The following is a 490229-nucleotide window of genomic DNA, read 5'->3' as shown; positions in this document are numbered from 1 at the left end:
GCTCAACTACTCAGCCACCTCGGTGCCCCAACATCTCTTTAGGATAATTCACACTATCTATTGATCGTGTACAAATCCTGTGTGATTTTGGGCCTCAGCCTTGAGCTTACTGAGTGTCCTTGTTGATGCTACCTTTGAGATAGGTGTCCATAATATAATGCTTCCTTAATTTCAGTCACGGGTCCCAGGATTTCAACCACGCTTCCATCCTAAAACAAGGTCCCTAAAAAGATTCACTCTTATCTCCTTACTGAAGAAATCATGAACAGCAGCAGCAACCCATTTCTATTTATTTTTTTCTAAGAGGAGAAACGCTTCAAAGAAGTCTGAGGTTTGCAAAATGGGAGAAAGTAGCTCATAGGTTTATAAATGAAAATATTAAAATATTTACAGATTAATCCTTTCAGTGCAGATTGTAGACCTAGCTTTTTTTTTTTTTAAGATTTTTATTTATTAATTCATGAAAGACACATAGAGAGGCAGAGACATAGGCAGAGGGAGAAGTATGCCCCCTGCAAGGAGCCCGATGTGGGACTCGATCCCAGGACTCTAGGATCACGCCCTGAGCCAAAGGCAGATGCTCAACTGCTGAGCCACCCAGGTGTCCCTAGACCTAGCTTTTTAAAATTGAATTCATGGCCCTCTAATGATTAAAAGGTAATGATAATAATAATCCATCGGGGCACCTGGGTAGCTCAGTCGGTTAGGCATCTGATTCTTGATTTTGGCTCAGGTCACGGTCTCAGGGTCCTGGGATCCAGCCTTGAGTTGGGCTCTGTACTCAGTGCAGTCTGCTTGGGATCTTCTCTCCTTCTGCCCCTCCCGCCCTCCACCCCTATCTGTACGTGTGTGAGTGTACTCTCTCTCTCTGAAATGTATCTTAAAATAATTTATCATACTTCTTATAGCTACATCTGAAATATCATCCAATTCCTTTCTGGCACAAGAATTTCAATGTAGGTACAAAATCTGAAAAGATGGTTTGGAGACAAATGGGTAAAGACTATAACTTTGTAAATTCCATCAAAGCCTATTTTTAAAATTTTGTGCGGGGGCGCCTGGGTGGTTCAGACTGTTAAGTGTCAGACTTGCTTTCGGCTCAGGTCATGATCTCAGAGTTGTCGGATCGAGCCCCACATCTGGGTCCATTTTCAGCACAGAGTCCACTTGATATCCTCTACCCCTCCCCAAAATAAATATCAATCTTAAAAAAAAAAATGTGCTATTGTGGCACTTGGCTGGCTCAGTCGGTGGAGCATGTGACTCGATCTCAAGGTTGCAGGTTTGAGCCCCATGTTGGGTGTAGAGATTACCTAAAAATCTTGAAAAAAGAAAATAAAAATATTGTGCTATTGTTTTTGGAGTGATAGTTATGTGGGCCTAGTTTTATGTAAATAATTAAAATTTTCAATCAGCAGTTGCATAGAATTCATTTTATTACCTATGAATAGAATACAGAATGTTCTTGGTTCAAGCTGGCTTTCTATCTTCATGATCTTTATTAGAATTAACTTGCCTAAAACCAGCTAGAAAAGACTCTGTTATAGCCTAATTCATTGGTTTGTTTTTTTATTTAAAGATTTTATTTATTATGAGAGACAGAGAGAGGCAGAGACACAGGCAGAGGGAGAAGCAGGCTCCATGCAGGGAGCCCGACGTGGGACTTGATCCCGGGTTCTCCAGGATCTTGCCCTGAGCCAGAAGGCAGACGCTCAAACGCTGAGCCACCCAGGCGTCCCTAATTCATTGGTTTTATATTCACTGAATCAGCAGCCTTTTATAAAGGCCTATTTTGTGGATAAATGATACTGTGGCCTCAACACTTTTAAGAGTAAATTTTTAAAGATTTTATTTATTTATTTATGAGAGGCAGAGAGAGAAAGAGAGAGGCAGAGACACAGGCAGAGGGAGAAGCAGGCTCCATGCAGGGAGCCCGACGCGGGACTCGTCCCCTGGGACTCCAGGATCAGGTCCTGGGCCGAAGGCAGATGCTAAAGCCACCCAGGGATTCCCCCTAAACCTTTCATTATAAAGAGATTCCCTTTCAGTTCTGTTAGAAATAATTTTGGTTAGAAAGTAAATTTTAGTTGATTTATTCTTATTGAGTAAAAAGTGAATGAGCAAGAAGCGTGTGTTTAATGGACTAAATATAAACTGTTTTCTTGGGTTATCAGAAAAACCCATTTAGAGTAGCCTTTCCAGGGCAATGAAGAGAGTTGTTGCAAACCAAGGAGGATTACTGAATTCATTCCGTGCTCCTGAGGTCTCTTGCAAATAGCAGATACACATAATGTAAGAGAGAGAACCCTACGTTGTGTGTGTACAGTGTGTGTATTTGCATGTATGCACAGCAGTCAGGAAGCAATATTTAACTTCTCAAATCTGAGGAACTTAAAATGTGGAATTCTAGTAGGGGTGCCAAAGAGGGAAAAAAAATGAACAGAGAAAACCTGGCAGTATTATTTCTTTCTGTTCTGTGCTGTTGGTAGAATGGTAACCAGAGGTTTTTATTACACACAACTGAAAGGACCAATTAAAATGTGGAAAGTGTTCCTTTGCACAGTCCAATGCTAGGCAGGGAAATACAATGTCACCAGAAATTGCTAGAGCAGAGTTTCAGTAAAGGATTGTAGAACAATAAGGCCTTGTTAATCCTGTACTGGTTTATTCAAATAGTGTGTAATTCAAAGCAATTGCTGCTCCCCAGGCAGGAATTTATAATTGCTACATTTGAAGGGAGGCTAATGTGTCATTGCAAGGGGAAATCAGGTCTGCAAAGGGCCTCGTGGTTGGAGAACCTCCTAAGTCCCCAAACAGCTCCGCAGCAGGCCAAGTAAAACAAAAGGGCGGAGAACCACCCCATGAAATCAGTGGGCCGCGGGGCTGAGCTGCGTTCCCCTTGCTTCTCGCCTGCCTTTCTGGTGGATTTGCAAACATCCCCAAAGCGAGGAGCAAGGGTCGCAGGGCAGAGGAGCTAAGTGTTATTTCCTAACTTCTAGCCCCCTGGCCAGGGCATGCAAGTTCATTCATGAGAAATCCACGTGTGCATGAGCTGTATGTATATATAATTGCTGGTGAATACAGAGCATCCTCCCTTGGCATAAAAACACGGGACAAGAGTCAGACATGAGTCAACGGCAAGAGGAGGCCTGAATCATAATATATTCTGAACAATTTGGTCAACAGTCTTTGAGAGAACAATCCTCCAGTCTGATGTTGGCATTTTTATGGAATTGAATGTGAACGGCTTAAAATTCCATGACTAAAAAATTCAGCTTTGATTCCAACGACTGACCTCTGCTTCCAGGGACACCAAGCAATGTCCGTATCCCAACAACACTGTGAGGCTGGAGACTTAAGTACATAAAAAACAGGAATAGGGGTACCTGAGTGGCTCAGTTGGTTAAGTGTCTGCCTTTGGGATCATGATCTCAGAGTCCTGGGATCAAGTCCCGAGTTGGGCTCCATGCTCAGAGGGGAGTCTGCTTCTCCTTCTCCCTATAAATAAGATCTTAAACAAACAAACAAAAAAACAAACAAACAAAAAAAGACTTCCTATTAAAAAAAAAAAATGGTTAGAGGTGGGGGTTGAGGTAAAGCCCTTATGTAGAACCCAGCTTAAATGGAGCGGGCTACTTTTGACCTGAGAACTGCCGGTTACTCAGGAAATGATCAAGAAAGACCTTTAGATGAGACATCTCAGCAGACGTGGATTCAAATGATCTTTTCGTGGTCTGGGATTCTGAGCTGCCAATGCACGTTGTAGCATGCACTTAGCTTTACAGGGCTGCTAGGGCAGAGGCATTTACTGCTCGGCAAGACTTACGGCTCTCCTCCCATCCACCCCAGCCCCTCTGTACTTTGTTCTTGTCCAACTCCTGAGACAGAAGGGACACCACAGAAGAGCATGTGAGAGTTCTTTGTGCCTTTTCTTCCCTGGCCAGGATGGTGGAGACCAAAGACTCCGGTGATACAACTCCAAATGTCAGAGCCTCTACCAACCAGGGTCCTGGAGCAGGATTTCTGTGTCTCTACCTCCCACTCCACCACCAACCAGCATCCACTACGTAATGAAGGCAGTGATCCCAATCCCTGTTAATGTGTTAAACGAAGGTTCTGGACTTCGTTACTGCGGTAGAGGAGAGGCTAGTGAGGCAGCTCTTCGAGATCTTTGTGCAGAAAAGGAAACTCCATCTGGAGAGAGGATGAGCAATCGGAGTTATGCAGTTCTTGAGCAAGCCCCTGAGGCTTGTGCCAGATTGCCTTTGCGTCACATCCCTCCCAAAGTTACTCCATGCCATTGTTGGCTACCGTTCTTCAGGGAGTGGTGAAGGAGGAAGTGAGGAGGAGCCCTCCTCAGTGGGGGTTGACATCTGACAGTTCCCTTCTGAGTTTCTCTTCTTATTCACAACCTTCTCTTGGGATTTTGGGTTTGCTTAACATACGGTACAAATCAGTGAAATTATTCATTGTGGTTTTCATCTGAGTGAGCTGGTTTCCGCTCCTAAGAAGGGTCTTAACAAAACAGGAAGTTTTTCTTGGATCTAGAAATGGAACTCTGCCTCCTGACATGAGTTTTTACCAACTTCTGCAAACCTCTGATTTTCCTACTTCCCTGTCAGAAGGTGGAAGACAGAGACAACTAGATCTAACTAGAAAATGCTGATGAGTATCACAGTAGACTTAGGGCTGATTTGCGTTTGGTAAAATGGCAGCCTGCCCAGGCCAGACCACATCCTCCCTTCTGACTGCTTTATCTCCGACCTCTTCCTCCACTTTGGCCTTGGCAAAGAGTGTGAAGGGCCACGGAACACTATGATGATTGGTAGACACTCCTTGATAGTAATCCTTGACATATGTTTCCCAGCTGGTACTCCTCAAGAGATGTTGATGTGCATCACACATTAGATTCTACTCCGGGGGGATAGTGAATAAGTGTGTCTTATTCTCAATACCTGTCACATAGAGGGCACCTAAGAGAGTATTTAAAGGAATCCAAGAAGGAAGACTTGATTCTTGTAACTGACTTGTAATGGGGATTGAGAAAATAAAGGTATATTTTATGGATGGGGAAATGGAAACACTAGGAGTCTGCTACTAGCTCAGGGTCATGAAAGGGGCAATGAAGAGGTAGAGCTAAAATCCAAGTTTCTCTGTTTTCTTCCAGTTGCAGGACAGGCTAAAGTTCTCACCCCACCCTACCTGCCCCGCCCAGTGATATAGGTCATTTATCGCCACCATCATGCAGTGTAAATTCCCACCCTGAGATTCAACATCTATGTTTGTATCACACAAGTCTATCAGGACAGACCTCAGAATCCTGACATCCTTATTATAGGGGGATGGAGCCTAAGGGTACTTTAAAAAAAGTTTTTATGTAAATTCGTTAATATACAGTGTAATATTGGGTTTCAGGTGTACAACAGATTCATAAGGATGCTAATTCTTAAATTCTGATTTGTATTTTCTATTTTCCCCAAGAATAACCATGTATTATCCATGCTATCTAAAAACAGTAAGAGTAAAACTGCTTCTTGTTTTCAGTATCTGCACACAGGGAATTCAGGGGGCTTCTAGCTCAGCATTTTGAATTATTCATCAAGTAGGTTTGGAACAGAAAACCACCGGAAGGGAACTGCAGCAGAAACTACTAGTTGTCCTCTAGTCTGTAATTCTTTTCTTATATAATAGAACTTTTAGCCAGATACACGGTCACCCAGCTTCCCAGCCTCCCTTGCAGCTAGATGGGGGCAGAAGTTGGTGTATAACTCCAGATTGTCACGCTTAGAAAATGTCTTCATTGTCTCCTTTTCTGCTGGGATATTGATGCGAGCGTTGGAGCTGGAGCAGCTATTTTGGAAAATGAAACAGGAGGCATATAACAGGAGTGGTGGCACAGTGAGAGAAAAAACCTGGGCCCCTGACATTTTTTTGTTAGTTGTTGAACTTGTATCCTAAGTAATATAGAGCTAAACATTTACTAGAACCATGTTCCCACTTTCTGGCCAGAAAACAAATGTGCTGTTTGGAAAGAACATACAATTGAGTTAGTCATGCTTTCTGTGTTTATGGGCACAAGGGTCCAGTTTTACCTCTGCAATCAAAAGTGAGCCCTTAATCCAGACAGGGCATGTTACATAATAAGGATGGTGAAGAAGCTGTGGAAATTCCTCTGGCATTTTCAGCAGACCATGTATACTTAGGTTCTCCCCCTACACAATTCAGAATTTGTGCAAGTGGTGCCAAGGTTTTGTGTAGGAGGGCTGCCTGAACAAGCCATCTTGCTATGTAGCCTCTCCAGCAATATGGTAAATTCCAGGCTACATCTGCTAGTTAGCATGAATTCAAATGAGTTAGTGAGAATTAAAATTATTCATATATTAACACGCAGGATGACTAAAGACATGGAGCAGCAACTTCTTAATAGAAATTCTGCTTTTTGGAGGTCTCTCAGGAACACAAAATAGGCTGACCTGAGCTGAGTTGCTCGGTGGCTAGATTCCAGCCACGGTCTCAAGTCTATGGCCTTCACCGGTCATGCTGAATTGAACCCCTTAATAATCTATAACCGGTAGGTCATCATTTAAAGAGAGGTGGGTGAATCTCTCCTCACCCAAGTTAATTAGCAGCTCTGGTCTATTTGTGGAAGTATGTAACCTTCCAGGCTCCTTCCAGATTAAAATAATACCTGCTCGAAGGCTTGTCGTGTCTGAGAATTCCCTCACAACTTCCAAGGTTATTCTCTGATACCATGGTCAGGGCAACTGGTATTTCAAAAAGAGTCTATTTTTCAAAAAAAAAAAAAAAAAAAAAAAAAAGAGTCTAAAAAGGCACACCACAGCAGCAGTGGGATTTACACCTTCCTATGAGGGGACAGCCCATCTTTGTTTCCAGCCCTCGGGAAGCAGAGTTGGTCAAGAGGCTGGAAAAGTCATTTGACAGCATTCTAGCCCTGTCAGCATCTTCACTGAGTAGCTTTGCTATTTGCTGTAAACAGCTGTAAATTCCCCAGACCGCAGACACACCCAACTGAAAATGTTAATTACCACAATGCCTCATAAAACCAGATGTAAATGAAGATGGAATTAAGGTCCCACTGGAGTTCCATCTTGGGATCCTGTCCCCTAGCACAGATCATTGAGAATGGACGAGGTTTAATTCTTCTGGAATTACATTTAGTCACAACTTTCAAATCTGATCCGTTCCATCATTTTACGAAACTTCTTGGTTCTGGAGAACATGAAGGCTGAGGTGCTAGGCTTCAGCTGCTTTTCAAACCTGAAACTTAGTTTACTGTGGGAGAAACTGAGACTTGTTTAAATATAAGACCTTCCTTAAGACAACCTAGTTTTGTTGAAACTCTTGCAGAGAACACACGTATGGACAACTGTTAGTACTTCTGCTTTTTCCTAAGTTCCAGAAACCATGGCTTCTGGTGAAGTGCCCTGCAGGAATAGCAGGCTTTAGAAAACAACAAAAACCCCACCGGGATGAAAGAGGTCATATGTCCTCACGCTGTGGCCCTTCTATCTTCTGGGTGGCCTCCCCCCTCCCCCCATGGCAGTGTCTGTGGCTTTTAGAATCTTCCACCCACACAAGCCTTGGCATCCACTGGGATCCTACAAAGAGGTTAAGGTGTAATCCTGGAGAAAGCATTTAAGGACAAGGGTGTGGGGGGAGGGTTAAGGAGAAGAAAGGAAATTAGGAGACCACATGCTTGGGTCTAAGTGAATGAGCCCAAGTGCTGGAAGGCCTGACTGATTGAGGGCCTGCCGAGTGTGGTTTCGGCGTTCAAAACTGTGCTTTTGCTTCCGCCTCAGTCTCTTCCCCTCAGTCTCTTCCGGGGGAAGAGCTCCTTGCCTAACGTGCTGTGACCAGGATGGCCAGTGTGTGCACACCCCTCCCTCTTTGTCAAGATTTGTTTTATATGCTTGCAAAGCCAGATCTCAGTGTTCCCAGGTGTAAGGCTGGGGATTTGCAGTATATCCCCTGCGGGGTAAATAACCACAGCTGTCATCTTCTGCCAGAAAAGAACTTGCTTCCCCAGCTTTGGGGTTTAGTGCATGATGAATGCAAAAAGTTTTCTGGAAGAGAACAGGAGATACCCCATGGGTCAACTTTGAAAAACTGCAAGGTGCCAACCCTATGTGAGCCATCCCAGGTTCTAATAATCATCATGGCAGGGCGAGATAGGTGGGTATGCTTGAAAAGGAGAAAGCCTCAGAACTGATGTCTTACTGCCTGAAAGGAGTTGTGAGATTCTCCTTGCACTTCTGAGGACTGCATTAACTCACCGTTCTCCCTTTGGGGAGTGTTTCTGATGTCATGTTGAGGCTGTGGGCTCTAGAAGCTGACTCAGGTTGGAGGTCTGGCTCTAACACTTACTATCTGGGGGACCTAATATGATTTTCTCTTCTGGAAAACAGGGAGAATGTTCCCTACTTTACTGGATTGAGGTTGTGGGAACTAATGTATGTCTAGTACTCAGCATAATGTCCAAGCTTATAATAGAGGCTCAATAATGGTTAGCTGGTTCATGAGGAAATTAATCTAGTTTAGCATTCAAACAGTGGAAGGGGAGGGGGAACAATTTTGACTTGTCTAATATAAGACACCGGAAAACTTGCATGGCAACATTTGTTGGGGGACCAGCCAAAGACCCCAGAGGGGCTCCCGTAAGTGTCAGAAGCACCCAATGCTTTCTTTAGGTAATTCGGTTCTTAGGGGTAAGCCAGGATGTAGTGATGTTAAGCTTCAGAATCCATGTCTGCCCATGCAGGAAAAAAATTTGTAAATCTTAATTCACATGGCTTCCAGCTTAAAGTCTGATTCCAAATCTTCAAATTTTTCAGGCTTTTCTCCCCTTCTATCATTCTGGGTCTTTTATCTTCTAAGATTTACCACCATAGAACCATTTACCTTAGACATTAAAACAACAAATACTTTTAAGGGTGTGTAATTACAGGCACTGTGAAGGATGCAAAGAAATATGTTTCCAGACTGGAGAATTGGCATGAACCGACTCAGTAAGATGGGACCAGAGATTAGAGTCATGCCTAGGCTTTTCTTTATTTTTAAGCTGCTCTTTAACATTCTTCACATTCCCAAACTAGCAGATTTAACACTTAAGTCAAGACTGAATACCCTCTCCAAGCATGTTTAGAATTGTCCGGATCTTATTATATGTATTTTTAAAGGCTAGCAATTATTGAGCTCCAACTATGTACAGGGCACCCATATTACATGTTATGGCTCACTTAGCCCACAGAGGAACCCTATACAGTTCTTGTGATTATCATCCTTTTAAAAAAAGATTTTATTTACTTATTCATGAGACACACACAGAGAGAGACAGAGACATAGGCAGAGGGGAGGCAGGCTCCATGCAGGGAGCCTGATGTGGGACTCGATCCCAGGACCTCAGGATCACACCTAGAGCCAAAGGCAGGCAGATGCTCAACCACTGAGCCACCCAGGCGCCTCTGTGATTAACATCCTTATTTTACAGACAAGGAAATTGAAGTCTGGAGATTAAGCAACTGATGCAAGGTCACAGGCTAGCTGGAATGTCACGGAAATAACGTGTAGGTACAAGTAGGGGTAAATCTCTTTGGATGTCGCGAAAAGCAAGATCAATCACACTGGGAAGGTAGGATGAAATTTATTTTATTTTAAAAATAATCTCTGTGCCCAACGTGGGGCTCAAAGTCATGACCCTGAGATCAAGAATCACATGCTCTACTGACTAAGCCAGCCAGGTCCCCCCCAGGGTGGACTGAAAGGCACATTCTATCTTCTGGCTAGCAGCTTACTTACCAAGGGTAACCTGTCTTTTGTCATTTAAAATACTACACTAGAGGGCGCCAAATACAAAAGCTCTGACTTTGAAATTGTTTTCATGCAGTTCCCACAGTGCTACAAGATATATAATCAGTTAATGGATTGAAGCCAAAAGACCATTCCAAAAAGAGTATGATGCAGTTCACGATAATTAGGAAGCTGTGTTTTCATTCCCTCAATTAAAAAAACAACAAAAAAAAAACAACTCATGCTTTACATTAAGCAATTCATAATGTGTTTCTACTTGATCCTGTTATTCAAAGTACCTTTTAGCTAGTTGTTTAATTTGTTTGCTCTAACTGCCTAGTGGTCAAGGGAAAGCGTAAACTTGGAAAAAATATGTTAACCTAGATGAAAATAGGCACTAAAATATACCTCAGTGCCATTGTTAATCTTTTATTTATTTAAAAAAATCTATTTATTTATTCATGAGACACAGAGAGAGGCAGAGGCTCAGGCCCAGGAAGAAGCAGGCTCCTTCTGGGAAGCCCGATGTGGGACTTGATCCTAGGACATCGGGATCTCAACCTGAGCCAAAGTCAGGCGCTCAACCAGTGAGCCACGCTGGCATCTCTCTAATCTGTTAGATTTAGTAAAGTATGCATATATATTAAAAAGGGGGAAAAAATCCATATCCAAGAGCTTACAATAAAAAGGAACAAGACCCCATCTTTAACCTCAGTCTGAAGATGTAACATCTTTTAGCAGTAACTCGAGATTTCTCAATGTTTCTATTTCTTGACTTATCAAGCTGACATTATTTTCTTTGAAAATGGGAGTTAGCTAAAAGAATTATCCATCTCTATTTATAAAGACCTACATCTCTTATAATGCATCTTCATAAAGACAGTTTACAAAATAACTTTTTCCATTTTCATTCCATTATTCCAAGAACACATCATCATGGAACATTTAAAAAACACCTATAGGAAGGACGACTGGGTGGCTCAGTGGTTGAGCATCTTTCAGCTCAGGGCGTGATCCCAGGGTCTGGGATTGAGTCCCACATCTGGCTCCTTGCAGGGAGCCTGCTTCTGCCTCTCTCTCTGTGTCTCTCATGAATAAATGAATTAAAATCTTAAAAAATAAAAAAAAAAGACCTAGAGGAAACTAATCTTCTGATCCTATCCATACACATAGCCTTGCAAAAATGAGATTGTTGTACGTGTTAATTTCATTAAACTATATATTGCTTACGTTTTCGTATCATTAAAACATTCCATTCTGGTTTTCGTGAACACAAGTTAAACCTTCTAGAGTAAGGAACTTCCAATTCTTCAACCGACGCTGGGATCAGAGGATTTCACTCCACAGAGGGAGCTGTGGTGTCTGAGGTATTATTCACTCTGAGTTACCGGATGCTTCCTGTTTGATGGGACAAAGACTTAAGCGTCCTGCAGGGACAGAAGAAAAACTAGACACTGAAGTTAGCAACTCAGCCTGGAAGGGAAGAGTTTTAATCGTTCCTCGACAACGCAAGGCTCAGTGAATCACCAATGAGTCCGCCACAAATTGGCGGAGTTGGTCCATTTGTTTGGAAAGATAATCTTTTATGTTTCATTTTTTAATTGTCACAAATTATCTAGCTTCTCTGATTCCTTCTCAGGGCCTGCCCGTTCCCCTCCAATCTACCCCTGGACCGAGTGCAGAGCGCAGGGGGCCGATGGCCGCCGCCGCCCCCCACACCCGGAGGGCGGAGCCCGGGGAGAGCAGACCCTCCCTCGGCACCTGCGGCCGCGAGCAAGCGCACCTTCCACACCTAACAGGGCACGAGGAATCCTCCTAGGTTCTCACCTTTCCTGGACTTTTACGCCAGGTTCTGTTCTAAAGGCTTCGCGCGCATTCCTGCCTTCGATTCACCAGCACGTCCCTGTCGGCGCCCGGCTACCCGGAGTCCTGAACGCGGGACGAGCAGGTGGAGCTGGGGCCCGGCCCTCCGGCGGCCGCGCCCGCCCGCCTCCCGGCCCCCAGGACAATGGCCGCCCGGCCCTACCAGCCCTACCAGCCCTTCCGCTTCCGGAAGATGGCGGCGGCGGCGGCGGCGGCGGGCCTCGGGAAGCCGGAAGGGGCCCTAGACTCCCGGGAGAGGCGACGAGCAGCGGGGCTGAAAGGAGGGAGGCCCTCCCCGAGGCCCCGAAGCCGCGGAAGCGGAGGCCCCGGCGCTCCTCCGGCGGCCCGACCTTCCCCCTCGGCCGCAGCGCTGCCCGGGGCCGCGGCCGGACGGGAGCGCCCAGCGGACGTGGCCGCCGCCCCTCCCCCGCGGGGTGACGCGGGCAGCGGCCCGGCTACGCCCTTGGCGGCCGCGAGGGCCGCCGGGGCGAGGGCCGCGGCTCCGAGGGCGCTGGGCCCGAGGCCGGCTAGAGTACGCGGGGCGAGGCGCGCTTCCCACGAAGGCTCAGAACTGGGTCACGGAGCCCCTTCCTCCCGGCGGCTCGGCATGCTGGAAGCGCGCTCAACTTGTCTGGCGTTGATCAAAGTGAAAGTCGTCCCTGGCTTCTCGCATCCGCTACCTTCTCGGCTGAGGAAGGGTCACCGCAGCCAGAAGCCAGCACGGGGCGGCCGACCTGAGCAGGGAGCTCAGATGCCACTAGATCCCCGCCCCCCACGGCCCGGCCTCGGCCTCCTCGCTAGGGCTGCAGCCTGTGTGCGCGGCATGGGGGGTGCACATGCAACACCCCAGAAGGGCCTCCCGGCTTCCAGGGGCTGTCAGAGGCCCGCGGCATACAGCCAAGAACCTGTGTAGCTGGGGGCAAGGGAAACCCCTCTGGAACTCGTGTAAAGGTCACAGGTTTTTCTGGGAGCTTCAAACAAATGCTTCTAGTATTGGCCAGGAATTGTTTTGGGAAAAGGTACTTCAAAGGACCACTCCAGAAACCAGGGTGGTCACCTTGCCTTTCCCTAGTTTCCTTCCTCTACTGGCAAACAGTGGTTCTTCAGTGCAAATAATTTAGTTCCACAAAACCACCAGAAAAAGGATTCTAATCACTGTCTTCAGCCATACTTTGGGGGTGTTTTAAACTTCACTCTTTAGGGTACAAAGAACCTGACTTTTGTGGATTACTCTTGACTATTTCTCAGTTAGGGTTGAGTTCACAAGATAACTGATGTAACTTGTTGAAAACATTTTTTTAAGCCTATCAACAAATGGTTATTTGGATTGCAGTATCCGTTTATGTTAAACCTAGGATGCACACAGGGAATTTCCTTTTACAGAAACATTGCCTTGATGATTGTTAATCCCTTATTTTAACTCATTTAGCCAAGTCAATCCCCTCTGACAACTAATATTTGAGAGGGGCATTTTATTCTTCTTTCATCTCTTACAGATTAAGCATCTTATATCAAGTTGCCTTTAATGACTAGTTTTCTTGTTCAACAGTTAGAGGAAGAAAGCGACTATCAAATCTTGAGTATGATGCAATTCTTCTGTGTGCAGCTCAATATAGCATTTTCTCTTTCTCTTTTCCCTGTAGGATTGCACTGTAAATTAAAAGCTCTCCCCTAAAATCCATGACTGTTCAAATATACTCTTTGCAATTGTTTATGCAATACCGTTTTTGCATTTTTTTTTAAGATTTTATTTATTTATTCATGAGAGACAGAGAAAGAGAGAGAGTCAGAGACACAGGCAGAGGGAGAAGCAGGCTCCATGCAGGGAGCCCAATGTGGGACTCGTGGGACTCCATCCTGGGTCTAAACAACTGAGCCACCCAGGCTGCCCTGTTTTTGCATTCCTAAAGACTTTTTAAAATACTGATTTTTCAGGCAGCCCGGGTGGCTCAGTGGTTTGCCGCCGCCTTCGGCCCAGGCTGTGATCCTGAAGACCCAGGATCGAGTCCCACGTTGAGCTCCCTGCATGGAGCCTGCTTCTCCCTCTGCCTGTGTCTCTAACTCTGTTGTCTCTCATCAATAAATAAATAAAAAACTTAAAAAAATTTTTTAAAAATACGGACTTTTCATAAAACATCCCATTTACATTATGGTATTGTTTCTCATTAATAAAACTTTATTTTTCCCCTCATTAATAAGCTTTAAAAAGGGGACACATAGTCTCTTCACTGACTGCAGTTTCAAGATCTCAAAAAAGCATTTCTTTCTTTTCATTATAATTGCCTTTTCAAAATCTAGACATGATCTGATTTTGACTTGGTAGGTTTGTCAGGAACCTGAACTCTAGACAAGCACCAGGTAATTCTGATGCAAGTTGACCCAGGATTCTCATTTTAAAAACCACTGGCTTGGAGGCAAATACATCACGTTTGCTTGGAATTATTTCTATGGTTGGTCCCAAGGTTATCCTGGCCAATTTGTAGATTTTGTAGAACCAGATGGAAAAATACCTGCAGAGGTAGAAAACTGAATAATCTGTGCACAAAAATGCAAATCTGTCTTGAAATTCTTTAAGTTCTATATTAAAGGAACACTGCCCAAATGAAATGTGCTAGATGGAAATTGGGTTTTCTATAGAAAAACCTGTTTCACAAAGGCTGTGTGCCATTTATTCAAGATGTTCAGGCTCAGATATAATGTATTCCAAGTTTACTAAACCAGTCTAAATTCTCCTCCACCTACTTACGATTAAAATTTGCAATTCTTTATTACCTTTGCTAATGCTTATGACCCAGGTTGAGAGAATGTGCTGCTGTTAGCAAACTCACCCTTTGCAGGCCCTGGACTTATATATTAAAAAAACGGAGCCTACCAGTACTATGGTCAGACCTTGCCAAACACCTGGCAAAATTCATTGGCTTAATCCAGTGAGATATTCCCCAAAGATGTCAGACACTGTGTCTTCTCTGTAATGATGTCCCTCTGTGACCTGCAACTATAGTGTTGAGTGAGACCTTGTAAGGACCAGTGCTACACAGAACATAAAATCTGATTGTATTTTGCAATTTAAACTCCCTACTCAACCTATCTTGTGAAATCATGAATAAAATAAACATTACTTATTTATGCCTCACAAAGTAAATTCTTTTGGGGGAAGTTTACACAGCCCTGTTATAATAAATTTTGGCATGAGTCAAAAAGGCTGCCCAAGGAGGGCAGCTACACTTAGGATGTACATGCGTGGATGACCAATTCTTAAATTCAATACAGCTTTGGTAATTGCTTTATAAAAAGCTTACATTTCACTAAAGAGTCCATCATCTTAAAAGAAAATCTTGACAATGTTTATTATGTCTGATTAACTTAAATAGTCTGTTGAGTAATCAAAAAGCATTTATAGTAATTTTGTGATTCTACTGAAGTAAAACTTTAACTTAATAGTGCCATCTTTTGAAGGTTGTTTTCCAATGAGGAGGCAAATCTCCTTACTTTTAATGTTACTTATCCCATTATTCTTTTTGAATACTAAGCATGATACAGGTCTTGGCTCACAATTTACTTAACCCCGTAGTTTAATTACATTTTCTTCTTGTATGTCTCCAGTAGGGTATCAAACCCTAATAGTTTAAATATACCAAAACAATTTTTACATATTATTATAAATTCATTTTAATGATGGCATATTACTCTACTGGCTGTGACATGACACATATAATTATTCGCCTATTCATTAGCCAGTTCTTACAGTATTTGTATTCTGACCTCCTGGCTAAGTTGGCTTCCCTCTTTTCTATGTAGTGACTGATCGATCATCCCTTGATGAACAGACTAATCTCTGATGAACAGAGAGCAGGCTCTCTGGTAAACTAGTTGCCATTTCAGCATTATTTGTTTTTTAAAGTCTTATGTTCAAAGTATTCCCTTTAATCTCTCTAAAAGCCACCTTTTTTTTTTGGTAAAAGGCCACCCAGGAAATAAATATTCACAGTATCAGTCACATGCGGACCCTTTCAACAACTTTTAAAACTCCCAGGCTGTAAAAACACAGGCTGTGCTCCCTTTAGTTTGCCCATTTCTTTCCTGGTCCTTATTGGGGGGAGAAAGGCAAATCTCAATTGCATGCACGTATGATTACATTAAAAATTCTGGCTGGGGGCAGCCCCGGTGGTGCAGTGGTATAGCGCCGCCTGCAGCCCAGGGCGTGATCCTGGAGAACCTGGATCGAATCCCACATCAGGCTCTCTGCATGGAGCCCGCTTCTCTCTCTGCCTGTGTCTCTGCCTCTCTCTCTGTGTGTGTCTCTATGAATAAATAAATATTAAAAAAAAATTCTGGCTGGATATTTAATTCAATTTAGTCTTCATAATATTTTTTGGCATCTCACATTATCACTGAGTGCTCCTGTTTCGCCAATTAATACAGCAAGTATTGAAATATATACATGCCCCACCCTAAGGGAAGAGAAACTCACTGATTAAAAAAAATCACTGAAAGATTTATCGCAATAATGCTACAATCATATACTTGTGTAATTTCAGTGTTACACGTTCACACCTTACCTCTTAAATAGCTAAAATTTGCCACTGTAATTTTAGTAGCTAACATAATGAAAACTAGAGTTATTTTCAAATCTATAAGAATATTTTGGTAAAGTAACACTAGTCAAAAACAAAAAACACCCCAATAAGGTTAAGTTTCTCAAAATGCATCTTGTTGACTTGCTTCACTTATGGAGTGAGCTACACGTGTCCTAATAACTTATGCTGTTTGCCATTTACCTACCCGATTCCTCATTTTACTCATGTTTTTGTGGGACAGAATTTAGAATATTGTATTCAGCTCCTTAGGCCCAGAAGAAAAAACTTTCCAAAGATGCAATGAACTGCCCCAGTATCACTGTGGCTGTTTGAAAAGAAGTCAGTAACATCTTAGGCAAACTACTGCTTGTATAAAGAGGGAGGGGAATTAGCCAACGCTGATACTGTATTTTTATTTATTCTTAAGTATTTATTTATTCATTCGTGAGAAACACACACACACACAGAAAGGCAGACACACAGGCAGAGGGAGAAGCAGGCTCCATGCAGGGAACCCGACGTGGGACTCGATCCCGGATCTCCAGGATCACACCTTGGGCTGAAGGCGGCGCTAAACCGCTGAGCCACCCAGGCTGCCCCAATACCTTAGAGGATTTTTAGGTTAATCCTAAATTCTAGGGACACCTGGGTGGCTCAGCGATTGAGCGTCTGCTTTTGGCTCAGGGCGTGATCCCAGTTTGGGGATCAAGTCCCACATCAGGCTCCCTGTGAGGAGCCTGCTTCTCCCTCTGTCCATGTCTGCCTCTCTCTCATGAATAAATAAAATCTTAAAAAAAAAAAAAACCCTAAATTCTATCAGTCTACACTAATATTTGTTAAGCTTATGCTGGATGGAGCAAGAGTAACCAGTGTGACAGCCCGGATATACCTGCTCTTTTAAGATGCAGTGTTTGAGGGGTACCTGGCTGGCTCAGTCAGTGGAGCATGCAACTCTTGATCTGGAGTTGTGAGTTCAAGCCCTACATTGGGAGTAGAGATTACTTAAAAATAAAGTCTTAAAAAAATAGTGTTTGAGAAGAATTTTATTTAATGGGGGTGTTCTCTTGTTCATCATGTATTTGGCACTTGTGTAAACTCTGGTTTTAGGAATAGTGATACCTTAAGATGACCGACTCTCTCAGGGCAACAGAAACCATCAAATGAACAAGTACGATGTCCAAGTTCTTCTCTTTGACAACCAGAGCTCCATTCTTAGCTCTGCCCTTGGGTGCTTATATAGCGCATTATTTATAACGCCAGCCACTCAAATTACTCCTCCCTCTTTGAACAGGAAAAATGATTAACACAATGGAATGTTGGAAGAACTAAATTCCACACCTGATTTATCCTTTCAGCCATGAATTTATTAGGCAAGGTGAGTTAAAATATAGTCCTGTAAAAATTTCTTTCCTTCTTGCACAATTTATTTTACTTTTAAATGCAGTTGTATTGTCTTTTGCCTTTTCTGTTAAAAAAGATCCCACAACCAATGATATGGACTACTCTGGTTTCCAATCTGGAGAATCCCAATCCTTTAACTTGAAAAAAATACCCAAGTCCTCCAAATCAGTCCTCCTGCCCAGTGCTCTGAATGTCAAAGAAAAGAAATTCAGTGAAATGAGGGTATCAGAGAGTAACCATTATTCTCAGGGTAGCGAAATAACTTCATCATCTAAATAGTGATGACTATGAATGGATCAACAAGATTCCCACTGTTCTTACCTAGCAACCAGTGAAGCGCAGCCAGGGAACTAGGCTGCCAGAATCAGCAGGCAAAGACCTGGTTGAGCTTAACTTTGATCTAAGGGAAATTAAATCATATTTTTTGCTCCTAGTTTATCTGCTGAATAATATAATGACGATAGTGGAAGTTACTTTAGACTAAAATGTGTGTCCTGAAAAGACCTTCTCAGAAACAATCTGTCACACACACACACACACACACACACACACACTCACACAGTTTGAGGAAAAAACTTTTTTAGATTTCCTGTATTTTTTCATATGTATCTCTCTCTAGCTTCGGCTGCATTACTGACTTGCTCAAGTAATTTGTAGTTCCTCATATTCAGCTTTTATAAATGATGTACAATTCAAAACCATGCTTATTTATCAATCTAAGGTGGGGACCACAAACATACAAGATCAAGACACCAGACTTAATAAGCAAATTGATGTCTCTCAGGGTGAAGGTATAGCAATCAAGAGACAGGTAAGTTAAAAAAAAAGTGATTTATTAGTTTGTGAAGAAAAGAAACTTAAACCTCTTTGGCCAGTATATTACCTCCATTACTACGCAGAAAGTCTAATTATACTCAAAGCTGGCCAGTGAAAAGGATACCAAAATATCAAATTATCCAATGGGAATATTTACTGGCATTAGGACTGAATTTTTTGTATTGAAGTAGATCTTTAAAGTCCTAGCTCATGACTTCTTCACTTCTTAAGATCTACAACTCTTTAGTAATACTAAACGAAATGCTGCTTCTTTCTACTGAGTTACACTTCTAGAATTTAACGTTACTGGTTGAGCTTTAAGAGAAAACATTAATTTTTTTAAAAAAAGATTTTTATTTATTCATGAGACACAGAGGTAGAGACATAGGCAGAGGGAGAAGCAGGCTCCCTGCAGGGAGCCTGATGTGGGACTTGATCCCAGGACTCTAGGATCATGCCCAGAGTTAAAGGCAGACTCTCAACCACTGAGCCACCCAGGCACCCCAACATTAACCTGAATTAAAAAAAGGTCACACTGCCTAAAACGTCTCAGAATTGATTCCTTGTAAAACTAGGATGAAATGTTACTATATTGAAATAATAGTTGATAGTTCCTCTCTGCTCCCTTTTCAGGTTTTTAAAAAAAATATTTTATTTATTTATTCATGAGAGACACAGAGAGAGGGGCAGAGACATAGGCAGAGGAAGAAGCAGGCTCCATGTTAGGAGCCCGATGCGGAACTTGATCCCAGGACCCCAGGATCATGACCTAAGCTGAAGGCAGACGCTCAACCACTGAGCCTCCCAGGTGTCCTGCCCTTTGTAGATTTTTAAAAGTAAGCTCTATACTCCATGTGAGGCTCGAACTCACAACCCAGAGACCAAGAGTTGCATCTTCTACTGATGGAGCCAGCCAGGTACCCCTCTTCTCCCCTCTAAAAAAATTAAATTTTTATAAAGATTTTATTTATTTGACAGGGAGAAAGCAAGCACAAGTACGGGAGTGGCAGAGAGAGAGGGAGAAGCAGACTCCCATGGAGCAGGGAGCCCAACATGGGGCTCCATCCCAGGACCCTAGGATCATGACCTGAGCCAAAGGCTGTACTTAACTGACTGCCACCCTGGTGCCTGCCCCCTAAATTTTTAAGATTTAAAATTTAAGTAATCTCTACACTCAACGTGGAGCTTAAACCTTTACCTCCAAGATCAAGAGTTCCATGCTTTAGCAACTGAACCAGCCAGGCACCCCAAAAGCTCCTCCTCCTTTTAAGATGCTCATATATTAATTAAAGGTGAGGAATTTAGAAACAAGGTTCCCCTTTCACAACAAACCTTAGCACACTTAAGAAACAAAAACAACCTAAAAGCACAGAAACTGGTTTACAGGCTAACAATACTTGGCTTTTTATCTACTAGAGGAAAAAAAGTTCATCAGAATATTCTAAATGTCTTTGAAAACAATGTTGCTGTTCTGAAGTCTCAAGAAGAAACCTGAGAAAAGGTTCGCGACAATAGTCTTCCTGAGCTTCTTAGGTTGGGGAAGCCAATATTACAGCAATACTACCCAAAAAAGAACTGAAAATAATTCTTTGTTCTGTAAGTTTGTATAGACATTTTAATGGAACACTTCATTTCACATCTCTTTATTAAATAGATAACTGCATGAAAAGTACCTGAGGTTTGTAAAACAGGCGGATTCCTGGGTCACATTAAATAGTTCAGCATATAGTTCTTCAGGAATTGCTACATCCTAAGAAAATTATGAATGATGACACCTAACATCTTGTTTTGTGGAAGTTTGGGTGTGGAACCCAGGAATGTATATTTTAATAAGCTTCCCAGATAATTATGGTGATCAAACTGGCTTGGGAACCACTGGCTTACAGCATTTTAACATTCCCACAGTAGGGAAACTAATTTTAAAAAGTGGATTAAAAAAAAAAAAAAAAAGGTTTTGTAGTCATGACCTATAACCCTGGGAGTAAAAATTTGCCTTTAACAAAAAATTATTAGAAATAGAGGACCAGGGCAGCCCAGGTGGCTCAGCGGTTTAGCGCTGCCTTCAGCCCATGGAGTGACCCCGGAGACCTGGGATCGAGTCCCACATCGGGCTCCCTGCATAGAGCCTGCTTCTCCCTCTCTGCCTGTGTCCCTGCCTGCCACCCCCCCATTATTCATTATTTAATGAATAAATAAATTAAAAAAAAAAAAGATAACCAATTAAAAGTTTTGCCTCGAGAACTGAACGCATTACGGTATTGCTACCAGTTCTTTGGGTATAGTACCTGGAACAACATTTTGGAAAAGAAATTTGATGGTATGTATGTAACAGAATATATCAACTTATATATAATGTTGCAAATCTTAAAAATTATTTTTATTTATTATTTTTAAAGATTCTATTTATTTATTCATGAGAGACACAGGAAAAAAAAAGAGACAGAGAGAGAGAGAGGTAGAGACACAGGCAGAGGGAGAAGCAGGCTCCATGCAGGAGCCCAATGTGGGACCCGATCCTGGGACCCAGGATCATGCCCCCTGGGCCGAAGGCAGGTGCTAAACCACTGAGCCACCCAGGAATCCCCAAAAAATTATTTTTAAATTAGTGCCAAACCTTCCCAAAGAATATATAATTGCTTGCGTTGTGGGAGAGATAGGTTAGCACATTAATGATTCAAGTTTATAAAAATGGGAATTAACAACAGTGTTGACTGTAAACCATTCAGAACTGAGGCTAACTTTTTGCACAGAGATAAACGTATTGTTTTTATCACTGCCACTTGAGGATGTACACTTGCTTAGTCCCTAAGATTGTTATTGCTGCATACTGGTAAGCATTTATGGATCTCCATCCATAGTACTGGGCCCAAAGCTATTCTTTTGAGGTAAGATACCAGAATCTAGCCCTGAACTTTCATTCTATTTAACAGAAGGCTGTTGAACTGTTAAGAAAAATTAGATATGGGGGCACCTGGTTGGCTCAGTGGTTGAGAGTTTGCCTTTGGCTTGGGTCGTGATTCCAGCATGCTGGGATCCAGTCTCGCATCAAGCTCCCTACAAGGAGCCTGCTTGTCCCTCTATGTCTCTGCCTCTCTCTCTGTCTCTCATGAATAAATGAATAAAATCTTTTAAAAAAAGTAAGCTATGGGAAAGTTCTCTTCTCTAAAGTACATTTATAGGGACGCCTGGGTGGCTCAGCAGTTGAGCGTCTGCCTCTGGCTCGGGGTGTGATCCCGCAGCTCCGGGATCAGGTCCCACATCAGGCTCTCTGCATGGAGCCTGCTTCTCCCTCTGCCTATGTCTCTGCCTGTCTCTGTGTCTCTCATGAATAAATAAAATCTTAAAAAAAAAAAGTACATTTATAGTTATCTTTTTTTATACATTGGAAAGGTAAGTTAAGTGTGAAAAATAAAAACTTATAACCAAACCTCAGAGGATGGACAGGAATTTTCATTTTGCCCAACACAACACTGTTTTGAGAGGCTTTTATCTGCCTGCAATGGATGGAAGTACCAGATGTTTGATCTGGGATTGTTAATCTTTCAAGATAGCTGCACCTAATTATTGTACTGAAGAGGGATGGATGTCCAATTTTTTTTAAGAATCTCTTAAGAATAAGGATGATTTTGCCCTTGGGCACAAATCATTAGCAATTTTGGATTTGAAAATTTAAGAAAAACATTTAATTATGAAAATTCATCTGTAATCTTTCCTTCTCTTCACAATCTAAGTTTAGGAGCTATTTATAGATTTATACCAAAGAGGGAAGTGACCTAATTAGGCCAAACATTTACTAAAGTGAGCACTATGTCCCAGGTATTTTTTTGTTTTAAAGATTTATTTAGGGATCCCTGGGTGGCGCAGCGGTTTGGCGCCTGCCTTTGGCCCAGGGCGCGATCCTGGAGACCCGGGATCGAATCCCACATCGGGCTCCCGGTGCATGGAGCCTGCTTCTCCCTCTGCCTATGTCTCTGCCTCTCTCTCTCTCTGACTATCATAAATAAATAAATAAATAAATAAATTTAAAAAAAAATAAAGATTTATTTATTCATGAGACACACAGAGAGATAGAGGCAGAGACCTAGGCAGAGGGAGAAGCAAGCAGGGTCCTTGCAGGGAACCCAATGCGGGACTGGATCCCGGAATTACGACCTGAGCTGAGGGCAGGCGGCGAACCGCTGAGCCACCTAGGCATCCCTGTCCCAAGTATTAATGCAAGCACTATGGATTTATCTCAGGGAGACAAAGTGAAACGCTGCTCTCCAGGGGCTCACAATCTAAAGGGGTGATTCTCTAAAGAGAATCTCCTCTCTAAAGGAGATTCTAACCAACTACAGTAAGTGCTATAATGGGGCTGGATAAAAGGTACATGGAATTTTAAAGAACAATGGACTGCTTGGAAAAACACCAGAAAAAGCTTCATAGAGGAAAAACACTTGAACTGAAGGATGCATTCACAAGGGGGAGAGAGAGTAGTAGTACACCATGAAGAGATGATTATACAAAAGAAGGTCTGAGAGAACAAAGGTTTGGGGAACTGAAAGCAGTAGTAATATGGCTGGAAGCAAAAGAAGTGCCAACTGAATCTTTGGAAAAAGGGCAGAGCCAGATCATAGGGCCTTGTTCGCCATCCTACAGAACATTACAGCATTTCTAGTAAGATCAGATTTACATTTTAGTAAAATTACTTTGAAGGATGAGAGACAAATTTGAAGGGGTAAGATTATAGCCAGGGTAAGCAAGGAGGCCGCTACATGGTTAGATATATAATAATTCATTTATTTGGCATATATTCAGGGCAACTGATTACTCTATGCCAGGCCTGAAGTAGTCGTGATGAAGACAAGGGCAAGCAGACCAAGAAATTAAAAAAAAATTAAAATGGACATTACTAAGGACATAATGGACACGTGGTAGTAAAGGATTGAGGATAGATCTTCAGTTTCTGACAAGCGGAGACCATAGCGGTTTTAGTTTGTATCCCATATAGTTAATGTACAAGTTAATGTTCAACATTTCCAGTATCATTACAGACTAGAATAGCTTCAGGGGAAAAAAAAAAAACTCAAATGCTTTCTGGTAATACATTCCTGTTGCGGAAAACTCATCTGTAAGTCTACAATCCAGAAAGACCCAGTTAAATCATTCTACTTAATTTTCTAATATGTTTTTTTCTACTTTTTTTTTTTTTAAAGCTTATTTATTTGGAGGTAGGGCGAGGGAAGGGCAGAGGTAGAATCTTAAGCAGGCTCCACTTGACCCTGAGATTATGACCTGAGCCAAAATCAAGACCTGGAGGCTTGGGCAGCCCCCGGTGGCTCAGCAGTTTAGTGCCGCTTTCAGCCCAGGGTGGGATCTTGGAGACCGGGGATCGAGTCCCATGTTGGGCTCCCTGCATGGAGCCTGCTTCTCCCTCTGCCTGTGTGTCTCTGCCTCTCTATGTCTCTCATGCATAAATATATAAAATCTTAAAAAAAAAAAAAAAAAAAAAGACCTGGAGGCTTAATCAACCGAACCACCCAGGCATCCCTCTTTACCCATTTCTGTAACACTTATACAAAAGTCCCACAAAATTGTAACCCTATTTCTGTTATTATTTCTTTGTATTAGGTAATACTTTGAAATGATTATTTGAAAAATAATTATGGTCGTAATTCATGGATTTACCCTAATCAGATTGTTGGAAATATAAGCCATTTTGTTTACTTCAAAATGACTTGTAATGAATTACAATGACTAAAAGACTGACTTGTCACAAAAAAAGAGTTGAGACACATGAATGATTCTCAAATAGCCCCAAATGAATCCTGCACTATTTTTCATTATTCCACAGCAAAATGACAACAATGCGGCAAGTTTTTCAAAAAGACAATTTTAAAATCATATGTCCTGGGGTGCGTGGGTGGCTCAGTTAGTTAAGCATCTGACTTCAGCTCAGGTAGTAAGCTTGGGGCTCAATCCCAGAACCGTGCATAGTAGAGAATCTACTTGTCCCTCTGCCCCCCACCTCATGCTCACGCACGCTTTCTCCCTCAAAATAAATACTTAGAAAACCTTTCCAACTCTTTAGTTTGTCTCTCATATATAAATAATTTGATAGATTCAACCAAAACCAAAACCAAAACTAAAAAAAAAAACCACACAGGAGTTTCCTAATTGCTTTGTTGATTCGTATCCTAAAGATCTAGATGAATACACTGCTTGATTTGTCCTAAACCCCTGAAGTTACCCTGTTCTCAAGCGGCTCTGTATCGTTTGAATAGGATATAGAATGTGAACCTTTCCCATGTTAACCTATCAAGGCTCCTATGAGACCTAAGACCTAGACTCTCAAGTCCATGATTTAGAAGGAACAAATCTAACCTGCTTATTATCTAGTCACTGCCAGATACTAATACAAAGGGAGTTACCCAGGCACCTTGACAAAGACTGTTTATTGTGATTAATAATTACCCTGTTCTTATAAGCACCTTTTCCTCAAGTAACTCAAAGCCTTCTGGCATACAATGTCTCCTTGATGGGCAGTAACAACAGAATGAGCAAGAAAATAAGGTCTGCCAGTGAGACAAAGAGGCTACAAAGAACACGAATAATCAAACTCTAAAAATACTGAAATACTTTCAAAATCATAGTTTTTTCAAAATTTTTAAGTTCATATATAATGAACACATAGGTTATATTAATCTCAGGTAAACAAAAATTCGTGGCTTTAAGTCCAAATGGCCTGTGATGGCAAAACTCTTCCTATTCTTCTCTCAATCAGAGCCAATATCCCTACACTTACCTTCATATGAACATTATAATAGAACCCTAAGTTAAAAAAAAATCACTAATCTGGCTGTAATAATTAAGCTCCAAAATACCAAACTTTATGACAGTTACAAAGACCTTCTTTTCACGGAGAATTCTTTTCCAGGGTATTAAATTAAAACTTCCATGCATGATGCTTAACTGTCTTCTTCCCGTCTCCCCAAAGCACTGCCCCATGACCTATTTTTGAAATCTGGTTCCTTCATTTTACTTTGCTAATTCATATTAAGAATATTTTAGTTTTCACACAAATTTCAGTTATTTCATAAAAAGTGCATGGCATGGAGAAACTGTTCCAGTTTACCAAAGTAAAATAAATTTCAGGGAACATATAACTTGACTGTTTTATTTTTTTATTTTTTGACTTGACTGTTTTAGAAATGGAAAACATAATGCAAGTATTGTTTAATTTTGGGGGGAATGCATGATAGCAAGGGTTGGGGGGGCAGTTTATGCAAAGAAAACCAAGCAGCTACTTCTCTTCCACAAATAACTGATTTTACCAAACATCTATATGGACAACTTAACCAAGAGTCTAAAGAGTTGAATCTTTAAAAACTGCCCACTTTGATGTAGGCGTCCAATTAAACTACTCTCAGAATTTATCCTTGAACATAATTTTCCCATTTAGCAGACAGAAAAAAGGCAGAAATATACAGAAACAATTTTATGTCCCAGCTATTAATGTCTTATTATCACTTAGATTTTTATGGCATAAAACTCATTCTACTACTTAGTGTTTTTAGTTTCTGAGAAAGCTATTTGGACCTAAAACTATGAATTAGGAAGTAATCTACTACATAAATGCAATTTATTTTTTATTTTTTATTTTTTTTAAAGATTTTATTTATTTATTCATAGAGACACAGAGAGAGGCAGAGACAGGCAGAGGGAGAAGCAGGCTCCATGCAGGGAGCCCAACGTGGGACTCGATCCCGGGTCTCCAGGATCACGCCCTGGGCTGCAGGCGGCGCTAAACCGCTGCGCCACTGGGGCTGCCCCTAAATGCAATTTAAGAGGTCAGTTTATTTTGTAGCTTAATACAAGGAAAGTTTTGAGTCTTGGTTTTCCTCTCAATTTAACTATGCTAACTCCTGGTCATCTTTACAGAGGCTGAGCACTTCTAGAATACCAAACTTTAATGTCACTGATAAATAAAACTCATTCTTGCCTCCAGAGGCAAGGATAACACATTTTAAAAATTTTATTTATTTATTTATTTAACAATTAAAAAAAAAAAGTTTAAGTAAACACTACCCAATGTGAGGCTTGAATTTATCAACCTCAAGGTCAAGGGCCACAGTTCCACTGACTGAACCAGCCAGGCACTCCCAAGTATCATGTTAATACTCTGATACACATGTATTTACAAGAGTATACCTGTTACATTAATTACAGAAACTGTATAGTTGATGATTAAGAGGAAAATCTGTAAAGTACAGGAGTTAAAAAAATGGGAGGGGGCAGTAAAAATAGGAAGCAAAAATTAGCTACCTACTCTGTTAATGATCACCCAGGAGAGATCAAGGCACAGGATATAAAAAGTATTGGAAATAAAAATAAGTTAGGGGCACCTGAGTGGCTCAGTCGATTTAAGTTTCTGCCTTCAGCTCAGGTCATGATCCCAGGGTCCTGGGATTGAGCCCTACATCCCTGCTCAGTGAAAAGTCTACCCATCCCTCTTTCTCTCCCTCCTCCTGCTGTCTCACTCTCTTCAAAATAAATTAAATACAATCTTTAAAAATAAGTAAAAATGATTTGGGGCACCTAGGTGGCTCAGTTGGTTAAGTGTGTGACTTCAGCCCCGAGATCAAGCCTGGTGTTAGGCTCCACACAGAGCAGGGAGTTGGCTTGTCCCTCTGCCCCGCCCCCCCCCATACACTCTCCTCAATTTCTTCATTTGTTAAGAGGGCTATTTCAAAAATCCATCTCTTCTATCACTGAACCCACCTGCTGGGGCGCCTGGGTGTCAGACTCTTAATTTTGGCTCAGGTCATGATCTCAGGGCCCTGAGATAGAGCCCTGGAGTCAGGCTCCTAACTGAGCATGGAGCCTGCTTAAGATTCTTGCTCTCCTGCCCTTGCCCTCCCTCCCCCACCCCTTGCTCTCAAAACAAAAACTACAACTGCTGTGGTATATATACTATAAAAGCAAAGATAATCCAAGTTCAGCTGACATACATTGGGTATAAATGGTATTTATTTTTAGCTGGTTCTGATCTTATATATCAATGTTTAAAAAATAGGAATAGGTTATCTAATACAGCTGGGCACACAATATAAATACACAAATCAGTTGATATACGAGCACCTAAGTCAAACTGTTTTTCAAAATGTTTAACTGTTAGAGCCAAGAACCTTCAGAAAAAAAAGGTATTAGCTAGAAGAATATTTAGCTCACCCAGGAAACTATATTTGGTGACATATTACATGATGAAACAAGGGCTTAGGTATATCGCTATTTTGAAAAAAAGTTAGAATCACACTGAAACTTGTTTTAGTTTCACACAGGTGTTGTGTTTGGGACAGATTTCTTTTGTAAAGTAGAAAAACTATCCTGTTAAGTACCAGTAAGGTTAATTAAACCATGCGTGAAGATGAACTTTTCTAAACTTTAATAAAAGCATTAAATCAAACATTTACTACAGCTCATGGTTGGGTCAAAAAGTGTAATATGGAGGCAGTGCGTGGGTGGCTTAGTCTGTTGAGCACCTCGGTCTTGGTTTCAGCTGGGTTCCTGAGATGTGTCCAGGTCCCAGTGTCGGGCTCTGTGCTTAGTGGGGAGGTGCTTGCCTCTCTCCCTGCCCCTCCCCCAGCCCCAACGTGTGCATTCTAAAACCTAAAAAAAAAAAAAAAAGTTCTTTCTCCCTCTGCCCCATCTCCCTCCTTAGGAAAAAAAAAAAAGTGTAATATGGCAATTTGCCTAGGCAGGAAATATTCTAAAAATAACATCATGTGCAGAATTAACAGGTTATGCATTTACGCAGTTATAGAAAAACGCTAACAATGACACAGGGTTTTTTCCTCTTAAATGCCGTAACTTAACCAGATATTACAAGTTTCTGCTTTCTAAAGGAGATAGTTCCCAGACCTATATATGGACAAATTCTTCTGAAATAATACACTGGAAAGTGGTGAGAACATGAAAGTCACCTGGAATTTATCAAAACTGTTTATGACTATTTTGAAGTCACAGTCACAACTTTCTTACACCGGTAGTTTTATACGGTCAGATAACGTCCTGTAATACAAGGGTAGCATTTATATATTATAACAATTATTGTTAGGATTTCTGCTGATTGCCAAATGTTTGTATGTTGTCCTAAAGCCATAAAAAAATACAACAGGCATGGACATAATTTAGGATGTACAAACATGAACAAAAACACCTGAAATTTGAAGCCTCTTAATAAATTCTTTTGGGTCTAGAATTTTAATAAGGAAAGCAGATGTCAAGATTTATTTCCTGATGCAGGAGCAAAATTACCAGTTCTGGCTTTTGTTACACAAGTAGACTTGGGTTGTCTGTGTTCCGTGGATTCTCAGCATAAAATTTAAAATGCCAGAAGTCTCTTAAATCTGTGTTGATTAATTAGTAGCTATCAATTATCATCTAATGCTGTCAGGCACTAAGCTACACATTTGCAGATAATTAAACAATTTACAGATGAGGAAGCAAGTCAATCAAGGACATGTAGGCTGTAGAGGCGCCTGGCTGGCTCAGTCGGTAGAGCATGTGACTTGATCTTTTGAGTTGTAAGTTTTAGGCCCATGTTGGCTGTGGAGACTACTTAAAAATAAAATTAAAAAAAATTTTTTTATTTGAAAGAGCGAGACTGAGCGCACGCATGAGCAGGGAGCCTGATGTGGGGCTCAATCCCAGGACCCTGGGATCACAACCGAAGCTGGAGGCAGAGGCTTAACAAATTTAGCCACCCAGGTGTCCCTTAAAAATAAAATCTAAACAACAAAAACCACATAGGTTCTAACAGGTGAGCATAAACAGGAAAGGAAAAGTCATCAGACTTGCTCATACTTGCTCTGATTCCCTCTCTATGTCCAACTAGAAAGAAAGAAATCAAATCAAATCTAAGAAATCAACTACTTTTTCTAACCCTAATCACACTTTAGAGTCAGATTAAGGAAGATTAAGAATGAGATTAGAAACCTAGTGTAGGACAGACTTTGACTAGTGATCTAGTTTTCAATTTGGAATTAGTTAGCAGTATCTGAATTCCAGGCCTACTCTGAGACTTTATGCCAGCCATTACCCTCTTTGAGAGGACTTCCTCAAAAGAGAAATGGGGGAAAAAAATTATAAGGCTTGATTGAGCTTCACTGGCAAATGACTCTAAATAAAAAAAAAAAAAATCTGGTCACAATCCACCCTCTTTTCCAATCTTATCTATGTGCTGCATGCAAGCCTAGTCAAACTGGTTTCTTATGTTGCGCTTCAATGACCCTGTCACTATTGAAATCCACAAACATTTTACCAAAACTTGATTTTCTCTGTGAGACACATTACCTGTGAGCAGGGGTTCTGCCTGAATGCTTACAGTACATATCCACCTGGCTTGACTCTAAATTAGAATAAGTTTAAGGGGGATCCCTGGGTGGCGCAGTGGTTTAGCGCCTGCCTTTGGCCCAGGGCGCGATCCTGGAGACCCGGGATCGAATCCCACGTCAGGCTCCCGGTGCATGGAGCCTGCTTCTCCCTCTGCCTGTGTCTCTGCCTCTCTCTCTCTCTCTCTCTCTGTGACTATCATAAATAAATAAAAATTAAAAAAAAAAAAAGGATTAAGTTTAAGGGCCTAGTCCTAGCTTGCACAAGGACAAGTACAAACATTTCAGCAAATAGAGGAACACGACAGACAGAAACCAGATTCGAGAAGAAAACTGGCAAAATAAGTGTCCAAAAAGTAGGGAGAAAAAAACACCTCAAAGTTTTTAACATGATGGTATAAAGAATAAATCGGAGCATGTTGCATTCAGTTACATAGTTCACTGACTTGCTATTATTCCCATAAACATAAGGCATGGCAAAATTTTCAGGCACTTCTCATCAAAGCTATCTGCTTTTTGTGCAACAAAACCGGGTGCCTATTATATGCCAGAACTTTGCACTTTAGCTACAAAGATAAGTGAGATCCTGCCTACCAACATCTCGTAGGTGAACAGAAGAGAGAAATATATGGGGTGCCTGGGTGGCTCAGTTAAGTGCCCGACTCTGAGATGAGAGTCCCGGGTTCAAGCTGTGCATTGGGCTCCACACTGGGCATGGAGCCTACTTTTTTTTTTTTTTTTTTTTTAAAGGTGCATGTTTTTTTTTTTAATTTTTTTTTTTTATTTATTTATGATAGTCACAGAGAGAGAAAGAGAGAGGCAGAGACATAGGCAGAGGGAGAAGCAGGCTCCATGCACCGGAAGCCCGATGTGGGGTTCGATCCCGGGTCTCCAGGATCGCGCCCTGGGCCAAAGGCAGGCGCCAAACCGCTGCGCCACCCAAGGATCCCTGGAGCCTACTTTAAAAAAAAAAAAAAAAAGGAACATAAAAGGTACAGAAAAAAAAAGGGAATGTCTCATTTTTCTGGAGATAAAAATAACTGTTGACAACAAATCAAAAATTGCTCCTGGAGGTTTACTTCTCATTTAATCCCTAATACCAGTAAGATAAAATAGTTACTCTTTTACCTACTCTACAGATTATGAAACTAAAGAGAACCAATCACCTAAAGTTTCACTCTAAGTGGAAGAGCAAATATTAACATCTTTTTGAGGGGGATGCCTGGGTGGCTCAGCGGTTGGGTGCTTGCATTCGGCTCAGGGCTTAATCCCAGAATCCGGAATCGAGTCCCACATCGGGCTTCCTGCAAGGTGCCTGCTTCTCCCTCTGCCTCTCTCTCCGTCTGTCTCATGAATAAATAAATCTCTCAAAAAAAACAAAAACAAAAACAAAAAACAAAAACAAACAAAAAAAACATAACTTTTTGAGAAAGACCGAGAGAGCAGGGGGAAGGGCAGAGGGAGAAGAAGATTCCCTGCCGAGTGGGGATCCAGAGTGAGGCTGGATACCAGGACCCTCAAATCACCACCCGAGCTGAAGTCAGATGCTTGACTGAGCCACTCTGGTGCCCCTGGAAGAGCAAATATTGAAACTTGGGTAATTTAAGAGATTTTTAATCATTTTAGACAGAGTGAGAGACAGCATGAGGAGGGGCAGAGGGAGAAGCAGAGCCACTCAGATGCTCTGAAATTAGGGTCATTTTAATTTTAGTGGTGTTCATGATCTTCAACCTCTGGCAAATTATTTGGAAGGTTTTAAGCAAAAAGATTTGTTTTGGAAAGCTGTTGGATATATGAATTAAGCTAGAAGAGAATAATTGACACCCCCCCCCAAAAAAGAAATTCAAGGAAAAGTTGAGAGAGAAAAAAATCAGTTTTGAATCGGTTTAGTTTTAATTCAGGAGTCCTCAGTAAACAAAGATGTGGAAATTAACACAACTGGTGAAAAGGTGGCTGGGGACACAGCACTGGGAAACACCAACAGTTAAGAGGAAGAAATCAACTAATGAAAACAGGAAAGACAGAAGTAGCAACTAGCAAAGGGTATTTAGCATATAAACCAAAGAGTTTCAACAAGGTGTGCGTACATATATACATACATATATATATGTACACACATATGTATTTTTAAAATTATATTTATTTGAGGAAGGGGGGGGGCAGAGGGAGGGAGCACAGAAGAGGGACAAGCAGATTCTGCAATGAATGCACAGCAGACATGGGGCTCCATCCTAGGACCCTGAGATCACAACTTAGGACAAAATCAAGAGACGCTTGAAGAACTGAGCCACCCAGGTGCCTCTCAATAAGGTATACATTTTAAACAATTTAACACTACATGATTAGAAGACCACCTGCATCTGGAACACATAATACAGAACTTTCACAAAATGTAGACAACTGCATATAGTTTTTCCATATTCTCTAAGAATATGAATCCTGACTTCTGAAGTTATTAGAATAGCTCCTCTCTCGGTCATTTAATTCTTAAAGGATTTTTCAAACATCCATTTGACGTAGCCTCTTATCCTTTTAACTCCCATTTGCCCTTTAACTTGCAATAAAGTCAGAATATGGGAATACAGAGTAGCCAGATTGTTGTCCTGCAAAAGATGTGGTCAGACAAGTTGTTTTTAAGACAGAGGAGAGGTGGCTACACTACATACTATTGTTATCATATGAACTTGAGAATAAGGATTATTTTTGCTGGTTTTGACTACAGAAGAAAAAAAAAATGCCATTTCTTGCATATCTAATTTTTGGAGCACTTGCTGGCTCAGTCGGGAAGCATGTGACTCTTGATCTTGGGGTTTTAAATTTGAGCCTTGCATTGGGTGTAGAAATCACTTAATAAAACTTAGAAAAAATAGTTATCTTCAGGAAGGAGTAGCCTTCCTTCATGAAAAATTTCAATCTTAGGGGTAAGACTAAACTGGAGAAATAGGTTCCCTCTTTATCTCAAAAACACTGAAGTGACAATAGGAACCAGGCACTGGGCATAATGTGTATGTGATGGAAAGGTGCAAATTGCTCAGAATGAGTTCAGTTTTACATGTAAAAAGAAGAGGTTTATAAATTCCTACAAAGTTAGTTAACGTTTGGCTTACTTTACTCCTTAGGAATCAAGTCACTGGTGGTTGAAGCAACCTGGTTTGAAAGAGTTAACTAAGCAGTGTACATTTTTCAGAGTTATCAGAACGGATTTATGCTGTTTTATTGTCTAAAGGAGGAGGAAACCTAAAGTAGGTGATGAATAACTGAAAACCTCAGGTTTAAAAACAAACTAAAATCGTAACCTAAAACAACTTGGCTTAAAAAAATTTCCACTCATGAGGTGCCTGGGCAGTGTTAAGCCTTTGCCTTTAGCTCGGCCCTGATCCCAGAATCCTGGGATCAAGCCCCTCCATCCCAATCCTTGCTCAGCGGGGAGTCTGCCTCTACCTCTGCCCCTTGTGCCCCATCTCTCTCTCTCTCTCTCTCTCTCAAAAACAAAAAAAACCCAAAACAACAACAAAAAACTTTAAAATAAATTCCACTCTAATTAGAGAGCCATTTAGATTTTCTAAAAGGGTACTTTAAAATGCTATAATTTCTGTGAATTACAAAATAACCTAACACTGTATCCTTAGGATAGTTTTGGACAAAATATTCTTACTATGACTAATAAGACTCTGGCAACTAAATATACTGGCATATAATTTGTATTTACTTAATTTATTTGTTTCTAATTTTATTTTTTAAAAACGAGTGTAGTTGACTTCTTAGTTTCTAAATAACAGGAATTTGACAAGTTTACTATACATTATAGTAGCTTACTCCTACTATCTGTTACCATACAAACGATCACAATTATCACTGTTTCTTATGCTGTGCATTCTTTTCCTGTGACTTTATGCCATATAATTTAGCCATCTAAAGATGACAAATAGAATGTGTTCCTTCTCATATCTAAATATGAATATGTCCACTTTCTTCGTCTCCTATTAGGACTGAATACACTCAGCTTTGACACTCATCTTTGAAAACTTAATAAATTTAAAACAATTATTTTTCTAAAGTCAGTTCTTTTTTTCACTCCAGATCCAGGCAACCAGCATGGATGTTTAAGTCTTATATACCACCTCCTTATTTTACTCCTATTCTTTTTTTAAAAAATATTTTACTTATTTATGATAGTCACAGAGAGAGAGAGAGAGAGAGAGGCAGAGACATAGGTAGAGGGAGAAGCAGGCTCCATGCACCGGGAGCCCGATGTGGGATTCGATCCCGGGTCTCCAGGATCACCCAGGATCGCGCCCTGGGCCAAAGGCAGGCACCAAACCGCTGCGCCACCCAGGGATCCCTACTCCTACTCTCATTCAGGCTCTTCCTCCATTTACATTATTAAAGGCTTTTAAGTATCAGTCCCTTCCCCTAAGGTTAAAGGTAGGTAAGATTTAAAACAAGTCCTAATACATCTCACTGTCCTGTGTCTCAGCTTAAAACTAAGTGTTCATTCAGACAGTGTTAACTAGGACAAGGAATATAAACTTTGGTGAGGTCAGAGAGAATGGTGTCAAAGTTACTGCTCTGGGAACCTCAGGTGAGATAAGCACCTAACCGAGATAAAGCATATACAATAGTATCAAATAGATTTCTGGGCGCTCAGCATTCCTTTTTGGAGGCGAGGGGATTCACTAGCAATTAAAGATTTTGAGTGCTTAAAGACTTCCCAACAACTCCACTCCACTCTCACTAAACTAGGATCAAAATCCTTAATTCCATTTGTTATATCCTCACTTATTAACCAATAATCTTTCTGTGATGTTAACGGTTAGCATCAAACCGATCTTTACAAAAAAATATGGTATTAAAACTTGAGCTAAATTTAAAAAGGTAAAATAAAGGTTGGGGGGGAGCTCCGGCGGCTTAGTGGTTTAGTGCCGCCTTTAGCCCGGGGCGTTGATCCTGGAGACCCAGGATCAAGTCTCACCTCAGGTTCCCTGCATTGAGCCTGCTTCTCCCTCTGCCTGTGTGTCTCTGCCTTCTCCTGTCTCTCATGAATAAATAAAATCTTAAAAAAAAAAAAAAAACTAGAGTTTGGGAGAAACTAACAAGTAAACATTTATATATAAATGCTTCAAAAGTTCTAATTACCAAGTAGTTTATATTGCCGAACTAACTGAAAACCTAAGGGCTGGGAATTATGTCTTTTTTTTTCTTTTTTCTTTTTAAGATTTATTTATTTATTCATGAGAGACAGAGAAGCAGGCTCCATATCCGATGCGGGACTCAGTCCCCGGACTCCGGGATCATGACTTGAGCCAAAGGCAGATGATCAACCGCTGAGCCACCCAGGCGTCCCATGTCTTGTGTGTCTTAAATATGGTAGAAATGCCAATTACTTTATTCAAATTAGAGCTGGAGTTCCAAACTGTCTCAAGAACAAAGCAATCAGAGCCGGAAAACCAGATTACAATTTTATATTTGAGACACAAATATCAATACATTTTGGGAGGGGCACTTTTAAAAATACCTTTGAGAATAAGGAATATTAAAGTGACATAATCTCTCAGAGTAAGTTTCTATATAATTTAACTCAATTTTTTTCAGTTGCATGAAATATCATTTACTGTAGGTTGATAACCAATTTATCAGGACCAGTACTATTTAAGAGATAGTTGTTCAGTGAAGGTACATACTGTCCCTCAAAAAGACAAGGCTGTTTTGTGGTCTGGTTATAACAGGAACAAACAAAAACCCCCAAATCCAATTTTTATAAGAAATACAAGATAAGGGATGCCTGGGTGGCTCTGTGGCTGAGCATCTGCCTTTGGCTCAGGTACTGATCCTGGGGTCCTGGGAGAGATTCCTGTATCAGGCTCCCTGCATGGAGCCTGCTTCTCCCTCAGCCTATGTCTCAGCCTTTCTCTCTCATGAATAAATAAAATCTTAAAAAAAAAAAGAAAAAAAAAAAAAAAGAAATACAAGATAAATTCTACATTCTTCAATGCCTGTGGCAAACAGAAACAATGAAGGGAAAACGGCGTAAGATATTTTTCTTTAAGAAAGCAAACACAAGGGATCCCTGGGTGGCGCAGTGGTTTAGCGCCTTTGACCCAGGATCGAATCCCACATCGGGCTCCCGGTGCATGAAGCCTACTTCTCCCTCTGCCTGTGTCTCTGCCTCTGCCTCTCTCTCTCTCTGTGATGACTATCACAAATAAATAAAAATTAAAAAAAAAAAAAAAAAGAAAGCCAACACAAGGGCAGCCCTGGTGGCCCCCCAGCGGTTTAGTGCCGCTTTCTGCCTGGGGGTGTGATCCTGGAGACCAGGGATAGAGTCCCACATCAGGCTCCCTACACGGAGCCTGCTTCTCCCTGTCTGTGTCTCTGCCTCTCTCTCTCTCTGTGTGTCTGTCGTAAATAAATAATCTCTAAAAAAAAAAAAAAAAAAAAAGGATAGCAAACACAATCACAAGCTCTCCATAGAATAAGCAGAGTTGGGAAACTAGGTACACTCAGAAATTTTATTCTGTAAATTACCACTCATTCTAAGCAAAGAAAGGACATCCAACAGGTTTCTCAGTATTTTCTTCACTGGCTCCATTCTTACATTTGATACTAAAGTTTACAGTTCACACTGAATATTAAAGAGCCCATTTTCTGCATCTACTGTTAAATCATTCCAGAGAACAGAACAGTGGGCTCTGCAGGCTTTTGCTAGCTTCCTATTTGCCTCATTCAGATGGAAGGAGAATACTATTAGTTTCTCTATTTTCCAAATAAAACTCCATACTTAAAAGAGGTTTCAAACATCAACAATTAGGGCAGCCCCGGTGGCTCAGCGGTTTAGCGCTGCCTTCAGCCCAGGGCCTGATCCTGGGGACCTGGGATCGAGTCCCACGTCGGGCTCCTTGCATGGAGCCTGCTTCTCCCTCTGCCTCTGTCTCTGCCTCTCTCTCACTCTCTGTGTCTTTCATGAATAAATAAATAAAATCTTAAAAAAACAAACAAACATGAACAATTATCAGGGAGAGTATAGTTTTTTTTTTTTTCTTTAAAAAACTGAGAGACCTCAGGTGAAGGCAGACACTTAACTGAAACACCCAGGTGCCTTCGATCTTTTTTTAAAGATGTATTTTATTTGAGAAAGAGTATGCAAGCTCTCACACAAGGGGAGGGGCAGAGGAAGAGGAAGAATCTCAAGTAGACTCCCCATTGAGTGTGGACCCTGATGAGGACAGGGCTCCATCCTACTACCCCGAGATCATAACCCAAGCTGAACCCAAGAGCTGGAATCCATCAACAACACTCTACTGACCGAGCCACCCAGGCACCCCAAGGCCTGATCTTTCTGAATAGCAGAAAGCAGTTAAATTTAAAAATGTTTTTTGAACACTCAAGAATAAACCTCTCTTTCTTAAGAAAACCAATCAAATTGACTCAAGGTATCCACAACCTTGGCAAGTTTGAGTACTATTTGCAAAAACGAATTTCAAATTTAGTGTTAACAACGGAATTAACACCTTGCCAAGCAAGAAAAAGATAACACTAAATTCACTTTTCAGGAATAACTAATCAGGTGGTGTCTCTTTAACCATAACATTTTAAGGTATATTAAGTTCAATTTTCAACATCTTTTTGTTCTACACTTAGATCATTAAAGTGGGGGTGAGGCAGAAGAAAAACCATATAAAAATAAAATCCAGTGAAAGTCCCATGTAGGTTCAAGTATTTTCTTTAGAACTTGAGCTATGAAAGATAATCACTATTCAAAAATACCCTAAAAAGCTTTTCACAGTAAGACAAAAAGACAAAAAAAAAAAAAAAAAAAATCACCAATGTTTGTTTTAAAGCTCAAATCTGACTCTTCGAATTCTTATTGAGGAACTTCATTTTACATGCAATTTTAATAAGCCCTATTACAGGAGTGCCAACTTCATGATATATAAAACATACGTAGCTACCAGAGGCTGGCACACGGACACTTATAAAGGACAGTTAAAAAAAAAAAAAGATAAAAACCAAACTGAAGGGCACAGCAAATTGGGTCCTCTAGTACGAGCAAGCAATAGTAAATATACCTTGAGAAGCCCCAAACTCATCAAGGAATTAGGAACCCAAATAATCGCTGGTGTTTATACAGGTTTGCAGGTAAATGTTCTTTAGATTTGAGAAGTATGGATTTTGAAAAATGAGGCCAGTGTTTTCCTTCCTACCTTTCTGGAGGCAGAAATATCCCCATCCCCTCTCTTATAAATCAAAGGGGAAGAAACCTTGCCTGTGAGCCTCCCTAATCCTTCATTTCCTCTTCAAACCCTGGTGGTCAAAAGTGTGAAAGCTAGGTTTTACCAGTTTGCACTGCACAGTTTATTATTAGAGTGTTGTCCACCTCAAAGAAACCAAAAAACTTCGTACACCTGGATGCTAACCAAGGGTCAGGCACTGGGCTGTCATTAACATAAAGAATGGCTCATATGACTTGGGAGTAAGGATTTGAAGAGTTTCAGGAGGCAAAGTCTCAAGTTATCCAGGAGTAGAAGTACTTCAGGTGGTGTGGACAAAGATGCACAAGTATGAAACAGCACTCAGTATGCATTCTATTAGGGGAATGCACCTAAATGCACCTAAAGCCAGTTGTAAAACTTCCAACTGTACAAGAGATGATGATTTGAACAAAAAAAGAAAAAGAAAAAGAAAAAGGCTCGGGTATGGTTTATTCAAATAATGAAACATGAGAAGCAGAAGAAACCTGAAGGAATGGGTGAACAAAATTCTTTGGAATCTAGTACCAAGCTCAGAATTTTATGGCAGTACGGGAAGCCTGTGGGCCCCCCTGCGTACCTTAACACTGGATGTGTTAAGGATGAAAATTTAGAGTTTATTGGGCAGTAAGAAGTACAAATGAAATTGCCCAGAGAGAACATACAACACAAGAAGATAGTAAAGAAATAATTGCAAGTAGCATTTAAAATACAACAGGAGCGTGGCCAAAGAAAAACTAGAGTTCAAGATTTGGGAATTAGGCATAATGAGGGCATGCTGATGAAAAAGACAAAAAATAAGGCTATTAGCTTGAAAAATGGCTTCTCTTTCTTATTAAGGCAAAGTGAAGCTAAGGTAACTGAAAATTACCTTAAAACTCTGACTTTAGGGACTCCCTGGTCGCTCAGTGGTTGAGCATCTGCCTTCAGCTCAGGGAGTGATTCCAAAGTCCAGGACTGAGTCCCATATCTGGCTCCCTGTGAGAAGCCTGCTTCTCCCTTTTCCTATGTCTCTGCCTCTCTCCGTGTGTCTCTCTCATGAATAAAAAATAAAATCTTAAAAAAAAAGTTGCTATGAGAGTACAGGAGACACAACTTCTACATCCTTGGAGTTATTCAAGAGTTCTTATAGACAAAATGCCCAGTTTATATTCACATTGGACAAACACAAACTTTGAACTCTAAAATCTATTTCACATTTACAGTTTAATTACAGCCTTTTCAGTTCATTCATATTACTGCACTAAAAAAGACACAAAAACTAGCAGGGGTTTAAATATAAACAAGTGAATTAAAAAATTGTGTTTTCAAACTCTCAAGTCTACAACTGACACTAAAGGAAATAACATAACCCTGACCCAAGTTCAACCCATCTTTTAGATCCAGCAAACATTTCCTCCTAGCACAAGATGTGTTCTGTCAAAAAGCAAACCAGGTTTCGGTGCAAATGTCTTTGTTGTGTGTAACTCCCTGCTCTCAACACCACCCAAGGGGAGAAGCCTATTAAATTTTCATCAGAATGGCTACTATGCTTGTTTGGTCAACTGGGAATAACCAAAAACAAAACCAGTACTTTCTTAATAAATCTACGGATATAGTCTACTTAAAAACTTCTGAACTAAAGACCTGCAACTAGCAATATTTCAAAAATTAAAACTCCAGTTCATACCTCTACATAAGTGATTTAAAGAGGTAGGCTTCGTAACGGTGCAGGAATCTTAAGGAATAACATTTACCGAGCGTGAGCATTTCGTCTTTTATTTTTAAAAACCATAGTTAAGAGGGCGACAGAGAAACAAAAATATTGAAAACATCCTTAGAACTTCAAACAGATTACAACACTAACAGCTTTTATTCTGTTATTACTAACCACGCCTAAATAAAAAAGAAAAGCATATCCACTAAGATTACACATTTCTTGTAGAATATACAGATGGGAGGATATGAGAAGTACAGACGGAAGAACAGAAAGCCTGAAAAGGAAAAGGGTCCTCAAAATTCCGAAGGCATATTCCTTGGTTTCTTCTAACTCTCAGGAAATTTTAAATGTTCCTGGGTGTTATTTACACCTTTTACACTTGCTTCCAAATTTAGTTAAGTATTTGTCTACTGGTACCCGAGCAACTTTACGTTTTCCCGGAAAATAACTGATACTTCTTGACGTTGTGGCCCAGCTAGCCTCGCTCTTTCGCTCAGGCCAGCGGCCCTCAGGGGCTCACAGTTGATGGCGACTCCCACATTAGGAACCTGCCACCTTACGTAAGTACTTCGCAAGGAGAAAGGTAGATAAGAAAATAGGGCACCGGACCTTCTCCTCCACCAACAGCTGTCACACCCCGTCAGGAGCCTCCCTCCAGGGGCTTTCCCCCGGGAGCCGCAGCTGCGAGCTGTATGGGGGAGGGGAAGCGCTCGCCAACAGTCATCTCTTCCTCTTCAGGCCGCCAACGCCGACCGCACCACAGTCTCCTCCGCCCAAGCCCTTTCCCCTCCCCCGCCCCAGCCTGGGTCGGAGCCAAACCCCACAGGAATGCAGCCCGGTCACATGCGCTGCGGCGGCGGTGGACGTGCCTCTCCCCCCGCGCCCCAAGGAGACCCAGCGCCATCTTGCCCTGACGCAGTTACAAAAGTCATGGGGAGGAATTGTCTCTCCTCGTCCGCGCCAGCGCCCCAAAGTTTCGCAGAGGCCGAGCCGGGGCCCTCACCTCGCGCAGGGACAGGAGGAAATACTCAGGGAAGAGCCTTGAGATTCTCTTCGCCACTGCTTGGGTTCCATATCGGCCGCGGCAGCAACGATCGCCATCGTCACTTCTCCCTCACTGCCTTTGCAACAGCCTCCCCCGACGGCTCTGGCCCCACCCGCTGCTGCAGCATGAGGTCATCGCCAGCCAATCACGACGCGCCCGTCGGAACACCTCAGGCACCGATTGGCTGCGAGGACCGCCTCTGCCTCTCCCCACTCCGCTTACCAAGCGCCCCGGGTCCCTGCGGAGCGAGAAGACGGAAACCGCCATTTCGGGTGAAAAGACCCCGAAAACAAGAACCGGAATCACCGTGTCATTTTAGTGGGGGGAAACCCTTGTTTTATTCTTTGGCCTTCCCCCTTCCTTCTTCGAGATCACCTTCTCTCTGTCCCTCCCTCGTTTAATCCCCGCCACATAAAGGAACTCCCGCTCCCCACCCCGCACATGTCCCGCCGGCGGGGAAGTCCTTCCCCGGGGCCAAAAGAAGTAGGAGGCGGCGACGGCAACTGCACCGACGGCAACGGCAGCTTTTTACCCCGATACACGGTGGCAGGAAAGCGGCGCTGACGGTGGCTGTACTTTTCCTGCTGCTTCTCCCCCCGACCTCTTCCGTTTCTCGCTCCTCCATCGAGACGGCGCTGGACGCTCCAGCTCCGCTTTTATCCGGTGCCCGGAGTCTGCGCACTGGAGCCTCCTCAGCCCCTAGTGGGCGTCGAGTGACACCCAACCGAGTTCACCCAGCGCCGGAGGCCAGACTGGGGAGGGGGAGGGGGGCTGAGGCTGAGGTGGCTTGGGGAGTGGGAGAGGGTGCATCGCTTTAGGAGGGGGATGGCGGGGGGGGGCTCGTTCCCGGGGCCCCCAGTCCTTCCTTATCCTTCCGCCCAGGGGTGGCGTGCCCGAGCTCGCCGATACCTAGACTGGAGGGCCGCTCAGGGAAAGGGGGTCAAGAACCAACCCCACCAAACACCGCAACTTCCCCAAACCTTCGGTGACTTGTCGAATGCATCTGTTGTGAAAAAGACGGAGCTTCTGCCCGCTCTCCGCCTCCAGTTGGCCATCTTCGAGCCTCTGTGGAAGAGGCCACGGCGGGCGGCAGCCCACAAGCAAAATGGCGGCGGGCAGCTTCGTCCCCTCCCCCTCTGCCCCTGCGGAGCGGGGCGGGCGGGCCCCGTGCACTTGCCGCCGCCGCGGCCGCCGCCGCCGCCGCCGCCGCGGCCGCCGCCGCCGTCGCCGCCATTTTCCCAGAGCGAGAGGCAGTGACACTGAGCGGGCGCAGGGGGCCGAGTCGGAGACCGTGCCTGAGTTCGGGAGCGGCGACAGAGAGGGTACAGACACTCTGAGCAGCCTTGCCGTCGCCTCTGCGCTCCTGCTGACTGTCTGGGGGCCCCCTCCCCGACTCCTGGGTTGCTGGTGAAGAGGCTGCGCGCTGCTGTTTGGGGAGGGGGTGTGTGGAGCCGGGTCCTGTGTCCGCAGTGGCTGCTGTCGGGGGGTCGTCTGCTCGCGGAGGTGTGGAGAGACTACTTGAGGGTCGAGCAGATAACGGGGTTCGGGTGTCTGGTGTGTGAACATCACAGGTCAGTGCCTGTCGCCTCCTTGGGGGAGTTCTTGGGGTTTGCGGGGTGGAGGGACGCGTGGTCCAGAGGGGAGGGGGCTTTCCCATTTTTATCCTTTTTTGGGGGGCGGGGGTGGGGGAGTCGACGTTGACTCTCAGGTGTCTGGGTTGGGGCAAGACGTCGCTTGTTTGGATCGCATTTGTCCTTTCCTCTCCCCTGTCCCTAGAAAGGGAGCATTATGGCGGGTTTTGGGGTTGGGGAAAGGGGAAACTGGCAGTTAAACCCCCTTGAGAGTGGGAGTTAGGGAGGGGGCGCACTCCTCATTGGCAGCGGGTTAGGGCCGCCTGGGTGAGGAGGGAGGCTTGTGACTGTTAGCGGGGTTTGTGTCGGAGCGGTCCCAGGAGCTGCCAGCCCTCCCTTTCCTCGACCGCATCTCGTTCAGGTGCTGGGAAGCCGTGCAGGCCCCATTTTCTTCTTCTTCCCTTAATGGACCGGCAGTCTCCGGTGTAACATTCTGGTAAATACGAAGGGGGTTAAAAGGACGCCCTGGGTCTCTATCTCCCTTTGTGGGAGAACGAGACAGCTCCTCATCCTCCCCGGGAGAGGGTAAACCCGCCCCTGAGGTGGTCACCCCAGTACCCAGCCTTCTCAGTCTCCTCCCCCACTCCTCTGGCATTATCGCCGTCCTTTACCGTACCGGAGGCTTAGAATCCACAATATGGCACATTTCAGAAAAGCTTATTTTGACCAAGGGATTGGCACAAACACTGTGGCAGCAGATACAGGAGAGAAACAAACGGTTCACTGTGCTAAACGGGGGAGGGGGGGAGAGAGAAAAAACAATCCGGAGTGCTCTCTTCCACTGGCCTCAGTTCCGTGCAGATCCGTTCTGGCTAGAGTCTGTCTTAAGAATGATACAATTTAAAGTCAAAGAGAAATCGCTAGAGTTCGCTTTGGAGTAAACCCCGGGATTTTTTTTTTTTTTTCCTCCTATTTCCCCTCCTTTAGAGATGTGAATAACGTAAGGTGTTGGAGTTCTGGAGACCTTGGAGAGAATTAAGTGAGGTGCATTCAACTCTAGGCTGGAGACATCAATACCTGATTGGGAAATAGCCCCATTTTTTCCCTTTATTTTCCTAGATGGGAAGTAAAAAGTGAAATTTCCCTCTTTTGTCCTTTACAGATTCTAAAAATGGCGGCCCCAGGCTGATGTTGTGGTAATCTAATCAGCTCGGGTCCTCCACACCCCATGCAGTGCGTTTGTCTGCAGCATATTACAGGCTTATTATGTTTACATGAAAAGACTGTGCTGTTTTTCTTCCCCAAATAGTTTACAAAAATGTGTTGATTTTACTGCAAATTACAATGCTTGTGTTGATTAATTTTGTTGATTTTTTTTTTCCCCTGAGAGGCAAAGAAAATGACACTACTTTCAAAAATAAAAAATAAAAATAAAAACACTCAGGTAGTCTTAGAAATTTCAGTGGTGAGGGTAGGTGCTCTTAAACATAAAAGAAAATATTAAGGGTAAGAAATAGTTTTTACTTGGTTTAGTCCCAGGTGCTTTTTATTCACTGTGCTAAAGTAAGTTAAAAAGGTTTAGTAAGTATATAAGTGTAACATTTTGTGTGACTAGATGTTTTAGTTTAGAGTGAAATGTTTCCCGTCTACCTCTTGACCAATTTTGTGAGTTCTGGTTTTTGTACTCTTTCAGATTAATTTTTAGGGAGCTGTACAAACAAGCCTAAACCTGTTACTTCACTGGGTGTGGAGATGCTTGTTCTTTTCACTATTATATTTTGCATCCATTTTTCTCATGTATTTGAGCATTCCTTAAGAATTTTCTAAGTTTGTATATTTCATGAAGTGCAGCTCCACACTTTGCTGCCTTTTAAAAATTGTTTTATACCATGCTGTCATAATTATGTAAGTAGAAAAGTAAGGCTTTAGTTCTTGAGCACCCCCCACCCCATGCCCATTTACCTATTTTGGGATGTGGAACTTAGCTGTTTTAATAACTTTAAACACCATACCATAGTACACGGTCTTGAAGCTATTTTATGCTAATCTCAGAATCTAATAGATTGAGGCAGAAAATTAAATGGTGTCATTTAACAATATTTTTGAAAAGTGGGAATGATTAGAATTCATCTCTCTGGTGGGAGGTTGATCTTTTTGGCCTGAACTGAGCAGTGGGCCATTAATGACGTTTAATGATCATTCTGATGTGGAATAACTGAAAGATGAGTGCCTTTCAATCCAGGAGTTGTTTAAAAAGGTTCAAGAGTATACACCCTTTCATGATTCTTTTATTCCACTGAAAAATCTGCTCTAATATTTACAATGGAATAAGAGAATCAAGAAGATCATATATGAGCTAGTTAAGTTTCTGTTACACAAAATAATTGGAGGAATAACTAGAGAGTTTCATCATGGAAGACTGAGCATACAACCTTAGAATCTTTGAAATATTTTATTATAAAATGAAATGTTCGTGGGTAGTAGGTGTTTGTGTAGGGATTTCTGGTCAATACTCATTTGTAGTATGCTCTGAGTGATCATATAAGTCTAGATCCATAACTGCTGTATAAAGATTGTGTGTTTTATAGACTATGTGGTTAAGATCTGTGGTTCGGAAGGTTGGTACTTAGTTAACTGAGTATCTAATGTAGGAAATCAGTATGTTCTTAGGAAAATTTGGTTTATGCAGCCATGGGAGGGAACACTGTCTACACCCATTGTTTTTTTCCTTGATAGTGACCTTGGGCAGGTCTAGACACACAAAGCATTTGAATTTATTTGGCTTCAAATAAGCAAAACCAAGTTAGAAATTATAAGAAAAGCCGCCTTCATACTAGTAGTTTTCTTCATATTGGTCTGCTTCCTTGCTTTGTTGGATTTTGTTTGCTTGTTTTAAGTATATTGTATTTTATTTTAAATGGTTACTTATAAATAACAACTACTGCCAGTGTTTGGTTTTTGTTAATTTATACTCCATTGACTATCTGTGTTTAGAATTGTAGAGGAAAATTTATTAAAAACTTAGGCATGATTTTTTATTCTCTGAGTTTTGAAGCAGTAGGTCTCTTGGGGGGAAACTAGTCAAGTCAAATGGCCTTTGTTCTTAGGGTAGCTGAGTTTTGAGAGATTAGGTGTTTATCTGTTTAAGTGGATTTGTAGGAAATCATAATGTAATTGGAGAGCAGATTTTATTTTTAGAGACTATATTTTGATCATACTTCCCTTTTGTTGTCAGTGTACGTTATAGGGTCCCTTTGATCTCAATTTAAGTTTAGAACCTTTGCAGAGCTCCTCCATTTCCCTTCAACTCTTTAGATCTCTAAAAACTCTTTCACAATTTTGGCTTGTCTGTCTTACAGCCTTGAGTCAGAGAATTTTTACCATGTATACCACAGTAAGCTCTAGGACTTCTTGGATATAAAATGAGGAAGTGAGGAAAACCGTTTAAAAAGTCGGGACATACCTTAGTGGTCTTAGTGAAAGTCTAACTTCTTAAATTGGTTTCTTATGTCTAAGAATAATGTACCCATTTTCATGCATCAAACCCTTACACCTATGGTTTTATTTTTATTTTTATTTTTTATTTTTTTAAAGATTTTATTTTTTTATTCATGAGAGACACAGAGAGAGAGAGAGAGAGGCAGAGACACAGAGGGAGAAGCAGGCTCCATGCAGGGAGCCTGACGTGGGACTCGATCCTGGGACTCCAGGATCATGCCCTGGGCCGAAGGCAGCGCCAAACCGCTGAGCCACCCAGGGATCCCCTATGGTTTTATTTTTAAAAGTGTGTTACGTAAATCCCAACAGTTATGCTTTTCTGGAAGTTAATACTGGGGCTTACATGTGTGCTATCATTGAATGTTTAAAGTGGAGAAAACCAAAAGGACTTAGAAGAGCTATCAAAACCAGCTAAAGAAATATTAGTATGGAATTTTTGTTAAAGATACTGTGTTTATTTTTTTAAGAAATATTTTCATAGTGTGTAATTAGCTTTCATCTCCAAAAGATTTATTCACAGAAGAGAGTAGGAGCTCAATTATTTGAATTTAAAGCTTTCATTTAAGCAAACATATCTCAAATATTCAGGGTGATTAGGGACTGTTCCTTGTCATACGTTAGAATAAATGTTTAATACTTGTATTCAGGGAGAAATTTTTTAAAAAAGATTTTGTTTATTTATTCATGAGAATACACAGAGGAGAGAGAGAGAGAGAGAGAGAGAGGCAGAGACACAGGCAGAAGAAGAAGCAGGCTCCACTCCATGCAGGGAGCCTGACATGGGACTCATCCAGGGTCTCCAGGATCAGGCCCTGGGCTGAAGGCGGCGCTAAACCGCTGAGCCACCCGGGCTGCCCTAAGGAAGAATTTTTAATGTGGACTATGGAATTATTTTTACTTTATGGTAAAATTACTCTTTTGTGTTGCCTGGCAAAATAGCAAGGATACTATTTCAGATGTTGCTGTATAAATGTTAGCTCTTAGGCTGAGTTTAAAATTGGAGTGGCATACTGTCTTTTTTACTGTCTTTTTTGTGATCTACAGATGTTGGGAAGAGCCTTATTTTTTTTATTTTTATTTTTTTTATTTTTAAAGATTTTATTTATTTATTCATGATAGTCACACAAAGAGAGAGAGAGGCAGAGACACAGGCAGAGGGAGAAGCAGGCTCCATGCAGGGAGCCCGACGTGGGATTCGATCCCGGGTCTCCAGGATCACGCCCTGGGCCAAAGGCAGGCGCCAAACCGCTGCGCCACCCAGGGATCCCTCTTATTTTTTTTTTTTTAACATTAGAAGGATAATATGTATTACTTAAAAACTTAATGTGGAAGAGCAATATTTTTTAGCGCACCAAATTTGAAGTAAGAGTAATTAACTAAAAATCTTGCTATTGCAATTAAACAGTATTTTATAGAGAGGTAGGAATTAACCAAAGGAATTTTTTTGTTATTGTAAGCACTCATGCTAAGTGCTGCATTAAAAATCAAATGGTGGTGACTAAGGGTAAGTTAATTAGGTGTTATTTGTATCTTTAAGAATATGGGATGTTTTGATTAACCATTAGCAACTAGTGTTTTTTACGTAAGTCAGAGTCAAGAAAATAGTTGGGTCTTATATTTCACTTGATAAATATTTTCACTTAATATGAAATCAGTTCCTTTTTCTTCATAGCTCATACATCAAATTTTATTTTTAGATAGTTTTAGGAAAGCCATTTTTGTATTGTTAGATGAACTTTCCAGCTTTATTGGAAAATCTGATTTGATTATTTACAAGGACTATTTAAGCTGTTTGGGATCTTGGACTTTTCAGTGCAACAGGTCAATCAGAATTCTTTTTTGATGTGTTGAATTAAGATGCCATCAAAACATACTACGGCTTTTGATGCATAAATAACCTATAATATAGTAATTCATTGAAAAATCAACTACTTGGCCATTATTTGTAGTTAAAATATTTATTTTTGCATTTTTGCATTTAAAGTCTTAAATGTGAAATCTGGGTTTAAGACCGGACCTAAGGAACAAAATTTGTGCAGCTTTATTTTAGTTGTACATTTGGAAGAGAGAGATAATTTTCTAGCAACTCTTAGATGTTTGCTTAATTTAGAGTTAATCCAAAGGAATAAACATCTTGGTCTTCAAGCTTATAATTGAGAAAGAACATTGAGTAATCACATCTATGTTATAGCTAACGTGGTTGCAGCGTCTAAGGTCTGAGCCTGTGGCATAAAGTTAAGTAATGGAACAGTAGGATTGAGATAGTTTTGGTTTGTGGTGTTCATAAGATAATTTTAAAGTTCAAGTTCACAGAATTATGTTGTCTAACATTCTATCTGAGACCAGAAAAAATTTTAATGTTTAAATCTATTTTGACTTTCGTTTTCAAAAAGATATTTAAAACATAATTTTTACTTAAAGACTTGAACTGAATTTACTATAATTTATTTTAATTTACTATAATTTATTTCAGTTAAGTAAGTTTAAAGATTAAATATATTTTCCCATTTTTCTCACTGGTTTAAGAATAAGGTAAAGTCTAGTGTCCATTGTTTTTAGCAGAGAGTAAGGAATGTGGTGAAAAGAATTAAGTATTAGGATATTATCAGGGAAACAGTTTTGTTTTTTCAAAAGTTTACATATCAGAAGACTATATGAGAGAGATTACTCTCCTAATATTTTTTCTTATTTGACAGACTAATAATGAAATATAATAGTTTCTATTTTCCATTTTTACAGAGAGATTTCTTAAATTCCTCTTTTTTTTGTTTTTGTTTTTGTATGTTGTTTTAAAGAAAGACAAGTTTCAGGAATCTGAAATCCCATTTTCTCTTCAATAATGTGGCAAGAGATGGGAAGATCCTTGATGTGACTGACTCAAAGGTTGAGACTCTGCTTCATTAGCTATAAATTGATGGGGTTCTGAGCTTAATCTGGTACATAGTAGCTCTTCTTGAGAAAAATAAGATTGCTCCTTTTCAAGTATTTGCTTTTCTGCTGCTTCTCTTTAAATGAAGCTGCATAATTGGCTGAATTGACACAGCTTTATTACATCTTACCATTAAGCTCCCAGGAAAACCATATTTTTCAAGCACAGGCAAAAGATTAATTTAAGTAGCTACTGTTTCCCTTGCACTGTTTATTTCTACTTCTCAAAAGCCTGCTGTTTCAGGGTTTGTTTGGATGCAAGGTACAGAAATCAGCTCCAACTAGCTTAAGTAAAATATTTGTTATAAGACTGTAGGGAAATCTTGGAGAACTTTTTTGAAGAAAGTACAGTTAGACCTCACAGGAATTGGCAAGGTGTCAGTAAGCCACTGTTCTCCATCTTGATCCCTTTAATTAGCTGTGACTGGTTAAGGAGATGGTGGTAGAGTGGGTATTTATGGTGTGGGGGTGGTTTGCTTGGATAGAGAGCAAAGGAAGGATACTTAATTCATCGTAAAACAATTGCCTTTTTTTCAGGGATGTTCAGATGTACTTGAGAGGGCCTCTGAAACTAAATAATTAGTATCAAACTGATGATTCCACTTTTTAATTTTAAAAATACAAATATTATATGTAAACATGCATATATGTTGAGGAATAACTGCCAAATAACTAAGGTTTTTTTGTTTTAATTTTTTATTTTAAAATAGTTTCACTTACAGAAGTTACATGAACAGTGTAACACTTCCATTAAACCCTTTAATCAGATCCCCTGATTTTTTACATTGTCACATTTGCTTTATTATTTTCTCTGTACATGTAAAAAGTTAACTATTTGAGAATACATTGCATATAGGATGCCGTCTTCTATTAAGTATGCATTTCCTGAGATCAAGTGTCTTAACTAAACAGTGGTTAAATTCAGGAAATTTAGCAGTGAGGTAATACTTTTTATCTAGTCTATTGTCCATATTCCATTTTCATCAGCTGTCCCAATTATGCCCCTTATTAGCACTTTCTTTCTGGTGCAATCGCCAAATTCAGGATCAGAGATTGCATTTAGTGCTCAGATCTCTTTGTCTTTCATGGCATTGGCATGCTAGCATTAAACAGTGCCCCTCTGTTGGGTTTATCTAAGGTTTCTTCATGATTAGATTCAGATTTTGCCTTTTTTTCTGGAATACTAATTAAGCAATATGTGTTTTGTTTTGTTTTTAATCATCTGGAGGCACTTAATGTTTGTTTGCCTTTTACCAGTATGTTCATTTTGATTACTTGGTTAAGATGTGGAGTAGCTTCTCCATTGTATAGTTACTGTTTCTCTTTTTGCCATTAAGTAATTTGTGGGAAGGTATTTTTGAGATTGTGTAAATATTCTGTTCCCTGTCAGACTTGCCTAGAGTTAGTGTCTATTGATGATTCTTGCCTGAATAAATTTTTACTATGTGTCTGCACATGCACCAAACTTTTTAGCAATGATTTGTGTCTGGGTAATTGGAATTGTGGGAATTTTTTTTCTCTTCTGGTTTTCCTGTGAGACATATGGATCGCGTTTGTAATCACAACAGCTAAAAAAAAAAAAAAAAAAAAAAGGAAGGAAAGTGTAGATAATTTGGATAGTATCAGATAGTGTCAGTTTTCTGCACAAAGGGGATTTAAAATAGCTTCCTGAATGCTGGTCTAATTTGAAATTCAGAATACAGAAAATAAATAGGTTGTTAAATTATTATTTTTTTAAATTATAATTAAATAATAATTATTTTTTTAAATTATGGTGTTCCAATTCCTCATTTCATTTTTAGAATTATTGCTAAATGAGTCTTGAGTTACAGTTTGTTTAGGTTTATGATTTGCTGCTAATGCTACCATTTTGATTTCTAAGACAAGACTGAAAATATGTATTTTAATTATGATGTTATTCCCCTTTTCCATTAAAAAATCCTTAAAGAATTATTTTGAAGAAAACTATTTTTTCCTGAAATTATTGAGATCAGTTTTTTTTAAGCATAAATAGAAGTTTGCTCTTTTAAAAAGAGTTGGTCAGATGGTTCATTTTTTTTTTAATTTTTTTTTTTTTAATTTTTATTTATTTATGATAGTCACAGAGAGAGAGAGAGAGAGGCAGAGACATAGGCAGAGGGAGAAGCAGGCTCCATGCACCGGGAGCCTGATGTGGGATTCGATTCTGGGTCTCCAGGATCGCGCCCTGGGCCAAAGGCAGGCGCCAAACTGCTGCGCCACCCAGGGATCCCCAGATGGTTCATTTAATACAGCAGAGCATCAAACATTTCTAACTCTTAGAACAAAGTGGTCTGTGATTTTTGGAACAAATACAATACTTGTAGAAAAGTTCAGGAGGACAAGAAATGGAAAATACTTATTCAGACTTTAGTTACATTATAATGATACTTTTATCAGTCTGGCATGTTTCCTTTTAGTGACAGCAAAATGTTGGTAGTGAATTTGGATGATAATTTGAATATTTTACTGATTTAAACCCTCGGTAACATGTGGAATGAAAATTACTAATTTCTTTGGAAATTTTTTTTTTTTAATTTTTATTTATTTATGATAGTCACAGAGAGAGAGAGAGAGTGAGAGAGGCAGAGACACACACAGGCAGAGGGAGAAGCAGGCTCCATGCACCAGGAGCCCGACGTGGGATTCAATCCCGGGTCTCCAGGATCGCACCCTGGGCCAAAGGCGGGTGCTAAACCGCTGCACCACCCAGGGATCCCGGAAATTTTCAAAGAAAATTGGGAGAAGAAAATTCTGAGACTTTGTGAATACTTGCAGAGTGGAGGTTATATTCTCTAAAACTTAAACTTTCCTTCTGAGAAATTTAAGGTCATATTTCAAAATAGGATTAATAAGATGATACACCTGCATCTTAGCATCTTGTAGGTGCTTAATTGTGATTTAAAATTCATTTCAGGGCAGCCCCGGTGGCTCAGCAGTTTAGCGCCGCCTTTGGCCCAGGGTGTGATCCTGGAGACCCGGGATTGAGGGATTGAGTCCCACCTCGGGCTCCCTGCATGGAGCCTGCTTCTCCCTCTGCGCGTGTCTCTGCCTGTGTGTGTATCTTTCTGTGTCTCTTGTGAATAAATAAATAAAATCTTAAAAAAAAATACATTTCAATCAACTGTATTTGTTTCTTAATAGAATGAAAGTTCAGTTTGTAGCACTACTAAAAAATATTCTATTGTCTTCAAAAAGTACAGAGTGAGAGGTGCTAAAACAAATACCATGATGAATTTAAGTACTTTCTTTTTAGGCCACAGCCTGTGTCCTGGATATGTAAAGTAGCATCCTATTGACTGAAGTTAAGAAACTACAGTTAGAATGGACTTGTGAGATGTTTTAGTTAAATATTTTTCATTTTGGCCCAGGGACCACATGTATTATTTACATGGAGTGCTTACTAAAACAAACATTCTTGGGCCCCATTCTAGACCTACTTAATCACATCTAGTGGAGCCTTGAATTTGCATTTTAGTTACTAGTCTCTGCTGATTTTTACACTGTTCTACCTCTTCCCTTTTATTTTACAAATAGACCAAATTCCAGGGAGATTAAATAATTTTCCCTAGGTCATATAGTTAAATAGTGGTTGATCGAGGATTAAAATTTAGGTCATAATTCTTGATACTTTAAACTTTTCCAAGAAACCATGATGACTGTCCTCTTGAGAAGTCAGGCCACTATTTTTAGATTCTCTGAATGAAGGAATACTAGTTTTTGTGCAGTGTCATGTGACAAACTCTCTAGGTTTTGTGTTTTTGTACATCCAAATTTGGGACGATCTATTGGTTTCCAGAATCCACGTGTTATTTGCATAAAAGTCTTGGATTGGAATTTAGCAGTACAAATTGTGATCAAGTTGTGGTGAGCCTTGAATGCCAGGATAAAAGATAATGGACTTTATGGGAGAGCTACTAAAAAATCTGCTTTGGGGAATGACAGACTGGTACATGATTATTTATTATCCGCCCCAATTCTTAAGATTATAAAAGTGGTGATATATGGTTGTTAAAAGAGCTCAAAACAATAGAGGCAATATTGCACAGGCTTAATAGTAGAAACTAGAATCATAAACCAGATTGTGTTGCCTCATGATCTTGGGCAAGTTGCTTATCTTTTGGTGCTTTAGTTTCTTGATCTGCAAAACTGAGATAATAATAGAGCCTATTTTACAGAGTTGTTTTGAGAATTCAGTGAGTTGATACAAGTATAATTCTTAGTAAGCTCTTCAGCTGTTTGTGTTGTAGCTGTTTCTGGAAAAAAGTGAGTTTCTGACTCCATTGCTATTGTCTCTCATGTGCTGTGGTGATCACTATTTATGGCTTATTTATATATTCATATATAGTATTTTTCCTGAAGCATTTTATGTAGATACTGTAGAAGATTCTTTAACCTTCATTTAAAAAATATTACTGCCAGGGGTGCCTGGGTGGCATAGTCGGTTAGGTGTCTGACTCTTGGTTTCAGTTCAGGTCATGATCTCAGGGTACTGAGATGGAGCCCTGCCTTGGGCTCCACTCAGCATGGAGTCTACTTGAGTTTCTCTCCCTCTCCCTGTCCCCCTCCTGCTCATGCTCTCTCTCTGTAAAACAAATAAATCTTGGGGCGCCTGGGTGGCTCAGTTGGTTGAGCGTCTGCCTTTGGCTCAGGTTGTGATCCTGGGGTCCTGGGATTGAGTCCTGCATCAGGCTCCTCGCAGGGAGCCTGCTTTTCCCTCCTCCTATGTCTCTGCCTCTTTCTGTGTTTCTCCTGAATAAATAAATAAAATCTTTTAAAATGATAAATACATCTTAAAAAAATAATTTATACCAATTGCATGTTGAATGATGTACTACTCTGTGCTGCTTCCACTAATTGCTCATAAGAGTCATGTTTGTTCCCAAATTCACTAATCCCATTGTACTTGTGTTTATATTATTAAATATAACATAAACCAATGATAAATGAGGGTGAAGAGAGAATTAATTAAATGAAAACTAAATTAACTACTTTGGAAAACTTGTTAAAAACACAGTAATTGCTAAAGAAAGTTGTTAGGTGTGGGTAAGGTAACTAAAAGAAAATGGGAGAAAATAATACAAATACAACTCTAGAAGGAAGTCTGCATTCACATTGCTCCACAGATATCTAAGTAATTTCTTGCTTTGAAATAATCTAAAACCAAAAACTGTAGGCAATGCAACAACAGATGTGGTTTATACAAGAATGAGAACCCAAAATTCCAAGTAGGGGAGCCATGTTCAAAGAGAACATTTTGGCCTGATGCTAAAATATTGCTGAATGGTACTTTAAATTAAAAATACAATGTTTAAGATGTATATAATTTTTAAATATTTTTTAAAAAGATTTTATTTATTTATTCACGAGAGACATTGAGGGAGAGGGAGAGGTGGGGGAAGGGGGGAGGAACAGACTGAGGCAGAGGGAGAAGCAGGCTCCATGCAGGGAGCCTGACCTGGGACTCAATCCCAGGTCTCCAGGATCACACCTTGGGCCGAAGGCGGCGCTAAACCGCTGAGCCACCTGAGCTGCCCATAAGATATATATAATTTTTAAGTGATTCTCCACGTTATCTGATTTTGATGAACTCACAAATTTCGAGTTTTGTTTTTATATATATATATATATATATATATATATATATATAAATGCAGATTTTTTTTTCAATCCAAAAAGTGATGAATCCTATATTTAGTAGTTGTTTTTTGTTTTGTTTAGTTTTTTTTGTTTGTTTGTTTTGTTTTGTATCTTGGAAATCTTAAAATGCTCTTTTATGCTGACATCTTGATTTCAGACTTCGGTCTCTAGAATTGTTGTTTGGTGGTCATGTGTTGCAGCATCCTTAGGAAACTAATACATTCCTCAATTCCAGTTACCCTCGATGAAGCCCAGTGCTAGACAGCACACATGCACTGCACACACATACACCAAATAAAAATAATTAAAATGCTATTTCAGAATCTGTGATTTATCCACTGGGTTTTATAGGGTTCTATCTAGATGGAATGACAGATTTCAAATATTTGTGGAATTAAATACATGCATTGATCTATCAAGATCCAATAACCTTTATTATCTTGTGAGATTTGAATTCTACTTTTCTTTGGACTCTTCTAACAATTAATGTTGTAAACTAGATTCATTTAGTGTAACTAAATTCATTTAGTGAAATGTTGAACGCCCTCTGTGTGAAAGCATTATGGTAGCTACTAATTTTGGCTTGCTGATCTTGCACATATTTCCTAAGGGAAGTAGCTGATAATTGTGTTGGCTAATAACCCTGGGATCAGTTTGTGTGGTTTTCAAATTTTAGCCTGTAATTGTTTGATATATTGGAACATGGTTGCTATATGTTAGTAATAACCTATTAATTATACACTAATGTAGTAGCTTTTTGATTTTTGAATTCCAAGTAAAAACTGGCAAATCTTATGGACTTGGTATTGTGCCAAAGGACAAAAGTTCTTTTATTGTGTAATTACTTTGAGAATATCTTATTTATCATTTAAATTTAATCCAGAATGATTTAAAAGGAGATTTAAAAGGAGTCTGCTGGTATAGCCTAAACTCTCACAGGGAGTTTAAATTTGATGCTTCTTATATCCTGAAGTAAATGGTTCATTAAGGATTTTGAGAGCAGTACTTCTAGTTTAGCCCCTAACTTTACACAGCAATTTTTTCGTGTACCAATGAGTTTTATAAGGGTGGCCAGTCAGCTTAGTACATGTTGAATTTTTTTTTTTTTTAAGATTTCATTTATTTATTCATGAGAGACACAGAGAGAGGCAGAGACACAGGCAGAGGGAGAAGCAGGCTCCATGCAGGGACCCCGATGTGGTACTCGATCCTGGGACTCCAGGGTCATGCCCTGGACCGAAGGCAGATGCTCAACCACTGAGCCACCCAGGTGTCCCCATGTTGATTGTTTTTTATTTATGTATGTACATAATGTTTTCTCTCTGGAAAGACAGGTCTTTAAAATTAAGTTGGAAAGTGAAAGTAGATGTAGCCTATCTCATAGCAAAAATACTAGTCAATAATAGCACTTGTATCTAACCAACTTCATAGGTGATTTCAATTTTTTCCTTTATTGTATGGTTTCTCAGTGATTATATGCCTGCTCAAGACAGGCTACTCTAAAAGCTTGAATGAGACATGTAATAAGTTAGTAAAGTCTGCATATCTGAGTAATTTTCTTAATGGAGGCTTAGATCTACTAATTGCATAATTCGTTTTTGGGAGTGAGATGCATGGACATTTTTTTTTCCCCTAAGCTTCAGCTCTGTAGTTGTTATGCACTGGTCCTTTTCTTCCCAGGTTTTTGATTTTGTTTCTCTATTTATATTAACAAATGAAGAGGAACAAGTTGATCATTGACTACTGTAAGTCTTGGGATTAAAAGGATTGGGGAAATGTAGAAATAAATGGTTTAAACACAGCAAGTATTTTTTCTTACTCATTCTGCTTGTCTCTTGTTGATTTTGTGGTTTGTTGAATACTTAGAAATTACTCTTTTTTTGGACTTAAGATTTTCATAGTAAGTATTTTAAATGTGAAATTTTAAGATCTTTTCAGATACTGACAATAATAGAGCTGCTTGTTTTTTCACTAAGTGGCTTCGGTGGTCAACAGTTTTGTGACTGGGATTGAGTAAATTATCATTGGATTGAATAATAGGAACTTAATGCCTTTAATTCTAAAAGAGAAGGCACTAACGTTGATAACTAACTCTGCAAGGTAGATATTTTACTTTTTTTTTTTTTTTTTTGTAAAGATTTTATTTATTTAGTCATAGACACAGAGAGAGAGAGGCAGAGACACAGGCAGAGGGAGAAGCAGGCTCCACACAGGGAGCCCGATGTGGGACTCCATCCCGGGTCTCCAGGATCACACCCCAGGCTGCAGGCGGCGCCAAACCGCTGCGCCACCGGGGCTGCCCTCTTTTTTTTTTTTTTTTTTTTTAAGATTTTATTTATTCATGAGAGGCACAGAGAGACAGGCAGAGGGAGAAGCAGGCTCCATGCAAGGAGCCCAACATGGGACTCGATCACGCCCTGGGCTGAAGGTGGTGCTAAACCACTGAGCCAGCCAAGCTGCCCATATTACTCATTTTTCATAAGAGGCCTGGGGAGACTCAGGATCACATAGTTAAAGAGTGACTGATCAAGGGGCGCCTGGCTGGTTCAGTTAGTTAAGCATCAGACTCTTGATTTCAGCTCTGGTCATGATCTCAGGGTTGTGAGATAGAGCCCTGAATCAGGCTCTGCGCTGTGTAGAACCTGCTTAAGATTCCTCCCCACCCCCACTGCCATTTGTTCATTTGTTCTCTTAAAAAAAGAGAGAGAGAGTGATCTAGAATTTGAATTCAGGTCATTTGAAAAAATCATAGCTCTCTATTGATCCTTATAAAGTACTAATTTTTGGCTAAGTAATGAGAATATACAAATCATTATCAAAGGCAATTACTTAAAGCTAATCTGAGATACCTTTGATTTATGTTAGATTGCCCTAGCTCATTAAACGGGCCTTAAGGGCAACTTAATTTTGTTTACTGCTCATTCTCTAGCACATATAGCAGTATCCAGAACATAGTATATGCTCAGTAAATACATTAAATAGATAAATATGAGTTTTTGTTTTTTTACATTTTTGATTACTAGAATAGTTGCCCTATAAGCTGGGGAAGAAGTGCTGAAAAACATGCAAGATTTTGTCCATTGTTTGGACGAATGGTGACAAACTGGAAGTGTTAATGATTATTGGAAATTATTTAGATGACGAAGATGTTGGGGCGGGGCTTGGAAACTTAGAAGGAATCTGAAACACTGGGGAGGCACAAAAGGCTAGGTGAGCAAATGTAATAGAGGACTGGAAAACAAGGATTAAAAAGAGAACTGGGAGGGTGGGGTACTAACAAATGGAATGGAAAGTATATGGAAGAGTTTCAGTTTGAACATTTGATTTTTGCAGGGATGGGAGATACTTGAGTAGATAAATGTCCTGTAGATGGCTAGGAATTGGAAATCAAACTGGAATGAATGGTGAAATCCAAGGTTGTTGGAGACTAATAATGGAGAGGATTGAGCCTTGAGAGACACATTTTATAAGTAGTAAGAGACGGGATGCCTGGGTGGCTCAGCGGTTGAGTGCCTGCCTTCGGCCTGGGACGTGATCCCACAGTCCCAGGATCAAGTCCCATATCGGGCTCCCTGCATGGAGCCTGCTTCTCCCTCTGCCTGAGTCTCTGTCTCTCTCTGTGTGTCTTTCATGACTAAATAAATAAAATCTTTAAAAAATGTGATAAGTGGGATCCCTGGGTGGCGCAGCGGTTTAGGCGCCCGCCTTTGGCCCAGGGCGCGATCCTGGAGGCCCGGGATCGAATCCCACATCGGGCTCCCGGTGCATGGAGTCTGCCTCTCCCTCTGCCTGTGTCTCTCCCTCTCTCTCTTTCTCTCTCTGTGTGGCTATCATAAATAAATAAAAATTTAAAAAAAAAATGTGATAAGTGAAAGAAAAAATTATAAAGAACCAAAAAAGTTCCAAAAGGAAATCAGTTTTCCTTCAGTGGCAGGTATTTTAAGATTTATTTCTGTTCATCTAAAAGGGGAGGTGGGCATTGAATGTGTTAGGCTAAGGAAAAATGTGATTTAATCAAGACTAATTTAGGTAGTATCTAAGCCTAAACCATTCTAGGCATTGATAGATAAAACATAAATATCTCAGTTCTTGGTATAGGGTAAAGTAGACGATCCAGTTTTGGAAGCTAAGCATCTATTTTTTTTTAAGATTTTATTTATATATTCATGAGAGACACAGAGAGGCACAGACACAGGCAGAGGGAGAAGCAGGCTCCATGCAGGGAACCCGACATGGGACTCGATCCCAGGTCTCCAGGTCCACATCCTGGGCTGAAGGTGGCGCTAAACTGCTGAGCCACCCGAGCTGCCCGGAAGCTAAGCATCTAATAGCTAATTCAAAATAATGGGTCAAAATGTAAGCTAGTCGCTTAAAAATATGTAATACATTCTTTGGGAAGTTAAGAAATTAATGTGAAACAGGCTTTATAGCTGGGATAGTTTTTTTAGGTAACCTGGCCAAAGTTTTGTTTATAGTTGAGAGAACTGCCCTCAGGAGGTTGATCTGCTTAAAGACCTCAAAGCTAGTTATATAGAAAAAAAGTTTACATTGAGAAGTTGAGAAGGCTTCCAAGAAAGCATAGTACTTTAATGATCCTTGAAGGTTTAATAAGATTTTTGTTGGGTGGGATGGATATATGTAAAGGAATATTACTTTAGAAAATTTGAAGGAGGGGCACCTGAGTGGCTCAGTTGGTTGTCTGCCTTTCCCTAAGCTCATGATCCCAGGGTCCTGGGATGGAGCCCCGTATCAGGCTTCTTGCTCAGCGGAGAGCCTGCTCTTCCTCTCCCTCTGCTGCTTTCCCCTATGTGTGTTCTCTCTCTCTCTCTTTCTCCCCAAAATAAATAAATAAAATCTTAAAAAAGAAAATTTGAAGGAGAATGAGCAGAGATATGCCAACAATAGCAAAAAGACTGGCATAATCAGAGGATTTAGCATGGAACAGGGTAACTTGTTAATGTCAAGATTAGGAACGTAACTGTAATTGCTCTAAGCTACTGTGCTTTTTTGAAGAGGGCAAAATTAGGATACTAGTGGACTTTGAAGTATACCTGTTCACTGTCTAAGCAACTGTTATAAAATAAAGGCTAGAGAAAATGCTTTTTATAAAGATTTTTTTAAAATTTTATTTATTTATGATAGTCACATAGAGAGAGAGAGGCAGAGACACAGGCAGAGGGAGAAGCAGGCTCCATGCACCAGGAGCCCGACGTGGGATTCGATCCCGGGTCTCCAGGATCGCGCCCTGGGCCAAAGGCAGGCGCCAAACCGCTGCACCACCCAGGGATCCCGAGAAAATGCTTTTTAAAGAAATACGACATCCAGGGCACATCCTAGACCTACTAAATCAGAATCTCTGGGATTGAAGCCTAGCAATCCATCATTTTCAACTCTCAGCCCCAGGTATATGAAAAGTAGCAGTTTGTGGATTTATGTTTGAGGATCACTGGTTTAAAGGTCAAGTTAGAATAGGGAAAGAGACCACTTAGAAAATTACTCAGCCCAGGTCTGAGATAATAAAATATAGACAGTAGAATCTGAAAGATTTATTTAAATCCTGTTAATTAGATTTGATACGCATTGTTTTTAGATAGGGAAATAAGACACAAGATCTCCAATCTGAAAGAAATGAAAATAGTGGTTGAAGGAATACTTAGTTAATCCTGGAGAGGATATTATTTTATTTTATTTTATTTTATTTTATTTTATTTTATTTTATTTTATTTTATTTTATTTTATTTTATTTTATTATTTTATTTTTTTAAATTTATTTATGATAGTCACACAGAGAGGGGGGCGCAGAGACATAGGCAGAGGGAGAAGCAGGCTCCATGCACTGGGAGCCTGACGTGGGATTCGATCCCGGGTCTCCAGGATCGCGCCCTGGGCCAAAGGCAGGCGCTAAACCGCTGCACCACCCAGGGATCCCAGGATATTATTTTATGTGAGACTAGAATGAACAATGAGAGAATAAAATTATTACCAATTTTAATTGTTTCTGTCAAAAATTATGCCCTTACTTGGTGGAATACTTATTTAAAGGCTGAAAAAGCCAGAATGAACCAGTCTAATAGATTGACTAAAAGAAGAATGCAGGTTTTTTGTTGTTTTTGTTTGATTTTTAATTATAGTAGACTCTAACACTACTTTTTGGAAGCTTATTTTTTTCTTTTCTGCTTTGGTCGGGTAGAGTTTACCAGTGAAATAAGTTTTTAATGTCACATGTTGAGTCAGTAAGTATTTTCCTCTAGCAAGTGATTTTGGAACTATTCTCCAGGAAGCTCTAGGCTTTTCATGGAACCTAACTGGTAGGTGGGATGATGTACAGGCAGGAACATTCCCCTGCCATCCTCTTTAACCACAGACATAGCAAATATGAGGTACGAATGCCTACCGTACCTGTTAGCAGACATTACTGATTGCTTGAGGCCTTCTCCCATTGTATTTGGCTGTGGCCTCCTTAACATAGTACTTCAAGGTGACATTAGCTATCTTTGGGAAAAGCATAGGGGATTCAGGCTATTTTTCATCCTGGAATCAAAATACATGCTTAGATTTCAGTGTTAGAGTTCATTCATAAGAAGTTTTGTATCCTACTCAAAGGTTTGAAGGCCTCAATTTTATTTTATTTTATTTATTTTAAGGCCTCAATTTTAATGTCATCTTTTAAAATTAAATTTTAATGTAGATTTACATGCATTTGTAAGAAATAATACAGAGAAAATGTTTTTCCTTTCCCAGTTTCCCTCAATGGTAACGTTTTGCAAAACTGTAGTACAATGTCACAACCAGAATATTGATACTAAAATCTGCCCTCTTTTTTCAGATTTCTCCAAGTTTAGTTCTCTGCATTTTTATCACTTAGGTAGATTCCTGTATCCACTAACACAGTTAAGATACAGAACAGGGATCCCTGGGTGGCGCAGTGGTTTGGCGCCTGCCTTTGGCCCAGGGCGCGATCCTGGAGACCCGGGATCGGATCCCACGTCGGGCTCCCGGTGCATGGAGCCTGCTTCTCCCTCTGCCTGTGTCTCTGCCTCTCTCTCTCTCTCTCTCTCTGTGTGACTCTCATAAATAAATAAAAATTAAAAAAAAAAAAAAAAAAAAAAAAAAAAGATACAGAACAGTTCCATCTCCACAAGAATCCCTAGTGTTGCTCTCTTAGAACCACACTAATCTGTTCTCTGTTTCTATAATACGTCATTCAAGACTCTTATGTAAATGGAATTATATGGTATATGATCTTTTGGGGATTGGCTCTTCTATTTTCACTCAACATAATTTCCTTGATATTTATCCAAGTTGTTGCATGTATCAATAGTTCCTTTATTTTGCTAAGCAGTGTTCCATTTAATGTCATTTTCCCATTTGGAAGCTACCACATATGACATGCAGTTTCAGACTTTTCCTTTTAAATCTGCAGAACATGGTGTCTCTGATTTTCTTTTGTTAATGTCCCTGATCCTGTTTTCTCCTAATATCTTGGTCCCCAACTCCATGAGGACTACTGGGAGCACAGTTTAAAAATTACTGATGTAGGGAGCACAGTTTAATTACTAATATAGATAACATGTTTTTTTTTTTAAACAGAAGAGAGTTGTAGAACCCATGAAGTATGTGGTATTAAGTTTGAAGAATCTTTTTCTTCTGCACTTGTATATTAAGCAGTAAATTCTAAGATACGTAGTCATGGCAAGTAGAAAGTGGCAATAGGTAACTGCTTTAGAAGGAAATAGCTTTTGTTATTCTCAGGTATGAGTAAAGACTAAACTCATCCTAAGACCAGTTTTGTATGTATAGGAAACAAATTGTACATCTGTACCCAGAGACTAACCTATCAACTCTGTTGATCACTGAATTGCTATTTTATTTTTTTTAAGATTTTATTTTTATTTATTCATGAGAGACAGAGAGAGAGAGAGAGAGGCAGAGACATAGGCAGAGGGAGAAGCAGGCTCCATGCAGGGAGCCCGACGCGGGACTCGATCTCGTGTCTCTAGGATCAGGCCCTGGGCCAAAGGTGGCGCTAAACTGCTGAGCCACCCAGGCTGCCCCTCAATTGCTATTTTAAAAAGCCACGTTTTACTAGATTTTACACTGTTGTTTAGTGATCTCAAACACTTTGGGGGGATGACAAATACTATTAAAAAGTAATAGCATGGTGCATTAAAAAACTGATAATATTGGGGCACCTGAGTGGCTCAGTTGGTTAAGCATCTGCCTTTGGCTCAGGTCATTCATGGTCGTGGGATCCATCCTCCATCGGACTCCCTGCTCAGTGGGGAGTCTGCTTCTGCCTCTCCCCTGCTTGTGTGCATGCTCTTTCGCTCTCTCTCAAATAAATAAAATCTTTAAAAAAAAACCTGATGGTATTGAAATTATTTTAACTTTTAGGTGCTTTGGGATGGGAAAGGAGGAATGTACGAGTACTTTAGCTGGTTGCTGAACTGGTGTTTAGAAGTTTTCCCAAAACCCTGGTAGAAAAAATGGTACCTCATTATATAATGCCAGACAAATAGTTTACTATATAGTGTTTATACATGTATACATGTATTTTTTTTTTAATTAATGGATTTCATCTTTTAGAACAAGTTTAGGTTCACTTCAGAACTGAGAGGAAAGTGTAGATTTCCCACCTGCCTCCTCCCCACACAAGCACAGCCTTCTTCATCATCAGTGTTCCTCATTATTATGGTACATATGTTACATTCGATGAACCAGCATTGAAACATCATTATCAACCAAAGTGCTTATAGTTTACATTATGGCTCACTCTTTGTCTTCAAAGGTTTCTTTATCTTTATTTTTTTTAAATATTTTATTTATTTATTCATGAGAGAGAGAGAGAGAGGCAGAGACACAGGCAGAGGGAGAAGCAGGCTCCATGCAGGGAGCCCAATGCGGGACTCGATCCTGGGACTCCAGGATCATGCTTTGGGCTGAAGGCAGGCACTAAACCGCTGAGCCACCCAGGGATCCCGGTTTCTTTATCTTTAAAAGTTATTCTTCTTGATACTTTAATACCTTTTTTAAAAAAGTTTATTTATTTTGTTAGTAATCTCTATACCCAGCATGGGGCTCAAATCCACGATCCTGAGATCGAGTGTCACACATTCTTCTGACTGAGCCAGCCAGGCGCCCTGGTCAGAAATTCTTAATAGTTTACATGACTTTTACAAGTGTAATAATTGAGAATTATTCTCTAGTACTAATCTTTTTTTATTTTTTTATTTTTATGTTTTTAGATTTTATATATTTACTCATGAGAGAGACAGAGAGAGGCAGAGACATAGGCAGAGGGAGAAGTAGGCTCCCTGTGGGAGCCCAGTGTGGGGCTCAATTCCGGGACCCCAGAATCTTGACCTGAGCCAAAGGCAGACTCTTAACTGCTGAGCCATCCAGGTGCCCTCTAGTACTCATTTTTTTTTTTTAAGATTTTATTTATTTATTCATGAGAGATACAGACAGGCAGAGACATAGGAATTGAGAGGAGAAGCAGGCTCCATGTAGAGAGCCCGATGCTGGACTCGATCCCATCCCTGGACTCTGGGGTCACGCCCTGAACCAAAGGCAGACGACAACAGCTGAGCTACCCAGGCATCTCTCTAGTGCTCATCTTTTAAGGACTTTTACTAAATATTTAATTCCCAGAAATTTTATCTGATCAGCATAGCTAACACTGAGTGCCACACACAGTTTTTGAAACAATTCGGAAATATGTTCTGTGATTATTCCTCTTGACAGATAAGGAGCTAGGGCTTAAAGTAACCATTATTAAGTGGCAGGCTGTGAAAGCTGAGGCATTGCTACTTTGATATTGAGTTTAGTAGTAATGATTGGAATTGTACTATGAAACAGTGAAACTGAAACTGTTAAGAACCGGAAAATACACTTTTTGAATATTGAATTTTATTCTTTTTAAATATTTTTATTATTTATTTACTTATGAGTGAGAGACAGAGACATAGGCAGAGGGAGAAGTAGGCTATGCCGGAGCCTGATGTGGGACTCGATTCCAGGACCACAGGATCACAACCTGAGCCAAAGGCAGATTCTCAACTACTGAGCCACCCAGATATCCTGAACGTTTTCATTTTTCAAGTAGGTCCACCAACATTAACCCTGACTATAAACAATGATTTTCCTAAATAGAGATTTTATTTGCTATAAAAATATTGTAGGTTGGTAAAATTCTTTGTTTCTAGGAACAGAGTAGTTATTAAAGGGAGACTCAAGTTAAAATTTAACTGGTTAGATAGGTGGTCTTTGCTTAAGTAGTTTTGTATGAGAAATTGAGTTACACTTCTGCAGACTAGTAATCTCAAATTTGGAATATGGTTCCTTTCACTTCACTATACTAGTGAAGCATATGTTTGTTCCAGAAAATAGTAAGAGAATTTGAATATCTTCTGATTATGTGCTTTGCACCATCCCCAAAATATTTTAAATCCAAAGTTTAGACTTTGAGCCTGTGGGTCTCCACTTGTGTGGTGTTTTAATACATTGTTGTGGAATGGATGTAAATTCACTAAGTAGATCAGGTTTGAGGGAGGAGCATGGTGGGTTTCATTATTGTTCTTTCAGTGTGCTAGAATAAATACAGTCCAAATGTCCTGGAGTGAAACACTTAGGTGTTTGTTTAATCTCTCTTCTTTTTGAGAGAGGCAATTGTTAACTTTTTTCCTCCTTTCTGTAAATTCTAGGTCATTTATTTTACCAATAATGTAGCAAATTTAATTTCAGGCAAACTAATATGTAGGTTCTGGAATCAGACTGCTAGGGTTCCAGTCTTGATTCTGCTAGTTATTAGCTATTAGTTGAAACAAATTTAATCTCTACATTGTCTGTAAAATGGGGATAATAAATGTACTTAAACCATAAATTCATTGTGAGGATTAAGTATTTTAAGCGCTCAGTATTTGTTACTGCTACTCTGTTTGGGGAGATTTGAGTATCAGGTAAGTGCTTATAGAGCACTGTCTGATACTAATATTAACCTAGTTGAAGAAATAATTCATTCTGTTGTCAAAGTTATTTTATGTTGCTTTTTGCAATTTGATATTTATTCTGTTTTTTCAAGAATAATCTGTTAATATACTTTTGATTATAAGGTTTAAACTGTTAAGATCGTCAAGCTAACCTACCTCCATTTATTGTGGAAGCCCAGAGTAGTGAAATGTCTTGTCCAAAGTTTCATAGGTAATAACTTGGTAATAGATCTTGATCAGCCTGTATTTTTTTTTTTATTGTATCTTACTCAACTGCTACAGAGTAAAGAAATCTTAAATTCATAGTTAGGGCATTTTAATTTCTAATTTATAAGGAAATCTTAGGTATGTGATCCCTCACAATTTCTTTCAAGTTTCTTTATTTCATTTCCATTAGTAGTTTAGCCAAAAATTCACCAGCTTATCAGTGATACATATCCAAAACATAAACATTGATTTAATTTTAGTATTAAGAGCTCTGTATAAGGTACTTATAAAGGGCAGAAAGATAATAAATGACTCTTCAAAGAGATTATATTAGATTGAGAACTTTTTTTTTGTAATTTTAGAAAAAAATTTCCTTGTACTTCCTTCTGCTTTTTGGGTGTACAATATTTATCTTTTCAGGAGTAGTTTTTGTTTTCTGGACAAGGTCTTAAAAGCAGCCTCAGCCTTCCAGTTTTTCTGATAGACTGGTAATTGCTTTTCCTAGCTTTTTATTTTTATTTTAAGATTTTATGTATTTATTCATGGGAGACACAGAGAGAGAGGCAGAGACATCGGCAGAGGGAGAAGCAGGCTCCCCAAAGGGAGCACGATGCGGATTTGATTCTGGAACTCTGGGATCACAGCCTGAGCCAAAGGCAGACGCTCAACCACTAAGCCACCCAGGCATCCTGCTTTTCCTAGCCTTTTTTTTTTTTTTTTAAAGAAAACTTTCTTTTAAATATTTTATTTATTTATTCACGAGAGACATAGAGAGAGAGAGAGGCAGAGAACACAGGCAGAGGGAGAAGCAGGCTCCATGCAAGGAGCCCAACGTGGGATTCGATCCTGGGTCTCCAGGATCAAGTCCTGGACTGAAGGCGGCGCTAAACCGCTGAGCCAACTGGGCTGCCCTTTTTCCTAGCTTTTATCTTATTTTTTTTCCTACTTTAGGGTTTTGTTTTTGTTTTGGTATTTTTGCCTTTGCTTTGCTAAATCTGTTTTTAATACTGTATTTTCCCAGTTTCTTTTCTGTTTGATTTGGTATTTAGCTTTAATTGTTGTCTTTACTGTGATTACAATCATTTGTATAAAGAGGTGAATAATTTTTTTTTTTTTTTTTTTTTAAGAATTAGCTGCACTCTTTATGTGAGTCCCTTTAGTTTTAGGTGCCGTGTTAGATAGAGCAACCTATAATTTTATGACATTTAAAAACAGCTCAATACTCCTATGTTCACTTGGTTTCTAGGTCTATTCTGGATAGCAGGTTTTGTGAAGACATTTATTCTTTCTTGGACCTCAGATTTACCAGACATCTCATGGTATTTCCTTTTATATTATTTCTTTAATGGCTGCCATTTATTCTCAATGTATTTTGTATATATTTACCTGCCAGTTGGATAACCAGTTTCTTGAATCACATATAAGATGTGAAAGCTTTGTGGTAATGGTTTGGATTGTGTTGAATTATTTTTCCTCTAATTCTGCCTGTATTACAAGCTCATACCTTTTCTGCTTATTACTACGTTGGCTTCCCCCCCCCCCTTGTTTTTTTTTAAGGCACAATGATTTGACCCTAATGAATTTATGGTTTTAGTAAGTATTAACTACATTTTTGAACAGTATGAGTTTTCTGGCTATAGAGTTTTTGGTTTTAATGAATAAGGTGAAATATTTGCCATTTTATAGTCTGAATAGATAGGACCTCTTGCCTTCTGACCTTTTTAAAAAAAAAAAAAAAGATTTATTTATTCATGAGAGACACAGACTGAGAGAGAGAGAGGCAGAGACAAAGGCAGAGGGAGAAGCAGCCTCCTCACAGGGAGCCTGATGTGAGACTCAATCCTGGATCCTGGGTTCATGACCTGAGCCGAAGGCAGGCGCCCAACTGCTGAGCCACCCAGGCATCCCTCTTCTGACCTTTTGTGAATAAATTACTGAGATCTTCTTCCATGTTGAATCAGATTCAGTCTGTGGTTCTGTATCATATGCGATGATGTGTGTCTATCCTGGGGATGAGCTTCTGTGGTTTTTAGAGCGATGCATTTGTGGAGAAGGTGTCATGTAGTTGCTGTTACAGCACTTAATTGTAAAGGTTGACAACTCATTTGGCTAATGAGGCTAGGGCTGCAGTTTCATCTTAGATGCTCAAATTCATTCACTAATCCCTTATAGAGTGCCTGTTATGCTGCAGGCACTGTGCAGGGTTTGAGAGACAGGCAGTAATCACACAGACACCTGACATTGTCTGAAATAGGCTGATGGCAAGCTCTTCACTGCTATTTTAAAAGTTTAAATGTGGTGTTTATTGAGGATTGTATATTTATATAAAAAGGCAGCACACTGTTAAATACATACTCAAGCAGACTCTTTTAGGTTGGAAATACTCAGTTACCTAAAAGAATACATAATGATTTAATTTCTGCTTTCTAGTTCCTGCCTCTGGTTAAAACAAAACAAAGAAAAAATATGCACTACTAAATGTTTAACAACATACACCTAAGATAGAAGACAACTTATGAGTCTAATGTAAAGGCAAACTGAGCTGAAGAAAACTTCTACCAATTAGATTCTCCCAACAAAGAAGATAATTTTTTTTTTAAGTTGTAACTGTTATCTGTTGTTAGGTCCATGTCTTCAGCATTTTAAAGAAATACACAATAATGTACACTTGAAAAGAACAAACTTAGTTTTGTATTGCTTGCATCTTGTCAATTAGCAATTTTATAGCTTTATGTGGGTTAATAAAGATGGCTTTTATGAAGTAATTCTAATATCAGGGGTGCAGGAAAAGAAGGTAGGGTAGCTTTTCCTTTTGCTCACTCTGCTTTAATTATTTTTAGATGATTTTAATTTGATGGAACTGTAAAAACATAACTGTAATTATTTTCCAAAACTATTATAGAAGATTAATTTTATTTTATTTTTAAAGATTATTTATTTATTTATTCATGAGAGAAACAGAGGGAAAGGCAGAGACACAGGCAGAGGGAGACGTAAGCTCCATGCAGGGAGCCCAACATGGGACTATATCCCGGTTCTCCAGGATCACACCCCGGGCTGAAGGCGGCGCTAAACCGCTGAGCCACCCGGGCTGCCCAGAAGATTAATTTTAAATGAAGAGGGCTTTTCTTATGTGACTGCTATATACTGATTGCTAAATATGTGCGATGCTGTGTACAAAAATGCTTTACATTTATTATTTCATTTTCTTCACAGAAAACTTGATAAATTCCCACTTTTTAAATAAGGAACCTGAGGCTTAGGTTAAATAACTTGCCTAGTTCACACATCTGGCGAAGAATAGAAAAAGGTGCCAACGCTTATGTTTTCAATTTTTAGGTGCAAAAGCCTGTTGCCATACATTTTTATTATAATATCGTATAATTTAGTAGGTCTCCACCAGTTATACATGATTTAAAAGTAGAGGCTAGTTTTCTTGAAGAATTCAAACCACTTTTACCACTTTATTTCTCTATTTTGGTATGTGCTCTGATCAGGTATGAGCTCACAATCTGCAATATGTGAAATAGGAATTAACCTGAGTTAGGTATTCTCAAGGTTATTTGTAAAAATTAAAGATAAATACAAGAATGGCTATTTGAAGAAACCCTGCTCTTCAGTATTTCAGGTATAACATGGCGGTAACAATTTTGACTGTTGCTCTTTTCTTGTTTATAGGATTATCTCCCTGTTTTGTTCCTAAGTTATACCATATTATTACTGAAAAGATTTTGAGTAGATAGTTCACAAAGAGTATCATGTGCAAGTGTTATACAGTGAATTAGAAGCATTGATATTGAAGCTTGAATATATTTTGTTACTTGGTAAATTTGTTTAAAAAACAGTTCAAGTGTATTAGTTTAGCTAATTAGTTAATACAAACTGAAGAAATTGAGAACTCCCTCAGTAGACATGTATTTTTATATAGTATGGAAAATGACAACCACTTTAAAACAGATTTTATTATAAATAAAATAGCCTTCCATATATATGGGGTGTGTGTGTGTGTGTGTGTGTGTGTGTGTATAATCAGTAGAGTAGAATTGGTTCAAATCGTGGTTTTAATTTTTGAACTGAGCTACCGTGGTTAATTCTGTAACCTTTCTTGCTTTTTTGATCCTCAATGATAAAAGATTCCTATCAGAGTTGTAAGGATAATAGAGCATCCATATAAAAGCTAATATGATGCTCAGTCCATAGTAAGTACTCAGTATTTGTTAGTTTTGATCACTTTCTAGAAGATTTATTTTGGATACTAGTGCTGTACGAAATTCCATTTAATCTTTCAGAATGAGTAATATTCATTGGTTCTTCACTAAGTAATATACCTTAGTTAATCTTTCTTTTGGTATTTTAAATTCATTCCCAAAGGGAGATTTTGATTCAGAAACTTTTCATCAGAATCCCATAACTTAATTCAAGAAAAAATTAAATGAAATAGAGATTCCCTGAGCAAATTTCATTTTATATTGATACTTTAATGAAGAATGCTTCATTCATATATGTCACTTACTGTTGTTATAGTGTGACTGTGTTAGGAATATGAAGATAATTTTTAACTTTTCCCTTTTCTTTTAAACAGGGTTTGTGGATGCACTTAGATGTTTGCAATGAGCACTGTGGCTGGCATGCCCCAGTGTTTTGGATACCAATGCATAGGACTCCATAGTAATCGAATTTACCAGAGGCGAACGTCATGAGCATAGTGATCCCTTTGGGGGTTGATACAGCAGAAACATCATACTTGGAAATGGCTGCAGGCTCAGAGTAAGTATTTAAATTAAAAGTATTTTGGTTAGGAAAGGCAAAATATTTTATACAGTTATTGTAACACAACCAAGAACTGCTTGGTTCTTGGTTATGTTATAGTTTTTCTCATTTTAGATTCTTGTTGAAACAAAGTATCAGAAGGTTAAAGGCAAAAACTTCGCTTAACTGAGTTATTTTTTAAAACACCTCTTGAGCCAAAATGCCATATCTTTTTCTAACTCTTTTGTCTTTACCATCTGCTAATTGTCAACCTTAAGAATCATGGGGGTGCCTGGGTGGCTCAGTTGGTTTGACACCCAACTCTTGATCTCAGTTCGGGTCTCGATTTTGGGAGTGTAGGTTTGGGCCCTGTGTTGGGCTCCTCGATGCTGGGTGTGAGCCTACAAAAAAAAAAAAAAGAAAAAAAAGAAAAAAAAAATCAAGATAACAGATTACTGGGTTGTTTTTTTGAATTGTAAAATTTGTCATGTTTATATTAGAAAAGTAATTTGTTTTACATTTGAATATTTACAAATATTGTAAGATCTATTTAAACATGGAATTTGATCGCTTCTCGGCCTTTTGGCTAAGATCATGTGTAAACATGGAATTTGTTTTTTTAAGTTGAGTTGAAAAAATTCAAGCCATTTTAAATAAGAGAAAGATACTATTTTCTGCTGGCTGATTATTTTGATAACTTGTGCTTTTATGAGAGCCATTTCTGATGGATTCAATGAAAGGTTCTTACTTTGCCCCTAGATTATTTGGTTTAGGCATTTATACAGATAGATTTCACTATATTTTGTTTTTGAATGACCAACCACCTTAACATTAGGTTATTGGCTATGAAGATTGATTGATCTTGGGAATTGCAAGGGATTCCAGCAGGAGTGTTGTAAGCTGTAGGATGGAAAGATGTATATGTTTGTTCTCTGATTCAATAAATAGATATATTGTGTCTAATGGGACTTTAATTGACCAGAAAGCTGATCTTTTTAGAATATACGTTTGAAAAAGGAAATTTATTTATTTTAAGGCCTTAAACTGAAATATGGAGAGGATAAAAATGCTATTTATTCTTCTTTTGCTGGCATTTTAACTGGTTAGAAGTGTTTCACCCATTCTGTGTGTACCATTGGGAAAAACCTAGAGATGCTCTTTAATCATTCAGTAATATATTATAGTTTATTTAACTATGATTATTGTAATACAGTTTTTATTTTTTTATTTTAATTTTTTTTGTAATACAGTTTTTAAAAGCCATTGCTTTTTGCATGCTGTATTTTTTTTTTTTTTTGTAGAATGATAGATTCCTAACAAGGCACTCTATATTAACAGGTGCTTGCCACTTATTCTGCCCAAATAGTAGGGATACCATCAGGAGGAAAGATCTTGGAAGTAGTGCTTGGGAGACAAAGTGTTACGAGTCTCAAGTACTGGTTTTTCTTAGTGTAAAGCATCTGGGAGATACAAATCCATGTCTCATAATAGTTATAGGCATGTATTGGTAAAGATTCTTTGCTTCCTAAATATAATCACCTTCTGCAGTTCTTTTTAAATAAAAAATTAGTGTTTTTTTGTTTTTTTGTTTTTTTAAGATTCTATTTATTCATGAGAGACAGAGAGAGAGAGAAAAGCAGAGACACAGGCAGAGGGAGAAGCAAGCTCCATGCAGGGAGCCCGATGTGGGACTCGATCCCGGCTCTCTAGAATCACGCCCTGGGCTGAAGGTGGCATTAAACCGCTTAGCCACCCAGGCTGCCCCCAGAATTAGTGTTTTAAGCAATTAGTACAAGATGCAATTTCTTTCTTTCTTTCTTTTTAAAATATTTTATTTATTTATTCATGAAAGACACAGAGAGAGAGAGAGGCAGAGACACAGGCAGAGGGAGAAGCAAGCTCCATGCAGGGAGTCTGACATAGGACTCCATCCAAGGTCTGCAGGATCACCAGGATCACGCCCTGGGCTGAAGGCGGCACTAAACTGCTGAGCCACCCGGGCTGCCCCAAGATGCAATTTCTGAAATTTATATACTGAATAGGAGTTTGTCTAGTATGTGGTTTGAGATACATCTGTGCTTTGTTGGCATGTCTAGTATTTGTACTCAAAAACAATTCACAGAATGGAAGACATTATTATACAGTTAAAAGAGAATGAATAATATGGTGAAAGAGGACAATGTCAGGGATAGCTAGCTTTTTTTTTTTTAATTACATTTTGTTAGAGTACTTATTTTATAAGTATGATTTATATTATGGATTCAAATCTTTTTTGGGTACAAATATGGCCATTTTTATTATGGGAAAATGATCGGTTCATGGGTAATTAAAGAATGACTCTTTCTGTTTTAGGAAATTTTTTTTTTTTCTATTCCACATACAGGTATATGTCGCGTGGGCATAGCTTCCCCCACTCAGTGGACAGAAAGTGTAGCTTGTGCCAATATTTATTATAGGACAACCATCAGAATTTTTGTGGTTTAATTTTCGAACTTTTGAATTCCCTTTTTTAATCTAAATTCTGGAAGCTTAAAAAGATCCTTAAATAACATTTTTTTTTGCTTCCCACAGAAAGTTTTTAGAGTTGTTTTTATAGGAAATTTTGATGTGACTATTACAGTGCTTTTTATTTCAAATACATAATCAAAAGTTGTATAAAATGTAGGATGCTGGGAGAAGGATGTATGGGACTTCCCTCCCTATTTCTTTATTTCCTGTGAAGCTACATAATTATTTCAAACTGAAATGTTTTTAAGAGAATTACATTTTATTGTATTCATGTGGCTATATAATGTTAATTATATGTTAGTTTTTTAAAGAAAGATTGTACAGCTAAAATACAATCTATCACTAATTAAACTATTTTAAAATTTAGGAGATACTCAGTAATTGTTTATTGAGTGTGTTAGTGTACTGGACCAAATTTATACTAATTTCTGAGGCTATAAAAGAGAATTTATTGGATTACTTGTTCATCTAGTCTATCTGTAGCATTTTATAAACAGGAAACTGAAGTTGAATGTCTAGTTCAGGATCTGTGAAGAATGGGTTTGCTAAACTCTAGTCCATTATTTCCATACTTGGTAACATTTGCTGTTGAATTATTGTGTCTCTAAAATAAAACTCATTATTCTCACCAAGTCCAGCTTCTTTATTACATATTTGTGTTCTTCTCATCACTAAGTTTTGAAAACCTTAGGCTTTGCCTTTCCTTCAAGGTTAGGGATCTTGTATTTTACTTCTTTCTATTCCCTTCAGGAGTTGGCTCTCTACCTAAATGTTTGAACTGAAAAGAATAATTTTAAAATATGAATAACTGACTAGTGAAGATTGATAGACTATTGTTCAAGTGTTTCTTTTTTAATAAGAATAAAATTGTTTCATTAGCTTAAGTATTTTTTTAAAGGAGTTATAAATATTCCACAGATTTAACTGAAGATATTATATTTAAAAATCACTTTTTACTATACATAGCATTGATAAAAACCAATATCTACTTGGTGAATAGAATTGGAGTTGAAGCCAAATGCTACAGGGAAGAGTCTTAAGACACCTTAAAAATTGTTGACTACTTAGATCTTTGCAGTAAGTTTTTACCTGCATTATGTTTGTCCTTAGATTTGAAAACTACCCATCATAATGTGCAGGTTAACATAAGACTAATTTTCTCACTAGTGCCTGATGTGATCCTGAGTACAATAAAAAAAAGGAATGGTAATAATTTATTTAAAGGGGAAAATGAGCTAAGTGTAAATACAGTTTTTAAAAACTTGATTTGCAAACTGACCATAACTGGAATAATCAGGAGACTGCTTTTCTTACCTGGAAATTGCATCCGTAAAATTTTTTTATTAACTACATGTCTATAAATATAGGCTAATACTAGAAGTAGATTTTTTGCTTTCAACATAATTTCATAGGATAAAACTAGTAATCCAAAAGAGAGCACATTTTGGATCACTTAAAAGCATCAACTGTGTGGAGAGTGTTTTACTAGAGGCTCAGGTTACAAAGGTATAGTATAAATTTTACCCCTACTCTTAAGGGGTATAATCAGGAAGTCAGAACTCTAGATCAGAGCTGTCCAGTAAGAAAAAGTACACAGTCATGTGTACTTGTAAATTTTCTAGTGTCCATATTAAAAAGGTTTGAAAAAAGGTGAAATTAATTTAGTTATGTATTTTATTTAACTGAGTATATCCAGAGTATTATCATTTTAATATGTAATTAATATAAAAATATGAATGTGGTATTTTATGTCTTTTTCTCCACACTAAAAATATTTGAAATCTGATATGTATTTTATATTTTTAGAATCTCTTAATTCAAACTAGTCACATTTGAAGCACTCAGTATATGTCCAGTGGCAACTGTATTCAATAAAGAAGCTCTAGACTACATAACAAAGTGATGGGGCCTCAGAGAAGAAGAATACAGTGAAGCCTAAGCTATAAAGTAGTTATGAAAGTTGCAAAAGTGAAATCTAAGAATCTTTCTGAATAAGAAAGAGAAAGATACAGTTATGAGGTAGATATTACTATTCTTAATTTATAGGCAAGGAAACTGAAGTCACAGAGCAGAAAAGTGGCAGAGGCCGAACTTAATAATGTGTTCATTTTAGGCCTTTTCTGTACTATATATAACTCCTTTACTAATGTTACAAAGAATGATTTATATAGCATAATTCTTTTGACGTGGTTCACGTATATAGTAGCTTCAGTTCTATCAGTAGTAAATTCAATACAATAAATGACTGCATATAACAAAGGTTTTCTCAGATCTTTGCTCCAGGATAAGGGATGTAAAAGAAAACCTAGACTCCATTATCATTAGACAGGAAGGTTGAGCCAGAATAGCTCTTTATTAGAATTGTATGTTTTTTTATCCTAATAGAACTTACCTCTTCTATTTCTTTTTACCTCTTCTACCTCTGACATTCCTACAATTTGAATTCCTAAATTGGTTAAATAAACAAATAAACAAAAAGTTTGGAAACCCTTTTGGAGCTGGAAAGTGGGAAGATGTATAAATGGGGAATGTTAAATTTAATCTTTCCTAGCCTTTTTGAAAAAGAAAAGCCAAACTACTTTTCTCTATTAGAGACTGGGAATAAGATTGCTAATATTGCATATTCCTTTTAATAATTACTATTACTGCATTGGTACTGTTAGAAATCACTAAAATGAGCTTTTATAGAATTATGAGTACTTTTGGTTGCAGTGGACAAACTACTAAAAGTGATGTAAGTTAGAGGTGAATTATTTTGGAGGAGGGCTCCTCATATGATACCTGGCAACATAATAAATGTTCATTTGTTGCCTGGTAATACTAAAAAGAGAGAACTGTTTTCAGTTTTGTTCTGCCACTAACATACTAGCGAGCCCTTAAATGTAACACCTAATCATTATAGACTTTGGTTATCTTAATTTGAAAAAGAAAGGTTGGATTGGGATATTGTGACTCATTTGACTTAAAATTTCTGAGATTCAGTACATTTTTACCTGTATTTTGCTCTAGTATTTGATATTAGGTTATTTCAGTGTCACTAGAGCCACCTGCTGACAGAGTTCATTACTTGTTGAAGTATTGGGGTGCTTTTAGTCTGAATTTGTATAACTGAAGATGCTAAAATGTTTTGTGTATACTGAAATATTTTCAGTAGCATTTTACTTGTTTATTTTCACTGATGCTTAACTTTTTCGCTTATGATTTCTTTACACATAATACATTACCAATAAACTAATAGTTTCTGTTGCTCTTAAAGTGTTTGATTTCCTTATCCTAATTTGGAAGTGCTTTCACTTAAATGTGGTTTTGTTTTAATATTTAAAAGCCTATTTTATAGTACTGTGCTAGCATTGTTTAGAACTGTTCTTAAAATGATGTTGAGTTTCTCATTTGTTTCATACTTAATCATAAACAATTTTTTCTTTTAATTTTTTTCACTTGTGATACTGAATACAAAGCTCAATACCTCCGCATAACTGTCTGTAATATAGTATATTGTAATATAGTGTATTATAATATCTCCTAATCATTCCAGCAAAAAGGCAAGTATTATTTCTGTTTTGCAAAGGAAATTAAACTTCCCTTAAGGCCACATAATCAATAAAAAGTAGAATTAGGTTTCAACCCAGGGTTGCATGGCCACTTGATTTTATTAATGGATGAGTTAAATGAAATGTAAAATTCCACATGAAATAAACTGAGGACAGTTGTCATGCCAAACCTGCTCTCCATTTTATTTTTTATTTTATTTTATTTTTTTATGTATATTTCTTTAATCAGACTTCGATTTGCCAACATAGAGTATAACACCCAGTGCTCATCCCATCAAGCGCCCCCCTCAGTGCCTGTCACCCAGTCACCCCATCCCTCCACCCATCTCCCCTTCCATCACCCCTTGTTCATTTCCCAGAGTTAGGAGTCTCTCATGTGCTGTCACCCTCTCTGATATTTCCCATTCCTCTTCTCTCCTTTCCCTTATAATCCCTTTTTCACTATTTATTATATTCCCCGTATGAGTGAAACCATATAACGATTGTCCTCCCACTCAGCCTAATACCCTCCAGTTCCATCCACGTCGAAGCAAATTGCGGGTATTCATCGTTTCTAATGGCTGAGTAATATTCCATTGTGTGTGTGTATGTATGTATATATATAAATATATATATATACATACATATACACCACTTAATTTGTTTTAATTATTTTATTTTATTTTTTAAAGATTTTATTTATCTATCTATCTATTTATTTATTTATTTATTTATTTATTTATTTATAAGAGACAGAGGTAGAGGGAGAAGCAGGCCCCATGCAGGGAGCCCGATGTGGGACTTGATCCCGGAACCCTGGGATCATGCCCCTAGCCAAAGGGGCTACTACTGAGCCATGCAGGTGTCCCCCTGCTCTCCATTTTAAAAAGTTTCTTGATATGCTATTGTAATGTGTATAATTTTCATATGCTGTCTTTAAAAAATAATAGATTATAATAAGGATAAAAGAAAATTGACAAGATTTGATCACAAATCTGAAGGAGCATATTGAGAACTCAGATTTTTTATACCTATTGCTATAGCAATTAGGGATTCACTCTATCCATGTGCCATTATTGATACCCAAGTGTGCATTAGTGAATATTTTAGCATTAAAAGGAAAATTAGAGGTTTTAACTAAAACACTTATACGAAGAACTCATTAAAATCAAACTGTAAAAAAAAAAAAAAATCAAACTGTAGAGGTGCCTGGGTGGCTCAGTTGATAAAGTGTCTACCTTTGGCTCATGTCATGATCTCAGAGTCCTGGGATCGAGTCCCATATCAGGCTTGTTGCAGGGAGCCTGCTTCTCCCTCTGCCTATGTCTGCCCCTCCGTCTCTCTCTCTCTCTCTCTCTCTCTCTCTGCCTTTCATGAATAAAATATTTAAAAAAAATAATTTTAAAAAATCAAGCTATATTTTAAAGGATAATACAGAGAAGAAATTAAATTTTTGTTGAGGAAAAAGGAAATCATAAAAGTCCCCAGTTTCTGAGGGTCACAGCTTATTTATTCAGTCGTTTATTTGAGAGAGAGCATGACGGGGGGTGGGGGGGTGGGGAGCAGGGTGCGGGAGCAGAGGGAAGGGGAGAAGCAGACTTCTGCTGAGCAGGAAGCTGGATGTGGAGCTCAGTGTGGAACTCCATCCCAAGACCCTGAGATCATGACCTGATCTAAAGGCAGACGCTTAACTGACTGAGCCACCCAACCCTATTAAGGGCTTATAATATACCAGCCACTGTTTTAGGTGCTAGGGACACAACTTCACATCTAAAATCTATTTATATTCAAATTAACTTTTCTTGTAAAATAGAAAAATGTCATTGTTGGTAGTCTTTTTCTTCTACTTCCACTTTTTTTCTGGAGAGATCTGCCTGGATCTCATCCCTCATCTTTTTTTTTTTTTTTTTTTTTTTTTTTTAAAGATTTGACTTATTTATTTGACAGGGAGACAGAGCACAAGAAGGATAAGCAGCAGAGGGAGAGGGAGATGCATGCTCCTCACTGAGCAGGGAGCCTAATATGCAGGGCTCCATCCCAGGACCCCAGGATCATGACCTGAGCTGTAGCAGACGCTTAACTGGCTGAGCCACCCAGGCGCCCCCCTCCTTATCTTTTTGAGGATGTTTATACTTCACTCTCACCTACAGCTATCCAATATTTCCTGCATCTTCAATTTTTTTCTAATAAGATCATTACCATCTTCTATAACTATCTTAAAATTGCTACCCTTTTTTCTTTTTCTTTTTTTTGCCTGTCACAATAAAGTTTATTATGAAAACAGGCTGGTGTGGGGACAGGGGGTGACCCCCCTTTTTTCTTATTCCATTTTTCTGTTCCTCTTTATAGCAAACTCCTTGAAAGAGTTTACATTCAGCATCAGGCCACACATCACCACAATAAATACCCATGTTGTCAAACTAATTGGTAGTCTTCTATAATTTATATAGCTTTATCAGCATTTGATATAAATAACCAGTTCCTCCTACTAGAAAGATTTAACTCTCTTGGCTTTCTGGATACCACACTTAACTGACCACTCTTTCTCATTTATTGCTTGATTTTCTTCCCTCAAATCTGTTTCCCTTCTGCTCTACGCTCATCTTTTTCTTTAAATAACTCCATCTACCCAGTTGCTTAAGCCAAAACCCTAAGGTGAGTTCTTCTGGGTTATTCCTTTTCCCTTACCATGTCTGATTGATTGGTTAATCCTGTGTCTTCCTACAAAATGCACTTAGGATCATTATGCTTCTGTTTCTCCTGTTGTCCTATTTTAAGCCATTTTCATCTCTTGCTTAGACACTACAGTAATCTCCATGTTTTTCTTTTGCTTTCTGCAATTCATTCTGTCTATAGAAGGCAATATGATTCTTCTGAAGCATAAATCAAATCTTAAATTTTTCCCACTTGAAAACCTTCCAGTGATTTTTTTGTTGACTTAAAATCTAACTTCTTTTGGCACTGTGGGCCCCACTTTTCTAACCTCTATTCAATATTCTCCTTTTAGCCTACTGTTATTCCCATATTGATATTATTTTCCTTGTTCTTTTGAACATTTTGAACTTGTTTCTGCTTGGGACCTTTGTACTTCCTGTTCCATCTTGCCCGGAACATTCTTTTTTTGCCCTTAGCATAGTCTTAGCTGAGCTCAAATATAACTTTTCCATGAAGCCTTTCCTCTGAAAAACTTCTCTGAAGCAGTCTTGTTTTCTTTTCTTATTTTTTCCTGTTTACTAAAATACAAGCTTCATTGTATACAAAGATGTGTTTTATTATATCACTGGATGTGCAGCACATACCACAGGGCCTGGTATGTAGTAAGTATTGAGTCATGAATCATAGTGGTCTCTTGGGATCCCTGAAGCTTATTATATAGGAATAATGATTGTTGAATGTTCATATCTTAGCTAATTTTATTTCAGTTGTTTAGGAGAGACAGAACTAAAACTTAAAAAAAATTTATAGCCTCTCCATTGTAGGAAAATGTAAGGAGGTTTAGAATTGAAGAAATTGTGTCTTCTGTATAAAAAATCTTATACAATTGGTGTGATTTCAGTAAGTTGAATGCTGTAGTTCTTTAAAGTAGCTGTTTTGGTTAGTACCTATTTCAGGAAGCTGGGAAATAATAAAAGGCTTTAGGAACCTAGCAACATTAAAATAGCAACTAGAGAGAGACTAAAATTTACTATATACGTTACCTGAGTGATTGTACTGACTGTGATAGAATACATTAGGACAGAAAAAAAAAGAATACCTTAGGACAGAATGTAGAAGTAGGAGGGATATAAAATTCTCCAGTATTAGAATTTTAATAAGTGATGGGGTTTTTTTGGTAAGTGATAGTATTTTGACTAGGACATTTTAAATCACGTTTTCTTTAACTGATGAAGGATTAAGTGATGGAATTTCCCAGACTAGTTAGAAGTAGGAGTTTAAAATATAATTTTATTTTCTTAACTCTCTGTTTAAAGATTCCTGTTTGGAAGCTTGGTAGTAATGTGCTATAGATAAAAAATGGGCACTTGAAACTGATTTAATCTTTGTGTGGCTAAACAGCCAAATAAAAGATTCTCTTATAAATAAAACAGCTGGGGTGCCAGGGTGGCTCAGTAATATAGTGTCTGCCTTTGGCTCCAGTCATGGTCCTGAGGTCCTTGGGATCAAGTCCAGTCAGGCTCCCTGCTCAGCAGGGAGTCTGCCTCTCTTTCTCTCTCCCCTCTCCTTTGTCCCCCACCCCCAACTTATGAGTTCACGTGTGCGAGTGTGCTCTCTCTCTCTCAAATAAACCTTTAAAATAAATATCAAATTAAAGGGTTCTCTCAGAATGCAGAACATTCTGTTAAGGGGAAAGGTAGACGCAAAGAAGTTTGGCACGTCATGTAATAATTAGAAATTAAGTGGAAGAAAAGAGAATTTAAAGCATATTTGGTAAATGACACCAAGTTTGATAAGGTTTTATTTTTTATTTTATTTTATTTTTTTGGTAAGGTTTTAAAAACGTAAGGCTGCTGGAGAGTTAATTGGAACTTCCTATTGTTAGTGTAATTGACAGATTAAGAGATTATTAAGAATTGTCTTTTAGTCATAAAATATTTGAAAGTCTTTTATTCCCACATCATCATTGAAAGTAACTAAATATTGGGGCAGCCCAGGTGGCTCAGGGGTTTAGGGCTGCCTTCGGCCCAGGGTGAGTTCCTGGAGACTCAGGATCGAGTCCCATGTCAGGCTCCCTGCATGGAATGGAGCCTGCTTCTCCCTCTGCTTGTGTCTCTGCCCCCCTCTCTCTCTCTCTCTCTCTCTCTCTCTCTGTGCCACTATCATAATTAAAAAAAAAATTGTAAAAAAAAAAAATCCAGTATTCATCTCAAGTGTACAATATAATGATGCAGTAGTTTTATACATTACTCAGTGCTCATCACAATAAGTGTATTTGGGGTTTTTTTCCATTTGCTTTTATTGAAATTTGATTTGCTAACAACATATAGTATAACACCTAGTGCTCATCCCATCAAGTACCCTTCTCAGTGCCTCTCACCCAGTTACCCCAAACTCCCGCCCACCCTACAATAAGTGTATCTCCTTTATCTATTTCACCCATCCACCTCCCTGCTAGCAACCACAAGTTTGTTCTTTGTATTTGAGTTTGTTTTTTTTCATTTGTGCATTTGTTTCTTAAATTTCACGAGTGAAATCATATGGTATTTGTCTTTCTCTGACTTATTTCACTTTTTCATACCCTCTGTGTCCATCAGTGTTACAAATGGCATCATTCTTTTTTATGACTGAGTAACATTTCTATGTGTGTATGTGTATATACAGCTTCTTCATTCATCTGCTGACAGACACTTGGGTTGGCTCGCTCCATGTGTTGGCTATTTTAAATAATGCTGCAGTAAACATAGGAGTGGATACATATTTTTGAACTAGTGTTTTCATTTTCTTTGGGTATCTAGTTGTGGGATCACTGGATCATATGGTAATTCTGTTTTTTAATTTTTTGAGGATCCACCATACTATTATCCATAGTGGCTGCCCCAGTTTACATGCCCACCAACAGTGCATGAGTGTTCCTTTTTCTCTACATCCTTGCTAATGCTTGTTATTTCTTGTTTTTTTTTTTATTCTAGCCATTCTGACAGGTGTAAGGTGATACCTCGTTGTTGTTTTTTAAAGATTTTATTTGTTCATGAGAGACAGAGAGAAGCAAAGACACACAAAGAGAAGTAGGCTCCATGCAAGGAGCCTGTGTGGGACTCGATCCTGAGACTTGGGGATCATACCATGAGCCAAATGCAGATGCTCAACCACTGAGCCACCCAGGCATCCCCTCATTGTTGTTTTGATTTGCATTTCCCTCATGATTAGTGATGTAGAGCATCTTTCCACGTGTCTGTTGGCCATCTGTATGTCTTTGGAAAAATGTCTGTCCTCCACCCATTTTTAATTTGGATTATTTGGGTTTTTGGTATTGAGGTACATGGGCAATTCTTTTTAATTTGTGCTCCTAAACTTCAGTGAACATAAGGTGCTTATTGTAGATTTCTGAGCCTGATCTTTAAAAAATTTCATTCCTTCAGTTAAGTAGAATTGTAAAAAAATTATAACCTGCATTACAGGTGATGTGATGTCATGATTGTGTTAGTCATGCTTAGAAAAACATGCTTAAACATGTCTTGGTGCTTGTATCTCTGACTGCATATGTACTTTGTGTGGAATACCTTCTTCATCTCTTCCACCTCTTCTTGGGCTTGTTAACTTTTCATTCTTTAAAATTTGGTAAATATGATTACTATTATGAAGAGCCCCTGTACATATCTCTGATGATACTACTGTAATCATTGTTATACTTGTCTTCCCATACATAAATTTCTTAAGGACTGCTTCTTCACTTCTTTATTTCTTAATTTCCAGCATCTCAGTGTCTTTTTTTTTTCTTCTTTTTCTTTTTTCTCTCGTGTCTTCTGCTTACAATGTGGGCTAAAATGTTTATTGAGTGAATTAAAACTATGTAAGTTCCTTAAAGAGAGGGACTGTGTTTTATCTTTCATAGTCCTTGGCAAGCACCAGCCCCCAATATTTGTTTAATCTTTACTAGTCAAACTGAGGGCTATGGATGGAGTGCCTAGAGGCTCTGTGAACCCTATGAAGTTTTTTATTTTTTGCTGTTTTAATTTTGAGCTAGGAAAAACATTTAAATCTGTTAAGAGTGATCTTGGTTGACCTCCACTTTATACTGAATACCATCATGAGATTTCAGCTCAAGTGCTTATTTGTGATTGATGATCTTGATGTACAGATCACTTAGTCTAACATGTTTCTCTAAATACAAATCTACAAAGAAAAATCTCCCTCCCTCTATTGCAGGATTTTGTATGTTACTTAATTTTGACAAATAGCTAACTAAACAAACATCATTCTAACTGACCTCTTCATATTCCTTGAAAACTCCCCATGCCATTTTTCCTCTTTTTGCATACATATGGGATATTGTCTTTCTCTATCATTACTGGTTTTGAAAAAAATTCTTTTTTTCAGTAGAAGATATATTCTTGGTATAAATTCCAATGTTTGAAGTCCTGTCTTTCAGAAGTATTCTCACTTTATAATGAAACCTCATGATGTTATTCCTTATCCTCCCTGTTACTCAGGATAGATACGGTCTTCTCTTGAATCCCCTTCATTCTAGAACCTTGAACTTTGAACTTTTGCAGATTCCCCAAGGAGATCTTACTAGGTTCAACTAAACATTCAGACTAGTAAGACTATCATAGGCCACGGTTGGCACTAGTCTACATGGTATACAAGACAGGAGTCACAGTTTATCAGAGGTTAGCATCAGTTGTTCGTTGTCTATATGAGACTATGTAGGAGTTAGCCATCCAGAAACTATTTTCTTTGGCTTCTGAGGTGACTGGTCAGGTACGAAGAGACAAGGTCCACATTGAGTGGTATGAGTCTCCTGATTTAGAGCCCTTATACGCTTCAGAGCCAGTATTTCTTGTAACAATCATAGGCAGAGTTTCCAGGTTCCCTTCAAGGAGGAGCATGCCAGTTAGAAGAGTCACTATATCTTTGGGAAGTTCAAATCTGTGACATCCTCCTCAAATCTTTATAGTTTTCTCCATCTAGACACAACTTACTAACCAATCAGGGCCATTTTAATTTGCTGAGTAATATAGCAAATTACCTTATCAGGTTTTAGGGTAACAGAGGGGGGTAGAAAGTTAACTAAATAGCAAAATCTCGGGGATCTCTGGGTGGCTCAGTATTTTAGCCCCTTCCTTCAGCTCAGAGCGTGATCCTGGAGTCCCGGGATCAAGTCCCACGTCAGGCTTCCCTGCATCTAGCCTGCTTCTCCCTCTGCCTGTGTCTCTGCCTCTGTGTGTGTGTGTGTGTGTGTGTGTGTGTGTGTGTGTGTTTCATGAATAAATAAATAAAATCTTAAAAAAAAAAAAAAGCAAAATCTCACACAGGAGAAATGAGTTTTGTTAAGTATCTGCCCATACTTTTCTTATGACATTATCCTGTTTGTGCCTTGCATAGTAGGTTTTATGTACCTGTCTCTTTTTGCTAACCCTGCCGTTCCTCCCAGGATCAGAAACTGAGTGATAGGAGTATGCTTTATATATCTGTTTATTCTGTCTAGGATCTAACAAGTTACCTTAACCACATAGTGAACACCATCATAGAAATTTTGTTGAATTAGAGTTTGTATGCTCCTTTGACCATAAGGTAAATCCACTAAAAAGAACTTAGAAAAAATGTTATGACTGCGATTTGTCATAGTTGGAAACAAAGTGTAGGATTAAACTTTCTGGATGAAGGGCTATAAACAGTTGTGTCCTCCAGCATTACTAGGGTTGCTCTTATTTTAATGTCTATATGACTTCTTTGGAATAGGGACTACGGAATGATGTCTCCAGATTCATCCTTTGATGTACTGAAAGCATATGTTAGTGGTGATAAAATACAAATTTGAGAATACAGTGAGTCAGCAGAAAATGGCTAATGTTTCTCTATAGGCAAGGATAGAAATATTAAAATAAGGTGATTTTTTTTTTTACTTTAGTATAATAAGCTATATCAAAAGAATCTTGAAAGTGATCATCATGAGATCATCATCCCTTTCTACAGAGTGTATTATACTCATGACTGGAGTACCCAACCTGTCTATTACATCTTATTGAAGAAATAAATGGATCTGAAGAAAGATAAATGATCACCAGGGCTTAAGGGGCTATGTTAAAAAGATGGTTAATAAGGAGTGCCTGGCTGGTTTGGTTGGTAGAACATGAGACTCATCATTACTCAGGGTCATGAGTTTGAGTCCTACTTTGGGTGTAGAGATTAACTTAAAATTTTTTTTTCTTTTTTCTTTTTTAAATTTTTTTCTTGAAAGTTAATAAGTTAATAGGTGGCTCAGTGGTTGAGCACCTGCCTTTGGCTCAGGTTGTGATCCTGGGGCCCTGGGATTGAGTTGAGCATCAAGCTCCCTTCAGGGAACCTACTTCTTCCTCTGCCTGTGTCTCTGCCTCTCTCTGTGTCTCTCTCTCATGAATAAATAAATAAAATCTTTAAAAAAAACCAAAAACTTTCCAACCAGAAACCTTAAAGTTGTTACTTTAAAAACAGTATAGAGGCACTTGGGTGACTCAGGTAAGTGTCTGACTCTTGATCTCAGCTTAGGTTTTGATCTGTTCAAGCCCTGTGTTGGGTTCACACTGGGAGTGGAGCCTACTTAAAACAGAAGTGATTTAGGGGTACCTGATGGCTCAGTTGGTTAAGCATCTGCCTTCTGCTCAGGTCATGATCTTGGGGTCCTGGGATCAAGTGCTGCATCCAGCTTCCTGCTCAGCGGGAAGCCTGCTTCTCCCTATGCTTGTACACATTCATTCTCTCTCTCTCTCTCTCTCTCTCTCTCTCTCTCTCTCTCAAATAAATAAATAAAATCTTGAAAAAAAAAAAAAGAACAGAAATAATTTAAACATTTAAGGGGCACCTGGCTGGCTCAGTCAGTGGAGCATGCAACTCTTGATCTCAGAGTTGTGAGTTTGAGCCCCTCAGTGGGATGTAGAGATTACTTAAAAATAAATCTTTAAAAAAAAACCCATGATTATCTAAAATCTTAAATGTGCAGAGGTGCCTGGGTGTCTCAGTCATTTAAGTGTCTGACTTTGGCTGGGGTCATGATCTCAGGGTCCTGGGATAAAGCCCTGTATCAGGTTCTGTGCTCTGCAGGATGTTTGTTTCTTCCTCTGCTCTTAAAATAATTGAAAAGCAATTTTAGACTGAATACTTAGTTACACTTTAGAGACATTTCTGAAAAAATAAGTAGTATACATCTGTATAATGCATTATAGTTGAGAAAATGCATTTTCAGAAAAATGCATTTTCATATTCTTTCATTTGAGTATCATCCATATTGCTGGGGAGAAGGTGAAAGGGGTATATTTATCCCCACATTACAGATAATAAGTTCAAATTTAGAAAGGTGACTACTCAGCTGTACCCATTGAATGGCCATCCATAGACACTTATGTCCTAATTTCATGCATTTCTAAAAGTTTTAATTAATTAAAGTAATCTCTACATCCCACATGGGGCTTGAACTTACAACCCTGTGAGATCAAGAGCCAAAAGTTCTGACTGAGTCAGCCAGCCATCCCCATGGTTTGGTTTTGTTTTTTTAAGAGAGAAGACTTGTTAATTTTTATGGAGTTTGGAAGAAAAAAATAAATATATGGGATAAGACTGATAGCATACAAAAATACTACATGAAAAGTAATAAATTAACAATACAATAAATAAGTGCTATAGGAATCCATAGGATTTATAAACATTTTGATGAGTTGAAGCATTTAGGAAAGTACTCCTTGAGTATATGAAGTAAAGTTATGAGAAATGTGTTGAAATCAAGAAGTAAGGGTTGAGGCTTAGAAATAGAAATGCCTAGGATATTTTCCTGAGTTGGGTGGAAAGGAAATAGTATACCATTTTTACAGGTACCTATTGAATAAAAGATAGGGATCCCTGGGTGGTGCAGCGGTTTGGCGCCTGCCTTTGGCCCAGGGCGCGATCCTGGAGACCCGGGATCGAATCCCACGTCAGGTTCCCAGTGCATGGAGCCTGCTTCTCCCTCTGCCTATGTCTCTGCCTCTCTCTCTCTCTGTGTGAATATCATAAATAAATAAAAATTAAAAAAAAAAAAAAAAGAAATGCCTAGGATATTTTCCTGAGTTGGGTGGAAAGGAAATAGTATACCATTTTTACAGGTACCTATTGAATAAAAGATATGAAACATAAGATAAATGCAAAGATTTGCCAGTCTTGTTTATCTTACAGTTTTATTTAATATTTAAAGCAAATCCCCACATCATTTTACCTATGTTTTCTTCACTGTACATCACTTAAAGATAAGGATTTTTTAAAACCACAATACTGTTATTTCATATGACAAAATTAACTTTCTTAATATACCCAGTTCATCTTCAGATTTCCCTTACTTGTCTGAAAACTCTTTGTAACTGGTGTGTTCTATTGACATCCAGACAAGATCCACACTTGTGTTTGATTGAAATATCTTTGAATCTCTTTTTATCTGCAGCAACCTTTTACATTTGTTTTCCCTCATACCATACACTGTTGAAAAACTGAGTCTTTTGGTCTCTAGAAGTTTTAACATTCTGGATTTGGCCTGTTGCTTCCTTTTACTGTCATGGATAAATCTACTTATCCCCATATTTCTGTAAACTGGTATTTAGATGTAGAGATGTGATTAGCTTCAGATTCTTTTATTCCCTCTCTCATTTTCCTCCCTTTTTCTTTTCAGCATAATATTTTGTATGTGGGACTTTGTAATTTCTGTTGTATAGTATTAGAGAGGTACATAAAACTTGGTTGTGTAACTTTCAATGATGATAAAAAGAATGAACAGATTCAGGGGCGCCTGGGTGGATCAGTGGTTGAGCATCTGTCTTCGGCTCAAGTTGTGATCCTGGGGTCCTGGGATTGAGTCCCACATCAGGTTCCCCGCAGGGAGCCTGCTTCTCTTTATGCCCCCCCTCTCCCGTGTCTCTCATGCAAAAAAAAAAAAAAAAAGAAAGATTCAGGTGTTGTTAGCCTTATGTGGCCATTAGCTTTCAACCTTTCAAGGTTTTAGCATCCATTGGCTATCTGTTGCTTAAATCCATCATCTCTAGAGGGTTGAAAATTCATGATTTTTCTACTTTGATCGTTCCTTCTGCATTTATTAGCTATTAGGGAACTTCCAAAAGAAGCAGTTAGTATTTGAGTTTTGGCTTAGTCAACAAGAGAACATAATTCTTTTTTAAGAGAGCATATTTTTAAGTTTCATTTTAGAGCCAAGTTACATATTAGAAAGCTCTATGCATTTCATGTCCTCAGTTTGTGGGAAACAGAATTCAGAGGTTTGGAAAAAGAGAGTTCATCTACAAATGCTGTTTTGACCATTTGGCCATACCTTACTGCATATATGTATGTATGTATGTATCTGTTTTTTTCTTTAAAGACTCATTAATTTATTTTAGAGAGTGTGTCGACAGTGGGAGGGGCAGGGTGAGAGGGAAAGAAGCAGACTCCCTACTGAGCACAGAGTCAAACATGGAGGCTTTATGTCATGACCCTAAAATCATGACCTGAGCCAAAACCAAGAGTTGGACACCAAACCGACTGAGCCACCCAGGCACCCGCCCTTATTGCTCATATATTACAAATACTTTAATTATGTGCTGTTTTTTAACACTTTGAATTGTCAGACTAGAGAGTGGTTATCTTTTGGGAAGTTTCCCTTGAACAGAGATTATCTTTTTGACAGTGATCATTGTTTCAGTGATTTAAGAACACATACAAAGCCATATATAAATGAGTACAAATAACTATCCTGCTATTTGAAAAGTGACATCAAAATTATGTAAGTGAAATCTCATCTGTCTGTAGGGTGAACAAAGCACTATGACTTATGTTTTGATATGCAGTTATTTATAGAAATATGCTAATATAGTTTCTGTTATAAATGTTATGCCTGTATATTGGTATTTATGTGTGTGTGTAGGTATATTATTTATGTCTGTATGTATTGGCTAAACATGGTACTGTAGCAGCTGTTTACACAGGAATTTGTTATTGTATATTATCCCTTTAGCCCTGACATTAGAAATTTATTAAATGGGCCAGAAGATTTTGAGGGAAACTCCTATGACCTCAGTATAGTGATTTTTGTTATGAGTTCCTGCCAAGATATTATCCATATATAAATAGGGTAGGTTTACCTAGATTATTTCTAAAGATACATGTTGTTGTGTTACTTTTCTTTAAATACTGTTTTATCATTCGGGAAAAATCCTTAAAATATGTCAACCAAATTTATGGTTGACATTAAAGTAACACTTTAAAAAAGTGTTACCTTTTAAAAATTACTTTTAGTATAAGCAGCAGCATTAGAGATGAGGATCTTGATAAAGAATTTCTACTTTCTTTCATTACCAAAGTGTCAGTGGTGCAGCTTCAATTTGAATCATGAAGTTATGTGTGACTGATTTACATGCTTTAATTTAACTGCTTTTGTGCTGAAAGGGTTTGTTTTTGGAAAGTTTTTTAATGCTTAACCATTAACTACTTCAAAATAAAGTTTTTGCCATACTCTTTAGTAGTATATTCAGAGTTTGATCTAAATCTTTAAGTGTAAGTCTGGGCAACCCTGGTGGCTCAGCGGTTTAGCGCCGCCTTCGGCCCAGGGTCTGATCCTGGAGTCCCGGGATCGAGTCCCATGTCGGGCTCCCTGCATGGAGCCTGCTTCTCCCTCTGCCTGTGTCTCTGCCTCTCTCTCTCTTTCTCTCTCATGAATAAATAAATAAAATCTTTAAAAAAAAAATAAGTGTAAGTCTTAGTATTTTGACCAAAATATCTCATGTTGCCTTAAAAATAGTATTATAGATCAGGAATTGCCAAAATTCCTTTTTTTTTTTTTTAAAGATTTTATTTATTCATTCATAGAGGCACAGAGAGAGAGAGAGGCAGAGACATAGACAGAGGGAGAAGCAGACTCCATGCAGGGAGCCCGATGTGGGACTCTATCCTGGGTCTCCAGGATCATACCCTGGGCTGCAGGTGGCGCTAAACCGCTGCGCCACCGGGGCTGCCCTAGGAATTGCCAAAATTCTACTTCTTCCTTCTACATAATTTTTCTAAGATTTATTTATTTGAGAGAGAGCACGCTTGCACATGTGTGCACATAGTCAAGCACAAGTTGTGGGAAAGGCAGAGAGAGAAAAATCACTCCTCAAGTAGACTGCCAACTTGGAGCTTTGATCCCACGACCCTGAGATCATGACTAGAGCTGAAATCAAGAGTCAGATGCTTAGCTGTCTGAGTCACCCATGTGCCCTGACTTCTTCCTTCTATATAATTTTTGAATAATTTTTAAAGCAATCGATACTGTAAATCAGCAAAGGCAACTTACTAATATCTATTTTATATGCATTTGCCCTTCTGTTGAGCATTTCCTCAGGGATCCATATTGTAGAAATATTCTCGTGTATTTAAAGAAGATCTGTTGAAGGGTCTATAAATGCAATGATACCTTTAACAGTGAAAAATATAAAGAAATATCCACCAATAGGGAAATTGCTTTCTTTCCTTTTTTTTATAATTTTATTTATTTATTTATTTAGAGAAAGAGTGTGTGTGCAAGCTGGGGAAAGGGCAGAGTGAGAACGAGAGCCATTAAGGCAGACTCCGTGCTAAGTGTAGAGCCTGATGCCAGGCTGGATCACACAATGCTAAAATCATGACCTGAGCTGAAATCAAGAGTCTGACACTTAACTGACTGAGCCACCCAGATGCCCCCACCAGTAGGGAGATTATTAAGTAAACTATGTACATTTACATAATGAAGTCAGCAATTATTACCAAAAATAAGGTAGATAAGTATTGACACTGAAAGATGGAACAAACAAATTGAAAAGGCAAATATAGTATACTGTCATTTTTAAAAATAAACAGCTCTTATGTATATTTATGGATAGAATTTAGAGGGAATTACATTGTATCTTAACATGAGTGTGAGTTTTGGATGAAGACATGGTCTTTCACTTTCTTAGGTATTTAAGTTTTGAGCAATGAGAATGTATTGATTTTAAATTTTAAAAATATTTCTTTTTTAAAAGAAGGAGTGAACAAATAATTTTTAAAATAACAGCATAAAAAAATAAAATAGCAGCATAGGCATTAGGTGAGTATTGATTTTTAAAGTATTCAAAACATTTTGTAGGCTTTCTGTAATTTCCTCCAGAACCATGTAACAACCTCAGTTTGTGCCTCCGTTCTTTCCTGGTTGTGGAATATTAGATCTCATGACAGCAGTCACTTAGAGCTAAAATGAGACTTTGTATAGGGGAGTGAGACAGGAGCAGTATATGAAGAAGCAGTTAACTATAGAAGTGGGACAACTAGAATGTAACTGCATTAAGAAGTCTTAAACCATGAAGAGTACAAATAGTACTAAATTCTAAGGGCAAATTTTGAATGAGAGGTAGGATAAGGAGTATCATAAAATCTCAGTTGGTGGCTATGGCAAGAATAAGGGCACAGAAACAAATCATGTTTTGTGTGTGCAAGGCAGAAAGCAATTTCATTGTGAATTGTTCTCTGAAGTAGGTTCACTACCACATTGATCAATAGGAATTACCAGGACAAGGTTCAGGAGGATTGATATGAGTAAGGAAATTGGGAGAGTGGTATATAGAAAATGCTAGGCCAGAGAGCTTATGTGGCAGTCACAGAGGGTGAGTGTGTTAGTCCCAGTTGTATCAATTGATGGTCACGTCATCACTACTTAACCATTTCATTAATTGCTCATCTTACTATGGGCTGCTGCTTGTATTTTTTCATAAGCAAACCTTGGTTCATTATGAAGTTTCTTATTTCTTAACTTTAAATGATATTTTCTATGGCTTTATTACTTCTTGGCACACTAACACATACCTACAGTTTTGAACATTAAAATGTATACTTCATTCACATTGACACTGGGGCCCATGTAGATTCAGTATGTTCTTCATCCTGTTTAAATTGTTTCTGCCACTTTTGTCCTCCCCTGTGCATAATGCCCCCAGTGCCACTGAGTATATTAAATAATGTTCTTTCTTCAATTGTATTTGAACTTGCAGGAGAGACATTGATTTTACTTAAAAGTTTTGTTATGACCCAGAATCTAGATAGGATATATCTTGTCCACAGGGTGTCTGCCTAGTACAAAAAGATATTTGTATAGACAATAAAGTAAATGCTTAATTTTAAATTGATGAGCAGAACAAAAATGAATGGAATTTTCTTTGATGCAATTTTTTTCCCCTCCAGACCAGAATCCGTAGAAGCTAGCCCTGTGGTAGTTGAGAAATCCAACAGTTATCCCCACCAGTTATATACCAGCAGCTCACATCATTCACACAGTTACATCGGTTTGCCCTATGCGGTAAGTGTCAAATATTTTTCTGGAGCGGTATTTTTTCTATCTAGAAGTTGAAAGTAGATGTTTGAGGTATTGTGCATAAAACTGAATATTTAAAAGACAATACTGTCTTATATTATCTAAACAATTAGGTATTAAATTTGCAGTTTAATTTTTTTATTGCTCTATATTTATTCACGGGATTAAAATTCTAGAAGAGGCATTCTCTAGAAGTTTTAAAATTATTATTATACTGTTAATAGTTTAGTGTTAGAGTTCTTTATATTCTCTATAAAAAATTCATGGAATTGTATTCTGTATTTTACATTGTAATTTATATAGTAAATTACATAATTACCATTTATTGAGCACTTCTGTGTCATACTTGTTCTAAACATTTTTACATGTATTATCTCATTTAATCTTCAAAACCAACCTCATGAATGGGTATAATTTTATAAAATTTTATAAAATTTTAAAAATTATAAAATTTCATAGCTGAAAAATGTTTCATAACCTTCAAAACCAACCTCATGAAAAATGTTTCATAATCTTCAAAACCAACCTCATGAATGGGTATAATTTTATAAAATTTTATAAAATTTTAAAAATTATAAAATTTCATAGCTGAAAAATGTTTCATAGCTGAAAAAATGAAAGCTTATCTAAATTAACTTATTCAGTGTTTCATAGCTAATAAGAGGCAGAGGTTAGATTGAAAGTTGGAGAACTGGACACATTTGTGATACTGTCCAGGTACAATTATTATTATTATTTTTAATATTTTATTTACTTATTCATGAGAGAGAGAGAGAGAGAGATAGGCAGAGGGAGAAGCAGGCTCCACGCAGGGAACCTGACGTGGGACTCAATCCCGGGTCTCCAGGATCATGCCCTGGGCTGAAGGCAGCACTAAGCCACTGGGGCTGCCTAAAAAAACAAATTTTAAAAAATCTTCTGTTACATACTTTATAGTGATAATATGTCTTTATTAGTCATTTTTGTTTTTGTTTTTTGTTTTTTTTTGGTAGTTTTATGGTTTTATTAGTCATTTTGTTTTGTTTTGTTTTGTTTTTTTTTAGTTTCCACATTCCTGAAGTGTTTTTCTTTTCTTTTTTTTTTTTAAACCTCTGGTACCTGCTTCTATCTTGAAGGTGGAGCTCTTTGACCATAGGAGTTTTTTTGTGTGTTTTAAAGATTTTATTCATTTATTCCTGAGAGACAGAGAGAGAGAGAGGCAGAGACAGAAAGAGAGAGAGAGAGAAGCAGGCTCCCTATAAGGAGCCCGATGTGGGACTTGATCCCGCATCCCGGGATCATTCCCTGAGCTGAAGGCAGATGCTCAACTGCTGAGCCACCCAGGCATCCCTGACCATATGACTTGTAAGGATGTCTTTTGATTGGAGAGATGAGGGCAAGAGTTTGAAAGAAGTCACTGTGTAGGTGACTGAGGTTTTAGGTAGACATTTTCACTTCCTAGTATGGTTTAATATCGAGCTTTACCATGTCATTATTTTAAAGGTATTAAGGAAGAAATGGACCAATTTCATATTTCTTGAGAACGTAAATTAAGGATCAAATTTTATTTGTGTTCATATTGTTGAAATTATATTGTGCTGTATTTGTGTTCAATTATCCAGGACCATAATTATGGTGCTCGTCCTCCTCCAACACCTCCGGCTTCCCCTCCTCCATCAGTTCTTATTAGCAAAAATGAAGTAGGCATATTTACCACTCCTAATTTTGATGAAACTTCCAGTGCTACTACAATCAGCACATCTGAGGATGGAAGTTATGGTACTGATGTAACCAGGTGCATATGTGGTTTTACACATGATGATGGATACATGATCTGTTGTGACAAATGCAGGTAAAATATTTTACACCATTAGTTTACCTTTTTGAATTTTGCTAACCTTTGATATTTAATCTTGGAGAAGATAGGGTCACTTTTAAAGGAATTGATGAATGCATTTTTTGATGCATTGCTGCTATCAATGCGCAGTGTGTTTTGCTAGAAAAAGTCCCTATGGCAAAGAAGCTCTCTTAGAGTTTATTAGAAATCTTCATTGTTGACTGAGTAATAGGCAATCAGTTCTGAACTTTATTCATACAGGATCCCATCTCTCTTTTTGCTCATTCAGTAATAATACAACTACATGTAGTGGTAGACAAGATAGAAAAATGAGCCCTCTGAATTTCCTTTGGAATTATTTGTGCTGTATAGTCAACTGTGATTTTCCAGTTTGGGGGAATTATACATTTTGATTGATGTTTGTTTGACCTGACTCTCTCACCTCCTTTTGACTTGAACCTTGCAGCACTCTGGAGTCTCCTTGAACCAGAACCACAGTCTCCCCTCCCCCAACCCTGGTTCAACCACCAAGAAAGGCCTCCTCCCCTAGAGAAGGTGTGATTGGGACAGAAAGTGGGGTTTTGTTTTCATTTTTTTTTTAAGGGGGGAGGGAGTTGGGGAGGATGGAGAGGGAACAACAGTAGGATTTCAGCCTGAAAGTTACTGAGTCCATCCCCTGCACAGAGTGGGAAGCAGAGAGGATTTAAGCAGTGTAGTGTAGGAGGTAAGAAATTTTGGTGGCTTTACACAATTTCCTGGGTCAGATCTTTGTGGCATAGCTTCATTATTTGATTTGAAATAGTATAACATATACCATATTTGAATATGAGGATAAAAATACATCTTAAAAAAAAATACATCTTAGAGCCAAATAGAAATTACTTTTCGTTATTTGTAATTTTGTTCCCATCTATTATGTGGTTAGGAGTTGGATGTTATTGATATAAAACATGCATGTAGTTGGATGTTATTGATATAAAAACATTATATTTCAAAATGTTGATTTGCTTTTGCCAAAAAGGGGGGAAATTACTCTTAATTGGAGAGTAAAATTTGATATTTTTATGTAATGTGATATTTTGAGTTAATTTTAATGAAAATATATTGTAACTTTTCAAATTTAAAAATTACTGTGACACATATCATTACTATGAACAATCACCTTAGTTAATTTATTCAGGAGGTAATTTAAAAATTAAAATAATAACTTCAATGATAACTTGTTTTCTTCATTATTTTTTAAATAATTAGAAATTCTCAATTCATACTTTGATCATTAATATAGTTTTAGTTGATATTGTCTAATGTAATAAATTATATACCATTTGTCAGTGTTTTCATTTTAATGCATGTTTTCTTTTGATTTCATTACAATGATCCAGATATAATATAGAAATAGCTTAATTAGAAAATAGTGAAATAGTCCTTAGGATTTATACCTATCTACAGATCCTTGAAGGACCATTTCAGTTTTTGGATTGTTCAAGGTACTTGCTTCTCAGCAGCTGCTCTCTGTTATCAATCTATTTTTAGTTGTTTTATTTTTCTACTGCTTAATCTGTAGTAGACTAGCAAGGCTTTATCTTTTATCCTCTCTTCTAGTTCTGTATTGCCACTGTGTATTTCCATGTGCCTATACTCCTGTTTCAAGTTTGACACCTAGAGCTCAGATAATTTATTCATTTACTAGTTTTGTTCTGTTGTCTTCATGACATTATTACTGACCCCCAAAGTTAATTTAGTTTGTTATTCTAACCCTCCTTGTCAGGTGCTCTGCTTTTCTTTCTCACTTTTTTCTCCCCACATCTTATATTCCATTACCTTCCACCTCCTACCAGTTCTTTTCCCAACATTCTCAGTTCAGAAGTGAAGAACATACTGTAGCAGTTAATTCAGTAGAGGTATATTAGAAGTGGCTAATTATTATGTAAAGAGTAATTAAGACTATTTTTAGGAACTATTTTTGGGCCAATTAAAGTCTTGGCAACAAAATACAATAATGACAAATTGAGAAGTTGCCTCAAGCTGATCTATGTATTCCATAAAAATAATTTGAGGAAAGGGTAGGTTTAATCCCTATCCTCACTGAATGTATCTTAGATTCTTTATCTCTTCTGCCACATTCTAGTTCTGTCTTTAACTCAGGTTTGAAATGTTGGAAAATCCTCTTAGTTCGTTTTTCTTTATTTTTTTAACTTCTTTGAATTAACTGTGTACCATCAAAGTACCTCTAGTTTTGCCTGTTCCCAGGTAGAGGAAATCTATACACATCCTGATATTCCTGTATAATCTGAATGAAAATCCCCCTTTATATAGATTAATTACATTCTGGCTGTTGCTTCTCATATCTATGTACTTGAGAAAATGTGGCTGTAATGGCGTCTTTTCTTTCTAATCTCCCAAATGAGGTTTTATTCAAGTCCATTATTCTCTAGGGTGCTTTTCCTATAAACTTGAAGTAATGTGGACATCCTCACTTTGTGACTTTTGATAATATTTGTAATGTATACCTTTCACATTTTTAAGTGATACTTGCTTTAGAAATATATATATACACACACACACACACATATATATATAATATCCTATACTTGTCCTTTTGTCTTTGCATCTCAAAGTTTTATTCCCCTAAGAACATATTTCTATGAATTCGTCACAGCACTTTTAAATACTAAACTCAAAGTGGGCGCTTACTAAGTGATAGTTAAATAGAATATCAAATCTTAAGTTAGGATGATTCTATTAATATTTTATATGTTCTGCTTTTTTCTTTAAGTGTTTGGCAACATATTGACTGCATGGGGATTGACAGGCAGCATATTCCTGATACATATTTATGTGAACGTTGCCAGCCTAGGTAAGTTGTACATGCTTATAAGATTGCCAGTAAATTTGCTGAAGTAATCTTCAGTGAATAGAGGTTTATATGTGAATTCTGGATTAAACAATTAGTGGATTGCTGTGTTTCATCAATTCTAAGATACAATTTTCATTTTTCTATTTATTTATTTTTTGGGGGGACTCTGATAGCTCTAAAATCAGGAAGAATCTTTCCATTGATAATCTGTTATGGTTTACTTTGTAAGGTATTTTTACTTTATTAATAATGCATAAATTAATAGTGCATCCTCTAAGTGATGGCATATTTTTTCACTGGAGCGTACTATGTTAAAGAGTTACTAGAAGGACATTTCCTTAGTTAAAGAATTTTGTAGGTCTATAGTATCATTCCACCACCCTACGTCAACAATTTTCAACAATCTTTTTTCATTTATACTGTCATATATTTCTTCTCCCTTTCACATATTTTAATGGAAATCCCAGATATATTATTTCATTCGTATGTATCCCTATGTATTTCAGTATATATGTGTCTATATGTATTTCATTATATATCTGTAAAATAATTTTTTAAAAACCAACCCCAAAGCCATTATTGTACATGCAACGAAATGTATTATCACCCAGCCACTGTTAAAATATTGATTGGTTGATACATCGGTCTCTTAAAACTCTAGTTACAGAGTCTTACTCTTCCATTACGCCACCAACTCTGGTCTACTTTGCAGTGTGTTTAAGGAACTGAATTGTTTGATTTGTTTGCTAATTGCATTATTATGATACAACTGGTTTCTATATCCTTTGTATTTCTGTAAATAAGTATGTGATCAGATTATAGGTTTGATTTTTTTGGGGGGGTAGTTAAGAATATTTCATAGACTGCCCTATCGGGTGACACTTAATATCTGGTTGTCCCTATGATAGGACACACTGATAGTCCTTATTTAGATACATTAATTTATTAGGGGTTGCAAGTTAGTGCCATGTTTAACTTATTGCTTATAACTTATTACCTGGAATATTTCTATAGAAACAAAATATTAACTGTTCTTTTTTTTTTAAGATTTTATTTATTTATTCATGAGAGAGAGAGAGAGACACACACACACACACACACATACACACACACACACAGGCAGACACATAGACAGACAGAAAAGCAGAGAGAGAAGCAGGCTTCACACAGGGAGCCCGATGTGGGACTTGATCCCAGGACCCCAGGATCACACTCTGGGCCAAAGGCAGGCGCTCAACCACTGAGCCACCCAGGCATCCCAACCATTTAGTTCTTGTAAAAAATACAGTTGACACTTGAACAATATGATTAAGATCTGTGCGAGTCTACTTAAATGTGGATTTTTTTTTTAAACGTGGATTTTTTTTTTCAATATAGTACTGTGAATGTATTTTGATGACTTTCTTAATTACATTTTCTTTTCTCTGGGTCACTTTACTGTAAGAATAGAGAATATACTACATATATTAAATATGTGTTAATCAACTGTTATCAGTAGGCTTACAGTCAATAGTAGGCTGTTAGTAATTTAAGTTTTTTGGAGAGTTAAAAGTTATATGTAGGCTTTTGACTGCATAGGGGGTTGGTGCCCCTAACTCTTCATGTTGTTCAAGGGTCAACTGTATTTCATTGAGGAAAGGCAGGATAAATGCTTGTTGATTCTTACCCTTTATTTACTAGTGTTCAGAATACTGAAAAGAAATTTAGGTATTATGAACTCAGGGATTTAAACATCTTGGATATCAGTCTTTTGCAGTAATTATCTTTATTGATACTCAGTTTTGGTCAGTGGAAACCTCATCAAGTTGGCTCTTGAGCCCTTTTGACAGTATCCTAGTGGTACTAGCTAGGTTTTGTGATTCCTGGTATAACAAAGTATCTCGAGCTTAATTTATACTTCTGTGCCTTTAATTGAGAATTGGTTTTCAGAACTAGAATCTGAGAGCTAGTCATGCTCTTTCCTACTGGATTGGTCAGTGTTCCTAGGTCTTTGTCTTTCTAGACAAAACTAGGAAATATGTTCTATGTGTTTATTTTAAACATGTGAGTTTATACAGATAATTGCAATTTAAATTTAGAAATCTAAGGTTTTCATTTAACCATTTTTTAAAAAGATTTATTTATTTTTTCATGAGAGACACAGAGGGAGAAGAATGTGGGACTCAATCCCATGGACTCCGGGATCACACCCTGGTTGCAAGGCAGATGCTCAACTGCTGAGCCACCCTGGGGTCCCTCATTTAACCATTTCTATATACCATTTATATCAACTAATTGCCAACAACACAGACAATAATGTAATTAGAATATCACCAACTACTCTGCTTCCTTTCATAGGAAAATATAACAAGTCTCAGAGTAACAATACTAACACTAGCACCAACAATATGATTATGTAAAACAGTATGTATGTATGTATGTATTTAAAAAGTAAACTTTGCACCCAACTTGGGGCTTAAGTTCACAACCCTGAGATCAAGAGTTGCATGCTCCACCATTTGAGCCAGCCATATGCTACTTTGTAAAAGAATTTATAATTTTTTTTTTTAACCCTTAAGATATGTTCCACAAGGAATATATGGTTGTGTTTAAAGTCCCTTAAAAAAAAAAATTAAAGTCCCTTAAAAGGGGACACCTGGATTGCTCAGTGGTTAAGCATCTGCCCTTGGCTCAGGTCATGATTCCTGGGTCCTGGGATTGAGTCCCACATCAGGTTCCCTGCAGGGGAGGGAGTCTGCTTCTCCCTTCGCCTATGTCTCTGCCTCTCTCTGTCTCTCATGAATAATTAAATAAAATATTTAAGACAAATAAATAAGTCCCTTCAAGGGATTTCACTGTGTGATTATAACAGCAGCTGGATACATACTATGTTGATGAGGTTATATTATTTTTTATAATAAAACATTTTGAGTTAATTATAGGTTCACATACAGTTAGGAAATAATACAGAGATTCTGTATATCCTTTACTCAGTTCCCCCCAGTGGTAACATGTTCCAAGACTATTTATACAATATCACAACTAGGATATTGACATTGATATAGTCAAGATACAAAATATTTCCATTGCAAGGATACCTAATGTTACTTTTTACAGCCACACCACCTCTCACCCCTCGCAACTCTCCCATCCTTACCTTTGGCAATTCCATTGCTGTAATCTGTAGCCCATGGCTATAGTTTTATCATTTCAAGAATGTTATTATATAAATGGAATCATACAGTATGTGACCTTTGGGATTGGCTTTTTTTTTCCCCTCTGGAGAGCCAGCCAATTTGTATATACCAGTATTTCGTTCTTTCCAGTTGCTGAGTTGTGTTCTGTGATATATATATTCCGTAATTTGTTTAACCATTCACTCATTGAAGGACATTTGGGTCTTTTCCACTTTTTGGCTATTGCAGAAAAAGTTGCTATGAACATTTGTGTACAGGTTTTGGTGTGAATGTAAGTTTATTTCTTCTGGGATAAATGCCTGAGGGTGCAATTGCTCAGTCTCATGGTGATGGCATGTTTAGTTTTATAAGAAATTGTCCAACTATTTTGCAGACCAGTTGCCCATTTTATATTCCTACCAGAAATATGAGTAACTAGTTATTTTTTATTTTTAGGATTTTTTATACTTTATTTTCATAATTATATACTTAAATGATTATATCCTTCCACCCCTGAAATAAAATTAAAAAGGGATTATTCTTTCCATTGTTTATTTCCTTATTAGAAACAAATACGTACATACGTATTTGTATACCTTTCCTTACTTAGGTGATAGTATATTACAGTTTTTGCCACATATCCTTTTTTCTCTTAAAAATATATGCTGGAGAGACACCTGGGTGGCTCAGCAGTTGAGCGTCTGCCTTGCACTTAGGGTGTGATCCCAGAGTTTGAGGGATTGAGTCCCTGCATAGGGCCTGCTTCTCCTTCTGCCTATGTCTCTGCCTCTCTGTGTGTGTGTCTCTCATGAATAAATAAATAAGTCTTAAAAATATATATATTTGTGTATGTGTGTGTGTATATATATATATATATGCTGAAGATCACTTTATAAGTAGTATATAGACACTGACTCATTTCTATCTCTTCAATATGCTCCATCTTTTTCATGTAATAGTTTATTCAGCCAGTGCCCTTTCATGGACATTGAGTTGTTTCAGTCTTTTTAAATTGAAGATTGAAGTGGGATTGTTCAGTAAAAGGGTAAATATTAATGTATAGGTAAAATTTTGTCAGGTATTGCCAGATTCCCCTGAAATAGGAGCTGTACACTTTTGAATTCTTACCAATAGTGGATAAGCATGCCTATTTTCCCAAGGCTTATAAGAGTGTATGATAGACTTGTAATTTTGCCAGTTTATTGCAAAATTATAATCTCAGTATTATACTTTTCATTTCTTTATTATGAGTGAGGTTTTACTATGTGATCTTGTTTCACCTTATAACAGTTAACTAACCTTTTGCCCAGATATTTTTTTTTAAGAATTTTTAAATTTTATTTTATTTATTTATTCATGAGAGAGAGAGAGAGAGGCAGAGGGAGAAGAAGGCTCATAACAGGGAGCCTGATGTGTCTCGATCCCGGGACTCCAGGATCACACCCTGGGCCAAAGGCAGGCACTAAACCGCTGAGCCACTAGGCGTCTCTTGCCTAGATAGTTTTTGATGGTGTAAATGTCTGTTAATGAATTCAGTAAGAGCTGTTTTAAAACTGATCGTTAGGGAAGGTAGTTTGTTGAGTGATACCTCCTTATTATTTTGTGATAAATAGGATGGTTATCAGTAATGCTAGGATATTTATATATCCTAGTAGACATTAAGGCATGCCTATTACTGAATTGTAGACCTTTCAATCTAGAAATCTAGAGCTCTATTCTCTCATCTAAGAATAATAGCTAATCTTATTTGACCTCTAGACTGATAAGTTTTGATAGTGAAAATGTTGACAGGAAAAATAAAACAATTACTATGGATGATGTAGTTCACAAGTGGACAGTTCATGAAATATTTTACTTTTTTTTTTTTTTAAGATTTTATTTATTTATTCAGGAGAGACACAGAGAGCGAGGCAGAGACACAGGCAGAGGGAGAAGCAGGCCCCATGCAGGGAGCCCGATGTGGGACTCAATCCTGGGTCCCCAGGATCACATCCTGGACCAAAGGTGGCGCTAAACCGCTGAGCCACCTGGGCTGCCCAAATATTTTACTTTTTAAAAAAGTTTTTATTTAGGACGCCTGGGTGGCTCAGGGGTTGAGAGTCTGCCTTCAGCTCAGGGTGTGATCCTGGAGTTCTGGGATCAAGTCCCACATCAAGCTCCCCATAAGGGAGCCTCCTTCTCCCTCTGCCTGTGTCTCTGCCTCTCTCTTTCTGTGTCTCTCATGAATAAATAAATACAATCTTTTAAAAAAAAGTTTTTATTTAAATTCCACTTAAGATACAGTGTTATACTGCTTTCAGATGTATAATATAGTGATTTAACACTTCCATACATCATCACCCAGTGCTCATCACAAGTATGCTCCTCATCCTTATTCCCTATTTAATCTGTCCCCTCTGTTTGAAATATTTTACTTATTTGTTAAAGGGTATATATTGATTATTTCAAAAGTGGAAATAATTTTAGGTTAACTGTAAATTTAATACAAATAGATTCTAAATCAGTGGTGTACATTAATTTTAAGAAATTTATTTTGGTTTTATGTTAATAGCAAATTCCCCAAAATAAATCCCTCTAAGAAATATTTGTATGGTAGTTTATTTATATTTCATTGATTCTGAGATTTGATACTATGGTTATAATTTCTGGCTCAAGTACATTTCACATCAGTTATAAAGATCTATAAAGGGATCCCTGGGTGGCGCAGCCGTTTGGCACCTGCCTTTGGCCCAGGGCGCGATCCTGGAGACCCGGGATCGAATCCCACATAGGGCTCCCGGTGCATGGAGCCTGCTTCTCCCTCTGCCTATGTCTCTGCCTCTCTCTCTCTCTCTCTCTCTGTGACTATCATAAATAAATAAAAATTAAAAAAAATAAAGATCTATAAAATACTTTGGTATTGAGTTGTTTAGTTACATGCCTTAATTTGTGTTTCTATATATGTAAATAAAATACATCTAGATAGTGATTATCATATTAGTATCAATAAATAGATTTTGAAGAATATATGAATGCATCTATAAGCTTCTAAATGTTTCAAGTTTATGTATTTAAGATGTTTGGGGTATAACATAAATGCTATTTATATAAATGTTGACATAAGTAATGACCTAACAAAACCGTGGATTTGGACCCAATTTGAAAAGTGCCCTCTACTTCAAAAGAAGCTAATAAAAGAGATCTGACATTTCAGTGATCTAAAATGAAATCTTAGGCTGTAAAATACCTTTACTGGTTTAAAATAAGAATAAAATATATCTATATTATAAAATATTAAAAACTGCTTTAAAATAAAAATCTGAAGTTTGAAAATCTAAAAAAAAATAAAGAAAAAGTTATTTTGGTTTTAGTTAACATTGTTAGCATTCTTTTTTCAAGACTTTTTGCTTTAAATATTTAATTTGAAAAAAAAAAAAAAAGTCAGGCAGCCCAGGTGGCTCAGTGAAGGAAATCTTACATAGAGTCACTTAACTGGCATCTACTGTTAATTGTGCTAGATAAGATCTGAGGCAATGGAGAGTACATATGTTTTATACTGTTTGTTTTTCGATAAGAACATTAGAGAAATTGGGACACCTGGGTGGCTCTGTGATTCAGTGTCTGCCTTCTGCTCAGGGTGTGATCCTGGAGTCCTGGGATTGAGTCCCACATCGGGCTCCCTGCATGGAGCCTGCTTATCCTTCTACCTGTATCTCTGCCTTTTTCTCTGTGTCTCTCATGAATAAATAAATAAAATCTTTAAAAAAAAAAAAGAACATTAGAGAAATGGTAAAGTTTATTACATTTAAAGCTGATCAGTTTTATATCTAAATATATGAAAATTTAATAAATAATCATGTTAATATTTTACTGTAGGAGTTTGGATAAAGAGAGGGCAGTGCTACTACAACGCCGGAAAAGGGAAAATATGTCAGGTAGGTGAAAAGGATTTATACTGAATTAAGAATAGTGTGATTGAGAGAATGAGTGGCCTGCGTATTTTAGTTGGATATAAACACCTTACCAGTGAATGTTGATTGTACACATTATTTACAATTTCAGGTAGAGGTTTTAATTAGTCTTTTTTACAGATTATAGAATAAGAATGTACTTATTTCAGAAAATGTGGAAAGTAGAGGAAAATAAAAATTATAAATCATCTATATTTTTCTACAAAGATAACAAATTGGTTTAAAGAAGTATTAAAATATGTTTGCTTTTCCGGAAGATGGTGATCCATTAGTTCATTATATGGAAATAGTATTTCATTTTTAGGAATAGATTTTAGAAGTACAACTGTGAGACAACTTTCACTTTGGCTTAAAGGAGTACCAGTACAAATGGTTTTGAATAATTGTAGTTTATTGAACTCTTCCTGTTTGATGGACATTTAGATCGTTTTCAATATTTTTTGTTTGTTATTATTACAAATGGTACCTTCAGTGAAACCCTCATGGATAATTTTTTATTGGATTTTTGTTCATCTTTGGATATATACCTGGAAATAGGATTACTGGGTGAAAAGGTAAGTGTAGAACTTTGCTAGATATGGCTAAATTTCCATTCATAGGGAATTTTGAATTTCCACTGGTAATTTATGCAAGTGCCTGTTTCCCACAGTCACATCACCTCAGTGTATTGTCAAGATTTTTGTATCTTTTCTAGTTTAATGTATAAGAAATGGTACTTGTAGTTTACATTTAAATGTATCTTACTTAAAAAAAATAAATGCATCTTTGCGTGAGGTGAGGAAAAGTTTATTCTTCAAACAGAAATACAGTAGTTTGTCGTGTAGAATGCTGTCTTGTTTTTTGTTTTGTTCAAAATAGTATTACAAGTACAGTAATTTTTATTTTGCCTTGGAAGATGGTGATACCAGTGCAACTGAGAGTGGTGACGAGGTTCCTGTGGAATTATATACTGCATTTCAGCACACCCCAACATCGATTACTTTAACTGCTTCAAGAGTTTCCAAGGTTAATGATAAAAGAAGGAAAAAAAGTGGGGAAAAAGAACAAAACATTTCAAAATGTAAAAAAGTAAGTTTTTCCTTTTTTAAGATGAGTTAGATGGGAAGTGTTGGGACCTGAGTTTTATAGGAAAGGCAGGTGAGTAATGGATGGTAGCTAGAAAAGGCCAAATCTAAGCTTTTTAAAACTAATTTTAACATTTTAGTATATTTTAGAGATTGAAGTATCATAGAGAAGAATGTTTGCATAATGATTTGAAATCATCACTAATAAAATTAGTCATAGAAAAACAAAAACTAAAAAAAAAAGAAAATTGCTGTTTTAGAAAACAAATAACAGTCCTAAATTTTTAAAAATTTTATGTGATAAATTATCCCAAGGATATAATGGCACAAAACCTTTTCTAAGGCAGTTTTTCATTAAATTTGTTATAATTGCTACTGAAGATTTTTGTCTCCCAAGGTAAAAAAGTACTTTTCATGATGACTATATTGTTATTATAGAGTGAAACTATCTCTAGATATATAATCAAGGTTTTTTTCAAAGAAAGCATTTTTCTTTGAGTAATTGTTCATGATATTCTTTCATTGCTTATTTTTAGGATTTTATTTATTTATTTATTTGACAGAGTGAGCACAAGCAGGGGAAGGGGCAGAGATGGAGAAGCAGACTCCCCACTGAACAGGGAGCTCAACTCAGGGCTTGATCACAGGACCCTGATATCATGACCTAAGCTGATGACAGACAAAACCAATGAGCCACCCAGGCACTCTGTCTGCATTCTATTTTTAATTAATAGAATAATATTCTAGTAGATGACTTTAGTGAACTGATTGATTCTTAAATATTACATCCAGTTTAAAAAAAAAAACTCAGAATTCCATGTTCTTTCAGGCCTTTCGTGAAGGATCTAGGAAGTCATCAAGAGTTAAGGTAAATACATTAAATTTAAGTCCTTAAAAAAAATAAAAATAAATTTAAGTCCTTAGTACTGTCAGTTTCAGTTTTTTAGGAGCTTACTAAGTGCGTGCTTGTCCATAATCTTTGTTTTCATCATTGTGTATCATTTCATTATTATCTTTATCAGAAGTGGCACCATTGAGAATCTTAATTTGATTAATTTGCTATCTTAAGAGTTTAAATTAACTCTGTTAAAAAAGCAAAAGGAAGTGGTATATCAGTAACACTGAGAATTTGAAAATTTGTGTGTGTTTTTTTTTTTTTTTTTTTTTTTTTTTGCACAGTTGGGATTCTAGTGATTTAGTCAAGTCAGTTATAGAGTACTATAAAATCACCGTAGAGGTACAAAGTAATCATTTGTACCTTGAATTAATTAGAATATATCCTCAATTTTGTAGATGCCCAGGTTGCTGAGAGAGGCAAGGCTCGTCAGCTCTGCCTCCCCCTAAAAGATAGGTGTTGGATCACAGAGGTCAGCTATATAGTGTTTTTGTAGCTTCCTAGGTTATGTGGTTAAAGGATAATGGGTTTCTCAAGTTGTCAGATAGTAAAATTGGATGTGAAGAGCCTGTTACAGTATATCTGTTATGCCAGTAGTGTAAAGCATGATCATTTATTCATTATTCCATATTTCCTGAAAAACAAATCATTAAACAGCTATCCAGTGATGATGATTACATGTTTTTGTAGTTCTTTCTCAAGAAAGTTAATACATGGTGTCACTGCAAACCCAAAGTTTCATAAAATGTTCCTTATGTGTTAAAATTGGGGATTTTATATTAAAGTTGTGTTTATTAAAGTTGTGTTTATGGGATATTCTCTGACATACTGTACGGTCTGCAAAAGTTTTTGGATTCAGCTAGTGGAAACTTAGTAATTCACTAGTTTCCCTTCCTTTCTAATATATCCAGTCATCCCAATAGCAGGTTTATTGAAGAAGGGGCATCTTTTACTTAAGTGAAATATTTTCATTTATTATATAAAGAAATGACTAAGGAAATAGAATTTTAAAAATGCTTTGTATGTCTTTGAAGATATTTTTCCTTAACTCAAAGATACCTCTTTAAGATCATAACAATTCTGGTTAGTAATTCTGTAGTATTTATAGGTTCAAGAGATATAGAAGAATTTACTGTATCAAATGTATACCAGGTCAGTAGAAGGCTTGGGTGAGGGGAGGGTAAAACAGAAAGAAAAAAATTAAATTTATATATTTCTTTAATAAAGCTGAGGAAAGCCTTAATATGTAATATTTCATATTTGTATAAAAATCTATTATAGGGTGGTTACTATAACATGGCATATTTAAGTATATAAAGTATCAATTGGTAAAAATAAAGCTACTCCTATCAAGTAGTTGTTCAACTTACTATAGTTTGTTTCATTGTAGAAAAGTGATACCTTGTATAATAAAAGTTCGTTATTTATGGAATGTGGACAAATGATAAATTTTAGTGTTACTGTACATGTCTAACAGAATATATAAGGATCTTTACAAATTCTACATGATTTTTAAATTTTAGTTAGGTTGTACATATTATAGAAATCTGTTTTATCATCAAGGTGTTCACTGTTATAGAAGGAAACTGACGAATAGTGTTTATAAGAAAGTGAAATGTCATGTGTTAAAACCAATTATAAATTTGAATTATGCTAATGAAACATATATGTTTTTGTTATCTGCATTGGTTGATTTTCATCCTGAGATTGCAGTTAAGAATTGTCGTGGAAGGGGACGCCTGGGTGGCTCAGTGGTTGAACGTCTGCCTTAGGCTCAGGGCGTGATCCTGGAGTCCCGGGATCCAGTCCCACATCAGGCTCCCTGCATGGAGTCTGCTTCTCCCTCTGCCTGTCTCTTCCTCTCTCTGTGTGTCTCTCATGAATAAATAAATAAAATCTTAAAAAAAATAAAAAAAGGAATTGTCGTGGAAGTCCACATTTTAATACGTTTTTAAAATGTATAGTAATTGTGCCTATTTATAAACTGCATTCCAGCAAGAAAATTGTTCCTTTTTGTTTTTTTCTTTTGAACATTTTTTCAAGATTTTATTTTTAATATTTTGTTTTTTAAAGATCTTATTTATTTATTCATGAGAGACACGTAGAGAGAGAGAGAGAGAGAGGCAAAGACATAGGCAGAGGGAGAAGCAGGCTCCATGCAGGGAGCCCAATGTGGGACTCGATCCCGGGACTCCAGGATCACACCCTGGGCCGAAGTCAGACGCTCAACCACTGAGCCACCCAGGCGTCCCAAGATTTTTAAAGTAATCTCTACACCTAGTGTGGGGCTCACACTCACCACCCCAAGATCAAGAGTCACATGCTCTTCCAACTGAACCAGACAGGTGCCCCCTTCTTTTTGCTGTGTAACAGACTTTTTTTTTTTTTTTTTAAGATTTTTATTTATTTATTCATGAGAGACACAGAGAGAGAGAGAGGCAGAGACACACAGGCAGAGGGAGAAGCAGGCTCCATGCAGGGAGCCCGATGTGGGATTCCATCCCCAGACTCCAGGATCACGCCCTGGGTCAAAGGTGGAGCTTAACTGCTGAGCCACCCAGGCATCCCACTCTGTAACAGATTAAAAGAGGCTATAACTGCTTGTACTTGGCACTTAGCATTTTTGTTTTTATATATAATATATATAACTGCTGAGCAGGGAGCCTGATGTAGAACTTGATCCCAGGACCTTGGGATCATGACCGGAGCTGAAGGCAGCTGCTTAAAGATTTGAGCCACCCAGGTGCCCCTTCACTGTCTTTTTTTTAATCATTTGCTAGCTGGCAATGATTCCAAAATTTTGAGTATTTGCAGTTTTATTAATGGCCTCCATTTGGCTAACGTGGCGTCAGTGAAGCCTGAATTTTTGCTAGTCCAACATAACTTGGCCTCCTTTAGTTTTCTAAGTCCTTATTTGCCTGGCATGCAGTATAAAGATGTAGTAAGCTGATATTTTTTCCCTAGGACCAACTTAGAAAGCCTACCATTATCTCTTCTTTATATTATGTTCTTTTATATAGATTACCATTTATTTGTGTATCTGTGTGTGTGTAAATATAAATACTTAGAAGTCCAGGTATTAATACTTATTTGCTATGATTTTAGGGTTCAGCTCCAGAGATTGATCCTTCATCTGATGGTTCAAATTTTGGATGGGAGACAAAAATCAAAGCATGGATGGATCGATATGAAGAGGCAAATAGTAACCAATATAGTGAGGGTGTTCAGAGGGAGGCACAAAGAATAGCTCTGAGATTAGGCAATGGAAATGACAAAAAAGAGATCAATAAATCAGATTTGAATACCAACAATTTGCTCTTCAAGCCTCCTGTGGAGGTAAATATATCATTTGCCAAAAACTTTTTTTTTTTTGCCAAAAACTTTAACAAAAGCTATCTTATAATATATATATTGAGTAATAAGACTGAAAGCAATCAGATTTAATTACTCTCAACATTTCTCTGGTTTTAGAGCCATATACAAAAAAATAAGAAAATTCTGAAATCTGCAAAAGATTTGCCTCCTGATGCACTTATCATTGAGTACAGAGGGAAGTTTATGCTAAGAGAACAGTTTGAAGCAAATGGATATTTCTTTAAGAGGTATACTCATTTATTTTACCACTTATCTATAGTTAAGAATTGATTTTTTGGCTATTTCGTCAAGATGCTGTATTCGTTTATATTTTGCTTTCCTAAGTGATTATTCTAATACATTTAAAATTGTAGTGTGATCTAACAGTGACTAATGCCAACTTTTGAACTATAATAAAATATAACAAAAAAGCATATGTATTCCTCAATCTCACTCATATCTCGCTGACACTCCTATAAACAGTCTACTTCAAAGATAAACTGCAGCAGTATAAATGGATGTTAATTAAAAACTTACTCCCTAAGATTATAAGGAACCCTTTTGCATCCAAGACCTTTCTTAAGTCCTTATAACATAATTGCTAGAACCTAAAAAGATCATTGGCGATCACAGGCAAAACACCTTCTTTATTAGAGGATGTTTGATTTAGTCTTACATTATCGCCACCACTTTGAACTCTCACTTTCTTTCTTGGTACTGAAATGGCTCTGGAGCCCTCTTCTGTGCTATGTGATTTTGGGAGGGGATTTGATGTTGTGACCCATTGCTTTCGTGAAATCTAGAAGAATGTTAGTATCTCTAGGGAGATAGTATTCTCAGTCTATATGATAATTAAACTATTTGTTGTTTATAACTTGAGTTTTTAAGATTTGAAAGATATACAAGAATAATTCTCTTGGATATAGCAAATTTTATCTGAAACAGTGCTATAAATCAAACATTTAAGTCACTGTGAGATAAAGATTTTCAAGGTGTCCAGTTATGAATCCTTCTGTAAAGGCAGTAGTCACTCCCTTTTTATTTTTCCTTTTAAATTTGAATTTCTACCTTCAGCTAACTGCCTTTGATTTGGGTAAGATTATTGGAGCAGGTAAAAATCTAATTAGCATGATCAAATGGGTTCTGGTATCAGATTGCCTATATTCAGATCTTGGCTTTATTATTTATTTACTTTGAATCTTTTAGAAGTTCATTAATATGTTAATAATTTGTAATGCATTTCTTTCTTTGTAGACCATATCCTTTTGTTTTATTTTATTCTAAATTTCATGGGCTAGAAATGTGTGTTGATGCAAGGACTTTTGGGAATGAGGCTCGGTTCATCAGGCGTTCTTGTACACCCAACGCAGAGGTAAGCTTGTAGAAATCGTTTTGGAAGGCAGGGGTTTAGGGGATATGAAGAACCGAGCATTAAACACAATCTGGTAGCTTAAAACACTTTTTAAGTATTGCAGCATTTTATATTGTCCAGTGTGTTTCCATTGTGAAGAGTTAGGTAATATTGGGCTATGAGGGCTTAAAAGTGACTTTGCACATTGAATAAATGTTCTTTGTAAGAAGAAATATTGGACTTCTGTTTATTTCAGAAGCTCTATTTATGGGTCAAATATAGGATCTGATTAGATCAAGATAGAGGACAAAACTGAAAGCTAAAGTAGATTTTATATGTGCTAGTCTAAAATTTTTTAATAAAACTGTGTTTTAATTTGGAGCCCTAAGTAGTATTTCTGGCTTTGTTTTTTTACATGCCAAACTATACATTTTTAATTTATAGCTATGTTACAGTTAAGAGCATAGGTTTTGAAACAGACTTATTAGATTCATGTCTTCTCTTTGACTTACTAGCTTTGTAAACTTGTCTATGCTTGTTTTATGTGTAAAAAGTTGTTAAGAGGACTAAAGGAGTTAATACATTTGAAGTACCTAGAATAATGTCTGTCATAAAAAAGTATGGTGTTAACTGTATCATCACTCATTACTGCATGTCATCAGATTGAAGATACCATTATTTATAAAACTCCCAATGTCGGGATACTCAGAAGTGAAAAAATATGCATTGTAGAGTCAATGAAGTATAGTATGTGCTTTTTTTTTTTATTTTAAGATTTTATTTATTCATTCATGAGAGACACAGAGAGAGGGGCAGAGACATAGGCAGAGGGAGAAGCAGGCTCCACATAGGGAGCCTGATGTGGGACTCAATCCCAGGACTCCCAGGATCATGCCCTGAGCTAAAGGCAGATGCCTAACTACTGAGCCACCCAGACATCCCGTAGTATGTGGTTTTTAATGCTACATGGTAGTCTGTAGAGTTTGCATCTCTGTATTTATGTTTTCAGTTTATAACCAGCAATTAATTAATTTTAAAAAGATTTTATTTATTCATGAGAGACAGAGAGAGGCAGAGACCTAGGCAGAGGGAGAAGCAGGCTCCTGGCAGGGGGCCTGATGTGGGACTTGATCCCAGGATCATGACCCAAGCCAAAGGCAGATGCTCAACTGCTGAGCCACTCAGGCATCCCAATAACAATCAATTTCTAGATAGTCTTGTGATTACAGATTTTCCACAGTGTACTCATGAATTCCTTTAAAAAGTTTTCAAAATTGCAGGATGAGGAGCTACTAAAGATAGAAATTTTATAAAAATATAAAATTTTCTTTTGACTAACAGGTGAGGCATGAAATTGAGGATGGAACTATACATCTTTACATTTATTCTATACAGAGTATTCCAAAGGGAACTGAAATAACTATTGCCTTTGATTTTGACTATGGGAATTGGTAAGTTCAAGTCTCTAACTATGTTTATTATCTGTTTTGAAATAGTTCTTTTTTTATTTTTAAAGATTTTATTTATTTATTCATGAGAGACACAGAGAGAGCAAGAGAGGTAGAGACACAGGGAGAGGGAGAAGCAGGCTCCATGCAGGGAACCTGACGTGGGACTCGATCCTGGGACTCCAGGATCATGCCCTAGGCCAAAGGCAGGCGCTAAACCCACTGAGCCACTCAGGGATCCCTTGAAATAGTTCTTAATGTCCTCCTAAAACTCTAGGTATTTTCATAGCTTTTTAATTTGTATTTATTATAAGGCAACTAAATGTACTTGAAAACAAGCATTTTGGTGTCAGCTTTCTACTAAGCATGATTATTAGTTCTTTTCCAAACTTTTTAAGATTTTATTTATTCATGAGAGAACGGGGGGAGAGAGAGAGAGAGAGAGAGAGGCAGAGACACAGGCAGAGGGAGAAGCAGGCTCCATGCAGGGAGCCCCATGTGAGACTGGATCCAGGGTCTCCAGGATCACGCCCTGGAGGCACTAGGCGGCCTAAACCGCTGAGCCACCCGGGCTGCCCTCTTTTCCAAACTTTAATTATAAGTGTGATAAATGCTCATAGTAATTAAAATCAATAGTCCTAATTCCACCATACAACACTGATCTTGTTTACGTGAGGGTTTTTTCTTCTATTTTAGGGGGTACAGTTTTAGTCCTATATTTAATTTGGCTGATCAATGTGAATGGGTAATTTCACTATTGCCCCTCAAAACAAAAGAAATTGTGCAAATTTTCTTTGCAGAGAAATCAAAAAAGTTTGTTGGAGTCCTGTATGGAAATTCTGAGAACTGTTGTTCTGAAACACTAGGGAAATAAAGTCAATTCTGAGTATAAAAACTTCAACTTAAATTCTATGTAAATTATATTCTGTAGTATTTTGCCTTCATCTTTTCTCGTTCATTACTTTTGAGATTCAGTTCTGTTGTTCTGTCTAGCTCTTGTTCATTTATTTTCACTGGTGATAGCATTTATCCATTCTTCTGTTGGTGATCCTTTAGATTTACCAAAAGTGTTCCTATGATTTTTTGAACATATCTTTGTGGGCACATGTTCTCTCCATGGGAGGGAATCTAGGTGGTGTACTTGCTCAATTGTAGAGCTTACGCAGCCTCAGTGTTTACCAGACATGGGTTAATGACCAGTTTCTCGTCTCACACTTTTCTTCCTTGCCTCACTTCCTTATGGCTTTTAAAAATTGATGATAATCCTTGTGAAACTATCTTTTTATATTTTTGCCATTTTTCTTGATTTTTTAAAAGATTTTGATTTTATTTATTTATTAATGAGAGACAGAGACAGACACAGAGAGAGAGAGAGAGAGGTAGAGACACAGGCAGAGGGAGAAGCAGGCTCCACGCAGGGAGCCCGACGTGGGACTTGATCCCAGGTCTCCAGGATCAGGCCCTGGGCTGAAGGCGGCGCTAAACCGCTGAGCCACCCAGGCTGCCCCATGGAAGTCATTTCTTAAAGTATAAGACAAAACTGGTTAAGTTTTGGGACCACGGAATGAAGTAAATACTGGTTTTGTCTTAATGTAAACCAGAGTATCATTTTACTTTTAAAAATTCCATTTTAATGTTTTTTTCCTTTTCTAAGTCGTAACTGGTTATCCTTTGATTGAAGGCCCAGTCTCTGGTCAGGATCAACTTTTAATGATTGTTTTTTATTTTAATTTTTAAATTTTTTCTAAGGATTTTATTCATGAGAGACACAGAGAGAGAGGTAGGGACATAGGGAGAGGGAGAAGCAACCTTCCTGCAGGGAACCCGATGTGGGACTTGATCCTGGAACCCTGGGATCACCAGAGCCAGAGGCAGAGAGTTCCAACCATTGAGTCACCCAGGCATCCCTGATTATGTTTTTTAAATGAGGGAAAAAAATTTCTTTCGCAGTAGTTACCATGGGTTTGCAAATAGTGAAAAGTAAGGACTGCTTATAAGTAGTAGTAATAGCATACAGTTTTACAAAATTAAAATGCAGCTTAAAATGGATTAGAAAATTTTACAGTGTGTGTCTTGAATAAATATTTAACTGGTTATCTTTCTAGTAAGTACAAGGTGGACTGTGCATGCCTCAAAGAAAATCCAGAGTGCCCTGTTCTAAAACGTAGTTCTGAATCCACGGAAAACATCAATAGTGGTTATGAGACCAGAAGGAAAAAAGGAAAAAAAGAAAAGGATATTTCAAAAGAAAAAGATACACAGAATCAGAATATTACTTTGGATTGTGAAGGAACAACCAACAAAATGAAGAGCCCAGAAACTAAACAGAGAAAGCTTTCTCCACTGAGACTATCCGTATCAAATAATCAGGTACTGAACTATGCTCTTTTTCTTTTCTTTTTTTTTTTTTTTTAATTTTTATTTATTTATGATAGTCACACAGAGAGAGAGAGAGGCAGAGACATAGGCAGAGGGAGAAGCAGGCTCCATGCACCGGGAGCCCGACGTGGGATTCGATCCTGGGTCTCCAGGATTGCGCCCTGGGCCAAAGGCAGGCACCAAACCGCTGCGCCACCCAGGGATCCCCTCTTTTGCTTTTCAACAGAAATCAACAAAAGAAAATAATTTGTCATATTTTAATCTCTTTATGTAAAATGGTTTAAATTTTTTCAGTTGAATCTGTTATTTAATGAAGTACTTAGAAACATAAAACACAGGTTCTGCTAGGATTTGGGCAGTGTTAAACTTGTTAAACAATTCAGCCAGCAAATGTTTTTTTGTTTTTTTGTTTTTTTTTTTTCAGCCAGCAAATGTTTGCAGAATTCAATGCAAGATTTTTCTATAACTGGGTACTTTAAAAACTTCTTCCAGATGGTATCGTCCTTATGTTAATAATAAAGTCTTGATTTCCTTTTTTTTAAACATGTGGGGCATAATTCTATAAAGATGAGAGAGATGATTTTTAAGAGAAAATTCTCTTAGCACGTAATTTTGGGGAATGAGTTTGGCTCATTTGTCTGCCCTGCTAGAGCATGGTTTCTTATATGCCCTCTACACAAATGGAAATTAGGCAGGGCCATTTAAAATGAAAATAAAGTTTTACTCTCTCCAGTACCCCCATCTACCATAATTTAATAGTTTAATTAATTTAATGATAATTTCCCATAAGCTTTAAATTGAACAAACATTTTTTGAGCACTTGGTATCTGTAGGCTCTAGGTTTTATGAAGTGATTTTATATGTTTACTTTGCTACCATATTTGACCCGCTGGGTTCTATTGATAACATTATTGACTAGAACTTTATGTAAAAAGCAGAATTATTTAATTTTGAAAATTTTTTTTTTGAAAATTTTCTTGAATTAAAACCAGTTTTAAAGTTCTGAAGCTGATTTAAGTAGGCTCATAATTTGTCTATGGTGAATGCATTAAATGTTATACTGTAGTGTCCCTGATTTGTAGACAGAATAGTAGTTTCTATACAGCAATCATTTCTATCTTCCAGGAACCAGATTTTATTGATGATATAGAAGAAAAGACTCCCATTAGCAACGAAGTAGAAATGGAATCAGAGGAGCAGATTGCAGAAAGGAAAAGGAAGATGGTAAGTTGGGAAGCTTCATGCTGTCTCTTGGGCTTATGACAGCTGCTCTTCCCATAGTAATTGTTGCTGCCTTTAGGAGGGTTTTTGCACTGTTCTTTGTTTCAAATTAGCAAACATGATGTGCCACTGAACATTTGTTTGGCTTTGTTATTATCATTCAGGTAACTTGCACTAGTCTTTTCTGTTTTTATTGTGTGTTCATTAGACATTTTAGAATGTTATGACAGTTAACATTTTTGAGGCTGAGAACTATTAATAAATTTTAATGCCAGAATTACTGTTCAAAATGTCTTTCATTAGCTAAATTGTACCTTTTCTCTTCATAATTAAATGTAAAGCAAAAATGGAATTTTAAAGCTTATAACAGCACCAAATAAATGGCTTATGTAAAAAAAAACCCACTGGTAGCTACTATTCTGTATCTTATATTGGTATCAAAAAATAAGGTTTTCATTAAAATACATTTGGTATTTATGTTCTTTGTTCTACTTTTTATACAGATAAGATACTGCAAATAAATTATACAAGATATTTTCTTAGAAATCTGTGTTAATTTAGCAGTGGATATAATTCTTAGGCCAGTTAGGTATTATGATAGATTTTGCCAAAGGTTTGAAAAGGACTTTACACACCAAAATAATGATTTTAGCATGGATTTTCCCTACTCCGTTTTATTTTATATGATTCCTTGTTTCCTATGTGTGATTTTCATGTTGTATTCCAAGGAATCTCAGGGTCATATACTTAGGGTAGGGAGGGGTAGGATCTTTGGATCATTGTGTGTTTTATTGCCTGGATGGTCATTCCTCCAACATTATTTCATTGTTGATGTTCACAACTCTGAGAGCAATGCGGAACTGTTTCACAGTGTCTGGATTTCAGAGGCACAGTTCTGAGGGGACCGGGTGATATCAGAGAGACAAAAAACTATATAGGAAAAAGTACTCAAGGAGGTTGGTTATAAAAGAGGGGAGTTTTTTTCCTATGCTTAAAGGAATTACCTTGAACCCTTTTCAAGATCTGGTTACATCTAAATTATGAACCTACCCAAATTATCGGTGGCCTTCTCTTGACTAGATTTTCAGTATTGGTCCATTTGTTCCACAATTGCCAGAGCAGTGTATTTGTACTAGACTGCAAAACCATTGTAGAGTATCACTGGGTTTTGGATGAGGCATGTGCTGGTAGGAAGAACCTCTTTCACAAGTGACTTTAAGGGCTATAATGACTACTCTAAAAAAATCATGAAATTAAAAAAGTTTAATGCCCTTACAATAATATTACTCCAATTACATTTTTAAAAAAGTTTTTATGACTGTGGGGCTACTTTTAATGCTGAGAAAATCTGTGAACTTAGAACATCCTCATTTTCAGATCCCAGAAGAAAATAGAAATACCCTTTTGCTGATGAACTTTGGATAGATAAAAAGGGAATCCATTTGTATGCATTTTAGCATATTCATTTTAATATCTGCCTCTAAGGTAGTGGCTGTGCAGCTGGGTATTTTTCATACAAAAAAATGTAAACTTGAAAATTATCAGAGTTTAGAATTTGTCTGTTATTTTGAAGAGATATGAAATACTTAGCCAATTGGCATGGTCTCCCCAACCCTGCCGACATACTAGTATTTGTGAGGAACAAAATATGTTGTTTTTTTTAAAAAAAATATTTATTTATTCATTTATTCACACACACAGAGAGAGAGGCAGAGGGAGAAGCAGGCTCCACAAAAGGAGCCCGACGTGGGACTCAATCCCGGGTCTCCAGGATCACATCCTGGACTGAAGGCGGTGCTAAACCGCTGAGCCACCGGGGCTGCCCAGAACAAAATATTTGGTTTTGAAAAAGTTAATCCCCCTTTAGTGTCTGCCTTTTGTGTTGGTTAACATTAGTAGTTGGAAAGAAAGATTAAGGACAACTCCTGAGAAACTTACGTTAAACAGACTGAAATTTCCTTCTGTGAGAGGACAGACTTTAAATCATTGTGGGTGTAATAGGAGATACTACTTCTCTTGTATATTTGAGATAGAGATATAGTCGTATCTTCCTTCCAGATGAATACTATGTAATGTCCAAATTCAAATATACCTCAGCCCATCCTTTTGTAGTATAGCTTAAACCATATGAAATTGTCGATTCAACAGTATTTACCTACGTACATGGCAGTTTCATACACAATCTAGTGTTTAGCATTTTACTCAGTCTCCAAAAATTGCACTAGTAGATGTATTATTTTGGTTGGTTGTTGTCTTTGGTGAGAGTGGAAGAAGACAATGTCTCTGCCCTCAGGAGCGTTTGCAGAAAAAATTACAGTGCACAGTCTTTTATTAACATTTTTCTTCTTCATTTTTCTCCCCTTAAAAAGTTGTTACCTACTTACAAAAGCAAACTTGTATATAATTAAATAGTTCCTGACATTTGCTTTTTAACTAGTAAATACTTATTGGCAGTGGGCTGGAATTGACTTTGGAGAATTTTAAAATGAGTCTTCGTAAGCTATGGCAGTTGAAATACAGTGGGCTGTTTTTACTTACCTAATTCTAAAACCCAGTATACTACTGAGTGGATGCCCCCAGGTATACAGTAGGGGGTGAGGTGACCACAACCTCATCAGAGGTAGACACTGTGCAGCAGGGAGTTAGACACTGGAAGCTCACTGTATTTTGTTGAATTAACAGCTGATCTATTAAAATATGAAGCTTTTATAAGATATAAATAAAAAAGGAGGCTTGTCCCTCCCAATTTATAGTAGCATAAAAAGAACCACCTAAAGTATCTTCTGATACTATGTTTTTAAAAGAATTTTCCATGGCATTATGCAAAGATTATATGTTGGGGATATAGTCTTGGTAATATTTGATGATACACTGTAGTCAGATTGCTTAAATTGGAATCCAGGAAGATGGTTCAGAAGGCCTTCACACTTAAAAGGGGATAGAAATTTAAGAAACGGGTGCCTAGGTGGCTCAGTTGGTTGAGCATCTTCCTTCACGATCTCAGGGTCCTGGGATTGAGCCCCACATCCAGCTCCTTGCCCAGTGGGGTGTCTGCTTCTCTCTCTGCCAGCCCCCCTATTCATGCTCGCTCTCTCAAATAAGTGAAAAATAAAATCTTAAAAAATATTTAAGAAACAACAGAAAGGATATGAAAGGATGGTCACCTAGGTTATATGACATGCTTCAACTTGTCAAGCAGCTAGGAAAATCTGGTATTGTGTATATCAACTACACAGGGTGAGAATTTGTCATTTTGTTAATTGTTATAGCCCCAGCACCTGAGGAAAAAATGCCTGGCTTTTATAAAGTATGTGGTCAGTAAAAGCCTACTAAATGTTCGTGGCAGTCCTTTAAGTAGAGATCTAGGTAGGCCTCTAAGTGTGAACTAATTGAAGATTCCTTATAGGCCAGGTAGTGTCCCAGAGGCCTTCCAGGATGCAGGTTTCTCCATAACATCCATCACATCAGAAATTAGTCCACAAGATTCTGATATGTTCTGTGCAAATAGGAGCTCTGTAGCCAGTTGAGTTAGTAAACAGTGCTTCAGGGCCCAGTGTTGTTTCTCAGTATACACATAGTATGTTTAAAAATTTGAGAATTTCTGTTTTATGGAACCATTTCATAAACTTAGACACCGTTGCAACTTGTTTATGGTGATACCTTTGACATCCTAGATTTTTATTTGATGGAACACTCTGTGGGAAAATTCTTTAAAGAATCCCTGCTATTCTTAATGTCTTTAGGAAGTCACCTGACTTAGAAGACTGCTTTAGAAGATGCAAAAGAAATTTTACTAGTAAGATATCATTAAATTTCTTGCCAGGAAAGTCATCTGATAACAAGTGAAATATATCACTGATCACTTTTCTCTCCTTGTAACATGATTAAGTTGATGGTCGGTTACTAATTTTAATTTTCTTAGGTCCCATTTTCTCACATCACAGAGCTTAGTGTTTCTAAAGATGAGTGATGAATGACATTATGGTATTGAATAGCAAAAGGGAACCCATTTATTTTTATTGGTACTCTGTTCAAAGTGAGGATACTCTGCTTTAGCTGCCTTGTAATAAATTCCAGATTTCCAAAATCTTGTTAAAATACTTCGTTCATGCCTTCATACAATAGTGACACGTACACAATTCTTACTCATTTTGCAAATCCGTGAATATTTGCTATATGCTGAGGACAGTTGAAGGTATTGGGTGAAAAAGGCGGCAAGGTTCTGCAGAAGCTGTCATGGAGAATGGCATGCATGGAATAAGAAATACCAAAGAGAAAGCAGTACTGTGAGATACACTGAACCATCATGTGGTAGAGAAGAAAGGGGGTACCCCACAAGCCATACTTATTATTTTGGAATTATTTTATTAATCAGTAATCTTAAGCATTTTTTATTTTTTATTTTTTTAATCTAAAGCATTTTTAAAAGATTAATAAATCTCTAACTATCGTTCAAGAGGATACGCAGAGTTATTTGAGGAGTCTCTTACTTTCTCTACTTCATGCCTGTGGGTAGGGTAAATTGGGCAAGCTGACCCTGCTCTGGTTCCCTTTCTTTTAAATAAAAGCAAGTGTTTTAGGAACCACTTTCTACCCATTAACAAGGTTAATAATTAATAATAATAAATAAATCACACGTCCCTAGAGGTCTTCATCTTGTTTTCTTCTCATTTCTTTCATTCTGCTGCTAAGCACATCTCTTTAAAGCTGCTGTGGTACACCTACAGTGGCATCGACTTATTCTTCACTCAGTGAAAAATTACCAGTTATCTCTAATTGGGATGAATTACAACAATTTACCCAGTGGAGTTTAGTTTTTCAGTTGCAATATTATATAAAACTTTAATCTGTGTTCCTTATTATGTACCCCTTGAACCATATTGGACCTTACCTTTTCTCCATTTATCGAAAGGAAGCTCAGACAAGATCTTCATAGTCTCTTGCAAGTATATCAAGTTTTATCATTTCAAGTCAGATTCCTGCTCCAATGTGTTTATATATGGAAGCACAGAACTGGAATACAAATTTTAAAAATACCTATTCAGGTGATAAAATCCTCGAAAGGGATAGTAAGCAGACTTTCTTCTGCTTGCAGGAACGACAGTACTCTGTATTTGCTCTATGAGATCATAAATAAGATATATGTCATAAAAGCAATCTGTTGATTGATTTCATCAGGGATCCTTCATAGTTGAGTTTAACACCCAGTACTCCAGCATTAACAGTAGGTCAAAAGCCACTGTAATATTCCTGAAAGGAAAATCTAATTCTGTATCAGGATCTATGATTGCCCAGCTAACAGATAATACAGTTCTGAGGTCTGCTTATGGGCTTGGAATGAGTCATGGTTCCAGAACATGCAGGTCTTAGCAGTAGCCATATGTGACAATCAGACACAGGTGTTAGGGTCTGCTGGGGTTAATTAGGACTCCTAATTTCTCTAATCCCCTCCGTAAACTGTAATTACCCCAAGCTATATATAAAACTGATTATTTTTCAGTTAGGTCTATAAAACTGGCAAGTTTTCAATCACTGAATAGATAAACTGGGTGTGGTTATGTGTCAAAGAATGTGTTAGATGCAATGGTGAAAACAAATAACTGAATGACATATGAACCTTGCGGAATTTAAAATAAAAGCAGACTGGAGTATTAATGATTTTTTTAATGTAGAAAATCACGGGCATGCTTACATTTCCAACATTTGTGTGTTTTAAAGATGAGAGTGTATTAAAGGTGCTTTGAGTTGACAGTTGTAGTAAATGTGGGAAGATTATACTTTATTTTGCTTTATGCAATGTCAGTGATGGTTAATTGGAATAAGGAAATTGGGAGCCAGGAAACTTGGATAATAATTATGGCTCTGTCTTTGAATGAGTCATCTAATACACATGGGCTTTGGTTCCTTCAGCAGCACAGGACTAGATTTTTTTAAAGATCCTGACTAGCTCAAAAAGATTGAGTCATCTCTAAAGTATTTTCCTTTAACTGTCAATTAGTGGTATTGTTTACAAGGGAGTTCAGTATTTATGTTCATTTTATATATATATATATATTTTAATATTTTTATTTCTTGAGAGAACATGCACTTGTGAGCAAGCTGGGGGTGGGGTGTGGAGAGGGATAGAGAATCAGTCTTAAGTAGGTTCCATGCTAAGCATGTGACCAACTAGAGGCCTAGCAGTACTATCAGAGGAGTTCTGTTGACAGGCTATTTTTGTCCCCTTAGTGGAAAAAATGGAGAGAGGGGGGCACCTGGGTGGCTCAGCTAAGTGGCTCGCTGTTGATTTCCACTCAGGTCATGATCTCAGGGTCCTCGGATGCAGCCCCCATGTCAGGCTTCTTGCCCAGCCGAGGAGTCCGCTTGTGGATTTGCTCTCCTCTCTCTGCCCCGCCCCGCCCCCCACTTCATGCACATGCTCTAAAATAATCTTTTTAAAAGTGAAAAAAATACAGTAAGCTGTGGTTTCCAGAGTGTAGGTGTCTTAATGCTTGAATCCCTGCTGATAATTACGGAGACTAAAAAGCTTCAGTGTGGAGAAGCCCATGCAGCCCAAGCTTCAGTTTCACTAACAGAAGGTGAGGAGAGCCAAATGGATCGGAGACTCAGGACCTGGTTCTTTTCGTCTAGAGAACTGGACAGCGAATGGAAGTGCTTCCTGTTTCTGGTTAAAAGATGAAGCACTTGCCAGGCCCACAGGCCAAGGCTCTGGGTCTTGCTTTTAATATTCTCTCTCCAGAGAGAACTGAGGGACAAAGGCACTCTGGCTGACCCTCAGCCCCTGCCTTCAACTGTTGGTGGAAGACAGGAAGGTCAGAGGGTAGAAGAATGCCTTGTAATAACTGTAACGGAGGGGCACCTGGGTGCCTCAGTGGTTGAGTGCCTGCCTTTGGCTCAGGTTGTTATCCCGGGGCCCTGAGATAGAGTCCCGCATCAGGCTCCCTGCATGGAGCCTGCTTCTCCCTCTGCCTGTGTTTCTGCCTCTGTGTCTCTCATGAATAAATATAATCTTAAAAAAAAAAATTGTAACAGAGAACAAGAAAGCTGAAGTACAAATAATAACTGACACTTATGGAACGCCTACTCTTTTCCAAGTGCTGTTGGCAAGCTGCACAGATATTTTCTATGTGAATTTAATAACGATTCAGGGAAGTGTAATTATGATTATCCACATTTTGTAAGAGGCTCAAAAAGGTTAACTAGGGTTGCCTAGGGTCACAAAGAGTAAATGACTAGTAGAGTCATAATTTGAACCCAGGACTTAACCCTGTAATATCCTGTCACATGTTGTCAATAATTAATATTTACTCCCTAAGTTTCTGAGTGTGTAATCTTTTCAACATTCATTACCTTAGGAACTTTGAATCTTATTTTAAGAAGGGCTAACTAAGCTTCTCTATTATCAAGAAAGATTTTCAGTTTGGTAAAGCAAAGTAGTTTTTTATGCCTCTTTGTTTGATTTTGGTTTTGCTTTATTCTTATTGTTGACAATCATCCAAGTAGTCCTTTCATGAAACATATTTGTAATGACAGGGTTTCCTGAAATGTTTCAGACTCTGAAGGATCTGGCATGAATATATGCCCCCCAGACTGTCATCAATAGAAATGTTTTGCTAACATCATCGTAGAAGTTTTTTTTCCATTTCCCGTGAACATTTGGGACTTTTGAATTTTACTGCAGCGCAATGACATTTATTATGCCACTTGAAATTTAACTTTTGTAGACAAGAGAAGAAAGGAAAATGGAAGCAATTCTGCAAGCTTTTGCCAGACTTGAAAAAAGAGAGAAAAGGAGGGAACAAGCATTGGAAAGGATCAGCACAGCCAAAACTGAAGTGAAAACTGAATGTAAAGATGCACAGATTGTCAGCGATGCTGAAGTTCTTCAGGTATGTTACTCAGGTTTAGTTTTGTTTTCATGCTTAAGCACTTTCTAACAAAAATGGCACACCTGATTTAGTCATATCTGTAAAGAATTTTTAATGTCTAATGCTGTTCAGGTGCATTTTTTCAAATCCCATGAGAATTTGTTTTAGAGTAAGAAAAAATTATGTGAACTTAGTGTATATCAGAATTCATAAACTTGAGGAAATTAGCTTCTGAAGTAGACTAATGTGTTTAGATTTTAGCTTCTCACTTCTGTAAACATAGAATCAAAAGATCCACTCTACTGTATTTTGAATTAGGAACAAGCAAAGGAAGAAACTGCTAGCAAGCCAACCCCTGCCAAAGTGAATAGGACTAAACAGAGAAAAAGTTTTTCTCGGAGTCGGACTCACATTGGCCAGCAGCGTCGGAGACACAGGACTGTTAGCATGTGTTCGGATATCCAGCCATCTTCTCCTGATCTAGAAGTCACTTCACAACAGAATGATATTGAAAATACTGTACTTGCAATAGAACCAGAAACTGAAACTGCATTAGCAGAACTGATTCCAGAAACTGAAGTCCCAGCACTTACTAAGTGTCCTGCGAAGTACCCTAAAACAAAGAAGGTAGGGCTCTTCCGGAGCTTGGGGACTCTCTCCTAATGACAGTGTGTTAAGATGTTAAACATATTTGTGTTTTTAAGATTCAGTCTCTGTAACATCTCGTTAAGGAACAAAACAGGAGGCCTAGTTTTTACACTTAGCAAAGTTACTAAACTAAGAATGAGAATCACAAAACTGTAAGATCAGTCCATAAAAATGTTTGTACTGTTGTTACAAAGAGTTATAATATTCGGTATATATCAAGACTTCCTTTTAGTATTGCTAATCACCATGTAATGATTTTAAGAATTTATCAAAAAAAATTTTTAAACCTACCATATGTACTAAATTGACACTTTGTAGAAACAACTAGTTTTACATGTCATCTTTTATTCTTTGTATTTCCTCTAATTTTCACAGTATAGACAGATGAGAAGAATTAAATATGAAGAAACTGTTGATTGCCATAAGGAAGGGTAGTTTTAAAGGAGCTTATTCATCTTTGAAAACCTACTCTCAGACCTAATGATGGGAAAGCAATTATGGGAAACTATTCACTGAGATAAACCAACCTGAGCTTTATAGCTCAGAAATAACAGAACATCCTTATGAAGTGCCCCCAACCCCTGGTGGAGTATAGTAGACTGGAGCAGAGGTATCAAGTGGTAATTCCTTAGGCTCTTTGGGGAGGTGTTAGATCATAACTGGATTCTTCTCGTACACTTATATAACAAAATGTTTTGAAATTTATCTTGTCTTTGTTCTTACCGGATCCAGTACAGTTTGGTACTATGAGACCAGAAGTATATTCCGCAAACATCTAGGATGAACCTGGGAGTATACTTTAATGGCGAGTCAGAGGGTTAGAGAGATCTGAGCACAGTTCTGACTGGAAGTCAGTACTCTTCCTTACCGCCCCTTGGATCTTGAACAAGCAAGCCAACACTTGCCTTCACCATGAGCAGTTAAATGTATGTTAATTATGCTGGAATTAAAAAAACCAATCAATGAGCAGTTATTTTTGCCCACTTTGGAAGGACAAAAAATAATTGCAACTTTTCTTTGTAATTTAGATTAGTGAAAAGAAAAATTCATATTTAAAAGAGAAGCTACTTTCTTGACTACAAATGATATAAAACCTGCCTTTTAATTTTTATATGCCTCAGTTATTGTGGCATCACTAGTTTACTTAAATTCCTGGTCTGAGATGTAGACTCTTATTCGATTTTAAACAACATACTGTTTGAATACCAAATTATGTTTTCTCTAATGTAAAGGCTCCATGTAGTGTAAATAGGGGATAGCACTTACTCTGTGCCAGATACTATACCATTTGGAGAGCTTTTATATATGTTATATATGTTATTTAGCTTAACCTTATGTGTAGAGCTAGTTTGTTATGACCCTCCTTTTACAGATAAGGATTGAGATGTAGAAAAGTTATGTAACTTGAAGTCATGGTGTACGTGGCAAAGCCAGGACTCATACTCAGCAGTCTAGCCGCAGACTCTCTGTGCTTCCTGTTGTTTGTCCAGGATACACAGCTGTACGTACATTGGGGGAGAAAGAGAAAATAGATACTAGAACGTTTATGATGATTCTCACTGGAAGACATTATTTTTTAATGTGTGTCTGTGTGTGTGAGAACGCATATACTGCTTTTAGATTTTTATAGAGTAAAAATAAAAATATTTGATAACCAGATAGAAAACATATACCTACACAGCAAACAAAATGTGCTTGTGCTGACAGATGTAATCCTTATTTCCATACCCATTATAATTGAACTTGAAATAATTATATATTAGACAACAAAAAAAGTGAATAGTCATTATACTTTAGGATCAGGTGTATTCAATAGAGCTAATAAAGATAATTATATATACACTGTAGGTTAAAAAAAATCAACAGAATTAATTTAAAAGGGACTGTGTAAATTTTCAAATAGTGATGGTCAATTCTCACACTTTTTTTTCTTCTTAATGTATATTCATCTGGATATTTTGAGAGGCAGCCAGGGTAGAAAAACACTGCATAATATCAGATTATTCTTACAGACTGATAATAGAAGCCGTAATAAACCTAAATTTAGTGTTTGTGTTTATAAAATATACTGAAGTCTCTTAGACCTTACTGTATTTCAAAAGGTACCATGTGTTTTCTTCCTGACAAAGTACTATTGTTTAAAAAATTGTAGGAGCAGAAGTTAACCAAAGAAATGTAGAATGACGTTTTGATTTTTTGGACATCATCTATGAATAATTTACATTACCCAGGATATCATTTTGGATAATATATCAATTTCAAATTTGTTATCAGAATGTTCTATAGAAGAATCTGTGTAATTATATATCAATTGATGCAAATTTTTCTTTTCTCTAGCACTTGGTCAATGAATGGTTAAGTGAGAAGAATGAGAAGACAGGAAAACCTTCAGACAGCCTTTCAGAAAGGCCTCTGCGCATAACTACAGATCCTGAAGTGTTAGCTACCCAGCTCAATTCTTTACCAGGTCTCACTTACAGTCCCCACGTGTACTCTACTCCTAAGCACTATATTAGATTTACGTCACCATTCCTTTCAGAAAAAAGGAGAAGAAAAGAACCTACTGAAAACATTTCTGGCTCATGCAAGAAGGTAAACTTTTCTTTGGATATAAAAACCTAGGATGAGCCAAAGGCCAGTCTCCTTCCTTACTACCATTCCTGGTAGTGAAATGCTTTTAGCCTCAGCTCTACATTTAGAAGCTATATAAACAGCTACAAATTGATTTCTGTTCATTTGTCATGTATTCCAGCGATGGTTGAAGCAAGCCTTAGAAGAGGAAAACTCCGCAATTTTACATAGATTTAACTCACCCTGTCAAGAAAGATCCAGAAGTCCTACAGTCAATGGTGAAAGTAAAAGTCCACTGCTCCTAAATGATAGCTGTTCCCTTCCAGGTAGAATTTCTTTTGAGTGTTTAGTGTGAAGAATGTGGCAGGATATATACAGCTTATACAACAGAGACATTCTAGTTGTTATACACTTTATAAAAGAAACATTTTTTCTGTCCTCTAGCCTTTTGGATGAAGATAAACATGAAAACCTTAATTTGCAGTACCATGTATATTTGGGCTTATGGATCAGTGTTTGGGCTGTTTCTCAGATCTTAACAAAGTCTTAGAAATCAATTTAACATCTGTAGTTGTAAGACTTCTCAGACTCTAGGCCCATAGGCCATCTGGCAAGATGCTTCGTGCTGTAATAGTAAAATTAATTCATGTGCGGGTGGGGAGAGAGTGTTTCATATTAGTAGAATCTTTAGAAACCCTGAAATTGAGTTGGTGAAAGTCATCAACAATTACTGTTGTTGATGTTTTGGTCTTTCCCAGAATATATTACAGATTATAGCAAATGCCAGCAATATAATGTCTATTATTATTGCACCAACAGATTTAACTACACCACTGAAAAAACGAAGGCTTTATCAGTTGCTAGATTCTGCTTACTCTGAAACCTCCACACCTACTCCCTCACCGTATGCTACGCCAACTCACACAGATATCACTCCCACGGACCCATCGTTCGCCACTCCGCCACGGGGAAAATCAGATGACGAAGCTTGCAGAAATGGTTATAAGCCTATATATTCACCAGTTACCCCAGTAACTCCTGGCACACCAGGAAATACCATGCACTTTGAGGTGAGACATTTAAATGGGAAAAGAAAACCTGTGGGGATGGTATATTTAACAGCCCTCCCCCCCTTAACAACTATTGTGCTTTGAGTAAGAAAAGACAGTTTTTAAGAAACCAAAAGGGCAAATTTGGAACATGCATTTATATGAACTTAAACTTTTATATTTACATTTTTATTAAAAGTTTTATCACATAAAACTTTCATGTTGTTGATACTTAGTATCAGACTAAATGGCTATGTGTATCAACTGGACCTTAAACCAAAGTCTGTATAAGTTTTCATTTCTATAAATATCATGGATTTACAGATTTTAACTTTCAATTCTAATTCTTTTATATAGAATATTTCTTCCCCAGAAAGTTCTCCAGAAATTAAGAGACGCACTTATAATCAAGAGGTAAGGAGTTATTCAAAAAGATTAAATAGGTGACCTCTTTCTCTTATCATTATTTTGCTTAAATATTGGGAGATTTTAAAATAAGTAGTCTCAAGATGTTTTTATTTGTGTCATTGTTTTGTTTTGGTTCTACAAACAGGGATATGACCGATCTTCAACCATGTTAACATTGGGGCCTTTTAGAAATTCCAATTTAACGGACCTGGGTCTGCAAGAAATCAAGACTATTGGTTATACCAGCCCTAGGAGTAGGACTGAAGTCAACAGGCAGTGCCCTGGAGAAAAGGAATCTGTGTCAGACCTTCAACTGGGACTCGATGCAATTGAGCAAACTGCCTTACATAAAACCATGGAACCACCTACACACGACAGGACTGATTCTAACAGCCAACTGGAATCTACTCACTCTGGACGGGGCACAATGTATTCTTCCTGGGTAAAGAGTCCTGACAGAACAGGAGTTAACTTCTCAGTAAACTCTAACTTGAGGGACCTGACACCCTCCCATCAGTTGGAGGTTGGAGGAGGCTTCCGAATAAGTGAGTCAAAGTGCCTGATGCAGGATGATACTAGAGGCATATTTATGGAAACACCTGTGTTTTGTACTTCAGAAGATGGGCTTGTTTCTGGTTTCGGACGGACTGTTAATGACAATTTGATCGACGGGAGTTGCACACCCCAGAATCCACCACAAAAGAAAAAGGTTACAAATTTAACGATTTTAGTCCTTTTAATAGTGTCTTTTTCATACTCCTTCTGAGGGTTATTAGCAGTTATACTATGTGTTATGTAAGGCATTCGTACTCCAGTTAAATTTTTTATATGTACATTTTTAAACCTTTTGTAAACGCTCAATTAGAAAATGTTTACAGAGAAGTAGAACGTTCTAGTGTTAAGGAAAATGCTTCTAAGCATGGTTTCAGAGATCGAAACCTCAAGGTGATCTATTTCACTGAAAGAGTAACTTCAAAATAACCACTTCCCGGCCAAATAAACAGAGTTGAATAATATCTGTGTTCTTCTTATCCTTACTTGCCATAGAACAGCCAGCCTTGCATTGGAGAAATGCTTCTTTCTTCATCTATAATACCTATATAGTCTTTAGGCCATGGATAGGAGTATTTTGAGAATGTTCTATAAACAATAATGTAAGTTCCCTGACATTCCACCATCATTTGGTTGGGCAGACATACTGAGAAAATTAGAATGCCTTATTTCATAGGAATGGGATAAACGACGACATTTATTTTATTTGTTAATAGGCTTATTGCTTTGCAAGTCAAAGAATTTTAGTGATGTGTGCTTTTAATTTTTGTAACAGAGTCCAGTTGGCAACTTTGTGGGAAGCAATGTAGTATAGTGGAAAGAGCACGGGCTTTCAAGTAAGACCTAGGTTCGAATCCCGGCTCCAACACTCACCAGCTGTGTGACCGTGAGTGAGTGAGTTACTCAATTTCCTCATCTGTAAAATGGGGATGATAATATACCTATTTCATAGGGTTGTTGTGAGGATTAAATGAGATAATGTATGTAAATCATCTAAATGCAATGCCTGGCATATAATAGGCATTGATAATTGTTAATTATTATTATTATTATTTGTTCAAAAATCAAATTATTTTACATAATTTTCCTAATGTAAATATAGTAATTCTCTTTAGAAAAAAAAATAGATTGACTCTGACCTGTAAAACAAAAATAAAAGATTTGCTTTTCCTTATCTTTCTTGCTCCAAGGTTTCTCTATTAGAATACCGTAAGAGACAGCGTGAAGCCAGGAAAAGTGGCTCTAAGGCAGAGCACTTTCCCCTGGTTAGTGTGTCACCTCACGCAAGTGGCAACTCAAGCAACAGTGGTGACGGGTGTGCCAGCAGGAGCGAGAGTGGGGAGCAGCTAGAAGGCACAGCTAGCCTGCCTTTACCAGCACCAGCTACAGCTTATAGTGCTACTTCGGAAGAAACCAGCAATAACTGTCCTGTTAAGGAAGCTCCTGCCAGTGAGAAGAATGAACCAGAAGTTCAGTGGTAAGCCTGGGTAGTGTAACTTAGAATGAAAGTTGTCTTTGTTCTTTGTCATCCAGGCGGGAGCTTTTACATAGCTGATTTTAAAAGCGGCTAGATCTGGAAAGCACACGCTTTCATTAGTGAACTCTCTCCCCGTCTGCTGCCGTCGCCCTGGGCCAAGGGGCTAGACGGTGCGGTCATAACATGGAGAGATCCTCTCTGTCGAGAGGGTTTCAGGCAGCCCTGTGTTTGCCTGTGTGAAGGCTCCGCTGTGCTTCCTTTTTGACAGTTCTCACATTTTCCCCACAAATATCCTGTCCAGAGAACTGTCCTCTTAGTCTGCAGCCTGTGGTTTCCCTGTATCCCAAACCGGTTACAGAAAGGAAGAACGAGTTATTTTTTTCAGTAGGACCAGCAGAGGCTGGATGTGGGAAGGGTCTTGGCAAAGGGCAGAAGGGCCCATTCACTTGGCCTCTGGGTCCCCTCACCCCCAAGAGCTTCCCGCTGGCCTTACAATCCAGACACAAGGTCAGATCTGGCACCTGCCGTGGTGTCTGGAATGCTGATATACCACCCTTCAGCCCCCACTCCCCGTCACCAAGAAATCGCTTGCGACAAAGGAATGGAGGCTGTGTTCAAAGCTTTACACCTGAGTATTTTCCCAGCAGCGCAACAGCCTTGGTCTGAGAGGACATGTTGGCCATCAAGGACAAAGAATAATCTAGCTGGCAGTAGCTTCCTTGAACTGATGGTATGATTGATTTTATGTTCAAGGACCGCTTCAACCTCAGTGGAGCAAGTGAGAGAAAGGAGTTACCAGCGAGCGCTACTTCTCAGCGATCATCGAAAAGATAAAGACAGTGGTAAGTGAGCTTGTTCCTTTGCTGAGAAGTGGAGCCAGCGGACCCCTCTGCACCCTCGTTCTTGGCAGCGCTAACATTCTCTTCGGGTCTGCTTCGTCTCTAGGGGGAGAGTCACCATGTGTCCCATGTTCACCGAGTCATGTTCCGTCTTCACCTTCATCTCATTCAAATCACATTCCCCAGTTGCAACCCAAGGGCCCAGTCCCTCCTTTCAGTGAACTTATGGAAGGTCAGTAAGCAGATGACCTATCGTGGTTATTGTTTTAAAAACCTTTTTAAATCAGGAAGGAGAGCACCTTTCTAAGAAGTGGGTTGGAAGAGAATTTATGCCGCTCTGTAGTGTTAGTACTGGGTGGTGTTGGTCGCGCAATTTTACATTTACTCCAGGTTTCTTCTACTTTACAGATCCCGACACTGAAAATCCAGAACCCATGACTACAAGTGAATGTCCATCCCCAGACACCTCTCAAAATACTTGTAAAAGCCCTTCAAAAATGAGCAAGGTAATACAATTGACCTTTGAATGTGGCCGTTCAGAGAAGTGGACGCTAATGTGCACACGGAGATTTTCCTGCTGTACCAAGGATCAGCTTGCGATTCTTGCGCTGCTTTGGGACCGGCTGGTCTCCTGTGCGCACGGCACCTCGGTATTCCTCCTAGAGGTCCACCCGTCAGCCCCGGAGATTCAGGCTTTTCCTGAACAGTCCGTTTTCTAACACCAAAGGTCAGACGACCAGTTCATTGGAAAGAAATGCTACTGCCATCCCGATTCAAGAAGACGTGGTGGTCTCACGTTGGTGCCAGGATCTGTGGAAACTAAAGATGAGGGATCGAAGATGGATTTTCTTTTTTCCTCAAATGTATCATTATATACATTTCAGTGGTCTTGTACTTGGATTATTCATATTTGAACAAAAGACATTTGAGGTTATAGCAGTTTGGGCGAGCACGTTTAATTTACCCAAACTGGTTGATCGTTAGGTTGGGTGCAGGATACGGAATTGAAACTTGCCAAGTGCTGGAGGTTACCAGAATTCTTTCAGGATAAGGCTCAGAAGCAGGTTTGATCACTTAGGGGAAAAAGGCACACTGAGTGTAAAGACCATTATTTCCGTAACTTGTCTTCAATAAAAATTAATCAAGGGCATTCTGGTTATGCTCAGCACCAGAACTCACTCAGCTACTGAAAAGGCTGCCTGTCTTTGTCTTGAGTGTGTCTCCCCCCTCCCCACCCCCACAGCCCGGTGTCGGGCTTCTCCAACCTGTCTCATCCTCCACCCCTTTCTAAAGGGGATCCTGAAATAACCTTAAATACCACCGGTAACCATCCTCCATGTACAGAACACGTGTCTTATGGGATCCGTTTTCTTTCCACAGCCTGCTTCCCCGGGCCCCATGCTTCCTGTTCAGCCACAAGGGAAAATACCCACCAAGTCCGATTCGCACTGGGAGGCGAGTGCACCCGCGTCAGAAGCCGAGAGCGGGGTTCACCTGAAAGCAGAAGTCCACCCGAAGCAGCTGCTAAGTAACACCCAAGCGCTGGCCAAGAATCCTCCTCCTCAGCCACTCGTCCGAAGCGCATCCGAGCAACTTTCACAGAAGCTGCCGTCCGCGCCAGTGAAGTTGCACTGTCCTCCGTCCCCTCATGTAGAAAACCCTCCCAAGTCCTCGACACCCCACCCACCTGTGCAGCACGGTTATCTCTCACCAAAGCCCCCCTCCCAGCAGCTGGGATCGCCCTACAGGCCTCATCATTCACAGTCACCTCAAGTGGGAACACCTCAGCGAGAGCCTCAGAGAAATTTCTACCCAGCGGCACAGAACCTTCAAGCCAGTACTCAGCAGGCCCCGTCTGGAGCCCTATTTACACAGACCCCCTCAGGACAATCCTCAGCGACATATAGTCAGTTTACCCCCCCAGGTCTGAGCAGCACGGCACCGCCCCCTCCACCCCCTCCGCCCCCCTCCTCCTCGTCTTACTATCAAAACCAGCAGCCCTCTGCGAACTTTCAGAATTATAATCCGCTTAAAGGTAGTCTTTCCCAACAGACTGTGTTTGCATCGGGACCAAATCAAGCCCTTCCCGGCACCAGCGGCCAGCAGCCCGCCCCAGGCCACCACGTCACTCCAGGGCATTTCTTGGCTTCGCCCAACCCTCCTCTCCACCATCAAAGCGCTGCGGCTGTGGTTCCTCCCCCGCCGCCCCCACCCCCCGCCCCTGGGCCGCACCTTGTGCAGCAGCCGAGCTCCCATCAGCAACACTCTGTAGCTCACGTAGTTGGGCCTGTTCACGCCGTCACCCCTGGGTCTCACATTCATTCTCAAACTGCTGGCCACCATCTGCCCCCGCCCCCACCACCCCCTGGTCCCGCCCCGCATCACCACCCGCCACCTCCCCATCCTTCCACAGGACTCCAGGGTCTACCAGCACAGCACCAGCATGTTGTAAATTCGGCACCCCCCCCACCTCCTCCGCCACCACCCTCCAGTGTTTTGGCTTCTGGGCATCACACCGCCTCTGCTCAAGCCTTACACCATCCACCTCATCAAGGACCTCCACTTTTTCCTTCAAGTGCTCATCCAGCTGTACCACCGTATCCCTCCCAAGCCACACATCACACCACTCTGGGACCGGGACCCCAACACCAGCCTTCTGCAACAGGGCCACATTGTCCATTACCAGTCGCAGGTCCTCATCTCCAACCCCAAGGACCAAACAGTATTCCAACACCTACTGCTTCAGGGTTCTGTCCTCATCCTGGCTCTGTGGCCCTGCCGCATGGGGTTCAAGGACCTCAGCAGGCATCTCCAGTGCCCGGACAGATTCCAATTCACAGAGCACAGGTGCCACCAACATTTCAGAACAATTACCATGGTTCAGGGTGGCATTAAAATGGACTCCAAAAACATTTTTTAAAATGTTCTGTAAGATAAACTGTATATTTCATATGTACCTGTTAAGGTACTTTTTAAAGCTTGTACATGAAACTTTGTATAAAAAAAAAAAAAAAAACACCAGTGCTCTTTCATTGTATTTTTCCCATTTTTGCTTTTTAAAATTCCTTAAAAAATGTGCTGTTAAGCCAGTATTAGGTATCTTTATTTTGTAAGTGAACATTCCAGCTGTTTTTCTGGCAGTAGATTTGATGCTACATGATCTTTAAATTTTATTGTTGCAGTTAAAATTCATTTAGTGAATGTTTTCTATATTATTTTATACATATGCATTTAAGTACACAGCTAAGTAATGGCACTATGCGGATTTTCATTTTTTTTTCCTGTCAGCAGTTCTGTGAGTGCATCTTAGGTATAAAAAAAATATGCAATACAGATTTTTATAGTTTGGTGTGGACATGGCTCATTTTGTTTTATCGGTTATTTGCAAGCAAAATGTAATTTAATGTATAGATGATTTTTAATGTCTCCTGACAAACTGTAAATACTGCATTTCTTTTGCGTATATAATTGCTTACAGCTTTTCTTATTTGATATATAGCTTTGTACATACGGCAAGTCTTTGCAAAACTGTGTGATCTTTGTGGAAGTAGTACAGTATATGGCCTTTAATTTCTTTTTTATTTTAAATATACTGTCACATTGAAGCACTGGTTGGGCATTTTAATTCATGTTAATAAATCACAATTATGTCAGTTTTACCAAATTGTCCTGTACAACTTCTGAGATTGGAGTCTGTTTAAACAAGAGTTTTTAACACAAGTTCCATCTTTTCAGATCTAGTTTGTAAGGAGCCTTCCAGTGTCTTGAGCTCCACCTACCTCAGCTGGACATAGCAGACATCAGGAGGAGTAAGGGGCTGTTCCTACCGGTCATGCTCCTACTGGTCATTTGTGCGGGAGCGAGAAGCCACAGGAGGCCCCCTTGCTGGGGGGGGGGCCGCGTACACTTACTTCCAACTGGCCTCACGCGAAACGAACCCCTACTGTTCCAGCCCTGCCTGTGGCTGAGTTCCAGCCCAGAACTCAAGGGTTCGGAAGTCTGGCGTAGTCAGCCTGGCAACCCAAACCCCTCATTTTGTACCCTGTAGCGCACGCAGGACTACAGGGTCTTGCCGATCAATCAAAATTACTTGAAAACCCTAAATTAACGTTTACTATCTAGCTATACTATTAAAAAGAAAGTAGTAGATCTTCGGAGTTCGTTTCGGGCATACAAGACTAAAAGGAACAAAGCAGCATGCTTTGAGTTCTCAAGTGAAATGAAAGTAGCCTCTCAAATGGACACTTCGCTGAAATACCCAATGCTAGCTTTTGTTTTGGGAAAATAAAATCCTTTGTCTTCTACCTTTAGGAGAATTAAGTATAACCGGAAGTAATGACACAAACACATTTTTCCAGTTTTCACCTAGTTGACATAGTTTGGCACAGCATGTACCCTCTGTGCACTGGAGAAAACCGTAAGCAGACTAAGAATGACTGGATAAAATCTGGCAGTAATGAAAAGTCAGGTTTTACAGTAACCTTTAATTTCCATTTCCTTTTGAAAACCAGCTCATGACAGTACACGAAGACCGCTGCGTCCAGGACTCAATTCTAATCAGCTTCAAGTTTTAAGAGAACTTAGGTCAACTTTGCCCTTCTTGACTTTAGCGAACAACGTTCTACTCACAGGTGTTCATTAAGGACACGCTTGTCTAAGAAAACATGGCTTTATCTCGCCCGGCCCCGCGGTTTCACAGAACAGAGGTGGTTAACCATCAGCACAGCGAGCAGCATTGGTCACCTCTTTAAAAAGACTGTCCTTCTAAGGACTTTAAGTTCCTCAGTTATAAATTTGCCTACTATACAAATAACTGATAGAGAAGCTTCTCCATGACCTGCAGGACCTCGCGGGATTCCCGGACTCCTTGATGAAGGGCGCACACACTCTCAAATACGGTCTCTGCCAAAACTTGATTAAAGTTTTAAAAACATTACTGGAAGAAAAAGGGGAATTTAGGAATAATCTCAATTGTGAATACAAATTGGAGTTCTCTACCCAAGGAGAAACTAGTTTATCGTGTTAGTATGATCCGGGTACAGGAAGAAGCAAGTTAGTAAATCAGTTTTCACCTGAAAAATTCATGCTTTCCTGAAGCGTCTAAATTTGCTTTTTTCGGCCTTTGGGCAGTTCTACTCTCCAGGCAGCCAGCTTCTCCTCTGCTGAAATCACGTGTGTGATCCGCTGCTTGTCCTTTGCCGTGAAGACTTGACCCGGACTAATGGGAGGAGAAGCCAGGACGCTCCCTCGGACCAGCGAGCTGGCTGCGGCACTCAGCTCACACGTGTTCTTTATCATCAAGCCACCAAGATTCTGCTAAAAACCACACTATTTCTAATACAAATGTATACTCCTTTCTAATACAAATGTATACTCCTTCTAGAACAATTTTCTTAAGAGCCAGCGAGGCTCTTAAATTTAGAAGGGACAGATCTTTACAAATTCCGAACAATCTAGTTTATTTTCTAACATGAGCCGGAACTGCATTGGATAAATTTCATTCACGTGTGCTATAAACCCTGTATTGATGCTTCAGAGTTAGGGAAGACAAAGACGTACTTGGTGGCTCTTGTAAGGACGGTCCCTGCGGACATGGTGTCTGTCGTAGAACCTACTCCGTAACCTACAGCCTCGTCAGAAACCCTTAGCATGCACGATGCATAGGAAGTGCTTATGTTCTGTCTCACAGCCACATGTGACATCATGCTAACTCCTGAAAGGACTGTGTCTCGTTCCCTCAAGATGAATACTGTTAAGAAGATTTAAAAAAATGTGCAATGCCCAAACACAATGTAACTCCTTTGTTTTTTGATAGAAGGTGAATGAAAAAGAATCACTGCAATTCTAGGTAGTGAATCTGTACGACACAGCAATTCTTCTAAACCCACATTCTGTTCTTAGAAAACAATGAATGATTTCCTTATAATAAGTCTTAATGCATGTTCTACAACTAGTTTCCTGCGACAGGAATGCTGATGCTTTCTTTAGTTTGGGCTACACTACACTAAAAGGAGAGCAAATGTTTGTTGATTCTATCGCTTCAAATACAGGCCAATGACCAAGGCAATGTCTGGAAAAAAAAACCAAAACACTTTAATTTTTAAGACAACTGCAAGCACCTCAAACAATGGATTATTATTACAACACTTGTTATCTTTTCACAATCTAGTTATTGCAAAGGCATATGGATAAATGTTAATGGACAAAGTCAAGAAAAACGAGGCACCTTAATGAATGTGAAAGTTTAAAAAAAACCTGACATTCAATCCACTGACTTCTAAAAGAGGCTAGAGAGACCTCCGTATATTACATTCTAAAATGGTATTGCCTACTATGGTTTGTGTCCTGGATTCTACAAGTTTAAGGAAATGCATAAACAAAAGTGTGTGCAACCTGCAAAGGGAAAATCATTTTCTCAACTTCAATGCATGGGAAGACAACGAAAAAGCTAGTAAAACTATCGTAGCCACACAGAAACGTGATCCCTGCTACCTCGCAGATGTTAGGATCGTGCCTGCTGCTCTAACTTACATACCATACCTGGGTTTTGGACAAACACAAGCAAACTTTTCCAAAAAATATAGATATATATATTTTTTTCTCATTCCACACACTGCACATGGTTTTGTTGTCCGATTTAATCTATGTAGAGTTTAACTTACAGTGTTTGGAGGAGGCAACACCACATGGTACCGGGCTATCACATTTTTAAAGGGAAATTGCTTTTTCCTTTAAAGTACTTTTAAAAATATGCAAAAATATGAATGGGAGTGCCAAAACTATAATACGTATTTCAGAATGAAAGCGTGTCTTTTCTTGCTTTAAAGTGCCATATAGGGAATGACATAACTCAGAGCCACTTTGTTTAAAATCCAATGTAAAAAGGACTGTTAGGGAATGAAAGGTCTGCACGGCTCCTGGGAGCAGTTCAAGTCCGCTACATGCAACTCAGGCTACAAAGCACTCAAGACTTGGTAGCTTTTCTGAAATTTGAGTCCCCATCCCATATTTAATGGAAATTAACATTTACAGGGTGCATTTACATACACTATAATACAGGAATGATGTCCCTTTGCCAGAAGATAAAATTGTACATTTCCTTGCTATTTCTTGGTTCCAACTTGATAATTTCTTAAGATTGTAAATTATATAGTACTCAGCTAAAATATTTCTTCATAAATAGTTACAAAACCTGCCAAAACACAAGAGGGAAAGTATTTTTCGTTCAAAAAAATTGACATTTGAATGTCACACAACACAAGAAACAATGCTTAGAGACATGTTATTGTTTCCAGAAGAAAGTGGGTCAGTAAACTACTAAGCTGAAGACAAAAGACTACCCTTCCCCAGGATCACAGTGCACAAAAAGCAAAATGTCAAACAACAGTACCTCAAAGCAAAATAAAGGTCTGAGGATGAAGCCAGCTCACTTGTAATCCTGTTAAAGAATGAGAGTCACCGTTTAGGTCCAATGTACTGGAAAACATTTGCTAGCTCAGAATGCTCGATTTGTAGAATCTGCTAAGAATTCAACCAAGGATGCCGAAGGCATTCGCCAGCTGAGGCTCGTTTTTCTGGAACCATTTCTAACATTGGGATCAGGAAATCTGTAAACTGTGCAGCATCTTCATGGGGCCAACCATACTTTTCCACAAGGACATCAAACAGGCTCCAGGGCTTCAGCTTGGTGATATGTCGCAGTTCTCCTACAGGGAAGAAACAGGCACCGTCAGGAGAGCTCGGGTGTGCGCTTCCCGCCGGTGGTGCAGCCAGGTGTTCAAGGAGGCGGACACCTACCTGCCCGACACTAAGCAACGCCAGGAAAGGCTGGCCTTCTCCTCAAGCAGCAACCGCTAGGTCTCTAGGCTGTGTCGCATTTCATGGAAGCTTGGCAAGTGCCAGTAAGGGGGTTCAGATCAAGAGTCCCGGGCTCCTCCAGGTGTCCCCACCCCACGTCTTTTACTTGTAAAGAATGACAAAGGCACGCTCTCTCCACTGTGGGGTCTTCTACAATTTGTAAACATGCTTAGGAGAAGCTCAAGCTGCGTACAGAGCCCTGGCCCGTCCCCTCTGCTGTTACCCACACAGAGAAAGGAGTCTTGCCCTCTGGACAGTGCTGTTTCGGAGAATCTCTCTGATGCTACAGACAGACTTTATCTCACTGTTCGACACGTAGCTGCCCCCTAGACGTGACTACCGAGCCCGACGTGCGGTGCTCAGCGCGAGGGAGGAACGCGAGGGTCCGTCTGTCTGTCTGTCTGTAACGGGCCACAAGCAACCAGCGGCTCCCGCACGGGGCGGCGCAGCTCAGCGCCAACCTGAATCAAACAGCGCTCATTTCTACACGCTCGGGGACAGGTCTAAGAGGTCAGGACGTCAGAGCTTGAGGTTGAACTCTGAAAGCGTGTTGGCTGCAACGTAAAAAGAGTAGGTTACAACCAACCCTGGCTGACCTGATGGTGACGCACAGCGATGTAGATGGTCCGAGGACAAGGCAGCCTTTGTCATAATAGGGGAAAAAGTTGCTTCAGGTCAAACTACTAAAAGGTCAGGTTACCCTTTAGGAGTAAATCCCTTCCTCTTCCACTCAGAAATTTTCCCAGGCCTGTCCGTGCAGAGGCCTGTGGGCACTCGCGGCCTCACGCATGCTCCCCGCGCACCGGCCCAGAGCGCCAGGCCTGCACCCGCCGCACAACCCCCGTACGTCCCATCTCCTCACCCCTTCCCCTTGCTCCGCTAAGCCACGAGTGAAGGTTTTCACGGTATGCACTAAGAGGCGAGCCGTGCTGTGCGTCCAGGGTCGTCTCAGGATGCCTGGGCCGGCTCACCCATTGAGGCATCTCCATTTAGACCACCGACCACCCCCTCTTCCATTAATCACAAAGAGAATCAAAGAACATTACAGGAGACTAAAAACGAGAAAAAATGACCCATAATTTCATGCACAAGGATTTTTTTTTTTTTTTGGGGGGCTCACATGCTCTTTTAATTCTGTTCTTATGAGCTGGTATCTCTATAGTGCTGTACTTATCAAGTACACAGAATTTGGAATTAATAAAACTCTAGGGAATGTTTCTTGTCAGACAGTGTGTAAAATCATCTGAGGACGGAGGCTAGAGCTCAGGGTGGTTACAGAACTGTAGGTCAGGTCTACTTCTATGAGGGAAGTGGACTTGACATCTTAGGGGAGAAAGTGTTCCCCCCTGTGGAAGGAAGATCGTGTCACTGGGAATGAAGTCTGAGCAATCGCTGGAAGTTCATCCCCTTTAATATGGAAATTCCAGCTCTAGGAATCCAGCCTAAGAGAATAAACCCTAGCACCCACCACCCCACACCCCAAACACACACACTGCAAAATCAGAGGTGCTTGTGAAATGCTTGGTGATAGGCAAATGGTGGCTAAACAACCAACCAACCATCGGACACCTACTTGATGAACACTATTTAATATTACCTAATAACATGGAGTGAAATTATATGGCACAATGTCTGGTACCAGAAGAATCGGATCGCAAGAGTAGTTTTCAAAACGCCCTTAAAGATGCAAAGCAGGTGCCCCCAAACACCAGCTTCGTTACTGGTTTTCTAGGGACTGTGGCTCTCAACGGAGCAAGGATAAAGGACACTAGGGAAGTTCACATCACACATCACACGCTAAAACCAAGTTCTCTGGAAAGGGAGACCCCTCCACCACTGACCTTCATCTGTTCTGGCCCAGAGCAAACATGCCGTGGGTTTAAATGGACGCACCTGCCGAGCTGCAGTGTCTGCGGAGACTGAGGAGGAAGCTCTGTCAGGGGGTGCCGCTTTTAAACTAAAATTCATCAACAGGCATCAAATTAAGTACAATCTTTTATGAAAAGAGAGCAGCTTTACTGTGCTGGATGCCTTAAAACCTGAATAATAGTGACGAAAACAATACACAGCCGAAAGGCCAAAAAAATCTATTTATTCATACCTCACTAGCTAGAAACCAACACATTTATTTCCAACGTACAGACTAAAATACCTAACTTCCGTTGGCTAGGTAGTCCCACACAACCATGTGCAAAGACGCTGTAACAGGAAAACATGCAACATGCAACACAGTCCTGAGCACCAACTGGTACTGAACACACAATAACACCGCAGGAACAACACCGAATTGCCTCTGAACACAACAGACATGTGGGTCATGTAGATAGCTGGAAGAACTAATGCCAAGAAAAAAGCCAGGAAGTAAACTGGCCCAGGCCCTACGATCACATGTACAAGTTACTGTGTTCAATTCAATACGAAACACAGTCTTCTTTTTTTTTTTTTTTTTTTTTTTTTAATTTTTATTTATTTATGATAGTCACAGAGAGAGAGAGAGAGAGAGGCAGAGACACAGGCAGAGGGAGAAGCAGGCTCCATGCACTGGGAGCCCGATGTGGGATTCGATCCCGGGTCTCCAGGATCGCGCCCTAGGCCGAAGGCAGGCGCCAAACCGCTGCGCCACCTAGGGATCCCGAAACACAGTCTTCTAAACAGTTGATCAGGTAGGAGCTCACTCATACATGGAATTTAAGAAAACAAACAGATAAACAGCAGTAGGGAAGAAAAGGAAAAAGAGAGAAGGAAACAAACCATGGGACACTCTTAGTGACAGAGAACACGCTGAGGGTGGTGGAGAGAAGGCGGATGGGCTGGATGGGGGATAAGCTGACACCTGTCAACTGATGAGTGGGGAAACCAAACACGGTCACCCACACACACACCTGGCACAGCACAGGGTACTGTACACGCCACCACACGCGAGAGGAACTGGGAGAAACCATCTCCAAGTCCACGTACTGCACGATCCCGTTTATAGGACCCGTCCAAACAGGGAAACTGCAGGAGGCAGAGAGCGGATCCACAGGCGCGAGGGGAGGTGGCGAGAGCAGGGTGAGTGCCACAGGCACCCGGTTTCTGGTCGAGAAAGAAGACACTGAAACCAGCTAGTGCTGACGGCCGCGTCAACTCTGGAATACACTAAAAACTACTGAACTGTATACTTTATTTTTTTTTTTTAAGATTTTATTTATTTAAAGAGAGATACAGAGAGAGGGAGGCAGAGACACAGGCAGAGGGAGAAGCAGGCTCCATGCAGGGAACCTGATGTGGGACTCGATCCAGGTCTCCAGGATCAGGCCCTGGGCTGAAGGCGGTGCTAAACCGCTGGGCCACCCGGGCTGCCCTGAACTGTATACTTTAAAAGGGTGAAGGGTCTAGATTACATCTCAATAAAGCTGTTATTAGAAACAGTACAAACCGTGGGACGCCTGGGTGGCTCAGTGGCTGCGCATCTGCCTTTGGCTCAGGAAGTAATCCAGAGTCCAGGGATCGAGTCCCATATCAGGCTCCCCTTGGGAGGCCCGCTTCTCCCTCTGCCTATGCCTCTGCCTCTCTCATGAATAAATAAAATCTTTAAAAAAAAAAAAAAAAAAGTATAAACCTTACAACAAAATAATGACTTTAAAAGAATTCCAACACCGTTAATGCATGCAGTAAAAACAAACACTCCACTAATTAGCAGCTCATAATAAATGATACGAATAAATGGGATGAACTATAATAGAACGTAATTGAACCTGTTATAGCAGCAATTTCACTACTTTCTTGGCATGATACGCTCAACTTCAAAATGAAATGATTAAAAACACTGATTCGGGCCTATGACCAGCTGTGGCCCATGGGCTGCTCTTTTCCAAAACGTCTGCTGTGTTCAGTGTCACCACTGTTTGCCTCCACGGCGCGGTCTCATCACTACAGCACCCTCCTGTCTTGCACCCTGACCCTAGCTGGGGGGGGCCTCGATCGTGCAGCCTGCAAACAGGGTGCAGGGCTGCCGCAGGGGTGCCACATGGGCCCTCCCAGGCGGGCTGGGACACAGCACCACTGCTTCTGGCTCATAAAGGCTTCCCTCCAAAACCAAGACCGAACACGGATTCATGTTTTTAAATTTATTAATAAGCACTTATTGTGTCCACTCTGCACCAGGCTGTGGGGATCCCGCAGCAAATGAGACACAGCGAGCCCCTGATCTCATAGAGAATCCTCACAACTCAGAAATGAAAAAAGTGAAACTAATTAAAGTAGTTCACATCTTGAGAGTTTCAGACTCCCTAGCATGAGGAACCTCTTCTAGTTATCTGCACCGAGTCCAGCTCCCTCGGAGATGCGCCCTGTGCCGGCGCCTGGCGCCTGCTGGCACCTGGCTGGCAGGTGGCAAACGGCAGAGCCTGACAAGTACCGCCACCCGAGGCCGAGCCAATCACACTCGGGCTCACCGCCCACAAAGGGCTTCACACTTCACGGAAACGTGACCATCTGCTGATCTGGGGTGATTCTAGAGAGAAGTTAAAATCCTTCTAACAATTTTCATCTCAAACACTAGAGGTTAAGAATGCAGCACACGGCGCCTCTTTTAGAGAGTCCCCTTCAGTTCTGAGGCTCTCTGGAGCCTCACCCATCGGGGGCCCGTCACAGGGGACCTGCAGGCACTGCGCTGCCCATGCTCTGAAATTTCCAAATGCAATTTGAGGTCTTTGGTCCAGCACAAAATATCACTCCCAAATGTTCTAACACACTGGACTGCCTTACCCAGCATCAAACCAGTTTTTAAAGTCATGGGGTCCTGGGATCGAGTCCCACATCGGGCTCCCCGCAGGGAGCCTGCTTCTCCCTCTGCCTGGGTCTCTGTGTCTCTCACGAATAAATAAAAATTAAAAAAAAAAATAGTAAACCCCTCTGATATTTCCATTCTCAGCAAAGTCTTACTAAAGTGATGGCCGCCAATGGGTCAACACCACGTTGGTCAGTGGCGCAGGCCAGCGTGCCCCTGACAGCGCTGTCTGTGCCACCACCACCTGAGGCCTGGGACACTTCTGGAAGAATAATCCCTCTTCTGGGGACGCGTCTTATTAGCTTGCTTTCACTGCCATCACAAAATACAACCGAGTGCCTTAGAAATAAAAATGAACAATGTATTCCCCGCAGTTCTGGAGGCTGGTCGTCTGATATCAGGCTGCGGCGGGGCTGGGCTCTGGTGGGCCTCTCCCGGGGCGCAGACTCCTCGCGTCCTCCTCACAAGGCACACGCAGCCCGGGAGCCGTCTCGGGTCCTGTCCACAAGGGCACTAACCTGTCCATGAGGGCCCCACCCTCATGACCTTATGTACTTACCAAAGGCCCCACCTCTTAAGATCACCTTTGGGGGCAGGTAGGATTCCACCTAGGAATTTGGGGGGGACACAACTTCAGACCATAATAGGACAGAACAAGGACAAAATTCAAGAGATGCTTATTTCTACTGGGGCACATCTCCACACACTGACCAAGACGGCTTTTATGGATGATCTCTGGTGGCTAATGTCTGCATCCCAAGGAATGACCTGCTGGTTATTAAACCTTAACAGGGTGAGAACAGCAATTATTTCCTCTGCCAAAAAATCCAGCTCCATTTAAAAATTCTGGGCCAAGAAATGAATAAAACTAGTAACACTTTTAAGTAAGAAGATGTGAAAATGAACACAGAGCCGACGTTGTCCCCGGCTCCAGGTGGGGATGAGCCCTGCCTCCCGCCCAGGAGGACAAGGAGCGCTGTTCACTCCCTCTCAATTGCTGGCTGTTTTCCAAGATCATGGAAGCAATTTCCTAACTTTTTGATTTTTCTTTTATCAATTCTGGCACAAAGATATTAAAATAATTTTTTTCAATGGATACATTTAAAGTTTCATTACTTCCAAAATGGATATTCACACAAGTCACTTGGGGAGGCAGGACAAAACCCATCTTTAATGTAACAACACATCATTCCCCTCATCTTGGGGGATGTGGTGAAATCTATTTTTATGAGAGGCCCTTATTCATCATAATCCTGCTTCTGTGATTTCTGTAAAAACCCTAAATCCCCTCTCATCTCTACTTATTATAAACAAACAATGATCAGGACCTAAGTCCCAATTCCCAGTCATTTTAGAGGATTTCCTGCCTCGTCACAAACTCTCCTTTATATTCAATTGAAGGAAAAAAGTAACACCACGTCACAATATTTTCAGTCTATCTTTACCAAGGATGCCAAATGCATTTAACGCTCCAGGTCCAACAAGCTCCTCAAAAAAAAAAAAAAAAAAAAGTCCCCATGCACGCAGGCCTAAAGCCCACGCACACTAACAACCTGATGACCCAGCAACACGGGAGCCAGGCAAGCACCCGGTACTCCCACCAGGGGGTGGGCAGTGGTCGGGCACAGACCACGAGCAGTCCCAGGAGCAGCGGACGGAAAGGCCGCACGACCACTGCCCTCCAGCATGAAGGGCTACAGGGCGGAGGGCTCCAAGCTCAGAGCCGCCACCACCCAGTATCAGCTCACCTCAGCAAGGGTTCCAGGCCCCGGGCCGGGTCTGAGCTGCTCCCCAGTAGGTGCGGTCCCCAGTGGCCTGGGGCGCAGGCAAAGCCCAATGGGCACAAGTGGCTCGGGGCAGCTGCCTCCAGGAACAAACCAGAGCACAGGACTTCATTTTGTTACCATTGGGGTCCGTTCCGTTTGTCCCCCCCACCCCAGCCCCACATGCACAGTATGTGGCTCCTGCCCCACGGACAGTGGACCGAGAGAATCGCAGAGCCTTGCTGCTCCTTGCTGCAGAGGACAGGCGGCGGCAGCTGGGTGAAAGCAAGTACCCCCGTGTGCCGTCAGGGCTGTTGGTCCCACTGTGCGTGAGGCTGGAACCTGTGCATCCGCCTATGCAGACCGTCCGCTTGGCTAAAGGAGCAGGTGCTACGGTCCCGGGCCCTGAGGGCTGCCCCTGCCCTACAGCAGCAGGTCAGTGATATCCCCTCTTTCACAGCAGCGGCCGGCAGCTCCTGGCCCACCCTCCCCTCCAAGCCCGTATCACACAACGGCGACAGCGGGGGCTGGACGCTCGCCGCACCGAGTCATGTGCAGCCACGTCATCTGGGGCCAGGCCATCTCTCACGGGCTCTGGAGACATCCTCAAGTATGAAGAAGGGGTCTGCCTTGATTAGAACAGAGTTCCTCAGGCCACAATGAATCCCGAGCCATAATCATCCTGAGCTTTCCCCTGCCCCAAGTATTTTCAGGTAACATTTTCTAGAAATTTCCTATGGAAGCTTAGTCTGCTCTCTCAGTAATACTGTCTAGAAGTTCATCCTGTTTAGAGTGTTCTCGTTTATAACTCTGCCTTAGCAAACATGACATGACCTACTATGGTGCCATGCACTGCACAGACAACTCTTACACTTTTTTAGAACAACCACACGCCCTGAAATTGCCCCACCCCGATGGGGAAAATGGAGGTTCAGAGGGGACATGAAGTGGAGACACAGCCAGCCTCAAAGCATGCGCAAACCCCAGCTCTGTCCCTAAACATGATTCAGCGGCAAAGCCATCCTACCGCCCCTCAGGCCTACTGGGGCCCACATGTGAGGGGAAGCATGGACCTGGCCGTGTGACCCAGCCTCGAAGATCAGGTAGGCTCTTGGAACTCAAATTAATACAGGCTATCTACAGGACAGTTCTCCCTAACAATCTTTTCTCCGGTAGTAAGTCTTTAAAAGGTAATAAGAAAATAACTGCATCTGGTTACATATTTTCGAGATTGCCCACTGGGTGATCCCAGGACAGCTGCGGGTTGTGGTCACTGTCCCCTGAGGAAGTGGAACAGGAAACTACCAGCTTCGGCACAGTTAGTTCTCAAACTTTGTGTGTTTAACAGGGATACGTAGAGGATGAAACAAGAACCGATCAGCTCAACATCACCAAAAGGTATAATAAAGGATTATTCCTCTAAAATAATACCTTACCTCACAGGAAGATAAAAAGTCAAAACCAGTTCTCTAAATCTGGCTAACGCAGAGAGGAACAGAATACCAAGGACCCTCAGAAATTTCTAGAAACTCTATATCCTGCTCACAACCAACTTCAAATGTTTATTATTAAAGTGTGTTGCAGCCCTTTCCCCTCCAAAAAATCTGAGCTGGAAAAACATGATTCAAGAGGCCCAACATGTTCACACAAAAGAATAGGGCAGTGGGAAAGGGTCCTTTTAACACTAAATTCCTGGGGCTTCTGGGTATTTTTAAAATACTGATTACAAACTAGAGACTAAACATGGCAAAGGAATGATTGTTTAGGGTCACATCAAGGGAAGATCGACAGACCTTACTTGATATTCAAGTAAATCAGCCACAATGCAGTGTGAGTAATGCAAGAGAAAAAAGCCAGACTTCTATGCATGTGGGGCGTAGAGTTTCACGGGCCCACACCCCACTCTGGAAGTAGCTCACACAGACCCAAGGTGACACGGAGGCCTGTTCGTCAAGTCCAGTCCTTAGGCTGCCTCTGCTCCATGGCAGAAACCCTGCAGTTCCACGAACAACAGCGTGGAAGACGCAAAGTCAAGTGTAGCTGGTCCCTAAAAATCACATCCACTCCTTTTTACAAATCCACAAATCCACAGTTTGGGCTCAGAATAGGAGAGGGAGGTGGGGAGGAGACCAAGGGTTTCAGGAAGGTTGTGCTCTTACAAAATCCACACTCCACAGACACGGGATGGTTCAAGCTTAGGTCTTGACAGCTTTCTTCAGCAGATTTTCCCACCTGCAAGGGTCCAGGTCTTTCTCCACTGCCCAAATGTGAATGCACAATTTCTCCTTTGGGGGGAGGATTATGCTGAAAATTAGTGTTGCATAAATACCGTTACCTTTTCTGGTGAAAAACTCCTTGGAATATTTCCCCAACATAGCGTATTTTCGAGGGACTTTCCCCAGCAGTTCAATGATCAATGCTATGTGATCTGCATTGGGAAACATTGCCAGCAAAACAGAAACACACGACAGTTGAATCAGTACACTGCATGCAGACACTGCTACCGCCCGCGCAGACAGAAACAGAGCGCGACCTGCGTGATCCAAGCACGGGCTTTGCCGGTGTGGCCGGATGCACGGGGTGACCACAGCACAGGGCAAGTGTGGCCTTCCCTCTCAATTTTTAAATCAGCGTGGGAATTTTGTTAGGTTGCCTTTGAATTTAGGAGACAGCTCTGTCTCCATTAATGCTACAGGCAGCTGCTATCCCGTTTCTGTCTGCATCGTGGCGCTTTTCAAAAAGAAGAGGTACTACCTCTGCGATTGAAGAATTCCCGAGAATATTTTCCAGACAGAGCAAAGTGCCTTGGGATACTGCCTAGCAGCTCTATGATGTGGGCTATGTGGTCTATGGAGGAGAGAAAAAAAGGATACGGGAATGGGAGGGGCACAGGGAAGGATGGGATAAAAGAAGAGGGGAAAAAATTGAAATTAGTAAAAAATCAGAAATAGATTCAAATCAACAATGTCTGCAGCACATTCATGCAGAGGCTTCTGGGGCTGGCAGGCCTCAGGCACCATCTGGAGCATTAACGGTGACTGTGCCAGCTCACCCCAGGCCACCCCAGCATTGCAAGCAAATAAGCATGGAGATGGTCAGGTTTACAGATGGAATTCAAGCCAGAATTCCCAGGTTTTCAACTCAGCTCCCCAACAGGACAGAGAAATGGGCAGTGGATCAGTGGACAAAAGGACCACAGAAAGGCTTTGCAATTCCTACAGCCTGTCGTCTCCTGGCCGCTGGGCGCCAGGCCCGAGCAAGTTCAGGCCAAGGGCTCTCCACAAAGCTGCCCATCTATCAGGCCTGAGGGGGCTCCAAGCCCAAGGAAGAGCATCTGAACTGGGCGTTTGAAAACCAAAACACAGCTCTGTTTCAGTGCAGGAATACATTCCTCTCCAGAAGCTCAGGCCTCTCCGGAGACCCAGCCTGAGATATTCAGCAGCGAGTGATACTCACCTTCGTCTCTGGAATAGTCTTCCCCAGAATGCGGTTCAAACAAATAATCTCCCGTTGCCAGCTCAAATGCCTAGGACACAACAGATGACACGCTAAGATAACACGCTAAGATAACAGATGACATTCCCACTCTGGGAAGTGGCCCCCGAGGCAGCAACTGTTTCTCCTTGTACAAGAGACGTTTATGAGGATCTGATCAACCCAAGGAGCCTTCTAAAAGAACTCAACACCAACCTTTTTCTTCCTTCCAAAAAGTTCAAAGAAGTCTGAGAAAAATTCTTACATCTCCTCCACCGGAGGATGTAAAGGCTGCGTACACCCCTCATCTTGCAGGAAGCACGCTGGCAAGCAGCCGTGTGCAGGCCTAGCGGGGGACCGCACCCCAACTCTGAATGGCGGGACCCAGACTTGATCTAGGACCAGGTCCGACTCAGGCCTTCTCTCAACCTACAAGCTCATCTGGCCCCGAGAGCAAGTGAAGCGAAGACTCTCATGTCTCAGTAACCAAGAACCGTGTTCTGTGTCTCATTTCTTTCATTTCTGAGCTAACCAAAGGGAAATCGAAAGCCACAAAGAAGGCTCTGTGGCTCCTGCTTGGTGCCCTGGGGTGGAAAGAGCCAGGTAAGGAAGGCAGGGAGATGCTGGCCTGCCTCCTGGGCTGCCACTGCCTGCTCCAGCAGCCAGCCTGGAGGGGAAGGCGCAGAGGCCCCGTTTCCATTTCTATCAGGCAGTCTTCTCCCCTTGTTCTCAAAAAAACCCCTCAGGGCCATGAGTTTAATTTGCTAACATATATAAAGATGGTAACTGCTGTTGCTCTGAGGATCCAATACCATGTTTTTAAAATCTTTTTTTAAAAAAAGGAAAGGCTAAATCCTATTTTTGGTTTTCCCATACTTCAATTCTGTATTGGAGCTTGCTGTTCTGAAAGGCACCCGGGGACTTGCCCTCCCCGCATCCCCCCATTTCCACCCCCTGTCCCTGAGCACATGTGGAGGAGGGGCTCTCCACCACTGCCTTCAAAGAACCAAGGGTGGCTGTGCTGGGGCATGACCACAGCGCCTCACTTTTTTTTTTAAGAATGAAAAAAAGGAGGGAGGTGGGGTAACCAGATGGTTGTCAGCTACCCTGTGAGAGCACCAGCTCAAGAACTCGGGATCCTGCAGGGCCTAGACACGTCCAGTCTCAGAGAAAGCTGGTCAGGGAAGGTCCTCACCTGGGGCCTCTCCCCTCCACACAATGAACAAGATACACCGATCTTGGGTCAGGGCACAAAACCTCACTCGTGGCCACAAATCCGAAGGGAACAATCAGATTTCATGGTGAATGTCCAGAGAGTCTTCTTGGCTTGGGACGAGCCATGAGGAAAAGGAGAGACCCCCGTGGAGAAGCCGGGGGAAGCCGCTGCGGAGGCTCCAAGGACAGTGCCACAGAGGCTCCTTAACCCTGCTCTGGAGCCCTTGCTCATTCAAACATTTCCGTCAGGCTGAATATATTTCTTAGAACCAAACACTAAGACACGTCAACTGAGTGTTCTCTGAAAGATGGCCGTTCTCATTAGCACCCGTGTATTTTCAATGAAACACTCAAATCTAAGAAGCCCACAAAGAAATGATCTAAAAGAAAAAAGGAAGAGGAGAGGTAAGATGGAGGAGGCCCTCCGGTCCTCATCTGGTCCTAGTTCTCTGAAGAGTGACAAGATTTTCTTAACAAAAGGACAAGATCAACAGCAGGTGCAGGCATTACAATGAAATGTCGGCTGCTTTCAGGTGGGCAGCTAAGAAACTATGAAAGATTATGGCCTTGAACTCAGTAAGTTACTCCCGACAGAACCTTACTATTATTACTACTTTAATACTGGGACTTGTAACGCTTGGGAACTTGGCATTCCTTCCGCTGTGCTTGACCAAATTCCCTACAAGGACTCTCCCCTGGGCCAAATTCTCTCTTCAGGTTCTGAGACCAGGCACCTGTTACTTGCACACCAAGGTTCCCCCACCCCAAGGAACCGAATTCTGAAGCAGTGAGGTCACCTGTTCTGTCTGCAGGCGTGTGAGCGGTGCTGAGGAAGCTGGGTGAAATGGGTCAGACTGGCTTTCCTGGTTTCTATGGCACTCACTGGGGCTCACCAGGGAGCCCGCAGAAGTTACCTGTTCTGGGGCCCCGACACACAAGTGCAAGCAAGCAGTGCCTCAGCCCTCACTCCACATCTGGAGGAGCCCCAAAACTCAAGAAGAGGAAAAGAGGTTCAACAAGTGACACATTTCACCTACTCCACCTCGTTTTGTGGCCCTCCTTCCTGACAACAGAAAGGGCGCCCAACAGTGAGCACGGCCACCACCTGCCACACGGGAGCTCTCAACCCCGCAGCCTCTGCAAGACTTACTGCCATTTATGTCATCAAAGGCCTCCACGCCTCATCACCAAGAACAATCTGGAGCTTTAGTACAGCTTAGCATTATGAATTTAATATACTGTTGTATTTCTAAACTTAAACACAGGGATGGGATGGGGAAACACTGTGTTTACCAGGTTCTCCAGGAAAAACAAGAGGGACCTCTCAGCCTTGCCTTCAGGGATGGAAGGCAGGGGTGGGGAACAAGGCTTGCCCCCTTGGAGGGGGGGGGAATCATCACATGACAACAATCAGCTGATTTTAAAAGTGTTTTAAAACTCCCCAAGTAACCCTTGAAGCCCTGAGGGAATTTATGCTTAATTTGGGAGGAAGGGGAGGAAGGGGAGGAAGGAGGAAGGAGACAGTCTGCTACTTCTGTATCACTGTTCACAGGAGGAGAAGCGGCCAGGATGGGGACACCATGTGGGGGGACAAGTCCTTACCTAATGGAAGGCAAGACACACAACCTGACACAAAAGCGTACCGACGGCTCCACATTATTCTCCTACCTCTGTGATCTTGTCCTAGTTTTCCGGTTATATCATCAAAATTTAACACCCCAAATTAGAAGCACAGGTTTCAGAGTTGAAAGAGCCCTCAGAGTCTAATTCAGGGCAGCCTGGCAGGGCCCCTCCTGTGTCGCTAGGGACACCTAAGGCTTGACCTCACCACATTCCGAAAACGGAACATTTCTCCCCACTTCCCATTGGCCTAGCCTCGGTTCCTGCCACTTCCGGGGCCCCCACCCACCCCCCGGTCCTGTCCCTCCCCACACCACAGTCTCCACGGTCAGAGCAGCCATCACACGTCCACCAATTCTTCTCACCATTCTTTTCCATACATCGCACAGCAAAGACCTAAGTTTTTGATACTCACCAAAAAACTTTATTTTAAAAATTATTATCTGGTATGATTTGTCAGAGCAAAGTAGGAAAACAAGGCACACTGTTTCTGATCTATTTGGCCACATCTTGCCTCAGATCTTGATAACTTTACACAAACATCTACTTTTCTTCATATTATCTAGCACCACACTTTTTACTGTGGCATCGGAGGACACGCAGCACAGCGCACTCCGAAGAGTTGTTAATCTCTGAATAACAGACGAGTACGTTTATTACCCACTGCTCCTTCTAGTGAGAAGACGAGTGCGAGGCTTTATACACAAAGCCTCTTACTGTAAGTATAACAGAGAATTTGGGAGGGGTGGAATTAAGAAAGAAAAACATGAAACAGTACCCCAAACACACACACACACACACGCACACACGCCCCGGCTAGGGAACAGGACCAAGAAAGAGAAACTGAAATTGGCGTAGAGACGAGAGGCCACTCATGCTCATCAATTCACAGGTCAGCAGTGAGAGAAGAAGATGCCCTGGTGAGGGCTTGGGGCAAGGTTTAGTCACAAAATTGTGATGCAGCCAAAGGGAAGAGGTGGGTGAAAGAAGAGGCGCCCTGAGGACCTGATGAGAAACACCTTCGTGTTTTCCATGCGAACAGACTCGGTCAAAGGGAACACACGCAGCTGCTGGGTCCTGGAAGTCAGAGGACAGCCCGACAGCAATAAGCCAGAATATTCCCTAGATTTTATAGGAGGAGAGATAGGAGGAGAGATGGCACTTAGGGAACTCCATCTCCTTAAGGAGATAAGGTCTGTCAAAGGTCACCAAGAAGGGTTACCTCAGACAACCCTCCAGAGACACCACTGCTTCATCATCCCCCCCAGCATGAGCAGAGGGTAAACCTGCGTATGACCTGCAAGCTTCAGAAACCAGGAGGAATTACTTGGAGTGATCTTTGTCATCAGAGCAGAAGGTGTGACGCTCGGGGCGTTGGCTGAAGAGGGCCTTGAGAAGACACCGTCTATCACAAGATGAAATGCGACCAAGCCGAACCCAAGGACATGCCTGAGGGTCCTTCCAATTCACAACACGCTCAAGACAGCAGCCTTGCCCTCACCCATCCCACAGAGGACAGACTTCACGGTCAGGAAAACTCAGACCACATGCACCAGTGGGACGGCCGCATCGTGAGCATTAAGGGGGTGAGCCAAGAGAAGAAAATGGCCAAGGCCGTTCTTACCATACACGCGGTACTCCAAATGTCAGCAGGTGTACTGTAACCTGCTCCTATTAAAACCTCTATGGATCTATACTGACGTGTCTGGATGTCTTCTGTGAAGTGTTTATGCTGGAAGGGAACAGACTGTATTACTATGGAGGGAAACAGACATTAAAAAGAAAAAATAAAGTGTCTTCTAATATGTGATCATGATCAAAATGTTTTAGAAAGAAGACTCTACTTACCACCCAGCAAGCATTTCCCAGGTCGGCAATTTTAACTCTAATTTTATCTGCATTCCGTGGATCCAGGGGATTCACCAACAAGTCGGCCGCCCGGGTTTTTGCTGGCATGAGCAAACAGCAGGACAGTTAGTGCCTGGGATAAGTGGTTTGCATGTGTGCACACAATGTTTGCCGGGCACAGTCTCCTTTTCTAGGAAAGTGATGGGATGATCACTTAGGCCTGGAACCCTGTACATTGCACTCAACAGAATTTTAAATTCTTGGTCTCCATCCCTAGAAGATATTTCAGGAGAGAACACACTGGGCTGCCCAGACACCTCCCTGACCTGGCCTTGTTCTTTCTCCTTATAGCCCTGATTCCTTCATCCCTAGGTCAACCCTACGCTCCTCCCCTTGGCATCTTTCTAGCCACTCCTCACTGCCTCAGAGCCCACAATGAACCACATCTAGCTCACTGGTGCATCACTACGTGAAACACGAAGGTAGAGAGAACACGTTCCTGGGGGGCCAATCCCTTTGTAAGTGATGCTCAATTCACCTGGTAACTGCGTCACCTACCTCTCCTGCTTGGGCTGAGCACAGAGATCTCAAGGGGTAGTTGATGACTGATTAATACATACAGGTTAAAGGCCAGAACTAATCAATTTGGGTTTAGCTTTGAACAAGGAATGCTCCAGAACACAGGTCTCCTGAGGCAGCCAACAGGGCAAATCTTGATGTTCCTCTCAGACCTCAAATACTCAGACCACTCTTAACCCCAGAGGGACTCTGAGAGGAGCTCATCAGCCAACACAGGGTTATTAAGCTTCTCTGGGCTCTTGGGGCCCGAAAAGCTTCTCAAATTAAGCCCAGACCCTGCCCATATCAAGCACAGTTAACCAGGGGACAAATGCCAAAGGAAAATAACTTGGAGGAGCCCAGACAGAAAATCCTGAAGTAAGCAAGCATCTTCATCAATCCCTACACTGACCAAAAGCTTGGACTTTTGGGAGGGATGAGATGTAACCAAGGCTCTTATCACTGCAGAAGTAATTCTTAAATGGTATTTACAGACTAAACAGAAAAGTCCACTCAACACAGAACATTAAATACCCTCTGTTCACCCCAAACTGGGCACTGCTGAAGCCAACCAAACCGCCTTCTGGGTATACCCACACCGTGGAGCCACTCAAGGGGGCTCTGAGTCCCTGGCATCCCCACACAAGCAGCAAGGCCAGCCTGTGCTCACCTGTTAGCAGGGCAGCAAGTAAGCAAGGCACCCAGGAGCTGGGACACCCACAGAGCTCCCCAAGAGGGGCCAAAGAAGTCTGGCCAACATCTTAACCCTCAAGCCCCCTCCTGCAGCTTGTGGATCGACATAGGCGGGCCAGGTTCATGTGTTCCCTTTTTGCCATCTGCCCTACGACCACTTTCCTCTTTATAAAGATGCTGGTCCACTGTGGACTTCACCAAAGGCAGTCTGAGCCAGCAGAACACACACAGGAACTCAGGAATGACGGGAAGGCAGGCAGCAAAGACCCACACGAGGAAGCAAAACGTAGAGTAACTAGGGGATAGGCAGAGAACAGAGCTCCAGAACTGTACGAACGCTGACCCAGTGGATAGAGGGCAGCACTAGAAATGGCCAGAGGAGTCCTGCATGTCTCTCAATCAAGGAGAGTCAGCATGCAAGAAAGTGGAATTTGAAGTTTGCAGAACTGGATTCAAATCTGAGTTTTAACACCAACGACTCGTAAGACTGGCAAATGACCTAAATTCTGTGAGGCTCAGTGTTCAAGAAAGAAGAGGAAGGGGGATCCCTGGGTGGCGCAGCGGTTTGGCGCCTGCCTTTGGCCCAGGGTGCGATCCTGGAGACCCGGGATCGAATCCCACGTCGGGCTCCCGGTGCATGGAGCCTGCTTCTCCCTCTGCCTGTGTCTCTGCCTTCCTCTCTCTCTCTCTCTCTCTCTCTCTGTGACTATCATAAATAAATAAAAATTTAAAAATAAAAAAATAAAAAATAAAATAAAAAAAAGAAGAGGAAGTGGTCATGCCACCCCCACCCAAACCAACCAACCAACACCAATCAGCACCGGAGAGCCAAGTAGCCCCCACTCTACCCCCACCACAGGCTGAGCTTCCACCGGCCAGAACCAAAGGCCCACCGGCTCTCTGCAGAGAAGAGGGGAAGCCAAATTCAGATCAAAGGTCTAAGGAAGGAGGGCGAAGCTCTAGTTCTGACTCAGAGTAAGCTGGCGCCTGACGGCAGGCCTGTGGAAGAAGGGGTGTGTCCACCGCCGGTTCCCAGGTGCTTTAAATACACTTCCCAGAAGCTGCAGAATTCAACTAGGTTAGAGGAAATGCACTTGAAGAGACACACCATCACACAGGTTCAATCCAGGTTCTCTGCATTTAACACCCCTCATTTATGATTACCAGACAAAGCCTCTTTGGTGACAGGCTGTTATCTTCCTGTTTCAGGTCTGTAAACAGTGACCCTGCTCACAATGCATTCCAAGTAACAGGGGATTCATTTCAGAACTTTTAACTGTTTAAGAACACAAAAGAGGCTTTTAAAGGAGGACCTACTTGTATTTCTGACTTCCTTTGCTCAGTGTGATAATTACCTGGGTTAGGGTACCTGACTGCAACCCTCAGAAAAGCCCATTTAAACACAGGGACAGAAAATAATAAAAAAATAAACACAGGGACAGGGAATCCCTGGGTGGCTCAGCGGCTTAGCACCTGCCTTCTGCCCAGAGCGTGATCCTGGAGTCCCCGGATGGAGTCCCATGTCGGGCTCCCTGCATGGAGCCTGCTTCTCCCTCTGCCTGTGTCTCTGCCTCTCTCTGTCTCTCATGAATAAATAATAAAATCTTTAGAAAATAAATAAATAAATAAACAAACAAATAAATAAACAAACAAACAAACACAGGGGCACGCGTGCTTGCTGTGCATTCATACCAACTTTGCATTGTCCTGGAACTGGATCACCTCCTCTAAGCAATGTGGTGACCTCTCGCAGCCCTTCCTTGTTCTCTGCCTCTACCAAGGAGGGAATGAAAGGTGGGAAGAGGCCACTTCAGAAAGGACTGGAGCCTGTAAATTACCTCCAATGACCTGGCATCCAAGTGACACTTCATTCCATGTGAGGCAATCTTAGAAAATAGTAAGATGGCAGTGGTGGTGCCTCCAAGTGACAAGACAGCCGTCATCGCTTATTTGCAAGGCACCGTGCTGGGCTCACACGGACTCTTTATGTACCTTAAAACACCCTTACGATAAAGGCACGAGTACCTTCTCTACATGCAGAGGTTCAAGTGCCAGGGCCGTGAAGGAGCAGCACCGGGAGATGTAATGCCTGAGCCTGGCCCATTCATTCACCAAGTACTTATTGAGTCCCTTCTATGGGCGATCTTGGCACTGGGAACAGCATAAGCCAGACGTGTAAGGCTCCCCCACCCACACCCCAAATTAGGAAACTCACCAATCAGTAGGAGTGTGGGCAGTAAAGTAAATAAAAATGACTGAGTCACATGCCATGTCAGAAAAGAAAAAAGAAAAACAAAGGAAGGAGATGAACAAGGAGGAGGGTGGGCAGGGGAAGTGTTTCCAGAGAGGGTGACATGTGAGAAGGCACCTAAACAACGGCAGACATGAACGGCAAGAGGCTCTTGGCAGAAGGCACAGCAAATACAAAGAGGCAGAAACAAGTTAGTACTTTAGGGAAACTTGAGGAAGGAGCCACTGCAGAAGGGGCAGAGTGAGCAGGGGTGAGGGGCGGGCTGTGCCAGAGAGCAAGCTGCCAGCGAATGGGCTACAGAGAGCTCTGCAGAGAGCTCATAAACTTTATAGAGTGAGGCCTCGGGGTGTTATTGTGAGTGGAAACAGGCTGGAGGTCCATCCCCTGGGAGGGAGAGGTAGGGAAGATGACAGGATGTGCATTGGAAAGCTCTCTCTGGACAGCCCTCAGAGGACAGGCCAGGCAGTGAGGAGCCACAACTGGCAGCCACCTGGTACCCTGTCGGGTGAGGAGGACTACTTGGCAGGGAAAGCCAGCAGGACCAGATGGGACAGGCCAAGATGCATGCTGTGACTCCAGCAACCAATAATCCAAAAGGAATCCTGCCTCCTCTTCTCAGTCTTCAGCGGCTACCCAGTCACTCCAGGGAAAAGTCTACATCCTTCCACCTGCACCGAAGTTCTTCCCTCCATCCTCTCTGTCTGGCCTTCAGCTACTCCCTAATGTGTGTGCACTCTGCTGTAACACAAGGATCTCCAGCAACTCTGAACACAGCCTGTTTCTCTTGTCTGGTGTCCACGCAGTAGTCAGAGGCCAACCACCCACCTCTGGGGCAGGAAACAAAACGGAGCGCCTCAGACAAGTGATTAGATAGGGCGATCCTGTCTCCGGTGTGTACCTAGAATTTAGCAATATTGGAAAGATCTGCTTGGGAAGAGATTTGGATCAACGTGAAAAACAGACCCCCTATTTCTCCCTGATGTGACATTTGTGCACCAGAAAGGGTGCTGGGGATGGAGCGTGTGCTAGACAGAATAAAATTCTGATGGTGAAAGGGGAAAGGCGGGACAAAGAGGAGAAGAATATAATCAGATATCACTGATTTGTTTGTTTATTATTCAATAAAGGTTTATCACAGCACTGAGTTAGATGCTGAAGATACAAAGATAAAAACGCACAGTGCTCTGAGATTTTACATCCCACTGCAGAAAAAGATAGTGGAAATAATGACCATTCAGTTAAGAAAAGCATGAGCAGTAGGTAAAGAGGGGAGAGGGAACAGACCTGCTGGGGAACCCACGTAGGGCTTGTGTTTGAGTGGTGGTCGGCACAAGAATAAGTTTGCTGAGAGGACAATGGATATACGGAGGAGAAAACATTCCAAGCAGAAGGGAAAGACATCAGAAAGGCACAGAAGTGCATTTGCACAGTCTTTATTAGAGCTTGAAAATAAACTGAGGAGAAGCTATGCCATAGTCATGATTGCAGAACTTTTCACTGTTTGCTCCATCGATAAAAAATGTTTGCATATTTGTAAATTTAACATGCTACTGTTCCTATAATTATGAACACTATAAAAGGTTAAAAAAAATCTCAAAAATGGAGATTTTTGAGAAAGTGACTCCAGCCTGGGGCAGAGAAACTGTGAATTGAGGATGTGGTTCTAGAAAGCGAGGAAGGACACAAAGAAAAATGGGGTTATGTCAACAGGACAAAAGAGACAACTGGAAAAGGCTCACGTGGACCAAATTTGGGACAATTCTGGCATCAGGAAACAAGAAGCTGTAAATGATTATAAGACATAATCCAAGGTGTTAATTAGAAGAACAAAGAATCCGTGTGTGCATGATATGAAGGGATATGTGAGAGACTGCAGGGCAAGCGGCAGGCCTGGAAAGAGCACAAAAGCCTCACCTTCTGCATCTCCTCCATCTGGCTGCTCCTGCTCCTGAGTTATATCCTTTCATAATACACTAGTGACCTAGCAAGTGAACTCTTTTCCTGATTCTGTGAGCTGCTATAACAAATTAACTGAACCTGAACAGGGGTCCATGGGAACCTCTGATTCACAGCTGATAGGTCAGAAGCACGGGTGCCAACATGGACTTGCCACTGGTGTATGACGATGTCTTGTGGGAACTGAGCCTTTAACCTGTGGAATCTGATGCTGTCTCCAGACAGCGTCAAAATCACGTTAAATTGTAGGACACCTAGGCAGCCCCAATGGCCCAGCAGTTTAGCGCTGCCTGCAACCCGGGGTGTGATCCTGGAGACCCAGGATCGAGTCCCATGTCAGGGCTCCCTGAATGGAGCCTGCTTCTCCTTCTGCCTGTGTCTCTGACTCTCTTTCTATGTCTGTCATGAATAAATAAATAAAATCTTAAAAACAAAACAAAACAAAAAAAAAGAAAGAATAAATTAAAAAAAATAAATTTTAGGAGACCCAGCTGGTGTTGGAAAAGCTTCTGGTGTACGGAAAACCCCCAACACACACATTTGATGACCAAAGGTGTCAGAAGTAGTGTGTGAGAGTGAAGGAGACACACAGAGGTGAGTCTTTCCCTAGGTAAACCTACCTTCTGTGTGAAAACATTTTATAAGCACCTTCAAAGATCCTTGGTTAAAGTAAAAAGGAACAGGATAGGATATGTCTACTCAAGTAAAAACAAAAAAGATATCACACACACACAAAAAAAACCCCAAAACAACAAACAAACCAACCCACATCTTTAGAATAATTAGCTACAGCCAGTAAGTAACAAAGACAGCTCTGCAGGTCTCCCCTGCTGGACTCCAGGGGCTGCAGGATTCCCTGTGCTATCTGCAGGGCTGGGTCAACTGACTCATCATGTGTTAAACACTCTTGTCAGCAGAGGGAGCAGAGGAGGTTTCCGAGCTATTCCTCTGTGGGCTAGAATGGAAACCATCTGCGATTGCTTACTGGAGCCCCTTTGCATGACACAGGTAGGGACAGGTCATGTGGCATTCACTCTCAAGGGTTTGACAGAAGTCATAATCACATTAAAAACACATGCCACTTCCTTTAAAATAGCTTTAACGTTTCAGTTGCAGAGTTCTACAATCAGGAACAACCATCAAAATGAAATGAGACTTCTTCCTCAATACAAAGAGCCGGTATATTTCCCTGAATACAAACAAAACAAAAACCAAAAATTAAATATAACACTATCAGATGGAAGTACAAATTATAAACTACATATTCTATAAAAGCTATCGTACATGTAAGCTGCTGGACCTGGAAGGTTTTTGCAATTGCAGATGTCACTAACTATAGAAGGAATAAGAAAAGCTCAGAAATGGGATCTGATATTCAGAACGCAAGAGAAAGCCTAAGTGGTACAGAATACATTTTAAATTACATTACTTATTCAGAATTACAAAAGTAATACAGCGAAAATGGTTAATGCATACATACACGAATGACTTGGCCACCTCCAGGCCAATTCCCTTCACAGCATTTGTCAAGGTTATGATACTCGGACCACGGAAAGCAGACACCTGGCGGGGAAGGACACTTACTTTTTGGCAAATCTCCAGTGCTGGAGGCTGAAACCGTACGGCTTCTGTCATGGGATGGACTGCTTTCCTCAGGCTCGGTAAGTGGGGATCCCTCGGAAAGTGCAGAGCCACAAGCCACAGGTTCTAAGGGCCCAGAAAACAATGATGTGGAAAACTCTGGAAACTGTGACTCAGGAATTTTATGCCGTCCATTTGGCAATTCACCATTGAATTGTTCATAGGAGCTGCTATATGTGTAATCACTTTCTGCATTTGGCTCATCGAGGTTATATTCCTCAGGATTTGGGCAATCTTCTTCTTCATCGTCTTCATCATCCAGCTGCTGTTCCAGTAAGAACGGGCCATTCTCAATATGGCCATTGGTTTTGGGTGATTCTATCCAGGCAGGGTCTGCATTGGTCAATTCCTGTTCAACATCATCTTCATCCTTCTCAGTGTTTTCTTTCTCGGTGTCTTCTTTCTCTTCCTGGTCCTCAGCCTCGCCTTAAAAAGTTGATGGGTTAAGAATCAGAATGCGTTACTCTCCTTAACACAGTGGCACTAGGTACATATTTCCTCCAACAAGGGACAATTTTGAGTGGGCTTAATTTAGGGTTATTTTTCTCCCTCAAATAAGCTCAACCCCCAATGTGGGGTTCAACCTCACAACCCCAAGAGAGTCACATGCTCCACTGACCGAGCCAGCTGGGCACCCCCGAATATGCTTGATTTATGTACTACAAAGCAAAGCACCTCTTGGTTCTCAGGGTAAGATCATAGGTTTTCTAGATCTCATTTTTTCATTCAGTAAATAATTGGCTAACTCTTATTAGAAAAAGTTAGATTTGGAGGAAAATGACTCTTTATAGAGTTGCCTTTCTACTTCTACCCTCTCTTCTACAATCTTCAGAAAATGTCTGTGAATACACTACTATTAGGTTAAAGGTTAATTAAAAAATAAAGAATAATCATTAGTATGATTGAGACATGGTGTTAGACATTTTCCATTTTTTAAAAAACTGTTTTAAAATACTAACATATTTCTGGCATTCGTTTTACAAATGAAGTGGCAGACGGTTTCCCATATTCCCCAACCACAGCCTATGTGGTGACCCAGCAGGTGCTCACTCAGGAAGCTCCAGGACCCCGTGCAGACTGACCGTTGTCATTCACAGGCTCGCTCTCAGCCGCATCCTCTAAGCCGGCAGCTTTCAGTTTGCCCTCTGGGCGGTATTCATCGTCTTGTTCATTGGAAGGTACTGCTGATGTGATGTTTTCTTCTATTATTTTCCTTTCGGCTTCTCGCTCCAATTCTTCTATCTCCTGCAGGCGCTTTTCCAATAACTCAGCCTGCCTTTTCTGCTTCTTTTTCAGTTTTTTCTTTTTGTTCTTAGATATTTTTCCTATCTACAACATGGGAAGAAAATACCACAGGTCAGTCTGCTTCTTTTTAAAGCACTCCACAAGACTACCTGTGCTAGCAACATGGCAAATAACAACAAATCATGTTTCCTCAGGTCTTATTCATTAAGACCAAGTCCCCATGGATCCCTGGGTGGCGCAGCGGTTTGGCGCCTGCCTTTGGCTCAGGGCGCGATCCTGGAGACCCAGGATCGAATCCCACGTCGGGCTCCCGGTGCATGGAGCCTGCTTCTCCCTCTGCCTATGTCTCTGCGCCTCTCTCTCTCTCTCTCTCTCTCTCTCTCTGTGTAACTATCATAAATAAATAAAAATTAAAAAAAAAAAAAAAAAAAAAGACTAAGTCCCCAGACAGGAGACCCACCTTGTGGTTAGGGTTACAATAAAACCAGAAAAAAAAAAAGAAACCAGTGCTGCCTTACATCAAGTAGGGGGCGACTAGCAGTCCCTGTCCTTAGAGGGACACAGCTCCAATTCAAGAAGTCCACTTCAATTCAACTCTAAGAATGGAAAATGCTCAGATACCCCGGCCTTTAAACAAGAAGCACCCCTTGCAAGTTTTATTGCTGCCTATCTACAAACCAACAGTATCACCTCTCCTTAATGTCTTACCCAACTACCTGCCATAAAAGAAAGGCCTGCCAGCACAGGTGTACTGCCTTCATGGTTGGTCAACAGTAATGCTGGTGTTTGAGTCTCACACAACGAGCTGGGGTCAACAGCTGGGACTGCAGAAACTGTCAGCAATGAACATATGAAGTAAAGGAAAAAAAGAAAAAGCCACAGTTTCAGTCAGCCTCCTATCAGGGCCACATGACTGGGAAAGTGCTGGCAATGACAGCCTACAGTCTTTCCATAGAATCAATAATCAAAACAAGCTGCTCAAACCACAGCAGGACTGTAGGCAATGATTCGGCTCCTCAGTAAGCCAGGTGGCATAATTATTACAACTCCCTCTTGTACTGGGACTTTCATTCCAAAGTGAGGGCTGCTGGCAGCACTCTGAATTTCTCGACATTTCCTTTCAAATGCTTCTGGTTCATAAAGCTCTTTCAAAACTTGTAGGTGACTCATCAACTCAAGATATATATATATATACATATATATATATTCATTCTATCCTCTACTGGAACTAAACAGGTTTAGGGACATCAGGGTAAGTTTTAATTCCAAGCAACTTGTTTCATATGACTGGACCACAAAACAGACAATACTCTTTTCCATATTTAACTAGTGGCTAGGAAAACAAATTAGAGTACAAGCTTCAGAAAAATGGGTATCTTGGAGGCAAATCAGAAATAATGTTAAGTGTTTTGTAAAAATCACACTTCGAACTCTATCTTGATCATGTCACATTTCACCAGAGTCAGCTAACAGCACCCTAGAAAGTGAACAGGGAAAATGAAGATCCAGCTTGGAAAAGCTCTAACTATTCCAACTCTAAAAATCACTTCAACTTATGAAAACAGTAAGCCTCATATATTCAAGGATACATAACATTTATCAACATGCCCATCTTTTACATCAAGATGGATTAAACATCTAAATTGAGAACATAACAAAAAAAAAAAAAAAACAAAAACAAAATCCATTTGCCCAAACAATCTTAAATGAAAAACTGTGACAGAGAGAAACAGAGACTAACGTTACAACTTGAAAAGCTCAATAAGGAACAGTTGCTTTTGACGTGAAGGTGAATATAAGTGTATGTGTAAATACTTACAGGTTTTTGTTGTGGAGCCGTACTCACTAAAACAAAATGAAACAAAATGAATGTTTAGAGGAAAATAGATCTGTATCTTTATTAGGTAATCTCAATTGTAAAATGAAGGTAATCATTGCCTTTTAATGGCTATCCAACTTCAAAACTGTTAAAACTACAGAGCTTCTTAATCACAGAGATCTGAAGAAAGTTTATCCATCTCAAACAAATGACTGGCTCTTCAAAGGCACAGAAGTAGTTGTTCATTGGGCCACTTCCCTTATTTATCTAGAATTAAATACCCATTCATTTCAAAGAGAGTCAATACCAAAGCATTGACTGATAACTTAAGAAAATGGGTAAGAGTTCACAAATATCACATAGTCATCTAACCAAATTTATTTTATAGACAATAAAATGATGAATGTAAATTAGGAGATGCACATCTATGTTTGAAAACTCTTTGGCAAGTCTATACAGCAGAAATAAATACTCTAGAAGTCACATGACCAGTCTTTGCCAGCTTGATTGACCATAGGTCTATGATCTAAAAAAACACCCTAAAGGTAAAAAACAAGACTAGGAGGTAGTGCGCAGCTCCCAAGAGTCCTGTCAGTCACAGGACTTCAGACCCTAAGTCTGCACACTTGCCGGACAATGCACTAGGGTGTGGATAACATGAAGAGATGAGGAAAGTGGTCAACATGTTACTGTAGCCGTTACACTCCATGGAAGCCAGATAGAAAACTCTATATATAGAAAACTCTATAAACTCAAGGTATCTGGCCTTCTCCCACCCTTGGGTCTTTTGTAACTAATTCCAAATTCACCAGTTAGACTCAGATTGATGTAGACTAACTGGAGACAAGGAAGCATTCTAACAAACCTAAAACCGGAAGAAAATTCTGATGACTATAGGTCAGCTACAAGCAAGCTGTTACCATGTACACCTTCACAGAGAAGTGTGCAGGCGATGAAACAGCTCGTAGGATTTCAAATGACTGTTTAAGGGAGGACAAAGTAACTCAAATATTAAAGCATAATTTAATTGGGGCATCTTTTTAAGACCTTTTTAAGAGAAAGGTCTTATTATTTCTAGCTGTCAGACTCTTTCAAAAGTTCTTAACAAGTATTTGACTCAACTGCTTTCAGTGTGCAACTCTGCTGGCTCTCAATGCCCCCAAACAAATTGAAACAAAGCTGGCTTAGCTCCTCACCTGCAGACCCGGAAGGAGGAGGAGCACCTGCTTTCTGCCACTCGGTGGCCTCGGCTGCCATCCTTCTCACATATGCATCATCCACACACATCAAGATGTTCTCCGGCTTTATGTCAGTATGAATGATCTTGCACTTACTGTGTAGATAATCTAACCCCTGGAGGACCTGGTCATTGTAAAATCAAGAGAAGAGAGGAGTTATTAATACCTTCACTGTTCAACATTTGTAAAAATAAGTAACATAATCACAAGGCACAAAATAAAATTGACACAAATTTCTAGTAAAAATCTCCCTCCTGCCCCCACCCTCACAGGAGCCCAGCATCTTCCCATAAACAACCAATGTGCATCATTCTGGAGATTCTTTATGTTCATGGAAGCAAATGCATCTATACACATACTTATGTTTATAACGACTTTATTGAGATGTAATTTACATACAATTCATCCTTTTAGGTGTACAATTCGATGGTTTTTAGATATCCACCATCACCACTACATAAATTAGGACATTTTCATCACCCAGAAAAGACAAAACCTACCCAATGGGAGTTACTCTCCATCTCCTCCAGCTCCCCCAGACTGTGCAACCGCTAATCTACTTTCTGTCTCCACACATTTGCTGGTTCAGAATATTTTATATGAATGGAATCATACAGTCTCCTAGAACAGGCATGATGTTTTAAAGGTCCACCCAAGTGTAGCATGTACTTCTGTTCTTTGAACTGTCAAATAATGTTCCACCGGATATACTCTATTTTGTTTAGCCTTTCATCTGATGGATATTTGGATTGTTTCCCCTTTATGGTTCCTACAAACAATGCTGCTATGACCATTAATGCAGGACTTTCTGTGTAGACATACGTTTTTACTTTTCTGGAGTGTATACCTGGGAATACAATTATTAGGTCATATGGTAACTCTTGTTTTATACAGTGGCTGCATCATGTCACATTCCCAGGAGCAAATGCAAGGGGGTTCTAGCCTCCTTGTCATGGCCTACACCGTTCTCTGTCTTTTTTTTAGTCACCCTAGTGGGTATGAAGTGTAACCTGCGTCTCCATGAGGTCTAATGATGTGTATACATTTTTAATACTGCAGGAAAGGAGGAGTAAACAGCTATGGAATCCAGATCACAAAACCTCATTAACTCAAAGAAACTGCTGAACCAAAATATCCATGAAAACAAAACCCACAAAATTTACAGAGTGCAGTGACCACAGTATATCTGAAATTATTTCCACTGGAGAGGAATTCTTTCAATTCTTCCCATGAACAAAAATATGTTTTTAAAATATTCCCAAGTTCCTGTACATCAGAAATTCTATATGCTCAATAAACATTAGCATTTAATAAATCTCATCATACACTGTAAATCATTTAGGGGTCTTGTCCACAACAGACAAGGAAGTGGGAAAAAGACAAGCAGTAGGATATATAATATGTATTTCCCACTCTAGAAAGTTCTCAGCAAGAGCACAACGCTTCTGTCTCTTGTATCTGGCTAAACAACTGTAACAGATGACAGCATTAGGAAATGAGGGGACAGAGAGGTTCCACAAGGAAAATGAGAAAAGGAAGACCCATCCCCTTAAACAGGATGAAAATCCCTATATTCACCTGAAATAACTTTCCCTAGGAAGCATTTTTACATGACTTCGACTGACCCAGCATCAGTCAAACTCCTTAACAGGTCATGCACCCAATTCCAGGTGTCTGACATATAGTAATAAACACAGCTCACTGTCTCCCAGGGCTCATGGCCCCAGTGTCCTCAGAGAACTTACTGTCTTATGCCAAGGGAAGGAAAGGGACTGGCCAAAAAGAAACCAAGATGAACCACAGGCGTAACAAATGTAATTTAATGAACTGCTGACAAGTTCCTAGGAAGCACCAAAACAGAGGAACAGATAAGACTAGAATAAGAGGGGAAAAAAAAAGCCACTTGTTTTTTTCACTTAAAATATTTAATGTTTGCAATAATATTGCAATTAAAACTACTAAATTATGTTTAAACCATCAAAGGACCCTGAAGAAAGATTCATTATACATTTCCATAAAGAATTAGGTTATAATCCTGATGGGAACACAATCCAGTGGGCCTATATGTTATTCACTGACATTCATGAATCTTTCTTTATTCAAACTGCAATAATATGGGGGGAATTTTTATACCTGAATAACAGAGATTCTGAGAAGTACAAGAAGTTAATGGACAAGAACAGTAATGATGTCTAACCTATGGAGGCAAAGGAACAAGATTTTTGAGAAAATTTACACAGTTTAAAATTCTTCCAACTGAAACTGCATTTCAAATATCAAATATAAGCTCAAAGTAAAAATGTCAGTATCTTTTCACCACCATTTCATGCCCAAGTCATGCCTATCTTTCCACCTTAGCTCTTTCGTGGTAGTCAGGTTATTTTACTTGTGGGAGCCCACACAAGTAAGAGTTAATGTGATCCAGTATCCAAATGTGTTCATGAGTTCCCAATGACAAGGAGGCACTTGAGACGAACAAAGTGTTCTCAGCAAGAATTTAAGGTCCCAGACTTAAAATATTTGCAACTGCACTCAACTAGGGTTACCTTTCCATAAGAAACACAGCTTACGATGTCCGACAACGAACACCGTAAAAGAACTGACTGCTGAGACAAGTAAGTTAATTAAGATAATGCAAATCTGAAAGGAAATAGTTGAGAGGCGCAGCACAGTGTGGTGTTAAAACACGGCCAGGGGACTCACACCACTCGCAGACTGCTCACTCCCTGAGCAAAGTACTTAACGCTGTCTGAGCTTCCATTTTCAAATATTTAAAAAAGGGGGGAATATACCTATTAAATAGAAATATGGTAAGAATTAGAAATGATCTATGAAAAAAAATTTTTTTAATTAAAAAAAATGACCTATGGAATATCCACAAAAAACAAGGTTTACAGGAAGCTCAAAGTAAGTGGGAGAACTAATCTAAGTCAGAACATATGCACTAACATTGACTAACTCTGTGCTATGTATTAAACTTCTCTGGGTCTCATTCCTCCCACCTAATGAGTGGGCTATACACGATAAATTCTGTGTACATCCCACCAATGAAATTCTGATGCCATAATTTCTTTTAATTCTAAATTACAATTTTTAAAAAAGTCTTTAGCTGTAGACAAAAAAAAAAAAAAACGGTTATTTTGAAAAATAGCATTTCTGTTCTCAGCCCGTGAATTTTAAAGCAATAAAGCATCTGAGAATCCAGAATAAACAGTAATGATGGGCAATCACATAATCATTTATGTAAAGTAACTATGATGATGAACAAAAGAGAAAAAGCAGTGAATCAAGCTCCATGCTGAAGGACAGATCTCCTCTTGCGAAATCTGAAAAACAGAATTAAAAGGAGCCTCTACTAATTTTCTGTGTTTCCTTTACTTGCTAAGCCCAGTATATTTGTCTTTCTTGCCTAAAAACACATACTTGGCCTCATCAGCAGGAGGCAGCAGAGGCTGCAGAGAGATCCCCCGACTGCCAACTGCTTGAATCTACAGTTGCCATGAGAGCTGAGATGAATCCAAGCACAGATGGGCCAAGGATGGGGCTGCAGCTCATTCAGAGCCAGATCACAACCTCAAAAGAAGGGGCCAGTTTTCTCCTCGTGAAGTCAGACCTGCAGGCTAGCAGCAGTTTATCAGCAAAGGCAGAGCCTAGGAGCCCCCAGTTCTGATTCAGACACTAACTAGCTAGTAGTTCCCTTCCCTGGCCTCAAATTCATGTGTAAATTAAGAGACTTGGTTCAAGACAGTCTCTCAGGTTTCCTTCTGTCCACCTATGAAGATAGCAGAGAGCATCTATTACTGGCATCAACAACATAATCCTACTCCCCTCCACCACGGCTTTACAATAGGTCCCGTGATCCTGGAGGAGGAGTGACTTGAGAAATAATGTGGGAACTTCTCTCAAAGATGTCTCCCTGGCCCTGCTCACCACCCAGAAAAAGAAGCTTCCTCCAAAAGACTAAACTGCAAAGAGAAAACAGAATGACAGCAACTTTCCAGATTATTTTCCAACTCTGGTCACCACATGGGGACTTTCTTCTTCCCACACCTGAACACAGGACATCATGAGTGAGGAAACTTGGCCTGCCTCTATTTCTGTGAGCAAGGCCTTGCTCCTGCAGCACCAAGGGAAGCCCAACTGGCATGGGAGGGCCAGCCCACACAGGAGCCATTCGCCAAGATACTCATTCCTCAGGGTGTGGACAAAAACCCCACAAGCCGAGAAACTTTCCTACTGAGAAACCTAAGGTTCCCACGGATTTCTCTTCTTCAGAAAACAGACACGAGGTGACAACCTGCTTCTGACAATTGTGGCATTAAACTGAATGGAGAAGTGTGGGAATCCCAGCTCAACGGAAGGAGGCAAGAACTGGATGCACATGCACACAGAAGACTCAGTGGACACTCTCCTTGTCTGCTTTGGCCTGAAAGAGCCTTCTGCTCCATGTCCTCACTGGACTACTGAGAATTCATGAGAAGACCCTGGAGCTGTTCTTGCGAATGTGGTCAGGAGAAAGAGAAAGCTTCCATGCCCTGCACATAGATGGCGCCACAGAGCAATGAGCTGGCTAAGAGGCTTCCTGCCTGTGAAGGGGAGCGACTTCACCACGTTTCCCAGTTGAGGACCCAACATTCTGAGGAGAAGGATTCCAAGTCAGGACAGAAACATGTACTGGGCAGCCCAGGTGGCTCAGGGGTTTAGCACCTGCCTTTAGCCCAGGGTGTGACTCTGGAGACCCGGGATCATGTCCCGCGTCGGGCTCCCCGCATGGAGCCTGCTTCTCCCTCTGCCTGTGTCTCTGCCTCTCTCTCTCTCTCATGAATAAATACATAAAATATTTTTAAAAAAAAACATATGTACTACCACAATGAATATACAAATGTTTACCAACTTAAAATTAATCTCCTATTCTATAACTGACTCCTGGCTCAGTGGTAATGAATTCACTGGTAACTAGGAGCAGCAAGATAAATGTAATGGTAAGTTGATACTAAGTGTAGACAAGAGCATTCAGTGCTAACAGGCCAGGCCTTCATATGCCCCCAGAACCCGCTGCCTCACAGAAGCGGGGTATGGAAAAGCACTTCTATTTGTAATTTATTTTATTTTTTTATTTATTTGAGAGAGAGCAGGAGTGTGAGGGAGAAGCAAACTCCTCACCGAGCAGGAAGTCTAACGTGGGGCTTGTTCCCAGAACCTCCGAGATCATGACCTAGGCCGAAGGCAGATGCTCAATCAACTGAGCCACCCAAGCAGCCTGGAAAAACACTGCATTTTACAAGTCCCCTTAGCTTACATAGTACAGTGCATGTTACCAATTATAAATCACTTAGTAGGGATCCCTGGGTGGCGCAGCGGTTTGGCGCCTGCCTTTGGCCCAGGGCACGATCCTGGAGACCCGGGATCGAATCCCATGTCGGGCTCCCTGCATGGAGCCTGCTTCTCCCTCTGCCTGTGTCTCTGCCTGTCTCTCTCTCTGTGTGGCTATCATAAATAAATTAAAAACTTAAAAAAAAATAAATCACTTAGTAAATAACATCTAATGGCTATTCTTTTAAACAATCTAATTGCCAGCTCTACTATGAAGGAAAAGAAAACCATTTACCACAAACAGACCCACGAATGTACACTTTGATAAACACATGCTGTAACTTAAATGCTCCCAGATCTTTCTATGTAGACATAGGGCCTTGCACTTGAGAGCACGGGTTCCAAAATTATACCACCTGAAAAAACGTGGGAGTCTAAAGAGCATTGTAACTGCCATTGACATTCATAGTTACAGAAAAGATTAATAATAATTTAAAAATCCAGAGCTACAAGCTATAACTGCTAGTTTTCCTAGTATTTTAGCAAAGTCACCAAACCAGGGCCTTGCCCTTACAAAGAAGCCATTTCCTTACAGGGTTCCTATAAAGGGCAGTGAATTACACCATAAGATTTTAAAAAGTAAAATGTCAGTGACCCTTTCAATATATGAGCAAGTCAAAGTCACGTTTAAGGAACAGCAACACTGTCTGAAGAAGCCAGCACCTGCAGCATACCTTTCAAGCGCTACAAATAAACACAGCCAACACTAGCATCCTGTTTCTTCCGGATTTAGAAATAAAAGAAAAACATGAAACAGACCTCAATAAAGCTGATTTAAGAAGAAGTAAGACATGAAAGCCAGAGGGTGAAGAGACTAACACAAGATTCCACACACCTGAGCTAAGAAGGCAGCCTGGGAGAGGCAGGGGCTGCACACAGCATCCCAGACGCCACCAGCAAGTCACCATGGCTACAGGAGGACAGCTAAGAACTGACCAAAGGACTGAGAACAGTGCATGGGAAGCCCTGAAAAGGCAGATGATTAAATCATGTCATTGCTTTTAAAATATAAACAAGTGGTAATGTTTGTCTACCAGCACATCCAATCACAGAAAGCGAGCCATTTTGTAGAACAAAAAGAGAAACGTAGACCCTTTCTTTCATTTAAGGAAAGACAACCTACGAAAAACATTCCTTCACCACCTATGGCATGAAGGAAGTTACAAAGAGACACAGAACCCCCGTAGAATTCATAACTCCAAGAGCTCACAACACAGGTGGAGACACACACTGGCTACTTCACGCTGGTCATCACGCTGGATGCTCTATCAATAGCCCCTCCTGTTAATCACAAATCATCTAATATTATCCCAATTTCACAAATGAGGAAACAGACTCACAGAAGCTGCATCATTTGATCAGGGTCACAAAACAGTAAGTGCCAAAGTTATAATTTGAAGTTAAGCCTACTGGCAAAGGTGCACACTGGTTTTCAGTGGTTTTCCACAAGAGGGAATTCTACATCCTCAGGGACATCTGACAACTTTTAGAGACCTTTATAAGTGTCACACCCGGCGTGGGGGTGGCTGATACAGGCATCTAGTTGGTTGAGGCTAGGAATGCTGATGAACACCTAGCAATGCATGAGACAGGTCCCCACAACAGGAATTTTCCAGTACAGAATGTCAACAGTGCCAGGGCTGTGAAACCGTGGCTCATAGGGCAAGATACTATGATCATCAGGAAAGGCCCAAATGGAGGGCGCAGGCATACGGACAAGGGAAGAAAGAGCACTCTTAACTGGAGTAGAGTGGGAAGGAAGCCTCTGTCATGGAAGCAGAATTTTGGTAAAGTCCTTAAAAATATGGGTAGAAAAGACAAGTTGGTGTTTTCAGCAGCCTAAGACAAAAAAAAATGACCAAAGATGTGCAGCTAATAAACAGCCAGGTGAGTACTTTCCCTAAAATACCTACAAAATGAAAGTAGTAAAAATTTATGAATAAAAACTCTGACAAATCTGCATGTATTTATAGATGCTTGGGCATCTTTGAACATTCATAGGAGACTGGTAACTTGGTTGACTCTAGGAGAGAAACTGGGTACCTGAAGGACATACATTTTAGAACATTTACATGTATTATCTATTATCAATTTATGGGAAAAAATTCACTTGCCAGGAAATAAAAGCTGAATCAGGATTTGTGAAGGGAAATATGGGCTGACAGCAGATGGCAGAAAAACCTTAAACAGATTCACAAGAAGAACAGTGATTTAATTTTTACTGGACATTAGGCCAAGTACAATTCTAAAGTTATTTTATGCTGCTTGGCAAGATGCTAAAAGCCAAAGTGCCAGAGCCAGACTATCTGCGTATAAATGCCTGTTCTACAGCTTACTACTTTTTAAGTTACTTCATCACTGGGACAAGTTACTTAACCTCTCCACACCTCCCTTCCTCTTCCATAAAATCAGAAGGGTAAAAATACTTATTTCATAGGGTTACTGTAAAGAGTCAATGGATTAAAATTTGTAAAGTACTTATAACTATGCCTGGCACATACTAAGCACTGAATAAAAATTTGTAATAATCAATAGTAGCATCCCTTTACATTTAAAAAATAATCTAGCAAGGAAGGTACCTTTATTAGTCTCATTTTATTCATGAGGAAATTGTGGCTTAAGGAAGTTAAGGAACTTAGCCTAAGTTCCTGGCTAGAGAAGGGTACATCTGACACCAAACCCCAAGCTCTTTATCATCCCACATGTCATTTCTTGAAAGTAAATGTTAAGCTTTAGACAATAGGCACTGGAAAGCCACTAAAGGTTTCTAAATGAGGAATATGAATTACTGAAGCAACGTTTTGTTTAGGAATGGAAAGGAGAAAAAATTGGCATAGGGAAATAGAGCAGGATGGGCAGGCCTCTGGGAGAGTAGAGAGCCTATGAAAAGGTACTGGCTGGGGGTGATAAGGGTCTGAACTAAGGAAGGTGGTGCCGGAAACACAAAGATCAGGAGTAAAACACACACCATGGCAAGGATCGATGGCTAGGTGACTAGTGAAACATGGCAGGTGAGTGAAACCAGAAGTCAGCCACACCTGATTTCAAAGGCAAGGGAGGCCACAGAGTGGGAAGAGTATTAGAAAGCTGCTCCATCTTGCCTGTTTTAGGAAGCACTGTAACTGTAAGGTCTATACTCAGAAATACTGAATCCATAGGCTGAGTGAAAGGGAATGAAGGAAAATTCAGGTTATAAGGATTATTAACCGGGATAGACAGCAATTTACTACTTTGAAAGTCACGGGAGGGACGCCTGGATGGCTCAGTGGTTGAGCGTCTGCCTTCCACTTAGGGCGTGATCCCAGGTCCGGGATCAAGTCCCCCATCAGGCTCCCTGTCAGGAGCCTGCTTCTCCCTCTACGTGTGTCTCTGTCTCTCTCAAGGATAAATAAACAAAAAACAAAAAAACAAAAAACAAAAAACAAAACTTACAGGAAAGAAAGTTTAGGGGAAAAATCCAGAGTCCATATTTTAATAATAAAATAAAAGGTGGGGTCACACTAAAATCAAAACTTCTAACATTGCCTACGATGACTAAGTACAGGTGAAAATTTCACCTCGAAATCTTTCTAGACCAATAAAACACTCTAAGAGTTCTCAGTCTCCAAAGCACGGTGTGTGTGTGAATTACACGGGGAATGACGCACTCATTAAAATCATTTGTTCATTCAGCAAGGACCCATGAAAATTCCATTAAATCCCATGAATTTCATCTTTAGATTTGCAGACATTTTTACTTGCTGAGAAAGGCAATAAAGTTCCCCGTTCTGGAACACAAAATAAATATCAATGGCTCAACTGAGAGTCACCTTCTTTCATGAGCCAGCCTGAGACATGGCCAGTCCCCTATGGAACCATGGACATCTTTCCAAGTACAGGGTTCCAGGGGATGACAGATCTATGTGAAATACATGCGAGCTGGAGCTTCTCAAATTATTTGCTTATTGTAGAATATGTAAATCTTAATATTTTCAGGATTAACCAGAGATAATTAAGAAATTTTTTCATTTTTTTTAAAGATTTTATTTATTCTTGACAGACCGAGAGAAAGACAGAGGGAAGAAGCAGGCTCCACACAAAGAGCCCAATGTGGGACTCGATCCCAGGATGCCAGGATCACGTCCTGAGCCAAAGGCTGATGCTCAACCACTGAGCCACCCAGGCTTCCCAATTTTTTCAGTTTTAACAAAATGATTTTTTAGAGTTCAGTTACCACTAATAGTCATAAATATGGAAGTGTCATTCAGGGATCAAACATTTCCAGTTAAAGGTTAATTGCCACCGCCCCCCCCCCCCCCATTAAAGGAAAAATTTTTTTTGATTTGATATATTAACCATGTTAAAATAATAAATTAAAATGCTACTATCTAAAATCTAAAAGAGAACAGGTATTAGTATTAAGCCAAAGCTGACCACAAGTTCACAACAGGCATGTATATGTACCAACTACGTCCAGGAACAGTACTTCATTGTCTAAGCCAAGGCAAAGAGCACTCCTCTTTCCAATTTCTCTTTTTGTGTAACATCTATAATGTTAGAAGACAAGCTGCCAATTTGCAGTGTAAAGAGACAAAGATAAATGATGAACGATGCGACCTATACACAACTTCAAAAGCAAAATCTAGGATAGGATGCTTTCACAAACCAATTTAAGCTTCGAAATCTTTATTAAATGAAAACCTATTCATATGCACATAAGCAAATACTATCTATACTACAGTTGTTAGGAAGGTTCTTCTGTAGGCACCCATCTCTTGAATTCATACTTTAACCGTGACTCATTCCATCATTTGTTTCCTATGTAAGAAATTTGGACCCAGGCCTGTGTTTCAGGTCTGGAGACCCTGAACAAGTCTAGCTCCAGCTCTGGGCCTTGATGGCAAGGGATGGGCACCAAATCACATAAGCCTTTCCTCAAGCAAACCAAGCGACTCCCTGATATATTACTTACTCTGCAGAATTATCCAAGGCAATTGTCCATGACAGCAGAACAAGTAATAAATTGTATCTGTAACTTTCCTAGGTAGGCTATAAGGGCAATGAGGAATAAGATTGATATATTCCATGCAGAAAACCGAATCTGGTAGATATTTCTAATTAGGAGATCTTCCATATGTGTATACTTTCATCCTATAAATATTTGCTAGAACATCATACTTGAATCAGACCCCAGCTAAAGGTTTTCTTTTGTCAAGGCAATTGAATAAAGTACAAATCTAACATGATACTCCCGATATAACTTAAACATTCTTTACATTATCTTTCATTTAGCCTCCATCCAAAGATACATAGAAATAGTAAACAAACACAAATTATCTATTTCTTCTCTATTTTATAAGGAACTAAATGGGTCATTTCATAGTAATGATATTAGATAAAACAATTCCTCAGTATGTCGTATCACTTACCTTAACAAAAGATCAATACACCAAAAGAAATGCATGCCTGACATTTACCTACTGCCCTCTTCACAAGACAGAATGACATGTGATTAGATAATTATAAAACTGATGTAACAAGTTCAAATGTACACTGTAATGTACATGTATAAATTTATAAGAGATTATATTTATACCTGTGACAGCATGCACATGTGTGTGTATTTAAGAACAGCAATTTGCACTGAAAGGCTAGCCAGTTAGGCACTGGAGGGCAGGGCTGCCCTGGCTTCCTCACCTGTCGAATGATACTCTTCACACAACGTACGGGGAGGCCTTGGTAATTGGACTTGATGATCCACTTGAGGAGATGATGGCCAAGCACTTCGAAGACCATGCAGACATCTGGGATATGGTTAAGGATCACGTGTGGACACATTTCCTGGAGTGAGGCAATTACTCAAAGCGGTATCATTGTAGCACTTGGCAATTTTATCTTTATAAAATGCTGTATCATGGGGCACGTGGGTGGCGCAGTCAGGTAAGCGTCCAACTCTTGGTATTGGGTCAGATCATGATCTCAGGGTAGTGAGAAGGAGCCCCGCGTTGGGCTCCACGCTCACCATGGAGACTGCTTGGGATTCTCCATGGTGCCCCATCCCCAATCATGCACACCTACATGCGTGCACTAAGAAACAACAAAAAACATTTAAAAATGCAACATCAAAATAAAATAAATAAAATAAAATAAAATAAATAATAAAATAAAATAAAATAAAATAAAATAAATAAATAAAATAAAATAAAATAAAATAAAATAAAATAAAATAAAATAAAAATGCATCATCACTACCATCAATAATACCAAAGTGGTCACAGGCTGTTTCTCACCAAAATAGGTAGATCTAACATTTACCAAGTACTTATATCCTACATGTTACTCAGTGTAGGCTTATCAAACAATATGCTTACCCCTACACAGAAGCAACCACAGTGAACCCAGGAGCCGAAAAGATCCCCAGTGTCACACAGTCCAAAAGTTGCTGGGTCATGAGGCAACCTTGCACCTCCCTGCACTCTTGCTCATTTCAACATCCCCCTCCCTGATAATCAGCAGTAATGAAAGTAAGCAAGGCTAAAACCTCATAAAAACTGATGGGAGGGCAGCCCGGGTGGCTCAGCAGTTTAGCGCCGCCTTCGGCCTAGGGCCTGATCCTGGAGACCCAGGATCAAGTCCCATGTCAGGTTCCCTGCATGGAGCCTGCTTGTGTCTCTGCGCCCCTCCCTCCCTCTCTCACGAATAAATAAATAAAATCTTAAAAAAAAAAAAAAAAAAAAAAACTGATGGGGGAGAGGGGGCAACAAAAAACCCTTTCTTAAAAGTGTCCTGCCTGCCTATATTCCTAACACATAAAACATTTTATAAAATAGAAATTTACAAAACACAGTGAAGATATTTAACCTTTTCCTTCAATAGTATATATATTTTTTAAAGATTTATTTATTTGAGAGAGTGCGCTCGTACATGAGCAAGAGAAGGGCAGAGGGAGAGGAAGAAGCAGACTTCCTGCTGAGCAGGGACCCCCCCCCACCCCATGCGGGGCTTGATCCCAGGATCCTGAGATCATGACCTGAGCTGGAGGCAGACACTTAGCTGACTGACCACCCAGGCACCCCCCAAGAGTATCTTTCTTTGCAGAACCAGATCAAGTTTAATACTACAGGAGGCTCTCAATGATGTAAGATCACAATATAGAACATAGCATTTAATAATGAAATCTCAGGAATTTGGGTATTCTAGTCAACCAGGGACTCTGCAGAAGTAGACCCACTAAAGTCCATCATACAAATATATTCATGTTATTCATATAGAAAGATTTATAATGTCTCTGAAACCTTTTTAGAATATATTGTTCATCTCTGGAAGCCTAAAGACAGGCTATTAAAAGCAGGTTAATTGATTTAATATTTTGTACTACAATATCTAGATCTACCAATCAAATTATCACAGTTGCTTTAAATATTTTTATTTTATTTTATTTTTTGCTTTAAATATTTTTAGTGAAAAATTTAAAAAGCATTTCTACACTGTAGGAGAACATTATAGATTTATGCACAGATAATATAAAGCCAGAAGTTTCTTACTATTTCCCAAATCATTATAAAAAATGGCAAAATGATTACAGTTGGTAAAAGACGCAGAGCCAAAGGCCAAGATTTCTAAATTATGACCTAAATCTTCTCAAAGCACTGACAACCTGGACTATAATGGTTTCCCTGGCGCTTTATAAAATAGTAATAACAGCCACTGGAATGTATATATACCCAAAACACTCCATTTACCTATAAATCAGGTAGTTTCTCCAAAGAAATTCTCTCAGCTATCCCAGCAAACTGCCTTACAAAACTAAGAAGAGGAGCTGCCCTGCCTGCCCATAAACAAACAAGCTCACCTGGAGACAGGGCAAAGGACCAGCTCTGTCTATAGGGTGGTGGAAAGAACACCAGAACCTGAATGACTTGGATGAGCGTCTGACTCTTGATTTTGGCTCAGTATGTGATCTCAGGGTCATGAGATTGAGCCCTGCATCGGGCTCCATGCTCAGTGGGGAGTCTGCTTGAGATTCTTTCTCTCCTTTTCTCTCTGCCCCTCCTCCTCTTCAAATCTCTCCCTCAAAAATCAATCTTTAAAAAAAAAAAAAAAAAAAAAAAAAAAAACGAGGGGAAAATGCACTGAGCAACAACCAGAAATAATCTTGAGGAAAAGACAAAGTGACATCAGCAGGCACTGGTACTTACTAGTACCCTCTAATCCAATCTCTGAAGGAAATACAGAACCTCCTTCAGACATACAGGGTATGAAGGAAGTGCCTGCTCAGGGATTAAAGCTTAGGAGATACAGAAACAGGGTACCAGTCTGGGCTGTAAGCTGGGAGAAGGCTTTGTCCTCGGGCTTCTGGAGCTGGAGGAGGTCAAATACCAAAATGATGGATCTGTTCCAAACATGTTATGATGGAAGGAGCAAAAGATTGGCAAGGAGAAGACCCTGACTCTTGACACAACCGATCTTTTGCTCCTTTTCATCTGTAATGATGACTGTGACTAATCTTTCTCTGCTCTCTACTTACACATATGTATGGTTCTTCCCCAGCTTGATATTGAAGGTAGAGGGATTGTCTGTAAAGAGCACGGTGCCTGGACAAGAAGAATGTTTAAGATGCTGTACAACCCCAGAGAGATTACCCAAGACACTGAAATGGACTGGCAGGAATTGGGGAATTTTCGGCATACCATGTTATAGCATTCTATGATGACAGTAGAGGCTTTATATAGACATTGATACAGCACAGCAAACAGGAGTTTAAACAAGCTTGAAATATTTCCATATTTTAAAAGTAAAAAGCCACTAGGAAATAAAAGAATTATCAGTAAGGATACGTATTCCATTCATGCCTGAAATCTTGAAGTCATCAATTAACTGTACTACCATGTCTTTATTCGGGTCAGTGGGATCACTTTCTCGAACCTACAGGAAAAAAAATGAATTCAAGGACAGAAATATTTAAGACTGAAAGTCATTTCCATTATAATCAACTAAAAACATTTTAGTAAAATGGATGTTTTTAAAGATAAAAGATTCATCATTCAAACTTAAAAATTCCTCTGTAAAATTTTGTCATTAATTTTTCTTGCATTATTCACATTTTGGGGATACTTACACATTTGAGCAGTTTTATTTCATCCAAGGCTGTCTCTGTATAATGCTGGGCACTTTTTACAACTTTCATTGCAACAAATCTTTTCCCCCTTTAAAAAAAAATGCATATTTTTAATATTAACAGAAGTAATCATTATAATAACATCTATTCAATAAATAGAAACTTCCTTTTTTTAAAGATTTTATTTATTCATGACAGACACACAGAGAGAGGGGCAGGGACATAGGCAGAGGGAGAAGCAGGTTCCCTGCGGGGAGCCTGATATAAGACTTGATCCCAGGACCCCAGGATCAGGACCTGAGCCAAAGGCAGATGCTCAACCACTGAGCCACCCAAGCATCCCAATAAATAAGAACTTCTAAAAATCTTTCCTTTAAAACAGTACTTTTTCGGGGATCCCTGGGTGGCTCAGCAGTTTAGCGCCTGCTTTCAGCCCAGGGTGTGATCCCGGAGTCCCGGGATTGAGTCCCACATCGGGCTCCCTGCATGGAGCCTTCTCCCTCTGCCTGTGTCTCTGTCTCTCTGTGTCTCTCATGAATAAATGAATAAAATCTTGAAAAAAAAAAAAAAAACAAGACAGTACTTTTCAAATTGTGCAACAGCAATTAAGCAATAGGTTAATGGATCAAAACAATCTCTTCTTTGCATCATGTTGTCTTTACCTAATTAAAAAAAAAAGGTAGACTGGAAAAATATCAGAGTTCATCCATACATTAAAGGTAATTCTTATTTTATAACACTTCTGTTTTAGTACATACACATACACACCATATATGTATGTGTGTAAGGGGTAGCATTGTAGTTTCATACTATGGAGCCGTAAAAAAAAAAAAAAAAAAAAGTTAGAAACCACTGACTTTTAAGGTCGACACATCATTATTTTACATGTGAATGTTTCTCTGATATGGGTGAATTATTAGAAGAATATGTGATACAATGCAATTTCAATGAATAAGCTTCAGACATAAAAGCAGAAGAAAGTTAATAATATTAAGATAACAGACAAGAGAACTTCTGACTGGGGTGGGTGGGTCTCTAGGTGAGTGGGGCAGGCTTATGCCAAGTAGTATACATGCCACAACAGAAGTAGGCATGCTCCTCAGCCATATTGTATTATAAAGGTTGAACTAGTCCAGAAACTAAATGCACAAATGACAAAGAACACTTACTGCATATCCCAGCACAGCCAGACAGTTGAGAAGTGTCCCCATCCTAGCTTCCTAATAACATGGTAGCGGCCATTGAAGAGGTCTCCAATTTTCACCGGATGGTAGCCACCTGTTATAAAAAATTTTTTTTTTAATTTCAGAGAAATAGTAATAAAATCTCTTCCTTTGTGTCAGTTCTTTTTTTTTTAAGATTGTATTTATTTTTCAATTAATCTCTATACTCAATGTGGAGCTTGAACTCAAGACCCCAAGATCAAGAATTACATGCTCTACTGACTGAGCCCGCCAGGTGCACCCTTTAGTCAGTTCTTGAGTCCATTTAAGAAAGCTCTAAGTACTAAAATCAGATCAAAATATGTTTAATAATACAACATTTTTCTTGAAAGTATCTTTCATCGAGAGAAAAATGTCCTTTGCCTAAAAAGCCCTTCTGTTCATTCTGATTTAACTCAGACAAGCCATCAAGCACTCTGTAACAGTAATTTGTGTACATAATATGCACACACCAGTTCTTGACTTTTCCATACAATGTCATCTTCTTTTCTAAGCAATAAATTCAATGCAAATCTTCTTGGGTTAGTATAATAACTCAGCAAAATAAAAAATGTGTACTCTGAGTAAATCTGCATACACCAATAGTTAGTGTATAACCAACAAGGAATCATATAATGTACAACAGTTCACCCTCCAACACAGCTCACTCCTCTCTCCCCTGACTTCTCCAACCTCAAACCACTGCTGAGAAATAGGATGGAGAGTGAGAGAGCATACCCTGTGGAGGCAGATACTTGGGAAAGGTAAAAGAGTGCTTTCATAAATATCTGGCATAAAAAGACCTTTACTCTGTATTTGTAAGTAAAATAAACAGGCTGCAAAGTAGCATGAAGAATGTGATACCATTTTTGTGAAATACACCAGGAAAAATCTAGGGGGATAAGATGTTTGCAACAAACATCTCTGGGTATAAAATTACTTTTATTCTTTTTATCTACCTTAATTTTTTACTAAAATACACATAATGCTTTCTGACTTTTTATTCTTATAACATCCGCTTCTTTATTGCAACATTATCTCTCATTTTTCAAGTCTGCAAGTCAATTCTTACAAGTCACTCAAGGAAGGATAGGTCCGTGGATAGGTCCTTCCCAGCTAGTGTTCAGAGGCTCAGAGCAGGTGCAGGAAGTATTCAAGCCACATCTTTTAATGTATCTAAGTTTCTTTCAGAAGGCTAGGAGTAAACTTCAAGAAATACTATGAATATTTTTTGGGTTTATTTAGATTGTTTCCTAACTGAATTAGTGAAGCAGTAATTTGACAAGATACTGAGTTTTAAAGATTCTTATTCTCCTGCCATTACACCTGGATTTCTCAGATTTTATTTTATTTTATTTTTTTTTTTTTTAATTTATGATAGTCACAGAGAGAGAGAGGCAGAGACATAGGCAGAGGGAGAAGCAGGCCCCATGCACCGGGAGCCCGATGTGGGATTCGATCCTGGGTCTCCAGGATCGTGCCCTGGGCCAAAGGCAGGCGCCAAACCGCTGCGCCACCCAGGTATCCCGATTTCTCAGATTTTAATATCAAAGTCTTTAACAGGGGGATCCCTGGGTGGCTCAGTGGTTTAGCATCTGCTATTGGCCTAGGGTATGATCCTGGAGTCCCGGGATTGAGTCGTACATTGGGCTCCTGCATGGAGCCTGCTTCTCCCTCTGCCTGTGTCTCTGCCTCTGTGTGTGTGTGTGTGTGTGTGTGTGTGTGTGTGTCTCATGAATAAATAAATAAAATCTTAAAAACACACACACACACACACAAAGCCTTTAACAGTATTCTGGGTAAAAGATATGAACTAAAAGATAATAAATTAAGAATATAGCAGATAAGATAGGTGGTGACTAAACTCATTGTAGTGATTTCACAATAAACACATAGGTCAAGTCATGATGCTATATACCTGAAGCTCATACAGTGCTATATTATGAAATACATCTCAATAAAATGAGAAGAAAAAAATGGCTTATTACTTACTTAAAAGGTTAAACTAAAATTGAAGTGAATTGAATTTACAATACAATTTTGAACCATTAAAATTAACACTGAAAAGGAGAGAAAAACTATAATTTTCCAAGTACAAATTAGGGGCATTGTGCTAGGCACTTTATTTTCAAAACCATGTTCCATGAAAGGAAGTAAATTCCACAATATGTTGCTGGTGTTCCATGGTAGAAGTGGGGAGAAGGGAGAGTCTAGGAAATAAGAAATTCAACAAAGCAAAGCAGATGTTTTGACCACAGCGTTCTAAGAGCCCAATGTCTTAACACACAGTGGGGATTTCAAAGAGAAGAGAGCATGCTGCAAATTCCAGACATATTTGTTCATGAAATGATCCTTTAAAAAAAAAAAGTCACATTTCACAACACAAAAGTATTTAGGGAACACCAATGTCTATGTAATTTCTTACAACCACCCCACAAAGCAGGTTGAGGTCTGGAAACCGAATTTGACTCCAAAGTCCATGCCTTGTCCACCAGAAAGAAATGGATTTCGTTTTTAACAACTGCAGGACTATTTCCCGGTCGAAGTATATAGGGAACACTTGAAAGCTTAATTAGAAGCTATTTACTACTTAATTGCATATTATTCCCAATATTAAAGTCTCTAAATTTAAAAATAATTTAATTATGCATAAAGAGAAGAAATTTTTATCATTATGGTATGTTTCAGACTTGGATTCTCCAACAACCAAAGTGTGTACATGTGAGCAAGAACAGAAGAGCACTATTTAGCATAGCCATTCCTTTTCTCAATAGGGCTTTGAAAGTTGAACAAAAATTAATTTAGTCCAGTTATCTCAGAAGCCCACAGATGAACTAAGAGTAATGTACTTAGCAGAGGATTAAAAAAAAAAAAAAAAAAGAATATACCTAAAGGCAGACCAACTAAAACAAGAGGGGGCAGAGAGACAATTGTTGAATACAAATGTAAAACAAAAGTACTAAACACTTATGCTTTGATTTTGAAAACATGACATACAATAATTTCAAAACTATATTCCATATATTCTTCTACCCTAACTCCCAGATCTCCACAGAAAACAAGTCTCTTCCCACAAAAGGGTAAATAATACTCATGCTGCCAGAAAGGTAGAGCATGATTCCACACAGCAGACCACACCAACCTGCCCAACACCCATGGAGTTAGAGGAAATGGCCACTCCTGTAACTCTGCCAATAAATTCTCCAATTCCCTGAGATCAGCAAACAGTGTGCACCATAATGACTACTAGCAATGAACACTCCATGGCTTACAATACTGTCTAGCACACAAGGAATCTTGAGAACAGTCACAAACTAGATAAGGACATCTCCTTATCTCCAATGCAGGAATTTATCAGCAGTGCTACGCCTAAGATCCTGGTCATGACATCAGGGAGAGTACCAGAAAGGCTCACGCACTTGTGAACTATATGACTTGAGTTTGGTTGACACATTTGTACTTCAGATTGATTGACTGATTGATTTTTAAAGAATTTATTTATTTATTCATCAGAGAGAGACACACACACACAAAGAGGCAGAGACACAGGCAGAGGGAGAAGCAGGTTCCATGCAGGGAGCCCGATGTGGGACTCGATCCCGGGTCTCCAGGATCACGCCCTAGACCAAAGGTGGCGCTAAACTGCTGAGCCACCCGGGCTGCCCATTAGTATTTGTATTACTTAATATAAAAACCATGCACTTGTCACTTAGAAATTTACCTTTAATTATTTAAAAAAATAAATATTAGATCGGATGACAAATCCAAGGGAATAAAAATGGACTGTTAAGTAATTAAGTTCACTTGCTGATTTCTTGTCCAACCCCTATCCCTCTAGCACACTGAAGAAAACTGTCACTCAAGCTCTACTCAAACCATCAAGGCTCCAAAGAAGACAATTCTAAAACTATCCTTCCTAGCTGTTCTGAATTGTTGGCCAAAGATAAAGACGTCTCCCTTTTCCTTGCTGAGCCAAAAATAAGGTCAATTTGAGTGAATCAAAAGTTCAGAACTCTATCATACACAATAGTCTGGAAGTATTTTCAGCTGTCTTTATTTTCTAATCAAGGTGCTATTAAGTACTCATTTTTTTGGTGTGAACACTAGTTTCTCAGTCCTCTGATGGGGAGGTTTCTCTCCACAATCACTGAAGGCTTTGTAAAGGTCTGAAGAAAAACCTGAGAATCACCTTCAAGAGTCTTAAAAAAGGAAGAGATGGTAAAAAGAAGTTTGTTCACAAAACAATTATAGAGACTAACCTGGGATCACTAGAGATACCTATACTCTTTCCTCAAAAGTTAATAGAACAAAGAGATAGAAAAGCAACAAGGATATAAAAGATTTGAATACACCACCAACCACCTTGATAAAATCGACATTTATAGAATATTCTAATCAATAGCAAATATTTTTTTCAAGTACAAGGAACATGTAACAACATAAACCATATGCTGGGCAAAAAACAAGTTTAAGGGACGCCTGCGTGGCTCAGTGGTTGAGCATCTGCCTTCAGCTCAGGTCATGATCTCAAAGACCGAGGATCGAGTCCCACATCAGGTCCTTGCATGGAGCCTGCTTCTCCCTCTGCCTGTGTCTCTGCCACTCTGTGTCTTTCATGAATAAATAAATAAAATCTTAAAAAAAAAAAAAGTTTAAACAGAAAAGATTCAAGTCATGGCATGTTCTCAGACCACAACAAAATTCAATAAAAATGGGGTAAAAATATCACAAAATTGGGAAAATAATACACTTTAAAATAACCCATGAGATAAAGAAGAAATCATAAGAAAATTATTAAGTATTTTACACTAAATGAAAATCTAACATCAGCATCTGTGAAATATTGCAAAGACATTAAAATTTAAGAGGAAAATTTAGAGCACCAAATGCCCATATCAGAAAAAAGATCTCAAATCAATAAGTTCTTTCCAGCTAAAACAAAAACAAAACAAAACACCCCCCCCCCCAAAAAAAAAGTGTAAGTCAAAGTAAGTAAAGAGGGATGCCTGGGGGGCTCAATGGTGAAGCATCTGTCTGCCTGGGCTCAGGGCATGATCCCGGGATCCTTGAGGGGGACCCTGCTTCTCCCTCTGCCTATGTCTCTGCCTTTCTCTCTGTGTCTCTCATGAATAAATAAATAAAATCTTAAGGAAAAAAAAAAACAAAATAAGCAGAAGAAAGAAAAGAATAAACATATAAGCTGTAATTAGTGAAAGCAGCAGCAGAAAAATAGAAATCTGCGAAACCAAAAGCTGGTTCTTTAAGAAAATGAAAATAATAAACTAGCTAAGTTGACCAGGGAAAAAAGAAAGAAAACACAAATTACCAACACAAGAGAGGTGACATCACTACATATTTTATAGCTATTACAAGATAATAAAAGAATATTACAAACAATTTTATACGTATAAATATGAAAACACAGATGAAATGGACAAATACCATGAAAAACACAACACACCCAAGCTCCAATCAAGAATTACATACCTAGGGGTGGTGGAAGGGGAGGAGGGCAGGGGGATGGGGGTGAATGGGTGACGGGCACTGAGGGGGGCACTTGACGGGATGAGCACTGGGTGTTATTCTGTATTTTGGTAAATTGAACACCAATAAAAAATAAATTTATTATAAAAAAAAGAATTACCTAAATAACTATCAGTTTGGGGATTTATTTATTTATTTATTTAAGATTTTATTTATTTATTCGTGAGAGACAGAGACAGAGAGAGAGAGAGAGGCAGAGACACAGGCAGAGGGAGAATCAGGCTCCACGCAAGGAGCCTGACGTGGGACTTGATCCCGGGTCCCCAGGATCACACCCTGGGCTGTAGGCGGCGCTAAACCGCTGCATCACGGGGCTGCCCAGTTTGGGTTTTGTTTTTTTTTTTTAATCTTTTTTTATTTATTTATGATAGTCACACACAGAGAGAGAGAGAGAGAGAGAGAGAGAGAGAGAGAGGCAGAGACATAGGCAGAGGGAGAAGCAGGCTCCATGCCGGGAGCCTGATGTGGGATTCGATCCCAGGTCTCCAGGATCCTACCCTGGGCCAGAGGCAGGCGCCAAACCGCTGCGCCACCCAGGGATCCCGGTTTTTGTTTTTTTTTTTTTTTTAAGATTTTATTCATTTTAGAGAGACAGAGAGAGAGAGTGTGCGTGCGCGCATGCGCGCGCGCGCACACACACACACACACACACACACACACACACACACACACACGAGTGCCCACAAGCAGAGGGGAGGGACAGAGGGAGAGGGAGAAACAGACTGCCTGCTGAGCAGGGACTGCATCCTGGAACTCTGGAGATCATGACCTAAGCTGGAAGGCAAACACTTAACCATCTGAGCCACCCAGGCGCTCCTCTGTATCAGTTTTTTTTTTTTTTTTAAATCAATTTGTAGTTAGAAATCTTCCCATAAAAAACAAATTGGTGAATAATATCAAACATTTACAGGAAAAATACTAACAATTCTACATACTTCCTGAAAACTGAAAAGGAGGAAACACTCCCAATCTCAATCTATGAAGCCAGCATTACTTTGATTCCAAAGACAAAGACATTATAAGAAAGCTACAGACCAATTTTCCCCATGATGTAAATATAAAAATTCTCAACAAAATTTCATCAAATCTAATTAAACATATAAAAAGGATAATACTCCATGACCAGGCGGGTTTTATCCCAGAAATAAAAACTTAGAAACCATATGATTAGTTCAATAAACAGGAAAAACAAACAAATAAACCACATTTCCTGATATCTAACATGCATTCCAGATCAAAATTCTGGACAAAGTAGCAACAAGAGCATTTGTGAAAAACCTATAGACAGGCTTGGACCTAAAGTTGCCAAAGAACTAAAAGAAGAGGGCGTTCATTCATAGAGGATGAAAAAAAAAAAGTTAATGTAATGGCTAAACCAATTAGGACCCAGATTATAAAAATAAAAAAAAAACTGGTATAAAAGGTAAGATATGGATTTTAGATAATATTATGGAATTATTTTCTTAGTTGTAACAATGACATTATGGCTATATAATGAGAGTGCTTTTTCTTAGATAATCTGCCAATGATTTTTTGGAGTAAAAACTCATGATTTTTAGAACTTCCTTTTCAATAACTCGGTAAAAGAAAAAATGTTCCAAGGGGCACCTGGGGGCACAGTTGGTTAAGCGTCTGCCTTCGGCTCAGGTCACGATCTCAGGGTTTTGGGATCAACCCCCACATCGAGGTCCCAGGATGGAGCCCCCCATCTGGCTCCCTGCTCAGCGGGGAGTCGGCTTCTACCTCTCCTTCTCCCAGTATCCCTGCTTATGCTCTGTGTGTCAAAAGAATAAATAAAATCTTTAAAAAAAAGAAAAAAGAAAAATGCATATATGTATATAACAAAGCAAGTAAGAGAAAATTTCAGCTCAGGTCATGATCGTGAGATGGAGCCCTGAGTCAGGCTCTTGCTCAGTGCAGAGTCAGCTAAGGAGTCTTTCCCTCCTCCTTCACCCCTAGCTGCTGTTTCTCTCCCTGATCAAGCCCACCCCCTAGGCGATCTCGGTCTCTCTCTCTCTCTCTAATAAAAAAATTAAATCTAAAAAAAACCCCTTTTAATTATAAATTAACTTGTGTTATCACCAAATATTCTCTGTAACACTAATGAATGGGAGAGAGCTCTATAGGGAAACCCAGAGCAAAGGAAAATGCCCCAAAAGAGGATTCCTATTTATCTGTGACCTAAAGAAGTAACAAGTTACTTGAACATAAAATATGATAAAACACAGAAACAATTTTTGCAGTGGAGCCACAGAGATTTAAGTAGAATCCATAGATTGAGAGACCTTCAATATACAAAATGTTAACAGGAAGTCCAACAAATAATTTTAAGCTCTCGCCTGCCAACTACTTATTTATTAGATTTGTGTTTTTAAAAGGATGCTGATTTCAATCAGCACTGGCACTCGCCAGCTATGTAGTAACACTGAGCAAATTACTGTTTCTCTGTATACCTGCCCCTACAGTCACCTGCTCAGAACCATACCTGGGCCCATATTCAGTGCCACTTAAATGTTCACTGCTGCTCTGCCATTATCCAAATCCACTGTGACTAATGACAGATTAATGAGTCAGCAGACCAGGCTTCAGGGTACGGTCAACATCTAGTTAAGATGGTAAAACTGGCCCAATGGGTAATCTAACTTATTAACATAGTCCAATTAGTAAAAGGCTTGTGATACTCCAGATATGATGATGATTTATAGCTATCAAATGTCAAAAAGATACTTTTTTCTTTCTTTTTTTTTTAAGATTTTATTTATTTATTCATGAGAGATACACACAGAGAGAGCCAGAGACACTGGCAGAGGGAGAAGCAGGCTCCATGCAGGAAGCCCAATGTGGGACTCGATCCCGGGTCCCCAGGATCACAACCCAAACCAAAGGTAGGCGCTAAACTGCTGAGCCACCCAGGGATCCCCAACTTTTCTTTCTCTAAAGGTTTTTAATTCCAGGAGAGTTAACATACAGTGTTAGATTAGTTTCACGTGTACAGTATAGCAATTCAACAATTCCATAAACTCAGTGCACATCATGATAAGTGTACCTCTTTAATCCTCATCACCTTTTTATTAACCCCCCCCCCCTTCATTGGTAACCATCAGTTTGTTCTCTATAGTTAAGAGTGACGGCATCTTGGTTTCCATCGTGTTCTCAGGATCATGGGATCCCCCCTCTCTCTCCTTCTGCCCCTCTCCACACTCACTCTAAAAAATAAAATCTTTTTTAAAAACTCTGTTTCTTGGTTTGTCTCTTTTTCCTCTGCCTATTTGTGTCTTAATTCCACATGAGTGAAATCATATGGTATGTCTTTCTCTGCCTTATTTTGCTTTGCATTATACTCTCCAGCTCTATCCATGTTGTTGCAAATGACAAGATTACATTTTTTGTGGCCGCTTAATATTCCTGTGTGTGTGTGTGTGTTTCTTTGTAAATTCATCTATTGATGGACATTTGGGCTACTTCCATAGTTTGTCTATGGTAAATAAAACTGGAATGGACATAGGCAGTGCATGTATCCATTTGAATTAGTATTTTTTGGGTAAATACTCAATAGTCCAAATACTAGATTGTAAGGTAGTACTATTTTAAACTTTTTGAGGAAACTACATGCTGTTTTCCACAGTGGCTACACCAGCTTACATTCCCACCAACACTGTAAGAAGGTTCCTTTATTCTCAACATCCTCAACACATGTTATTTGTTGTTTTTTATTTTAGCCATTCTGACAGGTGTGATATCTCATTGTGGTTTTGATTTGAATTGCCCTGATGATGAGTGATGTTGAGCATCTTTTTATGTGTCTGTTGGCCATCTGGATGTCTTTTTTGGGGGGAAATGCCTGTTCATGTCTTCTGTACACTTTTAAATTAGATTATTTGGTTTTGGGGTGTTGAGTTGTATCGGTTCTTTAAATATTTTGGATACTAACCCTTCATCAGATATGTCATTTGAAAATATCTTCTCTCGTTCAGTAAGCTGCCTTTTAGTTTTGTTTCCTTCACTGTGCAGAAGTTTTTTATTTCAATGTATTCCCAATAGTTTATTTTTGCTTTTCTTTCCCTTGCCTCAGGAGGCATATCTAGAAAAACGCTGCTATGGCCAATGTCAGAAAAATTATTACATATGCTCTCTTCTAGGATTTTTATGGTTTCAGTTTTCACATTTAGGTCTCTAATCCATTTTCAATTTATTTTTGTGTATGGTAGAAGAAAGTGGTCCAGTTCCATTCTTTTGCATGAAGCTGCCCAGTTTTCCCAACACCATTTGTTAGAGACTTTTTTCCATTGCATATTCTTTCCTTCTTTGTTGAAAATTGACCATGTTATTGTGGGTTTATTCCTGGGTTTTCAAATTCTTTTCCCTTGATCTTGTGTCTGTTTTTGTGCCAGTAACATACTATTTTGATTCCTACAGCTTTGTAATTTAACTTGGAAGTCTGGAATTGTGATACCTCCAGTTTTGTCTCTCTTTCAAGATGGCTTTGGCTATTCGGGATATGTTGTGGCTTTGTTTTGTTTTGTTTTGTTTTGTTTTGTTTTGTTTTAAAGACATCTTACTTATTTATTCAACAGAGACAGAGAGAGAGGCAGACACATAAGCAGAGGGAGAAGCAGGTTTCGTCTGGGTAACCCGATGCAGGACTCGATTCTAGGACCCCAGGATAACAATTTGAGCCAAAGGTAGATGCTCAACCACTGAGCTACCCAAGTGCCCTGTTCTTTTGTGGTTCCATACAAATTTTAGGACTGCCTATTCTAGTTCTGTGAAAAATGCTATTGGTATTTTTATAGGGATTGCATTAAATCTGTAGATTGTTTTGGGCAGTATGGACATTTTAACAATAAATTTCTTCCAATCCATGAGTATAGAATGTCATTTCATTTCTTTGTGTCGTATTCAATTTCTTTTATTAATATTTTGTAGTTTTCAGAGTCCAAGTCATTTTCACCTGTTTGATTAAGTTTACTCCTAGCTATTTTATAATTTTTGATGCAATTGTAATTGGGATTGTTTTCTTAGTTTCTCTTTCTGCTGCTTCATTATGGGTATATAGAAATGCAACAGATTTCTGTATGCTGATTTTATATCATGCAACTTTACTGAACTCATTTACCAATTCTAGCAGTTTTTTAGTGGAATCTTTTGGGTTTTCTATATATCATAACATGTCATCTGCAAATATGAAAGTTTTACTTCTTCCTTACTGATTTGGATGCCTTTCCTTTTTTTCTTTTTTGTTATCTGACTGCTGTGGCTAGGACTTCCAATACGAATAAAAGTGGTAAGAGTGGGGTTACCTGAGTGGCTCAGTGGGTTGAACATCAGATTCTTGTCTTTGGCTCAGATCGTGATCTCGGGGTTGTGAGGTTGATCCCCATGTCAGGTTCTATGTTCAGCGAGAAGTCGGCTTCAAATTCTTTTCCTGTCCCTCTACCCCTCTCCCCTGCTGACTTCATGTGCACATGCTCTGTCTCAAATAAATAAAAAAAAATCTTCAAAGAAAAAAAAAGTGGTAAGAATAGACTTCTGTGTCTTGTTCCTGACCTTAAGGGAAAAGCTCTCAGTTTTTCTCCATTGAGTATGAAGTTCACTGTTTTTCATATTATTTTATTATGAATGTTGAGGTATGTTTCCCGTAAACCTACTTTTTTGAGAGTATTTATCATGAATGAGTTTTGTATTTTGTCAAATGCTTTTTCTGCATCTACTGAAATGACCATATGCTTTTTATCTTCTTTTATTGATATAATTAATGTATCACATTGATTGAAGAAATTCATCTTTTTGTCTATCAATGGTTAAACATTAAAATATACTTATAAAACAATCAAGATTTTCAAAATTCAAGTTTTTGTCATTTCCCAAGAAATTAGAGTGTTGGCTTATCATAGTTTTATAGAAACTGTGGCTTCTATCTTATTTATTTTTTATAAGATTTTGTTTATTTATTCATGAAAGACACACAGAGACAGACAGAGGCACAGTCAGAGGGAGAAGCAGGTCCCATGCAGCAGGTCCCAGCCTGGTGTGGGACTCAATCCCGGGACTCCAGGATCACAACCTGAGCCAAAGGCAGATGCTCAACTGCTGAGCCACCCAGGTATCCCTGTGGCTTCTATCTTGAGTGCTTCCTCTCCACCTCGTTGCCTTGTTGTGAGCAGCCCTGTAGAGAGTCGCATGTGTTAAGTACTTGAAACCTCTAGCCAACAGCAGTAAGGAACTGAGACCTGCCAACAACCTCCAAAATGATCAGGGAAGCAGATCCTGTAGGCCAGTCAAGCCTACAAATTACTGCAGCCCCAGCTTGACTGTAATGTCATGAGAGAACCTGGTCCCAAACCAACCAGATTTCTGCACATCTTTTGAATATAGACATTGATCGTCCTTGTTCCATACTATCTTTCAAAGGTTTCCAAAGTGAATAACCTTGGAAAACAGACATACTAACTCCCACTGGAGAAGAGGATACAGTGATTTGCTGTCCAGTATGATAAATATCTCCCCTCGGGAACAAAGGTTAGGCAGGTTTGGCTGCATACCCATAAAAGATTAGAGTTTCCTAAGCTTGAAGTTCCTTAACTTTGATACAAAGCACAGCATGCAGAGAATCCACCTGGCCCTGCCTGCCTCCACAGGGCCCTTGTGGGATTTAGGGTCAGGGATAACCAGAATGGACATGAACACATGCTGTTTGTGGCTCTGTGAGTCATCAAACCCTCCGTTTCTGACTCAGGAGTCTCAGGTCTTCTGCAAGCATCTATGAAACTGGCTGGCTAACTTACCAGCTTGTAGGAAGAATAAAATCTCAGAAATATCTTGGTTCATGATAGATTTATCTTTAGCACCACGAAAAAGCACTCTTGTTTAGAGTGACTAGTTTGTTTTCATCTTATGAAAACTGTCAGTCTCATAACCATTACACTTCCTTCCTCGCTTTGATGACTAAGAAACCCAGGGAAAAATTTACACACTCATAAACTGTACAGATATATATTAATAAATCTTTATGTATTTACCTTAATGTGACTAATTATTCTTTTTTTTTAAGATTTTATTTATTTATTCATAGAGATGCAGAGAGAGAGAGAGAGAGGCAGAGACACAGGCAGAGGGAGAAGCAGGCTCCATGCAGAGAGCCTGATGCGGGACTCGATCCAGGGTCTCCAGGATCACGCCCTGGGCTGCAGGCGGCGCTAAACCGCCAAACCACCCGGGCTGCCCTAATTATTCTTTTCTATAATTTCCTCATCTATTTGTCTATTATATTCCATGAATTCTATGTGTAAAATATGTCTCAATTATGTAAAATGTTAGGATATGATTAACACCTACTTATCTTACAGGTTAAGCTCAAACAAGGCCCTCCTGCTTGGAAGCATTTCCTGATTTTCCAGGCTGAGGAGAAGCTCCTGTCTTATACTTCTCTTATGTACCTCTCTAATGTCTCAGTATGTTCTGTTTCAAAGTACAATATTTTAATTATTCATTTTCTCATTTGTCATTCCCAGGAGATTTTACTTTAAAGATTTTATTTTTTTTTAGGTAATCTTTACACCCAACGTGGGGCTCAAATTCAAAACCCCAAGATCCAGAGCCGCACGTTCCACAGACTGAGCCAGCCAGGTGCCCCTATTCCAGGAGATTTTAAACACTATGAGGAGAAAGACAGTATTCCTAGCACACAGTAACTAGATAGATCACAACAGGCAAATCAATAAAAACATGAGGGAAAAAGCAGAGAACACAGGAGACACAGATTCGAGCGAGGCCAGTTCTCTGTTCCTTGGTATGGTGTCAGAGAGAAACTCAGAAGGCTTTACCAGATTAAGATGTGGGTTTACATTAAATTCTGAGTTAATATTACCCTATAACAGAAAAACAGAGGAAGGCCCAGAAGGAAAAAGAGATAGCAAAAGGTAAATTACAACAGCAGGAAGGCATGTTTAAAATAAGATTTGAGGCTAAGAAGAAAACAAGAGAAGCATGTTGGGATCAGATTGTGAAGAGCCTTGAGAGTTGGTCATGTTTAGACTTTCATTATTAATGAAACAATGAGGTTAAGGCTGTATTGGGATCTTATGATTTTTACAGCTTTTATACCTTATTTCTCCTTATTTGCTTTGTGGGCAAAGGAAGAGTAAATAGAAATTATTTGAAATTCTTAAAGGACATTCTCTCCTCTCCCCTCTTAGCATGGGCTTTACTTTTTTAAGTAGAGATTACTTAAAAATAAAATCTTAAAAAAAGGTTTTAAAAAGGAATGACAGTGAGCATCCCTGGGTGGCTCATTTGGCACCTGCCTTCAGCCCAGGGTCCTGGGATCAAGTCCCTGCAGGGAGCCTACTTCTCCCTCTGCCTGTGTCTCTGCCTCTCCCTCTGTGTCTCTCATGAATAAATAAATAAAATCTTAGGGAAAAAAAAAAAAAAAAAAGGAATGACAGCCCACAGTGGACATGCAATCCGCACGTGTGGCAAGGCAGACTCTAAAAGTCTAATCCCTACATTCTATAGTCTAGAACATCCCTGAATCACTTCTTAATCCAGCAAGAATGGTTTAGAACACAGTATTCTATCAATGTACCTTGGAGGTAGGTAGTCTTTAAAATGCAGCGGAATTATCATCAGATAATAAATGGTCAACGGCTGTCTTGATCAAGAGCCTAAGTACAGAGATTCACTTGATTCTGTAATTTAGGTCACAAGGTTTTTTTTTTTCTCATAACTACACATAGAGCTAAGTGTGCGATTTCACTGAAAATATATTGTATATACTAATTACCTACAAATCTCAGAATTCTCAGCTCAAGAGAGCTCACAGACACATTTTCTATCTGTTTCCTATCGCTTCTTAAATACACAGTGTCAGGCACAACTACTTATCTCTTCAAGTACCTTTGACAGGAGAATCTAAATCATTGCTCTAGTGAATACGTTGTTAAAAAATTTATCCTTAAATTGAAAAATACAGTCAACAGAAACTAAACATCGATACTTTAAAGTCCATTTGAGTATCTAGTTGATACACCTACTTAATAGTATGCTGTAAGATAAACACTCCAGAGGACTGGAAGAGGTGTAATTTTTCAAGTATAATTTTGTCATTTCATGAAATCAATCTTTATGTCTATCCCTCTGCATTAATTTTGGTTGTTTGTGTTGTTTTTTTTTAACAGATTTCTCAAAGAACAATATTCCCTTGAGACTTGCATGTGCCTAACAATTTACATGGGACCTCTATAACTGAAGGTCACTTTGACTCGATAACAAAATATTTGGCTCAGAATTTCTTTCCTTGGGATCCCTGGGTGGCGCAGCAGTTTGGCGCCTGCCTTTGGCCCAGGGCGCGATCCTGGAGACCCAGGATCGAATCCCACATCGGGCTCCCAGTGCATGGAGCCTGCTTCTCCCTCTGCCTGTGTCTCTGCCTCTCTCTCTCTCTCTCTCTCTCTCTCTGTGTGACTATCATAAATAAATAAAAATTTAAAAAAAAAAAAAAAGAATTTCTTTCCTTGAGTATGTCAAATGCATTACTCTATTGTCTTCTGGCCTGCAATGCTGATGTACAAAACTCTGATACCAATCTGATCTTCCCCCAAGACATATGGTCTTTCTGCCTAAACATTTTATCACTATATCAAGCAGGTTAAGGCTGCAGTGTTCATTGGGATTTTCTGATTTTTATAGCTTTTATATTTTATTTCGTGTTCTTAGCCTTCCCCTTACTTGCTTTGTGGGCAAAGAAAGAATAAAAAGGTATTATTTTAAATTCTGAAAGGGTGTTCTCTTGCCTTTTAGTAAACATGGGCTTTAGTGCAAGAACTTGGGACATTATTCACATGTACTCAAAGATTCATGGCCTCATTTTTTGGTTCTCAATTATGTTCTGGATAAGATCAAATACAATATATTAAAATATAAACTGGGGAAACAATTGATCTGGGAATAGGAAAGTCTAAGTTGGGTAAAAGCAGAATTCAAAAATCAAAAGACAAGCAAAAAATAGATTTTTCTTTTTTTAGTAAATAAGAAACTTTTAAAGTAAGAGAATCCTAAAAGCAGTTCTCTATTTAAAACCAAAGGCCATTATTATATACACTCAGATACCAATACATAACTGAAAGATTACATTTCTTCAGGAAGTCAAGGCCCATTGTTATTTCTGGCTCCTACTAACCATAAGAGAGCAAGTATATACTGAAGTGCACAGCAATGTCTGACTCAACCACACAACTGCAGGTGTCTTCCCAAGCAGATGTTACATCTCTTATAAAAAATGAAGAAGAATACATTGTGAATAATCCCAATTCTCAACTATTCTCAAAAAATTTTTAGGATGGTGGGGGGGCGGGTAGAGGGTGGAATCTCTGGGTGGCTCAGTGGTTGCATCTGCCTTCAGCCCAGGGTGTGATCTTGGGAGTCCTGGGATTGAGTCCTGCATCAGGCTCCCTGCAAAGAGCCTGCTTCTCCCTCTGCCTGTGTCTCTGCCTCTCTCTCTGTCTCTCTGTCTCTCATAAATAAATAAATAAAATCTTTTTAAAAAAAAGAAATTTTAAAAATGGGGAAAAGAACATAGGTCATGGATTCAAAGGGCTACAAACATAGGAAGTAAAAAGTCAAAAAAAAAAAAAAGTCAAAAAAAAAGTCAAAAAAAAAAAAAAAAAAAAAAAAGGAAGTAAAAAGTCTTCAACACATGGGATCCCTGGGTGGCGCAGCGGTTTGGCGCCTGCCTTTGGCCCAGGGCGCAATCCTGGAGATCCGGGATCAAATCCCACGTCAGGCTCCCGGTGCATGGAGCCTGCTTCTCCCTCTGCCTGTGTCTCTGCCTCTCTCTCTCTCACTGTGTGCCTATCATGAATAAATAAAAATTAAAAAAAAAAAAAAAAAGTCTTCAACACATATATTGAAAATAGAACTTACTTTTGAGCCTCAATCTAAAGCCTCATCTAGTTTTATAATCCAAAAGCAATTAATGATTTATAGTTTAATCATCATAAGAAAGCCTAACTCATCCACCAACTTGTGCATACTCCTACATGAAGCAACCAACACAGCAATTTAGATATAGTTAGTGGACTTTAGGCTTAGGACTTATAATCTATGCCAAACAAAAAAAGCATTAAATGAATTTATGCTCTAGGAAAAGCAGTTAAATGATTACACCAAAAAGTAAATCTAGCTAAACATACAGGGAGTCTGCAATGTCCCTTCATTAAGTTCTTGTGACAAATCATATTCTCTAAAACATGACGCAACAGTATCTTCCAAAGCACTTGCTCTTCTAGAACCCTGATGTTCTATCATCAAGAAATGGACTCTACTTCCCTATAGATCTGACTAGCTCCTGAAAGACTTCTAGCCAAAAAGAATGTAGCACAAGTGACTGCGTGATTTCTGAAGCTAGGCTGAAAGGCAATGCAGCTCTCACTTTGAAAGGTGGAGGTCTACTTCTGGAACTCTGAGTCACTAGGTAAGAAGTCTGACTACTCTGAGGTTGCCATGCTATGAGGAAACCAAGCCACATGGAGGTGTTCCAGTTGGCAGTTCCAGTCTTCCAATTCTCCTGTCCCGGGGCCAGATATGTGACTAAATAAGCTTCCGGATGATTCCAGGCCTCAGCCTATCAAGACACTGCAAGCCTTTGAGATGTCTCAACTGAAGCCACAGACATCATGAGGCAGAGGCAAACCATCCTAGCTTTGACCTTTCTAAATTCTGGATCCATAAAATCATAAGCAAAATTAAAAGTTGGCCTAAGGCTGCTAAGTTCTGGAATAATTTTTATCCAACAATAATAACCAGACAGTCTTTGTTCTGCTCCCCACAACAACTATGTAAAACCTCCTCTATTCTGCAAGAAAGATGTGACCTCTATCTTTCCGAGACTACTACTATCTCCAAAAATCACTCATTTGATTCTTTCTTTGCCAGCCCTCTTACCTCTCTCCAGATTTCTTCTCTTCTGCCTAGAAATATGCTCAGGGTATCCTGTCTTAAAGTCAACTTTCCCTTGTTCATATCTAACTGAACCTCACCCCCAACAAGCTAAAATGTTCTCTTCATTAACTGCTAAATTTTACAAACAATCTGCTATGAGTGCTCCAGTATACCTGTTCACCTCCAAGACCTATCACTGGCCCCAATTGATGGGGTCTCTAGGGCCACTCCCTGCAGGTAGTTCACTGGCCTTGTCTTAGCCTTCATCTCCCTAAGTCTCTGGCTTACCTGAATACTGCTATTTTTTTTTTAAGAATTTATTTATTTATTCATGAGAAGGACAGAGACAGAGAGAGGCAGAGACACAAGCAGAGGGCGAAGCAGGCTCTACGCAGGAAGCCTGATGCAGAACTCGATGCCGGGTCTCCAGGAGCACCGCCATGGGCTGAAGGCAGGGGCTAAACCGCTGAGCCACCCAGGGATCCCCTGAATACTGCTATAATTAAAACCTTCCTTCTTGAAAACTCTTCCTTTTATGCCTTAGACGTACCAGTCACGGAGAGAACTTTTCCATCTCACTATATTACTAATAGAGGAAAAAATTACTATTCCTCCAGAAGTCTGATGAGAGATTCAAGTTTAAAGGCTCACCAAAAAAAAAAAAAAAAAAAAAAGGCTCAGTGAATATAAGTGGTGCAGTGAAAAGAGCTTAGTAGCCTGAAAGGATCAATGAAAGTTGCAGAAGTAGGTAGAATGATTTTAATTAGCATATAAAGGGACAAAAGAGTAAAGCATAATCAAAATATGATAAAATTATAGTCAACCGAAACTTCTTTAAAAAAATAAACACTTTAAAACGAAAAGAAAAACAGTCTAGCAATTCTTCATGATATTTAAATATGGAGTTACAAGAGGACCTAAAAACAATTCCACTCCTAGGTATATCCAAGAAAATGAAAACATGCCCACTCAAAAACTTATACACACACACACACACACACACACACACACACACACAAAGTATACACATAAACGCACGCCCATGCACACACTAGCATATTCCTAATAGCCAAAACAGAAACAACGAAATGTACATCAACTCATAAATGGAAAAAATGTAATATAGCTGGAATACAGATTATAGTATAAAAAGGTGTAAAATAATAATATATGCTGCAAAACGGATTAAAGTTAAAAAGATATCAAGTACACCAACCACAAAAGGCTACATGCTGTAGGATTCTGAAAGTAGATTTAGTGGTTGCCAAGGACTGGGAGAATGGAGACAAGGAGTGACTGCTAATGAACATATTTCTTTTTTGGGGTGATGAAAACATTCTGGAAGTAGACAGTGCTAATAGTTGCCCCATTTGTAAATATACTGAAAACCAATGAACAGTAGCCTCTAAAGTGGTAAATTTTACATTAAGTATTATCCACCCCCTTTCCAGCAGTTTCAATGAGCCACAGCCAACTGCAGTGTGGAAGCAGGGGATCAGATCCTCTTTCTGACATATCAAGAGAAGATCGTCAGTGGAAACAATGGAAACAATGCCTACATCATTCCCCTCACTTCATCTCTTCGAGCAGGCATTTTTATCATCTCATTTCACCCCAAGAACAAAACAAGAAAATATTTTGAGAGAGAGAGAGAGAGAGAGAGAGAGAGAATGTAACTTTTATTACGGTATATGGTAATTGTTCTATTACTGTTGTTAATCCCTTTACCTGATTTATTTATAACAAAGTTTATTACAAGCACATATATATAGGAAAAAACATGTATATATAGGGTTTGGTAACTACGTGCAGCTTCAGGCATTCTTGGGGGTCTGGCAACTCAAAAACCCTAGTGGAGGGCAGCCCAGGTGGCTCAGAGGTTTAGCGCCGCCTTCAGCCCAGGGTGTGATCCTAGAGACCCGGGATGGAGTTCCGTGTTGGGCTCCCTGCATGGAGCCTGCTTCTCCCTCTCTGTCTCTCTCTGTTTCTCATGAATAAATAAATAAAATCTTAAAAAAAAAAAAAAAAACCTAGTGGATGGGGGGGGAGGTGTGAATATTGTATTCAGTACAGATAATTGTTGAGAAAAAGAAACCCATCAAGTTTTCAAGTACTAATAGTCAGTACAAAGGAGAAAAAAGGAGAAAAAAATCTAAAACTCCTTTACTTCATTTCAATCTTTTCAATTCTAGGTTGAAACAGGATCTAGTACAGATAAATACGAAAATCATTCTACCCAATCCATTCTACCAATCCAGAATATCAGTGCTAAGAAGGAGAGGGATCAGACAGAATAAGGAATTCTTAAGAATACAGTTCTTTTTTATACTAGCCTCAAGAGGGAAATCAAAAATATAGGCAACTCTATTATAAACTTCAAAGTTGCTAATAAGAGACTAGACTGTAATCGTTCCCGCTACAAAAAGGAAATAATAATTATGTGACATGATAGAAGCGGTATCTAACACTAATGTGGTAATCATAGTGCAATATATAAATGTATCAAATCAACACCCAAACTTACACAATGTACATCGTACAACGTACAACGTATAATGTTATAGGTCAATTGTATCTTAGTAAAAATATATTTTTAAAAAGAGAGAAAATATATTATTCCAAAACTTGTCTTAACACTAGGTTACTAGGTTCTATTTGTAAATGTTTTAAATATTTTAATTTAGATCCCAAATAAGAATCAAACATGCCTGGGGCCCACCAAGATAAATAGTAGACAGCCCTGAAAAGCCAGAGTACAAGAAATGATGCATAAGAGTTTCAGTTTTTGGCCAAAGAAGGAAAGTAAAGGAAATTATGTTCCAGGAAGTTGGTAAGGGGACTGGGAGAGGATGAGACAGAGAAGTGGGCCATCACACTGTGGACTCTTTCTAAAAACAGACTCCTGGGCCCAGTGGTGTAGGCTGGCAGAGAGGGCTATGGGATGGCTTCAGGAACCATTCCCAGAAAGAGCACGGGGAGGTGTGGCGATACAGCAGAACAGGCTGACCCCTGCTGAACGAAGTGGACACAGGAGGCATTTGGGCAGGGCCCTGTCACTGCAGCTATCCCACCCAGTCCTGGTCTGGCACTGAGCACAGCGGGGCAGCCCCAGCAGCTTGGCCAACAGCAACCTGACTGAGCAGGGAGGAGGTCCTTGACAGACATCACATGGTGGCTCTGGCCCAGATGTCATGTCACACGCCTCTGGGGACGGGAAGACGCAAAAGGGCCAATTATGAAGGGGGCTAACAGGTTGGGACAGAACCACTGACATTTAGAATTCAATTAAGACTCCTCTATACCCCCAAATTGGAAATTTCCAGTTACACAACTGAATATGTGCAGGACCTTTTCATGGAGACAAAGAGAACTGCTGAGTGCTCAGTTCCTTGATCTGCTCCATGTCAAGTGGAATCCCAATCTCTGGCTGTTCTCCTACCCCCTTGACCGCTCTGTTTCTTTCAACTTGTTCTTTCTCCTCCTGTATTCCACTGGATCTCCCAAAGGTCTGTCAGTGAATAGCACCTTTGTATCTTTTTTATTCACTTAACATATCTTAACATGACTTGTTTTCCTATCAAATCTGTAGTACTTGTGTAAGGTTTGGGAATAGTCTATAAGAGCACCTCCACTTCTCCTAGAACTGCAGAGCTGAGCAGTCGCGCTGATACCAACTGTAAATCTGCAGGTTCCCAACACCAAGCTTAGCTGCAACAGTTAATAATCTGTAGGAAGAACTCACAGAACTCCCCGGTGGCTATTGATACTCATGATTACATTTCATCACAAACATAAGGGCCACAGATTAAAATCAATCAAGGGAAAAGACATATGAGGCAGGACCTAGGAGGGTCCCAAATGCAGAGCATCCAGGTGTCCTCTTCCAGTGGAGTTAAATCAAGAGTCAGATGTTTAATCAACTGAGCCACTAATGTGCCCTGGGCAGTGTTAAATTCTTTACTACACCATTTGCTAGCCACTCTTCTGAGCCCCAGATTCCTATTTCTAGCTGTCTTCTTGATATCTACACTAGTTTCTTTAAGCTAAAATGAATAAAGTCAAACTCCTCAAAATTTCCCCACCCATGATTTCATTGTTGCTGTTAATAGTGCCAAATCCACTTCTTTCCAGTAAGGAATTGAGGCAGTTTATAAAACCATAATACAAGATACAAAATTAGAAGGAAATTGGGGCAAAGAAAAAAATAGTCCAGAAACAAAATAAAATAGAATAATGCTGCAGTGAAGTTAGGACACAGAATGCAATGCTGGAAATTCTCGCTCACGTGTTACAGGAGGGTTGCACATTTGGCTCTGAGTTTTTTAGTAGCCAAATAACGTCCTAAACAAAGAAAAAATGGCAAGCAGATTCAAAATTGAGTCTTTAAAAAAAAAAAAAAGGATGCCCAAAATGCACTGCTCTTCTTCTAGTCGCCCCACAGTTCAAGAGTTGGAAGATTCTCATCACTGTCATCTACATTCAGTCATTTGTCAAATGATTAAGACGCTTCCTCCATGGTGCTGCTAGCTTTTCTGACTTCTCCTTTATATATATGTATCTTCTCTCTCTGACCATTCAAGATTCACAAATTATTCTGTCTTAAATAAAGCCACTCCTTGCTCAAAATCTATAATGGTTCCTCATAGCTAAGTTTTCCTTTTTTAAACATTTCTCTTTTTTTTCTATTTACAAAGAAATATATGCTTAGTACAGAAAACCAAGAAAAATAAGACCAAGAGGTAAAACACACACACACACACACACACACATACACACACACAGAATCCTATAATCCATACATAAGTAGGCATGGCAACTATTTTAAAAAATTGAAGTAAAATTTACATAAGATGGAAGTAAAAAATCTTATGTACACAATTCCCTGATACTTGACAAATGGATACACCCTAGTCAATATGAAGAATATTACTCTAAAACCTCACTAAACTTCCCATGTTCCCTCTCCTAATTATGTTTTTTGTAAGCTATATATGTAAATCAATATTTTCTCCTAGTCTGAGCCTGGTCATTCCACTTTTAAAAGTGCCTTTTAATCTGCAAATACTTTATTTTGATGAAATCAAATTATTTTTTATTTTGTAGTTAATATGTCTTGCATGTTCTCTGAGACATCTTCCCTCACTGCAAGGTTGTGAAGATATCCTCCTACTTTTTTTCTTTTTATAAAGCTTTATACTTTTAGCTCTACATTTAAATCTATGATCCATCACAACCTGTAAAGATAGCTAAAAAAATATCTACACATTTGGGCACCTGGGTGGCTCAGTTGGTTAAGCATCTGCGCCTTTGGCTCAGGTCATGACCTTGGGATCCTGGGACCAAGCCCCAAGTTCTTGGTTTCCCCGCACAATGAGGAGTCTGATTCTCCCTCTGCCCCTTCCCCCTGCTCATGCGTATGCACTTTCTCTCTCTCTTTCTCTCTCAAATAAATATTTTAAAAATATCTACACACTTATTTGATGATCAGAAACAATCAAAGACGTCTACTCTTACCACTTCTACTCAACTTTATGCACAGAGCAAGCAAGCAAGAAAAATAAAATGCATAAAGAATGTGAAGAAAACAAGTATCTGCCATGAAATGATAAATGACCTGTGCGCAGAGTATCTTAAGAAATCTACATACACACACATGAACTATTCTGTGTTTCTTCAAGGTTTTTTTTCCCCAACATATGTTAGGAGCTGGCATTTTAAATTACTTCATGAAAAAATAAATAAATAAATAAATAAATAAATAAATAAATAAATAAATAAATAAATAAATAAATAAAATAAAAATAAAAATAAAAAAAATAAATTACTTCATGTACAAATTTCTTATCTTCATCTTTATCCTCTACGTGATGCTCCCAAACTCCTCTTCAACCTAATCTATGCATCAGCTTTTAGCATGCCATGGGCTTGGAAAAGCAGGGCACTTAGCGCTTCCCAGAAATGCCAGTCCCAGCCTCCAGGACTGGGTCAAAGAAGAATCCTGCACCATCAATAAAGTCTTCCTCCCCACCCACCCCCTCCTTATAGTTAATTAACCACACAATAAAGGTGAAAAAGGCTATTTAAGTAGTTTTTTGATCTGGTCTCTTCAGTCACTACTCAGCCAGATTATTCTATTAAGTGCCATGGACAGGTTGGGAAGGCAAGACCAGTGAAGGCTCTGGCACTAACTAGCTTATATTTATTCTAGTGGCAAAGTTCTGAGCCTACAAACTCCTAGAGAATGGGGGCTGATTTCTCACTCACCTGTATAATCTCTGTAGTAAAACACAATACTTTATACATAGTAAACCTCAGAGAATTGAACTGTCATGCTAACTAAAGTTTAGTGATCATACCCTCGTCAGCAGCATTTCATAGTACCAGTGGGCCTATCAGGTGTCAGAATCTCCTCAGTCCCCATGAAAGAAATGCAATGAGGCTGCCTGCAATTAATTCAGAAGTATCTATTACTTTGTTCATAGAGATAAGCAATTTCTTATTAAGGCTTCAGGTAAGCCAAATTGAGCCAACAAATTTTAAAAATACATTCAACCAGGGTAAGATTAAGTATGTACACAAAATTAGTGGTTTTAAGGAAAATAACTGTGAATGAATAAAGATGATCTTTTTTATGTTAAAGAAAGGATGGGCAGCCCGGGTGGCTCGGCGGTTTAGCGCTGCCTTCAGCCCAGGGCCTGATCCTGGAGACCCGGGACCCACGTCTGGCTCCCTGCATGGAGCCTGCTTCTCCCTCTGCCTGTGTCTCTGCCTCTCTTTCTCTCTCTCTCTCTCTCTCTGTCTCTCATGAATAAATAAATTTTTAAAAAAATCTTTGAAAAAAAGGAAAAAAACAAATTAAAGACTACACTTCGATAAAATACAAGCTGTAAGACATTGGTTTCTAAGGCAGTCCCTATGTAAGGTATAGTGCTTTCTTATTTTAAGAAAAGCTGAAGCTATAAATGTTCTGTTCTAAGTCCTAGATTGTAGGGAGGGACAAGGCCAATGAAAACATATAACCACTAATCACCGACTTTACATTCTGAGCATTATTCATAGATGGAAAGGCAATTTGTGTGTAAGAAAGTCATTGGACGTTTTTCTAGTGTGTGAATATTTATACTGTTTATCCTATGTTTTGAAGAAGATATTGCTAAGTTTCATAAGAAAAAAATGGATGCCACTCAAATGGATAACAAATAAGACCTTCAGAGCATGATGGATAATTTTAAGAAGATCCAGGAAGAAATGAAAGATCTAGATTCTGACTTGTGTCCACCTCCTCACTCTGGACATGCCTTCCAAGACACAGAGCAAACATCAGTGCCATACGGCCCTTAGTTGTAGAGCTTAACACTAGAGGCAATTCCTTTATCCAACAAAAAAAAATATTTGTTGCACTGTAGAGAGTACAAATGCAGTGGGGTTCAAAAATAGATAGCCCCTGAGTACAGGGAATCTCCCAGACTGAGGAGAAGCAGATCACAAATGAACACAAAAATAAATGTATAATTACACACCATGGTGACTACTGGGGGATGGGGGAGCTTTGGTAGAGACTACTGGGAGGTACAGAGCTTGGAAGGGCCTAATGAAGATGTGATTAATGGTTCAAAGAAGGCCTTTCTGAGGAAATGACACATGCTTACCAAGTCAGACCACAAAAGTGTTGAAATCGATATTTCCAGAAATAATACACACGATAAAATTGCACAAGGCGCCACCTTATTGAAGTGTGATTTAAGGGAGCCCAAAAAAAAGCAACTCCAAGGAGACAGTCAATGCAGGCAGGATGGTACAACAAAACAATGTTCCTACCGTCACCACTAACCTAGTCCTTGTAGCAAATATGTGCTGATGGACAGAAAAATGTTTACCCATAAGGTAGTTCAAAGCAGCTAATTCCCCTTCCACAGTGCTTCTTCAGCCACCCAGTATGCAGTGAACGGAGCCACTTCTCAGGGCTAGCTTTGGAGCTTCAGATGCAAGGCACATACCTTAGCCGAGCCTGATGAGGTTCTGAAATACTTGGGTGAGTCCGGGTCGTACTGGCTGGCGTCCCAACTCAAGATTTACAGTCCAGCTCAGGAACGTCCACCATGCGCCCCTGGCCATTCTGAGGCAGGTGGTAGAGTCACGCTCTGAAAACCCTCCCTGCACCACAATCTCCCCACAGGAGGAGGTTCTACTCTAGCGAAGTGGCTTTATGCTCAAACTCACAAAGCGTGCACGTATTGCACAAGGGCCTCCCGGAAGTGTCTGTTCATTGGCTCACCCTGTGCCCGACCCTTGTTATCTCCTGGGCTTGGAAGTAGGAATCTGAACAAACTGCCCAGCCTGCTGCTACAGGCCTAACCCGAGACAACTGATCAGAGGTGACCCTGAAACGAGACAGGAAGAGAGAGAGGCCATGCTGACGCAGCTCTCTCCCCAGAGGCCAGGGAAACAAGCCCAACACAGTTAGGCAGCAAAGACCCCTCGGGGACCAGCATGAAGGGGGTGGCAGGAAAACACACATGGGAACAAACTTCAGAGGAGACCAAAGAACAAGAACAGGACACATGAAAATAAAATTCACATTTCTTCAGCACTTTCTATGTACAGGCAGCATGGCACATACTTCACACATCTGTCACATTTTCATCCTAATAAAATCTTAGGTGGTAATCTGTTATATTACACAGAGAGATGATATTATATCGTAGACAAAGGAAAGGAGCCTGTCTGAGGACACAGAACTGGGAAGCCAGATCTTGAACCCACGACTCTCAGGCACCAAAGACCATAATCCTCCTGGGTTTGGTGGAAGAGCAAAAAATAAGATGAGTGGGAACAAGCCAGCTGTGAAGAAAGAGAATGCACAGCCAAAGAGAAAGGAGCACTGAGGATGCTTTAGCAATATTAGAACTTTAAACAGCACCCTCCGTGCTCAAGTGGCTGAATGGGGAAAGACTTGTAAAGAGATAAAAAGGTTGGTTGGTCACGATTGATCCAGAAGGGCAGAGATCCAGATGCTTACCACAGCTATTGTGGGGTGCTCAGATTCCAGGTGACTTTGCTCACTCCACCCCGATGTACCTACTTCCTAAGGAGAACAAATATTTCTTTTGTGAAGAAATAAAACAGGTAGTGTGTTTTGTTAGTGGTGTTTTATTTTACTTTGTGAGTACTAAAGAGTAGCTGGTAGGGCAGAGATTCTCTAGGAATGAAGTTGAAGAAAACAGAAGTGACGGAGGACAAGACACCTCCTCAGACAACAGGAATCCCACCCCTAAACTGTAAGAGCCATCCCTCCCTTGCCCCCTGCCCGAAAAATTCAGTCCCAATCACTAGACAGGGCGGGGTAAAAAGGATATCTGAGCACAGTGTGACTGGTGATTCATCATGTACAAGGAAATTAATCAAATAATTAAACGTAATGAAGATAATGACAGTCTAGCCTCTTACTGTCAAAGAAAGAAACCCAAAAATACAGAAAGGGAAAAAACTGGGCTGAATCCCCTGGTATTAGGCTAGAATTAGAGATATCTGATTAAATTCACATATTTTAATATATACATAAGCAAAAGTAGAATTAAATATAAATACAGAAATACATATAAGAGGCCCCTGGGTGCTCAATTGGTTAAACATTTGCCTTTGGCTCAGGTCATGACCCCAGTGTCCTGGGTTCCAGCCCCACATCAGGGCCCCTGCTCAGTGGGGAGCCTGCTTCACCTTCTCCCTCTACTGCTCCCCCTGCTTGTGCTCACGCTCCTTCTCTTTCTCTCTCTCTCTCTCCCCGTCAAATAAATATATAAAATCTTAGAAAAAAAAAAGAAAGAAATCTATATAAACATAAAGGGCTGTGCTAAGAAACCTAGAAGCACTGACACCCCAACAATGATAATCATACCTAATGCCCAGATCCTGTTTTCTAAATACTGTCCCCCACTAAAAGGAACCAGGCATCCTTGTAGAAAGAGCAGATTCCAGGGCTGGAGCAGGGAAAATACAAGATGAGTCAGGAACAGTTTACTGTACTTGCAAGTAAGAAAGTGTTCAAATGACAAGACATCTCAAAAGAACACAGAACCAATTTGAAGGAACTCCTAAAGGCCAAATTTGAGATAAGCCAAGCATCAAAACAATTAAGGGGAGTAACTGATTAGAAATCACTGAATAAAAAGGAAATCCATGAATGAGTCCATCTGAAATAGCCAGAAAGACAGGGAGATAGATGGGAGGGAGTGGTGGGAGACTGGAAGAGAAAGAAAGGAAAGGGGGAAGCAAACAAATTAGTTGGCAAGGGGATACTTATTTACAGTCTCAAAGAAGGAACTCTCAACAAAATACTTATTATGGGTGTGTGTGTGTGTGTGTGTGTGTGTAACTTCGCAAAACAGTGCCCTACCTGATAAAATAATGTGCAAAGAGAATACTTCTCACAGAGCAACACTTTTGTGATATTCCAAATCAAGAAACATGGGGGCACCTGCTGGGTTAGTCAGTAGAACATGCCACTCTTATTCCCGGGGTTATAAATGGGAGACCCATCTTGGGTACAGAGATTACTTTAAATAAAACAAAACCTAGAAAATAAAACAGTTTACCAAACTAAGAAACAGTATACAAAATAACTGGCCTACAATCTTCAAAAATGTGAAAGTCACGGGGATCCCCGGATAGGTCAGTGGTTTGGCGCCTGCCTTCGGCCCAGGGCATGATCCTGAAGACCCGGGATCTAGTCCTACATCGGGCTCCCAGCATGGAGCCTGCTTCTCCCTCTGCCTGTGTCTGTGCCCCTCCCCGCCTCAGATGAATAAATAAATGAAATCTTAATAATAATAATAATAATAATAATAATAATAATAATAATAATAAATGTCAAAGTCAAAAAAGCAAGAAAAGACTAAAGAACTATTCCAGGTTAAAGAAACAAGTGTTAACAAAGAAAAAAACAAGCCCAAACAAGTTATTGCCCCCCCCCAAGATAGCAAACCAAGACTTAATTATAGTTTCAACCTACCCTAGGAATGTGACCTTTTAACAATCAACCAGAAGTTTCCTGATAAGCACAAGTGAGGTAATCTGCATGATAAAAATTCTGCCCCTCCCTCCCCCTCAAAGGAAGATATCCTGGCATGAAATAATCCCCTTCCCCAGCCCCTAGTAACTCCAAGCTCTCAGTTTTTACAACTCCCAGCAGCATCTCCACCTGCTAGATGCAGATGTTGTAGCATTTGTGAACTGCTTCATAAAGTCAATTAGATCTTCAAATCTACTAGGTTGAATTTTGTTTTTTAACACAAGAAAACAAAATGGAACATGATTCTGGGAAGGACTGGTCTCATATAAAGGACAATACTGGCAACTGGCAAAACCTGAATGGATGGTGAGGAATGAATGGCAGAATTAGAACAATGTTAACTTCTTGATCTTGATGGTTGTTCAGTGGTTACAAAGAAGAATGTATTTGATTGCAGGCAAAATATACTAAATAACTCAGGAGTGAATAAGCATCATGTTGGAAAGTTAAAGTCTATTCTTGGCTGGAGGGTGGGGGTGGGGCACAGTTCTTGTCCCACACATTCCCAATCAGTTCCACAGACTCCTTGAATGCATTTATGTCAGCTACCTTAGACAAACGGTTTTGATCTATATACAAAAGTCACGGAGTAAGGCATCTGTTACATGGACCAGAAGCCAGGAATGAGAGAATGAGAGAGAGAGAGAGAGAGAGAGAGAGAGAGGACAAACCTGACATTCTCTCACATGCTATATAGTCAGGCTGACTTTAATACTCTTAGATGTTTAAGTTCAATAAATGTTACCTAAAATCAGCCCTGACTGTGAAATTCTTCCTTCATAGCCTTTATTTCGGTCTGGGGTATCCACTGTGCTGTTCTACAGAAATGGTAAAGGGATAAATAAGAGGACTGGTTATATCTCCTGACCCACATGCTGAAGAACCAGATGTGAGGCAAAGAATCCTCATTCTGTCATGGTGGTACCCATGTGAAGAGAGAACAGAGGGCTAGCTGAGAGCAAAGCACAAGCTGATACCCCACAAATGACACTACCCCCCCCCCCCACGTGGGATATGTGTGACATTCCTCGGGCACTCCTGGCTGCCCTAAAGCTAAGGGAAAGGAAAAATTATAGTTAATTCATAGATTATAGTCCTTCAGTTTATAAAATGTCTTAGTGATTCACAAGAAAACATTCTTATCAATAACCTAACTTCCAGAAAGAAACTCCCAATTATCTTAATGTTAATGCTTTACTAGAGGGAAAAACAACCTTAACAACCTTAACTTGACAATGGCAAGGCCTCCAGTATGTGCTAGGTCCTCTTTAGAATGCAAAAAATCTTTTGAAAACCTCCCTCTCCCTATTGCCCCCAACTCCCAAGTATATAATCAGCCACCCTTAACCACCCTGGGACAGCAGCTCTTCCTGCTCCTGGGCCCTATCTCTGTTCTTTAATAAAACCACCATTTTGCACCAAAGACATCTAAAGAATTCTTTCTTGGTCATTGGTCCCGTTCTCACCCCACCAAACCTCACCTATATTCCAAAACTACATCACATGTGCTAGAAAGAACTGTTCCTACAGACCAACCTAATGCTTTGGCCTAAGCAGTAAAATAGAAAGACAACTGTCTGCATCTCCTGTTCATACAACGTCATTTCTGAACCAAGAAGTGCCGAGTAAGAGGGAGGCTGTAAAACCTCTTCTCTTCACCTTTCCACAGACTCTGTTATGTTCCATATTAAATGGCAAGGAGCTTTAGAGTCATAATCACTCCTCATACAAAAGATCTACAGTTCTTTTTCTAAAGAAAACATGGATTCCATGCACAGAAACCCACATCTATGGAACAATCTGGTTAGAGTGGAAGTTCTTTCTTAAATTTTTTACAGCAGAACATAAATTTTCTCTTCCACCTAATAGGTAACTAAAAAGTACAATGTTCCATAACCAGTACACGAATGGCTTGCAATCACTGGATAAGTTCATACAAGACACTAAAGAGCCAGACACTCACTAATGCTCTACGGCCTGAACCGTATCCATCTTCTACCATCGGTTATTATTCTGTATAGAATCTGATTTACCTTTAACTTCATCTGTAGCAAATCAGTGTTTCATCAATTGTTCAGAAGCTCAGACTACTGGACTATGATTATTTTCTCTTAGAATGAAACTCCAAATGAGTAAGTTAAGTAAAAAGAGGAGTCAAATGGACCCAGCAACTTCCCTTCCTCCTACATTCATCTGGTCTACACACAGAGTCTGGATCACTCTGTTTTCAATATTCATTATACAACGTGGTGCCTTGTAGGAGTGTAACTCTATGTTCTTGAGCTTTAGGAAGCATCAATACAGGAACACTTCACTTCAGTGGATTTCTGTGTCTTCTGAGAAATCACAGCTAAAAACATAATCCACTGTGTCACACAATGGCATAACCCACAGAATGTCTTTTTCATTGAGCACAATGCCAGGAAAAAGCCTGTCTCTGTAAACAAATGAGCAGGCTTTCTTTCCACGGACAATAAATACTATGAAACTCTACGCTATACAGAGAAAGGACTGGTTCCTTGTTAGTCTTAGCAGCCTGAAAACTTAAAGTCAAATGTCTTACACAACAGCTACATTGGCTCACATCAGGAGCCTGGGACCTTCAAGTCTATGCTCTTCGTAGATGGCTTATTATGTTTTTATCTTTAATTGTTCTGTTGTTTTTTTTTTTTTAAAGATTTTTATTTATTTATTCATGAAAGACACATAGAGACAGACAGAGAGAGAGAGGCAGAGACACAGGCAGAGGGAGAAGCAGGCTCCATGCAGGGAGCCTGACAGGGGACTCCAGGATCAGGCCCTGGGCTGAAGGCAAGTGCTTAACCTCTGAGCTACCCAGAGATCCCCATGTTCTGTTTTATATTATCTTTAATTCCATTAGACTTAAATCCCCTGTAAAGTACCCAGAGTATGTACATACATATTTTCTATCTCTTACAGTTTTCCTTCTGAAATCTCTTACATTTTTGGGTATCATTCTATATTTAATGGCCTAGAAATTAAAAATGATACTGACGCCAAGAGGTTAACTGAATAAAGACCAAACAATCTGCATGGTTAACTTCCCAGACACCAGTAAATGGGCTCCGGCCCCATGGCTCCGGCCCAGCGGTGCTCGCACATCACCTTTGCAGTAGTCGGCAGGGTCCTCCTGCTCCTCATCGTCAGATCCCAGGATCTCCTCCTCTGGCTCTGGGGGTGTGGGGTCCGGCAGAGGCGGTGGCGGTGGCGGAGGTGGTGGTGGAGGAACTAAGGGAGCTTTCTGCTGAGGCTCCGGCCTGAAACAGTGGAAGGAAAATTCCTATTTACTTAGAAGCCAATCTTGCATCATGGACACACACGAGCGTTTTTTGATACAAGAGAAAAATAAAGCTGGTCACACACTAAAGAAGGAATGCTGATTAATGTCACTTTGTCATTTTAGCTGAATTCAAGTGATGTTTCAACATACAGGTCAGGAGGAAAAAGTTATACTTTGTAGACGCGTTTTCACTCAGAGATTCAGTATTTCTTAAGTCCTGACAATATTATGAAATATAAGTGAAATATGAAGAGTACTCACCCTGCCCCCCATGATACGCAGCCTTATTAACTAGTTAGAACACATCCCACAGAGATTATAAAAAGACAGATGGAAGCAGCCCTGAACTTAAAACAGGACTTATTTTGGACTTGTTTTTATTATTTTAAAATTAAATTCTATAGAGATAGTAAGAATGTGGCTAGGTTTCCTGGATGACTCCTAAAAGATGACTAATATATGCTGTAGCTGACACACAGTTATTTTCAGTAAAGAACTCAGTTATCTATCAACCTCGCTCATCAAGAACACTACCCCCAAACTAGAAATGAAAAAGAAAGCAGCCACTGTCTATCGCATATGGTATAGTCTGTATACATTAATGCAAGGTTTGCAAGGGTGCAAAATGGTCATTTCTAATTGTCACACAAAGGCTACATGATGTTTAAGTATGCTCTTTTACAAAAGATGAGAAAACCTGTAATACAAAAAAAAAATTTTTTTTTTAAGCTTGAGAGATTACAGATGTAAACCTTTCAGGTACCTAGAAACTCAGGGGCATACTGAATACATGTACTTATTAAATAAGTAAAGCATTCATAAAGCACCTCTATAAAATCAAGCTTTCACTTATTCTAAAAAATCTAACTGCTATTTCTGACTGTGTCCTTCTGGGGAAACTTGAAGCCTTGGTTACAACTCAGGCACAAAAAGCACATCTCTCCTTTAAACAATAAGCTGCCCTTAGTAGCAATGGGACCAGCACTGCTGTCCAGAGCTGTGTGGGTAGGAAATGGGAAGGGTCCAGACACCCCACAGAATATAGAGGTGTTCCCTGGACAGACTTTCAAGAGGGTGAGCGGGACTCTCTAGTCTGGGGAGCAAGGGGAATCCCACAAGGACGAAAGGGATAGCCAACTGCTCTTGGTTTTGGCCTGTCCAGTACCCATGATTCTCCTTTAAAAGCACCTCTGAGACACTGCTACTCTCGCACAATGGAAAGCTGGTTCCAGGTCCGCTCTGCTCACTGTAGTACAGCCTAGGGCACACAGAGCCAAAGCTCACCCAAGAGCCCCGGTACCTCCAGGTCAGCGGTCACAGAGAGAAAATTGATCTGCAGCTGCCAGTGAGAGGCAGGGCCAGCAGAGCCACCCTGACTGCTGCCCCCGTCCCTGACTAGAAGCCAGACCTCTAGATTCCTGCCAAATCAAAGATCCTCCAAATAGCATTTACTATATTGCCTCTAGCCTAAGTTAGCTAGAGTTCACATACGTGGTTTGCCACCAAAACTCAAACTGCCACAGGTCACAAAAGGGGGCAGGGATGGAAGGCAGCAGAAACACCAGCATCGTGGGGAAGGAGCAGGGGTCACAGCCCACGGGTGACCTTAAAGGCAAGCACCGGCAGGTATGAAAATCATTGGCAGAACAACTGAAGAACACTTAAATACTGAAATGACTTGGGTTGACTTCTACTTGCTAGAATTTAGTTAGAGGCAAAGTCACAGCCCCTTGGGTGATGACATTGGAGCATGGTAGTGATGGCATTCCGAGCTAAGCACTGCTCCTGGTGGAGCACTGGAAGGGAATACTCACCACCCAACACCCACATCACTGTCAGAATACATCCAAAAATACATCCAACAGACCTTATGGAAGTTTAATAATCTTTCTGGCAGCCTTGCAAATGCTCCTTCTCTTTTTCACACACACGCCTTTACTACAAGTAGAATGCTGCTGGACAAAAGCGAGGCCTGAAGAAGGGGAGGCAGCAGGACGGCACAGCGGGAAAGGAAGGCCAGCAAGACACGGTCTTATGCGCCCCACTCATTCTTCAGGGCAGCGTGCGACACCTCCCTAGTGGACAAATCTCGGTCAGAAAGGCTTTGAAAGTTGGCTCTTTCTTCCTTAGACATTTTATATGAAAAAATGGGGAGATTCTCCGCATCTAAAAGAAAACCCATCCTATTCCCTACAGAAACTAGTAACAACTAATGAACCGAGGCGGCGAGGATCTTGTTCTTCCAGTGCCACGCTCTACTGTGCCCTGCACCACCGCCGTCTGGGCCGGGTAATTCGCCGTAGCAGGGGCTGTTTTCTATTCCGTAGGATGTTACCAGCAGCCCTGGCCTCAAGCCACTAACGTCAGTAAGTCTCCTCCTCCACCCCCAGTTGTGGCCATCAAAACTATGTTCAGACATCAACAACTCCCCTGGGGACAAAGTCATGCCCGTTTGAGAACCACTGCTCTCATGGTATTTTCTGTATTTAGCTTTATCTCTATAGAGTAGATTGTAACAAGGGAAAAGAAATTCTAATTTTCATGACCCCATTTTCTCTCTTTTGAGAGGCTCAAATACCTTCATCATAATGTCTTTCTTTTAATGACTCTTAACTAATTTGGTGAGCTGCCCTTATCACTTGACAAAATTCTCAGACCCTCTGGTCTCAATGAGCAGGTCCTGCTCACCTTTCCAATGAGGGCACAATGAACAGGCAGGCCGAAAACCCCCCCAAAGCCAGTTAGGTCTCATGTGTAAGGGAGGAGTCGGGAGTACCTTGAAGTATAAAGGAGGTTGAGTAATGCTGACATAATATTTCACCTGGCTATCCTATCAAAACATCTAGGACTATGATGTCTAATCAGTAGCCACCGGCCACATGCGGGTACCTGAAATGTAACTAATCCAAATCAAGATAAGTGTAAAACACATAGTAGATTTCCAAGATTTCATACAAAAAATGTAAAGTATCTTAATAATTTTACATTTATTACATATTAAAACAATAATGCTTGGGATAAAATGAGATAAATTACTAAACTCACCCGATTATTTTACTTTTTTAAATGTGCCTACCAGAACACTTCAAATTACAAATGAGGCTCACATGATATTTCTCCCGGACAGCACTACTCTAGACCCTTCAGATCACCAATACCAGAGGACATTCCTGGTCACCCAATAACTATGGTTTTTCTCCTGCCTCACATCAATTATCGCCAATACATCATAATAAGGCTCAGAACAATGCTATAGTGCCAATCATGATTTTTTTTCATCCCATCCATCCTTGTTACTGCTTACTACACAGTAGAAACACAGATAAATTTGCCTTAAGGCAACTGTATGGACGAGGCCACACCATCTTTAAGGCTGGCTTCCTCAAAGTGGTTTCTCATGGCTTCTAACAAGTATTACAAAGCCTGATGAAATCTCAACTATTTAACAGATCCAGAGGTGGCAGTTTGTATCAACAAATACATACTCATGAAATATATCAACAGATTTTTAAAAACATCTTTTCATCAACCCTAATGAAAACCATCAACAAGTTATTTCATATAAGAATTACTAGAAAAGCACTTAAGAACCCATGCAGGGAACTCATAAATATTTTCAACAAGGGTGTCAACACAATTAAAAGAACAATATTTCCAAAAAATGGTACTGGGACAAATGGTTATCTAGTATGCAACAAAATAAAGCTGTAACTCTACACATACACAAACATTAATTCAAAATGGATCAAAGACTTAAATGAAGAAACTAGAACTATAAAACTAGGAGGAAAAAAATGTAAGTAAATCTTCATTACTCTAGGCTAGGCAATGTTTCTTAGATATAACACTAAAAGCATATGCAATAAAAGAAAAAGTGAACTTGGGCAGCCCCGGTGGCTCAGCAGTTTAGCGCCACCTTCGGCCCAGGGCGTGATCCTGGAGACCTGGTATGGAGTCCCAAGGTCTGGCTCCCTGCACAGAGCCTGCTTCTCCCTCTGCCTGTGTCTCTGACTCTCAAATAAACAAACAAACAAACCAACAAACAGATAATAACAAGTAATGTGGAGAATGAAGAAATTAGAACCTGAATTTGTAGCAGGAATGTTACGTTGTCCAGCAGCTTTGCAGTCTGGCAGTTCCCAAAAAGGTTGAATTTAGAATCACTATGGAACCCAACAATTCCACTTCCAGGTACATACCCAAAAGAAATGAAAACATATATCTCCCCAAAATCTTGTGCAACAATATTCAAAGCATTATTCATGATAGACAAAAAATGTGCATCAACTGATAAATGAATAAAATAAAACGTGTATAAATAAAATGTAATATTAAGGAATAAAAAGAAACAAAGTAAAAGAAAAAAAGTACTAACACATGCTACAACATGGGTGACCCTTGAAAACATTATGCTAAATGAAAAATACCAGGCACAAAAGACCATGTTATAGGATTCCATTTTACATAAAAATGTCCAGACTGGGGCGCCTGGGTAGCTCAGTGGTTGAGCATCTGCCTTTGGCTGAGGGCGTGATCCCAGAGTCCTGAGATGGAGTCCCACATCAGGCTCCCTGCAGGGAGTCTGCTTCTCCCTCTGCCCATGTCTCTGCCTTTCTCTCTCTCTGTCTCTCACGAATAAATAAGATCTATAAATAAATAAATAAATAAATAAATAAACAAACAAACAAACAAACAAACAAACAGACCAGGCAAATGTATAGAGAACAGAGTAAATTAGTGGTTGCTGAGGGCTTGCAGTAGAGGAAAGACAAAAGGAGGGGAATGGGGATTAACTGTTAACAGGTATGGAGCAGCTTCAAAAAGCTACTTTTTAAAAAGCAAAAGCTTACAAAAGTATATCTTTTTTTTTTTTTAATTTTTATTTATTTATGATAGTCACAAACAGAGAGAGAGAGAGGCAGAGACACAGGCAGAGGGAGAAGCAGGCTCCATGCACCGGGAGCCCGACGTGGGATTCGATCCCGGGTCTCCAGGATCGCGCCCTGGGCCAAAGGCAGGCGCCAAACCGCTGCGCCACCCAGGGATCCCAAGTATATCTTTTTAATATCAACTTTCTTTTTAGTATCAACTTTAGAAAGTATGTGCCTCTAGGAAAAGTAAGAAATAACCTATATTTAGATTTAGAAAATCTGCACACATGTTCTCCTTCACAACTGCCCCAGCCACCTTTACAGTAGAAAGTAATAGGTAGTTCTGTAAACTAATTTAAAGAACATGTTCTCATGTGAGATAAACAAGGCACCACCTCAACAACTAGAGTAAAATTTTAGAAACAAAATCCCAACTAGTCATTTATATTTTTCACAAAGAATTATAATCATTTTGCCCTACAAAGGACACAACTAAATATTCACAGTACTCCAAATAGGACAATTGTAAAAATGCAGCTTAAAAAACAAAATATTTTCTTTAAATATAATACTAAGATGATTTTACCATGCTTATCTACTGCATATTGTATTTTTCATGTACATTTACTCTATCACAAAAGGGAAGAAAACTGAACCCTAGCAAGATGCATGCATCATCTGCTCTACTGTCATGGCAACCAGATGGGAGTTCCGACTTCCTTCCAGCTGCTATTTCTTTTGAGCAGAGAAAAGGACAAGTAAACTTCACATTTGGCAGGAAAAGAAGTCCTTTCCTTTATTATCAACCTAAATGGCAACTGACACTAATTTTAAGAAATTAATTCATTCAATTCATCTGGAACTAAAATATAGAGAAAAAGAAGTTCCAAATGAATTTCTCCTAGGAACATTCAATAAAGTCAAATTTTGTTTTCTTTCTTCTCTATGTCCACCACCTGATCTAAAACTCACTCTCTTCTTCCCTCCCTATCTCCCTCCCTCCTCCTTATTCTTTCTTTTTTTTTAAGATTTTATTTATTCATGAGAGACACAGAGAGGGGGGTGGGGCGGCAGAGACATAGGCAGAAGGAGAAGCGACTCCCGCAGACTCCCTGCGTGAGTCGGACGTGGGACTCAACCCCAGGACTCCAGGATCACAGCCTGGGCCCGAGGCAGGTGCTAAACCACTGGGCCACCCAGGCGTCCCCTTACTCTCCCATTCTTGATGGTAAATTATTAGCCAGAGAAATATGCAGTCTGCCACTTCTGCTTAAGGACAGAATTAATCAATACATACTTTCTCTCAAAATAGCCTACCCAAAAAGCATTCCTATAAGACTGGTAAAGCCGCACGGCTAAAGGGACAAAACCCATAATGATTTCATGTATTCCTCCCTAATGAAAAAACTTCCAAACTTTGGGTAAATCAAACCTGAATGTTAAGTGTCTGCTGTGGTAGGCCAACTTCTAAAACTGAGTCCCAGTGAGCCTCAGCCTTCTGTAATTCCCTATTCCTCTGAATATGGGTAGATCCCATGAACAAGATACCACTTTCAACATTATATTTATTATGTTACAAGGCAACTAGGCAGCTATGCTGGGTGGGCTTGACCTAATTACATGAGCTTTTTAAAACTCTACTTTTTAAAAGAGTTTTCTCTGGCTGGTTACAGAAGTCAAAGAGACATGCTCCAGCTGGTCGAGAAGTAAGCACACAACCATGTTGTGAACTGGCCATCAGGTCCACATACCAAGGAATTTCAAGTGACCTCTGGGAGTGAGCTCAGTGCCCAGCCAGCAGCTAGAAGGACTAACGAGGAGTTCAATGCAAGTGAGTTCTGCCAATGACCAGTGATCTTGGAAGAGTGCTCTGAGCCCCAACAGAGAACCGTAGTCTTGGCCAACAGCTTGATTTCAGTCCAGTGAGAATCCAGCCATGCTGTGCAGCCCTAATTTCTGACCTACAGAACTATGAGCTAATAAATGCGTATTGTTTTAGGCTACTAAGTGTGTGGTAATTTGTAACACAGCAATAGAAAATGAATAATGAAGGGATCCCTGGGTGGCGCAGCGGTTTGGCGCCTGCCTTTGGCCCAGGGCGCGATCCTGGAGACCCGGGATCGAATCCCACATCGGGCTCCCGGTACATGGAGCCTGCTTCTCCCTCTGCCTGTGTCTCTGCCTCTCTCTCTCTCTCTCTCTCTGTGACTATCATAAACAAATAAAAATTAAAAAAAAAAATAAAATAAAAACTTAAAAAAAAAAAGAAAATGAATAATGAATACAGCTGCCAAGTAAGTTCTCAGTAAGAGAGCAGTCCACGTGAATTTATCAGATTTTGGCCACAACAGTGAGGCCTGGGTTTTTTTAAATAATTAAAATGGCCAGTGGAATTAAGCTGAGTATTCAAGAATGGAAATCAATTCTTTTTTGGGCATAGACAGGTAAAACAAAAAACAAAATGTATGCCCCAAATTCAAACAGAAACAGTCATAATTCCAAGCCAGAACGTTTAGACCTTATTTTCTAAGACTACATTGTTTCTAGAATATGGGGCACAATCAACTAAAAGTTGATGATGATATAAGTAAATAGACCTGCTTCCCAAATTATCAACATTTTAGATAAGAAAGGAGTTAACTGTTTAATCACCTCACAACATATATATGACAGAGCTACATACTTCTTATGCCACTGGTACCGTGAATATTTTATAATACATTTGTGAGACCTGGGGGAAATCTGAAGTGGAAAAAGAAAGACTTTTCTTTTTTTCTTAAACTTGGAAATGTTTAAGCCAGAGTTCAGAGGCATCTAAAGAGACATCTACTGATTCCACAAACAGAACAGCATCTAGAAAGTTTCCAGGGAGCCCAGCATTGAGGGATACACAGTCTTGCAAAAAGGGGAAAAATGCAGGTCAACATGAATACATGAGCACTAGCAACAGCTCTACAGGTATTGTTACGGAAGAGGAGATGGCAGAGAGCTGGGCCAGAAACTTCTGCATACTGGGAGTGATCTTAAGAGACTAACACGATGAGGAATGGATGGTGGGAGTAGCAGATAGGGAGGAAGCCCAAGGCCCAGGCAACAAGGTGACTGGAAGCACAAAGGCATAAAAGAGTCTTGGCTGTGGTGTGGCTGGAGACAGGAAAGAGGTTCTGCTGCAATCAGCTCACAAAGGAAGGCCCCACAGCACTGCTCCAAGGAGTCTGGGCTCTATCCTTACAGCAAGTAGGAGACGCTGAAATGTAAGAGATTTGCTTTATGCAAAGAACTGGCATGTGGAATGGGTAGAAAAGATAAAAGCAGGAAGCAAGTAGTGAGGAGACCAGAGATGAAATGATAAAACCATAAACTTAGAACTTGGTAATTCAATTGCTGGAGGTGGGTCTTTCCTTCCTAGGTTTCTGGTAGTAACATAATGTTACCATTAATTTGGATGGAGAACAGAGCCAGAAGGAGGACGAAGGGCTTTCAGAGAAAACTTACTTCTCTTTTAGTTTATCTCAGTTTGAGAGGACTATGGGACGCCCAGCAGTGTAGGAATACAGTGGGTTGCTTGGTGTGTAGAATCTATAGCTAAAAAATCAAGATTTGGGCTGTAAATAGAAGTAGAGGTCATGAGCAAGCAGATGGTAGCTACAGCCTTTTCAAGCACATGAGAATACCAAGGAGAAATGAACAAAAAAGCACCCAAGGCAGAGCACCAGTTAATAATCCATAGCAATAACCATAATATAATCGCCAATATAAATCCCATGTATTTTACATACATTTTTAAAGAATATACATATGTATAAAAACCTCCTATAAACCTACCTTTAAAAAAAATAAATAAACCTACCTTTTACATTAAGATGAGCTATACACTAAAAAAAACAAGAAGAAAAAAACTAGCAAACCTAGGACCCATTTATGCTATCTACAAGTTCTGTTTTTGGCCAATATGAAGTCAAATGGGTACAGGATAAATTGCTACAAATAAAGAACTGTCTACTGAGACTTGTAGGTTGATGAAACTTACTATAACCACTCATGATTGCCTCATGCTACTCAGGAAATAATGCAACATATACCACTTCAGACAAGGCTTCTGCAAAGTTCCATAAGTTCTAAATCTAAAAGCAACTGCAATTATACAATTCAGTAGCCACTAGCCAAGTCAATTAAAACTGAGTAAAATTTAAAACTCAGTTCTTTAGTCATCTAGCTTCATTTCAAGCACTCAACAGTCACATACAGCAGGTGGCTATGGTATTAGGCAGTGCAAATTCAGAACATTTTCATCACCACAGAAAGTTCAACTGTACAACACTGCTATATGCAATATTCTAGCAGCATGAACTTCTTCCAGCATATCATTATTTTTAATAGGTAAATATGATTAACTAAAAGAGTATGGAACATTCTTCTATACAGCCCACTACTAGAAGTTTGAAAAATAAGCTGTATGGGACACCTGGGTGGCTCGGCGGTTTGGCGCCTGCCTTCAGCCCATGGAGTGATCCTGGAGACCTGGGATTGAGTCCCGCATGGGGCGCCCTGCATGGAGCCTGCTTCTCCCTCTGCCTGTGTCTCTGCCTCTCTCTGTGTCAGAAAGAAAGAAAATAAGAAAGGAAGAAAGTAAAGGAAGAAAAAAAGAAAAGAAAAGAAAAGAAAAGAAAAGAAAAGAAAAGAAAAGAAAAGAAAAGAAAGAAAAGAAAAGAAAAGAAAAGAAAAGAAAAGAAAAGGAAGAAGAAAAGGAAGAAAAGAAAAGAAAAAAGAAAAAGAAAAAGAAAGAAAAGAAAAGAAAAGAAAAGAAAGAAAAGAAAAGAAAAGAAAAGAAAAGAAAAGAAGGTGTAAAATTATAAACAGGGAGGGTATGGAACCAGGCACCTAGGATTAGCCAATGAGATGGACTTGGGATACCTTATCTTGTATGTCTTCAGATTAGAGGGGAAATCCTCCCTGAGTATTTGTGATCTCATGCTTCTCCACATGCAGAGTTAGCATTTGAATTTACTGTCATACCTACCCCATCCTGGAAATTTACCCAAGAAATTTAGAGTGCTTCTAGGTCATTGCCATCTGAAGGCTCCTAGAAGAAGTAAAAACAAATCTTCTTGGGAGAAATGTACCCTCAATCAGGGCTCCTTGGGATTCTCAGTGATTAAGCCTGTGGAAATGTAATTTAACAATTTTTTTTTCAAATCATCATATAAATAAGGAAACAACACTCTATGAGCAAGCCAAAGGAAATAATCAACAAAAAGAGATTTCAGATACTGTATTTTGTAATATAGAATATAAAATAAGTATGTCCATAATGTTGATAGAAATAAAGGATGGAAACTAAAACATGAGCAGGGGGAAAAAAAACCTTAAAATACATTGAATTGATTAGACCATAAACAGACCGGAAGACGGATCTAAAAAAATCACCTAGAAAAGATCACAGGAAAGATAGTGAGACTGAAAATATGAAAGAAAGACTAAGACCTGGAGTAGAGAGTGAGAAGGTCTAACCTATGTAATATTTGGGTTCTTGAAAAAGGGAGAAAATGGAGGAGGGACACTATTAGAAGAAATAAGAGCTAAGAATTCTCCAGAACTTATTAAAAACGTAAGTTCTCAGATTGGGAAAGCATAAAGTGTGCCAGATAAAAAGAAGTCAAAATAGAATAAAACTGAAGAACCTTAAAACAAAGATTTAAAAAAAAAAAAAAAAAGGAGGAAAAACAGCCAGATTTCCTACGCAGAATGACAATCGCACACTGAACCTCTCAAAAGAAAGAACTCAATTTGCCAAACAACAGTAGTGTGAGATCATTTAAGTGTTAAGAGCCAGTAACTATATTCTCAGCTGTATAATTGGCTAAAGAAAATATATACATCAGCACACCCACTGGGATGAGTCCTCTCTGCTCCTGATACTCTGAGATGGAAAGCACACCAGTGCCGCCAGGGTCGGGGGTGGTACCAACTGCAAAGGGGCACAAGGCAACTTGTGGTGCCCATCAGTATTACCTCACCATTGTGGTTCTCACTACACCATGTATGTGTACATTGGTCACAACTCTGAACTGTATACCTTAAACTGGTAAATTTTTACTTGATGTAAATTATACATTAATAAAGCTGATGGGGGAGAGGGGAAGACCATCACTGCTGCCAAGGAGTTTCCCCTGTGAAATGCTCTTAACACAAGCTCCCATCATACCCCAGCTAGTTAAGGTCTGGTGCTCTTCACTACCAAATATACTGCCCACCCTTCAGTTATTGACATCGACAGACAGGACAATCGGTCCTGACCTCTGCCACCTAGGTTCAGATGACTTGCTACCTTCTGAAGAAAAGGGGAAGAAACCAAAACTTCAGAGTTGAACACAGAAGAGGCTTACCTAAGGTGGAACAGAAATTCAAAACATAAGGCGGTGCTAAGGCTGGCACCCATGAAAGCAAATACTACAAATGACGGTCTCTTGCATTCACAGACAACGCAGTCCCATTTCAGTGCCAGTTTATCCAATAACTGAAGACTGTCTTGAAAAACATCAAACTCACAGCTGTGACAGGGCAAGGACTAAAGAACTCTTAGTCCGAGCACCTCACCAACTCAGATCAAATAGAATGCAGAGACTGGGATATTCTCTCCCCTTCCCTGTGTCATAAATTTTGTGATTCTATCCTGCAGTTCCAAGTTCTGCTTGATTTCCCAAGTAGTGGGAAAGTACCTCATTTATGTGTTCAAGAAATATTTACTGAACTCGATTTTATTGCTAAAATGAGTAAAATATGTATCTTTATTCATGAACCAGAAGTATAATAGATTATATCAGACAGGTGTAAAAATAAAAATATAAAACAAGGCAGACATTGGTCTGAAAAGATTGTTTGCTTAATTAACTCACAAGGTATTCAAGTTATACAGATTTCCAATACTGTTATAAGGTCCAGGGGATACAATGACAAGAACAAAACATGCAACAATGTTCTCTGGTCAGGTGGGTCCCAAGGAACGCTTAGAGAAAAGAGTAACAATTGAGGTTCACCGGTGAGGAAGAAAAAGTGGTAGCTAGGGAAAGGACTCTCAGGGCAAGAGAATTGTGTGAATGACCATACGTATGACAGCAGGAAAAGGCTTGTTCAGTTTTGCTGGCGTATAAGGTACCCACAGGAGAATACTGGCAGAAATCCTATGAAGAGGGACGCCTGGGTGGCTCAGTGGTTGAGCGTCTGCCTTCAGCTGAGGGTGTGATCCCGGAGTTCTGGGATCGAGTCCCACATCGGGCTCCCCGTGTCTCTGCCCCTCATGAATAAATAAATAAAACCTTTAAAAGAAAATTTAAAAAAAATCCTATGAAGAAAGGTTAGGACCAGATTTTGACACCCTTGAAGGATGTTGAGTTTATTTCTGGTAAGATATAAATGCCATGCAACGTTTAATCTGTTTTTATTTTAGAAGATGTAACACAACAGTTCTTAAAGAAGATTATATACACCAAAATCAATGGGGAAGGTTTTTCAAAAAAAAAAAAAAAAAGGCCTAAAACCAGGAGACTGTGACTCAGTAGGTCTGGAATGTGTCCTGGACACTAGTCACTAGGAGACTGGTACACACCCACGGTTAGGAATCACTGCTATAAGGAGTCATTATTGCCTCTAACAGGTGTCTACCAGTAATGCACTCAAATGTGCTTATGATTCACAGTTGACTGCTGAACAATGTGGGTGATAGGGTCATCAACTTCTGTGCAGTACAAAATCTGCGTGTAATTTCTGACTCCCCAAAAACTTGACTACTGCTGACCAGAAGCTTTACTTGTAACACAGTCAATTAACAGATATTTTCTATGTTACACTTATTATAATATTGTATTCTTACAATAACGAAAGCTGGGACAAAAATATCAAAATCATAAGGAAAATACATTTACAGTACTATATTATACTTTAAAAAAAAAAAGATCTGTGCAAGTTGACCTGTGCAGTTCAAACCCATGTCATTCAAGGGTCAACTGTACAGGCAAATAGATACAAACAGACATAAACAAAGAAAGGCTGATACAAATAAAAAATTATAATCCTCCAAAAGACCTCAGGAAATGTACCTACCCTTTAATCAATGCATATTTTTAATTTTTAAAAATTTTTAAAGATTTTATTTATTTATGAGAAAGAGAGAGAGAGAGAGAGAGGCAGAGACACAGGCAGAGGGAGAAGCAGGCCCCATGCAGGGAGCCCAATGTGGGACTCGATCCCAGGACTCCAGGATCATGCCCTGAGCTGAAGGCCGGGGCTAGACCGCTGAGCCACCCAGGGATCCACAATGCATATTTTTAAAAATGTTTCTTCTCTAATCACAGTCTGTTTTCAATCACTCCAAGTAAAAGCAACTTTTCGTTAATTCCGTTAAAGTATAAATACTTAAATCCTTATGTTTTAAAGTTAAAACTCAGAAACCATAGCTAAAGAATGTCTAATTTAAACATGTCTGATTAATGGCATATGCTTTTCCTGTCTTTCCAATAATAATTAAAAAAAGAAAACAAGAAAACCCACAAGAATAAAGAAAGCGAAAATTGAGGAAGAGTAACAAGAAATTCAACAATGTTCATAGAAAACAGTGAATGGAGGAGATAACCAGCAGGAAGAACATAAGCAGCTACAACCACAAGTCACTGCAGACATAGACACTGACCAGAAACCTGTCCAGCCTGGAATCACAGGAGCCTCAACACTAGGACGGGGGCAGGGGTAGGGGTGGGGGTGGGGGGTCTGCGGGATACACAGAGAACAGCTGGATGGAGCCCGGGCTCGCTCTCACCCTCAGAGTAGCCAGATTACAACTGCTCCTGAGGTGAAGACTAGACATTATGGAGACACTAGGCACAGAGGACACGGTACGGTATGAAAAGGGAGGATCTCAGACTCCTTCATCCCAAAGGATCTTGCTCCCAAAACACAAGCCCAGCTCCTCCCTCTTCCCCTGAGCAGGAGTCTAGAGAATTCTTTATCGGAGAAACTGATTAGCCCCACCCAGGCCAAAGTCACTTACAATTACAATAGGATTTTTTTTCTCATCCTTCTCTTCATGCTTTTTCTGCGATATGTAAGAAGAGCATTAGCGTGTCACCCATGGTATTCTCCCCTGATGACAGTCAATCAACAACTCAAGCCAGGTTCCTTCCAGTCTCTCCAGGGCTGGGTGGTGGGTGACTCTCATCAAGGTAAGATGCTATAGTAGATGACCAAGGACAAGAGCTCAGCCTTAGTGTCTATGTACCTTACACAGGTGCTTACTAAGACAGACAATTAAATATATGCTGAAAGAAAAGTCAAAACTGAAAAGGTTTATACCTGCTACTTTCTAAATCATTACACCTATAATACTGATTTCCTTATCTTACAACTGATTCTGAACTTCAATGGAATCACAGAAATTTTCTGAATTAAAGAATATATTTCCTAGTCCTTTCTTTCCCCCCAAATATGCAGCAAATAATGAGGTTCATTTGAAAATAAGAAAATATGTTGAAAAGATACTATTTCTATACATTAGAAATTCATGAGTAAAGAATCTCACTAATGACTCAGTCACAAACTGGTTACAAGAACAGGCGAAAATTTCCAACTAGTGTATACCTAAAGGTATACAAGCTAAATAATCTATTCATTACTACTTATTAGGGAGAATTTTAGGAACTCAAATAATAGGTTATTTAAATCCTGAAAAATTAAGTAAGATTTCGTTTAAATGATTTATGTTTTCAGGTCAGCAGACAGAAAGCTAAATACAGTCACCCCTCAAAAGACGGAGTTTAATTAATGCTTTATACACTACATGCTTGAAGTGATCTTGTTTCTCCTCGCGGAGCCATTTATAGTTGAGACAGTTTGACTTGTGATACCTAGCTAAAATATTAGCTCTTTCAGTAGTTTGTTAGTATATGAAATACATCACTAAAAGAATCCAAAACTAGCACACCATTCCAATAGAATTTTAATACAATGTTTTCACTACAATTCACCTTAACTGCTTGTGTCCATCAAGACACCAGATTCTCTGCATTAACTGTATCATCCCAGACTGGACAATTTGTTTCAATTGGTATCTTGAAATGTTTAAAATGTTTTAGAAGAACACTGTAGGAGAAACAGCAATCACAACAAGTGCCAATAGTAATCTTTTGATAATGGTGAGAAATAGAGTAGAAATTGATAAAATTATAAATCCTTAAAGTATTTGCAGTATTTAGTTGGTAGAGTCAGAAAATGAATTTCATGTGAGTGAATTAGTGTAAGAGTTTACTAATCCCGCTCACCATTTTTTGACCAAATTTAAAAGTCTCAAAATCATATTATATACTTTACAATTTATATGCTATATAGGCCTTTATATACTTGCCTTTACTCTTTGGCTCCAGACAAGCATTTCCACCAGCCTGCTGAACTGGTGCACAGAAACCTGGACATTTCTTCTAGGATCTCAAACCAACATCACGCCAAAGCCTACTTTCGCCCCAACCACACCTGTTTGTCAAGGTCAATGCCCAGAAGCATTCTTTGATGACTCCCCTGAAGCCCAATGCCGCTCCTCTTATGATACACATCCCTTAATCACACCCCTGCGCTAAACATCATTATCCGCCATCCATCTCTGATGGTCCAGGTCCCTCCCCGTTCAATCCCACCTTCCTTTACCAGAGCTACCTTGTCAAATTAGAGATACAAGCTGTGCCATTTCTGGTTGAAAAGTAGTATTTCTTTTTCTTCAGATAACAAACATTTTCTTCATTAAAAATATATAAATCACAGAACTACAGAGAAACTATTTACAGTCCTAGTGTCCAGAGATAAACCATAGTATCTCCATATATATCCCCCTAACCTTTAACCATGTATACTTTACATAACTTGAGGCCATTCTTTTCATGAGCATTGTCTCCCGTCTTCAAAAACTCTCTAAATGTCATTTTATAATAGGCATAGACTACTTCATGACACCTATCTACAAAATTATATAACCATTCCTTTTTCTCAAGCCTTGAGACACTATATATAATAATGCTTAAAAATATCTTTGGTCAGACAACTTTCCCTACATCTACATTATTTTCTTGGGACACAGTCTCAGGAGTAAACTACCAGATCAAAGATTACAGGCTCCTAAAAACCAAACATACTGCCAAACTGCTGCACAGAAATCTTTTACACACTTCACTCAGCATCAGGGAGTGGCTGTACTGGTAGCCTTAACTGCTTAGGATGGGCTCTCTCGCACACACTCTACCGCAGACATTTCAGCAATAGAAGACTGTTTCCTTACAGTAACGTAGTGTTACATGCTATGCCTAAGAACAATAAAAGAATCATAATTAACGAAGTTTGTAACTCAATATTTGAAGTAAAATTTGATCTAACAATTGCTGAAGACAATATTCTAACAATTTAGTAAGCATTTTAAGCAGAAAACTTTAACAGCAAAAACACTGGTGAGTTTTAAAACGTTTTTTTAAACATACTTCAGTATCTATTCTGAGTATTGCGAACTCTTTAAACACTGTTCCCCACATTTCTTATAAGTTTTTCACCATTACTTATATTTTTGAGAGAGAACATTTTGATATAAATACAGAGCCAGAATCCATAATAATATGAATTCCAAAACATAATTCTAAAAGACTTCCACTTATATGCAACAATAGCCACATGAACAATTTACTACATAGGTCTGTGTCTGTTTCATCATGAACAAGACAGATAATGGCCCCTAACCTCCTGGAGTATTTTGCTGGATCTACACTGGAATTAGAACACAGAAGCTTCTATTTGTAATTCCAATGGTGGGAAAAGCCAGCTAAACTTTAATTACTGCCATGAGCCAGGCATTATCTAGATGCTTTCACATTTATTCAAATACACTTTAAAGACTGATTTCTTAAAAAGCACAAACAGCACAGAAGAAACTTTCACCACTGATGCATTTATTCTTTGTGCAAAATGACCCGGCTGTAAGGCGAAGTGGTTGCACTGACCTGCACACAGACCCCACAGAGGACCTGCCAGTCCAGAAAAGACATGAGACCATGATACCTCACAACCTTATCTCCACTTGCCCAGAATGGGCTCAAGGGCAATAATTTCAAAAAGATCTGTGTTTCTCTTCAGCTTAAAAAAACAAACAAAATAACCTGCAACAACTATCCTTTGCTGTTGCCTTCCAGGTCCTTTTCCGAACATCATCAAAAATGAAAAAGCATCTTCCAAAGAGGTTCCTGATGGTCTGACCTGTCACAGGCTGTCCACATTTCAATAATCCAGGCACAAGATGGAACTGAAGGCCCTTCCTTCGCAATCTGTCCTGCCACAACTCTGCACCAGAGTGCCCCAAGTCTAAGTATATCTCCCACCTCGGTGCAGCCTTCTGCTTTATGGAAGCCGTTCTTCCTCATTCTATCTTGACAAATTATACTCTTCCTTCCACCATCAAGTCCTATTTGATCGCCTCCCTGTGAAATGTCTGTGTCCTCCAAGATGTGAGGACAGGGCCTCCTGCATCCTGCTGGCACGTTAATTAACTGCAGACACATTCTGCTCTCCCGCTTGCAGGTTTAAGCACCACCTCCGACCACCCCACTCCTGGTTCCACGCCTTGCATACTGCAAAACTTCACTACTCTGTGTTCTTACTCTGTCTCTTAGGTAGTTGAGATGAAAACAACAGAACCCTGGATAATGGAGCTCTTGTTCCACAGGTACTCTGAAGACAGCAAATATGCAAACCTTTAATATTTTCTCAAATTTAAAAACATGAAATTATTTCCTTATTTCTTAAAATCATCTACTAAATCCTTTTCTACCCTTAATTTTTAAAAATAAAATTCCATACACAATAAAATTATTACCTTATAATTCCAGATAATATATGTATGGGAATTTAAACAAACAAAAAAGGAGACACCTGGGTGGCTCAGTGGTTGAGCCAGGTCTGCCTTTGGCTCAGGGAGTTCCACATCAGGCTCTGCAGAGAGCCTGCTTCTCCCTCTGCCTCTGTCTCTGACTCTCCCTGTGTGTGTCTCATGAATAAATAAAATTTTCAAAAATGGTAATAAACAAACCAAAAAGTTTTATCTGAAAATCACATCAGTGCTTTATTAAATCACCTGACGAGTGAAGGGTTCAACACCAAAGGGCTCATGCTATCCTAATATTTTAAGGGAGCATTCTAAGTCACTTAATTTAATCCTGCTCATGAGAACCACTGCCTGTCTTCTAACTCTACGTAAAAATACATTTTAGGAGTGACATTTTATCTTCATAAAGTAGCAGTTGAACTTCAAAAGACACTAAAAACTGTGAGATTCAAGTTCTCAGTATGTTGGCCATGGTATACTTTCATTCAACAAATATTTATTAAAGACCAACCATGTGCAAAGGGGGAGAAAATCCGATGACAAGCACAGAGCTACACCTGTCTGCAACAGTACTGACTACTAACATGTCATCTTTGAAGATTCTTAAGTAACAGTTCCAACATAAAAACACAGATATCGAGAAGCCAAGTTGGTTTCCATTTCACTAGCAGGTGCATCCCAACACGTTCCTACAGAAAAACAGTTTATATGTATAGTGTCGGTTGGAACAGTCAACTTTGGATTTTATCAAACTCCTTTCATGTGCAAAGGAGGACAATAAAGTAATAAAAGAATAAATGCAAAACCAGTTTCTGGAAACCAACTGCAGCGAAAACAGAAGGGGCGTCTGGGTGGCTCAGTGGTTAAGTGCCTTCGCCTGAGGTCGTGGTCCTGGGGTGAAGGAATTGAGTCCCACATCAGGCTCTCTGCAGGGAGCCTGCTTCTCCCTCTGCCTATGTCTCTGCCTCTCTCTGTGTGTCTCTCATGAATAAAAAAATAAAAGCTTAAAAAAAAAAAGTAAAGTAAAATCCTAAATTAAAATTACAGACCGAAGATGGTGAACAATTAAAAATTCTTATAATGTTTGGGGAAGCCTGGGTGACTCAGTCGGTGAAGCATCCATCTGTTGATCTCAGGACCGTGAGTTCAAGACCCACATTGGGCTCCATACCAGGCATGGAGCCTACGTTAAAAAAAAAAAAAAAAAAAATTCTTATAATGTTTGAAAAAGCTAACTCATAAAACAAAAATCCTCCAACAGATTAATCCAATACCTAGCAGTACATCTAAAAGTTCTATAAATACATATAAATTATATCATAAGGCAAAACCAATTCCTATTATTATCTCAAGTGTCTGTATTACTATTCAAACAGGCTTTGTTATATAACCTTAATACCTTTCTTTGACCCATCTTTGATGTGAATATCACCTTTTTATTCAAAACCAAACTAAGGAGAAATACTACTCTGTAAACATAAAATAACTGATTATAAAATTTTAGTTTTAGTTCTTTTGAAATGGAATCAAGCAGAAATGATGAGCATAATCATCTTCCTATAGAAAACTTGACTTACTAATAAGTTCTCTGCATTCACCAGCTATAAGCTAACCCAACTCTTCTGTTTCCCCTTCCAGGTAAGACCACCACTAGGTACACACCTCAGTGGTGAACAGGGAAACTAGGAGTTACCCTCAGCACCAGCCCCTGCCCCTGCATCTGATCAGACAACAACAAACGGACTCCTTCCCCCATGTGCATACATTCTCCTCTTTCCCCTCTTTCACTACCCTGCTCTGTTTAAGCCACAAACACCCCAAAACAGAATCATTACATGTCCCTCAGCTTCCGCTCACCCAAATCCGTCCCAACTATAGTACAGAAAGAAAAAGATCCTTCAAAAATACAAATTTGATCTCATCATTCCTTCCTTTTTAAAACCCTTATCCCTTGAGATAAAGCAAAAATATTCCTAACATGATGATCTGGCTCCTGCTTACTAATCTAGCCTCACCTCAATACCTCTGCTCCTTTTCTCCCCCCCTCGTTTATTATATTATATTCCACTACATGAAAGATACAAAAAAAGGTATGCCCATCTGCAATGTGAACAAACTGTAACAGTCACACTTGTTTCATATCTTTTTAGACTAAAGACGAACTTATCATAGCTAGACTTGAGGACCCGCAATTCCTCCCCTCACCCTTCTACAGGCTCAAAATTAAGATTCATCATTCCTACACATATTCTTATACTTTAGCCACGTTCTTGGATGTATCACTTTCTGTCACTACAAACATGCTAAAATTGTCATGCATTTCTCCCTATACACACGCACAAGAGATTCCCAAAAGCAGTCTCTGCCAAGCTATACTCGGTAACTCGTGAAATCAATGCACAGGTCATGGCAGTATTTTATTAAAAACAGAATAATGTAGAAAAGTATGTCTCATTTAGTAGGAGTATTATTTCTTTAAACAAATTTCAGTTCTGAAACATGGATACACATGGATCTGTGTATGCACTGGGTCAAAAAGAATAGAAAACCCACTGCTTGAAAGTGTATACCTACAAGTAAAAACTCTCATCAACAGGCCATGTACAAGTACAACTTCAACTCTGATACACTGGTAATTTAGATGATTATCTACCTGGAAATTTTCTTTAAGGCACAAGGTAGAACTCTGGTTTAACGTATCCCATATGGATAACCAATTGTCCTAGCAGAATTTGCAAACTAATAACTTCCACACAATAAATACGGTGCCCTTTCTCATTTTATGAGTCCATTAAAAAAAAGAGGAGGGGGGGTGGGGTAAGGGGCAAAGAGAGAGAGAGAGGTAGAAAGAGAATCTCAGGCAGACTGTGTGCTGAGAGCAAAGCCTGATGTAAGGCTCAATCCTAGGACCCCAAGATAATGACCTGAGCTGAAATCAAGAGTCCGATGCTCACCCGACTGAGACACCCAGGTGCCCTGATACTAGGTGCTTTTATGTCCTCCATAATACTCTGTCATTGTCTCCAAAAAGGCCATGCACAGTTTTTGTTAGAGTTATTTCTAGGAATTCAGAGTCTCTATTCGTTCTTCAAAAAAACACTTTAACTGGCTTCAAGTACCCCATGAATATACCCCTCACTTGTCATACAGTTACGGTCAGCTCAAGTTTCAGCTTGCCACCTTCTTCCATTTTGGAACGTGCAGAATTCTAAATCGAACTGCAAACTGCCAGTTAAAATACATCTTGCCATTGTCCCTGTTTTTGTTCACAAAACTTGGTATGTTTATCTACTATTTATAGTGAACTACACATCCTCCCTGGCCCAAAGAAGTTTCAAATGTTTACTTGCTAAATCAAAGTTAAGCCTCTCATGAGGAAAAAAACTAATCTCAAGATGCACATGAGCTAAAATATAAAGAGGGTGTTAAAATATCAAATCAAGTGATTCCCTTTCCTTTCTGAAGCTTTCATAATCATGGTAATGAAGTTAAATTTACCTAGAACACTGCCACCATCCAAAAACTGTCAATAAAATTTGGCTTGCTTTTCTGTCTGTAAAGACAGTGGGTAATTTATTTAAGACTAGCAACTAGTACTCTCCATTTGCCCTGGACAATCACTGGTGCTATCATCCTTGGAGCAGGCTACAGCGAGATGCCAACCAGCAGTTAGGATCATCTGCCCTAGTAACTTTCTATTTAAGATTCATACTTCAAACCACGAGTTGTTCCCATCTGTTCCAGGTCCTAGATGAAGTGTGGCAGGGAGTGCTTCCCATCATCCATCAGTCTGTAACGGTTAACAGCCACCTTACCTCCCAAAGCTGCTCTTAAGCATGACACACAGCCTGTATATTTTCACTCAGAACACCTAAAACCTTCTAAATTTGGTGAAAAATCTGCCCAGCCATCTTTTCTACATTGTAATTATAGATACAGAAATTTAATTTATTTATAAAGTTTAATAAGCTCCATATAGAAAACAACCACTCTTAAGACTAAAGAATATAGAAAATACATGCAGTAAAAATATTTGCCAAAAATATATTGTACTTCTTTCTTATAACAATTTTCTTATAGCTGAACTCATACTTCCACACTGAATGCAGAGCCCAATGCCGGGCTCAATCCCACAATCCTGAGATCACCACTTGAGCCAAAATCAAGAGTCAGACACCCAACTGAATGAGCCAGCCAGGCAACCCAAAGTTAACTATAAAACTAAGAACTTCTAATGAGTCTCAGAATCTAAAGGTCTTCAAAATATGGTAATAAATATGCCAAAATATTAAATCTATTTTATTTTTTAATGGTTTTTAAGGGTTTTTTGTTTTGTTTTGTTATTTTAGTAATCTCACTGCAACATGGGGCTCAAACATACAATCCAGAGTCCTGTACTCTTCTGACTGAGCCAGCTGGGTGCCCCTAAATCTATTTTACATAAAATAAATACAAAATCTTATTTGCCTGTGAACTATTTAGGGATTATATATTTCCCAATATACAAAAATGAAAGTTTTTTTGCTTGATTAAAAACCAAAACATTGTGTATGTGTTCAAGGAAGAAATAAAAATTCAAGATTTAAAAAGATTTCCATGTCACCAGCAGCAAAGACCTTCCCCTCAAAAAGTAAGTTCCCCCTCACCACCATCCAAGTTTGGGTTAAGTCAAAAAGAATATCCTGATTAGGATAAAAGGGTAAAAGAGCAGTGACTGCTTTCATCTGCACCAAGAGCAAATCACTTCTCACCTCTTCACTTCCTCTATCCTTCTGTGTTAAATTACCAGACACCTTAGTGGCGAGTGGTGAGAACTGTGACTGTTAACTGCTGCCTGGTCCTTTTTCCCCTAGAATCAAAGGCACCATAACTCCCAAACTCAATAACTGAAAGCAAATAAAGTCTTACAACTCAGTAATAAAAAAGATAAATGACTCAATTTAAAATTGAGCAAAAGATCTTAACAGACATTTCTCCAAAGACGATAAACAAGTGGCCAATAAGCACATGATGATAAGTAATGATGCTCAACATCATTAGCCATCGGGGACATAAAAATAAAAACCACAGTGAGATACCACTTCACACCCAATAGGATGGCTATAATAACAATTAAATAAAAGCTAATAACAAGTGTTGGCAAGGATGTGGAAAAATTGGAAATCTCTTACACTGCAAGTGGAATGTAAGTAAGTACAGCAACTTTGGTAAACAGTCTGGAAGTTTCTACAGAAGCTGAAACAAGCATTACCATATGACCTAGCAATTTAATTTCCAAGTATACTCAATAGAGGGGAAAAAAATGTTTTTACTCGAAAATTTGCACAGGAATGTTCATAGCAGAATTACTCAAAAGAGCCAAAAAGCAGAAATCCAAATGTCCATCAACTGATAAATGGATAAACAAAATGGAGTATTACTTAGCAGGAAAAAGGAATGAAAAATGAATATATGCTATAATATGGATGCACCCTGAAAATTATGGTAGTTGAAGACGACAATAACCAAAGACATGGTTCTATTTGTACAAAATTTCCAAAATGTGCAAATCCTTAGAGAAAAAAAAAAAAAAACAGATTATTGGTGGCCTAGGGCCGATGAGAAATGAGGAATGACTGGTACAGGGAACAGGATTTCTGTTCGGGGTGATGAAAATGCTCTAAATTTTACTGTAGTGATGGTTACACAATTGTGTGAATATACCAAAACCACTGACTTGAACTCTTTAAATAGGTGAACTATATGCTATGTGAATTATAGCTCGATGTTATGTATACACATTTTTAAGTAAAGTTTTTGGTTTTTTTTATTATTATTTATGATAGTCACACAGAGAGAGATGAGAGAGAGGCAGAGACACAGGCAGAGGGAGAAGCAGGCTCTATGCACCGGGAGCCCGACATGGGATTCGATCCCGGGTCTCCAGGATCGCGCCCTGGGCCAAAGACAGGCACTAAACCGCTGCGCCACCCAGGGATCCCTTAAGTAAAGTTTTAAAAGTACTATTACACAGCTTATCACTTGCTATTCAGCTTGCATTGTTCACTTGAGGCTTTATAAGGGGCGAGATGAGGCTACCAGCCAAATGAAGTAAGCCATGCAGTGAGCCAGAGAGCTTGACAAAAATCAGGAAGGATTTGAGCCTGGGATTTGACTGGACATTAGCCCCAGGCTTTTCCAGGAGTAAGAGACTTATGCTTCCCCAAATCCACATCCCTGAATTTGAAGACAATTCCCCAGCAATCCTCTCATAGAGCCCCAAAGTAAAGCATCTCTGTTATTCTATAACATCATCCAGGGAAATTTCAAGGTACCAAGACATCTATTATTTTTTACAGAAAAAAATATTATTTTTATATAAAATATCTAAATATAAAATATATAAAATATATAAAATATATAAAATATCTATTATTTTTCTACAGAAAATAGTTAAAGCACTGGTACACAATCAACAATGAGAATATAAGTCTGAAGAGTTTCACTGATTGAATGGACATTAGGGATGCACAATCCTTTTATCTTTTCTGTTTCCTCCCTTGGGTTCCAAGATAAAAAAGGGTTTTTTTTTGTTTTTTTTTAATGGTTTTCAGAAACACTTCATTATGAATTTGGAACAATTCAAACTCACCCTCAAATTCTGCAATACCCCCAAAGATCCTAAGGTCCCCTTCCAATGTTTAAAAATTCTCTTTCAACAATGAAACTATTCCTATTCCTGCACCTTCAAAAGCCACATTATGCCTCATCCAAGTTTTTCACAACTCAGAATCCATTATACATCACAGATATTCTTCACCTACCATCTAAATTTACCTCACTGCACTCTCAGGGTTCTCAAGAAATTTACGTATTTATCTACTAGTCAATTCAGAGACAGCTGCAAGAATACAAAACAAAACATGTTCACCTATTTTTCCACTTCCTAGTCCAGGCAGATACAAGAAAGAACATGAACTCCTGTGGCCATACCATCAGTATAAAAAATAACAAAAGTATTATATGTACTAACTACTGAGATTAAATGAGCGCTAGGTATCATCCTAAACTCTTAACATATGTTTACTCATTCAATCCTCTTTACAACACTATCATGGATATTATTATCCTCCATTTTACAGAATAGAAAACAGACCAACTTGATCTAAGCCTGGTAACTGGGGACCCAGAATCATATCAAGGAAAATAATGAAAGAAAAGTCCAACAAGAGCATATAACAAGTCTTAAAACTATAATTAATTCTCCCTATGCCACCCTCCTGTAGCCACCTTTCCTTTGAATTCATTATTATACCCTTACCTCATCTGCTGCCAAACAAACACCATATGCCACAGACCACAGGAAATCCCTCTAAAGGAAATTTTTCGTCTAGAATCTTTATTCCCATTAATTGAATCAGTAATTCTCAAGAGTAATTTTTAAGTACAGAATATACTATTAAGGAAAAATATTTTAGATTTTAATGCATTTTGTCACAGTTCTTCTGTTAATCAGGTAAAATATAAAAAGCACTAAAAATATAGTAATGCAATTCCTTCTCTTCCACATTGTGGAGTAGAAGGGGTAAAAATTGAGTAGCTACAAGCACACTTCATTGTACTTAATTATACAGAAAATGCAATGTCCTATGCTAATACAGAGCAGTTCTGAGAGGCTCAAGAAGTCTATTCACTTTCCTTTTCATTAAGAAAAAATATTTTAAAAAAGCACAGCAAACATCTCACAACCTACCTTTACTCTCAGAGAAATTAGGAAAGGGGAAATAATCGATACAGGCAAATTTCCACACCCACAGCTATTTTTAGTATTTTTAATCTACTACTTTAAACAAGGAAGGTTTTAATAACAGAAAAATATGAATCATGACCAAAACCAAACAGCCCAAGTTGGTATGGGCAAAGTGATCCAAGGAATGGATAGAGTTCACTACATGTAGAAAATTAACTTGCTAGAAGAATAGTACAGTGCCTGGATTTAGAGCTTTTGATTAGCACTTTGAAAATTTACATTTGAGGCTGCAAAGCCTCAAATCAACTCTCTGAAATCTCTCTCTCAAAACACGTTTAAAACAGAAATTTCTGGAGCACCTAGGTGGCTCAGTGGTTGAGGGTCTGCCTTTGGCTCAGGTCATGATTCAGGGTCCTAGGATTGAGTCCCACATCAGGCTCCCCATGGGGAGCCTGCTTCTCCCTCTCCCTGTCTCTCATGAATGAATAAAATTTTTAAAAAATTAAAAAAATGAATAAATAAAACAAATTTATGACACTCAACATCTAGATACTAAAGGGAATATGAAAGGTACAATATTAAGTTCTTTAGATGTGTGGGTAAGAAGCCCATAGACATGACATCAAAAGAGGATACCAAAACATCTTTTTGTTTACTTTGGAGGAAATTAATATATACAGTCATCTATCACTTTTATATAGAAACATTTCGGTTTCTGCCGATTAAATATAACTACTGTTCACAGAGGCAACAGCCTCTTTGCTGCCTTTTCACTGTGGAATTGATGCTAGAATGACACTGGCCCACCAACAGTTGTTTAAAAAGCTGGTACCCAAGAGAGCAAGAAAACTGCAGTGAGTTCAGCTCAACTAAGCAAGCATATAAACTACCCTAAAATGTGAAGGGACAGTGCTGCTTTAAAGCGCCTGCCTGCCTTTCTGCGCTAACATTCAGAAAATCCAGACATGTAGGTATCTCACCTTCACTGAATCAAACACATGGCCTTAAGCTTTGCTGTCACAGAGATAATTCTCTCCTTCCCTCTCATCCCACACTCTGCCCTACAGATGGAGAAGGAGTGCAGGAATAAAATTCTATAGTCAGGATCCATGATCGTTGAATAGGAATAGGTTCTGGTTAAATTAATGGATGGCACTGAGGCCATGAGGTAAGAAATGTCAAGGAACTTGGGCAGCCCAGGTGGCTCAGGGGTTTAGCGCCGCCTTCAGCTCAGGGCCTGATCCTGGACACTCTGGATAGAGTCCCACGTCGGGCTCCCTGCATGGAGCCTGCTTCTCCCTCTGCCTGTGTCTCTGCCTCTCTCTTTCTCTGTGTGTGTGTGTGTCTCTCATGAATAAATAAATAGAATCTTAAAAAAAAAAAAAATGTCAAGGAACCACACAGAGACCAAAAACATCTGAGTATACTATGGGTAAGAGTGGAAACAGAGGCAGTGAAGCAGAGTCACTGTCACAGGAATCTAGCCCAGGAGTCAAGGCAAAAAGAAAAAAAAAAGCAAAACAGCTTTTAATTGAAGAACTAAATGGTTGTGATGAACCTGATTAAGGACTTAGTGATCCAGGAAGGTTTCCAGGAGGTGTAGAATAGAACCGGGTCCTGACATACAGGCAGGGGCCTGACAGGAGTGGGGAGGACATTATCTACAGGGAGACTGAGGTCCCTCTTCTAGCCTTAAAACCCAAGAGCATGAACAATCGGCCAGCAGGACACTGTGGCTCAGTTTCAGCAAGAGTATCTGTGGATGAAAGTGACCAAAACCATAAGAATCCTTTACTGGAAGGGAAAGGTAGTCCTTAAGCAAATGATAAAGATCCTTAGGATGGGACTTGAAGAATGTGTCAGACTCTGACAGAGATGGAGACGGGAGCATTTCAGAGGGAGCAGTAACTATAGCCAAGGCAAACGTGGCACTCCCGTTGAGCAGCACCCATGGAATACATCAAACTCAGCTGTAAATACGGTGGAGACAACAAGCTGGAGACCATCACTGCCAGGCTCTAAAATCCATAGAAAGGTGAGGAACCAGTACATGGAAGATACTGAAATGAAAGGACCATGTATGCCTTAGACAGATTACTGTGACACACGTAAGCAAGGTGACTGGAGGAACACAGGAAGCTGAAAACATCTACCCACGGAATGGATTTACTTTCCTATAAAAGGAATATATATCCAATCAGATGCCCTTGATTCACTTTTTACATTTGTTCTAAGTTTTTATTTTATTTTTTTTTAAGATTTTATTTGAGAGAAAGAGTGAGAGCAAAGCAAGGGGAGCAGCAGAGGGACAGGGAGAAGCAGACTCCCTGCTGAACAGGGAGCCCAATGCGGGGCTGGATCCCAGTGGTGGGGGAACAGAGGACTAGCTGAGGACAAAGCACAAGACGGGGGCAGCATACTGACAAGTCCTTGAAACAGGCAGGGGGGCATTCCTCTACAGACTCAACTGCCTCAATGTTAATACTCTGCTAAGGGCAAAGGCAATCTTAGCCCGATTCTTTAGGACCCTGTGAGTTTACTTTAACGTACAAAAGTTACTGTAGAAATTTCCTGTATCTCTAAATCCCACACAATATGTGTTGGCAATCATCCCACAAGCATATGGCCCACTATTATACATCTGAAGGGTCTCATGACTAAGGTTTTATTAGACAGTAATAAATAACCTTTTCCCAACAATAGCTAGCCCCCTCAAGGTCCTGGAAACCTTGCTTCCAAACTTCCTTAGAGAGTACGATATCCCCAAACCTCTCCCAACTCCCAAGTATATAATCAGCCACCCCTCACCAGCCCGAGCAGCAGCTCTTCCTGCCCACAGGTCCTGTCCCCCTGCTTTAATAAAACCACCATTTTGAACCAAAGACGTCTCAAAAATTCTTTCTTGGTCGTTGCCCCCGGACCTCATCCCACCAAACCTCACCTATATTCCAAAACTACATCACCAGGACCCCAGGATCATTATCTGAGCCAAAGGCAGACGTTTACCTGACTAAGCCACTGTCAGTACCTCTGTTCCTATTTTTAAAAACCATACACACATATAAAGGTATATTGACGTCAGCACTCATACGCTGCTGATGAATGTAAATTGCTAAAATCACTAATACGTATCAGAAACCTTTAAAATGGTCTATCTTAAGACTTTCCTTAGGAATTTGTCCACAGAAAACATTCCAAACATTTTTCAATTAAAAGATGTAAACAATGGTGGTTTATAATAGCAGATATAGTATAGATCCCTATTCGATATTTTTGAATTCATTTAAAGTAAAAAATTGTTTTAAAGATTTATTTGTTAAAAAAAAAAAAAAGAAAGAAAAAACGATTTATTTGTAGGGGGGAGAAGTGCAATGGAGGTGTGCACAGTGGGGAGAGGAAGAGAGAGAATCCCAAGCAGACTACTCACTGGGTATGGAGCCCAATAAAGGGCTCAATCTTACAACCCTAGATCATGGTCTGAGCAGAAACCAAGAGTCAGGACACTTAAATGACTGTGCCATCCAGGTGCCCCTAAAATTTATTTTTTAAATGAAATTTACAAGGAGTTTGTAGTACATTAAAGCAAAACTGGCAAACACTTTATAATCTAAATCTCAAAAGTGATGAGGTTGCAAAAGAAAAAAACATAAAATATTCATTAATAAGTTGACCATTCATAAAATTATGATCAAATCAAGTATCTCTCCATACTTTAAAAAAATATATCTGTTTAATGGAGGCACAGATTAATCTTCCACTGAAACTAAGCATCTGACAACAGAACACAGATACAATTTAGTAAAAGCAGAAATCTTGAGAATATTCAAGATTTCATGGTGACAACAATAGATGTTGCTATTAATAACAGAGAAAGCTACTGACGAAGAGCCTGACAGACCAACTAACAACTAGAGGGAACAATATCAACAAGGATAATACATTACCAACTTTTTCAAGAAAGAATAACGGGAGCATGAAAGAATCAGAACACTGGAAAAACGATGAAGTTTTCAACTACTTCCACCAAAAAAGATTTTCTCAATAATTTGAGCCAAATTCAATTATGAGGTGAAAAATATATTGGGGGTGAGAAATATTACACCAGAAACAGCATGTGAGTCATCTTTTGCTCATTCAGTAAACTGGCCTACAGATGAAACAATACTCAATTTTTATGTGTAAAATAAAATTAATTTTAATAATTTATAATTATTGTTATATCAAAATAAGGCCTCAGTTTAATCTTTTTCATAATTTACATGAAGCTTAAGTCACTATTTAAATCAGACACACATTAAGAAGACTTCTATTTAGGTCATCATCAGATAAATGAGACCAAATTTCAGTCAACTACATTATGTAAAAAAAAAAAAAAAAACTGACAAGAGGAAGATCACAGATGTATGTCAGTAGTTGCTACTAGAATGTCAGACTGTGGGTAATTTTTTTAAGAGAGAATTAAACAAATACTGTTTGAAACAATGCAAATATGTTAGTAAATAAGATTTTTGAAACATACACCAATATTTCACCTATGATTTACAATTGCTTTTTGATCTATTCAGACGTAATGGAATGTAAATTAGATAGAACTCCTCTACCTTACTTAAGAAATATACCTTGGGTCCCTATGAAACACTGAAGACAAAACTGAATAATAATCATTTACTGACGCTCAACTGTACCACACTTCAATCCTCAATATAACTCAACAAACTAATTATCACCTTCAATTTTGGGAGACAGAGAAAGACTATGTAACATTAGCCAGGTGATAAACCTAAACAGTGCCTAAGCCATCCTTCAAACTGAGACTGTCTATAAAACCCATGCTCCATATACATGGCTATGAATTACCCCAAAGAGAAAGCCTTAAAATAACTTACACATTAATAGAAAAAAATAAAGCAGCAAACAGAAGAAAAGAAAGCAGGAAAGCACCGATGTGCAGCACTTACCAGGTGCTACAGGAGGCAGGAAAAAGGTATTCTTAACCTCAAGAGTGGGAAAGAAAAAGGGTCTAGTAAACACGGGCAGAAAAATACAAGTAGCCTACAAAGGGGAAGGGGAGGTAGACCATTCCAGGCAGAGAGGACAAAGGAGTTTTTTAAATTGTAAATATTATTTGACATTTACCCACACCCCCCAAAAAAATTGTGCTAAACTTCTAGGAACAGAAGTTAAACAACTGTTTAATCATAATTTTTAACTTAAGCATAGCTAAGTGCACGTTATAAAACATTATTTTTCTTACATTCATGAAGCAACTTTATTCCAATGCTTCATAAGCATTTTTGTCATCATTGTTTTCATCAGTAAAGCCAATTCTTTAAAGTAGGTTTTCCAATTTACAGTATATTTCTAGGCCTTTTGTGATGCACTTTTATTCTTATTTTTATTTAAATAAATATGATATTGCCTCTGGAACTGTTATCCCAATTCAGAAATAACCATCCATTCGGTTTTCCATTTGATTTTACACACACACACACACACACACACCATAACCTCCATATCACAATCACTTATTGTTTTGCTTTTTGTGTGATCTTTAAAAGGTGTTGGAAAGATAGTCAACACTTGCAACTGTGAGAAATATTTCAAAATCTGTTAAAATGCCTTTGCCTTTTTTACCTCTTCCACTAGTGAATTCTAAATATATATGAAATTAAGCACTGATTGAAATCATTTTGTTTTGTTTTTTAAGATTTTATTTATTTATTCATGAGAGACAGAGAGGCAGAGACACAGGCAGATGGAGAAGTGCAGAAGCAGGCTCTCTGCCAGGAGATTGATGCAGAACTCAATCTCAGGACCCTGGGATCACGACCTGAGCCAAAGACGCTCAATCACTGAGCCACCCAGGTGCTCCTGAAACCATTTTGATTTATAATATTTTATTACAAAGAGTTCTTTGCTATGCAAAATAATGTCCTTGAGATTAGAGTCAACCCTAACATGAGAGATGCTTGCATTGCTCTCTTCTGAGGGATAACTTATTGGGAAGGGGAGTACTCACACCCAAGCAGTTCCCACTACTTCTACATTAACTTAAATAGGCATAAAAGGAAGGGCAGGGGAGAAACTTAAAACAGGTTGACCTAGATCGAAGTTCTCACTTTGGCATATATGAGAATCTCCTGGATCTATCCCCAAGTTTCTGCTTCAAAGAAATGGGATAGGGTCTGAGAAGTCCTGTTTCTACAAAGTTCCCAGGTGATGCCAATGCTGTTGGGCACCATACTCATGGCCAGAAGACACAGGCCTTTCCCTTGTTTATGATGTTATGGGTTTTGACTGTGTCTTTAAGGTTATGGCAATCATTGAGGAATTTCAAGTGGGGAAATGACGTTACAAGACTTGTGATTTTTATGGGGAATGGAGCTGTCACATATAACACATTTCACTTATATAGTATATTTTTCACATGTATAATTTCTGAAAGCAGGATGCATTTTGCAATCAATAGTGTAACACAGTTTAATAAACAGTGAATTTTCTTTCTTAGTCGCATGTCAAGTAATGACAGATTTTAGGGTAATATAAGAGACCCATTTCAGGTCACACAGCTAGTAAACAATGGTTCCAAGATTAGAAAACCCCAAATCTTTGACACAGAAGCCAAACATCTTTAATATGATACTGCTGACAAGAGTGACCTATAGTTTGCTTGCCAGACAAAAAGGAGATGAGGGCAAACCAATGCAGCATAACATATAAACAAGGGGTACCAAGGAAGTTTCTATGGACACCAGATGTGAAATACCAAATTTAAGCAATTAAGATGAATTGCTTCAAGATTTTTATTAAGGAGCTATAAATAAATGAAAAAAAGCCAAATGAGCCACATCCACAAATGTAGACAGAGAATCAGAACAGCAGTTTGGGAACACCGTTTTACACAGTGCTGCAAGATGCAGAACATGACATAATGTCTCTGAGGAGACAGACAATGGTTTGAGGATTCACCTTAAATTATAGCAGGTGATACTGTGAAGTTACGTTTGTGCCATGACAGGCTCTATGTATGGGGAGCTGCCAGTACACCACACATCATCAGCTTTCTGAAACTACCAGAAACTCAAGACATTTTACAGCAACACGCAGAAACAATTCTCAAAAACAAAACAAAACAAAAAAACAACCCACAAGCTTTATGCTTTTGATCAAATGTGGTTTGAAAAGTGACTTTCGTGGGGGTGCCTGAGGGACTGACTCAGTCTCAGCCGAGGTCTTGATCTCAGGGTTATTAAGTTCAAATCCCACAGTGGGCTCCACGCTGGGCATGAGGCCTGAAGAAAGAGAAGGAGAAGAGAAAGAGAAAGAGAAGCGAAGAGAAGAGAGAAAAGGTGACTTTCTGAAATACCGCACTGTAGGCTGCCAAAATGATTAATCCCAAAACTTAAAGGAAAAAATTAGAATAGAAAATCTAAAAATTTTATTTGTCATAACATCCTGCATATTCCCACTCTCTACTGCAAATCTACTAATAAAAGATTCACTAAATTATGCAACCTACTCAGCACATTCTCAAAACACACTCACACCTTTACTTGGATCAATTAAATGTTGTAACTCCTAGGAGAAGAATGTGCAAATATGGTGTTCATCAAATACATCTTCCTTACTAAAACAACTAAAAGTTCAGAGGAGCAAACCATTAAGCTGGTAATTTTTCTGGGGCCCAAATATTTTTTCATCCCTGAGAGAAACTCTAAACACTACTTAAACCTCACATTCCACTTCTGATTAGAAAAATGTAAACCAGACTTAACTTTGAGGCTACACAGTTTTTCCTATAATTATCATGTATGTTTAAAAGCTTGAATAACTTGACTCTGATAAGTGAAGAGTTTCACACAGATGACTTCTGCTACTAGACATGAGATTCTTGGGTGCTCTATTAAAACCACAAGCCAGGGCAGGGTGCCTGGGTGGCTCAGACGGTTAAGCATCTGTCTTTGTCCCAGGTCAAAGTTCCAGAGTCCCCCACATCAGGCTCCCAGCTCAGCGGGGAATCTGGTTCTCCCTCTCCCTCTGCCCCTCCCCTCCACTTGTGCACATTCTCTCTCAAATAAATAAATAAATAATTGTTTTAAAAAGGCCAAACTTTAAGAACCTAAGTAAGCATATCCAGAGCAATTAACACAGGAGATTTCTGGTTTTCCTTGCTTGGTCTTAGGTTCATTATATACATGTAAGTTTTGGACAGATTTCGGGTAAAGCATTTAAATGTTTATAAACAGCCAATAACAGCAGCAGTACATTCTGACAATTAAAGCACTAAAAAAGCTACAGTATTATTAAGTTTGAAACAACTCATGAGCAAAATAACCTAGAGCTAGAGGCAAAGCATGTATCTAAATCAACCCCTCTGTCAAAATAACTATTCCATCCTCCCCCAACCAGACAAATGACAAGAGGTTCTAAGTAAGGGCTGAATCATGCAGGGTAAACAGCAAAGCAACATTACTTGGGACTCTCAACTAGTGGTAATTAATGATCATTTTCAAATCAAAGCAGATTCCATTTAAAAAATGCTGCATGCTTCATTCAAATTCCTAAGAGATACCATACCAAGAGAAGTAGACCATTATCATTATTATTATTAGACTCATCTCTTGGATGTGACTAGATAAAAAAAAAAAAAAAGTTCACACAGGAGTTACCATAAAGCTCTGCCTCTCACTCCTGGAGAAGATGTGATCTCTTCCTGCTCCTTGAAGGCCAAAGCACAGGCTGAAGGCCCAGGAAGCAAAATCACAGCAGGAAGAGTCTAGCACAATGATGGAGCATATCCAGTAGCCATGATGACCCAAGGTGGATCCAGAGACATGGTGGGGGCTGTTGGCCACCAGTCCCCCAGCTTCTCTGTTGTTCCTCCATCTACATCTGTGACCCCTGAATAGCATGGGTTTGAACTGTAAGGTCCACCTACAGGGAGATTTTTTTTTTTTAATATATTGTAAATTTTTCTGGAGATTTTTGACAATTTGAATAAGCACACAAACTGCATGGCTTAGAAATATTTAAAAACTTCAAAAAAATATTAGGTATGTCACAAATACATAAAATATATGTAGATACTAGTCTATTCACTACTGTAAAATATACACCTTATAAAAAGTTAAAATTTATTAAAACACACAGAGACTGTACATGGTACCATTTGCAGTTAGGAGAAATATAAACTTAAGGATGCAGTAATAAATCATAACCATATCAAGTTAACTGTAATACACACTGCACTACTGGAATAACTTCATAGCCACCTCTGCAGCTACCGTGGGGAGCTCAAGTGTAGCAAGCACCCATTAAAGTACAGGGTGACCCTGATCACTGCACAAGCAGAGTGTCTCTCCAGGAAACTGTGTATCTTGGTAAAAGTGATCTCAACCTCACAGTTCTCAGGTATTTTTCGTTGTGTTTAGTGCAGTACTGTAAACTCTGAATAACACCATCAGGCCCCTAAGAAGTGCCTCTGGTGATCGTGGAAGTGCTCCCAAGAAAAAATTCAACTGCTCGGTATGTACATGGAGTGAGGTCTTTTCAGTTATGGTGGTCCACCAATTCAAGATAAATGAATCCAGTGTAGGGACCACTGCAGAAAAAAGAAAAGGACGTTAACGAAGCTGTCACTGCGGCTACGGCAGCAGACACGAAAACCTTGGACCTTTGGGAAAATACATTTTTATCCCATATTGAAAATGCAGCTTTTATGTGGGTGCAGGATTGCTAAAAGAAAGGCATACCTCAAAGACGAATAAGATTCAAGGAAAAGCCAAGTCATTATATGACAACTTCAAGTAAAAGGCAAGTGAATAATCTAAAGCTGGAAATTTTAATGCCAGCAAAGGATGGTTTGATAATTTTAGAAAGAGATTTGGCTTTTAAAAAGTTAGGATAACAGGAGAAGCAGCTTCTGCCAACCAAGAGACGGCAAATGACTTCTCAGATGCCATTAAGAAAATTACTGAGGAGAAAGGCTATCTGCCTGAACAGGTTTTTAATGCAGACCGAAGTGCCCTACCCCGGATAAGAGTGCCACAAAGGATATTTCTAAGTAAGGAGAGGCAAGTGCCAGGATTTAAGGCAGGAAGGAACAGTCTAGCTCTACTGTTTTGTAAAATGCAGTCCAGTTTATGATCAGGATTGCCCTTATCTGTAAAGCTGCTAACCCCTGAGCCGGGAAGGGGAAAGATAAACATCAGCTGCCAGTCTTTTGGTTGTATACCCCGGGGCCTGGATGGGTTCCCTTGAGCTTTGTCCCTGAAGTCATGAACTGCCTTGCCAGTAAGGGGCTGCCTTTTAAAGTTCTTTTGATACTGGACAATGCCCGCAGCCACCCAGAACCCCATGAGATCAACATCAAAGGCCTGAAAATGGACTACTTGCCCTAAAACACAATGACTCTAATTCAGCCTCTAGATCAGGGGTCATTAAGGCTCATTACACATGGTGATATACAATGGAAAGGACTGTGAACACTATGGAAGAGAACCCTAGAAGGATTACACCACTGAAGACGCTACTGCTGTTATAGAAAAAGCCACGAAAGTCATCAAGCCTGGAACAATACAATCCTGCTGTAGAAAACTGTGTCCAGATGTTATGCCTGACTTCACAGGATTTACAACAGAGCCAGTCAAGGAAATCATGAAAGAAACTGTTGATATGGCAAAAATGGTGGGTGAGTAAAGGGTTTCAAGATATGGATCTCAGAAAAACTCAAGAGCTAAGACACCACACCAGGGATGACTTGATGGAAATTAAGTGCTCTCATACACCGCCAGATGATGAGCAAGTCACAGGGAAGCAGTGTCAGAAAACAAACTGACACTGGACAATCTGGAAGAAGGGTTCCAATCACTCAAGACTGGTACTGATTTTTTTCAGGACCCAGACCCTTCTGTGATAATGGGTGCTGAAACCAAATAGTGCAAGAAGGATTGGTACTATATAGAAACATTTTTAGAAAAATTAAAAAGCAAAAGAAGTCCATTACAATGTAGTCCCAAAGGATAACACCTGGTGTGCCTGCCTCTCTGGCCTCCCCTTCCATCTCCTTTACCTCTTCCACCTCTGCCACTCTTGAGAGAGCAAGACCAACCCTTCCTCTTCTTTTACTTCCTCCTCAGCCTATGCCACTCCAAGATGACAAGGATGAAGACTTTATGATGGATGACCCACCTCCACTTAGTGAACAGTAAACAATCACCATGCCATACAGGGAATAAACTTATCTGTTGTGTATGGGATTGTCTTTGTGTGAAAATCTAATAATTGTAGGACAAGCACTGAATTGAGACATTTCAGTGAATTGAATTGAGACATTTCTGTGTTGTAGTCATCATCATCATCATCGTCATCACCTTATCATCACCGTCGCCTACATATTCACCATAAAAAACACTGCATCCAAGACTTGCATGGAAATGGATAGTCTATTTTACATAGGCATAAGGTGAGCGATAGTTAATATAAAATACAGTGCTAATTTTTTTTTTTAAGATTTTATTGATTTATGAGAGACACAGAGAGAGAGGCAGAGACACAGGCAGAGGGAGAAGCAGGCTCCCTTCGGGGAGCCCAATGTGAGACTCAATCCCAGGACTGCAGGATCATGACCTGAGCTGGAGGCAGACGCACAACCGCTAAGCCACCCAGGCATCCCTGTGCTAAATTACTGTACAGTATGCCTGCCTCTCACTAGAGGTACTGCTTATCAGCCTATGAGGAGTAAAGGAGAGAGAAAATTCTCAAACCGACTTCCTGCTGAGCATAGAGCCTGACACAGGGTTTGTTCCAAGGACCCTGAAATCATGACCTGAGCCAAAATCAAGAGTTGGCTGCTTAACCAAATGAACCACCCAGGTACCTCTAGGTTTTCATTTTTGATCTCTAGTGTTAGTAATATGGGTAATAGCTACAGTATTTTGTATCATGTGAGATAATATTAATGCAGTTACTGATAGAAAGTTCATGCTATCAACAGACAACACAAATTTATACTAATGACAAATATAGTAGAGTTCTAGAAGTGTGTTTTCTCTGCCTTATGAATTCTGTAACATTTTCCTTTCCCTAGTTTACTTTATTGTAAGAATATATTATAAAACACGTTTTAGGATTTCTTTTCCTTTAGTGCCTGTGGTTCTTGATCACACACCGCTCTAAAAACTAAAGAGGCAGACCAAAGAGTGGTGGGCAGCAAAGTTTATTGAGCAATAGTACAAAACTCTCAAAGGAGGGGACCTGAGAGGGTTGCCATTGGAGTTCCAAAGTCTAACGGGTTTTATGGGCTTTTTGGTGGGTGTTTTATTTATTTTTTATTTTTTTTAAAGATTTATTTATTTATTCATGAGAAAGAGAGAGAGAGAGACAGAGACAGAGACAGAGACAGGAGGAATGAGAAGCAGGCTCCATGCCAGAAGCCTGACGTGGGACCTGATCCCGGGACTCCGGAATCGCGCCCTGGGCCAAAGGCAGGCGCCAAACCGCAGAGCCACCCAGGGATCCCCTTGGTGGGTGTTTTAATCTGATTAACCCTCCATGCACCTGTCAACCAATCAGGTTTTTGTCCACATGTTCATCTACCTGGCAGGTAGTTCTTTTTTTTTTTTTTTTTTTAATTTTTTTTTGGCAGGTAGTTCTTTATGTGGGAAAGGTGGAGGGCTCCTTCCAGGGTGGTGCAGAATAACTGAATGGAGTCTTTTTCCTTTTAGGAGTAGTTTCCTTTTAGAATGAGGGCCCCTTCCCCTGCCTGCATTTCTTCAGACTATCCTCCATTACATGTAACATACAAAATTTGTGCTGTATCAACACTGCACCCTTGTTCCAGTCAACAGTAAGCTTAGGCTATTAGTGGTTATGTTTTAGGGCATCAAAAGTTATATGCAAATTTTTTTGCTGGTGGGGGTCAGTACTCCTCTCCATTGTTCCAGAGTCAACTGTGTTTCAATCATTCTAATAAATTGTATTTCTTTTTTTTTAAAAGATTTTATTTATTCATAGACACAGAGAGAAAGAGGCAGAGACACAGGAAGAGGGAGAAGCAGGCTCCATGCAGGGAGCCCGATGTGGGACTCGATCCTGGGACCCCAGGATCACACCCCAGGCTGCAGGCGGCGCCAAACCGCTGCGCCACCGGGGCTGCCATAAATTGTATTTTTTAGTGAAAATAGAAGTCAGTTTGTATTGCTTGGAACATGAAAGCCTGATTGACAGGCTTCACCAATACACAGTCTCCATTTTATTTTTGCTAAACATAAACAATTTTTGAAAACTTTGGTTCTTCTGTTTTCGTTTTAGTAACAAAATCCTTTTGTTTAGTAGAAAGTTGGAAAGCAGAGCATGTACACTGAAGAATGTAACATCATTTATAATCTCACCACCTAGACAGATATAACTAAAATCATTTTGGAACACCTTCCCAAGCTTTCTGCCCAAATGGACATTCTGACCCCAGAGAAGGTGTGGACACAGTAACCACACTGGAGATCTATGAAGACATTAAGCCAGGGTGACCACATAATTCATTATTCCAATACACTTCTAAGAGTGAAAGGACTTCTTTCTTTCCTTTCTCTATTAATAAGCCAAGAAAACATACTTAAATTGGGGCTATCCTTGGCAAACCCAAGTGTATGGCTGCCCTACATATCTGAATAGCTCAGTCTAGTGATTAGAAACCTCTACTTTAGAAACAGTACCATTCATCAGAAGAGGCTATGAATTATAAATTCTTCCCTAGCACAATTTATTTTTATCAACGGGCAAAGTGGGAACAAGAAGATAAATCTTTCTGTATCCTCACAAATCCAAAATTTTAAAGAAAAACATCTTAGAAAACTGCAATATAACTAGCATCAGAAAATGCAAAATAGAGCTGTATCACTCCTTCCTTAAATCAGAAAAAAAATGTTGATCCAATTTTTTTGCACAGGAAGTCATTCAATAAAAACCATACAGAGAACAAAGGACTTTTTCCTGAATTATCAAGGCACCACTGAAGCAATACGTCCAGTTCTTCACACCCAAAATAGTGTATATTTTAGGGTTTTCTTCCTCCTTTAAGTAGGTCAGAGCCCTTAAGAAGGCTGGTGGGAAAAACAGCCTGAATATCAAAATACATTGTTTCAAAGAGACTCCTAGAAGCTGACAAGAAGTGATGGAATGAGAGGGAAAAAGCAAAAAATAATTAAAAGACTCTAAATCGACAGAAGCAGATGTAACAACTGTACTCCACAATACAAAGCAACAAGAGAAAAACCATCAAGTATGGGAAAATCAGAGTACAGATTCAAAACAATGATACATGGTTGATGAGAATAAGAAAGCCAGAGTCCCTTGAGCTAATTTTTTTCTCTCCATTTTAAACCAGATCTTGTTTTGTAGCAGCTTTTGCTTCTGGCTTTCTGTCTTAGTCAGCAACCGTCCCTTACCTACTGGCTATTATTATTTCCTTTCTCTCTCCTCCCAGGGCTCTCTTCTGAAGAGGAGCCCTGCTCACATTCCCTGCCTCCAACGGATCCTATTTTACCTACAGGAGAGTACGTTCAGTCTCTGAATCAAATACTTGGGACTCAGCCTAAAAGGTCCAAAGTAAATTTTCTTATTAATTTACTTTTATCCTTTTAGATGGCGAAAGTGAAATAATTTTATCTGGAAGCAATACAGAACAAACACAACTTTAAAAGATTTCTTTAAACTGAATACCAAGAATACAGAAAAGGTATAAAAGTCATGTGAGGTACTACAAATCATGCCTGGTTTGTAGAATTCCCTATGTATTAATCCTAGACAGAAATTACAAACAGGTGGGGACGAAGGGAAAGAGAGAGGGAGGGGAGAAGGAAACAACTTTTTTAATGTTAAAAGCCTAAACAGATTGTCATTTCAGAAAAGTACAGGATGAACTAGCAGCTGACCTTCGAACTTCACTCGCCTCTAAAAATGAAAAGATTGCTGAGGAATGAGAATACGGATTTGAAATGACATTTTTTTAAAACACGTTTTTTCCTCATAAGTTGTATTTTAAAATATGCTCTTGATTTATTGGAGGATTTTTACTTACCAGAAATGAAAATATTTACCTGATATTTACCCAAATGTTTACTTATCAGTATTTATTACCAAATATATGCATTTCCTGAATATTGGCTTAATTGAAGTATCCTTTGACAGTACAATTCCAGTGCACAATCGACAGTGCCTTATTATCATTTTGTTTGCTTTTTAAAGAATGATCAAGAACCAGTTTACCAAATTGGAGGAATGAATTAAAGGCAAAAAGATAGAACTGGAAGTGAAAGCACTGAAATGATGTCAGGATACAAAATAATTTTTTTTAGAAGAGATTGTATAGTAAGGAAGGGATGTAAACTTTTGTAATTTTGCTAGTAAAGAACTCTAATTCTTTTTTTTTTTTCTTTTTTTTTTTATTCATGAGAGAGAACAGAGAGAAGCAGAGACACAGGGAGAGGGAGAAGCAGGCTCCATGCAGGGAGCCCGATGTGGGACTCGATCCCAGGTCTCCAGGATCATGCCCTGGGCCAAAGGCAGGCGCTAAACCGCTGAGCCACCCGGGCTGCCCAAGAACTCTAATTCTGATACCAAAATTAGATGCTAAACAAACGAAGAGAACTATCAAGCTAAATTTACATATTCCTTCTCTGTGGCCTCTACCAGCGTACTAAACGGTTAAATTCATGATTTCTCAACTGGTATGCATTATTATATTTGTTTTATACACGTACAGAAATGGGCCCAGAGAAGGTTACCTACTTGCCCAAGGTAAAGCAATTGAGTATAACTGGCCTGATTCCAAAGCGTGTGATCATAAAATACCACCCACTACCTCTTGAGCATAAACATTATCTTCTTAAAACCTCACAACTCCATGTGAGATGGACATTACCATCTTTATTTTAAAGATCAGGAAAACTGGGGCCCCTGGGTGGCTCAGTTAAGCGTCCGACTCCTGATTTCAGCTCAGTTCATGATTTCAGGGTCACAGGATACAGACGGTCTGCCTGTCTCCCCGCCGCCCCCCTTCTCCCTCCTCTGTCTCTGCCTCTCTCATTCAGGAAGGAAGGAACAGAGGGAGGGAATGGAGAGAGGGAGGAAAGAGAAAAAGAGGGAGAATACCTAAGACATAGGTTAGGTAGCTTGGCAAGATTTAGTTTCTGGTCCATGGCTCCAAAGCCCATATACTCTTTCTAATATATCATGCTGTTTTCAGTACTAACATTCTATAAATCTATCACAAGATGATCCCTTCCCTTATGGGAAAAAGTGATCCTGGCAGGATGAAGGTCAAGGAAGATTTGATCTTTTGTTGCCAAAGCCTCTCCCCTTCCTCCCTCCTTTCCCACATTGTCTTTCCCAACAAAATGATCAGACAATTCTCAAGGATTTACAGTATTATCAGTCCCTCCTTCTACCAACCTTCTCAAATACATAACTGGAAAAGATTAAAGATATTAGAAGGAATTCTTCCCCCAAGAAAATGTTATCAGGGCAGGGCCACTGTCAACTGTCTGCCATAATTTGCATAATAACCTTACTCAAAGTCCAAGGACCAACTCATATATTGATATATTTTTATTTTATTTTATTTTGTTTTATTTTATTTATTCATAGAGACACACACAGAGAGAGAATGGCAGAGACATAGGCAGAGGGAGAACCAGGCTCCACGCAGGGAGCCTGATGTGGGACTCGATCCCGGGTCTCTGGGATCACACCCTGGGCTGGAGGCGGCGCTGAGCCACCAGGGCTGCCCTATATTGATATATTTATAAAATAAAAAATTAATTATTTCCCACTGTCATTTCTCTCATGCCATTATCACCTGATTTATGATGGGCTACATTTATAAGAGGAGTAACATCATCTCAAATGACCCTTCCAATTTAGAGCTCTAAATTATCTCAAAAAATCTTCTCTTCCTTTGCCTGTTTGTGAGGAGAAAGAGGCGGAAAATTTATGGGGGTCAAGGGCAGGGGGTGGGGGTTGTAGATAAAACCCCATAGTAAAAAAAGCAAAGTCACTATTATTAGGGTCTATCGTACACACAAAGATCCACTCACAGGCACACACACAAAGTCCAATCTGAAACAAGCAACAAAAACAATCCAGAGCTTGTGCTGTGCCAACCCAAAATGAATCATCTATTTTTAGCACACATCCACTCAAGACAGGGCCTAGACTGGTCTGCAGCAGCCAAATGAGCAGCCAACTGGGCTCACCAATGAATCTCAAGGCAAGCGGATCTCTAATCCTTAAAAGTAACCTTTGGCTTGACTACAGCCATGACCTGAATAGAAGAACAGAAAGCTCTGATGGCTTTAAAGCTTGTCAAGGAAGTAGCATTTCAAATTTCAGAGGTCTACTTCCGCATTTTATTTATTTTGATAGAAGGAGTGGCCACAGTTCAAAAAGCCTGGACATCTTTACATTCTAATCTCAACTTTCCAAGTCTGTGGGAGTCATTTTACAGTTGAGGAACCTGAGAAGGAGCAAAGCTGGCCAAGATTAAAATCAAAATCCTAAAGTCATTTACAAAACAACTTTAAATACTAAATGGTGAATTTGGAGCTGTGAACAAAAGTGGAAAATTTAAATAAACTCTGAATTTGAGGAAAGGTACAAAATTTTACATTTCAGTTATCAAGATTATAATTAATCTATAAATTAGAGCAAACTAACAGTAGTTGCAGTTCAATTGATTACTTAAAAATTTAAATGTGAAAAGCAGCATCAACAAAATTTCCTCAATCCAATCTAGGAAGCTGTGCCCAGTGTTCTCACTACCCGCATCTGTCAGCTGCAAGACAAAGAGAACTAGACCAAGAGATAGCATATGCTCCAGTCCCAATTCGGCCAAGCATTAACGGGTAGGCCTCCAAGGCGCACGGCTCACGGGTAATTCAAACATCAGGTAAGTACTACCAGAAAGAAGCTACTGGAGATCCCACCCAAGACAAAGCGAGTGCTTTAAGGTTTGGGGGAGGGGAGGGGGGCCTACAGAAACAAACATTTAACAAAGCTTTTCAGAAGAGAGTAAAATAAGGGAAGAATGCCCAATATTGTCTAATAAAAAATACTTTTTTTCTCAGAGAAAACTTCCTTACTAATTGGGAAAGAAATTTTATTATTTTTAAAAAGATTTTATTTATTTATTTATTTATTTATTTATTTATTTATTTATTTATTTATGTATTTATGTATTTATTCATTCATTCATTCATTCATTCATTCATTCATGAGAGACACGGAGAGAGAGGCAGAGACACAGGCAGAGGGAGAAGCAGGCTCCATGCAGGGAGCCCGATGTGGGACTTGATCCCGGGACCACACCCTGAGTCGAAGGCAGACACACTCAACCACTGAGCCACCCAGGCACTCCATGGAAAGAAATTTTTAAAACTTTATTCAAATAAACATTTGCGCCTACTATACAGGCCAGAAGATGTGCTAGGTGCCAGGAACACAGAGATGGATAAAGCTCTCTGTCTCGCATGGTCTCGTGGGGGTGACGGGCAGCTTCTCAGAAAGATGTAGCAATGGCTTTCTGGGAGACACAAACGGAGAGAAGGGCCTTCTGCAGGGGTGTTGGAGGGAGGGGTAGCTCAAAGTGGGGATGGTATCAGAACCGTGAGGCCCGTGGGGCAAGAAGAACACCTGTGAGGATGGCAAGGATGGAAAGACCAAGACAACAGGGCAGGAGGAAGTGCAGGTGGGGCGCACCAGTCAGCCTTGAGAAGGCCTTTTAAGTGTGTTTTAGGAATGTGATCCTGGAGGTGGCACAAGGGGCCAAGGGGAGAGGCCGGTGGCAGTGAGGAAGGAGGCTGAGCAGGCACTGGAGGCCAGAGGCACGGAGTTGCAGAGCACATGCAGCACACCACGGTTGCAGGGGACACTCAGTTTGGAAAGAACCTGTGCGAGGGAACTAACAGGACCTGTGACCAACCAGATGTGGACTGGGAGGAAAACTGAGGCGCTTAGGCAGTGCTGAGGATCCTGAGTCTATAAAAAGTCATAAATCCTCAATTTTTAAAATTCAAATGAGCAGTATGACAAAAATTTTAGAGACCAAAGGACCATTTTCAGTCACAGTGGGCCTGTGCTCAGCCTGACAGTGGAGAAGCAACATAAGCAAGAAATCTGGCACAGAGATGACGGTGGCTCCAGCAGCTGCTGCAAAGAGAAGCTTAAAAGGTACATTCACATTGGAACTTTGAACAATGCAGGGATCGGGGTGCCAACTCCTGTACAGTAGAAAACCCACAAGTAACTTTTAACTCCCCCAAAAACTTAACTACTAAGAGCCTACTGCTGATGGCAACCTATACCCATAACCTAAAGAACACATATTTTGTATATTATATACTATATTCTTACAATAAGGTAAAGAAAATGTTAAGAAAATCATAAGGAAGAGAAAATACTTTTAACAGTACTCATAGTATTGTTTAAAAAAAAAAAAAAAAGGAAATCTGTGGACCCACACAGTTCAAGCTGATGTTTTTCAAGGGTCTACTGTCCTCATCAGCAAAAATCCTATTTTCTGGGCTGGGATTAGGAAACTTCTTTCTATCCTTATATAGATCTTACAAATTTTCCTGTTGCCTGCCGCTTTCTTTCAAAGATATTTATGATGTTCATTTAAACCCACAGAGTATGGGGATCCCTGGGTGGCACAGCAGTTTGGCGCCTGCCTTTGGCCCAGGGCGCGATCCTGGAGACCCGGGACTGAGTCCCACGTCAGGCTCCCGGTGCATGGAGCCTGCTTCTCCCTCTGCCTGTGTCTCTGCCTCTCTCTCTCTCTCTCTCTCTGACTATCATAAATAAATAAAATAAAATAAAAAAATAAACTCACAGAGTCAGGATAGAAATTTAGTATTAACATTTAAGCACACAGGGTAATTTTTGTCCTTGATCCCGGAGCCTCTAAGGGCAGCCACACACCGAAAGGAATATTTATCCCCTCACCATCCCTACAATTACATTTTACAAGGCAGAAAAGTGAGGTACACATTGGCCATATAACCTGTCTACGAGCACAGTCAAGAAGAGTTAAACAAAATAAAGAGTTTGAGGGACACCTGGGTGGCTCATTGGTTTAGCGTCTGCCTTCAGCCCAGGGCGTGGTCCTGGGGTCCCAGAATCGAGTCCCACATCAGCCTGCTTCTCCCTCTACCTGTGTCTCTGCCCCTCTCTCTCTGTGTCTCTCATGAATAAATAAAATCTTAAAAAAAAAAAAAAAAAAAGATAAAGAGTTTGGTTTACGGCAGTTAAATTTGAGGTTTCACAAGACATTTAGGTAGTGATGTGGGCCGGTGGATATCTATGTCTATAGCTTAGAATGGAGAGCTAAGATATATATTTGGGAGTCACCAGCACACAGATGGTACCCAACACCATGGAAACAGATGAGATCATCTATGGAGAGAGTGCAGACTGACAGATCAAAAGACCTGGGACAGAGACCCTGAGGAAGGGCCACCGTGCAGATAAGGATGATTTTCTGTCCCTCTTCTATCCCCACGTCTTCACTAACACAAAACCGAAACCTTTGGGTTTCTATGTATTTCCGTGCCATTTTAAGAGGTAAGGGGCACCTGACTGGCTCAGTCAGCAGAGTACCTGACTCCCGATCTCAGGGTTCTAAGTTTGAGCCCCACGTTGGCTGTACAGATTATTTAAAAATAAAATCTTTAAACCAAATAAATAAATAAAATCTTTTAAAAAGAATCAGGTAGCTGGTTCTTGGGAATTCCTGGGAATGCGAAGCACTAAGATACACAATGGTAAATGCTGGGTCCTGGTCCTCCTGGCATGGGCTGCAGCCTCCCTGATGGGCGTTCAAATTAAATGTATTGTAGAGAAAAATGGACAGACTTAGTACCTCCAGCACTATGTGAACTAGAAACCAAAGCCACGTCTCCAGGGGCTCCTAACTACAGCACAAGGCTGCATGTTAACAAAAATCTTTCTTCCCACCATCAACCATTTTTCTCTACAGATCAAGTACAAATCCATTCAGTGTCATAAAAAGGAGGCACTTTTTAAAGTCATCAGCTCTGTGGCTTTGGATGTTATCTCCAATCCAGGACCATACTGCTCTGAGGGCTAACTGCACGGGCTCCTGGAAAAAGTTCCAAACTCGGTGACCATTAGGCAAGAGTGAAAGATGAGGAGCAGGAGGAAAGAACGAGGAGCTCTCTGAACTGTGTCACTGATCATCAAAGTGCAGTAATAGCTACACAGCTACTAAGAATCATTGAAGTACGAAAGAGAGAGAGAGAGAGAGAGAGAGAGAGAGAAAGAAAGAAGAAGAAAGAAAGAAAGAAAGAAAGAAAGAAAGAAAGAAATACAATATAAAAACAAGAGAGAAGACAATATCCTCTAAGCTCGAGAAGCAACTCCATAACTCCCAGAAATAACCTACCTCCGAAGAAATCACAGCCCAAAGAGAAATAAAGAAAGTAAGTAAGTTCTCATTTTACTGTTCAAAGTTTTTAACCATTAACTGAGCAAAACAAAATACAACAGGACAGCTTAACGGTGCCTAACAACATATGTTACACAGTAGCTGAAATGAAGTCTGATTCTGGGTATCAGAAGTGATTGTACTATGACCTTTCTCACCTTCTGTAAAGGCTGCTACTACTTAAATGAAGCAGCTTCTGTGACTCCAGAAGGTCAAAGTCACTGTCTTCTTGCCTATAAAACTGCCTAATCCTCTTCAGACAGAATAGATCTGGGGTTAAACACCCCTTTTCAGGCCAAGGTGGGCAATAAAAGGGAAGAAGATAGCAAAAATGTGGCCTCTGTCCATGTGTGCCTGTCATCTATGCTTTGTTCCTTGGCCAAGATTGGCACCCCGAGTCTCACCACCTTATTGGTGCTTATCCACTGAAGCTGCACACAAGGAGTGCATATTCCTATGAAATGAATGCACCCCTGGGGCACCTGGCTGGCTCAGTCAGTAGAGCATGTGACACTCGATCCCAGGGTCAAGATTAAGCCCCACATTGGGCGTGGAGCCAACTTTGAAAAAAAGAAAATGACAATTCTGCTAATGTGGTGATTCCTTCTAACATTCCTTGCAGTAAGTGTATGATGTGGAATGACAGGAGACAGGAGAGCGAGAGGAATGATGTGCAAATCTTTCATTTCTTCACATGAGCTCTTGTTGTCCACAGGCTCTCAAAGCATGACCTTGTCACTGAGCTACATGTCATTCTAGTGTTCAAAAACACATCATTTTGTACCACGTGCCCTCACATGCAACAAATAATGCAAAGCAACACTGATCTGTTGCACCAGTGGAGCAAAGACTGGCTGTGCTGGGCTTACAGGGGACACAATGTCGGTCACCACACAGTAATTTCACACTCAGAGACATGCAGGATGTACCTCACGCACATGCAAGGTGTGATACTGCTGAACCCTTAGTGGGCATTTTTTTTTTAATTTTATTTATTTATTCATGATAGACACAGAGACAGGCAGAGACACAGGCAGAGTGGAGAAGCAGGCTCCCTGCAGGGAGCCCGATGCGGGACTCTATCCCAAAACTCCAGGATCAGGCCCTGAGCCAAAGGCAGACGCTCAACCGCTGAGCCACCCAGGAGTCCCCTTAGTGGGAATTCTTTTTTTTTTTTTTTTAAGGTTTTATTTATTTATTCATGAGAAACACAGGGAGATAGAGAGAGAGAGGCAGAGACACAGGCAGAAGGAGAAGCAGGCTCCGTACAGGGAGCTCAACGTGGGACTCGATCCTGGGTCTCCAGGATCAGGCTCTGGGCTGAAGGCAGGCGCTAAACCGCTAAGCCATCCAGGCTGCCCTTAGTGGGAATTCTTAAGTGCAGAATCACAAAAAATATCAAATCATATGAGGTAACTAGAGAGAGCCTCATCTTGAGAAAAAATTAACTTCAGTAGATCTACTTTAAAACATTAAATTTAAAGAAATTTCTTGGAAAATGCTCAATTTGCATTTATCTAAAGAATCAGTACAAACAGATCCATCATAATATCTAGTCCTAAGAATCAGAAAGCCTTTAATATCCTCCATAAAATGTGTGATTGCATTAAACTACCAGAAGGGTGAACCACAGATAAGCACTTCCATTTTTGTCACTTGCTGTTAAATATTTTATAGCACCTCTGAGAGAAGCAGGGGGTAATAACTGTATTTCTCTCCAGGAGCCAGCTGGACTGCCATGTCGGGCCCAAGCTAGCACCGAGAGCGTGGCTGCGCTGTGGGCAGCAAGAGCAGCACCGGCTCCTTGGGAGCAGTGGAGGGACACAGTGAGAATGGCCTGGATGCTGCACAAACACAATTTCTGGATTTGTTTACTTTCAAATAAATATTTACATCTACCTTGATATGTAGCTACCACCACAGCAATAAATCCATCATCGATACACTCTCGCTTCAACTACAAAAATTCAGGGAATAAAGCAGATTATTAACCACAAAAATCCTGTAATCACGAATTACAAAAATCCTGTAATCAACCATTATTTAACACAGAAAAAAATATTTAAGGTTTGACAGGCCAACCACCTATCTTTAGGACATCTCTATCCATCTAAACCAATAAGGAACCATCCTCTTTTTAAAATCTTGGAGACACTCTTCACAGCCTCTCTTGGTAATCCAGGTCAGTGTTTAATACTCAGAGCAACAAGGAATTCATCCACCCTCTGTCATTCAAATGGTAAATACTGCCATATTGTTTCTACTCCCTTCCAGAGCAAATGAATAACATATTGCCACCAACTCTACAACACATCTTGCAACCTCTGACTCTATTCTAGAGGGAAAAATGCATTTCTTAAGACTTTCTTTAAAGACCTGACTTTATGCTCACGGGAGCATGTGCACATTCTAAACATGTGTGGAACATTTCCCTTGTTAAACCCTGTCAATGGCTCTTGGCAAACTTCAGCATTAAAATCCAAAAGCCTGGGGTGCTTGGGTGACTCAGTCCATTGAGCATCCAACTCTTGGTTTTGGCTCAGGTTATGATCTCTGGGTTGTGAGGTCGAGACCTGCGTTGGGCTTCCCAATGGACATGGAGTCTGCTTGAGACTCTCTCTCTCTCCTTCTCCGCTTTCCCCTCCCCCTGCTTGAGTGCTCTCCTTCTCTTTAAAAAACAAACAAACAGGGATATCTGGGTGGCTCAGCGGTTTATGCGATCCTGGAGTCCCAGGATCGAGTCCCGCGTTGGGCTCTTGGCATGGAGCCTGCTTCTCCCCCTACCTGTGTCTCTGCCTCTCTCTCTCTGCCTCTCTCTCTCTCTATGTCTATCATAAATAAATAAACATTAAAAAAAAAAAAAAAACTTTTAAAAATAAAAAATAAAATCCAAAATCCTTACCACTGCACAGAAGAATCCTTGTTGCCAGGGCACAATATTGTTCCATCCTCTTTCCCAGGCTCACAAAATTATCTAGAGTTCCCAGATAGTACTACAATGTTTCACTTCACTCTGGCTTCTCACATGCTATCTCCCCAGCCTGCAACACTAACCTGAGGACTGGGACTTCACATTTCAGCCCTCCTACTCTACAAAGCACATGCAATGCTGGCTCCCCACCCCACCCCCCAAAAAAACCCTCAAATTCTAGGAAAAAATACAGTTTGCTAAAAAAAATCCCAAGAAGATGATTAATTTTTACAATAAAGTCGGTGAATACTTAACTGAACAAGGCGAGTTGGTAAATCTTAATTCATGCACATCTTTAAAAAAAAAAGAAAAAAAGGAAAGCCTACCATTGGTGCTGAGGGTTTTATCATCTGTCTGGGGTGAGAAGCTTCTATCATATAGCTTCTTGAAATTCCTTACAAAATTAAGATTCATTAAGAAAGACCTTAAGTATACCTTAAGTGTTTCATAAATGCTGACTGAATACAACAATCTACTGTGTCTTACAGTTTGTCAAAGTTGATTATATGGACTTCACTCTCACATATGCACACCCAGTGGACATGGAAGGTGTCACACTAACAGCTAGCTTTATTTAGAAGAAGAGCTAAGGGGGACACCTGGGTGGTTCAGTGGTTGGATGCCTGCCTTCGGCCCAGGGCGTGATTCTGAAGTCCTGGGATCAAGTCCCACATGGGGCTCCCTGCGAGGAGCCTGCTTCTCTGTCTATGTCTCTGCCTCTCTCTGTGTCTCTCATGAATAAATAAAATCTTCAAAAAAAAGAAAAAGAGAGAGAGAAAGAGAAAGAGAGAGAAAGAAAAAAAAGAAAGAAAGAAGGAAGGAAGGAGTGGAAGGACTGGTCTACATCAACCGTGTCAAGCATATTGTTCACCATCAGCTATACAACACTCAAAAAGAGACAACTGTGAGACTCCCAACCAAAAGTGTAAGTAAGAAGGTCCTTTACTACCAGTCAAGAGTGTCGTGCTATATCATTGTGGAAGCAACAAAACACTCCTGCCCAAGACCCTTAATAAGCTGGTATGCAAGTGATACCATTTCTAAGACCAAGACTTAATAAAGAGAATTATGGCATATCCATCCATATCACGGACTCAGTACTATGCAGTCTTTAAAAATGATACGTAAAAAAAAATGAAGCTATAGAAGATTACTTAATAACATAAGAAAGATTGCATGTAATAAATATAAAAAGCCAACTCCAAAGTAATTCGTCAGTATGATACTGGGTTTTCCTGTTGATGGTAGTGACACTGTTAAAGTAGTTCTGCTTGATTTTTATAGATCTACTTACACTAAAACAAAATATTAAACTTGAAAAATGAATGATTTTCGTGATGATAAAATGATAAAAGCATGAGTGCTTTTTGTGTCCTTTTTATCTGAATTTTCTAAAATGAATAAACTTATCTTCTGGGATATGTGAAAAGTATTACATTAAAGGGCACCTGGGGTGGTTTGGCTGGTTAAGCATCTGCCTTTGGCTCAGGTCATCTCAGGGTCCTGGGATGGAGCCCCACATCAGACTCCCTGGGAATCTGCTTCTCCCTCCCTCTCTGCTTCTCCCCTTGACCGTGTACTCGTGTGCTCTCTCTCAAATAAATAAAATATTATATTAATCATTATGAAGTTAGACAAAAGGCTTATTTCTCCTGTAGGAACTAGGATATTTTCTTCTTATAGATAGTTCCCTTACTTTTTTCTTTAGTTTGTCTGTCAGGAAACTTAAAGTCCAATTAGCCAGTCACCATTAGCAGGTGCATAGCAAATGCCACACATCTGGTAGAGTGGGCTTCTGACTACCGACCATCACAAACTTCAACTCTGACCTGCAATTTCTCTGATGCTTTTTTTATTTCATTGTAGATATTCTTCTAACTAGCCTCAAATCTTTTTTTGTGGGAGGAGTGTCAGTGAAGGGGGGAAAAGAGAGAAAAAAAAAGGGAAAGGGGAAAGGAGAAAAAGGATGAAGTGACAGCTGCACAAACAGGATACTGCTCTGCCTCTGTCATTTTCAGGTTAACTGATTGAAGTTATGTTCACCATAGTGGGTACTTCAATAAATGTAGAATGAATGATGAACATAACACCTTCCCATCCGGATAAATTCACATCTTTCAGGGACCCTTCCTACTTCAAACAGTTAAAATCTTCATGAATTTTGGTATTTAGTATGTGGTTATTAGAGCAGTGATCACCAGTGTTTCTGCATATCTGAAACATCAGAAAAACCCAGAGACACACTTCTTAGTATAAAAATAGTTTGATTTGTATGCCTCCAATCTACAGATAATGCCTATAGTACCTACAGGTTTTGAAAATACTTTACTATAAATTCACACAGGTCTGTGACTCACAGATTGTAAATCAATTTGCTTTAGCACAGAAGAAAAATGTTTACCATAAGCTGGATTTAGACGGCAGATATTCCCTTCTTTTAAGGCTAGGACGAATTTTTGTTTTCTTAATCTGCTCCATCATTTAAAATGAAAGATCTGGGGCTCCTGGCTTGGCTCAGTCGGTGGAGTGAGCAACTCTTGATCTCAGGGTTGTAGGTTTGAGCCCCTCACTGGGTATATAAGGGTTACTTAAAACTAAAATCTTAAAAGATAAATAAAAAATAAAATGAGATATCTGACATAAAAAAATTATCGATTTCTAAAAATCACAAATGCTTTCAAAATTTAGCTTGTATTTCAACATAGCAGTAGCCAGCAAGAGGTGATTAGCAGCCACCTCTTTATTCACTTATTTATTGTGGAGGACATGGGTTCTTTATCAACACATTATGTTGAAGACACAGGTCATTATAAAAACTGCATTACACACCTATAAGCAAAGGGACAGGTGTATAACTATTCCAAGCACTGCAGAATTATGTAGCGTGTCTTTACATACCATATATTTGTGAGTACAGGCTCATTTATTACATTTACACACACACCCTTCTATTATAAACTCTGGGTTTACAGAAGCTGGAACATCTTTAAGTATTCTTTGCCACCTGTTTTTCACCTTTCCTGGTTTTTTTTTTTCTAATTAAGATTTTATTTATTTATTCATGAGACACACAGAGAGAGAGGCAGAGACATAGGTAGAGGGAGAAGCAGGCTCCCTGCGGGGAGCCCAATGCGGGACTCAATCCTGGGACTGACCCTGGGATCACACCTTGACCCAAAGGCAGATGGTCAACCGCTGAGCCACTCAGGTACCCTTTTACAGTATCTTTTTTTTTTTACAGTATCTTTTAATAACGTTTTTTGTGTTATTAAGTCTTCTGTCACACATTTTAATATCTGCATCACATTCCTTACACTGGATAAACTGTAACGAATTTAATACTCTCACATTGCAAATCATTTCATTTATTTCCAATAGCTTTGCTATCATAAAGGTGCAGGGTAATTTACAAAGACCATCTTGTATTTTATTTTTTGCTTTTGAAGAAAAATCAAAAAGGTTGTGAATTCTCTGTGCTCCTTCTCCCCAGTTTTCACTCTCCTTCCTCTTTAACTGAAGTATAACAGCAGCCACCTCTTTAGATGGGCTTGTAGTCTCTAGTGTTCTAGAGTCTGCACCTGGCCCTCATCACTCACTCACAATTGCCTTTGGTAGGCAAATGTATGTAACCCCTTCACCACACCTCTAGTCTTAATGTGCATCCACCCAAAATGCAATTATTGGTTATTTGTGATTTTTTCAAAAAAGTGCCAAGAGCATCTCACTGGAATGGTCCATGATCAGTGCTTAGCATGACCCACCCAAGACATTGACCAAGTTAGGGGAAGCCACCCACCAAGGCCTCTTCTATAAAAACCCTATGCTTTTGTGCTCCTTTGCTGCTCCCTGATTTCCAAAATCACTGACTGGCTAGTGCACAGCAGCTGCTGATAAATGCTGGATGGACGGATGATGAATGGATGACAAATGTCATCTACATTAAAATTAGTCTTTACTTTCTTCCAGCTAGTGGCACCTAAAGAATTCTGATCCAAAGGGAATCTGCAATATGATTGTTAGAGGTAGAGCTATTTCTTATTATTGTCATTGTTATTCTTAAACTAGTTGTTCACATTTGTGAAAACTTCCCTGATCTGCCATTTGGGAGGGGGGAGAGGAAGGGTAGTTCTCAAAGTGAAGAGGAAGTGCTGCTGTGGGTACACAAAATGATTATAGGTAATACTTGGGACTCGGTATTGAATTACAATGAATACTGAGAGAGTAATACTCTTTTCCCAACTTCTTTCAGGCTGATTATATCAAAGAGCATGTCTCACTTTGGTGCTAACACATATTTAAGCTCCTTTCTGACACTTGCCAATTTAATTTCCCTTGTAAACAGAGGGAGCATATGGCCAAGCTTAAAGCCTTTATCAGACAACAGAATCTAGACAGGATTTAATAGTAATTGTTTTTTTTAAGGTTCTGGTAGGGATTTCTTCTTAAAGAAAATTAACTTTAAAAAAAGCATTAAAAAATTTCTTATATATATTTTATCACAACTAAAAATAAGCAAAAAACATGTTATTAAGTAAATAACAGCAAAGGATAGAATGTAACCATAACAAAGAGCACAAGGTGATATACAAAATACTGATATTTGGGAAATAAGTGGCTACAGTTTGAAGTTACCAATTTGGCAGAGATGAAAAATATTCAGATTTACTTTATATACATATATATTTTTAAAGATCTTATTTATTTATTCATGAAAGACAGAGAGAGAGGCAGAGCCACAGACAGAGGGGGAACCAGGCTCCCCAGGACTCCTCCGGAATCACACCTGATCTGAAGGCAGACAGTCAACCACTGAGCCACCCAGGCATCCCTAGATTTACTTTATAGTTTACATTATAACAAATGTAAAAAAATAGATGTAATAACAAATTGTGCATTTTTATAGTGACAGAAAAACCTACGATTTATAACCTTGACAGAGTTAAATTAGCTTATCACTATAATTGACTATATATGATAATAAATATAACTATTAATGACTATATATGGCTATGCTTTATTATACTTTATCACTCTAAGCCAATACCACAAAAATAAACGATTCACTATACCAAAAAAGTCTTCCCACAAAGTTCCCAATTGTAAGCTGCAGATGTTGATGTAAAATAAAAATATTCTGTATGAAAACACTTCTATATTTAAGGTCTTAAGTTGGTGCTAATACTAAGTAAACCAGTAAGCAGACCACATGTCACTGATACTCCTCTCTGTCAAACAGCAGCTGTGACAAATGGTACAAAGGAGAGGTGCACGGTTCTGTCAGGACTTATAATGGGTGTAATCTGAACTATGCAGGCCTTCCATAAGATGGGAAGGATAAGAGCAGCAGACAGCAAAGCAAGGGGCCCATGACCAAAGGCAGAGGAGTCTGAGGCTAGGCTGGAGAATGTGGGTGCTCAGTGGCCCAGATACGCCCTTATGCCAAGAACAGTGGGAAGAGGGCTGAGGGTATTTAAAGTGGAGTGACCTGCCTGAGCAGATTGGTGTTCTGAAGGGTTGTGCTGCCTGTAATGTGGCAGGCCTCCAAAGAGGCATTAGGAAACAGAATCAAAGTTTAAACTGATAACAAAATAATCTAGAAATTACTGCATCTAGACCACATAAATAATGACCAACAGGAAGGAAGCTCAGATAATTATCTGAGTTTTTTAACAGAAATTAGAAGACAACAGTACACTTTTATTTAGGCGTATAGTACAGAACATTATAGAGGCTATGATATAAAATGTAGCACTATACAAATTTAACATTATAAAATGTAATATAAAACTGGAACACATCAAAAATGTCCTAATCTACTGGTCAGAACCAAGGTGGCCTATCTACCTCAAGGGTCTACGGAGGGGTTCTCAAGGGCGGGATGGCTGAGTACCAAGAACTGAGACCCTGATTACTTCCCCAGTTCTCACCTCAAGCTTTTCTTTTATGTTTTCTATGATAAGCTTCTAATAAGGCTTAAATGAAGAAATTTTGCTATTGAAACCAAGTCTGAAAACTAACGGTAACACCTGGGGCCTCCAGGGCCCAGTTAAAAGATCACAATTGGTCAGGGGGAGAGCGCAGTACCTCCGATGACTACACCTTACGATTCCCATTTGGTCTAAACTTCTAATTCTGATTTCCTTCATGAAAGTTGGTATTCAGAAAGTCCCTTATCTGCATCTAATTCTCCTCAAAAAGGCTCAAGCTACAGGTCACACTGGCACACCCACAAGAATTCTGACAGGAAGTGGGGAAGGGAACAGAAACGGGAAAGTAGAAAGGACGGATGGATACAGTAGCAAGCTCGCCAGGACCTGGAGCACAGCCAGGGCGAGTGCAGACTGGCATATTCACTTTAGAAAACTGGCAATGTCCACTAACGCTTAGCAATTGCACGCCTAGGTACACACACAACAGAAACGCATCCTGGGTCCATTCCCCAAGACATATGTATACAAATGCTCACAGCAGCAAGATTCCTAACAAGCTGCAAATATCTCACATGCTCATCAATAGTAAAACAAATAAATAAAGCAAGGCACACTCATTTGGGAATTCTGCACAGCCACGACTGAGCCAACTCCCCCTACACACGAAACACAAGTACATCTCACAGGTAAGAAGACAGCCCAAAAGCATGTACAGAGTGTTTCTATTTATATGTGATGCTCAAAAACAGATACAAATGAACAGTCATATGTAGAAATAATTTAATCTTTGCCTTAATACTAAGACCCAAAATGAATCCCAGTCTTAACATAGTAAGAGCCAAGAACTTTTATTAAGTAAACCTAGCAGAATATCTTAGTGATCTTGGGCTTAGCAAAGATTTTTTAGATACAACACATAAAACATAAACTACAGGGGCACCTGGGTGGGTCAGTGGTTGAGCATCTGCCTTCGGTTCAGGCCGTGATCCTGGGGTCCTGGGATCATGTCCCACATCGGGCTCCCCACAGGGATCCTGCTTCTCCCCCTGCCTGTGTCTCTACCTCTCTCTGTCTTGTGAATAAATAAATACAATATTTAAAAATATAAATAAATAAACTACAAAAGAAAAAGAACCCAATAATTGGATTTCATTATGATCTGTGCACTTTCCCATACATATCTTCAACAACCATATTACTGAAAAACTAAATGACAACAGAAGAAAGCCTAAGGACTGAGGGGAGGAGACCACACAATCAGCTGCTGTCATCTTTTCTCACCACTACCCAGGGAAAATGCGTCTCAAGTTCACCTGGCCCGGATACTCTGGATACTCAGCCTGTGGCAGACGTAAGGGAGAAGCCATCACCACCACCTGCCCCACCTAGTGAGCTGGAATGGGGAGAGGGGAGTACAATGAAGAGGGAGTTTTTTTAAGTAATCTCTACATCCAACATGGGGCTCGAACTCACAACCCCAAGATCAGGAGTCCCACCTCCACCAGCTGAGCTGGGCAGGCACCCCACAAGAGGGCACTTTTTATAAAATCTGTCTTCATCCTGCCATGACTACCCTTAGTTCACCACAGATACATGAAGGAAAATATACTCAACCTAAGAGCAAATAAAAGACACTTTGGTCCTGGATCCTTTTCCACTGAATATCCTTTACTTACTTCTCTCTCCCATCCTGATTTTAAAAAATTTTTCCCTTTCCATTCCCCTTATTCTTCCAGGCTTCTCTTTTGCTTTCTGCAACCACGCATCATTATCATATGCCCTTTTTCCTTCACTGAAGAGGCTCCAAAATAAGAAAAGGAATTAAAATACACACACAAAAATAGCACAGGTTCTTTGTGTGTTTCAAATGCCCTTCTTGTCCTGGGGAAGGGACAACAATCTCTATCACTTCTCACCAATCCTGTTTATACAAAATTGGGAAAACACAGAACACGGCGTAAATATTTTTGTGATACTTTCTCCCTCTTCCTCTCTTCTCCTGAAAAAGGTAGATAACAATTTATAAATTCAAGTAATTGCTAGTTGTGTGATATGCTAATGATGTACACTACCACTTATTATCTATTACAGTATAAAGACCCCTCTTAACACCCAAAAATGTCAAACACATAAAACACACACACACACACAATAATCCTTTTGGTATCCAGTCCTTGAGAAAATGCAAACCTAATAGGCACTACTAGTTAACTTTAGATTGACTATGAACTTTATTAATTACAACAAAAACATTTACATTTCACAAGTACAGGTGTGGGCAAAGCTTTATGTGTACAGAGGTTCTCAGCTTCTCAGGACCTTCCCCTCACGAACTCCTCAGCCCTCCTGGGAGACCTCATGGAAAGACTCAGAATCCTCAATTCTGAGCACCCTGGGCTCAACTCTTCTTCACTGAATAAGAATTGTCCAAATTCTGACAAAAATTTTAATTCAGCTCCTTCTGCTCACTGAGCATCTTTTGGGGATGACGTGTCAGAGTCCTCCCCACAGCTAATCCTTGTGCACACACACACACACACACACACACAAACACACACACTCTGTCTCTCTCTCTCCCCCTCCCTGCCTCCTCCCCTTTCTTCCTCACTTAGAACTCTTATTTGGAAATGTGTAATAAATGATTACTACCTTTTTGCTAGCTATTATCATGATTACTACTCCTTTTCCTCCTCTTCCCCACCCACTCCACCCCATAAATTTCCAAATCTCAGAAGTGTTATGGCTAAGTCCAGAAGAAGCAATAACTTGAAAAGCTAGTGTTTTTTTTTTTTTTTTTATCAAATAAATGTATACAGCTTTCTTTTTTTCATTAAATGGGAGTAGGTAAGGAAGTAAACCTGTATCTGGTCCTCTCACTGCCACATTTAAGATGAATATATTCATTCATTCAACAGTCAGCAATTAAAAGGCAGATACTCACAATGCTGCTCCTCAAGTCTGCAGAAAGGGGCCCTCCTACAATGGATACAGGTTCCCATAAATGGCAGTAACATACAAATCAGGCATCATGTGGGTTTTTTTTTTTAACTCATTCAATAATGTTCTCTATCCTTAATTTAAAAATTGAGTAAGTTAACATTTTCCCCTTTCTCCAAAGTATAAACCAAAAAACAGAACTATAACTTTCTGTCACCACGTTGGATTTTCTCCTATGAGTCAGCCGTTCATGCCTCCCTACCAAACAACATTCAATGGGTCTCCACTATTCTGTTAAAGGTAAAAATACAATCTTTTTTTTTTTTTTCAAGATTTTATTTATCCATTCATGAGAGACACAGAGAGAGTGGCAGAGACACAGGCAGAAGGAGAAGTAGGCTCCATGCAGGGAGCCTGATGTGGGACTCGATCCCAGGACCCTGGGATCATGACCTGAGCCAAAGGCAGATGCTCAACCACTTAGCCACCCAAGTTCCCCAAAAATACAATCTTAAATTTCAAGGTGGTATTGAGATTTATTAAGAAAATAAAAAAAAAAAAGAAAATATATCTCCTCATTTAAGCTCCAAAACAACATTGAAAATTCCATAGACTGCTTCAAATTAGATTTGTATTTCTCAATGAAGGATCCTAAGTCTACAAAAATAAATTAGGTTTAATTTTTTTGTTGTTGTTTCTCCCATTTTACAAAACTGTCTGAAGAAGAATTAATTCAACTAACAGTAGCTGTCATACAGGACTAGCAATTCCCATTAAGCAGGTTAAAAAAAAAAAATACTAGATGAAAAATTATTAGAAATAACACATCACTGTTTATTGTCTTGTTCTTAGAAATGTTGCTTTTCTACTGGATGGCCTGAAATATCAAAAGATCATTCTATCCTGCAGACAGTGAACAGAATCAATTGTGGCAAATGGTTAAGTTTTGGTTTCTTGCAAACAAGTAGCTTCTCCCTTCTTTTAAAGAGGATGGGATTTCTTTTTTATTTTTACCAAAAAGGGGGGGAGGGTACTGACCATATGTAAATTCCAAACAGCTTTAGGACTTAAGGCCATGATTCAAACAGCTAACATTTTTAGAAATCTAAGACTTTTTCAAAGTTTAAGTAACTGGTGAACAAGGAATTGAAGAATGTGATGCAATGTTACATGATACTATAAGCTATTAAATTCATGGGCAGGATACATAGCATTACTAGGCCATGAATTTTTTTTAACTTCATATTCTTGTTTCTCAAGTTCTTTCAAACACATTAAAAAGACAAAAGATTTGACTACTCATTATTGCATGCCTTTAAGGAAGGAGGAAAAAAGGAATGACTTCTATTTTTAATATTAATATACATTAATGAAACAACTTCTATGTTTGCAAAGTGTTGGCTGACCCATAAGCTACATTTATCACTCATTAAGTCAGCATATCACAACAGCCATATGTATGTCTAAATACCCCCAAAAGAATAACTAACAAAGCAAGTAAGCTCTGGTAAAACTGTGTATAAAGCTGTCACAAGCATAGTGGCTGATTTCTAAACTTTAAAACCATGACCACATGCATCCTTCTTTCCATCAAATTTAACTACAAGAGCTTAGGTAAAAAGACTTAAAAAATAATAAATAACAGTAACAATAATAAAATTTAAAAATGTAATCTCCAAAATATTTTAGAATCTTTCCTTAAAAGAATGTATTGTAACCGCAGAAACCTCACCCATTCCTAACTTGTTTCTAATATTCATCCATTCTGTCCAGTCTTCAATTTGTCAATAGAGAATTCATGCTACTCAAAAGAGCTAACATAATTATTGCTACCATCCCATTGAGAATGCTCTTCCTGGTAACAAAACTCCGACATTACAGTTGGCACCCGGACCGCTCACTATTTACACCACCACCCTCTCCCCTTCCTATCACCACCATTTTATTGGCAGAACATTCACAAGGCTCAAGATTGTTTTTCATCTCAGCAAACAGAATGTTCAAAATCAGATGGCTAGCCACTGACCCAGAGTTAGAAACTACATAAAGATAAACACAAATGTGAATAATTTTTTCTATTTTCAGTCCCTAAAGAAAGCAGTTAACATCTTATTTGTAATGCTCTAAATTACAGCCAGGAGCCTTTCACCTAATTACACTAATAAATCGATTTAATGTCATCATTTTGCCATCAGATCACGTCCTCCATACACTACTGTACTTGAATTAAATCTTTTACCATGGTAGGTTCTTCATCTCATTTTTTTTTTTTACCAGTGCTTTTCCTCTTATCATTTCTCAACTACTAAATCATGTCTCCATAACATTTTCCTAAATATTAAATCTGTGAACAAAAAAAGATAACCTGAAAACTAACCACAGGCGAGACAAATCAACACACCTTCAATACAAAATAAAAAACATGAAGTATAAACTATTAGATAACCAAGAGAAAGGTAAGCATCAACTGTATGCTCAAGAACCTTGATTTAAAACCTTATGTAGTATACACAATTTTGGCAAACAGAAGTGAACACTATATTTACATATCAAAATGGTCAACTATATGGCCTCATTTCTGGCTTGAGATAAAAATACCTTAATTCCATTTATTAAGTAAAATATCCATTTTTAAGAAAATATCTCCTTACAGGTATAATCATTTGATTGACAGATAAAATAATTGCTTTAAAAACACTTCTGAGTCATTTTGTCCTTACCTGCAGGCACGAACCATTACTGCATGCAGTGACTGTTCCATTTCCTAGCACAGACTTGAAGAAGCATCATATCTCTCTCTCAGAATGTGACTAATCTGTGGGTTTGCAATTCCTAAGCTATTTACAAATGGCACTCCCTTTCCACATAAGAAAATATTTATTATAACCAGAAGCCAAGTATTTTTAAGCTAGATCTTACAAATAATGGTGGTAATTTTGTTTAGCAACAACCTCAAAATATAGGAAGAAAATCTAATACTAATATTTCCTTAAAGAAAGCAAAATTTTTGTTTTGCAGCTCAGTAAATTCTTTTTTTAAAGCCTTCAACAGCTGTCACACATGAACTAGCGCTCTGCCGTACAGGCTGCAGCTGATTAGGCTTCACTATTTTCTAAAAAATCAATCACCCTTTGTAAAAGCAGAAGAGCCTGCCCAAAGACACATCTTCCATACACCACAACGACCAGCATGCAGTACAGTACATTCTACAGCAAACTTGACAGGAGAGAAAACACGTCCTGGTCTGCTTCTTAGCAGGGCTACAGCACTGATTGTTCATGCAGGAGATGCAGCTGTACCTTTCTGAAGAGGACGACTTCTCAGAGTTTACTGACATCAGCAGCTCAATCTTCTGCTTGATTTCTGGAAAAATCAGAAAAGATTCACAACCAGGATTGCCTGCCCTTGCTTCCAAGCTTTATATCAACAGATTTGCTGTCTCGGATCCCTTTTGTTCAAAAAGAGGCCCCGAGATTCGCAGCACTTCTGTTAGGACTGGGATTCGACGGTGCTATAAAGGGAAAGGCTCCAGAGGCACCAGGCCTTGCTGAACTATGCACATGACTGTTTATGAAAGCAGGACGTACCACTTCTTTTAAGCAGAGGGGGGTTTTCGTTTTTAAGGTAGAACTGGCACGGCCCTAGAGGAAGATTTCAAGTGCAGCGAATTACAACACAAACAAGAAACGCCAGCCACTGCATTTGATACCCTAGAGCATCTGAGAAGCCCAGGTAATGAAGGTGTGAGTTGTGAAGAGCAGATGTGCAACCCTTGGCGACTACCACTTCACCAGCCCTGAAAAATATGGCTCAGTGAATCATTTTTGTCACTTAAGAATGAAATATTAAACCAGAACCCCGATTTATATAGATTGAAATTTTTTAAATCTTTGTTCTAATTTCTTGGTTGTCTTTAATTGAAGAATATGCTTAATATCTAGTCCCGAACTCCTTTAGAAAAAGACTTCTATTTTACACCTTAATTCTCCCCTCCTCCTTCTCAGTACAGCACAAGTGAACAGCAACACCCAGTCACCGAGCAGATAATATACTTGTCCTTTTAGGAAAGGACTGACAATGCCATCTGCAACAGGAATGTAAGCGCCAATTTAATTTAATTAAAAGAGAATTGCTGATATTGATTTGGGGGAAAAAAGATAACAGACTAAAAGGGAAGGAGAGGTAAAAATAAAGGGGGGGGGGCCTTTTAAAATACTAGTGACTAACCTAAAAGCACATAATTTTACGTGGGAAAAAAAACTAACATAGTCCCATTACCCAGACTATTTCACATGTAAAGCTATTCTCCTATTTGTAAATGTGCTTCCTTATGCATAATAAAAGTTCACACAGGAAAAAAAAAAAAAAAGAAAGAAAAAAAAACCTGCCCACTGAAATACTACTATAGACAGTCTCAGGATTTCAAAGTAGACCTCAATAGTTTTGGATTTTTTTTTTTTTAGGTGTAAAATCTTAAGTTTTTAAGAATCTCAACTACAGAAATCAAAGGAATCTGAAAAGATGTAAAAGAAAGTGGGAATAAAAATTAGTTGCATAAAATATAACGGGCCTGTTCAGAAACAGCCTTTCAGTGTTGTTAAAGGATTTTCCTAATTGTTTAAGCTTACAACTTCATCCAATGGGCGCTATAAAACCGGCATGAACATCTGATGAGAGAATAGCATTTGCCACAGGCTGTGGCCAAACTACCTAACCACTGGGGAGAGCACAGTGCACGGTGGTTAAATGGAGATGATGATGATGAAACTTACCTTGAGGATTCTTACGTGGATTGATACAGCCGGGCACCAGGTGCCATGGTAAATGCCCCTCCCACCGGTTTCAAAAGAGCACAGCGTTTAAGAGCTCGGGCTCACCGCTGTGGATTTGAAGGCAGGCTCCTCCAACATTTTTAATAGCCATAAGACCTTGGGGAAATTACTTAGACTTTTTAAAAGCCTCTATCTCCTCTCCTATAAAATGGGGATCATAACTGCTCGTAAAGAGCTGTTGTGAGGATTTAATGAAATACAGTATTCGATGACAGATGTAGGGTCGTGCCTGACATGTAGTCGGCCCTCTGGGTCTACTGCTGGGGAGTGCCTAGCAAAGGACAGTAATCCTCAACAAATATTTGTTGAATGAGTTAATGAGGTACACTAACTAGGTCTGTCCTATTTGAAACCGCTTTTCCACAGTTTTCATCCACCTTCTCCCCTTACTATCAACCACAACACAATACACATTTTTATCACTATAGTTTGATTATATGTGGGAATTTAACTTTATAATCTGCATCTCCGTCTCTCCATCTAGAGAGTTATTCTCAATTTATCAACTAGCCAAGTCAGAAACAAGGTTACACTTGAATCCTTCTTCACTGTGGTAATTGTTCATTCCAAAAAGACAAACAAATTCACACTTTGGTATACAGATGATCTGTGTGTGTAAGCTCAAAGACCCCAAGCTTAAGTGCCTCTGGCTGGCTCAGTCAGTTAAGCATCTGACCCTTGGTTTCAACTAGGGTCATGGTCTCAGGGTCGTGGCTTCAAGCCCAGGGTCAGGCTCTGTGCTCATCCCCTCTTGTTTCTCCTCTGTGCGTGCACGCACACACTCTGATAAATAAAATGTAAAAAAAAAAAAAAAAAAAGGCCTCAAGTTTAAACTGTACAGCTCTCAGGAAGTGTATAAACATTTGAAAGGAAAGTTAAAGCTTTCAGAGCTCTAAACCAAAAGGGTTTCCAATAATATATGGACAAGTTTCTAATATCATTTTCACATTTTCTTCAAACCTTCAGATTTGTTTCTAGCTCCCGAAGGACTAAAATGTTTAGGAATTTTCACAAACACTACAAACACTATGTTAATGTACTGTATACCCTCTGAGACCCATGTATCCCATCTATCCTACTATCTACTCTTCCTTACCAATACCATCCATGGTCTGATTACTCTGCACATTCATTAAGGACTCTAGAAGCCATGTCAATGAGTCTTACTCCCCTATAATACATGCTATATGATGTTCATGTTGACAGGACTTCCAAAAACCCGTGGCTAAGGACGTCAGCCTCCTGAATCTCTGATCACTTGAGTCATCTACCACGACCACACTTAGGATGCTCTCTTACACACACTACAAATATCCCCCCCCCCCAAATTAGCTGGTTTTCCCGTTTCATTTATAATATCTAGGACCTTATACTTTATTTTTTTGCAGTTAAGTCCACCAATCTCTTCCTTAATGAATGATGGTCTTCCAGTTACATTTAAACCTTCCCCACACCAAATTTTTAAATCACCCCATTTTCTTCTAATACATTTTATAATTTTATTTAGCATGTAAATCTTGGACCCTTCTAGAATGTATTTCAGTCTATCAATTGATGTAGAGATCCAGTCTGCTTTTATAGTTACATTTTAAAACTTTATTCCCCACCCACCCCCACAATTCTAAATTACTCTCTTCACCAACCACCCCTCAGTTCTTCCAAAGCGGCAATCTTACAACGCGTAAATACGTATTTATTCAACCAGCCATGGTCTCGGTTTATTCATTCGGGCCAATGAGTTCTAAGGCCATACTTCTCTATTTCACAAAGAAAATAAACAAATGGTTCTATGTAGTTTGAATAAGCAGATTTAAAATTATGGTTGCTTTTTTGGTCATAATTCTGTTTTAATTTCTAAATAACATTATGGGACAACATTTTTCTAATCCTTTTGCGTTCTTATGATTCTTCTCCTAATTCTAGGGTTCTTTGCTGTATCATCTTTTTTTCACACAGATCTTATGTTTAGTGATAGTTATCTAACATGACCCTCTTTTCACTCACGAACTCTTCCATCTATTCCCTTGACATCCATAACCAAAGGACAACGATGCTGAGCAAACCTGAATTTCAAACTCAATATGCTCTCCTGCAACCCAGAACTGTATATCCTTACCTTGCCAGACATCTTCACCTTCATACATGGTCATGACATGCCTTGAACATCTAAAGCTAAACCTCATCAACTTCGCAGTCTGAGGTCCTCTGTTAGAGTGTTCATCTCCCCAAATAGCAGAGCACTGCCTTTCTGAGCCAGGAATTTCTGAAGGATCCCAAACTAGTATCCCACTCTCATCTGGGGTATCATTACCACTCCCACCTTTTTAAATCTATTCTGTTCTAGGACTACTGAGCGCTACTCTGCGATTCCCCGAACACACCAAGCTTGCTCACAGCACCAAGTGTTTTCTTACAGTTTCACTCCCCGGGATGCCAGTGCCCAGTTCGCTTCTCTTGCATATACAACTCCCTTTTCTAACCTCAGCCCAAGTGCTACCTCTCCTCCAACAGCATCCCAGACAGAATGCACTTCACCTCCTCTAGCCCTCTACAGATCATATACACTTGCACTAGAGAATTACTAAAATATATACACTACTTGTCTGACTCCCCTGAGACCACAGCTTCCGTAGAGGTTGGGGACCTTCCCTTCCATTCACACTTATTGAGTCTTTGATGGTTTTCTTAGCTTAGTCTAGTTTAGTTGAAGTTACTATCTAGCTAAGTTAGTTTCCTTATTCTTATATGTACATTTCCAGACAGAGTCCAAACAACTGAAGAGTTCGAAGACTCCTGAGAGATCATCATCACCTAGCTGAACCATATGAATTTATGAAGAAGACACTGGAGAGCTCAAAAGATAAACAACTGGTAGCAAGAATACTCTTCACCTTCTCCAAATCTCTGAGACCCACAGCTAAATTCCCGAGGACTGGGACGCCTGGGTGGGTCAGTGGTTGAGCACCTACCCCTGGCCCAGGGGGTGATCTTGGAGTCCTGGCATCAAGTCCCACATTGGATTCCCTGCACGGAGCCTGCTTCTCTCTCTGCCTGTGTCTCTGCCTCTCTCTCTCTGTGTCTCTCATGAATAAATAAATAAAAATCTTAAAAAAAATAAAAAATAAAATAAATTCCTGAGGACTTAGCAACCCACGAAGAACATTCAGCCTTCTTTAAAATCAGTTTCTAAATTCTATTTTGTCATCTCTCCAGTCAATTTTAAAATTACCACTATTAGTCGGCTTCTTGATTACAACTGGTCAGTCTATGACATCATACTCTTGTTACTCATCACTTTACACGTCAAAAAGGAAAAATCAATTCACCAGGATCTCCCACTCATTCTCTTCTATCCAATCCCACAGATTTTCTTCACAAAAACCTTTTATTCTCACACCTATACTTTAAAAAAAAAATACTCAAATTCCTTGTAAAGATGAATAGTTTTAACTCTCTGGTTAATGGCCTACTATCTCTAATTTTCCACTCAATGACATGAGTTTGGAGACTCACGGAACACTCCAGGCAATGAGCTGGGCCCATCCCTAAGAACCCAGACCAGGAATAGCAGTTACTGTTAACTACTATTAAAACAAAGTCCAATAAAGGATGTAGTTCACAGATCAGACAGCCTGGGGGAGAGAAAGTGGGTAGTCCTAAATCCACCTGGATCCTAAGAGCAACTGCAGCGTGACACTAACACAGGGATGCCATGGAGATGACATGCTCCCACGTCCTTTACATCACTACATGCTGAACATGAGCTCACATGGGACCCTTCCTTTTATGACATGAAAATTAAATGAGACATAATTGAGCAGACAGTTCTACCTAAATTCTTACACCTACATTCTTTTTCCATGGGTGTTATTCCAACAGATTTACTAAACTTTCTTTCTCTTGCCAAATCTTTACATAATCCTTCACAAAGCTAATTTTATTTGGGGGCTACATAAGGAGGATTTTTAAAAATTAATGCTTTATATATATTTGGAGCCATTTCAGGCTACAAGAAACAGGTATGTGCTCAGTTTACCTCAGGTGATATGATAATACTGCAAGAAAACATCTAGAAGTTAAGAATAGAAAAATGACTCCACAGGCCTCACAGTCAGAATCTGGCTCAGAAGACAGCTCTTGATACTCAGTTCATGTTACCAAGTGCTCAGAGGGATTGCTCTCCACCTTAATGCTTCACCATTCTGGTTATTCAACACCTCTCTGACCCTAATTCCACTTCTCCTGTCACTACCAATTAAGTGCTTCTCCTCTCTATTTCACATGTTCACAGATTCTACTGTGGCAGGATGCATGCTTCCGGCCATCTCTCTTGGTGTCTCCAACTTAAGCCTACAAGTACTGGGAAGGGGTTCCCATTTAAATGCAAAACAGGGCCTCAGAAGCTTTTCTGGCTTGAATTAATTGCTGATATTACCAACTGGGACCAAGTACTGCATTCCTGACTCAAAATTCAAAGACAAATATGTAAGAGACCCTTCATAAAGGGGTAGGAGTAAAAAGCAAGTGTTCCGAGACATCTAGGAAGGTCAGTGATTAAGTGACCAACACCATGAAGACAGTCTAATCTAAAAAGGAGTCCTTGTTATTCCAGCATTCATTATTCAAGTCATCTGTTATAAAAACACACAGAAAAGCAAAAATTGTGCAAATAAAAACAACTGCTGACAGACGAACTAGCCATTCAAACTCTCCCTGGTTATCCCTAGCCTCTAACCCCACCCATCAACCTCCTTTCTCTCTGAGGGTCATACAGTCCCAACAACAATTCAAATAGAATGTAAATCTGAAATTTTACAAAGTGAAAACTGAAAATATGCAACAAAAGATGCAACATTTGATAAAGTTGGTGGAAGATACTAATGAAATGTTAAATCCCAAATGAGGATAGAAACTGACAAGGCTACAGGAGAAGTTAGGAAGATTAGTGATTGATGAGAAAAATCAACAAGGACAATAATATGCTAAGTATCTCAAGAATGATAACTATTTGACTATCAGTAACTCATGGGGAAATAATACAACTCTTAAATAGTTTTGCAAAAATGTCCTTCATTACAACTACATTATAAATTAAAAGTATCCACAATATTATATAAAATTTAATATGAAAATACATGCCAAAAATACTTGATAGATTCATTGTTCATTCTAATATTCAGTACTTATTTTTCAATTATAATTCAAATTTTGATAAATAAGCTTACTTTCATAATCTGATCTTATTTTTCAAGATAAAAGTCTCAAATTCACCACCCCTTAAAGTAGTCTTTTTCTAGTATCAAATTTCCTGGTGCTTTAATCCTAAAACAGGATTACTTGTGCTCCTGAATATGGTCCAGTGCCAATGGATTAAATGTGTTCACTCAAAACCCTACAATGGGATGGGGGTGGGAGACTGACGGGACAGGAGGAGGAAGAGGAGGAGGAGGAGGAGGTCGTCTCCAGCTGGTTATGTTTCAATATGAACTTTCACAGTAGCTGCTGCTGACACTTATCAGAGACAATTTCCTAGAGGAAATGTTTTTCCTTATGCCACTTTTAAAATTATTACTGAGTGTAGTTTATAACCTAACAGGAACATTAGTTTGAAATGAAAGGTTTGTTACTGATTTACCAGTTGTAGCAAGAAAAGTGGGTCAGGTCAATCCCCTCAAACTGGGATTCCCGTTCCTCACCCACCCCCAAAAGCCTGCAAGCAGGAGGCAGAGAGAAGAGGAGCCAGGTGGTGCTCTGGCTGTGTCTGCACCAGCCCAAGACCCCGGATCATCCGTCCTGACGCTGCAGGGCTGCCTTCAGACTTCACAGAGCATCCTACAGTATTTGCTACATTGTTTTTGTTATTTCGATATTGAGGAATTTCAGGACAACTAAATACAAAAATGCATTAAAATGTGAAAATATGAATGTTTAAATAAATGCTTAATTTTATTAGCATGACTATCATTGCTCTCTATCAGCAATGAAATGTAATGAAACTAATCCTGAAAACTTGTCTACACGTTTCTCACCAAAGCAGAGTATCATTAATAGTTAATCCAGGTTGCTCAACAGAACAAAGGCACACTCCACACTCACCCTGACTCTGTTGGGGAGACAGAAGAAGTAACACAAGTTCTTAGATAACTGAGCTGTTACACTCAGGGTGAGATCCAATGCTCTGTTTACCATGTTTACCATGAGATCAAGTTTAAAGCTTTCTCTATTTTACACTTAAAAAATAAATATCATTTATATACGAATTTTAGAAATTACAATACTACTCAGAAAAAGGAAGTATTTTTATAATCCCAATTAAAAGATTGCTTTTTAAACTAGATTTTATATACAACTGAAACTCCGTTCTCTAATATTGTGGCTTACAACGTCATAAATTAAGACATTTTAATTTCATTTACAATTTTGGCATATAAAGGACTGTGAGTTCACCGAAGCAATGAAACCTTGCTTTCCAACTCCTAAAGGAAACCAAGGCCCATTCAACCATCTTGAAAAGTAACTTTGCTTTTAAGAAGTGGTAAAAATATTGTATGTATACAAGGCTTATTTACATGTATACTAAAAGAAGCCCTATCAAAATATGAAGTGTAAGGAGGAATTAGAGTCCATAACTCCCAATCCATATTAACTTTCAAACTTAAAAACTGAAATTGATGATGCAGCTCAATTTTTCTACCTTTCTACATTCCCTTAGTACCAACAGGCACTGCACTAGATGCTACCTGAACAGTGGTAGAGAAAAATATGAAGGGCAAAATTACATCCCTCGGAGAGTTCAAGTCTAATATTTAACATTTAGCTTGGAAAAAAAAAAAAAAAAAACCATTTAGCTTGAACCATCAGGCTTATTTGAGCCCTTTACATGAATTAACTCACAACAAATGGGTAAGTAGGTAGTTAACATTTCCTTTTTTTTTAAGATTTTATTTATTCATTAGAATACGGGGGGGGGGGGGGGGGGGGGAGAGAGAGGCAGAGACACAGGCAGAGGGTGGCGCTAAACTGCTGAGCCACCAGGGCTGCCCAACATTTCCACTTCATATGCAGAGAAACTAAAGCTTCGAAAGTTTTAAAAATTTCGAAAACTTTCAGAGCTAAACAATTCCATGTATAATAAAATTAAAAAGAATACTTAGGAATACATTTAACCAAGGAAATGAGAGACTTGTACACTGAAAATACAAAACACCGTTGAAGGAAATTAAAGACTTAAATGAAAAGACACCCTGTGTTCATGGTTTGGAAAACTTACTGTTGTTAAAATGGTCATACTCCTGGAGATTGATCTACAGATTCGCACAATTTCTATCAAAATTCTAACTGTCCTTCTTTTCTCCCAGAAATCAACAAGCTGACCTTCACATTCATATGGACATTCAAGGGACTCTGAATCTTGGAAAAAGAAGAACAAAACAGGAGGACTCACACATCTCAATTTCAAGACTTCCTACAAAGCTACAGTAACCAAAACAGTATGAAACTGGCATAAAGAGAAGACATAAAGATCAATGGAATAGAATTAGAGTCCAGAAATAAACCCTCACATTACAGCCAATTGTCTTTCAACAAAGAGTGCCAAGTCCATTCAATGGAAAAAGAATATTCTTGGGATGCCTGGGTGGCTCAGTGGTTGAGCACCTGCCTTCAGCTCAGGGCGTGATCCCGGGGTCCTGGGATCGAGTCCCACATCGGGCTCCCTGCATAGAGTCTGCTTCTCTATTTGCCTGTGTGTCTGCCTCTCTCCCTGTATCTCATGAATAAATAAATAAATAAATAAATAGATAAATGAATGAATGAATGAATGAATGAATGAATGAATAAGGGAAGGGAAGGGAAGGGAAGGGAAGGGAAGGGAAGGGAAGGGAAGGGAAGGGAAGGGAAGGGAAGGGAAGGGAGAAAGAAAGAAAGAATATTCTCTTCAAAAGATGGTGCTAGGGGTGCCTGGGTGATGCTGTTGGTTAAACGTCTGACTCTTAGTTTTGGCTCAGGTCATGATATCAGGGCTGTGAAACCAGGCCCCCTACTTCAGGCTCCATACTCAGCACAGAGTCTGCTTGGGATTCTCTCCCTCTCCCTCTGGCCCTCCCATTCATTCTCTCTCTCACTCTCTCTCTCTCTCTCAAATAAATAAATAAATAAATTTAGAAAAAAAAAAGAAAAGACCGTGCTAGACAACTGGATATCCACATGCAAAAGAATAATGTATGTTGGACTCCTACCTCACACTACATATAAAAGTCTCAAATGGATCAAAGACCTAAATACAAAGGCGAAAGTCCTAAAACTCTTAAAAGGGAATATAGATGTAAATCTTCATGAGTATAGATTGGGTTGGCTTCTTAAACATGACACAAAGTACAAAAAAACAAAAATATAAATTGATCATAAGAATTATAAACTTCTGTACATCAAAAAATAGAGTCAAAAAAAAAAAATAGAGTCAAGAAGAAAAAAAGATAATCCACACAATGGGAGTAAATATTTGCACATCATATATCTGATAAAGAACCAGAATGCTGAATATTAAACAATTCTTACACTCAACAATAAAAAAATCTCAATTTAAAAATTGGCAAAAGATCTACTAGACATTTGTCCAAAGGAAAATAAAAAGGCCAATAAGCACATGAGAAGTTGTTCAGTGTCATTTGTCATCAGGGAAATGTAAATCAAAACAACAATGAAATATCACTTTATACTCATCAGGATGGCCTATAATCAAAAAGACAGCAACAAGTGTTCACAAGGATACAAATTTGGAAACTTCATGTATTGTTGGTGGATAAGTTAAACAGCAATAGCTACTCTGGAAAACAATCTGGCAATTCTTCAAAAAGTTCAACAAAAGGTTACCACATGACCCAACAATTCCACTCCTCAGTATATTCCACTCCTCAGTATATACCCAAGAGAACTGAGAATATGTTCATACTGTTCACAAAAAAAGTGTACACAAGTGCTATTCATAATACCCAAAAACTGTTAACAATCCATATATCCATCAACTGATAAATGGATAAAGAAAATATGGTATATCCATACATAAGAGAAATGTAATTAACAATACATGCTACCTACCACATGGATAAATCCTGAAAAACTATGGAGAGTGAGACAAGCCAACACAAAACACATATTATAGGATTCCATTTATATGAAATGTCCAGCACAGGGAAATCTAGAGAGACAGTAAACAGCCCTGAGGGCTGGCAGGGGAAGGGGAGAAATGGGAACTGTCTGCTAATGTACCGAAGAGTTTCTTTTTAGAATGATAAAAATGGTCAGAATTAGGTAATGGTGATATCTTTACAACATTATAAAATGCTAAAAGCCACTGTTTTGTAAACTTTAAAATGCTGAAAAAGGTAACCCTATGAATTTTATACATATATAATAAAATATACATATATTTATACATTTAAAACTAAAAAACTTTCTCTCCCTCTCTTTCTCTATTTCAGAGCTAGTATGTCATGGAGCCAGCATGAGATCCTGGATGGTTGAGCTCTGAAGCCTGGCTCCACAGTGCTGCCCAGCCTGCAAAAAGACAAAGGACCAGTCTGGGCAAAAGGAATGGCCCAAGAAGGCATTTGACCTTTGTTACTAGGGTTAGAAAGACTCTGCCAGGTGCAGTAAAGCCATTCCAAACAGGAGAATGGCACAAAGCTTGAGAAATCCCTGTCATGTGGATCATCCAAGTTGTTTTGGTGATTGGCAGGAGCAAAGGAAGTACTGGTAGGAAATAAAGCCAGAGACACTAGCAGGGCCTGTTCCTAGAGCATCGTACATGCCATACAAAGTCCTGGTTTTACATATGGCAGACTATAATCAACTATACAGCCAAGGCTAAAATAAGAGATTCAACAGGTTAATCAGAATTAAAAGCAAATTTTAAAAATCTTATGTGATGGGACGCCTGGGTGGCTCAGTGGTTGAGTGTCTGCCTTCGGCTCAGGGTGTGTTCCTGGAGACCCGGGATCGAGTCCCACATCAGGCTCCCTTCATGGAACCTGCTTCTCCCTCTGCCTGTGTTTCTGCCTCTCTCTGTGTGTGTCTCTCATGAATAAATGAAATATTTTTTTAAAAAATCTTACGTCATGCTGAGAAGACAAGACTCAACTTCATAGAGCTATTTATGAAACGTGTGGATTCTCCACAATTCAACTTGTGTCTGTATGCCCACACAGTGCCCCTCAGGAACTTTGACAATTATCACCTCTCTCGTTTATAAATCTTAAAATTCTCACCTCAAGCATCAGTCGTCCCGGATTTCTATACAGGTCTTTAATGGCAGCAAGCAATAGTAAAGCCTACTTGCAAGGCTGTGTTGCTTTACAAAACGTTAGAGGTAACAAAGATACTTTGGCAAGTCAAACACAGGCTACTTCACTCGTTTTGCCTTCTGTGGGATTTCCTACCAATTACACTGACAGAAAGCCTCAACTAGTTCTCCATCTTAATATGCAAAAAAACAAAAACAGGGCCTTAAACATATCAAGGACACAGAAAAATCTTAGCTCTATTAACATCAAAGTGACCTTGAATATTCCTGAGTACAAGTTCTTCATCCTTATCATCTATGACCATGGATCGAGTTGCTGGATTCTGGTCACTTAGAAAAATATTTTGAGCATGAAATAATACCTAAAGATTAAGACATTAGGATTCCTAATGGTATTTGTGATAACTAGCAACAACACTAGCAACAGTAACAGCTACCATTTCATACCAATCGCAATGCTCCGAACTCTCCTACCTGCTTTCTATAATATCTCCCTTAATACTCTCATATCCCTGTAAGATAAACATTATCATTATCCCCATTTTACAGAGAGGGAAACTGAAGTACAGAAAGGCTCAGGAACTTGCCATGGTTCACAGAGCTAGTAGAGTCTAGGGCGAATCTGAACCCCAGCAGTTTTTGCAGTGTCTGAGCTCTATGTGTGGCCCATTTAGAATGTTTTCAAATTTCTCCATAATAAAAAAGCTAAACACTATAACACAATCCTACAAATGCAGTCCTATTCATACGTCGTGCTTATAATCTTGCTGTCCCCTCCCTCTAAAAAAAAAATCTCTTCCCCTCTGGCAGACTTAAAATAATCATTTAGGTGTCAAGCATTTGTGGGAGTAAGGTCATTAAGAGTTGAAAAAAAATTAAAATTTTTGGCTATATTTTGACTACATTTAAGGAATGACCTAGGTCCTGAACTGGTACTTGGGGACTCTAAGAAAGTCTGGGGGTGTTATTTCTTGTATTTAATTTTCCCCTTTATGCCAAGGGCCATTTGCACTGATCTGCAGACCTACTAAATCACTCTCTTGGGATGATGATGCCGAAAAAGTCCTAGAGGTAATTCTGATGCACAGCCAGTGTTGAGAATCACTGGTTTTACACTTGGCCCCAGTCCTCTTTATCCAACTAAAATGACAGTATTACGAACACACAATTCATTTCACAAGCACAATTGGCCAATCATGCCAAACAATATTCTATTTATTGACTTCAATATAGAAAATGCTAGATAGTTACCAATCCAGTAATTCCACTTCTTCCAAATCTAAGCCAGAGAAACATTCACATGTGGCCTAGGAGAACCACACAAAGATGCTTGGCATAATGCTATATGACACAGCAAGTTATGGATAACAACCCAATTTTTAAATGAACTATGATACATTCATCACACATAGAATCTGAAAAGAATGAGGTATATCTAAATGTACTGATTTACAAAACTAGAACTACAGTTGAGGAATACACATAGTATAATACTACTTTTGTTATACATGTATATTTTCAAAGGTATATATATGTGTGTGAGGTTTACAAAAATATATATTATATATATATACATATAAATGGGAGGACTGTATTCTAAAATTATTAGAAAAAGATTTGCCTTGCTTTTGCAGATAAAATGAGGAATGAGGAAATGGTGGTTGGAGAATTTTACTTGCATTTATATTTCTTATAGGTGTTATTTGTGTAATTAAAAATAATTTTCTTGGGCAGCTCCGATGGCCCAGCGGTTTGGTGCCACCTTCGGCCTGGGGTGTGATCCTGGAAACCCAGGATCGAGTCCCACGTCAGGCTCCCTATGTGGAGCCTGCTTCTCCCTCTGCCTGTGTCTCTGCCTCTCTCTCTCTCTCTCTCTCTCTCTCTCTCTCTCTCTGTCATGAATAAATAAAATAAAAAATCTTTAAAAAAAATAATTTTCTTAAATAATGTTAAGTGTTGCCAAATGGTACTCCATTTACAATAACCCCTTTTGTGGTTACCCAGCTTTCAAATGGACACTGCAAAAAGACTGCCATCACACCATTATAAATAGCCTCCAAAATGCCAATTTTCACTTTCAAATAAAATTCACAGTTTAATCAAGATCAAAGCAATTTCTGTTGGAAACCTGAGAGTGTTATACTGAAGGGGGGAAAGAAAACAGCTAAATTCCTCTGACACTGTTCTATCATAAGAAAAGGAGTCTTGTGAAGGTTACACAATTAGCATTGAAAACTAGCTTTAAAAAGTAAATTCCAAAAAAGGGGGGGAAATTCAGTATGTCCCTTCTAATTCTATCATGAGCAGGCTCTTAAAACAAAATAAAATTGCTGAGACAAACTGGTGAATTAAAAAAAAAAGGTATCTAAAAATACAATTTAGCAATCCAAAAATGATCGAGTTTCAGCCAATGGATGCAATGAGCCTATGAAAGACAGGCTAGTGCTACAGAGGAAATGCAGAACACCACCGATGAGGGGTAAGATAACTAAATTTTATGAATAGAGACATGTAATATTTGCGTTCCTTTTTAGACAGTGCAGAGGAGAAAGGCATGTGCTCAAGAAACCAGAGTCAAGTGCCAGTGCAATTACAGAGCAAGAAACATTTCCCACAAAAGAACCACTGCAATGAAGAGGTAAATATAAAATGGCTCAAGATCAGAGCCTTAAGAAATTCTACTCTTGCTTTTTTTTTTTAATTTAACTTCCTCCTCGTCACATCATTATCTACTTTATTTTTTTTTTAAGATTTTATTTATTTATTCATGAGAGACACAGAGAGAGAGAGAGAGGCAGAGACACAGGCAGAGGGAGAAGCAGGCTCCATGCAGGGAGCCCAAAATGGGACTCGATCCCGGGTCTCCAGGATCACACCCTGGGCTGAAGGCAGGGCTAAACTGCTGAGCCACCCGGGCTGCCCTATTATCTACTTTAGTAACAAAATGGTTCCTCAATGTATACTGAAATATACTAGCCAATGTGTTTTAACTCATTTGAAGTACGCTTTTGCTAAAGCTAATTCTCTCGAATCTGGATCTACTACAAAGAATGCGGGAGGGGGAAATATTTGGACTGATGGCATTTTACTTCTCGGGTGCCTGTTTTATTCTTCTTCACACTTTCAGGATGCCTGGGTGGCTCAGTCAGTGAAGCATCTAAGTCTTGATTTCGGCTCAGAGCCCTGAGATCAAACTCCACATGCTGAGCACTGTGCTGAATGTAGCATCTGCTTCAGATCCTCTGTCCCCCTCCCCCTCTGTCCTCCCTTCTCAACCTCTCTCTAAAAACAAAACAAAAACAAAAAAACCTTACATTTGTATCTCATGTATTATATGTATAATTTTAAAATGGTTTTAACTTTTCGCCAGCTCTTAACCAGTTTCCACTGCTTTCCCAGCATGGTCTCTTCCATAACTCCTCCTCTAAACACAAATGACCCTCAGCCACCCAGCCGTCAAGGAATGAGTGATTCTGGATAGCCATGTGTCATGACAGTTTAAAGATCGTGTGTCTTAACTTATTTAAGCAATTCTGGATTGAAACATTCACTTCTGATTTAAAAATAAACATACATACATACATACATACATAAATATAAACTAAGCCAAATGTAAAGTTTCTCGTCTACCTCAGGGCCTTTTGTTATAAGCACTCCTTGAATATCCTTGGGGCCTCTGAAAGTAGCTCAAGGTCTGCTTCAGCACCAAGGACTCCAAGGTTAGGACAGTGGACTTTTTTTTTTTTTTTTGGCTTCTTATTGCTTTCCTTTGTTGTTCCTTACAGTCACTACATGTGTGCCCTTCCTACTGGCTCATTCTAATTGCTGAGTAACTTATAGTTTCCCACACTGTATATAAAGTTTTCTTTGAATGTTTATGAGTCTTACACATTCAAGGCTCATATAAAAACAGCTCTAGGCCCACTCTCTTTGGGGGTGCCATTGCCACAGTACATCTGCTTCTCTTTGAGCATCCGTTTCATTGCTTCCCAAATGATTAGTTCTATAACTGCAGCTTGCACATGGAATATAAAAGCATGCCAGACTCTTCTACATTATGGTGGCAACAATAACCCTTGTTTTGTATTATGATGTCAACGATAACTCTTGAATTTGGCAGGGATTACATATCTTTATCTTCATAAAAACACTATGAGGCAGATACAAATATTATCTCTATTTTGCAGAGGAGTAAAACAGGGGGAAAGGTAAGGTAACTTGTCTAAAGTCACCCAGCCATGAAGTGGCCCCAGGTAAATCAAACTCTCAAATCAATGCTACTGCTATCCACAGTGACACACTGGCCCTACCAAACTGGCCTAATTTCTCCATTTCAGAAATCCAAATTCCTGGGGCAGGGAATGCATTATCCCAATTCATCTTTTTTACCCAGGCTACATTATCCACAAGATGCTACACTCCCTGGGGCCTGCTTGCACTATAACCAGGGTGGACACCTAATCCAATCCCTCCAGGGGACGTAGCATACACCATCTGGAGAGGCTGCGCTGGGGCATCTCCCGCGTACCACCCCATCTGTGTGCTCCTCTCTCCTGACAGCAACACTTAGGAGTGCTTGACATAAATCAGGAACGATCCCCAAAAGTCAAAGAATGAGAATGGAAAAGAAAACTTCTAGAGTTTAGGCAAGAGTTTTTCATCAAGCCCCACAGCACCCACTGCAAATCGCTGTTCCAGCTCTACTCTATATTCAAATTTTTCTATGCAAAATTTTAATTACCTATGGTTTACCGGCATTGCATTTAGGACAGTGTGAATCAAAACTCCTGTCGAGTTCCCTACATCTACTCATCAAGGTTCTGGTAAAAAGAAATTCAGAGTTAAATATTTCTTCCTCTAAAGGATCCTAAGCCTTGTGAAGTTTGAAACAAAGGAAAAGCCATGCCTGAGTCTTTGTCATTTTTTAAAATCCTTTCTTTTTTTTCTGGGGCTGAGGACTACAATCTTCTCCAAAGTTGTCTTTCAACAAATATTATTTTTCTTTTTAAAAAAGTCTGTTTTGTGGGACACCTGGATGGCTCAGTAGTTGAACAAACGTCTGCCTTTGGTTCAGGTCATGATCCTAGGGTCCTGGGACTAAGTCCCATATTGGGCTCCCTGTGAGGAGCCTGCTTCTCCCTTGGCCTATGTCTCTGCCCTCCTCTCTCTCTGTCTCTCATGAGTAAATAAAATCTTTTTTTTTAATTTCATGTATTTATTCATGAGAGATACAGAGAGAGAGAGGCAGAGACACAGGCAGAGGGAGAAGTGGGCTCCATGCAGGGAGCCCGACGTGGGACTCGATCCCAGGTCTCCAGGATCACGCCCTGGGCCGAAGCCGGCGCTAAACCACTGAGCCACCCGGGCTGCCCGAGTAAATAAAATCTTAAAAAAAAAAAAAAAGTATACGCTGCTTTATAATTTTAAGTAATCATCTTTTATTCTAGAGCTACACTGTCCAATACAGAAATCCTAGCCACATTTGGCCACTAAGCACTTGAAAGATGGCTACTCTCAACAGAGATGTGCTTTGCACAAAAATAAAATAAAAAATACTCCATTAATATTTTTATACAGACTACATCTTCATATATGGTTTTGGAGATGTTGAGTTAAATGTATTTAATTATATTATTGGATTTGTGAAATAATATTCAGCTGTAAAAAAAAAAAAAAAAAAAAACTAATTCTGACACCTGCTACAACATAGATAATCTTAAAAACATGCTAAGTGAAATCAGCCAGACAGAAAAGGACAAATATAATTCCACACAAATCTTATTCCAATACATGAAGTACCTAGAGTAAGTAAATTAACAAGAAAACAAAACAGAGGTTGCCAGGGGCTGAGAAGGGGGAGATGGGGAGTCATGGTTCAGGTCCCACTGTGAAGAAGCCTTACCCAGGTATCAAGGTAGTAAGAGAGGCTACAAAAGTTACCCCAGATTCTCAGTCGAGAGGATGTCATCACTGCCAGCAAATCAGTTGGTAGTTTGAGAACCTCTAATGAATCCTACCCAATTTAACCCCGCAAAAAGAGAAGGCCAGTAAATTGGTTTGCTATCATCAAGCTTAAAAGACAAATCTTATTTTGTCCAACTAAAGAATGGATCTGAGGAGGACGAGAATACTCTGTGAGACGTCAGAGCCATTTCCACAAACCATTCCACAAGTGCTTTTTAATAAGTACCTTCAAAATACTCTGACCAACACAATCCGCTTTGTGCTGAGAGCATGGTCTCTGTATAAAGGACACAATTTTACAAAAGTAACATACTATACAAAGAAGCAAACAAATTGTTCTTTTGATTTATAGTATTCAGTCCTCTAAATTTACCAAGTTTCCAAACCTCAATTTATAACCACATTCCCTCACTCCCCTTCCCATTTAAGAGATACATTTAGTTCTGTCTTAAGCATTGTGTCTTTAGAAGACAGATTCCAAATGTAACAAACATACTTACTAGAAATCAATATGCAGGGATCCCTGGGTGGCTCAGCGGTTTAAGCGGCTGCCTTCCGCCCGGGGCGTGATCCTGGAGACCCGGGATCGAGTCCCACGTCAGGCTCCCTGCATGGAGCCTGCTTCTCCTTCTGCCTGTGTCTCTGCCTCTCTCTCTCTGTCTCTGTCTCTCTCTGTCTCTCATGAATAAATAAAATCTTTTTAAAAAATAAAAATAAATAAAAATAAAATATGCCATGAAGTATATAAGACACAGGAATGTCAGGGAAAAACAGGAAAGAAAATATGAGATAAGTCCACTGGCTTTACAAGAAGTAAAGAAACCCAATCTCAGGAAACCAAAGGGTGAAACAGCATCACAACCATTCTTGGATATAAACATTTAAGAAAAGCTTATGAGGCTATTCATGACAGATGAATAATACTAACAATAGCACCTAACAGTGATAATGAGCTGTATGTTACCTGTTGTGGGGGCTTCCCATTTATTAGCTCAGTTAATCCACACAAACCTTCCATGGAGTTGGAACTGTAATTTCACCCTACCCTCACTTACTGATGAGGAAACAGAGGCATAGAGAGGTTAAATAATTGTGCCCAAGGTCACACAGCTGATAAATGGCAGAGCTGGGAGAAAGACCCAGGTAACTTGGCTCCAGAAACTGCTACTACAAAGGGCCTCTCACAATCTTTATGGCGGGTTCACGATAACATTTATGGTGGGGTTCAAGTACCATAAACTAACAAAAAAATGCAGGGACTAAGAATACTTTCTTTTTTTAAGATTTTATTTATTTATTTGAAAGAGAGAGAGAGCACAAACAGTGAGGAAGGGCAGAGGGAGAGGGAGAGGGAGAAGCAGGCTCCCTATTAAGCAGGGAACCCAATGTGGGACTCAATCCCAGAACCTGGGATCATGACCTAAGCATAACCGACTGAACCACCCAAGTGCCCCAAGACTAAGAATACGTATTGAGCCCCCTCACACACTCACTGGACAAAACCCTAAGGAATCTTCAGGAACAATAACTCACCGATGTGATAGAACTGTCAAAATGAAATAAACCTATTTTAAAAATAAAAAATAAAAACCGATGGACTACTGCAAATAGCAAACCAACTGCCAATCACAGATCTTTAGTTTTACACGGAGTTCAATGATACAACACTGACATAGGCCGTGCTCCATACATCACACAGGAGTCACAATGGCTGGAATGCAAGGCAGGACGCAGCACATCTCTTGTGTTTTGTCACATTTTCCTTCACCATAAACTATACCTTAATGTTGTCTTGTTCAACATGTGCAATTTTTTCAAATTACACTGGATTTCAAATCACAGTCATCTGTAACATGTGGCAAAGTCCTACAACCTACCTCCTTGGCTGTGCACTCTGACAAACGATTAGGAATACGGAGGTCCTCAAAACCGTCAGCTGAAAGGCCTTCAGAGGTGATCACGTTCTGGCAGGTTGTTTCCCCCAGACTTGCCAAGTTTTATTAAGCTTTAAGAGAATTAACAAAACCTTTGATAATCACCTGTATCAATTACTTTTGTTTGATTTTCATTTTCAATTAAAGTATAATTCACACACTGTAAAATTCAGTTCTGTAAAGTGCTATGTGTGAAACAAACACAGACAGTTGTGTAACCAATCCTGCCACCAAGATACAGAAAAGTTCCAGGCCCAATACCATTCCTCCGTGCTCTACAGCCAGCTCCTCCCCAAGCATAACCTCTAGCAACTACTGATCTGCTGTCTAGCCCTAACCGTTTGCCTTTCCCTATATAAATGTAAGTGTATAAACTGCAAACATGAGTCTGGCTTCTTTCACCACGTGTAACACTTTTTTTTTTTTTTTTTTTTTTTACTTATGTATTTATTTGAGAGAGAGAGAGAATGCAAGCAGGGGCAGGGGTAGAGAGATAGGGAGACAGAGATCCTCAAGCAAATTCCTCACACAGAGTAGAGCCTGATATGGGGCTCAATCCCACAATCCTGAGATCGTGACGCGCTGAAACCAAGAATTGGCTGTTTAACCAACTGTGTCATCCAGGCACCCCTAAGCGTAAAACCTTTTAGATTCATCCATTTGTTGCAACTGTATCAGTAGTTCATTTCTTTTTATTGCTGAGCAATATTCCACTGTACTGATATATCACCACTTGTTTATTAATTCACCAGTTGAGAGAAATCTGAATGATTACCATTTTTGGCAATTATTAAAGAAAAAAAAGCTGCTATCAAGTAAGTGCGCCGGTTTTTATATGAACATAAGTTTTTATTTCACTTGGGTAAAACCCAGAAGCAGGTCATATGGTATGATGTGTGAAGGGTCCATTGGGCCCACATCCCCACTAGCACCAGGTATAATCAGTTTTGTTTTTATTCTAACCATTTTAAAATGTGTATAGAGATAGCTCATGGTTTAATTTACATTTCTCTAATTGATAAAATGGTCATCTTTTTATGTGTTTATTTGCCACCTATACATCTTCGTTAGTGAAATGTTAACTCTTTTGCCCATTTTTTAGTTGGTGTCTTTTCCTGAGTTCGCAAAGTTCTTTATATATTCTAGATAAAAGTCCTTTATCAGATACATGATTTGTAAATATTTTCTACCAATTTGTGGCTTCTCTTTTTATTATCATAAGAATGTCTCTTTTTTTAAGATTATTTGAGAGAGAGAGCGCGGGAGGCAGGGATAGGGACAGAATCCAAGCAGACTCCCCCTTAAGCACAGAGCCCAACTTGGGGCCTGATCCCAGGACCCCGAGATCATGACCTGAGCTGAAACCAAGAGTCGGACGCTTAACCGACTGAGTCAGGCACTCCAAGAATGTATTTCAAAGAGAAGACTTTAAGTCCAATTTATCTTTTTTTTTTTTTTTTAACGGATTACACTTTGGGTTTTTTTTAAAGAAATCTTTGCCTAACTTAAGTCACAAAGATTTTTCTCTGAATGTTTTCTTCAACTACTCTGTAGTTTTACATTTAAGCCTATAATCCATTTTGAGCTGATTTTTGTATATTGAGCAAGGTACTGCTTGATCCAAAGTTTTGGCCCTTTGAGAACATGGAGAAAGGAGAACCCTCTTACACTGCTGGAAGGAATGAAAAGTAGTGTGGCCACTCTGGAAAACAGTGTGGAGGTCCCTCAAAAGGTGAAAAATAGAATTACCATATGACCCAACAATTGCACTACTAGGTATTTACCCAAAGGATACAAGAATACTGATTCAAAGGGATACATGCACCCCGATGTTTACAGTAGTATTATCAAACAATAGCCTAACTATGGAAAGAACCCAGATGTCCATCAACAGATGAATGGATAAAGATGTGGTATATACAAGCAATGGAGTATTAGCCATCAAAAAGAACAAAATCTTGACATTTGCAACAACGTGGATGGAGCTAGAATGTATTATGTCAAGCAAAACAAGTTGGTCAGAGACAGACACCATAAAATTTGGAATTTAAGAAACAAAACAGATGAACATATGGGAAGGGGGGAGAAAAGAGCTAAAAAGGTGGGCAAACCATAAGAAACTCTTAAAACAATAGAAGTGCCTGAGTGGCTCAGTTGGTTAAATATCCAACTTTTTTTTTTTTTAATATTTTATTTATTTATGACAGATAGAGAGAGAGAGAGGCAGAGACACAGGCAGAGGGAGAAGCAGGCTCCATGCACCGGGAGCCCGATGTGGGATTCGATCCCGGGTCTCCAGGATCACGCCCTGGGCCAAAGGCAGGCGCCAAACCGCTGTGCCACCCAGGGATCCCAATATCCAACTCTTGATTTTGGCTTTGGTCATGGTCTCAGGGTCTTGAGATCAAGTCCCATGTCCTGCTCCATGCTGGGCATGGAGTCTGCTTAAGATTCTCCCTCTCCCCACCACCTCTACATATGCCCTCTCTCAAAAAAAAAAAAAAAAACTAAAAGTTTTGGGGAATCCCTGGGTGGCTCAGTGGTTTAGCGCCTGCCTTCAGCCCAGAGGGTGATCCTGGAGTCTTGGGATCGAGTCCCACATCAGGCTCCCTGCTTGGAGCCTGCTTCTCCCTCTGCCTGTGTCTCTGCCTCTGTCTCTCTCATGAATGAATGAATAAAATCTTTTTTAAATAAATAAATAGGGGCAGCCCCGGTGGCGCAGCAGTTTAGCACTGCCTGCAGCCCAGGGCGTGATCCTAGAGACCCTGGATCGAGTCCCAGGTCGGGCTCTCTGCATGGAACCTGATTCTCCCTCTGCCTGTGTCTCTGCCTCTCTCTCTCTGCATCTCTATGAATAAATAAATAAATAAATATTTAAAAATAAATAATTTTAAAAAGACTCTTAATGATAGAAAAGAAACTGAGGGTTGATGGAGGTGGCTGGGGAGATGGGAAAAATGGGAGATGGGGATCAAAGAGGATACTTGATAGAATAAGCACTGGGTGTTTTATGTAAGTGATGAATCACTAAATTCTACTCCTGAAAACAATATTATACTATATGTTAACTAGCTAGAATTTAAATAAAAGTTTGGAAAAGAAAAATAATTGAAGTCAGGATTTCAAAAAAAAAAAAAAAAAAGTTTATGATGTGACCCTGTATACACATAGTTATAAAACACGTGTTCATAGATCTAGAACTGAACAAAGGTTTCATGAAACTATCCTACTTTTACTGCACGTGATGCTTCCTGACATTTTCTATCCTCTCTATCCTACTTCATTAAAATAATCCTGATAACGATTCTGTCAATGATTTTATGACTTCCCAATGGGCCTGGATCTGCAAATTGAAAAATACAGCATTAGGATAATTTTACATTTTTAATTAGAGAACTACATTTTGGGGCAGCCCGGGTGGCTCAGAAGTTTAGCGCTGCCTTCAGCCCAGGGCCTGATCCTGGAGACCTGGGATCAAGTCCCACGTCAGGCTCCCTGGATGGAGCCTGCTTCTCCCTCTGCCTGTGTCTCTGCCTCTCTCTCTCTCTCTGTGTCTTTCATGAATAAATAGATAAAATCTTAAAAAAGAGGGAGAGAGAATTACATTTTTGTCTTTTGATTTAAAGGTAGTTACCTCTAAAAGACAAGGACAACATTATGGAGTATAAGATAAGCTCTCCCTTGATTGCTATGGTGCAAAAACAGAATTCTCTCTCAAGCTTGCCTTAAGAGTCTGTTGTTCTAAAACTTATGGTTACTAGAGGGGAAGTGGGTGGGGGAATGGGTAATAGGTGATAGGGATCAAGGAAGGCACTTGTGATGAGCACAGGGTGACATATGGAATTGTTGAATCACTATACGGTATACCTGAAACTAACTGGAATTAAAATAAAATGAAAAACAAAAGTTCTGGCCCTTATCAGAGTATTTATTTGACAAATGTTTTCTGGGCACCTATATTTGGCCTAGGGATGTAAGAGTGAGTAAGAGGGTACAGACCAATACAGACAACAATATAATCAACTCACTAAAATATAAGGTGAGCAGTGTAAAAACAGACTACATCCAAGTACAATAGCAGGAGAAGGTACTCAGCAGCTTGCAGAGAGCTAGTATCATATTGAGCAACAGTTCAGGCAGAGAACAACATTCTAAAGAGGAAACACGACAAGCAATATACAAAGATTGAAAGAGCAAGGCTGTTTAGGAAATAGCTGGGGGTGGGGGTATTCTTCTCAACCACTCTGTATTCATGGCAGGCACTTTGGCATGCTAGCATTTTTGGCAGGCTATTAGAGGGGACGAAGAAGCAAAAACCCCACTATACAAGGAAACAACAAAATTTAATCACTACTACAGCATGATAGTATTTCTGTGTCTATAAAACCAAATAAAATTATCAAATAAAGAGGCTTTCAGGATAATATGGTTCAGAATAAGCTGTCAACCCCCAGCCTGGAACAGGTCACCCCGGGCCTTCCCCCAAGTGACTGCCCCTTGGCCCAGCAGGGGAGAGAGGAGGTACAGACCCATTCCCAGCAGAGCCTGTCCCCCAGGAGGCCTGCACTTGCCCTCAGGGCCACCAAGAGAACCAAGTAATTTTTACAGTACCCATTCAGCTAGCACTGCTTCCCTGCCTTCCCAGAGGCTGCTCAGCTGTCAGCCCAAGCTACCCCTGGCACCAGCACCATTAATGTGCCCTGATTCCTCAGTCCCCCTCCCCAATGCCCACTGGAACTCAAGAACCATCAGCAAGTCCCCACAACCTCTGCCCTGCCTCTAAAAGGACCACCTTCCCACACTCGGCTGGCCGCTCCTGCAGATGTGACTTTTCCTGAAGGCCCCAGGAACCAGAAGTCCGTCTTCCTCCAGTGTCCCCATCCTGCAGGCCCTGGATGGAGGTAGGGCCACTGTTCTCACATCCCCATTCTTAATACCAGTGAGTGGGTTCAGGTGGGAGAGCCTGACACTTCAAGTTCCCACAATCTTTTCAACTAAGGGCTTTGTCTCATCTCAACATTGTGAACAGCCTCTTTTTCATCTACATAATTTAAAAAATATTTTCCATATGGCCCATAGACAGAATGAAGAATATCTGTTTGTAGAATTTCACCTTTTATTAACCTTTCTGGAAAAGATACTGTGAACTAACTTTTCAGAAATTAAGAATGAAGAACAATGAACCGGGCAGCCCGGGTGGCTCAGAGGTTTAGCGGTGCCTTCAGCCCAGGGCGTGATCCTGGAGACCCGGGATTGAGTCCCACGTTGGGCTCCCTGCATGGAGCCTGCTTCTCCCTCTGCCTGTGTCTCTGCCTCTCTCTCTCTCTCTCTCTCATGAATAAATAAAAAAATCTTAAAAAAAAAAAAAAGAACAATGAACCTTGTAAAGATAAAGCCAATTGCTATCTGGATAGACTGTACTCAGAACAGTGAAGCTTTACATTTTTTATCTGCAGAACAAGCAATACTTTAACTGAAACACTAACACTTTCTTCCATCCTATCCCTAACTGAGGAAAACCTCACCATCCCACATGGCCCACACTACAAAACCCATTCACACAGTTTCTACCCAGAGGGTGGGGGAGGGGAGTCCTAGGACTGACCTGCTAAAGGATCCACTGAAGGAGTCGAAGGAGACCTCAGGTTACCTGATGAAGTCTATCTTCTGATCTTTAAAATTCGAGATTTGGTACTATGATATTCTATAATATATTTTTAACTAAGTCATTATTAAAGCTTCTTTTTTATATTGTCCTTTATCTTATCATTTTTAGCCAAATTTTTAAAAATCGGAACCTAAGGGCACGTAAGTGATTTCCTTAACTAGAGATAGATATGGTAGGATATGGTATTCTTTTATGTTCTGATTTTTATTATTTTATTTTTACTTTTTTTTTTTTTTTTTTACAAAATATTTCTTTGAGAGAAAGTGAGAGGGCAAGCATGTATGTGCAAGCCAGGAAAGGGGCAGAGGGGAAAGAAGAGCTCAGTATCTATGTGGCCTGGATGGTCACTACGGGAAGAACAGGGAGGCATAGTGTACCATCTCCTGAATCAAAATGAGCAGGAAACAGGCCTGTAACAAATGGGGAACTAGTTCCAGTGCAGTTTCACCCAATCTTCTCACCTGTGGTAACACTACTCTAACTTTAACGTAGAGACCCACTCCTCTCCAACACTCCCATATCCAACGCAGCTGCCACCAACACAGCGTCTCAGTGAACACTGATACCACATTTTCCAGGGTGTGAATTTGGTGCCAGGTGATCCAAACTACTCCAGTCCAAATAAATTATAGAAAACAACACATTTCCACAGGTCTAAAATATTTCCAAAGTAAAAACGATCACTTTTTCAAGTTATAAGCACATGAGGATACCACCATAAATGAAATATAATATTTAACAAATAAAGAAACTTTGTGCTTCAACCTAACTTAAATGTACAAATTAATTTATATTTTTAGAGGTTTAATTTATTTAGTTTTAGAGAGAGAGGGCAAATGTGAACAGGGGAGGGGCAAAGGGAAAACAGAATGAACACGAGTGGTGGAGGGGGCAGAGGGAGAGAAATTCCGCAAGCAGACTCCCCACTGAGCATGGAGCCTGACTCAGAGCTGGATCATGATCTGAGCTGAAATTAAGAACAGGACATTAAAAAAAAAAAAAAAAGAATAGGACATTCAACCAAGTGAGCCACCCAGGCACCTTCATGCAGCAAACTTTTAAGTGTGACTTTCATAAAAATTATGAAAAAGACAAATTAATGTTTCAATGAAACACTGAAATGTATGTGATTTTCTGACATGGTTTATGGAAACAAAGTAACAGGTACAGGACAATTGTAATTTTTTTATATGCAACAAGTATTTAAGGCCAAAGCACAATTGGTTGAGATATACACATGTACAGGCTCCATGTTGATATATAATGGAAAATGACCTTTTTTTTTTTTTTTAAGAAAAGATTTTTTATTTGTTTATTCATGAGAGACACAGAGAAAAAGAGAGAGAGAGAGGCAGAGACACAGGCAGAGAGAAAGGCAGGCTCCAAGCAGGGAGCCCAACGTGGGACTTGATCCTGGGTCTCCAGGATCACATCCCAGGCTGAAGGTGGTGCTAAACGGCTGAGCCACCCGGGCTGCTTGTGAAAAATGACCTTAATGAGGAAAAAACTAATGAACATTTAATTTTGTGGGACATTAAATCCACAAGTGAAATATATAGAAACAAAGGGAGAATGGTCTTGTCACATTACCATAAAAAATTTAAAGAAAATATGACTTTAGGGATGTCTGGGTGGCTCAGTGTGTTTGGATGTCTGCCTTCGGCTCAGGTTGTGGTCCTGGGGTCCTGGAATTGAGTTCCATGTCGGGCTTCCTACATGGAGCCTGCTTCTCCCTCTGCCTGCGTATCTGCCTCTCTCCCCCTCTCTCTATATCTCGAATGAATGAATGAATGAATGAATGAATGAAATAAAATAAAAATATGACTTTGTTCCACCACGACAGCATTAAGCACTGAAAAAGTCCTCAAAATTAGTCAGAAATTGGGATTTAAATTCTTCCTCGTTATCTGATTCCTTAAATTAAGTCTCATCTTCCATAAGACTTTTTCCTCATCTATAATATGCTATCAAAGTAATAATTTAATTCATCCAATTGAATGATTACACAAAAAAATCAGAACACAAGAAAATTAGTTCATTGGAGGAGAGGGGTGAGGGAAGCTAATAAAATATATGGGACATAGGGTGAATAATGTTCCAAATATTTTCACTAAGTGATAAAAAAGCAGTTAGAACCTGTTGTTTTGGATCTTTCATGAACTGCTAAAGAAAATAACATTTTGAGAAAATCAGAAGTAACATTTTGAGAAAGTTAAAGAACTAATGATAAAAAGTTTCACAGTGACCTAAAAACACAAAATGTGCAATGGAAAACTTCGTTGCAGTCCAGCACCCCCCTACTCCCACCCCCCCACCGCCCCCACCCCGCCAAAAAAACCTCCATATCAAAATCCCAAGTGAAGACAATGCTAACTTGTTTATTTGATCTCAATGGCACCGCTACAGTAGGAACATCCCACAAAGACCAAAAGTCAATTGGCCCCATTGTTTGAGTCTGCTGAAATAACAAGGAGTTAACTGTGGCTCAGAAACTGGTTTCATCATCCTGAAAACGTTCTGGCTCATAGTCTATGAGTCAAAAACAATAAGCCAAAAACTCTAACAACCCAGGACTGCCTATTCAGGTTATTCACCAGACTTGGCACTCAGCGATTTTTGGCTGATGCCAAAAATTGATTTTAACATCAAAGGATAAAGACTTATGACTGGTGAACACAGTCAAACCCTAAAGGTGTAACGAGACCTTGAGGTACAATGGCAGCATTGTTGGAATAAGTACACAGCATTTGGAAGCCAGATTCATTTCAACTTGAAACTGTAAGTGTATTTACAAGTAAGTCTTACTCAGACCATAAAAACTGCAGAGAAGTGCCACCTTAAATCCTTTTTGGCTTAAGGCAGAATGTGCATACATGCATAGTACAGTCAACAGAAACGTCTTGCCCAAAGACCAGACACTGAATTTTGCCTTTAACCCTTCATTTCCCATCCTGTGCCTTAGATGACTGTTTAAAAAACAAAAAACAAAAAAACACAACTGACCAAAAATCCAAAATATTTGATCCATCTGTTTTAGTATTGTGACTACAGAACTCCTGCAACTAATGATATATTGAGCAATTCATTCTGGGTACCTCAGGTTTGCCCTGCCCCCAGGCTGCTACTAGTAACTGCTACACAATGCCTACAAACCCCTTCAGACTAGGGCCATCTCCTTGCAAAAGAAAAACTAAAGGCCTCCCTAGACCAGAGTTGTATCAAAAAGTATATGACTTTTAAAATCAAACCTCCACAGAGGGATCCCTGGGTGGCGCAGCGGTTTGGCGCCTGCCTTTGGCCCAGGGCGCGATCCTGGAGACCCGGGATCGAATCCCACATCGGGCTCCCGGTGCATGGAGCCTGCTTCTCCCTCTGCCTGTGTCTCTGCCTCTCTCTCTCTCACTGTGTGCCTATCATAAATAAATAAAAAAAAATAAAAAAATAAAAAAAAAAAAAAAAAAAAAAAAAAACCTCCACAGAGCTACAGAAGATCCCTGATCTAACTGAAAAATACAAAATATCAATCTAGAAGCATCCAGACTGTGACAATAAGTAACCATTGCTCGAAATGCTTTAAGCCAAGTACCTATTTTAGTGAGCTTCTATGTTCTCTGGATTCAAAAGCTTCAGAAGGATGGAGAAAATACAGGATGTTTACTTAACAAAATCCTGCTTTATCACAGCAGTATAAAAAAAAAAAAAACATGAAAAGGAACTAATAGTTAGTTTATTCTAAAGAATTAACTTTTGAAAACAAAAAGCTTCCTCCAGATAAACCATGCTCTTTTCCTCGTTCCTGTGTTATTCTAATTGTCTTCTGTACAATTTGAAGGAGAGAGTCAGAGCTGAATTATCCAAAAGGAAGATGAAGCGTGATATGGAGGAGAATAAACCTCCACTACCCTCTTAGGTTCAGACACTGGGGCCCACAAATCAAACTGATGAAAGGCAAATTAACAGGAGGAAAACAAATTTGTTTGTTTATGCATATCAAAGTGCATACACACAAGAAAACTTGGTGATGAGCAACTCAAAGGGACTTAACAAACGGGGCTGGAAGGGAAAGAGGCCTTGTGAAGAAAAAGAGGTTGGGGGTGGTTGTGAGAAGGGGACTAAGTATAGTACAAAAGGGTTGTTTGTTTACTAGGTGTGTTACACAGATAAGATCCTCCCCACTCCTGGTTTGAGAAAGGGAAACACTTCTACAAATGGAATTTATCTCAGGATTTTAGACAGAAGGTAAGAGGGCAGAAAGCTACTGCCTTGGGTTTGAAATATTTTTTTTTTGCCATACTGGCTTGTTTTGAGGTTGCAAACCCCTTAGCATGCTCAGGGAATACACCCCGAAATTAGAAGAATGTTTTTTCATTTTCTTTTTCTTAAGAATTTTAAGATTGCCATTTTGTGTACTTTTTCAACCATGGGTGGCAATGGAAATTCTTCTTTAGCTTGCTGTTGAGAGTACTGTCAATTTTCATTTTGCTGGGAGAAAAAGAGGCCCCGTGCTTCAGGCTTTTAAAGGACTTAACCAGGCCCTGGAGGGCCATCGATCTCTGTACTCTCACCTCATGCCTTTCAATATATTTGCCAAAAATACCATAAATAGCTTTAGAACATTAATGAAAGTCATTATAACTATGAGTTATTACTGCAAAGGACATGTCATTAGAACTAAACCATTTAAGTAGAAATATTGAAACTTAAGAGACCATCACAGTCAACTTCTGGTCAACTCTTTTAAAACCAGCAAGCAACATTCTTTTAAAATCCCAGAAAGAGGAGAGGGGCTTTCTATCATTGAAGCAGCAGGATGTTACTGTGTCTTAAACAAAGAAAAAAGTCATGTAGAAAGACGTGCTGGCTAACTGCCGCCCTGTCATTGGCAAGAAGCCGCCTTCGGCTGGAAAAGCATTTAACCAAAACATTCATTTACAAATGTCTTTATGGGCAATCCATTTTATTTATTTTTATTTTTTTTATATTTAATTTATTTATTCATGAGAAACACACAGAGAGAAAGAGGCAGAGACAGAAGCAGGCTCCATGCAAGGAGCCCGACATGGGACTCAATCCCAGGTCTCCAGGGTCACGCTCTGGGCTGAAGGCGGCATGAAACCGCTGAGCCACCCGGGCTGCCCTGGGCAATCCATTTTAATGTCGTGTACATTTCTAATTTAGGTAGAGAGTAACTTTTAAGAAGAAAATGAAAAACAAATGTCATAAACTTCTCAGAATTAGAATTAAAACACTACCACAGGAGTATTATGTATAAGAAAGTAATTCTAAGAAAGGGAGGGAAAAGACCCTAATATTGAAAAAAGAAATGATTGAACACAAACTTACAACTTGATTATGGAAATACAAACTCACATTTAGGTCAGGCGTCAAATCACCATGCCACCCAGTTCTGAAAAGGGAATACAGTCCTTTCCCTCTTATGTCACAGCTCTGCCTAGTGGAGAAAGACACCGAGCATCAGGCAGGTGCAAATGGACAAGGGCTGGGAACACAGAGGCCTCAGCTCAAAAGGAGGATTTAATAAAAGGGTCAGATTTTATAATGTCAAACCATGACTCCCCCAGTAGGGATGGGGGAGGGGGTGTCAATTAAAGTAATTAATTTTCAATGCTATTTAAGTAGGGTCTTACTACTAAAAAATTTAGAAGTACGAGTGCCGTTCCATCTGCCTTGGTGGATACAAAGAGGCTTTTCTTCCTGTTAAGAAAGGCTTATTGTTAAAACAAGAATTCTGCGATCTTTTAAAAAAGGATAAACAAACGATAAACCAAAAGAGGGCATATAGAATCAATTTCCAACGTGCACTAAGTAAGTGGCTTACTCCAGAACTTATTAGTCCATTAGAACTGGTGACCTAGACTGTACTGGATACTACAAAGAGAGGCAGGCGAGAAGCCTCCTACCCTTTACACCACTCCCTGGCTACACCATCCATTTGGCCACTGACATTTACTGATTTTTTTTTCTTTTACTTTTTCCTGATACTTCCAAGTATTATCTAAATCTTACTTTTACATGGAAAACCTCCATGACAAAAAAGTACCAAAGGTATACCTCTACAAATGCACAGTGCCTTGAGGAAATCTTTAATAAATATAAATATGCTATAATACAAAATCCTGAGGAATTTATAGTTCCGAATTTCCTACATTGGACCACAAGTATACATTTTATAATCAGAATATATAGTTTTTACAATTAAGTAGTAACTTAACAATTAGGTGCGTTATACCATGGTGACTAGGAGTATGGGTTCTGGCTGACTGCCCATATATGCATGACTACTCATAAAATTCAAATCACTTACTATCCCTAACCACCATCTAGAAAAAAGAGAATTTAGGTGTGCCTGGGTGGCCCAGTCAGTTAAGCAGTCGACTCTCGATTTCAGCTCAGGTCATGAGATCAAACTCTGCATTCAGTGGGCATTCTGCTTGAGATTCTCTCCCTCTTCCCACCCCCCCCCCCCGCCTCCATATATACATGCTCTTTTTATTAATTAATTAATTAATTTTATTTATTTATTTATTTATTTATTTATTCATTCATTCATTCATTCATTCATTCATGAGAGACACAGAGAGAGAGAGAGGGAGAGAGAGGCAGAGACACAGGCAGAGGGAGAAGCAGGCTCCATGCCGGGAGCCCAACATGGGACCCGATCCTGGGTCTCCAGGATCACACCCTGGGCTGAAGGCGGCGCTAAACCACTGTGCCACCCAGACTGCCCTCTCTCTAAAATAAATAAATAAACCTCTTAAAAAAAGTATTTAATGGGAGTATCTGTCTCTTAACACTGTAGGAGGATGGCACAATATAATATATACAAAAGTGGTTGGCAAAGTGGGAGGCCTTAATAATTATTACAGCTTCACTACTACAGTAGTAGGCTTATCACCTAAATATATCCCAAAGTTATAAGTTTGGGGTGAGGGCTTTATTGCTCCACCTGAAGATCATAACAGTTTGTGATACTGTTTTCATAGAAAATTAATTTTCCACCAAGAATTTAAAAAACAAAACACTAGAAACAAACCCTGTCCTTCTTTTGCCAACAAGCAAACCTTGAAACAGACTGAAATAGCACCCGGGGTTTTTTTGCCTCCCTTCTCCCATTTCACCTCCCAAGAATTCATAGCATCATGTTCTCAGAGAACTCTACAAAACGCACCCTGCTGTATGCCATTTTCAAGTGTAAAAATGTTTGCACGGCTAAACTGAAAAGTACTACATACTAGAACTTCTGTTGAGAACAACCAGCAGAGCAAGAGTTATCTTAAGGAATGGTAAACATGTACGGACTTTCATTTACTTGTACGGACTTTAATCGTCATTCTCATGACCACTCAAAAAGCTATAATGCAAAATTCTTGTGATTTGGAGCCAAATGGTATTGTTTTTGAAACTTTCTACTATAACGTTACACATTAATGTAACAGAAAACTCACTCAAAAGAATTCTTACTTTTGGATCTCTATACAAGTACTGGCGGTGTTCTAGTAGAAGCAAGTGTGCTAAGTACTTACTAAATCCCTGGCACTATTGTAAACATTTTACATATAATAATTGATTTACTGTTTGCAACAATGCTTTGAGGTAAGTAAACACTTCGGGGCCCCCAGGGACAGCTGAGGAAATTGAGGCACACAAGGGAGAAGCAGTGACTCTCACGACTGAGACACAGGCACAATCTGTTGCTTTTCACCACCACCAGGCTGGTATGTCTGGTGGCTAGTAACCGCTTCTATTGGCAGGAACACTTCTGGTGTGCCTAAAGCACCTACACAAATACGTAGAACATTTGGGAGGACAAAATAGAGTGTCCACAGAGAACCACAAGACTCTTCCTCTCTCCTTTCTCAAATCAGCATAATAGCCTGAATAAGAGGACACTGTCTGCTATAGTGTTCCCAGGATTCATTCATTCTTATCTGAAAAGGAATTTCATAATGAACGTAAGTACTCAGATGACATAACTTCACCAAAAATAATCAGAATTTCTCCCTCCCTAATCATTCATTCTAATTGGAGCAGTCACCATTCCTGCCCTGGTATCTCACACTTCTCTAATCCTTGGCCTATAATGCTGCAGAGTCAAGTTTCGAAAACAGAAAACCGATCCCATTACTGCCCCACTTTAAAGCTTTTCAGGGTTGCCCCATATCCTACGGCTACAGTACACTGCTTGGGTTTGGGATCAGCCCCCTATGAATTTATGGACCTTGACCAAAAAAACAAGTGCACAGAAATTTTGCATACAGTCACCCCAAGGCACAATTGTGCCCCAAGGCACAATTTACTTAATGCCTTAAAATTCCAAACATAAGTAACAAAATTCCATCTTTACTTTCAAAAAGGAATTAAAGATTTCTCCAAGCAAGTCCATAAATATTTGGTGAAGGTAAGAGATAATAGTATTTTAGCTGAAACCCATCCATCAACATACAGATTACATGTCAAAAACTTTAAAAAGGAATTTAGGAGCTTCAGAATGATAAACTTTCCCATAACTGTGTCCTTTTATTTGTGTCATTAGGACAGTCATTCTAATGTCCTTGGAAATTCAACTCACCAGCACTTTATGAATGGCTCAGCTGCATATATACATATGAAAGTTTAAAGCTCTATTCTCAATTAGCCTCACAGAAAAATAGAAGGAAGGATAGAAGAGTACTGTCATCGACTGAGGAATATTATAAAAGACCAGGCTACCAGGTATGAGAGTCAAGAAGCTCAACTAGGAGCAACTAGAAACAAAGGGGGGTGGGAGGCCCAGGAAAATGCAAAGCCCAAGGAAGCCAAGTCCTTGGGATCAAACCAAATTCCTTCCTGCGCCCACATCCCTGCATCTAGTGACAGTGACAGGGCAACAGAGGCAGAAGAATGTCACCCAAGACCAGCAGGAGGCACAGAGAAAATTCTCAAGCAATAGAGAATCACACCATGTATTTTAGAAAGCTTCAAATCACTGAAGATGTAACCTTCTGATGTTCAAAGTAAGACTATCTGTGTCACTGTGGAGAAGTCAAAGCCTTGCTGCAAAAGCCTTTAGATTATCACTGCAATAGTGCCTTACCTGTGTACGGCCCTTTACAGTTTCCAAAGTATATCTAACTTGCAGCCTCACTATCATCTCAGGCAAAAGAAAATGCCCACCTTAAGTTTTGCACATGAAAGGTGACTCTACTCACCTCTCCATGAACATAATACCGTGTGACTCCCCTGACTCATGTCAGGAGAAATACACATAGTACGTCCACATAATATGAACAGAGAGAAAAAAAATGGAGCCAAAAGCAGGAGAAGCAAGTTAAGAAATGAACATGGAGGGCAGCCTGGGTGGCTCAGTGGTTGAGCGTCTGCCTTCAGCCCAGGGCGTGATCCTGGGGTCCTGGGATCGAGTTCTGCATCAGGCTCCCTGCGAGGAGCCCACTTCTCCCTCTGCTATGTCTCTGCCTCTCTGTCTCAGTGTCTCTCATGAATAAACAAATAAAAGCTTAAAAAAAAAAAAAAGAAATGAACATGGAGAATTTGAACAAAGAAATTATTCTCTAAAATTGTATAATATCTGCCATATGTATAGCATATACATGCAAGTCAAACCACAATTATAAAGCAAACAATAACGGAGCCATCCCACAAGAACAATGAAGGGAAACAATGAAGGGAAGCAGGGTTAAGGCCAGAAGGAAAGGAAGATTGTTGGGTTTTGTGTTTCTTTTATTTTTCTAATTAATATTTTTTAAGTAATTTCTACACCCAACACGGGGGTTGAATTCACAACTCCAAAGACCAAAGAATCAGATGCTCTACCAACTTAGTCAGCCTGGCACCCATGTTCCTTTTAAAAGGGGGTAAAATGAAAAGGAAAAAATGCCAGTGAAAAGGGAAAGGCTGTGAATTTCACTGTGAACATCCACTTCTCCAAGGTTAAAGTAATTTCCTTAAGATCATTTACTGAGCCCTCGTCCATTCATCCAGGTACTGTCCAGTACACTGATGATGATCTTGTGACCTCTCTCTAGCCTGAGTTACCCCTCACCAGGTTCCATGCCGTTTATTTCAGTGTGGATTTTTAAAAGCTCCTTGAGTAATGCTTCAACCAAAATGATAACCTGCCTGAATGTGTAAAAGATGTATTTTTCTTTCCCAAAGAATGTGCCACGGAGCTCCTCTTACTGCTAGATCACCTTTAGAAAGAAAACCAGGGGAGGTGCTTCTTCAAAGACCCCAAACTCCTGAGACTGAAAATCTGGAGCCTCTACTTCACCATCAAGAGATTTCTTCCTTGTTGGTTGCACTGTTACGGAAGTTGCAGTTTTAGAATTATCTCCATCACATGTAACTAGAAGAATGAGTAGAGTCTCTGAAGCCTTTAGAAACAATTCCATCATAAAGCGTTAAGCAGATATTTCTGAGCTCCGTTTTCAGCCACTTTTTCAGGAGATGGTTCCTTCTCTACTCACGAGTGCAGGTAACTCAGCACCTTGTCTTTCCTCCATAAAAGGCAAGAATTTTATCTTACAGACTCCAGATGCATTACAGTTAAAAACTATTCTGTTCGCTGATGCCAAAACTAGTACATTCACTCACTATCCTATCATCACCCTGTTTAATTTTCTCCATAGCACCAATCTGAAATTATTCATGGTCACTACCATATCCCTAGCACACTGAAAAACTGGTTACAATGAACAAGACTCCCCAGAAATCTGCAGTGAGCCGCCCCTCCCCCTGGCCACCTCAGAACACAAGGGCTCAATTCCACACAGAGCATGTGGCCTTGGAAAGCAAGAGCTGAGGTCAGAACAGGTGGACTCAGCCCTGTCACTTACTGGCAGCTGAAGGAGCTCTTGCTGCCGCAGATGAACAATTCATGCCTCAGTAAGTATAATAATACACAAATATGGCTAAATCCATAAGTAAATTTTTAGTAATTTTGGAACAAACCAGTAAATCAACATTTTTGAATCTGCTAGATAAAAGGGAAGAATCAAGCTAGTATACAGACTTACCTAAACAAAACGCACCTCAAGTATATGCAAACAGTTGATACGGGGAAGCTTCTCTACAAAGTATTATAGGAAATGAATAAAGGAAAGATGGAATGGGGCACCTGGCTGCCTCAGTGGGTAGAGTGTGCAACTCTTCATCTCAAGGTTATAAGTTCAAGCCCCACACTGAGTGGGTATAGAGCTTACTTAAAAATAAAATCTTAAAAAAAAAAAAAGGAAAGCAAAGATGGAATGATATGAACATTTTTTTTATATGAACAATTTAGAATATCTCATGAATTAATGGAGGCAGGCAGTGGCTATCACAACAGGCTGATATCACAAAAGAAGGGTTAGTCCGACATTACATGCATTGAAAGATATAAAGTTAAAACTTTTCTGCCTAACAAGTAGTAATTTTTTTAAACCTGAGTAAAAAATGGCAACAGATATGACAGGGATTAAGGGGATGGAAGGGGCACGAGTGAGAGTCACACAAAGGTTGTTTCTTGAACTCTTATTTAAAAAAAAAAAAAGAGAAAAATCACCCAAAAAGAAAAGCTGGCAAAGAAATTAGAAACATACAAATGAAAAACTAGAAACAGCTAATAAATATAAAAGGGGAAAGTTTGACCTCATTTATAATCAACTGAAAATTAAAATAATGACTATTTGTTTATACTGCACTGTTGAGAACTCACAAGAGTTTAGTTACATAACTTAAGAAAGTATAAACTAGCAAACTTTTCAAAGATCAGTTAGGAAATATGCTTCAAAATATATTTTTAAGGCACCTGTTGATCCAGTAATTTGAAACTTAGAAGTTCATGTTCCAGAAATTAAGTGTTCATTACAGCATTAAATATAAATATAACAGTAAAAAGAAAAACCATGCAAATATCATAAATGCCCAACAATGGGAAACATTAAATAAGCTGTTTGATTTAGTAAAATTTTGTTAAATAATCATTCTTGTGAAGAACATTTAGGAAAAAAGGAATATGCTGTTAACCTTAAGTCTCATAAATGGTATGGTAGATAGATCAATTTTCTAATAAACATTTATGAAGGAGACTAGAAAGATCGACACTAAAGTATTACCAATTCCTAATTAGCGAAGTTAAGTATTCTTTCCCTTTTATATTCTTTTCTGAACTCAAAAATGTTGGCAATGAACACATACTACTCTCCTATCTAGAGAAATGACACACCACACACATCATTAGCTGAACTGACTAAAGGATTTCAATAACATTAACTCTACAAAAAGCCCTGGGCAACTCACGGAAGCTGTCTGGGCCAGTTTTGTTGTTTTTTTTTTTTTTTTCAGAGATAAAATTCACAAACTGAACTAAGTGAGTGGTTTTCAAACTGTGAGACCATGCATATGAAGTGCTTTAGTATCTGGCCCAGAATAAACACTCAATACATGTTAATGTTGTTTCTTACTATTAACCAAAAGTTCACAGCAGTGGCAAACAGAACCTGCCAAGCAAGCCTGAGGATTCCAGACCCACAACTCTCATTTCAACCACTTGCCATTTATGCTTTAAATACTGGATTCCTGGATATGATTTCAATTAAAGAAAAGGTTCCACTATTTTAACATTCTAAAACCTTAAGTAGATAATCTCTAAGGTCCCTCAGAGTGTTATGTTATTCTAAATATTGCACATTTCTCATCCCGTTGGCAAGTCCAGAAATATTATTGGTGAACACACAAATAATAAAAATCCAGGTTAAATATATTTGGCATCATTCTAATATACTGCATGTTTTTGTTAACTCTGAGATTCCATGGTGGTTTTCCTCTTAATGCATGCTCACATTACAGATACTAGTTACGAAAAGTTTTCTGAAATTACTCCTCAGTTGGTATCTTGAAAATCCCAGCATTTTACACAACGAAAAATGGTGTACTAAATGAAAAAGATATCTTTCGAAAAATCTTAAAACTGTGCCTCTTAACTTGAAGAAGAGAGTCCCTTAAACAGTGGAAACCACCTCTTAAATTAACTGTTTGGAAAGGACTGGAAAGTAGCATTAACTTCTGTAGTCTATCCACTACTCAATGAAGACACTCTCAAGGACTAGGTAAAGCACGGCACTTTATTCACTTGTGCTGTGTTCCCCTCCACATTGAGTAAGCGCTTCACAGAAAATAGTACACATTAGTACAAATAATTCTAAAAGCCAGAGAAAGCCCACCAGATAAACTACATTCCTGAATACTGGCTTGATAGTATTTTATTTTTTGACCTTATCCCAGTTTTACAAATAAGATCAAAGATCAAGTGAATAGGGGGATCCCTGGGTGGCTCAGCGATTTAGTGCCTGCCTTTGGCCCAGGGGCGTGGTCCTGGAGTCCTGGGATCGATTCCTACATCCGGCTCCCTGCACGGAGCCTGCTTCTCCCTCTCCCTGTATCTCTGCCTGCCTCTCTCTCTCTCTCTCTCTCTCTATCTCTCATGAGTAAATAAATAAAATCTAAAAAAAAAAAAAAAAAAAAAAAAAAAAAGATCAAGTGAGTATCCGTGGTTTCCACCAACATCTTTCTAATCAAGACTCCTATTATTCTTAATGAAAAAAGTTAATGACAAGATAAGGAAAAAATGGCTGCAAGGACACAAGTGGTACAAGGGAAGGGCAGCAGTCAAATGACCTTTGAATCCGTTTGAATCTTCAATGAACCACTTTGAATCCTCAATGCAGAATCTGTTACATCTACCTAGAGGCACAAGTGGCTTAAGGAAACAAGTCCTCTTTGATTTTACCCAATGTTAGTTCCAGCCTACTAGCCACTATTTACTACTTCCAGGACATTATTAGTAAGGTATGTAACCCCTCAGGATCTGTTTAACTCATTTGCAAATAAGGAACAACAGTACCTAGTCTACAGGGCAGGCCAGAGGCTTAAATGAGAATGACTATTAGGAAAGTGATAAATATTTGTTGAGTCCCCTTCTCCATTATATCTGAAAATTAGACCCTGGTTTCATTATTTTTTCTGCCACAGAGAATCATAGGGGGTGTCCATGCCCCACAACAATTTTCAAAGTAGGTTCACAAATCCCAGGAAATCCAGGAGATCAAAACTATTCTCATAATGGTAACAAGATATCACTTGCCCTTTTCACCGTGCTAACATTTGCCCTGATGATGTAAATCAGTGTGGGTAAAAAAGGACTAGCACCCCATATGGACTGGCCCCAAACTGTACCTGCTAGCAGTCACTGTACTCTTCTCTTAACCTGCACTTAAAACAATGTCAGTTTTACTGAGAGTGTATTTTACCAAGGAGTAAAACATTTTATTATTATCTCAACCCTGACCGCATATTCAGACCAATGAAACAGGAAGCACTTCTGTTGCATACATTCGTTTCAAGGAAAAACACCTGTGCAACAAGGGTTCTGGTTGCAAAGAGAACTGGTCTCTTTTTCTAAGGAACACCTTTCTTATTATCTAACAGAGGAGCCATGGTTATTCAAACTTAGGTATCCAGCAGACATAGTCTCAAAAATTAATGAAGTGAAACTCCTGCTTTAATACAAACAGCTGGTGCAAGGACATACAATGAGTTTAAGGATTTTTTTCCTTATATTTTAGCCCAAATAACATTCTGTGACAGACTAAAGGCAGGACCATTATATATAAGAATCTAGCTTCTATTAAGCCAGACATTAACAAAACTGACCAAAATGTAAAACAATGTCATTCTTCTAATTTTTTTCAAAAAGTGGTTTTTTGTCATTTTAAAATATGCTATTATATTAATAAGCAATGGTTTCCTATTCTATTTTTTAAAAGATTTATTTTTTTTATAATTTTTATTTATTTATGATAGTCACAGAGAGAGAGAGAGAGAGAGAGAGAGAGAGAGAGAGAGAGAAGCAGAGACACAGGCAGAGGGAGAGGCAGGCTCCATGCACCGGGAGCCCGACGTGGGATTCGATCCCGGGTCTCCAGGATTGCGCCCTGGGCCAAAGGCAGGCGCCAAACCACTGCACCACCCAGGGATCCCTTAAAAGATTTTATTTATTTGAGAGAGAGCAATTGTGAGTACGGGGGGCGAGGGGCAGAGAGAGAAGCAGACTCCCCACTGAGCATGGAGCCTGACCATGCGGGACTCAATCCCAGGACCCCAGGATCATGGTCGGCATCAAAGGTACATGCTTACCTGACCAAGCCACCCAAGCGCCACATTCTTCTTTTAAATTAACATTTTTTAAATTTCTCAATTTTAATTTCTACCAAAGTACCAATAAATATAAACCACATTTTTTTTTAAGATTTAATTTATTTATTGAGAGGGAAAAGGAGTGAGCAATAGAGAGACAACATGGGGCAGGGGTGCAGAGGGAAATGCAGAATGATCAGGAGCCAACTTATAAAACAGTAATTTACATGCATGAGTGAAATTCATGTTTAAAAAAAAAAACTAGACAATATTTTCAAGTAAACCAAGGAGTCATATCTTAACTAAACACAAATCCAAAGGAGTAAAAATGAAATCTATCATTAATTTTTAAAAACTGCTTAATTTACCCAATAATTCAAAAGCGACTGGAAGTCACAAATTAAGGAAAAGTTTTGTGTGGGACACCTGATTAACAGTGCTGATTAACAATCCCTGTTAATTTAAATAAATTAAATTTAATTAAAAAAAAAGAAAAACAGATAAAAATTCAGGACCTTCAATCTGGCCACAGAATCCTAGGTTATACAAACAGAATCATGTGCAACAGAAAGAAAAAAGTAGGTCTTAAAATAATAAAATTAGCTTTATAAAAAAAATTTTTAAGATTTTATTTATTTATTCATGAGAGACAGAGAGAGAGAGAGAGGCAGAGACACAGGCAGAGGGAGAAGCAGGCTCCACGCAGGGAGCCCGACGTGGGACTCAATCCCGGGTCTCCAGAATCAGGCCCTGGGCTGAAGGCGGCACTAAACCACTGAGCCACCCAGGCTGCTCAGCTTTATAAATTTTTATCAAAATTTAAAACTTAAAAAAAAAATTAAAACTTTTCTGCATCAGAATGCATTATCAAGAAAACAAAAGACAACCTACAGAAGAGATAATATCTGACAAATCATACATCTGACAAGGATCTAGCACCTAAAATATGTAACAAACACAATTCAATTACAAAAACTATCAATATGCTTTTCTCCAAATTCCCAACAACCACATGAAAAGATACTCAGTGTCATTAATCATTTGAAGAATGCAAAAACCACAATGAGATACCACTTAGCACTGAAAAGGATAGCCAGAATTTAAAAAGAATGGAGGGAGGGAGGGAGGGAGGGAGGGAGGGAGGGGAAATGAACAAGTGTTGGCAAAGATGTAAAGAAACACTTATCCATTGCTGGAGGGAATATCAAACAGTGAAAGCTCTGGAGAAAACACTGTGGTGATTCTGTGAGAGAATCCACCCCTTAGGTATATAACACAAAAGAAGTGAAAACTGGTATTCAAACAAATACATATATACACGTTCACAGCAGCATTATTCGTAATAGCCAAAAGGTGGAAACAACCCAAATATCCATGACTGATGAGTGGATAAACACACTGTGGCATATACATGTAAAAGAATATTATTCAGCCATAAAAAGGAATGAAATACTGATTCGTGCTGTAACTGGATGAACTTTAGGAACATTTTAAGAAGTGAAAACAGCCATACACAAGAAGTCACACACTGCGTGACTGCACTATATAAAATATTCAGAGTAGATAAACCCAAAGGGACAAAGTACAGACAGGTGGTAGTTCAGAGCTGGAGGAGGGAGCAACAGGGTGCAACCATTTAATGCACAGAGGTTTCATTTTGGGGGGGATGGAACGCTTTGGAACTGGTGATTGCACAACATTTTGCACAACAGAATGTCACTGTTCACTTTAGAATGGTTATTTTTATGTTGTGTGAATTTCACAATTTTTTTTCAAGTTTACAAGAATGTCTAATTTGTTAGTCGATACATCTCCACCTCAGCCAGGATCTCCCAGCTGTGTGACCCTCTCAAGGACCTAGGCTCCCTGGCTTGATGCCTTGATGCAGCTGGAGAGAAAGCAGTGGGGTAAAAATGACCTATGAAAATCAACTACGAGAATGTAGATTTACATAAAGACTGAAATTTTATGCTGAGGGGAAAAACACTAGAGAAACATATACACTAACACTTAACAAAATTCAAAAACAAATGGAAGGTGTGGCCTTCTGTGAACAAAGGCAGGGACAAACACTGAAGTCTGCATTACCACCACCAAGGTTAGAAAATGTCAGGCAGCAAAGGACTTCCTCCTAAGTTTCAAACGTCAAACCACAAGGCAAAACTGCACAGAAATTTCTCTGAAACACCTACCCATATTTCACTGCAGGTAGTCTATTACTTTTCCAAGAGCTAATTCTTAAAGCAAACAAAACTATAATACTGAACCTGTCCAGAAAGTTAAGAATAAGGTTTTTCTTCTCACTTACTACGTAACTTACTCAGCATTAAAGTATACGAGATGCTACATACCAGAAAACATACCAGAAAAGAACACGAGGAACAGTGTTTGATGCCTTTAGAGTGAATGTTTTAAGGGCAAAGTGGGAATAGGAATAGTACATTAATTTCCACGAAGTGAAAATGTATCTGTATTATATAGATATACCTATGCTTTTAACACTATAGTAATGATTCGGGGACACATCACTCACATTTTTCCCTTGGAGGACTAAGCAATCTGGCTGAAAACTTCACTTAAGGAAGCTTTTCTCAAAGTAAGAAATGCCACCTCAAGTATGCATGATAGAAACAAATTTAAAATTTGAAGGAATCAAATTGTCTTTCCTTAAAAGTACTTTGCCCAAACAATTCATAACTGAAAAGCTAACAAATGTGAAGCGTGGATAAGTAAGGCTGGTACACCCTTTGACTGAGGAGGAGTGCTACTGACAAGTATAGGGTATATCCGTCAGGCATCATTATTTAATGACCAATAACCCTGTTATTCCTATTTAAAATCCACCATGCACGTACACTGAAATAGGTACATTATGAAGTTAACTGAAGCCATTCATCAGTAAGAACCATGTATAGGTAGTTTTATTCAAGCAAGACTTTTATGATTCCCAACTGTAACCTCCATCCCCCAAAAAAGGTGTTCAACCTCCCTACACAGACTAATTTGATAATCAAGTGATCCGAGTCATCCAAGTTGATGATAAAAACATTTAGCAGAATAGAATCAAAGACAAAGTATTTCATCTCATCATTTAATAAATCTTTAAAAGTTCAGTGAAGTTGGTGACTAAATCTTTAATACTTCTGAAAAGCAGGTGTTAAACTATCTACGTATGCAATTATAATAAACCATTTCTCTCCAATTCTTCAACAAAGTATCAGAGGGGATCCCTGGGTGGCTCAGCAGTTTAGCATCTACCTTCCGCCCAGGACGTGATCCTGGAGTCCTGGGATCGAGTCCCATGCCAGGCTCCCTGCATGGAGCCTGCTTCACCCTCGGCCTGTGTCTCTGCCTCTTTCTCTCTCTCTCTCTCTCTCTCTCTCTCTCTCATAAATAAAATCTTTAAAAAATAAATAAAAATTAAAAAGTATCACCAGAGACTAGGACATGCCTTGCTGAATCAAGATCTGGTATGGCTAATGTGGCCTGTTGATCCTACTGTAAAGATTCTACACAATGATGTCCACATGAACTCAAGTGCCAGAAATGTCAAGACAAGTTAAGTTCATACAGCATCTCCATGGGTGAGCTAAGGACTAGAAACCAGGTCTTCTGACAAACTCAATTTTTAAAAAACGAATCCATGGCATTATTTAACAGCATCACCTTTCCCAAGTTCCTCAAAAAACCAAGAAGTTGTCCTTGACTCTTGTCTTACCTCGGATCCATCAGTAAATCCAACCAGCTCTTCCTTCAAAATAAGTCCCCCTGCGCACCTCCTCCACTAAGACCACCTGCCCAAGCCACCCGCACAATGCATCCAGAGTAACTGCGGCAGCAGCCTCCTCACTGGAATCCTGCCACTCTATAATCCACTACCATACAATGGCCAGAATGACACTGTTGGGTTTTTCTTTTTCAGTTTTTTTTTATTTAATATATTATTTCTCTGAGAAAGAGTGAAGCAAGGGGAAGGGCAGAGGGAGAGGGAGAAGCAAAGTCCCTGCTGAGCAGGAGCCCATCGGCTGCTTTTCCCTCTCCCTCTGTGCTAAAGTAAACAAATAAAATCTTTAAAAATTAAAAAAAAAAAATCACAGAAAAATAATGCACAAAATACTTTATTCCCCAAAACATCTGAGAGTTAGCTGCCAACCTGATGCTCCATCATCCTCAAATGCTAAAAAGAAGGATGGTCTAGATAACTACAACAAAAGCATCAAGACCAGAAAATTAAGACTGATAGATCTGATTTTAATCTTCACAGCCCACCCCAGGCCACCACTTTTATAAGGTAGGGACAGCATAAGCTCTGAATCCCTGTGCACTCTCCTCTCCCCGCTAGACACTCTCCTCACCCTGATCAAACTCTAGTATACCACACCAGGCAACCCAGTCAGAAAAATCCTGTCTTTTTTTTTTTTTTTTAAGATTTTATTTATTCATGAGAGACGCAGAGAGAGAGAGAGAGAGAGAGAGAGAGAGAGAGAGGGAGGGGCACAGACACAGGCAGAAGGAGAAGCAGGCTCCACGCAGGGAACCCGACATGGGACTCGATCCCAGGTCTCCAGGATCACTGGACTGAAGGCAGTGCTAAACTGCTGAGCCACCTGGGCTGCCCCCAGAAAAATCCTGTCTTCACCCTGATTGGGCTCCGCCTCCTGTGATGTGTCCTGTGCCCTCTCAATACTGATATTCTTCTATCATAAACCACCCTCCTCATCCCACTTGGGCCCAGACATGCTGCTTTGGGCCACAACAGCTCCCCTTACCCCTCCTCAAATGGTATGTGCCTACGTTGGTCTGCCCCACCTAATGGCTTTAGGACAGAACTGTTCAGAAAGAAGGGGAAAGGGAGAGTAATCAATTTTAAATGTACATAGATTATTTTGCTCTTTGGCTCAAAATCCTCCAACAGATTTACAATCTTTCTCAGAATAAAATCCCAACTCTTTGCCATGGTGCAATAGGTCCTAAAAATCTATATTACTTGATCCAACCTATATTTGCTGGCCTCTATTCAAACATACTAAAAAACTTTTTCTTACCTCAGGACCTTTATAGTGTGTTCCCCATCTCTGAAAGCTTCCCTGCCTTCCCAAACCTTTATAAGTTCAAACCTTCTTTCCTAAGAAGCTATCCCCAGAATCTTCCCCATCCACCATCTCCATACCCCCATCTATCCTTAGTCTTTATTTTCTTTACTAGTACTTATGACCACCTGGTAAGTGTATCGTAATACCTATTTATTTATATCCCACAAAGGACAGAACAATTTTGTATTTACTGTTGTATCCCCATAACTAAAACAGTCTTTAACACACAGTAGACTATGAATGTCTGCATGATGAATTTCTCAAGAACTCATCTTGTGACACAAACCAAGCAATCATAATCCTATCCTACATCTATAGGTTATATGTAAAAATGCTAGAAATGGCTGTATAATTTTAAGATATTAATGCTGACATGTTACATGGTGCTCTGAAGTACACTACTACTTGCAGTAATTCCAAGCAGGATCTGTGTTGGGTTTACTTTCTCTTCTTCACAGAGCTAAGAAAAGTGAAATGGTCTGCACAGCCAGTAATTGACAAGATCATGACTGAGACTTAGGCCTTCTCTAACACTATTAATTACACCCCCCAAGCCCCTCTGTATGTGCACCACTCTCGTAATTCCCAACATCCTCTCCTTTGAACTTCCAGAATTACTGGAATGTTTCAAAAGAACAGCTAGAGGTGCAGAAATACTATAATTTTCAACCCTACCTACAAATTTATGTCTGAAAAGCATAATGCATATACCCTCTGCAGGTCTCTTACATGATAGCTCTGTTTTTATCAAGAGTTCGGGTAAAAGACCCTTGATATTGGGCATGTTTGCACCATATTCCAGGAGTCGGCAAACTATAGTCCACCACTTGTTTCTGTAACAACATGTAAGCTAAATATGGTTTTTACATTTTTAATGGTTAGGGGAAAAGAATCAAAAGAATAATCATGACACCTGAAAATTATAAGCAATTCTGAGTTAATTGTCCATAAATAAAGTCTGACTGAAACACCCACACAATCATTCGTTTTTTTCTCTCCCATGGCCATTTCTGCATAAAATGGCAGGGTTAGGCAGTTGCGACAGATACCATGGGGCCTGCAAAGCCAAAAACATTTACTATCTGATCCTCTACAGGAAAAGTTTGTCAACCACTCCCAGAGTCTCTTGGTTTTGCACCTCTCCCCAAAATACCAACTTCCTCCCTGCCAAGTTCAGGTAAGGTTTTCCTGCAGCACCCGATTCTTCTCCCATCCCTTGGCATCCATATGAGATGTGTTAAGTGTCTGCTTACAAGATGAAGGGTGAAGCCCACATCTACTTGTTCATGATTGTATCCCACTGCCTAGCACTGCCATTCATACTAGGTGCCCAGTACCTGCTGAATCAAAGGACAGAAGGTACTAAATTCAGATGAGCTGATCTTAACAACCTTCAAACTTACAAGAGTTTCTGCCAGGAGATACCAGAAATACAGACTGTCAAACTTCCAAAGGAGTCCTATGAATGACTTGGTTCATTCCAGTCATAAAACTCAACATCATACAAAAGGGATCAGGGTAACACAGGAAAGTGGGGGGTGGAGGTTAAAACAACCTGCAGCCCAGTAGTAAAAGGTATGAACAACAAAAATGATCAAACAACAAAAAACAAAACAATAAACAGGAACAGGAACATCTGGACGGCTCAGTAGTTGAGCATCTCCTTTCGGCTCATGGTGTGATGCTGAATCCAGGGATTAAGTCCCACTTCGGGACTTCGGGCAAAAAATTTTAAAAATTTAAAAATTAGAAAAGGAAAAACTCAGGTTCCAAGGCTCAGATGTGAGTCTTCAAAAAAACTCATCTACAGGACAGGCTGCTCCTCAGCTACAACCACCCCCTCCAAAAATCTTTCTCCCACATGTCACACTGCCTATTAGTCATCTAATTTATTCACTCACCTTACAAGAAACCTTTTTAAACATAAATAGATCTAAAAAGCTAAAGAAAATAACAAAATTTCATGCATTAATGTGGACTAGACAAAGCAGTTTTGATCATAAGACAGAAAAATAATAGTAGGTAGTTCAAGGAGATGAAGCCCTCAAGGGCTGAAGCGGTAGCCTCAGTTAAGGTTCTGAACCAGGGAGGTTAGGGAAAACTGACACAGGGAGAAAGAGACCCAAAGGGCAAAACTGATGGAAAAGATAAAGGGAAATGGGAGGTATCTAAGAAAAAGACATTCAATTCAATTTTCCTTAGGTCAGACATGCATTCTGCAAAAGAAAAGGGAAAAGAGGGCTCATCTCTACAATGTGTTTTAAAGACTGTTGGAGGGACGCCTGGGTGGCTCAGTGGTTGAGCGTTTGCCTTTGGCTCAGGTCGTGATCCCGGGGTCCTGGGATCAAGTCCCTCATTGGACTCTTCATGAGGTGCCTGATTCTCCTCTGCCTATGTCTCTGCCTCTGTGTGTCTCTCATGAATAATAAAATTTTAAAAAAGAAAGAATGACAACTAATCAATGTAAAAAAAATATATTAAGAGAATCAGACAATTATCATTTGTAACCCATGGTTGCAAAACACTGATTCAGGAAAGAAACATCAAGGGATGTTAAAGCCATTACATAATTATAAAAAGAGATATTCACACTGTCTCACAGTATCTTATTAATTTTAAAAGGGGGCCCCTGGGTGGCTCAGTCAGTTAAGCGTCTGACTCTTGATCTCAGCTCGGGTCTTAATCTCAAGGTTGTGTCCATGCTGGACATGGACCCTACTTTAAAAGGGCCTGGGTGGTTCAGCAGTTGAGCATCTGCCTTTGGCTCAGGGTGTGATCCCAGAATCCTAGAATCAAGCCTGCTTCTCCCTCTGCCTGTGTCTCTGCCTCTCTCTCTGTGTGTCTCTCATGAATAAATAAATAAAACCTTAAAAAAAAAAAAAAGTGGGGGAGCAGGGGGCCGAAACCTCTACAATTTAAAAACCTAGAAGACACCATTTAACCAAGTTATAATCAACATGAGCAATAATGATGTGTCTCATGCGATAATAATAGTGCACTGAGAAGAGGACAACACCACCTATGCTGTATTCCTATCAGAAGTATTTAATCTGATTTGAACCATGACAAAACAATCAGATAAATCCAAATTAAGAAACTCACCTATCTATAAAACAACTGGCCTGGGGGTGCCTGGGTGGCTCAGTCAATTAAGCCTCCGATTCAGGTTAGGATCTCAGAGTCTTTAGATCAAGCCCAGTGTCAGGCTCGAGGCAGTAGAGTGTCTGCTTGAAACTCCAAGCAGAGTCTTTTTCCCCTCTCCGTCTCCCTCTGTACTCGAGCCAGGGCTCACTCTCTCTAAAATAAATAAAATCTTAAAAAAAAAAACAAATAAGCTGGAGAAACTTTCTAGATCAGTGCTACTTAACTCACAGATCAGTAAAAGCCCTCAAAATGTTTGTTACTGATTGGATTGATAAGTATACAAATTTAGAGTTCAGAAATTTTTTTTTTTAATTTTTTATTTATTTATGATAGGCACACAGTGAGAGAGAGAGAGAGAGGCAGAGACACAGGCAGAGGGAGAAGCAGGCTCCATGCACCGGAAGCCCGACGTGGGATTCGATCCCGGGCCTCCAGGATCGCGCCCTGGGCCAAAGGCAGGCGCCAAACCGCTGCGCCACCCAGGGATCCCAGAGTTCAGAAATTTTTATAGCGATTTGATAGTAGAATCAATTTTTTAATTAAGTCTTATTTTTTATGTCTTCATTTCTTCCATTTTATTTTTCTAGTGATTTATTATTAGTGTATTTTACAAAATTATTGGTCCACAGCAGAGTGGAAATGAAAGAAAAAAACTATGCTTCACCATGGAGAGTTTCAGAAGTACTATTCCAGATTACTGAGAACTAAGAGACATGACAACAAAATGCAATACGTGATCCTAGATTTAAATTTTATATATATATATACACATACACACACACACAATACAGAGTATATATAAATACTGCATACAAATATATACATATGGACTATACATTAGATGATAACAGTGGGGCATCTGGGGAGCTCAATCAGTTAGTTGAGCGTCTCCCTTCATTCAAGTCACGATCACAAAGTCCTGGAATTGAGCCCCACATCAGGCTCTCTGCTTAGTAGGGAGCCTGCTTCTGCCCCTCCCACTACTTGTGCTCAGTTGCTCTCTCTCAAATAAATAAATAAATTTTTTTTTATTTTTTAAAGATTTTATTTATTTATTCATAGAGACAGAGAGAGGCAGAGGAGAAGCAGGCATCATACAGAGAGAGCCTGATGTGGGACTCGATCCAGGGTCTCCAGGATCACACCCTGGGCTACAGGCGGTGCTAAACCACTGCACCACCAGGGCTGCCCAATAAAATTTTTTTTTAAAGATTTTATTTGTTTATTTATTGGGGGTGGGGGGGTAGAGACACAGGCAGAGGGAGAAGCAGGCTCCATGCAGGGAGCCGACGTGGGACTCGATCCTAGGTCTCCAGAATCATGACCTGTGCCAAAGGCAGACGCTCAACTGCTGAGCCACCCAGACATTCCAATAAATTAAATCTTTAAATAATAATAATAATAATAATAATTTAGTAATGTTAAATTTCCTGAAAATAATAAAAATATTCTAGCTGTATTGTAGAAAACATCCCTTTTCTTAGGAGACTTGCTTAATTATTCAAGGGTAAAGTTATTATTGTCAGCAACTCTTGGGGCACCTGGGTCAGTCAGTCAGTTAACCTTCCAACTCTTAGTTTCAGCTCAGGGGTCATGATCTCATGGTCATACCCTAGTGTAGTAGGAGTCTGCTCGAGGATTCTTTCTCTCCCTCTACCCCATCTCCCTGCTCTAGCTCTCTCAAATAAATGAATCAATCTTTAAAAAAATAAATGCATCAGTAACTCTCAATGACTAGTCCTAAATGGCCTAGCAAAGGATCAAGTTGTAGGAAGGATGGGTTAGGGTGGATGGCTGGATAAAATATAAACTAATTAACTTAAAAATATGAAACTCACCCAAGTGTAAATATAGTAACAGCATAAATTTAGAGATTAAGTGAAATACCAAGTAGAAAACACACAGAAGATTTTCTAAAACTTAACCCCTTGATAGTAAAATTCACATGGGGTTTGACAAAAATTAAATAATTTAAATAACTATTATATATTCACAGATACCAGGTTTCCAAAACATAAGTTTAAATTTTCCTAGTTTAAAAGACAATAATCAATGGACTAAAACAGTATTTCTACAGACAGATTTAAATTTTTAACCACCAATAACAATAAGAAATGACTCAATACATAATAAATGTAGTTTAAGGGGATCCCTGGGTGGCTCAGTGGTTTGGCACCTGCCTTTGGCTCAGAGAGTGATCCTAGACTCCTGGGATCGAGTCCCACATTGGGCTCCCTGCATGGAGCCTGCTTCTTCCTCTGCCTGCCTCTCTCTCTCATGAATAAATAAAATATTTTTTAAATGTAGTTTAAAACCATGGTATTAATTTGGATTACACTTCATACTACTATACAATAAATTTTAGATGTGTCAAAGAATTAAATATAAAGAATAACCCATAAAAACAAATACTGATCCTAAGAACATATCCCAGCTTTGGAGAAGAGGAGAATTCATTACCACAGAATGAAGAGACAAGAGAGATGAACAGAAAAAAGCTAAATGAGATCTGACATGTAAACTTTAAAATCTTTATTAAAGTCCATTTATTCAACAGGCTTACTAAATTCATGCAACATTCCAAGCGTAGGTGTAGGCCCTGAATTTTCAGTCTGAATAAACTGCCCATGGCCCTGGCCTTACAGAGCTGAATGAGCAAAGCAAACAGTACAAAAAGCAGTGTCATGGTCTGGTAAGCACCGAAGCGGAAAAGACAGAATGCTGCAAGGAAAGACCTACTGTATCTGGGACGGTCATGAAATAATACTCTGAAGAACAACATCAAAGCTGATGCCAGAATAAAGAACAAGAACCCGCAAAACGAAGATGTGGGAAAATAGCAGCTGAAAAAGGCCAGAGGCAGGAAAAGAGCCCAGGACCGTGAATAACACCAGTGGACAAGGGCAGATGATAGAGATGATATCCTGAAGTACGAAGAAAAACACGATACGTCCCTGCGAGGGAAGTGTACGTTCCTGACAGCCACCTGCATTTATCCACGTAACAAAACTGAATGGACTACAAAGCCTAAAGCTGGAGAGGGTAAGGAAAGAGACAGAACTGCACACTAGTGTGCTCTTTCTAAAGACACTCTCAAAATAAATGACAGCAACTATAATCCACTCATACCCTCGGACTTCACATAGATTTCTATTTCCCAAAAAGTCCCTCTTCCTCTCCCCAAAACCACTGCACAAAATAGATCTACAGAAGTACTAATAAAATAAAAAGGAAACCACCAAAAAGTGTAAAAATGTGAAACTATGTGAATTGTAATGTGTTAATTTATATTAGAAATGTATATGAATGGGGATGCCTGGGTGGCTCAGCGGTTGAGCATCTATCTGCCTTTGGCTCGGGTTGTCATGATCCCGGGGTCCTGGGATCAAGTCCCACATCAGGCTCCGAGCGTGCTTCTCCCTCTGCCTGTGTCTCTGCCTCTGTGTCTCTCATGAGTAAACAAATTAAAAAAAAAAAAAAAAAGTACCCAAAATATATCAAGTAGTAAATAATCAGGGGCACCTGAGTGGCTCAGCTCATTATGTGTCTCACTCTATCTAGATTTCTGTTCAGGTCATGATCTCAGAGTCGTCAGATCCAGCCCTGCATGGGTACCCATGGGGGATGTGGAGCCTGCTTAGGATTCTCTCTCTCCCTCTATTCCTCTGCCCCCTCCTCTCAAAAAAAAAAAAAAAAAAAAAGGTAGTAAATAATGACATTTAGTTTGTGTATATGGACAAAATATAAAATGTTTATACACTTTAAAATGTTTAAATTTGAAATGACAAAGAACATAACCAATGGTTGCTCTGCTCAAGATTACTTATGTTCAGTTGTGTCTTAATTCAAAAGATAAACAAAAAAACTGTAAGTATTATAACACTCTCCTTCCCATCTTCAAAATTAACAATGGCTAAATTAAATTAATTAGCCAATTAAAAATGGCTAAATTCAGGAAAAAAAAAAAAGCTAAGCTAAGCTAACCTGTTTAAAATAAACCCTGAGTCCCAATCTCCTCGCCTACTTCCTGGTAGCTGTTACGTCCTGATGTAACCTTGATAATCCACCACTGGAGAGTTTTATAAGAGAGAGGGAATCCCACGGAAGGTGCTGGGGAGAAGAGAATACAGACACATCCATCAACAATAGATGGTATTGGAAAACTCTCACAAACGGTGTTACACTTTTCTCTCACTTGTCAAACTTTCTGATGCAATGCTGTCTAGTTAGTGTAAGTAACAACAGGTCCAATGCATTTATAACATTACAAGGATTTAATAATTAACAAACATGGATTTTTCCCCAATTGTTCTATCACACAGTGTTACATAGTTCCTGAGGGTTTTGCAGGGTTTTAATGTAAGCTTTTTTTTTTAAGATTTTATTTATTTATTCATGAGAGACAGAGAGAGAGAGAGAGAGAGAGAGAGGCAGAGATATAGGCCTCTAGAGGGAGAAACAGGCTCCCTGCAGGGGAGCCTGAAGCAGAACTGGATCCCACGACTCGGGATCACGCCCTGAGCCAAAGGCAGACACTCTACCACTGAGCCACCAAGGAATCCCAATTAAAGCTTATTTTTAGTAAGTTAAATAACACTACTTACTATAATACCAGATTATTATTAAGTTTCTAATAAAAGAAAAAAAATAACACCCCAAATCACGATTATTTGTATCCAAGTAATAAATCAAATGTATGCATCACCAGTTTTTAAATATAACCATAAATTAAATATCCAACTATAAAAAAACAGTCACAACTTTAAAAAGAACTACATATATCATACAAAAATAAAATCTGTGCCAGTTTTTCAAATTAAAAAGCATGTATGGGGCACTTGGGTGGCTCAATCAGCTGAGCATCTGACTCTTGGTTTTGGCTCAGGTCATGATCTCATGGTCATGGGATCTAGCCCCCAGTGCAGAGTCTGCCTCAGATTCTCTCCCTTTCCCTCTCTGCCCCTAGTCCCCCCAACCCCACCCCCACTCCAGTTCTCTCTCTGGAGCTCTCCCTTTAAAACAAAAAAATACATTAAGAACATAAATACAAAACATTTATTTGCAGGAAAACATCAGATGTACCTCATCTACGACTTATACTATTTTTCCTAAAATTTTCTTTAAAAATAGATCCAGATTTAAAAAAAAATAGATCCAGATATTGATCTGTTGCCACCTACTGGTTAAATTCATACCTGAAATAATATCCCTGCACATTAAATTCATACTTGAAGTAATATTACTGCACACTGAATATTCACTACAGTTAGTGCAAAATACAGGTCAAAAATATCTTAAGTAATGATCTTTACAAAATTTTACTAAACTATTCTGATAAATTCAGCTTTGTTTTTTTTTAAAAAAAGATTTTATTTATTCATGACATACACACACACAGAGAGAGGCAGAGACACAGGCAGAGGGAGAAGCAGGCTCCATGCAGGGAGCCTGACATGGGACTCGATCCCGGGTCTCCAGGATCACACCCCAGACCAAAGGCAGTACTAAACCGCTGAGCCACTGGGTAAATTCAACTTTGGAGACGTTTTGTTTTATTTTTTGTAGGAGGAGATGTTTTTAAAGCTACAATATGAATTAATGATACCTTGACTTCTCTGACAATATTCTAAAATTTTCATTAGTGTGTGGAGAATGTTTTAAGACAATACCATTGTAAATTGTGAAAAATATAAAATCTTTATTTAAAATACTTTCAGAATGTTATTATTTTTTTATTTAAAACTCAAATGTTTAGATGTGTCAGTTTTCTAGAATAATGGACTTATGCAATCTAGGACAATGTCATCTTTTTTACAGTTGATTTTTCAGAATCAGGATTCCCCCCACACACAAAAAAAGTTTATTTTGCATTTTAAATGTCTTTTACTCTGCAGCAGCCCCTCCTACTTCCTTTTTTTAATACAACCACTGGATGAAGAGTCAATTGTCCCATTGCACTGCTTTTCTTTAAAAAAAAAAAAAAAAGGCTTTTATTACTTTATTTATGGTTCACAGAGAGAAGAAAGAGGCAGAGGGAGAAGCAGGCTCCTTGCAGGGAGCCCGATGAGGGACTCAATGCCAGGACCCCAGGACTATGCCCTGAGCCACCCAGGTGCCCCTGTACTGCTTTTTAAAATCACTCTTTTAGTTACCCATATTTAAAAATCGTAACAAACACATGGACTTATTTTTGGACCCCAATTTTTTTTTTTTTTTTTTTTTTTTTTTTTTTTTTTATTTATGATAGTCACACAGAGAGAGAGAGGCAGAGACATAGGCAGAGGGAGAAGCAGGCTCCATGCACCGGGAGCCCGACGTGGGATTCGATCCCGGGTCTCCAGGATCGCGCCCTGGGCCAAAGGCAGGCGCTAAACCGCTGCGCCACACAGGGATCCCTGGACCCCAATTCTAAAAACTCAACTGCAAAAATGTAACTGTGGAAGTGTGAATACAAGATTGGGTTTTAGATGACCATGTTAGACATGTTAGACATGATCACTGTGATTACATTAAAAAAATAGTCCAAATCTTTTACTCATTTGTGACACTGAATTGTGTCCCCCCCAAATTTTGATGAAGCCCTAACCCCCAAAGTGATGGTATGTGGAGATGGGCCTCTGGCAAGCGGTTTGGTTTAGAAAGGGTGAGGCCCTTACGATGGGCCTACTGCCCTTCTAAGAAGAGCCATCACAGTCTCACTCTGCAAGTGAGGACTCAGCAAAGAGGCCATCCGGCAAGCAGAATGGCCCTCACCAGAGCTTGAACCTGCTGTCCCTTGATCTCACACTTCCAGCCTCTAAAACTGTGAGAAAACTCATTTCTGTTGTTTAAGCCATGCAGTCTGTATTTTGTTATGGCAGGCCTGAGCTTAGATAGTGATGCAGCATATGAAGAATGTAGCAACAAAATAATAAATCTGCTATCTGCTGGGGCACCTGGGTGGCTCAGTAGGTTAAGCATCTGCCTTCACCTCAGGTCATGATCCCAGGGTCCTGGGATGGAGACCGGCAAGGCATCAAGCCCCCTGCTCAGTGGAAGCCTGTTTCTCTCTCTCCCTCTTGCCTCCCTCCCCGCCCCCGCTTGTGTTCTGTGAAATGAGTAAATAAAATCTTTAAAAAAAAAAAAAAAAGGAAAAAGAAATAAATCAGGTATCTGCTTTAAAATATATTCCCAAAAGGGGACTTGCTGGCTCAGGGAGTAGAGGCATGCAACTCTTGATCTCTGGGTTGTGAGTTTAAGCCCCATGGTACAGTCTACTTAAAAAGAAAATGAAATATATTTACAAATGGAGGGGGGAGGGGATAGATACAAGAAATGAAGCAAAATTTTAATAACTGTTGAACTGAAGTGACAGGCATTTGCATTTAATGTTATCAACTCATCTTCTAAGTTTGAAATTTCCCATAATTGCAAAAAAAAAAAGCTTTAAAAGAGAATGGAAGAAAATACTTCAATATAATTCCTACAACCAAAACCTGAAAATAAAATATTTAAGATAAGCAAAGCACTAATGTGAAATTATTAAAAAGCAAAAATAAAAGGTGCCTTGAAACTTTATCTTTGTATAAATTTGATAAGAATTATTATAAGAGGGATGTCTGGGTGGCTCAGTGGTTGAGCATATGCCTTCAGCTCAGGTTGTGATCCTGGGGTCCTGGGATCGAGTCCTGCATCAGGCTCCCCGCAAGAAGCCTATGTCTCCCTCTGCCTGTGTCTCTGCCTATGTCTCTGAGTGTCTCTCATGGACAATAAATCTTAAAAGAAAAAAAAAGAACTGTTACAAAATTTTAAAAATAATTTGTGTCAAGCTAAAAATGCTGACCTTACATACTCAATGTTCTAATTAATTTGTTCAAATTATTTATCTGCTTAAATGTCCTCAATTTTGAAAAAGATACTATTTTTGGATCCTAAGAGGGTGCCTTCCCATTCTATATCCAATACATTATTGCTGAAATATTTTTAAATTATATATTTTGTTTTCTATTTGGAATACTTCCCTTTCCTCAACTTTTCTTGATTAGAATAATTTTTAGAATAGTCTTGGACTTTTCAAGTAGACTCTATCATCTGAAAATAATAAGCTTCACTTCTTTCTTTCACTTTTTTTTTTTTTAAGATTTTATTTACTCATGAGAGACACAGAGAGAGGCAGAGACACAGGCAGAGGGAGAAGCAGGCTCCATGCAGGGAGCCCGTTGCAGGACTCGATCCTGGACCCGGATATCACGCCCTGAGCCAAAGGCAGACACTAACTGCTGAGCCACCCAGGTGTCTCAGCTTCATTTCTTTCCAAGTTGTGTATGTTTTGTTTGGTTTTCTTGTCTGACTGCACTGACATTTCAAAACTAACACTAAGAACAAGGAGGGAGGGAAACAAGTCAACTCAATCCTGCCCTTATTGTAATGGGAATGGTAATATTTATAACATCTACCATGATCATGGATATCATGTTAAGACTAATATATATATATATATAAATGATTTTAAGGAAGGGTCTATCTATTCTTATTTCACAAGGAATTTTCAACAGAGATAAATATTTATACTTGTTCCTTTGATCCATGCTTCCATTAATTAGTCATAGAAATTCTGTTCTCAGGGGATCCCTGGGTGGCTCAGCAGTTTGGCGGCCTGCCTTTGGCCCAGGGCACGATCCTGGAGTCCCGGGATTGAGTCCCACGTCGGGCTCCCAGTGTGGAGCCTGCTTCTCCCTCCTCCTCCTGTGTCTCTGCGCCTCTCTCTCTCTCTCTATGTCTATCATGAATAAATAAATAAATCTTAAAAAAAAAAAAAAAAAGTTCTGTTCTCAAGGCACCTGGGCAGCTCAGTCAGTTAGGCATCTGCCTTCGGCTCTGGTCATTATCCCAGGGCCCTGGGATCGAGCCCCACTTTGGGCTCGCTACTCAGTGGGAAGTCTGCTTCTCCCTCTCTCTCTCCCCCTGTTTGTGTTTGAGTGCACGTGCTCTATCTCTCAAATAAAATATTTTCTAAAAAAAGGTCCTGTTCTCAAGCAAAGACTAGTAAGTATAATTTTGTCTTTTATTTATAACTCTCAGGTCATCAGTGTATACAGTAACGTTCTGTGCCCTGAACACATGCCCTAAAAATATATTTTTTTAAGATTGTATTTATTTATTCATGACAGACAGAGAGAGAGAGAGGCAGAGACACAGGCAGAGGGAGAAGCAGGCTCCGTGCAGAGAGCCCGATGTGGGACTCGATCCCAGGACTGTGGGATCATGACCTGAGCCAAAGGCAGACGCTCAACCACTGAGCCACCCAGGCATCTTGAGAATTTTGAATAGAAGTATATTAGGCTATTTTCTGTTTTAGTGAGATTCCAGACTAGTTTTGGTGTTCTTCAATGTTTATTTCAATTGACTTATTCATTCCACAAATTTTATTGGTCATCTACTGTGATCCAGGTAGTACATACTGGCATAAGGGAAATGGACAATATTAAGAGACAATTCCCATTTTCAAGAAGCTCATACAATTGCAGTGTGTTAAATACTATTAACAGATGCTGAAGGAAGAAATACATCAGTAATCTGTTATTTCCAGAACTCAGGAGATACCAACTGAGTCTTGAGTGCTAAGTGATGTTGGACAACAGCAGTTCACAAAGATCCAAGTATGCCTGTGACCCCAAGAATACCACTGAAATACAGTTTGCTTTTTTTCACTGATTGCGCAAGAACAGCACAAAAAGTGTTGGTGCTTTAGTATGAATCATGACAATGATCCTTACTAGTAGTTTTATTGTTCACCACTACGAAAATAAAATGCCCTGTTTAAGAATGTCCTTAATGAAGAAGTAAAATCTGGCACACCTGGCTGGCTCAGTCAGTGGAGCATGTGATGGTGGATCTCAGGGTTGTGAGTTTGAGCCCTGCGTTGGGTGTAGAGATTACTTAAAAAGAATATCTTTAAAAACCCAAAAACAAAAAAGGTAAAAATTATTTTTACTGATCCTACCCTTAAACATGTATCTTCTTAAAATTCTATGGGATAAAGTTGGAAATGTGCATAAAGAACTCCTGGTACATACCAAAATATGATGGTTATCTCAAGTAAAAGCACTTGGGTATTTGAGTTGAGTGGAACCAGCCACTTTTTTTCACAGAACATCATCTTTACTTGAAAAAAAAAAAAACAGAAACACAAACAGAGCTTACTCAGACTTGGCTGTATGGAAGACATTTCTAAAAACAAATCAAAACAAAACAAAACAAAAACCAAATGAAGTAAGCCTAGCAATTAAAGAAAAACAGATGAAAGACTATTTGTTGCCAATGATAAAATTCAAGTTTAAAAGAGAATATTCTGTAAAACTTGTATCTGCTACCATAAGCTTGACAGGTCTCAACACTCTTCCAATGAGATATTAATGCACATCACTTTTGGATACTGTAAAATGACATGTGTCAACATCTGGAAGATCTGCATAACTCATTTTCCAAATGACCAACACATGATGTTACCAGGTCATGTACAGGGGAAGTCATTTAAAGTATAAGAAAATCAACAGATTTTAATGTAGCAGCATATGAAAAGTTCATCACCAAGGGTTTAGATTCCACAACAACCCTTCTTCCAACACTTGCACGGTTTCAGTGTAGTAATAAAGAACATCTATGATTATCTGAAAAGGCATTATTAATCTTTTCTAACTACATACTTGTTTAAGACCACATTTTCATCATACACTTACTTCAAATATATAACAGACTGAATGAAGAAGTAAATGTGAGAATCCAACTATCTTAGGGCAGACATTCATGTGGCTTCCAAAAACATAAAACAATGCCACTTCTCTCAAATGGTAGTTTGAGAAAATTATTTTTCATTTTAAAAAATGGTGTTTGTGACCATTTTTTTTTTTTTTTTTTTAGATTTAGGGACACCCAGGTGGCTCAGTGGTTGAGCATCTGCCTTTGGCTCAGGTCATGATCCCAGGGTCCTGGGACTGAGTTCTGCACATCAGGCTCCCTGCGCCTCTCTCTCTCTCTGTCTCTCATAAATAAATAAATAAATCTTTAGTTTTTTTAAGATTTTTTTTTCCATAAAAAGAGGCAGACACATAGGCAGAGGGAGAAGCAGGCTCCCTGTGAGGAACCAGATACAGGATTCTCAGATCCTAGATCTCAAAGGCAGATGTTCAACCACTGAGCCAACTAGGTGTCCCTTTCTGACAATTTTTTAAAAAATAAACTTACTTATAATTTTTAATTTAAGTTTAATTTCTAATACAGTGAATATTAACAGATATAATCCACAAAAACAAAAGCTCTTTGGGAATCCTCCTCTTTTAGGGGTGTAAAAAAGTTCTGAGATCAAAATGTTTGAGAACTGCTGTTACACAAAGTAGAAGAGAAAGTACTAAGAACATTTCAAATACAGGCTACTACAGAGAAGAGTTTTATTATCATTCACTGTCAAAGTATCCCCACTGTACACTTTTGCTGTACATGGATCCCCAGCAATCTTGGTCTGTTCTATGACACTCTTTTATAATCATATGTGGCCACTAATCTGTTATAAACTATGAAGAAAACGACCATAAAGGTGCTGATTAAAAACCCAGTGGCTTTCCTATGACTAAAATATAAACATTTTTTGATCACCAATTCTTAACAGTTCAGTGTTTGTCTACTGAGATCACCTCTTGATGATCTTTGCTGTGATCAATCAACAACCTCCCTCCAACCCCCTGATTTTCAAAACATACAACAGATATTTTCAGAAATCATGTCATATTCTCAATGCTAATTTCCAAATCACAGAACAAATCAAACAAACTAAATTAAAAAAAAAAAAAAAACTAAACCTTAGTGCTAGTTAAGAATTTCTAGGAGGATATTATTTTTTTTTTTATTTTAAAATCTGGAGGATATTATAAAATATTAAATATTCACACTGTGAACAAAAACAGCATGTAGAACAGTTACATCTAAAAGAACAAACTTTATCTTTTGTTGTTGTTGCTATTTTTAAGTAATCTCTACACCCAACATGGGGCTTGAACTCACAATCCCAAGATCAAGATTCAGATGCTCTTCTAACAGAGCCAGCCAGGTGCCCTGTACTATAAAATCTTATGAGGCTAAAATACTAACACTTTACATACTAGTCTCTTAACCTGATGGAGCCTCTTCCTTGAAGTAAGCTTCAAGTCTCTTTTTCAACAAAATCCTTTCCAAGCACACCTTACTTCTAATCTAAGCAAAATAGTAAATGAAGTCTGACAAATGGTTTCTGCTTCAATGTCCTAAAGAAATATTAAAGTGCCACTGAAAGGGATGCCCTGGAAACAAGCACTGGCCACTTTCCTAGTTTAATTAACAGGGTAGTCCCAGATTGAACCCACCAACTTATACCTAACTTCATCCACTTACCAGGATGGTAATTCCTGAACCATCTCTAGCCCTAAAACTCATCATTTACTAACAAGAAGACTAACCAGGTGGGCAGCCCAGGTGGCACAGCGGTTTAGCGCCACCTGCAGCCCAGGGTGTGATCCTGGAGACCTAGGATCGAGTCCCACGTCGGGCTCCCTGCATGGAGCCTGCTTCTCCCTCTGCCTGTGCCTCTCTCTCTCTCTCTCATAAATAAATTAAATCTTAAAAAAGAAAAAAAAAGACGAAGACGACGACTAACCAGGTACTAATGAATCTCCTTCTAAAAAATCCAGAAAGGCTATTTGCAGCCAGAAGACAAGAGAGAAAAATGACTGTCACCTTGACAACAAACGTCAGGGTTCACCAATCCCTCTATAGGGTGAATCACGGACTTCTATAATATCTGCATGGTCTTCAGAAATGCACATCCCTACAGCTGAACATACTAAAACTATCCTAGCCTAAGTGAGAATAATATGTCTTTTAAATGGAAATGTAAAACATTTCCTCATATTAGTGTTAAAATTACTTCACTCTGTGACTACAGAAACATACAGAAAAATTTCCTCAAAAAGAATGGTCATTCTCAAATGAGATTTTTTTTTTTTTTACAGGCCAGATTTATAGTCACAAAACAGCCCTCCACCCACTGAAAAGAAAATCATATGATCACAAGAAATATGCTAAAACCAGACAAAGGGGGCACCTGGGTGGCTCAGTTGGTTAAGCATCTGCCTTCAGCTCAGGTCATGATCCCAGGTTCTGGGACAGAGCCCTACATCAGGCTCCCTGCTCAGTTGAGAACCTGGTTCTCCCTCTTCTCTCTCTGCCCCTGCTCATGCTCACTCTGTCCAAAAAAAAGAAAAGAAAAAATAATAATACGTAAGAAACATACATACTGGGATCCCTGGGTGGCTCAGCGGTTTAGCTAGCGCCTGCTTTTGGCCCGGGGCATGATCTTGGAACCCTGGGATCAAGTCCTGCGTTGGGCTCCCTGCATGGAGCCTCCTTCTCCCTCCGCCTGTGTCTCTGCCCCTCTCTCTCTCTCTATGTCTAGCATGAATAAATAAATAATCTTAAATAAATAAATAAATAAATAAATAAATATATATATATATATATATATATATATATACACACACACATATATACATACTTACATATGAGTCTTCAAAGCAATTCTGGGCCCTTTGCACATTTTAGCTAAACTGTGTGGAAGAAAGCCTAAGCATCAATTTGTCACTGCCAACTCCATTCAAAGCAGAGGGGGTAGGGTTGTGAGAAAGGTACAGGCCGCTCACAGGGTCAGAAGGCAGACTAATGGTGCAGAGACAAAAGGGTCAGCAAAGAGGCAGCCCTGGATGATTTCAATCACTTCATTTGGGTCCTGTGCCTAGAGGGCAGGATCTCCAGTCACTAGGTGCAGGGTTCAAATTCTAGGGAGGAAACTCAGGTTCATATTAAGTCAGGTGCCTAAGGGAAGACAGATGATACCCTCCATTCCCCCACCTGCACTTCCACCAGCACTCTCAAACAATACTGCATGATTCAGCAAAATGAAACAAAGCTGTTCTTTTCAAATGTTGATGAAATGAGAAACAGCAAAGAAACAATACCCACCAGGCAAAGTGAAGTTACTGTGTTTTTGAAACACACTTGAGTTTTCCTTTCTTTCCCTTTTTTTTTTTTTTTTTTAAGATTTTATCTATTTATTCATGAGAGACACAGAGAGAAAGGCAGATACAGGCAGAGGGAGAAGCAGGCTCCTTGGGGGAGCCCAATTCGGAACTCGATCCCAGAACCCAGGGATCACAACCTGAGCCAAATGCTCAGGTGGTCTGCCAAGACAGATGCTCAACCACTGAGCAACCCAGGTGCCCCCACACTTGAGTTTGTAAATGACATTCTAGAAATCCACAAACTTTGACATGAATATAAAACCACACCAAGGGGCACTTGGTGGCTCAGCCAGTTGAGTGTCCAATTCTTGATTCTGGCTCAGGTCATGATCTTGGGGTCATGGGATGGAGTCCTGCATCATCCTCTGCACTGAGTGGGGAGTCTGCTGGGGGTTCTCCCTCTCCCTCCGTTCATGTTGTCTCTCTCTCTCTAAAATAAATAAATCTTTAACACACACATACATACACCAAGAAGATGTGACACAAAAGAAAGTAGACAGTAATCCGATTTTTGTTGTTGTTGTTGTTTTTTTAAGATTTTATTTATTAGAGAGAGAGTGCACACATGAGAGACCGAGAGAGTGAGCAGGGGCAGAGGGAGAAGTAGGCTCCTGCTCGATGCGGAACTCAATCCCACGACCTGAGCTGAAAGCAGATGCTTAACCAAGTGAGCCACCCAGGGGCCCCCCAATTTCTTAATAATCCTCCATTTCTTCATTTCTTTCTGGTTGCCATATAGATATGTAATTAGATATGCTTCCTCAAACTAGTACAAAGCATCCCCACTGAATTATTTATGACACTTTCCTTGGACTTGAAGATGTTACCAAATGATTTCCTTCCAAAGACTACCCTTTCTGAGCTTATACTTTGAGTAACAAAATAACAAAGTGCCAAAACAACTTGAAGAATGTATGATATAGTATCTACCAATTACTGTCTTCCACAGACAAGTAGTCTAAGTTCTTTCCATAGATATCAAACTAACCCTCACAGCCATCTCACCAAGTAAGAACAACAATGATTCTCAATTGGGGTGAATCTGATATCACCTTCCCTCACCCTGCCATGGTGCCCAGAGACATCCAGCAATGTCCAGAAACATTTTTCATTTTCAGGCTGATTAGCTACAACTCATATCTATAGCTCCAAGGTCAAAAAATGCTGTCTATAATCATTCTCCATTTTACTGATGAAAACAAGTTCAAAAAAATAGAGTAATTTTTGCCCAATCCATGTCACTCAAGAAGTAGCAAAGCTGCAATTTAAAGCTATGTCTAATTCCAAAATCCACAATCATAATCATGATTTTTGTAAGCTGAAATTATAATAAATTAAGAAGTTGAAATTTAAATATATATACTAATAACAGCATCAAAAAATATTAAATTCTGAGGAATGTGGGTCGCCTGGGTGGCTCAGTTGTTGGGCATCTGCCTTTGGCTCAGGGCATGATCTCGGGATCCGGGATCGAGTCCCACCTCAGGTTCAGTGATGAGCCTGCTTTTCTCTCTGCCTATCTCTGCCTCTCTCTGTATCTCTCATGAAAAAATAAAATATTTAAAATAAATAAATATGTACATACATACATACATAGGAATAAATATGACAAGAAATGTCTAAAATCTATACAATGAAAACCACAAAATGCTGCTGAAAAGAAACACAATCTAAATGAAGGCAGAAACATATTATGCTCATGAGCCAAATACTCAATACGGATAAGACATCACTTTTCTCCCTGCCAAATGTATCTATAGGTTCAATACAATCCCAATCTAAATGAGCACTTTTTGGTAGAACTGACAAGCTGATCCTAAAATTCATAAAGGAGTTCAAAGGATCTAGAATAACCAAAAAAAAACAAAAAAAAAAAACTTTGAAAAACAAATATGGAGGACTTAAACCACCTGGCTTCAAGAGTTATTATTAAAGCTACGGTAATTAAGACAATAAATCAAGAAATATGAAAAGCTCTATTATAAATCCAGAAACAGAATACACAAATCTAGGGGCACCCAGGTGGCTCAGCAGTTGGGTACCTGCCTTTGGCTCAGGTCATGATCCCAGGATCCAGGATCGAGTCCCACATCAGGCTTCCTGAGAGGAGCCTGCTTCTCCCCCTGCCTATGCCTCTGCCTCTCTCTCTCAGTCTGTCTCTCGTGAATAAATAAATAAATCTTTAAAAAAAAAAAAAAAAAAGCACAAATCTAATCAATTAATTTTTGACCAAAAAAACAAAGGCAATTCAGTCGAGAAAGAATAGCCTTTTCTCAAGTAGGCTCCATTCCCCACTAGGAGTCCAACTGGGAGTCTGAATTAACAACTCTGAGATCAGGGGCACCTGGGTGGCTCAGCAGTTGAGCGGCTGCCTTTGTCTCAGGGCGTGATCCCAGAGTCCCCGGATAGAGTCCCACATCGGGCTCCCTGCATGCAGCCTGCTTCTGCTTCTGCCTGTGTCTCTGCCTCTCTCTCTGTCTTAAAGAAAAAAAGAAAAAGCTCTGAGATCAAGACCTAAGCTAAATTCAAGAGTCAGATACTCAAATCGACTGAGCCACCCAGATGCCTCAAGAATAGTCTTCTATAAAAAGTGCTGGAGGAAGACCTGGTGTGACTCTTGATCTCAGGGTTGGGGTTTGAGCCCCACATAGGTGCAGAGATTACTTAAAAATAAAATCTTTAAATTAAAAAAAAAAGATTAAAAATTAGTGGAAAAATAAACCCTTTATTTTAAAGATTTATTTATTTATTTGAAAGAGCAAGCAAGAGAGTAAAAGCGAGGGGTAGGGCAGAGAGAGAGGGAGCAGCAGACTCCCTGCTGAGCAGGGACCCCCCCCCCAAAGCAGGACTTGATCTCAGAACCCTGAGATCAAAGGCACATGCTTAACAGACTGAACCACCCAGGCACCCCAAAATAAACCCATCTGTAAAATAAATAAACTTTAATCAATGGAGTTAATTTATGTGTTTAATGTACAAAAATCAGCACAAAATGGAAAAGGTAAAAGCTAAAACCATCAAAATATGTAGAAGAAAACATAAGACTATTTTTGTGAGACTAATTAGGGCAAAGATTGCTTTAGAATCAATAACAAAAGAAAATTGTGCACAAAAGAAAATTTTGGTTAATTGGACTTCATCAAATTTAAGAATTTCTATTCTTTAAAAGACTGTCCAGGGATCCCTGGGTGGCGCAGCGGTTTAGCACCTGCCTTTGGCCCAGGGCGCGATCCTGGAGACCCGGGATCGAATCCCACATCGGGCTCCTGGTGCATGGAGCCTGCTTCTCCCTCTGCCTATGTCTCTGCCTCTCTCTCTCTGTGTGACTATCATAAATAAATAAAAATTTAAAAAAATAAAAAAAATAAAAAAAATAAAAAAATAAATAAAAGACTGTCCAGAAAATAAAAGACAAACTATGGTATATGAAAACATATTTGCAAATCACACATCTGATAAAGGACTTGTACCCTGAATATACAAAAGAACTCTCAAAGCAAACCAATAGCCCCCACATACCCCAATATGGATTTGGCCTAGATGTGGAAAAACAGATAAGCTTCAAATAAACAAGGAAGAAGGAAGAAGGGGTAACGGAATGGTGTGTGTAAAAGTAGAGGAGAAAAAACAGAGTCAAAAAGAACTGAGAGAATAAACTGCTGAACTGAGTCCCAAACATAAATGACATAAAAAATGTGTTCCCTGCCTGGATGGCTCACCAGTTAAGTATCTACCTTCGGCCCAGGGCGTGATCCTGGAGGTCCCAGGATGGAGTCCCATGTTGGGCTCCTTGCATGGAGCCTGCTTCTCCATCTGCCTATGTCTCTCATGAATAAATAAATAAAAATCTTAAAAAAAAAAAAAAAAGTGTCCCCAGTGGGCCTTTGCTAAGGGGCCTGGAGAGTAGAGTGTGCTCACAAGGTAATAAACAAGACTAAAGGGAAGCAGCAGGAGAGGCCAGTGTCGGGGAGTAGAAACCTGTGAGGAGGCCCTGGCTGCGAGATGGGTCTCAAAGGACCTACCACAAAACAGCAGACAGGAGTAAATCTGTGGTCATTAAGAGGAACACAATATTTTAGCAATACCTGACTCTTAAAAATGGGAGAAAGCGAAGGCCAGAAAACCTGCAGAAACCTGTGTGACCAACAACCAAGTTCTCTCTCAGAACTTAGGTTCTTTGACGAAAGAGCCCTTAATCATCTTTCATTTCACACACACATTCATAGTTGAGTACATTTCCATGTAGCACTTGGGATTTCAATAACTTATTTAGATTATCAAGTACTTGCTATCACACTCTCATTTTTTCACAAACTTATAGTTCTTAGTTTACAATGTCATACCTTCTATTTTTCAGTAACATTCTCAGCAGAGTTGGCAAACTTTCTGCAAAGATCCAGGTAGCAAATATTTTAAGCTTTGTAAACAGTATGATCTCTGCTGTGGCACAAAAGCACATAGACACAATGTGTGAAGAAATGAATGTTTCTTTTTTTCTTAAGATCTTATTTATTTATTTGACAGAAAGCACAAGCAGGCAGAGCAGCAGGGAGAGAGAGAGGGAGAGGCAGGCTCCCCACTGAGCAGAGAGCATGACCTGGGGCTCACCCCAGGACCCTGGGATCATGACACCTGAGCCCAAGGCGAACACCTGCTTAACTGACTGAGCCATCTCCAGTGTCCCTGAATGTGTGCTTCAATAAAACTTTACAGAAGCTGAAATCTGAATCTCATGATTTTACCTATCACAAAATACTATTCTTTTAAATTTTCTCATTCACTTAAAAGCCATGTCACCTCACAGAACATATAAACACAAGTATTTGTTTACCGTATATGGCCAGCAAGCCAGTTTGCGGACTCCTACTCTATGTCCTAACCTAAAGGTTCAAATGTACAGCCCTTCCATCATTCCAGATTTCCACAGCACCACTATTACCTTCATCCGCAAGTCTTTCTGGTAAGCCCTATTGTTGGGTAACCAACAGACAGGCATTCTTTTGACCTAAACTCATTCAATTACACCCACATTCATACTTTAAAAAAAAAAAAAAAAAAAAAAAAAAAAAAACCTTGCTTATCTGGTTTCTGATATAAAATACTGAAAGAAGGAGAAAGGGATTTTAAGTAACTGTGTAAAGGGAACAAAAGACAATGACAACTCTCATACTGATGTCAAGTGCTCAGAGTCCATTAGGACGAATCTCAATTCACAGTCCAGTTTCTCTCCTACAGATTCAAAAACTAAAAACAGTAAGCTTTTCAGTTTGATAATGAGATAATCTAAACTTATTTGCACATTTTTTAAAAATGCACAATACCAGACTAAAAAAATGAATAATATGACCAAATATACTGCAAGAAATGAAAAAAATACTTAATTAAAAATAAGGAAAACACATTATGTAACAATTAGAAGTTACAACAGAAAGGTTATAAAAAGGAACACTGTATCATCTTTTGAAGGATAAAAACTCCATTTATTCATTCATAAATACTTATTTTATGCATGAGGAAACCAATGTGTTCGGAATATAAAGCTGGGCAAGAAACAAGTGTCCAAAATGGACATGGCCAATGATCACATATGTTCTGTATCTACTCTCCAGTTTCATAGCCACGAGCCACATGTAACTATTTAAATTCACTTATATTAAACAAAATTAGAATTTCAGCCGCTCAGCCACAATAGCCACACTTCAAGTGACCAAGAGCAGGCTCAGGGCTGCCATATGGACAGTGCAGATACAGAACATCTCCATATTCACACAAAGGTCTGCTGGACGGCATTGGTTTAAAAATGTTATATACTAAAAAAAAAAAAAAAGTTATATACTTCCCTGTATCTGTTGACTGAACATAAAAAATGCAATCTTCTTTGTTTCTTCAAAAGGAAAGGGTAAAATGTTAACGACTTGTTTCCTGGAAAGTACCATGTAACAGGTTTTCTACAGGAATATTTACTGTATTTGGGATCCCTGGGTGGCTCAAGCAGTTTGGTGCCTGCCCTCAGCTCAGGGTGTGATCTGGGGGTCCCAGGATCAAGTCCCCACATCAGGTTCCCTGTGTGGAGCCTGCTTCTCCCTCTGCCTGTGTCTGTCTGTCTGTCTGTCTCTCTCTCTGCCTCTCATGAATAAATAAAATATATTAAAAGGGGAGAGGAATATTTACTGTATTAAAAGGAGGAGGGGGTCTTCCTAGGTTGACTCATATGGCAAAATAATCATTTTGAATGCTTTCACCATGGCTTTCAAAAAAACTCACACTTAAGGAATTAAGTATTTCATCATCATCCTTTTTCAACCTCATTAACTTCAAACCACTCTCCACTGTAATACTTTGTTGTCCTAGAAAGTGAGTAATTCTTAACTTCACTCTGATCATCACACAAATTCTCTTTCCAGGGAATCCCTGGGTGGCTCAGTGGTTTAGCGCCTGCCTTTGGCCCAGGACGTGATCCTGGAGTCCCAGGATTGAGTCCCGCTTTGGGCTCCCTGAGTGGAGCCTGCTTCTCCCTCTGCCTGTGTCTCTGCCTCTCTCTTTCTCTGTGTCTCTCATGAATAAATAAAATCTTTAAAAAAAAAAATTCTCATTCCAGCAGAAACCAGCTCCTGGTCACCTCTGCCCAGTGCCTGGCACATGGAGCACTCAAATAATGGCTACAAGACAGGTCAGTGATGAATCTGAAGTCTCTCTAGTACTGTCAAAACAATTTAAGAGCCAGATTCCATTGCAGAATCATAGGTATTAATGGAACATCAGGTCTTTGCTGCTCCTTATTTTTATGGCACTTTGTTGGCTATAGAATTTAAATAGCACCACATATATGTGGGGACAATTTTTCTGGTTCCCTAAAAATCAATGAGTTACTAAAAAGTGAAAAGTCTACAAGAGAAAAGTACAGTACACTGTCCCAGAACTATACAAGTAATATAGAATCTCCTGTTATTTAGCTATCTAACAGACTAGCTTTTAAATGAGTATGTGTAAATACAATAGGATATTACTTAGACTTCAAGAAGAGGTAATCCTGATACATGCTATAACATGGGTGAACTTTGAGGTTTCAGTCACAAGAAGTCAAGTGCTACATGACTCCATTTACATAAGAGATCTGGGGTACCTGGCTGGCTCAGTCCATGGAGCATAGGACTGCTGATCTTGGGGTTGTGAGTTCGAGCTCCAGGTTGGATGTAGAGATTACTTAAAAAAATAAAATCTTAAAAAAAAAAAGATCTAAAGTTGTCGAACTCTTAGAAACAGAAAAGAAATGGTAGTTGCCAGGGGTCAGGTTAAGGGAGAAGAAGGGAGATGTTGTTTAATGGACAAGAGTTGCAGTTCTGTAAGATGAAAAATGTCTAGAGTTACATTACACAGCTACGTGCTGCTGTGTACACACTGCTGTACTATACACTGAAAATGGTTAAGATGGTAAACTTTATGTTGTGTTTTTTTTTTTTTAACAATTAAAGAAATGGGGCAGCACGGGTGGCTCAGTGGTTTAGCGCCACCTTCAGCCCAGGGCCTGATCCTGGAGACCCGGAATCCAGTCCTGCATCGGGCTCCCTGCATGGAGCCTCCTTCTCCCTCTGCCTGTGTCTCTGCCTCTCTCTCCCTCTGTCTCTCATGAATAAATAAATTCTTTAAAAAGAAAATTAAAGAAATGAATATATACAAATCATTTCTTATAAATGACAGAAAACTGGCTCTGAAGCAAACCTAATGTAAACTTTTCTAAAGAAAATTTAAACCTAGAGTGCCTGGTAGTAGGTAAGCATCTGCCATTAGCTCAGGTCATGATCCCAGGTCCAGGGATTGAGCTCCTCGAGGGGCTCCCTGCTCAGCAGGAGGTCGGCTTCTCCTTCTCCTCTGCTTTTGCCCCTCCCCCACATGTGCTTGCTCTCCCTCCCTAAGAAAGACTTTAAAAAAAAGAGTTAAAAAAACTTGAACTTATGTATTAAATTATTCACAATGATCTCCAAAGGGGTATCCATAATAACTGACTGCTATTGAAACTTTCACTTCAGTATTTTAGAAAATAAGCTATCTGGGAAGCTTCACAAAGATGTTTAACTACAAATATATTTTAACAATACTACTTGTAGGAAGTGTCAATTTGTATTTCTCTACTGTAGCAAACAGCAGTGTAATAAATCATCTATTTTTAAAAAATTAAAAAGAATCAGGGGGATGCCTGGGTGGCTCAGCAGTTGAGTGTCTGCCTTCGGCCCAGGGTGTGATCCTGGGGTCCCGGGATCAAGTCCCATGTCAGGCTCCCTGCATGGAGCCTGCTTGTGCCTGTGTCTCTGCCTCTCTTCCCCTGCCCGCCCGTGTCTCTCATGAATAAATAAATAAAATCTAAAAAAATAATAAATAAATAAAAAATAAAAAGAATCAAATGGTTTTCATAATAGTACCCAGTGAAAAAACATTTAATTAAACTTGTTTCTTCAACAGTCATATGTTCCACCAACTGAGCTAGCCAGGTGCCCCTGAAACTCTGGTTTCTCATAAGCAGAATTTGAATATGGGATAATGAAAAAGTTCTGCAGATGAACAGTGGTGATAACTCCAAGACAATGTGAACACAATGTCACTGAACTCTACATATACTTACAAACTAAATTATTAAAATGGTAGATTTTATGTTGTGATATTTTAGCATGATTAAAAACAAACTCTAGGGGATCCCTAGGTGGCTCAGCAGTTTAGTGCCCACCTTCGGCTCGGGGTGTGATCCTGGGGTCCCAGGATTGAGTCCCACGTGGGGCTCCCTGTGTGGAGCCTGCTTCTCCCTCTGCCTGTGTCTCTGCCTCTCTCTGTGTGTCTCTCATGAATAAATAAAATCTTTAAAAAAAAAAAAAACAAAACACTCTGGGGCTCTTGGGTGGCTCCGTTGGTGAGGCATCTACCTTTGGCTCAGGTCATCCCAGAATCCTGGGATGGAGCCCCTGCTGGGGCTCCCTGCTCAGCAAGGAGTCTGCTTCTCCCTCACCCTCTGCCCCTCTCCACCATTTGTGCTTTCTCTAGCTCTCCCTCCTCAAATAAACAAATAAAAAATCTTTAAAAAGAAAAAAGCTTTTGGGCAGCCTGGGCGGCTCAGCTGTTTAGCGCCACCTTCAGCCCAGGGCCTGATCCTGGAGACCGGGGATCAAGTCCTACGTCAGGCTCCCTGCATGGAGCCTGCATCTCCCTCTGCCTGTGTCTCTGCTTCTCTCTCTCTGTGTCTCTCATGAATAAATAAATAAAATCTTAAAAAAAAAAATTAAAAAAAAAAAAAAAAGCTATGAGGCAGCCCAGGTGGCTCAGCAGTTTAGTGCTGCCTTCAGCCCAGGGTGTGATCCTGGAGACCCAGGATCAAGTCTCTCATCGAGCTCCCTGCATGGAGCCTGCTTCTCCCTCTGCCTGTGTCTCTGCTTCTCTCTCTCTCTCTCTCTCTGTGTGTGTCTCATGAATAAATAAAATCTTTTTAAAAATATAAAAATATAAAATAAAATTAAAAATTAAAAAACCCTATGGTATCAATAAAAACAAGAAACCGGGGATCCCTGGGTGGTGCAGCGGTTTAGCGCCTGCCTTTGGCCCGGGGCGCAATCCTGGAGACCTGGGATCGAATCCCACGTCAGGCTCCTGGTGCATGGAGCCTGCTTCTCCCTCTGCCTGTGTCTCTGCCTCTGCCTCTCTCTCTCTCTCTCTCTCTATGTGACTATCATAAATAAATAAAAATTATTAAAAAAAAAAAAAAAAAAAAAAAAAAAAAACAAGAAACTTTTGGGATGCCTGGGTGGCTTAGTGGTTGAGCACCTGCCTTTGGCCCAGGGCATGATCCCAGAATCTCGGGATCAAGTTCCACATCGGGCTCCCTGCATGGAACCTGCTTCTCCCTCTGCCTGTGTCTCTGCCTCTCTCTGTGTGTCTCTCACAAATAAATAAAATCTTTAAGAAAGAAAGAAACTTTTATGTGAGTCACTTGCAATAGCTTATGAACCATTTTTTTTAAAGATTTGAGAGAGAGATCACATGCACACCTAGGTGGGGAGAAAGAGGGAGATAATTTTTTTTTTAAGGTACATTTATTTATTCATGAGAGACACAGAGAGAAAGAGAGCAGAGAGAGAAGCAGGCTCCATGGGGAGCCCGATGCAGGACTCAAACCCAGTCCTGGAGATCACAACCTGAGTCAAAACCAAGAGTTGAACACTTTAACAATTGTGCTACCCAGGCGCCCCATGAACCATTATTAAGTCATTTGCACAATTCTTTTTTGGGGGGGGGGATTTTATTGGGGATCCTTGGGTGGCTCAGCGGTTTGGCGCCTGCCTTCAGCCCACGGCGTGATCCTGGAGACCCAGGATCGAGTCCCATGTCGGGCTCCCTGCGTGGAGCCTGCTTCTCCCTCTGCCTGTGTCTCTGCCCCTCTCTCTCTCTCTCTGTCTCTGTGTGTCTCTCATGAATAAATGAATAAAATCTTTAAAAAATGTATTTTTTATTTATTTTTTCATGACAGAGAGAGGTAAAGACACAGGCAGAGGAGAGGCATTCTCCTCACAGGGAGCCTGACGTGGGACCTGATCCTGGGTCTCCAGGATCACACCCTGAGCTGAAGGCAGATGCTCAACCACTAAGCCACCCAGGCATCCCTGCACAATTAATTCTAAGCTACCATTAACACAAATATTTCAGGGGTTATTAATAAAAAAATCATTCATAAAAAATATGATTATATCACCAATGAAAATTTTCCTTGAAAGCAGAAGTTTAGAAAAAAGCAAAACATTTCCAAACTGATCTATAAATGACATATATTACTATTAACGTGACTGTAGCTGCTCAGCAAACTTAATAAGTCACTAATTGGTACAGAAAAGTTTGAAATATTTTCTAGCCAAACTAGTTCTGTACAATCAGGTGATACATTTTTAAAAAGGAAGTGTTTCATTTAAAGAAACATATCTGACCTTGGATCAGGGACCCCTCATAAATATCCATGTGAGATTCTGAGGGCCACATACTGACTGAAGCCCAAGAAAGAGATACAGAATGGACATAAGCAGAAACAGACCCTTAAAGTGACTATTTAGTAAATAATGCAGGCATTATTAATATGTGCAGGCATTATACTAAATATATCCCACGAATTCTTATTTAATCTTCACAGTAACCCCAGATGACAGATACCTGAATTAATCTTGTTTTACAGATGAGGAAACTTGGGACGCCCAGGTGCCTCAGTGGTTTAGCGCCTGCCTTTGGCTCAGGGTGTGATCCTGGGGTCCTGAGATCAAGTCCCACATCGGGCTCCCTGCAAGGAGCCTGCTTCTCCCTCTGCCTGTGTCTTTGCCTCTCTCTCTGTGTGTCTCTTGTGAATAAACAAATAAAATATTTTTTAAATGAGGAAACTGAGGCACAGATGGGTCAGACAACATGCTCAAGATCACACAGTGCAGGACTGGTCTAAGCAGTCATGCTGGTCACCAAAGCCCGCATCACCTGACGGTTTCCAGAGCCCATCACAGGTGTTACCTCTTTGCTCACCTTCATAACTCAAGGTGAAGTAGCCTGCAGTTTCATGACCCCTATTTTCAAAGAGGAAATGGAGGTTCAGGGAGAATAAACCACATCCTCAAGAGTCTCAGGGTGCAGGCGGCAGAGCTGGGTCTGACACCCAAGTCTTCTGACTCCCCCCTCATGCCTTTCCTCCTCACTGTGCCTGTCCTATGTTCACAAGTTGTTTAGTATGGGTCTCTTCAAAGGGCAGGGCCTCCACTCTCTCCTCAGTAGCTCACTTCTAACCAATAAAATGTGGTGGACAGGCAGGTGTGAGACTTTCCAGAGGAGGTCATAGAAAGCACAGCAGCTTCCTCCTTGCTCCCTTGGATTATCACTCTGGATGAAGCCAGCTGACATGTCATGAGGACACTCAAGGAGAGGTCCACATGGCAAGGAACTGAGATGTCCTGCCAACAGCCATGTCAGTAAGCCAGCTTGGAAGGAGCGCCTCCAGCCCCAGCCAAGCCTTCAAATGTCTGCAACCGCGAGCCAGAACGGCCTAGCTCCACTGCTTCCGAATTCCTAACCTCAGAAACTACGCAATGATAAATGTCTGCTATATCAAGCCACCATGGTTTTTTTCCCTAGCTTTACTGATGTATAACTGACAAAATTTTAGGATATTTAAAGTGTACATTCTGGTGATTAAGCCACTATGTTTCAAGGTAATTTGTTACAAAGTGATAAATAACTAATAGAGCTAGGGAAGGAAAACACTCACCTCACACATGACCAACGTCCTACAATCAAGAGTGCAGGCTGTGCAGGTCACCTCTTAATACAAGTTATATGACCTGGACAAAGGCGTGGTTCCTCAGAACCAGTTTTGTTACGTGTGGTATGACAGGTAATAACCTCATTTTAAATACTCTCCCATTTTACAAACATCTTTCCATTTACTGTACCTCTTAGTCACTATGGAAGGACGTGTCCAGCCCTCAGCACGGTGCACGCTATGGAGGTTGAGTGAATGTTCGTTGTTATTAATCTTATTTCTTTAATCTGCTTCACTAGCAGCCACCCCAGTCTTATAATCATCCTTTAAAAATTCCCAATTCTCAACAGGGAGCACTTCTAGTAGCCCCCTAAGTTATTCATTCATCTTTTTTACCGGCCTTCATTTACTTCATTTACTCCTCCATTGCATAGGATACTCATTGAAACAGTCCCCAACCCTCGGTTTCCAGAGAGAAAAGTGCAACAACACAGGTCTCCTCAGGTCTCTGCTAGTGTGCTACTCCTCCTCGCATCCCTTCAAACTGTAGGTTATTTTCAACATTCTCTTGATTTTCACATAGCCTCAACTATGACCTTTTTGCGGATGACCCTCTGACTCCTAAATGTAGTATAGCCTCTTTCTCCCATCTGAACAGATGAGATCCCAATTTCTCCAGCTCAACAGCCACATATGAATGTCTCACAAGTACCTCAAACTCTATCAAATCTCCACTCTTTGCCTCCCCTCTTACTCCTTACATTTTTTCCCCTAGTCACCATGCACAGTCCTGCTTCTCCTCCTGTGCTAACAGACCAAAATCTTCAAAGTCAGACAACGACATATCCAAAGTCATATCAAAATCCTCCTCCTTCTGCTTTCAATGTGTGAGGTACTGTGCTGGGTGCCAGGGATACATGGCAAGCAGGACAAGACTGCCCCCAGGAGCTCACAGTCTAGCTGCTTCCAATCTGCTGCCAAGTCCTAATGATTCCACCTGTGCAGACGCACATTCCATCCCTCCCTTCCATTCCATTCCTCCCACAATCACCCAGCCCTGTGCACCTGGAGCACGGTGAGGAGATATGAAAATGTCTCTCCAAATCTCTCTCTGCCACAGACCTCAATCCATCCTTCACAGAGCTGCCTGTTATCTTAAGCAGGTGATCATGCCACGCCTCAAAAATCTGCAATGGCTCCCACTGCTTACAGAGAAAGTCAGAATTCATGACTCCTCCACTTCTGCCTCCTGCTGGGCACTCCGGGTACGCACTAAGACATTCAGGCCCCCCCCACACACACACACACACTCTCAGGCCTGTTGATCAGCTGTTCCCTCGGAATGTCACAGTCTCAATGAAAACCACCTTGCATAGTCATCAGAACTGAGCCTTCCCGGGATCCCTGGGTGGCTCAGCAATTTAGCACTTGCCTTTGGCCCAAGACGTGATCCTAGAGTCCCGGGATCGAGTCCCATATCGGGCTCCCTGCAGGGAGCCTGCTTCTCCCTCTGCCTGTGTCTCTGCCTCTCTCTGTCTCTCATGAATAAATAAAATCTAAAAAAAAAAAAACTGAGCCTTCCCTTAATTTTACACAGCACAATGCCTGTACCTCTATTTGCTCTCTACCCTTTATACTTTTTATCACTGCTACTTGTTTACTTGCCTGTCTCTGAGTAGGTCATAAATCCCTGGCTGCTGCTAATTAACTCGGCAATCTCAAGTAAGTCATGGCATTATCTGAGGCTCAATTTTCTCATCAGTAAAATGAAAGGGTTAGATCAAGTAATTGGTAAGGAACTCCCAGCTCCCAAGTTCCATAAGGATGAGTCTTATTTATCTTTGGAAAAGGAAGCACAGGGGTGTCTGGTGGCTCAGTCATGGTCTCAGGGTTATGAGACTGAGCGCCTCATCAGGCTCCACATTCAGCACAGAATTTGCTTGAGATCTCCCTTTCCCCCTCACCACCAGTCCCCTGCCCCCAAGTACATGCCAGAGCACACACTCTCTCTCTAAAATAAATAAAATATTTTAAAAAACAAAAAGAAAAGGCAGCACAGCTGGAAGCTTAGACCTGGTGTTCGGACAAGTGTCCTGAACCCCAGCACTCAAACCATCCAGCACTCAACAATGGGCCTTTGTGGGAAGCCCGGGTGGCTCAGTGGTTTAGCGCCGCCTTCAGCCCAGGGCCTGACCCTGGAGTCCCAGGATCGAGTCCCACATCAGGCTCCCTGTGTGGAGCCTGCTTCTCCCTCTGCCTGTGTCTCTGCCTCTCTCTCTGTGCCTCTCATGAATAAAAAAAATAAAAAAAAAAAAATAATAGTGTAATCTGTTAGAATTTTCAGGGCTTTTTGGTAACATCACTTGAGGTTTTTTTAAATAATAGCTTTAGTCATGTACAATTCACAGATCATGGAATTCACCCATTCAAAGTGTACAATTCCATGACTTTTAGTATAGTCACCACAATAAATTTTAGTACATTTTCATCACCCTAAAAAGAAACGCATTAACTATCAACAACAGCTTTGTATTTCCCCTCCCCCCAGCCTTAGGCAACCACTTCTCTATTTTCTATCTCTATGGATTTGCCTAGTCAAGACATTTCACATCAATATAACACTTGGTCATTCATGACTGGCTTCTTTCATTTAGCATAACAATAATTCACTGTTTTTATTACCAAATGATATTCCAGCATGTGGATATATCATATTTTGTTTACTTGTTCAACAGTTAATGGAGACTTGGGTTATTTCCACTCACCATTATGAATAATGCTGCTCTTTCCATTTTAGGTAATAGAAATCTCAACTCAACCTGGCTTACATAACTGAAGTCCAGCAGGTAGCCCTTGCTTCAGACAGAGTTTGAACATCATTTTCAGGACTGAGTCTCTCTCCACCTCTTGGTTAGGGTCTGTTCTCTGCTCATTTGCAGGATCAGTCTGGTGACAAAATGGCTTCAATAACTCCATTTCACAAACTCTCACAGTCAAGCCAAAGAAAGCAAAAGCTTCTTCCAGAAAGCCTTGCAATGAGCTCTAGGTGGTCTCTAATTGTGGCAGGCAAGCAGAAAACATTACCTGAAACAGGACATGCTCTATCCCTGGAGTTCGAGGGGAAATGGGAAAAGACCTGAATTATCTGAACCAAAAATAGATAAGGGATAATCCCCATACAAAAACTGAGGCCTCTTTCCAGTAGGATAAATGGATTCTGGACAGCTGAAAATTTAGAGAGCCCAATTTCAGGCTGTTAGAATTAAACCTAAGTACATGTTAAGCATTTAGTAGAATGCCCAAGACACAACTAACAGCACAAATGCTTAATAAACATTAGCTGCCCTATTAGCAATTTATGGATAGGAGATGAACCACCTGAAATCTGATGGAACCCAACATTTAAGGAAAAAAAGCCAATTTCATGTAGCTCAATGTCGTATATATTCCGCTCAAAATTAAGGCCATGTTCAACCATATTTGCTTTTTCATAGTGACATACAAGAGTACATCTTCATCAAAAAGAAGGAATGAGGTTTATTTTCAAAATCTTTAAAAACTTCAGGTTACAGAGTCAAGAATCTCTACCTTAAGAGGGATTTCTCTGGTCTTACAGAAAATATGACAGGTAAAGCTTGGGAAAACAAAGTCCCTGCACCCCATAGGCAGTGCTGCAAAGCATTTCCTACCCTAACAACAAAACTATGGCTCAGGCCTGATATCCCCCTTAATCCTTTATTAGCCAAACTTCTCAACTCGATTAAGGAATGTTTTCATGGAAAAACATCACTTTGGGTTTTTTTGTTTTTTTGTTTTAGAAAACATCACTTTGATTTCTTATTATTGCTAACAGGAAACTAGAATTCCCTTTACAAAAAGTGACTTTTCAATCTTACCCAAAATACATTCACTTCATAAAATAAGGGATACCAAATGTTTATTTCCCTCTTAGAATCTGCATAAACAGGACTTAAAAGGAGCACCTGGGTAGCTCAGTGTCTGCCTTTGGCTCAGGTCATGATTTGGGGATTCTGTGATTGAGCCCTACATCAGGCTCCCTGCTGGGCAGGGGGGTCTTGTTTGTTCTTCTGCCCCCCCTCCACTCAGGGGTACACTCTCTCTAATAAAAAATCTTTTAAAAAATTAAAATAAATTTTTAAGAATTTTAAATGACTATTGGGATCAGCCATTCCTTTTTCCTCCTCTCTGCCCCCTTATTCTAGTTTCAAATTATACATCTAGACATAAGTCACCTGCTATGAACAATGAATATCTCCTTCATGATTTGTAGAAATAATTTCATTGCTCTAACTTATTTTGAGGATGTGTACTTAGACAACATGCCTCCTATAATAACTTATAGAGGTTGGTACAGAAAGATAAAAGGTTTAAGCTGGCCAACAGACTCATGAAAAGATGCTCAACATCACTCACCATCAGGGAAATGCAAATCAAAATCACAATGAGGTATCACCTCACATCAGTCAAAATGGCTAAAATCAAAAAGACAAAGGGGTGCCTGGCTGGCTAAGTGTCTATAGAGTACTCAACTCTTGATCTCAGAGTCCCAGGATCCTGTAAGTCCCATGCAGCAGGTGGAGTTTACTTTAAAAAAAAAAAAAAAAAAAAAAAAAAAGATAATAAGAAGTGTTGAGGCACCTAGCTGGGTCAATTGGAAGAACATGCAACTCTTGATCTCAGAGTTGTGAGTTCAAGCCCCATGCTGGGTATAGAGATTACTATAAAATAAATAAATAAAAACTTTAAAAGAAAAAAGAAGGGACGCCTGGGTGGCTCAGTAATTGAGCATCTGCCTTCAGCCCAAGGCATGATCCTGGAATCCCAGGATCGAGTTCCACATCAGGCTCCCCACAGGGAGCCTGCTTCTCCCTCTACCTGTGTCTCTGCCTCATTCTGTGTGTCTTTCATGAATAAATAAATAAAATCCTTAAAAAAAATAAGATAGAAAGAAAAGAAGTGTTGGTGGGGATATGCAGAAAAATGAACCCTCGTGCACTGTTGGTGGGAATGTAAATTGGTGCAAACATGTGGAAAACAGTTTAGAGGTTCTTCCAAAAACTAAACAGAGAAATATCATATTGATCCAATAATTCCACTAATGGGTATTTAAAGGAAATAAGAAAACAAAAACACCCATTTGAAGAAATAATATATGTACCCCTATGTTCACTGCAGCATTACTTAACAACAGCCAAGACATGGAAGAAACCCAAGTCTCCATGAATGAAGAGATAAAAAAGATATGGTGTGTACACACACAGAGAAACACAATGGAATATTACTCAGCCATAAAAAATGAGATCTTGCCATTTGTAACAACATGGATATGCCTAGAGGGTATTTTGAAGTTAAGACAGAGAAAGACAAATACCACATGACTTCACTTCTAGGGTGAATCTAAAAAAACAAATGAAGAGACAAAAAAGCAGAAACAGACCCATAAATACAGAGAACAAACGGATAGTTGCCAGAGGGGAGTAAGAATAGAGGAATGGGCAAAGTGGGAGCAGAGAGGAGGAGGTTCGGCCTTCCAGCAGTGGAACAAGTCAGTCACCAGGATGAAAGATACAGCAGAGGGCATATAATCAATGGTACTGTGACAGAGCTGCTGAATCACTGTACAGTACACCTGAAATTAATGTAACATTAATGTTCGACTTTTAAAAATTCAGGCCAACCAAAATAAAGGCATGTACATATTTAGATAAATTTTCACAATTCCATAGCTTATCTTTTTTCCTATTATGAAAATCTCTAAAATACAACTAAAACATAAAACTAAGAGCTACTGCTTACTGAGTATTTATTACGTGCCACACAGAGTGTGTGTGTGTATCTCACTTAATCCTCACATTTACTCTCTGAGTACCTAACCTCTACCTTATGATGGAAACACTGAGCTTTAGAAAAATTTAAATTATCTAATACCACTGAGAAAAATGATCTCTTCAAAATTCAAACCCTGGTCAGCTACCTCTGATAGCAATATCAGCCTCAGTAAAGAATATTCAAAGGCAAACCAGACTTTGGGAAAATGGGAACTCATCATATCTTCCTTGGTAAGTTGGAAAAGTGAGATTGCCTTTTCCTACACAAAGTAATAGACAAAGCCCAGAATCCTCTAAAAACTAAACTTATCTTTGAGTGTCCCTTACTTGATGGCAAAGATGCTGCAGGTAGTAGGCATAAGAGCTTTCCCTTAAAAGGTCTGCTCTGTTACTGTTAGACCTACAGAGTATCAGTTGCTATATAAAGGACATTGAAAGCCTCGGCCTTGTAGCTACTAAAAAACAAAACAAAATGCAAGTTTTCAAAGCTAAAACAGAAAACAAAACTACACTTTTTAAAAACTATCTTAGCGTACACTAAAATTTTCTACCTAAGGTAACTTCCATCCCACTCCTACTATATATGCACATGATAAAAAAATCCAGACCCATGCAGCATGCCATTAGTCATCATCTCCACTCAAGAAAAGAGAATATCAAAAAAAAAAAAAAAGAAAAGAGAATATCTTTTTTTTACAGAAATAAATAAATAAATAAATAAATAAATAAAATAAAATAAAATAAAATAAAATAAAATAAAATAAAATAAAATAAAATAATTTTAAATAAAGTTCTTGCAGTGCCTGGGCTGCCTCAGTCAGTATAGCAGACGATTCCTGATCATGGGGTTGTGGGCTCTACACTGGGTATAGAGGTTATCTTAAAAAAAATAAATAATAGGAGCACCTGGGTAGGTCAGTGGTTGAGCATCTGCCTTCAGCTCAGGGTGTGATCCCAGGATCCTGGGATGGAGTCCTGTATTGAGTTCCCCATGGGAAGCCTGCTTCTCCCTCTGCCTATGTCTCTGCCTCTCTCTCTGTGTCTCTCATGGATACATAAATACATCTTTTTAAAAATATAATAATAATAATAACATCTTTACATGATAAATAGGGTTCTTGCAATGATCTCTTTAGGAGGTCCAACCACTGAGCCATCCAGGTGCCCCAGAAACTATCTTCTGTATCAGCCTCAGAATTGCTTGTTTTTTCTGCAGATCAAATGGCGGTTTCAAAGACCACTGAATCAGGGCCCAAGAGTTTCAATGAACACTAACGGGCTCAAGCATTAAACAGGGTAAGTAACTTTAATCAAGTAATTTAGATGCTTCAGGCCTTCAGTTAGTGAGCACCACAGGGGATGAGGGGAAGGCCAGGCAGCAGGACCCCTAACCTGTCAACTCTCCCAGAACTTTTTCCACTTTACATAAAAGAGTTCTCTATAAAATCTGATTTTAAAAGCATTCTGGGGAAAATAGATAGATAGATAGATAGATAGATAGATAGATAGATAGATAGATAAATGCATGCATGCATTCTGGGGACGACTGGGTGGCTCTGTGGTTAAGCGTCTGCCTTTGGCCCAGGGCATGATCCTGGAGTCCCAGATTGAGTCCCACATCGGGCTTCCTGCATGGAGCTTGTATCTTCCTCTGTCTATGCCTCTGCTTCTCTCTGTGTGTCTCTCAGGAATAAACAGATAAAATCTTTTTTAAATTTTTTAAAAATAAAATAAAAATAAAAAAGCATTCTGCTCCTGCAAAGCAAGGGTGAAAAACACTTGTCTGGGTGCCAGTCACTGCATTCTCAGACACACAGCCTTCATGTGGTGTGCTTCATCTGTGAAAGAGTCAATTCCACATGAATGCCGCAAGTGACATTCAGTTATGACATATTTTGGGATAAAACACATCGTACCTCCTCCTCAAAAAAAATCTTTCAGTGAGATACTCTAGAAATAAAAATAACCAGTAGGATAAGATTCCCTTTGTAAGTGGCAGCAGTAGCTAGCTGGTAGAAGCATCAGAGCACCCCTGCTCTCTGGGTGCCAGAAGCAAGCACCCAGGCACAGGCTTCCCAGGAGCTGGGAATTCCTTCCAAGTGAGCTGTTCTCTCTTCTACATCTCAGACTTCTGCTTCGGGTTACAAGGTACTCCTAGGTGGTGGAAGTCTTTCTTTATTCCTTCCTGCACCCTACCTAGTTAACACCTGCCCACCCAAGGGCAGGCACATCTACAAAACTTCAGTCCTACAGGGGACAGGACACCCACACTCTATGCTCCACTAAAGTGAGTAACAGTCATGGGTTACAATGCTCAGAGCATTCATTCAACAACCTCATCTGGATGTTCCGACTGGACCAGATCTTTTTAGGTCCCACACTTTAAGAAGGATGTCTAAAAATATTTACATTATTTGTCCAAGAGATAGCTGAAATAAATGCACACAGGAATAGATAAATCAATCATTAATCTTATTAGCAAAGTAGTGTGACTACAAAGATATTCAATGTAGAACTTCATTCAAATACTGGGGGCAAAACATTACATAATACATTTTGCAGGACTTAGCTAGTTAAGGCTCAAGACTCATATATGCCCAAATATAGAAAACATGGTCTTTTCCCAAAAATTAATCCCTCAAAAAAGATAGTTTCCCTATACTCCAGTCCTTACAGAGCATTTATTATGATAGACTGCTCTCTCAATTATCCTATCTTTAACATAATAAGGGGAAAAAATCTTCAAGACAAGAGGAAGTGAACAGTCAGGATCATGGTCATGCTAGGCTTGATGGCAGGGGACAGAAGATCACTCCCTGAGGAACCCGGCTCAGAGGAGCTGGTCAGAAAGGATGGCAGAGGAGGGATAAGCCACTCTTCACTGAGAACCTTCTGGGGGAAATGGCTGAAATCACTGTAATCAATACAAATTTGGGAGTCTTAGAGACATCAACCCAATAAAATCAATTTAAAAGGAGGGAAGTAGGGCAGCCCTGGTGGCGCAGCGGTTTAGCGCCGCCTGCAGCCCGGGATGTGATCCTGGGGACCCGGGATCCAGTCCCAAGTCAGGCTTCCTGCATGGAGCCTGCTTCTCCCTCTGTCTGTGTCTCTGCCTCTCTCTCTGTCTTTGAATAAAAAAAAAAAAAAAAAAGGGAGGGAAGTAAATTCAACTCGTTTGTGGAATTATACTTTAAGATGGAACCTCATTAACGCTGTACACAAGCCTGTTGTTTTAAAAAGCAAATAAATCGTTAAGTTATAATAACAAATGTAATTCCATAAAACAAAGAAAAACAGAAGTCTCATTGTTTTGCCAACAGTTAGTTGTAGCCTGGATCAAATATCCAGGGTCACGTGAGACCGAAATAAGTATCACAGGCTCTCCTGATACTACCTTAACTGCTTTTCCATAAATTTAAAATTGTTCTAAAAAAATGAAATTTTTTTAAAAGACTTTATTTATTCATTTGACAGAAAGAAAGTGATCGAGACCTCACACAAGCAGGGGGAGGGACAAGGAAGAGGGATAAGTAGACTCCCCTGCTGAGCAGGAAACCTGACCTGGGGCTCCATCCCAGAAACCTGGGAGCATGACCTGAGCCAAAGGCAGACACTTAAACGACTGAGCCACTCAGGTGCCCCTAAAAAATGAAATTTTTAAAAAGATAGGACTTGAGGTTACCAGAGGCAGGGGATGACGGAAAGGGGAAGTAAAGGAAAGTGGCCAAATGTACAAATTTTTAAGACAAATAAGTACAGGGGAAGTGGTACGATGCAGCATATGACTACAGTTAATACTGATGCACGGTACACAGAACAGTTGTTAAGAAAGTATACCCTAGGGGGTACACTGGGTATACCTATGACCAGTAAATTCTTCCTAAATTGTCAAGACAGGCATGCCCGGCTAGCTCAGTCAGTAGAGCATAAGACTCTTAAATTGTCAAGATAGATAGAATACTAACCCTTGAAATATGAAGGCCATCAATGATGATGAACTAAATGAACAAATCTAACAAACTTTTGTCAAATTTCATTGTCCTTGCACTTTTCTCTGTTGTATTTATTTGTTCCCTTTACTCTGATCTTTAGCTTATTTTGTCTAACAAGCATTCCCCAAGTCTGAGGCCACAGCCCTCCTACATCAGTAAGCTGAACCTGCCACCCAAAACCATCCTCAGAGTGCCCGGTGGCCTGAGCCAATGCTGGCAATGTTGAGCAGCTGCCTTAGGCTCAGGTCATGATCTCAGGGTCCTGGGATGGAGCCTGCATCAGGCTCCCTGTCACTGGGGAGCCAACTTCTCCCTCTCCTCCCTGCTAGTGCGCTCTCTCGCTATCGCTGCCTGTCTCAAATAAATAAATAAAATCATTAAAAACAAAAAAGTCTTCAATGTCTTTTCTAAGTCCCAGCCTCCCACTGGGGCACCCACTCCCTCCAATGTCCCTACTTTTGGCCACATGCCATTTCATTTTTTTTTTAAGACTTTATTTATTCATAGAGACAGAGAGAGAGGGGCAGAGACAGAGGCAGAGGGAGATGCAGGCTCCATACAGGAAGCCTGACGTGGGACTCGATCCCGGGTCTCCAGGATCACACCCCGGGCTGCAGGCGACACTAAACTGCTGTGCCACCGGGGCCGCCCGCCACATGCCATTTCAAATTCCATGTGTCTAAAACAAGATCTTTTTCCCCATCTCCAAACAACTCTGCCCAACTTTCTTATTCTTTCTTAAGTGTAACATTTTAAGATAGAACTCATGCAGCCATTTTTTTACATTGCTTTCCTTCTTCATGTTCTAGCTAGTTCTAGTCCTGCTAACTCTTCTTTACGAGAGCTTTCCAAAATTTGGCTTTAAAAGATTCACTGCCTTGGGCAGCCCCAGTGGCTCAGAGGTTTAGCGCTGCCTTCAGCCCGGGGAATGATCCTGGAGACCCGGGATTGAGTCCCACGTTGTCGGGCTCCCTGCATGGAGCCTGCTCCTCCCTCAGCCTGGGTCTCTGCCTCTCTCTCTCTCTCTCTCTCTGTGTCTCTCATGAATAAATAAATAAAATCTTTAAATAAATAAATAAATAAATAAATAAATAAATAAATAAATAAATAAATAAATATAAAAATAAAAGATTCACTGCCTTGATTCAATTTTTCCATTCTAGAAATCCATAGGCTAAAAAAATCTGAAATGCAGACAAAAGTATTCACTATAGTATTATAATTCCTGAAAACAGGAAACATTTGTCTAGAAAGAAAAATGTTTAAGCGAATTAGTTAAGTAGATTACAATGTTAAACAGTCAGTAATTGGTTATAAAAAGTTTTTAAGGACGTTAAAGATGTTTATGACAAAATGCTAAATAAGGAAAGCAGGATACAAAATCATATATGCAATGATAAAGCAAACTAAAAAACACAAGAATGGGGAAAAAGCCTAGAAGGAAATAAATGAATCCTATATATAACAAAATCCTATCTGTGCATATCTTGCTGGATATTGACAATGAATCATTTTTGCTTTCCTCTTTATATATTTCTACAGTTTCCAGATATGATACATAATGTTTTTAAAGTCACTTTTTTACAGGCACCTGGCTGGCTTAATTAGAACATGTGACTCTCGATCTTGGGTTGAGAATTCAAGGGCCAGGTTGAGCATAAAGCTTTAAAAAATAAAAATGTAAAAAAAATAAAAATAAAAAAATAAATAAATAAATAAAAATGTGAAACTCCTGGGTGGCTCAGCGGTTGGACATCTATCTGCCTTTGGCCCAGTGAGTGATCCCAGAAGTCCTGAGATCAAGTCCCACATCGGACTCCCTGCATAGAGCCTGCTTCTCCCTCTGCCTATGTCTCTGCCTCTCTCTGTGTCTCTCTCATGAAATAAATAAAATCTTAAAAAAATTAATAAATAAATAAAAATTAATAAATAAAAAATAAAAAATAAATAAAGTCACTTTTTAAAATGTGTTTCCAATTCAGAACTTTTCAGGTCTCCCTCAATTAATCTACATATTCAATCACCTCAAACCAAACATCAAACGCAAACAATGGGGGTGGGGACTTGGAAATAGGATCTTAATGAATAATTATGCAAGACTTGCCAAAAAATTCTGAAAAGAAGGGTAAGGTGTATATAGGAGAGGTAAGGGAGCCCCTGGCCTACCAAAAAACGGTAAAATGTATTGAAAACTAAAGCAATTAAAACAACATAGAATTACAGCAGAGAGAAGTCAGCATACTCAATATGTGGAAACACAACAGAGTTGGGACAGCTGGATATGTCATTGAGAAAATAGGACAGCAGTAACACCAGAAGCCTAGTAACAGCCAACCTTTCCTGCACTTACAACAGGTACAAAATCCCCAGGGCCAGATGTAACTCCATTCCAGTGTTTTTAATTTTCCAAAGATAAAACCGCACCTATATGATGTATTATGTAACACTCCAGCAAGATCTAGTAATATGTTTTTTAAAACATGCAATCTGGGCAGCCTGGGTGGCTCAGCGGTTTAGCACCACCTTTGGCCCAGGGCCTGATCCTGGAGACCCGGATCAAGTCCCGTGTCGGGCTCCCTGCATGGAGCCTGCTTCTGTCTCTGCCTCTCTCTCTCTGTGTCTCTCATGAATAAATAAATAAAATCTTTTTAAAAATAAAATAAATTAAGAAATAAAATAAATAAAATAAAACATGCAACCTATAGCTTTCCTCATATCAGGGAAAGTCACTGTCCTTATGTCCAAAACAAACCTGTCTCTGATCCCACCCCTTCCTGTCAACTCAGCTTTTGCTCCAAAATCCTCCTTGACAGTGTTTTCAACCTTTCAACCTCTCCCTAACTCCTTGCCATCTGCTTACATGGGATTGGGGGGGGGGGGGGGGGGGGGGGACATGACCCACTTCTCAAGAACCAGTCCCTACCTTTTCTCCTTTACACAAAGTTTACTCAAAGAGTAATTTTCTAAGGTAGAGTCTTAAGCAGTCTCTGCACTGAGCTCAGATCCCAAGGCAGGGCTCCAACTCACAACCCTGAGATCACGACCTGAGTGAAACCACGACTCCGGTGCTTAATCGACTATACCATCCAGATGTCCCAAGGAGTAATCCTTTAAAAAGAGAAAAAGATTCCACTGTCCAGTCACCCTATTCACTCATGCAAATTCACCAGTCTCTAATGACTCCCGAACTGCCAAAATCAAAGGTCAAGATTGGGGCTCATCTCACTTGAACTTTTTTGCAGACTATGACTCGGCTGACGATTCTCTTGGTCTCTGTGAATCCCCTTTCTCCTGGTTCTCCTCTCTGGCTCCTCCTTTACCAACCCTAACTATGGCTTTCTTCTGTTCACACTCAGCACCTTCAACCAATAGCCACCAACAGCGATTGCCAACAACTCCCAATTCACATCTCCCAACCACAGCTCTTCCCAGTGCTCTAGCTGCAAACACTGACTAGTCTCACTGGACCCACCCAGACACCTCTAATAGCCTAACCAGAGCCAACATTAGCTTTTCCCAAATAGGCTCTGCATTCTCTATCTTGAGGAATGACAACACCACATCCACAAATTTTGCTCATTCAGAAACGGAATTCCTCCTAGACCCCTCCCATGCTCCTCCCACATTATTCTTTTTTAAAGATTTTATTTATTTACTCATGAGAGCCACACAGAGAGGCAGAGACACAGGCAAAGGGAGAAGCAGGCTCCCTTCAGGGAGTCCCATGCGGGAATTCCGGGGATCATGCCCTGAGCCAAAGGCAGATGCTCAACCACTGAGCCACCCAGACATCTCGCTCCTCCCACATTAAATTGGACACTAAACCCAGTGAATTCTACTGCTTCCTTAATACCCATCAGTCTCCGGAAGCCTGCTCCAATAGCCTCCTAATGGAACTCCTGGCCTCTAAGCGATTCTCCACATAGTAGCTAATCTTTCTAAAAATCTCAACCTGTGCCTCTTAACAGCTCCCCAGTCCCTTGTCAACTGCCTCAGACAAATGAGCTCCACTCATTGCTCACCACACCCTGCACCCCAGCTTTTCCTACCTGCTTGACATTCCAGAAATACAAGCATACCATTTACACCTCCGCATGTCTATATCAGCTGCAATGCTGCTTCTGCCTAGAAGGTCCTCACTCTGTCCCCTCTTACTTGGCAAATTACTATTGGATCTTCAAGATCCAGTGTAATGTAACTCTGTGAATCTACGAAACTACTGAACTGTACACTTTAAACAGAAGTATGGTATGTAAATTATATCTCAATAAAAGTGTCAACTTTCTGTAAGAAAAAAAGACTTAAGCCAAATTTTTTAAAAAGGGCAAAAGACAAAACAAGCACTTCACAAAATAGGAAATTCAAATGACCAATAAACAGGGACGCCTGGGTGGCTCAGCAGTTTAGCGCCTGCCTTTGGCCCAGGGTGTGATCCTGGAGACCTGGGATCAAGTCGTGCATTGGGCTCCCCAGAGGGAGCCTGCTTCTCCCTCTACCTATGTCTCTGCCTCTCTCTGTGTCTCTCATGAACAAATAAAATCTTAAAAAAAAAAAAATGACCAATAAACATATGAAGAGATGGTCAACACCATCATGCAGAATAATGCAAAACATAACCACAATGAGGCATCAATATATAGCCAGAATAGCCAAAATTTAAAAAGTTCAATCAAAATCATTTCATAATAAAGCTAAGGGGAAAATATCTTTGCCATTACTACTAACACTAAACATATATCTATTCTATAACCTAGCAATTCAACTGCAAGGGCTTATCTCCGAGAGAAATGAATGCAAATGTCCACAAAAGGACAGTACAAGAATGTTTATAGCTGCCTGGTTCAGTCGTTTGAGCATCCGACTTTTGGTTTCAGCTCAGGTCATGATATCAAGGTTGTGGGATAGAGTTCCTCCCCCCACCCTCCCCTTAGGCTCCACACTCAGCAGGGAGTCTACTTGAAGATTTTCTCTCTCTCTCTCTCTCTCTCTCTCTCTCTCTCTCTTTCTCTCTCTATCCCCCTCTGGCCCTCCTCCAGCTCACTCTCTCTTCCAAATAAATAAATCTTAGAAAAATAATAATACCATCAGTTACAAGCTGTATGGTAATGAGATTTAAAAAAAAAAGAATGTTTATAGCTGCTTTATTCATAATAACTAAAGACTGAAGAAAAAATACTCATCAACAGAAAAGACAAGTAAATTGTATATTCATTCAATGGAATAGTACAGAGCAGTAACAGTGAACTACTGGTACCTGCAACACCACTGAACAAATCTCACAGATGTGTTGAGTGAAAAAAGCCAGACACAAGAGTATATTCTATATGAAGTTCAAGAACAGGTAAGTAATCAGTAATGACAGATAGGAGCAAAATGGTTACCTCTGGGTGGCAGGGTATAAACTGGGGAGAGGCTTGAGGAACCAACCTTATAAGGTAGGTATTAGAAGAGTCTGTATCTTGCATCTGGGTGGTGGTTATAAGGGTATGAATATATGTAAAAATCAAACTGTACACTTAGGATTAGTGCACTTTACACATACATATATATGCTACAACTCAATTAAAAAATGCACAAGTAGACTATAACAGCACTGTATTATATACTTGGAAGTTCCTAAGAGAGTAGAGCTTAATTGCTATCACCACCAAAAAAAAAAAAAAAAGGTAATTATGTAAGAGGATGAAGGTGTTTAACTATGATTACTGTGGCAATCATTTCACAATTTCACATGCACTAAATCATCATGTTGTGCACCTTAAATTTACATGTTATATGGCAATAATATATCAATAAAGCTAGAAAAAAATATGCACCAAAATAATCAGTGGATCTACAACTGATGTTTAATTCTTTAAATTATTCTGTACTGTCCGCATTGTCCACCAAGACCATATTACTTAATTTTAATCATTTTTTAAAAGGCTATTTCATTAGAATAACAGTAGTGCTAAAATTAAACCAGATCTCTTCCTAAAGCCTTCCCTTACCAATCAAAATGCCACTGCCTCTAAATCACAGTGCTTATCACAAGGGTCTACTGACCATGAGACACAAGCTTTATCTTAATCTTCCTAGCATACAACACATTGCCTAGCTCTAGGAATCTGCTTCATATGTGTTATGTTGAATTGTATTCTGGGGGGCGCCTGGGGAGCTCGGTTGGTTAAGCGTCTGCCTTCAGCTCAGGTCATGATCCGAGGGTCCTGGGATGGAGCTCTGTATCAGGCTCCCTGCTCCAAGGGGAGTCGGCTTCTCCTTCTCCCTCTGCCCCTCCCCCTGCTTATGCTCTCACTGTCTCTCTCCCAAATTAGTAAATGAAAAATTGTTTTAAAAATGAATTGTATTGTGGTAAGCAAAAATATTTGCTGAGTAAACAGCGCGTAACAAAACAAGAAGTCAAAAATAAGTGATTATCTTCCATGATAGGTATTCCAAGGTCATGGGCTTGTGAGCCTGAGTTTGTACCACAGGAAAGGGTTGAGGCTTCCCCAATAAAGATATCAACTTGCCTGACAGCATTCCTAAATTGTTTCACCTGTGTGATTTACTCATCCAGTGCCACCAATCCTGTGCCTATCATTTTCTGCAGCAGTCGGAACTTATACTAGAGAACACAGATAAGTGATAACCTACAGGATCCACCCAACAGAGAGTCAAAGCCCAAAAGATAGAGCACAGAATCTCACCATCAACAGCACGCACAGAGATCACAGATACTGTACAGAGGGAGAAAAAGAGACAGACGGAAAGACAGATCAAGAACAAGTTGCTAACCCGCTAGAAAGTCACACATAAGCCCTCCAGCAATCATTCTCTTGGGTATTTATCCTACAGAAATGGAAACATGTTCACATAAAAAACTGTACACGAATATTCAGCAGCTTTGTTAATAATCAAAAACTGGAAACTATCCATATGTTTTTCAACAGGTACATGGATAAACAAACCGTGGTACATTCACACCATGAAATACTACTAAGCAGTAAAAAGGAATGAGCTAATGATACACCCAACAACACGGATGAGTCTCAAGGGCACTGTGCTGAGTGAAACAAGACAACCTCAAATAGTTACATACTGTGTAACTCCCTTATAGAAGTCTCAATGTGGCGAAATTAGGAATAAACAGATCAGTGCTCGCCAGGGGTTAGGGCCCAGGGGAGGGTCTGGCTCTTATTAAAATGTAACAAGATGGGAGGCCTGCGTGGCTCAGCAGTTGACACTCTGCTTTGGCTCGGGGCATGATCCCAGAGTCCTGGGATCGAGTCCCACGTCGGGCTCCCTACAGGGAGCCTGCTTCTCCCTCTGCCTGTGTCTCTCCTGTCTCTCTCTCTCTCTCTCTCTCTCTCTCTCTGTCTCTCATGAATAAATAAATAAAATCTTTAAAAGAAATAAAATGTAACAAGAGGAAGTTTTTCTGTGGTGAAGCAGCTCTGCATCCTAATCCTGGTCATGACTATACTAATGTACACAAGTGATCCATTTGAGAGAACACACAGTGTATAAACAAAAACTGGTCAAATCTTATTTCAGTTAATAGTATTGTGTAAATATCAATTCCCTGGTTTTGATAATGTTCTATGTTAGATACCACCACTGAGGGGAAGCTGGATAAAGGCTATACAGGGAACTCTGTACCATTTTTGCAACTTCTTGTGAGTCATACAATTCCAAAATGAAAGTTCAATTTTTAAAAAAAGGAGTTGGGGGCGTCTAGGGGAAGCATTCAGCTAGGAGTTCAACTCTTGGTTTTGGTGCAGGTCAGAATCTCAGGGTCATCAGATCGAGCTCTGCTTCTGGCTCTGCTCTCAAGGAGGAGTCTGCTTGTCCCTCTCTCCTTCCCTCTCTGCCCTTCCCCCAATAAAATAAACAAAATCTCTTTAGTAAAATAAAATAAAGGAGTTGGGGCACCTGGCTGGCTCAGTCAGTAGAGCTCGTGACTCATATTCATGGAGGTTGTAAATTCAATCCCTATAGTGGGTGTACAGATTACTTTTAAAAAATATATATGATGAAATAAAATGTTTAAAGGAATTAAAAAATAATTCATATACAAAAATAATTTATAATAATTCTTATACAATAAAAAAATAAACGCTTGGGTGGCTCAGTTAGTTGAGCATCCAACTCTGGGTTTCTGCTTGGGTTGTGATTTCTGGGTAGTGGAGATCAAGCCCTGCAAGGGGCTTCATGCTCAGTGTGGAGTCTGCCTGAGATTCTCTCCCTCTCCTTTTGCCCCTCTCCCTGCACACATGCTATTTCTCTCTAAAATAAATAAATAGGGATCCCTAGATGGTGCAGGGGTTTGGCGCCTGCCTTTGGCCCAGGGCGCGATCCTGGAGACCCAGGATGGAATCCCACATCGGGCTCCCAGTGCATGGAGCCTGCTTCTCCCTCTGCCTATGTCTTTGCCTCTCTCTCTCTCTCTATCATAAAATAAATAAATATAAATAAATAAATAAAGTATTTTTTAAAATAATAATTTATGGTCGAAAACCGGAAAGAGGGATCCCTGGGTGGCGCAGCGGTTTAGCGCCTGCCTTTGGCCTAGGGCGCGATCCTGGAGACCCGGGATCGAATCCCACGTCGGGCTCCCGGTGCATGGAGCCTGCTTCTCCCTCTGCCTATGTCTCTGCCTCTCTCTCTCTCTCCCTGTGTGACTATCATAAATAAATAAAAATTAAAAAAAAAAAAAAAAGAAAACCGGAAAGAACCTGAATCCTCATCATGGACGAATGGACAAGTAAAACATGGCATATCAATATAATGCAACATTATTTGGCAGTATAAATTCAGTACCAATACTTGCCTCAACATGGATGAGTCTTGAAGACATTATGCTAAGCGAAAGAAATCAGACCCCAAACTAATACATTGTATGATTCCATTTATATAAAATATCCAGAATATGTAAGTTTGTAGAGATTGAAAACAAATCAGGAGCAGAGGAAAATAAGGAATGACTGCTAAGTATGTATGGGGTTTATTTCTGGCAGGGAGGATGAAAATATTCTCAAATTAATAATTGTGATGGTCCCAAAGCTTTGTGAATATACTAAAAACCAGCATATTATACACTTTAAAAGCTAAATCTTAAAAAATAAAATAAAATAAAAGCTAAATCTTTTAGTACATGAATTGTCTTAGTGAAAAAGTTACATACATACAAAAAATAAAGATCCTTCAAAAATGTTATATTCATTCATGCCCCAAAGCAACACTACCCCAAGCCATATGATTTAGCTAATTCTTGAGATTCACGATTGAATTGACACTGTCATCCCTCCCTGCTGCATGTTACTCACAAAGCAGCTCAATTAATAATTAGCAAACTAAACTCACTGGAACAATCTGACAAGATTAAATTTTTGACTCAGCTAACTAGAGAAATCTTAATGTTATTCCTGACAACCATAAATTCCAGCGTACTAAAAAAGTAGCCTATGGGAACTGGCTCAATTCATAAAAGCTCACAGAAATGAATTGAATGAAAATGAAGAGTCAGCTTGTGTATACAAGTGGATAATGACAAAAGTAGATCATATTACATCAAACCAGGCCCGTGTTGTTTGTTACACAATTTAGGTTCGCCAATCTTTTTATTTATATGGTTTAAAATTAGACCTATTATTCCTTTTCCTCCACTGGAGAATTAATGAAAAAATAAAATCACTGGGCATCAGGAGACCTGAATTCTGGTCCAGACTATCACCTCTGTCAGGGCTGACTGTAAAATGAGGACTTCTCAGACCAGCAGGCCTCTCCTGAAATCTCTTCCACCACTTCTAGCACCACTGCTTGCACCCTGAACCAAGTCACCATGGTTTCCTTCATAGACGGAAGGCCAGCTCCCAGTTTCTACTTCTCCCTACCCCTGACAATCCATTCTCCACAGATGGCCAGTGCTCTTTTTAAAACAGGAACCGACCCTGTCACTCCCATGGGTAATCCTCTGATGGCCTACAGGGCAAGGCCCTACCTGCTCTCATCCTCCCATGGCCCCACCTTCTCCAGCAGCACTCCAGTCACCCTGACCTTTAGGGTCTTCTAACATTCCTAGTCCAGTCCTCCCCAAGGCCTCTGCCACACTCCCATCTCCTCCTCCTCATTCTAGTTTCTGGAAATGTTAGTTGCTCATCTGTAGAATGGTAACTAATAACAGTGCCTACCTTCTAGTGTTGTCACAAGGGATAAGAGGTGTGTAAAGCTATCTGCACCGTGCCTGGCGCAGTGTTCAAATGTCATCACTATCACTTAAGGCACCTCATCTTAATTTGGTCCCTATCCCTTAGCACTACCTGAAGTTGCCATCCTGATTTGTCATCTTCCTAGGTGGTCCCCCTAATATCCACAGAATATAACCTTCATGAGGAGCTTTGACTTTCTTGTTCAAAGCTCCATCACCAACTCCAAGAAAAGGCACGCAAATACTTGTTGAATATGTGAATAAATCATATCAAGCATTCCTTTAAAATAGTGTCTTAATTCAAAGAATTAAGCAAAAAATGGCACCCCATTAATCTGTTATATAATTGGGCTGGTCTCTTGTTAATTACCTTGCAAACCATTCAAGTCACTCTGCCACTGCCTGGGGGGCTTTTCCCTCAAATCTTACCACATAGGTACAGTTATCTCTGAGAGCAAAAACTGGATATTGTGGATATACGCTAATTCTTTATAAACATACCACATAAATCCAAACTGCAGCAGACCAAAAAAGGCTCTTGGCCATTAGGATAGTCATTCCCTGAAACATGAAAATATGAAATACGTGTTGACTTAGTTAACTAAAACTGCTTTTCTACACGCATGCCCACATACAACATACACATTACATACGTGTATACACACACATAGCCATTCCCAAAACCGAGGACGCGCTTTTTTTCCAATTCCCTTTTACATTTCTAAACATAATGCAATATGTGAAAATAAATGCTTTGTATTTAAGGTTGTTTTTAAAACCCAATACTCAGGATCCTAAACGTTACAGTTCTTCCTTACTCGCGGGCTTCATCTTCCGACATTCAAAGGAAATCCCAAATTTAAGGCCCTGACTTGAAAGCTGGCCAAGTCATTTTGTAAAGCATCTCCAACTACCGCGTCCATCCCGTTTTCACCTTTTAAGAATCCAGTATCAGATTTTTTTTTTTTACCCACCAGTTCCTCAATTCCTTCATAAGTATGTTTCCGTCACTCTAATATAATCTTTTTTTTTTTTTTTTTTGTCTTCCAAGAAAAGGCATTAACTATAGCGAGATGCCCATTTTGGAAAACCCTGAAAATGCTTTACAAGCCCTATCCCATCTCGAGTGAACAGAAAAATTGTCATGATAGCAGCACCGCGCTGGTGAGGCCTCAGGGCAGTGTTCAGGGAGGGCAGGAAATTCTGCAGGCAAGAGACCAAGGCGCCGAGGAGGGGGAAGCCCAGGAACGCCGCAGGGCGATCCCCCGAGACCCGGTCCTGAGGATGATCACGGGCCGCCGTTCCCTACAAGACCCCCAATGCCACGGAGTGTGTCTCGCTCCACAGGAAGGGAGAAGCCACGCATCCAGGAGCGAAAGACGCCGAAAGCCAGGGGCGGGGGCGCTGCGCGGTCTCCGAGCGGCTCTCCAGGAAAGGCTCCCCCTCGGGTCCGCGCGGACTGGGGGGCGGGGCGGGGCGGGGCGGGGCGGGGCGGGGGCTGGCACGGCTCCAGCAGGACCCCCTCCCGCCAGCTCCCGGGGCGGCGGGGGCGCAGCGCGGCTCGGCCCGAGCGCAAAGTTTCGACTGGAGACCCGGCGGGCGCCGGCGCGCTCAGGTCTCGGAGCTGGGCTGGCGCCAGGCACCCCCGGGCCGGCCGCTGGACACCCGGCTCCGGCTTTCCGCAAAGAGGCCGGGAGGCGGGGAGCCGGGGGGGAAGAGGAGGCCGGCCCCACGCGCGCGCACACACGCGCGGAGCCCACGGAGCACGCGGAGCCCACGGAGCACGCGGAGGACGCGGAGCCCACGGAGCACGCGGAGCACGCGGAGCGCGCGGAGGACGCGGAGGACGCGGAGCCCACGGCTCCCGGGCGCCGGTGCCCAGGTGCGAGCCGAGCAGCAGCCTCACGCCCGCACGCGGCGCGGCGGGGCGGGGACGCCAGCGACCCCGGCGGGCGGCGCGCAGGGAGGGGCGGCCGCCGGGGGAGCGGGAGCGGGTCCGGGGTCCGAGGGTCCAGGGTGCTCGGCCGGGCACCGCGGGCCCGCACGCGCCCTCCCCCGCCCGCCCGCCCGCCCCTCCCCCCGGGCCGCCCGCCGGGGCGCAGAGGCGAGCGCCCGCGTCCCCGGGGGGTGGGGGGGGGACGAGCCCGCCGACCCCGGGATCCCGCAACTTTCCCCTGCGCGGCCGCGGGCTGCCCTGCCCGGGCGGGGGCGGGGGGGCGGGGGCCCGGGGGCGCGGGGCACGGACTCACTTTTTCGGATGTTTCTCTCTTTTCGGCCTCCGCTTTCGGGCCTGAATGGCCAGCACTGGGGAAAGAGAAGACACCCATTAACGGTCGGGCCGGCGGCCGGAGGGGCCGCGCGGCGGGGAGGAGGGCTCGCCGCGGGCCACTCACCTTTCCGGGAGCTCATCCCGACGCGGCCGAGCGGGGGCGGGGGGCTCGGCGGCGGCGGCGGCGGCGGCGACGCGGGAGCCGAGCCGGGCCGGGCTGCAGCCTCCTCCACTCGCTCCGCCAGCCGGGAGGAGGCGGCCACCGCGCCTGCGCCGCCGCCGCCGCCGCCGCCGCTGCCGCTGCTCCCCGCGGGGGGCCGCCGAGACCCGCCCCGCCGGCCCCGCCCCCCGCCCCGCCCCGCCCCCGCCGGCCCCGCCCCGCCCCCCGCCCCCCGCCCACCTGCCCCGGCCGCGCAGCCTGCGGCCCGGCCTCCGCCCCCCGCGCCCCGGCCCCGGCCCCGGCCCCCGGCCCCGCCCCTCGGCCGCCCGGCCCCCGCCCCCCGCCCCCCGCCCCCCGCGTCCGGGGCCCCCCGCCCCCGCGGCCGCGGCCGCCCGGCCTCCGCCCCACGCACCGCGGCCCGGGCCCCCCGCCTCTCCGCGCTCCCCGCGCGCCCCTCCTCGGCCGGCGCCCCCGCGGGTCTCGCACCACCGCTCTTCGCGCGGCCTCTTCGCCCCCTTTGCTCCCCGACATCCCTGCATCCCCATGAGCGCCGCCCGCTCCCCTCTGGCGGCTGTGGAAAGGGCACAGGGCCGGGAGCGGGGACACCTGGGACCCGCACGAGCGTGTGACCTTGGGGAAGTCCTCTCCTCCTTCCGCCTCACCTAACCCCACTGCGGGCTTGGAGCGTAATGAGGGAAAAGATGCAAACGGCATGGAAAGCGTGATGAAGTCGTTGTTTTGTTTTGTTGGGTTCTTTGCACCTGAATTAAAGCCCAGCTCGCCAAACACCAAGCGTCTGACGATTTAACACAACAATCGCACCAAGCAGTTGTTGCCTACGTCTTACAGCGAGGAGGCGACGACGTCCAAAGTAGTTGAACAGTTTGCGGAGGGACCGTGCAAGTTCAGGCCTAGCTGACTCCAAAGCCTTTCCATGGATCATGCCGCCTGATAAAGATGGGAATCAAGCTGATAGTGGGTCCGAATGACAACTGCACTCTCTTCCTTTGTTTGTTTAAGTAATTACAGTGTCTTGGAAAGATATCCGCCCCACCGCGGACTCTCTCTGGTTCTACGACTGTGTTCTTAGCTGACCAAAGTAACTAGTCTGATCCTAAAGATGCTAAAACCAAAGAACTGAAAGCGCTGCTCAGACTTGATGGAACTTTTACTTTCTCAACATGTTTTTTTTAAGTTTTTATTTTAATCACCCAGAGGGAGTGGACTCTTTAATCCCCGGCACCTACTTCAGCCATCCCCACCCACTTCCCCTCTGGTAACCATCAGTTTGTTCTCTCTAGTTAAGTACTTTCTCAACTTTTTATTTTCAAAAAGATCTACCCTACAGAGAAGTTACGAGAAAAATATAATGAACACCCGTATTAACCCATATGCACCGATTTTTAACATTTCATCACATTTGCTTTCCTTGTGTGTATGTGTGCCTATGGAAGTTCCTTTGTTTCGTTTTTGCTGAATTATTGAAGTTTTTGCATCGTTACTCTTTACCCTTAACATGTCAATAAGTACCAAGAACAAGGATATTCTACGCAATCAGAATTCCATTATCATACCAAGAAAATTTAATATTAATACAGAGGCCATATTCACATTTTCAAAATGTCCCTTGTAGCTGACTTTTTTCCTATCCAGGATACAATCAAGAATCGTCCATTACATTTAATTGCCATGTCTTTTTTACACTCCTTTAGTCTAGAATAATCCCTGGTTGTTGTTGGGTTTTTTTTTTTTTTCTCTCTCTTTTATAACATTGACTTCTTTTGAGGAATCCAATTCACTGTTCTGCAGGATGTTCCTCAGTTTGTAGTCATCTGTTCCCTGTTAAAGTCAAGTTAAATAATTTTGGCAAGTACGCTATATGGATGATATTGTGTCCATCTCAGTATGTTGCAACAGAAAGGAAATGATGTCAGTTTGTTTCATTATTCGTGATGTTACATTTAATCATTTTTCTATAGTAAGGCCAGCTTTTATTCTTTTCTACTTAAAAAAGTGGTCTATGTTCAAAACGAGTAAAGGACTTGAATACACGTTTCTCCAAAGATATACAAATAGCCAACAAGTACATGAAAGATGCTCAATTTCCTTAGACAAATGCAAAGCAAAACCACAATGAGACACCCCTTTGCACCTACTAGGATGACTATGTTTTTTTAATAGAAAATAAAGGTTGCCTTGATCACCCAGTTGGTTAAGCGGTTAAGTGTCAGACTCTTGGTTTTGGCTTAGATCATGAACTCATGGGTTCTGAGATCAAGCCGGATGTCAAGCCCCATGTTGAGTCCCACAGGCTCAGCGTTCAGTGGGGATCCTACTTGAGACTCTCTGTCCCCTCCCCCACTCACTCTCACCCTTTCAAATAAATACATCTTTAAAAACAAATAGATAAAAAAATAATAATAAAAATGAAAAAAAACAAATAAATCAATGGAAAATAAGTCTTGTTAAGGATATTGAGATATTGGAATCCTTGTACATTGCTGGTGGGAATGTAAAATGGCGCAATCACTGTCAAAAACAGCCTCACAGTTCCTCAAAAAACAAAAAAGAATTATCAACAATTCCACCCCTCGGTATATATCCAAAACCATTGCAAACAGGTACTCAAATCTTTGTGCACAAATGCACATGGCAGTAATAATCACAGGAGCCAAAATGTTAGAAACAACTCAAGTATCCATCAACACATGAATAGACAAATTGCAGTATACACACACCATGAAATATTTTTCAGCCCATAAAAAGAGTGAAGAAGAAAAAGAAGAATGATACATGCTACAACATGGATAAACCTCAAAACATTATGCCAAGGGAAAGAAGCCAGACACAAAAGGTCTGTTTTGTATTGCATGATTCCATTTATGTGAAACATCTAGAATTAGCAAATCCACAGAAAGCAGATAGGTGGTGGCCAGCGGCTGGGGGGAGGGGAAATGAGGAGCAAGAGCTTAATGGATATAAGGTTTTATTTTGTAGTGATGAAAATGCTTTGGAACTAGAAAGACATGGTGGTGACACAATATTGTGGATGTATGAATGCCACTGAATTGTGCACTCTAAAATTATTAACTTCATGTTAGGTGAATTTCACTTCAATTTTAAAAACAAGGGATCCCTGGGTGGCGCAGCGGTTTGGCGCCTGCCTTTGGCCCAGGGCGCGGTCCTGGAGACCCGGGATCGAATCCCACGTCGGGCTCCCGGTGCATGGAGCCTGCTTCTCCCTCTGCCTGTGTCTCTGCCTCTCTCTCTCTCTCTCTGTGACTATAATAAATAAATAAAAATTAAAAAAAAATCCTGTGGGGTAGTACTTTGAAATTTTGTGAGTATCCTTCCCCAAGAATCTTTCACTCTGTGGGTTTAGCGTCTATGGATGATGCTTGCCTGAATCAATTAACACTATAGCGGTTATAGGGGGTGCCCCTAGCTGGCTCAGTAGGGCACACGCCTCTTGATCTTGGGAATGTGAGTTCGAGCCTCATGTTGGGTGTATTACTTAAAAAAATAAATTCTGAAAAAAAGAAGAAAAAACAAAGGAGGCCCTGGGTTTTGGGGCACCTAGGTAGCTCAGCGGTTCAGCTTCTGCCTTTGGCTCAGGGTGTGATCCCAGGGTCCGGGAACAAGTCCCACATTGGGGTCCTTGCATGGAGCCTGCTTCTCCCTCTGCCTAGGTCTCTCGGCCTCTCTCTCTTTCTGTATCTCTCATGAATAAATAAATGAATAAATAAATAAATAAATAAATAAACAAATAAATAAAATCTTTTTTAAAAAATTAGATGGGAGGCACAATCTATCTGCTAGATCTTTTACATTCATTTGTTCAACAAATAATTACCAAATATCTATTCTGTAGCATGATGGTAGGTATTGAGTCTACAGCAGTGAACAAAGCTCACAGAAATCTCCCTGCCCTCATGGAGCTTACATTCTACTGCCAGAAGCAGAAAATAAACAAAATAAGTACGTGAATTATATACTATGATTACTAGATGGCAGTAGTAACTATGAAAAGAAAAAAAAAATGAAAACCAAAAAACACCAACCTTTTCAGAGGTGTTTAAGAAAATGCTCACCAATGGGCACCTGGGTGGCTCAGTTGGCTAAGCAGCCCCTCCCCCTGCTCATACTCATGCTTTCTCTCTCAAATAAATAAAATATTTTTTGTATATTTATTTATTTATTTATGATAGTCACACAGAGAGAGAGAGAGAGGCAGAGACACAGGCAGAGGGAGAAGCAGGCTCCATGCACCGGGAGCCCGATGTGGGATTCGATCCCGGGTCTCCAGGATCGCGCCCTGGGCCAAAGGCAGGCGCCAAACCACTGCGCCACCCAGGGATCCCTTTTTTTTTATATTTTATTTATTCATGAAAGACACAGAGAGAGAGCTAGAGACACAGGCAGAGGCAGAGAGCCCGATGTGGGACTTGATCCCAGGTCTCCAGAATCACGCCCTAGACTGAAGGCGGTGCTAAATCGCTCAGCCACCCGGGCTGCCCCAAATTTTTTTTTTTTTTTTTAGGAAAAGTCTCACTGAAAAAAAAAATCTTTCTAAGAAGATTAAAGACCCTAAGGTGATCTTGTCAATCTTTTCTATAAATTAAGAGAGAACTACGTGTGCCACCTAGGATATTTGTGAATGCTCTGAATTTATTGAATTAAAATATACCTACCTAATTAGCAATCAGTAAATTTACATATATTATGTTAGGTGCTCACAGAAAGAATGATGAATTATAAACCTAGTCTCTGCAAATTCAAAAATTAAAAATTTGGGGGCACATGGCTGGTTCAGTGGGTAGAGCATAGGACTCAATCTCAGGGTTCGTCTCTAGTTCAAGTCGCTTATGTTGGGTGTGGAGCCTAACGGAAAAAAATTTATTAATAAAAATGAAAAATTTATTTGAGATGCATCAGAATTTCAAATGATGTTTTAAAGGAAATTTTTATTTTTTTAATTTTTTTTTAGATTTTATTTATTTATTCTTGAGAGACAGAGAGAGCGAGAGAGAGAGAGAGAGGCAGAGACACAGGCAGAGGGAGAAGCAGGCTCCACGCAGGGAGCCCGACGTGGGACTCCATCCCAGGTCTCCAGGATCACACCTTTAGTGCCAAAGGTGGCACTAAACCGCTGAGCCACCCAAGGATCCTCAGGAAATTTTTTAAAAAAGAAAGAGTATAAGCATTTTTTAAGTTGTTTTTTAAAGCTCTATGCCCAGTGTGAGGCTCAAACTCATGACCCTGAGTATAAATTTAATTATTTTATTCTACCATTATTTATTACTAATAAGTCTAATCACGAGACTATTCTAATTAAGAAGGTGGAGTATGACAGCCAGATATATTTTGTTCTCTATAGCAGTCCAAAAGAAGTGAAAAGAGCAGTTACATGCATTTTCCCCAACCTAGCACAAAGGAATTCATTTTTACTAAATACAAACATATTGTATTCATTTTTACTAAATATAAGAGAAAATTACAAAATGCTGTAAACCCAATTACACACTAATATTTCTAAGTTGAGCTATGAAATCATGCTGTATCATAGAAGTTATATTTAGTATGTCATAGAATTAGAAACAGATTTGAGAGGTCACACAACCCACCTTTGGGCCTTTGGTGGATGAGATCCTAGCCCCTTTCTAAAGGCTCTCCAATGCTTTTACATTTCTAGGAAAGTTTTCTTAGATCTAATTTATACCTTCTATGATGAAGCTTAAGCCTGTCTCTTATTACAGCATATTTCTCAGGGGCACTAGTACCATTAAAGCAGCAATTTAACCCAGAAGTTAGTGTACAGGCTAGTAGAGCCAGACTGGCAGAGGTCAAATCCTAGCTTTACCATTCACTACGTAAACTTGGTAACTTAGGCAAGTTACTCAGTTTCTCTGTGCCTCAGTTTCCAGATCTGCAAAATAAGGATAGTAATACTAACTACCGTATATATTTGTGAGGATTAAATGAGTTATGTCACATAAAATGCTTAGAGAAGGATCTAATTGTTCAATAAATATTAGCTCTTACATAAAATGCACATCAAGACATGTATTACTAATCTATGGCTGCAAAACAAATTTCTCCCAAATTTATCAATTTAAAACAAAACATTTATTATCTCACGATTTCAGTGGTCCAGGACTTTGGGTGCTGATTGGCTGGAGAGTGAAGTTGTCACCTGGGGCTGCAGTCATCTGGAGGCTTGAGGAAGGCTGAAAGACCTGTTACCAAGATGGCTCACTCACATGGCTGTTAGCAGGAGGCCTCAGATCCTCACTGGCTCTTTCAAGGAGGCCTCACTTCCTCCACCTGGATCTTTCCATAGGGCTGCTTGACTGTCTGGCTTCCCCCAGAGAGCACGGTAGAAACTTGAATGCCTTTTGTGACCTACCCTCAGAAGTCACAATCCATCATTTTCACCACATTCTATTCATGAGGTGCAAGTCCAGCATCATGCTCAAAGGAGGGGCACGAAACCACTTCTGGAAGGGAAGAGTAACAAAGATTATGTGGACATATTTTTAAACCACCACAAGGGGTCATTCCTACTTTCTTTTAGTGCCTCTGATTTACAAGTGAGGATTTTTACAGACCTCTCATTTGGCTATTGTGTAAACAGTAAAAATGAAAGAAAATTTTCAGTCCAACGTTCAGACCAAAGAAAAGGGAATGCAGTCTAGATTATCTGGAGAAAGTAAACAATAGTAATAAATGTATTACAAACAAAATGCCTATTATACAAAAGCCAGTTAAAAATGGCTCCTGAAAATCTGTCCAGGGCTCTCTTAGTAGGGATTTAGAATATTGACTAATATGCCAGCACATATCTAAACAAATTAAATGGTCCAGGCATAATAAACTATGCTGAACTCTCACACCATGGGTTCCATTTCTTTCAAGCACTGGGACATGGATATAGCCATGATGGAATACTTGTTTCTCAAATACATGAACTCTCTAAGAATTTTGTTTTCTGTTTTATTGTAAATGATTTAAAAATCCAATATAGGGATCCCTGGGTGGCGCAGCGGTTTGGCGCCGGCCTTTGGCCCAGGGTGCGATCCTGGAGACCCGGGATCGAATCCCACATCGGGCTCCCGGTGCATGGAGCCTGCTTCTCCCTCTGCCTATGTCTCTGCCTCTCTCTCTCTCTGTGACTATCATAAAAAATAATAAAATAAAATAAAATAAAAATCCAATATAAAATCTAATGTAAAAATAAACTGATGTTAAAAAAATAAATAAACTGACTTTGATTTTTCTCACAGTTAAACATGAATTCTGTTCTCACATTATTCACAATCAGTTGTTCAAAAATGTGTATTTCTAATTTTCAGGTAGATATAGGCATTGTGTATGGAGATAAAATATATTTTATCATTAAAGAACAGCTTTATAGGGGCACCTAGGTGGGTCAGTTAAGTGTCCAACTCTTAGTTTCAGCTTAGATCATGATTTCACGGTTTTAGGATAGAGCCCTGCATTGGGCTCTGCGCTTAGCGTGGAGTTAGCTTGAGAGCCCCGCTTCCTCTGTCCCTCTTGCTTGTGTTGTCTCTCTCTCTAAAATAAATAAAGCTTTTAAAAAATGGCTTTTATAGTTGGGGCAACTGGCTGGCTCAGTCAGTGGAGCACGTGACTCTTGATCTCAAGGTTGTAAGTTCCAGCCCCACACTAGGTGTAGAGATTACTAAATTATTTTTTTTTCCTTTTTTTAAGGCAGGGGAGGGGCAGAGGCAGAGGGAGAACCTCAAACACCCTCTATGCCCAGCAAGCACGGAGCCCAGTTTGGGGCTCAATCTCAAACCCCAAGATCACGGCCCCAGCTGAAATCAAGAGTTGGCCACTTAACCGACTGAACCACCCAGGCACTCCTAAAAATAAAATATTTTTTTTTTAAAGATTTTATTTATTTATTCCTGAGAGACAGGGGGGCGGGGGCAGAGACACAGGCAGAGGGAGAAGCAGGCTCCATGCAGGGAGCCCGATGTGGGATTCGATCCCGGGTCTCCAGGATCACGCCCTGAGCCAAAGGCAGATGCTCAACCGCTGAGCCACCCAGGTGTCCCCTAAAAATAAAATCTTAAAAAAAAAAAAAAAGAAAGAAAGAAAGAACAGCTTGATAGTCCTCTGATCATAACGTTCGATTGTATTTATTTTTTGAACGTTTTGTTGTTATATAATATACATGTAAAAATATGCAGGAGTCATAAAGGTACAATAATATAAACACCTGTGTTTAAAAACATTGAACATTCCCAGTCCCTCCTGAAAGCTCCCCGCCCAATGCACTACTCCCACCCAGGTTACCTCTATTCGAACTACTAACACTGCTGATTCATGCTGCCCAGTTTTTAGGTTTATGGAAATGAAATCATACCCTAGGACTTTGCATCTGGTTTCTTTTTTTTTTTTTTTTTTTGCATCTGGTTTCTTTTGCTCAACAGGATGTTTGCGAGACTGAGCCATGTGTTACATGCAGCAACACTTCATTGTTGTAGAGTGTTCCATTCTGTGAATATACCACTTGTTTTTTAAATCCACTGGTGCCATTTACTTATTTGTTTTTTTAAGATTTTATTTTAGAGGAATCTCTGCACCCAAGGTGGGGCTCGAACTCACAACTCTGAGATCAAGAGTGGTACGCTCTACGGACAGGCCCTCTCAGTGGTGCCATTTATTAAAGTGCCTTGGTGCGCCTGGGTAGCTCGGTCAGCGCAGCGGCCTACTTCTGATAAGGGCTCAGGTCATGATCTCAGGCTTTGGAGGTCTGAGCCCTGCCTCAAACTCCACACTGGGCCTGCTTAAGATTTTCTCTCTCCCTCTCCCTCTCACCCTCCTCATCACTCTCTTTCTTTCTCTCTCTCTCAAAAAAAAGGGGAGGGGGGGATCCCTGGGTGGCTCAGCGGTTTAGTGCCTGCCTTTGGCCCAGGGAGTGATCTTGGAGTCCTGGGATCAAGTCCCACATCAGGCTCCTGCAGGGAGCCTGCTTCTCCCTCTGCCTCTCCTTCTCCTCTCTCTCTCTCTCTCTCATGAATAAAATCTTAAAAAAAAAAAAAAAAAAAAAAGGCAGGGCGCCCGGGTGGCTCAGGGGTTTAGCACCTGCCTTTGGCCCAGGGCATGACCCTGGAGACCCGGATCGAGTCCCACGTTAGGCTCCCTGCATGGAGCCTGCTTCTCCCCCTGTGTCTCTCTCTGTGTCTCTCATGAATAAATAAATAAATAAAAATTTTTTAAAAAGCCAAAACAAATAAACAAGTACTGTATCTACCCCAAACCTGCCCTTTACTCTCAGCTTTGTAATGAGACGGCTCTGACCCAGGCACCCACAGTGTCCCCTAAAGGACAGAACCCCCTCCTCAGACCCCCAGGTCCCCAGCTCCTCTAGGGGTCCCCAGACCCTCCAAATCCCAGCTCCGCGCTGTTTCCCCGTCATAACTGTGTCCCAAGGTGTCCCTGCACCTGTGCAACCGAACCACGACTTATATTCATTTTTTTTAATGAATAAAAAGTAGTAATTTCTGTTTTCTCTCTAGACTCTAATGGACACATGATATTTTTAGTGGGGGGGCAGGGAGGGGGACACATGAAGCTTCTACCAATAACAGGAGACTCCGCTGTCCCCAGTCTGGGCTACTCTGAGTAGCGGCGTTGTGACTGCTCTGATCCTGTCTCTTGGTGAATATGTGAATATAGCTGGAAAATGGAATTGCTAAGCCGTAGGGTATGTGTGTGTTTGCTTTTAGCAAATACTGCCAAAGTGTTTTCCAAAGTGGTTGTAGCAATAACTGCATTGATTTTTAAGGCATTCCCCGGATCTCACGCCTGAGTCTCAGATCTTTAACAGTCCCTAAGCCCCACACTACTGTAACGTAACCTGTGCTTCAGGGTTTTTACGTTGCAATGCTAAAGAAAACTAGCCTCTGTTGCTTAAAGAGGGCCTCTATGTACATCCTTAGCTCCTCTGTAGTGCCTGGCACATAGTAGGTGGTGTTGAATAGGTAATAAGAACAAAAGGAAGTTTAGGGACGCCTGGGTGGCTTAGTCGGTTAAGTGTCTGCCTTTGGCTCAGGTCATGATCCTGGGTCCTGGGGTCCAGCCCCCATCGTGCTACCTGCTCAGCGGGAGCCTGCTTCTTTGTCCCCCTCTGCCCCTCCTCCTGCTCATGTTCTCTCTCTCTCAAATAAATAAAATCTTAAACAAAAAAGAATAAAAGGAAGTTTAAAAATATCCCTTTGTGGGGCAGCCCCAGTGGTGCAGTGATTTAGCACTGCCGGCAGTCCAGGGTGATCCTGGGGACCTGGGATCGAGTCCCACGTCCAGCTCCCTGCATGGAGCCTGCTTCTCCCTCTGCCTGTGTCTCTGCCTCTCTCTCTCTCTGACTCTATGAAAAAATAAATAAAATCTTAAAAAAAAAAAATAGAGACACAGAGAGAGAGAGAGGCAGAGACACAAGCAGAGGGAGAAGCAGGCTCCATGCAGGGAGCCCAAAGTGGGACTCGATCCCGGGTCCCCAGGATCCCACCCTGGACTGCCGGCAGCGCTAAATCACTGCACCACTGGGGCTGCCCTCTCTCTGTGTCTCTAATAAATAAATAAATAAATAAATAAATAAATAAATAAATAAATAAATAAATCTTAAAAATATATATATATCCCTTTGTACAGTTGAACTAACATGAAACAGGAATGTAAATTGAGGTCAGTTCTACCCTAGGGCCTACTCGGTAACCCGAGAACACACGCCACTGGGCAGCTGTAGATAAATAGGCCTTGGGTTCCCCCGGTTACTTCTATTGCCCTGCAAGACCCATTTCACTCCTCGCAGACTGCTTAAATGAATTCTTATAGGAGCACACCCAACAGTGGCGGGGAGCTGCTTATGGGCTGGGGCAGCCCTGTGTCTGGCACATCGATCTCACCATGTAAACCCTCTCTCAAGAATTTCTTCTTCAGGAGCTGTCTCGGGGGCTCAGTGGTTGAGCATCTGGTTGAGCATCTGCTTTCAGCCCAGGGCATGATCCCGGGTCCTGGTATCAAGTCCCATCGGGCTCCTCGCAGGGAGCCTGCTTCTCCCCCTGTCTATGTCTCTGCCTCTCTCTCTCTCTCATGAATAAATAAATAAAATTTTAAAAAAGAAATAAACAACTCTTAAAAAAAGGAGTCACATGCTCTACCTACTAAGCTAACCAGGTGCCTCCTTTCTCAAAAATCTTTGATGGAGATCACTCTCTCTCTCTCTTTTTTAAGACTTTATTTATTTATTCATGAAAGACACACAGAGAGGCAGAGACTCAGGCAGAGGGAGAAGCAGGCTCCCTCTGGGGAGCCTGATGTGGGTTTCCATCCTGGGCCTCCAGGATCACATGCTGGGCTGAAGGCGGCCCTAAAGCACTGAGCCACCAGGGCTGCCCTGATGGAGATCTCAAACTGAATTGAATCCCCTGGAGATTTATTCTTAGAGTGACCCAGACTTCAGGGGCGCTCTCCTCAAACCTCCTCAGTGTCTTCATCACCTACACAAGCCCTGAGGTAAACGACCCACATCTGTGGACCTCACCTGAAACCTTTATAAGCCCAATTCTCATAAACCAATGAGTTTCTAGCACCTGCTGAGAACTCAGGGCTCCTAACTTCAGCTGATCTTGGAGAAAAAGTAGCAGCTTGCTAGAAGTTGGTACAGGAAGCTGGCCACCATCTAGCATTTCAACCTGCTCAGTCAACATTAGGGCAAGGGAAAGGAGGAGCAGGAGAGAAGGCAACATACACATTTATTTATAAAATAACTTTTGAAAAGGTCATCTTTACACCCAACACAAGGCTGGAACTCACAACCCCCAAGATCAAAAATCACATGCTCCATTGACTAAGCCAGCCAGCCACACCTATAAAATAATCTTTATGTGTTCTAGAAACAACACAATTTCCAATTGCATAAATCTATTTTTCTAGAATATAGAATTGTTAGAGTGATATTCTTCCGAGTTTATGAGTAATATAACCTTATTGAGATTCCATTAGTAGAATAGTCAAAACAACCCATAAAGTGGGGATTTTCCATTTGACAAACGGGTGAGAAAGCAGATATACCTAACTATGAATTAAAGACAATAATATTAGGGCACCTGGGCAGCTCAGTTGGTTAAGCTTCTGCCTTCAGCTCAGGTCATCATTCCACGGTCCTGGTCTTGAGTCCTGCATCAGGCTCCCTGCTCAGCGAGGAGTCTGCTTCTCCCTCTCCTTCTGTCCCCTGACCTCTGGCTCTGGTGCTCTCTCTCTCACTCTCACATAAATAAATAAAATCTTTTCTTTAAGAAGACAGTAGTATTTTGGGCGGCACCTAGGTGGCTCAGTCACTTAAGCAGCTGACTTGATTTTGGCTCAGGTCATGATTTCAGGGTGGTGGGATCAAGTCCAGCATCTCAAGCCCTGCTTGAGTTTCTCTCTCTCTCTTCCTCTGCCCCTCCCCACCACTACCCCCTGGGTGTGCGCTCTCTCTCTCTCTCTCTCTCTCTCTCTCACACACACACACAAACATACATAGATACACAAATAAGATAAAGACAATGGTAGTTTTGAATCTCTGGGTACGTAAGGCATGTTTTTGTGACTGATCACAGCCAGTGATGTACAGCAAATGGCTATCTTTTCTCATGCACTATTTGCCTCCAGAGAGGAAGCCAATATGTTCTGTAGTCATCATGCAAGGTGCTCTAAGTACTTCTTATTTCAGAGTCCTCAGACATTTCTTCAGGACTCACTCTTCCCCTCTCCTGTCTGATGCTAGGTTCACAGACAACTAACATCTTTAGTCCTAACATCTAATCTGGTCATCACAAGTTGAGAATGGTCTCAGTTGTCTATTGCTGCATTAAAAAAAAACAAAAAAAAAAACCTTAAAACTAAATAGCTTACAACGATTTATTATTTCTCGCAATGCTGTGGGTTCACTAGTCAGTTCTGGTCTCATCTGGGCTCACTCATGCTGTTGCATTCATCCAGTGGGTGAGCTAGAGCCTGAGGACCCCAGATGACCCTATCCCTGTATCTGAGACCTGGAGGAGACTGGCAGGCTAGGACCTCTCTCTCTCCACGTGGTCCTTCATTATTAACTGGTCTATCTCAGCTTCTTTAGTCTCAAGAGAATGGAGGCACAAGCTGTGCAGGCTCCAGAAAACTCACACAATGTTATTTCCACAATATTCTATGCTTTAAACAAATCCTAAGGCCAGATTCATTGCAAGAGGCAATGATACCAAGGGTATAAATTCAGGGAGGTGTGATTCATCAGGGTCACTTTATAGCAATAGGTGTATGCATGCGTGTGTGTGTGTGTGTGTGTGTGTGTGTAAGGCATTTGAGTCATGCTTGCCAATGCACGGTCAATCTGTCAACAGTTTTGTTTTGTGGAGCAACCACAAGGAACAAAGTAATAGGCTTGGAATATACATTACATTTATCTTACAATTTCTAGCTAAAAGAATGTTTTCAGATCCATTAAAAAATGTCTTTCAAATCAATCCCGTGAAAGAGTTAAATGTCCTGTGGTATAATAGGACATGTATTTGATATTTGATCCCAGTTCCTAGCTCAGAGCTTCTAAAACCTTTGAGATTTCATGAGTATTAGAAGAGACTTTTGTTTTTCATGATTGAGCCCATTTACGTCACACCTGGCCAACTTAGGGTAAAGTTTCTGGAAAGCCTCAAGATAAGGCTGGTCACCAGAAAGACCAAGTGATGAGAGCGTTGAAAGTTTCAGCCCTATCGCTGACCTCCTTATAGAGAAGCGTTTGTAAAGATTGAGCTCTTGAAGATTAAAAGTCTTGAACAAAATTTGAACTTCCAAGCTGGTGAAGCATCAAGGTGTCGGAGGGTAGTGTGACCAGAGAGAGTATGGGAGCTCTGTGCACCCCACCACCCAAACCTTGCCCCATGCATCACTTCTGTTTGGCTGCTCCTGAGTTGTATCCTTGATAATAAACCAGTAAAATGCCCTCCTGTATTCTATGAGCCATTCTAGCAAATTATCGAACCTGAGGAGGGGGTTATGGCAACCCCTGCTTTATGGCCAGTCACTCAGAAGCATGGGTAATCTCTCCAAGACTTGCAGCTGGTCCTAAAGCTGGAAGATGGGCAGTTTTGTTGAGTCTGCACTAGCCCCAGGTGGTTAGTCTCATAATTGAAGTGAACTGTTGAACACCCAGTGAGTGTCCTGAAAATCAGAGAATTGGTTGTTGGCGTTGGAAAACACTCCAGATGTCCCGTTTTGGCAGTAGGTAGGAGAACTAGGACAAACACAATCTTTTGACTCAGCATATACTTTTTTTCCAGTTTGGTTCTTCCTCTTTGAAAATAAAACATTATTTTGGGGTGAAAATAAAACATGCATTTCTGGATGGTGCAGTTGGTTGAGCATTTGACTCTTGGTTAGGCTCAGGTCGTGATCTCAGGGTCGTGGGACTAAGCCCCGCATTGGGCTCCATGCTCAGCGCAGAGTCTGCCTGAGACTCTCTTTCTCTCTCCTTCTGTCTCTGGCCTCCCTCCTGCTCTCTCTAAAATAAATAAATAAATCTTAAAAATAAAACATGATTTCATAAATCATAAGGCATCACCCAGTCCCCTCTCCTTATGTATAAGAGAACTAGAGACCACTAAACCTAAAACCAAAGGGGAAAAAATAAAGACCAAAAGTTCTCATGATACCCATACCAATAGGCAGAGTCTCCTGTTGCCGCAAAAATTGCTGGGAGGAATCAAAGCTCTTATGACCCAATCCCCAAGTTCCAAGGAGAAAATTGAGCTGACAGCCATATATTTACATACATACACATATAGCACACCTAGAAATGAGGTATCTAAAGTGTCTGAAAACAAATAAGCAGCAAATATATCTGCTAATAGTTCCTGGCAAGCATCAAAATCAGTTTAGAGTCGATAGTGATGTTGGGCGTGTCCAGAAAGCGAGTTATGCTAAGATACATGAAACAACAAAAAAATGCTTCCTATAACATTTTCAGTGGGACAAAAATCGACCAGCATCTTCCAGAGAGTACAAGTAGGTAGTTCCGTACTGACAAGCTACAATTAGAGCATCATCCCGCGTGTTAACTTCTAACTGCCGTTCAGGAGCACCTGTCACCTGAGCACCTTGGACAGAGGATTAGAAGCTTTTCATGAGCCTCAGCAGACTTCTGGGTGCTTGTTTACATTTCTATCTCAGACCCTACCTGGACTATGAACATGCTCCTTCACTTCTTCATTTTGGAGTAAAACCATCTTCTATATAGTTTTTCTCCTATATCGTTTTGTTCAACTCTGTAACATTGTGATTTTTTAAAAATGTAAATGTGTAATCCAGGGGGAAAAAGGTAAAAAATATGGGATGCCCAGGTGGCTCCGTGGTTGACCATCTGCCTTTGGCTGGGGGCGTGATCCCACATCTGGGAATCAGGTCCCACTTCGGGGTCCCTGCAGGGAGCCTGCTTTTCCCTCTGCTTATGTCTCTACCTCTCTCTCTCTGTGTGTGTGTGTGTGTGTGTGTCTCTCATGAATTAATAAATAAAATATTTGAAAATAAATAAATTAAATAAATAAATACATAAAAAAAAAAAACAGTTTAAAACTACCAAAAAGGATCTCCCAGGCTTCCCAGACCACCTGTTAAGTTTAAACAAATCACGCAGGTCCCTTAGGGGTGAGCACATGACCCAGTCCTCCTGAGTTAGGCACATGATGCAGTTCTCAATGAGACATGAAGAAACCTCTTCTGGAGAGCTTTTGGGAAAAGCTTCTTTCCCCTTAAAAAGAAAAAGAGGTATTTGTCAGCAAGAGATTGATTGAAGAATAGAAACCACTCTAAATATATCAAACAAAAAGGGATTTAATACAGGGAATAAGGGTCCTTAGAAAGTCATTGAAAGGGGGCGCCTGGCTGGCTCAGTCTGTGGGGCATGCAACTCGATCCCAGGATCATGAGTTCAAGCCCTACATTGCGTGTAGAGATTATAAATAAATAAACTTACAAGAACCTGCTACAACTGCCTCGTACTCACAAAAGTGAGAGTTCGACTGAGGAGTCTGCTGGAAGCACTCGCACCACAGCCACCTGAGCCACAAGAAAATCCATCCCATTTCCACCTTGTACCTCTGTCTCCTACATCTAGTTGGCAGGACCCAATCCATATCCAGAATTCTAGATGCCAGGTCATCTGGGAAATGTGGCGTTTAGCTTTTTAGATCCTCAAAATAGGAGACAAATAAAATGGATATTGAGAGAATAAATCCAAAAATCTACCACAAGAGGCAAGCAAACCCCCCACAAGTCCTTTTCCTTCTGCAGGATGCCATGCTCCCTCCACCGCCAGGAGGGTTAGGAAGTAGTTCATGAGAAGAGAATGTGCTGAGGTTGGCAGAGGGGAGGGGGAAGGACAACACGGTTGAGCTACTGAACTAAGCAACCTTGGAACGGCTCTACTCTGGAGTTGCTATATTAGATAATAAATCTCATTCTTTAAGCCAGGGAAGTTACATTTTTACCCAATCCCTTCTCCTTGCCATTAGGGTCTCACAATGTATGAACTTAACAACTGTGCCTTCTGTTTTTTCAATCTCGGCTACAATTCTACAAAGTTTTTTCTGAAGCACTGAACTTATTATTGTATCTATAGAGAGCTGCGGCAGTCACTCATTTTTTTTAAGGTTTTATCCATTTATCTGAGATAGAGGGAAAGAGAGGGAGCACACAAGTGAGGGAAGGAGGGGCAGAGGGCAAGGGAGCAGCAGATTCCTCAAGGAGCAAGAAGGCTGACATGGGGCTTAATCCCAGGACCTGGGAATCATGACCGAAGCTGAAGGCTAAGCCTTAACCAACTGAGCCACTCAGGAGCCCTTGGGGCAGTTACTTAAATGGTAAGATTTTAGAGGTCCAGGTCCAAATATCTTCCCCTCAATTGCATACAGAGACTTCAACATTAGAAAGTAATTTTTTTTTAAGATTTTATTTATTAAAAAAAATTTTTTTTTAATTTTTTAAAAAAGATTTTATTTATTTATCCTTGAGAGACACACAGAGAGAGAGGCAGAGACACAGGCAGAAGGAGAAGCAGGCCCCATGCAGGGAGCCGGACATGGGACTCGATCCTCGGTCTCCAGGATCACGCCCTGGACCAAAGGCGGCGCTAAACTGCTGAGTCACCTAGGCTGCCTAGAAAGTCATTTCTTTGAGGGGTGCCTGTCTGGCTCAGTCAATACAGCATGTGATTCTTGATCTCTGGGTTGTGAGTTCAAACCCCATATTGGGCATAGAGCTTACATTAAAAGAAAAAAAAAGTCATTGCTTTGAGTTGGGACTTTTATTTTTTTTAGAGAGGAAGTTGGTGCTGAGCAGCAGAGGAAGAGGGAGAGAGAGAATCTTTTTTTTTTTTTTTTTTAAGATTTTATCTATTCATTCATAGACACAGAGAGAGAGGCAGAGACACAGGCAGAGGGAGAGGGAGAAGCAGGCTCCATACAGGAAGCCCGAAGTGGGACCCGATCCCTGGTCTCCAGGATCACACCCCAGGCTGCAGGCGGCGCCAAACCGCTGCGCCACCAGGGCTGCCCAGAGAGAGAGAATCTTAAGCAGGCTCCCTGCCCAGTGTAGAGCCTGATGCTGGGCTCAATCTCACAACCCTGAGATCATGCATGACCTGAGCCAAAAAACAAGTCAGACGCTCAACCAACTGAGCTACCGAGGCGCCGCTGGGTTGGGACTTTTTAATCTCAAAAAGTAATTTTTAATTTCTGGATGGGATTATGTAATATCTAGGAGTTGCTTAAAAGTCATCCAGTGACAGGGCACCCGGCTGAGTCAGTCCAAAGAGCATGCGACTCTTGATCTCAGGATGGAGAGTTCAAGCCCCACCCCTTGGGTGTAGAAGTTACTAAAATAAATAAATAAACTTAAAAAAATATCCAGTGAGGGGGATGAGGAAAAGTAGAAATAAAATGCAATTGGCCTAAAGTGGATACAATTGTTGAAACTAGGTAATGGGTACATATGAGTAAAAGCCAAAAAAACACAGAAAACTTTTGCATATTTTTGAAATTTGTCATCTTAGCCTGCTTAAAGAAATCATCTTGAAAATTATAAATACTTCACCTGAGGCCTATACATTAAGAGATTATTAAGTATTAAGCCTTAGAGAGGCATTAGATGCTCAAGTTACTCTGCAATGCAACAACCGTACTAAAACCTTAGTTTGTATACAGAGACTTCACTCATGAATGCGAGCTTTGCTGGAAGGAAAAAAAGGATAAGGGAGAGGTTGTACATGGTACAGTGACCATATCCTGCTAAAGTCACATCGACGTGGGGGCACCTGGGTGGCTCAGTCAGTTAAGCATCTGCCTTCGGCTCAAGTCTTGATCTCAGGGTCCTGGAATCGAGCCCCATGTCGGGAGCTCCCGGCTCAGTGGGGAATCTGCTTCTCCCTCTTCCAAATAAAGAAAGAAAATCTTTTTAAAAATTAAAAAAAAAATTAAAAATAGGGATGCCTGGCTGGCTCAGTGGTTGAGCACCCGCCTTCAGCCCAGGGAGTGATCCCAGAGTCCCGGGATCAAGTCCTACATCGGGCTCCCTGCAGGGAGCCTGCTGCTCCCTCTGCCTGTGTCTCTGCCTCTCTCTCTGTGTCTCTTGTGAATAAATAAAAATCTTGAAAGATAAATTTAAAAAAAAAGTCACATTGACATGTTTTGTTGGTCCACACAATGTGTAGTGAAGCAGGCTTAAAATAATTTTATTACCTTCTTTTAAGTATTAAAAAATTTTATGTAAGCAAATTCAGATTTTCATCTTCTATTAAAAGCATGCGATCTTGGGCACCTGTGTGGCTCAGTAAGTTAAGTGTGGGCTCTTGACTTTGGCTCAGGTCTTGATCTCAGGGTCCTGGGATCAAGCCCCACATTGCTGAGTGTGGAGCCTTCTTGAGACCCTCTGTCTCCCTCTCTCTATTCCCCTCCCCAACATGCACGTGCAGGTGCTCTTTCTCTCTCTAAATTAAATACATAAATCTTAAAAAATAAAAAAAAAAGAAAGAAAGAAAGAAAAGGGAAAAAAGTATGAGATCTGTCCAAACTGGAACCTCATTTCTATAAGCAAGATTCAATCCCTGGTTTGCCAGACCTCACCAAGCCTGTTTCCTGCAGTGACATTCAGTATAGATAGCAGAGCCAGACTGCTCCGGGTTTGAATCCTGACTCCACTACTTTGTGCCCTTGGACAGTAATTTATTCTCTCTGAGCCACTATTTCCTCATGTGTAAAATGGGAATTATAGGAGCGACTGGATGGCTCAGTCAGTTAAATGTCTGACTCTTGTTTTTCATTTAGGTTGTGATCTCAGGTTCATGAGATTGAACCCTGTGTCAGGCTCCACACTCACAGGGGAGCCTGCTGAAGGTTCTCTCTCCCTCCCCCTGCCCCTCCCTCCTTCCCTCTCCCCCCGACCCCCCTCACAGGTCTGTGTGCACACTCCCTCTCTACAATCAATCAATCAATCAATCAATAAATAAATAAATAAATTTTTTAAATGGGGGTATAACAGTATCTATGTCAATGCATTATAAAGGGGAATAAATGAGTCAAAATCTGTCAAGTGCTGTTCTAAACAGTGCTGGCACATACTAAGAGCACATAAGCATTTCTAATCAACATTGGCATCATCAGTATCATTTTCTTGGCCCCTGTAAGTATTTGAGTTTACCATCCCTGACTCAAATTCTCAAACTTCAGTGTTTATTAGAGAAACACATACTGGGGATGTCTGGGTGACTCAGGGCGTGATCCCAGAGTCCCAGGATTGAGTCCCATGTCGGGCTCCCTGCATGGAGCCTGCTTCTCCCTCTGCCTATGTCTCTGCCTCTTTCTCTGTCTCATGAATAAATAAATAGAACCCTAAAAAAAAAATCGTGTATAGCTTTAAATGCAATATATCAGATCCCAAAGGAATCTTGTTCAGTGGGTTCAATTTGGGGACAGGGATGTGCATTTGAACAAGCAGACAGATGGTCAAATTTTTTTTTTCAAAATTTTTTTTATATTGCACCCCGTCAGTAAACATTTCGACAAAGAACCCTCAACATCGGGCAGCCTGGGTGGCTCAGCGGTTTAGTGCCGCATTTGGCCCAGGATGTGATCCTGGAGACCCTGGATCAGGTCCCACGTCAGGCTCTCTGTATGGAGCCTGCTTCTCCCTCTGCCTGTGTCTCTGCCTCTCTCACCCCCTCTGTCTCTCCTGAATGAATAAATTAAGAAAAAAGAAAAAAAAGAACCCTCAACATGACCTTCACTTATTTTTATGCAGTTAATTACATCAATCACAAAACCAATATATTATTTGCATTATAAAATTGGGCAATAACATTTTAGAAGGCTGAACTAATGATAATTTTAAAAATTATTTATTCTATTATTCACAAAATCAAGACTTCTTGTTCTTTTTTTTTTTTTTTTTTTTTTTAAGACTTCTTGTTCTTACTAAAAATGTTTTCAGTACTAACTTTGTAGTGAAAGCAAAATGACTAATTGTGGTCCTTTAAAATATTTGCATTGAAACCGCAATTCATAAAAACACTAAGTTCAGTTTATGGTACTTTGCTCTTAATGGCTATCAAAACCAGAAACATATTTCATAAAGAGTTTATATATAATAAACACCTTAGGGCAAAGTTTATCAATAATGATAACAGATAGAAATCCTTAATTCAAAGAGCCTTCATAATTTTCTATATCTAGCCCAATTCTCATCGGATCTGATTAGATCTTTTTTTTTTTTATGATAGTCACAGAGAGAGAGAGAGAGAGAGAGGCAGAAACACAGGCAGAGGGAGAAGCAGGCTCCATGCACCGGGAGCCGGATGTGGGATTCGATTCCGGGTCTCCAGTATTGCACCCTGGGCCAAAGGCAGGCGCCAAACCGCTGCACCACCCAGGGATCCCAGATCTGATTAGATCTACATCCTTGTTTTTATATTGTAAAGTAGCTTTCTAAGAGTTTGTCATTATATGTCATTTCCTTGTTAGCTCCTGCCCACAATGTTCATGTTACCTTCAATCTGTGATTTCTCAGATTTTTGGGGCTTGGGATCTCTTTCTACATTAAAAATTATAGACCTCAAAGAGATGTTTTTTGGTGTGGTTATATATCTTTTGATATTTATCATATTGGAAATTAAAACAGAGACAATTTTAAGAACAAGAATCCCAAGCACACCTTCCATTTGTAGCAGAATGATGACATCATCCATGACACGAAGCCTCTAGAAAACCCCACTGCATACTCGGGAGACTTTGAGCGTGGAAACAGGCACATAATGTCTTAGTGCTATGTATTTGAGGCAGTCAGATCTCCTGTGAGTCCCCAGACCACGCTTGGAGAATTGTGGCTCTGAGGGATTTTTCTTTTTTTTTTTTTTTTTTTAAGTAGGCTTCACTTTCAATGAGGGGTTTGAACTTGTAACCCAGAGATCAAACATTGCATGTTCCACTGACCGAGTCAGCCAGGCACTTCTCTTGGGAGGATCTTTGTAAAGCCATAGATTAATTTTGTGAGGGTTGGCTTCATTAAAATTAGGTAATACAACCTATAAATCTAGTAATTAGGCTTGTGTAATCTGCAATTGGCTTAGTATTCTAAAGTGTGATGATGCCTCCATGTCAGCAACTCCAGGTCTTTCCTAAGAAAAATATATTTGACACTGAATGACCGATGTATGAGTGACAGGGTGCCAGAGTCAAAAATCGGTGGCTCAGTGGTTGAGCGTCTGCCTTTGGTTCAGGGCATGATCCTGGGGTCCTGTGATCAAGTCCCCCATGGGGCTCCCTGCATGAAGCCTGCTTCTCCCTCTGCCTGTGCCTCTGCCTCTCTCTGTGTGTCTCTCATGAAAAAATAAATAAAATCCTTTTTAAAAATCCACATACTAAATACTAATTGAGCCTAATTTTACATTTACTCAAAGATAAGAATAAATACAAGGTATACTACTTATTCCAACATCCCATGTAGCCTACAGTCTACTTTAGATCACTAGGAGCTCGTAGTGCATAAGGTGTGGCCTAACAAAACAGCCCAGGAGAGGGCTTTAGGGTAAGTTGTGTCCCCTAAAAAGATATTTTGAAGTCTTAACACACCCACCCTTCACCCCATACCTGTGAATGTGACCTTACTTGCAAACAGTCTTTGGAGATGTCATCAAGTTAAACTGGGGTCATACGGGATTAGGGTGGGTCCTAATCCAATGACTGGTGTCCTTCCAAGAAGAGAGAAATCTTTGGATACAAAGATACAAAAGACACAGAGACAGAGGGGAGAAGACCCCAGGACCCTGGAGGCAGAGATTGAAGGAGCGCATCTACAAGGAAGGAATGTCAAGGGTGTGGGCAGCCACCGGAAGCTAGGAAAAAATGAGGAACGATTCTTCCTTAGCACCTGCACATGGCCCTACCAATGCCTTGATCTCTGACTTCTAGCCTCCAGACCTGTGAAGGAATACATTTCTGTTTGTTTGTTTGTTTGTTTGTTTGTTTGTTTGTTTGTTTTAAAGTAAGCGATGCCCAATGTGGGGCTTGAAGTCACAGCCCTGGGTCACGAGTGGCAGGCTCTTCTGATGGAGTCAGCCGGGAGCTCCAATATTTCTGTCGCTTTAAGTCAGTTTGTCATAGCAGCAGTAGGGAAGTAATAGAGGGTCCCATGTCTGGAGAGGGCTTTTGGGTCTTTGAGAAAAAATCTGAGGGCAGGGCTGGGAAAGACAAAGGTGCTATTTTTCTGTTGCCCTTTTTTTTTTTTTTTTTTTCAGTTTGGATACCATTAGTTTATTATAAAAGAGAGACATGAAAATTATTTACATGATGCAAGATTTCACAACTTCACTGGAATGGGCAGCTTCGCTTCATGCCATTTTATTTATTTATTTTTAATTTTTTTTAAACTTTTATTTATTTATGATAGGCACACAGTGAGAGAGAGAGAGAGAGGCAGAGACACAGGCAGAGGGAGAAGCAGGCTCCATGCACTGGGAGCCCGACATGGGATTCAATCCCGGGTCTCCAGGATTGCGCCCTGGGCCAAAGGCAGGCGCCAAACCGCTGCACCACCCAGGGATCCCTTCATGCCATTTTAATTGTGATTTCAGTCCACATACTTTCCGAGAATGTCACCATCTCTAAATAAGAAATAATCCTTGTCATCTAGAACTACTTTGGTGCCTCCATATTCTGGGAGAAGAACTTTATTTCCAACTTTCACACTAACTGGTTCAATCTCTCCACCCTTTCCTTTAGAACCTGATCCAACAGCTACTACTGTTGTTTACAGCACTTTTCCTTGAGATTTTTCTGGAAGCATAATACCTCCTTTGGTTACTGTTTCAGCTGCACTCCTTTTGACTAAAACTCAGGTCAAAGAGGAGAAGAAACTTTCTAACCGCCTGCCCTGCCAGGACTCCTGCCACCGCAGCCCCACCTGCTCTGGAGCTGCCACAGCGCAAGGAGGCCCATAGTCTGACCCACAGGCCCCGTGAATGGGAAAAGCCAGTGTTGCTTTTCAGCAAGCTCCTAGCACAGTTCCTAATTCTAAGTCACATTCTGAGCAATTATTATTAATGATCTATTTTCTTTATCCTATTTTTTATCTATATACTCATTAGATTTTTTAAAAAGATTTTATTTATTTGTTTGAGAGAGAGCAAGCATGAGAGAAGGGGAGGGGCAGAGGGAGAAGTAGACTCCCCACTGAGCAGAGAGCCTGATGTAGGACTCGATGTGGGACTCAATCTCAGGACCCTGGGATCACGATCTGAGCCAAAGAGACACTCAACTGACTTAACCACCCAGGTGCCCCTAGATATTTTCTTTCTTTCTTTCTTTTTTTTTTTTTTTTGATATTTTCTTTCTTTATCCTACTTCTATTTGTCCATTCTTTTACAGTCAAAGCAAAAATCTATTCTATTTTCTTAACCTACTCTTTATTGTGTGTGTGTGTGTGTGTGTTTTTTAAGATTTTAATTATTTATTCATGAGAGGCAGAGACACAGGGAGAGGGAATCAGGCTCCCTGCAGGGAGCCCCATGCGGGACTCGATCCCGGGTCTCTAGGACACAGGCCCTGGGCTGAAGGCAGTGTTAAACCGCTGAGCCACCTGGGCTGCCCTTTATTATGTATTTCAATATGTTCGTTTGACTCTGCAACTGTGAGGCCTCAGTAAATATTTGTTTTCTCACTAATGTAAAAGATCTTCTAAAGGATACACATCATAGAAAGACTTAAATTTCTGCACCTTAGGGAGAGTCCATAAAAGAGAATAAGAAGTTCTCTTTTATGCTAAATATGTGTTGACTTAATTTTTTGTCTGTGTGTTGACTTAATTTAATGTTTCTTGTGCAGGGCAGCCCAGGTGCCTCAGCGGTTTAGCGCCATCTTCAGCCTAAGGCGGGATCCTGGAGACCTGGAGTCCCACGTGGGGCTCCCTGCATGGAGCCTGCTTCTGCCTCTGCCTGTGTCTCTGCTTCTCTCTGTGTGTGTCTCTCATGAATAAATAAATAAAATCTTTTTAAAAAATTGTTTTTGTGCATAAATTTGAGTAGAAGCACTCCACCACTGATAAGAGCTTTTACCTATGTTCTTTTTTATGCTTAGGGTCACCAAAGTGTCCAGATGACTTCACTGTTTAGAATATATCATATCAGGCACCTGAGTAGCTCAATCTGTTAAGCATCTGCCTTCAGCTCAGGTCATGATCCCAGGTCTGGGATCCATCCCATGTTAGGCTCCTTGCTCAGTAGGGAGCCTGCTTCTCCCTCTGCCTGCTGCTCTTCCTGCTTGTGCTCTCTCATGTGCACTCTCTCTGTCTCAGTCATATAAAAAAATTCGTTAAAAAAAATTACTTGCTCAAAGCAGGTTGTCAATACTCTATGTTAACTATACTGGAATTAAGGGATGCCTGGGTGGCTCAGCAGTTTAGCGCCTGCCTTTGGCTCAGGGTGTGATCCTGGAGACCCGGGATCCGGTTCCACATCAGGATCCCTGCCTGGAGCCTGCTTCTCCCTCTGCCTGTGTCTCTGCCTCTCTCTGTGTGTCTCTCATGAATAAATAAATAAAATCTTTTTAAAAAAAATACTGGAATTAAAATTAAAAAACAAATAGGTTCTTAAGAAAATGTGTCAAACCTCCGATGATTTTTATGTGTGTGCTGTTAAGGTTAAGCATTTTCTCAAAAAAAAGTAAATGAATTCAGATGAGTTCCTGTAAGTGGTTGTAAGCTCACAACCCTGAGATCAAGAGTCATGTGCTCCACCGACTGAGCCAGCCACATGCCCCCTGAGATCTCTTATTAATTAATTTCCTTGAGTTCTTCTTAAATTTATGTGGAATTTTGATGGTTATACTATCTCTACTAGTAATCTGCTCCATAAACGTGCCTGTGTTATAAAGTAGCACTTCTGCTTTTTTATCCTTAAACGAACCCTTTCAATTTACAAGATTTTTCTCACTCTAATACTGTCATTGAAATAATTATGAGGGGTGCTGGCTAGAGGAGTTTAGAGCATCTGACTCTTGATCTCAGGGTTGAGAATTCAAGCCCCACATTGGGTGTGCAACCTATCTAACAAAAAGAGAGAAAGAATTATGACATGATGTACTTAAGCAAAAAGAAAAGCAAATGCAAAGAAGAAATAATAGTAAGCTCAGATAAATGAAATATGAATTGTCTTCTATTGAAATAATTATGTATATAAAGAAAATAAAAATGATCTCTTGAATGTTTGACAGACCGTAGAATGGTCTGATTTGAAATAGACATTTTTATAATTCTTAGAGGCATATATATTTTAGAACATATAATACCTATGTACTTGTAGGCATATATAATAAATAAAGCACATATACATATATAATTCTCAGAGGCATAAAATATTTCAACCAGGAATGAGTTTATCTTATTATTCACATTCATGAAAAAAACCTATAAATTGAGAATATTTCAATGAATGACGTTCAAAGAAACTGAGGTACATTAAGATTTTGAAAAGTCAAAAAAAAAAAAAAAAGAAAGAAAAGAAAAGAAAAGTCTATATGACCCAAGAGAAATTTGATCAGGCAATGTCAAACCAAGAATGGTTAGGAACGCTCCACGGGAATGGAAAAAGCTTTTATAGAACAAGCAAAAGCAAAGCAAGGAAACGATTTGATTGGCTATAACTTAGAGTAGCCTTATTTGGGAAAAACCACTTGGACCGTCACATTGTGATTACAGTTGTTCTTAAGTTTTGATTTCTTCACTTTGAGGCATTTATAGGACTTGACTCTAGTTTAGGTTTAGTTTCACTTACACAGGCTATCAAGACATTAGAGCCACTACAGTCTAATGGGCTCCATGTTCAATCACTTTAACAATGGTAATATTAGAAAAAAATCTGAAAATCATTGGTTCTTCTTTAACCAAAGAAGTATTTAGCTAATAGTTTGGGGTAAATGCTGTGAACATTTAAAAATTATAATGACTATCAAAAATTGTGGCTACAAAAATATTACATCATAATGGTGGGTCACCCCATGGTGGTTTGGTTTATACTTTCCTTTTTTTTTTTTTTTTTTTAAAGATTTTATTCATTTATTCTTGAGAGACACAGAGAGAGAGAGGCAGAGACACAGGCAGAGGGAGAAGCAGGCTCCATGTAGGGAGCCTGATCTGGGACTGGATCCAGGGACTCCAGGATCAGGCACTGAGCTGAAGGCAGATGCTTAACCGCTGAGCCACCCAGAGGTCCCAGTTTATACTTTCCTGATGATTAGTGAGGTTGAGCATCTTTATGGCAGCATCAGTTACAATAGCCAAGATATGGAAGCAACCTAGATGTCCAGTGATAGATGAACGCATAAGGAAGATGCGGTATTCATGTGATTTCATTCATATGTGGAATTTAAGAAACAAAACAAACAAGCAAAGAAAAAAGAGAGAGAAAGAGAGGGAGACAAACCAAGAATCAGACTCTTAACTATAGAGAACAAATTAATGGTTACCAGGGTGGGGGGTGATGGGTGAAATAGGTGATGGGAATTAAAGAATACACTTATTATGATGAAAAAAAAAGAGGGAAATTTGTGGTGATGGAAATGTTCTAAATCTTGACTGTATCAATGTCAAGATCATGATTATGATATTTACTGTAAGCACAATGGGTAAAGAGAATGTAGATATCGCTGTATTATATCACAGCAACATGTAACTTTACAATTAGTTCAAAATAAAATAAGTTTAATTTATTTTTTTAAATATTTTATTTATTTAGGGAACCCCGGGTGGCTCAGCGGTTTGGCGCCTGCCTTTGGCTTAGTGCGTGATCCTGGAGACCCGGGATCGAGTCCTGAGTCGGGATCCCTGCATGGAGCCTGCTTCTCCCTCTGCCTGTGTCTCTGCCTCCCTCTCTCTTTCTCTGTGTCCCTCATAAATAAATAAGTAAAACCTTTAAAATATATATATATAACCCAGGACCCTGGGACCACATCCTGAGCCAAAGGTAGATGCCCAACTGACTTAGCCACCCAGGCACTCCCAAAAAGTTTAATTTAAAAATAGGGTATCAGGGATGCCTGGGTGGATGAGTCATTTGAGCATCTGACTTGATTTTGGCCCAGGTCATGATCTCAGGGTCCTGGGATCAAGCCCCGGTCCAGCTGCTTGCTCAGTGGGGAGCCTGCTTGAGGATTCTTCCTCTCTCTCCCTCTGCCCCTCTCCTGCACTCTCTCTCTCAAATAAATAAATCTTTTTTTTTTAAGATTTTATTTATTTATTCATGAGAGACACAGAGAGAGAGGCAGAGACACAGGCAGAGGGAGAAGCAGGCTCCATGTAGGGGGCCTGATGTGGGACTCGATCCCGGGTCTCCAGGATCAGGCCCCAGGCTGAAGGCGGTGCCAAACCGCTGAGCCACCCAGGCTGCCCCTCAAATAAATAAATCTTAAAAAAAAAAAACAAAAAAAACCTTAAAAAATTTAATGCAGAATCAACTTAAAAAGATATATAATTATATATATGTACATAATATATATTATTAGTCATAAAAAAGAATGAAATCTTGCCATTCTCAACAACATGGATGGACATAGAGGTTAGTTATTATGTTAAGTAAAATAAGTTAGAAAAAGACAAATATCATGTGATTTCAGTTATATGTGTGATCTAAGAAAACAAAACAAAAATAAAAAAAACTTAAACAGACTCATAATACAAAAAATAAACTGATGGTTAGCAGAGGAGAGATAGGTGGAAGGATGGGTGAAATCCGCAGGGATGAAGAAGTGCAAACTCCCAGGAACAAGATAAGTTAGTCATGGGATGAGAAGTACAACATCGGGAATCCAGTCAATAATATTGTAACATTGTTTGGTGACGGATGGTGACTATGCTTATCATAGTGAGCATTTCAAAATGTACATAAATATCAAATCACTGTGTTGTACACTTGAAACTCATAGAATATTGTATGTCAGCTATACCTCCATTAAAAAGAAAAGGGTAGGGAAGCCCGGGTGGTTCAGTGGTTGAGCATCTGCCTTCGGGCCCAGGGCATAATCCTAGGATCTGGGATTGAGTCCCACATCGGGCTCCCCACAGGGAGCCTGCTTCTCCCTCTGCCTGTGTCTCTGTCTCTGTGTGTGTGTCTCTCAGGAATAAATAAATAAATCTTTAAAAAAAAGAAAAGAAAAAAGAAAAGGATAGAGAGAGAGAGAAAGGTGGATGACTCTTTGATTTTTGGCAAGTGGTGATGGAATAGGACCATCTCTACACTGAGTTCTGGACTAAGAAGCTGCCTGAAGACCAGCATTACTCAGATGAGGGAGTACATGAGGAATTTTAGAGAACACGGCACGAGGGTGCTTTAACAATATGGTGGTTAGGGAGGAAGGGATGCAAATCGGTTTATTACACTTTTAGTTCTAATTGTTTAAAAATACTGTCCAAGTACAAATAAGGCAAAGAGAAGGTAGCATATCTTTTTTGTGTCACATTACAGCATTAACATGCCCACCAAAGTATTGTTTAATTATCTAGGACCTCGAAGTCAGCAAACTTTTCCTTAAAAAGGAGTCAGATAGTCAATATTCAGGTTTTCTTTTTTTTTTTTTACAATCCTTGAAAAATGTAAAAACCAGTCTTAACTCAGGGGCTACACCCAAACTGGCCAGTGCCTTAATTCAGGCTTGCTGAGAGTTTGCTGATTCCAGAAATATGTTTCTTTCACTCTTCACCATTTTTGTTTCTCTCACTATTCACGACTGATTAAAAGTCTAAGATTTTATGAATTTACATATTAATTTGTTGATTTTTCTCTAGTAAAGAAAAATTAATCTGTTTGGTAGAAATACAACTCTAAAGGTAATGGGGAAAAAAAGAGTTTATGGTTTTATTGTCATATGATATTAACCAGTTTTGTATCTAACAGAGCAGTCCCTTTTTAAAAAATTAAACTTTAGCGGTGCCTGGGTGGCTCAGTCGGTTGAGCATCTGACCCTTGATTTTGGTTCAGGTCATGATTTTAGAGTCAAGGGATTAAGCCCTGTGTGGGGCTCCCCACTCAGCAGAGGGGTCAGGCATAAGATTCTTTCTCTCCCTCTCCCTCTGCACTCTCTTTCTCTCAAATCTATCTATCTATCTATCTATCTATCTATCTATCTATCTATCCTTTAAAAATTAACCTTTAAACTTTGAGATTATTGTAGATTTACATTCAGTATGTGTGTGTGTGTGTGTGTTTAATTTATTCATGAGAGACATAGAGAGAGGCAGAAACAATTAACATTCAGTCTTAAGAAATAATGTGAAAAAAAAAGAAAAAGAATGTGGGGAGAGGCACCTGGGTGGCTCAGTGGTTGAGCGTCTGCCTTTGGCTCAGGTCGTGATCCCGGAGTCCTGGGATTGACTCCCACATTGGGCTCCCCACAGGGATCCTGCTTCTCTCTCTGCCTGTGTCTCTTCCTTTCTCTGTGTCTCTCATGAATAAATAAATAAAATCTAAAAAAAAGAAAAGAAAAGAAAAGAAAAAGAAAAAATAAATAATACAGAGAGATACTATGCACTCTCTACCCAGTTTCTCAAGGGTAACGTCTTGTAGGAATATACTACAGGATCTCAGCCAGGGTAGTGACTGCCAGTCAAGACATAGCATTTCCATCACCGTAAGGATCCCTCATGCAGCGTTTTATAGCTTCATTTCTCTCAAGATCTCTCCTCCTTAATCCCTGGCAACCATTATTCTGTTCTCCATTTCTGTAAATCTGCCATTTCAAGATTCTTGAAAAGAATCACAGGGTATATAGTCTTTTGAGATTGGCTTTTTTCACTCAGCACAATTCTCTGGCAATTCATCCAGGTAAGAGGTGAACAACCTTATTTATTTATTTATTTATTTATTTATTTATTTATTTATTTATTTATTTTTGGATAAACAATTTTACTTAATTAAAATTTCCTTTTTTTAAATTTTTTTTTTAAATTTCCTTTTTGAAAGGCCTATCAATGCCTGGTTCCTCAAATATCCTTTGAACTAGCCTTATCGTTCTCTTTGTTCCTTCACCAGTGAGTTGACATAAACCTTTCCCCTGGGTTGTGCTCTCTTTGTAGGAATCCTATATATGCCATAAATAAAGATATACATTGTTGAAGTATAGTTGATAGGCAAGGTTACGTTAGTGTCAGGTGTACAACATAGTGATTGGACAAGTAATACATTATGCTATGCTGTAGCTGCCATTTGTCAGCACGCAACACTTACACTACCACTCAGGATAGTCCCTCTGCTGTAACTTTCATCCCCATAATTTATTCATTCTATAACTGGAAGCCTGTATTTCCCACTCCCCTGTACCCATTTTGCCCAATCCCACACACACTCCCCTCTGGCAACCACCAGTTTGTTCTCTGTATTTATGGGTCTGTTTCTGTGTGAGTCACATTTTTAACTTTTTGAAAATAAATACTTTGATATAATTACTTATCCTATGCTTGCTCCCTAGAGATAGTTCCCAGTTGGCTCAGTTGTGTTTTTTTTTTTTTTTTTTTTTTTTTTTAGAAAACTTGTATCTAGTCAGAAAAGATCAGATCACCTTTTCTTTCCTTCAGCCAGAATAAAAATGTAATTTGCTTTGTTTGAGTTTCAAAGTAGTGATAAGAAATATATTCTCTCTCCAGTGACAGGTTATTTCTGTGAGATTTCAGGGTAAGTTAAGAAGAAAGAAATTTTAAAATAGCATTTTTATCCTCTGCCACTGTCTCACTTTTCATTTTTTAAGCAATGATTCCAACAGTCTGTCAGTAGAGAGATTTATGATTAATTGGTCAAAAAAAAACCATATATCTTTCAGACTTCAGTTTTTTGCTTCTAGTGAGAAGTGATAGTTTATGATAGAGATCATCACTTAATAGAAAAGGAATGTTTTCTCAGATGAGATTAGAAGCCACTTAATCCACTCCACTGTTTTGGAGCATGGCTAAAATAATTTTTCTTAAAAAACCAAACAACAGCAACAACAAAAATTTATTATGGGAAGTCTCAAAATACACATAAGTAGAAAGAATGGTACAATAAGCCTCTATGTAATCATCATTTAAGTTATATACATATAATTTTATTTTGAGAGAGAGAGCTCAAGCAGGAGGGAGGAACAGAGAGAGAGGGAGAGAGAATCCTAAGGAAGCTGAATAAATTCAATATTAATATTTGGCCAACCTTGTTTCATACATATCTATTATTTCTTCCAACTCAGTAAATCCCAGACAGCATATAATTTCATCCATAAATACTTCAGTATGTATCATAAGAAATAAAACACTTTTAACATAACAACCCCATTATCACACTGAAAATTAGGAACACTTAGTATTCAAATGTTTTCTAATGTCTCAAGTATCTTCTTTTTAGGGGGGAGGGGCAGAGGGAGAGGAGAGAGAGAATCGTAAGCAGGCTTCACACCCAGTGTGGAGCTTGACACCAGGGTCAATCTCACAACCCTAAAACTGAAAGTTGGACACTTGACCATCTGAGCCACCCAGGTGCCCCTCTCAAGTATCTTTTTACAAATGATTCGAAACAGGATCTAAAGATCTGTTGTGTATATTTGATTGTTTTTTTTTTCTTTTTAAAAAATACCATTTATTTTCAAACAGCTTTATTAAAGTAAAACTGACATACAAGTACATATTCAAGTGTACAATTAGATAATTTTTGACATATTATTGACCCGAGGAATTATCACCACAATCAGGATGATGAACAGAGCCATCATCCCAAGTTTCCTCACACCCCCTTGGTAATCTCTCCCTCTCAATGTGCCCACACACTCCCATCCCTAAGCAACCACTGATCTAAGTTCCATAGTTTGTATTTTCTAAAATTTCTTGAAAATGAAAGCATACAGCTGCATCTGGGTAGCTCAGTCTGTTAAGTGTCTGACTCTTGATTTTGGCTCAGGTTGTAATCTCAAGGTTGTGGGATCCAGCTCTGCACCAGGCTCTCTACTCAGTGCAGAGTCTGCTTGAGATTTCTTCTCCCTCTCCCTCTGCTGCCTCTCCCCACTCTCTTAAATAAATAAATCTATCTCTAAAAGACTGGAATCATATAATATGTGTTCTTTTTTATGTCTGGTTTCATTTCCTCAGCTTGATCATTTTGAGACTCAAATTGTTGCAGGTATCAAAAGTTTATTCCTTTTTGTTACTGAGTAGAATTGTACTGCATGGACATATCACAATTATTTTTTTCTAAAGATTTTTAAAAAGGATTGTATTTATTTATGCATGAGAGATACAGAGAGAGAGGCAGAGACATAGGCAGAGGGAGAAGCAGGCTCCTTGCAGGGAGCCCAATATGGGACTCTATCCTGGACCCTGGGATCACGACCTGAGCCAAAGGCAGATGCTCAACTGCTGAGCCACCCAGGCGTCCCTCTAAAGATTTTTTATTGATTTGAGATAGAGGGAGAGGGAGAAGCAGACTCTCCACTGAGCAGAGAGCCTGACATGGGCCTCACAGGACCCTGAGATCATGGCCTGAGCCAAAGGCAGATACCTAACCAACTGAGCCACCCAGGTGCCCCGGATGTATCACAATTTGTACATCCATTCACTTGTAGATGGATACTTGGGTTGTTTCCATTTTTTAGCTATTACAAATAAAGCTGCTATGAACATTTGTGTAAAAGATTTTGATGTACATGTGCTTTCATTTCTCTTTGGTAAATACATAGGAATAGGATCAGTGGATCGTAGGGTAGGTTATGTTTAAGGAGCTACATAATTGTTTTCCAAAGTCTCTCCAGGAGGAGTATGACAGCTTTGATAGTCTGCATTCTCAGCAACATGTGGTATGGTCAGTCTTTCAACATTAAATATTCCAATTTTAAACACTCTAACAGGTGTATTTCCTGTTTTCCAACTACATTTCTATTTAAGACCAGATAGCCTTTGTAGTCTTTAACCAAACAACATGTTGCAACAGACTGAATGGAAAAGCAAATATGAGAATCTATCTTCTATTAGACCAGACATCAAAGAGACTCGCCAAATTGTAAAACAATGTCATCCTTCTCGATGACATTTTTTTTTTTGTCTTGGAAAATAGAGTTGTTTCTACAAGAATATAATATAAATGGGCTTACTATTTTTTTTAAAGATTTTATTTATTTACTGAGAGAGAGAGAAAGAGAGAGACAGAGAGATAGAGATAGCAACCAAGATATCACAAGTGGAGGGCAGAGGGAGAAGTAGGCTCGATCCCAGGACCCTGGGATCATGACCTGAGCTGGAGGTAGATTCTAACCTGAGTGGAGCCACCCAGGCGCCCCACTACTCTTCTTTAAGTTAAGATAAAATTTACATAAAACAAAATTCGCTATTTTAATAATTTCAAATGCACAATTCAGTGGATTTTATTATATTCACTTCACTGTGCAACTATGATAACTATTTAATCTCAGAACATTTCTATCAGCCCAAAGAGAAACCCCATAACTTCCAATTCTCCCTTTGCCATCCCCTGGCCACTGCTAATGTACCTTTTGTCCCTGCAGATTTGTCCATCGGGACATACATAAATGGAATCACACAACATGGGGCCAAAAGTCTGGGTTTTTTTCTACTAACCATTATGTTTTTGAGGTTCATCCATGTTGCAGCATATACTTCATTCCTTTTTATGGGTGAACCACATTTTGTTTATCCATTCATCAATTGATAATTTTCGGTTATTATTAGTAGTGCTTCCATTAACATTCATGTACAAGTTTTGTTTTTTTTTTAAGATTTTATTTATTCACGAGAGACACAGAGAGAGAGGCACAGACACAGGCAGAGGGAGAAGCAGGCTCCATGCAGGAAGCCCGACGCGGGACTCGATCCCAGGACCCCGAGATCATGCCCTGAGCCAAAGGCAAATGTTCAACCACTAAGCCACCCAGGCATCCCTGTTTTTTGGGGGATTTTTTTAGATTTTATTTATTTATTTCAGAGAAAGAGAGAGAGTATAAGCAGGGTGGGGGACAGGGACAAAGGGAAAAACAGACTCCCTGCTGAGCAGGGGATGTGGGGCCCAATCCCAGGACCCTGGGATCATGACCTGAGCAGATGCTTAACCAACTGAGCCACGCAGGTTATTGTAAGTAGTGTTTCCATTAACATTCGTGTACAAGTTTTGTGCAGACGTATGCTTTCATTTCCCTTGGGTGTGTAGCTAGGAGTGGAACTGCTGGGTCCTATGGTAACTCTATGTTTAACTGTGAGAAACTGCCAAATTATTTCCCACACAGCTGCATCATTTTACATCCCCCTCCCCCCAGCAATGTATGAGGGTTCCAATTTTTTCACCTCTGTGCCAACACTTGTAATTATTATTATTTTTAATTCATTTTTAAAAAAGATTAGCTTCTGGGCAGCCCTGGTGGCTCAGCAGTTTAGCACTGCCTTCAGCCCAGGGCGTGATCCTGGAGACCTGGGATCGAGACCCACGTCAGGCTCCCTGCATGGAGCCTGCTTCTCCCTCTGCCTGTGCCTCTCTCTGTGTGTGTCTCTATGTCTCTCATGAGTAAATAAATAAAATCTTGAAAAAAAATTGTATTCATTTAATTGAGAGAGAGAGAGAGCAAGCAGGGGGAGGTAGAGGGTTAAGCAGACTCTGCAGTGGGTGCAGAGTGCGATGTGGGTGGGTCCTGATCTCATGACCCCGAAAGTATGACCTGAGCCGAAATCAAGAGTCAAACACTCAACTGAGTGAGCCACCCACACATCCCAATTCATTTTTTAAATCACAGCCTTCTTAGTGAGTGTAAAGTGGTATCACATTGTGGTTTTGTTCTGCACTTCCTGATGGCTGCTGACATAGAGCATCCTTTCATGTGCATATTGGCTATTTATACTTTTTTGGACAAACATCTACTTAAATCTTATGCCCATTTTAAAAAAAAGTTTTGTTTTTAAGTAACCTCTACACCCGACATGAGGCTCAAACTCACAACCCCAAGATCAAGAGTCACAATCTCCACCGACTGAGCCAGCCAGGTGCCCCAATCTTTTACTCATTTTTAAATTGGCTTGTTTTTTGTTGTTGGGTTGTAAGAGTTCTTTATAAGTTCTAGGTACTAGCCCCTTATCAGATACATGATTTATAAATATTTTTTCCCCATTCTGCAAGTTCTCCTTTCACTTTCTTGAGAGTGTCCTATGATGCACAGAAGTTTTAAAATTTGGGGGCAGGACACCTGGGTGGCTCAGTGGTTGAGCACTGCCTTTGGCTCAGGGCGTGATCCTGGGGTCCTGGGATCGAGTGCCACATCGGGCTCTCTGTGAGGAGCCTGCTTCTCCCTCTGCCTGTGTCCCTGCCTCTCTATCTCTCACGAATAAATAATCTCTTAAAAATAAATAAAAAATAAAAATAAAATTTGGCAGCCACGGTGGGAGCTCAGTTTGTTGGGCATCTGACTCTTGATTTCTGCTCAGGTCATGATCTCAGGGTCCTGGGATCAAGCCCCATCAGGCTCCATGTTCAGAGGGGAGTCTGCTCGAAGATTGTCTCTCTTCCTCTCCCTCTGCCCCTTCCCCTCCACTCATGTGCACATGCACATACTCACTCTCTAAAATACATTATTAATCTTTTTAAAATTTTTAAATTTTTGGTGTTCATCCATTTCATTGACTTTTTCTTTCATTCTTGTGCTTTCAGTATTATATCTAAGAAACTGTTGTCTAATCCAAGGTAATAAAGATCTACATCTATGCTTTCTTCTAAGAATGTTCTGGCTGGGGGATCCCTAGGTGGCTCAGTGGTTTAGCGCCTGCCTTTGGCCCAGGGCGCGATCCTGGAGTCCCTGGATCAAGTCCTGAGATTGAGTCCCGGGTCGGGCTCCTGGCATGGAGCCTGCTTCTCCCTCCTCCTGTGTCTCTGCCTCTCTCTTTCTCTCTCTCTATGTCTATCATAAATAAATAGATAAATCTTAAAAAAAAAAGAAAAAAGAATGTTCTGGCTGTAACTCTTACATTTATATCTTTAATCCATTTTGAGTTAATTTCTGTACATGGTGTCATGCAGGAATCCAAATTCATACTTCTGCATGTGAATAGTACATAAAAAATTTATTCTAGGGGTGCCTGGTTGGCTCAGTCAGTTAAGCATCTACTCAATCTCAGCTCAGGTCTTGATCTCAGGGTCATGAGTTCAAGTCCTGCATTGGGCTCAATGATGGGCATGGAGCCTACTTTTAAAAAATTTATTCTAGGGATGCCTGGGTGGCTTAGAAGTTGAGCATCTGCCTTTGGCTCAGGTCATGCTCCCAGGGTCCTGGGGTCGAGTTCCACATTAGGCTCCCTGCATGGAGCCTGCTTCTCCCTCTGCCTGTGTCTCTGCCTCTCTCTCTGTGTCTCTCATGAATAAATAAATAAAGTCTTTTAAAAAAATAAAATTAAAAAATTATTCTAACACTTTGTTAAAGATGATAAGAAAAGCTCTTCAGGAGACAACTGCAGTGGGATTTTGCAATAGGAGAGAGAGACTGGGTTCAACTCCAAATAAATAAGGAAGAGAAGGGAGTGAAAACCATGGAGCAGGATGTAGGGGGTATCAGTGGGTAGGAAAGGACTAAAGGGTGAAGGGTGACTCTGCCTAAAGTGACTTGACGGGATTCTTGCGGGGGCCAGGCTGCCTTGATCATGTATCACTAGTGGGGGGGTGGCGGAAGGGGAATTTGAATATACATTGAGCGTGGGGGTTCTTTCTAATCTGAATTAAAAGATTCTTGCTAACCTGGTCGATGCAGGCCCAAGGATGAACACAGAAAGTCAAAGCCTAGAGGAATTAAGAGGGGGCCCGGCCAGAGTGAAGTCAAGGGGAGAGTCTTTGCCAATATTCAGTTGTCTCAACATCATTTGATGGAAGATTCTTCTTTCCTTATTAAATGAGCTTGAACCTTGCCAAAAAGCAACTGGCCATAGATGTTTGGTACGGACTTACTTCTGGACTCTCAATTCTATTTCATTGATCTATATGTCCGTCCTTACTCCGGTACCACACTGTTCATGTAGAATTTTGCATTAACTTTGTAGATGGTTTTGAAATCTGAAGTGGAGTCCTTCCTCTTTTCTTTTTCAAAAGACTGGCCATTTGGAGTCTCTTGCATTTCTTTTCTTTTCTTTTTTTTTTAAATCTTATTTATTTATTCATGAGAGAGAGAGAGAGAGAGAGAGAGAGGGGCAGAGACATAGGCAGAGGGAGAAGCAGGCTCCATGCAGGGAGCCTGACGCGGGACTTGATCCCGGGTCTCCAGGACCAGGCCCTGGGCCAAAGGCAGGCACTAAACCACTGAGCCACCTGGGCTGCCCAAGTCTTGCATTTCTTTATGAATTTTAGGTACACTATGTCCATTTTACAAAACAATCATTTGGAATTTTCATAGTAATTACACTGAATCTGTAGATTTCCTTGGGGATTATTGTACTCACATTTGATAGGACATTTGAAAGTTGTATGGGGTTAGGGTGTCTGGCTGGCTCAGTCTGTAGAGCGTGTGGCATTTGATCTCGGGGTCATGAGCTCAAGCCCCACATTGGGCATAGAGATTAACAACAACAAAAAGTTGTGTGGGTGAGCGACAAGACTTCATTAAGCAGGAATGTCCCATTACTGCAAGTCTTGGACCTTTGGTTTCCATGCATTAAAATGCCAGTAATGCTGCCCATCATTGTGGCAGTCAACAAGGCCCTCACACATTTTCTAAATGCTGAGCTGCCCGAATGGCCCCTTTCAGGTACAGGGGAAAGGGCACTGCACTAGGAGTCAGAGATGAGGGCGGGGCTCACTCTGGCCCACATCAGTTTGCTCCTCTAGGTCCCATTTTCTTCATCTGAAAAATGGTCTGCATGATCTTGAAGACCTGTTGATGGCATCCTTCTCACTGCTAGTTGAAAAAGCATAGTTGCCAACAGCTGGATAGCCACATCCCCCTCTGCTGGCCCATTAGCATGTCATAAATGCCAAGAAAAGATTTTAATCTTTTCAGTGTAGAAGTTCTCATTTTTCAAACATCTTAAGCTTATTTATGGAAGTAATGTGTACACCCAACGTGGGGGTTGAACTCATGACCAGGAGATCAAGAGCCACGCGCTCTACAGGCTGAGCCAGCCAGGCATCCCAATCATCTTCTGGAATTTATAAACCATACACAAAATGTTGGCTAATTTAAAAAAATAAATTAGTGTTTCAAATCTTGGTTACCACCTTCATTTTCCAGTCCTTTATCAATAGGTCACAACAAAGTATCCATTTTTCCAACATCTAAATTACATTTAGAAAAGCAGGTCGGGGCAGCCCCGGTGGCCCAGTGGTTTAGCCCCGCCTTCAGCCCGGGATGAGATCCTGGAGACCCAGGATCGAGTCCCACGTCAGGCTCCCTGCATGGAGCCTGCTTCTCCCTCTGCCTGTGTCTCTGCCTCTCTCTCTGTGTGTCTGTCATGAATAAATAAATAAAATTAAAAAAAAAAAAAAAGCAGGTCAGATTTCAAATGAAACTGACACCTTGGGGATCCCTGGGTGGCGCAGCGGTTTGGCACCTGCCTTTGGCCCAGGGCACGATCCTGGAGACTCGGGATCGAATCCCACGTCGGGCTCCCGGTGCATGGAGCCTGCTTCTCTCTCTGCCTATGTCTCTGCCTCTCTCTCTGTGTGTGTGATGACTATCATAAATAAAAAATAAATTAATTAAAAAAAAAAAAAAGAAACTGACACCTTGAGTTGGTGGAGGACTGCCGGCTGGGCTCATTCTCTCAGCTGTCTCCAGTGGATCATTATCTCCAAAGAGAGAATTTTGCGTTCGAGTTAGCAGAATTTTTGAGAAATATGCGAAAAAGCATTAATTTCAGAATGGCAAAGCCATGAAAAATCTGTCACATATATCTTAAATAATTTAAAATACTAACAATTACCCAAGCTACAAACTCCCTATGATGACTTTCCCTCCTTCTCAAATTCATCTCATGGTTACTATCATTATTGTTTATATTTCTGTAAGTTACTCTAAATGCATTTGGAAACAAAACGGGTGCTATGTTATTTTAAAGCTTTTTTTTTTTTTTTTTAAATATAGCTCTGCAGGCAAAGTAAAAAGAAAGAAAAGAGAGAAAGAACTAGAATAGAAGGGTAGGAAATGAAAAATGAAAGTCACCCCTTCCTCATTCCCAGGTCCACATACACATACAGAAAACCACTGTTCTTCGTTTCTGGTTTTCTTTTATTTATTTATTTATTTATTTATTTATTTATTTATTTATTTATTTATTTATGATAGTCACAGAGAGAGAGAGAGGGGCAGAGACCCAGGCAGAGGGAGAAGCAGGCTCCATGCACCGGGAGCCAGATGTGGGATTCGATCCCGGGTCTCCAGGATCGCGCCCTGGGCCAAAGGCAGGCGCCAAACCGCTGCGCCACCCAGGGATCCCCCGTTTCTGGTTTTCATTCTCTAGTTCAATATCCTTAGAACATGAAATAAAATCCTTCCCTATTTGTATCCTGACTTCACAGTGTATTTTCTTCTTCCAGGTATATAAGTGATTTATTACACTGACTCTTCTCATTTACTCCCAACAGTTTTGGTTGGCTTTTTTTTTTTTATTTTTAAGATTTTATTTATTCATTCATGAGAGACACACAGGGAGGCAGACACACAGGGAGAGGGAGAAGCAGGCTCCAAGCAGGGAGCCCGACGTGGGACTCGATCCTGGGTCTCCAGGGTCACGACCTGGGCCAAAGGCACGCACTAAACCACTGAGCAACCCAGGAGTCCCCCAGTTGGCTTTTACTTCTACACCTACTGGCTATCTTTTCGTCTTTAGATATTATATGAAGTCATCTACTTTTTATTTATTTGAGAGAAAGAGAAAGAGAGAAAGACAGCACAGACAGGGAGTTTGGGGAAGAGGCAGAGGGAGAAGCAGGCTCCCCCCGTTGAGCAGGAAGCCTGATTTGGGGCTGGATCCGAGGACCTGGAGATTGTGACCTGAGCCCAAGGCAGACGCTCAACCATCTGAACCACCCTGGAGGCCCTGAAGTCATCTACTTCTTGAGTAATAAATGTCACATTGTGTCTACTGATTTCCCTCTATGAAAATGAGTGAATTAATGTATTAATTATTTTAATCACCACCCAATTTTTCTTGAAGTATTATCTTGCTTTATCAAGACAAATATTTATACATTGTTTATCCACTTAATATAAAGTTGAATTTCCTCTTGGCTACAGGAAGCCATGTGTTTTTTGCCTCGGAGGCTTTGTATTTGCTCTTCATGGATCACTTGATTCAGAGCTTGGCCACCTCCCCAGAGGTGTGTCTTCCCATTTGAAAGAGAGTAAACCCATGCAGGGAGTTTTGTTGTGTTCACCAAATGTTCCCGGTGCCAGGAAAAGTTCTTGGCTAATAGGGTCTCAATAAACATTTATTTATTTACTTAAAGACTTTATTTTTTTATTTGAGGGAGAGCATGAGCAGAGGGCAGAGGGAGAAGCAGGCTCCCCGCTAAGCAGGGAGCCGGCCGTGAGGCTCGATCCCGGGACTGGGAGATCGTGACCTAAACTGAAGGAAGACGCTTAACTGAATGAGCCACCCACGTGCCCTCAATAAACATTTATTGAAAGAATAAATCCTAAAGGAACACCAGAGAAGTAGTGTCATAAAAGCTGTGAATGTGCAAATATTATTACAGAACCAAGTAGCGTATTGGGACCAATAAAAAAAAGGAAGATGTAACTCTCTGTCATTAACATTTTGGCAAAGAAGAATCTTCCACATATTTCCTCTTTTATTTCTAATATGAACTGTGTTGTACTTTAGTTTCTAACTGCTACTCCCACATCAACTTCCTTTTTTGAATTATTATCATTACTATTTCTTAGCGATCTCTACACCCAACTTGGGGCTTAAACTCATGACCCCAAGATCAAGAGTCACATGCCCTACTGACTGAGCCAGCCAGGTGCTCCTTTTGGATTTAAAAAAATTTTTGGAGAATTTCTTCAAAAAATTTCCCATGCAGGGAATATCTTTATGTCTGAAGGTATCTTCATTTTACCTTCACATTTGATTGATGCCTTGACTAAATATAGAATTCTAGGTTCTAACACTTCTCTCTTCGAACTCTGGAGACATTGCTGCAGTATCCTCCAGCATCTGGTGATGAGAAATCTGAAGTCAGTCTGATTGGACACCCTGCAAGTGGTCATGGCTTTTCACCCTCCTCTTGGGAAGATTTTTGGTTCTGAAATCTCATGAGAGTGAGTGGGCCTTTCCAATTAGTCCTGCTTGACACTTAGTGAGTGGCATTTTTCTTGAGTTAGAGGAAACGTTCCAGGATTTATTTCTCTACACTATAGTCTTTGTTCTCCTTCTTTACACAGACATAGTCTCCATCAGCTGTCTGTCTGATTTCTTTTCTGAGAGGCTTTCTCTACTTTGTCCTCCCAATTACCCGGTCCTTCAGCTTGTCCATTTTATCATTCTTCCAATCCATTACATTACTTTGGCAATCACTCTTCCCGTTGTCCAATCAATCCCCTTTCCTTGCAGACTGTTTGTTTGATTGATGCACTACCCTCTGAGTATACTAATTGGGCCAATTTGAAATTCTCTTCTGTTTCTAGAGTTATTTATGTGTCCTGTGGGGTCCATGATTCTATGTGCTTCATTCTTATCCTTCCCTTCCATGCTGCTGCCACCTTTCTTCCTGTCTAGTGGGCTCTTTCATTCAGATGTAGGAGGGAAGGCCCCTGGGGGTGAGCCTAGGCCACCGTGGGCAGGTCTCTTAAGTAGCAATGTTCTGGGGCTCCAGGGGACCTCTTCCTGTGGGGAGAGCAAGCTACTTCTGTATAAACAGAGCCCACCTTCCAGTGTGCCTCGCTAAAAGAAGTGTGGGTGAGGAGCCAGCAGGCAGGCTGGGGAACCCCACAATCACCAAATTAGAAAGGGTTGTCCTTTAGATGGAACAGGTTAAGCATGTTTTTCTCCTAGGCAGTGCTCCCTTCCCCTCCTCCCCACCCCCACCCACGGTGGTGTTCTGAACTCAGGTGCTGCTCTCCTTGGGCCACCTGCCCACTTTCTTCAGGCAACTGTTTGCTAGCTTTATCCAAAGGGTAAGAGCAGTTGGAATGGAGCCTAGAGCTTCACAAAGTGCCCAGCAAATATTTGTTGAACAAATAAATGATGGAAAACGAGAGAGGAGGTAACCAACTGTCCTTGTAATTCCAAGCATGCTTCTCTTTTTAAATATTTTATTTATTTATGAGAGACACAGAAAGACAGAGAGAGGCAGAGACACAGGCAGAGGAGAAGCAGGCTCCACGCAGGGAACCCGACGTGGGACTTGATCCCGGGACTCTGGGATCACACCCTGAGCTGAAGGCAGGCACTAAATCGCTGAGCCACCCAGGCAACCCAAATTAATGCATTTAAAAAAATTTTTATTTATTTATTCATGAGAGACACACTCAGAGATGAGAGAGAGAGAGGCACAGACCCAGGCAGAGGGAGAAGCAGGCTCCATGCAGGGAGCCCGATGTGGGACTCAACCCCAGGTCTCCAGGATCACGCCCTGGGCCCAAGGCAACGCTAAACCACTGAGCCACCTGGGCTGCCCAAATTAATGCATTTTTAAAAAAGTTTTATTTAAGTAATCTCTACACCCTACATGAGGCTAGAACCTTACAACCCTGATATCAAGAGTCGTGAGCTCCTCTGACTGAGCAAGCCAGGTGTCCCTTAATAGATTTTTATTGGATAAAATCAGTGATTATGAATAATAGATGAAATTTCAAAAAAATATAGTTTTGTCTGTTGAATATAAACCTTATTTGAAATAAATTTAGCTTTTAAAGAAAAAAGAAGTATAGAGCATTGCATGGAAAAAAGTTGCAGTGTAGTTTACACATACTATTCCAGATTAAAAATGTGTGTGTGTGTGTGTATATATACATGTATATATGTGTGTGTGTGTGTGTCTATGCATATCTTTGTGTGCATAGAGATATGGATATATACACAGAAATAACAGCAAACTATTAACAACAAGTCATGTTAAGAGGTTTAGGATTAATACAATGGTGATTGAGAAGCACTAGAATCATGACATTTCTTCTAAGAGGGACTATTTTTTATTTTTATTTATTTGAGGGGGTGGGGAGGCACAAGCCGACTCCACGGTGAGCACAGAGCCCAGCACAGGGCTTGATCCCACCACCTGAGCCAAAATCAAGAGTCAGAGGTGAAACCCACTGAGCCATTCAGGTGCCCCAACAGGGACTGTTTATAATTATGTACATGTTTTAATATAATTAAACCAATGTTATTATAATTTATAAATAGAAAATATTTAATATAATTATGATCATGAAAAAATACATAGTGGGGAACTTCCAGTTTCAGTTTTTGTGTGTGTTTAAGATTTTAAAAATCGGGGACACCTGGGTGGCTCAGCGGTTAAGTGTCTGTCCTTCAGCCCAGGGAGTGATCCCGGGGGTCCTGGGATCAAGTCCCGCATTGGGCTCCCTTCAGGGAGTTTGCTTCTCCCTCTGCCTTGTCTCTGCCTCTCTCTGTGTGTCTCTCATGAATAAATAAATAAAATCTAAAAAAAATTTTTTTAAAAAATTTATTCATGAGAGACAGAGAGAGAGACAGAGACATAGGCAGAGGGAGAAGCAGGACCCCAGGATCACAACCTAAGCCAAAGGCAGATGCTCAACCACTGAGCCACCCAGGTGCCCCAGTTTCAGTTCCAATATATAAAGAGTCTGGAAGTTGTCACTCATGTCCTTATAAGAAAAAAACCTGAACAAACTGAAAATGAAGGACTTGAATGGGTTTTCTTGGAGCTACTAGAGAATTCAGGCTGCGGCACAAACTGAGCTCAGAATCTGGAGACGAGCACACAGAATCACAGATGAGATCAGCTTACCTGGGACAGAAGCCACCAGAGCCATAACCTGGGAGGAAGACCAACACTGTACCTGACCCATTGCTAGGAGCTGGGTGTGGGCTACAGCGGGGCAGGAAACTCCTGAGGCTGTGCTCTGAGCCAGGCCTCCACATTCTAGTAGATTTTACTTCTAGAAACCCCACTGGGTTCTCATTATGAAGAACCAAGAAGTGACACTTGTGTTTCCAGCAGGGGGAGGGGAAAAGTAATCATTTTGAATTATGCATGAGAGTTCTCCTATTATTTATATTTATCTGACTCTGGGGGGCGGGGGGATAAATTACCCAAAGCCAGGCCCCTTAAGCCTTCCTGTCACATATAAGGGGGAAAATACAGAGACACTTGTGAAAGTCATAGCCTAGGGACACAGACCTAAAAGACTGAGGTTTAGTATAGGATTACAGAAAATCTTCTCTCTCCTTTATCATGTCAACAGGGCTACAGAATAGCAACAGTGGATTACAGTTGAAAGAGCTGCAAAGGTGCAGATTCTATTTAAGGAGTTTTCAGGGAATCTCAAGGACAACAGGGGAGACAAAAACAAGGACAGGAGAGTCAGGGAAAGCCTCTGACACCTACAGCTCCAGCAAACAGGAAAGTAGTCCAGCTGCTAGCCAGATCAACACCAACCCACACACTGAACACATACTTCTCTCCTATTACCCGATACATGAAGTCTGGCCCTCAACAAAAATTTGTAAGTCATATTAAGTTTCAAGGCAAAAAAACCCCCAGAGTCTGAAGAGGCAAACCAAGCATCAGAACCAGATTCAAACATAGTACAGATTTTTGAGTTTCAAAGAATGAGGGACACTTGGGTGGCATAGCAGTTGGGCGTCTGCCTTCGGCCCAGGGTGTGATCCTGGGGTCCCGGGATCGAGTCCCACATCGGGCTCCCTGCATAGAGCCTGCTTCTCCCTCTGCCTGTCTCTGCCAGTCTCTGCCTCTCTCTGTGTCTGTCTCTCATGAGTAAATAAATAAAATCTTTAAAAAACCAAAAATATGGGCAGCCTGGGTGGCTCAGCAGTTTAGCGCTGCCTTCAGCCCAGGGTGTGATCCTGGAGACCCAGGATCGAGTCCCATGTCGACCTCCCTGCATGGACTCTGCTTCTCCCTCTGCCTGGGTCTCTGCCTCTGTCTCTCTGTCTCTCTCTCTCTGTCTCTCATGAATAAATAAATAAAATCTTAAAAAAAGAAAAACCTTCCCAAACTGAAATGCAGAGAAAAAATAATGAAAGGGCAAAAGAAAACCAAACAAAAACCCAGAATAGAATATCTAAAAATTGTGGGACAATTTCAAAAGGTGCAGTATCTATGTAATTGGAGTAGCAGAAGGAAGTGAAAATAGAGCAAAAGAAATAATTTGAAGTAATAACAGCCAAGAATTTTCCAAAATTAATGACACCAAGTGACAGACCCAGGAGATTCAGAGAATACCAAGCAGGATAAATACTAAAAACTACAACTAAGCTTATCATATTCAAACTGCAGGAAACTAAAGACCAAGAGGAAATCATCAAAGAATCCAGGGGGGGAAATGCCTTACCTATAGAGGAATAAGGATAGGAATTACTTGGCCTTCTCATCAGAATCCATGAGAGCAAGAAGAGAGTGGAGTGAAATATTTAAAGTGTTGAAAGAAGGGGCATCTGGGTGGCTCAGTCGGTTAAACATCTGCCTTTGGTTCAGATCATGATCTCAGGAATTGAGCCCCATGTTGGGTTCCCTGTTCAGTGAGGAGTCCGCTTCTCTACCTCTCTTCTGCCGTGCCCCCATGCTTGCTCTCTTTCAAATAAATAAAATCTTGAAAAAAAAAAAAGTATTGAAAGAAAAACCCACTAACTTAGAATTCTATATACCCAGTAAAATCATTCTGCAAAAGTGAAGGAGAAATAAAGACTTTCTCAGACAAACAAAAACTGAGAGAATTTCTCACCAGAACGCTTGACTTTCAAGAAATGTTAAAAGAAGTTACACAGGAAGAGGAAAAATTATACAGGTCAAGAAGTTGGATGTACAAAAAGAAAGAACATCATAAATGGAATAAATTAATGTAAAATATGACCTTGTACATTTTTTACTCTTTTTTAAGTAAGTTTATTTATTTATTCATTTATTTAAATAAAAATGAAATTCTTTTTTTTTCTTTTAAGATTTTATTTATTTACTCATGAAAGACACACACAGAGAGAGACAGAGACACAGGCAGAGGGAGAAGCAGGCTCCATGCAAGAAGCCCAATGTCAGACTCAATCCTGGGACCCCGGGGTCACACCCTGAACCAAAGGCAGATGCTCAACAGCTGAGCAACTCAGGAGTCCCAAGTTATTATTTTTTAGAAATTAAATTTTTAGTTTTTTAGAGAGAGAGAGTGTTCATGCGAGTGGGAGTAGGGGGAGAGGGAGAGAGTCCTAAGCAGACTCCTCACTGAGCCTAACACGGGGTTCTATCTCATGATGCTGAGATCATGACCTGAACTGAAATCAAGAGTCAGACACTTAACCAACTGAGCCACCCAGGTGCTCCTTTATCTTTTTTTTTTTTTTTTAAGATTTCTTATTTTTAAGAAAAAAGCCCCAATGTGGGGCTCAAACTCACAACTCTGAGATCAAGGGTTGCATGTTTTACTGATAGAGCCAGCCAGGCACCCTTATATTTCTTATTCTGAATCAAGCAAATAAATAACTCTCTGTTTAAAATAATAATGGTAATAGTGAATTGGGTGATTATAGCATACAGAAAAGTGAAATGAATAAAAGCAATGTTATAAGGAATAGCACAAAGGAACTGGGAGTACTCTATTATATGGTACCTGCACTACCCACAAAGAACCTGTATTATCCATGAATCAATAGAGTGTTGAGAGTAGATTGTGTTAGTTATAAATGTATATTATAAATTTTAGGATAGTCACTAACAGTTTTTGAAAAGTAGAACATTGATACACTTAGAGGTAAGAAAATGGAATCCTATACAATGCTCATTTAAAACCACAGGAGGGGGGGAATCCCTGGGTGGCTCAGCGGTTTAGCGCCTGACTTTGGCCCAGGGAGCGATTCTGGAGTCCCGGAATCGAGTCCCGCGTCAGGCTCCCAGCATGGAGCCTGCTTCTCCCTCCTCCTGTGTCTCTGCCCCCCCCCCCCTCTGTCTGTCATAAATAAATAAATCCTTAAAATAAATAAATAAATAAATAAAACCACAGGAGGGTGCTGCTTCGGCAGCACATATACTAAAAAATTGGAACGATAGAGAGAGATTAGCCTTGTGCAGGGGCCACCCTGCGCAAGGATGACATGCAAATTCGTGAAGTGTTAAAAAAATAAATAAATAAATAAATAAAATAAAACCACAGGAGGCATGGGGTGCCTGGGTGGTGCAGTTGGTTAAGCATCCAATGGAGGACTCTCTCTCCCTCTCCCTTTTTCTCTCTTTAAAAATAAAATGTAAAATAACTCTTTAAAAATAAAATTAAACCGGGGAAGCAGAAAAAGAGGAGAGGAAAAAAAGGTACAAAGAACTAGTGCAACAAACAGAAAACAAATAGATATTAACCCTACCATTTAACAGTCAAATTAAGGGGATGCCTGGGTGGCTCAGTGGTTGAGCATCTGCCTTCAGCTCAGGTCGTGATCCTGGGATCTGGGATCAAGTCCTGCATCGGGCTCCCTGCAGGGAGCCTGCTTCTGCCTTTGCCTGTGTCTCTGCTTCTCTCTCTCAGTCTGTGTCTCTCGTGAATAAATAAATAAATCTTTAAAAAACAAAATCAAATTAAGTGTGAATGATATCAATCAGAGAAGTGTCAGAGTGAGGGACACCTGGGTGGCTCAGCTGTTAAGTGTCTGCCTTCGGCCCAGGGCATGATCCTGGAGTTCTGGGATCGAGTCCCACATGGGGCTCCCTGCGTGGGTCCTGCTTCTCCCTCTGCCTGTGTCTCTGCGTCTCTCTCTGTGTCTCTCATGAGTAAATAAATAAAATCTTTAAAAAAGAAAAGAAAAGTGTCAGAGTGGATCAAAAAAACCAAGACTCAACTGTATGTTGTCTAAAAGAAGTCCACTATAAATATAAAAATATAAGCTAAAAGTAAAGTAATGGAGAAAGATATATCCTGCAAACACTTAGAAAAAGAAACCTGGAGTAGCTGTATTAATTTCAGATTTCAGAAGAAGGGAAATGAGCAGAGATAAAGTGGGGCATTATGCAAAGATAAAGGGGTCAATTCTTCAAGAAGACATAATAGTCTTAAACAATTATGCAGCTCACAATAGTGCATCAAAATATGTGAAGCAAAGGGACACCTGGGTGGTGCAGTGGTTGAGCATCTGCCTTTGGCTCAGGTCGTGATCCTAGGTCCTGGGACTGAGTCCCACAGGGAGCCTGCTTCTCCATCTGCCTAGGTCTCTGCCTCTCATTCTGTGTATTCCACAAATAAAAAACAAAACAAAACAAAATATCTGAGGCAAAAACTAACATGAATGCAAGGAGAAATAGACAAACCTACTACTGCGGCTAGAGCTCCAACACTCTTCTTTTAGGAATGAATAGATCCAGAAGGCAGAAAATCAGTAAGGATGCAGTTGACCTGAACAGCACCATCAATCAACTTGATCTGCTTGACATTCATAGCATATTTTTTCTTAAGATTTTATTTATTTATTCATAGAGACAGAGAGAGAGAGAGAATGGCAGAGACACAGGCAGAGGGAGAAGCAGGCATCATACAGAGAGCCTGACGTGGGACTCGATCCCAGGTCTCCAGGATCACGCCCTGGGCTGCAGGTGGCGCTAAACCGCTGCGTCACCGCGGCTGCCACATTCATAGAATATTTTATCCAACAACAGCAGAACACACATTCTTCTCGAGCTCACGTGGAACACTCACCACCAAGATAAACCATATTCTGGGCCATAAAACATACTTGAAGGAATTTTTTTAAAAAGAGATATATACAAAGTAATATTCAGATCATATGAATTTACTTATTTATTTGAGAGAGTGAACATGAGACAGAGCAAGCGAATATGAGCCGGGTGTGTGTGTGTGTGTGTGCGGGGGGTGCTGAAGGGGAGGGAGAAGCAGATTCTCCACTGAGCAGGGAGCCTGATATGGAACTTGATCCCAGGACCGCAGGATTATGACCTAAGCTGAAGGCAGATGCTTAACCAACTGAGCCACTCAGGTGCCCCAGATCACATTAATTTAGACTAGAAATCAATAGATACATTGAAAACCCCAAATATCTGGAGATTACACAAGACACTTTAAGAAACATACTGGTCAAAAAAGAGGCTGCAGGAGAAAAATTAAACATATTTTAAACTAAATAAAAATGAAAATACAACTTATCAAAATTTGTGGAATGTTGTAAAATCAGTGCTTAGTAGGACAGTTTTAACATTAAATGCATATTCTAGAAAAGATGAAAGACCTAACATCAATGATCAAAGCTTCCCTCTTAGGAAAATAAAGAAAGAAGGGTAATTTATGCTTAAAGCAAAGAAAGAAAGACAATAATAAGAGCGGAAATCAGTGAAATCAAGGGGTGCCTGGGTGGCTCAGTCGGTTAAGTGTCTGCCTTCAGCTCAGGTCATGATCCCAGAGTCCTGGGCCGGAGACCAACATTGGGCTCCCTGCTCAGTGGAGAACCTGCTTCTCCCTCTCCCTCTGCTCATGCTCTCTCCCTTTCTCAAAATAAATAAAATCTTTAAAAAAGGTAACATAAACTATTAGAGAAAATCATCTAGTTTTTTGCTTTAACGTTTAGTCTTACCATTAATATTTTAATGGACTGTAAATGGATATTCTCTGGTTTTTATTTTTATAAAAGATTTTATTTATTCATGATAGACATAGAGAGAGAGGGGCAGAGACACAGGCAGAGGGAGAAGCAGGCTCCACGCTGGGAGCCCGACGCAAGACTCGATCCCAGGTCTCCAGGATCACACCCTGGGCTAAAGGCAGGCGCTAAACCGCTGAGCCAGCCAGGGATCCCCTTTTTTTCACTTTTTTAAAGTAAGCTCTGCAGTCAATGTGGAGCTTGAATCATGACCCAATCATGATCAAGATTTGCATGCTCCACTGACTGAGCCAGCCAGGTGCCCCTCTTTGGTTTTAGAAGTAGCTCTGGGTCAGCGTAGTTATGTCTTTTCATTTAATTTTTTAACTTGAGTACAGTTGACAATGTTACCTTAGTTTCAGGTAACAACACAGTAATTCAACTTCTCCGTGTTATGCTGTGCTCACAAGTGTTAGCTACCCTCAGTCACCATACAGCACTATTACAGGATCAGTTCTGCCTTTATAATTGTCTGTCTTTGCCCACCCTAAAATCAGGACATTATGCATCTAAGAACAAATATATCCTTAATGTTTTAAGTGTCACGAACTTTTCAAAGTTCTGTGAAAAACAACTATCTCCCCTATCCACGTAACAAAGCTTCCACTTTCTGATTTATTTTCCTTTTTTTTTTTTAAAGATTTTATTTTATTTATTCATGAGAGACAGAGAGAGAGAGAGAGAGAGAGACAGGCAGAGGGAGAAGCAGGCTCCCTGTGGGAAGCCTGATGTGGGACTCGATCCCAGGACTCCAGTATCACGCCCTGAGCCAAAGGCAAACGCTCAACTGCTGAGCCACCCAGGTGTCTCCTGATTTATTTTCCAAAGTTGTATTATGCTGCTGGGTTTCCCATTCCCATCATACTTTTTGGACTGTTTTCCCCTTGCATCAGTTGCTATATGAACAGGAAGGAGCTCCTTCAAGGCAAGGTGTACTCAAGATGCCAACACAGCGCTTTCCACATCCTAGGAACACAATAAGCATTTGTGGAATGTTTTTCCTACAAAAAAGCTAGAGATATCAATAAGCTGTATTTATTTATTTATTTATTCTTAAAAATGATTATTTATCTGAGAGACAGACAGACAGAGATAGTGACAGAGATAGCACGAGCAGGCAGGAGAGGAAGAGGCAGGCTTCCCGATGAGCACGGAGCCTGACAAGGGGATTGATCCCGGGACCCAGGGATCATGACCTGAGCTGAAGGCAGATGCTTAAGGGCGCCGAGTGAGCCACCCAGGCGCCTCAAGCTGTGCTGTATTTAAAGTAAACTTTATCTTGTGGGGGACGGGACAGGCAAAATAAGGGAAGAGGATTAAAAGTACAAACTTAGTTATTAAATAAGAAAGAATGGGGGGTACAATGTACAGCAAAGGGAATATAGTTAATAACATGTAACCAATTTGTACAGTAGCTAGATGTATCAAGAGGATCACTTTGTAAAGTATACAAATGTCGAATCACTACATTTTACACCTGAAACTAATATTGTATGTCAACTACACTTCAATTTAAAAAAATAAACCAGAGGCAGCCCGGGTGGCTCAGTGGTTTAGCGCTGCCTTCGGCCCAGGGTGTGATCCTGGAGACCCAGGATAGAATCCCATGTCGGGCTCCCTGCATGGAGCCTGCTTCTTCCTCTGCCTCTCTCTGTGTGTCTCTCATGAATAAGTAAATAAAATCTTAAAAAAAAAAAAAGTATCTGATTTTGGATTTTCAGTTTTTGGAGTTACTCACATTATGACTTCCTCCCAATTAATGCACAGAGGCCCAGGAAAGAAACAGACTTTAACTCAACAAAGCTGTTAATAAAAACAAAAACAAGTAAGACAAAATTCTCAGCCTTGCTTCAGTCGCTTTACCACTCCCACACCACCTGAGTTCCCAGTTTATACTACTAGTCACATAATCCTCGTTCTCATGCCCTGAAAACTCGATTTATATTCCACAGATTTGGAATTTAAAATCTAGAGAGAGACTGCACTAGGGATTAGCCTCTGCATTTAGAGGAGAGAGAAAATTCCTGTGTATCATTGTAACTGCTTAAGGAAAACTTTAAGTGTTCTGAAATATCTCAAAATCTATTGATGATATTTAGGTGTTCCAATAGCAAAAATAATCATCATAAAACTTAATAATTAAGCATTTCAAAATCATATTTAATTAACTTACTCCCAACCCACATATTCCCAATCATACATAATAAACCATAACACTCTAAATAAATAAAAAAATTAAAATAATAAAAAAAAGGGATCCCTGGGTGGCGCAGTGGTTTAGCGCCTGCCTTTGGTCCAGGGCACGATCCTGGAGACCCGGGATCGAATCCCACATCGGGCTCCCTGTGCATGGAGCCTGCTTCTCCCTCTGCCTGTGTCTCTGCCGCTCTCTCTCTCTCTCTCCCTGTGTGACTATCATAAAAAAAAAAAAAAAAAAAAAAAAAAAAACTAAAAAAAACCCCATAACACTCAAGATGAATTTGCCATTAAACAGGTGACATGCAATAAAGGGATCTTTCTAGAACCTCTCTATCCAATATGGTAGTCACTGGTCGCATTTTGCTACTGAGCACTGGAAATGTGGCTAGTCCAAGTTGAGATCTGTGTTAAGTGTAAAATACTCACTAGATGTTAAAGGCAGTCCAAAAAGGAGAATGTACTTAGCTTTTATTTTTAAGATTTATTTTTAAGTAATCTCTATACCCAAATACAGGGCTAGAACTCACAACCCCGAGATAAAGAGTCACATGCTCTACGGACTAAGCCAACCAGGTGTCCCTGTTTTTAGCTTTTAATATTAATTATATGTTGAAGTGGTATTTGGGATATTTGGGTTTAAGTAAAATACATAAAGTTAATTTCACTTGTCTCTTTTTACTTTATAAAATTATTTTTATTGCTATTTAAGTGATCTCCACAACCAACATGGGGCATGGACCCATGACCGCGAGATCAAGAGTCATATGCTCTACCAACTAAGCCAGCCAGTGCCCCTCTTTTTACTTTTTTAACTGAAGTACAGGTGACAACAATGTTAGTTTAAGCATACAACATAGTGATTCGACAAGTCTATACACAGCTATGTTCATGAGTGTAGCTGCCGTCTGTCACCATACAAAGCTATTACACTATTATTGACTATACCCCCTAAGTTATGACTTATTCCTTCCATAAAACTGGAGGCCTGTATCTCCCACAACCCTTCACCCATTGCCTAATCCCCCTCCCCCCACTCCTCTGGCAATTATCAGTTTATTCTCTGAATTTATGGGCCTGCTTTTTTTTTCTTTAGATTCCACACATATATGAAATCACACAGTATTTTTTCTTGGACTTATTTCACTTGGCATTATACCCTATAAATCCATCCATGTTGTTGTAAATGGCAAGATCTCATCCTCTTTTATAGCTGAGCAAATATTCATTCCATTGTTTGTCTTTATTCCTTCATCTATCAATGGATCCTTTTACTATCTTAATATGCCTACTAAAAGATTTTATTTCTACTTTTTAAAGATTTTACTTATTTATTCATGAGAGATACAGAGAGAGAGAGAGAGAGAGAGAGAGAGAGAGAGAGAGGCAGACACAGGAAGAGGGAGAAGCAGGCTCCATGCAGAGAGCCTGACGTGGGACTCAATCCCGGGCCCCCAGGATCAGGCCCTGGGCTGAAGGTGCTAAACCACTGAGCCACCCAGGCCGCCCATACTAAAAGATTTTAAATGACGTATGAGGCACACATTACATTTCTATTGGACAGCATTTGAGCTTCTGATGGGATAGGAAGTATACATTACAAAATAAGGATTTTTAAAAAGATTTATTTATTCATGAGACAGAGAGAATCAGAGACATAGGCAGAGGGAGGGGCAGGCTCCCCACAGAGAGTCTGAGGCAGGACTAGATCCTGGGATCCAGGATCACACCCTGAGCTGAAGGCTCAACCACTGGGCGGCCCAGGCATCCCAGGAGATAAGGGTCTTGAATAACTTCTCCCTGTTGCTATCTCTTTTACATACTGGCCACTTTCTTTTTTCTTTTTTCTTTTTTTTTTTTAAGATTTTATTCATTTATTTGAGAGAGAGCACAGTGGGGAGGGGCAGAGGGAGAAGCAGGCTCCCCACTGAGCAGTGAGCCCAATGAGGGGCTTGATTCCAGGGCCCTGGGATCACAACCTGAGCCGAAGGCAGATGCTTAACCGACTGAGCCACCCAGGCACCCCCATACCGGTCACTTTCCCAGAGTCTTCAGCACAAGTGGAAAAGCTGTAACACATAGTCATCACTGTACTCCTGCTAGACACCAAAACCATATGGATTCTAACCATCCTTGCTTTTAATAGTCGCTGCTTTCATTAGAAGCTACAGTGTGTGCCACTCAAGTATTTTTTATTTACTTTTTTTTTTTTAAGATTTTATTTATTTATGCATGAGAGACATAGAGGCAGAGACACTGGCAGAGGGAGAAGCAGGCTCCATGCAGGGAGCCCGACGTGGGACTCGATCCCGGGTCTCCAGGATCACACCCCAGGATGCAGGCGGCGCTGAACCGCTGAGCCACCCAGGCTGCCCTTTTTTATTTACTTTTTAAAGATTTCTTTTTCTTTTCTTTTTTCTTTCCTTTTCTTTCTTTCTTTCTTTCTTTCTTTCTTTCTTTCTTTCTTTCTTTCTTTCTTTCTTTCTTTCTTTCTTTTTCTTTCTTTCTTTCTTTTCTTTCTTTCTTCATTCATTCATGAGAGACACACAGAGAGAGGCAGAGACACAGGCAGAGGGAGAAGCAGGTTCCACGCAGGGAGCCCGATGTGGGACTCAATCCCAGGGCCCCAGGATCACACCCTGAGTCAAAGGTAGATGCTCAACCACTGAGCCACCCAGGAATCCCAAAGGAACATTTTAAATTACATCAGTGAAGTCTTTTTGGGGGATAATTTTCCCATATGGAGCAACAAGGCCATAGAGCCTTAAGACAAGGTCAACTAAATCTTTGGACAATGTGGATGAAAGCAAGGGCAGAAAAGAACAGGATCATAGGTGGTCCTGGAGAAAGCCAGAAAATGAAAGAAAGTTTATTATTATTATTATTATTATTATTATTATTATTATTATTAATTTTTGGAAGCAAGTTTGAAGAGTACTCCTAAGGTGATCTATTTCAAGTGGGAACTCTTAAATCATCAATATGAGCCTTGGATCTAATCGCATTGTCATCCCACTTGCACATGCTGAACATGCACTGAGTATGTGCCCTTCATCATTAACGTCACTGGGTGTCACATCTGATCAACACAGACTCCTGTGTATCTCAGGTAGCCGATCTGTGATGTCCAGGGTTGGGCCATCCAGTTCAGCAGCCACTGCCCATACACGGCAATGGAGCAGTTGAACTGTCACTAGTATAACTGAAAAGCTGAATTGTAAATTTTATTTAACTTAAAATAACATTTTTTATTTTATTTTTTAAAGATTTTATTTATTTATTCATAGAGACAGAGAGAGAGAGAGAGGCAGAGACACAGGCAGAGGGAGAAGCAGGCTCCATGCAGAGAGCCCGACGTGGGACTCGATCCAGGGTCCCCAGGATCATGCCCTGGGCTGCAGGCGGCGCTAAACCGCTGAGCCACCAGGGCTGCCCCATTAAAATAACATTTTTTAAAGTTAAATTAAAATTAACCATATGTGGCTGGTCACTGCCACACTGGCCACTGCAGGTCTAGAGCCCTGCTTCCCCAAGCGTGGCGCTCAGGTGAGCAGTACAGGACCTTCCAGGAGTTTGTTAGAAATGCAAAGCATTTCTGACTCCACCTGGAGTTGTGAAGTACTATCCCGCAGCGTACAAGATTGCTAGGGGATTCCTATGCACATTTAAGTTTCAAAAGCCCAGGACACCTGGGTGGCTCAGCGGTTGAGGGCCTGCCTTTGGCTCAGGGTGTGATCCCAGCATCCAAGATCCAGTCCCATGTCGGGCTCCTTGTGGGGAACCTGCTTCTCGCTCTGCCTGTGTTCCTGCTTCTCTCTCTCTCTCTCACGAATCTTAAAAAAAAGTTTCAAAAGTCCTTACTTAGAGTAGTGGGTCTCATTTGAAACTGTATTCAAAGTTAGCATTTCTATGTATGCATACGTGTGTGGGTGTGTTAACCACATTTGCCTCTCTCCTTCCCCTGGAGACCACATCCATAATTTTTCCTCTTGATTTTTCAACTTTATGATCCAAAACTGAGTAGTTTTAGCCTATAGGAGTATGGCCCCATAGATTAGGAAAGCAGATTTCACTGAACAAAGAACACAGTAAAGTTATTCTTTGCTTTGCAAGCATACTCTTCAGTCATGAAGGGCAGGACCTGGCCATTCACAGCTGAGTCCTTCCATTGTGCTTTTACTTCTTCATGTGTGGTGAAGACACAGTACGCTGTTTTTGCTCCAAAATAGCACACATAGGGCAGCCCTGGTGGCTTAGCGGTTTGGCACCACCCTTGACCCAGGGCATGATCCGGGGGCCTCGGGATCAAGTCCCACATCGGGGTCCCTGCATGGAGCCTGCTTCTCCCTCTGCCTGTGTCTCTGCCTGTCTCTCATGAATAAAATCTTTAAAAAACCAAACCAAACCAAAACACAAAATAGCACACATACACACACATCTGGAGACTACAACACACACACACACACACACACACACACACACACACACTCTATTTCGTATCTCACACACAGATCCTTAGTATTTTAGTGCAAAATTGGCCACGACTACAAAAAGCATTTTGATACAAATACCAGTTTGTGTTGATTTGTACTGCCTGGCACAACTGCTCAAGTTTTAAGTACTGATGTGCTATTGTAGGTGCTACTAGTTTTTTCGTTGGACTCATCCAGCAAATATATATATTTTTTGCAAATATTTTTTTATTAGTGTAATGGCTGTCTAGTTACTACCTGCAACATAAAATCACAAATAAAAATAGTTGATAGTATGAGTGTGGTTATTTAGCTTAGTAGAGTGCTGGGTTTACATTATAATAGAAAAATAATGGTCTTTCATTATTTCTTTCAGGCAAAAACTTAGAATACAAGGTATATTTATGTTGTGGATGAGGCTGCTTTCATACTTGTAAATCTGCCTCAGAGAAATGCTTCCCCTTTGTCAACATCAACAGAATGTCCTGACATCTAAGGGAATGATTTATTCCAAGTTGACAAGTCTCTAGAGTTAAACGTTATGTCCCCAAGTCTCAAAATGACTCTAGAGCACTGCTTTGAATCATTCTTTTCCCACTTGTGTTTAAGAAGGAACCTGCACAAACTGGTAGTTGGCTAATGCAGTGTGAAAATAAACTCATCCCATAGGGCCATCATTATTTCCCAGATGAAGAGTACATTTCTAAGTTTAGCCTCACTTTTTTTTTCCCCCAGTAATGTGAATTTAAAATGCAGAACTACTGAATGCACTTGCATTAGGCAGTTAGAGCCCCTTAATGAGCACTTTTTCACTTATCAGTCTGATGAAGGAAGGTAACTTACAAGCACTGGAAAGTACCAACAGTCCAATACACATTTAATAGATTTGGCTTTTGTAGGACAAAAGATTCTTTAGAAACTAGCCAGCTAAAATATCCTGCTATTACTAATCCTTTTTCACCTCTGTAGTGTGATGGACACCCCTAAAATACAGGGGCTGGAAAACCGTTCTGAATCTTCCATTGCCAGACATGGGACAAATGTCACCCACACCACTGTGGCATGCTATTCCTGGGAGGGAAACCTTTCTCCATTCTTCTCTCCAGAAAGCACGCTGGGAAGCAAGTGAGGGGAGCTCTCGTAAGAATAACCCCAAATCCAGTCCAACAGTTGGACAGTTGGTACATTGAACTGTATTATTCTCATGACATTTCAACCCGATCTTGACACATCTTTGTGTTGCCACACCATTTCAGAAGATCCCTCATTCACTTGGTTCCTCCCCCTCAGTCTGAGCTACGGTTCTCGTGTGCATGCCGTTTTAGATAATTTCTTTGATTAATTTAACTAGGAGAAAGGAGTTTTAAAAAATATTTATTATATTTTGTTCTAAAAGTGGTAGAAAATAAAAATTGGTGCACTTATGTCACACACCCTTGGAAAGGCATATTTAGCCTTTCGCACCAGAGACAAGTGTTACACAATGCCAGAGACGCCTACGCCCAAGGTGACAAAGGCTGCTGCTGCTTAGAGGGGCCTCATACAAAGTTTAAAGTTTTCTTCTCTGCTGTCACATATTTTGCGGCAAATACCAGTCCAGCGGAAAGAGTTCTGAACGTAAAAGGCACCTAGAGTAAAAATCAGACCTTGACTTAAAAAAAAAAAAAATAGCTGGACGTGTTTACATCGAGAAAAAAAGGCCTTATTGATGCAACTGTCCTGCAAGGCAAGGATAGTATCAATGCAAAGCTATTGCAACTAAAAGATCTATCAACGCTGACCTAACCCTGATATAGGAGTTTGATGATGACAATCACTTTTGCATTTATAAACCTGTAGATGTTTTATCATCATTTAAATAAGCATGAGTACTGTACTTATATTAAGAGGTGGAGGTGGGGTATACTATTTATTCATAGTCAAGATTTGTTTTGTTGCATTTTCTCTTAAAATGCATTGTTGCACACTCCATTCATGGATACATTAAAAACTCATGTTGTCCTTTAAGAATGTAGCAAAACCTAAAACTGCAACTTTAAGCCGAAGTCCTTTTAAATGATTACAAAGCTAATAAAGCTGACATTTTACTATGATTTAAGCACCTGAAATATATTCTGATCAATTTATATCCTCTGAGCTAGAATTAGGATCCTCAGGATTTGTATATGTGTACAAATATTGCAAATTAAGCTAATAAAAAATTGAAAAAATACAAATAATCTTTAACTACAAAGATCTAAAATACACCTATGGGTCTGTACTAAGAGAAAAATGAATAGGAAGCCAGCAAACACTCGTCTGCATCTTCTAATCTGGGGAGGAAGGACTCAGCGGAGCCAGGTGGTATTCAGCTGGGTCTGGTTCTTGATGCTGGTATCCATTTTTAGCACTTCGCGAATGGCCATGGTAGCGTAGGTAGAAGGAGGGAGAGAAAAATCCATCTTCAGAGCTCTGTATTTGCCCTCTGCCAGGTGAGAGAGAAGAGAAGGGTCAGAAAAGGAAGGCAGCGGCAGACACTGGGGCGAATCATATCATCGCAAAAGAAAGGAAACAACTGTGCTCTTTTCCCTCCGGCTCGACCTCCCGTGGGGCCTCGGAGAATGAAGCCTGGCCAGGACATCTGGGAGTAAATGATCTAGCTGAATCTCTGCAGTAATTCTACCTGGAACCTTCATAGAAAGGGCAGACAACAAAAGAGCAACAGGGTGAAAACAGACAAAAGAATGTCGGCAAGAATTTGACAATGACAATGCAGATTTCATGTGTTAGATTCTGTGCTTGGATTTTCACTCACCTGTGTTAACTCAGGGTGGGGATGGGGGTGGGGTGGTGGAGGAAACATTCAATCACCTAAAACCACAACCTTCTGTGACGTTCCTTCATTTCCAGTGAAATCTACTGTTTTCACTATCAAGCTATATACACATGAAACTAGGATGACAAAACACAAAATAGAAATCACCAAGCTGGTGGAAGGAGGTGGTGATTGCGAGAGTGTTTTGTGTTTTGTGTTTTTGATTGGGAAAACATTTCAAAGTTGACGCAGAACTGATGGCTGAGTAAACTTACCAGAAGCAAAAACCGGTGGTGGTTTCCCTTCTAGGTTGTCCACATCTGTGTTGAAGAGTGGAATTTTAGGATCATCGTATGCAACGACCTCCCTTCAAAGTACATAAACAAAGTAAAGTATGAATATGAGTTGCCATCAAAGGTACTAAGCTTCTCATTGCCATTTGCTTAGAAAGGAAAACATATAGGCCTGTTGGAAATAATTCTGGGTGGGATGATTTGATAACAGAATAGGGCCAGATCCTCTACGTAAGTACTGCCCATTATTATACAGCAAGGTGACAAAGGATGCCAGTCTATGTAAAAAAAAAAAAAAAAAAGTTTCCTTAAGACAGAAATTCTTTTGTACATATGTAGCTGATAAGTACTAAACTTCACTTTGCACAGGTGTGAATAAATTACTAATGGCATTAATATGTTCTCCAGAGTGGTTTTCACTAACACCACCGTGTTCCTCATCAAGAACTGCTCTCTAGAGTGGGAAGGACCAAATCCTGCCAAGCTCATCCCACAACCCAGAGAAGAGGAGAGAAGAGAGAGAGGGAGAGAAAGAGATGGAGAAAGGGAAGAGAGAGGATTTCCTGGCAAGAGAAAATGAAGATTTCAAGGTTTAAAATTCAAGATTTAATTTAAAAAATTATCAAATAGAGCTTTAGTTCACATTAGGTACTGAAATATTTTAAATGACTTAATACATGTGTATTTTTCTCTTTAGAAACATGGTATTAAAACAAACATCAGTGTTTGGAACTCAGAACTAATTCTGAGTAAAGGCAGCGTGCTGAGGGATAGCTCGGTAAGCAACACTGAAATTTTTAAAGATTTACTTTTATTTATTTGGGGGGGGGGCGCAGAGGGAGGAGAGAGCCTCAAGGAGACTCTGGAGCTTGACGACGGGCTTGATCTCACGACCCTGAAATCACACCTGAGGTAAAACAAAGAGATGCTTAAAACTGAGTCACCAAGTGCCCCGATAAATCACAATTTTTTTTATTAGTAAGGAAAAGTATTGTCTGTACATTTCTTCAATAATTTAGCAAGGTCAATAAAATATAAACTCAATCACTTTCATTCACATTTGTTTCTTGATGACTTGAAAAATCCCAAGTAGTAGAAATAATGATTATGGTAATAATATCAAGTAGCACTTCTATGCTAGGACTGGAAAATATACAGGTGATGCAAAAGCTTTCAATTGCACATAATAATTCAGTTCTATTTCATTGCAGACTATCACTCACCAACTGACATTCTGAGGGCGAATAATGATCTTTCGATAGGCCCCTGATAAGGAATAATCTCGAATTTTGTGTCTCATGTTGTCAATATCCAGATTGTCTGCTGTGAGCATTTCTCTGTAGGCTTCACTAACTATAAAATATAAAAAGTTAGTTGGAATACAGCATGCCAGCAAGCTACCTTCAGCTAGACCATGAAGAAAGTAACATGTAAGTTCAATTAGATCATCCTAACAAAACCAGTCCCTCTAATTTATAATCCAGTCTGTTCTCTGGAATCAAAATTTAGGGACTTACTTCCAGGACTAGTGTCTCCAGCTTATATTTGATAACCTGTAAGTTATCTCTTGCAAGCACTACAGTATCTGGGGTGTAAAGATCTCAAGCTAACTACAAAAAGCATTTCAATACAAGTTATTGACCTATTAATACAAGCTCCGAGTTGGAAGAGACCATGTACAGCGGCCTCAAACTCTTTCTGGAAGAAGGCAGATATAAATAATATATATATATGAATAGATCTGGAAAAACCATCTGGCTCAGTCTCACACCTGATGTAGAATCCTTTTTATTTATAACACCGTAGAGAGAGAGAGGCATCACTTTGCTTGTGTGTTGCCATTTACTGGTAACTACTTCTTTTTGTTTTTTTTTAAGAGTTATTTATTCAGGAGAGATAGAGAGAGGCAGAGACACAGGCAGAGGGAGAAGCACTCCCTGCGAGGAGCCCGATGCGGGACTCGATACCAGGACCCCGGGATCATGACCTGAGCCAAAGGCAGATGCTCAACCGCTGAGCCACCCAGGTTTCCCTGCCGGTAACTACTTCTTTGTGAGAAACACAATTGTTAGAAAGTTCTTTATTCTAAGATGAAAACTGTCTTTTTAGAACTTCTGTTGACTGCTTTAGAACACAGCAGACTCACTGCCCTCTTCCACACATACTCACAAGCACTGGACCGACCTTTAAGCCACATCTTCTTTAGGCCAAACAACTGTTCCTTCAACTGTCCCTCCTCTGACTTTTCTGTATTCCCCACAAAACCCTGTGTCTGCTCAGGGCAGCAGCCTGATGTTCAATAAATAACCCCAGATACTTTTTATGTAGATGACAATCAATCTGAGCCTTTACAAAAGTAAGAATTTACGTTTAACCCAAATCAATGCCTTCTGCAATTCTTATAAAAAAAACCCTATTTTTCATGAATTACTATTAATCATTTTGGGTGACATAATTTGCAAACAGAATGAGCAGACTTCTTTACTCAAGTTATTCATAACAAATACTGGGTTGACCAGGGTTGAGGGAAGACTCCCTGACAACACCTGTAAGACCACAGGGATCCCTAACTTGAGCACTGCTGGATGCGGAGTGTGCCTATGTTACCAGTCCACATGCCCTAACCACCACCCACCCAGGCTGGGAACCCGACTTAGCCACTAGGTTTGCATGCACGGCTTGGTCAAAGGTGTGCTGAATTTCTGTTTTAACTGGTATCAGCCCACGTTTCTGATCCTGAGAGGTATAAGAAAGAAGAGTGTATAACTTTTTCTTTCTTGGAAAGAGAGTGTGGCTCTGAGCATCTGAGTGCCTTCCTTCTGCTCCTGCTAGCACTGTCTCCTGGGGGCCTCACTGTGCGGCAGACCGCTTCCCACCCTCTCCCTCACCTCGCTATCCATTCTCTCCTCGTCTCTACTCCTGTCCCTCAGCAAAGTCAACCTCACCTAAGTATTAGGAGCACAGCAATTTGGTTGTGTTAATTAATCAACATGTAAGTGGCAGGTGACTTTAAAGTATTTGTATTATCAGAGAAAAGTGTTAATACCTTAATCATTCTGTAACTTGTACAATTTCAAGGAATATAACATTGATTAAGGAAAATCATTCTGGTCCCGTGAGAGAAAAGATGGGTTTTGTTTTTTGAAGTAGGCTCCACGTTGGGTATAGACATTACTTAAAAATAAAAACTTTTTAAAAAGTTAAATTATCCATCTGAACACATTCCTTCCTGAGAGACTTTGTATGTAACATGGTTTATAAATGTTTGAAATCTAAACATTTTCAAGTCTAATGGAAATCAAAATTCTAAAATTATATTTCAAGTACTGATTTTTTTAAAATGGACTTTATTTTTTTTTTAAGATTTTATTTATTTACTCATGACAGACACACATACACACACACACACACAGAGAGAGAGAGAGAGAGAGAGAGAGAAGAGAGAGGCAGAGGGAGAAGCAGGCTCCATGCAGGGAGCCCAACGTGGGACTTGATCCTCCAGGATCACACCCCAGGCTGAAGGCGGCGCCAAACCGCTGGGCCACCAGGGCTGCCCTCAATTACTGATTTTTGTGCCCCTCTCTTTATCTTGGTGGCCAGTGGCTTAAAATACGTCAGGTTTGTTTTAACTATTTTCCCCAGACAGGGAACTTACTTTTATGCTTTGGGTAGATAACATCGAAACCAGGCAAGGGCATTACCACATCATGGATGGAGTAATTATTAACATCTTCTTCATCAATATAGGTGGCTGTAGCTGCAAATTCACAGATAGAAAAATTATGAAAACAGATGATATTTTCATGAGCTTGATCTTCTAAAATCATACACATCTAAGAAGTTAGAAGTGCATGTTGACACAGGCTAAGTGGCCTACAGAGGTTAACAAAAGAAAGTTAGATGCATTTCTATTCTACTCAAAAAATGAAGATCATGGATTGAGAACAAGTGGCAAGTCAAATAAAAAATTATTTCTCAGCTGCACCCTCAGTTGTTAGAATGTATGCTTTAAAAAATCAGCTTTTTCCTTATTTATTTTTAAAATATTTTATTTATTTATTTGAGAGAGAGAGAAAGCACAAGCAGGGGAGAGGGAGAAGCAGACTCCCTGCTCTGCAGGGAGCCCGATGCGGGGCTCAAATCCCAGGACCCCAAGATCATGACCTAGGCCAAAGGCAGACGTTAACTGACTGAGCCACCCAGGTGCGCCCTCCTTTTTCCTTTTTATTTATTTATTATTATTATTTTTTAAGACTTTATTCATTCATTTATTCATGAGAGATCCAGAGAGAAAGAGTCAGAGACACAGGCAGAGGGAGAAGCAGACTCCATGCAGGGAGCCCGACGTGGGACTCGATCCTGGGACTCCAGGATCATGCCCTGGGTGGAAGGCAAGCGCTAAACCGCTGAGCCACCCAGGCTGCCCACCTTTTACTTTTTTAAACAACACTACAAAATGCTATCTAAAATGTTATCACCAATGGATGCATTTTGCTAAAAGAGTAATTTAAAAAATCATCTGCATTTAGAGGATGAAATGTGATGGCACATGGGACATCAAAATACACTGGATGTAATCACATTGGAGGAGGTTAAGAAATAATCCTGAATTAATAGTTTTTAACAGAAATCTTAGTGGAGGGATGCCTGGGTGGCTCAGCAGTTGAGCGTCTGCCTTTAGCTCAGGATGTGATTCCAGGATTGAGTCTCACATCAGCCTCCTCCTGGGGAGCGTGTTTCTCCCTCTGCCCATGTCTCTGCCTCTCTCTGTGTCTCTCATGAATAAATAAAATCTTAAAAAAAAAAAAGAAACCTTAGTGATTTATTGGGCATAAATACAGATGAGCAGGCCATGTCTTCAGAGAACAGAAGGGCAGCCACATATGCCAGGAAGACAATGGACTGTGAAAATAGGCAGACTTTCATTCTGAGTCCCTGCCGTTTCTTTTTTGACCCAGCTGCGGAACCTTGTGAACCTTGTCTAAAGAACAGTGAGAATACTTCACAGAGTACTATCAGCTTTAAACCAGAAGATGTAGGCGAAGGGCAGAGCACAAGGCCTGGCCCATGGTGAGGGCTCAGCATCAGATGGGATTGTCAGTTTTATGAATGCTGTGGGCACAGACTATGCACTACGTGTCTGTTATGTCATGGCCTGCACGTTACGTGAGCTCCAGTCGAGTGCTGACGTAAAGAAACTCTTTAAAAGTGGCAGGCAACAGCAGAGAGGCCGAGGTACGCTCAGAAGCATAGAGATTTTGCTAGATCCAGATTAAAGTTTGGAAAAAGATTTAAGGCAACACTGAGTCCAAATCTATTCCTGAGAAAATGGAGGCCCAGAGACCCAGAGAGAGCCAGGCAGTTACTCAAATCAGATATGTATTCTCATTAAAATAAAGATTCAAACTGTTCAGTCTGAGTTTATGACGTCTTTCCATTTCAACCTTACTAGACATCTCTCTCTCTCTCCCTCTTAAGTAGTGGTGAGCTTGGTTTTTAAGCACTAGTGTCAAATAACTGAGCCACAGTTGGATGGAATAATGATGATATCTGCCTTTTTACCTCCTTTGAGAACAAGGTCCCCTGGAACGGGCTTCAGTCCATACTCTTCTATTCTCTTGCTTACCATGTTATTCCACACATAGCTTTGATAGCTATGAATATACATTAAGCGATTATTTCTTGGTATCTGGAAGGAAGAAGAAAATGGGTAAGGAAAAAAAAAATACATGTTCTGAATATTAAAAGTACTGTACTTTCCAAGACATCTCACTTGTTTAATGGTGACCCCAGGATAAGCAGCTCATACTTTGAATGTCATTTTTCTAACAGCTTAGAGAAATAGGGACTGAAGCACAGAACCAGTGCTAGAGACAGAACCCCTTCGACTATAGGGTCTTCACAGCTCTGGTGACAGTGGTTCCCATGCATTCATACAAATAAACCTATACCCTGGTGGAACCTATACCCTGAATCAAAGACACATCACTGACAGGGTAAACAGTGCTTTCTTCCTGATAATTCCACGGAAGGAGAAACTCTAAATAACAGAACTGATCACTAATTACGTGTAGGAAAATCTGCTCTTTTTGTTTATCTGGGGAAGAGTAAGATTGAAGTTGAAGAGTTAAACCAGTCTGTTCTGGGTTATAGATATCCAAATACGAGCATAGGTCATACATGTCAAAATGGTAGCCCCACTGTTGAACCACCATGAACAAATCGAAGTAAAATGTGATCATTTAGACCACTTCTTGTGCAACCTCTTACTTAGGCAGGTTACAGTTCTGATGCTAAAGAATGATCAAGAAATGAACTCTAAGATGGATTGTGAATTTCTGAAGTATCCAGATACTTAATTTAAATTTCCTTAGGGATCATATTTTCCACTCCAGCAGTCCCTGCACCCACCCTCTTCCCGCTTCACCATTCAGGGTACAAACAAGGATCACTCAGGTAACACAGCACTCAGAGATCAAAGGATCCTTATTTACCTTCTGCTCCTTCAAAATTTAGTACAATATTTAAAGATAAAATTTAAAAAGCATTAAGCCACCTCACGTCATTTGCCTGACTTCACAAATAGCACTCACTATGCCAAATGCAGAGACTATATTCTTCATTCCATATTTGGAAAGTCCTCGAAGCAGCTGCCCTTCCACACACCTTTTGACAGGAAGTTTTCTGAGGGCAGCGGCTGGGTCTTTGCTCTTCGCCCACTCTTCCCTGCACTTAACCAAGTAGCCCTTTTCGGCTGGGGGAAAGAAAAAGCAGTGATTAAAATAATTTATTGAATAGATAGATTTCCATAACCTAACATGCTTCCTAGAGAACACAAATTAGAAAATGCTCTTTGTAATACAGGTACTCTGAACAGCTTCTGCTCACCTGAGAATACCCATCAGAATGTGAACAGGACAAGCAGAGCGTACAGAGCAAGCCAGCTTTGTCAACCTACCGCCAACCCCAGGATTTATTTTTTTTTAAGATTATTTATTTATTCATAGAGACACAGAGAGAGGGGGGGGGGGCAGAGACATAGGCAGAGGGAGAAGCAGGCACCATGCAGGGAGCCCGACGTGGGACTCGATCCAGGGTCTCCAGGATCATGCCCTAAGTTGCAGGCGGTGCTAAACCGGTGCGCCACCGGGGCTGCTCCAACCCCAGGATTTAAAGACCATTACTGTTCCATTATCACAGCTGATTCAATAGAGGACAAAACCAACACAGTCCTTTCTTCTGTTTTTCTACTGTGTTGGCAAATTTAATAGGCCACTCACTTTAAAATTAGACTTTATTTCTCTTTTCATTTGCAAATGAATAATTACCCAAAGTGCAATGTGGGTCTCAAATCCACAACCCTGAGATCAAGACCCGGGCTGAAATCAAGAGTCAGATGCTCAACTGACTGAGCCACCTACCTGCCCCTGCAGGCTCCATGCAGGGGCCCAATGTGGGACTCAATCCCGTGACCCCAGGATCACACCCCGAGCGGAAGGCAGACGCCCAACCACTGAGCCACCCAGGCATCCCTCCTCAATACTTTTTTGCCCAGTTTTTACATCATATTACAGTATGCTTTAACAGATTAACCACAAATGAAATATGTTTGGATTCCTGCATGTTTAGAGATTTGGTAGTGCATGGGGAAAAAGAAAGAAATGTATTCATTTATGAATTAATAAATGAGATTAGCTAAACAGATGAAAACAGGATATAAATTATGTATCTCAAATATATATATAATTAGTGAAAAAATAAACTATCCTCTTTACTTTAAAAACAATTTTTTAAAATTCTGAAATAACCATCCCCAAGACACACATACTTTTTACTCAAAACAATTCCATGAATACCTAACAAGATACTCTATTTTTTTTTTCTTTAACATGAATTTCATTCTTACCTCCAGAACGGGGTTTCAATATTAAATCCATGACTTCAGTCCAGGAATTCTGGAGGATAGCTCTAAAATTAAACAGCATTTACTTTACTCAATTTTGCATTACATGCTGAAATTGGTGGAGTACCAAATCATGTTAACTTTATATATTTCATTAAATGTGAAAGTAAGCTGCAAAACTAATATAAAGGTTTCAACTGTAAATACCAAAGGAACTTTAAAAAGAGAGAAGAAAAAAAAAAAAAAGAAGAAAATAAAAACATGTTCACTCATTAACATTGAGTATCACGGCAGTTTTCAAAATGCAAATGTTATAAATACTACCAAATCATTAAGCTGTTACCCATGGTATTATCTGTATAATCAAAGTCTGCACTAAAACTTATTTGAAACTTCTCAAGAAATTTCTCCCCCTGGTTAAATATCTTCTTGTCTAGACAAAAAGAATAACATTTTATCCTTCCCTATTATTCTTGCCAAAATGGAAATATCTTTATTTTTGTTGATTAGAATATATGCTTCTTAAAAATTAAAACATTTAGGAAGGTTACCTGTTATCTAATTAACACTATCTAAGGCAACACTTTAGAGTGTATTTGTTGTGATCCTTTTAAAAACGATTTTATCTTTTAAAAGATTTTGTTTATTTGAGAGAGAGAGCAAGAGAATGAAAGGGAGCAGGGGCAGAGAGAGAAACAGGATCCCAGGACCCCGGGATCATGACCTGAGCTGAAGACAGATACTTAACTGACTGAGCCACCCAGGTACCCCCTTAAAGATTTTAGTTTTAAGTAATCTGTATATCCAACGTGGGGCTGGAATTTACAACCCCAAGATTAAGAGTCATCCACTCCATCAACTGAGCCAGTCATGTGCCCCCATGACTTTTTTCAGAAATTTGTCAGCATAGGTAATGTTTAAACTTTTATTATCTTTTGCCATACAAAAATTTTGTATATCATATCTGAAATTTTTTCCAGTAAGATTTCTGGTGTTGGAGTCTTGCTTAGAAAGGCCTTTGCTAGGGACGCCTGGGTGGCTCAGTGGTTGAGCGCCTGCCTTTGGCTCAGGTCATAGCCCCAGGATCCGGGATTGAGTCCCACATCAGGCTCCTTGTGGGGAGTCTGCTTCTCCCTCTGTCTGTGTTTCTGTCTCTGTCTGTGTCCCTCATGAATAAATAAATAGATCTAAAAAAAAAGAAAAAGAAAAAGAAAAAGAAAAAGAAAAAGAAAAAGAAAAAGAAAAAAAAAGAAAAGAAAGAAAAGAAAGAAAGAAAGAGCCCTTTCCTAGGGGCACCTGTCAGTTAAGTGTCCAACTCTTGGTTTCAGCTCAGGTCATGATCTCAAGATTGTGGGAACAAGTCCTGTGTAGAGCCCCAAGTCTGACTCCGTGCTTAGTGGGGAAGTCGCTTGAGAATATCTCCCTCTCCTGCTCCCCTTGCTCACTCTTTCTCTCTAAAATAAATAATAGTAATAATAGATAAATATTTTTAAAAAGGCCTTTCCTACCATAAGAATATACAAATCTCTTCTAATTTTTCTGTTTCTTTTAGTTAATCACGGTATTTTTCATGTTTAAGTTAACCTAGTTTTGCATATTACGCTATATAAAATGCTCTTTGGTATCTTATGATATGATCATATGGATTTTATATCTACTAATGCAATTAATTACACAACAGATTTCTTACTGCTGGCCATCCTTGCAGTCCTGACACAATCCATGCTGTATTAGTCTTTAAATATTCTCCTGGGTGACACATCATATAGCTGGCTAGGCCATCCCCAACACCTCCAAAGAGAGTGGAGTACTAATTCAGGACTAGACCCTGGTCTGTCAGGTACCACAGAAGAGACATCTATGTTCAAAAACCTTTGCTATCTAGCTAGCCACTTGATTTTATAAATAGGTTTATTGCAAAACACCTGTGCTCATCCCCTGACACCATGTGTATGACTGCTTTCACACTGTTCTAACAGCAGAGGGGAGTACCTGCTATGGAACACGCCACTCTGTGGCCAAAAATGTTTACTATCTGGTCCTTCACAGAAGTCTGCCAATGCGTGGTATAATATGTTACAAAGTTCCTTAAGATGCTACCATATACATGAAAGTTCAGTATATATTGCCATATTAAACATGTGCAGATTTGGTTTACAAGAGGCCACTGTATCTGGCCCACTACACATTAAGATGTTTTCTTATGTTCTTTCCTTCTTCTATTTAAAAAATTTGCATAAAATATGCATAACATAAAATTCATGATTTTAGCCATTTTGAAAGTGTACAGTTCTATGACACTAAATATTCATACTGTTGTGTAACCATCTGGATCACCTGCCTTCAGAACTTTTATTTATTTTTTAAATATTTTATTTATTTATTCATGAGAGACACAGAGAGAGAGGCAGAGACACAGGCAGAGGAAGAAACAGGCTCCATGTAGTGAACCCAATGTGAGACTTGATCCTGGGACCCTGGGATCATACCCTGGGCCAAAGGCAGACAGATGCTCAACTGCTGAGCCACCCAGGTGTCCCCCTTCAGAACTTTTACATCTTTCTCAGCCGAAATTCTGTACACACTAAATAACTCCCATCTCTTGGCAACCACCACTCTACTTGGTCTATTTGACTATTCCAGGTACCACATGAAAGAGGAATTACACAGTATCTGTCCTTTTGTGACTAGCTTATTTAGCATAAAAGTCTTCCAGGTCTATTCATGTTGTGAATTGCATGTGTAAGAATTTCCTTCTTGTTGGGATGCCTGGGTGGCTCAGCAGTTGAGCGTCTGCCTTTGGCCCAGGGTGTGATCCTGGAGTCCCAGGATTGAGTCCCACATCCAAATAAAATCTTAAAAAAAAAAAAAGGATTTCCTTCTTGTCAAAGTTGACTGTATCTATGTGCCATGTTTTGCTTATCCACTCATCTGTTAATGGAAACTTGGTTGCTTCCACCTTCTGGATGTCATGAATTATGCTCTTAAAAACATGGGTATTTGAATATTTGCTTTTACTTTTTCTGGGTATATACTGAAAAATGGAATTTATAGATCATATGGTGATTCTACATTTAAAAATCGCCATATATTATTTTCCATACAGGCTGGACCACTTTATATTCTCACCAGCAATGCACAAGGGTTCCTATTTCTCCACATCTTCACCAACACTTGTTTTGTTGTTGTTTTTAATAATGGCCTTTCTAATGAGTTTAAACTAGTATCTCATTATGGTTTCGATTTGCAATTTCTTAATCATTAATAATGTTGAGCCTCTTTTCATTATTAGTTCATTAGTCATTTGTATTTCTCCTTTGAATAAAGTTCTATTCAAGTTGTCCATTTTTATTTTTTATTTATTTATTTTTTTAAAGATTTGATTTATTTATTCATGAGAATACACAGAGAGGAGAGAGAGAGAGAGGCAGAGACACAGGGAGAGGGAGAAGCAGGCTCCATGCAGGGAGCCTGACGTGGGACTCGATCCCGGGTCTCCAGGATCACGCCCCGGGTTGTAGGTGGCGCTAAACCACTGAGCCACCGGGGCTGCCCTCTTTGTCCATTTTTAAATAAAGTTGTTTTCTTGTTGCTGAGTTGTAGGAACTCTATATTAACCCTTTATCAGATATATAATTTGCATATATTTTCTCCCATTCTGCGGACTGCTTTTTCACCCTGTTGATAGTGCCCTTTGTACACAAATATATATAGGTATATTTTTAAGATTTTATTTATTTGTTCAGGAGAGAATCAGAGAGAGAGAGAGAGAGAAAGAGAGAGAGGCAGAGACACAGGCAGAGGGAGAAGCAGGCTCCATGCAGGGAGCCCGACATGGGACTCAATCCTGTCTCCAGGATCATGCCCTGGGCTGAAGGCGGCGCTAAACCACTGAGCCACTCAGGCTGCCCCACAAATCTATATATATTTTAAAGGTTTTATTTATTTACTGGAGATAGAACAAATAGGAGGAACAGCAGAAGCAGAAGCAGAAGGTGAAGCAAGAGTCCCCAATGAGGAAGGAGCCTGACGCCAGGCTCAATTAAGGGACCCTGAGATCATGACCTGAGCCAAAGGCAGATGCTTAACCAACTGAGCCACCCAGGTACCCTGTACACAAATATTTTTAATTTTATGGACTCCACCCTATTTTTTTTCTTTTGTTGTCTGTGCTTTTGGTGTTATATCCAAGAAACTGGCCATCAAATGTCATGAGAATTCCCCTTTTTCGTCTAATTTTATAGTTGTAGTATGCAGGATTTTGATCTATTTGGAGTTAATTCTTGTAAATGGTGTTAAGGGTCCAAATTCTTTTTACTTTTTTAAGTGTATATCCAATTTCCCCAACATTATGTGTTGAAAAGACTGTCCTTTCCCCATTGAATGGTCTTGTTACCTCTGTTGAAAATCATTTGATCATATATGCAAGGGCTTATTCTACCTTAAAAAAAACAAACAAAAACAAACAGCTTTACTAAGGTATAATTCACACATCCATATAATTCATCCATTTAAGTGCACAATTCAATGACTTTTAGTATACTCACAGAATTTCATAACATCATGCAATCAATTCTGGGACATTTTTTATCACCCCAAAAGAAATCCTACACCCACCAGCATTCACTCTCCATTACCCCTTCCCCAGATGTAGACAATCACTATCAACATTCTGTCTCTATGGATTTGCCTATTCTGGGCATTTCTAAAAATTAATCCTATGATATCTTGCCTTTTGTGACTTCTTTCACTTAGCATGTTTTCAAGGTCCATCCATGTTGTGGCAGGGATCAACTCTGCTACATTCTCTTTTATTGCTGAATAATATTCCATTGTATGGATACACATTTTGTTCATCTTTTTATCAGTTGATGGACATCTGGGTCGTTTCCATTTTTTTTCTTTGGCTGCTATAAACATTGGTTTAAATTTTTATCTAAACCCATGTTCTCAATTCATGAGTACATATCTAGGAGTGCAACAGTTGAGTCATATGGTAACTCTACATTTAACCTTCTGGGGACTAACTAGGCTGTTATCCAAACTAGCTGTACCATTTTACATTTCTACCAATAGTGCATAAGGATTCCAATTTTCACCAACACTTGTTATTGTCTGTCTTTTTTATTTTAGCCATCATAGTAGATATGAATAGCTCCTTGTGGTTTTGAACTGCCTTTCCCTAATATTTAGTGATTCTCTAATAATGTTGAGCATCTTTTTGTATGTTTATTAGCCATTAGTCTATGTTCTTTGGAAAAATGTCTACTTAGATCACCTGCCTATTTTTAGACTGTTATTAAGAGTTCTTTAAAAACTCTGGATATAAATCATTCTTACTTTTTTTTTTTTTTAATTTTACTTATTTATTAATGAGAGACACAGAGAGAGAGAGAGAGAGAGAGAGAGAGAGAGAGGCAGAGACATAGGCAGAGGGAGAAGCAGGCTCCATGCAGGGAGCCCGACTTGGGACTTGATCTCAGGTCTCCAGGATCAGGCCCTGGGCTGAATGCTAAACCACTGAGCCACCCGGGCTGCCCCCATTTTTAAACTATAAATGAGGACTTGTTTGTTTTTTCCTTAGGAGGTCCTATGATGGTTACAGTGGGCTGCTTTGAAGGTAGGAAACAGTCTTAGGTTATGGAAACCGTTGGTTTGAAATTTTGAATGGATGGTACTGACTGTATACTTAGGGCCTATGATGTGATTTTTGTTTCTTTTTTATTTTTAATTTTTGTTCCTATTTATTTTTGATGAATCTGATCTCATTCGCATTAGCCATTTTACATTATCTTTGGAGTACAAAATTTGCAGGGTCCCGGGGCTATTCTTCTCCCAAATTAATTACAAATTCAAAAGTTGATACAGGGGCACTTGGGTGGCTCAGTTGGTTGAGTGCTCAATTCTTGGTTTTGGCTCAGGTCATGATCTCAGGGTCATGAGACTGAGCCCCTCGTCAGGCTCTGCACTCAGGGCAGAGTCTGCTTGAGATTTTTTCCTTTCCCCATCCCCCTTGCACTCGCTTTCTCTAAAACTAAGAAATAATATCTTAAAAAAAAAAAAAAAGTTGACACAGCCTGGGGCATTTGGCTGGCTGATCTCAGGGTCATGGTGGGCATGGAGCCTACTTAAAAAATAAGAAAGATGTTATACATAACAAAACAAAATTAAAGAAAACAAAAGTGATACAGCCTTCCCTTAAAATATTGTCCCCCCCCAAAAAAATTCTGTCCCATAACACAATATCTTCACTATCTTTATCAATGTCCTTTGACCATTTAGCAAGATTGAAAACATTACCATTTATTATCTAATAATAACAACGATTATTAATTACTTCAGTTTTCTTCTTCTTTCTCTGATTAGTACACTTTAGTTTTAAAATATTACTTTCTGGGATGCCTCAGTGGCTCAGTGGTTTGAGTGTCAGGTCTACCTTCGGCTCAGGGTGTGATTCTGGAGTCCCAGGATTGAATCTCACATCAGGCTCCCTGGATGAAGCCTGCTTCTCCTTCCTCTGCCTCTCTCTTTGTGTCTCTCATGAATAAATAAAAACTTTTTAAAAAAATTACGTTCTGCTTACTGAGCACCTACTACATCCCAGGCATAGCAACAGGTACTGCATAAATATCATTTCACTTCATTTTCACCACACTGTGACGTTAACATTATGATCTTCATTTGGTAGATGAATAACCTGAGGTTCAGAACCGAAGTCTGACTTTATTGCCTGAGCTTTTAACCTTCACAATACTGACTCAAAGAAGTAGAGAAATTACTACATGATGGATTTTTATCATTTTGTACTTTTAAAACAATTTTATTTTCTAAAAACTGTTATTTATTTATTTTAGAGAAATAGAGTGGGCAGGGAGGAAGAGGGACAGAGAATCTCAAGCAAACTCTGCAGGCTAAGCTCAAAGTCCGATGTGGGGATCTCACAACCCTGAGATCATGACCTGAGCTGAAATTAAGAGTTGTATGCTTAACCAACTGAGCCACCCAGGCACCCCAATCATTCTGTGCTTTTATTTTATTTTTTAAAAAGATTTTATTTATTTATTCATGAGAGACACACAGAGACACAGGCAGAGAGGCTCCATGCAGGGAGTCCAGGATCATGCCCTGGGCCTAAGGCAGATGCTCAACCGCCGAGCCACCCAGGTATCCCTGATTTTGTACTTTTAAAAACACACCAACAGGGCAGTGTGGGTGGCTCAGTCAGTTGAATATTTGCCTTTGGCTCAGGTCGTGATTCCAGGGTCCTGGGATTGAGCTCCACATTGTGCTCCCTGCTCAGTGGGGAGTTTCCTTCTTCTCCCTCTGCCCTCCCTGCCGCTTGTGCTCTCTCTTCTCAGATAAATAAATAAAATCTCAGAAAAAAAAAAAAAAAGAACACCACATGAACAAACGCAACTTTGTGTAGACAGCTGCTATAACCACGCACCAGAAGTCAAGAAAAGTCCTCTGTTCCTAGTACCACAGGGAACCAAGCAGCTGCAGCAAAGCCGCAGGCCTAAATTTCACTTCTGCTAGAACATGGGTTTGAAAGACAAGGAAGAACAGGACCTACACAATCTTTGCAGATCATAACTCATGACGACTTCGAGAATTTAACGCCCATGATTGTTTTATGTAATGGTCTATTGACAGCAGGACAGCATATTCAGGTTTAGGTTTCTGAACCCAAGTATGTATGTAAAGTTTATTTATTTAAGTAATCTCTACACCCAATGTGGGGCTTGAACTCACGACCCCGAGATCAAAAATCACACATTCTTCTCACTGAGCCAGGCAGGTGCCTCTTTTAAAGTTTTTTTTTTTTTTTTTTTTTTTTTTTTAAGTTTATTTGTTTAAGTAATCTCTACACTCAATGTGGGGCTCAAATGACTCCAAGATCAAGAGTCCAAGTACTTATTGATGGGATCCCCTGCTGCCTGAAAGTGAATCAGGGTTTTTAAAAAAATAAACTTAACTCACTTTTACATCCTACGCCACTTTTCTTTAAGGGTGGGGAAAGTAGATTCAAGTTTAATAAACTGGGAAGTGCTTGTTAACAGAGATGACAAACTACATCCTCTCTGTCAGGCTATCCAATTGCTTATTACACTGAGCCAAGATTTACCTATAAAGAAGAAACTAAAAATAGAATCCCTGTATCAGGGATGAGAGAAAAACTTACCTTTCAGGTTGTATCTTTTTGATACAACTTGAATCTTTGATCCTTTATTTTTTACTGTGTATTATCTTAAAACACAACAAGAATTAGAAGGATGCTATGGATCGGTTGATGAGACATACTGGTTCATTTGGCCCAGACATGAATAAGTAAAAACAAGAACAACAAAAAAAACCTTTCTTCTTTTTCTATGTGAGGCCTTTTAGACAAAAGTTAAGAATTTAAATACAAACCTTCCAACTTGATATGTGGGGACAGCTGTAGTCCCAAATCTTTGCATTCCATAGTAGTTAATAAATCCGATCTCCTTGAGAGAGTTCATAGCTTGCTGAACTTGGTCATCAGTTCCTGTTATATTTCTGCAGGGGCCCAAATTACCCAGAGAAAAAAATTTTAGTCAAACACATTCAGGGATGCTTATTGTCAATGATATGGCTTGGCTTCCATGTCTTCCCCTTAACCCCTGTAGCTTTCTCTCTCTACCTGTTGAGGACTTTGTCTTTTTAAAAAAATTGTGGCAAAATATACATAATACTAAGTTCACCATTTTGCCTGTTTTTAAGTACACAACAGACTGGCTTTAAGTGCATCAACAATGTTGTGCAACATTCACCCTATCTACTTCCTGAATTTTCTGCTCTTCAAACTGAAACTCTGTACCCATTAACAATAGTTCCCACCTCACCCTCCCCCACGCCAGGTAACCTTTCTTCTACTTTCTGGGTCTGTGAATTTTTTATTTTATTTTATTTTTATTTATTTATTTATTTTAATGAAGCTGCTTTAAATATCTTGCTTCTTTTTTTTTTTTTTTTTTTTTAATTTATTATTGTCACACAGAGAGAGAGAGACACAGGCAGAGGGAGAAGCAGGCTCCATGCACCGGGAGCCCGACGTGGGATTCGATCCCGGGTCTCCAGGATCGCGCCCTGGGCCAAAGGCAGGCGCCAAACCGCTGTGCCACCCAGGGATCCCTGTGAATTTTTTAAACACAGCGTTTGAAGCAGACAGCTCCTTTCCAAAGGAGGGACTGAGTTTTGAGAGCTGACAGGCATCAGTACAAATACTCCAGCAGTATCTGCTCTCCTAGCCCTATCAGGCTCTGCTTGGGCTTCCTGTTGCCCCACCTGTTAGTACCAGCTCACCTGGATTAATAACTGCCCCAAACAGATGCAAGGTGACCCAGTGAGACCCTCTTGGTCTGCATTCCTACCTGCAGTTCTTTTACCTGAGAACAACTGTGAAGTGATTCCCTTGAAGCTCTCCCAGTTTCAGGGGGTTTTTCTGATAGCTGAAATTCCCCAGCTTAAAGTTCATCAAGCACTTGTTCAAGTGAGCAAGTCTTTGAGCGCTTATTCTAAAAAATATAAAATAAAAAAGAGCATGGAGAAGATCATGAAATACTGCCTGCCTAAAATAGTCTTGGGCACCCTACTACAGGAAACGACAGCTTGAGACAGGACTGCACCAAGCTATGCTGAGCGAAAAAGTCGGGCATCACGGCAGGTGGCCTGAGCATACTTTTCATTTCCCCCTGGATTGTTCCTCCTGCAAAATGACAGCAGTTCAATCTTACTGGATAGATGTAACCTGGGCCATATTTATGTTCATCAAGTCTCATGTTAACTAGAACGAGTAATGGTACTATCGTATCTGTGCAATTTGCTACTTTTTGTGAGGGGTAAGGGGATAATAACAGAGAGCAATCTCATACAATCGTAAAGACTGTTATTAAGCATTTTAAAGAGTGAGTCCTAATTTTGTCTACAGAAAAATACTGTAATCTCACAAAGAAAACTTGAAGTACAGAAAAAAGAAAAACAATGCAGTTTCATCACCTGAAAAAAAAAAAGTTAATATCCAACTTTGCTTTTCCTCCCATTCTTTTTTCGTTTTTAAAGATTTATTTGACACAGCAACAGAGAGACAGCAAGAGACAGAGCGCACAAGCACAGGGAGTGGCAGAGGGAAAGGAAGAAGTAGGCTCCCCACTAAACAGGGAACCCGATGTTGGGGCTCAATCCCAGAACCCCAGGATCATGACCTGAGCCCGAAGGCAGACGCTTAACCGACTCAGCCATCCAAGTGCTCCCATTTTTTTTTCTTAAACACATTATGTATAGATAGATAAGAGATACAGATGGCATCCGACCATAAATGTGTACCTTGTTATCATTTAAGGATGGGACGAGTGGGTGGCTCACTTGGGAGGAGACTCCCTGCTTAGAAGGGAGCCTGATGTGAGGGGAGCTCAATCTTCTGACTGGGGAGATGGTGACCTGAGTTGAAAGCAAGAGTCAGATGCTTAACTGACTGAGCCACCCAGGCGCCCCGGTATCTTGCTTTATTCCCACTTAAAAATGCGTATTGGAGATTTGCTTCATCCACACAGTACTGTGAGGCTGCCGCATTCTTTGTCCAACTGCACATTCAGGATAGCGGCTGACCTGCATATTCCATCCTTTATCTGACCTCCTTTGATGGACATTTAAATTGCGACCTATCTTTTGCTATCACAAACAATTCTATGGCAAACATCCCTGAACATACTTCTTTGTGCATCTATATAGGTACATGTTTGGAATAAATTCCTAGATGTGGAAAGTGTGGATTTTAAATTTTAATCCCTACTGCCCTGCCCTTGGAAAGTTTGATCAGTTTTATGCTCACACTGCTGATACATAAGTGCCTGCTGCCTCACCCTCATGTCTCCTCCCAAGGCATGCTACAAACCTCATCTTGAACTCCACCAGTCTGTTAAAAATGTTTTACCTTGGTTTTTATTTGCACACTTCCTGTTGTGAGGTTAAACATTTCACATATTGACTATGAACTGCTTGTTTGTCCTGTTATCTATATTTAACCTATTTTGGGTTATTTTTCTTACTGTTTTCACGGAGTAAGGAAATCTACCATTTACCACACAGTTTGCAAATATTATCTTCCACTTTGTGAGTTTAGTTTATTTTTATTAAAATATTTTATTTATTCATGAGAGACACACAGAGAGAAGGAGGGGCAGAGACACAGGCAGAGGGAGAAGCAGGCTCCATGCAGGGAGCCTGACATGGGACTTGACCCCGGGACTCCAGGATCATACCTTGGGCCGAAGGCAGGCACTAAACTGCTGAGCCACCAAGGATCCCCTAGTTTATTTTTTAAAAGACTATTTATTTGAAAGGGAGAGAGAACACGAGGGGCAGGGCGAGGGGCAGAGGAGGAGGGAGAAGCAGGCTCCCCATTGAGCAGGGCTTGATCAGGACCCTGAGATCTCGATCTGAGCAGAAGGCAGTTGCTTAACCAACTGAGCCATCCAGGTGCCCTGAGCTTAGTTTATTTATAGTATAATTTATGCTTCAGAAAATTTACCCCCCAGTATTTTTTATTTTTTAAAGATTTTATTTATTTATTCATTCATGAAAGACACACACAGAGAGGCAGAGACACAGGCAGAAGGAGAAGCAGGCTCCGTGCCGGAAGCCCGATATGGGACTTGATCCCAGGTCTCCAGGATCCCGCCCCGGGCCAAAGGCAGGCGCTAAACCACTGAGCCACCCAGGGATCCCCCTCCCCGTGGTATGTTAAAAAAAAATTCAAAACTTGAGGAAACTGGCATCACTGTTACCTTATACCTTCCACAGAGATTTACCAATTGTTAACTTTTTGCCAGACTTATTTTTTTTTTTTTTAGATTTTATTTATTTACTCATGAAAGACACAGAGAGAGAGAGAGAGAGAGAGAGAGAGAGAAAGAGAGAGGCAGAGACAGAGGCAGAGGCAGAAGCAGGCTCCATGCAGGGAGCCCGACGTGCGACTTGATTCCCGGATCTCCAAGATCATGCCCTGGGCCGAAGGTGACGCTAAACCACTGAGCTACTTGGGCTGCCCTATCTATCTCTTTCTAATCTATGGCATACACATATACACAAATGTGAAATCTAAATACTTTACCGAACCATTTGAGTTTGTTGCAGACATCACACCTTGTGACCCTGTATCTCCTAGGACAAGCAGAGTCCCCTGCCTAACCAAGTGGGTCATACTCGGGAAGCCTAACAGGAATTTGACACTACCAACAGGCAGTCCATACCCACACTCACCCAATTACCTGATAACATCATCTCAATTTTTTTTATAAGCTCCCTAAATTCAGGATCTAACCAAGGACCTCATACTACCATTGCAATGTCGTTAGTCTCCACTAAGCTGTCTGGATCTTTTCCAGGCTTTTGTTTTACTTTGGTATCTGACTTAGCAGAATCCAGGGCAGCTGTTACATACCTTGCCTTTACATCTGGATTTGTCTGTTTCCTTGTGATTAGACTTAGATAAACATATTACTTAGGTGATGCTACAGCCTTTTCAGTGTACTGTAGCAAAAGGCAATAATATTCAGTTTGTCCAACACTGATGGTGATTAATTTAATCACTGAGCTAGGATGGTCTGTGCAAGATTTTTCTACTGGAAGGAAACCTTTCCTCCTAGGTGATTATTCTGTTCCTGAGTCTTTCATCCATCTGTTCAGGTACCCCAGGATTCTTACTGCCTGAAGAAAATACTAGTGTGTTGATGTGAAAGAGTGTTTTTCTCTATCTATAATTCCTCCTTCTTAGTTGGTATTCTTCTGTAAATAAGGAGTATATAGTAAAATTTTTGTTACATTCATGATTTTTTTTTAATTCTTTTTACTTATTCACAAGAGACAGAGAGAGGCAGAGACACAGGCAGAGGGAGAGGCAGGCTCCCTGCAGGGTGCCTGATGCCGGACTCAATACCAGGACCTCAGGATCACAACCTGAGCCAAAAGCAGACACAAAACCACTGAGCCGCTCAGGTGCCCCCTCCTCATTTTTTTTTTTTTTTTCAATAACTCAAGGTTTAGAGGCCCCTGGGTGGCTCACTCAGTTAAGTGTCTCCCTTAGGTTCAGGTCATGATCCCATGGTCCTGGGATGGAGCCCTGTGTCAGGCTCCCTGCTTAGTGGGGAGTCTGCTTCTCCCTCTGCCTATGTCTCTGCCTCTCTCTCTCTCTCTCTCTCTCACTGTGTGCCTATCATAAATAAATAAAATAAAATAAAAAAATAAAAAATTAAAAAAAGGTAGACTATGGAGTATAAAAACTGTACCAAGGACCTGGCTACAAATACAAAAAAATATTTATACATCTGTACCTTTATGCAGTGACACTGTGGCTGGTGCTGCTTTTTGACTGGCTTTGTTGAGATCCAGCAAAGTGGAGTCATGGCTTTGGAAGCCATTCCTGGTGAGCAACTTTTGCTTCAAATAAGAGTTTCTTTGTAGGGGGGGAATATCTGGCAAAGTATTGCCACTTTACCCACTCAGTGAAGACCTACAAAAATGTCATCACTGATTCTTTCCTGCAGTTTTTTTTATATATTTTTTTATTTTTGATTCACTTGGAATTTATTTGGAATAGGGAACTAAGGAGCCAATTTTTTTTTTTTCAGGTGGCTGTTCAGTTATTTCAACATTCACTGACTCAACCATTTTTTTCTCTGATCTTAAATGCTACTTTTTTTTTTAAGATTTTATTTATTTATTCATGAGAGATACAGAGAGAGAGGCAGAGACAGAAGCAGAGGGAGAAGCAGGATCCATGCAGGGAGCCCGACGTGGGACTCGATCCCAGGTCTCCAGGATCACGCCCTGGGCCAAAGGCAGGAGCTAAACCACTGAGCCACCCAGGGATCCCTAAATGCTACTTTCAATATATACTAAATCTGTGTATGGATCTAGATCTCTAATTACTCTACTGATTTATGTGCCAAGATCAAATAGCTTTAACTGTGATAATTCTTTTTTTCTTTTTTAAGATTTTATTTATTTATTCATGAGAGACAGAGAGAGAGGCAGAGACACAGGCAGAGGGAGAAGCAGGTTCCATGCAGGGAGCCCGATGTGGGACTCGACCCCGGGTCTCCAGGATCAGGCCCTGGGCTGAAGGTGGCACTAAACCACTGAGCAACTCGGGCTGCCCTAAGATGTCTGTTAAAAAAGGTTTAAGAAATAAGTGATGTAAAAATTAGAAGGGAGACGGCCAAATTGCAGTTGTCAGTGATGATTGTTTCTACTCAAAAGAGTTTACTGAAAGTTATACAAGGTAACAAAGATTAATGTACAAAAGGTAATATGAAGACAATAGGCAGTTAAAAATTATAATGGAAAAGAGATGTCTTTTACATAAAAAAGGGAAAAAAGGAACATACCTAGAAATAGATTTTTATATATGTATGTGGGATTTTCATGAAGAAAATTTTAAAATACTGTTGAGAGATGTAAAAGAAATGAATGAATGATAAACCTCTTCTTGGGTACATATAAATGTCTTTTCTTATTGGGTAAATGCATAAATTTATTTATAAATTTAACAGTAAATGCTGTTACTAATGAGAATACCAGTAGAATGTTATTTTTTAACTAAGTTAATCATAAAGTTAATGTAGCAAATCTAAAATGAAAACTAGCTATAAAAATTCTGGAAAAGTGGGGATCCCTGGGTGGCGCAGCAGTTTGGCGCCTGCCTTTGGCCCAGGGCACGATCCCGGAGACCCGGGATCGAATCCCACATCGGGCTCCCGGTGCATGGAGCCTGCTTCTCCCTCTGCCTGTGTCTCTGTCTCTCTCTCTCTCTCTGTGACTATCATAAATAAATAAAAAAATTTTTTAAAAATCCTGGAAAAGTTACTAACAAAGGGGGCTTAACCTCAGTATATATTTAAAGCATGTTATAGAAATATCAGAGTTAGGGCAGCCCTGGTGGCTTAGCTGGTTTAGTGCCACCTTCAGCTCAGGGCCTGATCCTGGAGACCCAGGGTCGAGTCCCACATCGGGCTCCCTGCATGGAGCCTGCTTCTCCTCTGCCTGTGTCTCTGCCTCTCTCTCTCTCATGAATAAATAAATAAAATCTTAAAAAAGAAAAAAAGAATTATCACAGTTAAAGCTATTTGATCTTGGCACATAAATCAGTAGAATAATTAGAGACCTAGATCCATACACAGATTTAGTATATATTGAAAGTAGCATTTAGGGATCCCTGGGTGGCTCAGTGGTTTAGCTCCTGGATCCCAGGATCAGGCCCTGATCCGAAGGCAGACATTCAACTGCTGAGCCACCCAGGTGTCCCCAAATAAATAAATAAAATCTTAAAAAAAAAAAAAAAAAAAAGAAGAAAGAATCTAATATGCTTGAAAATAATGTACCAATTGAAACTTACTTATAAAAGACATTTACTCTGAAAACTACCACCACAAAGAACGTTTGTGCTTCACCTTGGTGAACAAGACACTTGACACTCTACACTGTTTATCAGCACTAGTCAGTCCTTGGAGCTTATCCCTGCTGTCAGGAGCCATGTTCCGCTTTGCCCTGGAAATGCAGGAGTTGGGGGTGGGTATGTGTCTGGATGTGCAGCCTGGGCCCCAGGGCCTGGTCTACACTCCCAGAGTAGCTAATCATGGAGCAACCCCACAGAGGTGTGTGCCTCTGCTCTGCAGTCTCTGAGGTCTCAGTGTTACATGAAAAATTGATGGGCAAAGTTTATCTTAGTCCTTAGTTAACATGCTATTTACTGAGTTAGATAAATTGTTTAAAATTCATCTCTATAGGGGTGCCTGGGTGGCTAAGTTGTTTAGGTGTCTGCCTTCAGCTCAGGTTGTGATACTGGGGTCCTGGGACTGGACCGTACACTGGGCTTCCTGCTGCTCAGCGAGCACGCTTTTCCCTCTGCCTTTCTGTCTCTTATGAATAAATAAACAAATAAATACATCTTTAAAAGAATCATTTATATAATACTAGCTTGCCAATTCATCTCACAGAACTCTTTTTCTTTGCTGAAAATTTTCCCATAGTCTCTGAAGACACTTGGGTCATCTCTTTGCTGCGTATCAATCAACTTATTTGTTTCCTAGCTCAGTATGCACAAAAGCAGCCTGACCAAATTTCTTGAGGGAAAAAAAAATCTGTCATTGCCCCATTAATTAATATAAAATATAGGAAGCCTGTCAGAGAAGTCAGGAAATGGGTAAAGTTCATACTCCATTAATTTCCCTCCCCATCTCCAATTCTCTAATCCCCTGTCCAATCGAGGACCAGACAGCACAAAGCAGGTCTAATCTGGCCTTGGGCCAGCTGCTCAGAGCAGCAGGTCCAGGAGAAAAAGGCACCAGGTCCTTGACTGCATATGTATGTGGACAATGGTGGAGCCACAGGGCATAAATTAATCCAGGAGTTCTATCCCCAAGAATCCAGAAAGCAGAGGATCATGAGGAACAGAGTGAAGATGAGAACAACAGAACTTGTCTTTGGTCAGTAACTACTATTGTAGAAATGAACAGAATATTTAAGTCAAGAGGAAAAAAGTAAGCAGGCAACTTGGCAGCTCTGGAGAGATTCTGGAGTCCCTGATAGCCATGGACATGCCTCACAGCTCTGTTGCTTTTCTTCCCCTTGAGATAAAATATAACCTAAAATTTATCACTTTAACTGGTATGAAGAATGCAATTTAGTGGGTTTTAGTCATATCATGCAACTGTTACCACTATCTAACCCCAGAACAGTTCCATCATCCCAAAAGAAATCCTACATCTATTAATAACCCCATTCCCTCTCCCTGTAGCCCCTGACAACCACTCATCTCCTCTGTCTCTATACATTTACCTAACATGGACATTTCACATAAATGTAATCGTTTATGTGGCCTTTTGTGTCTGACTTCTTTTACTCAACATGGTTTTTTTTTAAGACTTTATTTATTTATGAGAGACACAGAGAGAGAGTCAGAGACACAGGTAGAGGGAGAAGCAGGCTCCATGCAGGGAGCCCGACGTGGGACTTGATCCCGGGTCTCCAGGATCACGCCGTGGGCCAAAGGCAGGTGCTAAACCGCTGGGCCACCCGGGCTACCCTACTCAGCATGTTTTTAAGATTTATCTATGTTGGGCAGCCCCGGTGGCACAGCAGTTTAGCGCCGCCTGCAGCCTAGGGCATGATCCTGGAGACCCTGGATCGAGTCCCACATCAGGCTCTCTGAATGGTGCCTGCTTCTCCCTCTGCCTGTGTCTCTGCCTCTCTCTCTCTCTCTGTGTCTCTATGAATTAAAAAAAAAAAAAAAAAAAGATTTATCTATGTTGTAATATGTATCAGTACTTCATTCCTTTTATGACTGCATCCTATTCTATTGCCTGTTCTTGAATACACAGCAGACACATATTTCTGAATCCCACCATCACAGCAGAAAAGGTATACTCATTCTTACAGGATGGGTGCTCCCTGAACAGAGGTGGAATGGCGTTGACAGTATCTTCATGATCCTGTTCACAGTTTTAATTCTGATGATCTTGGATAGAGCTCTATAGTTGTAAATTCATAGCGAATTCTGTGAATAACTTGAAACTATTAAAAAAAAATCTCACTTTTACATCAGGAGCCAACCTAAGCAACATGTTGCACAAAAAGCCTTTATTAAAGCCAGTGAAACACTGGCTGAGGCTCAGAAAGGAGACTGGCAGGAAGAGGCGGAAAAGAAACAAAACATTCTGAATGAGCTTGTTCCTGCTTGAGATCCTGTTAAAATTATGAGGTGGCTGGAGAGTTACATGAGGCTGAAAAGAAATGCTGCTTATCCCTAGGAATGAGCGATTCAGCAATAATGAAAACCCCTGTGAGGCGGAGTGGGTTTATCCTGTCTACCCGTTCTCACGGGAAAAGCCAACCTGCCTGGCCCCATGTATCCATTAAGCAACCGAAGGGTGTCGCCTGCATCCGTGAGATAAGTACTACGTGCTTTCCAAAGGCCAACACATAAGGTTCTAATGTAGTTTCTTACTAAGTCAACAGGAAGATGATAAAAGCAGCAAAGACAGAGCTGCACTGTGATCAAGTATGACACCTGGTGGCTGACCAAGAAAAGAAGTATCTTCAAATATTCAAAGATTTCACATCATATAATGCAATATAAAATAATGAGAAGCCATTTTTTGACCCTCGAATTAGCAAATGACTTTTTTTTTTTTTAAATGTAAAACGTGTTAGGGAAGATTCTGTGGAAGCAGAATAAAGGTGATAAATTGACACCACCTTTCCACAGGGCAATTAGGCTTTGCTATCAAAAACCCGAAACCTAGAGTTTCACATTCCTTTTAAATCAGAATTCCACTAAGTTTGTCTTTTTTTATTTTATTTTTTACTAAGTTTAACTTAATGAAGTTTTTACAGATGTGTGCCAACATTTAGCTACCAGTATGTCTGTCGTGGAACTGCTTATAATAGCAAGAAATGGGAAGCAATGTCAACATCCAAAAATAGAGTAAGAGTTCAGAACTTAGGATTTACCACATATTTAAATATCTTTTGCTATGTACTGAAAAGGAAAGGGGTACATCATTTACTGTTCACAAGAACACATTTTATATAAATATTCTGGTCCACAAAGAAAAAAAAAACAGTACCTGATGAAAAATATACCAAGCTGTGAATAAGGCAATCTCTAAGGGAGTACAAAATATGGCAGAACTTCATTATCTGCCTCGTTCCTTCTGTGACAAAAACAAAACAATTAACTTATCTATCTATCTATCTATATCTATTTATTAAAGATTTTATTTATTTATTTATTCACAGAGATGGAGAGAGAGAGAGAGAGAGAGAGAGGCAGAGACACAGGCAGAGGGAGAAGCAGGCTCCATGAAGGGAGCCCGACGTGGGACTGGATCCTGGGACTCCAGAATCACGCCCTGGGCTGCAGGTGGCGCTAAACCGCTGCGCCACCGAGGCTGCCCATCTATTTATTTTTTAAAAGGTATGTTTTTTTTTTTTTTAAAAGGTATGATTTTTAAGCAATCTACACCCAGCATGGAGCTCGAACTCACAACCAGGAGACCAAGAGTCACATGTTCTACTGACTGAGGCAGCCAAGTGCGCCTAAACTTACTATTTTTTGAAACTTTTTTTTTTTTGAAGATTTATTTATTTATTCATGAGAAACACAGAGAGAAAGAGGCAGAGACACAGCAGAGAGAGAAGCAGGCTCCATGCGGGGAGCCCAATGCGGGACTCGATCCCAGGACTCCAGGATCAGGCCCTGGGCTGAAGGCGGACACTCAACTGCTGAGCCAACCAGGTGTCCCTAAACATATTTTTTAATTTAGGTGAAGAAATTCACAGAACCAGCCAGAAAGCACAGGAGTTGACTACAATGATATTTTAGATACAGACAATGGAAAGACCTTAGCCCTCAAGCCACTGCTGTTCCCCCTACCCTTCAGTGTTTCTGGCTAGCCCACTAGCCCAATACCCACAGAGGTGGTTTCAATTTTTCATGCTCTTTTCTTTCTCTTTTAAAAGATTTTATTTATTTATTTGAGAGAGAGAGAGAGAAAGAAAGAGAACACGGAGAGGGAGAAGCAGACTCCCTGCTGAGCACAGAGCCTGATGTGGGGCTCGATCCCGGGGCCCTGAGATCATGACCTGCGCCCAAGGCAGATGCTTAACCAACTGAGCCACCCAGGTGCCCCTTCACGCTCTTTTCAAGTCTCCTTCCCCACTCATGTCCCCTCCATCTCAGCAAATGACTCCACATTCCACGCATCACGAAAAGAAAACGAACAGGCCACCATGTAAGAACATCTTCAGCTGTCTCATGTCTCATGACGTGTCTCAAACACGTCAACATTTGAATGAAGTCATGCGGAGATGTTCTTACTCGGCATTTACTATATATCCCACAGTTAAAGAAGAGAAAGGCTGGAAAATCCATTAAGATGCAAGTGGACGCCATTTCAAGTGAATCAGAATAGTAGTGGGAAAGCAGCAGACCACAGGGCATTGTGGGGTAAAGAGGAGGGGCCACCTCAAAGTCTTTATGAAAAGATAAGGTAATTATAAATAAATATATGCGATTTAAACAGGGCATAGATGATTTCATCTGTCAGTACAGTATAATTAACATGTTGTAAACTGCACATATTCAAAATGTACAAGATTTATCATGTGAATAAGTCGATGAAACCATCACCACATTCAAGGTAATGAAGTTTTTTCTTCTTGCCCCTTTATTTCTCCCTCTCACCCCTTCTTGCCTGGGGGGGGTGGGGGGGTGGGACGGGGTGGTGGTGGCCTTTCATAAGAGGAAAGCCTGAATTTGTCTGACTTTATGAGGCTATAAATTCATCTTTTCCTCTTCCTTTCATTCAACTGGCTGGGTTCAGAGCCCTGAACTCCAGGGTCACCCACCTACTCCAGTCACAACCCCTACTCCTGCCTCTATACACAACCTCCTCTGTTTAGAGCATCATCAGGTTCAAGATCCTCACCATGACCTCCAGGGCCCCTCCGGGTCCTGATTTCTTGCAGTTCTGACAAGACTAAAAGTACCTGCCAGGTACCAAATGTGCTATGCTCCCTAACTCCTTTCCAGTGTCTTCTCACAAGGTATTTTCTTGGTTCAATCAAGCAACCCTAGACCCTCCTCAGCCCCAAGAAATTCTTACTCATCCTTCTAGAATCTAGACCAGTGGTTCTCAACCATAGGTGGTTTTGCCCTTTAAGGTACATCGGGCAATGTCTGGAAACATTTTTGGTTGTCACAACTGGAGGGTGGGGGGCCTGGGGATGCTACTGACATCTAGTGGGTAGAGACCAGGATGGCTGCTAAATGTCCTATAACACATAGGATGGCCCCCACACAAAAAATTATCCATTCTGAAATAATTGTTGATGGTGAAGGCTGAGAAGCCCTGATTAAATTAAACTGGAGCATCCCATTTTCTGTGAAAGGCTTCCCTGACCTACCCCAGGAGTGAGTTCCATGCTTGTGGTCAGGTTTGCCCTAATCCTCCCAACATACCTGTATTTTAGCATTTATCTCACTGAGGGATAACCTCTGACTACTCCATTAAATTATAATTGCTTCAACTGCAGAGACCATCTTTTCATCTGTATCTCCCCAGTGTGTAACAAAAGAGCTCATTCACTGTTTTGTAATTAAATTTTAAATAACTTATATTTAATAATGAATGAACAAAAAAGGATGGAGAAAAAAGCACTTATTTTCTTGGCTCTACCACAAAAATCCTTTAAAAATGACACAAATAATGCCTGTTTTCTCCTAAAAACATTAGAAAATAAAGATAAGCAAGAATAAAAAAATAAAAAATGATTTTTCAAATAGGCAGAGGCACCATTTAAAGAACAAGAGATGGGGGCACCTGGGTGGCTCAGTCAGCTAAGCAACCAATTCTTGTTTTCTGCTCAGGTCATGAGGTCAAGCCTTACATCAGGCTCTACACCCAGCAGAGAATCTGCTTGTGTCTCTCTCTCTGCTCCCGTTCCCGTGCTCTCTCTCTCTCTCTCTCTCTCTCAAAGAAAAAAAAAGAAAGAAAAAGAGGGAAGAGATAAATCCCACAGGAAATTTGAGAACTGTGGCAGGTGGTGCTAGGGTTTTTGTAGAACAAATCCCAAGGTGAACTCAGTACTTACTTGAGAACAGCAATCTCTTGAACAGTTATGGCTCTTTTATCTTTGGTTCCCATGTAGGAGAATATGTTTGGTTTGACTCTGGTAAGACAAAAACAAAACCATATGAAGTTGCACACCATTAGGAAATCCTATTTCTCATGGTTTAAGATTTTCAGTAAATAAAATCATATCAGAATAGGAGAAGAGGATAAACTTGACTTTGAAAGGTACCCAGAAAATATAAAATGCAAGCTAAGAAAATGATGCCTGGACAGCTTTCTTAGCAGAGCTTGACTCAGAAGGTTTATGGCTATCTGTGAGTGAATAACCTGCTGTTCAAAGATTTGGCTAGCCAGTAACCAAAAAGAAAACAATGCACGTCCTATCAATCACAACCCATTCATTAGATGGCACAACAGTGAAAGTAAAGAGAAATTCATTCCAGATATACAATGGGCCACTCTGAAAATTTTAAAGATTTATTATGTAAGTGAGACAGATACATATATATATAAAATATATGTATGTTATATGTATGTACAATATATGTATATGTTTATGCACATACATATATATGTGTGTGTATATATATGGGGGGGGGCAGGCAGAGGGAGAAGCAAGTTCCCTGGGGCTTGACTTGACTTGGGGCTCAATCCCAGGACCCTGGGATCACAACCTGAGCTGAAGGCAGATGCTTATCCAACTGAGCCACCCAGGTACCCCTCAAAATTTTCTATATTCAGTTTTTAAGAAGTTAATAATATTGTGAAATATTCATAAATACATGCTATTTCTTTGCATAAAAAAGCCAGATACTAAAATAGGATCTGAATAGGGTTTTTTCTTTAAAAAAAAAAGAGCTTATTTATTCATTTGAGAGTGAGTGAGAGTATTGGGCGGGGGGAGGGGGGGGGGAGGAGGAGGAGGAGAAGCCAACTCCCCACTGAGCAGGGAGCTGGATGTGAGACTCCATCCTAGGACCTCAGGATCATGACCTGAGCCAAAGGCAGATGCTTAACCATCTGAGCCACCCAGGTGCCCTGAATAGTTCTGATAATAAGTAAGTTAGTTAACTAAGAAGTATTTTATAGAAACTGCTCCACATAAAACAAACAAACAAAAAAAAACAGGACAAATTTCTTGAACTCTGAGCGCTCCCTCAACTGCAGAGCTCAGAGGAAGTCCCTCCCCAGTGGTCTATCCTCCCAGGCTCCAGTACAGACAGGCACTATCCTCTGTACCACCGACTCTCTCCCAGACAGCTAGCACCGCGAGGATAGTGTCACTTACAGGGTACTGCACCCTACTGGCTGAAATATGGCCATACTGGCTCTGACCACCAGCACCTCTGAATGTAACTGCACTTGGAGAGAGGGCCTTTAAAGAGGTGATGCAGTTGAAATGAGGCTGCTGGGTGCGCCCTTATCCGATCTGTTCTAATAAGAAAAAATTTGGACACACAGACTCTAGGGATGGGGACACACACACATAACACACACAGAGGTCACAGAGGGAAGACCATGGGTAGACACAGAAAAAAGGTAGCCATCTGTAAGCCAAGGAGAGGCCTCAGAAAAAACCCCCAAACCTGCCTTCTAGTCTCCAGAGCTGTGAGAAAATTAGTTTGTTATTGAAGCCACCCAGTCTGTGGTATTTGTTATGGCAGCCACAGCAAACTGATACACTGTGTACCCCGTTTGAATTGGGCTAATTATATATCAGAAAGTAAACTTCCGCTGCACACAGATTTGCTGTGGAGCCTGTACTCATGACTGAAACAAAATTTTTCGGCACCTGGCCCATCCTGAAAGACTCAAATCTGGTTCAATTGCATTCCCATGAGGAAATTCGACTGGTCTCAAGTTTTCAACCTAGTCAATCTCCAAGAATTAAGAGTTTACAGTCTAGTTAAGCAAATCCCTGCAAACACATCAAAGCGTAGGGCTCTCCAGGAAGTGAATCCATTTTTATTTTCAGCTGGATGGTAATTCTCAGCTGTATGTGAGCTATTTACTTACAGAATTTCTCTCTTGAATTACTACCTATATGCAAGGAGGTGAAAAAAAAACACCTAATTCACATATTGTCTAAGGAAATTATAATGGGGGGGGAGGCACATCTGCTATCTATTTTCCCACTTTTTCATTAGCATGGAAAGAAGAAAATACATTCCCATGTGGTCATTTCATGTCAGCATGAGAATAAGATACTAACCTTAAATATTTGGACAGCACATTAATAGCATCCATGGTGTCTTTGTTTTCCTTGTACAGTACAAAGTGGCAGTAACTTCCCCTAGACTTTGGCCAAGAATGTTTTCTTGGATCTTAAAAACAAAAAAATTCAATGTTATATAGACCATAACAAAAGGGATTTAAGTTTTTGCTTATGAAACCTACAAGTGTTTTTTTTTTTTTTTTTTTTTGCTAGAGAACCTCTGAGTGAGAAATTCCGTCTAGTCTGACAAGAAATACAGGTTAAGTGGTTACAGCTGTGTGGACTACAGGCATTCTCCTTCCTGTGACTGGAGACTCAACATTACCTGTCCATATTCACAATCAAAAGCTGAAAGCAGGTTGGGTGACAAAGAAGTAAGACTAACCAGCAATTCTCACACAGAGAAACACAGAGAGATCCACCACTCCCTGGTGGCATGTACTTCACAAGCACGTATGTGGTAGGTGGGTACTAGCTTTCTAGAACACACGTGGTCCAGAGGGAAACAGCATTCCCGCTGCCATATAAGCCCTGTCTCACATCCCAAGCGGGGAGTTCACACATACAGGCTGGATGCCTGAGCAAGGATGGGGGATAAAGCTTATGAGGAGTTGCCTTGATGATAGGTTCAAATTTTCCGCCACTTCCTTCACAAGTTTCTTTAATCCTAGGTGGTTTACAAATGTTTACCTGACAGGGGAGAGCGGCTGGCATTCAAAACGTAGTGGTTATTATTCTCAGGGAAAAGGAGACCTTTAAAAATTAAGCCAGGTTAAATGTTAACTTCTGAACCATGGTTCCTTCGATTGTTCAACCTTTTGAACACCAACAAACATGTACAGGCTTTGGAGAACCTGGAAAAGTGTTCTTTTAAGCGACCATTTTAATTATACTGTCATCTAGAGATACATTTTTTAAATATTAGGATTTCAACTTTGATTTTAAAAAAACAACATATTTTGGGAAAAATATGCAAGCCACAGCCACACTTCCAGACACTGTATGGTAATATTCCTGAGTCTTGAGTGACACATAGCTGCAACTGTTATCTGAATACATCTAATCCACTTGACTTCTGTAACTCTATGAAAGAAAAACTGTAAAAATATTTCATTTAATCTTTAGAGTCATCTTCTTTTAAAAATATGCCTTTGTTTTTGTCCCTAAAATAATTCTTTAGCATGAACTCATGAATCCATCCTCTTCAGAGACATAAGAAACTTCTGGTACTGAAGTTGCTGGTACACCTGGCTTTGTCAAGGCAAAAAGGCACTCTTGATAGATTAGTGACTTACACTACAACGTAAAGAACAAATGAATCAATAAATCTTCATGGAAAACTGTCATAGCACGTATGCTTAGCGAACTGCTTTTCCTTTCTGATAAACATGAATGTCTCTTCTGCCTTGGAGAAAAAAAAATATTACAAGTATTTCCTTGGCTCTTCGTGTGAATTCCTCGGAATTCATCCTCAGAGAATTGTGAATAAGAGAATATTCTTTTAGGCTTTTCCTTTCAGCTCACCATGGTTAAGCAAAACTGTCTTCTACTTAGCGCTTGGGAGAAAAATCATTGGCATTTCATTTTCTCTACATGAAACACCAACCGCTCTTACCTGCTGCAGTTCTGACCTCTGTCCAAATGCACAGCATAAAGAGCACAAGAGAGCAATGTTTAATTTTTAATAGTATTAAAGTGCTTTAGAGGTGAACATGCAAATGATCGCATGGAAAGTTTCTACCAAGGACTGCTGCAGCACCTGGTAGTTATGTGGTGGGTTAACAGCCATTCAGACATTAACAATGGAATGTCGCAGAGGCAGACAGTGAACGAGTAAGAAAACTCACCTATAGGTACCAGCCTCCTCACAAAGACATGTTAGCTCATCCTCACGGCTGCACTGTCCGTACCCACAGGATGCAGCGTAAGGTTTACAACTGAATACAGTATGTTGTATATCTGATGCTAATGTTACACTGCGTGTTAACTAGAATTTAAATAAAAACTTAAAAAAAAAAAAAAAGACCTAATATAAAATGCTTCCCCAGCCAGAGATGTTTTCACAAAGTGCTGCTTATGATTATCTTTTGGTGGTGACACTGAACGCAATTATTATTTTGCTTTGTGTTTTTCTATGTTTTATGAGTTTCCTGAGTTGAGTTATAAAGATTTTGATAAACATCTGAAAAATCATTACAGAAAAGTTCTTGAACTGATCAATTAAAAGGGACATGAGGCAATTTAAGAGACTTAACTATTTAATACAACATTCAGACCTTTTTCGTGTCATCACTTGACAAGTCATCTACTGTAAAAGACATTTTTGAGACAACTAGGGAAAAACTGAACGTGCACAGGGTATCATATATTAAGAAATTACTGTTCATTATGTAGGATGTGATAATGTTTTGGGGTTTTAGTCCTTAGCTGCTAAATACAGACTGTAGCATTTATGGGTGAAATGAAGTGCTGTGTAGAATTTTCTTTAAAACGCTCTATAAGAAAAATAAGTGGGAGGAAAAGATCAAACAGAAACAACAGAATGTTAATAATCTTGAAGATGGCTGATGGGTACACGGTGGTTCAATATATACTACTCTGTGTGCCTGTTTGAAAATGTCTGTAAGAAAAAGTTTAAAAAACTTGTGATAAAAACTGATGAAGTGGAACTGTATCTGTACTTAATGATCCCCTTAGGAATATTTCCAGTATAGGCAAGACATAAATGAAGCCACAAGGCTAAAGAACTAAATGCTATTATACCTTAAGAGAAACCATGACAACCGAGTATGAGTTTTGGCTCACAAGCATGCATCTTTTATTAGCAAATCCAAGCACTAAGCATGCATACACTTATCTCCTCTGTCAATAATAGGTACAAGGATTCTTTTTCTAAGTGCACTTAATATACAAAATAGTAAGCATATGTATTAGTTAACTGGGAATATTTTGAATAACGGAAAATCAATGAGTCTCAGCTTACTCTGGGCGATTTGACTTTCTAAAACTCCAAATCCTTAGATTGCCAAGTAGCATGTATGTTAGCTTCATAATTTAGGAAAATTTAAAATAACTTTCAGACTTTTTTGAGACACTGATTTACAATGCGAATGCAAAGAATTCTCAGGCTGAGATTACAGGAAGCAACCTTATGATGGCTTGATACGGCAGCCCCAGTCCAGTACAAATAGAAACCAGAAAGAAAAAGAAACCACGTTCAGGAAGGTTCATGTATTGAACACAGAGCTCTTCTTCATGAATAACGAAGGAAAAATGTAGTTCAAGAAAGATGACAGGATGGGGTAGCATGCAGAACATTCTTTCCTTCTTATTCAAGGCCATTTCTAGGACTGTATCCCCGCACATCGACCTTCCAGCTTCCTCAGGATCCTGCTAACCCCACTATCACTCTCCTCCCAGAGTTTCTGCCCACCGTCTCCACTGGCTCTTTCCCTTCAGGATATCAATATCCCCAGGGCTCTTCCATTTTAAAAATCAAACATATGCCTCCCTCAACCATGTTGCTTTCCTTTCTCCTCTTTATAGCTTATTTTTTAATTTACGCCCAATGTGGGGCTAGAACTCATGATCCCGAGATCAAGAGCCACATGTTCATTCCTCCAACTGACCCAGCCAGGCACCTCTCTTTGCAGCTGATTGTGAACAGCATTCCATAATTAGTGCCTTGCATCACAGCCTATGGTGTAAACTGGTTTCCAACCCTATTCCACTAGAGCTGCTTTGGCAAACACACCAAAGGTGTCTATGTGGCGAAAAACTGATGGGTATATCTTAGAGTTCTTATCTTGCTGGACCCATCTATAATAATTTCCCACTGCTATTCACTCTGTCTGTGGATTCTATAACACCAGTCTCTCCCAGAGAGTTTCCTTCTTATCTGTCTGGCCCTTCCTCCTATCTCTGTGGATTCCTAGATCCAAGTATCCCTGCTGGGAACCCTTCATTTCAGATAGTATGCTGAACCTCTACATATCCCATGGCAGAATTTTCTTTTTTTAAACTTAAGTCTTGGGGATCCTTGGGTGGCTCAGCGGTTTAGCGCCTGCTATCAGCCCAGGACATGATCCTGGGGGCCCGGGATCGAGTCCCACATCAGGCTCCCTGCATGGAGCCTGCTTCTCCCTCTGCCTGTGTCTCTGCCTCTCTCTCTGTCTCTCAGGAAAAAATTAAAAAATCTTAAAAAAGAAAAAAAAAATAAAGTCTTTAGGGGCACCTGGGTGTCTCAGTGGTTGAGTGTCTGCCTCTGGTTCAGGTCGTGATTCTGGGGTCCTGGGATCGAGTCACGCACCGGGCTCCCCGTGGGGAGCTTGCTTCTCCCTCTACCTGTGTCTCTGCCTCTTTCTCTGTGTCTCTCATGAATAAATAAAATCTTAAAATAAATAAATAAACTTAAGTCTTTTTTAAAAAGACATTCTTAGAGCATATACCATCTATCTCAAAATATAAATTAGTTTACCTAATTACATGGAATTTAACAATTGTAGGATATTTTCAGAAAAATACCCTAGGTACAGTTTGGTAGGTGAATCAAGGTGCCCTATTAGACTGGATTAACAACATAACACCAGAGTTAAAACAGTTGGTCATTTGTGGTGTCTGGGCACCATGATTTAGAATTCACCATGCCTATGTTTTAGGATGCATGGCTCTAGCTGAGAAAAATTTAGGTGAGAATATTGCAAATCTGCTAGATAATGTATGTAACAATTTATATCAGGGTATGGTAGGAATAGAGATCTAAAAACACTATAAACTTAGCCTTGCAACGAGACTTTAAAAGATAATTCATTCATATGTTAGTCAAACTAGCCCAAAAGGACACGCTGTCATTGGTACTGGATTCTACTTGCAGGGACATGAAGACTAGTCTCTGGATCCCAGTTCTCCCTACTTTTCCAATGGTATTTAACTGAGGCCCTCTCCGTGGTGGGGAATTGGATCTGCGAAAGAGATGAATGCAGGCTCTCCAGTGCCTGAGTCCATGAGGAGATGAGAGAGAAGAGCTCAGACCTCTAGCCCATCTTTTACCAAATGCCAAAACACCTCAAGCCCAAGAGGTTTATAACTCTCTGCAAGTGATGACCCAATGCTTCCTCTTAAAGTGAGAAATATTTTACTGAAGATGTGCAAAGGGAACAGGGAGGGTGGTTCACATCCCACAGAGCTCAGCACCTCACTTTAAAAATCTTAAGGAAATTTTTTATTTGGAAAAAAAGGAAGGTGAGTGTGGTGCAAGCATGAAAATGTAGAAGAGGAAAGGGTGGGAAAACTCTAAGGGCCACCATGACCTGCAAATAAATGCTCCTCCATACATATTACAAAAGCCAGCATCCTCTAAGAAATAAAGATCATTTCCAAGAAGTAGCCTGTCAAAAAAACACAGGTTTTGCCAATCTGCTTCCTCATGACCACATTCAGCAGAATTAAGACCTTGCCTTTTCTTTTTGCCTTTCAAAGAAGTTGGCTGACCAATGTGGACTCCCTCTTTACAAGGAACAGCTCCCCAGCAGCTGTTCTCAGCCTGGGCCCCTTGAGAGAACTGAGACTGAATACTCCACGGCATCTACTATAGTAGTAAGTCATCCTCTCTACATCTAGGATAGTTACCAACCAACTGTCAGTCTTGAGAGAATGCAAAATGTCACTCAAATCACTTTCCACTGTGTTTGATGCTCCTCAACAACCCTGGCTGGAGTATTATCTTATACAGTGACTCAGACATCAAAGAAATGTACAGCAACCAAGCCATCAGTATGTGGTTTGAGAAGTGATTAACAACCTATGCCCCTAGTCGTTCTAGAACGCAGGTCATTTTCTTTGTGGTATCCACTGAGAAGTGGCCTCCAGTGTCCACCTTCTCCTCCCCACCTGCTCAGGATTTCTGATTTCTAGGTCATATCCACACTTACTGAACTGACATTATTTTTACACTATTTTTTTTTAGGCACAGCTAAACCTTATTTCTGCTCCCATTTTTCTTATACTGCTCTCATTTCACTAGAATCATAGTTACAAACAATTAAGGCTTCATCCATTCACAGCATAACCTAAGAGAATACTGACACAGCACTAACAGCATGAATAGTCTTTTGTTATAGTCTTGGAGTTTTGCTCTGACAAATAGATCTGGAAATAACTCTTCCCTAATAGAAGCCATCACTGGTAGGGGATGAGGGTGAAGAAATCTCTTTTTCCCCACTGTCATTTTCATTAGAATTCTGTCTGCCGATTTGGCAGGTAAAAGAAGAAAAGTTACCTAATTTTCTTAAGGTTATATGCAAGTAGAAATTTCCGTGGTTGTAGAACGTTATCAGAGTATAAATATCAAAGAGATTCACTGACAACACATTCGTTTCAAGGGAAGGATACACAACGGAAGATGAGCCTGGGCAAAGGGGCGCTTTCCCATATATTCCATGTTTTTTATGTGTGAGTGAAAAAACATGGCTAGAAAGCAGCAGCTCTTCCAATAAAGGGGCTTTGCAGAAAAAATGCCACTGGGATTTTTGGTTCATCTGAAAGCTTTCTTCCCTCCATTAAGAACACAGAATGAGCAATATGCTTCCATTTTCTTCTTGAATTGCCACTGAGCCCATTCTGCTCTTCAGGGAACATATCAAATTCCTAGGACTATCTCTTAGGCGCCACTGTAACTATAGCATATCTCGACTCACATGAAAGACCTAGGGCCCCTTCCAGACACAGTCTGTAGGATTGCTCTGTGAATGTGAACTTTATTTACCTTCTTTGAGGGAATGACATGATCAGTATCCTTTCCAGCGTAACAGCCAAGTAGCCCGCAACATGAACAGGCAAGGAGCAAGAGGAACAGGATGCCACTTGTGACCACTGACAGAGGAAATGCCAGGTCACTCGCACACTTACTTGCCAGAGCCTTTTTCCCAGCTGCATGGTAGGCTACAATGTATTTCTTGCCCTCTCTGTCCTCTGTTTTTGTCTCTAATCCTGGAAACAATGATTTAATTGCTTGATGGATGACAGTTCTTTTCTCTTTCGTGTCCTCAACAACCTATTAAGAATGGAAATAATGTGACTACTGATTTAATAAACATTAAATAAGGAAATAATACCAATGATTCAATAAAAACATTAGTCACGTTATCAACTGTGCAAAAGTAACAGAAGTCCATGGGTATGATTTCAGAAATCTTTCAGAGCTTTATAATGCTGCACATCTTAAGAGTCTGTTTACTGAGCAGGACATCTGCCAGGCACCGTAGCAAGAACTTCACAGTCATCGGCTTATTTCATCCCAATCATCCCCCTACCATGCCACCACTATATGTATTTGGAGATAAGGAAAACAAGGCTCAGAGAAGTGAAGTAATGTGTCTAAAGTCACACAGCCAGAGGCACCCATCACAGACACTCTTGTTCAGCGACTCTGCGGGACGAACGCCTCATGGCTCACAGATGGCAATGTAGGCAAGTTGGGCCTTTTGGGATTTCAGAAACTCAACTCCCTTGAATAGGCCAATCTACAATTGCCTCACAATGAATCCTATTCTACACTGAATTATCTTAGAATGACATTCTAGCTCATTTGTTCTCAGTAAAAAATAAAATCAACATCAAGAAAATGTAAACTTGTTAGCTCAGAACTGTTATTTAGGGGAACCTGGGTGGCACAGCTGGTTAAGGTCTGACTTTGGCTCAGGTCATGATCTCAGAGGCTGCTTCTCCTTCTGCCCCTCCTCCTGCTCATGCTCTCTTTCTCTTACTCTCTCAAATAAATTTAAAAAAACATATATTTATTTACTTGAGGGTGAAAATGGGAAAGAGCATGTGCATCAGCATGCACAAGCCAGAGAAGAGGCAGAGGAAGAGGGAGAAGCAGACTCCCTGCTGAGCTGGGAGCCTGACATGGGGCTCGATCCCAGGATCCTGGGATCATGACCCAAGCCAAAGACAGACCCTTAACTGACTGAGCCTCCCAGGCGCCCCAAATAAATAAAATCTTTAAAAAAAAAATTAAAAAAAACTCAGTTGGAATCAAACTTTGCGCATATAACTGAATACATATTTAGACTTCAAAAATTTGGCAAGTAACAAGGAAACTTGTCCAGGATTTATCTTTAAGGTAAAAACTGGATCCCTGGGTGACTCAGCGGTTTGGCACCTGGCTTCAGCCCAGGGTGTGATCCTGGAGACCCGGGATGGAGTCCCACTTCGGGCTCCTGCATGGAGCCTCCTTCTCCCTCTGCCTATGTGTCTGCCTCTCTCTCTCTCTCGTGAATAAAAAAAAAAAAAAAAAAAAAAAAGGTAAAAACTTTCAGTAGATGGTATATTTTTTCAGAATGACAGTAAATTTTGCCACCCACATGGAAAAATGCACATTATAGGGCTAAGATACACTACTGCGTTGCACAAGCAAAAGAAACCTGGACCATCCTCCTGGACTGCTCTTAAAAACAATTCTTAGTTTTTTCCTTGGCATTGCTAAAGATTCTGTCCAGGGATAAATTCAGTAACTGATGAACCCTAAATTCGTAACATTATATACTTTTGGGACGTGGAGGGGAAAAGGAGACGAGGGCTAGGGGCAGATAATGAATTCTGAAAGTTATGGTAACCTCTTGTCAACTGGGAGCAATGGAAAGGGGAATTTTGGACAACCCCAAATCAACATAAACTTAAAATTCTAAAAATCTTTTATCGCCTAGAGCTGCTCTGTCCATATGGCAGCCAAGCCACAGACGGCAACTGGGCACTTGAAATGTGGCCAGTCTGAACTGAGCTATGTTACCAGCATGAAAGATCACTGACTGGATCCTGACTAACAAAGTAGGAAAAAAAAGAATGTAAAACATCTCATTTGGAATTTTGAAAAATACTGATTACCTATTGAAACGATATTTTATTTTTTTAAAGATTTATTCTAGAGAGATCGCGTGCATGAGTGAGTGAGAGAGCAAGCGTGGGGGGAAGGTCAGAGGGGGAGAATCTCAAGCAGACTCCTCTATAAGTGCAGAGCCCAACACGGACCCTGAGACCATGACCTGGGCTGAAATCATGAGGTGGATGCTTAACTAAGTTAGGCCACAGAAGTGCCCCAAAATGGTATTTTAAATGTATTAGGGTAAATAAAATATATTGTTAAAATTAATTTCACCTGTCTTTTAAATTTTTAGAGGAGTTAAAATTAAAAACATGGCTCACATTATAATTCCACTGGACAGCACTAAGAAGAATAAAATTTTCATAACAAAAGCTTTAGACAAGGCTACTACTCCATCTAGTAGCTGAGCTCTCCTTTTCCTGAACAGCAGAAGCAGACTCAAGTTGAGCAAAGATATTTTCCTTACCTCTTTCCCTAACCCCTCTCCCTCCAAAGACCCATGTGAGACCCAGAGGCCATAGGAGGCAGAGCCAGGGCCAGGGCCTCCCTATTAGGCCATACATCTGACTGTCAGGCTATTGTAGTCCTTTGGCTACAGACACCACGTGACAGAAAGGTCACTCTGCGGTGCCAAACAACACATTTCTTTGTTGATTTGTGGTCATATAAAATTTTCTTTTTTTAAAAAAAAGATTTTATTTATTTATTCATGAGAGACAGAGAGAGAGAGAGAGAGAGAGAGGCAGAGACACAGGCAGAGGAGAAGCAGGCTCCATGCAGGGAGCCCGACCTGGGACTCAATCCTGGGTCTCCAGGATCAGGCCCTGGGCTGAAGGTGGCGCTAAACCACTGAGCCACCTGGGCTGCCCATATAAAATTTTCTTAAAGCAAAAACGTAACTTTTTTTTTGCTTTACTTTATCTGGATACTGGTTACCTGCCACTGATAAGATTTTTAGTGTAATGATCTTTTAGATCAAATACAGCAAGGTCATCCTTTGTTAACTATTGTAATTTTTCTAGTACACAGAGATGTTCACACAAAAAGAAGCAATCAAAACCCTAAAAAATTGTCCCATACATTTTTGTGCTATTTACCTCAATGGCAACACTGGTTTCCTTATTTTTAAAAAGCTGGAGCTCTTCTAAACGCTGCTTTTCTTCAGCTGTCAAAACTGTAAATACATCTTCTGAAGGATCCTTGAAAATGATGAAATTCCCAGTGAGTCACACATAGAATTCAAAGCTGTTACTGCTCTATATTCTTGATTCTCTAGGAAATGCTATTTTATACAGAAAGTGACTTTTGTTGGAGATTTGTTCTTACCTCCTCATCCACTGGGACGGACAAATCATCCAAATGGCTGATCCGTCCATCTTTTCCTATTTCGTGAACAACGAAGTCTGAGTATCTGATGAAAAGGAAAAGCATTAACATTTTACTTCCTATTAATTTTAGGAGAAAGTTTATCAACAGTAAGCCTTGCTGTTGTACAAAACAGGGATTTAGGGCAGCCCCTATGGCGCAGTGGTTTAGTGCCACCTGCAGCCTGGGGTGTGATCCTGGAAACCCGGGATCGAGTCCCACGTGGGGCTCTCTGCATGGAGCCTGCTTCTCCCTCTGCCTGTGTCTCTGCCTCTTTCTGTCTCTATGAATAAATAAAAAATCTTAAAAAAAAAACAGGGATTTAAAAAAAAATCTTCAGTTCAAAGTTCATATGGAGTTATTTTTTTCTAGGTTCTTAATGAATTCTAAGCCACAGCTTGACTTTATATTAGAATGTAAAGAAAAGACCCTCTGAACTTCTAGAACATACTTTCAGAGAAATGCATAAATCAAAGCTTAGTAATGTTACCCTAAGACTATAGGCAGTCCTTACTAGAATGAATCATAAAACATGGCATGGTTAATTAAATTAGAACCCAATAAATCTATCATGAACCAATCTGAAGCTTACCTTTATGCTAAATACTCTACACACTTATTTAAAATCCTCTCAAAAACCCCAAGGTGGTATTAGGATCCATTTTTTGGATGAGGATACTGAGGCTCTGAGTTAAGTAAATGCAGTGACTGGACTAGATTCACAACCAGATCCATGTGTCTCCAAAGACTACCTTTTTCCTACTGTAGATGTGGAACATTCAAGTGAAAGAGTTAAGAATTTATTTATTTATTTTCTTTTTAAAGATTTATTTTTATTTATTCATGATAGACACAGAGAGAGGGAGGCAGAGACGCAGGCAGAGGGAGAAGCAGGCTCCACGCTGGGACTCCAGGATTGCGCCCTGGGCCAAAGGCAGGCGCGAAACCGCGGAGCCACCCAGGGATCCCCAAGAGTTAAGAATTTAAGATCTGAAGACCATTTCAAGAGACAACTTAAAATCATTTAAAATAATTAATGTTAAAGAAGTGAACAGCATTCATTCACATGTTAGCAAGGCATGCCACAAAAAATTATTTGTATTTACTCATTTTATGTTTATGTGGCTTCATCTGACTACTTAGGCAGCTTTCCTCCACCCTATTCCTAGGTGACCATCAATACACAATCCTTAGGGACAGTAAGCTAAACAGAAGAACGTATTATTGTTGGGATGCCTGGGTGGCTCAGCGGTTTAGCCCCTGCCGTTAGCCTAGGGCATGTTCCTGGGGTCCCAGGATAGAGTCCCATATCAGGCTCCCTGCATGGAACCTGCTTTTCCCTCTCCTTGTGTCTCTCATGAATAAATAAAATCTTAAAAAAAAGAACCTATTGTTGATTTCTTTGTAAAGATAAGAACAAATAGAACTAAAATAACTTGACATGTAAATGAAACATACCTTTCTTTCAAGATGCCTGAGAAGCCCTGATGAGAACTTACAAACTTGGTGATGCCAACGTCAAGTTCAGTAAGCCCATGCTTCATCATGTCTGCAAAACTCTCGGCTTCTTCCTCTTCTTCAGCCTCCTCAGAAAGGCCATCTTCTTCCTCTTCTTCCTCTTCTTCCAACTGCACATCAGAGTTCTTTTTACCCTGTCCGGCATTTACAGCTTCAGGTGGCCCAGGCACATGTCCACTGGTGGGTGGAGAGCCGTGCTCCAGCCCGTCCTGACCTGTGGGCAGACAGCTGTCCAAGACTTTCTGTCTTTTTGCCTCCTCAGCTGGGGCCATGCTGTCATTACCTTCGACAGCAAGAGACCCACGTTTCAGGGACACACCAGTCACTTCCGTCATCTCCATTTTTAAGGCTTCAAGAAAACATTTAAGAGAACCTTTTAGGAAGGAAGAGAGAACAGGAATTAATCACTTCTATAAAGAGCTGGGTTTCAGTAGAGGCACAGTTAACTTTGTTCCTAGGTTCCTCAAATTCATTTATTAACACAATTCTTGGGACGCCTGGGTGGCTTAGCGGTCAAGCGTCTTCCTTTGGCTCAGGGTGTGATCCTGGAGTCCCGGGATCGAGTCTTACTCAGGCTCCCTGAGTGGAGCCTGCTTCTCCCTCTGCCTGTTGTCTGCCTCTCTCTCTGTCTCTCTTAGGAATAAATAAATAAAATCTTAAAAAAAGAAAAGAAAACAATTCTTTCCCATGCTGGTATATACCTTTGGTGGCACAGAAAAATTCTGCGTAGAATTTGAAACTGTGCATCAAAAACCTTAAAAAAATGTATGCCCTTTGACCCAGAAATGTTACTTTCAGACTATTTTAAGATGATTAAAGTGTTTAACTTTTTTTAAAGTGCATCAAGGTTTAGCTGTAAGGATACTCACCTCAGTGCGTTTATGTTAGCAAAAAACAAAGAACACGATGCCTGGGTTCATAAACTAAACAACATGAACAGAAAGTGGGAAAGGTGGGTATGGGCGGCTGGGGACAACAGAGAGACTTGCTGTTTTTACTGAATGTCATAGTCAGGTCCCTTGAACTTTATTTCACATAGATTATTATCCTTTCAAAAAACTGATTAAATGGGCAGCCCCAGTGGCGCAGCGCTTTAGCTCCGCCTGCAGCCCAGGGTGTGATCCTGGAGACCCGGGATCGAGTCCCACATCAGGCTCCCTGCATGGTACCTGCTTCTCCCTCTGCCTGTGTCTCTGCCTCTCTCTCTCTAGCTGTGTCTCTATGAATAAATAAATAAAATCTTAAAAAAAAAAACCTGATTAAATAAAAATAGTGCATAAATACACTTACTGACATGAACATATACTCACACCATATTAAAAAAAAGCAAAGGGCATGAGTTGTTTAATGGGTATAGTGTTTCAGTTTTGCAAGATTTCAGTTTGCAAGATTCTAACTCTTTAGAAAGAGTTCTGCATTCTGATTGGACAACAGTGTCAATGTATTGAACACTACTGAACTGTATGTTTAAAAATGGATAAGATGGGGGCACTTAGGTGGCTCAGTCAGTTAAGTGTCTGTCTTTGGCCCAGGTCATGATCTCAGGGTCCTGGGGTTGAGCCCCATATCCGGCTCCCTGCTCAGCAGGGAGTCTGCTTCTCCCTCTGGCCACCCCCCCTTCCACTCCCCCCCACCCCGCTCATGCTCTCTCAAATAAATAAATAAATAAAATCTTATTTAAAAAAAAATGACTAAGATGATTTTACATAGCATGTGTATTTTGCCACAATTTAAACAGCACAGATTATCATTTAACCAGCCAACACACAATGTAATGATGGAAAGTCTAAGAAGCCATACACACTTCCCAGTACTGAGCAGCTTGCCAGAGGGGTAACCTGTAGCAATCAAAATAAATACATTTATCTAATTTGATCTTACTTGATGCTGTTAGTGTGAAAAGGATAAAAGTTTTCCTATGTTAATTATATAGGGAGATGACATAATTAACATGCTAACAAACTTAGTAAACATACTCATAAAGAACATAAATGAGCAGAAAATTAATATTCTAAGGTTCCCCAAGGTCTAGTTAACAAGAAACCCAACTACAGAAGCATCTACAGCAGAATAATTACAATGAACTAAAGTTTAAGAATCCACATCTGTGGGGTTCCTGGCTGGCTCAGGAGGAGCATGCAACTCTTGATCTCAGGGTCATGAGTTTGAGCTCCACGCTGAATATAGAGATTAAATATATACGTGTGTGTGTGTGTGTGTGTGTGTGTGTGTGTGTGTGTATATATATATATAGAAAGACTCCAGATTTGATCTTGCCTCATTGTCAAAAATCCAAAATGGAAAGTAAAGAAAAAGACAAATACATGCACAAAATGAAAGGAAAAAGGATGACGGTGACCAAAAACAAAAACGAGAGAAAGAGAAAAAAGATAAGAATGATGCTAGTAAAATCATTTTCCTTTGAAAGACAAAAAATTTAAATAAAGAAAACGAAAGAAATCAAGAAACCAGACCAGAAGTAGACCATAACTAGTTACACAAAATCACCTCTAACTCAAATAAGAAGAGCACCTGGGGGCTCAGCGGTTGAGCATCTGCCTTCAGCTTAGGTCGTGATCCTGGGGTCCTGGGATCAAGTCCCGCATTGGGCTCCCCCAGGGGCCTGCTTCTCCCTCTGCCTGTGTCTCTCATGAACAACAAAAAATAAATAATAATAATCCTAACAAGAAAATATTTATTCCTTATCTGTTCTAAGCAAAGTATATAAAAAAAAGAATGCTGGTTTGTGAAATGCCGATGCTATTTTATGCTCACTTTTTATCACCAAAGCTGTCCTCACAAAGCCCATATGCCAGGGAGGGAGATACAAAGGGCATGGGGGTGTCACTTGGGGACTATGGAAACACACAGAAGACCTCAGAGGGTACTGGTGGGGAGGGTGTCAGAACCTCTTTCCTTTAAAAAAAAAAAAAGATTTTATTTATTCATGAGAGACACAGATAAAAGGCAGAGATACAGGTAGAGGGAGAAGCAGGCTCCATGCAAGGAGCCCGACGTGGGACTCGATCCCAGGACCCTGGGGTCACGCCCTGAGCCGGAGGTGGATGCTCAACCGCTGAGCCACCCGGGCGTCCTGAGGACCTCTTTCCTAATGGAAGACCAGAAATGAACACCTGAGCCAAGTTTTGAGGATCAGGAAAGGTCGCAGAAAGCAGGGCGGAGGCTATCTGGGGCAGGAGGCGGAATAGCATGTGCAGACACAGAGGCATGAGCGAGCAAGGAGCACTGGGAGAGGCCCAAGGAGCTCATCCCACCTGGTGGAGGGTAAAACACACAATGAGAGAGTCTGGAACTAAAGCCAGGGAGTGGGCAGATGGCACACCAGGAAGAACGCAGGGAATTCCATCTTGAAAACCAAACCAGCACTGGACGTGTGAGCTAGAAAGATTCTGCAGCACCTCTTCAAAGAGAAACTAGGGTCCGCTGGAAGACTAGGTAAGAGGGTGCAGCCGAGGGGCGCCTGGCTGGCTCCGAAGAGCATGTGGCCCTTCATCTCGGGCCTGTGAATTTCAGTCCCCCATGTTGGGTGTAGAGATGACTAAAAATAAATAAATAAATAAAACTTAAAGACGGATTAAAAAAAGAGAGAGAAAGAATATATAGCTGAAATTGAGCCAAGAAATTAATACAACATGATCTAAAGCTGAGGCAAGGGCGACAGAAAGGAAGTTTGGATTCAGGGACATTTAGGAGGTGGTGGAAACAAGACTGGATGGCAAATATGGGCAGAAAGAGGAAACACTCCAAGATGACTCAGATTTTCTGCTTCAGGGACCTGAGAGGACAGGGGAGCTCTTCCTGCCACAGAAACCCCAGGCAGAGAATCAGGTGGTAGGAGAAGTCCACCTACGGTTCTGGGGTGTTGCAGGTACCTAAAGACACCCCGAAGCCAGGCACTACACTATGTTACACATACTCTTACCCCAAGCCTGCGACGGCTTCCCAATGACAGTACAAGGCTCCCAGCTGGCATGCCAGGACCCACTAGGAGATCCTCATACCTTTCCAGGCCTGGATTCTCAGCAGAGAGGAAAGCACAACCAGTAATAGCCACATCCGCAGCCTGGCTCAGGGACTGTATGGTCAGCAGGATGTCTACCTCCTTCCCAGAATGCAGAGGGTTCATCACGCTACTTCTTGAAAACCAACGGTCAGAAGCCTTGATGGAAACATCAATTATTTCCTCTGCAGAAATGTCTGCAATGTCCTGCTCTGGCACCGCCCGTCATCTAGTGACCCATATCATTATCTTCCACATGCCTCCAACAATGCAGGCCCAGCCCCAAAGCTACCTGTCTCCTGCCTGACTGCTCATGAGATCTCTCCAGTGGGAGCTTCTCCATACCTGTTTCAGGGCACCCTGGCCTCACCCGTCCTTCAGGACTCATCCGAAGGCCATAATGAGTCCTAACTCTTGTGCCCTCCTCTCTATTAACTCTACATCTTCCCATTTTTTTTTTATTTTTTTTATTTTTTTTATTTTAAAAAAAATTTTTTTTTAATTTACTTATGATAGTCACACACAGAGAGAGAGAGAGAGAGAGAGAGGCAGAGACACAGGCAGAGGGAGAAGCAGGTTCCATGCACCGGGAGCCCGACATGGGATTTGATCCCAGGTCTCCAGGATCGCGCCCTGGGCCAAAGGCAGGCGCCAAACCGCTGCGCCACCCAGGGATCCCTACATCTTCCCATTTTACTTCCCTTCATCTGCACTACCACGTGGACTCCTAGGTACCATGATTTTTTCCCTCTTTGGCCCAAGGAAGTTAATTTGAGTTTCTGCTCTTCATCTGTAGAATGGGAATGACATGTGCACCAGAGGGCTGCCATGAAGATGAAATGAAATGACAAAGCAGTTAGCGTAGCCATAGCAGGAACAAAACAAACTCAAGCAGATTCTTTGAGAATATTACTTCTTTTGTACATGCCAGAGAATTCAGAGTGGTGTAATAGGCATTGATAGATATTCTGTAGACTTCCTGGAACAGGTGCTGAAACTGTTCTCTGCCTACAGAGATCAAAGACACACTAAGAAGCGTATCTCTAAGGAAACAGTAGACTTGGACAACCAATTATCACAAATGGCCACAAGCATCACAAAAAATAGACCACCAGCCACACTGCCTGGCCCTGAAAGCACACGCTACTATCTGTGAAGTGTTCTTACTGAATGGAACTTGATGTTGAATTGGCAGATTAGATGGCATGCAGGGATGGAAGAAGTCAAATATCACCACAGGGAAGGAGGCAGCAAAATTCTGAATGTGGGAAACTCTACAAGGACAAAGACAGTTCCTTCAACTAATAAATAACAAGGGGAAAAAGAGGGAGAGGCACTTACAGGTAAACTTACAAAGTAATGCAATGAGTGGATCCTTCTTTAAACAAATCGACTATTCTTTAAATAAACAAATAAATAAACAAACAAATAAATAATAAAATAATAAAATAAAATAATAAAATAAAATTAAAAAGGGCAGCCCAGGTGGCTCAGTGGTTTAGCGCCGCCTTCAGCCCAGGGCATGACCTGGGATTGAGTCCCACATTGGGCTCCGTGCATGGAGCCTGCTTCTCCCTCTGCCTGTGTCTCTGTCTCTCTCCCTCCCTCTCTGTGTGTCTCTCATGAATAAATAAAATATTTAAAAAATATTAAAAAATAATAATAAAAAATAAACAAGTGGACTATTAAAAAAAGTGTTGGGCAGTCCGGGCGGCTCAGTGGTTTAGTGCCGCCTTCCGCCCAGGGCGTGATCCTGGAGACCCAGGATCAAGTCCCACATCGGGCTCCCTGCATGGAGCCTGCTTCTCCCTCTGCCTATGTCTCTGCCTCTCTCTCTGTATGTCTCTCATGAGTAAATAAATAAAATCTAAAAAATACAAAAAAAAAAGTGTTGGACTCAATCAGGGATACAAAAATACCAGGGATACTTGATGACATTAAGGTAGTACTGTCAACTTTTTTTTTTTTTTTTTTTGGAGGGAGAAAGCAAGAAAGCATGAGCATGTGTGAGCATGAGGGGAGGTTTGAGAGCATGCAGAGGGAGAGAGAATCTCAAGCACAGTCCTCGCTTAGAGCCTGACACTGGACTCGATCCCATGGCCCTGAGACATTGACCTGAGCCGAAATCAAGAATAGACAAGAGTTGGACATTTCACCGACTGAGTCACCTAGGTGCCCCAGTACTGTCAACTTTTTAAGGTGCAATTATGTTGCTGTGGTTACATTTAAAAATAGAATCCTTATGTTTCAGGGATACAAACTGAAATATTTATGGTTGAAAAATTATGAAGTCTGGAATTTGCTTCAAAATAATTTACCAGTGGTGAATGGAAGTGGAGCAGGTATAGACTTGAAACGAGGCAGGTAATTACTGAGTGGTGGGAACATGGGGAGGTTACCACATCTACTTTGAGCTTTTAACTTTAAGAAATTTCAAACAAGGGATCAAGTCCCACATCAGGCTCCCTGCGTGGAGCCTGCTTCTCTCTCTGCCTATGTCTCTGTCTCTGTGTCTCTCATGAATGAATAAATAAATAAAATCTTTTTAAAAAAAATTTCAAACATACAAATATAAAGAGATATACAAACTAGTAGTCTGTTTGATCCAACCACCGATTTTTTTCCATTCTTGTGTTCTGCTCCCTCCCATCACTTGTTCTTCAAACTGGTCCCAAGACCCTATCTCTTCTACCCTCACTTCTTCAAATGTCCCAAACCACAATACCTGTTAGCCACCACTCAACACTCTTGCTCACTGGTCCTGCTCCAGAAGTCTCATTAAACCCCAAGCAAGTACCAATCCCACTGTCTAAACCTGTGCTCCTGGTTGCTGCTGGAGAAAACCACACCAGGTCAGGGGAGTTCCTCTCTTATGACAGCCATCCCTGGTCACTACAGTCTTCTCCAAGTCCTGCTTGCCATTCACAAAGAAAATGGGGAGCCTCTGACAGACACATTTCGTTCCGGCATATTCACAAGACCATTTCCTAAATATTGCAACCCCTTTGAAAGAAGTCCACAGTCATTCTAACACTCACTCACTCCTTCATCCCCTCAACAAACACTCACCACACACCCACACCAGGCGTTGTTCCAGGCACTCTGAAGAGCCGCTGCAGCAACTCAAGCTAACGCCCTGCTAGGGAGGAGCTAACATTCAGTGCAAGACCTGGCCTCTGCCTCCAACACACCACTGAAATGGTTTAAGTTCAGCAGTGGCTTCCTTGTGCCAAAACCACAGCCACTCAATCTTGGCTCTGAGTGACGTCTTTTTTCCAACTGGACATGGTTCACTGCTTAGCTTCCTTGAAACTGTTTTGACTCCTTGCTTTTCTCCTGCTTCTCAGAGTGCTCTTCTCCCTGTCTTGTCTCATGCTCCTTAAATGTGGGGATCTCTAAGCTTCCTATCCCAATCTTGTTCCCTGCTTACTCCCACATTTTTCCAGCCAAGATCCATCTCTGACTTCCTTCTGGCTTTGTTTGGGGGCCCAAAGCAACAGTAAGGACAGCTAAGCAGTTGCAGAGCGTGCAGAGTGAACTCGCTGAAGCCTCTCTTCAACCCTGCGGCTCAGGGATCAGGAGCATCCCCAGAGATTACACAGCTGCTCCAGTTTACCCAGCCGGGAAGGGCTGAATCAAATGCTCAAATTCAACATGCCCTAAACTGAGCTCATCTCTTCCCACCACCAGCACACATCTTTTGTGCATGTTTAGACTGCACTTCTCACCTCAGGGGATGTTGCTGCCACCAACTACTAGTCACCTAAGTTGGAATATGGTTGAAACTCCAACTCCTTGCTCCCCTCTATGCCCACACCAATGGTTTCATGAATAAAATTCTAGAAAGTTTACAAGAGCACTGTTATGCCTACCATCCCTGGAATGAGAGTATAGGCCAACCATGCATATAAAGTATCACCCACTGGCTTCAACCCCATATAGATTCTGCTGTTTACTATACGTGGGTCACTTCCCCTCTACGCTGGGGTTTCTCTGTAAAGCAGAAAAATGATGACTTGCTCAAAGGTTTGTAATAACTATTTTTTTTTAATTTTATTTATTTATTCATGAGAGACACAGAGAGAGAGGCAGAGACACAGGCCGAGGGAGAAGCAGGCTCCATACAGGGAGCCTGATGCAAGACTCGATCCCAGGACCTGGGGATCACGCCCTGGGCCCAAGGTGACACTAAACCGCTGAGCCACCCAGGGATCCCTGTAATAACTGTTTCTTTCTTTCTTTTTGTATTTTTATTTATTATTTTTTTTGAAATAGCTTTTTCTATTCAACTGTTGGTCATTAATATTTATTACGGATGATTTACACAGCAGAACTGTATCGCTGAGTCTGGGGAAAACAAAGCTTCTTATGCTTCTTTTGTTCTCTGGGCTAATGATTAAACATGGTTTCCTCCTTCAAATACCATTTAATTTTAAGAGACCCTCACAGCACTGCCAACAGCACTAAATAAATGGGCCTTTAATATTTTCTGGCAGGCTTTTTCTTGATACTTGAGGACACTTGCCCAAAATCTTTTTCTTGTTATATTTAACTGTAAAGACAAGCTCATTAACTAATCTCACTTTTGTGTTTCAAATTAAATTATAGTTTTCATTTGTTTTAGCAAATGGCTCTATCACACATTAATTATTAAAGTATACATAGCACCAATGATTAGAGATCTGTTAATATATATTTTGCTAAGTTTTTTCAGTGGGCTTAGAACCCAAAAACATATTTACACAACAGCTGTGCAAACTTCTGGACCAAGAAAGAGAGAACTCAAATTAGTATCGTTTTCACGAGCAAGAACTATATAAAAGCGAAGAATAAAATGCAGTAATTTTTAAATGAGAGGAAGGGAGCAGATCGAGGAACCTAAGAGGCTGGGAAGAATTCAATCAGAAAGATAAAACCACTCTGACTGCCCCAGTATGATTTTCCTAATAAAATTAGTTTTGGGGACACCTGGGTGGCTCAGCGGTTGAGCATCTGCCTTCAGCTCAGGGCGTGATCCTCAAATCCAGGATAGAGTCCCACATTGGGGTCCCTGCATGGAGCCTGCTTTTCCCTCTGCCTGTGTCTCTGACTCACTCTCTGTCTCTCATGAATAAATAAATAAAATCTTAAAAAAAAAGAAAAAGGAAAAAAATCAGTTCAGCATTCAGGAAAATCCAAATATACATATTCGGGCAGCCCGGGTGGCTCAGGGGTTTAGGGCTGCCTTTGGCCCAGGGCATGATCCTGGAGACCCGGGATCAAGTCCCACGTCTGGATCGAGTCCCATGTCTGGATCAAGTTCCCTGTCAGGCTCCGTGCATGGAGCCTGCTTCTCCCTCTGCCTGTGTCTCTGCCTCTCTCTCTCTCTCATGAATAAATAAAAAATCTTAAAAAAAACAAACAAACCCAAATATGCATATTCAAGCACTGTATCTCAAAGCTGTAAAAACATGACTGGCTTTTTAAAAGGGGGGGCTCAGTGGTTGAGTGTTTGCCTTTGACTCAGGTAGTGATCCCAGGGTCCTTGGATCGAGTCCAAGTTCCAGTCCCCGCATCATGCTCCCCACAGGGAGCCTGCTTCTCCCTCTGCCTATGTTTCTGCCTCTCTCTTTCTCTGTGTCTCTCATGAATAAATACATAAAATCCTTAAAATAAATAAATAACAATCAAAAAAATAAAGAGGGGAGGAAGGTGGGAGGTCCAGTTTCATGAGTTTTTAATGGTACTTTAAAAAATGTTTTTAAAGAAATGGTATGCTGCACAAATACATGATCCAGAATAGTAATCACAGTCAAGTAATGTAGACCAGAAGCTTGATTCTACAGCCAAGAAGAGAAAGAAGCTACTGGTACCCATGAACTTCAAAGTCCTACACAATCTGTTGAGGGGAGTAATAAAACAATGGGGTTTTGTATCTTTTATATTCCAAATGACCCAAATGAGATTAGGAATATTACAATTTGGGGATCCCCAGGTGGCTCAGCAGTTTAGTGCCACCTTCGGCCCAGGGTGTGATCCTGGAGACTCGGGATCGAGTCCCATATCAGGCTCCCTGCATGGACCTGTTTCTTCCTCTGCCTGTGTCTCAGCCTCTGTGTGTGTGTGTGTGTCTCATGAATAAATAAATTTAAAAAAAAGGAATATTACAATTTAAAAAATACTTTAAAATCTTTTTCATTAGGATATTAGATTCACCGATAAGCTTCCTTTACACCCATGACACAAAAAAGTTTAACATATTCAAAATTGTACTACAACACTGATAATCCCTTAACATTATTTCCTGCAAGATGAACATCTGAACAAAAAAAAAGGTGTATCAGTCTGAATCCTATGTTTAGAATACTACTTCCAATTTTTAAATGCATCCACCCCCTGCAAACTGTCAATAATCCCTCTGGGTCACAATAAACAGCACTTTCTTCAGGACAGAGCGCACACTATACTCTAACATGCAAAATCATGAAGTCCATTAGGTTCATTCATTCCACAAATATTTGTGCACCCTTTATGAGTGTGGCACTATTCTAGGCACTGGGGAAAAAGGGACAATTTCTTGCCCTCACTAAGCTTACATTTATTTATAAGGATGCATCAATAAATAATAATCTCAGAAACATGCACGCATCAATAAGGCAGTGCAAAGGGAAGGGGAGGATGAGGGGTGCTCTTTAACGAAGCATTTCTAAGAAGGTGTCCTTTGAGAGAGGACCTGAAGGAAGAACTAGACACGAAAAGGTATGGATGAGAGTTCCAGGCAGTGGGACCGCATGTAAAGGACCTGAGGCTAGAGCAATCTTAGTAAACAGACCAGCTGGACTGAAATCTCTCTCTCCTACTTGGGGGCAAAACCCATGTTTTATCAATACCTGTATCGCTCCTGCCTCTACCAAGAGATACGTTCAAAAGGAATTGTTAATATATACAGACTGCTGGCTACTTGCCTAACGACTGAACAAAATCCCTGCCTATGCATCCCCTTTTCAGTATGAGCGTACCCGCTGATTTTTGACTGATCACTCAATTCTCAAAGCATCCCCAAACCAGTGGGGCATGGCTGTTTTCACAGATGATTGGAGACTTGAAACAAAAGCCCTTCGTAATCCTGTAGAAAAAAAGAGAAAAGAAAAGTGGTCTGACCACCGGATCGGAAATTTGACAAACGAAACTCAACAAATCCTACCTCCCGGCAGGCGCTAGTGACCCAGGCGCTAAGGCTCAGGCTTTGCTACACCCCCGCGCAGGGCAGGCGGTGGGGACTCGGCGCCGCTGAGTTTGAACACGCACCGCGGCGGCGCCTCGGGTGCAGGGCTGGAGGCTCCCACGGGGCGTGCGGCGGGCTCGCGGCGCGTAATCGCGGATGCAAACGCGGCCGGCACGTGGGCGCCCCCCCAGCCCCGGAGCTGCAAGGGCTCGGGGCCCGGCGCGGCTTCCTCCCGGCCCGCGGGCACAGGACGGCAGGGAGCGCCCGGCGTGGGTGCGCGGCCGGCGGGCGGCGCGGGGAGGCGGGAGCGCGCGGCGCCCCCTGCCGACCGGCCCGGCCCCCCGGGAGCGGACTCGGGCTCCCGCCGCGCCCCCGCGGGCTCGGTCCGTCACGGAGGCGCCGCGGGCTCGGGACGCCTTCCCGGGGCGCACGGCCGCTCGGGGCGGGGCCCTGGGGCCCGACCGCGGAGCCCGGGCGGCTGCGGCGAGGCGGCGCACTTACCCGGGGCCTGCGAGCGCGGGCGCGGCGCGGGCCGGGCGGCGAGGCGGGGCGAGCGCGGCTCCCGGCGCAGGAGGGCGGCGGCGGCCAGTCGGAGGAGCCGGCCGCGGGGGCGCCCCGGCACAGGCAGCGGCAGCAGCGCCGCCAGCGCGCAGAGCCCGGAGCGCGCGTGGGCCCGCCGGCGGCCGAGCCCTCACACGTGCCGCGCAGCGACGCGCCGCCGCCAGTCGGCCCCGCCCCCGCGCAGGCCCCGCCCCCGCCAAGCCCCGCCCCACGTAGGCCCCGCCCCCGCCAAGCCCCGCCCCCCGCGTCCCCGCGCCTCGGGGAGGGGCGGGGAGGCGAGGCTCGGAGCTTTGCCGCGCGCTGCGGGGTGCGGGCTCCCCGCCGCCCTCCCTCCGCGCCTCCCCGGGCGAGCAGTGATCGCCTCGTGCACCGGAGCCCGTCAGACCGTCCCGGGGACGGCGCAAGTGGCGGTGGCCGGACGACGTTCGGTGTACTTTGACGGAGGTTTCTTCCGCACGCTACGGCCCTTTCGTGTAGCCCTCCGCACGCCGCGGCCTGGAAAGGACTCCGGGGACTGTATTGTTCTATATATAATTCCTTCAAAGTGCAGAGAATCCGAGAGAACTGTTTTCCCACTTCTGCTTGACGGTTCCTCAGTGGGATCTGCTTCGGGAAAACTGATCAAGTTTGTGCTTCTGTGTGAAGAACACTCCTATCCATCGCTGTTTCCGTGCTCTTCAAATAGCACACGTTTCACTACCAAATCCAGGCCTCTGATAGCTTTTGCACTTTTAACATTTTGCCAAATCTCAATCCTCAGTGGAAAACCTGCGTGTTACTTCAAGGTCGCTTTTTTAATTGCGGTAAAATGCACACAACAAAACTTTAGACTTTTTTTTTTAATTGCGGTAAAATGCACACAACTAAACTATACTATTTTGTTAAGATTCTTATTTATTTGAGAGGGAGAGAGTGAGCGCGAGAGAGAACATAAACTGAGGAAGTTGCAGAGGGAGAAGGAGAAGCAGACTCCCCACTGAGCAGGGAGCCTGATACAGGGCTGGATCCCAGGATCCTCAGATCATGACCTGAGCTGAAGACAGGTGCTTAACCGACTGAGCCATCCAGGTGCCCCAAATTTACTATTTTAACTTTGGTAAAATATACAGTTCAGGATTAAGTTTAAATGTACAGTCGAAGTGCACAGAGATCCCTGGGTGGCTCAGCGGTTTAGTGCCTGCCATTGGCTCAGGGCGTGACCCCAGGGACCTGGGATCGAGTCCCAGATCGGGCTCCCTGCATGGAGCCTGCTTCTCCCTCTGCCTGTGTCTCTGCCTCTCTCTCTCTCTCTCTCTGTCTCTCATGAATAAATGAAATAAATAAATAAATAAATAAATAAATACACATTCAGTGGCATTAAGTACATTCATGTTGTTGTGCAACCATCACAGCACTATTCATCTCCAGAACTCTTTCCATCTTGCAAAGCTGAAACTCTCTACTCAGGAAATAACAACTCCCCAAGTCTCCCGGCCTCCTGGCCCCTGACAAGGACAGGTCTACTTTTAGTCTGGGTGAATTTTACAATTATAGGTAACTCATGTAAGTGGAATCATCCAGTATGTTTCTTTGTGACTGTCTTATTTCCTTCCTGTTCTTCCATGTTGTAACATGTATCAGAATTTCTTTCCTTTTTAAGATTGAATAATATCCCATTACATATTTATAATAACCACATTCTGTCACCTGTCATCAGTTGCGTTGCTTCCACCTTTTGGTTATTGTGAATAATGCTGTTATGAACATAGTTGTTTCAATATCTATTTGGGAACTTACTTTCAATTTCTTGAGTTACATACCCAGAAGTGGAACTGTAGTATCATATGGTAATTCTATTTTTTAAAGATTTTATTTATTTATTCATGAGAGACATAGAGAGGCAGAGCATAGGTAGAGGGAGAAGCAGGTTTGCTGCGGAGAGCCTGATGCAAGACTCGATCCCAGGACCCCGGGATCACCACCTGAGCTAAAGGCAGACGCTCCACTACTGAGCCACCCAGGTGCCCCAATAAATAAAATCTTAAAAAAAAAAAAAAGCCTGTCCTACATTCCAACTCTCTCTAATAATTATTTAACAGCTTAATGTTCTCCTTGACTTTCAAATTACATCCGAACATGTATATTATGTATAATATTTGGGATCTTGCTTTGAAGCCACATCA

At 40.3% G+C, this 490229-nt stretch overlaps 4 protein-coding genes, 2 long non-coding RNA genes and 2 pseudogenes across 32 annotated transcripts; 3 read left to right on the top strand and 5 right to left on the bottom strand.

The window, feature by feature from the left end:
- Positions 1-9650: 9650 nt before the first annotated feature.
- Positions 9651-12064, bottom strand: LOC119864178. Its single transcript, XR_005373188.1, has 2 exons — positions 11635-12064; positions 9651-11205 (listed from the first exon to the last, which is right to left on the bottom strand). It is a non-coding gene; the product is annotated as an uncharacterized LOC119864178 (long non-coding RNA).
- Positions 12065-39819: 27755 nt separating this feature from the next.
- LOC111091026 (translation initiation factor IF-2-like) lies at positions 39820-42483 on the bottom strand. The gene is made up of 3 exons (XM_038562536.1): positions 42117-42483; positions 41807-41968; positions 39820-41525 (listed from the first exon to the last, which is right to left on the bottom strand). Exons 1-3 carry the CDS (start codon positions 42481-42483, stop codon positions 41224-41226), a joined length of 831 nt encoding a protein of 276 aa, XP_038418464.1. The 3' UTR covers positions 39820-41223.
- On the top strand, positions 42020-135030 carry KMT2E (lysine methyltransferase 2E (inactive)). Of its 6 annotated transcripts, XM_038562741.1 has the most exons (27): positions 42020-42397; positions 66923-66995; positions 70259-70443; positions 92340-92454; positions 94071-94300; positions 97062-97142; positions 104153-104211; positions 105143-105315; positions 106141-106179; positions 109312-109542; positions 109678-109808; positions 110815-110932; positions 112253-112362; positions 114465-114729; positions 115864-115962; positions 123684-123848; positions 124146-124454; positions 126813-127067; positions 127228-127372; positions 127866-128116; positions 128453-128509; positions 128649-129212; positions 130246-130532; positions 131286-131374; positions 131478-131603; positions 131780-131877; positions 132752-135030. In XM_038562741.1, exons 3-27 carry the CDS (start codon positions 70373-70375, stop codon positions 134264-134266), a joined length of 5583 nt encoding a protein of 1860 aa, XP_038418669.1. In that variant the 5' UTR covers positions 42020-42397; positions 66923-66995; positions 70259-70372; the 3' UTR covers positions 134267-135030. The 6 variants fall into 6 exon arrangements, with proteins under 6 accessions (XP_038418669.1, XP_038418670.1, XP_038418671.1 ...); XM_038562742.1 differs by lacking the exon at positions 66923-66995; XM_038562743.1 differs by lacking the exon at positions 131478-131603.
- On the bottom strand, positions 130212-378993 carry SRPK2 (SRSF protein kinase 2). 20 transcript variants are annotated; one of them, XR_005373185.1, is made up of 20 exons: positions 373463-373563; positions 372436-372490; positions 370688-370747; positions 274980-275043; positions 212668-212819; positions 180960-181068; positions 179791-179878; positions 179510-179597; positions 176370-176476; positions 165279-165444; positions 164083-164108; positions 162101-162347; positions 160962-161444; positions 153920-154020; positions 153696-153803; positions 149219-149288; positions 148517-148609; positions 148098-148190; positions 138762-139077; positions 136027-138563 (listed from the first exon to the last, which is right to left on the bottom strand). XR_005373185.1 is itself a non-coding variant. In XM_038562752.1 (19 exons), the coding sequence occupies exons 1-19, from the start codon at positions 373556-373558 to the stop codon at positions 132129-132131; spliced, it is 2268 nt and encodes a 755-aa protein (XP_038418680.1). In that variant the 5' UTR covers positions 373559-373563; the 3' UTR covers positions 130212-132128. The 20 variants fall into 20 exon arrangements, 18 of the variants coding, with proteins under 18 accessions (XP_038418680.1, XP_038418675.1, XP_038418678.1 ...); XM_038562752.1 differs by lacking the exons at positions 136027-138563; positions 138762-139077 and adding an exon at positions 130212-132190; XM_038562747.1 differs by having other exon boundaries at positions 136027-139077.
- LOC111090901 lies at positions 152344-153767 on the top strand. Its single transcript, XR_005373187.1, has 2 exons — positions 152344-152789; positions 152964-153767. It is a non-coding gene; the product is annotated as an uncharacterized LOC111090901 (long non-coding RNA).
- Positions 378994-395793: 16800 nt separating the features above from the next.
- Positions 395794-410321, bottom strand: LOC100856671 (annotated as a pseudogene).
- A 10042-nt stretch (positions 410322-420363) lies between these two features.
- LOC119864344 lies at positions 420364-420480 on the top strand (annotated as a pseudogene).
- A 10536-nt stretch (positions 420481-431016) lies between these two features.
- Positions 431017-488050, bottom strand: PUS7 (pseudouridine synthase 7). Of its 3 annotated transcripts, XM_038562737.1 has the most exons (17): positions 488008-488040; positions 487301-487407; positions 476222-476654; positions 474725-474809; positions 474496-474597; positions 471424-471568; positions 464515-464626; positions 462322-462399; positions 450057-450185; positions 449062-449187; positions 440653-440714; positions 439340-439500; positions 438309-438435; positions 436402-436503; positions 433970-434099; positions 432729-432820; positions 431017-432123 (listed from the first exon to the last, which is right to left on the bottom strand). In XM_038562737.1, exons 3-17 carry the CDS (start codon positions 476620-476622, stop codon positions 431987-431989), a joined length of 1989 nt encoding a protein of 662 aa, XP_038418665.1. In that variant the 5' UTR covers positions 476623-476654; positions 487301-487407; positions 488008-488040; the 3' UTR covers positions 431017-431986. The 3 variants fall into 3 exon arrangements, with proteins under 3 accessions (XP_038418665.1, XP_038418666.1, XP_038418667.1); XM_038562738.1 differs by lacking the exon at positions 487301-487407 and having other exon boundaries at positions 488008-488050; XM_038562739.1 differs by lacking the exons at positions 487301-487407; positions 488008-488040 and adding an exon at positions 487486-487504.
- Positions 488051-490229: the final 2179 nt, after the last annotated feature.

The sequence above is a fragment of the Canis lupus genome, chromosome 18 (assembly GCF_011100685.1).
Source record: "Canis lupus familiaris isolate Mischka breed German Shepherd chromosome 18, alternate assembly UU_Cfam_GSD_1.0, whole genome shotgun sequence".
In the NCBI taxonomy this organism is placed as follows: Eukaryota; Metazoa; Chordata; class Mammalia; order Carnivora; family Canidae; genus Canis; species Canis lupus.
The sequence above is the reverse complement of the archived record's forward strand: the minus strand, read 5'-3'. Positions and strand labels throughout refer to the sequence as shown.

Coding starts and splice junctions, on each gene's coding strand:
- LOC111091026 (XM_038562536.1), bottom strand. CDS start 42,483: ATGGGAAAGCCCCCTCCCCTCTGGACCACGCGTCCCTCCACCCCGCAA. Junction 41,969..42,116: donor CGCTCCCGAACTCAGGCACG/GTCTCCGACTCG, acceptor CCCGCTCCGCAG/GGGCAGAGGGGGAGGGGACG. Junction 41,526..41,806: donor CATTCGACAAGTCACCGAAG/GTTTGGGGAAGT, acceptor GACGCCCACTAG/GGGCTGAGGAGGCTCCAGTG.
- KMT2E (XM_038562742.1), top strand. CDS start 70,373: ATGAGCATAGTGATCCCTTTGGGGGTTGATACAGCAGAAACATCATAC. Junction 106,180..109,311: donor GGAAGTCATCAAGAGTTAAG/GTAAATACATTA, acceptor CTATGATTTTAG/GGTTCAGCTCCAGAGATTGA. Junction 130,533..131,285: donor AATGAACCAGAAGTTCAGTG/GTAAGCCTGGGT, acceptor TTTATGTTCAAG/GACCGCTTCAACCTCAGTGG.
- SRPK2 (XM_038562747.1), bottom strand. CDS start 373,558: ATGATCCATGGAAAGGCTTTGGAGTCAGCTAGGCCTGAACTTGCACGG. Junction 179,598..179,790: donor AAATAAAACTGCTCAAATGT/GTAAGTATCCCC, acceptor TTTTTCCTGTAG/GTTCGAGAAAGTGATCCCAC. Junction 148,610..149,218: donor AGACTATTCCAGAGACGAAG/GTGAGTATCACT, acceptor TCTCCTCCATAG/ACCACATAGCCCACATCATA.
- PUS7 (XM_038562738.1), bottom strand. CDS start 476,622: ATGGAGATGACGGAAGTGACTGGTGTGTCCCTGAAACGTGGGTCTCTT. Junction 450,186..462,321: donor CAAGAGATTGCTGTTCTCAA/GTAAGTACTGAG, acceptor TATATTTTTTAG/AATAAGCGCTCAAAGACTTG. Junction 436,504..438,308: donor GGACCTTGTTCTCAAAGGAG/GTAAAAAGGCAG, acceptor GTGAATTTGCAG/CTACAGCCACCTATATTGAT.